The 576,716-nt window shown below is 47.0% G+C and overlaps 19 protein-coding genes across 35 annotated transcripts in view; 7 read left to right on the forward strand and 12 right to left on the reverse strand.

The window, feature by feature from the left end:
• The window catches only part of LOC119400112 (ribonuclease Z, mitochondrial), a gene marked incomplete at its 3' end in the record, with an annotated part of 36,212 nt that extends 17,928 nt beyond the window's left edge, over positions 1–18,284 (reverse strand). The window contains 13 exon segments of the mRNA XM_037667057.2: positions 2,631–2,728; positions 2,835–2,964; positions 6,864–7,029; positions 7,120–7,171; positions 7,905–7,965; positions 9,473–9,531; positions 10,600–10,667; positions 14,059–14,169; positions 15,977–16,031; positions 17,085–17,149; positions 17,296–17,366; positions 17,449–17,499; positions 17,917–18,284. Coding sequence (XP_037522985.1) covers positions 2,631–2,728; positions 2,835–2,964; positions 6,864–7,029; positions 7,120–7,171; positions 7,905–7,965; positions 9,473–9,531; positions 10,600–10,667; positions 14,059–14,169; positions 15,977–16,031; positions 17,085–17,149; positions 17,296–17,366; positions 17,449–17,499; positions 17,917–18,206 — 1,277 coding nt within the window.
• A 5,132-nt stretch (positions 18,285–23,416) lies between these two features.
• On the reverse strand, positions 23,417–134,750 carry LOC119400113 (E3 ubiquitin-protein ligase SMURF2). The gene is made up of 19 exons (XM_037667058.2): positions 134,292–134,750; positions 78,914–78,952; positions 48,503–48,611; positions 47,804–47,937; positions 46,920–47,091; positions 45,932–46,015; positions 44,817–45,006; positions 43,344–43,503; positions 41,013–41,235; positions 39,561–39,579; positions 38,949–39,149; positions 38,407–38,510; positions 36,301–36,415; positions 35,880–36,058; positions 32,752–32,889; positions 31,685–31,805; positions 30,966–31,167; positions 30,266–30,350; positions 23,417–29,663 (listed from the first exon to the last, which is right to left on the reverse strand). Exons 1-19 carry the CDS (start codon positions 134,341–134,343, stop codon positions 29,564–29,566), a joined length of 2,427 nt encoding a protein of 808 aa, XP_037522986.1. The 5' UTR covers positions 134,344–134,750; the 3' UTR covers positions 23,417–29,563.
• A 2,062-nt stretch (positions 134,751–136,812) lies between these two features.
• Positions 136,813–155,699, reverse strand: LOC119400114 (uncharacterized). Its single transcript, XM_037667059.2, has 10 exons — positions 155,464–155,699; positions 155,301–155,396; positions 155,123–155,187; positions 154,834–154,913; positions 153,329–153,424; positions 152,549–152,730; positions 149,125–149,260; positions 148,271–148,307; positions 146,811–146,973; positions 136,813–137,103 (listed from the first exon to the last, which is right to left on the reverse strand). Exons 1-10 carry the CDS (start codon positions 155,508–155,510, stop codon positions 137,019–137,021), a joined length of 987 nt encoding a protein of 328 aa, XP_037522987.1. The 5' UTR covers positions 155,511–155,699; the 3' UTR covers positions 136,813–137,018.
• Positions 155,700–155,867: 168 nt separating this feature from the next.
• Positions 155,868–165,569, forward strand: LOC119400115 (RNA-binding protein with serine-rich domain 1-B). Of its 4 annotated transcripts, none has more exons than XM_037667066.2 (9): positions 155,868–155,983; positions 156,215–156,261; positions 156,424–156,540; positions 160,438–160,575; positions 160,828–160,860; positions 161,355–161,665; positions 163,832–163,985; positions 164,509–164,538; positions 165,203–165,569. In XM_037667066.2, coding segments are annotated over exons 2-9 (903 nt in total). In that variant the 5' UTR covers positions 155,868–155,983; positions 156,215–156,259; the 3' UTR covers positions 165,321–165,569. The 4 variants fall into 4 exon arrangements, with proteins under 4 accessions (XP_037522994.1, XP_049273935.1, XP_037522997.1 ...); XM_049417978.1 differs by having other exon boundaries at positions 165,206–165,569; XM_037667069.2 differs by lacking the exon at positions 160,828–160,860.
• A 2,724-nt stretch (positions 165,570–168,293) lies between these two features.
• On the forward strand, positions 168,294–169,371 carry LOC119400117 (oxidoreductase-like domain-containing protein 1). Its single transcript, XM_037667071.2, has one exon. The coding sequence runs from the start codon at positions 168,385–168,387 to the stop codon at positions 168,850–168,852; it is 468 nt and encodes a 155-aa protein (XP_037522999.1). The 5' UTR covers positions 168,294–168,384; the 3' UTR covers positions 168,853–169,371.
• Positions 169,372–170,388: 1,017 nt separating this feature from the next.
• Positions 170,389–193,739, reverse strand: LOC119400116 (cytosolic Fe-S cluster assembly factor nubp1). Its single transcript, XM_037667070.2, has 11 exons — positions 193,602–193,739; positions 193,411–193,515; positions 187,029–187,165; positions 184,016–184,084; positions 183,058–183,090; positions 182,440–182,527; positions 176,409–176,563; positions 174,879–174,989; positions 173,641–173,743; positions 171,876–171,959; positions 170,389–170,908 (listed from the first exon to the last, which is right to left on the reverse strand). The coding sequence occupies exons 1-11, from the start codon at positions 193,630–193,632 to the stop codon at positions 170,883–170,885; spliced, it is 942 nt and encodes a 313-aa protein (XP_037522998.1). The 5' UTR covers positions 193,633–193,739; the 3' UTR covers positions 170,389–170,882.
• A 3,088-nt stretch (positions 193,740–196,827) lies between these two features.
• LOC119400119 (protein Gawky) lies at positions 196,828–249,731 on the reverse strand. 8 transcript variants are annotated; one of them, XR_007416960.1, is made up of 18 exons: positions 249,575–249,731; positions 247,396–247,462; positions 241,975–242,092; positions 239,918–240,072; positions 238,979–239,044; positions 236,890–237,402; positions 236,168–236,341; positions 235,379–235,939; positions 230,950–231,252; positions 229,638–229,770; positions 228,690–228,740; positions 227,979–228,211; positions 220,563–220,721; positions 218,843–218,977; positions 218,457–218,708; positions 213,080–213,786; positions 199,133–210,150; positions 196,828–199,101 (listed from the first exon to the last, which is right to left on the reverse strand). XR_007416960.1 is itself a non-coding variant. In XM_049417968.1 (17 exons), the coding sequence occupies exons 2-17, from the start codon at positions 247,447–247,449 to the stop codon at positions 209,337–209,339; spliced, it is 4,416 nt and encodes a 1,471-aa protein (XP_049273925.1). In that variant the 5' UTR covers positions 247,450–247,462; positions 249,575–249,731; the 3' UTR covers positions 196,828–209,336. The 8 variants fall into 8 exon arrangements, 7 of the variants coding, with proteins under 7 accessions (XP_049273925.1, XP_049273924.1, XP_049273923.1 ...); XM_049417968.1 differs by having other exon boundaries at positions 196,828–210,150; positions 235,391–235,939; XM_049417967.1 differs by having other exon boundaries at positions 196,828–210,150; positions 227,985–228,211.
• Positions 249,732–291,145: 41,414 nt separating this feature from the next.
• On the forward strand, positions 291,146–308,704 carry LOC119400120 (transcription factor IIIB 50 kDa subunit). The gene is made up of 5 exons (XM_037667077.2): positions 291,146–291,412; positions 294,663–295,007; positions 299,512–299,613; positions 304,876–305,178; positions 308,058–308,704. Exons 1-5 carry the CDS (start codon positions 291,350–291,352, stop codon positions 308,433–308,435), a joined length of 1,191 nt encoding a protein of 396 aa, XP_037523005.1. The 5' UTR covers positions 291,146–291,349; the 3' UTR covers positions 308,436–308,704.
• An 8,540-nt stretch (positions 308,705–317,244) lies between these two features.
• Positions 317,245–347,898, reverse strand: LOC119400121 (eukaryotic elongation factor 2 kinase). Its single transcript, XM_037667078.2, has 15 exons — positions 347,459–347,898; positions 347,329–347,401; positions 335,394–335,773; positions 334,065–334,264; positions 332,833–332,870; positions 332,010–332,181; positions 330,191–330,340; positions 329,029–329,287; positions 327,897–328,075; positions 324,642–324,869; positions 324,098–324,309; positions 323,219–323,348; positions 322,515–322,639; positions 321,271–321,449; positions 317,245–320,555 (listed from the first exon to the last, which is right to left on the reverse strand). Exons 3-15 carry the CDS (start codon positions 335,611–335,613, stop codon positions 320,449–320,451), a joined length of 2,199 nt encoding a protein of 732 aa, XP_037523006.1. The 5' UTR covers positions 335,614–335,773; positions 347,329–347,401; positions 347,459–347,898; the 3' UTR covers positions 317,245–320,448.
• Positions 347,899–353,301: 5,403 nt separating this feature from the next.
• LOC119400122 (uncharacterized) lies at positions 353,302–378,067 on the reverse strand. 2 transcript variants are annotated; one of them, XM_037667082.2, is made up of 10 exons: positions 377,905–378,067; positions 375,778–375,948; positions 372,039–372,102; positions 370,570–370,653; positions 366,850–366,998; positions 363,491–363,868; positions 361,838–362,584; positions 356,968–357,218; positions 356,650–356,833; positions 353,302–353,830 (listed from the first exon to the last, which is right to left on the reverse strand). In XM_037667082.2, the coding sequence occupies exons 1-10, from the start codon at positions 378,045–378,047 to the stop codon at positions 353,674–353,676; spliced, it is 2,328 nt and encodes a 775-aa protein (XP_037523010.1). In that variant the 5' UTR covers positions 378,048–378,067; the 3' UTR covers positions 353,302–353,673. The 2 variants fall into 2 exon arrangements, with proteins under 2 accessions (XP_037523010.1, XP_037523009.1); XM_037667081.2 differs by having other exon boundaries at positions 356,968–357,221.
• A 334-nt stretch (positions 378,068–378,401) lies between these two features.
• On the forward strand, positions 378,402–380,602 carry LOC119400123 (autophagy protein 12-like). The gene is made up of 4 exons (XM_037667083.2): positions 378,402–378,615; positions 379,277–379,413; positions 380,334–380,396; positions 380,491–380,602. Exons 1-4 carry the CDS (start codon positions 378,450–378,452, stop codon positions 380,548–380,550), a joined length of 426 nt encoding a protein of 141 aa, XP_037523011.1. The 5' UTR covers positions 378,402–378,449; the 3' UTR covers positions 380,551–380,602.
• A 4,880-nt stretch (positions 380,603–385,482) lies between these two features.
• On the reverse strand, positions 385,483–408,366 carry LOC119400126 (uncharacterized). Its single transcript, XM_049417533.1, has 15 exons — positions 408,139–408,366; positions 406,999–407,317; positions 406,220–406,457; positions 405,257–405,399; positions 404,587–404,753; positions 403,753–404,043; positions 401,912–402,122; positions 400,873–401,103; positions 395,068–395,279; positions 393,303–393,492; positions 391,106–391,199; positions 389,983–390,228; positions 388,581–388,852; positions 386,964–387,163; positions 385,483–385,743 (listed from the first exon to the last, which is right to left on the reverse strand). The coding sequence occupies exons 1-15, from the start codon at positions 408,268–408,270 to the stop codon at positions 385,483–385,485; spliced, it is 3,207 nt and encodes a 1,068-aa protein (XP_049273490.1). The 5' UTR covers positions 408,271–408,366.
• Positions 408,367–408,590: 224 nt separating this feature from the next.
• LOC125759156 (uncharacterized) lies at positions 408,591–418,208 on the reverse strand. The gene is made up of 14 exons (XM_049417534.1): positions 418,125–418,208; positions 417,757–417,968; positions 417,436–417,653; positions 416,474–416,709; positions 415,685–415,857; positions 414,856–414,990; positions 414,644–414,750; positions 413,791–413,983; positions 413,165–413,512; positions 412,256–412,465; positions 411,430–411,647; positions 410,358–410,550; positions 409,278–409,759; positions 408,591–408,692 (listed from the first exon to the last, which is right to left on the reverse strand). Exons 1-14 carry the CDS (start codon positions 418,202–418,204, stop codon positions 408,591–408,593), a joined length of 2,907 nt encoding a protein of 968 aa, XP_049273491.1. The 5' UTR covers positions 418,205–418,208.
• Positions 418,209–418,646: 438 nt separating this feature from the next.
• On the forward strand, positions 418,647–425,234 carry LOC119400128 (phosphatidylinositol-glycan biosynthesis class X protein). The gene is made up of 5 exons (XM_037667090.2): positions 418,647–418,981; positions 419,093–419,234; positions 420,231–420,444; positions 423,289–423,383; positions 424,128–425,234. The coding sequence occupies exons 1-5, from the start codon at positions 418,821–418,823 to the stop codon at positions 424,272–424,274; spliced, it is 759 nt and encodes a 252-aa protein (XP_037523018.1). The 5' UTR covers positions 418,647–418,820; the 3' UTR covers positions 424,275–425,234.
• A 1,023-nt stretch (positions 425,235–426,257) lies between these two features.
• On the reverse strand, positions 426,258–482,503 carry LOC119400124 (nucleosome-remodeling factor subunit BPTF). 2 transcript variants are annotated; one of them, XM_037667084.2, is made up of 32 exons: positions 481,391–482,503; positions 475,013–475,134; positions 474,153–474,361; positions 473,016–473,134; positions 471,319–471,688; positions 470,849–471,061; positions 467,362–467,759; positions 464,962–465,202; positions 460,184–460,228; positions 458,611–458,750; positions 457,530–457,736; positions 456,545–456,760; positions 455,825–456,016; positions 453,337–453,627; positions 451,542–452,650; positions 447,578–447,686; positions 445,802–446,015; positions 445,329–445,467; positions 444,046–444,286; positions 443,038–443,458; positions 441,731–442,047; positions 441,081–441,249; positions 439,495–439,704; positions 438,063–438,299; positions 437,294–437,561; positions 436,746–436,971; positions 435,550–435,657; positions 434,767–435,086; positions 433,722–433,895; positions 431,079–431,274; positions 430,257–430,341; positions 426,258–429,597 (listed from the first exon to the last, which is right to left on the reverse strand). In XM_037667084.2, exons 1-32 carry the CDS (start codon positions 482,501–482,503, stop codon positions 429,401–429,403), a joined length of 8,616 nt encoding a protein of 2,871 aa, XP_037523012.1. In that variant the 3' UTR covers positions 426,258–429,400. The 2 variants fall into 2 exon arrangements, with proteins under 2 accessions (XP_037523012.1, XP_037523013.1); XM_037667085.2 differs by lacking the exon at positions 460,184–460,228.
• Positions 482,504–483,067: 564 nt separating this feature from the next.
• Positions 483,068–491,388, forward strand: LOC119400127 (aminoacyl tRNA synthase complex-interacting multifunctional protein 2). Its single transcript, XM_037667088.2, has 5 exons — positions 483,068–483,303; positions 483,718–483,870; positions 485,599–485,878; positions 489,436–489,508; positions 490,558–491,388. Exons 1-5 carry the CDS (start codon positions 483,166–483,168, stop codon positions 490,892–490,894), a joined length of 981 nt encoding a protein of 326 aa, XP_037523016.1. The 5' UTR covers positions 483,068–483,165; the 3' UTR covers positions 490,895–491,388.
• Positions 491,389–506,139: 14,751 nt separating this feature from the next.
• On the reverse strand, positions 506,140–508,234 carry LOC125759216 (uncharacterized). Its single transcript, XM_049417619.1, has one exon. It carries the CDS (start codon positions 508,232–508,234, stop codon positions 506,201–506,203), a length of 2,034 nt encoding a protein of 677 aa, XP_049273576.1. The 3' UTR covers positions 506,140–506,200.
• A 40,554-nt stretch (positions 508,235–548,788) lies between these two features.
• LOC119400130 (serine/arginine-rich splicing factor 2) lies at positions 548,789–558,586 on the reverse strand. 4 transcript variants are annotated; one of them, XR_007416962.1, is made up of 4 exons: positions 558,055–558,583; positions 553,946–554,029; positions 549,870–553,560; positions 548,789–549,809 (listed from the first exon to the last, which is right to left on the reverse strand). XR_007416962.1 is itself a non-coding variant. In XM_037667093.2 (4 exons), the coding sequence occupies exons 1-3, from the start codon at positions 558,426–558,428 to the stop codon at positions 552,771–552,773; spliced, it is 1,248 nt and encodes a 415-aa protein (XP_037523021.1). In that variant the 5' UTR covers positions 558,429–558,583; the 3' UTR covers positions 548,789–550,714; positions 552,766–552,770. The 4 variants fall into 4 exon arrangements, 3 of the variants coding, with proteins under 3 accessions (XP_037523021.1, XP_049273937.1, XP_037523022.1); XM_037667093.2 differs by having other exon boundaries at positions 548,789–550,714; positions 552,766–553,560; XM_049417980.1 differs by having other exon boundaries at positions 548,789–553,560.
• Positions 558,587–558,912: 326 nt separating this feature from the next.
• On the forward strand, positions 558,913–574,856 carry LOC119400129 (alkylated DNA repair protein alkB homolog 8). Of its 2 annotated transcripts, none has more exons than XM_037667092.2 (12): positions 558,913–559,114; positions 561,239–561,467; positions 562,747–562,896; positions 563,821–564,012; positions 566,142–566,319; positions 567,564–567,695; positions 568,826–568,855; positions 569,295–569,346; positions 570,310–570,465; positions 571,775–571,924; positions 572,871–573,154; positions 574,656–574,856. In XM_037667092.2, the coding sequence occupies exons 1-12, from the start codon at positions 558,959–558,961 to the stop codon at positions 574,807–574,809; spliced, it is 1,863 nt and encodes a 620-aa protein (XP_037523020.1). In that variant the 5' UTR covers positions 558,913–558,958; the 3' UTR covers positions 574,810–574,856. The 2 variants fall into 2 exon arrangements, with proteins under 2 accessions (XP_037523020.1, XP_037523019.1); XM_037667091.2 differs by having other exon boundaries at positions 558,945–559,114; positions 567,564–567,691; positions 568,822–568,855.
• The last annotated feature ends 1,860 nt before the right edge of the window (positions 574,857–576,716 follow it).

Genomic DNA, 576,716 nt, shown 5'->3' on the forward strand with positions numbered 1-576,716 from the left:
GAGACGTTGCATGCGTAAAGTGCCGCAGAACCATTGCAAAATTTGATGACGGCAAACGGGAGGACGAAGGTTCGGTGACGCGCACTCGTTACAGATGGTTGAAACAAAACAGTAGAGTTAGTGGCAGCAGGCGAAAACACAGGCACTAGGACGGCGGACAAAGGCGCGATGTGGACGTCAGCTGCGGCAAACACTTTAGGGGGACTGCGGTCGTCGAGGTCAGGGCACGGATTCGACAACGTCAGTTCAGCACGAGCGCAGTCTACGAGGGCCTGATGGGTTGAAAGAAAATCCCATCCTAGAATGACGTCGTAGGATGATCGCGGAAGAACGACAAACTTGACGGCATACCGAACATCTTGAATCACAACACGAGCTGTGCACTGAGCCGAAGGCGTGATGTAATGCGATGTCGCTGTACGCAGGGCAAGATTCGTAAGCGCGTGGTCCCTTTCTCAAACTGCGGCACAATTTCTCACTAATGACAGAAACGACGGCTCCTGTGTCGCAAGTGCACGACGGCGATACCTTCGACTACTATATCAATTTCGTTGGGCGGATGAAGAGGTCTTGAAGAGTTCGACGACAACCGCATTCTGCCTCCGGAACTGCGGCTGTCAGTTTTTCCTCTCGTGCGGGGCTAGGTCGGCGAAGCATCGGAGAGATGGTCGGCGACGGGGCGAAGACGAACGGCGTGAGTCGAAAGGGCGTCGAGGGGAAAACGAGTCAGCGACAGCCGAAGAAAGTCGTTGGGAATGCTGGGCAGCCTGATAATTGGAGGAAGCCACACCGTCCTGAGACTGGAAGCTGCGACGTCGACAGTAGCGGGCTATATGCCCCGCAAAACCGCACGCGAAACATATCGGCCGATTATCAAAGGTGCGCCATGGGCTGACGGCAGAAGGTCCGGACGGCGAAGTAGGATGGGTACCACGTGCGTGTGGGCGGCGGCGTCGTGTAGAAGGATCCGGTGGCCCGGTAGGCGCCAGAAACAGATGGAGCCTGTGGTCTGGCAGCGACGGCCGCGTAGTCAGCGGTGTAGTGGCAGGCGGTGATGGTGGTAGTGCCTGCGCGACTGCGCCTGAATGACCTGACGAAGACGTGGTTCCAATGATGTCGCTGGTTCAGGTATTTGGGCGACAAGGGAAAGTTGACGGGCAACTTCCTCACGGATGAACTGCTTGATCTGTGGCAGTAAAACGGTGTGATCATCAGCGACGTCATCGACAAGGGCGGAAACCTCAGCTGTAGCCTCGGCAGCATGGCGCGTCGAGACACGCTGTTTTCGCAACTCGTCGTACGACTGACAGAGTTGGACCACATCGGCGACAGTCTGAGGGTTGCGAGCGACAAGCATCTGGAACGTGTCGTCGTCGACTCCTTTCATGATGTGCTTTATCTTGTCCATTTCGGCGAGAGATGGTCGACGCGCTTGCATAGGGACAAGACATCTTCGATATAGCTCGTAAACGTCTCGTCCCGGCGCTGGACTCGGCTACGCAAACGCTGTTCCGCGCGAAGCCGGCGCACGGCGGGACGACCGAAGACCTCGGTGATGGTTGCCTTAAAGGTCGACCAATTGGTGATGTCAGCCTCATGGTTTTTAAACCACAGGCTGGCCACATCAGCTAGGTAAAAGCGCACGTTGGTGAGCTTGTCGCAGTCGTCCCATTTGTTGGAAGCGCTTACGAGTTCATACTCAACGATCAATCCTCGACGTCGTGCTCGTCGTTGCCGTGAAATACGGGCGGGTCGCGTTGCCGTGGCACGCCAGTACAGAAGACTGTCGTTGTGGTGGCAGCAGCTTGCGAAGGGCCAGGAGCAGTCATGTTGAAAGGTGATGGTAGCGTCCGATTGCGAAGTTCCAGGATGATGGGAACCCCGGCTCCTCCACCACTTCAAATGGGGGTGTTTTGCTTGAAGCAGGAATACACGTTGCGTCGCGGAAGGCTTCTCGCAAGTCAGGTCAGGTTACCAGCGAGCGCGAGCGCGAGCGACAACCACAGCCACCGATTGTCGTCTTCCTCTTTCACAACAACAGAGCGTCTGTCATTCGCATTCAGTACATAATATATATATATATATATATATATACATATACACACACACACACACACACACGTACATATACATAAAGGGACATGACAGCGACGGCAAAAACCAACAGAGAGTGTCCATATAATTGCTATCGCAATGAAAAGCATTGTACAGGTCGTGTAATTGTTAATGGGAACACTCCAGTGAGCGGCTCGAACAGCATTGAGTGCATGTGCTGGCTGAATTATGTCCATTCACTGCACAGGTTTGCAAAAATGTGTCACCGCGCTGTAACGATGCAAGTGCGATGTTTGCACAGAAATAAAAAAGCATGTTTGCTCGTACAAAGACACAAGGCCTTTGCCAGTTGCAAGCACTTGCCGTTCACAAGACGACAAGAATTGACGCTTCCATTCCGATTTTTGAACAAAACAAAAATGAGAATTGCGGTAATTAAACACTTGTTCCCGTAATAAGCATTTATTGCTTATTGGACCATTCTGTAACCTGAAATTTGGTTAGTTAATCTATTGTACTGCTCTCGTAAGATCCAAATTAAGTGTCACTGTTCCTAGAATGGGTGCGAGACTCACCTCTGAAGTCCGTATAATGGCCGAAGCTTGTACCTTAACAACGTCTCGCCTACAATGCAGTTCAGTTCGGCAAGCTCCTTGGGGAGACCAGAAGATTCCTAAACAAAATAAAATAAACAATTTATGAATCATGACACATAGCTAGCTAACCCCTCTGAATTCCTACACGTGCCATGGGGTACAAAAAAGAAAAAGATGTCTCACCTCTATATGCAGCAGCGGGAATATGGATGAACTGAGAAGATGGAGGCGATGCTGTGCTCGATGAAGCGCAATGCTGCTCAGAGAGCTGGCGCACTCGTTTAAGACCAGGTGAGTCGTGCTTGCAGGAAACCTGGAATGAGGAATTGCGGACCATAGTTTGACATGCATAAAGGGGTCCAGAACCACTTTTCGAAGTAATCATAGAATGTCCTCAGTATCAGAGCTTATTGCCTTAAGAATCGATTCCCGCAGAAATTTCTCGAATCGTTCAAGAACGAGTAGAGTTACAGAGATTTGACACACGATTCAAGCGCTTTCTCTTTCTCTCGTCCCAACAAGCACGCTGGAAGTGACCCAGGAAGGGAGGGCATGGGGGAAAGAAGTTATGTCATCATGAGTCATGACCTTAAGTGCGCGTGATGGAATGCGATAGCTCATTATCTTTCGTTGCGATTCCTGTGCGTGAGTGCAGCTACTGTGTAAGGTTAGCAGACTATGGAGCACAGCGCTGGTGCGTGGCAAGAAGCGCATCTGATCCAAATGTCATTCTTCATTTATGTCAGCTATTGGCCAATACCATGCTATCTGTTGTTTGACGTCAAACAGCAGGCGCCAGCAGCTCAGAAGAGAGTGAGCACAGGCCTTGGTATGAAAGGAGGGCACCTGAGAAAATGGCTACTTTACGCTCCGCTTCTAAACTAGCTTGCCACGCATGACTGCAGGATTTGGCTGAGCTGTGCATGGCAGTGTCTGCTCTCTGCAGGATGTATTTTCTCACCAAGCCTGCAGGGTAGTTCATGTCGCCTGTTCAAGCACTGTGCACAGCTACCGAGGCAAGACAAATGTCAGGTTCAAGTGGCAACAGCACATCCTTACAGGCACAAGTGTCAGAGTTGCTGCTCCATAGAGGTGTCAACATTCACTTAACACGTTCAAAACTTATGCAATGTATTCATATGTGCGTTATTGTTTTGTCTGCCAAGGATAGGGGCAGGAACCATGTTAAGCTGCTACATAGTAGCTTTTTGTTCTTGTCCTTGCGTTTCTTATGTTGCTGACACTGTTCATGCATGTCAAATAAATTGATTGATTGGCCGATTGATTGATTGATCAAATGGTTGAAAACAGCTGCAACATAGCTTTACATACCATCTCAGACGTTGTGCTTTGTGAGCTGTAACAGCCTGTCTCGAGTCAAAATTCCACACATAAAGGGCGCCGCGGCCCGATGGAGAGCAACAACAAAGCAGCGTGAATGGAAACTATATTAGCAAATTCTTGTGAGAAAAAAATGAAATGCTTGAAAGTTGGCAATACTGCTTTTCAAGTGAAATACAGCACTTGAAAAGCAAATTATGCATGGTGTTCAGGCTGCTTTGCTTCTTAACATTTTTTTCCTTAAGGACCCCACTGGCGTGACATATGAATATGTTCTGAGTAGGGGTGTGCAAATATTCGAAAATTTTGAATAACGTTCAATTATATTTGGTACTCGAACCGAATAGTACACATTAAGAATACCGAATAATTTTTGAATATTTTTCTAATGGTAAGCAGCGATGAAAAACACCTCAAAGGAACGAAACATTGGAACACAGAGGGGTAACGTTTCTTGTTTTAACCATCGAATTACCGAGATGCATGCAGCCCAAGATTTTATGGGACTATCGACACTATCTTGATTACACGATGAGGGTGTTTTTGCTTAAAACTCCAGCGTCACCAAAGCGACACAGTTATGAATGGACTATCTTCATCATGACATTCATGATGATGTTTACTCGTGAATATTGTCTGACATTTATATATCCGTTTTATTTAAAGCTGTTGACAAAGTGCCACCTTGAACACTATAGTCATTCCTGTATTTCAACCTGCAGTTACACAATATTTCTAAGTCTACAGTTGCTACTGTATACAAGCTTGCCTCGGTTTACAAAATTGTGGTTCTTTTTTTTTTGCTGGCTAAAAGTAATCATAATGTTCGTTTGTTAAAGCTAGTGAACATTTGTTTCAAATAAAATGTTATGGAATTCTTAGGCTGTTTCGAAAATGGTTAAATAACCAGTCTAGGGCTGCTTTGAAAATGGTTGCCTTACTATTCGAAAAATATTCTATAGTATTCGATTCGGTGTCATCGCCATTCGATTCGTATTCAATTCGGTCCTGAAATGAACTATTCACACACCCCTAGTTCCAAGGCAAAGGGTGTGAAGATGACAACAGCAAAAGAGATGCAAACACATATATGTAGGCCACAGCGTCCAACAATGTTGCTAAATCAACATACTCAGTTATCCATCCTAACGTCATTTTACCAAAAATGAAAGAAAAAAGAGGGGTTGGCAAAAGAGGCGGAGATGTGTACTGAAATCAACACCCTAAGTGCCAAAAGTTGTGATTCGGCAGGTGCACGCTACACGGCACCACGATACCATCCAACGGAAAACCTAGAAGCTTCCCGAAATCATGTATAGTAGGGATGGGCGAATATTCGGGCGTTTCGAATATTCGAACGAATATTACAGTATTCGAATTCACTTCGATAGGAGTTTAGATTATTCGAAATTTCGAAGTATTCGAAATGAACGAATATATGTATACATTTGACCGCACATAACCCCCTATAAAGGTGGTTTCACTGCAGCATCAGGTTGCTGTACCGTGAAACAACCCAGCCAGGAGAAATTTGCACTGCCGCGAAGCCACACTTCAAGGTTAAGTGTACATATTTTTTTAAATTTAAAAGCGTGTTATATGGGTTTATATGTGCTAAGTATAGTAATTTTTAACTTGTAACGTATTGTACCACTTATAACTCGCACCCTATTCCTATTTAAGTTTTGATACCCCCCCCCCCCCCAATTCAACGTTTCTTCCACTTCATTTCAAACCAAAAAAGTGACATTCACTCATACCTAGTTCCAATTCTTAAAAATATTGCGCAAGGGTCGTGACGAAAATGCTCATTTCTCATAATATGTGGTGAGTACTATTCTAACTATTCGAATCGAAATTATTTGACCAAACCACTATTTGCTTTGGATTCGCTTCGAACCTCAAACTTACTATTCGTCCATCCCTAGTGTATAGCATCATCGTGATGCCATCAACATCAACATGCAACATCAACATGAAAGTTCATCAACATGTGCCTGAAGTCGTGTTTGATGAAGAACAGTACACACAGCAGCAGCACTGCATCTAAAAGCAAGCCGAAAACACTGTCGGATCTTTTTTTTTTGTGGTTTTCGCGTGATGGTCCCCAATTTTTCTTATGCATCACTATTCCAACGATATTAGTGACCTTTCTCTATTATTTAATATGTGGGAATTGTTATTTTATGAAAGCTGGTACAATGCATTTTTTTTCATTGATCCTGTCGATCCTTCATGTCATTTCTTTGCTTACAAAGCCTCTGTTTCTCTGTGAAAGTGACACTACAAAAACCTCCAAACAGTGTTCCATCATCCAGGCTCTGGTTAATATTTTCCTCCGGTGACCCCTTAATCCTTTGAGACGGCTTGTACGCATGGCTTTGTACGCATTTGTGTACACAACTTGCTTTTGCTAGCTGTTTTGACTAGTGGCTAAGAAGGAGCAAAATACATTCAGGCTTGGATGAATTGAACCTCCTGCATAGTAAATTTGTATTCATTTAACTTCATTTTGCAGTGTACTGTTGCATATGATCACTTTACTGAAGGCACTGCCATGTTCAACGAGTCGTTCGACATGCCACTTTCTACGAGCCACATCAAAAATGTAATTTTTCTTTGCTCTAAGTGTAAATAACCTAAAACGAAATTACACCATATTTTTAGACTGAGATTTGATTCTATTTATCCAAGAATAGAACATGAATGACTTCAGGCTAAATAGAGATTTAATTACAATTAATTTAATATCAATTACTATAAAGCATAATTAAACATAGCGAGTTCTTCACAGGTTGCATCTGAAACGGTTAACTATGACAATCAATACTATCTGCACAATGGTCATCTTGTACGAGACGTGAACTGCACCTCTTGATCCATTCCATGTACAAAGGGTGCCTCATGACAGACGATGGGGTGAAGTGGACGACCACCTTGGCTGCGTGCTCCTCTCGGCTGGCCGTGACTTGGTGGCTTTTGAACGGCTCGGCTTCCAGCAGTGACTGCAGGTAGTCTTCGGAAGGGACTTCGACGACTAGGAATCCAAACAGTGAATCAGTCAACTGGATATGAACTTTAACCAGTGCAAACGGAAGGCATGTTCGATGCTTGTGCAACAACTCACCTATGAATACAGGGCCAGCTTCTTCAGGTGACACCACGTCACGTGACTTGACCTGCAGGCAAACAATGAAAGCCGGTACGACTGATGAAATGCATTAGATTCAGCATGCCACGAGTTTACACAACAGTGACATCATTGGCCTTTCAAGAAAGCCTGCTCGTCATAACACAAAAAAATCTCACAAAGAAACAATGTTCCTGCAACCATTACTATTACAGTTGGACTGAAACGGCCTGCCACTGTGTATAAGCCACACCACTGCAAAATCGTGAAAAAGAACCAACGGGCAGTCCTGCCATAGGTGCGCGCAATAACTTGTAGAACATATCACAGTTTTCTTTCTTTTCATACCGCAACCAAACTGCGGCATCATGTAGCACTTTATACTTTCAATAAATGCACCTCGCTGCATACAGTCGAACATGTATATATCAAACCCACATATACTAATGAATTATTGTGCACATTGAACAGTTGTAAAATTCCCTTGAAATATTTTCGATATATAACATATTTTATATATCAAATTACCTACCTATATAACTTCTCTTTGATCCTCCTCAGATTCGATATATCCGGTTTCGACTGCATTACAAACCCGTTTGAGATGCAACGCAACTCTAAGTGCGTACTAGCTATTCCAAATACACTCCCTTTGCACATTACAGTGTACGTACAATCGCAACGTTTTCGATTACCATGCAGTCCATAAAATGGCTCAATCCAGTGTACAACAAATTTTGCGGCTGCAACTGACAATAATGTGTGCCCAAATTTCAACTTACAACTGTGCCATCAGGAAGTGTCACATCTCGACCAGACTTCAGTTCGCCCAGCAGAGGGCCGCTGCAGACAAAAAAAAATTAAACATAGCAGCAAATATATGGATAATTTAGCTCCTACTTATATAGACTGATTAACATGACCAATCATTTTGAAAGTGAAGCATCTGTTTTTTTTTTTTTTTGCTCTTCTCACTTCATGAGCACCGTGCGCCTGGCAAAGTAAAGTGAATGAATCCCAAAGACAGTATAATAAAAAGCAGTGACTTGGTCTGTTCAACCTAACACAGCACAATGGAAAGTTTGGCAAGCTAATTTTGACCCATGACACAAAAAGGCATGAAGAAGATAACGAAACAGAATATAAAAGCGTCGTCCTTAGATTTCTATTCTGTTGTCTTTTTCAGACCTTTTTGCGTCACGCTCCTATACTCGCGGACAACTTTTCTTGGCAATGAAGGGAAGTCTACAAAGCCGAACTACGCATGTGCTACCGCTGAAGAATATAGTCCCACAATTGCGTCCGTGTTTTCTGCGTGAGAATAAAAAAAACAACTATACTTTACTTTCTACAGGTCGTTGTTTGAAAAAAGGGTCAGCACGCACCAAGGAGATATTTATATTTGTTTTTTTCATGCAGTTTCATTTCGTGTTTTTGCGCGTGTGAGCACGTCGCACCTTTTACGTGCACTTCACATTCAAAATGGCGTCTTCGTCTTCAGGTGAGCTCTCGTCACCCTCCAGCTTTTCCGACGCCTCGCCGAGGGAGCTTGTGACGAATTTCACTAACAAATGACTGTCTAAGCCTGTGACGGCCACTCGAATAATCAAACGGCCATCACAGGAGATACGGAAGGTTCACAAACCAAAACTAAATTCGAAACACGCGCCGTACCGGACTACATCGCGGAGCAGTACATGTGCAGTAGCTCCGCCCCCGTAGCCTTTCCTTCATTGCCAAGAAATTGTCCGCGAGTATAGTACCTCGAGCGTATTACATGTACCTGCGCAAGGCTTCTGATGTTGTTTGTAACGTGTACCAGTCGTGGTGGCAGCCCGAGGTCATAGTACCCGCACACTTTAAAGCATCATATGACAGAAGTAACGAATAAGTGCTGCCATCAGCCTATCTCAGCAGATCTTCCGGGAAAGCTATCACCTGACATTAACAATCACCTATTTGTAATTAATGACCAATGTTAATGAAGACATCCTTTATGGGCCTCTTTCATCCATATTCTGTAACGAGGTAAGTTGCTGCCGATAAACTCTGGCCCAATTAAACTACTGCGCATGTTACCAGGCTAGTGTTGGCACTTTTGGCTATTGCAATGATAACCTCAATACTGTTTTCATTCAATCTTATTCAAATAACTAAGCTGACTACAAAAAAAAAGTGTTTTTTTTTTTTTTTTTTTTACTGTATCACCACCACCATTATTCAGTGCTAGCCTGTCTACTTTGATAATCAAACGATTATTTGCATAGTGAAAACACGTTTACGTAAACTCTGTTATGCAGAAGTTCTTTGTATTGGTTTTACGAGGTCACATCTATGATCAATGACTTACGGTGGAACACCGAAGCTCACACACTTCTCCAAGTTCAACTGGCCCGGTCTGCTGTGAGGCTGAAACAAAAAGAGGTTAAAAAGCCTGCTGTTGATATAGACCACAAGAACCTCGTTTACAAAACTTAAACAAATGATAAATTAGAAGAAGTTGGACGTCTAGAACTAGTACTAAAATAGTGAGAGTCACTCAATGTAAGAGGAACTGACTCAAACTGCTCGCTAGAAAATGGCACTTTTAGATTTTCTGTTAAATATGTAGACCTCAACCTATGCACTTATATTGATTCATTCCGTTAGGGTGGTAAGCTTGCTGTACATGGTCTCTCTCTCCACAAGCTACCATCACTTTAAACTGCCAAGTGTGGTACTGGTACCTTCAGTGTCATCGTCATCGGTTTGCAAATATTCTTTCAATCCCATGGTATGCAAGGCACCTTTACCTAAATTACACAGCAGATGCAAAAATGAACCGGCACTTACTGTACAATTCAGAAGGCACTACCGAAATGATTTGAATTACTTATGAATTTAAGTAGTTAAATCGCAACAGTCTTTGTCTGTACATGCCGAGCTGCTGCAAGTACAGCTACTGCACCTCTGTAAGGCAACTGACCTTACTCTCCACGTCGCCTTGTTAAGAAAATAAATTTCGATTTCAAGTTAAGAATATTCCTGGATTTTATGTTCAAAAACCCTAATGTGACTACAGGTGCATCATAGTGGCTGCTCCCTGCTCATTTTGACACCCTGGAGTTCTCTAACATGCACCTGAATCTAAGTACATGGGCGTTCTACATATAAGTACACAGCCACCATGGCGAGGAGTCATACCTACACCCCTGCACTTATTAACGCAATGCCATGGCGGCTAAGCTTCCCTGGCAGGTATGATACGTAGAATTGAATTGATGCAGAGGGGTCTTGGACTGCCTTTGCAAACCGTAAAATTTTATAATTCCATTATGGACTGCCCTTGCAGTCTATGACCAAAGAATGTGCTATTTTTTGGTTTTAACCAAAGCACAAAATATCTGTGGAGTATCACCGCAGTAACCGGTACTCTTAACTATATCAGTCATGATGCTATGTGGCAAAACGTCCTGAGTTCACAGCGGGCAAGCTTACCTTGCAGATGTAGGCAACCACAGGAGCACTGTCAGGGTCATCTTGCGAACATCTCCTTGGCCTTTTAGCTGCAATCCAGGCGAAATCCGCAACCAAGAAAAGTTCAGAAGTTTTGCAAACAGCAAAAGGAGGAAAGAAAGATGGCACATTGAGCATTTACCTTAATCCCAATATAAAAATAACGAGTGTTCAAATTCAAATCAGGTTTTAATACACTGATGTGACACAATCGATCATCAATCAATCATATATTACAGTGAAGCTGTCTTAGTCTACTTGTGCTGTCATGTTAGTAGTAGTAGTAGTATGTAGTATAGTAGTAGTAGTAGTAGTAGTAGTAGTAGTATAGTAGTAGTAGTAGTAGTAGTAGTAGTAGTGTAGTACAGTGAAACCTCGGTGATACGAATTTCACTGGACCACCAAAAATATTCGATCATCGGAAATTCGTATCACGAGAAAGCATGGAAAATTAGCATGCAACAAAAGAAAGCAGGCGTACATTTTCATTTATTGTTTTTCAGGGCCGCAGCAACGTCAGGAAGAACCTTGAAGGTTTGTCAGTTTAAGTTTTTAGATGTCGGCAATCATACCATAAATACGGCCCGTACGCGTATTTATTTAATGAACCAGGTGCGTTGGTGACCCGCGACAGTAGTAGCCTTCTAAATTTAGTATTTTTTTGCATGACACCGAAGTACTGCAGCGAAAGTAACAAAAGAAGCGCTTTGGCGCGATGGATCAAGGCCACAAAATTACAGAACCACGGTCCTGTGTTATGATTTTGTTATCGGGAGGTGTTGAGGATGTTTTTTGGCAGAATTACGGCCGAGCCCGCAAAAGCCACCTCCACGGTCGCGCATGTTGACGTTGTGAGGCTTGAATCGTTCGCCAAGACCGTCCTCGCCTTCTTTCGGTCCTCGTCCGCCTTTCATGGGATGTCTGATGCACGAGGCAGGCACGTGTGAACACAGTACAACGACAGCAGCCCGCGTCGAAGCGTTAGAAAAAAAAAAAGCACGGCGCTATAATGTCCTCTGTAATCTAAACGCGAAGGCCCACGGAGGCACATAAGAGCCTCAAAGATTCGCGCACACAATCTCGGAGGCCGTGACGCGTCTCTGAAGGTTTATTCTGCCGGTAAGAAAAGTGTTTTTCTTACACCTTGATTCTGACGATTCGGCGGTGCGGCGCGCATGCCCACGCTTGCGTTCCCGCGCTCGCACGTGCTTGGCGCGTCTTCCGCGACAGCGCGGACAGCACCTTTTCGTGCCTGGCTGGGTAGGTAACGTTCGTATCAAACGTCGCTGGGTGAAAATCGGTTCGCAACAACCGTACTTGATTACACTGAAGGCCAATGGGCCTTGGCCGGGACCAACGAAAAATTCGTATCACCCCGAAATTCGTATGAGCTGTGATCGTATCACCGAGGTTTCACTGTAGTAGTAGTAGTAGTAGTAGTAGTAGTAGTAGTAGTCATCACACAGGTCACGTGACCCGAGGGGGGGAGTGAATAAAGAAATAAAACGAAATGATGGCCACGAAGATGATGCTAAATTATGATGATGCCAATGATGGTGCTCAAAATGTGTAAGCACATGTATTTCAAATCTATTGGCAGATTTATGACACCACACGATCTCGATAGCCAATCATGTACAATTTCGCGCTTACAGCTTTACTGTCCGAAGGTTATCACGGCGTGGAACTGACTGAAACTTTTTTTTTTATTAGACACGAATACAATTATAAAGCACAAACAATCCAGAGGCTATGGGAGAGACAACGTAGTGGTGGCCCTTACATAAGTTTTGACCCACCCTGGGAAAATTAATATGCACCTAAATCTTCTACGCGAGTCTTCTTGCACAGGGGTCGTTAGGTGAGCTAGTTGGTTCAGGAACACTGTGGCAGAAAAGCGCAAAAAAAAGGGACAGTGAACACGCAGGACACAGTGCTGTGTCCTGTGTGTTCACTATCCCATTTTTTGTGCTTTTCTGCCGCAGAGTCTTCTTGCATTCCACAGCCCAGCTGAATGAACTCACTACAGCCGGGAGTCAAACCCACGACTACGGCAATCAGCTGCGTTCCCAGCAGCCGACTGCCGTAGCAATCTGAACCGCCACAGCCAGTGAAAATGGGTCTGGAACACCTGTCAAAAACAGTTGCTGCATTTCTGTATGCAAGGCGATCATATACAGAAAACCACATACTTAAAATGTGTGCCAAAGTTGCAGGGTTGGCTTTCTCACATCGCTAAAATGTCCGACGGTAGAGCTGGACATTTTGGGCTAGTATTACATGAAAAATAAACAATGAATCACGTCTTATTTGCTTGAATTTGCCATTTTAATATGTAACGCAAAATAAAAACTTGGAGGACGCTGGAGCTTCGCCTTCAGGCACAGAATGCGATAGCATAATCGGGCCCCGTGCGCACTGCCTTCTCAATCGCTAGCCCGATATTGCTGCTCAATGAGCATCGTGCCACAAGGAAAGGAACGTCTGCGCGTGTGACACTGGCCGTTTCAAACTATCCTAGAATGCCTACTGCGAGTAGAAATGCGAAGTGCCCACTACGCCATAATTCTTCCTTCTGCAAATGGGCGAAGCAGCCACTGCGCGTCCGTAAGGCAACACGTGCTCCCGCGAAGCTGCACACTTTGTTGATGCTGTTGCTGATAATTGTGATTAATTATGCCTGTGCGATTTGAAATTTGTGGGCCTTTAGCCGAACCACTCGCGCAATGCACATGTTTTGACACCTGGCGCGATTCTACGCTTCTGCCACACAATATTACATGCGCTAACGAGATTCCTTCCACTACATGACATTTGCATGGGGTTCTTTTCCGAAACAGTTTCAAGCAGTGGCGTGGCTCTGCCGTAGAGCACCTGCTCGCCACGCAGAAGTCTGGGGTGCGATTCCAATTCGAACCGAATATTTCTTATTTACTTATTTGCATCTGTTTCAAATTTTCACTCACGGACAACGTGGATGTTTCATTCACAACCAACGACACAAATGCTGACACCGGAATTTCTGTGAAGCGAGCTCCTTAATGCTATCATGTTAAAAGGCAATGCTCAATCACTTCACGTCAATGTCGGCAGCCGACAGTTCAGTTTCAGCTCTGTGCAAGAGCCAAAATGTCCATATCTCAGCTTTTAGATCTTGTGGTTATCATCGTACAGTTTTGTCAACTAGGATGTATTACAATGATAACACAAGATATGACAGTTTTGTAAAAGTTAAAAATGTAACCATAATGGTAATAAACAGATGTCAGGTTAGTATGCCTTAGTACTCAATGGCATGATGTCTCTTTCCAGCCTCCATCTCGTTTTCTTTTTTGTACCATACAAAATACGCAGAAAGTTCATTCACACGCTGTAGCAGAGCCTTTTGAGTAAAATGACAACGGCATTGTAAAGTTTGATGGCAATGTAAAATCCACTCACCGCCATTTTCATCAGTTTGAGAAGAATCTACGGCTTCGTCCAGGAACAAAGGGACGTAGACAACCTCCATGCAATTGTCTGAAAACACCTTGTCCGATGGGTTTCGCTTGGCTGCACACAAAAACAAAACGAGACGCGCTTTTGTAAGTAACGAGTTCAGGCAGGAGCACCTTGGCTTGTTCTCAATGCACATGCGAGAGCAATGACTGAATCAATGGACTGAGACTAAATGAGGACAATGTTTTTGACGTAACAGCGCACAGCTAACACTATAATTACTACTGGCCCTTTCCATGTAATTACTAACTATACTAAAGTTCGTCATTACTACAGTTGCTCTATCCTTATAAATTACTAACAGCCAGTTTCATTACTCCATGCCTACTCGATTCTTTTCCACCAACAGCTATTTGTTACCGAAACCTAGAACTAATTGTGGTAAATTTACTACTATCGGTTCAGCCACCCTACATTGGAAATCATTACCATGCGATACTAAGGTGTTCTCTCATTTCCACACACCCAAATCAAACCTTTGTAATTATTTGCACTCAACATAATCATTTCGTCATCACAGTTTTTTTAATACTTTTTGTAACCAAAACATTTTACAGTGTTAATCACTCATTTAATACAGTGTCTAGTTTGTTTGCATTTAGCTGCTTTGTACTTACATATATTGCTCATTTCTTATGGGAGGCTCCCTATACAGTCTGTTGACTATAGGACCTCCCTCTGCATCTGTATAACCCCATTTGTAATACTCTTATTATGCACAATGACAGAACTCTGAGCTAGCCAACGTTTGCCAAAGCTACCAGTGCTTGTACTACACGGGTAAGTACATTAGACCGGGGCACCACTGCTCACAAATCGTGCGGGGGGGGGGGGGGGGGGGTGAGTCACTGAGACGTGCTTTCACATATATCCTTGTGAAGCAACGTCCACATATATGGACCCAACTTGTTTTTGCCAGCTCTTCGGACTAGCAACCAAGAAACAGCAAGATACATCGTGTATACGACGAACTGAACCTTCTGCATAACCACTGCGCCCTTCCTTGACTTTAATGTGCTGCGTAAGACTGCAGCTGACCACTTCAGTGAAGGCACTACGATGTGCGATTTCTCGGTCGACATGCCGCGTTCCGAAACCAACATAAAAAGTGCTATTTTTCCTTCCTCTAAACGAATACAACCAAAAACAAGTTCTGCATGCATTTTGAGCATACGATTTAATTCTTTCTATGCAAAAATGGAACATGACTGACTGCAGAATAATTAACTATTAATTACATGTTAATTATGAACAATTAGCAAAACTCCCACAAAACAACGTATTACTTCCAATTACTTTCTTGGAATGTAATACTGAGTGCCTTAGAATTATGTTGTTGCATTGTGCGAATTTGACACATTTGCAGACAGTCGATCATAATCCCAACCTGAAGGCCATATAAAACGTGTTGTCACAGCTGACAATAGTTTACAGACGCAAATGTAGGCAAAAGCGCACACTGTTCGCATAGAAAACCTGCCAACCAGAAACCTGTACATATTTGTAAAGCGAAGTAAAAGGTTGCAGCTGAGGTATAAAACACATAACACTGTTAATAAGGGGCAATCTTTTCTATTGCATACATGTAATAGTTCGTGTATCCTCTTGTTGTGTTTCATGATGTGTAGGTATTGTCTTGTGCTTGATATCGCCTTCTCTGAATTGTAATGTCTCGTAATCTAACATCTGAGATCACTAGTTTTGTATTTACCTCTATCTTGCCGTACTTGCCATTATGTTTTTTATTGTTAAGCAACTTTGTATACACTTTTCTATTTGACCCCTCCACCCCCTTTCTTACACAATGCCTTGTTGCGGTGTGTCAGATATGTGTAAATAAATAATAACTTTAAGGACGTACTTATCGTTATGTTCTGCAGCATCATGAATCCCTTGGTCATTTCGAACAGCTGCTCCTGCAAGCCAAAAATGTTAAGTTTTCACAGAGGAATGTATACATAAATATGCTGTTTTATTGTCATCAGCCTCTACAGTGCACTCCAAAATAATACATCAAAGAGCTCATGAATACAGTGATCTTTCATAATTGCATTGCATACACACATCTTCACTTCTGAGTGGACCCGTGTTTCAAAGTTTGATAAGTGTGCGATGAGTGTTTCACGAAAACTGGTTGGGAGGTAGACTGGACGTTTGCTAGCAGTGCTGGTATGATGTGACATGACAGGTTCGCTTCGCTGTATTTCACGTTTTATATCAGGCATGCTTTTTTTTTAGTGGTTGATGAGACGCTTTACAAGAATGCTAAACGCTATGTAGCTGAGGTTTTCTCGTTTGGCGTTCGTGTCAAGGAAACATGAATAAGTCCGCATTCTGTAAACTTCGTGAAATTTGCGATTAATTCCGTAGTGTGTGCGTGTCTTTCGTAATTCTGAAGATTCAAGAAATGCGGTAAAGGCAAACTTCCAATTAGGAGAATGAACTGGCACCTGGAAATGGTGTAAGTGGAGGTACAAAGCCTGCATGATGAGTGGTACTAAGAAATCGCATTGTCCTGGGCTGATAAGCGTTGTCACACTTTCATCTTTTTTATGTGTTCTCTCTTAGGCTTGTTTTATAACAATCAATTCATGCTGTGCAGTGGCACATCAAAGGTAATAGGTTACTCACTTTGCCGACTGCCTACAACCGTGAAGAATTGGCGAGGTAAGAATGAATACTATAATTTGCATGTCATCTAGACTGGCTCCTTAATGCCTGACTCATATAAAAAGCAAAAAGAAAAAAAAGCTTTTTGCCAGCGAATGATGCTAATATAACTGGGAATGCACTGAGTGATTGGGTGATATTAAACCGGAGTGTATGCTACATCCATCTAAAATGTTTGCCGCAACATCCCATAATGTGCATTGAAATTTCTACCTCAGAACAAGCCGATTTAACGAAGGCCATCTTTAAGCCACTTGGTACTCTTCAGCACACAAACGGTGACGTGCATTAACTGTTACCATGTTCGCTGGGCCGTGGACAAAGAATTCCGGTACTCCGATGTCTTGCACCGTCAAAGCCAGCCCTGCAGTGACAAACGTACAAACTTGATGTCACAACGTGCTGCAAATGGTTCCACATAACCTAACAAACCTGCATACTATATTATTCTTCTTTCTTTGTGCTTATAACCTTTAGGAAGGGCAGCTTAACAAAAAAAAAATAGCTTACCAGGGAGCCCGCCAATGTTCTTCCATTTATTGTGGGTAAAGAAGAGGTGCTCCAACTTGGACAGCTTCATCCTGCGTGAATGTCAACGTGTTGTTGTTGTGGAAAAACGCCCACGACAGCCCACGCAAGAGTTGGTATCGGTGCTGTACTTACTTGTGCTCGGTCGCCAGCCTCTGCGTACCCTCTCCGCAGTTGAAAAGGTATCTGCAACGATAAACGTGCGTCAGTTTCGCATTCAGCACTTTGACGTATACATCTACAATTCGTGATCGGGTCGCGTTACTGCGGACTGTAACCATCACAAGCTGCGAAAGGTGGGGGGCGGGATCCCTCGGCTACCATATACGGACGGCACAGTGTATAATTATTGACAACTGATTGACTGTAGTCATTACGAAAAGCTGAATGCAAGCGTCCGGCTCGTTGGCATTTCATTCAACATCAAAAGCGCTCGGTGTTATCGTCGGTTTTCAGTGTCGGTTGAGCCACTGGTTGAGCACACATCAAGCGCAAAGCTGAATGAAGCAGTCTTTTTTCTTGTAACGGAATAGGCGATGAAGAATGTTGAGAAGTTGGAATAACACAGCAACCGAGATTTGAGGAACAACGTTCGTAGCTTACCTCCCTTGATCGGTGCTGACGTAGAGAGACTGGGGGTTTGCCGGTCCCCCATTTCCGAGGACCCACAGGGATATTTCGGACGGTCGAGGCTTTGGTTTATTGGCGTTCTTGGCCTTGGCATTGATGCGCTGTGCTCTCAGTTGTATGGCAGCGGTCGGCACTTTCGGCATGCTTTCTATGATCTTGAGCAGTCGCTCGGTGGCATCCGCGTTTGACTTACTGTAAGCGCGACGAAATGCTGCTTGGGGACAAAGAAGAAGTCTTTGCACGAAGGGGAGCGAGGCTGTCATTGGAGATTTCGCGACTTGGTGCCATACATCGGACGGCGCTGCATATGCTGCAATGCGCTACATGAGCGCGGCCATGTTGGATTGCCCGTAGCGCCCTCTCGCAAAAAAATGGAAATAGATGCCGCGGATGCCGCCATTTCGCTTTCGAAGAGTCTCTTTGGCGGGTGCGACTGTTTTCAACAAATCCGTGCAGGGCGGGGCCTCGCCTCTATGACGTAGGCACCATTTCTTTCTTTCTCTCCGTTTGGCGGCGCCGGCGTCGTACTGCAATGCCAAAAAACTCTCACCCCGCCCGCCGGAGGCCACTACTCTCCCTCAGGCACTGGCCCTGACGGACAGGAATGCAAAAGCCGTTGCCACCACAAAGACAAGGCTCCAACAGTGGTGGAAGTGGTGCCAGAAGTGAACTCTTTCGTGCTTTCGTTCTTTTTTCTTTCTTTTTGTCGTTCTTTTTCTTTCCTTTTTTTTCTTCATACCCAGGCTAGAACACACCATATGTGTCCACCCGCTACAAAGGGCAAAGCCACAAATCATCATCATCATCATCATCATCATCACAATTTTTGTTTTTCTTTTTTTTTTCCTCCGTCTCTCTCTCTCTCGGTTTGTGGCGCGAGTGCTGTACGCCTTGCGGCGTACCGCAAAGATAAACGAGCCCTTAGAAAAATCATCTCCTTTCCTTCGCTTTTCTCGAGGATGCTGGACTCGGACGCCATTCTCTCCCCCCCCCCCCCCCCCCTCATTTTCTTTTTTCTCTCTCATACCTTTTTTTTTCTTGCTTTGCCATACTCTTTTCACTCTCACTGTCCCTTCATTCCCTAATCCCCCGTGAGTGTATACACTCCATACCCAATTTTCATTTCCATTTCCTTCTTTAAGAATCAACCCCCTCCCCGGGTGTATGCGGCGTGTTTTGTCTTGTTTCGCTTGTGGCCGAAGGCGCGGAATGCAACGATGCATGAGTCTTCTGACCGTCAGAATGTGATCGAAAATACCTCCAAGGGTTACATCATCATGAAGACGGCTACTCCCACGGCTACCTGAAGTCAGACGATGAGCTTAAGCTTTTTGAAAGGTCCTTGGCTGTCGTCAACGAGAGGTATGCTGTACGGCATCAACGAGACCTGAACAAGTCGTCTAAATGTAAGGATGTATCGATTGCTTCTTAATGTGTCGCTATGCGCGTTGACTTAGCATTGAAAAACGCAGTAGTAACCCGGCAGAACGACTTGTTTTCAGTGAGGGTCAGTGCAACACTACACGAACGATTTGCGGTTTTGAAGATCGGGTTATCATTTTTTGGTTACCAGTTTAGAGTTTCCTGGCACCGATTTATTTCGGTTTGAGACTTTGAGTGGAGTGTTGTTCTGGTTACCGGAACAACCCGAGCTTCAGAAATTTAGATAACGTAATTGGAAACTAGCTGTTATTTTTCCGGTTGCAGTCATGATTATAACCGCGCATGCAAGCAAAGGTGAATTGTAAATCACCCAGACTTTTTGTGAGGTTTTAAGAAGTAACAATTTGAAAGGAGCACCAACAAGCTACCGTTTGGTTGGGCTTGGCACTTTAATATAATACGACAAAAAGCTCGGCGCCTTGCTCTAGACGTCTAATTCACACTTCTAGCAGGACCACGGATTGCGCCACGGCCGTGTGCCGACATGGAGTACTGTCACACTGCAAATAGTGTCTCGTATTGCGCACGATTGCTTTTTCAATGTTAAAAAAAAATGCACAGATGCATACAGAACAAACGCCCAGCGCAGCTCTGCCTAGAATTCAAAGCACTTATGTGAGAGCACAGGGGCGACTTAATTCTTTTTAAGTCGCGATTTTGCTTGCATGCGAGGTTATATCATGACTGCAACCGGAAAAATAACAGCTAAGTTCCAATACGTTTATCTAAATTTCAAAGCTCGGGTCATGTTCGCGTAACCGAACAAAACTCCACTCAAAGTCTCAAACCGAAATAAATCGGTTGCCAGAAATCTCTGAACTGGTAACCAGAAAATGATAACCCGATCTTCAAAACCGCGAAACGTTCGTGTAGTGTTGCCCTAACCTCACTGAAAACAAGTCGTTCTGCCGGGTTATCACTGCGTTTTTCAGTGCTAAGTACATAACTCTCGTTGACGGCAGCCAAGGACCTCTCCAAAAGCTTAAGCTCACGTCTGACTTCACGTAGCCGTGGGAGTAGCCGTCTCATGATGATGTACCCTTGGAGGTATTTTTCGATCACATTCCGTCGGTCAGAAGGATCGTGTATCGTTGCTTCCGCGCCTCCGGCCACAAGCGAAACACGACAAAACACGCCGCATACACGCCGCGTACCCGCTAGCGCCACAAACCGAGGAGGGCGCTGAACCGAGAGACGGAGAAAAAAAAATTGTGACCACCGCGACGCCGGCGCCGCCAAACGGAGAAAAAAAAGAAAAGAAAATGGTGCCTACGTCATAGAGGCGAGGCCCCGCCCTGCACGGATTTGTTGTGAAAACAGTCGCACCCTCTTTTGGCACGAAAACCGTAGTACGCTCAAGCCACCATACAAAAACCGCCTTGATTGATCGAATACCCAACCCCCAAGAGCATGGCACTACAGCGCTGCAGCCACTGCAGCTTCAAAATGAAGCGTGCATAAAAATGCACGCTTGATGCAGATGATGCAGTACCTTGTTGAGCACCCTTGAGAGCATGCCTATAGCATGTCTGAGTAAATGTGGATCTAAACTCAACGGGTAGATAGAGCGCGCCTACGTAATTTTGACATTTGAACACCTCACGCATCGTACTGCGATCCAGTTTTCTGGCCCACTCCCTAGTCACACTTTGGATCGCAATCAAGCCTAATCTTGATCGAATCCCTCAATCGCGATTGGTTCTCTTCCCCAGCCTAGCGCCAAGGAGCCAATCGTATTCAAGATAATAGATCGCAATCGAATGTGCCCGCAGTCACACAAGATTGCTGCGCTGGCACTTTCGATGGCGTGCTTCCACTGTTGGTCTAATTGTTGAACTAGATGCGCATAGGCTCCATTTTCTGTTCTTGTCGCGGTGGTCGCGGCACTATGATATGTCTAAAGCTACTCTTGCTCGTTTTGGGGCACAGAGTTTTTCACAAGACGCACTATACCTCAGGGAACCGTAGCTCAGTAAATCTGCATTTCCTCCCGGTTAACAGCGTCTACAGTGTTCTAGAAGTTACGCGTTACCAAAGCAGTTTCTACACTTGGCCATTCTGGCCAGACCTGCGTGGACTGTGCATCGATTGCGTTCAGATCCAGTGCGGGCAACTCAAATTATTTCAGGCAAACGAAATAGCTACATTAAGCGTACGCTTTTCTCTATCATTAATGTCAATCTTTGATAGCAGTGATCGGTCACCTTCACAGCGAGGAGGTGGGCGAGGGCACGTTCGTGGTTGGTTAATAATTTATAGGCAGATTACTCAACCTCGCAGGACCATCATGTCAATGATTAGCAGCACAACAGTGTGCTGACCGTGAAGTGCCCAGACGCGTCACTTCTAAGCACTGATTAGAAGCAGGTGCGTAGCCAGAACTTTTTTTCGAGGAGGGGGATTCAACCATTTTGTATGCGTGTTTGTGCATGTGCTTGTATCTGGGCGCGTACACATGCAAGTTGAAAAACTTTGAGAACAGAAGGGGGAGGGTGTTTCCCCCCAACCCCGCCCCCCCCCCCCCCTGGCTATGCCAGTGATCAGAATAACTTGTCGCTGGGCGAGATGGTGAATACTTGACATTTGACCTTAGCGCTAAAGAAGGCAAACACATGAGTGCGCTTGTCCTGTCGCCTCTCGCATTAATCTTTTTTAGCACTAAAATCAAGATGTCGCGGAAATTACCCGATCGAGGTGTAATTCTGCGCTTTCTCTTCTTTGCCTAGCAGCGCAGGTTATTAGAGGAATAATATGGAAAGACGACAGCTACACCTACCTTGTGGGTAGCCTCCATGCTCAGTTGTCATCCACGTGCACCTGTAGCAGAATGTCATCAAGTGCGGTTTATTGTTTTCGGACTATAAGCAGCATTTGTGTGCCTGTGGATATGAAAGCCACGAGTGTGACAAGAATATAGAAGCATTTGCAAATGGCTTCTATATGCAGCATTTAAAAGCTGGGACTCCAGAGAGTAAAGTTAGGGCAATGCTGATATTCAGAATTTTAAGGGAATCTAATAAGAGTCTGCTTATGTGCGCAGTCGGCCTCAAAAGTTAAGAGACCACTAGGTCTGAGAAAAACATAGAGCTTCCCAGCAATTTGAGATTGTATTCAGTTGCACTGCACAGTATATGTTGTTAACACGTTTTATGACAGCCCGGAAATCTAAATTCAAGGCTGCCTGTTAGCGCTGTGCAAATAATGAATTTAATAGCGTTCTGTTTGATTCGGTACTCAAATCGAATAGCGCATATTTGAACTACCGAATATTTTTCGAATACTTTTAAAATAATCAGCACCGACGGGAAAACCCCGAAGGTACACTGAAGAGCGAAGGATCATTTTTGTTGTTTTAATTAGTGAATTACCTGTTGTTTTAATTAGTGAATTACCAAGATGCATGCAGGTCAAGCTTTTACGGGATTATCGAAGCTTTACTCGTCACCAGATGAAGGAACTTTGCCTTTAATCCACTGTTATTATCATGGGATTAATGATGTTCATTCATGAAACATTATTTATCTTTTATCCCTTAGTGTTAATTAAAAGCTGGTGACAAAGTACCACCTCGAATACTGAAGTAACTGCTGTAGTCACCCATACGGTTAAAAAATACTTCGACGGCTCTAGTCGCTACTGTACACAAGCTAACCTCAGTTGAATAGTGGCATCTTTTGTTGGTTAAATGTAACGGTAATGTTACTTTGTTGAAGCTTGTGAATATTTGTTTGAAATAAAAAGTTGTAGAATCCTAGACCCGTCTTGAAAATGGTTGCCTGACTATTCGAATAGTATTAGATACGTATTCGTATTCAATTTGGTATGATCGCTATTAGATTCTCTATTCGCCTACCCCTATTGCCTGTCGAAGCAGCAGGAATACTCAGCTTTTTCTTGTGTCTCAGCTCGTCGTCTCTATAAACTTTTGACACTTACCGTACACCTCTGGTGTTCTGGCATATTGTAAATGTTTGATAACACATTTACAAACAAAGCTAAATCTGTGTTAATGGCACACACAGGACACGGGTTACTCTTTATGGTACAACTTTATTTTGTATGGTGTTTCGCACATTCTTCTATGTCATACACATTGTAGGAAACAATGGAAGTATTTCAAGGGCTCACAGTCTATAATAAAGTTGTCCGCACTCTCAAGACCAAAGAGGAAGGACATGTGAGGTGCAAACCCAGGTCATTATAGGTTTTTTTTTTATACACGAAAAGCAATGTGCTGACACGAAACAGCTGACACACTGCATGGAAGAGAGTGCCAGAAATGTGCATTTAAAGCACCCAACACTGAACATTCGCACCACATAAAAACTTCGGGTCTCGGCTCCTAAAACACGAATGAGTCACAAGGCACAAGCCGTGGTGCAGTTGCGGCTGTGTAGCAGCGTTTGTTGCGGGCTTTCCTAAAGCTGCAGCATCTACTTTCGTTTTGCGTTTCTTTTGGTGGCAGTGAAAAGTCGCGCACTGCGTTGAAACCTTTTGAGCCCCTTTCAGACGGTTCAGGAAAGCGCCCCCTGTACAATGAAAAAGTTCTTACGCCGTTTTTCGTAACTGCGGGGTGAAACAAAAAATCTGCAAGAGATCGGCACTTCCCTCATCGATGATCCTGCCGATAAAAAGCACGTACTGCGTGTGACAAGCTGGAAAGGGAGGCAGGTGCAAACGGCTTTCCTCGCCGATTCATTCATAGCCAAATTTTGCGTGTAGGTGGCGTTTTGCAGTTTGTTTAACACTGTGCCTGAAATGGAGCAATCTGTTCCCTTCATCAAAGATAAGATTGAAGTTCGCGTCATCTGCTTTGCCTTGGCAAAATGAACGCTAGAGGCGACCATTTTGCAAAAAACGGAAGACCCATTGTAAGATAAAGATGACAGCACGTGGAGTTAGTAAATATCTCGGGAATGGGCAGTGCCGATGCTTACTGTACGGAGAAAACTTTTTTTTTTGTCTACTATTACTTCGGCGGATGGCACATCCCAAACAAAGCGAACAGATTCTGCATTCAAGCCTGGGTTTAAACAAGACGTACGGTGCTCGGCGATTGAAATGCGATACTCAGAGCGCATGGCCACTGGTGGTGAGGGCATTCGTGACACATGGTGACTTCATCTGGTAGACAACCCCTCAGTCTGTGGTTCTTGGTGGCGCTGGTGGAGCACTGCTTGCCATGGCTTCAAAACATTGCGCTCACGCACCGTGCGAAGCGGCTGGAGCTGGCGGGCGTGCATTACTGGAGGCTCCGTCGAATCCACCGAGAACCACAGACTGAACGACTGTTTACCGGATGCAGTCACCACGCGTCACAAGTACTCTTGCCCTCACAGTCACCCTCGCCGCGAGCAGCCACGCACTCAGAGTATTGCATTACAATCGCCGAGCACTGTACACCGCAAAATACCGCCTCCGTGCAAATCTCTTTGCTAGCATAAATGGGCAAGTTGTTTAGCACAGGGAAAACCAACCAAACAGGCCTGCCTCGTCGACACAACATTCCGTATGACCAGAGAACAGTGAAGCGTAGGGGCATACACAAGCACACAAAGGCATCCATACAAACCAAGCGCAACTATCAGAACAATCGAGTCAAAAAAACAAGCACGTACACTCCAGCTTCCTCGTGCAAGCTTGCAAGAATGGTTGCATTTGGACCACGCATACAAATAAAAGCCAGCGTAATGCTGCGTGGTACTTTCAACTACATTGGCATTTTGACACTTCTGAGGCCAGAAGCGTCACAAGAAAGTTCATCAACAAGGTTTCCTCGCTTTGTACAGTTATCTAAAAAGCCCACACAGACAACTCTAAACACATTCAGTATTCAGTCGAGCGCTCTGTGCTTTCTTACAATGTCGGCAGACAGGCAGCGGAGCGTCAACACTTTTCGACTCGAAATTTGAAAAAAAAAAAAACAGCGGTGGTGCAAATGGGGTCGTCATGCGAGACGTTCCAACAACGGGCTATACACGTGTTTCTGCCTAGAAGCTTTCTTCCGGTTTCGAGAACAGTGGAAGATATAACAACTCATTTGTGGCCCCCTCAAAACACGCGCGAGGGGGGGGGGGCGAGACGCACTTCGAAACAGCTTGTACAGGGTGCGCTCAAGACACGCGAAAGATGCTAACTACGCATTTGCCGGCTGCACAAACTACTATGCCAGGTATTTTATAAGTACAACAGAGCAGCCTGGGCCACCTAATGGCAGTGTCAGAAGACGTGGAAAGAGTTTCTACACAATAAAAAAAAAGAATCTAAGCATCAGACACGGTCATTCAACCCCGACTGCCAAAAACGAGCCGTTCCCGACTCCGGATTTCGAAATATCGGGGATAGAAGTTGACAATGGAGTGTGCTGCAAGCTATGAGTGCAAAAATAGCAACTCCCATGTTTTTCAACGAAACCAGTCTCGTGAAGCTTGCAGTGTGTCCAATGCCGCTTCGCCTATTTTTTCTTCTAACTTGGCAGGGGTGCAAGCTCCCTGCCAATAGTTTTCTTGGAATGTGAAATGACTTTGCGCTCCAGTGACGAAAATGTCAACAGAGGAGCGTCGATGACGAGAGGCAAGCACTCTCAACGTGGCGCTAGTAAGAAGGCAAACACGCAGCCGTAGTATGTTTTACAAGACCTTGCGTACATCACACTAGATGGCGCAGAGTGCAGGAGGAGTGTTTGCGAATGTGAAACGCTGAGAGCAAAGTGCGAGCTTGGGTTGAAAAAAAAAATGCGAGCGATGAATGATGTTCAACAATTCAAATCCTTCAAAACATTTGCTAGCCTAAATCGTTGCTTCAGAATGAACAAGTAACATTAAACAAGCCTCCAAGTCTTCAGATTTTAGACTGCAATGCGTCAACAACAGAACAACAAAAGGATTTCCAGCAAGTTCAGTCACCAAGTGCTGGCAAGACAAATTTTGGGGACATGCTTACTCATGAACCTTCATAGCCTTCAGCTTTTTTTTTTTTTTTCATTCTACAGCAGTTCAATGTGCATAGTTAGTAACAATCCTTTTCTTAACCTTACTTAATCCTCAAAGGTTAGGATGAAACAGACATTCTTTCGTTTGAACTAAGTGGCTTCGAATTGCATAGATAACACGGCTCGTCTAAAGTCCCAATATTCCTTGGAGTTATCGAAATTTAGAATTGCCAAAGCTCGAATCATCAACGGTCTACTGCGCATGACTTAACTCAAGTTGAACCACTAAGAGGTTCAGAGAAAAACACACAAATGGAACCATACTTCTTGAAAGAAGCCATTCAAGTGCACCTAATGATGATACACTCAGTTTCACAATTCCGCAAAGTTCAGCGAAGGCTATTACCCTTGTTTGGCAATCAGCAGTGACTACAGGCTGCTTGTTTCTGAGATAAGAAGATGGGCTCACGTCCAATCAACTGCTAAGTGTTCCAGGACGCTCCCATCCTGCTGGTGTCACAATGAATGCAGTCAGAAGCGAACGATACAAGACTTCTTTTGGCTCTTTGTTCCGAGATGCAACCGGTAGCTATCACTGCACTGCACGGAATTGGTGAGGGCGGGAGTGCAAGACACCAGGCACCACATGAGATCTTAGACAGGTGGTCTTTCGCTACAAGCCAAACTTGTGACAGAGTTCACTTGCGCAGCTCAGGGGAAAGACTGTGACCGTCACGTGGAAGTCACATGCACAAGCACGCCAGTGTCACATGTGACAGTCACATAGAAGTCATATGTGTGAACATGTGAGTCACATGAGTAGATATATGATTGTCACACGTAAGTAACATGTGACTGTCACAGGTGACCATCACACGGGAATCCAAGTTCAATCGTGTGACTCACATATGGCTGTCACACGCGAGTCGTGCAAATATGCGACTGTCACGTGGAATTCATACGTGACTGTCACGTGAGTCATACGTGACATGTGAGTCATGCGGCAGATGGAGGACTGACACATGTGTGAACATATGACTGTCATGTGCAAGTCACAGTAAACCATGCGAGAACGAGCAACTTCGCTACGCGACTGAACATAAAATGGCCATGAGTGAGAAGTGGCGGGTGCTCAGCTAAGCAATGATCACGCAGTCTGTCTGTGAACAAAATAAAAAAAAGGTTAAATGAGGGACAAAGTTCATGGGTACAACAGCACAAACACATAACAAGGAAACCGAGAGGACACAGAACAGAGCACAGCACTCCTTCCTGCGCCTTCTACACTTTCTTGTTAAGTGCTTGTGCTGTTGCACATACGAACCGTGCATCGCGAACTAGCCTGCCAGCAAACATTACTTAAATGGAGGAAAAAAACACGTGGGACTAGTTGCTGCAGCTGGTTGCAATAACAGACAGACAAGTGTTGCAGTGCGATGCCTGCTTCACACAACCCTAATTAGGGTGGCTCAAAAGCGATAGAAATAAGGTAATAATAATAATCATCATATAATGGCTTGTAGTAAAAAATAAGACAAGAAACACACAGTGCGTGACAAAAAAACAGCAAAAAAAACACACCATCAAAAAAAAAATTATATGCAGAAGCAGTCCATTAAATAAGGTGCGAAGTTACAAAGCACGACATACATCTTTCATCAAACAAGCGCTCAAACAAATTATAAAGAAAAAGCTACATGTGTACTTTGCACAGCGTGTGACGAACAGAAAATTAAACAAAAATAAATTTTTATCACTTTCTTGCGTCGACATTTGTTGATAAGCATTCAAAATGCAGTCCCGTCGTTTCCATATCTATCACAGCAAATCGTTGTTTCTTTCGGTTGACCAATGTGCAACTATGACGACTATGTCGACTAAATCAAATCGTCACGCGAACCACCAAGAAGGTGAAATGACTGCACATAGCTGCGTACAGTTTTATTCTAGGCCATTCCAAGCTGCTTTCCACATCCAAACCAGCGCAAAAAATTAAGATGGCTGGCGGTTCAGAGCAGTCTGAACTTGACGAGTTATTTCTTCACGCATGATTTGTGAACAGCGATGATTTGTGTGGCCTCTAGAAAAAATTTCATCTGTGCGAGACCTAGTTTTTCGTGAAATGTTGTTCAAAAAAAGAAAAAACTACCAAGAAAGAATTATACATACTTTTTTTTTCTTTTACGAGAGGCAAGAGACGCTGAAGCTTACAGCAGCAAACACCAAACAACACACACATCAAGATAATTAAAGCAATGAGTAGTAAACAACACCAGTTGCTTTGTAACTAGATGGTATGTTCGGACTCAAAAAAAAGGAAAAAGCGCAGCAAAATATATGACAAAGCGTTTTGACATGTGACGGATTGTGACTATGTACAGAAATGAGATAGCATCGTCTCGAAGCTCCTTGCTCAGCATCAACGTGAAACAACAACTTGAAAAAAAAAAAAAAGAATGCGACGATCTTGCAAACCTTGACGAGCGTTGAGTTCTTGCATAGAGCGGGAGACGGAGCTCAAAAACCGAGCGCCAACTGCGGTGATCCTAGGCGGAAGTGCCTCCGCCGCGAAGGGAGGCAAGGACGCGCGCGGACAACTTTGTACAATGCAAAAATTTGAACGAACGAAGAATGCAACATCAGTAGGACAAAAGCTGAAAAAAAAAGCAGAGAGAGGAAAACTCTACTCATTGTTCTGTTGTTGTGATGGCAGTGGCAGTATGAAAAAAAAAAAAAGAGACAACTGCATTTTGTTGTGTCATTTGTCGTCAGATAAGCTTCTTATCACACGTGATAATCCTATCTTTTTCTCGTGCGAGTCAAGTGCGAGTATATGCACATATATATGCGTCGTTCAATTGCCACGGAAACGCGAGCAGTCCAATAGCTATGCAACGTAAAGACAAAAAAACAATACAGAGACCCGTACAACTGCTCACCTAAACTTTCATGCACACACACACGCAAACACACACACATGCACCACACCAGTAAGCGATAAGTCGGTGGCTTCTGCAACACATCCAAACGCCGCCGGGATGCGTCAGACGAGGCGGTAGCCGCTTCGCGTTGTCGTGACTTGACGTCATGCCGAGTAGCTCTCGAGAATACGCGACAGGCGCGTTGGGCCGCTGGCGTTGCGACGCAACGTGTGGAGTTGCAGTGCCGCCGTTCACCGTGTCGTCATCGTCGACGCGACAGATGAAGCGGTTGATTTGAAAAAGTTTGCAAACTATGAAGCTAAAGTCACTCCACGGCGAATCCACAAGTCTCCTCGATCGCCTGGGTTAGCTTCTCGCTGAGCTTTTCTTGTGTTTCGTACGGAGGCAGGTCAATCCGGTTAAAGCTGCACAGAGAAGGTATATATTGCGTTGAGTCATGGCCGTGTACAGTCACTGCATTCTATTTAGCACCAGTAATGCATGAAAAACACGAAGGAAAACAGAGAAGCTTTCGAAAAAGGTAAGGAGTTCTAAACAAGTGATGGCATAGAAAAAATTACAGCTGTAAGATGAAGAGGCAGGAAGATGGTGGCGTAAATTAGCTTAAGGAAAGGTACTAGTGACGGAATGGATGCCAAGCAAAGTTAATTGAGTTGATGACGGCAGAAAATTGCACCGCGTGATGAAATGAATAAATTTGTGGGTATAACATGGCGTTGGCCAGCACGAGACCGGGGTGTACTCACTGCGGATTGATGCAAGGGCCATTGACCTCGCGGTGTACAAATTAGGATGACAACGATGGTTAGACAGATGAATGACGAGTGCGAAAGCACCACACTCCGAGATATAACTACACAAGCAAGTCGTTCGCTATAGGCAAACCAAGCAGTCTCAAATGTAAGCGTGATTCAACAGTAACAGCAGCAAAATAAGGGAGAAGACAAAGCGATATATATATATATATATATATAGAGAGAGAGAGAGAGAGAAATAAGATGCTCACCACGTGTGTGCCTTTGGCAAGTTGTCCGTGTTGGCGTCAATCATGTGTATCGTGAACAACCTTGGGCCGGCCGCTCCCGTGGAACCTGCATCAAGCGGCACAAACACAAAAAGTCACTTGATGCTCAGAGCTGGCCAAAAGGAGGCAGGCATGACTGACATTGTTCAACAAGCAAAGAAGATATGAAAAGTGTCGCGACCACACACCTTCGAACCATGTGGGTCGCAGTTTCCCATAACTGTGTTAAGCAAGCCATCTGCATCGCATTCTTACTGCGACCGTGAAATAAGCCTATGTTTCGCTCTTTCCATTTGTTATTGAGAACAACTGTTGTCAAGGCTACAGACTTAAGCAGTAGGCCAAGGAAAGTCAAGTCGGTTCACGGACACATTAGCCGTCGAGCGTACTCGGCAGGGAATGTTGCTGCACTTTTCATAGAAAAGTCTCAGAATGATTTAGAAGGGTGACAGAATGACATCAGACAGCGACGCTTAATTAGTGCTGAATGAAACTCCTGCCGAAGTTGGCACAAAGCAATGCAGAATCAGCCCATGTACTACATAACCGGCTCCTGCCTGTACGACAGCATTGTGAAAGGTTCGCTTCCATCAGAGACCAAATACCCCTTATCTTATCTATGATGGCATGCGATCACACATTGAAAAGCAACTACAACTGCCATCGGCCTCCGCCTTCTCACCCTGGAGAGCCTTGAAACCCTGGAGGGGAACCCGCGAGCTGCCCGTCACAAACTGGAGCAGCCGCGCTCGCCGCTCCTCGCTGTACGACTCGACCGTCTGCCAGAACCACTTGACCACATTGCTGTCGGCCGTGCAGTGCTTGAGCCGCGTGTTGGCCTTCCAGTCCATTAGGTCGATCTTGCCCAGCCCGCCAATCACCAGCTGCACGAGCAATAGAGCGACAACCGTAATTAAACCCACGTCATACGCAGGACATGCGAGTTATCTCTTTGATGCCTTTAGCTGGGTGAGTTAGTACTGAGTTAAAATGTCATCAAATGCAGGTGAAGGCATTAATGAATACATAATACTAGCGAACACACACTACAGACTACACAGAACGACGTCCTGTGTCGTCTGTGTAGCGGTTGCCCCAAGTCATTCTGTGTAGTCTGTAGTGCGTGTTCGCTAGTATTAGGAGATCAGGTATGTGCAAGTAAACGCGAAGAGAGGATGTGTGACAGGTCCATAGCAGTGGAGCACCACAGCCAAGTCAAGTCGTGGCAGCAGGTTACTCCTTTAAAGGAGTAAAACACCAACGGGTGCATTACCAGCAGGTACACATTCAAATAACAATTTTGCGATCACTTTTGACAGCTCAATTTTGTTAGGCAAAAAAATTTCACTCGGAGTTCTTATGCGACATATATTGCAGAGGAAGCAATGGGGGAAAGCTCACCTCGAGCTCCTTCTCGTCAAAGGACTTGAGCAGGTTCGGGTGAATGAGTTCACTGAAGCCCTTCTGAAGTGCCAGGAACTGCTGCTCGATTCCTCGCATGAACCGGTAGTTCACGAACAACCTGCACATTAAAATAAATTCATAGCGCATCGTCACAAAGGATGGTTCCGCTGTGTTTGCTGCATGCTCAGCTTCTGCAGTGTGGAAAGTAGTGTATAGGCAGCCATCTAATGTACAACAAGAACACATCGAAAAGGCTAAACTCACACAATGCACAATGTAAGAATATTCTTTAAAAATTGAAAAGAGGAGAAAAAAATGTAAAACATGATCTGAAGCAAGAGAGCCTCACATGTGCACAGGTACCATGGTAATGTGCAAATTAACAGCCAAACGTAACAGTGTTACGGCTAGAGTTACTGGGAGCATAAAAGGAACTATGTTACCGTTATCAGCAAAGTTACTTGTTACAGTTACCGCTGATAAAATGAATTCATTATTTCTTTGTTACCAGAGGCACAGTAAATGACATGTCACAAATGTGAACAATACACTTAATTTTGATTTAGATTTGTGGCAAAAAGATATCGCCTTTCTGTGATGGATATAAGCACCAGCGTTATCCACCAATTTATAAAAAATTATTCTTCTGCACCAACAAGACATAACTTGTTAGATGTAATCATACGCATTTTAGTAACTATAACGCAGTAACAACCTTGCCACTGTGCATAAAAAGTAAGTGCTACTGCTACATGAATAAAGAAGTAGTGAGTCCCAGTTCAAAGTTACCTGAAAGTGTAACTGGTTGCTGGTAATATATAATTAGTAACTAGTAAACAGTGCCTGTTTAAACCCTACGTACTCTGTAAACGACGTGTTTTTTAGCAAATGTCCATTCACTTCTCTGTGTCATTCAATGTATAAGTGACCGCACCTAGTGAAATCTGTAAATGCACCCCCCCCCCCCCCCCCACATTATGTAATATCTCAATAGGGGCGTTTAAAGAAACAATAACTGATGGTGACGATTAGTAACTAGCTACAGCCTAAAGACCGGTACGCACCTGACGTATTCCTTCTTGTTGTCGTCCGTGACGGGCAGGTCCTTGCCGTTGGGCTTGAGTTCGTGCACCTGGAGCTGGCCAAAGGCATTGTGTTCCACGGAGAAGGTCGTGTCGATGTAGTCTCCTATGTCATTGTTGCTGAAACAGTGACGACACCGAGAGTCAGGCGCGCAGCCCTTGGAAGTGGTTTTGACAGTAAACGCCTTCAACGGGCGGGTTCAACCAAAAGAGGTCAACACGGAATATATCATTATCACCGTGAGCCTACTTTACTAGGGGTGTGCGAATATTCGAAATTTCGAATATTTTTCGAATAGTGTTTGCTATTCGATTCGATTCGCACTGAAATTTTACTATTCGAACTATTCGAACTTCCCAAAGACAAATGCAGTCAACGTCCGATTGAAAGTGACCCCTTCAAATTTTCAGTATGCTTCGCCTCATTACACTCTCGTAATGCGGCAAAGCTGCCTTTCAAGCTCCGTTGCGGTCGAATTTAGCCAAGAGACAAAGTCCGGTTGGAAGTGGTCCCTAGATTTTTCAATACGCTTCACCACATCACACCCCCGTATTGCGGCAAAGCTGCCTTTCAAGCTCCGTTACGGTCGAATTTAGGCAAGAGACAACGTCTGATTGGAAGTGGTCCCTAGATTTTCAATATGCTTCACCTCCTCACACCTCCGTATTGCAGCAAAGCTGCCTTTCAAGGTCCGTTACGGTCGAACTAGCAAGAGAGAGTCAACGTCCGTTTGGAAGTGGTCCCTAGATTTTCAATATGCTTCACCTCATCACAGCCCCGTATTGAAGCAAGGCTGCCTTTCAAGCTCCGCTACGTTCGCAAATGTATTAACTCAACCTTGACCGCTGGATTAGTGGACCTCACCACCGCTCGTTACTGGACTTCATACACGAAGCAAATTTATATGTGTATTTCTGAATAAATATTATGCCTAAGGGCAGACTTTCGAAAAAAAAAAAAAAAAAACTCAAGAAAACGCTGGTTCCAATATGGAGATGAAAGATGTGGCAGAGTTGGGGACTCAATTAGTGCTGCTTTGGACCTGAAATTTGGGCAGGAAGTCCAAAAAATCGGACGCCGAAGCTTTTTAGCATCCAAAATTTCAGACGTTCTTATATATCGACGTCTACGAGGCAGATTTGGAACTCCGGACTTGAAGGGAGCACACCCTTGTCCGCCACATCAGTTGGCTTCCACAGAAGTTGAAAGAGGAGGAGAGGCTGAGGAAATGGCATTTGCCTATCACGTGTAAAGTGTTGTCGGCAACACTTTGGTTGCACCAAATCATGTACATAAATACAATTCGGCCTCTACATTGCCTCATTCTTGACAAGAAAAGACAAAATATGACCCCACCAGCGCTTCATCAACCTAGCGAAAAGAACACTTTCATGTTGCTATCTCCCAGGAACATACTTAGGGATTCTCTGCAACTTTTTCTGTAATTTCACTTCGAATTATTCGAAAAATGTTTGAGAAATATTCGAAAATTATTCGAAATTATTCGATTCGATTCGCACTCATCTTATTATTCGAATTCGCTTCGCACGCAAAATTTTGCTATTCGCACAGCTCTATACTTTACGTCTACTGCACGACAGAAACCTCTTCCAATGATATCCAATTTGCCTAATCTTGTGACAGCTGATTCCACTTTATAATACCTAAACTTCTTGATTTTGTCACTCCGTCTCTGCCTTGCTCGACTGCGTTCCCCATCCCTGGGTAGCCATTCTGTTGCTCGATACAACCACCTGCGGTCTGTCTCACGCATTAATGTGGTCATCCCAGATCCATTTCTTTCACTGGATGTCAAGTACCCGCCACGGTGGAGTAGTGGTTATGGCACTCGAATGCTGACCCGAAGGTGGCGGGATCGAATCCCGGCCACGGCGGCCGCATTTTCGATGTAGGCGAAAATGCCTGAGGCCAGTGTGCTTAGATTTAGGTGCACGTTAAAGAACCCCAGGTGGTCGAATATTTACGGAGCCCTCCACTACGGTGTCCCTCATGATCATACCGTGGTTTTGGGATGTTAAGCCCCAAAAATTATTATTACTTGATGTCAAGTGGGATATAGATTACCCCTATTTGTTCTCTGACCCATACTACTGTCTTCAAATCTCTTCGCGTTACCCCTATTATTTTCCACCCAATTGCATGCTGCGTAGTCCTTAACTTCTTCTCAGGTTTCTTTGTCATCCTCGAAGTTTCAGCCTCATATGTTATAAATGCTAATATGCAATGATATACTAAAGTATAATCGTAAGCAACAAATTTGGACCACACTCCGCAAGGCCCAAAAAATGCCATTCCTTATAAAGAAAAACCAGAATGGCATGCTCACCTCCAACTTGACGATGGGAAGTACGTTCGTACAGAAACAATGAAACATTAGCTTAGAAACAAGCTATTCACAGCATATGAACTAATTAACTTCTCACTCGATTCCTCAGCTACTCGCAAGCAAATTTGCTGCTTACATTACACTGGGGTTTAAAGATATTAGGGAGCCAAGGGTTTCTTTTAGTCTCGTATTTTATTATAAATAAAATTATTCAGCTCCTTATTATCTGTCAGTTGCAAAATTGTCTCTCGTACTATACTCGAGTTCATAATATATGCTGGGTTTGGTTGACCAAATTTCATCAAAAAACTACAGAGCAATTATAGTACAGCATGACACGACTACACCAAAGCCAGACGACAACACATTGTAAATGTGCCTGAAACAATGCTGCACTTGTTTGCAACTTCAGATTTTAAAGATTCTTTTCATCGACAAAAATGCCATTTGCTAGATGCAACCACATTTGTTTCAGTAGTGACAACAGAGTAACGTTGCCACTACAGTGTAAAAAGTAAGCAATACACTCAAACTACAACCTCATTGTTATGAAGTCGGATCTGACACAAAAATAACTTTGTTATACCCAAAAATTTGTTATAAACACATATCTGTAACGCCGTATCCATGATGAGGGTATTCTTCATTTATTTCGTCATAAATGACCATTCGTTAAATCGATGTTCGTTTATCGAGGTACAAGTGTACTGTTACACAGCAGCACGTTCAACCAAACAAGTTTTTGCAAGCATGGCAACTCACAGCATCCAGGTGAGGCTCCGGTGCAGGTCCGGGTCAACGGCCTCGATGTCGTCCAGGTGGATGGGCTTCCCCAGGAGCATCTTGTAGAAAGGCAGCGTGAAGCCACCGTCTATGTAGTGACCGTGAAACACTGCCAGACCAATGACTCGCCCCACGAAGTGGAAGTACGATAGGTGTTCCTGCGCAACGCACCAAACGGGATAAGTTAAGTTTCGAGATATCAGACCGACGTGAATAGAGCGCTGAAACAAAGCCAGCACCACTTCCATGAGTGACATTTGAGCGGACCACACCTGCCAGCTAACAGCACAACACAACATTACGAATCGCAACGTGCCCAGACAATTTAAGTAAGCACAAAAGCCTTGCACGACCCACAAAACATCAGCTTTAAGACGGCAAGAAAACTCCCGACACGCACCGGATTCACCGAGGAGTCGGGGTTGATTTGGAGCGTGTAGATGTCGTCGCGCGTGTACTGGAACAGGCCATAGTATGGGTTCAGCATCTCGTGCGACAGAAGGTACAGCCACTCCCTGCATGGTGAACAAAGACGCGTAAAGAAATTGATACAAAAGAAAGTGAAGACACTGGTTAAACACAGCTACATTTACCAATAAATGACGAGGCTGAAATTCACAATTTCGGACAATAAGGGCTAGTGTGCTGGAAGGCCTCTGATCCTGAATGCATTCGACCACCAGAGTTTCCACCAAAATGCCACTAAACAGCAGTACAGTAGAACCCCGCAGTTACGTTCCTCAGTGCTGCGTTTTCCCGGCTGTTACGTCGTTTTCCGCCGGTCCCGGCATAGCTCCCATAGGATACAATGTACTGGGAACCCCGCTGTTACGTCGTAACTGTCGGACCGTTCCCGTATGATACGTCGCGAAGTGCGCTCGGAGCCGACCGAGTGACTACCGAAGAGAGCGGTCATTGGTGCATTTTCACGCAGCTTAGCCTGGTTTGACCGTAACATTAGCCGCATGAGAGGTGCAAGCAACAGGATCTTTCGATTGATGCAAACAAATGCATCGCCTTCGAGATTCGAACTGCAAAGATGGCGTCTATGACGTAATTGCTCACGAAAGCAAGGCCCTCAAGATTGGTATTTACTATTGACAAAAGCATAGCCTTTGAGATTTGTATTTTACAAGCATGGCGTCTATGACGTAATTGCTTGCGAAAGCAAGGCCTTCGAGATTGGCATTCACTTCTGCCATCGCGTTTGCGTAGACTCATCATCATCGTTATTTGTCGGAGGACGGGAGGAGTTCGAGCTGGTTGGAGCTCGCATGGTCGTGCGCACGGTTCGCGGTCGCCTCGCCGCGCTGGTCGCGATTGCGTGTGCTTAATTCTGTCATGCCTACAGCTGTTGATGTTAAAAAAATCACATACGTTGATTACATTTCTGTGGATGAGGCCGTCCCCAGCTCCGCGTTTCTATCCATCGACTAGATCGTGGCTGAGCGCGCCAATTTTCGTGCTGCTCGTAAGCATTGAAATAAAATTCTGTACCACTAAATATTTTGTCGTTTTTCCCGTTTTTCGGCTCTTGCGTTTCCCGTCTCTTACGTTTATTTCCTACGGTCCCTTCAAAAACGTATCAGCGGGGTTCTACTGTATAATTTAGACTGGTTATGTATCCTTTAAATACGCTATACTGATTCATTTGTATCGATTGTTTACAGCAGTGACATACCTTTCACAGCAAAGCTTGTGTATGACTAGGTGCTGGTGGATCACGCCCGCGGACAACAGACGCGTCGAACAACAATTTTTCGCAAACCGATTAACACGACTAATCCAAGCGTTCTTGCATTGAAAAAAAATGGACACAGCATAAAAGTAAACAGACATGGCGGATATGGCGTAAATGATTTTGCCGACAAGGCAGAATGACGTGAACAATTTTGCCTCAAGGACAAGACCACTTGTATAACAAACAAATGCCATGCCATTTTAGTACTTTGAAACTTCTTATGTATACAGGATTTCATTTTGAGACTGATGTTGATGAGATAATATGCATCATGCGCAAGAGGAACACCGAGATATCTTATAGTGCATGTATATTCACTCAATATAGTCAATAATGAATATATAAATTCACTATAGCAATATTCACTACACCAGACTCGCTATAGTCGTAGTTTCACTGGCTTCCATCTTCTTCACAGTAGAGGAAGGGCTCTGAATTTTTCTTCAAGGTCCACTTTCCTTACTAATTCTATGCTTCAATTAAAAACACAGTTATGTTCCCCTATGCCTTTGTTATCTTCATTGTCTGTTAATCCCATATGCAAAGAAAAACGCAGCATTTTGTAAATCAAGACACTGAGGAAGATGAGGGCAGCTTACAGACGTTAGTGCATAATGAAATACGAAAGAACAGTGACAATATGACATCAAAAGCAAGAGGAATACCACACGATGTCACGTCTGACACACTACGAAATTGTTGCTAAACTATTTACATCCTGTTGGCGCTGTTCTTTACTACGTAGATGATGACAACCATGCTCACCTGGCCACTCCTCCGTAGTCGAGGCCTTCCTCGCCACGGAACTTGACCATTAGCCGCTTCTTGAGGTCCTTGGGACGCATCTTCATGATGAGCCGATAAGACTCCTGCAACCGAAAAAAGTGTGCCTAAAGATGAGAAATGACATAATGTGGGAGAATGAAAAAACTGCAGTCCGCAAGATTGTCTTCGCGTTGTAGCATCTCATCAGTAACAATAGCAAAACAGTATTTTTAATATCGACGTATTCAAATAAACGAACAGTCTAATATCACTGAACTAAAGCAAGCTTCTAAAGCCTACATCTTTTGACCTGTCGTTGAATAAGGCGGTAGCCATGGCATGCTCATCTCATATTGGTGACATAGGTAGGCACACTAGCCCATGAGTTCCACTGATTGTTGCTTGTTCTACACTAAATTCACAAGTGTGAGGTGGAGATCGACATTGAGATTTGGTGACAAAGGAGCTGAGTGGACGTGAGTAGGAAGGGAAATCAGTGCCAACCAAGATGAGAAAGATCGCTACGGAACGTCCCAGATCACCTCGAAAATGTCCTCCCGAGAGACCTCCAGCCGGCAGTGACCCGACTGGGGCTGCACCGTCTGCAGCTCCTGACGCAGGGCCGTCAGCTTCTGCACCAGGTCCCGCTTGTACTTGGGAAGGCAGGACAGCTCGGGCGACGACGACCGCTCCATGATGAGTGCCGACGACGATGTGTGGGACTTGTGACTGTCGGCGCGGGACTGTTGTTCGCCAGGTAGGGTACGCTACCGCCACCGCCCCCACCACCACCGCCGCCACTGCGAGCAGAGGCAAGACCGTCAGACCAACGTTCACACTTACTTCAGCGGTCTGGTAATCAATTTTTGTCTGACGGGCCCTACATAAAAGCCAATAAGCTACACCTTCCAGAAGCGTTGAAAAATTCGTGGACATGGGGTGTCACTGGAGCCAATGTTTCTACAAGTGGGCTTTTCTTCTTCAAGGCTGCAACTGCAAGGTAGCTGCAACCTACAGCTACCTTCCAGAAGTGTAGCTGCAGGTTGGGGTGACCTAAACTATACCTTCCAGAACTGTGAGTTGGGGTGACTGGCTTCTAGAAGTGCTGGGGTCGAAAACCAACAGGAATGTTAACCGTTGCAGAAACTTTGTGCTGTCAACTTCTGTAACCCCCTCCACCAATTTGATCTCCATCACATTACTGACCTCAATAGCTTTATAAAAATCACTACGGTACTGGCAGGTATTTTACAACCTGCATAATAATCCATACAGACCAATGAAGCTGTAGACGGTGGACAAGGCAAAAGACTATTATCTAGATTGTACAATGCATGGCCACAAGAATGCCATTACCATTGCTGTTAGCACTGCTCACAATGATTGCTTGAGCAGTGCAGAAGGGACACAACAAACAAAAGACCGATGAAGACTGGCACTGCCCCGATCACACAGACTGCTCACAAGCGGTACAGGCCCAGAACAAGCACTGGCAATGCTATTCAATTCAAATGTTTGTCCCACGACAGAGCAACACTCACAAGAAGCTGTTCCGATGGTTGTTGGCCGCCGTCATGGAAGGCACAACGGGAGGCAGCCCGTTCACGTTAATGGGCGACATGGGGCTCTGCGGAGGCGGCAGCGCCGCAGGATTGCTCGGTGGTTGCGGGGGAACGTTATTGACGTGAGGTTGAACGACTCCGCCAGGTGGGTTGGCGTTCGTTGTCAACGGGTTGGGGTGACCAGGTGGACTACGCTGTCCCGCAGGAAGGCTCGCCGGTGGTGGTGGTGGCGGCAGTGCCTCTCTGGAAGAGGCAGTCTGAGCGGCGCTGGGCTGACCCGTCATGCTCGGCGATGTCAGGTTCGAAGATCCGGAGGTCATGTTCGAGGTCGGAGCCGAAGGCGCTGGCGACGCGTGGGCCGGTGACATGTGTTGCCCCTGTGCCGACGACGTCTGGGACATGGGGAGTGCTCTCCTGGAACGAGAAGACGTCGATCAGACTTTGATTACGCCATCTCTGGAATTGGCTCAATTTACTTGGCCATGGTCTTGGGGTAGCACTAAACTCATGCAAGACTAACAAAAGACACAAATCGACGAACTAAACCACTGTCAACCATTTTGTGTCTTTCTTTACTTCCATGTCGCTTTTGTGTTAACCTAAGACCACAAACAACTACCAAGGATCAAAATCTTATCAGAGTGGTTTTTGTTCTTTTTAGGACATCCGATTTCTGCTTATGCTATTGGCCAGAAGGCAATCGTCCAACGATGACAGCTACCTTCTGTTCTATCACATGGACCGAAACGAAACGTTTAAAATCCGAACACGGATTTTTGCTTACAGTTTCTGCTTACAGTACTGGCCAGAAGCCAGCTGCCCGAGGATGACAACTAGCCTCTAGCCAAGCCCGTAAGCTGCAACCGGATGTTTCCTAACCAAACAAAGACTGAAGATGCACAAGATTGTGCCCCAAATCACCTAGTTCACTATTCTTTTTCTTGCTAGGCAAAATGGCCATCAACACAAAGTGGAGGAAAGGACGAAGGAAAGAGATATGCTTCTTATAAGTTTGCTCACCTCGCAGATGGCGCGAGACCCAGCAGAGGAAGCCGAGGGTCGGTGAATTGTGTGGTGCGGTTGTTGTGGTCCACGTAGTACAGGCGTCCCGTTGGGGTCGAACGAATCTCCCAGCCCCGGGGCAAGGGTCCCAGGGATTCAAGGTCACCGGAGGGGTAGTCGCGGGGCACCCTGGGGTCGTGCCACGTGCTCACCCCCGTCGCCACGTGGTAGAAGTACACCTGGCCCTGCTGTGTCGTCCGCACCTCTGCGACGTCGAAGAAAGAATGACGGAATGAGTTACATGTTTGTCAAGACTCAACTTCGCTTGTCACAGCCAGTCAATTAGATGCCGAATTTGAACACAAGCTCAAATTCTGTTTTTCTACAAAACGATCGAAATGCACATTGACACTTAGAGATGCTTGCATGCGACTAACCGTAAAATTCTGAGCAAGCAAACCCTCCTTCAGCAATTCGAAATTACCAACATAGTGAAAGGGAGGCGGGGGCTTTCCCGGAATGGCACCAAAATTCAAAATAGTGGCAGCAACACCTTCCAGCCAGAAAAAAAACAGAGAGCACATGGACCTCCTCAGAAGTCTTCTGGCTGTCGTTCGTATCGTGGGGCATTACAATGACTCAAAAACACAAGAAACACAAGGGCAATGAGATCAGACCACAGGAAGCAAGGCATGGAAGCAACTTTGGTGATGGGCCTACGCTAACGCAACAGTTCTGGGCAACATACACCCGATGTCGGAGGCCTTACTTTTGCTAGCTGGTGTGTCACCGACAGACACCATGATCAAAGTGCAAATACAGACCTCAAAGGCCATGACGATTTTTAGGCTCGTGGGAACCTAAAAATCGTCATGGGTGTCGTGCGGCCACTTTTGGGTGCAATCATTATCTGGGAAAGAAAGAAATTAAATTTTGACGACAAATTTCAGGTAAACACGCTTCGAGACTTGGGCCTGGGTGTGGTGCGTGATTAGGTTGTAGAGCCCAAGAAGGAAGGGGGGAGGGACATGTAATCCATTTTTTTTCGTTGTTCGGATCAGTTATATTTATACACGACGTTTTCTTTGTAGACCAACACATTTACCTGCAATCTCTGTATTTGCTGTAGGGGTGTGCGAATATTCGAACTTTCAAATATTTTTCAAATAATGTTTGCTGTTCGATTCGATTCGCACCGGAATTTTACTATTCGAACTTCCAGAAAATAAATATAACAGTTTATAATAATGGAATATAAATATAACGACGATAAATCGGCGTGAAGCGTGCTTGGTCTTGCGTTTTGGGGAGCCAACGTGCGAAGCTGCTAGCCGTTTCCAGCAGTGCTCTGAGCGGTCACTGTGCGACCAGCTTGGCCGGGGGGTCCGCTGCCGATGTGTCAAGTGCCCATCCACGATTCCAAGAAGCCAGTGGGCGATGCGATTTGTTGTTTGCGACGAAGCACATTGCAGCTTCTTCACTTCCGCAAGAAAGCCCCAACTAGTGCGAGTTAGGCCTAGCCACTACTTCGAGCAGTAAGCTCGGTCGTGGTGTGCGTGGCCGCGGTTTCAAAGTACGTCATGCTCGATCGCGAGTACAACGAGTCGTCCAGCGATGGTCTTCGTCACAAGGTCTGAAGTGGCAGAACCTCTAACCGTGGGTCCCAGAGTCGGTCCGAGACGCGCGTCTGTGATGTTCGTGACGAGTGCGGCGCATTACCATAATATGATGATTGACGTTCTGCTTGCAGCTGCCAAACTAAGCGTAATTATATTCTAAATGATCGTCGACCCGTGAACACAGAACGAGCGAACATGTCGCTAAGTAGCGTGGTTGTCGACAACCGGGCCTCGTGACGCGCAAGCAGCAGACGACGCTCTCTTGGAGCGAGCACGTGAGGAGTGCTGGACTGCTGGAGCAAACATCACGGACGCAGCCAATGGGAGACCTCCAAAACGAACTTTAAACATTTGCTTTTTGTACGCTTGTTTTCTGAATGGAGGACCTAGCTGAGGCGGGAAATTTGAAGATGGAGAAATGCTCTTTCCGACGAGCCCAAAATGGCGGCGCCCGGTTGTGCCATTGCGGAGCTATAATGTTTTTAGAATGTAATTTAGAATATGCTTAGGAATCCTCAGCAACTTTTTGTTTGTAATTTCGTTTCGAAGTATCGAAAAATATTCGAGAAATCTATTAAAAATTTGCTATTCGCACAGCTCTAATTTGCTGTATTAGCATCAGTATTACATGACATCTTCTCGAATGCATAATCATAAATGGGGCCCCGTACTAGGACCATACAGATAGTGTGTATTTTGTCTAGCTGCATTATAAGAATACTCAACACCTACACAAACGAGTATACGTTCTTACCATATCCCTCGGGCAGGTCAGCTGCCCTGTGAAGCTGGTTTCGGGCCAGGTAGTTGCGATGCCGCGTCGACCGCCGCCGAGCATTGGACTGTGGCGTGTCCGCCTGCGGAGAACTCGCGGGCGGCGGGGACGGCGATGGTGGTGCTCCGTTGCCCTCATCCTGAATGCAAAAAAGTTGCGACGCTCAATCACGATCGTCACGATTCAAGATGCAACGGCACAACTAACTCTAGGCAAAGATGTAGACGGAACAGCACATTGACAAGCGCCAACATGTAATTGGCTAATTCAGCAACAAATACACACGCATTGAAGATTTAAAACAAGGAACAGAGGAACAAACTTAAAGAGATCAGCACAGCTTGAATAAAACAAAAACATAACACGCTGTCCGCCTATATACCACGTACCGCACTCACCAGAAATGAAAGTTTTTTCTCCGATAACGAGACAGATGGCTAGCTTACACACGGCAGGCACTATTTAGACTGCTTCAACAATACTGCACATGCGGTGACCTCTGTGTCTGCTGCTAATAGTGGCTTGTTAAAGCAAGTGTTTTCAACTACGTGTTTGGAACAGCAAATGGCTAAAAATCTTCCTCGCAAGTGTGATCATTGTTACTGCGCTCAGGCTGACTCTTTGGTTTGGTCCACATCATGCATTTTGATTTGGGTACTTGCATTTGATTTGGGATTTAGGTACACTTTTTCGAGTAACCATCGAATGGCTCTATTAAAGGTGCTTACTGCCTCACAAATCGACCACCGCAAGAATATTTAGAATCGGTCAAGTACGAGGAGAGTTACAGAGATTTGTCGCACACTGTAATTGCTTTCTCTCTTCTCTCATCCTGATGAGAGCGCTGGATTGCAAGCAGGGAGGGATGGCATGGGGGAACCAAGATACATCATGCACGTGTCATGACCTTGAGCACTTTTTCTTTCCTTATTTTTTCTTCGAATGCGCGGCTTACTGACCGTGAGCGTGGGCACGTGGCAGCCTTCCGCGGCGGTCACAGTAACTATGCAGCTCATGATGCTCAAATCAGCCACTGGCCTGAAATTTGGGTATATGGTGCGATCATTTGGGAACCATTGCTAGCGAACTTTGAGAATTAATTGTAAATTCCAGGCCATGTGATGCCCTTTAATGTTTGGCTCGCGTGTTCTCAGGAGCGTCGACTACAGATCGGCAGCGTTTTCTGACCATGCTGAAAAAGTGTAGCAGGGCCCCTTGAAGAAGACAAGTCCACTTGTCAAAACGTTGGCTCCAGCGATACCCCATGTTCATGAATTCTTAGCTGTTACGTTTAGTCACGCACAGCAAGCTAGCTTATTAAAAAAAGCTCGAAGGCGTCATGCAGAGGCGGAAATGGAGGGTGTATGCATATAAGATAGCGTTGCATCGCTGTTTTATAAAGATGCAGGTTAAAGAATGGTTAAAAACGACTATAACTAAACCTCAACCAACCTGAGGAGGAGGAGGAGGTGGTGGTGGAGGTGGCTGCATCTCATCGTTGGCCGTGGAAGACGCGGGTGGAGGCAGAGACCGGCGCTGAGCTCGGGAGTTGGCTGCGCTGCCCGCGCTGATGCTGCCGCTGACGTGCATGCTGTTGCGATTGGAAAGGGGCGCGACCATGTTGACCATTTCATATGCAGGCCTGTGGAGAGGAGGGGCAAAGAAAAGCAACGTCAATGCCAATGTTACAATCGCGACGTAGTAATCTACATTTGCAAGAAAAGTTTCAGCTAGTTCGTCTGGCACGGAAGCATCGTAGCCAGCTCTAAGAGGCCTAAGAGCATGCACTTCACAACACTAGCTGTTTGTAAATCTTGGTGGTTTGCGAATAAAACGACTTAGTACAGTTATTCATGATGCTGACTATCACAAAGTTGTTAGTTAACCTGACTCATCATGCTTCTGAGGAAACGGATTCACCACTTGGAATACCAGGAAAGCAAACACTGAGGATGACATTCTGTTTGCCTTTTTGAGGTGACAGGTTGTCTAAACAGTTTGATAGCTGAAGTTGAGCATTCAGGTTAACTGGCTCTGCGTTACCAGAGTTTGCGGTGTGTTGGGACACGGATAAGATACTAAATAGGCACACCTAGTGCCTAAGTGCTTTGAGTGCTGTGATCATCCATTCCTATGGTCCACATTCTGGTTATTGTTACTTAATGCACAAACAAACAAAGGCGATAAAGTAGACAGGACATCTTTCTGTCACATTTGTACTTTGATACTTTCCGTGATAATGAACATTTACCAACTCGCCCAGTTCACATTTTTAATGATCATCCACCATCACCCATCACTGTGCCACGTGACATGTGCATGATCCAAAAATCGGCAGTGATAATAGAGGTGACGATAAATCTAAGAGTCTACATAAGGTTCACTTAGTGTGACCAACTAAAACTGTTCAATGTTCCAAGCTGTTCAAATTCCAACATTTCACTTGTGTTCCCAAGTGACACTATGAGGAACTCAATGGTCGAGAAGCAACATTGCAGCAGGTGTTTTACAAACACTCTCTTGCACTTATAAGGCAAAACGATTCCACAGCAGCCTTGTCGACTAACCTGAGTGGCTTCTCCCATTGTGTGGAGCGACTCCAGTGATTGACGTAGTAGACTCGACCGGTTGCCGTGCGCCGCTGCTCCCACCTGAATGGTCAAGACAACTGTGTCATAACCACCCAGTAGGCATCATTACAAGCCAAGATGTTGGCTGGAACTGTCAAAAGTATTGGGGGCATATTCTTGATCAACTACTCTCAGGGACACATCTAGTCTTGCATAAGGCAACAACCTGCAGGAACCTACACACCAACAAAGCAGTGACCATCCTACTGAACATGACAAAGATAGATGTAAGACATCACTGATATCTCAAAACACTGAATCAGGTTTGCACGTCTACTGCTAACCAGGCTTTCATTATCAACAGTCACTGCATGGACTAGGCAAACACAGTATGAAGAATATATGTTGTAGAACTGAGCAAGGTTTGTGTGAAAGTCCGAGGGTACGGCCACGCTAGCGGCAAAAATGCATTCCGTGTGTGGCATCGCGAGAAGACGCGTGCGTCAAAAGCAGAAAAATTGGGAGTTTCGCAAAGTCCCACGTGAACGCACTGAGACCCAATTCTGTGGCAAATGACGCATGCCGCGAGGCGAATGACCAATCAGGAGCGACAAGGGTGACATCACGAAGCCACGGCGACTGGGATGCCACCATTACGCACCGAGTTTTCAATCGAGACATGCCACAGCGCAACCAACCAAGACACAACTGACAAATAGAAAACAATGTTTGCTCTCGTTGTTGCTCGCATGCTCTCGGAATGCGCGAGATCTTGTCACACTGCCATGTGGTGAGACGCCAAGGTGGCCTTCGTGAGAAGGCACTGATGCGCGTCAACAACTCTCCTCGCGCGGTATGCGCACGTGTTTTTTGCCGCTAGCGTGGCCGTACTCTAAGAGTTGGGCAGCTGTTCCAAATGTATTAGTGAAAGTAGCACAACGTAAGCCGGATGTGAATGGCCAAAGAATAAAGGTAAGCAACGCACCCTTCGGGCAGGTCCTCGTGGCAAGCGAGGGCGCTCAGGTTGTTGTCGACCACAACGTTCTGGCTTCCGAGGCCGTGGCCGTCACGGGAGAGTAGGCTGATGACGATCTGGCCTCGCACGATGTCCCCACCCTCCTCCCCCGCCGTATTCCTCATCAGGTCTAGCCGCTGGTCTGTTAGGGAACAAGACCACAGGTTGGTAAGCATGAAACACGGCACTGTACTGGACAGGCGACAATGTGCGGTACTGCGCTAGTTGGTCATACAAAACACAGTGGTACAAAATACAAAGGCTAATACCAAAGCACAGAAATGCGAAGTACAAAAAGACGTGATGATGGACTAGTTGGAAGCAACAAGGCTAGTCTAGTCGCTGGTATGTCATAAAAGAGATGACAGTCTGAGGAGTGTGAGGTATAGTAATGTAAGGTAATGCCACATGTTTGTGGTATTGCATACAGTAGTTGGTGTTCCACAGTAGCACTAAACACAATGTGCAAATGGAAAATAGGCGACGAGACTGATTGGAAGAAACAGGTTTTCATCTCAATCTTCTCCAGTCCCTTTTTGGTTACGTGCTGCATTTTTTATAACTAAGAAATCAATTAAAAGCAACTTGTAGTGTTGTATGTAGTTTCATTCAAGAGTCAAGGCCCACAAGTGGTCTGGGTGCTAGCGTCAGACATGGGCAAACATCATGAACTCCGCATTCCATTGAAGTTAAGGTTGACTTCACTTCACGTCCTGAAGTCTTTCTTCCCTTTGCAGCGTCTACATCTGTACTTAAATGTGTCGCTTAAATTGCGTTGATGGCATGAATCCCGAATATTAAATAATTTATAAAGTGTAAAAAAAAAAGAAAAACTACAGCTAAGGTAAACTCACAGCCAGTGTCTTTGAGCTGCTGTATGGCGTTGGCCATGATGCGCACACATCCGAGAAAGCCGGCCCCCTGCTTCTTCTGGACTTTCTTGTGATTCCACACGCTGATCGTGATCGAGTCCGATCGGCTCAGGTACCTGGGGCAACGGCAAATACGACGGGTCGACCGGGCACGTCACATGTCACGCTCGCATGTACAACACCACCACGAGTGAACACATAAAATGTTTACGAAGCAAGGCTCTCTAAGGCTTGCAGAGATGGCTTGCGGACGAGGAACGAGATAGTTGTAGCTGGCTCTTCTGGACCAATCTTGGCGGTCCCTTCAAGCCAGTAAGGCCCTGAAACTGGGGCCCCGCCCATATTTAACTTTTTGCCCTTTCTCCGTAAATTTTACTTCCCTCTGTTCCTGTCAGTATATGACCGAACATTTCTGAGAAGGCGTTGCACTTAACAATGCTTTAAAAAATCTCGAGTCACATCTGTGGTGTGAACAATTTTTGGAAATTCTGGCACAGGGCATGCTTTGAACGAGATTCCAAAGTGCCAAGCATTGTTCAGCAGCAAGCACTTCCATAGCATTTGGAAAGTCTCAAAAATGATTCGGTAGTGTGCATCATAATGATTCAATCATGCACACGCTTGGTCATGCTAAATTTAAATATGGGTCTTAGTGAGAGGTATGTCAAGAACCAAACTCACAGGTCATAATGCTGATTCCACTTGGGATCGAGAGTATTTTTACAGGCGTCCGTCGAATGGCACTGGCCCGATCCATCTACGCTGATCTTGCAGAATGGGTCGGGAAGACCTGCAAAGATGAAAAAGAAAGAGGTGCCGATGAACAAAAAATTGTATGTGGCAGACAAGGTGTACCCTCTGCAAATACAGAAGAAAATTTATATGCTTTCCCGTATATAGCTTTTTTGGCGCCCGGACCCAGCAAAGAATATGCAGACAGCTATATATTAGAATCCCATTTTCAGACGTTGTTACCACAACGTTCTTGCCTGATTTGCTGTGAACCATAGCTGCACTAGATGCGCTGAGGAGCAACGCCAATGAGTTTGGTGATGTGGGCTGCCACAAGGCTCAAAAAGTGCTCAAAAAGGGGTTTGGTACAGGCAGAGGCACGAAAGACATGCCAGACTTACATCAAGGACTTCTTCAAGCCATAAACTGATTAATACATTCTCCTGAAGTAGAGCTGCGTGCAGCGTGTGTCTTTTATTATTCAGCAACACTTTTAAAAGCCATGTTCACATTACACATTTCCCGGTTACCGCATTCTTTTTTTCTGCAGTCCTGCGAAAAATGTATTGGAAGGGTTCTACTGTATTTAGACCACAGTACCACAGTACATTAAAGAGAAGAACGATGCCTCTTGTGTTAATAAACAACCTTTTCACGACACCACAAACACCACTAGTGCCTCAAAAAGCCACTCAGCAAGCCGAACAACGTGCAATAAGACGACAGGTGGTGAGGCAACCCTTGAGGCTTCTGCACCAACTTGCAGTGTTGTCATAGACTTTAATGATGGAGGATGCAAGGGCCTCCATAATGTCATAGATTAAAAGGAATTTTACAACGCATTCTAAGGGAGCCAGACTTAGCATAGCAAGTTTCACGAAATTTTATTTCGACAATGTGGCTAGAATATGAAAAAGAAAATAGTTTCAAATCTCTGACATCACACTGATATTTAGGTACTCGGGCGTTGGCGTGAAATTCAAAAAATGAAACACTGACCTTTATTTAAAAAATTTTTTTTATTACCGTATAGACATATCTTTGCATCCCTGGCTTTAAAGGAGTCCTGACACAAAAATTTTCGCCCCGCGTTTTTTTGCTGCAATGTGTTGCTGGGGGCCTGTTAGTCATAACACGGCACATCGTTTGCTGCAGCGTGCGATAGATAATTAATTACAAGCTCCTCATTACCGACACAGCCTCAGTTTCGGTTTGACAGAGCTCCAAAAACGACAAGCCGCCGGGTGCAACTATCACCACCTAGCGAGTGAAACGCTCGGTCACGTGAGCACATAGAACAGTGACGCATTTCCACGCGGTCTGTCGTTGTCGGGCTCATCGTCGTCTGATGGCGACGATTTTCATGCGGCGGGGATCGAAGGAATTTTCGACGTGGCAAATCACTTCAGGTTTGACCCGCTGGCGAGGAGCGATTCGTGGGGAAGCGCGTCAAAACAGAAATGGCGGCTACGACGTCATCGTAACTTGTACCGGCTGCAACGGTTACGTAGGGGAAGTAGGGGGGTCACCTCGGGTCACCTCCGAGGGTGTCAATGCACTAGGTGCGGCCTATAATGCTGGATCGCGCTCGCAAACTTCAAAATTCATATAAAATACCTTCCAAGCTTTATTCGCTGTCGATATTTTGCAGATGGTACACGCACGTACACGGGAATCAATGCAGCAGGCTATCTCGGCCGCGAAATTTTGTATCAGTACCCCTTTAAGGAGGGAACTTGAATGCCTCAGCAAATTTCACTGAAGATCCCAATATCCGTCAGTACTACATCGGAATGTAATATTTTAGGTAAAAACAATTTGCGTTTATTTTCCAATAATCCCAGCCTTTACACTGGCAGGGCAAAAACACTTGAGCTGACGCCAGCTGGTGTGGCTCTCTTTTCACAAGCGAAAAGCAGCAGGTGCAACGGTTGCTTCATTGCTTCGTGGGTGGAGATTGAACTCTTGGGCTCTTGGGTCACCGAGCACAGTTAGATTACGAGTCTGCTCGCAAAGCAGCAAGGTCAACACCCACGAAAAACATATGGTCCATCCCACTAAGTTACAACTAGTTCCCGACCACAACAAAGTCCGGTTAAACAAAAGCACTACATCTCCTTCCCTGAAACAAACAAAAAAAAAAGCGCTAGCGAGGATACGTGTGCTTGGCCGTTGTAGGCTGCCCAAAGATTCCCAAGAACCAAAATAAATAAACTGGCGTTCCCGATCCCAGCGCTAGCTAACTATCTAGATAACTGCTCAGTAGGAGCACGCGTACCAGGAACAAAAAAAATAAAGAGACAACCAAGGCCGTGGTATATAAATCTCTGGCTGATCGCGCTGGCCGCTGCATGCGGAGGTGGCGATTTGGTGTAGGCACACACACACACACATACATACACACACATACCTACGCACATACACACATAAACACGCGCACGCACACACAGCAGACGTCCAGATATTTGGCCTGTTCCGCAGGAAGGAGAGGAGGACGCACAACGTATCCTCTCCCCCTCTCGCCATTTCCTCCTCTCCCGAGATGTCGGCACAGAGCCTGGGAGGCCGTCCGACGACCTCCAGGGAAAGGGGGAGGGAGGCCAGCCGCGGGGTGGGTGGTGGCCAAATAAAAACTAATAATAATAATGAAGTAGAATAAAGGAGGCGGGCGTACTAGCCTATGGAAGGAAGAGGGACTGCATGCTCGTATCCGCGTCACCGCAATGTGGCGCTGCGGTGCCCCGAGCTGGGCGCCATTTTTGCGGTTCTCGTGCAGCAGCCGACCCACGCTTGCTACTGTGTTTGCTGTGTGTACGCGCTAGGTGTTGTGTGGTGTTTCCTTGCCTTCCGTGTACTCGCGTGTTTCATTAACGATAGTACGGCGTTGGAACTGTCCCCTACCACTGCGTGTTGCATGGACTTGTAAAAGTGCCCAAGCCGCAGGATGTTGTTGCGCGTCGAGCTGCGTCAATCGGCTATGGTGAACTGCGCTGTTTACGGTTGCTCCAACCGCACAAGGAACAGCCCCAACGACGAGAACTTTCAACGGATAGGGTTCTATGTCGTGCCGAAAGTTATATCAGGACAGTGTGCGAAGACAACGAAGCTGTCGTCAAAGCGGAGAGCTCTATGGCTGAGCAGAGTTCGTCGCTAAGACTTGGACGAATCGCCGCGGCGACGCACTACCGCGTTTGCGGGGCGCATTTCATCACAGGTGAGCGCGGCAGCAGCATAAAATGCATCTCCTCGGCGTTATATTTTACGTACAGCACTGCAGCGTACGTTCCATTTCAGGAAGACCAGCTTATTCGATGGACGAGGCCAATCCCGACTGGGCGCTGAGCCTCAATCTCGGCTACAAGTCCACAACGCACGCTAAAAGAAGCGCGAGCAACAGCCTACCTTTGAAACGACGACGATGTTGCCATCACGAAGAGTTTTCACCCTTGGTGGCTCCACGAGGCCGCTTGTGACATAATTGTGAGCCTCCAAGGATTTGTAGCTCTTAAGCTGCTCCCGCGTCACGAAACTTGTCCCGTGAACAAGATAATCGTTGATATCCGCACGGTCTACGCTGGGATAGCAGCCAACATCGTTCGTGAACTGGTCATCGGAAAGCGCCAAGGGGTCGTCGCTACCGCATTTTGCGACTTTGATGTGGTATCTCCTGCGCTCGGGATCAGACAGCGACTTGGCGTAGTCGCTGAGCAGCATCTTTTCACTGCAGCAACACGGCGATCGCTTGCACAGCCAGGCAAATGACTAGATCCGTGCAACACGCAGTGGTAGGGGACAGTTCCAACGCCGTACTATCGCTAATGAAACACGCGAGTACACGGAAGTCAAGGAAACACCACACAACACCTAGCGCGTACACACAGCAAACACAGTAGCAAGCGTGGGTCGGCTGCTGCACGAGAACCGCAAAAATGGCGCCCAGCTCGGGGCACCGCAGCGCCACATTGCGGCTCAGTTTCAGTGCATACTCCCTATACGGTGCAGCGGCGCGAACGAAGCGAGGCCGCCGCGCCCGGACGGTGTGGTACTACGGCTACAGTACGCGACAGAACATAGTGCGGTAGCACACAGGCGATGTGTGGCTGTCGTGTCGGCTACACAGTTCCCACCAACGTTGTTTCTATAAACGTTGGTTCCCACGCTGTACCCAACTGTGTAGTTCATCTTCAAGGTGTCTCAGTGCCAGAAACACCACATAACGCATTCGTTGCTTCGTTCATTCATTCATCCATTGCCGCAAACTGTGTCGTTCATCATAAAGGGACACTAAAGAGAAACAATGAATCGGTTTAGATCGATAAATTGTGCTATGAGAACTCTAATGTCGTTAATTTCGCCATCATAGGTTTATTAATAGAGAAGAAAATCAGTTCAAAGTTTCATTTTTAAATTTCGCGCCGAAATCTACCCGCGTGACGTTGCGGATTTCAAAGCGTACTTATCGTATTTTGGCACAATTGGCTCAACAAAATTACCCCGAACTTGGTATGTTAAGTCTATGGCCCCCTCAGAGGACAATGTACTTCATTTTTACTGATTAGGAACTACGTAGTCCCTAGTGGGCGCCGTCAAAACATGTGACGTCACGGCAAATGGTGTGGAAACTTCTAGGTGGCGTCGCCACCCACATTTTGTTTTTGCGCGTTTTCTCGCTTACTATAAGTAAGCGTCTTCTTGCAGCAAGCGTGGTGTTTTGTAGCGTTAGCTACACTTGCCTAGCCGGAGGCGATTTCGCGTGGAGCTTCATGAGCCGAGCTGCGCATGCGCGAGGATCAGTGATGTCACACGCGCTGAATCCGAGGAGTGACGTCGTAGCCAGCGCGCGCGCAGCTATTCGCCTTCGCTGTGCAGTCGCCGTCTGTCACTGCGCCGGGCCGCTTGATAGCGCCTCTGAGTGGCGTTTGCAGGTGAGTAACGCCATGGAGAAGGAGAGCGCAGATGCTGCTCGACGGCGCAGAAGAGCCGAGAAGCTTATCTCATCGGATCCTGAAGTGGTTGCCTGGCAATTAGCGGCTACTGTGTTGGGGCCATAGAGACGGCAGCGTGTTACTTCACTGACCACCGAGCAGTCTTTGTGGCCATAGAGAAGCAACCTGACGTTGAGCAAAAATAAATATGCATGTGCCACATAATACGTATACCGTGTGTGTGTCATTGGAGCAGCAGTAAGCATGGCAATCCAGCTAATCCTAGGCAATCTGGGAAGGTAAGAATAATCAGCTGAACCATTGCTAACGCTACGTATATCCTGGCATAGCCGAGCTAAGCCACTGCAATTTTTTTGGTATCGTGAAAGAGTACTTCACTTATATAAGAAAAATCGTTTTGCCCTTTGGTGCCCCTTTAAAAAGGTTGCGCTGCCACTAATATCAGCCACGCCCACGCATTAATTATTTAATGAGGTAATATTGCGGAAAATTTAGGCACCCGTCTACCATTTGGCGAGTACATTAACCGCGACAAAAAACTATTAAAAGAAAAAAAAAGAAACTGTAACGTGACAAAGCGAACAATTGACGTCAGACTGCAATCGCAGTCTTTTTTTTATCAGTGTGAGGATCTTATGTCGAGATCGTATGCTTAAATGTGTGGTAATGCGGTATTTGCACTTATGCAGCGCGAACTGCGTCCGTGCAGGTATAGTAACTGCACGGATGTATATCGGTGCTTGCATGGAACCCAGTAATTAAGCGGGACAATGTGCGCCGACAATTATGCAGCGAGGAGGGAACTTGCTACTATTCATACAAATAGCAAACGGCAGCAAATCCTAACGCGTCCCCCCCCCCCTTTTTGTGGGGGCCACCCGTGACGTCAGCTTTGTGTGTGCTCGCGCGGCTTTGTTGTGACGTCTTTTTTCGCGTCCACCCACGAAACCCAGATATGCGCCCATCCATGTCTCGGGCTTTTGTGCATGTTGCGCACCGCACTGTCCACAAATAACGCTGCCCACACAGACGAATAAGGAAGAAATAGAGCGAAAAAAAAAAATGTTGCCTCACCAAACAAGCGGCAGTATTTTCGGTTTCGACTGCGCGGTAGACACGACTGTAGCGCCACACCATTTGTTTCGGATTGTGCTGCAAGCTTTTGAATGCTGTGCATAATTAAGCGACCTGATGACGTGAATAGGCGCATTATATGCAATGGTATGGTGAACTATAATTCAGGTAAGGCCAATGCCGCGCATACGACCACATAATGGCGTACAGATGTGCAAGCGATGACAGAACCACAGTAGTAGAATTCTACCACCGTGGACCATAGAGCTTCCTATAATAACCTATAGAGGGAACTCCAGCGCTGCGATCGTTCAGCCACCATGAGAAAGATGGTGACGGATTTGCGTATGTTTTCGTGCTTGCAGGCTTCGAACGCACTTCCTGCTTTGTTTATTGTTGTGTTTCGGTTTTGTCTCGAATAAAAGAACCGACCGTTGTGAACTTCGTGAGCCGAATTGAATTGGCGAGACTAAAGTCCCTAGATTTTTCCCTGTTTAGGTGAGCCTAAAAGTAAAAAGGTCAAGGTGGTGAAGTGTAACTGCTGCACGTTTGCGACAAAGCGGATGCAGGCCACACGTAGCCAAGCAGAGCCGAAAGAGCGAAGTTTAGACAAATCCGTGTACTACCCATCATTCCCACGCTGGCTGAAGCGCCATGCGTTGCGCTCCATAGACACTAGAGCCAGAGTTCCCTCTAAGTCTGTGCCGTGGACAGAATTATATACCAAATAGGCTTAACACAAACAGCCGTGGTTCGTCGGTTTACAGATGTCGTCTGCAAATGTTCCCACACCTCAGATACAGCGTTCACACGGAATCATCTAACGCTTGCCGGCTAAACAAAAGGAGTTTGTGAGATGGCGCGGTTAGCTTCCAATGTCGTCCGCTTATTCTTCTACGACGAAACAAAAAAAGGGGGGAAAAAAAACAGACGACGCTAAGGGACCTATGATTGGTCGACATCATTGCGGAACGCAGATGACGTAAGGGAGCAGATGGTGCACGGCGCCCCGCGATTGGTCGATCTCTTAGCGCTGTGTCGTCTGCTTCTCTTACGGCAGAAAAACGAGACAGACGACGCAGGGGCCAGAAAAGGAACGTCGACTGACGCTGGGACGCTTCCTGATTGGTCTATCTTTACCGCGCTACGGTTATGACGCCGTAAGTTCCAATAGAGTGGCAAATGTTCTGCACGTGAGTCAGTTTCAAAAGATGCAAGAATTATATCGGCATACACGGCAAACCGACGCAGCAAGCACGTGCGTAAACTGATAGAAGGCGAAATTTCGACAAACAGATAAGAGGACCAGGCAGGCCCGTAGCCAGCCACCCCCCCCCCCCCCCCCCGAAATTTTTATAATACATGGTGTTTGACCAAAAATAAATAATGAAAATAGGCGTTTTTCTCAAATAGTCAAGGTTTTCAGCAAGTGCCCCCCCCCCCCCCCCGAAAAAAATTCCTGGCTACGGGCCTGCGACTATGGATTTATAGTTCAACCTTCGTCTCGTATTGAGCAATAAACGACTGAATTTCTCCCATCAGGCTTTTGAGGCGACGCTGATATATCGTCGCAGACTGCCGACGTGCGCAAGTGAGTATACATACCGACTTGCGCAGGTATGAACATACACGCCGTACTTTTTCGCAATAGAAGCTGTTGTGTTGTATTTTGAGCGTCGTCTTTGCCATCGTCATTGTGCGTGCGCCGATTCCGTTTCTGCACTCTGCAGTTGCAAAGTACACTGCACGCTTTTAATGAAGGAGGGCGGACGTGCCGAGAATGAGGGAGAAAGAAAGAAACGGGCAAGGGTGGCTTGGGAACGATGCAGTGCGAAGCCGCGCCGCAGGGCAAAGACAGGCACGGAGGCTCGGCGGATGGGGGAGGAGGAAAGGGAACGCAACGCCCTCCCCTCTCCAAGGTCACTCTCACGCCGCGAAGGAGAAGAAACATCGGCGGCGGCACAGAGTCGACACGGGGAACGGCACGGCATGGCCGGCAAGCAACGGCTAGTCGTGATCCGATAAGGCGGTTTTCAGGAATGATTGGAAATAACAACAAAATAAAACGCGAGAGAAAGGGAGATAGCAGACCGCCCGCAGTTTTTTCCGTGGGCAGCAACGGCTTTGCGCGGCGCCGGCGCCCGGTAGCGGCTGTAGAAACAGGACACGCAACCGAGCGATAGACATAAAGGCATTGCGTGCACCGTCGTCTGTAATATCGACTTTGCCCCGCCCACAGGACAGACGACAGCGTCACGGCGGCTGCGGAGGCGCCATTCATGGGAGCAGACGACACGGACAGACGACGATGTCGTCTGCTGCACGAACGTTAATAAGCAGACGACCGTGGTCGATGCGGGAAAACGGCTAGCAGACGACGCTGCCACAACAAACACAACGTCAAGAGAGAGAGAAATAACTTTCATTTTGGTAGCCGGCAGATTGGTGCAAACAAGACATATTGCATATAACCACATCGAATGACAGGCCCTTAGCCTGATAGGTGTTCACAACACAACGTCGATTTGATATATTTTGGTTAGCAACTCGGCGCAATGAGGTCGTCATCATCAACATTATTATCATCAGCCTATTATATGTAATGAAACGCATTCTTGTTATGCAGTCAGCGATGAAGTCTTCGTGAAGACTTTACTGGTTCTTTAATTCTACCGCGATTCTGGTAGGGGCATTGCGTGCACCGTCGTCTATAATATCGACTTTGCCCCGCCCACAGGACAGACGACAGCGTCACGGCGGCTGCGGAGGCGCCATTCATGGGAGCAGACGACACGGACAGACGACGACGTCGTCTGCTGCACGAACGTTAATAAGCAGACGACCGTGGTCGATGCGGGAAAACGACTCGCAGACGACGCCGCAACAACAAACGCAACGTCGATTTGATATGACAAGCCTTTTCAGACATCACGCACCGTTAGGAACTCTGCGCATTTAGGTCATCCTCGTCATCATCGTCATGATCTTCTTCTTCCTCTTCTATGCATAATAAAAAAAAACATTCTTGTACGGCAACCACGACGTATTCACGACGTCTTTACTGGCTCTCTAATCCTCACGCAATTCGTGGTAAGGAGCATTAACGTCTACAATAAGTATAGCTATACATTTGTGATGGCCCAGCTAGCCTGCGTAAACAACTTTTGGTTTGCCCATCAAATCTAACAAAGATAATTTGTCGATCTCCACATTTTGGAAAAGTCCATATAGCACCAGTTAATTATCTATACCTCTCTATTCGAATGACGTTGCCTGTGCAAAGTGTTGCCATGCGTTCTGAGTGATTTCACAAAGGATAATTGAGTGTGAGCGCCAGATCTTAAGTGTTCTTGATAAATAGGCGCGTTAACGCTTATGACGCACGAAAGTCCACAATCAAAAGCACAAATCAAACTGATGTACTACAAGAAAAGATGAGTGAGCCGACACGACTAGCGCCGAAGGCAGCGATAAGCGAGCGATACGTTACAATTGTCAATATCAGAGGCACCAGCGCCATTCACGAGATCGCGTTGAGAGGTTGCGAGATTGCTCTGCAGGCGACGATTATGACAGCAGACGACGATTATGACATGCAGACGACGGAAGTGCCTTGCTAAGATAGCAGACGTCAAGTAGATGACGCAGACGACAATTATTTTGCGGAGAAGACGGCAGAAAAAGGCTTGGTAGGATAGCAGACGACAAGGCCGCATCTCGAATTCGTGGAAAAAGTACGTATAAACGGAATAGAATGCGACGGCCTACAAAGAGACAAGGGCACGAGAGAGATTAAGTTGACAACGCTGGCGACAAAGTGTCGCACGTAATACAAAAAAGAGGCAAGAAAAGATACAAAGCTGTCCGCACAGACAGAGAAACGTCGCTGCTATAATAATAATAGAGATAGCAGACGACGCGACGATTCCTCCGCCATCTTGAGGATAACGAGGGCAACGAGTGGGACGCACCAAATAGAAAGACGCGCGTTTGTGTTTTTCCTAGCGGCAGAAAGTATAATCTCTCTAGGTATCACGATAAACGCGTAATAAAACGACAACAAAGGCGGGTAAGGTCAAAGGCGGACCGTACAGTTTGAGCTTATTGTGTTGGCGTACCTTACAAGGTTGTCAATGTAAGAAAGCGTGTTGGGAAGGCCTCTGACGGCAACAATTTTAGCGATACTTTCCTCAGACAAGGCGACTAACACACCTTGAAAAACAGTACTCGGAGGCAAACTTCCTTAGCCAACAGTTATTCAGTATTAGCTACAGTGCTGAAACGATGCGTCCAGAGTCCCGGGATTTTAGTTCAAGATTAGCTAATCTTCTATAGTTTATTCAAATTTATATGTCGCCTTAATGATCATAGTTTTATATGGTCGCTTTATGTCATGCCACATTTCTCTAGTGATTTTTTTTTCGGCTTCAGCCCGGAAAATGTCGTGTGTGTGTGTGTGTGTGTGTGTGTGTGTGTGTGTGTGTGTGTGTGTGTGTGTGTGTGTGTGTGTGTGTGTGTGTGTGTGTGTGTGCGTGCGTGCGTGTGTGAAACACTTCTGAAACAACAGCCTATTTCCCGTAGGTCAAATCGCATGAAAAAAAAATAAGTTAATAAAACACAACAGAAATAAAAACAGCACAGTTTCATCGAACAGCCAAACCAGACTGATTCATCAAAACATGATCGAAAGCTCATCATAAATTCGGATCAGGGCCAAAAATGAAAAACACGAAAAAAAAAAAAAACGGGAACTACTTTCAAAATCCGTGATCGCATGTGTTTCAAACTTCAAAACATCTAACAACGCTTTCAAATGAAAAAAAAAAAAGATTGATCGAAGAAAAACACTGCAGTACGAAGAGAGAGAAAAGAAGAAAATAGGCCGCTAATGAAAAAAAAAAACAATAAAAGATCCTGGGGCCCCAAAATGGCGACCTCTACAAATGGAACAATTAGCACCCCCTGCCGGCGGGGGACTAGCGCTTCAGAGACTTCCGGAGGAGGGACCCACCACGCGAAGACAACTTGGCTATCTATCCGGCTTCGGCTACGGACAAAAAACGAGACAGCGAAAGAAGTCGCACCGGGAGAGGCCAATTAAGAGCTCAGGCATCGCATCTCTCGGTTCTTGTTTATTATCTTATTTTTTTTCTTTGCTGGTTTCCTGTTTCAGCGTCAACCTTTTCCCACGAGTTCCCGAGGCGAGTACGTGACTTCGACGTGTGAAGGTCGTCGCAAGCCTAAAAACTATCGCAACCGGGCGCAAGCTGAAGGTCACACAGCTGTATGTTTAGTATGGTTACGGCCAGGGGTAGCAGTGGTCAAACAAAAAGACCTCGTTAGCGCGTCCCTGAAAAAAAGAAAAAAAAAAAACAGCGGATCGGAAATTCACCTTAGTTAAAGGGACACCAAAGTGAAACAGTAAGTTATAGCTTAAGACTCTGAAAACTCGTGTCGGTAATTTCACCACCATATGTTTATTAACAGATGAGAACATCAACGTCAAAAGTTTTACTTTTGAATTTCCCGCCGAAATCTCCGATGTTGACGTCACGGATTTCCTGAAATTTCCTGAAAATTGGCACGTTAAGTCTCTGGCTCCCGCAGAAGATAATGTGGTTCACCTTTGCCAAAATCTATGACGTCACGGCGACTGGTGCCGGAACTTCACGGCGGCGTCGCCACCCGCATTTTCTTTTTGCGCGTTTTCTAGCTTACCAAAAAGTCTTCACGCGGCAAGAGTGGCGATTTTGGAATTGTGAAAGAGTAATTCGCGAATATGAAAAAAAAAACAAAAAAGAAACGTTTTTTTCTGTCTGCCCATTTGAAGGCGCAGTCGAAACTGCGTCCGCATAAAAAACGACTGCGAAACCGGACGCAGCTAAAGGTCACAGAGCGGTCTAGTTTAGTATGGTATATAGTTACGGACCGTGGCAGCTAGCGGTGGACAAAGCAAAAGACCTCGTTAGAGCATCCTTGGCAAAAAAAAAAAAAAAAGAAGAAGAAAGAAACAGGATCGGAAATTCGCCTCAATTAAGACCGCCACCACGTTCCCGCGGTTGAAGCCATTCTGTTTACCACGTGATGCACGTAACTGTACCGATGTAGGAGACCAGGCGGAACGAGTGGTCAGTACAACAGGCGGCGCCCGCGGCGTCGAAAATAGGTCGCTAAACGGGCGCCGACGCTCGAGTTTCCGGGACGTGGTGTTAAACAAAGAAATAAACAACAACGAAGACTTTGTTTAGAAGGAAACTCAAGAACCAAGCCATCTGACCGCTTGTCGTCTTCGGTAGACTGTAACTTACTGTATCGGATATGCCCTAAATGAGGCTATGACCATAAGTACCAATAGGAGAACAAGACGGCATAGGGGGCGCGCGAGGCGCCGAAAAATCGGGTTGTCGAAAGGCCACTTGTTGAGAATGGCAATAAGTTTTGCACTAGAGTGGAATTGTGGGACGTTTGGTACGAATAACGTGCAACACAGGGTCGACCACATCTAAGGTTAACGCCTTAGATTAGTATTCAGGACCTCATAGAAGCTGACGTTTAGCACATAATTCGGAAAATTTTGACTGTGTTTATTGACACCATGATTAGACATCATATAACGGACATCTGCCTCGCGAAGTGGAATAAACATTCAAGTTTTACTGGCTTGAATATATAATGTTGTGTTCCCATTAGATGTGGTTGGCCCTGTACTTGACTAAAACTGTTCCCTCTATCGGCTAGGCAGGCGCATCACGTGACGTACGTAACTACCAATGAGAGAGGCCAGATGGAACGAGTTCCTGTCTAATAAACAGGTGGCGCCTGCGGCGCTGAAAGTAAGTCTAGATGCGCGACATGCACCGCGTCGTTTGTGGAACGGGCTGTTGGAAAAAAACAGAAGACTGTTTAGAAAGGAGATCGGAAACAATGTCCTACCCTCCTGTCGTCTGTAGACTGAAACTAACAGCGCATACAGTACACCATAAACACCAACGCGCAGAACGAGAAACAAGTACATGTTGCCGCCAGGGGCGCTACAAGCAGCATAACTAGTAACTACGTTCCAGTGACTTTACGTAACCGTACCAACGGGTTGCTGAAAGGTCGTTGATGCTAACAGCAGCACGCAACAAGGCACCCGAACACGGGACATTAAGTGCTGCCCTCTGGTGTTACCAGAGTGGAACTAACCGAGGGAGGTATGGTACGAGAAGCGGTGCCACAAGCGTACGTCAAGCAACACGAAGGCTCCTTGTTTGCGGTACTCAACATTTCCGTGTTGAAATAAAGTTAATTCAATTGACTTGCATCGTGCGCCGACAAATAAACTTGGGCCACAACTCAATCGGGAAGTACAGGACGCAGACGATTGCATTGCGCGCGATGTTTCGACTACAGGCGTATACTTCCAAAACCAATTTCACGTTTGCCGGTGTTACATAGGCTTGGCTGCGTTTTCAAACATGGCCACCGTGTTTTTCGTAAAGGAAAAAAAAAAGCTTTTATTTTTAATCAATACCTCGGTTGGTGTTACTCCGTTTCGACCAGCCCATATTGAGCGCCACCGTACTTACTATAGTCTGGCTGTTTATCGAACAAAGTGTCTCAGCCATCACCCCCTACGTACCGGAATCCTCAAGCCCGCATTCACGAAAGGCCCCTCCTATCCTCGACTGCAGCATGGTTTCGTGTACAAGCTACCGAGACTCGGGAAGACGTCCAACACGTATATTGTGCAACAGAGCGTAGTACAGCGACCACCACCACGTGCCGTGTTCTTCGTCCCGATTTGCATACGCAGCAGATGCACGCAAGAAGGCAAGGAACGGCACCGAGGAGGGTTGCGTAAACCGCGACACATCGCGAGTTGCATGCAGCGCATGTACTTGAGTGTTTCTCTTATGTCTTCGCAGCAGCAGCGTTTCGTTAATCTCGTTATACCATCGTTATTCTCCCGTCTCCTTTGCATATTATATGTAGGTCAGGCCTCTCAGACACGAGAAGTCCTACATACACCAACGTCTCTCGTCATCCTCTACATACGCATACCGGGGTCGAGAAGCGGACGTCTGAAGGGCATTCGCTATATATGCTATATATATGCATAAGACTTGAAATCAAAAGACAAGTCCCCGGTCGAAACATCTTTTTTTATTTTGTACGTGCATCTGCACTGCAGTCGGTTACAATCTTAATTGTATATATATATATATATATATGTGTGTGTGTGTGTGTGTGTGTGTGTGTGTGTGTGTGTGTGTGTGTGTGTGTGTGTGTGTGTGTGTGTGTGTGTGTGTGTGTGTGTGTGTGAAGGTTACAACTTTAAATGCCGCATCAAACGCGAAAATTGGCCGTCGGTGGCGTCAACACGAGTGACGAAAAAAAAATAAAAAGATCATCATCACGCGACGACGTCACAGATCGCCAAAATTTGTGACGTCACATAACGTGAAATCACAAGATGACGTCATCACACGGCATCGTCGTTTAGTGAAAAGTGGGCCGATCACGGAGGCAGTGCAAAACCAGGCGAGCTGCAGAAAAGCGTGCAATGCCATCGATCCTGGAGGCAGTGCAAAGCCACGCTAGGTGCTGAAGGCTTTCTCAGCAGGGCGCGGAAGGACCGATACATTGATTGAAAAGAAAAAGAAGATGGCGTTCACCCTCGAGTCATGTTAGGCGAGTGCATAAGGGACGCAGTGAATTTTTAGCAATTATATTACATATATTATTTACTAATAAATGTATTGGTAAATTACCCTTCCGCAATACCAAGAACACCACCCTTATTGCAATAAAATCAAGCTAAAGATATACGCCTAGACATATCACTTAGACAAGATTTCTGTGTGTATTTTTTCGATATTTTTTTTTTCCCTCCGCGAAGGCAACGCCTGCGGCCTGAGTTCCCACTTGGTATAAAACAAGCAAGCGAGCGTCGCAAACGGTGACGAAGCAAGTGAGAAACTGCGCCAGCTATAATAGGAGGCGTCGCCTGCAATTGAGACCGATTGCTCGCTCCGCGTCCAGGGATAATGGCATTCGCAGCTCACTCGGGCGCCCCGCCCCCCTCGCGATGCTTGTCTTTAAGAATGATAATAACAACGAGAACCTCGGTTGTTATAACAACGGGAGCATCGTCGCAGTGCGCAGCAACATGCAGGGGTTGTGCCGTGGGAATAAAAAGATCGAGAATGTTCCAGTGCACGGAGGGAAGAGAGAGAGAGAGAAAGAAAAAAAATCGCATGATCTCCCGCTAAAGGGGACCATGAGGCGATGCGAAGCAGCGTTTCAGAGGGGGAGTGGAGAGGAGGTGTGTGGAGAGGGTTTGCGCATGCGCAGTAAGGGTGGTCACGCCGCACGCCACCACCACCACCCCCGGAATGAACTCCGCCATAAGATGCTTCGCATCTAAAACTCACAGGGTCTCTTATGAATTCACCTAAGACGACTGGAAGGTGAAAGCCATCTTCATCTTTTTTCTTCCCAGTCGATGTATTGAACATCGACTGCACCCATCCGAGATATTTCTGCACCTTAAGCATGTCGTTTTCTTACTGCCTCAGGGATCGGAGGCACTACAAGCTTTCTGCACCTTAGGTTAAGCACTGCCTCCGTGATCGGCCCCCTTTTGACCAAGCGAAGATGTCATGTGATGATGTCATCGTGCGACATCACGTCACGGCGGCGTCGTAGCGACGTCACAAAGTTTTGCGATCTGTGATAACATATGGTGACGACTTTTTGAATCACTCGTGTTGACGACGGCGACGCCGGACGCTGCCGACGGTCAATATTCGTGTTTGATAAAGCATCCAAGGCTTTCGCCTTAAAAAAAAAAAAAAAGCCTACCAATTTTTTTTTTCTACTATAAGAGATCCTACTTTCCCGGAACCGCAGCAGCAAGAGAAATTATTAATAACACGCTCGCTGCATGGCGCTCCAGGTGTGGGCTCAGACGAAACGACGCCGTACGTCCACAAGGGTGTGGCCATGAAATGAAGGCGAAATAAACAACAGACACAAAATAAAACAGAACAGACGACGCCATATACCCGCTGCCTACGCGGTCCGCGCCCTTCACGTCGCGACAGTCGTCGCGTTCGACAATGCGAAAGAAAAAAAAACAAAAGAAAAAACTCAGCGACAAGGTCGTCCGGATCGTTACGAGGAACGCGCACTGAATGGCGACAGCGAGCCAGTGACGCCCGTGAGTTCCTTGCGGCCAATATACCACCACGGTTTGACGGTCGGCTGTATGGTCTGCACACGATACAATCAGTGGGGGGCGCTCAAGTGCTGCTTTACTTGCACGCAGAGATTTAACTACAGCTACATAAGTGTGTGTACGTGCGTGTGTCTGTGTGTGCGTGCATGCGCAGGACTTGTTGCTGGGCTATCGTTGGTTCATATTACTTGAGGAAAACGGGTATGTCGCTAAAAAGGACGTGAAGACCAGGGGCGTAGGCAGAAATTTTTTTTCTGGGGGGGCCATGATCTGAAGTGGGGGCAGGGCAGGCAGATGTGGTCGACTATCATTTTGAGTAAAACTTCTTTTGGGCCTAGTTGGTTCATAATCCTAGAAGTATATCAGAAAATGGGCTCATCTTTGCATGAGCGACACGTATCTGTCCCTGCACTCGTCTGAGTTTGATTTCATTTCATCGCGTATGTAATACACTGATTCATTGTTTCCACTCCGTTTCACTTTTGTTTTTATGTCGATTGCGTGGCGCATGCGCGGTAAGGCTGCCTTGGAGGTATATATGCATTGACAATTGCCGAAATAAAGTCAGCTGATAGTCAGCGCTTACGTATGTCGTTTCTTTCTTTGTGGAGCGGCTTTGGTTTTGCGCTGTAAATGTACTTCTAGGAGTATCATTTTGCGCAGTGTATGCCGTGGCAAAAAAAAAAAAAAAAAAATTCGGGAGGGTGGGGAGGGCGCACGGGCCCGGTTTTCAAAAGGAAAACCACACCCGCTTTTCAAAAGGAAAAAAGAAAGAACGAAAGGCCAGTTGCAGGGGGATTATAAATGAAGCGAGGGAAGACTTGAAATGCTTAATTGTTGCCGAGATTGTAGACGACGAGCCAATGCTGATAACAATGGCGATCCCCCCTACCACCCTGCTCCGGCCAGGAAGAAAAAGACAAGAACAACGTATTTCCAGCTTTTTTTGCTGACGTCATTTCCGTGACGGACACGACGTTAGCCGATTTCCGGCGGAGTCCAAAACAAAACCCTCTCGCGTTAAAAAAGTTCACAAAGAAACAAGCAAACTGCGCCAGCATGAGGTGAATGGATACGCGTCGCGGTTCAGAACCACCGTTATTAGCTACACCATACTCGGTTACAACCTATAATAACTGCGAGCTCTGCCCACAGAACCGAGGCAGGCCTGTCCTGCATCCGTAAAAGACAGTCGTGCTAGCTTGTTTCCGCTCGAATCGTAGGTTCTTTATCTCGGCTAACGTAAATACCACGCATATTACGAGCTAAAGGTTCGTCGTTACTACCTAAAACGCTGCGTTTGGCTAAGCAGCGACGTCACAGTCCCTAACCAAATTTACCAGGACGTTCAAGTTTCTGACCTAAAACTAGCGACACAAACGCGTATGGGAGAGTCAGCTATCTCAAACACTCGAGAAGTGCCTGACGTCACGAAAATGGATAGGTACTATTGGATGGAGCATTTATGCAAATTCTCTGTGGGAGGGACAGCGGTGACTGTGGGCGGAGCTGAGATTCTTTTTTTTTTTTTTTAAGGTTATAACCGAGTGTACCGTGAGAGCAGTGTTCTTATGCTGACAGCGGGAAAGCTATGAAACATAAAAACATTATGTAACCTGAGTAGGACGGGGAGACGTGAAAGCCCAAGCCTTCACGAGGCAACTGCGTGCTCCCGTCTCTCAAAACAAGACCACGGCGCCATTAAACGTGTTCTTTTTATAAGGCCGCGCGACGGAAGTGCTTCGGGGACAAAAAAGGGAAAAAAAAGGAGGAACACTGTGTCACTGTAGTACATGCCGACGACAAGTGCATAATGGAAACAAACAAAAACTCACAAAAAGAAAACTGACAACACGTGAGAATAACGAAGAGCCATAGCAAAGAGCGCGCGCCTGGAAAGCGCGCGGCTTTAGTGAATGTCGGAAGAGCATCCGGTGACTCCCGCGACCACGCGGCACTTCCGGCACAACATCCGCTACTGCAGCGTGGGACAAATCCGCAGCTCGCAAGAGCTGCACATGCGCAGTCACCGCGATTCGGTTGGCGTCATCTTCACTTCTTAAAGGGACACTAAAGGGAAACAATAAATTGTACTCTGAGAAGCATAGGTCGGAAACTCACTCATGAGTCGACTCACTCAGATCGAGCCGCGAGTCGTACAGTCCGAGTGAGTCGGGTGAGTCCGGTTGAGCAAAATTTTAGTGATTCTGAGTCCGAGTGAGCTCGGTTGAGGAAAAACATTCGTGAGCCTGAGTCCGAGTTAGCCTTAAGCGGAAAATGTATTTCTTGAGTGAGTCTGAGTGAGCTCCGCATTTTCTGCCCTCCTATGCTGAGAACTCTAGTGGCGTTAGTTTCACCTAGAACAGGGAAAAATCTAGGGACTTTAGTTTTACCATCACGTGTCTATCAATAGAGGAGAAAATCAAGGTCAAATCTTAATTTATAAACTTCGCGCCGAAATTCCGCGCGTTACGTCACGGGATTTCAAAGTGTATTTTTCGTATTTTGGTGACACTGGCCCAACGAAATTTCGTGAAACTTGGTATGCTTAGTCTACGACCCCCTCAGAGGACAATGTACTACTCGTTTTCACCAACTGGGAACTACGTTACCCCCTAGTAGTTGCCGTCAGAATCTATGAAGTCACGGCGACTGGTGCGGAAACTTCAAGGTGGCGTCGCCAACCGCATCTTCCTTTTGCTCGTTTTCTCGCCTACCAAGCTTCTACTCGCAGCAGGCGTGGTGGTTTTGGAATGGTGAAAGAGTAATTTACTGATACGAGAAAAAAAAAAAAGTTTTTCTCTTTAGTGTCGTCCCTTATTTGTGACATGTTGGAGTTTCCCAAAGAAAATGACTATGTGGAGGGAAATATGCAAAACACCTGTTTGGGACTCCTGCCCCCTCACTTGCGCGTGTACTACACCGCACCGTGACCCGCACGCAAGCAGAAGTGGCGTGGTGCGTCGGCACCGCTCAGCGCAGGTCGACGACGACCGGTCCACGTTCGGACACGCGCCGCGAACGAAAGAGGCGGGAATCTCTACCGAGGTCGCGCCCGATTACAGTGTAAAACACGTCTGGGCTTGCTGCGAGACTGTCCATGCATGCAACCACCGTGGACGCCCCGATTTCGTCATGACGTGTCGGTGACGTCACAGAGGACTAACGGCATGGTTCATGGCGCCCCCGTGGACAGTGCCAGAACTTTATATTGAAGACATACAGTGTCTTCCTGGGGCCAGCCGCATTCTTTAACGCTTCACGATGAATATTTTCTTAATGGCTTAATGGCTATTGCTCTAACAAGTGTTGTGTATTTTCGTGTAATAAAAGAACTTGAAATGATGATAAATTGTACATTAAAGGCCTTGAACATTTCGTTGCGGGGCCCTTGACGAAAACATGAGTGATGAAAAAAAAATCATCACGTGATGACGTCGCCATATGACGTCACAGATCGCCAAAATTTGCGTCGTCATTATGCCGTCACCACGACGTGACGTCACATGATAGCGTCATCACGTGACATCGTGGCTTAATCAAAGGTGGGCCGATCACGGAGGCAGTGCAAAATCAGGTGAGGTGCCTCCGATCCTGACTGAGACAGTGGAAAACCATGTTACGTGCGGAAAGCTTTCGGAAGGGGGCTGGTCAGGATCGATACATCGATTAAGAAGAAAAGAGAAGATGGCTTTCGCCTTCCGGTTGTCTTGTGAGTGCATAAAGGACCCTGTGAGTTGTTTTTTTTTTTTTTTTTGTAGCATACCTACATCGCCAGAAGGCATTAGGTAAGGGGGTGACGAGCGGGTTTGCAGAAACTACTTTTTTTTTTCCTTGTACAAATAGGATTAATTAAAGCACACACATCACCACGGAGCAGTGCGTGTACTCGTCGCGTCCCTCGTTCGCCCAGCGCTGTTCTATTTCCGAAGATCATGTACCACTAACACGCCCTAATCCCAACAGTGCTGAAGTAGTAAGATTGACCGCGTGGCGCGTCCTCTCACGATCCCGATTCCCTGCGTGGAAAAGGTCTACATACCACCAGAAACAAGCACTATTTTGCGGAAGGGCTTCGGTGCCGCCATAATGGGCTGTTCTAAAAACCTTGCCGTCTTGTGTCTTTAACAACGAAAGGAACAGTGCTACAGCAGGCGCATACGTAATGAAAACGGTTGTGTCGGTGCATTCAACGTTTCATGATGACATTAATCAGGTCGTCATATGCAAAAATAAGAAGAAAACGTTCAACAGCGAAGGTAGCGGCGCCCATGTGTCTTACGTAAAATCGCCTAGAGTTCGCGTGAAGCACGGAGCAGTATCTGATCGCGGAAACCCGCGCCCGAGAGCTGCACCCGGACACGCAAATTAAGGAGTCGACCTGCGGCCGCCCGGAGCCGCCCCATCCGCGTCTTTAACAAGCCAGCTGCGTTCTTCCATGGCGAAGGGCACTCCCCCCCCCTCTCTCTCTCTCTCCTCATCTTCCTCTTTCTCCTCACAGTTCTGTTTCTCTGGTTGCGGCAGCTGTCTGTTTCTTCATACTTCGCAAAGCGGCGGCGTCGGCATACGACCTGTCCGCGCATCTGGACCATCCGGACCGTCCTCGTCTTCACGGTGGACCGCGTCGAAAGGGGACCGGATATAAAGGTGTCATAAAGACGAGATTGACGGGGTGTGCAAGGACCAGTTGGGTAGCGCGCGCAGAGGCCAACAACCACCGGTTGGGTCACTGCACCACGCAGCAGGAACAGCAGCTGCCAAAAGTTTAGTACACGCATGCCCTCCGCATGGCTGGCCTCGTGCCTGCCGGACGCACACACTCTGTTCCTCATTACGAACGCGCGCCGCTAATATGGCCCACAGCTACCACAGCAGGCAGCGGCAAGCAGTGGCAGCGACGACAGCAGTAGCGGGAATAGCAGCAACAGCAGCAGCAGTTTCTGCGAGATGGGGGAGCGGGCGACAGCTGGTTTTGATACACGCCGCAGAGGGACGTGTACGACACGCTCCGGCGAGTGCTATACACGGCGCATGCGCGTTCGACGACTCGAGGTCCCGAACAACAAGTGCGAGTGCACGAGTGACGGTGGCGCTATATGAGAAACACTTGTACGCGAAAAATAAAACACAAAAAAACACCGACCCGATCCACATACGCAGTATACGTTGCACCGATAGAAAAATGCGGAGCCCTTCCACTACTGTGGCGATGGAACCCAGCGGCAGCGGCTTCACGTCGTTTTCGCGCCCATTCACGCTTCTTTCTGAGCGCGTCGGCGCTCCTTCGATCGCCGTCATTCTTCCTGCGAGCGAACGACACGCGTTCGTCTCATAGCGAGTCCAAAGGTCAACTGCCGATAACAGTGCCAGCGCGATCTCTGCGCCACGAGACAAAAGGGGAGCAAAGACTGCTGGAAAGTGCCGCCGCCGAGTATCGCGACACTCGTGAAAGGGGCACCAGCGTTGGCGATGAGGAACCTGTGCTAAGGCTTAGCTCTAAGCCATACAAGAGTGTTCAGTCGCCAGGGTCTAGCCACGCGGCTACACAGAGGGGGCGTCCTGCTCCCGGCCCACCACCACACCCAGGTCTTCGGGGCGATTCTTCGTCATTTCATTAAGGACCCCGGACTGGACAAGGGCTGCAGAAGCCGCCCGCGGCGTCCTCGACCATGGACGCCACTCTCCTTCTCCTCTTCACGTCTTCGTTACCCTCTCCCAAATTCCCCTAGAGGCGCTGAGTCGCGCTCCCAACTAGGGCTGCAGAAGTTGCGTCTTTTCCTCTCCTCCTCAAACAAGAGTGTACTGACACGATTTTGCGACATCGCAAGAGGCACATTTTACGTTACATCGGTATGCACAGCTGTTAACGCTCTCCACACGCCGGAGAAAGACAAAATATATTACTTTGATTAAAGTTCAAAGTTCCCGTCACCGAGGATCTGCGAGCCAGCCCCACCGCGATAGACATTATACCGACCAGTCAACACAGTTCCACCGAGTTTGCGAACTCTCGGCGTCCTGCATGCAGCCTAAATCGCAGAAATCCCTGTCGGTGTCGCTGGACGACAATTCACTAATCGTTGCTTACGCGCACCACGAGCAGATGACAGATCTGCCGCTAGTACGTCGCGAGTTTCTATCTCCCCGTGATGTCACACTGCGATGACACGTCACTGAGAAGCCGCCCCCTCAACATCGAAACCGAAGGTGTGATTTTTTTTTAAAGGTAGCGATATTAAAAATATATTCGATGTATCCCCAGGTACCACAACACTCTATATAGGGTTCTCGACACCAGTGTTTTTATTTAGAGCAACAACCCGACAACATTTTAAAGGAGTCCTGACACAGAAGATTTCGCCCCGCGTTTTTTTTTTGCTGCAATGTGTTGCTGGGGGCCTGTTAGTCATAACACGGCACATCATTTGCTGCAGGGCGCGACAGATAATTAATTACAAGCTCCTCATTACCGACACAGCCTCAGTTTCGGTTTGACAGAGCTCCAAAGACGACAAGCCGCCGGGTGCAACTATCACCACCTAGCGAGTGAAACGCTCGGCCAGGTGAGCACACAGAACAGTGACGCATTTCCGCGCGGTCTGTCGTCGTCGGGCTCATCGTCGTCTGATGGCGACGATTTTCTTGCGGCGGGGATGGAAGAAATTTTCGACGTGGCGAATCACTTCAGGTTTGACCCGCTGGCGAGGAGCGATTCGTCGGGAAGTGCGTCAAAACAGAAATGGCGGCTACGACCTCATCATAACTTGTACAGGCTGCAACGGTTACGTAGGGGAAGTAGGGGGGTCACCTCGGGTCACCTCCGAGGTTGTCAATGCACCAGGTGCGGCCTATAATGCTGGATCGCGCTCGCGAACTTCAAAATTAATATAAAATACCTTCCAAGCTTTATTCGCTGTCGATATTTTGCAAATGGTACACGCACGTACACGGGAATCGATCGAGCAGGCTATCTCGGCCGCGAAATTTTGTGTCAGTACCCCTTTAACATTCGTGTCCGTACTCCTTTAATGGGGATAAAACAAGGGATGTGAATGGGGAGGGAGTCTATCTTCCACCCGAGAGGATGGCCATGGCGATGAGAAGATGCGACGAACTGCCACGTCTTTCTAATAAGCAGTCGTCGTTGGCAAGTCCAACTATACGCAACTTCGCATAAATGCGTACTGCAGTGCGACACCCTTTGCTGGCAGCGTCGTAAGCAGCGAAAGAGAGAAAAATCTTTACTAGAACAGCAGTCAATGGACGTCAGGAGAAAGTCCACCTCCCCCGTCGTCCCTAGCCGTCGGCCGGAATCCCAGAGACACGCCAGCAGCAAGGGCTTAATTGATATCCTGCTGGACGTTAGGGCCTGGACGGCTGCAGAGCAGCCTTCCGGGATTCTATATAGTGTGTGCAAGCTATCTTACTGATTCGGACATGTCCCCACCATGTAGTTGGACCAAATTCGCTGCCTCATCACAAAAATTTGCACTGTGACCTGAACACTTCTCCAAGGATGCCATTTGCTGTAGATCTCGTACGGGGTTTCGGAAAAGCCCCGCCTGTAATTTGCGCCACACAATTCCTCCTCTTTCTTAGCGAATCGAAAGTTCAGCGTGCACACGCTCTATAGGAATGAACCGGAACGCGACCCACTTCAACGCTTCGCAGAACACATAAAACAGCGGCACCAACGAAAACGACGACTCCCCGAGAAAGGGAGTCATCGCTCCGATGACAACGAGAAGCAGTCTCCCCGTATACTAAAAGACAAACAAACTTCCCGAGCGTACAAAGACAAGACGCCATGTGGCGAACGGACGGACGTCCTTGCCTCTGCCTTCTCCGCCAGAAAAGGAAACGAAACAAAAAAATCTCGCCGAAGAAGCAGCAGCAGCTAGCTCATTAGGAGAGGCAGCCAGCCGGCCGACGTGCCGCCGCCGCCGCCGCCGCTTTTTAATCCGCGGCCGGGCGTGACGTCACACGTCCGGCACGGAACGCTGAGAGGGAGGGAGGTCATCGGACGCACGCCCCAGGGCCTGTCCACCACCACTACACCAACCAACCAACCACACTGCATGCTGCTGCGGCGGCTCTGCAGAGCTGAACAGGGGCGGTGGCCATCGGTATTTAGACTTTGCCACCCCCCGTCCATCCCTCTCGGAATCCCACGAGCCGCAACCGGAAGTGCCGGGCACGAACGTTTAGAGACTCTCGAGTCTCGACACTGACACGACTAGAGAGATAGCGAGAAAAGGAGGTTGATTAGGTCATTCGGTTTGCTGCCCTGCGTCTGGAGAGAGGGATGGCGTGGGTCTATACACCTTTTTAACGGAGAGAAGGCTCCCCTCCTTTCTGGGCTGTTGCACGGGAGTACAAAAGCTGACGTCACAGCCTCGGCAGTGCATTTTTGGGGGGGTCACGCATGTTAACAACAGCACAGAGAGGCTTATGGCGGCTCCCAGGGAGCCTTCGTTGACAAGGTCTATATCTTCCACAAGCATGACGCAATATATACGTGTGATATGCTTTGCTGTCGTGCCACGTTCACAAGATTCAACAGGACAGTAAGGCCACACGACAGTCCTCTGTTCCGATTCTAGCGAACAGACAACAAAGAACTCGGCAACAGACGAAGAACAAGCACCGATCCAGGACCATACTTGTATAATATCTGGAGTTTTACCTTCCAGAGAAACGATATAATTATACGAGGCACGCAGTAGTGGAGGGCTCCGGAAATGTCGCCCATCTGGTGTTCCTTAACGTGCACTGACATCGCACAGAACGCGGGGTTCTAACATTTCGCCTCCGTCGAAATGCGGCCGCCACGGCAGGGATCGAACCCACGACTTTCGGGTGGGCAGCCGAGCACACTAAAACACTGTACCACCTATGCAGACGACGGAGGACTACTTGGCTTTAGCTGGGAGACGAAACAAGACGAAAATAAGCAAAGCTGCAGAAATACTTAGCCGTTTGCGAGCAGACGACATATCCAGACGAGGTGATACAGAACATACTGATTAAGAGGGTGCAGACATAATTAAAAGCGATCAAAAAAGTCTGCAAGGTTTCATCATTAACAAGAAAAGCGGTCTACTTTCACGTTGACGTGACCCACCAAGGTACACACTATTCTGGACACTTGCAGAATTCGGCTTCATCTTGTCAGTTCTGATTGGCCATTGGGGGGGTGCAAACGACCTTCTCTAATCGGCTCGGAATGTAGCCGTAACATAATTGGACACAACATGGCGGAATTCGACGATGTCCGTACAGTATAGCAAGTGCAATGCACCGTCCCAATAAAGACCACGCAGAAATTTCGCGTCGCCAGTTGCCATCAACGTGAGATGAGCTACTGCTATAGACCCGGAGGAAGGGAAGGGGGTGGGGGCGACGGTGGCGAGTGCGCAAAACGGAAATTAAATCTCAGAGCGCGGGGAACGGCGGCAGCCGTAAGTAGCCGAAGCCAAAGCCCGCTGCGGGAATGTCCGGTCGTTCGCCGCAGATGCATCGTACGTGTTCCTCCCTTTCTTCTTTCTCTCTCTCTCTCTCTACCCGGTCCAACTATTACTCGCCGCACCGCCACACAAACGATGGAGACATACGCAACCCTCGGCGGTATTTCGCCAAGCGAACGAAAGCTGCAAGCCCGAAAGCGGCGCCGCAAAGCTGCGAAGACACAAACAACAACAACACCGACTGCGCGAGCAGATAACAAAGAAGCGCATAAACCGACTTCGCCGAGCCGTCGGAGGTCGTTCGTGAGAATCGAGAGAGAGAGAGAGAGAGAGAGAACGCAGCAGCGAGGAGGAAAAAGTGTACATAGCCAGGAGATGACATTACTGTTGTGCCTAGATAGAGCCACATTGTTTGTTTTGTTTGTTTTCATTCGTTTGTTTTGTTCGTTTGTTTGTTTGTTTGTTTGTTTGTCAGGTTCCGGAAGATGAGAGAGAGGTTGCGTAGGAGAGATTCTCGCGGTTGAGGCAATAAACTTAAGACCCAGAGAAGGCGTGTTTGATATGTCACTTCTTCCAGACTTTTTTTTTTCAATACACTGGATGCGTTAAGGCCTCTCCTTTTTTTTTTTTTTTCCCTACCTCAATGAGAGTGAACCTGACGCCTAAAAGTAACACGCACTATAGCGTATAACTGAAAGGGCGCGCAGTGGCTAGCTAGGAGCATTCTAACCGGTGCCACATGATAAAGGGAATAACATATACTACAGTGATAACATCTAACATGACAGCCGTTACGGCACGAATACGACATTCAAACGAACGCAAACCTTCAATAAGCATGCCCTAGGAATTAACGCCGTGCAGCTAGAAGAACAGATTAGGCTTAACTAAAACGCACGCTCTTATCGGCATGATTTCGGCTTAGCAGATGTGGAGGCCGAACAACCTTTTCAGCCGCCCACAGTAACCAATGCGAAATGGCATATACCATCGGGGTAGCGCTTGCGGAAGCTGCTCCACTTCGCTAATTTCCCGTTCGCGTTTAATTTGTACATGACTGTACACACCCGCATGGCGCCGAGATCAAAGGCGAGGAGGGTGAATAGCCAAGACGAGACGAGACACACCGCTAAAGCGGACCGTGCGGAAGCCGGCAGTACCGACAGCTTTTATTTCCTGTTTCAGTCCGCGTTTCATTTTCTTTCTTTCTTTTTTCATTTGCGGTATTAAAGCTATCAGGCTGGCGGGACAGTTACGAAAGCGCGGTTGCAGGTCAGAACAGGTAGCGCCGGTTACGACGAGTTACGTACACATTAATTAGTTAACTTATTTTATCAAAGCCGTGCACCGGTCCACCTTCCCACCGGCAAAAGAAACGCTGAACCAGTGGCTCCAGGGAAAGAGAAAGAAAAATTAAAAAAAAAAAGGGCAGAGGGGGGGCACGAGTCTAGACGAGGTTGGTGGGGGAGAGGAGGCTACGTAGGTATATAGTACACGTGTATCCGTCCACGCCTCTTCCCTCACCAGAGGTCGTTCGAAACGGCCGCCGTGACCGCTGCAGTGTAGGCGCCAGCCAGCCAGCCAGACCTCTTTGCGTATACAGCCGGCTCAATCCCGCTATAAAGCCCTTATTACGCTGCTCCCGTACAGTATAATCCTTCGCATATCGCTCCGCAACTTGCGGGGCAACCGAATTAACGTGACAGCGGTGCCGTCGCGCGGCGACGGTTCAAAAAACGGAAATCCGTGTCACCGGCCGCCTGATCGTGCGAGTCGAGATTGCGTCGTTTTTTTTTTTTGTTGTTTTTGTTTTTTTAATGCAGTTGCCGAGATAAGGAGGGTTCATAAGAAATTAGCGTGCGCTTAGGCCTTTGTGGTAATAGCATGGTGTGCCAAATATAACGTTAGACAAGACGCTGGCTTTATTCGGTTTCATAATTATTTTTTTGTCTAATTAGCTATGCGTCGTAGGTTCGCGTGGGAGGCTGCGATCTCGAAGCCGGACCTGGTCGACCAGCGTCAACTCGTCGCCCGGGCCCGGCAGTCGGAACCCTCTGGCCTGCTCGACCGCCAGCCGGGCGGTCGAGCAGGCCAGAGGGTTCCTGGAATGAGGGACTCCCCACCTTCACTAAATGGCCACTTATCAATAAAATCTCTCTCTAATTAGCCGAGTAATTAGAGCAAAATATATGTGTTGATGGTGTCGGAGGAGAGATAACCAAGCGAAGTACATGTTTCATAACGTTCAGGCACGTAGGCAAGGGGGGGCCCGCCCCCCCCCCCCTTCCCCCGAAATTCGTCCAGCCTTTTATATTCCCGGGCAACTTTTTTTTTCTTTTTGCCATGAAAAGACTTTCTTTCGAATAATCAGGCCTTGCCTCCCCTCCCCCCCCCCCCCCCCCCCCCCCCCCCGAAAAAAAATCCTGGCTGCGTGCCTGATAACGTTACATCTATTATTCCATCATTTTTATCGTCTAAAGAAACAATTTCTGAGCATGTTCGCCTGACGGTCGGCATTACAGTCTTGTGACGTTATGAAAGGAAGTGTTCACATTATGCAGTTTTGTGAATAAATGATTAGTTGGAAGTAAGCGCTTGTGTTGTCATCACCTCCCTCCGTCCTTGCTTGCGCGCGCTTAGGTGTTATGCTATGCAAAACCAACTCGCCCAAAAATAGGTGCTCTTGCGATCTATTATTATTATTATTATTATTATTATTATTATTATTATTATTATTATTATTATTATTATTACAGTGAAGAAGATCACCGCTACTCTGAAAGGCAGGGTGCGGCGGGAAAGGCAGGAGTTATTACAACTGTTATTATTTCGGCTTAGCTAATTCTAGCTGGAACACCCGGCATGTTTTTCACATTGACAAAGCGAGGTGCTGCGACAGCTGCAGCAAGTCTTTCCGAAAGGCTCGTTCACACCTGCGGCCATTTGCGACCGACGTTCACACATGCATGCGTGCGACACACACCCGTCGCCACACGAAAATTCACGTGATCCGGCTCACAATGCCATTGCCACGTAAAAATAAGCTGACGTCATGTTCCTGCGCATCTGATTGGTTTAGATGTTTGCGACTGCAGCCGCGCGACTGAAAAATCGTCTTTGGGCTGTGCTAAATAGGCATGACCTCCCAAAAGTACACTGCCATGGCTGTGACGTCTGCCTTTGTACTCCCGTGCCACAGCCCAGCATGGCGGCGTTTTTTCTCTCCTGTGAAAAGGTCTACAAGTTCGCGGGAAGTGGCATCATCGAAGGACACGACTATAATAGATAAAGGGGAGCTAACGTGTATCTTTAAATATAGTTATGTATGGGGCAAGTCACAATAATAGTAACAAGCCGCCCCCCCCCCCCTTTTTTTTCCTTTTCCTTGCCGTCCAGCGGGCCGAGGCAGCCGCCACAGCTCAAGGGCTCGTGGCTGACGCCTATAGGTGGGAATATTCGCCCAAATCCCTGAAAAACTCGCCGGGACTTTTTTTCTTTAATAAAGTTGCTCTCTCTCTCTATTGAGTGTACCTCCATTGCTCCCTGACGTTCGAGCGAGAAGAGATCCCGGCAGAAGAGTTTCTACACAGTTTCGAAAACTAGTGTCGCGGCTGCTACTCTGTCGAAACACGACGCCCGCAAATGGGCAGCCGGCCAGGTACCTTTAGTTCCACCACCACCCATATAACTGGGAATGTGGGGAGGTGACGACACTACGTACCTGGCCCTGACAACTCATCGGGCAGCGACGCGGAAGTACTACGTACACACGACCTCCGACGTCCTCGTTGGCCGCTTACTACGTCACGGATAAGCGTCTGAAAGTCTGATGGAAGAGGAATTTCACGCCGGCGGAGGCTTAAAGACGTTCCTCCTTCCGCGAGGGGCCGGTGTCCCCAAGGTTCGTTGGTTTATGCAGGTTTTTTTTTTTAGAAAATACAGATTTTTTAATAAAAATCCTATGGCAGTAAGGGTCGTGTCATTTTCGCACACGAACTCCACGCGAGGCGGAAATACTTCGCCGCAGTTGAAACGTCAATATCGCGACTAATTAACAAAAACTCGTTAATTAACTTCTTAATTATTGACTTGAGGACAGGCGTTTATATTACAGAGTTGTAGTGCGTGCCAATTTATGGCATACCTATTTCTTTTTAGAAATCACAAAAGTTGTACGCAGTTCGAGATATTCGTCATCGAATTTCATGGGTGAAATCGAAACTGATCGCGCAAGGCGCGCACCAAGTGCGACAGTTCCGCTACGTCAGACCGGAACTAACCGTCCCATGGGAGGGACGAAATTTGAGTGACGGCATGCCGCGCCGTATGTTTTCGTAAAAAGCTGCGCAAGTCATCTCACTTGTGCCCGCGCATCGCCTTACTTTAGTTGTGTAAAAGCGTTCTTAGAGATTCTCTAGGTGCAAGGGTAAGATTCTTATTGAAGTTTTATACGGTCGAGAGAAAAGAGGTGCAAGGAAGACTTTCTTTTCTTGCACGTTGCTATAAATTCTTCGCGGTAAGATTAGCCTACGTTACAGCACGGCTGCGAAGCAGACAAGCTGAAAGAAAAATCACTTGCAGACCTAATAACTAATAGCTGAATAAGTTGAAGAACAATAAAAGAATAATAAGTTGAAGTCCAACTTACGGAAGAAGTCCTTCTTGCACAGGTTCTTGGCACACAGCACTGCGAGTGGACAGAAAGAAAACGAGAACACGTTAGACGACATTGATCACGTGACGCGTAATCGGCGCATGCGCAAGCAACCTCTCCGTATACATACGCGTTACTCGTTTAGTTGTACACCCAGTTACCGGTGACGTAGATGGCTCCAGTTACGCCGGAGGCGTTTTCCCAAGCTATTAGTGTTGTGAGGCTAATAGCTTGGGGACTAGCGTCGTAAACGCAACGTAAGCGTACAGTCGTGAACAATATGAAAGGGAGCAACGAATACTTGCTTGCTCAACGGTGGCTTGTAATGCACCGATACGAATGTGACGCATTCAATGGCAAGAGGCACATTTTTGTTTGAGCATTTAGTGTTATAAACACGTTTGTACATGCCAACAACGTTGGCAAGAGCAACAATTGGTGTAAACCAGACATCAAGTGAAAGGAAGGAGCAAGGCACTGACGTCTGTGACGTAAGACGTGAGGGGGCATAATGGACGCCTGCTTCGTGGAACGTAAGAGAAAAAAAAAATACAGGAAGGAAAGAGGTAGTCTTGCTGTGCGCGCGTGTGAAGGCTGCAAGACCCAATGGCCACTTTTCTTTCTTTTTTTTTTTTTTTTTCGCGCGCAGGCGTCACGAAGTGGGCGAAAGAGGCAAACACGTGCCTGACGAGACACACGCGGTATGATGATGACGTAACACTTACTTGACTACACTGTACGCTGACGACACCTTGTTTGCGCGACTGCTGTTCAAAACAGTGGCGCACGCGGATAAAGGCCGCACACTGACCGGGAGAGAATGGCCTCATGCAGAGATCGGTCAGGGCGATCTCGGAGGCCCTACTTAACGAGACCCACGAAGCGCGCGAAAAAGAACATTTCCTTGACTAGAGAGATCCGCAGGTTGATATTCTACCGCGAGTGCGAAACTGTCGTTCAGCGAGTGCGAAAGTGTCAGGGGAGGAGGTTGCTCACCCCCCCCCCCCAACCCCCTGGGAAATTGTAATTTTGCATGTGTATGTACACACACATACAAACATATACATGCATACATACGAACACACATGCATACAAACATAAAGGGCGCTTACCCCCCCCCCCCCCCTTGAAAAAATTTCTGGCTACGCCAATGATGATGAACTTTTGTTAAAGTAGCTTCAAAGTAGTATCATTACTTTAAAAGTAACAGTAATGTAACGTCATTACTTTCGAGCAACTGTAACTTGTAACTTAATTGCTTGTAAGCAAAATTGCTTGTAAACAAAATTGCTTGTTATTTAATTGCTTGTTAGGGTGAACTTTGCCGTTTTTGTCATTAAGGAATGGCCTCCGAGACTGGGTGGTCGATATCTGAGAGGACAGGAATTCAGATGGCTGACGTACAACGACCGGCGAGTCCGCAAAAAGTGCGGGTCCGAAGTATGCCTGCACTTAGGGACTGTTTTTTTTTTTTTTTTTGGATTCAGCGCGACAGATAGATTCGGCGAGGAGAAGAGAGCACAAACGAGAGTAGAAGACGACGAGACGACGACGAAGTACGGTGCGGGGACAGGTGTCTTCTTAGAGACGAACCACGCCCACCTCTACTTCAATCTCTTCCCCCTCACCTTCACTTCGGGCTCCCACTTATTTTTTCAATGGGGACCAGCCAGCGCCGACGGCGTCGGTTGAGACGCTCCTTGAACGACAGGAGTCACGTAACAGGAGGGTACCTTCCTTGCTTTCTTTACTTCTTTCGCTTTACCCCCGCTTTCGTTCCGTTCTTTTCTCCCACTTACGCCTCGAATTCCTTCGTGTGAAAGAAAAAAATCAAACGAACAAAAAAGAGGGGAGGGGTCGCAGTCCGGCGCTGTCGGAACAGGAAGCCACAAAGAGAGCGAGACACACATTAAAAAAAAAAAAAGAAACGCGCATACGACTCGCAAGGGCAAGGTGGTGCATGCCGAAATAAAGATGGCGTCCAAGGGAAGAAAGCCGCGGCAGCGGAAAGGCTCGGAAAGAACTCGGGGCCGATAAAAATACGAGGGTCGACTTCCAAGGCGACGTCGACCACGCGAGGGAAATGAGTGCGAGTGTGTGTGTGGTCTGGTTTCACAGAGGGGGGGGGGGGGGGGGAGGTGAGGAGACGGCGGAGGTGTTTATATTATAGGCGTACCCCATCCCCCCCCCCCCCCCCGTGAGGCGGAAAGGAAGAACGTGAAAGAAAAAAAAAATTAGAAGACAGTCTTGCAGTGGCAAGCAGTTTGAGTCGAAAGTCTCCCAGCATCACAGGTACGACTCCTGACCGCCGTCGCTGATACTCTAAGTAAAAAGGAGAGGAGGCCCAAGAAGAGGACGAGGGTGAGGCCAACAAAGAAATACGGGAGCGGCTCGGCGAACTACCGGGACAGGTGGTGCTTGTGGCGGCGGGGTGGCTTACAAAATAAAAAGAAAACAAAAACACAAAGAAGAGCCCTGCATGTGCGCGGACCGTCCCGCATAGTTATGTGGCCGCTGCAACGCGACCAAGAGGTTGTACAACACCCCTCCCTCCCTCCACCTCTCGCCCGCATACCAACCAAAATGGGCCCCTTTCCGGGGCAGGGCAGCAAACGCGCCATGTCTGGGGGACCGCCGCGCGATGCTCTCTCTACCACTGCCTTTCGCGAATCGTTAATTGCGTGCAGTGCGGCGAAAGAAACGAAACTTGATATATGAAACAGTACTCGATCTAGTTCTTGTTTTTATACTGTTTTTTGCGAGTCGAAACGATATTGCAAGTGTAAACGCTAAGCGGAAAACAGCGTTATAGCTGACATCCATTTGGTCGATGACTGGGAGTTAGAAGGGGATAGAAACGAGGTGGAAGGGGGGGGGGGGGGAAGCTGTCACGAACACCAGTACAGAAGATGATGACAATAACAATAATAATATCTGGGGTTCTGCGTGTCAAAATTCCGATACGTTTGAGGCACGCCGCTCCGAAACGTCGACCATCTGGTGCCTCTCGTATCTCGTCTCCGTCGAAATGCGACCGCTGCGGCTTGGGATCGAACCCGCGACTTTCGCGTCAGCAGGCGAGCACCGTAACCACTGCAACCAACAGCGAACTCTCTTGTCTTTATGTAGGACGCCAATTATCTTCTAAATTATTACCACGTGCCAAATGGCTCGAGCGCAAAACTAACTCGTTTCATTGATTACTCGCCGTTTTGTTCCTAGATGCTAACACGTACCAAAGGGACCCAATATAAACACCTCTGCCACGTTAGGCAGAGCAGTTTCCCTTCTAAACACTATTGTGTACCACTAACCATCGCGCAACAGCGGACTCCCCTCATCTTTACATAGGACATATTTCTCCTCTAAATATTACCGCGTACCCACTAGCTTCAAAGCAAGACTAACTTGCTCCTAGAAGCTACCACGTACCGAGTGGACGACAAGTCATAGAGTTTCCTAAAATTAACTAGAGGGGACTCTGGCGCTGCGATCGTTCAGCTACCATGGGAACGATGGGTAGTACACAAATTTGCCTAGTCTTCGTGCTTGCGGCTTCAAACGTACTTGTGGCTTTGTTTATTGTTGTGTTTTGGCGTTCGTTTCGGATAAAAGAATAGACCGTTGTGAACTTCGTGACCAGATTTGAATTGCTGAGCCTAAAGAAGTTAAAGTGGCGAACTGAAACTGCTGACTTTTGCTGAACTTTGTTTTTCGACAAAGCGGATGCAGCCGACGCGGAGCCAAACGGAACCGAAAGTACGAAGTTTAGACAAATTTCTGTACTACCCATCATTCCCATGCTGGCTGAAGCGTCATGCGTTGCAGCTCCCATAGACACTAGCGCCAGAGTTCCCTCTAGTAAGTATTGTAGGAAACTCTATGCGACAAGTAACTCGTTTGTCACATTAGGCAGAGCGGCTTTCCTTCTAAACATTACCGTGTACTTCTAAACATTACCGTGTTCCTTCTAAACATTACCGTGTACCCACACCCAACAGCGAACTCGTATCTTCCCGACTCCCACTCACTGGGCGCCATTTTATTTCTAAATATTACTACGTGCCCAGTAGCTCACAGGGTAACGTTTCTTTGTCCCGTTATAGAGGTCACCGTTCTCATTTGATTATAACGGTGTCGGTGCAAATTAAAACACGGCCAGAACGTTGCGTCTCGCTATTTGCGTGCAGTACGGCGAAGCTTACGGAGGGAGCCCCAGCGAAGCCCAAATGCGATCGGTTTCGAGCAAACTGATCGCGTTTGGGTTCCCCGAGGGGCGGTGCTGCACGCAAATTGCCAGACGCGGGTTTTTAATGGTCGCGGCGGGCCCCCCATCGATAGAAAGGAAGGAGGGTGGGAGGAAGCTTAGTGAAGGAGCAAAGAGAGCAGTAAGACGCGAAGCTCACGAGCACGCCATTCTTTAAAAATTGAAGTAGGTTGGCCACCCAAGAGTACAACGGTTCCAACCGCCCTCCCCTCAGCGCACGTACACAGCGCGTCACTAGCGACCTCTACCTTTGACGAAAGCGCTGTGGCGTCACGAGAAGGAGAGTCTCGACGTCTGTGCTGATCAATATGTCGTGCCTGGTCGAATGAATGGCGTGTGCTGCTATATATACCTCTGATGCGTGAGTGTTTTTCACACTGTGAGGTGTACAACTGACACTATAGAGACTCGACCCATAAACTTCCGGAAGGTAGGAAGGTACACAACGTAATCGGACACAGTTCAAAATAGGAGCGTAAAAGGTTGCAAAAAGGCTGCGCGCGCTCTTATCTTACGACGACCCAATGTTTTGTTCCACTCGGCCTTCTTTAAGGAAAAAAAGAGTGCGCGTTTTCTTAATAGGGGCCCATGAACTGACCCCCTCCCCCCTTTTCTGAAAGCTTTGTACACCTAACGTGGTTTCTTGCCCTGCCTCCAGGATCATAGGCAAGATGCTTTCTTCGATGTACCACAAACTAACTGCACACGGCGTGCACTGCGGACGTGTTCGCGCGGCGACTCCATTCAGGCACCGGAATCGATCAATCAAATCGTCTCGTCCACGTCGCATCAACATGTTCGCCCCTAAGTTACCATGGTCGGCTTTCCTTCGTCACCGGATGTTTTTTTCGCGACCGCGCGGAGGAGCTGTAAGCTGACGTCTTTTATCGGATTGGTTGATGGAGTCTCTGAACCTCCCGGTCCGTATCCAGCGGATGGGGAAAGGGGGTGTTTTCCCCACCTCCTCCTTTAAGCCCTGCACGCGTATATTTGGAGGAGGAGCATTATAAAGAACTTCCTGACCCACATGTCTTAATGGCGTCCGGTCCTTCAAGATAACGCTATACCCGAGCGCAAGATAAGGAGCGCGCGCATACTGCTGTCTACACGACGCTCTCAATCGTCAGCACTCAATGCTTGAGCGGGACATCCTTACACAAGCACGTTGTTGTTGCTGTTCAAGCATAGCCACCGAGATGGCGGGCGCGCGACGCCGCGCGCCCGCCATCTCGGAGACCATGGTTCAAGGCATAGAGTTTCCTAATAATACACTAGGGGGTAATCTGGCGCTAGTGTCTATGGAAGCTGCAACGCAGCACGCTTCAGCCAGCATGGGAATGATGGGTATAGTATACATGGATTTGTCTAAACTTCGTTCTTTCGGCTCCTTTTGGCTCCGTGTGGCCTGCAGCCGCTTTGTCGCAAGACGAAGTGCAGCAAACGCTCAGCAGTTACACTTCACCACCTCGAACCCTTTTAGGCTCACCAATTCAAATATAGGCTCACGAAGTTCACAACGACCCGTTCTTATATATCCGAAACAGAAACCAAACGCAAGAATAAACAAAGCCACAAGTGCGTTCGAAGACGCAAGTACGAAGACTATAGGGTGTGTCCAGATAAGATCGAACACGAGGTCCCGGTCACCATTCCCGATTGTGATGAAATTTACTGTAGGTCTAGGCATTACACCCAGAACAATCGTTTCGCAGTTAGTTTTGCGAAAAAAAATTTTGCTCGCCTGAAAAAAAAATATACAAATTTTGGCCGCAAAAAACGCTTTTCCGCCAATTTTGCGATTTCTGAATTTTGAGCGCACCTAGGGAAAAAACGATGCACTTCTTCGTCACAATATTTATTCCCCTTAAAGAACAAGTGAAATACAATCTTACGAGCCTATTATTTTCCTTGCTTGTCGAAGCACTTCTGAATAAAAAAATCACGAACTTGGCAAATCGCACAAAATACCTCTATTTCAGGAATTTATTGCTGCAAGCAAGTTAAAGTGAGAATAACAAAAATCGGTACATATTAACTTTGATACTTTCACTCTCTTTCAAAATAATTTGCGTGGTTTTATCGCGCTCCGTTTTACTGGATAATTGGGCTGAAACGTAAGTGATTTACCAAAAACACCGAACTTTGAAAATGATTTTCTCAAAAAGGCCATTTTTAATTTTTTTTAAAATCCCTCTGATTGAAGTCAAAGATGTCATCTACCATTGTGCAGAAGAAAACGTTGCATTATTTTGGTTGCTAACAAGTTATAGTGCGTCAAATGTGACCATGCCAGCCTAGCGGCCGCGTCGTTCGTTATCGGCTGAAACTCGGATATAAGTTGCTAAAAATACTTGTACTTGACATAATCACAAATCAGCAGCTCCGCACCAACAAATGCGCAGCCCGGTGTCATGGTTAAGCAAGCTTTGTCTTGGGATCAGCCGCTTGACAAACCCGCAGCAGCGGCCGCTCGATGCTGCGGGCACTCACATTACATGAGTACCGCTTCGACTGCGGATGAGCTCCGCTTGCGCGCCAAACTACGCTCAGAGGACAAACGAGAGAAGGAATGCATCACTGTGAAAGTTAAAGGCCGTTAAGTGCCAACAAATGTCATAGTATGCAACGAAAGCTCTGCCGGCAATTTCCCAGTGAGCGCCTTATACAGCACGGATGTATTTTTTTCCCTGGTGTTATGGCCGAAGCCGCATAATATCGTGATAAACGCTCGACTTGCGTTAAATATTCTATCTGCGGACGCACAACAACACAGTATTGTAAAAGCAGTTCTTTAATGAAGTGAAGGACTTGGACACACTTCTTTTCACAGACTGCTGACACAAGTGTTCTGGCGCGAGATGAACAACTGCAGTTTGAGTTGCTCGACCATCGGAAGCACGTATGACAGCTTTCTTTAGATGTCAATGGCTTCCTTTTGTGTCATATGTTGCTCATAGAATGAACCTAATTATATTTAGGCCACCCGAAGAGAGAAAGCAACACATGAGCGCACTACTGGAGGCGCTCACTGGGAAATCGCCGGCAGAGTTTTCGTTGCATACTATGACATTTGTTCGCACTTAACGGCCTTTAACTTTCACTGTGATGCATTCCTTCTCTCGTTCGTCCTCTGAGCGTAGTTTGGCGCTCAAGCGGAGCACATCCGCAGTCGAAGCGACACTCATGTAATGTCAGCGCCCGCAGCATCGAGCGGCCGCTGCTGGGGGTTTGTCAAGCGGCTCATCGCAAGACAAAGCTTGCTGAACCATGACACCGGGCTGCGCATTTGTTGGTGTGGCGCTGCTGATTTGTGATTATGTCACGTACAAGTATTTTTAGCATCTTATATCCGAGTTTCAGCCCATAACGAACGACGCGGCCGCTAGGCTGGCATGGTCACATTTGACGCACTATAACTTGTTAGCAACCAAAATAATGCAACGTTTTTTTCTGCACAATGGTAGAAGACGTCCTTGACTTCAATCAGAGGGATTTTTAAAAAAATTAAAAATGGCCTTTTTGAGAAAATAATTTTCAAAGTTCGGTGTGTTTGGTAAATCACTTACGTTTCAGCCCAATTATCGAGTAAACCGGAGCGCGATAAAACCACGCAATTTATTTTTGAAGGAGAGTGAAAGTATCAAGGTTAATATGTACCGATTTTTGTTATCCTCACTTTAACTTGCTCGCAGCAATAAATTCCTGAAATAGAGGTATTTTGTGCGATTTGCCAAATTCGTGATTTTTTTCTTCAGAAGTGCTTCGACAAGCAAGGAAAATAATATACTCATAAGATTGTATTTCACTTGTTCTTTAAGGGGAATAAATATTGTGACGAAGAAGTGCACCGTTTTTTCCCTAGGTGCGCTCAAAATTCAGAAATCGCAAAATTGGTGGAAAAGCGTTTTTTTCGGCCAGAATTTGTATATTTTTTTCAGGCGAACAAAATTTTTTCTCGCAAAAAAGGAAGGAAAACGGGAGAGAGGAAAGACAGGGATGTTAACCAGTACTAACTGCGAAACCATTGTTCTGGGTGTAATGCCTAGACCTAGAGTAAATTTCATCACAATCGGGAATGGTGACCGGGACCTCGTGTTCGATCTTATCTGGACACACCCTATAGGTAAATCCGTGTACTATACCCATCATTCCCATGGTGACTGAACGATCGTAGCGCCGGAGTTCCCTCTAGTAAATATTGTAACTATGGTTCAAGGGGCACTGAAGCGAAACACTATAAACCAGTCTATAGACCAGGGGTCTCAAGCACGCGGCCCGCGTACCTTTCGCTAGCGGCCCGCGGCCCGCGCATGACTGTCCTCGTCCCAAATTTAATATATATATTTTTTTTCATGAGGTGCACGGACATGACTGATCTCAAGCATTTCTTTCGTGAGGCACCCCATGGGGTCACCATGTGTTAAAACATTACCGTTGAACAAAAAAAAAAAATCTAGGTCTCAAAATCGGCATTCACATTTAAGTCTTTCCACAGCCAAGTATCGATATGTTTCTGGAAAACTGACACCAAATCCTCTTCAGAATTGACCCGAACTGAGATATGGGAAAGGACTTCTTTCAAATAAATGGCAACGCTAGCCCCACCCCCACCCCCGTTCTCCCTCATTTAATGGTCCGGCCCTTGCGGGACTAAATATCGGGACTGCGGCCCGCATGCTGAGGTTAGTTTGAGACTCCTGGTCTATACTGATATTTAGTGTAGACTGATTTATATTGTTTCAGTGTTGTGTGTGTGTGTGTGTGTGTGTGTGTGTGTGTGTGTGTGTGTGTGTGTGTGTGTGTGTGTGTGTGTTTGTGTGTGTGTGTGTGTGTGTGTGTGTGTGTGTGTGTGTGTGTGTGTGTGTGTGTGTGTGTGTGTGTGTGTGTGTGTGTGTGTGTGTGTGTGTGTGTGTGTGTCACCCTTTTTTCTACCCGTCTTCATAGAGATGTGCTCCTTCCTAGACTCATAGTTTACTGCCTGACAGAAGATTATCGTAATAATAATAATAATAATAATAATAATAATAATAATAATAATAATAATAATAATAATAATAATAATAATAGGCTGGCCGGTTCTCGTACTCCGCGAAAGGAATATTTAGGTGAAAGCCTTAGACGTCTCATCAAACGCAAAAATTCACCGTCGGCGTCAACACGAGTCGTGAAAAAAAAAAAATGATCACGTAATGAGGGCACCACATGACGTCATCATAACGTCACAGATCGTCAGAATTTGTGACGTCATCACGAAGTCACAATGACGCGACACGGTGACGCCATCGCATGACATCGTCGCTTGGTGGCGGGCCGATCACGGAGGCAGTGCAAAACCAGGTCAGGTGCAAAAAGCCTGCAGTGCCTCCGATCCTGGAGGCAATGCAAAACCACGTAAGGTGTAGAAAGCTTTCGTAGGGGGGTGAGAACGGTGATCGATACAATCGACCTAGAAAGAAAAGGAAAAAGATAGATTTCGCCTTCGAGTCGTCTTAGGCGAACGCATGACGGAACATGTGACTTCTTTCATCGACAGCTCAGCCTGTATACTACTATACATACCGTGGAGCCTCTCTTCGAAACTGTAGAGCTTGCGTGAAACACACCCACTCGGCGCGAACGCCAGCAACGCTTTGCGAACCACTAGCGTGCGTACAAAGACTGCTACTATAAAGCCCAACCCCGAGCAAGTCACGTCCGATTCCAGATGCAGCCAGCGCGATCGATGGGAGCGATATGGACCCCGCGTTGCCGCCGACGCCCGCCGGCCGACAGGTCATTCGCTACTCCATGCATAGATGCTCTGTATCTCGCTGGGAGGGCAAACTTAGAGCGCGTCGTAAAGAAAAAAAAAAAAGGACAATTGATTTCCTCGCGACAAGGTCAACCAATTTCCAGCGTCGCGTCGATGGCGCTCGCAGATTTAGGTATATATACGAGGGTATACGGTGTATATATAAATACACTGTATGCATGGGTGCACAGGGGTCGTTAGATCGACATGTGTGCTGCGAAAAGCTTTCCTTATATATAGGGTATACGCGAAGGACGAGGCCGAGCTTGTGCACTCTCTAAAAACAGTTTGCACCGATTGATTGATCGATCGATTGATTGATTTGATTTATTGATTGAACACGCATTTATTGACACAGTGAATTGTTACTAAAGGTGGGAGTTGGAATCTATGTTATCCCACAACAACAGTCGCTATCTGGCTTGCTTGCGTTTCCCTTCTTGAAAAGAGCGCCGCTGCGTCAGTCAGTCAGTCAGTCAATCAATCAATGAATCAATCAATCAATCAATCAATGTATTGTAACTATGGTTCTTAAATGCTACCACGTACTAAAAGGCCCCAAGGTAAACACCGTGGCCAAGTTAGGCAGAGCAGCTTCCCTTCTGAACACTACTGTGTACCACTAACCATAGCGCAACAGCGGACTCACCTCATCTTTACGTAGGACGCCATTTCTCTTCTAAATATTCTAATATACGATGTATCTACAGTACATATTAATCTACCTATTTGTCTGTCAAGCAAACAAGTGACGAAGCGAGAGGGACTAACGCACAGGAAAGACGACGTCCTTCACTTACTCGCGCAAAACACACAGGGACTAGAAGACGACGTGTTATCGCACGAACTGAACAACGCACTAAAAACCTAATGCCGAACGAAGAAGTGACATTCACAAACACACAAACATGCACTTACAAATGACAAACTTACAAACACACAAATTAAAATAATGAGATTAAAGTGCAACCCAACGTTTCGAGCGCGTGTGTGTGTGTGGATGTGTGAATGCATCGTGTGGTTGCTCTAATTAAATTTTGGAAATGATCTACCAACTAACCCAACAACAAGTTATTTTAGACACACACACACACACACACACACACACACACACACACACACACACACACACACACACACACACGCGCGCGCGCGCGCGCGCGCGCGATACGTTGGGTTACACTTTAATCTCATTATTTTAATTTATCTTAAGAAACCCATTTGGATGTCTGCCTTGAATGTACGAGTGAACGAATATGGCACTCATTCCTTTATACGTTTGCTTTCCTTTTTTGTTTAATCATCAGTTAATACCCCAAATATGTAAAATTTCATACGAACAATTCTGGGTTAATCCCCCTGTGTGGGTAAGAGCAATACGAGAAGGAGCACCGTCATCGTCACCACCGATGCATGTGCTCCTTCCCTTCGCGGGAGCCGCTATTCCTGGCTCGGCCGATGCTCTTACACGACGACGCACGCAAAGACACGAGCAGCGAGTGTGTTATGTGTGCAGAGGGGGGGGGGGTCACGTGTCACGAAGTATACCAGTGCGACGCAGGAGACCCTTCATTAATCCTCGAAATTAACTCGACGATTTCCTTACAGATAAGGAAGGGGGGGGGGGGGACTTAAACGTGGTCGCGCAAGATTGACGAGGCAATCGATCAAAGAAATCTCTGTCAACGTCGAGCATACAACGACCCAACGTCATAGCGTGACTAAGGACATTGTTCTAGGGGGCTGCGTGGCCCGTTCTTATCTTTTCTTATAAATTATATAACGGGCTGTCAGATAAGCATCAGCACGGGAATAAAGAAAGATAGAAGCACACGCGCAAAAACACCATACTGCTACCCATCCTTCCCCTTAAACTGTTTTTATAATTTTCTTTTCGCATGCGAAGCAAGGTATGGGAGGTGAACTGAGGTTTAAGTTTTCGGGTTAGTATTTTTATTTTTAATATTTCCGGGCTCCCGAAGCAGATAAGACAAAATTAGCAGAAAATAAAACCTCGTAACGTAAAGTAGAACATAATCGCACAAAATTGTAACCCCAGAAAAACCCAGCGGAACGCTCAATATTTATTTCAAAAGGCAAAACGAAATGTGCGTAATTCGTGGGGAGTCTACTGTATTTACTTGCATAGCACCAACCGTGGCTAACATTGACTGTTGGCTTGTTGGCTAAGCGCACTCACTTAAATATTAAGCCTGTATACTAATACTACGTTCTTGCTTCACTGCAGTAAATACTTAAACGCTACTATATAGTTCCCCTCGGGGAAATTCGTCAGACCTTCTTTCTACAATCGCGAGCAATATGAAAGGAAAAATTGAAATTTTCTCCAAGAAGCAAACGCAGTTGCCAGGCGCAACTGCGTTGGCAACACTTAACGTTCGAGCAGAAAGGTGCCTCTTTCAAGCTAATACATCAATATCTGTAGCCGCACATTATGAGTGACGGTCGTTTGAACACGAATTCGGTGTTTCCTTTTAGAATGTTCACGACCGCACGCCCTATACTAACCATGCAACACAGTTTTTAATACGAAAGTGCTTTATTTCGGAGTCCGCCAACACTTCAGTGACGCCATTTCCGTCACGGAAATGACATAAGCGAAAACGGCAGTTTTGCTGACGTCTTCGCTGACGTCAGAACAAAATGTAATTTCTGTTGACAAAACCAACGAAAATGACGTCAGCAAACAGGCACGTGAACAGGTCACTAACAAAAATCAGAAAGAAAATGTTTACTCCTCGTGTACCGGAGGTACAAAGACCCAACTCTCGAAACCAAGACAAGGCCGAGAAGCTGACTCAGGCAAACACCATCCGTGCGAATTTCCCATCGCCGGCATGACATGAACCGCAGCAAAGACTTGCATCTCCTCCCGTTCATAGACCGCTATATAATGGCACCGCCAGAATTCCCTCCAGTAACGTTTATTTTTGTTGTTGTTTTTTCGGCGCGACAGCGCAGCCCGGTTTGCGCACGTTGCTCGGTTCCCATGGTGTAGTGAGAGGGAGAGAGTCTCGCTCATTCCCGATCTCACGCCGAGATCCTGTTTCTCAGCCAATTCTCGCCCCACCTCATAACGTGGCGGCCCTCCGCGCACCGCCACGCAGCGCTCTCGTTCTACAGCTATCTAAGGAAAGGAAAGTGAAAAAGAGAAGAAATATGAGATTGCATGAAGAAAGGAAACAAAGAAATAAGGACATCTGAGAAAGAAAGAAAGAAAGAAAGAAAGAAAGAAAGAAAGAAAGAAAGAGAAAGAAAGAAAGAAAGAAAGAAAGAAAGAAAGAAAGTCTCAGTCGATGTATTGATCCTCCTCCCGCCCCCACCGAAAGCTTTCTGCATCTCAACTGGTTTTGCACTGCCTTCGTGATCGGCCTACCTTTACCCAAGCGACGATGTCCTGTGATGACGTCATTAAGTTACGCCACGTTAAGTGGACGCCATAGAGACGTCGTCACACATTTCGGCGATTGTGACGTCATGATGACTCGCAGCTACGTTATGGCGGACCGCTTAGCGGTAAAGCCCCTATACCTTCGGGGGCTTAGCGGACGAGGAGAGAACTGCACAGACACAAGCGCGAACTTTCAACTGGATTTATAGGGTAGAGAAATAACGCTTTGATACATATGCATGTATGAATCGCTTCATGATATATACGTGTCCAATCACGGACACATATGTATAAAAGCATTGTTTATTGTCCACCCGATAAATCCAGGTAAAAGTACTGCACTTGTGTCTGTGCAGTTCTGTCCTCGTCCTCTAAGCGATGCGACAACATACCCACAAGCCCGAACAACACCCTCCTAAGTCATGATGACGTCATATGGTGACGTCATCGGGTGATGATTTATTGCATCACTCGCGTTGACGCCGACGGTCAATTTTTTGGGGTTTGATAAGGCATCTAAAGCTTTCGCCTTAAGAAAGAAAGAAGGAAAGGCGCACGCCATCGCGTCGTACATAGACAACGTAGGGATTTATGTAGTGCACGCACAGGTGGCGCCCACGGCGGCTCACCCGGCCACTACCAAACATCACGCGATTGCCCCATCGGCGTCACACAAGAATACATACATCGAGGCCCGGTCGGACCTATAGCACGCACACATCTAGCAAAACACAAAGACGACGCTGATGCGTCTGGTGTGTTGTCCCAGTCACACAACACCAGCGTGGCTCAAGCCCGCGGGGCACTGACCTGCCCTCCCTGCAGCCCCAGGCCGCACTTCATCGCGGGGCCAATTTACATATAATTGTGGAACGAGGAGTGATATATATAAGTGGAGTGGCAGCCCTAAGGCAGGGAACAACTCCACGGTGTTGGCGAAGGACGCTCCAGAAATACACAAATGCATATATACGTATAAAATTACAATTGTACACCGCCACACCACTTGGTGGCGGGCTCTGTTCCCACGTTTTCATCCGAATCTTATCATTTGCGTTTATTCGCGTGATAATAACCTCTTATTACCAGTCGGGATTCACACAGAAAATCTCTGTAGCCGAGTGGGTGGCTGAACTTGATGAGCTGCAGACACCCCCCCCCCCTCTTCCTTTTCTTTTCAAACGCGTTGTTGTTGCTTAGATATGTAAAAAACATAACAATGCAGGATGCGTTGGAGCAGGCTATCTTCAAGTAATGAATTTCTCGCTTACGTAATAACAACAAAAAAAGAGGGGGTGGGGCAAACCAACAAATAGCACACGTATGAACCACCAGTTTTGGTTGTTTCTGTTCTTGTGACATGTTCCTACACTGCCATCCTTTTTCTCGTGTGTCAGTGACCGTCGGAACCTACACACGTCTTCAGAATCGTGAGGGCAAAGTTTAGACATACAAATGCAACGTTTCGTTACACACCGTGCCTTCCCTATACACAAACTGCCGGCCAACAACAGTCTGTTCGCTGTACAACCTGTTGCAGCAGGTACAACGCGTATGCTGTCGTTCTGCAAAGCTCGACGACGCGGGTTGACAAATAACACCCTTACACACACACACACCCTTCCCCGAACCCGCTGGGGGATTTTTAACACAAAAGTGTTTTATGCCGGGGTCCACCAAGACTTTCATGACGTATTTCCGTCACGGAAATACGTTATTTTGCTGACGTATGAACGCCATCAGATGGCAAAGAAAAAAACTATAAGAAAAGTTTTTGTACTACGCATGATCGGAGTACAATCTTCACTGCGTACGGTCGGGAGTTTCTGCTAGGTGCGCTGGGAGCAATAATCAGATTTCTCTACCCCAGCTGGACGAACGACACGGTCGGTAAAAACCAGCCTATACCTAATAAACCACATCTCTACCGCTGTCTTCAAAAACACCTCGATGTATTCAGCCACACATATACCTCGACGCGCAAAGGAAATACCTGTTGAAAACGAAATTCCGAGAAGAGGCAGAAGAGGGCAGAATGTTTGTATACGGTCCCCAGCCCGGAGAAAAAGGTCCCTTTTACGGCCTCTCGGGCGAGCTCGGAACGCGCCCCCCTGGCTGTAACCTGACACCGCCGGGCAGCTGCGGGTGAAGAGAACGAGGGCACCGGACAGCGCTGTGACCACCGGGAGAGAAGGGAAGACGAAGACGACGCGGTGACGGGCAGTCGCAAATCGCCCTCCGTGCCGAGAAGAAGCATTCAACCAATTGTGTACTCGCGCCGCGTTTTTTCGTGTTATAATTAAACAGTTATTTGTTACCGAACGGACGCATCAGTCTTTCATTTCTTATTTTCAACGAACGTGAACGACAATACCCTCAGGAAAATATCAGCCTGTCTGTCGATCTAATCAGCCCATATCTCTGTGCATGAGTGCGCGTGCGTCGTTTTTAACTATATAGCTGCAACATCAGACAACGTAAACCCCACGCCGGACAACCGTAAATAACATTACCTGCATATCTCGGGCAGTTCCCGCATAGGTTTTTTTTTTATTTTATCGCGGAAGTGCAATGCAGTACCGATACTGCTGCTCAACTTATTTTTAGTGCCCCTTTAAAGAGCGTTTTCAGGCGGATAGTTTACTTCGGCGGCGAGAGTTTGACTTTAACCAGATCACATGTACGGATACGGCAACCCAAACGAGGAAGCTGTCGACTATACCGGTTATGCCTTTACTATCAACTACTCTTCCTGTTACGGTCGAACGTCGGTTTCGGTCGACTTTGTACAAACTCTTTTACTTGTTGTTTTGTGGTTTATACGTAGCTAGAGGCGATCTACCGGTCAAGATTTTAACATTTCTCTACCTCGTATAGCGACGGCGGCGTTTGTTCCATTTTCTTCGTACGCCTCGGTCTGCCGACGTCCCCGAACTGTAGTGCAAGACGAGAAAAAAAAAAAAAAAAAGACTACGCAAACAGACCCAGCGGGGCGTATCACCGGAAATCAGCCGAACATAGGGCGCAGACTGTACAGGCGCTCTCAATCGCCAAAAAGGTAAACAAATAAACGAACGAACGAACGAAGCTCCGTGCTCATAAGGGCTATAGACGGCGCGCGGTCTGGTTTGACCAGAAACTGCTTCCGAAACAAACAACAACAAGCGACGCCAGGCGCGGGGACCGGCGAATATGGACGCCCGAAAATCGAACTTCCTGTTTGAGCGGAAAAGAAGCAGACCCCCCCCCCCCCCGAAAGCTTTCTGCACCCAACGTGGTTTCGCATTGCTTCCTGTATCGGGGGCACTGCAAGCTTTCTTCACCTCACGTTGTTTTGCAGTGCCTCCAGGATCGGCCCACCTCTGACCAAGCCACGATGTCGTGTGATGGCGGCAAGTGACGTCACGTTACGCGACGTCGTATGGTGACGTCATGACATTATGACGTTTGTATCACTCGTGTTGACGCCGGCGACGGTTACTTTTCCGCGTTCGATGAGGCATCTATAAGGTCTTAAAAAATAAGCCAGCAGCAGGCAGACAAGCGATCGAGCCAGCGAAAAGACCCAATCGATGAAAGTATTAAACAAATACGAAACTATAGGCGTACGAATTTTAATACCGCGAACGAGAGCGGCTTTCTGTGGGCATTCGCTTTGCGCCGTTCACGCTTCGAAACACATGCAGGGCGGAGCGAGCTTACAAACCTAAAAAAATAATAATAATAAGCGCAAGACGTGGCGGTCGCCCCCTTCATTTTAAATTTCACGCGCACGCGCAAAACACCTTCGCCCAATAATGACAGCGCGTGAAGAACGAGAAAGAAAGAAAGAAAGAAAGAAAGAAAGAAAGAAAGAAAGAAAGAAAGAAAGAAAGAAAGAAAGAGACGAGTCCGCAGGTCTTCCGTTCCGCCCGCATGCGATATGACCCCCGGGAGCGAGCCCGCCGCATGCAGCGTTGCATATTCACTGTAGTACGCGAACCTATATAGCTGGCAAGCATGCACGCATATACGATACGATACGCCGCGAGAGGCGTTGTCGTCGCAAGCGGGGCTGGGCCCGAGCGAAGAACAGGAGCGAAAGCAACACGCGGGCTCTTAGGCTTAGCCGCTGAGTGTGCGTGTCGTCATCAACGCCGATCGAAAGCAAGCCACCGCTTCCGCCTCAGCCCCTTTCACTCGCTCGCACTCTCTCCCTCACGCCATATCCAAAAAGGCGCGGCGCCACTCACGGCACGCCTTTACCGTAAAGAATCGTTTAGAAGGAGCCAACACAACGCCCGGTACCAATTTACACCCACAAGGGTGTAAATGTTTTGCCTCGAAGGGTGACACCTTGTGTGTGTGTGTTCAGCGACAGTCTAAGCAAGGGGAGTTTGCAACAGCCGCACGATGCAAGGGTGTTAAAACGAAAGCACCCTTTCATACAGGTGTTAAAGGAGTACTGACACGATTTTGAGACATCGCAAAAGGGACATTTTTTGTTTCCTTGGTATGCAGTGTCAACGCTGTCCACACACCGGTGTCGGAGAATACGTATAAAATATTTCAATTTGACTTTGAAGTTTTCGTCGCTGAGCATCTGCAAGCCAGCCCCACTGCAATGGACATTATCCCGACGAGTCAAGACAGTTCCCTCGAGTTTGCGAGTTCTACGTCCTGCATGCAGCCTAAATCGCAGAAATCACTGTCAGGGTCACTGGACGACAGTTCACTCATCGTTGTTTATGTGCACCACGAGCAGATAACGGATTTGCCGCTAGTACGTCGCGAGTTTCTGTATCCATGTGACGTCATACTGATATGAAATGTCACTGAGAAGCCGCCCCCTCGATATCGAAAGCGAAACTGTATTTTTAAGGTAGTGGTAATTAAAATATATACGATGCATTCCCAGGCACCACAATAATCGTTTTAGGTTTCTCGACATCAGTATTTTTAATTAGAGCAACAATCCGAAAATTTTTAAAATTCGTGTCAGTACTCCCTCAAAAGAATTGCGACAGCGACAATTCTGACTAAACTGTCGATACGAGATAAGAGTTTATCGCTCTCAACCTCCCGCATATGCGGCAGAACCTCGTTGATACGAGTTCCCGTTTCGTGCGAATTCCCAGTGCCAACGTATACGCGATATCGCTATAAAGCGAAACTGCGATATGGGCTTTAGTGGAGGGGTCTTCAACTTACCTCAGCTAGCGGGCCGCAGTCACGAAATTTAGTCCCGCATTGGCCGGGACAGTGAAGAAGATAGAAGCAAGAAGGTAAGAGGGGGAGGGGGAAGGGGGAGGTCTAGTTTGTACATAATGTCAGCTAACGTTGCTATCTGAACGGCAGTATTTCCCATATTTCATATATGAGTCATTTCTGAGGGGGATATGGTGTCGGGATTCGAACAATATATCGATGAACTAATAAAATCTGGACGCCTATTATGAAATACGCACAGAGTTTTTGTTCGGCGATTACGCTTCTACACGTGGTGACCTCATGGGGGGCCTCACGAAGAAAATGCTTGAAACGAGTTACTTCTGTGTAGCTAAGAAAAAAAGAAAGAAATATGGGACGAAGACAGTCATGTGCGGGCCGGGCCACATGCAGACCGCGGGTCGCGTGTTTGAGACACCTGTGTTAGTGAACTTGGATTTTACGTTTTCGCGGATAGTACGTTTTCTTCCATGCTTTCCTTTTAACGTAGGAACGAGGTTTTTAAGGCGATAGCCTTGGATGCCTCATCAAGCGCGAAAACTGACCGTCTGCGGCGTCACGCGTCGGCAGCGCCAACACGAGTGATGCAAAAAATCATCACGTGATGACGTCACCTCACGAAGTCAGCATGACGTCACCGGTTGCCGAAATTTGTGACGTCATCACGACGTCACTATGACGTCATCGTGACGGCACACTGTGACGTCACGCTAAGAGGTGAGAGGTGTGCCGATCACGGAGGCAGTGCAAAACCAGGCGAGGTGCAGAAAGCTTGCATTGCCTCCGATCCTGAAGGCGTTGCAATACAACGCTATGTGCAGGAAACTTTCGGAGGGTGGTGGGGTAGGATAATAACTCGAGCGAGAAGAAAAAGAAGACGACGGCTTGCGCCTTCGAGTCGTCTTCGGCGAACACATGAGCGACCCTGAGCTCAATACGAGTTGCAATCCAGTGGCCGTGGTTGAGAGGACCTGAACGGTGAAACCGGCAAACGTTAAATTGGTTTAGAGAATGCCAGTAATTGAAACAGTGTTTACTTCACTAATTTTTTGCTTTCGTCGACGCCGCTTTGCAGTGTTTGGGCCGCTTTGAGCACGGATAAAAATGTTGCAACTCACATTGGGCGTGACTTGGAGAGTATATAGAGCAGTGTGGTATACGCATACGATGGAAATGTTTGCGGCTGTTACGGCACTCCATACGGTACGTATAGCCCCATTTCGGAGGACCTCCTCTCTTAATTCCTTCCCGTTCGTGCAGCTAGGGGTCCGCGCGTGCAGGAGCAGCAGCAGGCGTGTACAAGCACACTCTCGTTCTCTTTTTTTTTTTTTTGTGCCTGTGTTTTTTTTATTCCGCTGAAGGCAAAAGCGCACGCCTTCCGCCCGCGTGTCCGGCGGGCAGGCACGACTCCCGTCGAGACGCGGTAAAACACCGCACAACAAAGAAACAAAGCCGCGGCCTCGAGAAGGAAGCAAGAAAAAAAAAAAAAAAACGAGATCGGTCACAAAGCGTGCGCGCCCGCGCTTTTGCGCCACGTCCAGCGACGCCGCTTTTATTTGCCCAAACGAGATCAGAGTTTGAGAGAGAGAGGGGGGGGGGGGGAGAGGTGTTTATTCGAGACGGTTTCACTGAACACGACGAAAAAAAGAAAAGAAAAACGAGTGCGCACGAAGTCCTCTCTCGTTTGCAAGCTGTTTGCTGTTGCCTCAGAAAAAAACAAAAACATGTGGTGTTATTAAGACGAAAGCATATGTCTTATGAGTCATCAGTAAAAAATTAAAGCAGTCTCGCGCAAGTGCTGCCGAGCTCCGCACTTCCTTCAGTAAGTGCGGAGCTCGGCAGGAGTCTTCAGTTTGTTTCTCTTCGTTTCTCGCTTTCTTTCCTTTTCTCTTTTCCAGTTTTTTCTGTCTTTTTTTTCTCTTTATTTCTATTTATTGTTATTTTTCCTCCTATCTGTTCCCTTTCTTCCTCTCTCTCTCTCTATTTTTCGCTGGCTTCCTCTTTCTTTTTTTTCTATTTTTATACGTGGTTTTGCCTGCGGTACGCCAAGCGACGACAGCATACGACAGCCCGGGCCCCTAAAGTACTCCGCACTTGATATCATCAAGGCGCTCGAAGAACAAAAGGAAGAAGGCTTCTCCTTGGCGCGAGCGAGCGCTCAATATGCTATACAGATGTGGTTTTTACGCCAAGCAACATCAGACGACGACAGCATACGACAGCCCGGGCCCCTAAAGTGCTCCGCACTTGATATCATCATCAAGGCGCTCGAAGAACAAAAGCGCCAAGGAGAAGAACACGCGACCTTCGGGTCAACAGCCGAGCGCTGTAACCATGCACTGTTTACCACCGCGAACAGCAATGGTGAAATAGCACCCAACGTGGTCTTGCGCTGCCTCCGCGATCGAAGGCATTGGAAGTTTTCTGCTGCTCATGTGGCTTTGAGGTGACCCCGGGATCGGCCCACGTTTGACCAAGCGACGGTGTCGTATGATGACGTCGTCATGCGACGACACGTTACGTGCCGCCATGATGACTTCACAAATTTTTTCGGCCCGCGATGTCATGATGACGTCATGTTGTGACGTGATAACTGATGATGACGTTTTGCCTCACTCGTGTTGACGCCGCCGACAGTCTCTATTAGCGATTCACGAGGCACATCTAAGGCTTTCGCCTTCATAAAGCCTAGAAGTATTAAGCCTATAGACAGGCTTATTTAACTCGGTCGCGAGAGAAGCGTGAAGCTCGCGCTTGGCAGTTATTGTGACGTCAGCAAAAGGGGCACGCAGCAATAAAGAAAATAAAAAAAAAAGGGAAGCGTTGTCCTTATTGCTACGTGAGCGAGACGCACATAGTTTTCCACGGACACAGTGTAAGTATACTCGTGGCGGCCTCCCTCGAACTGCACATCAGTCGTTTTTGCGGACGGCCCGTCGACCTACGGGTCACAGCGCACGGTGCACGCGAAGGACCGCGCATGCGCATTGCGCGAGACGCGCGTGTCTAACGCGGTATAACGGCACGGTGCGTGTATACGTAGATGAGCGAGACGTCGCACTTACGTCACTTCGGAGGCCACAGTTCAACGACAACAAAAGAACATTTGACGGACTGGCCGGGTGTTAGGGAGGCCCACTGACACCACTCTATAGGTGTATACCGACGTACTCGACGAACAAGTTAACCCCCCATTCTTTTTTTGTTTTTACTATGACCGTGTCTTCGTCACAAGTCACCGAAAGAAAGGTTTGACAGGATGGGTATTAGGGAGTCCCACTGACACCTCTAGAGGTGTTTCGTGATGCCTGAAGAACAAGTAAACCTTCCTTTTTTTCTTCTTTAGGTGTGACCATGTCTGAGTTACAAGCGCGACGGTGACACAGCAACTACGTGGCCCTTCCAACCCCCACCCCACCCCCCCTGGGGAATGCCGCCGACGCGGGGGTAAAGTACCAACCACTGGCAAGCGCCGGCACGCGTTCCACGCGCCTACGCGTCAAATGCGTCGCGGCGCGCCCCGTGGAGGAAAAGGGCGCGCAACCACTGGCAAGCGTCGACCGCGCGTCCGCGCCGACGCTCGCTTTAGGCAGAGGCACAGTGTTGCTTGATCTTTTCGTTTAAAACTGTCCATGTACAGCCTAGAACGGTGCGTTATCAATCGAAGCGAATTAGACTGTCGTTAAAATATTGATTGTGCTTCACCCACCACTTTTTTGACTATTTAAGAAGTAATTAACATCGCAATGACCAAAGTAACAACCACGGTATGCACAAGTAATCGACATCGGCGCGTGCGCTGCTAAGTTCACGTCTGCATCACGGGACACAGCCAACGATGTTTGCGAGATCGCCAACGCTTATGCGATCGCCTTGTTGACGCCTGTTCACGGCCATGCTATTAGTGCCCAACACGAATATAATCATCCTGTTCATGAAAATGGTTCTGCTCCAAGAAGCGGACGGGAGCGGCGTCGCCCGCACCGTCGGTGGGCGTGACGTCGTTTCTTGGCACGTACTTTAGTTACGAAAAAAAAAAAAGGAAATAGACGTTTGCTGCAAAGTCCAAACGAGGTGCCCTAAAAATTCGCCGCATAACGAGTAATACTTTTCAAATTAACAAAAAGACGGCTTTCCCGCGTACCACGGGTGTCACCGTGACTAATATTCTAGCTGCCTAATATGAGTTACAGTTTATTACATGGGCCAACATTGAGAAGTTCGAATCCTGGAGCAAGCATACATACTAACTCAAATTTTTTTCAGTAGCATGGAAACAAGAAACCAACATTACTGGAAACTCACAGTTACTTATGTCGCGTCTAGCAACAAAATGCAGGTAAACTGTAGCACTGCAAGTATGGCCTGACTTTCTTGTTTTCTAATAAATGAATATGCACTGTTCACCACAAAATACGCATCGAGTTCATAATTAAACAGCTTATTTATTTATTTTCAAATATTGCATCCCAATGCAGGGCTACTGCAGGAGTGGTGTACATGAATACAAAAGGAAAGAATGTATTCAATATCGCAATAAGTGCTTCAACAAAAGCAGATATCGCCACCTGTTGAGTGCAACTGGGTAAAAAATGAGAGAAATAGAACACTAATATCATACAAGCGCCTCCAAAAATCAGATACATTCATTTCACGAACGGAACCAGGTACATCATTCCAGTGTTCGTAAATATCAGAAAAAACTGTATTTGAACATGTTAGTGTGCACAAAAAAATGGGTTATGTTAAGATTGTGATTGCAGCTGTGCACTGTGTAGTAGGCTTTTGGACGTTGTCTGTAGTCTAAATATCCTCTAACGCAACAAACCACACCTGACATTTCATGATGCGACAGATATCGGTCATAAGATTGGAATCGAGCACTGGTTTTTGCACGTTGTGTGTAGTCGAAATATCCTCTAGCGCAACAAACCACACCTGGCACTTCATGATGCGACAAATATCGGTCATCAGATTGGAACCAAGCACTGCGTAGAAGGCATTTGCACGTCCTCAGTAGTCAAAATACCCTCTAACGTAATAAATCGTGCCTGAAACTTCATGATGCGACAGATATCGGTCATAAGATTGGAACCAAGCACTGTGTAGAAGGCCTTTGGACGTCGTCAGTAGTCAAAATAACCTCTAATATAATAAATCGTGCCTCAAACTTCATGATGCGACAGATATCGGTCATAAGATTGGAACCAAGCACTGTGTAGAAGGCATTTGCACGTCGTCAGTAGTCAAAATACCCCCTAATATAATAAATCGTGCCTCAAACTTCATGATGCGACAGATATCGGTCATAAGATTGGAACCAAGCACTGTGTAGAAGGCATTTGCACGTCGTCAGTAGTCAAAATACCCTCTAATATAATAAATCGTGCCTGAAACTTCATGATGCGACAGATATCAGTCATAAGATTGGAACCAAGCACTGCGTAGAAGGCCTTTGCACGTCGTCAGTAGTCAAAATACCCTCTAACGTAATAAATCGTGCCTGAAACTTCATGATACAACAGATATCGCTCATAGGATTGCACCAGAGCACTGTATAAAAGTCTTTGGCAAGTTGTCTAACATAGCTAAACTGAATGAATGTCTTCATATTTCAATTATGCTTAAGTGCATGCATAGTCTAAGTCAGTGCATATACAAAGAACTGAACAGAAATGAAATAGTCCTTGCAATACATCCAAGGATTTGGCATTTGAAACCATCAAATAATTATTTCAGCTGGATTCAGTCTGGAAGAAGAGATAAATATGTGCACAGTTTAGAATGGTCTCACAGGTGTCTGAGGTTCAAGTGAGGCACCGTTTGAATTCCTTCTAAACAAAGAGCAGCACAGTAATATTGCACTTTCATTCCTTCTGCACATACGTGTGATGTCATGCTCTTCTCTTCTTACTATCGTGTCATTGTGCACCTCAGATTTCAATGGAGGTGCTTGTCACTTACAAGCTTTTTAGCAAATTAGCTGTCCAGCTGTAAACAAAACATATGTTATATTTAAGTAAACTGTAAAACGATGGAGAAGCGCCACTGTTCACATTCTCCCGTCTATGAGTATCAGAAAAGACTAGGGAGAATGTGTGTCAGAATAGACAACCTGCAAAACAAGGCATGTGCAACTGGGCATGTGCTAAGGTGTAGTTGCACGGCAGAGAAGCAGACCAAGAGTCAAGAAGTGAAATAGCAGGCAACACAAGCAGCACTTAATCATGCAACTTTCTTTTTCGATCACCACACTCGCGCACGTTCGAGCTTCTATTTTATACATGAATGGAAATGAGACCGCTGACAGCTGAATGTGTCGGCGTCGCTGGTACCCGGTAGAGCACTGCACGGGCCGATTTTTCCGGCCCGGGCCCGGCCCGGCCCGAAAACGCCATGCTCCGGCCCGTCCGAGCCCGGCCCGGTGTTCTTAAATGTGGCCCGTACCCGGCCCGGGCCCGAAAGGTTTGGGCCCGGTCCGGCCCGGCCCGCCCCGACCCGTTTCAGCTAGTTATGCCTTGAGCATAAAGGAGGCACTGCCTAACCTTCGGTTATTGTGAAGATGCCTGCCGCACACAAGATATTTTCTAGAGATTAATTTAGGAACTTCTTTCAGTGTCACGACTTTCACTGGTACTGTGTATACTTCCGGTTAATTACGCCCGTAGCACACTCTTGCGAAATAATGGCAGGTACCCATCGACTCACGAGGTGCAGCCCATTATCCATGGGCTGCACCTCATGAGGAGAACACTCGGCTGGTGGGGAGCGCCGATTGCAATAGCTCTTTGAAAGAATCGCGAATATGATAGAAAACGATCTTGCCCCATATATTTGAGATGTTACTTGAACAAACAGCTGCTGCATTTTACATGGTTTTTCTGGGGTTTTGTTTGAGTTCCTCGTCAGCTATTCTGCGTGACTTACGGCGCATCATTGAGGTCGCTTTAACAGATACCCAGAAATCAAACGGAATAAATCAGCAAGTTGATTGTAAAGCCTAGCGCGCACCACGGTTAATAACTGTTAGAACGCTATTCCTTTAAAGTTAATAAGTAAACTCATCGCTCCAAAAACGCGCTTGCCACCGTTATGCCCCCCACCCCCTAACCCTCAGCACAATACACCTTCTGTGTCGCTTCTGGCGTGCTTGTTCCTACTAAAGGACTAAGAAAGTGCCCCCTTCTTGCATAACTTGTGACTCCACTTGCGCACCACGGGTTCAAAAAGAAATGCTGGCAATATAGTTGTGAGTGAGTGGTGTCCGATAGTAAGGTAGTATAAGGCCGTATTATGATCACTTAGGAAGTTGTTGCAGGGCCCATTAAAATTTTTTTATATTCTTTCACTACAATAAAATCGATAAAGCAATCAGCGACCAAATATACTTTTATTTCTCCCCAAGAAATAAGTGGATAAAAAAGAGCCACAAAAACTATAGCTTAACAAATCTCAGGCACCCTAAGGAGACAAGCAGCAAACGAACACGATACAAAATAATAATTTGCAGGAAGTAACAAAGGATATGTAAATGTGTCATGCACATGAGAAAAAACTTACAGTTGTGTAGTAGAGACTAAAAAGGGTCTACTTGGTTGATACATCACTACATTACGATATACAAATCTCTGTACAAATACTTCGTAATGAAGATAATATTGCAGGAAAACAAGAGACGTTACAATTAGTTCAAGAACACACTGCAAACACCAATAAACAAAATAAATAAATTAAACGAAAAGACGTAATATTGCTCTCACATAACATATGTGAAGACAAAAATCAGTGCAGCAATAAAATAGATGAAATCTAAACAGAAAATACAGACCAACACAGTCGGCCTTTTCCTCTGAAATGCGCAAAATGTACATCCTCGGATTCTACTGTAAACCAAGATAGTTGCTACACAAAAAAAAATTAACAATTCAACGCGTGGCAGGGACATTTATACGACAATAAACAGTATTTGAGAAGAAAAAATAAGTAAGATTAGTCACTGACATACGCCATGCGCTATAGGTACGCATATAATATTCTGCGACAAGTAAACGCGACTAGACGCTCATGGAAATCAAATCTTATCTTCACCCGATAAGAATGAGCGAAATCCGCTCATTGACACAGTCTCAGCGGTTAAGCCACGTTTGGCCGATTTGCTTAAAATAGCAGCTACTTGGAGTGAAAACAACTTTATCCCGTACCCTGTGCTGCATCATAACTGGAACCAAGGATCTTGATTTCTTGTATCATATGAGTAGTGTAACATTGTCAATCGAAACGAGCTGACGAAGTCAGTTTTATTAGTTTTTATGGCGAGACGACAAGCACAAGAAAGACCGACACGGAATCCGTATATTCAACTTTTAGTATATTAAATGCGTTAAAGTAAGGCCGCGTATGAGCGACACGCTAAACGTTAGCAGTCGCCCGAACTGCGCGTTTTTGGCATAGACAGTATATTTTAATGTTATCGACTGATGTTGCACCCCAGGCCAGGTGGCAATCATTTATAGTCGATAAGAATAATCCAATGAAGCATTTGGCTTGATAAGATAAGACGTTTTCTTTACCAGCCCCCTGGCGAAATTTAACTTTTAAAACTAATTTCCACATGCTTTTTCCATGACAATCTTTCTTAGAATGAAATAACCAACGCCTTTATCTCGTAAACAAAACTAACACTATCATGATTAAAACATAAGATAATAAAGATAACACAGTGTAGTACGAACAAAAAAAGCTTTCAAAGCACTATATTCATACAAGGTAATGCAAGTGGCACATTTTCACTGCTTCTAGAAGTTTACATGTTTTTGTGGAGGAACAAAAGATTGTCCAAGGACTCTGCCTTGAGGCACGTTCTCCGCTCTTGAAAAATGTAGCCAACTGCGCTGAAATTTCTTTCACTGCTGGCGCTTGTGGCTGGTATACAAAGAATACTTTTGGCGAGGGAAGACAACCTAGGGAATTCTTTGCTGTTAGCCTTCCACCATTTCAGCACATCGGTGATGTGGTCAGCACCGTCGCAATGCAAGTACTTGTCTAATTCGTCATTCTGCTGCGGCTCTGCGACATCTTGCCACTCTTCAAACTCTTCCTTCAAGCTCCATCTTGGTCTTTTTGCTGCTGCGGATGCACAGTCGTCGCTTTCATGGTAGGCAGAAGGTGCGGGCATATCCAGCATCTTTGCCCTGACGTATGCATACGCTGCACACCGCTCTGTTTCCTCAAGTGCACGCAGACGACGAAATGGCGGACATAGAAGCGTTGCAGCAGTGTGCGCTTCGTCAAGGTGCAACTTACTTTTCAAATATTCTGTTGCTCTCCTTTTCAATGCAGCAACTGTCGGCGAGTCTGTAGGTGCAGCTGCAAGGTGTTTTTGTAACTTTGTGTTGTACAAAAGCACGAGAGGCAACGTCGGCTGTTTGTCGTGTTCTAACTTCTCTGTGGCCTCTTTGAAGGGCTCCAGCAGGTCAATGATGTCTTTTATGAAGAGTTTACTTACATTGTCCATCAGTGAACTCCCCCTTTCTTCAATTATATTTTCGATTTCTTCGAACTGTGTGTACACTGACTTCAGCATTGCTACTTTGGAATTCCATCGTGTGCTTACTTCTTGGCATACGCCATGAGGCAAGCGACTAGTGAGTCCACTTTGTTTTAGGAAGGTGACAAGCGCCTTTACCTTCTGAAGGTGGCTCTGGAGATCAGGCAGATGTTGCGAAAGGTACTCTTCATCAAACGTATGCCGGAGAACGGTGTTGAGCATGTGTGCGCTGCAGTTGATCCTTTTGTAGGAACGAAGTGCGTTGATAATATTAGCACCTTGATCAGTCACAAAGACTACGTTCTTGATGATGCTTTCATCAAGTCCCATCTTTGCGATTTTTCGAAGAAATTCTCTCTTGATGTTTTCGCCAGTCTTTTTCTCGGCTGTTGGAAAATCGCTCGTGAACAGGACGACACTATGTAGATTCCAGCTGTCATCAACATAGTGAGCAGTGGCAGTCAAATAAGATATTTTTTTGTAATCGTCTGTCCACATGTCAATGGTCATCGCACAGCGAGCTTCCTTCACTGCAGCTGTGATAGAAGGCTTCATTTCTTCACGTAGGGTGCTCGCCATTTCTGCGACCTTTCGAGATACCGTTGTCGGGTGCGGAAGCAAATCTTTCGCACTTATGTTGCCATATCTTGCACCCGCGGCAATCAGGTGGTCTGCAAGCTTCAAGAAGCCGTCATCAGATACGACATCGTAAGGCCTCATGTTCTTCGCGCACCAACGAACACAAGCACTTGTCATAGTTTCCTAACACTAGCAGGAACAGCTGACTTGTTTTCCGGGAAGAACGATTTTATACTACAGCATTCAGTCACCGATTTGCATTTGTGTCGAATGAGATGCGACGTCCCTGTTTTACTTGCATTATAACTAAAGAAGCTCTTGCAGCTTTTACACTGGACATACCCGGAAGGTGAAAGGGTGTTGGTATCCACGACTTCACAAAACCTATTCCACACATCACTTTTCTTCGATTCTTTAGATATGATCTTTAACTTCCCGACAGCAATGTCGTTTTTCAGGCGTGTTGTGTCCATCGGGAGCTGCATGAGACATGTGATTTATACGATTAACTTGATATAATTTAATTCTTTTTAATACAAAACTTGTTTGAGAGCGCTGATGTTAAAGTGAAACCTTGGGCCATAAAATTCAGTGTATTGGGTAGCGATATAATTAGAGCTAAACAATACAATACGGGACAGAACAAACAAGAAATAAATAAGTAAGATCAAGATATTGTCACGTACTTGTGACGGTACCCAAGCAGGCACACAGTGAGGTTTCGGCAAGAAACAGTCTGCTACGTCAGTTTATTGAGTGCACTTGTGCCCGAATTAAACTCAGCGGTGGCGAAAGCACCCATAGCCGAAGGCGTCCGTCAAGACAAGACCCTTGCGCTGACTGGTTAATAATTTTAAACCTGTGGCTCAACACGTCCAAAGGCGTAGCTCGCGAGCAAGTCGCACATTCGTGAACACACTGCGATTGCAAAGATGCCTATGCGTGTTGGCGCGGGATGCTTTCTAGCACGGCCTTAGTAGAATATTACTGCTCCAAATACCTGCGTTATCGCTTTGGTGGTATATAGTTGCAGGTCAACAGAAAAGTGGTAGCAAACCCAGGATTAACACAAAAGCGCTCGTGACAATCTACGGCACCTTGACGCTGCGTCTGACAAAAAGAAACACTTTGGCATATTTGCACCACTCCATGTTTATGCCGTGCTCTACTGCCTCGCCAGTAGTGCTCTCACTCCCCGATGTGGTCGACGAATGTAACCTAGCCAGCTCTATTTCAGCCTCACACAGCTGGCGGCGCTCCCGCGCCAAAATTATATGAGATTCCACTTGCTCTCGTTCCGTTCAAACGACAACACCGCTCCCACCCTCACTCAAACTATCGCCACCCTCCATACCGCTGACCTTGGTGCTAGCCTCTATGCCCCGAAACCACAATGCAATAATAAGAAAGGGAACTCACGTTGACGCCCTTGGCTGCTTCCCGACGTCGCGGCGTTGCGCTCACTCGTCGCAGCGGGCTCTCGTTGACGCTTAGCCGTCGTCGGGGATGGGTCTTGTCGCTGGTGGTGGACTCGTAGAGGGCTGCCTCGACGCAGCCGCTCCTCGCTGTCTTCCGAGAAGACAAAGCTATCTGCAGCGCCCAGCTGCTACAGCTAGCTGCTGAAGGGTCCGTTGGTACGGTGCCGATTAGAAATCGGCGTCTTCATTTGCTTCGTCCGTAGTGAGGTCTCGCCCAACTTCTCCTTCAATCTTCTTTAACTCAGCGATACCAATACTGTCAGACTGCGCCAGTAAACTTCAGGTTCTTTTCAAGATGAGAAACCACACTCCACACTCGGCGCCCGAGACGCACCACCCGAGGTGGTATAAACGAAGTGGGAGGAATTAACGTTGGATTCTCTGGTCGCTTGAAGAATGAGATACGTTGGAGAAGTTTAGAGGAAAATCAAGACAACTTATATTTACAGACTTACAGAAAATATACAAGCATAAATGTTACAAAGAAATAAAGAAAAACAAACACCTGGAAATGAACCGTCTGCAGGGCGACCCTACGAATTCGGCAGAGCCGACGGTGCCTAACACCTTAAGCCCGGTTCAGAACGTCAGACGGAACACCGGGGCTGCTTTTTATTACCCTGATGCTCCGCCTTTACATTACTGCCGGCTAATAGCCGCTTGTTTGCCCTGTCATTGGGCGGTGCATGCAGCAAATCAAAAAACTCTTACACCTGTGCGGGCTCGAGCCTCATGCTCCTCGCCCCAAGCAACACACAAACAAGAGGCAAATAAAAACAAAGTAAACTAAAGCTGTTGTGGCCAGGGCAGGCTCAGCTGACGCGACACGTGCCTAGAGCTAAATGTACGCGTGCGTGCAGTGACGCGAAAAGAAAAGAAAAACGTGCCTGAGAAAAACGACCCTGGTGGTATGTCAAACACATCTGCCGAAGGGACACTACACTTCGACCACCCTCGGGCCACTTAGTTGCTCCCCCCTCCGCGCACAACGTTACACGCGACACCACTTACAAGGTCGTTCAGCTCCCGCTCCAGCTCTTCTGCCGAACCAGACTGTAAGGCGAAGTGCGGAAATGGATGCCACGCGGAAGGCCAGCGCACAAACAATTGTCAAAGGTGCCGACCGAGCGTTCGATGCCCCACGACGTGGGCCCACTCCTCGTCGTTCACGTATTCGAGCGTCAAGGGCATGTACGCCGTCGGCTCCACCGAATGCACGCCACACATGACGAATGCCTCCGGCGACCACGTGGTGCCCAAAAAGCAGGCCGCTTTGTCGCAGTGGGTGGCGCCCACGAAGCGCGCGAACGTCAAACGGCGGGCCCAGAGGCGGCCCATTCATGGGTCGCCGAAAGGCAACGCTGAGCAAATAGGGAGGTCATTACGACAGCGTTTCGAACCCTTCCTGCCGCCGCCCGCGAGTGGGGCCGGGCTCCTTTGTTCCGGGCGCGACAAGGGACGTGATGGGCTCATCCATCTCCGGAGTCTAAGTAATCTTCGGGGCGATGCACAGGCGCTTCGAAGCACCCCAACCGGCGTGGCCGCCCAAGTTGGCCGCACCGAGTAAAAAAAAAAAAATTAAACGTGCGTCCGGTTTTGACGGCGGTCCTACACTGACAAAACATGACAAAATTCTCTCCACAGACATAACGAGTGTCCTGAATGTCCCTTTCGCTATATACATATATGTCCGTAACGTTTTGAGACTGTAATAGCGCGAAGAAAGCTTAAAAACTGCTGACTTACTTTAGATTCAATTTCAGGAATGGCATCAACTGATGAAGTACACTCTTAGAAAGCAAAAAAGTCAAAAGTGGGTCATACTGTCATAGCACCGTGAGGCCATAAATATCGCCATACATATCGCGCGTTTGCCGTGTACTGCTTTCGTAGGCACTAATTACAGAGCTTTAGCTGGGCGTCCGCAGCAGCTCTGCGGAAGCAGGCTACGTGCCATTTCCAACAGTAGCCTGCGTCTGCGGGGTTGTTGCAGTTGCCCAATTAAAGGTATGCGCGTCGCTGTGCAAGTGATGAGTGATGCAATCACTTATCAAGGGTGATTATTTGCGGATCGCACATTGTCTCTGCAGTGCACTGCTGAAGGTGTTCGATAGTCTTTTGAGGTGCGCTTTAGTCTACGTCATAATAACATTTCTATCGATACTCGAGTGTGCAGCGCACCTCCGTGCGTGGAACCGTGAAAAAAAAAAGTGTGTGCAGGACACTTATACGGTGGCGTCTCGTACGACGGCGTCTCATATAACCTGGGTCGCTTCGGGAAGTTAAATCCCACAAAACAACGAGAAAAGCCAAACGACGTACACACGCAATTATAGAGATACGTATGAGACCCGGGCCTAATACGGGCCTGGCTCAGGCCCCAGCCCGACCCGAGTCCGAAGATCACGGGCCCGAGCCCGGCCCGGGCCCGATCCAACAACCCCTTACCCGGCCCGGCCCGGCCCGCGGGCCGGGCCGGGCCCGGGCTTTCGGGCCGGCCCGGGCCCGTGCAGTGCTCTAGTACCCGGCACGAAAACACGTCACACTGCTACCAACAAGCGCACGCTTGTTGTTAGCTTGGCAACACACGCAAACGATTTGCGCCGAAGTCAACCAATGTTTCAGCGTCGTAAAATCCGCAAATCCTCCTCATGTACGTTGTCACATCACCGAAATGCGTTGGCAAGTGCGATGTTCGCTTTCGGCAATGATGAGGCGAATGGCGATGTTGAAAACAAACACATTGCGGTCAATTTCCTTCAACCAAACTTCCTCACATGAGCTGGTTCACACGAAGTCGACGGTAGAGGCCTACGCTGAATGCAGACGACACCGCTCTGAATTGACTTCGCGGTAGGCGAGGGCTCACGCTGAGGACTTCAAACCTCCGAAGCATGTTTACACCCGTTCCGAGCGCAGATACACACAGATCAGAGCACAGAAGCAGCGACATGCCGCAGTAGTAGGTACGATGTTTTCACTGGGTCGACGATCGCACACAAAACCGGGGCAAGGGCAGCCGGGAAGCATTCGCTGGATTTGTCGGCGTCGCTCGAACTCGGCACGAAACCGCGTCCCACTGGTAGCACTCGCGGTCGTTCGCCGTGTCGTCGCTATGCGTCGACGTACTGGATGACGACGCGGTCACTCAGGAGCGTTTGCGACCGTAGTTTCCGTGCTTGCCCTGCACTCGGAGGTGCCTTCGAAGCGGCGGCCATTAGGCATAGCGCTCAGAGGTATCGCGGCCTCTGATTGGTTGGCGCCGCCGGCACATGCCGGCCTCTGAATGGTTGGCGCGCCGTACGCGTGGTGACGTAGCCGAAAATATCAAAGTCGTCTTGACCCCGCGCGCCTCGAGGCGTATGGACGCGTACAGCCCTCCGCGACCGACGCCGAGAGGCGCATTTGACGCCTAGGCGCGTGCATACGCGTGCATACGCGTGCCAGTGGTTGGGGCTTAATGTGACTGCGCGCAACAACACGGAAGCGCTCAGACCAACTGCTTGGTTAGCGCAGCGTTCTAGCAGGCAACCGTTGTTAATAACTGCTCGATAATCACTGAACAATTAGAATAATAGAGAGCTGAGCTAGTTGGTAAGTATTCATTCTAAAAAGACAGGGCGTGCAAACACGGACACAAGAAAGAAGTCAGGACACCACTAACGCCGGCGTTTGTGGTGTCCTGACTTCTTTCTTGTGTCCGTGTTTGCACGCCCTGTCTTTTTAGAATCACTGAACAACCAATTATTAAGGCGAGATCAAACGCGAAAAGTGACCGCCGACGTCAGCGGAGTCAACACGAGTGATGCAAAAAATCACGATCACGTGACGACATGACGTCACCACATGACATCGTCGTTTGCTCAAAGGTGAACCGATCACGGAGGCTGTGCAGAACAACGTGACGTGCAGAAAGTTTACAATGCCTCCGATCCTGGAGGCAATACATTTCAAAATCCGCCTCCGGTCATTTCCCCCTGCCCCCCAACCTCCCGTCCGTCACTGAGAATGCCAACTGTCAATGCACAGTAATTACGAGTAACCAATTAGTCATCTACTATTCGCTATCAGCAGTAGCATGCATTCCGCCGTCTGTCAGTCTATATTGGCCTCGAGGCCCACCACTGGAAACGCCGGCGCCACCGTCGGCGTGACGTGCTTGGCAGGATCACGTGGTCTCAGCGGCCGCGTCGGCTGCTTGTGGCGCACTGCCGCGTGCTTTGAAAACGAGCTTCAAGTCCCACATGCGCTGCGGTCTGTTCAAACTCGGAAGTTTTCTCTCATTTTCTACTCAAATGAAACCATTGTAATAGAGTGGCTGCCTCCGAAGGCGGCGAACATGGGGCTCTACCGTTCGGTGCCGCAGTGCCGGGCTTACGCAACGGAGCCTAGTGTCAGCCTGCACCGGTAACCGCGGGACAAGAAACAGCGTGAAGCATGGGTTGTAAAGCGAAGAGCCGGCAAGTAGCCATCCGTTACGAGTCTTGTGTGCAACAAGCACTTCCGCGACGAAGACTTTTGTTACTGCGTCGGGCCTGCGATATTCGGTGAGTAGCAGACAGCGCGCACTGAGACGATGGCTCGCGCGCGCTTCCCGCCGGAAAATGATGTTTATCTGCCACAGGATGGTAAAAGCGCTACCTTTTACCACGTGCGATGCCATCTCAGAACCCTCCAATGCGACCTCTTGATCGTCGGCCCCGTGCTCAGCGTCCACAAAATCGGCTGCAGATGCGCAAGTCATTGTTTAGATACGTTAAATTAAAAAACGCACAGGGTCCCTTATGCATTAGTTAAAGATGACTAGAAGGCGAAAGCCATCTTCTTCTTGTCAGTCGATGTACTGATTCTCCCGCGCCCCCCTCCAAAAGCGTTCTGCACCTAACGCGGTTTTGCACGGCCTCCGTGACCGATCACGGAGGCAATGCAAAGCGACCATGACGTGTGAATACGTCATCATATGACGTCACATTATGTGACGTCATAATGACGCTACATATATTGGCGATCTGTGACGTCATGATGACGTCATATCGTGACACCATCACGTGACGCTTATTTTTTGCATCACTCGTGTTGACGCCGCCGACGCGGGACGCCGACGGGTGAGGCATGCATTCCTATTTGATGAGGCATGCATTGCTTCATAAGCTACATAAATTTTGCATTGCCTCCGTGATCGGCCCACCGGCCAACCCCATGTATTTTCTTGGAGCCTCATTTGAAAGATGCCACCTTGTTGGCGTTAGACACGACACTGCTGCCAAAATTGCTGGGGTACACGCCAAATAATTACTATCCTGTTTTGCGGCTGCTGGTTGCTGCAATACCTTCTATTTTATTCACCGCTATTTCAAGTTCATGTGGGTCGTAGTTCACAGCCGACGTTTGCAGAACAAGTCCGGCAAACGTTACTGTAGTTTCTTCCTTTTCCTAGGCGTCGCATGCTACTACATGCTGTCTCGTAGACTGGTTCTTCTTCCACCAGCAATCTCGATGTGGTGAAGCTTTGGTCTATGAATTTGTGATGACAGAGAGCGGCAAGTTCACTGGAATGCAAACGGAACGATAATTAAGGAGCATTAAAAAAAGGCGTCGCATTTGCTCACGTTGTGTGTGAGCACCAAACGAAACGAATGCGCTGAATAAAGAAACAGAAGCAGCGGCATTTGCCCGCTGAGAAGACCGATCAATACGCAGTGCGAGACAACTTGTCAAATGACATTGAAACGTACCCGAATTTAGACTGAAAAAGAAAAAAAGAAAAAAACACTGAATCGTCGGGACGGCAGATCACAAAGTTGCCATGCGCACCGAAGCCGCAGTTGTAAGGAAATTGTTTTTGAACTGCTTTGATAGCGTCCGCGCAACAGTAGTTGTTTGTTTACTCACAAATTCTCATATTTTGCGGCCTAAAGTTCACAGTGCGGTGCCAAAACGCGCTCGTATACATATATATATAGCAAAGCGAAACCATCAGTACGAACATACATGCAGACGCTCATACATGCAGAGGCACCGTCAGTCGTCGCGAACCCGTGCGATCGCTGGCTTGAGGCTTCTTTCTGTTATGCTCCGTTTGGTTATACAGGCAGTCTACTTTAACGAGATATTTCACAGTTTGCACTCAGCGAGTGACTACCTTTCACGCAAGAAGCCGGTTCAGGGCTCTCCAACGCGGTGACCGCGTGAAGCGGGTGTTCGGTTTTCTGCAAAGAGACAGCGAGTGTAGACTATCTTGTGCTTTCAGTTCGTCGAAAATGATTATTTTGACAGTAAAGAACACAGTTCATTTCGAAAGTACTTACAGAAATGCCCTGGAGGGCTTCCGCGAGGTGTTTTTGTAGAGCGCCGACAGCAGAACCTATGGGGAGCGCGCCGGCGGTATCCTGCCTAGCACGCAATCGAGGCGCGCCCGACAGAGGGCGACTCCGTAACTCCTCGAGGCCAATAGTCTTGTCTGAGGAACTCGTTGCAATTGTACCATCTTTGCGAAGGTCGCCATAGGTATTACGTTGCAAATTTTAGGCGTGAAATGTTTCTGAGCTCCCGTAGTCAACGGCCTTCGTGTGAACCTTGAGCCAAAAGACACAGCAGTTATTCGGCCACTTCAAACGAGACATCCGGGCACCGTTGCGAGAGCAAAACGTGAACATCCGGGCACTCAGTCAAAAGCTTTTATTGGCTCTTTGTGGCCGCCAACAGACTTTTCGTTGAGACATAATCGAACGTAGACGTTTTACTTGTGTAAGAACGAAGCCTGCGGGAGCTCAATGCGTGACTGCATAACCAGAAATTATGAAGTTACTGCATCTGTTTCTAATTATACATGGCTTGCACGTGACGTCATGGACGCAGCTTCCGAAAGGAACTGGGACTCCACGATGGCGGCTTTGATGGCAAAGAAGTTGCCTCTACGTGAAAACGACGCGGCAGAAACGTCTCTCAGCCTGAATAATAAAAGAACCTGCATGTGATGTTTTGATAACATTAATGTGACATCGCAAAAGTCGCGTCCCCACGTGCTGGTGCTCCAACACGTCGATTTTAGTGACGTCAATGCAAGCCATCTATACCTATTGAGTTTTCCCGATAAATTATGCGTACGTTTCCTATATATTCGATAAACTCACACGTTCCTTTATCGCTCGACTGCTGACCCGTAGGCCGCGGGATCGAATCCCGGCAGTGGCAGCCGCATTTTCGATGGAGGCGAAAATGCTTGAGACCCGTGTGCTTCCCAGGTGGTCGACAGTGCCGGAGCCCCCCGCAACGGCGTCTCTCATAATCATATCGTGGTTTTCGGACCTTAAACCCCAACAACTGTTATTATTATTATTTTATTATGTGACGTCATGAAGGTATAGTGACCTGCCACACATTTTGGCGATTTGTGACGTCATCGTGTGTTGATGATTTTTGCCTCACTCATGTTGATGCCGCCGACGGTCAATTTTTGCGTTTGACGATGGATCTGAGGCCTTCAAATAAGTACGACACAGTGGTTTTTTTCCGCGGCATGCTGCGGCAGCACACTGCGCCTCACATACCATAGAACTTTTTTTGTTTTCATTTCGAAATATAATATGAAAGCAAGCAACGAAAAGAAACAGTGTCACATCCGCTTAACTATAGGTCAAAAAGTAATTGAATCCTGTTCGCAGAAACCCGGATGCCACAGTTTGCGCGGTATATTGTTGCGCAAGCGACGCATTAACGTCGCCCGCCTCGACTAAAACCAATGCTCTAAACCGGTTAGCTACCTGACTAGTTCTGTCCAACACGCCCCCCCCCCCCCAAAAAAAAAGAAAGAAAAAAGCAAGAGAACAGAAAGTTTTACGCAAATTTTTATTCGCTGCACGCGACATGCGAGGATCGGACGTCCTTGGTATGCATGACGTAACTGCCATGACCTAAGCCACGTCTCTCTCGCTGCTAATTTCCCGTCTTGCTCTTACTGAGTGTCCCACGAAGTCGCATGTGTGACAGGCTTGCCCAAGGACGGAAAGTTTGCACGTGGTGTGCGAAATTGCAGCCCGACATAATTCACACGTCGAATAGCGCTTTATTAATGAGACTGGCATTATTAGGATACTTCCCGAGCTTCCGGCATATACCTGTGTCTGTGTCCGTCGACTGATATATACCTCTCTATCTACCTGTGTGCATCTACTTATATATCTACCATGCGGGCGGAATTAAAGGGTTACTGACACCTTTTTTCAAAGGCGAGCTTGCTCTGCCATACAAATCTCCTGTATGCAGAGACGGCTCCGAGCAAGTGTGAAGCTCGGCAAATGCTGATAAGATATTTTAATTTGATATTAAAGTCAATTTTTCCATGGCGCACCTACTGACATCGACACTAGCTTGACGTCAGGCTACAGTACAAATTCTGGTGACTTCACGCAGCAGACTGGCTAGTTACGATGACATCAGGTACCAAAACTTCGAAAATGGCCGCTTGTGCGTCACTAACGGAGCCACGGTGCGGGGCGGGCGTGGTAACGTCACTATATGTTGTGCGAGCACGTGACGAGAAGCTCATACCGTGTTGGGACGTCAGGGTACAGTAGGAACCGAAACAAGCTTTTAAAAACATACTGTAATTGCTTTTTCAGGGCCCACTCGCGCTTAGCACTACCTTTTCTAGGCTCTCGAGGGCTTGACCATTCATTTGACGCAAAAAAAAAAAACAACTGAAAATATTCGTTTCAGTACCCCTTTAAGAATTGTTTGTAACTGCTATAAAACTTAATCAATCTTCATTAAACAAAAATAATTTTGCTCGTTACAACCTGAGAATTTATGGCTTATCTCATTTAATGTCACTGGAGGTATCAGAGACGTGACCTCAACAAAATGTTGCGGGTCCATACGTTATTCGGAACACACATGCCAGACAGAAAGCGGGTTTGGGGCCCCCTAAAATGAATTGCGAGAAGTCCTGACACCCAGAGACTTGTTCTTGGGATAGGCTCTCTACCGCACAACACGAAAAGCGTATTGATGATTTCGAGGAGCGAATTCATCAATACCCCCCCCTACACACACACACACACACACACACACACACACACACACACACACACACACCACACACACACACACACACACACACACATCTGGTTACAATGACGTCAGGATTGAATCACTGGACCCACAAAAGATGGCTGCTGTCTCGCGATGACGGCTAAGTGGCTTTCTAAGGAGACCTATCTGTCTGCAACACACCTTGAACCGCTCCTGAGTGTCTCTATAAATCACGCGATGACGTCACAAAGAAAAAAAAGACACGTCCTCAACAAGACCACATTCCTGCACGCGCTCAAACATCGCGCCCTTTAACGAAATAAATAAAAAAGAAAATGGTCGGCGGCGACGGAGGTATGTACGGAAACAAGGGGGGCAACCTCGACCTCTTGCCTAAAGAACAAAGAGCAGAACCCGCCGCCCTATCCACCGCGTCACGTGGTATCCCGAGAAGAAGCCGGAACGTCGTCGTCGGGGCCGAGCAAGTTCCGACCTGCGTGCGAGAAGCTAGAAGACATGCCTGCCGTGTACGTGGACGCAGCAAGAAGAACAGCAGGCAGCCAGTGACCGGCTCTTTAACAGGAAGAAAGAAAGAACAGGAACTCCCCGAAAGAGAAACATCCCACGGCGGCAGCCTCCTCCTAGCGGCGGAGAGGCGCCCCACCTCAGAGAGGAGAGGACGGGCCCGTCTGAATTCCGCCGCTTTCTTCTTCTTCCGTCTCACATACAACACTACACCGTGTATGTGTAGCCGGCCGGGCGGCTGGCCGACGCCGCAAAAGACGTCGGCCGGCGAGGTCGAGGAGAGAGCACGGCGACGCAGAAAAAAAAAAATAATAATAAGAGAGAATAAACGGCGGCAGCAGCAGCCCCGGTGGTGAGACGGCTGGCTTCCACAAAAAAACCGGTTGGTTGTCCAGCCGCCGCGGCGCAAAACCGAACGCGCACACACACACATACACACAGAACAGGGCAAGGCACATACTAGAGCAACTGGACTCTGCGTTGAATAAGAGGTGAGGGGGATATAAGGGAAGAGGGAGGGGGCAGCCTAGGCAGCGTCGTCGTCTTCTGTGCGTGTCTGTGTATGTTTGTGCGTGTACACATACGTATACGTGATGTACTGCGCGAGAAAATGCAGGCAGCGGCCGCTTCGTTTTGCTGACTGACCGACAGTCCGTCCGGCCGGCCGGCACGGCACCGTCGCAAAGGGAAGGAGACCGAGCACGATCCGCTTTCGGTTTCCCGACCCTCGCTTTCGCCTCGCGTTGATGTCGAACGAATGACGACTTGGCTCCAGCCGACAACGACGCACCCCTCGTCCCCCTCATGCGCTTGAAAGCCATGGGGTGACGCAACCACTGGCGTAAATCACGGGGTGCGGGTGGGGGGGTCAGGAGGATCCCGACCCCCTTTGTGTTCAGGCGGGGGGGGGGGGACACCCATTGCAAGTGTCCCCCGTTGAGATTTATCTTTCAAACGTCATATATTAAGGTGAGAGCCTCAAATGTTTCATCAAACACGAAATTTGACCGTCGGCGCCCCGCGGCGTCGGGGACGAATGACGCAAGAAAATCATGTGATGACGCCCCCATGACGTCACAGATCGCTCAATGTTGTGATGTCATCATGCCGTCAAAATTTTTTGGCGTGACGTCACGTTACGTCACATGATGCCGTCATCGCATGACATCGAAGCTTGGTCAAAAGTAGGCAGATCACGGAGGCAGCGCAATTACTTGAGAGTTAAATATAGTGCAATCAACTATTTTTTTTAGTGCCTGTTTATTTTGTAGAGTGAAGGCCTGTGTTCAATGCCCCTCAGCTGCATGTGTCAGACTACTGAAATCGCAACTGCCGCTCGACCGGTTTCGGAGAAGACTCCTCCCCCCCCCCCCCCCCCCCCAATAGAACAATGCAATTACACCAGCTGGGAACCCATGCTCGTTTTTTTTTTAAATTTTATTTCAGAGCACGCTTTTAATATTTATATAAATAAAAACAAAATGGCCGCCATGGCAAGAGGTGTGTCCCCCTTGTGATGTTTCTGGATATACGCCACTGAACGCAACACCATGCCCACGTCGCTCCTTGAAGCCTCCTTCCACCGTACAGGATACTTCATAACACCCCCCCCCCCCTCTTAAATTATTTCAATTCTTGGCTGCGGCACTGCTTGCAAATGTCCAAGTCGACGAAGCTGCACTTTCGTCACCAGTCTTTGCAACTGCACTTTCGCATACTGTAAAGCACATTAATTTTTTTTTTGTCTCTCATTACCTGCATGCTACATTAAACCCGTATTCTTTGATGTCACTCCAATGTTTCCATAACATGTGAATTACATTTTTATTAACTCATATGTAGCATTCGTTTTCAATTGCTTGTACTTGACTAAAGCTTCGATTATTGTGAGCATCTTTCTTGTATTAGAATATTTGCTTTATTAACTTCGCGTATTACGGTGCGTGCCGCTGCCATGGTGCACTAATTACTATATCGTGAAATTACTAATGGGAGGACTCCGTGACAGCTTCAGTACTAATGACGAATATTGATGAAGAAGCCTGGTTCTTCAAAATTTAGGGGCCACTTTAGGGGCCCGGCTTGTCGTTCATCTATAGATCTCATGCGGCGTGATCACGCTCAAAATCAAGTGGCCAAAACAGGCCTACAACAAGGCTAGCAATGCTCAAAAACCGGGTTATAATAAATCGACGAGTTTTAAAATAATATAATTAACAGAAATAACCGAGAAGTTATCGCAATAATTAACTTAAAATCGCTAAAAACGCTTTCGGAAGAAACATGCGGATGACACCCGCGCCGTGCAGGAAAGGGCGCCACCGCCTCGCCGAGCCCACGATTGCTCCTCCACCGGCGCTTCTCCGGCGCCGGTGTTACGAACAGAGCAACGGGAATCGCTGGGTGCCCGCGCTACGCACTTCCTCATGTTTCACAGTAGTTCAGCTGCGTTTACCGTAGGACTAAGAACTGCACCAATCGCTACACGAGAACGACATCAGCGCTAGGCTTGAACTACATTTTTTTCTCATCGGATGCCCCCTCGGACACCAAAGCGGTCGAGACGCCGGGGTGCAGAACAACTTAGTACACGTCTGCATGCCCCCCCCCCCCCTCTTTTTGGCCCTCTTCTTTTCATCCCTGATTCATTACTCAAGCAGACAATCGGCTTCGTCCTATAGCTTGCGCAAAGACCTCTCGGCGCCCTTCGATAAGGTGCACCTGCGGAGCGCAGCTCAACCCGATCCCGCTCTCATCTACGTACACGTACGTGCGCACGCGCTATGCACGACGGGAGATGGAACACAAAAGGCTCGTGCGTGTGTGCATGTCTCGTGTACACGGTCGGCTGGCTTCGGGGCACGCCCTCGCCTCGGGAGACGACGTCCGAAAGACAAAAGAACCAACCAAGGTCGACGGAGCACATGCATGACGTACAATACGATATTCGTATTATGCGTACGTGTGTAAAGGACCGGAGCCCACGACGAAACCCGCACCCCCCACCCCTCCCCCCCCCAAAAAAAAGAAAAAAAAAAGAACTCACAGAGTCCCTTTTATGCATTCGCCCAGGACGACTAAAAGGGCAAAGCCATCTTTTTCTGCTCAGTCGATGCAATAATATCTGTTGGGGTTGAACGTCCCAAAACCACGATATGATTATGAGAGACGCCGTTATTGGATGGCTCCGGAAATTTCGACCACCTGGGGTTCTTCAACGTGCACCTAAATCTAAGTACGCGGACGCCTCTAGCATTTTAGCCTCCGTCGAAATTGCGGCTCCCGTTGCCGGGATTCGATCCCGCGACCTTCGGGTCAGCAGTAGAGCACCATAACCACTAGGACGACACGGCGGGTCTCTTCACTCTGTTCATTGCACGTCGGCCGTACATTATTAAGCGTCACTAGTTGACTACCCCAACGCATGTTCGAGTTCGGCGCTCTTGTACAGACTCCTCGACAAGCGCTATAAGTGAACGTGACCAGTATTGAAATAACTAAATTTGCAGCAAAAACGCAAATAATCCCACCCACCCACGTCTCAAAAAAAAAAAAAAAAAGAAAGAACGCGACTGGAAGACTGTACAAGCGACTCGATGAAAAAGGAAGCCCGAATCCTCTTATTACATGCGGCACATGCAACTGTGTAACACGCGTAAAGAAAAAATAGAGCATATCTTTATGACAACACAGTTGCAATATCGTAAAACACAAGGTCACATACATCAAATACATTGTACCAACGCTGTACAAAAAAAACTTAAATACAGAACGGTTTGTCACACATGTGTCAATGACGTCACCATCATATAGGTGATTTAACATTACAAGGTGACGGGAGAGAGCGGCGAACTACCGACGCCGTCAACGCCGCAGCTGTCGCGCACGTGCAAGCACCTCACAAGAAAAAAATCGAATGGCTGTGCCGCCGCCTCTGGAGTCGTCGTCGACGCCTTTGGGGACCGCGTCGCGCGCACACGTATAGGTCGCCCGTCAGCGGCGGCACCCAACGATGTGGGAGGCGATAAGATAGCGGCGCACGCAGGAGGCCCGCCAGACAGACGGGGCCAGCCACTGCATAGTCGACGACATCGACCGCAGCAGGAGAGCGAGTCGCGACCTCGGCCCGACGGATATCCCCCACCCGGAACGACGACCGCACGTATAAGTACGGACGGACGACGGCCACTTATCGCCACCCCGACAGACACCCACGACCATGCAGCCCGTCATATCGAACAAGCGCACACACTCTTTTGTCTGGGGCACGCACGCGTCAACGCGACAGCCGGTCACGACGTCTCTTCTATCCGTTTCTGATATACACGCACGAGATACCCAGTGCCCGAGCACGCATGCGTGTACATTCCCAGTGAAAGAAAAGTGATGTCAGGGTCCTGCCAAGAAATTTTTGAGGAGTGGAAATCTTGAGAGCGGGAAAGGGGAGAGAGAGAGAGAGGGGGGGGGGGTGTTGGCGCGATATTAAATTTAATAATTTCAAGTTTTCAAACTTCCCGTATTCGACACACATACACATTTCATTTCCATTCGCGCAAATTCCGCAGGAATCTACGAGGCACATCAGTGGCGTAGCCAGATATATTTGGGGGAGGGGGGCGGCGAGGTAAGGGGGTTCAACAACCCGTTATGTATATGTTCGTGCATGTGTTTGTACTACGTGTGCCTCAGAGTTGGCAGTTCCGCTTAAAATAAGCGGATTTGGGCTTCTTCTTTCGCCGAGTCGCTTGTAGAATTTTCCAGTCGCTTGTCGCGTTCTTTGGGCTTATTTGCGTTTTCCCAGCAAATACACGTATTTTAGTGATCATCACGGTCACCAATAGCGCGTCTGTCGATGACTTTTGTCCAGTTGAGTGTTGATGTCAAAACATACGTTGAGGGAATCAACTAGTAACGTTAATCGTGCACTGACACACGTGCATTCAACCGAATGGAGAGTAATAACCTGGAAACAATTTCAAAAAAGTAAATATGTGCTTTCGTTCATAGTTACGCATATTTCCGCTGTAAAAAATATATATATATATATATATATTTTTTAAGTGATTTTTTCAACTCCCCTTTGTACTTGAGTGACATTTTTTTTATTATCATTAGAAATATTTTCAAGAATGGGAAAATTCGTGAACTGTTTGCTTCTTTTGGGCTTCTTCACGGAAGTCGCGCAGCTTTTTGGAGCTTCTGTGATGGTTATCTGCTTGTTTGCTCGGTAGCATCTGGCAACTCTGGTGGTCGTGTATACATACGCATGCAAAATTGTTGAAGTTGAAAATGTCCGGTGGGGAGGTTGGTTCGAAACAACGTTTTTAAAGTAATCTAAAAGCGTTGGTTCGAAACGCCCCCCCCCCCCCCCCCCCCCCCCCCATTCCCCCGGTTTACGTTGGTGACGCATACAGGAAACGGACGCAAATGCGCTTGTGGTGTTCTGGCACTGGAGTTGGCGATCTTTGAAACCACAAGGCCACCTGTTCCAGACTCCTTTTTACGTAGGTAAAAATTCTGACTCCCTTTTGCGTCGGTAAAAGGCACAGCTCGCTGGCGTTGCGTGCGCACAGTTGCTAATTGTTGGTTCCTCAGGCGCGCATTTCAAAGGGGTCAATCGGAGCGGTGGGCGGCATTTCCACCGCTGCCTCTCGTGCTTCGGTTGCAACAAAACCGTTCTGTTGAAGGTTAGCGCACGTGTTGTATCCTCCCTTCTCGTCCTTGTGTTAGCTTACGCTAAATATGAGTTTCACGTCTTACCAACAAGGCCGAATTTCTCCCCTTATGCTAAGTAAAGGATTAGAGTGACCTTTAGATTTCTTTATTTTATTATTATTTTACGCGTTCAGATCGAGCAATGAGGCCCACGCGGAGTGACACGGCGCAACGTAACCAGCAGATGATGGCGCGGGTTTTTCCCTTCGCGCGCCCGAGAGCAGCTGCTGCGCCGCCAAATTACGACAGCCGCTCGACACAATAAGAGCGCTTTTATTACGCCAGAACAGTCGTCACTCGCGCCTGAACTTCCCTTTCCTCTTATTATTGTCATTTTTACCACCATCTTACCACTACACTACACGGCGAGTGCACGTGAAACGCCCATCAGGTTTGGTTAAGGGGGCACGCACCGACCAGGAAGAAGGAAAACGGAGACCTTCTTCCCTATACGTATAATTAAAGCCGGGCACAAATTAGTCCGGAAGAGAGAGTTTCGTAATCCGCGCGCACTTTCGTAACCGAGCGTAACCATTATGCGTAACCGCGCACTAATGATACGTCCCAGGTTGAGGATAGCACCAGACAAGTTATTTCGAAAGAATACCGGAAGCGTACCGGTGCGTTTAAGGAAAAAGTTGCGCGGTTCCTAATGCGTTCGCCTAAGAGGATTCGAAGGCGAAAGACATCTTCATTTTTCTCAGTTCATTGATTTTTCTCAGCTGACGCCGCCGCCTCCGACAGTCAATGTCCGTGTTTGATGAGGCATCTAAGGCTCTCGCCGTAATATGTATGCACTATACATTATAACGCCTTTGGATCACAAGACCCACGTCCTGTGATCCACGTCTGTGATCACGTGACCCATGTCACGTGACCCATGTCAGTGAGTGAGGTGGGGCAAGGGAATGAAGTGACGGGCACCATCGTTCATGCACAGATAGCGAGTTCTCCGCACCAACGGAGGCGACGCTGACGCTGCACACGTCTACATCTGGGAACGAGATTATAGCGTTCTCGCGAACGCCTGCATACTTCACGAGCCGATAACGTTCCTCCCTTGTAGGCGCACAACGCTTTCGCCTGCGTTCGCGCCTTTACACATACCCGGCTTCGGCGAGGAAACAACCAACGGCAAACTAGAACAGATAAAGTGTATGAGGTGGAAAGAAGGCATAGTAATATCCGGGGTTTGCACGTGTCAGAAATCCCGATGTGATTTTGACTTCACATTTTGATCACAGCCAAAAGGCCGAGAAGCGATGACGTGATTGCTAGGCAAAACGTAGTGGGGGTTGACTTCGTCATAAATTCGATCCCCCGCGGGGTTCTTTAACGTGCCCCTCAATCTAAGTACACGGGTCTCTAGGAAAAACAAAGAGCTGAGCTAATTGGTAAGTATTCATTCTAAAAAGACAGGGCGTGCAAACACGGACCCAACAAAGAAGTCACGACACCACACTAACAACTGAAAAAAAGGCGCACAACGGCGGAAAAGAAAGAAGGCACGAAAACTTATCTGCGCATGCTCAGGCAACAGGCGAAACCTATATCAATCCGGCACGCGTGGGGTATCCACGTGAAAGTTGATTTCATCTTTACGGAGGTGCACGCAGCTGTCTCTTAGAATGAAGGTCTCTGGGATTTTCGTCTCCATCGAAAAGTGAGACCATAGCAGGGTTGCCAATGGTGGCTACTTTTCGCCAAATTGGCGAATTTGAGAGGCCCGTGGCGACCTAAAATTATGAATGGCGACATGGCGAATTTTTGGCGATTTTCGGCTTATATCTCCACTGAGTTATGCATCCTAAGCTCAGTGTCTTCCCAACGAATGAGCGGTAACATTCTCCGTATTTTTCATGGCTTTAGACTCACGAGTAGAATGTGCACATTACGCGTCATTCGGTATGTCCATCCTGTAACTCGTCTGTACCTCCTCAATTCATTTAGATGCAGGAGGTACTGGAACGTCCCCCAGCGACATTCTAGCAAAATGTAAGCCAGCGGACTGCCTTGAAAGCCGCGAGGGGGCAGTGTCTGATTATAAGTTTATGGCTTTAGGTGCTTTAAGCTTCTCTAAAGTTTCGCTTCTGAAGGGGCTATAGACGACAGGTTGGCCGCATGTTCTGACTATTTGTTCCGCCAAAGCCCCAACTGTTCTGAACAGCTTGGCGACTTAGTTGCAGTACCCCCAATTTAGCTCGTAAAGACTGTTTTGGAATAGTGAAGAGAGGCGGATAGGCGGCTATTTGTGCAGTTAAAAAATATTTATTGAGGCATTGTCCACTGTTCTCGGTGAGCGTGTGCAGAGAGAACAATTGCTATATAACATTTTACATTGTCTACCTGTTCATTAATAACGCGTCGGATTGACACGCGTAGATATAAGTGACTATAAAAAAGGGTCGGTGGCGTCCTTTATCATATTACACACTTAAAAGGTGTAAGACTCACTAATGATCGGTCGTGCAAGAATTATGTCGTCTTACCTTCAATAAACCTTTTAATACTTTTAATTCATATAAGGCTGCGTAAAGCTGTCTACAAACAACGCTTTCACGGTTTTCGTCCAAGCTTTACCACACTTTTACCTTTGAAACGAGCGGACGGGGATGGAAGGATATCTGAGCGTTTCCTTCATTCACCCTTGCGCCACCACGCACATCTTGCGGCTAGTCGGAGAAGTAGCACTATGCACTCCCATGGTGAAGCGGGCGAAACGACTGGCATTGAGAAACGTCAATATAATTTAAGGGTCTTGGATGGTACTGTATTCTACGGTTCTATACGTGAGTGGAAATTTTTATTACAAGCTATGTCGCACATATCTAGAATGGCGACTTTTTTGGCGAAATTTGCAAAAAAATGGCGACTTTTGGCGACTTTTTGCGCGTCGTTTGGCGACATTTACTCGAATGTCAGTGGCAACCCTGGACCATAGGCGCAGTGCGCAGTGCTTTTCATTAGCGGGGTCCTCCAAGTGTTACCACAGCCCCCCCCCCCCCTCGCTTTGTTCGACTCCCTCAGCAAACATGCTTCGCAGCGGACGCAAAAGTGAAAAATAAAACGATGACGTCATTCTCAGAACGGCCTGCCATTGGTCCCCGGCTTTCCGACGGTAAGGGTAAGGGGTAAACGGTTCTAGGAATGCAACATCAGGGGTCCCCGCGGTCGCCTTTATTAAAGTGAGCTAGAATTCTAGCTCACTTTACCTTTATCGTCAAAAACCTGCATGGCCGTAGCCCTGCACTTCAGAGAATGACGGGACAGGCAGACATGGCGCCCCCTTTAGGATGGGTGCTATGAGCGTCCCCTTTATAACGGGGCGGTGACATGTGTGCCATCAGGCTTGAACCTTTTTTTTTTTTGTTGTTGTTGTTGTCGTTGTTGGCCTAATGCCTTGTCTACTTCGATTAAATCGGTCTTACTAAAGTCAGCCAAAAAACGGCAGCAAGTGGAAGATGGAAGCTGCGATGAAAAAATCCGTAAACATGGGGTGGGTGCTCGAGCCGACGTTTCGACAAGTGGACTTGTCTTCTTCAAGGCTGGAACTGATCGAACTTGTCGAAACGTCGGCTCGAGCACCCACCCCTGTTTACGGATTTTTTTCATTAAAGTCAGTCAGTCAGTCGAGAACTTTGTTGATGGGTCCTGAAGTGTTTAAGCCGCCGGGGGATCCACGGGGGACACCCTAACAGCCGCTACCGTATTCGACGCCATGGTCGGGGCGGGAACGTACCATATATGAAAAAAAAAAAAAATCTAATTCACAGCCCAGTTCCCTGCCCCTTACGGTAGAATGTCATTATATTCCCCGCTATTCATTTTTGTCCTTTCTCTCGAGTTTTCTGCCGCCAATACTCTAACCGCCTCTAATTTCAATCGCGGCGGTGTTCAGCTTTCCATCGTTGTCCCTAAAACCCAAAGCTTCATGTAGGCTCGTGCCCAAACATACACCCGGGCGGATATCTCCACATTCAATCAGAACGTGCTGCGTCGTTTCCCTAGCTCCCCCACAGCATGTACACCCGTGAGCAAAAGTACGCGGACCACGGAAGCGCGAGCCGAAATCGCTGTCAACACCATCTAGTCGCAAGCCGTCTGCTGTCGAAAGCATTGACGGAATAGCTGTCGAGAGCATTACTCTGACAGAATTTGTCATAGGAATACTCTCGACAGCAGACGGCTCGCCACTAGGCGGGGCCACGGGTGTACATCGTTCTTCTTTACTGAATCTCGCTTTATAACTACGCATTTTAAGGCAACCCGACCTTGCTGCAAACAGTAAAGCGCTTCCCCTTGAATTATCATAAGATGCCTACCTTCTTATTTCCTTTTTTCCCTTTCGGTGATTTGGAGAGAGCGCCCCCTAACCCCCCCCCCCCCCTCCCTCCATTTCTGGGCGCACGCCTACGGCTCAACAGTACGCAAATGTTAGCAGCCCCCATCACATGACCGCGTACAGCCAATAGGAACTGAGCTCTAGCCCTAATAATGTCTGGAGTATCTCGTCGATCAAGTGCAGTTAATATGGCGTGATCAGAAGAACGGTTAGGGTCTACTTCACAATCTCTTATTTCCTCATTTAACCGGATCGAATGCGAACTAACCAACCGTGTCAGCGACCCCGCCACAGGAAAGCAAGGCCGGCCGGCGGCCGGTTTTTTTGCGGTGTGACTCACGCGGGTAAGCAGCAGTAAGTATAGCATTGCGTCACCCGCAGTGCGCGCGACCCGCGTCGTGTGGTTATCGACGCTCCCCGACACGGGTGAAATAAAGGGGGGGGGGGGCTTTGTTCGAAGGCCGTCTGGGGAAGATAACACTACCGCTAAAGTCGGCCGTCTATACCGTGAGAAAGAGGCGACAACCAACACACACACACACACACACACACACACACACACACACACACACACACACACACACACACACATCGAGCAGTCACATCGGCTGCTGCATAGTGCCACTTAGTGCAAGGCACCTCCCGCTGGCCAGAGTATGCGAGAATACCGAAGTGTTTGTTTAGCTAAGTAGCGGTTAATAGCGACCGGCTAATGAGGCGAGGGCCTTATATGGTTCATGAGTAAAAAGAAGAAAGAAAAAAAAAAAAAACTCGGCCAGTTCAACGCCGTGAAAACGGTCAGAGCGCGAAGCTGTGAAGCGCGCCATTGTACACATGTGTCAGCCTCACTTCGAGCGTCATGTTCGCCGTCATTTGGCATCGGCGTCATTTCGTTTTATTTATTAAGGCGAAAGCCTTAGGTGCCTCATTAAAGGGACCGACAACTGCCCAGAATATGAAATGAGTTGACTACACTGATGTAGGAAGATTGTCCGTCGCATTGACTCAAGCCAACCCTGTTTTTTTCGTGAGAGATGGATTTATATTTTTTATTTCTTAATTGAAAGTCGCGAAAAATGACCTGTGGCGCCTCTGGCGGCAAAAACATGAATGATCCGATGAAGACGGCCACGTGACCGTTGATTGCTGTACGCGGTCGACGATTTTTTGTTAGTACTGAAATATTGTTCGTTTCTTTATATTAAAAAGTATTACTCCATAAAAATGTACATATATGCCTGCGCTAGTAGTATATGCATTAAAGTGGCGCTGCCTTCGCGTGACGTAATGATCACATGCTCATCATCGCATCTTCAGCAACTTTTCAGCGTGCTCATGCAACCGTGCACGCAATTTCCAGGTCGCTAAGATTTTGGAGCGACATAGTTTTGCCACCTACACCTCGTCTCAGAAATGACGCGCGCTGCTACTCGGCGCGGCCGCGCATATGCGTAGTGACGTTTTCGATGACGATGCACACAACGCGGTACAAATACAGGGAAGGTGTATAATGCCACATCATCTCATTGTAACAGCTTGTTATTTTCAAAAATAGTTGAAAAGCTATAAATAAAGGTGGTTAAGCATAGTTACAGGAACTCCTGCGAAAGCAGAACAACGATAGCTTTCACAATTCGCGAAAAGGGCTGGCGGCATCGCTATCAATTCTCAGCGTTGCTGGAAGAAGGCTGCATCCGTGTTTAGAGCCTTTTAGACCGAAAAATACTGCTTGTAAAATAACTACGTGCTTTTGGGGTTAACTACTGCAGCTGCAAAGACTGCGAAGGGTGAGCTTTCTGTCGCGTCGTAAAAAAATGGGTCGAGAAAAATCAGTTGTCGGTCCCTTTGAACGCGGAAATCGACCGGCGTCCCGCGTCAGCGTCCACAAATGTGATGCAAAAAATCATGTGATGACGTCACTATATGAAGTCATCATAACATCACAGATAGACAAAAATTTGTGACGTCACATCATGACGTCATCGTTTGGTGAAAGGTGGGCCGATCACGGAGGCAGTGCAAGACCAGGTGAGGTGCTTCCGATCCTGAAGGCAGTGGAGAGCCACGTCAGGCGCGAAAAGATTTCGGGGGGTGGCGCGGTTATCACGAGCAATTGCTCGTAGCAGTCTTGTACCATGGAAAGAAAAAAAAAACGAAAAAAAAACCGGTTTCGCGTTTCAATACGCGAATACTGTACGTACCATAATAGCGTTTGCTTTCACCCGGAAGAGCTTCGGCTGCCGAAGCAACATGCGCTGTCGTCTAGTGTCGACAACCCCGAGAACAAAAACTCGATCGAACAAAGAAAAAATGAAAACGTATAATAAAACCGAGCACGCAACTAAACCACGGCACCACCTTGTACAGTACACGCCATGAAGAAACAGCGCCTCCCAAGCGTTTCAAAAAAAAGAAAAAGAAGAAAAGACCCGCTCAACAGCGCCGAAAGACCTCAAAACGCTTGGCCGAACACGAGGTCTCGGAGAAAGGAGGAAACAACGACATAAAAAAAAACGATAAATAAAACGAACGGCGATATGGTTCAGTGCGGTTAATACACACATATCGCAGCCGTGCGTCTCGATTTAAACGTCACAAGTAAATATCTATATTTTTAATACTTCATAGTCAGAAGTACACGTTTGCACCCTCTGTACGTACCATATTTTTTTTTAAACTTCAGAGTCAGGAAACCCGTAGTAGTAGTAGATATTTCTACGTCTGTTTTTTTTTTTTTATACTTCAGCGTCGAAGTACATATTTGTACTTTTATATGATTTGTATTTCAGCGTCAGAAGTACGCAATTGTACTTCTGTACTTTTATATTATTTATACTTCAGCGTCAGAAGTACACATTTGTACTTTTCTACTTCTATTTATTTTATACTTCAACGTCGTAAGTGCATATTTGCACTTCTGTATTTTTTTATACTTCAGTATCAGAAGTACGTTCTTGTTTATACTTGAGCGTCAGAAGTACACATTTGCACTTCTGTACTTCCTTATTTTTTTAATACTTCGGAGTCAGAAGTACACATTTGTACTTCTGTGCTTCTGTGTTACTTACACTTCAGCGTCAGAAGCAGAGGCGGTTTGATTCAGTTTCCTGCGGTCGTTAGGCGTACGAGGCCGCCACCAAAAAGATAAACCGTCACTTTCACTTACCGACCACGCGCACGCAAACTCTAGCGCGGCGTTTTTCAAAGCAACGGCCCCACGCGCTGCCGATAATGTGGGAATATCAGAGCGTGAACGGCGCGGCCAAGAGCGCCGTCGCCATGACAGCCAGACACGATCGTCTGTCTGTCGGCAAGGTCTTTCTGTAGCAGACGACGCCCGTACCGCCGCCGAACAAAAGGTGTTATCGCTTCTACCCGCGGAGGCTGTACGCTCTGTTGCCACCGCTATTCTTTACCACGAGCAACCCGGCCCTGAAACAGCGACGCAACGCGGTCAACAACAGTTTGTGGCGTCACTTAATCAGCATCAGCCTGGCTTACTAACAACAGACCGAAACCACCACCCCGACCACATGAAAACGCGCAGAAAGAAAACGCTGGTGGCGACGTCACCTTGAGGTTTCCGCACCAGCTCGCCGTGACGTCATATTTCACGACGATGTCGTTTGACGGCGTCCGCTAAGGCCTACGTAATGGTTTATCGGGAAATATCGTTCACAATGCGTTCTGGGGGGCCCAGAGTTTCAGCCACACGCCAAGTTTCAGCAAGCTTCGTCGAACCAGTGCGGCCAAAATACGCAAGAACACTTTGAAAATTGTGACGTCACGCTGAGGTGAAGTTTCGGCGCGAAATTAAAAAAATGAAACGTCGCCGTTAATTTGCCCTTCTAATATTTATCCTATGATGGCGAAATTAATGACAATAGATTTTTGAGAGAATAATTTATCTGTCTAAAATTATTTAACGTTTCGCCTTAGGTTTACCCGGAGGTTGTACGCCTAAGATGCTAGGTTAGATGGACAGAAAACACAACACTAGCGCACTAAAGTACCTCAAAAAGTCGAGTGTCTCTAACAAAAGTTCAAAGGTGATTTCGTTCAGCAAACAAGTTTAAACTGCGCCGCGAAGGAGACAACACGTAAGAACATAGAAACGCGCGAACTAGACCAATCACTCAGCCCAACAGCATGCCATACTTCAGTAATTTATTTGCATTAAATGCACAGGCAGTGTTTTTCCGTGGTCCGAGAGCGCATCTAGACAAAAAGACCTGCAAGATGTCACTGCCAGATAGGGTAAGCTCGGGCGGATTTCGAATTGAGGCTTCGAACGAGTACCGTATGCCCGAACGGTCCCGTGAAAGTAGAGAACCGTCTCTACCGCCATTGCCACACCACATGCAAACTAAAAATATGCCCGTGAGTACAAACAGCTGGAGTGCAGCGTAGGACACCAGATAACCGCAAAAAGACTTCCTCTTTCTATTAGATTTCGCGCGTGTGTGTTGAGTTGATGCGCACCATGCGTGCATTTGGAAGCGATACAACGAGAGAATCGCTGCCCGCTGCGCGCATCGCCGCATCTGGAATGAATAAGGGTGCGCGAGAGGAGGGAAGAAGCCACTTCCGCCAGTTTCGTTTTTATTTTTTACTTCGATGACCGCCGTAGCAAACTCGTTCCTGTTGCAGCTGTCTACCACTCTCTATTCACGTTTCCGTCGAGAAAAAAAGGTCTGCCGAAGGCAGGGTGCCAACGAAAGACCCAATGGTAACAAAACTAGCGATGCGCTAGCGCATCGCGGAAGAGGCTTTTTTTCTTTCGCGGCAGGCAGGGCCAGCAGACTCGTCTTCAATCCTAGTCACGCACGCAGACAACTAAACAAATGCAAATCACAACAACCTTCGACCTTGCAACAACGTTCGGCGCTACCATCACCGACATCTGCCGTAATCCTAAGCGCGTCGAATCCCAAAACGGCGCCAGCGACGATTTCGTCTGCAACTGGCATCGCATGGTTCGTGAGGCATCGACGGAACTAGAACCCACTGGCTTTGCCACCAAAGATCTTGAAATAAACGCGATTTGCGACCGACTTTCGTAAAAGAAACGGAGTGTCCTTTCAGGAAGACCTTTCCAATCTATCGATATCGGTGTATTTCGCTCCGCGCACTCGAATAAAAAACTTGGGGTACAAGGTTTCCGTTGCACCCTCCGGCGAAGCTTTGCAGAAAGCGACGACGGTAACAAAAGAGCTCGCGCTTAAAAGAGTGACTCGATTACCTCGAAGCCCGTGAGCACTCCCGCCACTGTCTTTTAAACCTAAAGACGTGGTTCAAGCCGGAAAAGTCGGTCCGTACTCGAGCTGTCGGTTGCGAGCAAGGCTATCCGTCGGTTTGCCGTACGGGCGTTAGGCCTAGTGAGGGTACCGACCGATCCCGTAGGTCGCGATGAAGCTTTCGTGGAACCCTCGACGTGTGAACGCGCAAAGTGGAGTAGTAGGGTGCTCGACTCACCTGTCAGTCTGATCTTCATAGATCCATGCCGTCTCGTCGGTGGATTAGCCATGACGGATACAGACGGGACGGGGGTAATCCCCCCCGCACCCCGGCAGCAAAAATTTACTCGCGCACGCACACACACACACACAAGGCTACGACGCTCCCTCTTGTCGCACAGGGCACTTTTTTTTCGCCGATCCGGTCACATCGGCACAAGAAGGTCACACATCCTGAAGACACAACGGACAGTCCCTTATTAGAAGCATAGTGGGGACGGCCGTTGTAGCGAAGCGTTTCCCGGCTGAATCGTCGGCTCCACCGCTGCAGACATTCCTACGAGAGCCCCCGAAGCACGCACACAAACACGCACGCCAAGTCCGACGGCCAGCAGCCAAGAGAAGGGAGAGCACGGGAACGCAAAAAAAAAAAATACAGAAACCGAACAAACTTCAGCAGCGAGTTTTGTTTGCGGACGGGCGGCTGGCTGGTTGGTGGGATGCGGCTAATGCAGCAGCAGCTGGCGCGGAGCAGGTTTGACTGGTGGCGCCATCTTACGGCATCCAATTAAATTACGTAACGCAAGCAAACAGCAAAGCCTCACTTTCGTAGTCAATGATGACTACGAAACTGACAGTGAAAAAGCGGTAGTCTGTGAGGCTTTTTAGACGTAGTAAGGGCGCGCGATTTTCAAACTTGGCGTGAGACTAGAAAGAATTTTCTTGGAACTGTTGCCCCCATATTGTTGCTTATTAAATGGAGAGAGACGCGTTGCATTTAGTAACCACTGCGTAGTGACGTGGATGCACTTCATCTTCTTTTAAACGCAATGTATGATACCGAGGGAAGTTTTGCCAAGTAAACATACCATGAAAAGGCACCAGATGAATCACGTGACATTGTTCATTTCTACGTGTAATATTTTTATTATATTCACAGGAAATTCGCGGCGCTAACCTTATGAGGACAAAGGACACAATCAACAGGTCGGGAGCAAACTGGCAGGATTATCATTGGTCTTTTATCCGCCAATAGGCAGCCAGCAAGTTCTCTTTATTGCAATCGCACTGATAGTGCTTTGTGTGTTTTTATAGCAGTGTTGGGAGTGCCAGAAACCTCAAGGGTTTTTTTTCAAAAGGGTCTCAGTTTCCAAAGCTATTAACTAACAACTGCATGTTGATATCGCTATCCATCCTTGGATCGCAACCTGCAGCAGTTTAACTGAATCCACATTCGCATGTACATGTCCAGGAGCAATTCTCGGAAAATTCCATCGAGCGTCAACGCAAGGCTTTAATCGGCGAGATTTCTTGAGTATGCAAAATGAGAACTCCCGCCACAATGCTGCGGTACACACCTGCAGCAAGTTAAGTTTTCGCTCACTTTCATTTTCCTTCATATTATTTCTACATTACAGCGAAACATAGCAAATAACTTGAAACGTAGTTAGTCTGGCTTCGTTCTCGGTTGCATTGAACAAACATGACCAACTAGAAATGCACCCTAATTGGTTCCCACTCCAATTTTTGCCCAGGGGCGCTACAGGTGACAGTGATGATGATTATGATCCCATTCCCAGGCGAATCATCTAAATCACTCGCCTCGACAATCGCTGACAGCAGTAGACTACAGAAAACTTTTCTCACCAAGGATACATCATATGGATCCACACCTTCCAAAACTCGATTACGTACCACCGCAATCTTACCTTTTAGTGCCAGATGTGAATATCGCGTTCATTTTCCATGTCCTTGACTTTAATCGCAGTGGTTATGCGGACATCAGTGGATAAGTGGAACAGGCTTCTTAATTCTTTGAGGCACAACGTTCACAGATGTGAGTGCAACTTGTTTTCACCAGTTCTTTGGACTAGCGGCCAAGAACGAGCAAGATACATTACGCCCGTAGGATGAATCAAACCTCCTGCATAATCAGTGTCCTTCAATGTGCTGCATATGACTGCAGCCGACAACTTGGCTAAAAGCACTATGATGGTTGACGGCTCGGTTGACATGCCGCGTTGCAAGACACTCAGAAGTATTATTTTTCTTGCTCTAAATGAACACAATGGAAAACAAACTGCGCATGCATTTTGAGCCTATGACTTGATTCTTTTCATGTAGAAATGGGACATGACTGACAGAAAAATAATTAAATATTTAATTGCACTCTAACTGGGATTAATCGCTAGAACTCACACAAACCAACATGCCATATTTTCTCGCACATAAGCCGTGCCAAAAAACAAAACAATGTGCTTAAACAGTGGGGCTGCGAGTTATTTCGGGGGTTATATGCATATTTCTTTTTCTTTTTGTAGAGTTAAAGTTGTCAGTGTGGGTAACATGCAGGGGCGGGTTGTATGCGAGAAAATACGGTATTACTTCGTTTTCTTTCGCGGAATGTAATATTAAGTGCCTTAGAATTACCTGTTGTGCAAATTTGACACATTTGCAGACAGTCTATGATAATTCGTGTCTGATTGCGTAAAGGAGTGTGGACACCAAAATCTACTATAATTTTATTTATTTTATCCGGAAGGCCGTTCGTTTGGGAACCCTGATATTAAAATAAACCGAGAGGGAATTGAGCAATTCGGTTTATTTTCACAGCTCTGGTATAAAATGAGGTACAAGTATAAATAAATACGGTCATCAAAAATGCATAAAAATGCATCGAAAAATGCCTAATACAGATGGTTGAGCATTTCGAAGGTAGGGGCAACAAAGGCAAAAGCCCTCGTCACTATTCGCAGTCAACGAACGCTGGAAAACGACGTCCCTTGTTGCAGATGATCCCGTAAAAAGTCTGCACGACCGCAGCGTATTCCCTGAATGAAAACAAAAAAAAACGGAAGTAATCAGAAAGAAGGCCACCACTGTACAGACGTGCTGTACCAACAAACATATGACCTTTTAAAATGAGTTTAAACCAGTTCACTTTCATAAGAGGGCTTTCTCGTACTCATCCTTTCAGCTACTCTTACAAAGGGGAACACAGTGTGAACTAAAAAGCGCTGAAAAACTCTGAACAGGTGCTTTCAATGCACATGTACCTATTCAACTCCACAAAGCAAAAAGCAATGCATCCCTTCACAGAAGTCACTGTAACACCTAAAAGTAGTGTGTCAGAATGGAACGAAAAAAGAAAAAACAACATTTTTTACGGAATGAAAACATAGTCAAAACATTATCTATTATTTCGTTTGGGAGTGAAACAAGTATTTTTTTATCGGTTTTCAGTTCAAGGGAAAAGGTGGCAATCTGGAAAAATTGAGGTCATGCAACATAAGCATTAGTGCATATTTCAGGGGACAGTATTAGCGCATATCTCAAGTAGGAATTCCAAAGTAAAAACGTGTTAAAATTTCGCAAAAAAAACAAAGAGTGGCAACTGGAGCTCTTTTCATTAACAAAAGCATGAAGCCTTCTTAGAGAATTCATAATTCACTTATAAGAAAATTAAATCTGACGTTTTTATCGTCACTTCAATCTTAAATTTTGGCATACATATAACAAATGTTACGGAACATCTTTTTTCAGTATTCCGGAAGAGAAACAGAACGGAATTTTTTTTTCGGTGACGCAAAACTTGTGGTAGCCTCGATGCTCACCGGAGCCGAAGACTACCGCGGGTTCAGGCTTAGCGAGCCACAGGGCCGCGTCTACCGTCGCCTGCTTACGTTTAGCGCACCGCTCCGCACGCGCTCAGCTAGCAAAGGCGTTGAGCGCCGCGCAGCATAAACACAGTGTTCGAGCTAACATACACACACAAACACTTTATTTGCCTTCTGCGGCACCCCAACACACACTGTACACGTCCGCTCCCGGGGCACGGGGAAGCAAAAGGGCTTCCCGACGCGGACGATACACCAAGGGGTTCCGCGAAGCACGTCGCAGCTCGCAATGGCGAGCTTTGACACGCCGCTCGGGAAAAGGTCCCTCGCGGCTATGCTGCGCACTCTCGCGATGACCACTGGGCCTGGTCGCGGGAGTTAGGGCAATCTCCGTACGCGTGGGCCTCCGGCAAGTGCGACTCGGCGTGGTACGACCACGCACGAGCACTAGGCACCGCTCTCTGGCTTAGCGTACGAACCGGAGCTAATACTGAGGTAAACACGCCTGCAAGGATGCCGAGGCACCCAGGCAGGCTACAGTCCAGCGATTCCCAAAGGGGACGTTGGACCGGAAGGAAAATACGTGCTTACCCAGCGGCGTCCGAGGAGAGAGAGAGTTCGTCCCGGCCTGCACGCGCGTCTGTCCCGCCGAATTTCGCGGCTCTCCGACCGCGCGCAGCGCCACCACGAGTGTCGGCGCGTAGCGCAAAATGGCGCCACTCGCCGTCGCGGGAGAACGGGAGAGGGAAAGGATTCGAAATGCCCGCGCAGTGGCTTCGGGCGCGCCTCGGATCCCCACATCCTCCTCTCCTTAAATCACCCTATACCGGTCTGCAAAGGCAGCCGGTCGTCGCCCATGCATGCAAAGGCGTTATGCAATGAGCAACAGCTAACCTCAGCCCAGGCCCACAACTGCTGCTAATTACTCTGCAAATAAAAAAAATGAAAAAAAAAGAAATAATAACACAATACACTTGAAATACACTATACTATACAATATGGTGCTACGGAAGGGGGTAAAAGAAATTAAGACGAGTGTTCGTGATGCCCACACGGGAGAGCGTCCACGGCGCGGAGGGGAGGCGGCGCGTAATGTTGTTGGCCAGAGTGCGAGGCAAGAGGCCTGTTTAATGTCCGCATGCCCGGAACGGGCTCACCCTCGGCTCGTCGATCTAGTCGACGACAGACCCGCGAGTCCGACGAACGCCGCTTCGGTGGTGATTCGGAGGTCCCGAATTCCAGGCTGGATGACCAAAGACCGCGCTGGGACGGCCAGTCCTTCTGCTGTAATCCTGACGCCAAACCAAATTGGCTGCAAGGCGTCCCGTCGTCGGCAGAGAGCCGGGCGCAGCTGCCATGTCAGCTAGCCTCACGCAGCAGCCGTGAGGCAGACGGCAGCTAGGCTTCTCGACGACGGCCGAGACAAGGACACAGCCGGGCGGTCCGCCTGACGTCAGCGGGTTCCCGAACACCTCCAGGGTCCCCGGCGATAGGGTGAAGGTGGTTTCCTATGGTGTCGTCACCACGCCGCACACTTCCAGGGCACGCACAGATGCACCACGCACGTACACACACACGCACACACAGCTCCGAAGACGGGCTTCTCCCAACGCGCCACGCGATGGAAGGCGCGTAGCGTCCTTCGTACCTCTCCCCCCGCATAAGCACCAGTATTCACGACCCCTTCCGCAGGCGAAAGAAAAAAAACACAGCGAAAAGCAAACACAACAAAATGACACTCCATACGCGGAAAAATACGAAAAAAAAAACACATCAAGTAAACATGAACACTCCCACAAACAAAAATAGCAGCAAACTGGGCGGGGGCCGACTTTGCGAGCACAGGCCGTAAAGAAGTTAGGCAACTGAGGCTAGATAGGAATGTGAGGGCCTTCGGTTGCGGAAATAAGTCCGCCGTCCGGCGCGAAATCACTAAGGTGACCGCTTCCTCAGATTATACCGGTGCGTGGTCCGAATGCGGTCCGCCGTCCCGGGTGTGCCCCGTTGCTTGCGCGCAGTGCCACTGGGCGCTGGCGGGAGCTCGTCAGACCTCGACGCAAAGGCTTTCAGGTCTGCGATGTGGGCACGGCTGAGTTTTCCCGAAAGGGGATCTTTCAGCAAGTACGCGAGCGGAGTCCAAGCTTTCTCCACTCGGTACGGACCAAGCCACTTAGGAGCGAGCGAGGCTGAGAACCCCTTGCTCGCGTCGCTAAGAGCGTGGTTGCGCTTCAGGACAAGATCACCTACCTTAAATGAAAGATGGCGATGTTTCCGGTCATACTGGGCCTTCTGCGCCGCCCTGGCCGATGCCAAACTCTGCCTTGCTCTACTGAGAGCTCGACAAAGCCTGTCCCGAAGCTTTGATGCGTAAGCAGAACAGTCTGCTGGTGCTTCCTCGTCTCCGAGCTGGCATTGCATGACACTGGTCACCGGATTTGCCAACTCTCGTCCGAAGTTGAGGAAAGCGGGAGAGAAACCAGTAGAGCGACTCTCGGAGGTTCGGATTGCGAACGCGAGCTCACTCAAATGGTCTGCCCAGTCTTTTTGACTTTCGGCAAAGGCCGCCAACATCGGTTTGAGCGTACGATTGGTTCGCTCCGTCAAATTGGACTGGGGATGGTAGGGCGAAGTGGTGCAGTGATTAATTCCCAGGGAACGGCACGTATCACCAAACACCCGAGCGGTGAAGTACGACGCGTTGTCCGTGATCAGCCTTTCCGGAAAGCCGAACCGACAAAACACTTCCTGCAGCCTCTCAAGCACCGCTCGCGCTGTCACCTTCCGAAGCGGAAACAACTCCACCCACTTCGAAAAATGATCCACGACTACCATCAGATGTATGAACCCCTGCTTGCTTCTGGGGAACGGCCCCATTAGATCGCAGGTGGCTACTTGCCACGGACGCTCACTGACAATCGGTTTCATCAGGCCGGGCGGCTTGCCACCCCTTGATTTCACCGCTTGACAGACATGGCAGGAACGGCAATAGCGGAAAATGTCACGCTTCATGCCAAGCCAGGTCACAGTCTTGCTCAGTTTTGCAAAAACTTTGGAGCCACTCAGGTGACCGGCCATGGGTTCGTCGTGAGAGGATCGCAACAGTGCGGCTCTCAGACTTTTGGGCATAACCACCTTAAACGGGTCCACGGACTCCTCATCGGTGGCTATGTATTTCAGCAGGAGCCCGTCATGGTCCAGCAAGTATGTGTCCGCGGGGGACCCAGCGACACACGCCGGTTCCCGTCCCCCTGCGCCCGCCGCACTACCAGCAGCGTCACGGCGCTCCGTCTCCCTGAGACCGTCGCTCAACTCGCGACAAAACGGATCATCTTGCTGGGCCTTCAGTAGCTCTTGCCTGCTGAAAGCGATTCCCATTCTCCCAAAGGGGAGCCTGGTATCGTTCCCACTCAGGACTGCAGCCATCGCTGCCGCTTGCGTCGGCGTCATGGGTTCGCTTCCGTGTTGCTCACCCTCTCGCCCGCGTCGCGGCGCGCTGCTTGCCTGGCTCGCGGAAAGGGTTCGCTCGTCGGCGCACTCACCCTTCTCTCCGCTCGGCGGCTCGGCCGCCGTTTCGCCCCCGACGCTTGCTTGCGCAAAGGCACCGCTTGCGGCTGTCGCACCGGGATCCAGGCTCCCGGTAGACACTGGGGCACGGGATAGCGCGTCAGCTACCACGTTAGTGCTCCCCTTCCGATACTGCACTGAAAAGTCATAATGCTGTATTAAGAGAGCCCAGCGCGCCAGCCTGCCCGCAGGCTCACGGAGCCGCATCAGCCAGCTTAGCGCGCTGTGATCTGTTTGCACCACGAACTTCGTCCCATCCAGGTAGACGTCAAACTTACGCAGTGCAAACACGATGGCGAGACACTCCCTCTCAGTCACGGAATAATTCTTCTCCGCGGGTATCAGCGAGCGGCTGGCAAAGGCCAACGGCCGCAACACGCCATCGTATTCCTGTAGGAGAACTGCTCCTAATCCCAGATCGCTCGCATCAGTCTGGACCACGAACGGTCTGGTCAGGTCGGGGAGCTTGAGCTGCGCTGTCTCCGCAATGGCGCTAGACAGTCGGCAAAACGCCTCTTGCTGCTCAGGTCCCCATCGCCACTCAGCGGACTTACCCAAGAGCTTGGTCAAGGGCGCCTGCACTCGGGCACAGGACGGAATGAACGACCGGTAAAAGTTGGCCATTCCAAGAAAGCGGCGCAGGCCGCGTACGTCCTTGGGCACGGGGAAATCGAGGATTGCTCGAAGTTTCTCCCGGTCTGGCTCAATGGAGCCTTCGCCCAACGTAAACCCAAGTAACTGAACTCGAGTCTGCGCTAATTGGGCTTTCGCGGGATTTAACGTCATCCCGGCAGCCCTCACCCTCCCGAGCACATCGGCAACATGGGCCAAGTGCTCTTCGAAGGTTCGTGAATAAATCACGATGTCGTCGAGGTAGCACATGCAGTATGACCACTTTGCTTCCCCGAGGACGCGGTCCATGAGTCTCTGAAAAGTCGCAGGAGCATTACAAAGACCAAAGGGCATACGAGTGAACTCAAACAACCCTCTGTGGGAGGTGAACGCGGTCTTGCACCGGTCACGCTCATCCATCCGGACCTGTAGGTAACCTTTGGAGGCATCTAACGTGGTGAAGTACCGCGCAGTGCCGAGGTTTCCTACGATGGAGCTAATCGTGGGGAGCGGATAGGCATCCTTACGAGTCACTCCGTTCAGACGGCGGTAGTCTACGCACAGGCGATGACTGCCATCTTTCTTAGGCACCAACACAATTGGAGACGCCCAGGCGCTGGACGAACGGCGAACAATGCCAGCTGAAAGCATATCGTCCAGCAAGCCGTCAATAACCTGCCTCTTGGCCAGGCTGACGGGCCTGGGGTTACACTTCAAAGGAAGTGCGTCGCCAGTTTCGATCGCGTGGCTCACCAACTCAGTACAGCCCGGCTGATCGGTGAAGAGCTCGTCGTACTCGCGTAACAGTGCCGAGAAACGAGCCTTCTGTGTATCATCCAAATGAGTCGCACAGGCGGTCAAAGGATGCGGAGCCTCTGCGTGTCGTGCCACTCGATCCCGATGGGGATTTTGAGCCGACGAGCGCATAGCGCAGGGGCCTGCCCCCGGACTTTGCACGCGACACGGTTCCGACGCCTCTACTGCACAGGCAGTTGTATACGCCGGCGGGCTGATGAACGGCTTGAGCTGGGAAAAAGGTCCGTCGCGATAGCCGCCATTCGCAATGTCCACAACGATACCGGTTTTTAGGAGAAAGTCCCGACCGAGAATCACAGGAACACTGAGCCCTGGGAGATGAACGAAACGCGTGCGTCTCATTCGATCTCCCCATCTGACAGTCAACCTTGCGGCGCCAGCCGACTGGGCCACGCCTTTCGCGAGGGTGAATGTCGTTCGGCTGTCCCGCAAGCGCACCGAGTGCTTCCGCAAGTGGGACAAAACCTGTTCGCCAAACAACGAAGCGCTCGCGCCCGTGTCTAGCAACGCCGAAAATTCGCGGCCGGCAATAATGACCGAAATAAACGGCGCGTGCGCACCAGCAAGACTGCTTGCCCGGTACGCGGAGGGGAGAAGCAAGGGTTCGGCCGCTCGTGCCTTCACGAACGACCCGCGCCCCCGTTTCCCTGCCTCACAGGAGGCCTAGATACGGGACACTCCCTCGCTATGTGCCCTCGCTCGCGGCAGCGGAAGCAGCGCATTCCGTCCCGGGAAAGGGACGATGCGCCGTCGCGGCCCCTCTCCCGAGGAGGAGCAGCCTCTAGCGGCAGGGGTCGGTTCGCCTGTTGATCAAAGGATCTGTTATGACGAGCGTCACCCTCAGCGATGCGTTGGGGCGGATTGCGTCCCTGTTCGCGCGTGTCGAGTTGCGGTGCAGCACAGGCTGCGCGCCTCCCGTGCGTGTAGGGATCTAACGCGCGATCGCTCACTTCCCAACTGCGCCCGCTTGCAGCGGTAGCCGCAAAGGCAGCTCCGGCGGGCTGTTGCCGTTGGGGAAAGGGCACGGCCCCTCCCCACGCGCAGCGCGGTTCAAGGGCCACGCTGGCTGGCGGTGGCGGGCGATAGGCGCGCGCGGCGAGAATGTCGCCTTGAATGCGCTTCGCCTCGGCGGCCAATTCCTCTAAATCTCGGAAGCGGCTGCCGCGCAGGTACGCCGAAAAGGTCGGATGTGCCTGCCTGATCACCCGTTCGACGCGCTCCTCGTTCGAGGCTCTGGGCTCGGCGATAGAGAAAAGGTCGTCCATCGCGCGTACGTACTCCTGAAGCGACTCATCAGGAGCTTGCGTGCGGAGCTCGAGCTCGCGCCGCATCCTACTCTCGTAGTCAGCGGGTAAGAATTCGCGCAGGAAGGCCGCGCGGAGCTCATCGAGGGTTGCTGCTCGGTGGCCTGAAAGCCGATACCACCTCGCCGCCGTGTCAGTCAGTGCAGCCGGGACGACGCGTCCGAGCACATCCTGATCGTCTAGGCCCATGGCTCTCTGGTAACGTGTGAGGGAGTCCAGGTAATCGCGTGCACTTTGCAGATCACCGTACCCGCTGTAGGTCGGAACGGCCAACATGACAGCGGGATGAGTGCGTTTCGGAACAGCCGAAAGCGTTTGGACTGCCCCTGTGAGCGCCTGTATCATTTGGGCGGCATTTTGCAGCAGCGTCTGCGCACCCGCTTCAAAGGAAGCCGTCGGTGTGTTAACGGCGCGTTCGAGCGGTGGGGAACCGTCTCCGAGCTCGATAAGCGGCGCGGTTTCAAAAGGGATACCGGCCGTAGCACCGTTCTCGGGGAGCGCCTGTTGCGCATGCTGCTCGAAGGGGGCACTGGCCCTGTTCTCGAGCAAAGCGGTGTCTGCTAAAAACGACGGCGGACAAAACTCACGCCTAGAAGACATAACGCGGGTAACACGGCGAACCTGATACGCAAAGGCGTGCTGACTCGACTAAGTCTAATCAAAGGCTTAATGAGCCTTTGATACCGCGTTGGGCGCCAGTGTGGTAGCCTCGATGCTCACCGGAGCCGAAGACTACCGCGGGTTCAGGCTTAGCGAGCCACAGGGCCGCGTCTACCGTCGCCTGCTTACGTTTAGCGCACCGCTCCGCACGCGCTCAGCTAGCAAAGGCGTTGAGCGCCGCGCAGCATAAACACAGTGTTCGAGCTAACATACACACACAAACACTTTATTTGCCTTCTGCGGCACCCCAACACACACTGTACACGTCCGCTCCCGGGGCACGGGGAAGCAAAAGGGCTTCCCGACGCGGACGATACACCAAGGGGTTCCGCGAAGCACGTCGCAGCTCGCAATGGCGAGCTTTGACACGCCGCTCGGGAAAAGGTCCCTCGCGGCTATGCTGCGCACTCTCGCGATGACCACTGGGCCTGGTCGCGGGAGTTAGGGCAATCTCCGTACGCGTGGGCCTCCGGCAAGTGCGACTCGGCGTGGTACGACCACGCACGAGCACTAGGCACCGCTCTCTGGCTTAGCGTACGAACCGGAGCTAATACTGAGGTAAACACGCCTGCAAGGATGCCGAGGCACCCAGGCAGGCTACAGTCCAGCGATTCCCAAAGGGGACGTTGGACCGGAAGGAAAATACGTGCTTACCCAGCGGCGTCCGAGGAGAGAGAGAGTTCGTCCCGGCCTGCACGCGCGTCTGTCCCGCCGAATTTCGCGGCTCTCCGACCGCGCGCAGCGCCACCACGAGTGTCGGCGCGTAGCGCAAAATGGCGCCACTCGCCGTCGCGGGAGAACGGGAGAGGGAAAGGATTCGAAATGCCCGCGCAGTGGCTTCGGGCGCGCCTCGGATCCCCACAAACTACAAGAGAAACGAAAAACGTTTTGTTCTGACACCCTGCCTAAAAGTAAGGCCTCGAAAGTAACACCTAGTAAGGCCTCAGAATACTCCTGAATAACACTCTCACAAAAGGGAGTTTTCCTTGGTGCTAGAGTACTCTAAGAAATCTCACACCTTTGAGGGCTTCTCTTTGGGACAGAATCGGTGTCAAATCTAGTCGAGGCATAGAGGGGCGGCTTTCTTCAACCAATATTACACTCTGAAATAAAAGTTTGTACTTTGGGAGCTTATCTCGTCCCAAAACAATTATCATCATCATGTCTTTCATGCCTCTCCTTTCCTTAATGCTGCGTAGCTGGTACTCCTAGAACATGAACGCCACGCACGTGATCAGTGTCCTCGACCAGGGATCGAACCCAAGACCAATGCCTTGCGGGACAGTCACTCTACCAATTGAGCTAACCGGAAAGCTAGCAATTGTGAGCGTGAGGCCGAATTACCTAGTCAACAACTCGAAGCACATGGACACAGATATTGCAAACGAGTGCTGCGGAATACCGCAATGATCCCTTTCCTGCCACTTTGCAGGATTCCGAAGAACTCATATCCCAGGATATTCGGAGTTCATATCCCACAATCCACAGATTCCGCAATACCGCAACATATATGCAGAACTCTATATCCCGCAGAACTCCGCAGAATCCCGCAGTTCGACAGGATTCCGCAGAACAGATATTGAAAATGAGCTCTGCAACATACCGCAGGTACCACTTTCACCGCCACTTCGTGGGATTCTGCAGAACTTATATGCAATATTCTGTGTCCACATGCTTCAAGCTGTTGACTAATTTGCCCTCACGCTGCCAATTGCCAGCTTCCTAGTTAGCTCAAATGACGAAGTGGTTGCCCCGAAAGGCGTTGGTCTTGGGTTCTATACTCAGACCAGGACGAATTGTTCGGCAACTGAAAAGCTTTCCTTTCCGAGAAATCCGTATGGATTTTTCTTGTGGCCTCGTGCTACAAACGGGTGACTGTCAATTATCCCTCTGATAGCCCTTCCACGCCACCTTGCAGGATTCCGCAGAACTCATTTGCGATAAAAATATTTCTGGAACACTAACTGGTCCGGGCATGGCGTGCTCTCCAGAAGTGGCACAATACTTTCGGCACACAAGTCCAGAACGAACTTGTCCAAGGAAGCGCATTTACTGTCGATGTAGGCACGAAACTCCCTTCGCAGCTCCTCCCGCGATGGAAAAGTTGGTGATGTCAGCACCGACGATACTGCAAAAGGAATGAACAGCACTCAAGGAATGAAGCGCAAAAATTTAGGGCTAAGTAATGCATGTACTTTCATTTCCAGTGTATCGTGTCATATCGGCATAATTTTGACTCGAACACGATCTGTACTTAATCATTGCTGCATATGCCACTTTGTTTACCATGTCACACCATTGCTCCAGTGTCCTCGGTTAACAGTTCCTTCTTTTGATATATAGACAAGGGTCAGTGTTCTTGTTTATTATGTTTGTGAAATTTAATGTAGTTTTCCCGTTCTCTTATTTTCTTTAAAAGTTCCTTGTGTGTGAGCATGCGTGCGTGAATAACTTTTTTCAGGCAAACTTTCATCAACTGTATTTTTGACAAACAGGAATGTTTGCAGTAGTTCTCTTTTTATTTTCGATTAACTTCTAGTTTGCAAACTATGCTGATTCTGAAAACTGACACAGAACTACAGATCCTGTTCTTCAATACTTTGGTTGCATCTAATGCCCGAAATTTAAGATTGCAAGGCCCATCATCAAAATAACACTACAAAAAAAAAAATCTACCCAACTGCTCTACATTCATGTGGTCCTAACCGTGTTGTGTAACGGGTGAAGAAATTCTTGCAATGATGATTTTAAAAAAGAAGTATGGAGTCATATTAAACTCAGTGGCAAAGCTGTGATGCTTGTCCAGAGAGTCCTGCAAGCCTTCATCACAAATTGCATGCAGTGCAGCAAACGCTACAGGTTGCGTCAGTCAACCGGTAAAGAGAACCAGAGGAGGGACTCCTCCAGCCCATGCCTCTGATAGAGATCTGTATGATGCCAACTGCACGGAAATTTCATACAAGGATTAATAGGGTTCAACGCGCATTTCCTTATCCTCTGTCTGTTCCCTTACCCTCTATAGATGAAACACCAGTGCACAACGTGTGAGCCCTGGTCCTTCCCAATTGACTGCACAGAACAATTACTACCACACAATGGGCAACTCTTTAATTTCCCCTTGACTGCATGAAAGTCTCATGTAACAATTGATAGCACACACTGAGCAAGCCCTGGTGCTCCTTTGCCTGCAACGCGTAGCTGCCTTTCATGACTGATTGACAGGTAAAAGTGCTACTCTTCAATACAATGCATGAAGTTGGTTAGACAGCACACAATGGTGAGCTAGCCAACACGGGCAGTTGCAAGAGTCTCTAATAACTGATAAACTACAGAACAAACTATAATCAGAAAAGACTGCACACTACACATGGGGATATTGATAAGATTCAACAACCTGCACAAACTCCTAAATTGGATGCACTTACTTTCACTTTTGCTCGATTCGCCATCAGCAGCAGTCTCCTGAAAAGTGATACAAAAGAGCACTCAACTATAACAAAATCTCACTTGTGCACAGCTTCTTAAAGGGGCCCTGCAACACTTTTCGAAGTTATACTGGAATAGCCTCACTATTAGCGCGTGACGCTTCACGAATCACACGCCACAAAAAGTTTTAGAATCCATCAAATACGAGCGGAGCTACAGGGATTTGGCGCATGCTTCAAGCGCTTTCTCTCTCCTTTCGTACCAGCGAGTGTGCTGAAAGCTACGCAAGGGGGGGTGGGGATGACAAGGAGGCAAGATGATGTGTCCCTTCGTCAGTGCGCGACATGATCTTGAGCGCTTGCTTTTCTTTTCTTCTTCGAATGCATGTCTTACTTTCAGTATGACCGTGAGCGCACGTGCAGGCACGTGGCGGCATCCCATGGAGGCCACGGTAACTATGCAGCTCATGATGCTCAAATCAGCCAATGGCCGTGGACTTTGGGTTTACGGTGCGGTCATTTGGGTTTATGGCATCATTTTTCAAGAGAAGAGGGAGCGATCTCTAGCTGACTTTGAGAATTAGTTGTAGATTCAAGGCCACATGCCGCGCTATGATGTTTGGCTCGCGTGTGCTCAGAAGCCTCGACTACAGATCGGCAGCATTTTCTGACAATGTTGGAAAAGTGTTGCGCGCATCTCGTAATATAATTACAATGCATGCAATGAACCAGTGACATCTGCACAATAGAGGTTGCTCCGGACAAGTAATGCGCCAGAATGAGACAATGAAAGATCACAATATTACAGAGGTTAATATCTGTAAAAAGCCTAAAATTTTTACACGGCAGCGCACCTCTGAGTCATACAAGGCCAGGAACTGCAGTCGCTCGGGGCAGTCGGTGTCCTTCGCAGCGCACTTCCGCGCTTCGTCGACTAGAGTGGAGAACTCGCGCAGCTGCGCTTGAACCTCCGGAGAGCTCAGCATTTCTCTGTCATGTAATTAGAAAAATAATTAATATATCGAAAATGCGAGCACTGGAAGAAGCACCTCACGTTTGAAGCAAATTCAAAAGTGTTACACTAGTGAAACGCTGAATACACTACCAATCTTCAAGCATGCTCAACTTTGATATTGGCAAACTCAGTCATGACTTTTTCGTTGATAGTGCTTGAAACGTTCAGCAGGGGTCAGGCTCAATGAGAATTGAAACCACCTGTGCATAGGGGGTACAACTGTGAATTTTCAAGCAATACCTAATCCCCAAGTTTCTCAACATCAAAGTGGGTGCTTCAGCAGGTCTGTGCATTTACAAACTGACAAGCAGAGCACGTAGGTCACACGGTATATGGTTAGATTTACTTCTCAAAAGAATGCATCGATAAGCTCAGGCATTTCGAGGCACGCTGCACAATGTTGCGAGCAGAGGCAGTACAGGCAAGCATACACTCCGGTACAAAATCTCGTGAAACACAAGCTCTCTGGAAAAGGGTTTGCCATACTCTAACCTCGTGCACTGTAATCGTTGACATGAAAACACTGCCATGCACTTCATCCAAAAGTTATTTTTCGATGCTTGACCCTTTAAGAATTTTTATCTTTTTTTTAGGCAGTAACCATGCTCCACAGTACTTTTTCCCAGACTATACGGTAGCCATTACGGTAAGTTTCCTCAGCTACTACCATGGCACATCAGAAGCAAACACGAGGCCACACGATGCTTGCAACAACTTTGGCTTAGTGCACACAAATCGGTGTAATAGCAACGCACATGCACACAGTGCAACAGAGAGCTACATCGTTTGCAAACACGCTGTTTTATTGCAGACTGTGCTTCGGCCATTGCATGGTCTGCATAAATATCATGTCGCTACAACATAAGGCTACAGCCCTACAGCAGAAGTAGCAGCAAGTCTACTACAGTACAAACAAAACAGAAACATCGTATAACCAGAATGGTCAAGGAGAACATAACCTAACACGAGATATATCGTGAATGACTGTTTGGTTAATTAGTAATTACATTATCGCTAGTAACTTCCCTAAACCACTTTCCTGCATGCATACAGCAAACTTTTTCAAACATTCAGAGTAACTGAAGGATTTTCTTCTTTTTGCTTTGGTAACCTTATGCTTCAGTTTTCATTTTACGAGATAACACGACTTTTCAGTATGGCAACGCAGACCTAGAAACCTCCCTGGCAAGCTGCAACTACTTCCTAGTCACCCAGCATGCAAGGAGAAGTATACAAGGCTAAAGCTGCCTAGCACAAATAAAAACTAAATCTTGAAGTCTAACGCACCGAAACTGCAAACACAGATGGTGCAGAGGAGGGTTCTGCATCAACTTCGACCAGCTGCAGCTCTTTAAACGTAAACGCAGAGCAATGTACCAAAGCGTTTCTGCATCAGGCCCCTTTCGAAATGCAGCCACAGCAGCCGGGAATTGAACCTGCTACTTCGAGCTACACTGCAGAACTCCATCGTCACCAAGCTACTATTACAACTCCCGGTACAAATTCCAAAGACAAACGAGAAGCTGGGTTAGACGAAGAGTGGCCGGGAAGATGCAGGGTTAACAAAGCACTCGCGACCATTCAGTCCCATGTACGAGCAGCGAAAGCTAGTAGGTATATGACGCATTGTTAGAGTGCAGAGCTAATTACAGCTTAGCTCGTTTAAGCTGCAGCCATTCGTTTTGCTCCCATACCAATATGGTGGAGGCAGAAGACGTAACCATCACTCACTTTCCGTGATCCCTGAAAGAACGCCGTAACATATCTGGAACAAAACATTTTCGCACATTCATGCCCCAAAAAGATGTCGGCCATCTGAGGCGACAAACACCCGTCAGCACAGCGAAGGACCACGTCTTTCGAGTGCTACATTTTAATTGTGGAGCACAGTACGTTTAAGCTAAACTTAACAACAAGGTCGCTAAAGTTGGACAGTTGATGCGGAAAACAGTCAGCATAGGTTTTCACTGAATCAGACAAACACGAAGAGCGGGAGCTCACTTCCGATAAACATTCCTTCCAGATAAACCAATAACAGTGCCTGTGAGTGTGCCGCAACACTAACTGATGATTAAGATAGCACAAACTATACAATTAAAAGTACAAACAAATGACAATCTGAATTCGTGAAAACACGACAAAAGTGCATGTTAAGATGTGCTAAATAGTGCAAGCACCACTATAATGACTGCAGAAAGTACTCAACAAAAGAAATCTAAAATCTCGCAGCAACGATTGAAAACAAACTCTCGGTCAAGCTAGTGTGAAAATTTGAAATAGCCTGCCCGCTCGTGTAAAATCTCGTGCGAAATTGTCACCGTATTCAGTTTGATCTTTCATTGCACCTTCACAAACTGTATTCTTACTTTGGCGTGTTTTCTTTAAGTGTGGTTACTGATTACATGCCGGTTTTTGTGTTAGGCATCCCTGCTTCAACACTTCATAATTTGGGTGCACAGGAGTGCCAGTATCTCCTAGAAGTGCCCGAGATATCATCTGTAATCGACAAAAATCCAGAGACTAGTAACACTAATTACTCAAAAACCGTTTCAGCCACAATTTCATGGTAGGCTTTGCATTTATACGACTAATAGGATGGCCAGAAGCCTTTTGAAAGTCAGTGTTAATCGCATCTCACGTTTTCTGGCACGATGAACTAGTGCAGAAGGCCCCCATGTTTTTTCAAGAACACATAAATCTTGGAACCTTTCATGATCTCTTATCTGGAGGACTCTGATGAGTCAGCCTAGCTTTTAACTGAATCGGACAAACATGAAGATGTACTAGGTGTTTTCGAGGGGAAAATGACGATGATGCCACGTGACCTCAAAAAATTCATTTTTTTATCGTAATTAAAATAATTAATATGCACGCATCTTAACCTTACCAAACAATTTTTCACATATAAAAAATTTCAAAGTGTTCGGCAACACGACATGTGCAAATAGTGCTGAATTAAACCCTTTACAGTTTGTTCTGGTCCGAAACTGAAAGACTCAAACTTCCAGTAAAAAGAAGTTTACTTATTCTTTCACAGATGGCGCATAACATAGTGAGAAAACACGTGCCTGAATCAACTGCAAAAGAACATGTCCAGCAGTGCCCGACCACAGACCGCTGAGGCCATGTTGCGTTGTCGGGCCCTGCCGGACAGCAGACCACGAAGGGTTAATTGTTGCACCTTGAAAAAAAAAAATGTTCTAAATTCAACTGGTCAAGGACTACCACAAAGTTAACATCAAAAGAAGTCAAACTAGGCGCACTTGTAAGCGATTTTATCGCTTTTCTTTGACGGACTCGGCTGTCGGCGCTGCTTCTGGTTTCGCGACTGGGAGGTAGAGCGTGGCTGGTCCCTGACGATGGCCACCTTCCTCACCGTCACCACCGAACGACTGCGCGAACGTGCCCCCTGTTTTGGCACAGTCGTCCTTGTGACAACTTGGGGCTGTAAAAGTCGAGCAAAAGCCCGATTCAACAAAAGCAAAGCAACAACTGTCAAGCAACACCTGTTCCAGAGGTCTCTAGTCATCCAAGTCGCTCTACGGATCTCGGGCAAAGCGCGTGCAACGAGTTTTTTGCGCGTGCGGCGAGCGCGCGGAGCTTCAAAATGGCGACACCTACGCAAGTGCTCCTCGTGGGTGACGTCAAGTGCATACCTCCTATACTGCCACAAGTACAATAAGCATTTTAAAAAAATAAACAAATAAAAATACCACCACCTTGAGCTGCTTTGCTCTATTTCAAGTTTGAAAATGTGTTGAAATAAGAGACTCCATGACGGGGCAGTAACATGAAAAACTATGCATGTCTTTCACGTGGGAAATGCACAAAGCTATGTAAAATGAACTTATCGTACCCTTGCCTACAGAATACGTATGAAAACATTGACTGACATAGAAGCAAAACAGGCCTTGAAGCTTTGGCAATACATACTAAGCACTGCATGCCATAGCAGAGTTGGAAAAGCCTGTGAGCTGACACACGGGCTTAACTTATTTTAAGCGTTTACCAAAAATAATAAAAGTCAAGCACTCCAGACAAACCTTATCAGGCTGGCGGTCATCAATTTTCTTTGTAACCACGGTGGAGGGGTTTCTGATTTTTGTCGAATGCCTTTCATTTTTACTGGAGCCATCTCCCTGTAAGTACGAGAGAAGAACGGTAATATATGCATCACAGCAATGCTCCACAACAAGGAAAGGGTATCTTTTAAGACTAAAAGATGTAACTGTGCAGTTTTGTCAAGCTTTAATCGCGTGGTACATGATAACAAGGAATGAAAAACTGCAGTATTAGTTAAGCATGTTCAGACTTGAAAGGCGCAAAGACGACACACATGAGAGACATACACACAAGGCACCGCTACTAACAGAAGTTATTCCGTGAAACCGACACAATTTGTACAGAGCGCTCTGTCGCTATTCATCAGTGCATAGTCATGTTCCAGTAGGGCAGCTACGATAATCAACGAGTTGCAAAAACTAGAAGGCAGCTTTCTTGCCCAGCAAAAATTCATACAAAACGGCGGTGCGTTCCGTCCTTGCTGCAACTGTTACGTGCAGTGTAGCATTTAACGTGGACATATCCGGACTAGAAGGTGGACGTGGCACATGTGAATGAGACTGCACATCGTGACTCCCTTCCAGCCTGGACATGACCAAACTAGTGCCTCTGTGTTGGCCGACATGCAAAACACTACTGCACGTAACAGCTGAAGCAAGAACGAAACCCACCACCATTCTGCATGAATTGTAGAGCAGGAAGGCTACCTTGGAAGGTTTTGCAACTAGTCTATGAAACCGATGCCACACTGTGACAGCCCACATCAGTGATTATTTTTGCCTCGGTCAGTGATTTCACCCACTTGTCATGACTTCTGGCCACAACAGAGCTTGTGCCGAATTGCGGTGTGCATTTACAATCTTGACAATGAATCGCCAAATCCCCTTAACTTTTGTTGGAAGTGGTGCCTTGTGTCAGCTTCTCTCGTACGTGTCATCTTTGCGTCTTTCCCCTGAGCACATGTCGAGTTCACAGAGGCTTGTGCAATCTCTTGCATATGCAATGTTGAATGAATGCATGATCGTATTACGGTAATTATGCCAGGGACGATAACAGTGATAATCGGCCACCTCGCCGGTGTTTATTGGTTGGCTGGTTAACGGGGTTTAATATCACAAAGCGACTCGGGCTATGAGAGACACCGTAGTAGAGATTTACACATAATTTCGACCACCTGAGGTTCTTTCTTATGCACATGGGACTCTAGCATTTCGCCTCCGTCAACATGCAACTGCCATGGTCGGGATCGATAATAATAATAATTTGTAGGATCTTACGTCCTAAAACCACGATATGACTGTGAGAGACATCGGTGTGGAGGGCTCCGGAAATTTCGACCACCTGGGGTTCATAAAAGTGGCCGGGATCGAACCCGCGTCATTCGGGTAGGCAGTCGAACACCGTAACCATTGGGTCACATAGGAAGATCAAAAACGGTGTTTATTGCTTCCGTTTCTGTGTGAATATTATAACGAGCAATACGTACACTGTCTGTGTGCCTCAGACTTCTCGCTTTGGCTAGCACCGTGTCAGCTTTCTCCAGAAAGTCTCCCAGTTTTTGCTTAGCTGTGAAAGAGAAGAAAGAACAAATTAGTATAAAAGAGGAGTGAGGGCTGGGGAGTTGAAGGCCGGTTCTTCGAACGTGGTATACATGTCCGTCAGTTCAGTGTATTTTAAAACACGCTAATAACTGGAGCTTTTCTTAAACGCGAACGTCCAGAGGACGTCTATCTTACGTCTATCCGTATACCAGAATTAGACCTTTTTTCAATTACCTTGCGTTACGTCCATTTGAGGGGTGCTAGCTTGATTTTCTTTTGTTTCTTCGGTGGTGACGGCTCTGAAACATAAAGGGCAGCTAACATGAAGGAAAGTAGTGAAGAGATGGAGAGAATGAGATCTTTCAAATAACACGATGATGGTAAAACGCCAGCCCAGCTTACAGCCACTTACACCGAGTTGAACTGTCGGTAAAACTCGTTCATAGTGTCCACCGATCGCCGCTCTGCGTCGACCTGAGCTTGAACGCTCTTCAGGATGGCCATCAGCCTGAAATAAGACACAAACTGTTGGCAAAACTTTAAAAAGAAACGAGCGAGATACACGGAAGCTTTACCGAGTGAGCGCTGGTTTCCACTTCGACGATTCCGGGTCGCCCTCCATACCGGAATTGATTCGCCGTCCTTCGAATAACGCAAATATCGTTAAGTGACGCTGGTGAATTCGAGGTTACGTGAAGCAGCGGTCGTTAACATCTCCTTGAGCTACAAAAAAAGAGACGCCGCAGCAAACCCTCGATTCACAACTCTACGTGCCGCCATTCGACGGTTTCGGTTTTGATTGTTTGTCAGAAAAGCATCTTACGGTGCTTCGTGATTTTAATTTAAATAAAAGCTTCGCAAGCGCTCCGTGTCTTTCACGTACGACAGCTTCGCGTCAGGTTAGACTGCACTGCGACCTCGGATGCATAGTAAAGCCTTTATACTTCTTTAAATAAATTAAACTCGAGCTTACTATCCTTGGCGAAATAGCCACGCGAAGCAAGCAACCGTGAGCTGACGCCATGGCGGTTGTCTAGCGTGTGTTTTTATCGTTCTTTCTAGTTGCGCATCGACTTGTAGTGCTTGTAGTTGCCGGTAAGTGTACAGTAGATCGCTCAGTTCACTTAATGTCGACTCGCCGTAACACAAGCGGCGTAGATCTTACCAGCAGAGGTTTGACGTGGAAGTCGGGAATAGTAAAGCTGACGATTGTCAACCGAGCCGGCGTCGTCGACTTGGCTCCGCTAAGCCTAGGCTGCTTGACTTGCTTCGATATCGTAACGTGACTGCAATCTTTCTGACACTCTTTTTGCGCTGTATTTTCAGACTGAACTCACAACCGATTCTTCGACGCCTCAGGCCACAGCGATCATGTGAGTACTGCCGATGCTAGCGGCGTTTTTCTGGTTGGCTATACGACGTGTTCTTTGCCGATTTTTCTGTCTGATGTGCCACTTTGATTAAGCGCGCCGTTTCCGATGGCCGGTTCGGTCGCCTTTGTCGAATTCACGCTGGGTGTGTGTTGTTTTTTGCAGGGCCGCGAGCCCCAAGCGCGTCCGATCGGCGGATGCCAAGAAAGAGCGTAGCCGTGAACGCACGAAGAAGAGCAGAACGGCATCCACAAGCAGCTCGCGTTCGAGCAGCGCTGCCAGGTAAGGAACCAATAGCTCAAACTTTAATCTCTCATACTTCGATCTCCTAGTTTTCGTCTTTCGTCCGCGCACTGGCGGAAACGCTCCCGCCACGGCCTCACGAAGCGCAAGAAAGAAAAATATGGTCGCCTGTCGCACACCTAAGACACTCCGTTTTTCTTTCATGTGAAGTGGCGTGAACAATCAGTTTAAATTTGCAACCACGCAGGGAAAATGCGAATAGTAAGACGACAGGTAAAAGCTTCAGCTCTAACATGTACACCATCTTTAACAAGTATATTTTATGTAGTACTTCACCAACAATATATGTTTATGTATGTATATATCAAGTTTCTTAGAATGAAGGTTTTTAAGAAGTGAAGGTTTGAATTAAATTAAAGCAAGCGGCACTGGGCCTATTCGATTTACCACTTCTGGCTACATCTGGCTACCCGCGGGCTGCCAGAGACAGCCAGAACGCATTCGTTTTTTCTCTGGTTGCTCCGCCCACCGCGCGCGCACTTCCGGTGGGCATTCGTTTTTCGCTCTCTGGCTGCATCTGGCGACCCGCGGGTCGCCAGAACTCGCCAGGACGATTTTGGTCTGGCGGCTCTCTGGCCGTTTTCTGGCTAGCAGACGCCAAAAGGGACGATGAGCGCTCGCGACCATCTTTGCGTGGACTCCGCGGAATGCAAAGGCCTCGGGACCCTCGGCCGCTCTCGGCCAGTGCGACAAGAAATAAGCGTCTTTTCGGTCGTTCTCGGAGGCCTTGAGGATAAAATGCCGAAGCTTCAAGCTCCTCAGCCAGGGCTGCGCAAGTAATTCTAGACAGTCGGGGTGACTATAGTCGGGACGCCTTATATAACACGGGGCTCGACGTCCTCAACATACAGCGGAACTGTATGCCGTTCTTCTCGTTGCAGTCTGCTTATCAGCAGACACACAACGAGCTCTTCGACACTTTCATCCTCGCACACAACGGTTTGGTGACGCCTGCGGAGCCTGTGAGCGCGCAGCAAGGCCACCAACCCAGCGATCGTAGCTAACAAAATTTGTACTAGCATGTTGGAGCAGACGACGCAGTTGTGAGCCGCCCAGCCGCGAGCCCAAAATTCGATTTTACTTCTCCCGACCACTTTCTGGTTGCCAGAAGTTTTTAGGCCACGTGATATAACGTCATTTCCTGTCAGAACAGGAACCCGCTGGCTGGTTTCTGGCAGCCAGCGGGCTGCCAGAAAATGGAAAATCGAAGAGCCCCACTTACAACACAGTGTTCCCTGTGTCTTGTCATGTAATGCAATATGTTCTGCTGTAAATGTGCTAGGTCTTTCAAGTTGAGTGCGTTTCCTTCCATCTCTCTGGTTTAAATTTTACCCTTTGTTCACTCCTATAGACCTTTTCACAGGAGCAGCCTCGAACCAGTCAGCTGCAGGGGTAGAGGGTATGCTCTCAGTGTTGCCATCCTGCTTTGGGCTGCGCCACTGCCGTGTTTGTGTTGCTTTGGTACGCGTTTGTGTGACTGTGTTGTGCGCCCTTCTCCGATACGAAGTGACTACCATGGCAGAAAATTTACTGCATTCGCACAGCAAGTCATCTGGCCATCACTGTGTCGTGTACGAGTGAACGAACAAGCAGCAGAAGAGCAATATTTTAGGTGCAATCGTGTGTCCGCAGCACAGTACGCCACCCGATGAGTGCAAGTGTGGCATGTTCGCGCTGCATCGTTTTAATTCGTCGCCTGAATTGCGGCAGCAGTGGGTGGCTTCAGTAAATCGGAAGAACTTCCGCGTGTCGCCATACGCCTCTCTTCCCGGTATTTCGTTGGCGGCAAGAAAACCGACGAGAACAACGTTCCCGTGCAGCACCCTGGATAGGAGGGTACGCAAGCCACTGATGACTCACCTAGTAACTCGTAAGAATGTTACGGATTCGTACTTTATATCGTCTATAACACAGCGCCCGACACGGCTACAAACTCCGCCTTGTCCGGTTACGCATGTGCAGCCTGCGCGCGCCGTACTTCACCGGAGGGCCTCGCGGCAACACACGCGCGATGGGGCCTACTGTTCACGGCTTGCGACGGAGCGACGGTGTCACATTCCCCTTCACCAGCACGACTTTTTCCTTCACATTGTGCTCCAGTGACTGACCCACCCAGCCAGGGGCGTAGGCAGAAATTTTTTTCGGGGGGGGGGGGGGGGGGCACCTCCTTGATCTGTAGTGGGGACGAGCAGGCAGATGTGGTCGAGTGTCATTTTCTGCTCTGTATGCTATGGCAAAAAAAAATTTCGGGGGGGGGGGGCACGGGCCCGGGTGTGCCCTAACGTGGCTACGCCCCTGCACCCAGCCATACTGCACGTAGTTGTGCGACTCCAGTGCCTCGTAGTTAGTTGCACACCTGGCAAAGACCCCATGCATTCGCCTCAACAATATATTAACAATGTTCACTCGCCGTATTCCTGGCCACTCACACGTGTCCTCGACCTAGTCTTCGACGTCGTTGGGGTGAATGTAGGTCAAGGTATCTGTGAAGAAGAAGGATTGTGCAGTGTTTACAGTTTACAGCTGACAAACTTACGCGCCGCGAACGAGTATGCGCGGAGGTTGAAACTGATGAATGATCCGTAGACGTTTAGTACGCCAATAAAGGAAATCGGTAGACAGCCGCAAGAACATTCTAGTTACCGATTATTAGCACTTCACGCCGTGATCGACCGTCTGCTATACGCTTGCTGCTACTGGTACAGACGACGAAGCACTGCCGTTCGCAGACGCGGAGCTCATTCTTGCGTTGCAAGCGCGAGTGCGCGCCACTGAACGGTTCAGACAGCGACGAATCGGTCAGTGGCAGCGACGATATCAAACAAAACAGTCTAAAGAAACGAAAAATCAGCAAACACAGGCTTTAGCAGAGATCTCACACCAATGAATAGCGCGCCGGTTCGAGTACGCGCAGCCCAAGATGGCGATTTCGCCAATCTTGCACGTTAGGCGGCGCGCATTTCAATATGGCGCCCCCCTGGCGTGAGAATTTGAAAAGGTGTATAGAAGCGTGCGTAATATCGCCAAGGGTGAAACGAAAGAAGTCTGCGATACGTACGTGTTCCATACCGCATGAGCGTGTAGCTAGGTACGACACACGGCCACGCTCTCTGTTGTAACCAGGCATGGGCTCCAGTGGCAACCCAATAATTAGTATTCTATCGAAGCTTGTTATAGCTCGCCTAATTTGGTGGTGGTGTGCACAAAAACCTGGTGCCTGCAAGAGTACAAGAATGTGGCCTTCAACAGTGCGCTAGTGACATGCGTATTTGTATGCTCTCTCAATTGTGGGCTTATCGGGGATCAGCAATTTCTGATACGGTAATCTTATCTTTTATCGAGGCTGCTTGTCATTCCAAATTGGCACATTTCATTGTTGCCTGAATGTGAATGCATGACAGCTGTTGCCTGTAGCAACTGAAGTTCTGTGCTGCTAAGCATGTGGGTTACGGTCGAACTCCCGGCACGCAGGAATGAAACAGGAGGAAGCATTGCGAAATGCTGTATAAAGAAGGAAAGAATAGTGCATCGGGCTTGCACACGCCAAGGTTCACTTTCCTCGATTTTCCCGATAGGACCTGCCACGGTGATCTAGTGGTTATGGTGCTCGACTGCTGACCCGCAGGTCGTGGGATTGAATCCCAGCCGTGGCGGCTGCATTTTCGATGGAGGTGAAAAATGCTTGAGGCCCGTGTGCTTACATTTAGGTGCACGTTAAAGAACACCAGATGGTCAGAATTTCCGGAGCCCTCCACTACGGCGTCTCTCATAACCAAATCGTGGTTTTGGGACGTTAAGCCCCAACAGTTATTCTTATTATGACTTTTCGGATATGGCAAGGGCTCCTGTATTTTACTTTACTTTTGACATTTGCAGCAGTGGCAGTAGCTCAAGCGGAAGCAGTTCCAGCGGAAGCAGCTCCAGTGGATCGTCCCGCTCGTCGTCGTCATCATCTTCGTCCTCGTCCCGCTCCACGTCCGTGTCACCGAGGAGGCGCCGGAACCGCGTGTCCAGGCAAGTTTTGCTCGACACAACTTGTGATGCCGGGTTACCTTGCCCAAACCGAGGCACGGTGTCAACTTGCCTAGCATGTTCACGTGTGTGTTTGACATAAGCTGCATGCGCTTTCTTTTTTTCGCTTATGTTTCACTTTTCATAATGTGTTGTTGTCGACGGTTGTTTCTCCCGTTGCAACGTGTGCATGTGCCTGTCTGGGCTGTGGTGCTTTCCTGCCAACCGCTGCTTGTCTCCCTCGACCAACCGCAGGCCTTCAAAGCCAGCCCCCTCTTCTGCACCCACGTAAATACACACGTTCATGCCTTATTGCTAAAGAGTGAACGCCTTGACGTGCATTAACAATGTTTCGCTTGATCCGAGCCTCATTTGGCCGTCTCTCAACAGCTTCTGTTGACGGTCAGCGTGTAAAGCTGTCTGGAATTCATTCCATATAAGTAGCTTTGTTAGATCATTTTTAAAGGCGTACAGACGTGTTTTCTTAGCTATTCGTTTTCAGCACCTGCCACAGTGGTCTAGTGGTTACGGTGCTCGACTGCTGACCCGAAGGTCACAGGATGGAATCCCAGCCGCGGCGGCCGCATTTTCAGAGGAGGCGAAAATGTTAGAGGCCCGCTTGCTTAGATTTAGGTGCGCGTTAAAGAACCCCAGGTGGTCGAAATTTCCTGAGCCCTCCAATACGGCGTCCCTCGTAATCATATCGTCGTTTTAGGACGTTAAACCCCAGCAATTATTATTATTAAACGATATTGTGCCCGTCCTCGTCTCATGGCGTGCAGGTCCGCAAGCGGAGCCCGCGGAGGTGGAGGTGACGCCGGCAGCGGCAGCAAGACCACCAACGCGACCAGTTCAAGCAGCAGCCGGCGCAAGCGGACCCCTACACCGCCCCGGCCGTGCAAGATTCACGTGGGCCGACTGACGCGCAACGTCACTCGTGACCACCTGCTGGAGATCTTTGGATGCTATGGTGCAGTGAAGAGCGTCGAGCTCCCACCGGACCGCACCCACAGCCACCTTTCGCGCGGCTTTGCCTACATCGAGTTTGAGAACCCCGCCGATGCTGAGAGGGCCATGCGTCACATGGATGGAGGTTAGTACGTCATTGAATGTGACTGACATACAAGGCTGTTAAAGGGACAGTAAAGCGAAACAGTGAATTGGTTTAAATTGATAAAGTGTACTACGACAAATCTACTAATTTCACCATCATAGAAATGAAACAGAAAATCAAGGACGCCCCGCCACGGTGGTCTAGTGGTTATGGCGCTCGACTGCTGACCCGAAGGTCGCGGGATCGAATCCCGGCCGCGGCGGCTGCATTTTCGATGGAGGCAAAAATGTTTGAGGCCCGTGTACTTAGATTTAGGTGCACGTTAAAGAACCCCAGGTGGTCGAAATTTCCGGAGCCCTCCACTACGGCGTCTCTCATAATCATGTCTTGGTTTTGGGACGTTAAACCCCAGATATTATTATTATTAGAAAATCAAGGACAATGTTTCGTTCTTAAAATTCGCGCCAAAATCACCGCACATGACGTCATACATTTCAAATTGTATCTTTCATATTTTGGCAACATTGGCGCAACCAAATTTCCTGAAACTTGGTATGTTAAGTCTATGTCCCTCTCAGAGGACAATGTACTTCATTTTTACCTATTAGTAACTACATAGGACCTAGAAAACACCATCAGAATCTATGACGTCACGATGTTTGGTGCAGGGATGTCAAGGTGGCGTTGCCAGCCGCATTTTCTTTTTGTGGGTTTTCTCGCGGCAAGCGTGGTGACTCTGGAATTATGAAAGAGTAATTTATTGATGTGAGACAAATTGTTTTTCTCTTAAGTGTCCCTCTAAGGGCCCCTAAACCACCCAGAGGTTTAAATCTAGTTGTGGTGTTGCAGTTGTGCACGAGTCTACAAAAAACACGTGGTCGCGAGAATTTTTCGAAGTGGTGTCGTAAATATCGGAGTTACCCATGTTTGATCGAAATACGGCCCTCGCTCATTTCATTCTTTCCCTTGCTATGCTACATTCATTGGCTCGTGTCTCCTCGTGGCCAAGTTTTGTTCTTTGCCGTGCGAGGAGAATAAAGCAGGCAGCACACATACCTGTAGGCTGACAAACAGGTTCTTTCTGCTGCTGATGTGACCAGATTCTCCTGGTGACATCGCAACCAACTCCTAAAGGCCCGGAGAGGAGCATGGGATTGTTTCATTAAAACAGCGAAGCTGTTTAGCAAATAGTTCCTTCTTCACTCCGTACCAAAAAACCATCATCATGAAAACGGGTATGAGCCACAGACATTGGGTAAATCCCACTACACACAACTTCCACTAAAATGTCGTGCGTGTTGCCATAGTCACAACGCTGTCACGTGATACTTTGTGGTTATAAAATCTAGTGTACAGCCTGCGATGCTCTGATGGAGCTGCAGGCATTGTTCAAGCAAAAGTTCAACATCATTACAGCAAAGTTCAAGCAAAAGTTCTGACTAGGGACAGCAATAAATAAGCATGAGACTGATCAGCTTCTCTGTGTAGCAAGCACTGCGCGGCTTTTTTTATTGTTATTATTATTATTTTGTGGCGCACTCGCGTTTGGCACTGTTAATCGTGACGGTACTCTGTACTCGATGTGCTCGTTTACGTGAAATGTTAAAAAAAAATAATCGGATGTGGTTTAGGGGCCCTTTAATGTAATTTTATGCCGAGTCCAAATGCAAGCAAGGTGGTGATTGACTGGTCAGTGGCACCGCTTCGTCTTTCTTGTCTTTGCTAGAGCTACAGTGAGGCGAACTTTGCTGCACCTATAGTCGAACTTGGATATATCGAACTTGAACGGAATTGCAAAAGTGTTCTATATGAATGTAATTCCATATATAAAATATTTTATATATAGAAAATATATGTTCAAGGGGATTTTACAACTGTTGATTAGACGCAATAATTCGTTATATGTGGGTTTCATATATGCTGTTATGACTGTATTCAATTTCACTTTTCTTTTTCTTTAGTCATTGATCCTTTGAGAGATGGTTCAAAGCACCGGGCAAATATTGTTTCATTGCAGAGTATTGGCTCCGAGTACAGAGTTTTCGGTCAAGTACACCTCTGTAGCTCATCTTTGAACTCACTGAATTTAATATGTAGGTTTTGTTTTCTAATGCCCTTGGCCCTTAGCGAATAATAAATAAATAAATGACAATTGGTGAACTTGGCAGTGACATCCGCGGTGGGTTTTCTTTTTTCTTCAAACAGGTCAGATCGATGGCCAAGAGGTAACGGCGGCATCGGTCCTGCTGCCGCGACCTGTGCCTCCACGGCGGCCCAGCCCGCCCATGCCCCCGAGACGACCCCCTGCACCGCCCCCGCATTGGCGGAGGTCACCCCCGCCAAGGTCACGTCCGCGAAGGTCTGTGTCACTCTCTTTTGTCTGTGGTGTGACAAAGTGGTGCCGGCCATCAGTCAGCCTTAATCATCAACTTTTAAGGGCAGACACGATGGCCCCTTTTGCAGAAAAAAAAATCTGCCAAGAGCAGGTTTTACCACATAAAACATAGTTTCTGTTTTGTTGCTACGTGCTGCCATTAATAGCCCAAATCTTGAAGAAAAGGAATTGCATTATAAACGAGTCCCGATTCTGTCATTTCTATCTATGGTAGATTCTAGGTTTCATACCACACAAAATCTGCATTGATCTACACTAGTTTGGAATTCCTATTCACAAGTTAGTGCTATGTAGATCTCGAAGGAATGGCCGCTAATTAACCACATGAAGCTTTCACCCTCAAAATGAAAGCCCTTGAGTGACGAGCATGATGAAGCTTGTTTGTATGTGTGGAGAAGAAAATAAGTTACGGCATTCAACCAGTCAGTTGTGCTAATCTCAAGAACAGTGCTTGGCTAACATGTTGAACGCATTTCCTTGCATGCAGGTCACCTCCACCCAGAGGGCGTTCAGGCCGGTGAGTCATTGCTTTGCTGTCTTAAGGATAGGCCTTTGCAGATAGCACAGTGTTTGCTAGAGTCTAACATGCCTCCAAATAAACAGTGATGCCCCAGAGACTAGCGATGGCGGCATTTCTGAGGCAGTCGTAAAAATCTCTGAGGCTAAGACCTTGCTACCTGGAGGTGCCAAAAGCTGCACGGCTACCTTGCTGTGCAGAATTTCAAAACGAGGGGGAAAAAACTATAAAAAGCTTCAGGATTCTGAACCTTAAAAAATCTAGGGTGAAGTTTATACATCGGTAATTTTGAAAGATACAGTCAAGCCTTAATATAGCGAATTATAACAAATTTTCAGAAGCTTTCTTCGTGTTAGATGTGACTTCATTATAATAAGATTTAAGTGTATTCTGGGCTGGGATGGGAATTTCCTTTGCAATGTTCAGGGTGCAACTATCGCTAGAGTATACTGTATTTACTCACGTAATGAACGCACTTGCATAATAAACGCACCCCCAACTTTAGTCGTCGAAATTTTCGGAAAAGAAAGCGCATTCATTACGTGAGTATATACGGTATATGGTATATAACTTTCGAAACTAAACCTCACTGGAGCGACGCTTCAGAGCTACTATGCAATTTTTGTAAATGAATCATCATCAGACTGTCGTTGCTACGTTTCAGAAGTCCTCCGTCAAACCGGCACCGCTCGCCAAGACCATCGCGTCGATCACGGTCTCCGGTTGGCACGGGCGGAGGACCCAGGCGCCACGCACGTTCAAGCTCGAGCTCCTCACGTTGACCGTCACATCCGTCTCATCGAAAGTCCTGATACACTGGCACCATCTGTAATCATGACTACCACCTGCCATCATTTTCACTGCATGCTCGGCACTTGCGGTGCTTCTAGAGTACAGAGCTCAACACGCTTGTCTAGAATGGTCGAGTGGCACATTTTATACTGCACGGGTGATGTCTGTTGACGACGCCTGGTTTGAAATAGCCTACATGTAATCACTCATCATTCGCAGCTGAGTAAGCATAAATTTGGACTACTATCGGTAGACACCGTTTATTCAAACTGAAATGCGCCTGTCCAATGTTCTAGACAAGCGTGTTGAGCTCTATACAGAGTGCACTACCTGCAGTCATTTGCGGTTACACCGTTTGTAGCCCTTGACATCATTAATTTGGACTGCTGTACATCTTGTTTAGAGTTCAATCAGGCTCTCCAGCTGCTTTGTTGTACACTAACCTTACTTGCCTTTTTTTTTTCATCAACCTTGTCACACAAGTTGTCATTGGAAATATTGTGTGGACTGCATGTTTGCAGTGGTGCCAATAAACGAAGTTAGTTCTCAGTGCCGCAACCGTGGCATTCGCACCTGCCATGTGTCGGGAGTTTTTCGCTTCTTCGAAGGTTCAGATCAACTCCACAGCGAAGCGGTTGGGATAAATGCATTCTTGAAAATGCCATTTCTAGCTTTTATAAAAGCTAGCACCATGTGAATCACAGCACGCTTGAAAGTCATTAAAAAAAAAAATTTGCACCACCTATTCTACTGTGTTTCACTTCTCTGCCAGACTTCGAAACGGAACACTAGTGAGAAAATGGTCGTCATATTGAAGAATCTACACATGATCAAGTTGCGGTGCTAATTACAGGTCTGTATGAAGCAAGAGTGACCTTGGTTCCAGTGAATGTGTGGTGAATCCTGCGTTCATGGCATCAGGTTTTGTAGGAAAATTGTAGCGCAAAACAACACAAGGACCGACAAAAAACATGGGACTGGCGCTATATCGCTTTAATTGTTGGGGTTTAATGTCCCAAGTACCACAATATGATTATGACAGACACTGTAGTGGAGGGCTCCGGAAATTTCACCTCAAGCATTTTCGCCTCCACCAAAAATACGTCAGGGTCTTTTTCGGTACTTGTGTTGTTTTGCGCTACAGTTTTCCTACAGCAAGTCATGAACCAACTAGCCCAAGAAAACGTTTTGCATCAGGTTTCCTTCCTATTGAGGAATACTTCATTTCAAACCACCTTTGTGATGATAAAATGTTTGTTGCACAAAGAAGCTTGTGTGTACGAATATTCAGTGTTATGTGTGGAGTGGCAATGTGTCTCCAACTATGGGCTTAGGTATATTCTATTTTCTTCTATGAATGGCTCACACCCACAATGGGCGGTTGGGTAAGTTGTAATGCTTGTTTGCTGTCTTTCATGATACACTAGTAACCAGCCCCAAGCTATATTTGTCAACTTAACGCACTAAAATAGGGATGAATAAATCGAAGTGACCGATGCTAGAAAAAAAAATTCAGCCAAATCCGCTTTGCGGACACCAATGAAGCAGTGAAACTGGTGGTGTTCCCTTCGTCATGCTAACGTATTTCTATGTTTTACCACTGCTCTTTATTAAACACTCTTGGTTAAGCTTTGAGGTGGTAGTATAGTTTTATTGCATCTTGATCATACCACTCGTATACACAGGTTTACAAAGAAGCCTTCGCCTAAGATGCTCTGATTTGTTGTATCACTGCTCTTTATTAAACACTCTTGCTTTGAGGTGGTAGTATAGCCACCACCTTTTATAACCACATGGTATCACGCGACTGTGGTAACGTGCGCACCATCTGTTGGGCCAACTGTTGCCTTCTTCCTTTTTAGTGTAAGTTGTGTGTAGTGGGATTTACCCAATTTCTGTGGCACATACCCGTTTATGATGATGATAGTTTTCTCATAGGCCGCACAGATTTCTGTGGCACATAGCCGTTTGTTGGGCTAACTGTTGCCTTCATTTTTAGTAGACCAGTGGCGAGCATAATGGGATTTACCCAATGTCTGCGGCGCATACCCGTTCATGATGCCCATAAGCGTTACAACGAATGCCGGACTCCTGTCTCCTCTTCTATCCCCTCCTGTCATTTGCGCTGTTAAGCACTCTTTATCATTTCGCTGTTAAAGAAGACGGGAGTATGTACTAACAGGTCATGCATGGTGTAATGTATACTAGGTGCAAGGTCGCGATACGAACGAGCACGGGGGAAGGGGGGTGCAAGGGGGCGCCTCCCCCTAGTCACCTAAGAAGAGGGGGGGCGCAAAATCTGCCCCATACACTTAATAGGGAGGGGGGCGCCGCGCTGAACCTTCGCCCCCCCCCCCCCCCTCCGAAGGGGTACCCTGCGCACGCCTATGCGAACAAACACACCATGAAACACAACTTTCATCTCTTTCAAAAATCCCGCTTTATCCCTTTCCACCCCCGAAATTCTCATTCATCGGGACGCATCCTTTAACCCCTTTGCATGCCTGCACTCCTGCCTGTATTTTATAATTATTTGTGCATTAAACAGCTGCAAACGTATGAACCACCAGAAAAAAAAAAAAAAACTATGTCCTCTCGAGCTCAAGTCATCAAGCTATGACTGGCGTTTGAATTAATCTATTCTCACGTTTCTGGTTAGTTCAAATGCTCGCAAATATAGAATGCGCAGAAATTTTAGAGCTAAGAAATATGGTTAGCCGGACTTTTCGGCAACGGCGCAAAAACCGAATTCACATCAAGGGCACGCACGACACAATGCCTTCGTCGTGCCCACTCTCAATATCCGCACCGTTCTCGCATCGTTTGCTGTATCAGTAACGCCTATTTTCTAAGATCTCGTGCGCAAGGCTTCCAAGGTTACGATAGGTTACCAAGGTCACTCTAACCATGCTCTAACCCATGTACGCGGCGGGGTCTTGTTTTCACGTCTACCGTCGCAACTGCCGCTGGCCTTATTTTCACGTCTACAAGGTCGCGCATCGCGGTGCAGACGACGATGACCGCCGGATCGCTCGACTCCATCAGCTGACTGCGATGCTGAAGCTCGCTACGGGCGTGCTCTTAGAAACGGTAGCGAATTCGTCGCATCGCGCAACTCCACCAGCGTCGAGTGTGGCGCTACTACGATCGCATACCTGCCGCCGCCGCCGCCACGCGAGGTGTCGGCAACTCTCCAGCGACTCTCGCAACAACGTCGACCCGCCAACGACGCAAACGACGACGGCAAACAATGAAGGAGCGACTTCCCGATGCGAATCGAGCAGCGAAAGCCGCAAGAACGACGGCTCAGCACCGAAGGAGCCCCCGGTACCGCCCGGAAAGGAAGAGTGCTGCGGCAGCGGGTGTTCGAATTGCGTGTGGCTGGTGTACGCCGAAGACTTGGTCGACTACTACAGGGACGGAGGCGCCCGAGCGGCCGAGGAGGTCGCCAAGATACCAGACCCCAACGTGCGCCAGTTCGTCAAAACCGAGCTGGACTACATACTGAAAAGCGAGAAGTGAATCATTAAGACGGGAAGTAATCATTAAGAAGTGTATGATTACCGCGGTCGTGACGTAGCGGAAACTGGACGTCGATATAGAAAGGCGCGTTCGATCTATTATAATTAAATTCTGGGAGGTTTTACGTGCCACGAACCACGATAGAGGCACGGCCAACTCGTTAGAAACGTTGTTCTGCGCCCGACTGGAGATCACGCATTGCCGGATTTCATTAAACGGGTGCCACAACGTAGCTTCCCACGTTCCAGTCGGCCGGTGGGCTGGCAAGATACAAGAACTGCAAATACTACTTGATTAGGCGAAATAATGAATGAATGTACACCTTTGTGTTCTTCAAAAGCTTTCAAATATTACATCAATGTTACATGACAAGGACATTTTTCAAATTTTGATTCACTTGTGTGAGACCAATCGAATCAAAAACTGTATCAGAAAGTGAATAGTCAGCCCAAGCAATGTTCTGAAGTTGCACTAAAAGCAACTGAAGAAATGGATACATATGAACACACACATATGTATGTATATTTAAATAATTACGCAGGCTTGCGCACAAAAACAGGGATACGATTATGACGCACACCGTAGTGGGAGACAGAACACTGCAATCTACGAAACTTTTCGCAATTCAGTCCCGGCAGCTAAGAATTGAACTCGTGCCATCATGCTTTGCAGTGCAACACAATAGCTGCAAGCCGAGAAGACTGCTTGATTTCAGTCAAACTGCGCACAGTATGTTATGTAGTACGCAAGGTGTGGCCTTGTGTAATGTGCTTGATAAGGACATCATGAAAAGAGTGAATTTGACAGACAACATCACGCACAGTTTGACGATCTTTCAGAAGCCTTTTATTTATTGCAAGGGTGTTCAAATGCAAAAATTTTCAGAGAAGTCGTGTATTTATAGTGTGATGCGAGAATGAAAGTGGACAGTTGTGTATGTCAAACGGGTCCTTCAATTGTACGTCAGTGATGTACTACTACAAAAAAGAACAAAAAAAAGACGTGTAAGTATCCTACAAATATACATGTATTCACAGAACGGGCCCAACGCGTTTCTTTCAGGGCTTGGCTATACACTGTGAAGAGTTGCAGCTTGATTTTTTTGGCCATTTGTTTGGTTTAGTCTGGCATATGCAGGATACCAAACAGTCATTGGTGCTTCGCTACTTGAGAGCAGCCCAGTTAAAACAACAACATTGTTGACAATAACATTAACCATGACATTTACTGAGTGTAACGATGAGAGTTGTCTTATGACTGGAATACTGAACTGCTTAATGAAATAGGCCTAGATATGACAGTAAAACTGTCTCATTAGTTTCATTTTATTTGGACGTAAACTGGGGTTTTGGAAGCAGTTCGTGACTCCGAATTTTTTAAAAATTCCGCACTAAAATCAGGAAACGAATCTCTACAGATGTAAATTAGAACATTTTAATTATCAGATTAAACTACAATCCAAACTGTACACTAGAACACTGACTTTGAAAAAAGTGTACATGTTGCGTGAAGTTCAACGTAATATACGTAAGTTTAACTTGCATAAATACAAACACTAGCTAATGTTGGCTACAAATAGCTAGACACTGACGCATGAGATGTTAAAATTGATTTGGCTAAAACTTACGATAGCCACGAACGGTCATCCTAAACCTTCGCCACAACTTCCTATGATGTTCTGAACATTTATCCTGACATATACGTACAGCTGGCAGCAAAAGCTTGCGGAACGCTAAATGTTCGAGAAAGCTATATTCTCGCTTTGTCTGAGAACATAACCTCCGAATAAATGTTCCAGCCTGTCGTTGGCATTGCATCCTATGCAGTGACCAGCTAGATTAGAAGCACTACGTGCTAACAGAGAATAAATTCACATTCATTGTGTAGCTAACGTCCCGTAAACTTTTGCTGTTGAGTGTATATCTCTGCAGACAGCCAAACAAGGAACGCTGGCGTTGTACGCGCACAACCGCCGTACGGTACAGCGCCCAACATCACAATCGTGTGGTTTTTACCGAAGCTCGGTTGAATCAGCTTGTCAGGACGGTGGAAAGCTCTGCGAAGAAATTACAAAGAAAAATGTCTGTGCAACGTTTACGAGAACACACAAGTGGAATCTGTGGAAAGGGATGCATTCAAATCTTTCCCGGCCCCTCTTTGAGCAGAGAAAAAAGTGCTACATTTTCATAGTTTAGTAGTTCTGCTTGTAAGGATGGCCTATCGCATAATCCGAATGCAATGTGCCGCAGAAAGACAATAACGTGACACGAACATTATCGGAGCACATCTCTTGTGTTTCTTTGTGAATAACTGATTCAGTTAATTTAGCAAGTCTAAACACTGTATAAACAAGGCTTTCACAATGGAAGTGTGCTGGCTACTTGGCAACACACAGTGAATTCAACTAAGATCAGAAGTTATCACCAACTCAAACAACGTTTAAGAACAGCAAACACTTTCAACTCCTGCTCATTTCAAGATGTGGTACGGAGAACATAAAGCATGCATTCTGAGCATAAATTAAAATGCACGGAAGAAACGAATGAGCACGACGTATTAACCACTCTGTAGCCAAGTTCTAAGCATGTACTAATATAGCTTCAAGCAAGTTATGGTGTCCGTAACCTACAGACAGGCAACTACCTGTAAATGGAGCAATTATTTGAAGCAATAATAATAATAATAATAATAATATCTGGGGTTTAACGTCCCAAAATTTGAAGCAGTTTTAAAGTTATGGCCAATATAACTTATGAAGATTCTTGTGCAAATGCCACCATTTAAATCCGAAAATTTTTCTGGCATCATTCTTTTATGTGCACTGCTAACTAAAGCCGTGTTACACACTAAATGGTATACCATATGCGGATACGGTGAACGAGGCGCAGCTTCTGTTTATATTGTCGACAACAAACATATCGCATCAACTTGACCCAGCAATGTAATCAAATACAAGAAAAAAAAAAGTTTAAAGAAGAGACATCGTGGTACAGACTTGGGAAAATAAAAATCATCGTCCTTACTTTGAACTATATCTCTGGAGGCAACTGCTGCTGGAGAATCAGGATGCTCTCGCAGGAACAGCTTTCCCTCATCGCACGCCTTGGCTGCAGAAATGACAAAAGAAAAAAACCAGCAAGACAGATTTTGATATCAACATTAGCAGAGAGCACTAGGGACAGGCACCTGTCAAGTGCACAACAAACAATTACATAAAATGTTGGAAACCAACAGCCTTGTCATTATTCAAGGGACACTGAAGTCAAACAAAAAACAAGTTCAGACTGATAAATTACTCTCTGAAAACTCCACGGTTCATTTCATCGTCACAAATGAATTAACAGGACAGAAAATCAAGGTCAAAGTTTCATCTTTAAGTTTCATGCTGAAATCACCGCACGCGATGTCACGATTTTCAAAGCATTTGTGTTTTTTTTCGTATTTTGGCGACATTGGCTCTATGAAAGTTCCTGAAACTTGGCATGTGAAGTCTCTGGCCCCCTCTGAGGCCAGAGACTTCACATGATGTACTTTGTTTTTACCACTTAAGTACTACGTAGACCCTAGTAGATGCCGTCAAAATCTATGACATCACGGCGATTGGTATTGGGAACATCAAGGTGGCATTGACACGAGCATTTTCTTTTCACGCGTTTCCTCGCTTACTAAGTGTGTCTGCTCACGGCAAGTGTGGTGACTTTGGTATTGTGAGAGTAATTTGCTAATACAGTAGAACCCCGCTGTTACGTTCCTCACTGCTACGTTTTCCCGGCTGTTACGTCGTTTTGCGCCGGTCCCGGCATTGCTCCCATAGGATACAATGTATTGGGAACCCCGCTGTTACGTCGTAACTGTCGGACCGTTCCCGTATGATACGTCGCGAAGTGCGCTCGGAGCCGACCGAGTGACTACCGAAGAGAGCGGCCATGGTGCATTTTCACGCAGCTTGGCCTGGTTTGACCGTAATATTAGCCGCATGAGAGGCGCAAGCAACAAGATCCTTCAATTGATGCACACAAAAGCGTGGCCTTCGAGATTCATATTGCAAAGATGGCGTCTATGACGTAGTTGCTCGCGAAAGCAAGGCCTTCGAGATTGGCATTTACTATTGACAAAAGCATAGCCTTTGAGATTTGTATTGCACAAACATGGCGTCTATGACGTAATTGCTTGCGAAAGCAAGGCCTTCGAGATTGGCATTCACGTTTGCCATCGCGTTGGCGTAGACTCATCATCATCGTTTTTTGTCGGAGGACGGGAGGAGTTCGAGCTGGTTGGAGCTCGCATGGTCGTGCGCGCGGTTCGCGGTCGGACTCGCCGCGCTGGTCGCGATTGCGTGTGCTTAGTTCTTTCATGCCTACAGCTGCTGGTGTTAAAAAAATCACATACGTTGATTACATTTCTGTGGATGAGGCCATCCCCAGCTCCGCGTTTCTATCCATCAACTAGATCGCGGCTGAGCGCGCCAATTTTCGTGCTGCTCGTAAGCACTGAAATAAAATTCTGTACCACTAAATATTTTGGCGTTTTTCCTGTTTTTCGGCTCTTACGTTTCCCGTCTCTTACGTTTATTTCCTACGGTCCCTTCAAAAACGTATCAGCGGGGTTCTACTGTATTAGAAAAATCGCTTCTCTCTTTAGTGTCCCTTTAAACCATAGGCAAAGGAAACGAGCACACAACAGTACTGCAGCCGGCACAGCCTTGTTATCAAGTTATCCTTGTTTCAGTACGTTCTCGTGACACGCTACACCATGTGGCCGACATCTCAAAAGGTCATCGCTCCCCACCTAGTTGCGGGTCGAGGGGCAGCGACCCGAGGAACGGCAAGTCCAGTTCTTCGCACAGGGCAGCCGCACCTCCGGTGGTCGGCGGGAAGATTTCACTGCGTACCTACGAAAATGACAAAAAAGTTATAGCCGTTTGAACTCTAGTAGCTGCAGCAACCAAGTAGATATTATTCATAACCATTCCAACAGCACCATCTCCTCAAAGTCTCGTCAACTCTGAGCTGTTTAATCAAGCACTATACCGTGAAATCAAAAGCAAGTACCCCGCCCCCCTCAGCAAGTTGAAATTACCCTGGCCTGCACCCGGAAGAATGCTTTGAGCGATGTCATACACTGCCTATTTATCGCTAAAGGAGTTGCCTGCAGAATGCAGGAGTTCTTCCGCAGTTTGTGTTTTTCTTCGTGGCGGCAGAAACTGGCAAAATACTTTCGGACCAGTAGAGCCGGAAAGTGAGTAAAAGTTTTAGACCGCAAGAGGTTAAAATGCATGTCTCAAAGGCCATGTTTTTGCTCGCAGGACCTTGAAAATCGTGATGGGTGTTTTGCGCTGTGTTCGGGGAATGATCCTCATGTGGAGGAAAAAATGCTTTGACGACAAATTTCAGGCACAGGTGCTTAGAGACTGGGCTGCTACGCAGAATTGGATGGGATTCAAGCAGGCCAGTGTTGCATGGACGCAGTGCATAATCGGGGCGCAGAGCGGGAAGGGGGGGGGGAGGGGGGGGGGGCTTTCCTGGAGGGGGCGCTTGCTCGGGATATACGGTAAGTATTGCCAACCAACACAGAAAGAGAACCACAAGAAGGGCTCCTTCACTGCTTGCATCTGATCTTTCCACATAAAGACAGCAAAATTGAAGCATCATGAAAGGTTAAATGGTGCACAATGGGCGAACAGTCGTGCTCTCTGAAACAAACTTGTGAAAGCAATTGTGACAAGCAATAGAGTTGGTTACCTGCTTCATATTAGGTACCAGGTTATGTTGGTACCTATTCACACACAGACAAGTACCTCGTAACAAACGTATAAATACAACCAGGTCGCATTGGCACATTGTAGTACTTGCACTAGTATGCTGTATCTTATTGTCCTGAAATCAAGCGATAACTTGAAACACTGTACAGAGTGTGTACAAATTTGCAAACAGCCCCCCCAAAATGTGTTAACTTGGGCCTGCTTGTAAGAAGGATGAGCTAAAAGCACAGACAACAGAACCCACCAACTCTGCTGACAAGCTCACCTGGCATTTGGGGCATACGAAGCCACGCATGTTTTCAAGAACACCCAAGATTCTCAGGCCCATCTTGCGGCAGAAGCCTGCCTGCTTGCGGACGTCTTGCAGCGACACCTCCTAAAGGACCGGGAAGCCACTCGTCATTTTACTGAAACACTTCGGGCATTGTGAACTGTTAGGACTACATGAAAAGACTGCAACAAGTCCTTAACCTGGTCCACTCAACAACCTTACTGCCAAAGCTTTATAACTTCCCGTCAGTCATCGAGCCACACACATAACGTACACTGCTGCATTTATTTTTTATTTGTGAGTGTGCAAAGCCCCCAATGTGAAGATTAGAGATGAGGGTTGTGGGGTCTGAGCGATAACGCCGCTGCTCTCGGAACACATGGAAATAGTTCACGCGGTCGTGCAACAAACGTGGACGTTTGTTAAACACTTCTTTACATACGGCGAGCTCGCCGGCCGAATCCTATACAAATTAGTAACACGCTAAACCTTATATGCTGACAATGAATACTGGAAAAACATAACACACACTCAAGACAACATAAGACATACAATACAATACGAATACGGCACCGCCGATGCACGACTCACCACGAGGGCCCGAGGGAAGCGAGCCGCGGTATCATCCCCCCGGACCCAGCGCGACGTCCATCCACGCACACCGCCACACCCCAAAAGACAGTCGTTGCTGTTTTTCTATGCGCTGGCCTAACTTCTCCGCGGCGGCGCTGCTGGCACCACCGCGCTAAACTCGTGTTACAGCCAGTGCATCCCTGACCTTGACCGATCGTCTCTGTTTATGCGCCAAGCATGTGCGTTGCAAAACACAGCGGCCGTGCCCAAGTTATGGCAGTCGCCTTTACAGTGGGTGATAGCACCCCCACAGGGTGTATGAAGCCCGGTGATAAAAGCTGACGCAGCTGTCACGGTGGACAATGGATTAGCTAGACAAGACTAGGCCAGCGAAGCCGCAAATGATGCCATCGACCAGGCACGTAACCAGGATTTTTATCGGGGGGGGGGCCCAAGGCCTAATTATTCGAAAGAAAGTCTTTTCATGGCAAAAAAGAAAAAAAGTTGCCCGGGAATATAAAAGGATGGACGAATTTCGGGGGGGGGGGGGCCGGGCCCCCCGGGCCCCCCCCTTGCCTACGTGCCTGCCATCGACACAACTGGCACAGTGCAAACTCGCGTAGGTAGCGTAGCACAGAGCGGATGGCTTCAGCACCCAACATAACTTGGCGCTCAGAGATGCTCATAATCATTTCTGTATTAGCACCTGGAAAGAACAGTCCATGCTTCATTGCCGTAAGGGAGTTTGGATGAATGAGAATAATATAACAATAACATCTGGGGTTTTAGGTGCCAAAACCACGATGATTATGAGGCACACTGTAGTGGAAGGCTCTGGAAATTTAGACCATCTGATTTTCTTTAACGTGCACTGACATCGCACAGCACACAGGCCTCTGTGCGATGTCAGTGCACATTACGCGGGCAAGCAATTTCCTTAAAAGCTCTTGCCTGCGGCGTTGTGACCAGTACGACGCCGTCGAGGTTGCAGTCCTTGAGGTATTGTGCCAGGCTGAGGTGCTCGTCAGACGTTCCCGGGGGTGTGTCCACCAGCAAGTAATCCACGTCACCCCAGTCCACATCTCGAAGGAACTGCTTTATCATTCCTGAATCGAAAGAGAGTAACTACGCTTGACGCAAGACATAAACTTGCAGCATAGGCATTCAGAGCATTGCATATATCTGTACTAGCAAGTTTAAAGTTTTAATGCAGAGGCCTTAACAGTAGGGGTGTGCGAATATTCGAAATTTCGAATATTTTTCGAATAGTGTTTGTTATTCGATTCAATTCGCACTGGAATTTTACTATTCGAACTATTCGAACTTCCCAAAAACAAATACAGTCAACGTCCGATTGAAAGTCACCCCTTCAGGTTTTTAATATGCTTCACCTCATTACACTCTCGTATTGCGGCAAAGCTGCCTTTCAAGCTCCATTACGGTCTAACTTTGCTAAGAGACAGTCAACGTCCGATTGGAAATGGTCCCTAGATTTTCAACGTGCTTCACCTCATCACACCCTGGTATTGCGGCAAAGCTGCCTTTAAAGCACCATTACGGTCGAACTTTGCTAAGACCAGTGTTGTCGGTAACGCGTTACAAGTAACGGCGTTACCGGTAACGCGTTACTTTTTTCGGTAACTTAGTAACGTACTCGTTACTATTTCGGAACTGTAACGGGTAACGTACTTACGTTAACATTTTTCGGTAACGTGAGGTGTCACGTTACTCGTTACTTTTTCATCCTGTAGGTGCCTTTTTCCCAGAGCTCGCCACGACGAATTCTTTTGTCGCAGCCTCGGAATGCTGTCGGCCTGCCAGGCATTAACAAAGAAAGTGCGGGCGGAATCACTTTTGTTAATAGGAAAATGCGGGGACCAATTCCTAAGACGCGCCGACTACCTTTGGAAAAAGTTGGGCCATCGCCACACAAAGCTTGAAAAAACGCCGCGGAATCCGCCATGAGAAACTGTACGGACATGTTTTTCGTGGAAGTGGATTGTAGCAGGTGGATTGCGGGCACCTGTGCCTTTTTGTGCCCAAGAGACAGGCCGCCCGAAGAAAAAAGCGCAAGGGCTAGTTTACTCCATACCATGTGCTGATCGTGGGGCTTCGTACGCGGGGGAAACAAAGAACTTCCCCGAGAGGCAACATGAATAGGACATCCACAAGTCCGGGCGACCAAGTAGTACTCTCGCTGGGCACAGCGTGTTGAAAGACCAGCGCATCAAATTTAACAAGTCCCGCTTCGTTGAATTAGAAGCCAATTACTATAAGCGGCTTTTTGTGGAATCCTGACCCATCCAGGCGACAGCCGGTAATGTCAACCACTCTACAGGTGCTCTGCCTCAACGGAATTCTGCGCATCATGGAGAATAGGCGTGACCCCACGGCAGGAAGAAGACCCTCAAAAAGAAAACGAGTGGGACGCGAAACGTCTTACTTTTTCTTGTAACGAAAAAAAAAAAAAAACTTACTCACTACCTTGGTTGGCGTCGCTCTGTTTCAACCAAAACCCAAGAATACCACTGTCACACGAACAGCTTTAATCGCGGTTAAGGGGAGATGTGGGTCTTAAAAAATGGTTTTTTAAAAGTTGGGTGAATGGCATGAAATTTAATTCACTTATTCAGCTTTTTCTGCAGATTCAAAATCTCTAAGTAGATTTTTAATAGCTGCATTAGAACAAAAGATATGCATTTTCTAACACATATTTAAGCATACTTCTTACGGGGATATTTGGTAACCTTGCTTTGTCAAACACAAAAACAAAGTATGTGGCAAGATTGCCAGGAAGCCGGTCTAGCCGGTGATGCTATTTATTTTCTTATAATGTTGTTCACCAAATTATAATTCTCGATTATCAGAAATAGTATGCAGCAAAAAAATTTCACTGACATTTACGTCTATTTATTTTGCATTCAAAGTTTGTTGAAGACAATCGGATTAGCATCACCGGCTAAACCAGCTCTCTGGCAGCCTTGCCACATACTTTGTTTCTGTGTTTGACAAAGCAAAGTTGCCAAAAATTCCCGTAAGACATATGCTTTTAGAGACTGCACATCTTTTGTACTAATGCAGCTACCAAAAATCTAATTATAGATTTGGAATCTGCAGAAAAAATGGGATAAGTTTGTTAAATTTCGTTCAGTTCACCCAGCTAATAAAAGAAATAAAAACAAGACCCGCGTCTCCCCTTAAGCTAACTACGGTTACGGCTAACCACGGTTACAGATAGCTACACGGCAGGTGGTTATCGCAAACGGGTGATTCCACGAGAGATTGTCACGGATCCGAAAATGGATGTTTTAGATTTAATTGAGTATTTTGTATTTTATGCACATGCCACCCAGTAGCCTGAAGAGGAACCTAGTTTTATTATTTGCTGCATAATTTACGAGCAAAAAATAGCGAACATATTCAATACATAGGGACCGATTTTATTACCTGTTGTTCTCAAACGTTCACAGTGATGAAAAACGCAAATATTACCGTTACAAAGACATTTTGTGTATGACATGTATGCGCAACAAAGAGTAAAGTAACATTGTTTGGGACTTGTAGAGCGAAGGAAACTACTTTTGAAAAGTGTCTAAATATGTGACATTTTTTATAGTTGCTACATAATAGTTGCTACAACGTTGATAAGGCTTATCAACTTTGTTTTGAAAATGAATATTGCTTCTTTCTATCTGCAACTACAGTTAAGTTTCTGGTTATTGAACTCCTGAGCGAACGAGGCTGATCTTGAACACTCTATACAGGTTAACAGGTTATATAGGTTAAAGTGAACAAAAAAATGTATATTCACAGATATTTTTTTCCGTGACTAGGCCATTAAATCATTCCTTTATTACTACAAAATTTGCGCATCTATTTTGCTAGTAGAAGCACGCCGTCAGAATTACTGTAAACTTATTGAAAGTGCAGTGATGCTTTCTTTGCGGATAGCTTTAATAATTGAATCTTATAGTGTGTATAATGTCACATTGAGAAAAATGGCTTCACCATGTGCCAGAGTCAGAAGCCATCACATGCAATTTAGATTTGTGCAAATAATTCTCGTTAAAGCAGCATTTGGGTATAATCGTTGTTTGGGTTCTTTTTTTTACTTTTTTTTAATTTCTTTCTTTCTTTTTCATTTCAGTATACTGTCAACCCCAAATGGGGTTTTTACAGGAGTGGGTACATTTAGAGAAAAACAGCAAACACACAAAAGTGTTACAGTGAAAATGTAGATGAAGGCGGAATCGCATAAATCTGTACAATTCATACATAAATGTCTTGACAAATGTCTGATGGCATACATGCTAAACACAGAAATATACTTAGGTTACAATATATTCTCTCAGGTTACATCATCGTAGTATTCATCTTATGTTACAGGCATAGGATAAAGCAACAAGCAAGCAGGAAACTATTTGTGAATCAATCTGGCAATGTCAAGCATCTAGATCGGTGTTGCAATGGACAGCTCGGCAAGTTCTAGAAATTTTTGTACTGTCGTTTGCCCAACGGCATACATAGTTAAATATACAGGTAGAGGCCAGCTTCCGCTATATACATCAACAATGCTCTATGGTGGGGCCCATAGAGCCACAAATCATAATCCGGTGGTCTTGTCGGATAAAGGCCCACTGTTCTCAGGTAGCGCCGCCGTATCCGATTCAGGCCAGGGCATGTCCACAACAGGTGCTTGATTGTAGCGGCGGACGCTTCAGTGGTACAGAATGGGCAAGTATCCCCAAATGGTCCATGCATTGTTGTGGCCAGGCATATGTGACCGACGGAGTAAGTGCCGCCCCCACACGAAGTCTCCGCAACACCACCTCCTCCTGGCGGGTAAGCCCGCCTGGGAGGTTTGAACCACACGGTGGAATTAAATCTCGTGTGGTGCGGCGGAGAATCTCCCTGCGGTGGAGAAACTCACCCCGGGGATCACTCGGGAAAGGCGCTTCTAGAGTACGTGGCAGCTCACTGTGGGTGGCGGTGTCAGCTTGTATGTGAGCAGAAATTGTGTCCCGTGGTATCCACTGTATCCTTATCTGGCCAGGCATCTGTGCAGTTATACGCTGTATATCGCCTGCGAAAGTGTGCGCGTTATATACCTTGCGGAGCTCCTTTATGGCTGATGTGGAGTCGGATGACGTTTAGTAAAGGATGACGACGATGCGGAAGCCGCGCTCACCAACTTTTTACGTGAAACATAAATTTGAGATTTAAAAAAATTCTTATTGCGGGTTCCTGCAGCAAAGACACATTGATTAAAATTTATGATTACGACGGAGTAACGGCAGAGGTAACGTCCGTTACTTTTTTTCGGTAACGGTAACGGTAACGCGTTACATTTTTTTGTAGGTAACGTAGGGCGGTAACGCGTTCCTTTTTTTATAGTGTAACGAGTAACGTATTTAGTTACTTTTTTTCAGTAACGCCTACAACACTGGCTAAGACACAGTCAACGTCCGATTGGAAATGGTCCCTAGATTTTTAACGTGCTTCACCTCATCACATTCCCGTATTGCGGCAAAGCTGCCTTTCAAGTTCCGTTATGGTCGAACTTACAGTCAACGTCAGATTGAAAATGGTCCCTAGAATTTTCACTATGCTTCACCTCATCACACCCCCGTATTGCGGCAAAGCTGCCTTTCAAGCTCTGCTACGGTCGCAAATGTACTAACTCAAGAAAACGCTGGTTCCAACATGGAGATGAAAGATGTGGCAGAGGTGGGGGCTCAATTAATGCTGTTTTGGACCTGAAATTTGGGCAGGAAGTCCGAAAAATCGGAAGCAAAGCTTTTTTAGCATCCAAAATTTCAGATGTTCTTATATATCGACGTCTACGAGGCAGATTTGGAACTCTGGACTTGAAGGGAGCACACGCTTGTCCGCCACATCAGTTGGGCTTCCACAGAAGTTTAAAGAGGAGGAGAGGCTGAGGAGATGGCATCTTTGCCCATCACGTGTAAAGTATTGTCGGCAACACTTTGGTTGCACCAAATCATGTACATAAATAGAATTCGGCCTCTACATTGCCTCATTCTTGATAAGACAACTATGAAACACCACCCCGTCAGTGCTTCATCAACCTGGCGAAAAGAAACACATTCATGTTGCTATCTCATAAGAATATGCTTAGGAATCCTCTCTAACTCTTTCTGCAATTTCGCTTCGAAGTATTTGAAAAATATACTAGAAATATTCGAGAAATATTCGAAAAATATTCGATTCGATTCGCACTCACACTTCAATATTCGAATTCGCTTCGCACCCATAATTTTGCTATTCGCACAGCTCTGCTTAACAGACATGAAGCAAACACCAGAAAATGAACCAACACCATGTCTGCCAGCTTAAGATGAGGCAACAGTCGCTAGTTCTGTGTTCACTGATTTGGGGACGAATGCTACATTTTAAAGACTTGTGCGCTAAGAACCAGCCAAACGAGCAAACCTACACTATTATGTTGCCTCTAACTATGTTCAAACAGCTAATAATTAAGATCATAAACCTGAAATGCTAGCATCTATCTATATACAGTGCCACTGTCCCGAAATCACCATGCCTCCTTCGCAGTATCAAAGGCATGACAGAAGAAATGACCGCCCCATGCAACATTTATACTTACGCTCATTTGCGAGCAGCCACACACGTAGAGAAAAATAGCCTGTTAAGCCAAAGGTTGACAATTAAAGGCACACTGCTGCTGACAGTTACTTTCAAACGTGTGTTTTTGTAACCTAGAGAGCATACAAGTTTCTTTTACATTCTATGTCAGCATGTGGTTGTTGAAGCCGGAAACTGAACCCACGATCTTGCCACACAAAAACTATTTGTTAAGGTTAGTTATCCCTGAACAGTGCTAATTTGGCGACTGTGAAATGTCCCCAAGATGGCCTTTAAAATTGCCAATATACGCCATCTGCTCAGTTATCAAAACAGAAGCGTGAACTAGTGTGACGAAACAGCACTAGTGGCGTACCGTTTTTGCGAGGCCCTCTCCAGATGACCGCATCCTCGGGAGCGGTGAGGAAGCCGACGGATACGAGTGACAGGTTGTCTTCGGTGTACTAGAGGTTAAAAAAACAAAAAAGAATCAAAATATCTGTAAGCTAGCGAGCTTCTTGGACAGTTTCACCGGAAAAGGAAGGTGCAAAAATAGAATGTGATGTTCGGAGCATTGCTGTAAACATGGAAACGAAAAGAAGGAAAAGCATGAATCCAGGAACTGCATTTCATGACAATTCTCATCATTTTCATACTTTCACACCTTTATGACAGCCATGCATGAAGCCATGAGGCTTGCAAAAACCAACAGCAGAATAAGGCCAAGATAAGGGATTTTTTTTCACGCAAATTCTGTTGCATCGTGTGTGTGGAATTTGTTGTCATTCTTGAATGCGCCGATTGTAGGTGATCGTCTGCCACTGGTAAGGTCTCGGGGCCTGTATTTTTTTATATCAAATTTTTCATGTATCGAATTAATTCGCGATCCCCTTCAAGTTCGATATATCCGTGTTTGACTGTATCTTCATAGAAGCTAGTGCCCGCAGGTCTAGGACATTCAATAAAACATGCACAATATTGCTTTGAAACTTACCACTGGAGACCATCCAGAGGCACTTTGATGGACCTGAAGTGAACAAAAGACATCTTAGGTAGGCATGGGCACAGCTCTTAGCATTAAAAAGTCATATTACAATTGCTCAATGCATGCACAGTATCATTTAACATTCTCCACAAAGTGAGAGCAACACAATGAGACACAGTGTGAAGCAGAATGACGCAGCCATTTCAACGAAACAGTGAACCTACAAAATATCAGGGAGTTTTAGAAAAGTTTTAGCAGGCATACAAAGACACTTTAGGTTTGGGCATGCAAAGCCGCTTGTGGACACTATTTCTAATGCCTTAGCTGCAGCGGTGACATGACACACAGACAAAAGAAGGTTAAAAAAAATTCAGAAGCCCTTGCCCTATCAGGAAAATGGGGGCAAGCGAAGCGTGGCGTGTGCGTGCCTGACACGCACTTCTCTGTCTTTCTTTCTTCCTAACTATTTCCTTCCTCCATGACGGGAATTGCACCTTCGTCCACATGCTTGGCCGCGCAACACTTCAGTTGTTGCAGGCAACAACGACAGTCATGCATTCATATCCAGACGACAATGAAATGTGGCAACGTGAAATGACGAGTGACCTCCATAAAACATCACACTGCCATTTCAGAAATGGCTGATCGCCGACACGCCCACGATCGAGAGAGCACCAATTACTGCAATACAGCGCACACAAACACGCATGCGACCGGCGCACCTTCCAAAGGCCGCCTCTCTTTATGCTCGCCAGTGCCATGTTTTTCGCGTATGATGCCGCCGAAATCTACGAGTTATAAAAGCTTCACTTAAAACCACAAGCACCCATGCCACTTTTTTTACCCATGTGTTGTGTTAGCGCTGCAGATAAGATGCTCCTGGTCCTTCACCATCAAGCGCACATCGCTAGTCTCGCTATTTCGACAACTTCTGACAACTGCAGAAACAGAAGACAACGATGCAAACCTGTTCGCCTTCGAGGCCCAATATCTTCGGCTGCGACGGACCGCAGATGTCCACGTCCAGGACCGCGACCTTGAGTGCAAAAACGTCATAACATCAGAGCACGTGCGACGGCCACAAAACAGGAAAGACTCAAAGGCAAATGTGCTGGCTCACTTTAATCTGCAAAAGGGGTGCACGTGCAATTCTGACACCAATATTCGGAATGCCAAAGTGTGGCGTGGTCTGTCAAAGGCACCATTTTGCAAATGGGCCTCCATTCGTAATGCACCTTTTAAGTTTGGTGCTCTTGGTGGTCGTAGAATATGCCTTGGCATTATTAGCTACTACAGGTACACGCGGGTCCACTGTTAAAGGGAACACTTGCGTTTCGGGTATGTCCGGATTTCGCTCTCCTGCAAAAGCATAGTGGCTTAGATTTGCATAACGCTGCTGGTGGTTGACAGTTCCGAACCCTTATGATAGACTAGTAACGTGCACGAACAATCTTTCCGCATCCACTAGCCGTTAGGGGGCCAACAAAACGACAGTCGCTCATTCGAGTGTTCCCTTTAACAGTGGACCGTAATGTACATTATGACTATGTAATTTAGGTTTCTTAGCCATTGGGGGTAATCTTGGTAAAAAAAAACAAAAAAAAACAAGAGAACACATAACCAGCCTATCTTTCTAGTTGTGCTAGTTTCTTAATTGTGCATTCAGCTTGCATGATAAAGCTGCAGAACTAGTTAATGGTCACATAGTTTATTGTTCCCTCTAAACTAGGAGGAAGTTCCGTTTGTATTGGTGAGGTATTTGTTTCATGAACCAATTTGCACTTATCTAGTGGGAAACAGCTGAAGGACAAATTCTCCGTCTAAATTTTTATCTCGAGCCAAAGTGCCGATAAGTTACAACAACCCTGCAAATTTCAAAGCACTGTAACCGGTATAGTTAGGGTGAACACAGCAGTGTATGGCTGACGGCACGATTGGTTCCACACAACGGCCGTCACTGGAAGCATTATACATGCGCTCTGCATGTTTGGCAAGGCTGCCTTACGATCATGTCACTGGATAGGCTCATTCAATGTCTGCTAACCGCGTTTTCGCCTGCTGACTTGATACTCTCAGCATTTTAAGTTCACTTCTCCAAAAATCTACGGTTGAAGAAAATGGATGAAAAATATATCACCTTCAGGCGTGAAATATAATGGACTGTCCGTAAGCGTGTAAAATTTACGCAACTTTATTCCAAGACACTCGGTATTCTGTCGCAAGAGAAACATGGTGTTACCATGTCGGCTTGTGCATTTTTCAGTAATTAATCGTAATTAGAGTGCAATCAAAGATCTATGTACACGTTCCGAGGTCAGTCTTATTCTATTTTTGAACAGAAAATAATCTAATTGCAGGCTCGAAATAGGTGGGCAATTTGTTATTGGTTATATTCATTCCAAACAAACAAAAATTGGTTTTTGCGTGGCTCCCTGAGCACGGCACATCGAACATGCTAGTGTAGTCAGCAAAGTGATACTCTGCAGCAATACGTAGCACGATGAAATTCAATGAGCGCTAGTTGTCCACTCGGGAAGCACGTACAAATATGCACATCACGTTTCCAGCCGGCTGAAGTAGCATGCAGAAGATGACACGCCTCTATAGTTGATGTGTCAAATTGTACACGTCACCACTGAAGGGGATATACTGTAAAGTGCGATAAACCACCATCTAGCAAAAACACGAATAGCGATCAGGGGTGTGTCTATCGTTTTCACTGTTCTTGCATGACAATGTGACTGGTATTTAAAACAAGCTGAACTTAAACTGCGGATTTGAATTTCTGTTGAACAAACAGGTATAAGCTTTTCTGTACTGCTCTCTTACTTTCCAGCCCTGATTCGGTCCAGCAGGCCCTCAGATGCTGACGACATCAGCTCGGGAGGCAAAAGTGCGACCAGCAGACGATGAACAAGCATTCGCAGTGACATGGCGAGCCAAGCATCTAAATATCTTTCTGCCAACACCAACACTTGGCGGCTGTTGCTGAACAGTCAAGAGGCTTTGAAAATGAGTTTCAAAATTTGACTGTACAGCAGTGGTAATATAAAAGCTATGGCTGTAAAATTTGCAAGGAATTTTAAAGATAGATGAAGCTTGCATTAGAGCTCAAATTAGTTTTAAATATCAACTATTTTTTATTTTTGTTTTTAGTTTTTCTACGCACGTACCTTTTATTTTTTTTAGATCTACCATTTTCAGAGTAGTGCAATTTTGTACAAAGGTATAGCAACAAACGTTTTATAGAAGTGGAACTGAAATTATGCACATGCAACAAAAACCAGATTTGTTAGGTTTTTTTTACTTCTGTCGATGCATGAAAATTGCTATTTATGAATATTTTTTTAACTAAAAAAATACAAATGCACCTAGGCTATTGATTCTAGCTGCAATTATGTAAATGCCACTAATTTAAAAAATGCGGTCAATTTTGTTTGCTTGTGTCTTATAGTTCCCGAGAAAAAGGTACACAAAAATCTAAAAATGTTGTCCTGAAAAAAAAAAAAAAACCAATAAAGTCTTTGAAAACATTTTCATTCCTCAGAAGTTGCCTGGGCTGTAGTCTTTTGAAGTGTCAGCATTGCTATACCCTTTCTCTTCGCTGAAAAATTTACTACACACAAGACAAAATTCCAAACCGAAACCAAAACCGTGGTTTCTTATCACAAAACTTCAGAGGATTCACTTTCTGCAATTATCTGAAATGAAGAGAACAGGTCGAGGTACGCCCACTTTTCCTGTCAACGTGTCAAAGAAAAAGGACAAAAATAATATTTTTGAAACCGCAAATACCGAAGTGCGACATATTTTCTGAAAGATGAAGGAATTCTCTATAAGATGATTGCGAAATCACAAAATGGAATTTTTTGACCAAACGAAGTCGCATGAAGTTGCAAGAAATGGAAATTCCTTATCAGTTTACGATCAACCACAAATGTAGACACGTGTCACCGAGCATTACTGCTGTCACTTCTTACATTCGGTTCCTTGTCCGAGAGGGCCAGTCCACTGGCCAGAAGGGAAGTGACGCTGCTTTTTCCAACGCCTCCTTTGCCAGAAAGCACAAGAACTATGTGCTTTACTGCTGCCAGCCGTTGGGCAATCACGGCGATATCTGAAACGGCAGAAAAAGAGGAGCAACTACCTGTCTCGTGATGGCAAAATTAATGAAAATAGTGTTCTGAAAGAATTTATCTGACTAAACCACAGGTCTCAAACACTCAACCCGCGCACCTGTTGCTAGCAGCCCGGCCCGCACATGACTGCCTACGTCTTATATTTTTTTGTGAAGCATCCCATGCAGTCACCATGTGCTGAAACATAACCGTGCAACAAAAACTCCACATTTCAGAATTGGCGTCTAGATTTTAGTCATTCCGGAAATGGGTATCGATATGTTCCTCGAGCCCTCACGCCCGATCCCTTTCAGAAATGACCCATATACGAGATATGAGAAAGGCCTCCTTTCAAATGGCAGCTTTAGCTGCCATTTTGTTCAAACTCTCCTCCTGCTCCAACTTTCTTCAATGTCACGGCCCTAGCGGGACTAAATTTCGCGACTCGGCCTACTAGATGAGGTGAGTTTAAGACCCCCGGTATAAACTGATTTAACGTCTCACTTCAGTGTCCCTTTAAGTTAGTTTTAGGGGCACAAGAGCGACTAAGGCTACGTCGAGCCACCCACAGGGAGATACATCTTTCTTTAATAGCAAGTGGAGCATAAACTGCAGTACTTAAACGCGTGAAACCCATTTAAGAAACTCGTTTCATCTAAGGAAAGACTATGACTTTTAGGGGATCGTTTCTTAGTTAGACACAATATTAATGAGAACTAACAGACAATAATGCCAAAGAAAGTATAGGGGATGTTATTCGTTGTAATTAGGACAAAGTGTGAAGAAAGTAAAGTGGACAAAAAGGTAACTTGCCGCCGGCAGGGACCGAACCTGCGACATTCGAATAATGTGTTCGATGCTCTACCACTGAGCTACGGCCGCGGTCATCCTCCCGTCCACTTTATGGGGTATATATGGGTGATTCCACGAGAGATCGAACATGCCTGTCCGGTCGCAATTTTTGTTTTGCCTGGGTTTTTTATATGTTATGTGGGCACATTCAAAGTGCACGGAACTGAAAATTTTATATCCAAGAAACGGTCCCAGCGCGCCAAAAAAATATTTGAAGGTGGCGGCGCGGGCCTCCTGTTTTTGCTCACTGCAATGTTTTCGGATTTCACGGCCGAATTTAGCGCGAACTATAAATGATGTGTCGAAAATTTTTTTGGTGGTTTTAATATGCATTACTGTGAATTACATCCATGCTTTTTTTATGCCGTCCTCAAAAATAAGAAAATGGGAAAAAATGGCAAACACAACCGAAATCAAAAAAAGGTCCTAACTTTGAGGCGCCTTCACGCCTTTGCTATTTCAAGCAGAAACTTGAAAACAATGTCAACTATAGAAAAGAGCCTTTGCAACATTTATACGGAAGATCATTTTCCTACGGGCAGCGCAAAAAAAGAAAACAATAGTTAAAAAAGCAAGTTTTTTCAAAAAAGTACATTTTCAAAAAATAAAATAAAAAAAGCTCCGGTCTCAATTTTGACGACAATTTTTTATCGAAGAGTGCTTGTGTCAGTGAACACACGGTTACAATATCATATGTCCTCATTTGCTTAGTTTACGAGATATAACTAGCCAAAATGACCCTTGCTGTGCGTGCTCACTTCAGTGCGACTGATGGTTATTAGCTTGCATTGTGCGTAAATCGCAGTTTTAATTATTCTGCTGCAGCAAAACCTTCCTCTGGTGGCTTTTCGTCAAGAAACATGTGTTCTCAGATTTTATTTGGTTCTAGCGTGTGCGAAAGTGGCTGCTGCCGCCCTCTAAAGGGTGATTCCACGAGAGATCGAACATGCCTGTCCGGTCGATATTTTTGTTTTGCCGGCGTTTTTTATATGTTTTGTGGGCACATTCAAAGTGCACGAAACCGAAAACTTTATTTACAAGGAACGCTGCCAGGAGGAGGAGGAGGAATAATCTTTATTAAGGGATAAGGGAAACCAGCAGGTTTAAGTGGCCGGGCCTAGGCCTCCCATGAGAGGACGTCAAGGGCTTGCCTCAACGCCGCCTCACGGGCGTGCTGGGTCGCCCAGGTTTGTTCGTCAAGAGCGGAGCTCCGCAGAGCCTCGCGCAGCCTCGACGAAAGGGTCAGTGTGCCAAAAAAATACTTGAAGTTGGCGGCGCGTACCTCCTGTTTTTTTGTTCACTGCAATGTTTTGGGATTTCACGGCCGAATTTAACGCGAACTATAAATGGTGTGTCAAAAAATGTTTTGTTGGTTTTAATACGCATTACTGTGAATTACATCTGTGCTTTTTTATGCTGTCCTCAAAAGGAAAAAAAATGTGAAAAAAATGGCAAACCCGGTCCAAATCAACAAAGTTTGCTAAGTTTGATGCGCCTTGGCGCCTTTCCTATTTCACACAGAAATTTCAAAACAGTGTCAAGTATTTCAAGGAGCCTTTGCAACATTTATGCGGAAGATCTTTTTCCTACAGGCAGCGCAAAATAAGAAGAAAATAGTTAAAGGAGCGAGTTTTTTTTTCAAAAAAATACATTTTCAAAAAAAAAAAGAAAACTCAGGCCTCAATTTTGACGACATTTTTTTTTGTCGAAGAGCGCTTATGTCAGTGAAAACACCGTGTTAATATGTATGTCCTCATTTCCTTTGTTCACGAGATTCAACGGGCCAAAATTACCCTTGCTGTGTGTGCTCACTTCAGTGCGATTGACAGTAGTCATCAGCTTGCATTGCACGTAAATCTAGTTTTAATTATTTTCCTGCAGTAAAACTTTGCTCTGGTGTCTTGTCGCCAAGAGAAATGTATTCCCAAACTTTAATTGTGTCTAGCGTGTGCGGGGGCGGGCTGCTGCCGCTCTCTAAAGGCCTAACGCGTACGCAGTTTGCAGCTTACAACCTCAACTTACCTTGCCAGTATTCGCTAATCAGAAGCACGCGAGACAGTGCGAACACATGGTTTAGGTCACTTTGTCAAAACTCTCCTTGCACACAGAATAAAGCATCTGTATGCAGCGAAGGCCAACTTAATCAGTAACTAAATGCCACAATCAGCAGGCGCGCTGTTATCCAGTTTTTTTCTCACTGCCTGCTTGCTTCGCTTTCATTACGTGCATTGTACGCTCTAAGCATCTTCCCCATTCGATGCACACTGTGCCTAAACAACATTTGTAAAACATTAGCTCAATGATTTCCGAGCCACCTATTTCACTTCCCGCTATCATATGTTTTCGGCGTCGCAGATAACGTCTTCCTGTATCATCTCGACCTTTACCGCAGCGTTTCAACAGCCAGAAAACGTGCGGTGCGGCATGTTTAAGCCATGAGTGGCCGAAGCTGCCCAATTCATGATGTTTTGTTGCCACTTTACTAAAGTGCTTTCCCACGTCGAGGACAGCAGAGGTCATTGGTGGCGCCAGACGGACATTGCCCTTAGTTTTGACAATGAGTGCGGCCTACAAATTAATTATTACAGCCCAAAGCGCTTAGACACCCTTAGTCATAAAATGTTAAACCGTGAGCAGTTCTGGAAAGGCATTCATGACAGCTGCGCAGATTTGAGATAATTTGTGCGGCGCCGTTCAGTATAAACGTTTCGACTTGCTCTAGGTCTAGCTGTTCACTACACGCGATGCGCGCGGCCCATGCTACGTCCGATTGTTCTGTGCTGATTATTTCCGCGTTCACAAAAAGAAGATTGCTGAGGAAAACGTTTTCGTTGCGCAAATTTTTTTTCTTTGCTCTTTTTGTTGTTGCCTACCTCCAGAAGCTACTGCCATAGGCTGAGGATCTTCGCGACACCTGCGAAGTCTGCTTGCGTTGCTTTACGCTCCTCAAGGAAAACCTGTCTACATCTAACCGCGATGAGGTATACCAGGCATTTCTTCAGGAAGAAGAAGCGATTGATATCTTGAACAGGCGCGCCCATCTTCCTCTGATGATTGTAGGCGAGGTTGTAGGCTGCAAACTGTTTGCACATTGGCCATTTAGAGGGCGGCAGCAGCCCACTTTTCCACATGCTAGAACCAAATAAAATCTGAGAACACATTTTTCTTGACGAAAAGCCACCAGAGCAAGGTTTTGCTGCAGCAGAATAAGTAAAACTGCGATTTACGCACAATGCAAGCTAATCAGTCTCACTGAAGTGAGCATGCACAGCAAGGGTCATTTTGGCCAGTTATATCTCGTAAACAAAGCAAATGAGGACATATAATATTAAAACCGTGTGTTCACTGACATAAGCGCTATTCGATAAAAAATTGTCGTCAAAATTGAGACCGGAGTTTTTTTAATTTTATTTTTGAAAATGTACTTTTTTGAAAAGCTCGCTTCTTTAACTATCTTTTTCTTTTTGCCCGTAGGAAAATGATCTTCTGTATATATGTTGCAAAGGCTCTTTTCTATAGTTGACATTGTTTTCAAGTTTCTGTTTGAAATAGCAAAGGGGCCAAGGCGCCTCAAAGTTAGGACCTTTTTTTGATTTCGGTTGTGTTTGCCATTTTTTCCCATTTTCTTATTTTTGAGGACGGCATAAAAAAGCATGGATGTAATTCACAGTAATGCGTATTAAAAGCAGCAAAAAAATTTTCGACACATCATTCATAGTTCGCGCTAAATTCAGCCGCGAAATCCGAAAACATTGCAGTGAGCAAAAACAGGAGGCCTGCGCCGCCACCTTCAAATATTTTTTTGGCGCGCTGGGAGCGTTTCTCGGAAATAAAATTTTCAGTTCCGCGCACTTTGAATGTGCCCACATAACATATAAAAAACCCAGGCAAAACAAAAATTGCGACCGGACAGGCATGTTCGATCTCTCGTGGAATCACCCATATGTTCATTTAAACCTAGGAGTGTTAGTCAGCGCCAGTCGAAGCCATGGCGGTGAGTGTGGAACACGCTTTTTCTGCCTGTTGGCGTCCCGTAGCACGTGAACTTTTTACAATGCATGTATGTGGCCGTCACGTGCTACGTGATGCGGCGTCCGCGGCGAGTGTAGAACACTCTTTTTTTGCCTGTTGGCGTCACGTAGCACGTGAAGTTTTTACGATGCATGTACGTGGCCGTCACATGCTACGTGACGCCAATAGGCAGAAAAAGTGTTCCATACTCGCCGCCATTGCTTCGACTGGCGCTGACTAACACTCCTAGCTTTAAATGAACATATACACCCCATAAAGTGGACGGGAGGATTACCGCTGCCGTAGCTCAGTGGTAGAGCATCGGACGCGTTATTTGAAGGTCGCAGGTTCGGTCCCTGCCAGCGGCAAGTTATCTTTTCGTCCACTTTACTTTCTTCACACTTTATCCTAATTACAAAGAATAACATCCCTTATACTTTCTTTGGCATTATTGTCTGTTAGTTCTCGTTAATATCGTTTCATCTAAAAACATCATAGTGACAGCCAGATACACATGAGGATCATCTCCTAAAAGTAACATTGGGGGAAGCAGAGGAAAAATCGTGACACCTCTCCTATTTGAAATGGATGGGGTTTTCACAGGAAAATGCATGGGGCCTACTTTGATTTGGGAGTGGGTCGAGCTAAATTGGGGGTGATGGAGGGAGGGGGTAAGGGTCAACCGAAAATTTTGGAAACTTGAAGAAGATTTTGGGGATTTTGTATAAATGGGTGGGGGCGCGTTTTCAACCTGTTTCGTGTACCTTCCACTTTGGTTGGCGTTAATTTAAACTCCAGCAGGCTCCGCGTGAGATGACAAAAAAAAAAAAGAAAAGAAAGGTTTAAGTTTTAAGACATTTGCATCGAAAGAGCATTTGGGCTCACTCTCCTTTATGACCGATATATCGGTTGTTTTGGCAGTCCATGGAGTTTTCAAAACTATACGCCCGCACTATAGCTCAAAGAATCTAGCCTTTGTTATTTCGTATTTCTGCAGGGTCCAAGATTCGCGCCTTGCATCACCACAGGAAAAACCAGAGCGTTAAAAAGAAGTATTTGTTTTAAAGCTAGCATCTTTGTGTTTCATAATCTTTGAGTCTTCATACTCTTTTTTCCCTGCACAAGTCAACTGCTCCGCACAGTCTTGGTGTAATGCAGAGAATAAGTGTCCCCGACCAACGTTTATATTCCTGTTTTGATGTTATCAGTAGAAGCTCCGCGACAAAACTTCCGAAAACAAAGTGTTTGGAAACAACTCATGGCTCGTACTGCGAGCACTACGCGGAGCAGTGTTTTCCAGAGCAACTTCGAAGCTTAATGAGATTAACGACAACGTGTAGTACTAATTATTATAGCTATTAAGATACACGAAAGGGCTCACCTGGGTCCGGTCCCCTAGTTGCACCTGACGCGCACAAGCGTTGATTGGGGCATCCCGCGCACGACGCTGCTTTGCCGGCCAAATTGCTTCCCGTGCCGGGACAACCTACGAGAAACGTCAGTCGCTGCATACGAGCGCAGAAAACTGAACCGCGTTTCTCGCGAAAAAGAAAAACTAGCAAAGGTACTCACTTGCCGGGGCGTCTGCGGGAACATCGGCCATGCTTGCCTTCTTGATGGATTGGATTGGCTATCTGTGACCGGCTGTGTGCTTGCGCCGCAACACATTTCGCGTTCACGACAAATTTGACGTGTAGGGGTGATAGCTGATGGCATGCGCTTTTGTGCCAGAAGTGTATGTACAGTGCTCATGCATTGAAACGCAGCAACTTAGCGCTAAGTAACGGACGATATTTCGTTTCCACTGTCTTCAGTTCGTGTCATGTCGGCGTTACTCGAACACTTACACAAGGGCCAACATTACCTTTTGAGCCTTTTGAGGCCTAATTTGGAGCCACACAATGTACGCGTCCAAAAAGCTGGGTTCCTGCGTTTCTTTTTTACGTCACGTCACGTTTAATACGTACTTGGTGATGCAGTTATCCCAGAATTTTGGGCGTTGCTCTGTCTAGTAGCGGCAGTTTCGCTGAGGCGACTGGATTTGGTTGTGTTCAGTGTACTAAATCGTGTTCTGCTTGGCGTTTTGGCAAGTTTTAGACCCTGTCCAACGTTTTTAGATTATTTTCTGATCTAAATACGGTGGCACTGTCAACTGCAATGCCGCCCGGGGGTCAACGCCATTTTGGTGCAATACCGTTGTCAACGGTACTGCAGCATTTAAGTGTTCCTTGCAAGCTCTGAATACTAGCTTGAGGAATCGGGAGATTGCATGACGACGTGAACCAATCGAAACTATTTCTAAATTCTGTTTTTTTTTCTCTCTTATTTGTTGCCACGTTCCTTCGCTAATTCCCTATCACGCTAATGGAAATTCCAAGCAAGGATCTACAGATTCCAGTCACAGACCTACGAATAAAATGCACAGCTCACCTTTGCCTCATATTGGCCCTGGTTGATCCGTGTAAAAATAACCACAAGGCCAACTATCCAAGTAGAGCAGCCAACTTTTATTTCGCTCAGTGTGGAGAGGTGATTTTGACGAGATGTTGAGTCTTGCTGCAGATGCTTTGGTCTTGTGGAGAGGTGGCGACATACCATGCGTTTTGCAGGCATTCACATTCACATACCCAGTAGGGGGATCTAGCAATAAAATTTACTGGCAGGCTCTATCCTGCATCTTGAGCATAACAGAGGACACACTGCACGGGCTGCTTTCATCTTCAGTTCTTGGGTATTAGCTTGTGCAAATCCATTCAACTACTCACGAAGTGACGCGATCAATTTTGTCCTAGTCATGTGAAATTGGATACTTGAGGGACACTAAGGTGGAACACTAACCTATGTTAGACCGATGAGGCGTCTTCTTATAGTCACTCTAAATCAGTAGTTTTCTTCAAAAACAACTGTTACTTTAACATCAGTGCGACGAATTTCTTCGCATTTGGGACATTTTCACTGTTCGGCCATTTGTACCATGAATCAGCTAGACCCTAGAGGGCCCTAAAATCCACGTCACAGTGAGCTCATGCGGAATTTCGAAGGGAGTGTCACTACTGGTCTTTCCCATTTTTGTATCCATGTGAAAGTTTCTCTCGAGTGCACCTTTAATAACGCCATACTGCAATTTGTTTATCCTTATTATGTAGAATGTAGTCTGCGTCGAAAGTAGTAGAACCCCGCTGTTACGTTCCTCACTGCTGCGTTTTCCCGGCTGTTACGTCGTTTTCCGCCGGTCCCGGCATAGTTCCCATAGGATACAATGTATTGGAAACCCCACTGTTACGTCGTAACTGTCGGACCGTTCCCGTATGATACGTCGCGAAGTGCGCTCGGAGCCGACCGAGTGACTACCAAAGAGAGCCGCCATGGTGCATTTTCACGCAGCTTGGCCTCGTATGACCGTAATATTAGCCGCACGAGAGGCGCAAGCAACAGAATTTTTCAATTGATGCAAACAAAAGCATGGCCTTCGAGATTCAAATTGCAAAGATGGCGTCTATGACGTAACTGCTCGCGAAAGCAAGGCCTTCGAGATTGGCATTCACTTCTGCCATCGCGTTGGCGTAGACTCATCATCATCGTTATTTGCCGGAGAGCGGGAGGACGGAGGAGTTCGAGCTGGTTGGAGCTGGTTGGAGCTCGCATGGTCGTGCGTGCGGTTCACGGTCGGACTCGCCGCGTCCGTCGTGATTGCGTGTGCTTAGTTCTTTCATGCCTACAGCTGTTGGTGTTAAAAAAATCACATACGTTGATTACATTTCTGTGGATGAGGCCGTCCTAAGCTCCGCGTTTCTATCCATCGACTAGATCGCGGCTGAGCGCGCCAATTTTCGTGCTGCTCGTAAGAATTTAAATAAAATTCTCTACCACTAAATATTTTGCCGTTTTTCCTGTTTTTCGGCTCTTACGTTTCCCGTCTCTTACGTTTATTTCCTATGGTCCCTTCAAAAACGTATCAGCGGGTTTCTACTGTATATAGATCACCAGGTCTGAGAAAACTGCATTTCCCAGTGAATTATGACTGCATTTGGCCAAGCTGCACATTACATGTTAGCGCATTTTAGAACAGGCCGGAAATCTGTACTCAAGCTGCCCGCCGAAGCAACGAGAATATTCAACACTTTCTTGTCTTGTGGTTCCTATACTTTTGATGCCGACTGTACACGAAGGTGCACTCGAGGCACTATTTGCTGCATCTAATCTATAGTCGCACTGGAATGAAATGCAAATAATGAACAACATCTCTTCCTCAGTGTTTAAAGATGTTGCAACGAAGGTTGGGTTGCTTGCCTCTGCAAAGCGCAGAGCAAAGCAGACAAAGGCTGTAAATGAAATTTGCCTTTTAGCAGTTTCTTGAACAATGAAAGAGTATAGTTCTAAAAAAAATTATCATGAGCACAAAAAAAGAGGAGCAGACAACGGAGTGGTGCTACTCCCAACTGGTTATTTAAGTCACACTCCGAGTTTAAATACAGTTTTCATGGTGTTGTGCATGTGCAGTGAGTGTGACTCAAATAAACAGTTGTTAGTAACGCCAGTCCGTTGTCTGCTCCTCTTTTTAGTACTCGTCATTTTTTTTAGTGCTACACTCTTTCAGTGTTCATGGATAGCCAACAGTGTTCTGCTAAAGTACTTTCTTGCGTTTGCATTTCATTTTGCAGCGACGGTACATTCGGCAATGCCACTTTCCTTTTCAGGTCTACAAAAATGTCATCCCAACAAGCACAGTTCGTCAGTCCCAAAGACAAGTTCTGAGACGCAGCGGCTTGTGAGACAAGAAGCAGAGTGGGACCAGAGGGAGGCACATATTACACAAACCTTTAATGCCTGAAAGTTGACTGCTATTACAATACAATAAATCCGTAACACATCACAAGGTTGTTTTTTTTTTCTCAGTATCTTTGTCATCATCCAAGTACGGCCAGCATCATTCTCAGCGCATATATAATATGTATATATAATAAAACCATCTACAACTTTCGTGTGTGTGTGTTTATGTGTGTGTTTGGTGTGAGAAGGCCCCTGAATAAGCAAGTTCTTCCACGTCGAACACTGAAGCCCCCCAGACAAAGCGAGGGGCTTGGGATTTGAACTAGCAGTCTGAATCACATATTGGGTTCCCCGCGGTGCCGTGTCCTTAAATATCTATATGTACCCTTGGTTTGTCAAGTGTCGCACGCATTTTTTTTTTCTTTTGTTGCTTCCTTGTCACTTTTTTTTTTACTTCAAATACACACACCTCTACAACAGTGGTAGTTAGTGGTAATATTATACAGTATTGGTGGTGGCGGACACTAAAAGAGCACGGTCCCATGGGGATGAAAAAAAAAAATTGCAACAATCAATAAAAATTGAACAATGCATTACTGTTATGCTTAATCTAGAGAAACAAACGTACATGTCAACACAACAAAAAAGAGCAAAAAAACGCGAGCGAGAAAAAAAAAGAAACTGGCATATAAAGTTGGAAATGCACACTTTGTCACCACAGTGAGATATTTGCTTTTTTTTCCACATGTAATCTAAAAAACACAATGTCACAATTGCAATTCATTAAAATAGAAGGAAAAAAAGGGGGATGCAAAACATAAAAAGGGGGAGGGAGGGCACGGCAGTGCCTTCCCGAGCTGAACAAAATGAAGTTCGACGCACACCTTCGCAACACCGTGTGGAAGAACGTTTCAACACAACACACCGCAAGAACGGGGGAAAGAGGCAGATTAACACAACCTGAGATTAAAATACCTTCACTAAGTGAATCAATGTCGTTTGGTAATGTATTGGCTGCTGGCACACTCTCTTGGATAGAATGCCACTGTTTTTTCCTTTGCTGCGTTCGTTAGTAGTTGCAAGTGGTACTGTAGTGTAGTTGCATGTCTTTTGAGGGGGCACGTCACGCCGTCAGAAGTATGACTGCGGCACTTTTAGAGTTTATAACAAAATGCCTCTCCTTTACCCTCGACATGACGTGTCACCTACATCCCACCTCGCGACTTTCTGCAGCGGGGATGCATCGTGGCCCCCCCTCATCACCAGTTGCATTGCATCGGCCGGGATTCTTTCAGCGGAGAACCCCTCCTCCCCCCCATCCCTCGGCATGCGCGACACAACACTCGTTAGTAATATGTCAGCTCTGTGCTTGGGACCGTTAAGCAACCAGTGCTCTTTTCATGTCGATGCTAGAAAACTAAAGTTCCTGGACGCGTACACTGAAGACAAAGAGACAACAAGAAATAAAAATCAAATGCCCCAAAAGAAAGGAGGGGAAAAGGAAATGGCAGCCAACGCGCGTGCAGTGCTGGCACTAAGCGTCACGAAATGCTGTTGACACCGAATGTCGACAACACCGAGTGCCGCAGACACCGAATGCGATTGACAGCAAACGAGCCTCCCGTGCTGCGGTGTGGGAGGTCCTTGAGGCAGAGCACGGCGCGGTGCTCCTTTTTTCCCTTTCTTTCGGAGACGGAGCAAGTAGAGAGCTGCCATGGGGACAAACCCTCCCGTTAAATCCTCACCAACAAGACAAAAATAAATGAAAAACACACGTACATGCATCACGGGTGTGCAGAGAGAACAAACAATATCATCAAAACACAAGTGCATGTGTTTTTAAAAACTCGCGCGCGCCCCTCGCCAGTCGAAATTGCACCCAGCGCGAGCGTGCGCAACACCGAGCGAGCACCGCCCGCTAAGAGAGTCTCGGAATGAAGTAGGTCAGTTTCTTTTTTTTTTTTTCACTTGGAGAGGCAGCAAAATGCAGCACACACAACACACACACGGGCAAGTGAATGCGTACGGGGCACACAAACATCGCAGCAACACCTGGAGACCGCACTTTTTTTTTCCTGTTCTGTCCACGCTTTCTTTGTTCCACTGCGGTTGGGTCTGGCGGTGGTGGCTGCCGTTGCGGAGAGAAGTTTCCCGGCAGCGTGTAACAATCCGGGGACGAGTCGCCGCGGGGCAGAGCGGCAGCCTTTTCATTTTCTTTTTGCGAATGCCGCAGGTTTGGGCGGACTGTTGGAAAAACACTTGTGTCGTGTGCACAAACAGTTCTTCAACTGGCCACCACCGTCTGTTGTTGTTGTTCTTAAACTGGCCACCACCGTCTGTTGTTGTTGCTAAGGTCACTCCAAACAAGCAAAACAAAATGCCGCTTCGATGTCCCGAGGGCGGCAACAATGGCGGAACACAATAGCGTGTAAGGAGGGAACGGGAAAAGCGCGAGCAACACAATAACTTAAAAACAAAGCTTTCTTTTAGCTATAGAGGATGAAGGCAGAAAAAAAAAAAAGAAAGAACATTTGCAAAAGGAACACCACACACAAGTTATGTCGAAATCATCACATCTTTGGAAACCCTGAGACATCAAAAGGGGGGAAGGATATATATATATATATGTATTGAAGAAAAAAAAGAAAAACCTTTTTCCAACAACATGTGTTCACATTTACATAATAATGATGTGCCGACGTGCATATGACACACATAAGATTTGAGACACGTACACACGAAACACACCCTCCTTTTTCCTGGACGTACACAATATACACTCATGCGCCATGGCGCGCAAGAAAAAATATATACGAGCGATTAATAGGAATACTAGTTCATAGTAACAATTGCTGTGCACATTATCTCACCAACAAAAATCACATTGGCAACAAGTTTTTTTTTTTTTTTCCATCTTCCTCCTCACCGTCAAGTAATTGTGTTTACACTCACCGAGGATTAGCAATCCCCTTTCCCTCCCCCCAAACTCTCACACACACTCAAGTTCCTTGTTTTGTTTGCCACGAGGAGTTTGAACCCTCGACCGGTCCCCACGCCACCTCAAACATTGCCATCGACGACCACCACCGAGATGCGTAGTTTCCAAGAGCACACCAAGGAATCTGAGAAAGAAGCGAGGTACTACAACCACGCCATCTGCCACCCCCAAGCTCACTCAATAATCCCCCCCCACCCCCCCACCCCTAACACAGCACACGCATCCAGGGCCCTCGAGGCGGTGGCAAGACGACGTTGTGGCGAGCCTTTTCCCTTCCCTGGACTAACACCTGACCCTCCCGACCCCTCCAAACCGTGCCTCGCTTTGTGATCGGCGATGACGTTTTGCATTAAGTATGAGAAAAGCAGTAGGAAGTGTAAAGGGGACACTGGTTTGGGGGGGGGGGCAAGGGATTCAGCTATGGCAAAGGCACATGGTCCAAGCTTTGATGCACCGTTTATTTCCAGTAGTGCTAACTGCTGATGCGGAGGGAGCCGCTTTCTGACTAGGCGTTTTACCTTCTCTCTCTCTTTTTGTTTTAAGCTTGTGCTGCTGCTTTGGCACGCAGGTGATCATAACTGCAGGAGAGAAGGAGTTGCGGGGGAGGGGTGGGGGGGTAAATGGGCGTGCGTTGTGTCAGCAACTAAACCTACTCCGAAAGAGAGCGTTTGCCCCTGATTGTCTTTCAGGGAATGGGGCTTGTTGTAAAGTGGAGAAGGAATTGCAGGGGAGAGGGGGTTGAGGGCGTTGCACAGCGGTAGTGTAGTGGCTAGTTACTTTGAGATCATCGTCCACTGCTGCCCTATCGCCTAACCTGGCACAGCCTTCTGCAACCACCCCCGACCCTCCACCCCCACACATCACTCCCAGTTTCGCACCACCCATGCCAGCACCAATGTTATGGCTGACCCGCAATTCCTGACATACACGGAATCTCTCTTGAACGCGACCCCCCCCTCCACTCCCCTAACTCCCCTCCCTTCGAAACCGTAGCCAACTGTAGATGAACGCTGTCAGTCACCCTCGCGAAAGGACTGCATGTACAAACACATGAATCTAATTTTTTTTTTTCATTTGTTCACGTTCTACGCTGCGATCTGCCACTGAAGTACTAATGAAAAGGTGCTCGCCAACAATGGCTGCCCGCTTCAAGAAAGACCAGAGGCGTCCCACAACTACAGGTTGGTGATTAAAACAGTGCACATTTTTGGAAGAAGGTGTGCTTTTTCTTCATGCATTGTGGGGTTAAAACAGATTTTAAAAGTGTTGGTCACCCTGCGCCACCGCGCTGTAAAAACATGGCCATGCCACACAGGCGTGGAAAAAAAAAAAAAAGAAGCATCGAACGGGCATGCCACGTTTGTGTGGAATCGATGGCGACAGACTGACCCTCTTTGAAAGCAATGAGAACAAAGAACACCGCCATCAAATGTTGACCTAGTTAAGTTTTTTTTTTTTTTTTAAATAGAGGTTGCCAAGCCTGTTCTCAGTCTTTTTATAGGTTCTCTCGCCCCCAGCAGGTACAGTTATGATGTGTCCACGAGAGGTCGTTACAAACGTGAAAACAAATGCACGCCGCATTGACTTAACGACAAGTTTGCAAGGACCAGGATCTACCGTGGCACAGTATACCCCCACCCACCCCCAAACCCTGGTAACGATTTCCTACTACACCACAGAGCAACTAAAAAATCGGCACATAAAACGACACTGCTGAACACACTTGGAAGAAGCTAACGGACGAATCCCTACAAGATGTCCTTTTTTTTTAGCCCCTTACCCTAGAAGATCGTGAGCAGGGGAAAGGGGGAACAACCAACACACAGCGTGGGAGATAACATTAAATAGTCTATTATTTTATTATTTTTTTGCAAGATTCAGGCCACAAATGAAAGTGAGCTTTGCTTGAACCTGTCCCGTGCCTCAACACTCCCCCAACAAACGCACGACTCCAACCGGCACCGGATGGTGGCTTTCGCGTGTCGGTGGGCAGGGGGATGATCGGCGAACGACAGGAACGATACAATGATTATTTATCAGGTATACGGTTTGTGTACATCGGCAAAAGACGCGCATGGCGGCGGCAGAACTAACAACTTCTCCCAGGCGAGGAGGAGGTAGTCTTGAGATTTTTTTTACAAATTTTTTTTGGCTTGCAGAGGAAGAAAGACGACGCGCTTCGGGCAAAACCACCACCATCATCACACATTTTTTTTCACAATGCCTAAATATTTGCTACGTCGATTGCCGGCGAACGAACTTCGCGAGGAGGAAGAACCAAAAAAGATGAAAAAAAAAAAAAATCGAACGACGTGTGACGACCAGACGCACACAACAACCCTGCCACAAGCTACAAAACGTTTGAGTACCTTCGGCTTTGAATGATAAATGCTTGCGTCACCGAAACGTGGCAGTCGCCCTCGCTGGGTCGGCTGCTACGAAACTAATTGTTCCACGTTCGCGAAAGCCCGTCAGAGGAAACTAAAACCCGCCTTGGCCAAAGTCGTGATTGTGCCCTCCCGGCTCGAAGAGCCCTCCTGTCTGATACACACACGTTCAACAATTCGAGCAACAACAACGACCGGTCCGCTGAGCGGCCGAGACGTTTTACTACGACACTGAATGACTAATGGGCTTGGCAGTAGTACCATGCATGGCGGCAAATCGACCAGAAATGTCCGTACAGGAGGTCTAGATATGACTCCGCCCACCTCCCCCCATGCACCAATCACAGGCTCGATGAGCTGCAAGGGCGGGGTGAGGAGACGCGGGGTAGCAGTTTGACAAAGAAAAACGTGAGCTTCCAAGCAACCTTACAGGTGGAACTGCATCCATTTTACAATCACATGATTGCAGACACTTGTGTACTGGTATTTTTTTTTATTCTTAAAGCTATACACATACATTGTTCTGTTTGTTCTGTGAGTTATCTTACCAGCACCATACGAGTGAGACATAAAAAGAAAATCTTGGAAGTGAAGCCGCAGGTTAAGTTTGAGGGCGCGATTTGCCCTGAACTCCACGTGCACAACTGGGGCCAGAAGCGAACAACTGGACAGCCCTCCGCGGCCACAGAAAATGTCACGATACGAGCTTTTCTCATCGCTCGTATCTTTTTTTTTCTTTCTCACTCGAAGCTACACACATTAAAACAAAAGGGATCTCTTTAGGATGGCACTAGGTGCGGGAAATACCCCTGCGGCAGAAATAACTGTGATAAAAACGCGAAATAAGAATACAAATTTGGATTATACATAAAGCTAGCTGTGACGAGAATCTTCTTGAAATTTGGGGGAACTAGCATGACATGCATGCACCACATGCATACACCACACACGCACACGCAAAAAGCTGAGTGGCACAAGAGACTGAAAGATCACATTGAGTGTGCACCCCCCCCCCTGATTTCCTGATTTCCTTTTTCCCAGGCCCCCAAACGTGGCTACGAGTGCCGGTAGTTTTTTAAAAACTGTGCCAGGAAGCTGCGGCGTCTCAACCACGAGAAAAAGGGGTGCAACGAAGGTCGGCAGTTAATGGATCAACCTAAAACAGAGAGAATACCTCGACCCGTGCAGGGAGGCACTGGAGGCAGCAACGTGTCACCATCGGAACCATGTACGAATGAAACCGTTGTTGACGGTCAAACCTGTCATACACTCACTTTCCTCCAGGCAAGCGCGGGTGGAAGGGTGAAGAACCTGAAGGCCAATCCTTGGCAGCAGAAGACTGGTTTTCACCCCCCCCCTCCTTTTTTTGTTTCGTCATTTAAGGCACAGAAAAAACAATTTGTCGTCCTCGCGCCGTTTCGGCAACTCAAATTCGATCTTTGCATCTGGGGAGACCCGACGCGCCGGATTGCATGCGCGCAATGAATTCCCCACAGCTCTGTTCTAAGTCGGCAAGCACCTCTTGTCGTCTGGCCTCCCACTGAAACCTTCCTTTCAGAGTGAACGTGCAACAGTTGCGTCAACAATCATGCCACCGCCGCCGCAACAGACACACACCCACAGGCGCGCAAGCGTGCCAAACCCTGTCGCAGCACTCCCCCATTTGCACAGCATTCCCCAAACCAACTCTTCCCCGCGGTCTCACCAAACAGCCCCTCTTAGAGGAACACCCCGACCTGTGCGTGGCTAGAAAATGGAATGCAATTCAGAGCGTCCCGGCGTGGGAAGCACCAAGCTTTGGCATGGAGGAGATTTCCCCAAACAACAAAGTAGTGTAGGAAGTGGACGCCCCTAACTATTTACAAGCACGCTACACAGACATGCACACCCCCCACAAGCCAGCACATGGGGAGGCAAACAAGCACCAACCTGATAGACCTCACATCCCAAAACCCACCCGCATAATCTCATTTCGCTGTACTTGCGAGGTGAGCGCAAACCGCTCCTAGACGGCCGCCGCTGAGACCAGTTTGGAAAACAACCATCCTTGCCCAACGCTGCTGCCTTGCCCCGACCAGACCCCCCCCCCCCCCCCTCGCTCGCATCTGCAAATGCACGCCTCCCACCCACGACGTTCCAACAAAATGCCAGCACGCAACGCGCCTTTGCCTTGGAATCGACGCTAGCTGCCGCAACGGTGCACACCCCCTTCGCACACCGAGACAACTTTGTACACAACTGAGAAAGGGCTTGCAAAGAACCCGGAAACATCTTTGTCGTGGCGAGAGCGAGGCAAGCCTCCCCCCCCCGTACTTTGACTGCTCGCTAGGCGGAAATGACTAATCGTCCCCCCCTCCGCGTCCCGAGCGAGAATGATTCCCCTCGGCGGCTATTGCGGAGGCGGCGGTGGCGAGGCTGGTTTCGGGCGAGAAAAGGGGGGAAACGACAATCCTCTCCTACCCGAGTTGCCCGCCAAGTCTTCTTCTCCCCTTTGAGCAGATACCGCGCAGCCAGTGGCCTCTATTCCTTTTTTTTCTTTACAACTAGAGTATTACGTGCTTCTCTTTAAGGTATTCTTCCGCTGCCCGCACAAGAGACTCGACACCTGTCAACGTGCACGCCCAAACGAAATGAGGCGGCACGAGCGCGTTAGCCTCCGCCACCGTCCGAGGAAAAAAAAGAACACACCCCGAAAAGCACCCGTGCACAACACGACGACGCGAGAGAGATTCCATCACTAATGCACTTGGCTCTGGAAAAGCGACCGGTCTGCTACGGTTAAGATTAAACTCTGACGCAGACCATCCGGGGAGACAAAAAAGAAAAAAAAAAAAAAAAAAAAACGAGTGAACTTGCACGACGCGAGTGCACATGTCAGTACTCCATATAATATATATAGATATATATATATATATATGTCATTTCTCTTTCTTTTTTTTGGTTCCACACCTTGTTTGTCAAGGCATGGCTTTTTTTTCACTTTTTGTTTCCTTAAGACATTGCATTTTTTCTACAAAAAGCTCTCAGGACGGGGGACAAACAGACACCTCCGCGCGCAGTGTGGCCCCCGGAAAAAAATGCACATGGCAACTCTCTGGCACCCATTCCCGCAAGTCTCACCCTGCAGAGAAAAAAGCGCGACAACAGGCTTGGGTTTCTTTTTTTTTGTTTTTTTTTCCTTTTTTCTTTTTCTTCTCAACAGTAGTGCTGGGTTGCGCTTGCCGCCCCCGCTCCCCGAAACCATGGAGGGGAGGAAACGGGAAGGCGGGGCAAGCGCCCCCCCAAATCTCACTAAAAAGCGTAGCTTACATAGATATAATACACACGCGCACGACAACACACATACGTACACGTAACACGCACAAACCGACAATCTGTACAAAGAACGAAAGCTAGGGGGAGAGAGAGCCGAACATTCTTTTTTTTTGTAATGGAGGGACGAACAAGGGCTACAAGAGGAGGTTATGCGCCCTCATCTCCCCAGGCTTCGTCTATACTTTGGCCCCAGGCTACGTTGCCAAACTACACCAACCGTCCCCTCACACTTCGTTTTTTTTTTTTTTTTAAACTGCATCAGAACGTGCTGCGCATGCACGCATTGAGGCGACTTGTGTTAGCGTCGAGAAGCAAGACTTAAAAAAATTCTTAAAAGAAAAAAAAAAAATGCGACGTGCACTTCAGAAAGACTAACAAGAAAGCTCGAGTGACTCGTTTCGGGAAATAAAATACTCGTGGCGAAAGGAACAAGGAGCGGCCGTGCATAGGGCAGAACGAGGCAGGCGTGACAAAGCTCCCAGCTGCCACCTTTTACAGAGATGGGACGAACGGAGAAGAGTTACAACGAAAACAAGAAGTCAACCTTTTTGATCGCTGGCTTCTGGGGACGTTTTTTTAAGAAACGTCGGAAAAGAACAAATTTTACAAGAGACAAAAAAGTGCATGCAAGATCAGGAGTAAGATAAGAAACGCCAAAGTAACCACATTAGCTGGCCACCGCAATTTATATGTTACAAGCAATCGTCACTTTTTAAGTACACACACAATGAAAAAGATTGAGAAATGCCAGAACGGTCCCCTGGCTCCAAGAGCTGCCCAAGTCAGATGGAAAAAGGCTCACACACAGCCACTGTGACCCGAAAAAAGAACTGAAAGCACCGACGGAAATGGCGGGGGACAGGAAAAAGGTTACCAGTTGTCCTTTGCCTGTGACAAAAAGCTGCTGCTTTGCAATCTTCTCAACGGACTCTGGGAACACAAGAAAGTGACATGGCAAAGCCGCGAGAGCCCGAGCACGCAGAGATTAGACAGGAAAGTAGAGAGTCTATGACAAACTAGGCCTAGCCGGCGTTTCAAATGAAGAAAAACAGAGAGGACTTCGACAACGCGCAAAATGCTTAAACGCAGAGTGAAAGGGAAAGAAAAAAACAAAAAACATGAGTGCTGGGATTGTGCTGTAAACTTCAATGCATTTTCTTTTCACGTCTACCTTCGGCTGTGTGTTTTTAAGTTTTGCCGGTCCCGACAACAAGGGGAGAAGGAAAATTAACACAGAGACCAGGTCGGGAGTTGTATTGCACATTTGCGCACAAGATGCATAGATTGCCACACCAGTGTGCCTGAGAAGAGGCATTGCGCTAGTATATATATAATATATATGTATTTATGTATATATAGAGAGAGATGTTGGGCCTTGTGTGTGTGTTTCTTGCACTCTTCACCCCAACCCCCTCCACCCCGACACCCCCAAGACTCCGCACACCCTGAAGCACTTTGTGGGAATTGCGGGACACAGAGGGGTGCGGGGGGGCTGCGAGGGGGGCAGGAGGAGGTGTTACACGAGTTGGGAGCCCCCGGCATCATTTTTTGCGAGTCTATACCAGTGGCGCCCCCTCCTCCGTTCCCCGGCATCCCCCCCCCCCCGATGGAAGGGAGCGGGTGGGGGAGGAGGCTTGAGCTACCGATGCGTCACGAGAAGGGAAGGCGACCCTCGGCGAGCGGAGTAATGGAGCCGACATGTGCACGTTTCCGTATTACGGAGGGCGACCTTTGATGGAGGATAAAAAACGGAGAAGGAAAAAAAACAAAGGACGCTCTCGCGATCAGAGAGAACGTCGTCGACCGAAGGGAACGTGTTGCAATGGTGGCTGCTGCCGAGAGCGAGGATATGTGAAGACCCTTCGGGACTTCGTCTCCATACGAACGGAAGGAGCTCGCCGGCAGGGAAGGCAGCGGCGGCGGCACACCGCAAGTTGCACGAGAATTACGGCGACGAACCGAAGGAAAACGATAAGACTATGCGGAGATGAACACCCCCTTGAAAAACAGCAACGATTGATGCACGCGAAGAGAGAAGCGCGAGGACGGGATATTACATGAGAGGAACAACACTTTGCTATTGACAGCGCCGACCCCTGAGTTATTGCAAAGGTCGTGCATGACTGGGTGAAATAGGGTGTTTGTGCCCGGCACGATCGATATGTTGGTGCGGTGTGCACGCATTTGTTGCCCCCGCCGCCGCCGTCATGCCAAAAGTTCACTCCGTGTCGAACTAGAGATGAGAAATCAGGCAAACTCACGGAGAGCAAGTTTGGGAAGAAAGGAGGCCTGGTATTAGGATGGCTGATTAGGTTCGGCACATGCCAGCCCCAGAATAGAAAGAAAAAAAAAAAACTCCCCAACACTGGGCGAGAACTTGCACACACACCTTGAGACGAAAGAACAACACATCTTCCGAGAGCCCGGTAGCCGAGGCAGCTAGAGTGCTAGTTTTTTTTTTTCTTTCTTTCTAAGGCTTCTTTTACACGTCGCCTGCTTCTTCGAAGTAAAACCTTGTCCCCAACGAGGAATTACGGCAATAAATCTGGCACTTCATATCTTTGTGGTTATATATACGCTTTTTTTTTTGGTTTTGGTTTTCAACCGAGGCAAGCCCCACCTGGTCCGGACTTCTCCCGCCTAGCATAACGAGGGCCAGGCGACGAAGAAAAAAAAAAATTGCAGCACCGCTGTTCGAGTCACGGTCATTCCGGTGGCCGGACACAGTACGGAGATCGTCTTCGTGAACGGAGGTCGCGTCTTGTTCGCCGACGCCCCCGCAGTGACGGCCGACGTGCCGCGGCGGAAGTCGTTGATTCGGCAACGTGGGCGTCGAGCGATTGGGGGGGCGGGGCAAAAAAAAAAAATAAACAAAACAATCAAAACAAGCGACCCGCGAAAAACAAAAAGAAACACATTAGCAGCAGTGGGGAATGGTGACTACTACTGCAACACAGATAATAAAAACGATGTTTCACAAATAAAACAAATTCTGTCCATGAATGTATCACACTTTGGCAGTCGTCGCACGCCGCTGACAGACACCCCTCCCCCCGCTTTGTGCATGCCAGAAGACAGAAACTTCGTCGACGGTAATAAAAACTGAATAGACACGTTGTGCAGAAGAGCAAGTGTTCTCTCGTAGTTACCTCCATCTTTTTTTTTTTTGGATTTTTTTTCCCAGTTTTTTTTTTCTTACATTCTTAGTCACGTGTAAAAGGTGGTCAATATATATATATATAATATATATGCGTAATATCAATATATATATATATATCTTATGTGTGTGTGTATATACTATTTCTTCTTCATCTTGATTGACTTTCCCCACTCGCGACAAGACAGGCAAGCATAACACAAATCACACACGCGCACACACACACTTACACGCGACGAAACGAGACGTGGAGAAAAAAAAACTACGATAAAGGCCGGTCTGTGTCGTCATTTTGGCATTCTTAGGGGGCGCGCAGCGGCGGCAGCAGAGGAAGGGGGGTCAGGAGTTTGTGTGTGTGTGTGTGTGCCGGAGAGAAAATGGTGGGGGCGAAAGGACATGCACACGACGCTAGACCGATAAACGCACACACACACACAGAAGAGAGACCCGGGCAGCAGGTCCCACTGCTTGCTTACAGGGGTGGGGGTGCCCGGGGCTCCGCATGGCCCGGTGACCCCCCAACCCCCACGAAGAAGCGGTTATCACAAAAGGGGCCGGCAAGGCACCGGCTCACGCGCGCTGCTCCTCCTTCGTCATTGCCACCGTAGTTGTAGTAGTAGTAGTTCCGGGTTTGTTTGTATTTTTTTTTTTGCTGCCGCGAGGAAGGGGGGGGTCGTCACTCACATGGACTCGCCATTGAGCAGATCACCAGGCAGGAAATTGTTGAGCGACGACTGGGGTCCTCCGCCGTGGTCGTGGTCGATCTGGTTGGAGCCGCCGCTTCCGCCGGCCTGGCTCGTCTGGGGTGCCGCCCACAGGCCACCACCGGCACCCGGGAAGGACCACAGGTGGCTGGCGTTGGACGACGAGACGGCGGCAGAGGACACCGAGGGCGGGGCGGCCGTATTCCACGGCTCCGCAGTCTGCTTGGCAGGGCGGCTTGGCGCGAACTGAACGGGGCGCGGCGGGTGGTAGGCATTGGTAGGGGCACCCCAGGCTAGATGGTGCTGCTGCTGCTGCTGTTGCTGCTGCTGGGACGAGGGGTGCTGCCCGAGGCCGTTGCCGAGCTGCTGCAGGAACTGGGCCACCTCCACCTCATTGGGGATGTAGGCCACCATGGTGGTGTTGGAGAGGACGCAGTTGTGCAGCGCCGACTGGGCCTTGGAGGCCTCCTCGCACGTCGAGTACTGTGCCAGGGCCAGGCCATGCTTGAGGAACAGGTGGAAGAGCTGCAGGGGCCCGTGCTGCATGCACAGCGTCTTGAGCGTCGAGCCGTCGATCTGCGGCGTCAGGTTCTTGAGCACCAGGAAGTTGTTGTTGCCCGAGGAGGACTGCTTCTGCTGCGGCGGCTCCCAGCCTGACGAGAGGCCCGGCGGCGGGCCGCGGGTCTTGGGCGCGGCGTTCCAGGGATCAGTGTTGGGCGTCACGTGCTCCCCACCCCAGCTGCTCTTGGAGGCGTTGCTCTTGGACGAGGCACCACTTCCGTTTCCGCTCCTGTACACATGCACGTACGCTGTTAAGTGCAGCTCAAAATATCAAACATGGAAGACCCGCAAGTGTGCCAGCCCTCCATTGTTTGCCTTGTGGGGTCTGAGCGATATAACCACCGCTGCCGCCCTCGGAACACATGGAGACAGTTCACGCAGTCGGGCAACAAAAACGTGGACGTTTATTAAGCACTTTAAAACATACGGCGAGCTCGCTGGCCGAATTAGTAAACACGTAACACGTAACAATGAATACGCTGACAATGAATACTGGGGAACAACACGCACATTCAAGGCAATGTAAGACATACAATACAACATAAGACCCTATATAAGACATACAATAAGCCAACATAATACAATACAAATGCGGTGGCGGCGCCGCAGATGCACGACTCACCACGAGGGCCCGAGGGCAGCGAGCCACGGTACCGTCCCCCGGACCCACCGCGACGAGACGCCCATCCGCGCGCGCAGCCACACCCGAAAGAGAGATTCACTCCTGTTTCTATGCGCCGGCCTAAATTCTCGGCGGCGATGCCAGCGCCACCGCGCTAAACTCGGGTTACAGCGCCAGCGCATTACTGACCTTGGACGAACGTAAGCTGCTGTGTGCAGCGAGCGCTTAGGGCCACCTCACAGAGCTGATGTCTCCTCGCGGCTGCCTCTTCTGCGCCTGTGCGAGTGCTTGTTTTGGATGCCGGTTGTGTCGTTAGGCCTACGGCTTTGCTTAGCTGCCTGTTGCACGTGAGACACAACCCGCTGGATCGTGGCGTCGAGTTGTTGCTCAGCTTCCCTCATTTTTAGCTTGCGTGCACGATTAAACAAAGAAAAAGCAACCGTTCATTGCATTTGTCGTCTCAGTCACCGCCGATGTCATTGCTAGCCGGACTGCACCGTTCTTTCGAGAGTGTACAGAGTGGAAGTTGTAACCCGCGGATGGCTGTGTGCTGCACATCGTCTTCACCGATGGCCGACATGGCCGTGACCTGCGTAGCTGCCTCCAAATCGGCGCCCTCGTTGAGTGCTGCCCGCAACCAGAAGACGTGTCGGTGCAAGCGACGTTCTCTCGCGCCGACGGCCACGTTGCCTTTGCGGTTCCGGGGCTGAGGTCAAGCCAGCGCAGCGGTGTCAACCAGCGGCTGTGTCGCAGTGCACGGACATTCTGTAGGGACATTTACGCCACTTGTTCTTTCATAGAGCTTGTGTAGCTGTTTTGTTTTTTAAGTTTTTTTCCGGGATTTGTGTTTGATTTAAGGTTGGGGGGATGTGGGGGTGCTATATCGTCCCTGTAAAGGCGATTGCCGTAACTTGGGCGCGGCCGCTGTGTTTGGAACGCATGTGTTGGCGTAAGTGGACACATTCGTCCAAGGTCAGTGATGCGCTGGCGCTGTAACCAGAGTCACAGCCTTCAACGGCCCACCAATCGCACTGGCATACGGCGCTAGATAAATCAACATAGTTCAGATCTATTTTCCAAAAGCAGTCATGTTATTGGCTGAAGCCATTTTGAAGCAGGTTTTGGGAGCAGGGAAAAGGGCTTTTGGAGCAGCCAAAAGTGAGTTTTAGAGAAGGGAAAAAAAGGCCTTGGGAGCAACCAAAAGCGTACTTTAGAGCAGGGAAAAAGGCTTTTGGAGCCGCTAAAGGCTCATTGCAAAGTGGAAAAATCGAATTTGTGACAACTAAATCAGCTACATTAGCGGAAATAAGCAGCATTCCGTAACTTTCCATGCACGTACAGCTTGGACTACTTATAGCGTAACAGCTTATAGTGCAGGACAGGCTATAATGTGGCCTTACTCCCGTTTTGCCTCCAATATAACTCTACGTTGTGGGGTTGCACACGCAACCCATTGTCTTCAACGCGGCGGCACCTCGGCTTCGCGCTACGTTTGTACGCGCAGTGGCAAGGGGGGTTGCATGGGAGAGGGCACGTGCCGCTCCCGCAGCACTTCGCGCCCTGCTCCCTGGCCAAAGTCAAGATGCCCCGTTTTCCCTCCTTGCCCTTTTCTGGAGAGACTCCTCTCCAGACCCCAAGAGATGCGCGCGGCTTTCTTGGGGACCGCCTTGTCTTTCGACTCGAGCAGCGGTGACGACCACAGCTTGATCGAGTCGGGAGCCACCCAGACGCCATCACCCCCTGCGCAACGCCCGGTCTATTGTGAGGTAACTTACTGCCTCAGGGCCGGACTGCGAAGCCACGAGAGGCGAGTTGAACCTTATCACTCTAAATCTCGTGTGCTTCCCATTTTGTTGTTGTTTTCACGTTGTCGTGCGGAACTTCTCCGCCGCTTCGTTCTTACCTTGTATTTTGTTGCGTTGGTGGCGCTTTTGACACAATAAACTGTGTCAGGCAAAGAACTCGTCTCTGTTACCATTGGCCTGAAACCCGCCGCGGTCGCAACTTACGCGAACCGCGGGATAGGGGGTCACAGCTCTGACTGTTAGGGCTGCTGCGTAGCACTAGTAGCGAGTAACTACACTCCACTAGTGCGCTGTGTGATCCAAAGACGGGGCAGTTTCGCACGCGCGGATCTGTTCGTTACTAAGTAACCCCTATAACGTACACTCGCACCTCATTATAACAGTCTCATCTGATACAAAAATAAGTTCGTTATATCCGAAGATAATTCGTTATATCGAGGTTTGAGTGCATACATATACCGCTTATTGTGCAGCCCCCGAGATGAAAGACCGGTTACAATACGGCTCAGATAAGCAAGGTAACAATCGCACTTCTCAGTGGAAGTATGCCTGCCGAGGAGAGAGTGACGAAGGCGTTACGAAGAGGGAGGCGACGTGGAGCGGGGGAAGAAAAAAAGAAAAGGATGCATAGCGAGCGCGCACTGCGAAGAAGGGTTGTCTAGGCGCCAGAGAAGCCTTTGCTCCGGCTGCCTGCCGAGCACTGCGTGGCGAGTGAGAGAGTGCGCACTCACCCATGCATGGCAGGAGTGAATGCCCAGGTGCTGGAGGTGAGTGAGGCCAGAGAGGCGACCAGCGAACCCTCCCCTCCCGGTGGGCTCTGCTTCCAGCCGCCAAAGAGCTCAGAGTCCTTGATGGTGTTCACCGACAGGGGCGAGCGCACCACGCTGCCGGGAGTCAGGTGCGGGTCGTCCTCCGCGCTCTTGAGGGCGGACGCACCCTTCCAGGGCTTGCCGGGCTCGAACTCTGCCACGAGATCACTCAGGCTGTAGCCGCCGACACTGCCGGAGTCCTTGCCCTCGTTGGGAGAGGAGGTGCCACCTGCACAGCTGGTGGTGGGCGGCGCGTCGGGCCACCCGTCCTGGGAGCAGGCCCCCGTGGACCACGGCCCGTCGGAGGCACCGAGGAAGGACGAGAGGCTGCCGGGCTTGGAAGCGGGACCCGGGGCACGGCTGAAGTCGCCGCCGCCACCGCCGTTCTGCTGGGGGGCTTTGTTCTCGTCGTCGAGGCTTGACGGCAGCTTCCACTGGTTTAGGCGGGACTGCTGCTGCTGTTGCTGCTGTTGCTGCTGCTGGTGCTGCGACACAGCGTCCTTGAGGGTCAGGTCACGGAAGTCGGAGTGCAGGCCCTCAGCCCCGCCGGGCTTGCCGGCTCCAAGGAAGTCCTGCGGCGTTGGCGGGCCGCCCAGTCCGGTGGGTGGCGGCGGAACATGAGGTGGGACCTGTGCCAGTTCGATATAAAACGACTTTGGTTAACGCATTGAACAGTCTTTGCCAGATAAGAGGACACATTCACTCAACTGCATCCAAAGAAATGTTGCACCTGGTACATGCAAACCAGTCATGGGCACGTTACCAGTGAAAAGTAACAGTGTTACAGTTACAGTTACCTATGCCAAAAAAGTAACTCTGTTACAGTTACAGTTACAGAGTTCCCAAAAGTAACCTGTTACAGTTACAGTTACTCTGAAAAAGTAACGTCGTTACTTTTCCGTTACTGTATAGAATATGTAATAGATCACAAACCAAATGATAGGATTTATTTAATGAAAAAAATACGACGGCATGCGCTGGTAGTCAAAATTGCGCGTTGTAAAACCATAGACGAAGGAAACCAAAAAGATGGCCCAACACCAGCCTTCTTTGTGTAAGCCTCATTTTGTTGCATCAATTTATTTGTTCATGCACCGCTGGTGAAAATTGACTTTATTTGCAAGTAATAAACGTCCTTGGACACTAGAAGTGGAAAGCGTAGTTGATGCACTGGAACGACAGCATTATCCTTGGACGTTTATAGTGATACCCAGAAGCGCATGCGAAAAGGAGCGGGGAGTGCGTCACGAGTCAAGACAACGCCCATTGTGTCTATTGCCTACGTTCAAGGTGTATCAGACCCTGGTCGGGGGGCTCTGCGCCCGCTGAGCGCAAGCTCTCCTTAGAACAAGTGTTCGTGAAAATTTCAAGCGCAATGCGGGGATTGCGACGCGACTTAACATCGGCGAAACGGGCAGGAAAGAATCGACAAACGGGATATTGCTAAAGCAACTGATGCAACGCGTTCTAAAACGGGGCTTGTTGGACACTGCTGGACAAGTGGACATAGCTTTGACCTAAACAGTGCGATGACGCTGGCTCGCGAACGAAGTTGAGTGGCGAGAAAAAACTGCGAGTCGGAGTTAACCTCTTAGAATCAGTTCCAAAGATGTTTTAAAAATGATTCGCTAGTTCACGGTATTTCTGACTCTCAACCGTTTTGCGCTCTGCTGCTTTCTAGCCGCCTATCAAACACGATTAGCTCGGAGCTTCGGACCAAGGAGACTAAACTTGGCGTGCTAATGATTCATCGGTACACTAAGAGCGGAGCTAACAGCTCAAGTGACCAAAAGGATATATATGTCGAAAAAAAAAACGGACCTGAACTTAGCGACCTCCCCTCCCATACTGCGAGGGGAGCGGTGCTGTGGAAAGGTGAAAGGTGGAGAGGATATGGTAAAGTAACTGTAACGTTATTTCCTGTTACAGTTACTGCGTAAAAAAGTAACAGTGTTACAGTTAAAAGTTCCTCTAACTTAAAAGTAACTAGTTACAGTTACAAGTTACTGAAAAAAATAACTAGTTACCTGTAACGCGTTACTAGTAACTAGTTACTGCCCAAGACTGATGCAAACACAGTGGCAGTGCTACATTGAATGAAGCATAACCAGAGCAAAATCCTCTTCTATTTCAAACTGGGGACAGGGGAAGCTCCTGCGACCCCTCCCTCCCCAGAAATGCAGTTGGGGTTCCTCAAGACGACAAAATTTTATAATTCCTCTTTTGTTACTATTTACGTCAACAGTGTGGCTTCAACGGTCAGGTGAAGGCCATTTCTCAAAAGATTTAGGGCAGTGACAGTACAATTCGGAGGATTGGTCAGAATTCGGGAGTCTACCTGAAACAGCTGTATACAGTCGAACCCACTTATAACGATCCCAGACATAACGATCTATCGGTCATAACGACCATATTTCGGTGCACTTACAATTTTCCTATGCTACCCATTGAAATTGCGTCTACATATAGCGAACATTTTTCAAAGCCTCCTACTTTTACAACGAACACTTCAGACACGGTCGCGGTAAAAATATGGCGTATACAAAGCGAAAAAAAGTTAAAGTAGGCCTCCTAACGCATGAGAGGCGCGAGCTCGCGCGTACCCCAGTCCAGTTTACTCGTGACGAAGATACCCGAAATCGGCGAGCACCGCACGCGCTGCTTTCGGACGCTACGAGCGAGGTCACTCGCTTTCCGGTCGTTTCTTCAGTGGGAGAATGGCAGTGGGGAATAAAAAAAAAGAAAGATAGAAATAGTAGGCAGCATGAAGCCTTGCAGTCAGCTTTCGCACGGCAACCTTTCCTGGTGCCGTTCTCTGCAGCTACGACCGCCTACGATGAACCTATGCCTTGGAACACAAGAATCCATAAAATGCAATAAGCGATGACCGCGGTAACTTTTCGGCGCTTAAATGTTCAGTGCGTCGACGTCACAATGTGCCGCAAAATATCTTTAATCTTTTCGGTAATGGCAGAGACCGGCCGATCGATGATCACGACTTCCGCGTGATTGCGGCGATTCCTTCACAGATAAGCATCAGAAGAGAGCGAACGCGATGTGGCGGCCGGCGATGAACGTGCCATTATGATTTATCACCGACAACCTTATCAGTCATCTGCAGCTATCGGCTCGGCTGCACGTGTGGCGTAAACTGTTTGGGGTGACGGCGGTACAAGCAGTACAAGCACGCGATGCCATTGCCGTTCGAAAGTTCGCTTCTACCGTGCCGTGTGAGATAAAGTGCGCGTCGCTTCGTGTAAACGAAACTAGCTTGTTGGTGTTGAGCGACACAGGCACCGAGAAACATTGATGCACTTACAGCGAGCGTATACAGCGTGTTTTATTAGGCGGCAACCCAAGCGCGCCATGCCTGTCGTGCAGGGCCATCAGAGCATCGCGGAGACGTAGAGTGCGCGTTGCTTCCAAAATGCTTGTCTTCGCCACGTTGAACGAACACGCCGCTCGTTGCACCCGTGCACGCTCCGAAGTGAAGCGGGCACAAAGAGCGCACAAATGCACGTACAAATGCAAGCAGCCCGGCAGTGATGGCGTGAGCCGAGTAGGCGACGCGCTGCACGCAACTAGCTAGGGATGATCAGCTCCACGTAGCGGTACCACGGTCCAATGAAACGTTGTCGCTTCACTGCAAAGGCGGTTTAATTTACTCGTGCACGCAGCGGGCCTCGCTTCACAACGCGAAAAGGCCTAACTTCTCACCGGAGGAGTTTTTAGCACTTTTCAATAAAAATGCGCAGAAAAAAAAAAAAAAAAGCGGCTTGGTCGCTAAATGCATGTTTTTGAGGGCGAGCCCATTTACAACGAACTACAGTCAAACCCCGCTACAACGAAATTGACGGTGCTCGGAAAAATGTTCGTTGAAGCGAACATTTCGTTGTAGTGAAATAAAAAAAATAGGGCTGATCTGAGCTAGTAGAACAGTGAAACTTTTATTTCCAAAATTCAAAAAGTGTCTGCTGCTTCCTTTGCGTCCCCAGCAGCGTCACAAAGCAATTCTCATATATGCATAGCGACGCCACGTTGAAAAGCACGCAGAAACAACGGCTTCCGCGAACGAATCAAACAGAGGCACGGGCGCGCAACACAAACTGCACAGTTGCACTAATATGCTAACACTAGCTATTCGCCGACAACGGCGACATGCAGGCGTGCTATCACGGAGCGATGACTTACACGTTATTCTATGCTATTCTTATCCACCACTAGCGGCTGGCTGATCCCGTTGATAACGCGGACGAATTGTTGCTCTGACCACCGGTCGCAGTGGCCAAGTGCGAAAAGCATGAAAAGCATTGGCATTGGAAAAGTCTTTGTTCTGCGACTGCACCCCAGGGCTGCTCGCGTTGATAACGCGGATGTACCGCCGCTCTGACCACTAGCGAAGCGCGAAAAGCACGAAAAGCATTGGAAAGGCACCGGAAAAGGAATCTTTCCGCGATTGCACCCCAGTGTCGACAATTGAGCTTTGGCTTCGGATTGTCTGCCACTAAGAAGCAACTCAAGCCAGTTGCGAAAGCAGGGCAGTCTGATTGCCGTCGCTATCAAGCAATGGCGGCCCCCATGCTCAGTCAACAGTGGTGGTTTCTGGTGGTTCCAACACGCGATTTAGACTTTGAATTCGTATTTTTATGTTCTAAAATGCATCAAAATGTCCGAGATTGTGTTTATTGCTCGGTAAATTAAATTTTTGAACCCGGAATGGCATCGTCAAATTTCACTGAAGCGGAACGGCAGCAGAAAAAGTGTTCGTTGTGGCGAGCATATTTATGCATTGAATCCTATGGACTGTTGACGGGGAACCGAGAATTTTTCGTTGTACCGGAAATTTCGTTGAAGCGTAGTTCGTTGTAGCGGAGTTCGACTGTACTGATATAACGACCAGTTTTCGCGGCACTTTCGAGTTCATTATAAACGGGTTCGACTGTACTAGACTAGCAGTCTAACAGAACAGTAGCCCACTTGAGTAAAGTCTACCAGAACAGAAATCGACTAGACAAGAAGTCTTCTGCAGCATAGATGTCTAGAACTAGAAGTTTATTGTAATTTGGAGAGTTGGCAGGTATGAAAATAAAACAAGCGTTGCACGCTTTCAGGGGACATCTGAACACTGGTCTTTCCCGAATTCGACAACAGTCAGACACGCAACTGCGACGCGCAAACAAAGAGAGAAACTCTGTAAGAGGGTTTAAAATCTTGTGCCCCAGGTAACCAACTAAACACTGTTTACGTTTTGCTGGTAGTAACACGGCCACGACTGCGGCAGAGCAACAGAGTGGCCGACCTGTTGCGGGGGCTGTGGAGGCGGAGGCATCTGCTGCTTCAGGAACAGTGCCTGCTGGGCAGCGATCTGGTTCTGGAGGTTGAGGATGCGCTGCTTGGTCTGCGTCAACTGCACGTTGACCTGCAGCGGGTTGGAGGATGGCCCCTTGTGCACGATCTGCTGCTGTTGCTGAAGTGCGTGCAGAACCTTGATTTGCTGCAGCAGCTGGTACAGCAGCTGCAGGGTCTGGGGAGCCAGCGGCTGGTTCAGAATCTGCGAGAGGAGAGACGGTGGCGGCAAAAGCAAGGCTCGCACCAGCATGGCAACATAGTGCGCGACGATGTCGCGAGGAGGAAGTTGCTAAGGAGGGTGCTCATCAATTATGAGGAGGGTGGAACAATGCTCACCTGCGGGTTGAGGTGTCCAGCTTGCACCGCCATCTGTATCTGTTGCACCAGAAGACGCAGCTGTGTTGCAGACGGCACGTTTGGCTGGCCCAGGCGAGCGCCGATGCCTGCTGGACCACCTGCTGGACCACCACCCTGCGCAACGTGGAGGAAGCACTCTTCAGCGCTCGGCCACCAAAGAAAACTGGACGCTCCTCCGACACGATTGCAGCACACTGTTCCATGTTAAGCGAGCATGCGAATTCGCAGCTGCAACAGAGCAGCTTTTGACACGTCCCTCATTTACTCGACTGTCAAGTTCTTTTCCAGATTGTGATCGCTTGAAGTTGACTCTCACGTAATGACTGAACACTAGCCAACTGAATGCCAAGAGAGAAAGTGGCACTGCATGGCAAATTCTGTTCCAACAAAAATTGATACAGCTGAATCCATTGTCGCATTACGGCACTCAAAGCTTTTCCATTCAATGGAGATTCCTTGCTTCTCAACAGCAGGTGACAAGAATTCTTGCAAGGGAACAGGAACGTTCTGACGTCTTTCAAGGACTAGTCTGCGAGCTTGCAGCAATACCACACGTAGTTTGCCACACATACAGTCGCCGACCGTTTATTCGGACGCCGAAAATTCAGACATGCTCGTTTATTCGGACACCTTCGCGGCACCGCCACTCGTCCCATCGAAGTAATGTAAACTCAAGACCGAAAATTCGGACGCCCACAGCCAGCCGTTCGATTTTTCGGACTCCGGCTGGCTGATAGAGTGCGACGTTGAACGCCATAACAAGTTGTCAGCAATGTTTACAATATTTTTACTAGGTTGCCAGCACTGAAATGTTGCACTGGTTATAACTGGAGATCGTGCCAGTGTCAAAAATCCACACAGAAGTTACCGATCTCGAAGGCTGTTTGGTGGCTACACGTAACGGTTGCCTTTTAACTTTAGCCAGTCACGTATCCATTGAACGGCTACCACGGCCAAACAGTAGGCCAAGCCAAGCCAAGCTTGGAATCGGCTCTGTGCGGCGTTTGAGGTGAATGACAGCGCGTACGAGTACGACGTGGATCCTAATTCGGACAAAGAGAGTACGACAACAGATTACAGAGGCGCTGCAACATCAACTAGACCAACGTCGTTTCCTTTTGGCATGTGAGAGTTTGCATTCTCATATGTTTCTGTGGCTAGGCCTGATCTGCATCCCAAGCTTTGTGTCCTGCTCGTGCGAGGCCTGATCTGCTGAAATTGCTCCGACGCTGCCCATTCCATGTGCGCCGTCGGAACTAAAGAAACGCGGCAACTACAAGGCCTTGACGATGGCGAAAAAAGCGGCGATTATTCACCAGGTGGAAGTTACTTGGGAGCTTTCGCCGAGTTGGGCGATGAGATCATCATCAAATGCGGATTTAGCGTAGGCCGTTGACCATCAGGGGTGGCCAAACATTGGCTGAAATACAGGCCGAATTGGTCGCGCGTAAGCGTACATGTGTACAGACGTGCACTAACAAGTTTTTCCCGGCCGCTGGGCCAATAAAAGTGCTTTTTTCTGGTGAATCCTTTTTTTCGGACTCCCGATTATTCGGACTTTTCAGCGGTTCCCGCCGAGTCCGAATAAACGGTCGGCGACTGTACACGAATCACAAAAGCTCTCATCAAGACCCCAGAAATAACCCCCCCATGACCCGCCATAAATGACAGGTCATCGAGGTCAAGAGAGGATACTAACCGGGAAGTGTTGCTGCTGTTGCTGCTGCTGGAGGATCTTTTGCACGAGGGCTGGGCTGAGGCTGCTAATACTGTTTGCTACCGTCAGACTAGAGTTCTGCCCGCCCATCCCCGTGCTGTTAAGTAGACTAGCTGGAGCACTGGACCCCGGGTTGGAGCCCTGCAATGAAGACGGAAAAATAGCATGGTCAACCCTGGTTTAGAAAAGTGCAACTACTGCAGTTATTCCATCATTACAAAAATAATTTTTCAATATTTTCTTTGCCTGAAGTAGCCCATCCCATTGCAACAGAATACTAGCTCCCCAAAGTACCTTAATGCACCCAATTTGACTAGAAACAGCTAGCTTCCCCACGATGTCGACAGATTGTACAAGCTCATCCATGCAAAAATCCATGTTCAGCCATTCCTGATTGGTGCGCACCTGCACGGGCCCGGGCCGGCCCGAAAGCCCGGGCCCGGGCCATCCGAAGCGTTTTCCGGCGGGTCCGGGCTGGGCTCGGGCTTGAAAGTGCGGGCCGGGCCGGACCCGCTCGTTAAAAAAGGCGCAAGTCGGGCCTTCGAGCACACGCGAATGTTATGCATTCCACGGTCTAAGGTATACTGTGCCAAGCTGAAGTGACACGTATATACAGTCAAACCTCGTTAATACGTACCCGCTTTAAACGTACTAACGGTTAAAACGTAGTTGCGACGAATCCCCGACCGAGTCCCATAGAGCTCAATGCATTCGCTGACCGCATAAGCCGTAGTGGTTCGCCCTGTGCCTACCGGTTAGTGCGTACCCTGCGTACCGCGACAACTTTTTGTGCCATAAAATTTTACTGCGCCGCTCAACTTCCCGACGCCAGGATGTGCCGCCAAAGGTCTTCCGCCTTTTTGAGAAGTGCGCAGACCAGTCGATCCCCGATTCCGACTTCCGCGTGATTGCGTCGACGCCTTTGCGGGTAAGCATCGGGAAAGAACGAAGGCGAGGTGGCGGCCACCGACGAACGCGCCGACATGACTTATCGCCGACAACCTTATCACAATAAGTATCTTCAGCTATATGCTCGGGCACGCGTGCGGCGCAGCGCTACTTTTTAAGCCTACTGTACGCTTTTATTAGGCGACAACCTGAACGCGCTGGGCCGCCGATCGCTGACGCTTCGTTGTGCGCGGCCATCTTCAAGGCTGAAGTTGAATTGATGGCGCAAATGCTCGGGCAGGATCGAAGAAGTTCAGCCATGTACCAACTAGCCCGACAGCAAACGCTGCTAAGCCGTCATCAGGTGCGCACCGCTTTGTAGAAGCGAAAGCAGATCGCTGTTGCGTAGTTAGCGTTGCGGGTCGCGGGCGCCGAGAAACCTCGCTGCATTAACGCTATCACACTAAACGCACGTGTACGATACAGCAAGCGTAACGCGTTTGTAACCATACTGCACGCTTTTATTAGGCGACCACCCAACGCACCTCCGTCCGCTGCCAGGACCGCTAGAGCATCGCGGAGTGCGCATCGCTTGCATGAAGCTCGTCATCGCTGCGTTAACCGAACAAGCTACTCGCCGCATCTGTGCACGATCTGGAGCGAAGTGGGCACGAACAACATTCCCACGATAAACGCGCGCGTGCGGCACAGCAAGTGGCCCAGTAACGGCGTGAGCCGAGTAGGCGACGCGCTGCACGCAACTAGTCGGGAGACGATCGGCTCCACGCAGCCGTACCGCGTTTCACTGGAACTGTGTCAGTTTTCGTTTAGTAGCAAATCGCGGTTAGACGCATGCACATATACCGCGGAAAGCAGACACTGTCCGTTCTGTCGCTATGTCGGTCACTGCGTTGACCGCGTATCCTGGACCCTGCAATAGTTTCGAAATGCTCTTCGGCGTCGCCACTGCGCGCTATTGGGCGGTCGTGCGAGTGTGCCAGGATCTTTTCTCCACTTTGGCAAAAAGAAAGAAAAGGCTTTGCGGTGGGTACTTTAGGCAATATTTGCTGTGACACTCTATTTATTTGCTGGCGGCGATGGTGTACGCTAGGAGATGCAAATTTGTACTTGTTGTTTAATGCGTACTACCGTTTAGTGCGTAGTTATGCCGCGTTCCCGGCAGGTACGTATTAAGGGGAGATGCTACTCGAAGACACTTTTTCTTTAATATTCACCCTAGAGCAATGAAACTTGAGCTGCTTATAGAACTTTTTATGCTGATTTCAAATATATAATTAGTTTTCTTGCAAGTTGCATACTTTTAGTTCTGCAACATGACAAAATGAAAAACTGAAGCATCTTGCCCCCCCTCTTTTCAGACCTAAACTTCAATAATTTTTTACAATTGACAGTTCATAATGTTTCAAATAAAGTGCGGAATGCAAATAACTAATTAGGAAGTCCATACAAAATATGTACTAGACGTGAAAAATTTTAACGTTGGAAGTTCATATTTCTCCTACCCTAGTGAAAGTTTACACAACTTTTGTTTATTTTATAATAAGAATATCGAAACTTAAACAAGATAATTGCATTTCTCGTACTTTGGAAAAACTTTGGGAAAAATTTCATGCAGATCTGAGCACCAGAAGTACCCGAAAAAGGAGGGGCACATTGACAAAAATGGCAAAATTTGTGTTTTGAGAAAAACGAGTTTTAAAGTCAAAATTGCATGTTTATTTATCAAAGATGTCATTGAATGCAACGAAATTTGTACACAAGAAAGAACAATCCTCCTTGTAGTGGCCACTGCCATTAAAATGCGCCAGTACCATAGGTTTGGCCCTCACGGCTCTTTCGAGCTGACTCCTCGACAAGAGATTTTTTCTTCAGCGCACGCCGACAGGCCCTTGCTTCTCCTGTTAGTTTTTGAGACATTTTTTTCTGGCGTGTGCTGTCCCGTGATGTGCCAAGAGCAACCAGATCATGAGACGGGAGCACGCCAAGCTCTTCCAGAACACGTTCAAAACTGGAGTGCCCTCGGTTAAACCAACATGTTCAATGCTGTCGTATCAGCAATCAACGAAGACTCGTCGTCCTGCGATTTTTCTTCGTCTTCGAAGAGTCCGATCTTTTTCTGGGAGGCACTCACATATTCGAATGCCGCGGCAAACTCGTCGGACGCATCGGCGTCACTGCCACTACGCCTTGCGGCAGCAGACGATCTTTTCGTGGTTTGAGTGTTCGGCTTTGATTTGCGCCGGCGTCCTCGAAATTTGTGCGTCGCGTGAAACTTCACAGGCCGGTGACCGCGCTTCCTACGGCTTTCTTCATCCATAACGGATAAGCACTCGAGAAAAGCGTTGTTCAGCTGCGCTGCTCGACGAGACACGGATCCTGCAAGTAGGCTTCACAGCACACACAGGCGCGCAGCGGCCAATGGCGGCTCCCGATCCGTACCACGTGATTTAAAGCCAGTCGCGGCGCTCGAAGAAGGCGGCAAAAGCGTGCTTCTCTTTATTATTTCTTGCGCTGCAGCAGCGCGGGAAACTGTTGTTATTTGAAGAGTGAGGCTCGGCTCTTCGCCTCATGCGGTCGACAATGGTGAGCGGCGGCGCATTATCAGCGGCAAGGTGCTCGAAGATGACACACTTTTGGCCTTTTGACAGCCACCTTGTGCTCTTTAGACGCAATTTTAAAGCATTTCCAGTTGAGTCTCGACATAGATTTTTTTTTTCAGAACAGCAGAGGTACTAATCTTAACAAAACAGGCGAAAACAAAAAATCGATAATTTTTTAGAAAACTCGTGTTTTTCGACCCGCATCTCCCCTTAACGAGGTTTCACTGTATGTATACATATATATATATATATATATATAGATGTGTGCCCTGACACACACACACACACACACACACATATATATATATATATAAGATGTGTGCCCTGACGAAGGCCGGTCCCCGGCCGCAACGTTGGCAATAAAGCATCGTTTTTCGTTCGTTCGTCCACTTCACTTCAGCATCTATATATATATATATATATATATATATATATATATATATATATATATATATATATATATATAAACAGCACTAACAATGGGCCAGATCACGGTTGTTCCCATGGGAGGCATAAAGATTTCGGTCTTTTATTCGAGGTTGACACATATGATACATTTCATTTATATTCCTTGGTACAGTAAAAGCTCGTTAATTCGACACCCGTTAATTCGGAAATTTGGATAATTCGGACGGCTCTATTGGTCCCGGCCAAAGTGCATGTTAATCTATGGGACCAAACCTTCGTTATGGTCCCTTGAATACTGGCTAGTCTACCGTCCGCATGGCGCGCCATATGGGGAGGGGTTGACGCTTTCTAAATGACCCCGCAAGGGGCGCTGCGCGCTTTCGGAATGTCACCCGCTCATTGCTCTCGCCTGCTTGTTCGTTGTGTTGTGTTGTGGTGCTGCGGATTGTCCGTTGTGACACTACGACCACAACTGCAACGGCGTGTTTGCTGGACTACGTGGACCTCACCTGATCAATCTGGGACCGGGAACGAATGACAATCCAACTGCAGCAGAATTTTTAGTGATAGTTCGCTAGCATTTTATAACATTGCAAAACCACATAAATCAGGAAATTGTGCCCCAGAAGTTATCACTGCTCCGACTTCTCTTCCTGAGGTACAAACGGAAAGCAAGATTGCTGTACTGGATAATTTGATTGATGGAGGAATGTTTGGTGATGCTCAACATGCACTGCAAGCGCTTTGCGCAATATCAGTTCGTCGGACCACGCGTCTTCTGTGACGGCAAAAAGCCATGAAATGCTTATTTATGGTGTGGCAGGGTACACAGTAAGAAAGATCCTGAGGAAGACTTCCTGTAATGAGTATACATTGCTGCTCTCTGTGGAAATTAAAGCGCGGTGCTGTGGATCATTCTTCTGAATCCACACCAAATTTCCACAATTGAGGTTTGATGTACCCTTCGGGCTCTCTTAAAGATATTATAACCGTCCTTGAGAACAGCTTCACGACATTTTTCAGCGTAAATAAGCTACACGAGCAAAGATGACTCGATCTTAAGGGCTCGTTTTTTTTTGTGTGTGTGAAACACACTATTTAATGAGAATTCTAACAGACAATAATGCCATGGAAAGTGTACGGGATGTTATTTGTAGTAATTAGGATATAAATGTGAAGAAAGTAAAGTGGACGAAAAGATAACTTGCCGCCGGCAGGGACTTTTCTTCACATTTATATCCTAATTACTACAAATAACATCCCGTATAGTTTCCCCGGCATTATTGTCTGTTAGTTCTCATTAAATAGTGTGCTACACGAGCAAAGCATTCTCGACTTTGCCGATTTCATTACGTGGGTACAGCTGCCTGCACTAACATGCACAGAGCATGCACAGCAAATTACTTGCCAAATAGTGAAGTTTTAATTCTTCTACGGCTGCGCTTTTTTGTGAAGGGCCATTAACAATGAGAGAACAACAAAAAAAGAGCAGCTGAAGCATTTGAAAATGAGAAGATGTAAGTAATTTCCCTACCTGTGCAACTCTTCATATTTATTTGCTTTGATAACCACTTTCGTTTCCCTGTTTTAGTTCTTTTTTTGATGCTCATGCCAATAAAATATTTGGAAAAAAAAAAAGTAAACTGGTTCTTTCAATGTCAGTTGGTGCCGTTCCACCCGAGAAACAACCTACACACGTACTACCATGCATTCCATTGATACATGTGCCTCGGCAAAGCAAGCCTTTGCGCACGAAAGCACGTGAGAACTTGTTAATCGAACCGGTTAGTATTTGCCATGGGCACAATTACGCTGCAGCAAAAAAAATATTGCAAGAAATGGTCTAGCTGAACTATGCTGAACGTGCGCCCGCGCTTCGGCGACACGCAGCTGGTCGGCGGAGCGCCGCTCCCCAGCATGAGGACTGCTCGAAGCGCCACCACCCGCATCATTCGGTAAGCGTGCTCGCTCTCCTCCGCGGACGGCAGACTAGCCAATATTCTAGGGACCCTACCTTCGTTAATTCGTCAGAATTGGGCTCCGCACCGCTTAATTCGGACAAATGCTGACGGCTGCCGCTACACAAAAGTGTGGCAAAGCATCGCTGGCACCACTGGAGCGAAACCGAAACCCGAGTGACATCGCCATCGTCATCAACTAGTGGGGGCGATCGCAGCGTCACCGAACGTCGGCGTCTTCTTTCTTCGCTCCAATGCCATACCAATGCACCTCCGACGCCATTTTCCCTTGTGTTGTGTCGGCACAGTCTCTTCTTGCGGAGTTCTCTTTTTTTCCCCCGTTGTGACCGTGTTTACATGTGAGGCCCGAGCATGCGGCAGTAGCTGACGATGGCATCGACGAGGTATCAGCAGAGTCCACCGACAATGACTGTCCAACCTTCGATGCTGTCCTTCCCACAAATATGACCTTTCAGGACTACATCGCAATTGATGACTGTGTCGCCACGACTGGTCTCCTGCCCGATCAAGAAATTACTAATGATGTCGTGACCTCATCGCTCCTCACGGGAAGTCTCGGAGGCGCTTTTGATATTAGAGGACGTTTGCCTGAGCACTTGCAACAGTTTGCGTGCTGTTGGCCGTTTGGAAGAGTTAAGAAAAATTGTAATGTCAGCCAGAATCTGCGCGAAAACGCAGACGACCATTACAAAATACTTCAGCAAATAAAGGTATGCTTCTGCAACTTGATTTTAATGTTTTTCCTGTTTATTCGTTAATTCGGCATTCGGTTAATTCGGACATTTTTTCCAGTCCCGTGAAATCCGAATTAACGAGCTTTTACTGTATTAGGTGCCAAAACCACGATATGATTACGAGGCACGCCGTAGAGGCACCGGATCAATTTCGACCACCTCGAGTTCTCCAACGTGCACCTAAAGATAATTATATACACGGGTGTTCTTGCATTTCGCCCCCACCAAATTGCGGTCGCCATGGCCGCGGGAATCGCACCTGCGTCTACACACCGGATGTTCCGTCCGATCGCCCGCTACAAAGCGCCCAGCATCATAAATAATAATCATCAACAACCAATATCCTCGAGCGGGTCCGGGTCGGGCCTGGTCATGAACAAGCGCGCCCTGGATTAGTTTAGTAATGAATGCCCGGGCCCGGGCCGGGCTAGGGCTGGGTACAGTCAAGTACGCCCGGGCCAGGCTCGGTTCGGTCATGTACGCCCGGGCCGGGCCCGCGCTTGGAACCACGGGCCCGCGCTGGGCTCGGGCTTCATAAAGCGGGCCCGGGCCGTAAAATCCGGCCCGTGCAGTGCTCTAATTCCTGATGCGTAAAATAACGTAAGCCCATCTTTATATCTTGCAGCTGGGTTTGAGCAGTTTTCTGTGAGACTTTCAAAAACCCTGCTTTATAGTACACCGCTTAGCAGACGAATCGACAACACACACACACGCGACAGAGACGTTAAAAGGCTCTAGCCCAAAGCGACCACAGAGCACGGTTCGCACCTTCACCTGTGGGGGCTTGAAGCCCTGTCCGCCACCATAACCAGCACCGAACACGGGCAGCCCCTGGAAGCCGCTGGGAGCATGGAATCCCGCAAAAGGCGCCTCCCCCAGCGGGCCGTGGGGATCTTCGTCGGGGCGCATCTTGGGACGGACTGCGAAGCCGCAGTCCGAGCCGTCCAGGAGGCCTGGGTCCTGGTTGCCATTTCCCCTGGTGGCCATGGCCCTCAACTCCACTACAACAACACACACGGACAAAAGCACGGCATGCAAAGTTAAAGACTGGATGCAGATTTTGTCGATACATAGATTACGATGGCCCACCCATGAATCCCACAATGTATGTTCCACAACTCTATTCATTCCAATGCTCTCCAATCGCAGAGTAAATACTTCTTGACCAGTCGAGCGTATTGCATTTCCTTCACAATACGAACAGTTGCGGATATTGCTCAAGTTAAACGCAATTTACACTCAAAACCTTCTTATAACAAACATGGATATAACGAATTATCGGTTATAACGAATAAATGAAGAATAGTCTTGTCATAGCTACAGTGTTACAAATAAGCGTTTATAAAGAATTTTCGGATATAACGAAGTTGATTTCGTGGCAGATGCTACTTTGTTATAATGAGGTTTGAGTCTAAATTATTCTGACGGCAAATCAAAAAGAAAAAAAAAAGTAACAGAACGAGAAAACACAACCCATACCTGCTAACCTATGGCCTTCTGATATCGGCAGATACACCGCAAGGAGGGTGCCTGAAAAAAATTTCGTTGAGGCAGTGCCTGTCATCGGTCCGGCCTACGATATACGCCTCGATACCCTTAAAATATTGCCAATCAAGGCTCCTGTGAACAAGTGAGCTGAATATAGCACGCCAAAGAACTTGGGATTTTATTTCACAGGCAGCCAGAAAGTGCAAACTCTCCTCTCGGCTAACTGCATAGCTTTCACAATCTCGAAGGCACCCTCGGTGAAATTTGTATAGGTTGTTTAGACTTCAGTAAATAAAAAAATATAGGCTACTGTTCAGAAATAGTTAAGCAACTCCGCTTAGCACTTCTCTTGGAGACCACTGAAGCCTTCGAGCAGTGGGCACTTTCCGCGAGCAACAGTGCAAGCTACACTCAAACCTCATTATAACAGTCACATCTGCCACGAAAATAACTTCGTTATCTCCGAAAATTCGTTATAAACGTTTATTTGTAACACTGTATCTATTACAAGACTATTCCTCATTTGCTTCGTTATAATCAATAATTTGTTATATCCACGTTCGTTATATCGAGGTTTGAGTGTATGTCGCACCTCGTACGTCTCGTATGTTACACCTGATACGTTTAATTCGAGTTTGTCCATTCATGAGCAGTATTAGAAGATCACAGGTAACCAACTAACTTGAATTACTGCCCTTGCCAACTTCAGCCTCGCACTGGGCTTGTTGGTTAAACATGATCAACTTTCATTCTGCAAAACTGCAAATATACTGGACACAGCGAGAAAACACAGGCGCAGAGAACACTTGCAAGTATTCCGTGCATGTCTTTCTCGCTGTGCCCAGTGCTTTTGTAGTTTTGTGTGAAAAAGAAAGTCGATCTCGCCAAAAAGCAATGTCGGCAGTTTTACAGTGAATGGATAAAAATTGGAGTACGCACTCATGGTGTCCTCGAGGTTCATCTGGTTCATGCGCAGTGCGTTCTCCACGTCCTCCTTCTTGAATCCCATGTCGGTGAGGATGCGGAACTGCTTGCTGGCGTAAATGAGGTCCTTTGTGAGAGGCTTGCCACCCTGTCGTAGAGGCGGGAAAACAGACTAACACCGATAAGAACACAGCGCAGTCATTGGCATGTGGTCGGCTGAACGAGCCTAATCGAAGAAGAACGGACCCCACTTGCCCCTGGAGATTCATTAACAATGGTGAGAATGACCCTCCAAAGCGTGAAAAGCCATGTACAGCGCTTGCAAAATGAAATGCGACATTGAAATTGCTCGAGATAGCCACGCCAAGTCCCCACAAATTTGGTCACTGTTGTCACTGATGTAAGCATAGAGTTTCGTAATAATACACTGTAGTTGGATACAGTTGAACCCCTTTATAAGAGGCACTCATGGGGGAGAAATTCTTGCCTGTTATATGAGGTGTCTCTTATAAGCAGGGTACTAAGTTATGCATTTTCCTATCAAACCTTACTTTCATGTAGCACACTGGTGTCTCTTATACCCCACGTGTCTCTTTTATCAGTGTCTCTTATAAAGGGGTTTAACTGTACAACTTTAGAAGTCTGCGGCGTTTCCTCCTCAAAGGCGGATGCACACAAGCCTGCCCCAATGGGCGAGCACTTCAGACTGATGCCATGAGCGGGACGGCCGGTGACCCCGCCTTCGGAGAACATTGCAAAGTTCATGGGCAGGATTACAGTAGACTCTCAGTAAACGGAAATCTGTTAAACAGAACTGCTGCTTAAATGGAACAACTGAATCTGATATGATTGGTTTTGCACTTGGCTTCTGCACCCCTGTTCATCTCTCAGTAAACGGAACTCCTGTTAAATGGAACACATATTCCTGGTCCCTTCAGGTTCCGTTTAACGAGAGTCTACACAGTAATTTCTTTAGTCATAAAAGCGATCGGCCATCTGGGTGGGGCCTCTCCGGACTTCTGAAGTTGTATCCGACTATAGAGAGAAATCTGGCATTAGTGTCTTATAAGAGCTGCAATGCATGGTGCTTCAGCCAGTGTGGGATAGAGATTGGAGGCATTGCAAGCTTTTTCACTTCCTGCGCCTCCGGGAGCGACCCACCTATGACCAAGCAACAATGTCATGTGACGATGCCGCAAATTTTGCCGACCTGTGCTGTCATCACGATTTTTTGCATCACTCGTGTTGACTCTGACAGTCACTTTTCATGTTTGATGAGGCATCTAAAGGCTTACACCTTAAAAAACTATCGATGTAAGGTACACACCTGTTTCGAAGGTCCACCCCAGGTGGAGGTGTCGATTTGACCGTCGGCCCACGAGGGCGGCCCCTTGGGCTTGGTGGACCAGTAGGCCTGGTCGGGAGGGGGTGCGCCACCCCAGCTACCCTTGTGCTGCTGCTGCTCGTCCCAGCCGGGATCGCCCCAGTTGGCACCGCCGCCCCCACGGGGGCCCTTGTTGCCTCCGCCACCACCCCAGACTCCATCTTTCGGCATCCGGAGCATGCCCGGCGGAGCACCGCCTCCACCGCTGATGGACTTGACAGAAGGCATGTCCTTCCAGTGCGACACCTATAGAGGTTGTGCATGCTCTTTTATAGCTCACCACTGTCTCAGAACACCTCTGTAAACTTGACACCGTATCTGCGCAATGCATCTGGGGCATATTTCTGCAGCAACTTCGCGTGGTCTCATCACTCTAACAAAACATAGAGTATTTATTAAAGCTGTGCAAATAGCAAAATTTTGGGTTTGAAGCGAATCTGAATATTGAAGTGTGAGTGCGAATCGAATCGAATATTCTTCGAATATTTCTAGAATATTTTTCGAATACTTCGAAGTGAAATTGCAGAAAAGAAAGTTGGAGAGGATTCCTAAGCATATACTTATGAGATAGCAAGATGAAGGTGTTTCTTTTCGCTAGGTTGAAGCGCAATGTAGAGGCCGAATTGAATTTATGTACATGATTCGGTGCAACCAAAGTGTTGCCGACAACACTTTACACGAGATAGGCAAAGATGCCATTTCCTCAGCCTCTCCTCCTCTTTCAACTTCTGTGGAAGCCCAACTGATGTGGCGGACAAGGGTGTGCTCCCTTCAAGTCCGGAGTACCAAATCTGCCTCGTAGACGTCGATATATAAAAACATCTGAAATTTCGGATGCTAAAAAGCGTCGGCGTCCGATTTTTCGGACTTCCTGCCCAAATTTCAGGCCAAAAACAGCATTAAGGGGGGAAGAGGCACTTTGACATGAAGCATCTTTTTATTTAAGTTAGGATGATGAAAACTTCGGTGATCATGTATTTACATGTGTAAATATCAAATATGAACTCAGTTTTTATGTAGCCCTTACGACAATTTTTTTAATTAATCATTCATTAAAATTTCGTTTAATCACCTTTTTAATAAATTGGCTACTCGGATCCTGCTGAATTGAATGTCATTGCATTCTACAGTTATCAAAGAGTGCAAAAAGCAAATTTTATGGTTCTAGCTTTCCTACAACATAAGTTATGAAGCTTCAAAATCCGCCAGTCGATTACCGAGAAAATGTATTTTTGTTATTTTCTCTCTTGTAAAAACTTACGCTTGTTTATAGTAACATATGACACTTTGTTGCACTCACTAAACATCCAGCTTTTCAGTAATACAAAAATGATCAAAATCGAGTGTACCAAAGCTGAGAAACGCTCGCTAAAAGAATGAAAGGTGGCCAAAAAATTGGAACTGAGAAAAAAGCAAAAAACAAAACGCTGTATCTTCAAGGAGCGCTACACAAGTAAAAATGCTTTACTTTGCAAATAAATGCCTTAGAAGACACCAGGAGAGTAGCTTATCACATTTTCCAATCGAAACGGCCCCAGTGCATGTCATTTCAAGCAGTTTGTTGATTGCGGAGAAGTCGACGATGCCGTAGTTAACCGCCGACGGGTCAGAGCCCTGGCACGCTGTTGCGAGCGTGCGCAGCTTGCACTCGCTAGCGGAAGTTGCCGATAAGCCGGAGATCTTATCTTCAGTCTTTTTCTGCTATTGCGCACGATCGGCGCTAGTCAAGAACGTCGTGTCGATCCTTCTACCACGCTTCCTATCACTGACGTCGTCGAGGCGGCCGCCGACACAGGTGAAGTCGGCATTTCGACCGATGAATCGCGTTCCGCCACCACGCCGTCCTCCGCTGGATGCGCTTCTGATGCACCCGAGCCGTGATCTCGCTTTTTTTTTTTTTTTCGAATTTATGAGCGCTGCGCAACTTTCGATATGGCTTCGCCACGATCAAAGTTCCAAAACGCGGCCGAGAGCGTAGGCCTAATTCACTCCCGGCGGCTGCGGCGCACTTCGTCTAGCTCGCTTGGCGCCGTGCCAGTAAGCCGCCGCAACGTGCAGTCTTTGTTGAGGATGATAATAACGCCTGCTCCAGTTTCTTGCCAGCTTGCGCGGGTTGGAACTTCACGGACGTAAATCGACGAGAACAACAGTTATACTACGGCGCCATCAACTTGCCGCTTTGCGTGCACTGTAGCAGACAGCGCGGGAGGCTCGACGAATCGGAAGGCGTTATTTAGTCACGTGGGCTCACTGTGCCAATAGGCTCACGCGGAGGGACCTTTTTTTGGCGCGGATTTTCTACGTGAATTCTGAGTGGACGGAAACAAGGGCGGCGGGATATTCAAGAAAAAGCGCGGCTCTTTCGAATGCGACCAAGATGGCTGCCGTAGGTAACGTAGAACGGCAACAGCGCGGCGCTGAATAAGCCCGTTTTTTACGCGTTCATCGCTAAAAATTTAGCTCACTGATGGCACTTAAAATGCTGTCACGGCTAAAATACTGATCTAAGGCGCATGAAAATTGGCGAGGTTATGCATCAGTAGCGGCAGAATCCAAATAAAACATTTTCAAAAATTCGATTTTTTTTTCTGATTTTCGGTCTCAAAGACCCGCTTCCCCCCTTAATTGAGCCCCCAACTCTGCCACATCTTTCATTTCCATGTTGGAACCAGCGTTCTCTTGAGTTAATACATTTGTGACCATAGCGGAAAGGCAGCTTTACCGCATTGCAAAGGTGTGATGAGGTGAAGCATATTGAAAATCTAGGGACCACTTCTAATCGGACGTTGACTGTGTCTTGGCTATGTTCGATCGTAACGGAGATCGAAAGGCAGCTTTGCCGCAGTACGAGAGTGTAATGAGGTGAAGCATATTGAAAATCTGAAGAGGGCACTTTCAGTCGGACGTTGACTGTATTTGTTTTTGGGAAGTTCGAATAGTTCGAAAAGTAAAATTCCAGTGCGAATCGAACCGAACAGCAAACACTATTCGAAAAATATTCGAAATTTCGAATATTCGCACACCCCTAGTATTTATGGAGTATTTTTGCCACGAAACTATAATCGTCGCCTACCTCACATGCATTCCTTGCGCTACCACCGTGGTCCCGGCACTTCCTGGTCACAAACAGCATGTGCACTATCAGCGTGACATAGAATTCTCGACAGCAAAGTGGCTAGAGCTGAGCTTTCCAGTGAGGAAATGCAAGCAAGCTGGATGGTGATTGTTGTACCGTGGCTGAAACACTCCCTTGGAGTGCTTGTGCGGTGGTCACCATGCGCCCCATACTTCCCACTGACGAACGATGTGGGGCTATTAGACAGACATAGCGCTCTCAACAGGAAAGTAGCGAGCGGAATAGTTTAGAAAGCCGCATGACGATTAATGTTGCGTGGGAGAAAGATGCCCCAAATACTCTAGTTTGGCTCAAGTGTACAAACACGGCACACTAACCAAATGCAACACCTCTTTGGGGTAGACGTGCCCATATCTTAAATATTTTGTCCATTTTGATACCCAGAAAACATTTCGAAAGGAAGTATTCCTATGCTAACTTATACACATTACACAGCATCTTGTACTCACTGTTTGAAATACTTGCAAAGAAAACCTAATCACTTTTGCAAGAACATGCAACATCAGCTCACCTCATACAGAAAGCAAGCAAGCAAGCATAGACACGCATGCAAAACAATAATGGCCAGCTGATGAATACGTCAGATAAGTAATACTCCTGGCAATAACATGCAACAAACTGCTCCATGCCATGGGCTGAATGAAAATTAAGATTCACTAGGCTGAGCAAAGCCTGGGGAACAAAAACATCTTCGCACTCGCTCCAATGAAACTTCCTGGCTGTCACCACTTAGTCCTGCACCGCTGCGACTGATGCTCTTTTTACCCTAACAACTGCTACGAATACGTTTTCATACCCACTTAGAATACGTAATCAGTTTATGCGCAGGTAAGTAACCCCATTCTCAAGGTAATTAATGTTGCACTCTGTTCAGGGCCACAACTGAGGCTAGAAATATCACAGAAAACTTTGAGGGATGCATTGAGGACACGAAGAGAACATAATGTGGCCTTGCAAGCAGCCTGAGGGGGACTACTAATACAAAACGAGAAACAGAGAAATGGAAGTGAAGGAGCAATTAATTCCAGCAGTTCTGACACGCCCATAGGTGATCGGATCTGAGGGGACACTAAACCACCGACTGCATGTGGCAACAGTGAATACCGGAGCTGAAAGCTAGCCATGGATGCAGAGTTTCTGACAATGCCCATTACAAATGTTATGGATGTTTTTCGTAAACTGCCAATCTAAACACAACGTTTCACTCCAACGAGAGGTACGAGTAATAGCACCCACCGCAGAACCCACCTTGCCCTGTCGCGTAGGGTTGCCCCAGACCGAAGTGCCATCATCATAGTTCGACACGGGCCTACGCGACGGTGGGGGCGAAGGCTCCTCCCAGCCGGACGACTCTCGCTTGCCGTTGGGTCCCCCGACGGGGGACCAGGTGCCCACGTTGGAAGGGGGCCCGGCCCCTCCTTTGGGCCCGCCCCCCCACGCCGAACAGCCGGGGCCGTCGTCCATGCCGCCATGCGGGGGCCGGCCTCCTCCGCCGCCCCAGAGGCGGCCCTGCTGATCGCGCTCGTCCGGCGGGCCACCCCAGTTGGATCCCGGGGGTGGGCCTCCGCCGGGGCCGCCCCAGTGCTTGTCGCCACCGCCTCCTCCGCGGTGGTGGTCGCCGCCCCATGCTGGCGGGCCCTCGGGCTGCGGACGGGGGCCGCCCTGCTGAGAGGGAGTCGGCACACCCGTCCACATGTTTGAGGGCGGGGGCTCGTCCTCCTCGCCCCAGGTTCCCCCGATGTGGCTCGTCGGGGTGTGGCTGCCCCAGGGCTGCTGCTGAGAGCACTGGTTCGAACCCTGCACGGACATACAAACCGCAGTCCGGGGGTCAGACCGTATGGCTCGACCCAGGCGGGGAAATGGGAGGGGGGGTCGGCGGGGAGGTCTAGCCTGGCGCTCCGAAACCCAAGCGGGCCCCGCGCGCCCCTCACGGGCATTGTAGTCCTGGTGGTATCTTCCTGCGTCTCCCTTAGGGCGCGCACCCTCGCGCGCACGCGAGCGATGGGGGGGAGTCTGGCTCCTCACCTGTGCTGCCTGAGGTGGGTTGGGCTGCTTGCTGCCGCCAGCCCTTGCGCTGCGCAAATTGCTCTCCCAGATCTCGGTGCCATTGTTGACGGTGGCCCTCCAGGGGGGCCCCGTGGGTGGCTCTTTGGTCCCTGGCGACATGGGGACATCCCAGGGCGACTCTTGGTTGACAGGCTGAAACCAGAAGGAGCTTGTGAGACAAGAGCTTCAAGACAAGGAGCCGACTGCTTCGGAGAACGATACTTCAAGAACTGAAGGAAACGGTGAGACCTTTTCACACATAGAACTGAAGTTGACAGTGTCACAAAGTGCAAGACAGGCAACATGGGACAGAGGTTAACCAGTAGCATCAGCTAGAAAAAGTGAAGTCGCAGTGCATACGTTGCCGTTCCTGCACCACACCACATGCTTGGATTGAACTAGCTGTCCTAAAAACCACATCCGTTCTCCAGAAAGTTAATGTTCATCGCCACGTTCCACCACAACTGACAGAGCAGACATTTCCAACATGCTCAACACAACACCAGATTCCACACTACCAGATTGCGCCGTAACGTGAGAAAGGGAATGTGCTACAAAAGTGAGAATACAATTTTTGTTTTAAATTGTAGTACTCTATTCATTTCAGAGACCTTACTGTCACTAACGTCATCTGCTTTAGTTAACTTCCCTAGCTCAAAGGAGTTCATCTCGAGAGAGTCGGACGGCATGCTCTGACTCACCGACTGGCCCCAACCCTCGCTGAAAGCCGCCATTCTTCTCAGTTCTGACACGGGCTCCTCCAATACGTTGCGCGGGGCCACTGCGGAGCTCTTGGAGTCTGATGCTTCGGTGGCCTTGGTGACGGCTGTGGCGGCACCCTGTCCCCAGCTGCCTGCCGTTGCCGCCGGCGTTGGTTTGGTCGGGGAACTTGCTCCGCCGGCGTCTGCACCGGGATTCGGCCCACTGGCTGCGTACTCGGGGCCACCGCGCGTGTTGGCGGCAGCGCCCCACTGGGCCGACCCCGAGCCCCATCCCCCCTGGGGACCAGTTGGCGGAGCGCCCCAGCCCGTGGCCGGGGCCGCAGAGCCATTGTTGAGCGAGGTTTCGCCTCCGCCTAGCAGGCCCAGGCGAGGAGGCCGACAGTTGCGAGACGATTGTGGCGGCTGCGACGAGGGTTGTGACGCAGTCTCCTCAGATCCACCAACGGCGCCCAGTAACTGGTCTGCACCTTCGGAGGTGCTGTCGTTGGAGGGCTGTGAAGGAGAGAGAAGAACAAGCAAATTGCTGGTTACAGCTAACTGCTAACATATGCTTGTCATTGTTCAGCACACAACCTATGATGAAACACGAGCGTGCAAGGCACAAGCCTCACGTCTTATGTTTGATGAGCCAACATTCGGTGCATGCAACGAACAAACATCACAAGCACTGAAAAGCAGGCGGAAGGTTCTTTACCAATGTTCTATAGTAGTACACCATGCAGAATGCAGTGATTTAATGACTATAAATAACATGCGGCGTCATAACCAGAGCTTGTTCGAGAGTTATTCCACTGCTGTATTGCTGAAAGATCTTCACCAGCATGCTATCCAGAAAAAGAAGAAGGTGGTTATACAATGAGGTTAGGCTGGCGTGGGTTGAAACTTGTTTGCCAGTACAACATCCAGAAGCAATCTGATTGGATTAGATTGGGTTAGTTGGGATTGGATTAGGTTGGGTTAGTACAAAAGATGTGCAATCTCTAAAAGCATATTTCTTACGGGAATTTTTGGCAACTTTGCTTTGTCAAACACAGAAACAAAGTATGTGGCAAGGCTGCCAGAGAGCTGGTTTAGCCGGTGATGCTAATCCGATTGTCTTTAACAAACATTGAATGCAAAATAAATAGACGTAAATGTGAGTGAAATTTTTTTGCTGCATACTATTTCTGATAATCGAGAATTATAATTTGGTGAACAACATTATAAGAAAATAAATAGCATCACCGGCTAGACCAGCTTCCTGGAAATCTTGCCACATACTTTGTTTTTGTGTTTGACAAAGCAAAGTTGCAAAAGATCCCCGTAAGAAATATGCTTAAATATGTGTTAGAAATTGCATATCTTTTGTTCTAATGCAGCTATTAAAAATCTACTTAGAGATTTCGAATCTGCAGAAAAAGCTGAATAAGTGTATTAAATTTCATGCCATTCACCCAACTTTTAAAAAACCATTTTTCAAGACCCACGTCTCCCCTTAACAGCATTTACTCCACACGAGGCTATGACAGAGAACTTTTGCACATAAACGCACCTCACAGTAGCATGAGTGTGTGCACACTAGATATTACCACGAGAACCCCGACACACCCACCGCGAGACGAGACACGTGGATGGAAACCACTGTTCACACAAGTGTGACGATAGTGCTGCTGTACTTTAACTGCAAAACAACCAAATACTCAAAGCAATATCAAACACAGTAAAAGTAGCCAACATCTCGAATTTCATCCAGATAGATCAATCGATGGAGAGCATAATTCCCCATTCGCATGCTGCCCCGGAAAATAAAGAGTTACACATTTTCCCGCGCACCTTTCGTGCACTGAGGTGAAGCCTTTGTAAACGCAAAGCCCTCAAATGTCCGCATCGACCACTATTTGACTGGCATGGAAGTTCTGTAAAGTACAACGCTACTGTTCCTGTTGGGGTTATTGCAACACCAGCAAGCCGCAAACAAAACGTTGCATGTAATACGAGGTGCTGGATCAACCAGTCATCGCTTAGATACGTGTAGCTGGATATTTTTCGCTCACGAACAGGGACACCAGATTTAATTATGTCCACCTACTTTTCCGGAACTGCCAATTTCCCTGACAAGTCCAGGTTTTCCAGGGTTTCCCTGGCGGTGGACAGCCTGTAAATGGGGGACATACCTCGTCAACTAAACAACAGTGCACATTAAATGTCTCACGTGCAAGTAATGTACAACGGATCGGGGGCAGACCACCAACAAAGGAATGGTTGCTTGCTTGGTTGGTTGGTTTCAAGGGTTTAACGTCCCAAGGTGACTCGCGCTATGAGAGACGCCTTAGTGGAGGGCTCTGGACAATTTAGACCACCTGGGGTTCTTTAACGTGCACCAACACCGCATAGTACACGGGCCTCTAGCATTTCGCCTCCATCGAAATGCGACCGCCGCGGCTGGTGTCGAACCCGCGCCTTCTGGGTCAGCAGCCGAGCACCGTTACCACTGACCCACCCACGGCGGCCTTTACAACAAAAGAAAACAACGCTCGCAGGTAGCCCGTTGGATGGCAGGAACACTGTTGGAGGGGTGACCTTTCAGGCCTCTTTTGAGCTTAAGGATGAGAAAAAAAGTCTGCCTGTCTCGCATCAGCGCTGCATGAGTGCTGATGCGAGCCAGGTAGACTTCTTGTTCTCAAAGCTCAAGAGAAGCCTGAAAGGCCCCGCCTTCCAACGGGCTGTCACAGTTTCTCTGAAAGAGCTTACAGCAGCGGACTTTTGCAGTGCGGGAACCGCACTGACAGTGGTGACGAAGAACTTCAATAATATGTACCGATCAGATTACTTTACAGACAAACCCTGTAAGTGAACTGAAACCACAAATATTTTGGGGCTTTGAGGTACAGGTTGCAGACTTGGGGGGAGGGGGGGGGGGGGACACTCTGGTCCCGGCAAATAGCACGCATGCACACAGTGCCGCATTTAAGTGGCACGTGTGATTTAAACACTGTCCCACACCAAGCAAGAGAGAGAGAGCGCTCACCCAGGAGTTTGAGGAGTTGGCTGCCGAGGTGCCCCTATTGTGTCGAGGGACCGGCTGACTATTGCTGGACCCTGTGGAAGCACACTGGCCCCCCAGGCTGCTTGAGCGGTGTATCACAGATGCTTCATCCCCACTCCATACCATGTCGTCCCCACCTGGTGAAAACAGAAAACACGGGCACGACCACGGCTTAGGGCATGGAAGCAGCCTCGGGGAGAGGGGGAGGGGGGTGGCGTTGTCACAATCAGACTAAGAGGCAAAGGACAAAACCGGCCAGCTGGCAGAGAACGAGGCATGGCTAAAAAATGATGCGTTAACGTAGCATACCTAATTTAGCAATCAATACTTTACCAAAAGCCAACTGCAACAAAATCTCACTTTGGTTAGGGTACGAGTGGTGGAGACTGAACTACACTTGAACCCATTTATAAGAGACGCTGATGTAAGGACAACAGTGTGCCTACATCACAATAAGGGTTGATCAGAAAATTAGAACATGGTACGCTGCTTATAAGAGACACCTCGTATTATGCGGTATTCACATGAGGGACAAGTCGTCGAGGGAGTAAGGCGGAGACTAGTGACGTCAGCTTGCGAGGAGCAATCTCCACAAATGTCCCCAATTCACATGGACGAGGCTAATGGAGGGGGAGACCAGTGTTACTAAACTACTCTGGTGGCTTGTACCGCCCGTTTCACCAGCTGCAGACTGGACACCCATTGTCACTCTCAGCAGGAGCAAGTGCAACAATGTGGCACTCGTCCCGTTAACACTGTGTCCTGTGTACTTTGAAGCTTCTCCCAACCATAAGCGCATCACCAGGCCAATGTGGCCAAACAAGAGCCTGAAATTCCGCTATATCCCCCACCGCTGGGGGATCAGTTGTCCTGTCGGGGAAAAGGTCCCTATGTCCTCCTCCAGGGGGGGGGGGTCGCGGTCACGTGATTTGCAATCACCCCACGTCCCCCCCGCTGATTTCTCCCTCGTGTGAATACCCCTTAAGGGACAAGAACCGCTCCCCAAAGAGGTAATTGGGGCGCATCGAGCTTAATTGGTAAGAGCATCGGGCACTTAACCCAAAGGTTGCAGGTTCGGTTCTTGCCTGCAGCAAGTTGTCTTTTCGCCCACTTCTTTCTTCACATCTGTATCACAATTACTACAATACACTTAAAACAGTACAACTGCCGTCCCCTATACCTTCCCTGGCTTCATTATCTGCTGGTTTTCATTCAGGCTCATGCCAAACAAATAAAACCGAGACCTAACAATTCCCTTCCTTCGTGCATCTTCCCTTCCTTCTCTTATAAAGGGGTTCAAGTGTATTGGTTTCCCTTTACACATGTGCACACAAACAAATTTGCACATACACAAAGATTGGTAGCAGGAGGTTGAGGAAAAAAGCCGCACTAGTACAGTCTGAGGGCGCAGCCTAGATGATGTAGCGAAGCCAGTAATACCGGCGCTTCGCTACAATGAAATTCTACATTTTATGCGAAGTGGAGGCCCCGGTCTGGCAGCTCCAGAGACAAACTGCTTTATTCTTTCTTTTTTTTCTAGCACTGAAGGAGCCAAGAAAAACAAGTTTAGTGTGGCTTACCATATTAAGAGGTGGAAGAAAAAAAAAAAAAACCCTGAGAGCCAGCAACCACGCTTCGTTGCTGCACAAAGCTTAACAGCATGTACTATCAAAGCAGTTGTAGCAAAACTGCAGCACTGTTAACCCCAAATATTTAAAAAAATTAAGTTTATAGCAAAGCAGAGAAATGGTCAAGACAACCGCCTTTTATAATTAGTCCTTACAAACGAGCTGAACTTTCTGCAGTTCTATGCTTGATCTCTGGCTGCATAGTTGACTGCCTAAATAATATTTCTTTAATATCTGTAATAATACCGACCTTGAGGGTACAACACAATAAATAAATCATTACTGTTTCTAGACACACTTAAAGGAAGAAAACGCAAAAGTTTCCATGAATCAACGAGACGACAAGCGTGCGCCACTGTAAGAGAGAACGCCAATGGGGGAGAGAGAAGGGGGGAGGGGTTACACACTCACCCATGCCCCTCTCGCAGGGGTTCCGGCAGGAAGTCTGCCCCAAGGCTGTGCCGGACGTCCATGCCGCCGACACATTCCCAGCCTCCCGGGACTCCGAGCCTGGCCGCGTATCCCAGGTCTGTCGCAACACACACACGCGAAGTCAATATTACTTCAACCAACGAACAACTTCACGTTTTGTCTCTGCTTTTGGAAAGAAAAATGAAAAAAAGAAACGGTGAAAAGAATTTTAAGAAGTGTTTTAATTAAGGAAGCGCAGACACCAAGTCCAAATGGTCACCTGACACGAAACTGACTCCAGCACGAGCTTAGCGGGCTTGCGAGGAATGCTGCAACAAATTTTGACAGAGAACTTATTTGAATTTTGAAGTCTAGAAACTAAGCGCAGTTTCTTTTCCAGACTGATCGCGATAACCGCGTGGTGTTGCTCTCCCATGTAACCCCATGTGTTGTCACACAGAGGTTTTCTACGTCTTCGTGGGAGTTTTTGAAATCTTCATCGAAGATTTTGGTGCCTAGATCGAGTGGTGCTGGAATCAGAATCCTAGTTTGCTGCTCACCTAGTTTGGAAAATTGATACTGCTTTTTTTAATTTCATTAGCCATGGTACAAACATCAAGTGCTGGCGATCTGCAGAACGGCTAATTATGACTTGACTGAAAAACTATTAGCAGCACTACAATGATATCCCACATTCTAGTGCCCAAACTGTGCAATATTTTTTTTCTGCGGGCAGCTTTGTCTATCTCTTGAATTAATATTACCTACAACACAAATCATTACACGTTTGAGGTCAACACGATAAGCCACAAGATACACGCGACCAACCCATGTAGCCCTCTAGAGACTTGATGCAGTTTCACTGCACACAAAATGCAAATATCCAGTCCGTACATTTGACACGTTCTGAACGACGTGATGAATCACAGTTGACATAGATTTGAAAGAACATTTCACAGAAATATCTATTTTTTTTCGTCTCTCAAATACCAAGCCGCTCATCGAACCACTCCAATTTTTCTTTACTTCATTACTTCTACGGTTCAGTTAGGATCGAACCACTCCAATTTTTCTTTACTTCGTTATTTCTACGGTTCATTTAGGAACAGCACTGGGTTCATCTAGCCCTCTCTTCCACGGTTATTGCAAGTAACAGAATGTCAAAATACTAGCATTTGGTTCTTTCAAACTTTTTTTTTATTTACCCTATGCTTCCCTTGGTTTTTCACTGACCATTGGCTTCAAAGGATCCACTAGCATAAATCAACGCCCTTGCCTCCCTGTCTCGTAGGATGAATTTGCTATTTACTTTGCCACTCTATTTTTGTGTTAGGGGCAGTCTAAACTAGGAATGACAAAAACAATTTTGCGTTTTTATGTGCCAAAACCATGACGCGCTTATGAGGCGTGCCAGATTAATTTTGACCTCCCGGAATTTCTTGAACGTGCACCTATGTCTAAAGCATATGAGCATTTTTGCGTATCGCTCCCACTGAAATGCACCTTTTTCTTTAACAGCAGAAACGATATGTCCAAAGCTACCAGGCCGGTTGAACGCAAAATGCACTCTTTGAAAGGAAAGGTAGGAAGCCCAATTCCAAACTTAATTTACCATATACCGTTTCACACAAACACGTTTGGTCACAACCAGTATGAAGCTCTATCCTGATCAGGTGCTGCTACACGATCACTTTCTCGCAACCTGACTCTCAGATCGCTATTTGACTGATGTCTGCACCAAACTTCATCTGAGTTAGTTCGCACCACGTAGCGGCAACTATTGTTGATCGTGATCAAGAAATGAGATCTTAATCAGCCCTGATCGCGAACTAAAGTGCCCACGTGACAACCAGGATTATTAAAGCCGCTGTGACAAGCTCTCTGACGGGGCTCTGGAATGCATGAACATGCGCCCATTTGCTTGGCAACGGTGAATTGCCGCTACTTGACTCAATCACAGAAGCACCGAAAGATGCAGCAATGAATCTTCTTAATTAGCCAACACACTGGTGCAGGGTTAACAATGCGATCTATTTCCTGTCACTATCCTGTTAGGATGTGGCTGTTGCACATGCAGCTAACAGAGTCTCATGAGCAATGTCCTACGAGCAGCTAACTGGATGAGTGTGCTCTACGAAAGCGGCCTCAAGCAGAGCTTGCTGTGCAAGCGAAGTGCGCTCATACACATTATTTGCGAAAAATAGCTGCTTTCATCAGTAGACAGCAAAGTGCCCAGCAAGAGAGTTACTATGCCAATTGCAAAAGAAGGGGTCTATAGGTTTGCGAAGTACAAAAATGTTAATTAAATGCAAATTGGAAGAGAACTGTGCTAAGGGCTCAGGTGCAGCAGCTGCCGTTTCAGCCTGTTATATTTATGGACACGTACACCAAGGTTATTATGATGTAAAAATCAAGTGGGCTGAGCCAAAGCATGCGCTGAACACTTCACATCAGCCAAGAAGACTGCACCCACCGAAGCGACCAGGGTGGCTAGACATCCAAGAGACCGACAATGCTTTTAGGAAATAGATGCTATGCAGGTTATCACTTTCTCTCATCTTGCACATATGAAAAAGATTGAACAATAAATCACGAGCATTTTTAGCATAAGGTGCCGATGCGAGAGCTCATAGTCCTAAAGCTGCTGGAACACGTTTTCTCTTTTTAGATGACTGCAAATAAGCACAACAAATTGGTCAATGGCAATTTCCAATGAATTTGGCACAAAATTTCAGTTTTGAAAATATTACCCAAAGAAACTTCCTGTGCAAGCTCTCATTTGCCGTAACTTGGATTTCTAGCTGCTGCAGCATTGCATGTGCAGGACGCACACAGTCTGAGTGAAATCCCTATTCTGAAACTCAAGACATCCTGCATGACCCAAAGCTAGCACACAGGCCTCTTCTAGGCCTCAAACATAAGCTGCTGTTACTCTGAAGGCCTGCAAACCCCGAGAAGAACGTCCAACTAGCCCTACGCGATGTTCAAAGCACGCCCAACAATTGACAAACTCGTCAGTTTTTGAACAGGAGAATGACCCTTCATAAAGCGCAGCCTAACGTTGAAATTTTACATAGTCGCTCATTAAAGTTCGTAATATATTCCCTGTCCTCCTTGAACGTTACCTCCATGAGAAGCAGTTTCCCTCAACTAAGGCATTTCTCCTCAACCAATGATTGCAGGCAAAAGCTACTCAAAAGGCTCTGCAGTTTCTTCAGTGGTTATGCAGCATATAATGAAAAATTACAAATGACACAGATGTTGCACCAACTAATAATAATAATCGGTCATGTGTTATACACCAACACCACAATATGATTATGAGGAACGTCGCGGTGGGGGACTGCAAATTGATTTCTAACGCTTCGGTTTCTTTAGCGTGCACCTAAATCTGAGCACGCAGGTGCTTGTGTTGTGCACGCACTAAAATGTAGCCGCTGTGGCAGAGAACCAAACTGCAGCGCGACGCCTTACCTGCTAGGCTACCCGGTGTGTATGTTTGTAGCAACTAAACACAAACACAGTCTTCTGAACTTCGTCCAGATCTAGCTGTCAAGTAAGTCTCCCTTTCGAAACAACTGCCTTTCCACAAGCTTTAAAATATTCTCTGTGTACCTACTCAAGAAAAAAATTTCCTATGTCAGATCACCGTGGTGTCATGAAAATTTATAATGAAAATAAATATCTGGGGTTTAACGTCCCAAAACCACGATATGGTCATGAGGGACGCCATAGTGGAGGGCTCCGGAAATTTTGCATGAAAATTTATAGTATATACTAAAGGGTAGGTAAGAAGCCAGAGTTTCACTGCACCACAGTAGCTATATTTGGCTGGCTGAACGGCAACTACGGTAACAGGAATTCGTATGAAAGCACCCTGCCCTGCCGTACCCCTGGAGATCAAAACAAGGCCAAGAACGAGAACAAGACCAAGAATTAGGAAGACTGCACAAGACAAAAGAGTTTGACAGGATGAGACTTGACCTAAGAATTGACTGGAAAAATTCGCAATGTCATTCTCCTCTGCATTTCCTTTAATGCTGCTCAGACTGATGACATCGTGTCGTTCCACGATTAAAACAGTGTGCCGCGTTGTGTCCAAGAAGGACTACGTTAACTAGAACAGGGAACCCAAACTAGCAAGACTGCAATAGCAACCACAGTTCCACAATTTTAGTGCACCACTGATTGTAATGCACCGCTAATCTTACATCAGGAAAACGCGCCCGCCAATTTGAGGGCCACATCTTGCGAAAGAACAGTGCCGTTAGAATCGTGCAAATACAGTACTCTCTGCCAAGGAAGCTTTATACGGATAGACCAGCACCGAGGCTGCATGCAGGAACCAAAAAATGCCGAAGTTTCCTCAGAATTGATTAAAAGAGAACAGTTTTGAATGACCATTAGCTTGAACGAATTTGTACCGTCCATCACGCTTTGCCTATGACTACGCCCACCGCAAACCAATGCCCTTTCTCACGAAATCTTCAATCACCCTTGTGCTGGTAGTCGCGCTGCAAGCGCTTTTTTTGTTACCACAATAATCAGCGTTCAAGTTGAATGCTGAATGCCAACATAGCCCTATAGTATCCCGTTTTACACTGCTGCACAAAAGCACGTAAATCTGTTCGAATCCGGTAAAGGAGTACCGATACACATTTCTAAAGCTGCGGAGACCACAACCTGGCGTCACTGACACGGTTGACGTGGCAACAGCAAAAGAGAAGGAACGCTACAGCGCATTACCGCTGCCTCAACTTGCAGGCTATAGCAATCGCAGAAACGGTAGTGATTCAGCATATATCAGATGTCTTGTCGAGAGGATACAGAATTCAAAATCAGCTCAAAGAACCAAGTACTGCAAGTAAATTATTTCGGGCACTCCAGCACTGCTGAGACCGCTCTTCAAGAGTTCACCGGATTTCTTAGCATCAGCATCGAGAAATGACATACACGAAATCCATCTCGGTGCTCCTCTAACACTGACCAAATATATATATATAAACAAAAACAATTGCCACCCGAACACTTCATACAAACCAGTGAAGCTGAAATGTGCCGTCCCGGAGTTTACCACTAGCTAGGATCTATCGAAGTCTCTTCTGTTGCAGCTTTTGATTTCTCTATTGCCGCATTTAAGAGATGCCCGCTTCGAACTGTGCACTTGGTGATGTTAGTTTAACGGATATTGAGAACACCCAAAGGATTTTACGGGTAGCGATTCATGCTGTGGCGGGTATCATCCCTAGCCATATATGCTGACAAAACTTGAAGAGAAACTGGCGCAAGTGCGGAGGCCCTTCGAGGTAGCGTATGCTAGCATTGCTTCGTTACAGTTTCTGCGCATTCATGGACTGCCATGTTTTTCCACCTCCCTCCCCAAAAAACTTTTTTTTTAAATACTCGAGAAACAGCACTCACCCCAGAGTTCCCTTGGCCAAGAAACAGGTCGCTTCTTTTGTCGTCGCCTTGCATCTCACTGTGGGTTCTGCAAAAAGCAAAACATGGAATAAGCTTTTCAGACACTTCGCCACAACACATTTCAAAAAACACACCAACACCACTGATCAGCTTCTGCATTTTTTTTTTTTTAAACTGTCGACTCAAGGCAGTTACCAGATACCAGGAAGCATGTATAATTGAGTTTTACATCCCAAAAATCACGATACGATTACGAGAAACGCCGTAGTGGAGGGCTCCGGAAATTTCGACCACTTGGGTTTCTTTAACGTGCGTGTAAATAAATCTAGGCAACACGGGCCTCTAGCATTTTGCCCGTCCACCGAAGTGCGGCTGCCGGGATTCCGATTACGCGACCTTCGGTTCAGCAGTCGGGAACCATAACTAAACCACCGCGGCGGGTACACCGGTTAAGTAGTTAACGTTTGCTAATGTTGATTACGTTGAGCGAAACGAGTCAATCGCGCTCAGGTAATCGACCCAACGTCCACGCAATACAAGGCGGCCGGCCGGTAACTGCGCAACATGTCAACAGGTGCCGGAATCCATCGTGAGAACTGCCGTAGAGGGTTTGTAGTCTTACTCTTTGGATCACAAATCTTGCTCGATCGATATTCGGTTGAAATACGACGGAACGTCGCGCGTAATTACACATCTAATTAGCGCAATCCACCGCATCCGATGCAACACCGGGGGTGGGCTGTTAGCCAACTCCGAGTCTGTTCCCACGCACTTTTTCGAGAACCTCTCTACACAACTGACGCGGCGGGAACGCTAACGAAAAATATTAAACGATGTTCACCTTGACCGCCGAACCAAGGTGATGTAAAAACGCACAAAAAGGACTCGGCGCCCGAATCTATGGCGACAAATACGCAGCGACACAATTTTTTTTTTTCATACAACAGGTGGTGACACCTGACGGCCAGCACAACAAACAAACGCCGCGTCCTAAAAACTCGATCAGCGGGGCACGCCATCTGGCGCTCAACAAACGAGACGCGAAGGAAAACTCCCGAAACCGAACACCGCCGCTACGCGCCGCCACTGGCGCAATACACACAAGCAGCGGTACACAAACACACGAAGCAAGCCAAAACACTGCCGCCAGCGCGTACTTAAAAACAATGCCTACTGCTTTCGCACGACACGTAAGAAAAAGCGGAGCGCGCCTAGCTCGCTCGGAGTTTTTCTCGACACCAGCTGAACGCCAGTTGCCTCCACTGACACAGAGCGTTTCAAGAAGCACCCTAGAGAAAAAAAAAAAATCGATATTGCTACGTCACAACCGATCAATCGCTCCTGCCGTCGACGCAAAAACGATTCAAGACTCCCAGCCGCCACTGTACTTGCTTATCTCGCTTAACTATTACTACTACAACTATCGCCTAATAACCGCACGATAGCAAAGCGCGCGTCTGATCTCACATCGGCGCGCCGCACGCTCGGAACACAAGTGCTCGTAATCTGCACATAAACACACACAACGGGGGGTGCGAAAAAGGACACCACGAAGCACGAAACCACGACGACGCCTGCTGCGGGGTGGCGGGCAGCTCTGTTTTGCTTTTTTTGGATGCGCATCGATGTTTTGCTGCCGCCGTCAAATCGAGGCTTCGGCGGCGGCGAACCACGCTAGCTCGCTAACTGCACTGTTTTCCCTGCCAAATACGGTAAACGGGCTCTGCGCAAAAGCAAAAATCTGCAATAACACACCAGTGGAGGGGGCCAAGTTAAAAAAAAAATGAAACCGCGATTTCGTGTCGCACTATCGGCGACAAGAACGGAGAGTAGGTCAAAAATAGCATCAGCTGTTGCGAGCAAGGCTTAGCGATGGCGGTACACAAACCATTCACAGCCGAAGCGCCCGCCACTGTGAGCGCCGCAATCCGAAGCGCACTGTAGTCCGTGCGCCCAAAAAACGATGGTCCAAAGCGGCGCAAAAACGCGAGCGGACCGCGCTACGCAACCAGGCGAGCAACGTTGACGATTCAAGGGCATCTAGGCCTAACCGGTCAGCTTCACAATAAGCCGCTGCGGGGACTCGAACACTTCGCCATTCCGCCGTTCGGAGCCGCATCCGGATACCCTGCGCCCCACGCGTCCTCGAGCGCGCAATGAAATGCCGTACGGTACTCACTTGTACTCAATTTTGCTCGTCCAACTTCAACAACGGTCCAACATCCATCTGAGCATTTCGTTTTTTTGGACACGATCACAAGGAACCATCGGGTATGCGAGCAGCAGCCATGTTGGCTGCCTTGACTGGAGGTGGCAAGGAGGGTGGCGCGCGCGCCCGCCGGAACAGCCGTCCTCCTCTCCCCACCCCCCCTCGCGGGCGCGAAATGGACTCGCCCTCTAATCGCAGCAGACGGACCGGCGCAGTAGCAGACGATGCTCGACTTATAAACGAAACTCGCCCTAGCACGGCCGGGTTTGGAGGCTTTTCAATCCGTATCACGGGGTATTTCGGCTCTCCGAACACCGCAGTGGCCGTAACGATAACAACGTACAAAGTTTCATCGATACGGCGTTTTATTAAAGCGGAGCGGAAGGGGGCTACGGCGTTCCGTCCGTCGCCGAACAACGCAAAAAGCAAGAGCGAAAACGAGGTCGCCTCTCTACAACCACCTCCTTCCCCGTCCGCTCTCAGAGCGCCGTGTTTTTGATGACATTTTGTGCTTCGCCGTTGCAGGAGCGGTCGGGGCACGTGACTGCGTGCACCTTCTCTCGAAAGCTTGCCCGGTTTCGGCATGGCAGCGAGCTGTGTGCTACGCCTTGTCTCGGCCGGTGGAGGCGCAGCTCCATATCCTTGCGAGAGGGCCCGCCGCCGACACAACAGTCCTTACTTTGCGCCGCCGCGATAGTATGTGGCGCGCGGCTGGCACAAATTCTGACATTCCTCGCCATCTCACACACCGGCGTCGCGGAAACTTTTGTTTGTTAACGTTTCGTTTTCTTTCTCTCGCAGTCTGCGCTGGCGGCGCGCACGTAATCACGCCGCAAAGTGCAATTAGGCGCGCGACGCGCGTGAATGAACCCGACGCAAGCAGAGAGGACCCCCCCCCCCTTGTTTGTCGGCGGCCCGTTAAATAGGAAAAAAAAGGGGGGGGGGGGGGCAGCGTGTCCTTTGCGTTACCTTGGTGAACCGTCGGCCGAACGCTATGAACAAATCCGAAACAATGAGAACGTGCACGAAACGAGCGAGGATCGAGAGACGACGAGAGCGTCGTCTGCCACGGAGAGCAGACGATATCTTATCTATCGAGAGCGCGTAGATTAGGAAGAGCGAAAGCTGCGTACAACGGCGCACGCGCCAGTTCCTGGATTTTTAACACGAAAGTGTTTTATGCCGGGGTCCACCAAGACTTCAGTGACGTATTTCCGTCACGGAAGTGACGTCGTAAAAATCTGCTTGATCAGATGGCAAAGAAAAAAAGTTCCGTCAACGGGCGTCGAACCCACGACCGCTCGGTCCGCAAGAACACATGCCGGGCACGCTATCCACTGCGCCACGGTCACAGACCCTAGAGGCCTTTACAAACGCGCCTTTTATATCTACCACTCTCCCGGTCGGCGGGGTGGTGTTGCTGTCTGGGAGCGGTAAAGTAGAGTAATTCATTACTGTGGCCTCCGCGACTAGCACCTGCAACGCGTTACACGTCCATCCCGTTCGGCGCGTTTTCAATAGAAGTTCAATTTTGTCAATGCCTTAACACACCGCGAGCTGGCGACCTTAGCGCAAGCGTCGTACGGTCATGTAGGCTCCCTAAAGCGTCGTAAAAGCGTCTTCCTCGCTCATAGCGTCACGCTATGCCAAACCAAAAATAGCTCTGCGACGCGCGCCTGCCTCACCTGGCTGTAACACCGCGTTCCCCGCTCACGCGCTCGCGCCGAGAAAAATCGCAGCCGGGCTACCGGGGAGCGGCACGACGCGCTTTGCGTTTCCCTCTAGTCCGGCCGGGGTGTTCAATCACATTTTAACATGCCGCGGGATGGCGACCAAGTTCTGCGTCCAATATGCGACGCTCTTCTGGCTATCACACCTCGTTCTCCGATTTCGCTTCCACCGTTAACTGCTACAGCTACCACAAGTTATTGTGTAATCATTTAACATGGACGCTAGTCGTCAGTATATAGATGTACCACCAATCATCAATGTGGGCACATCCACGTTAAACGGTGCTATAGCTGACAGACATCAATATACATTGTGCAAACTCTCTTATATCAATTTACAGTAAACATTCAGTTACTTCTGTAAGGACACGCTTTACTTTCGTGTTATTCCGATTCCTATGACGGAGGGATCAACCATTTTTTTTTTGTTATTGTTCCCGATCTCTATGGTATTCCACCGCTCTCCAAGCGTTATCCGAGGGGGGATTACGCAAAAACGTTATAATACTTCAAGGCGCCGTGCCCCACGTGCGAGACGCGAGCAAAACTCCGATCGACCTAACTGAGCGCGTCGTCTGCTAGGAAAACTTTCGTCTGTTTCGTTTGTTCCCTCACGTTATCGTCGTCTGCTCGTAGAAATTCCAAAGTTCGTCTGAGCACAACGAGTATATCGAAAAGAAAAAAAAAGGCTTAGATCACAGAGACGAGTGGTTATGCATATCGCCATAGAGATATGGCAATCGGAGCCCTATGAGTAAACAAAGGTCCGAGAGATTGTTCGATCGAGCTATCGGAAAGACACCCCGGAAAAGATGTCGACAGACGTGCCAAGAGGACAGTGATAGCCGCCATTTGCTCTCTCAAACAATTGATAAAACACGGCCGATTTCACCCCTATAAGACTTCATAATCGTGGACAGGAGTTGCTCAGCGGAGAAAATAGCAGCCGCCTTCGCTTTTTTTTTTTTTTTTTAAGAGAGATTCCACATTGAATTTTTTTTATTTCGCTCACATACCAGAAAAGTAAAAAAAAAAACTGGTTACGAAATTCACTCCCAGTCCTATAGCGGTCATAGTTCACTTTCCCGCCAACGTAAATCTCCCACAATCATGGCCCTTTCTCTCATAAAAAATTGGATCGCTTTCGCCAAGCGCATACACTTATATGTAAACGAACGTCATTGCCTCAGCTGTCCCGACAAACCCGCAGTCCTGATGACGTAGAAGCAAAATAAGAAACGAACTCACGTACGAAGCAAGAGCATTATCACTGGCTTTTTGTCATGAATTAAAAGTAAACGGTTCTCTTATCACCCTGCACGCGCCGCATTGTTGCCTAAGCTGACAACGAGCAAATAACCAACACTTAAAGACTAAACAGCTCCGTGACGAGAGCCGGTTATGGATCTCTTTGCAAACGTTTGTTTACTTTAGCTCTGACAACATTTGTCCTTCGATAGAGAGCAACAATGCAAGGACGACGTGAAAGCTGGCGGAGCATGAATAAGGTGTCGAAGAGATAACCCTTTCGCGCAAAGTGATCCGCCATCAGTGCAAATTAGAGTGGCTAGAACAGCGCAAATGCGCTTCAAAGCATTTTTAGGTGTCGTGAATTGCAACGAGAAGAGAGCATAGCAGGCGAACCGCATCCAGAAGTGGCCAGTAGCAGACGACGCGCACGTCGATGGCACGTCGATAGAAATATCGCACGTTTCGCGCAAATATCTCCTACATGGGAACGTCAAGGGATGTTAATGTGACTGCCGCACGCGTGATATTGCGCATGAGCTCACAGTATTGGTACAGAAAACGCGCAGGACAGAAGCACCGCACAACCAAGACAAGCATCGCCTCAGAGATCTACAAAAAACCAAGATCAACGTCTCGGAGGCTAAAAAAAAATAAAAAAAACGATTTTTTTTAATCAACGCAAGACGGCGCAATAGTCGCACCTTGTCAAGATGGCCGGTCCTGTAAACGGAGCACAATGTTAGTCTTGTAATGCTGCCAGAGAAATCACACGCTTTGTTTAAAATACATTGTAATGCAAGGCTTCGTATATAATAATGTTTCTTATTATTTGATATGAGAGCCAAAATAAATAAAGTTCTACAAGAAAAGAAAGCCGAAACATCGCGAAACAAAGGCATACATAGCCACTGACCTCCATTATTCTCCTCCTAGTGGAGATCAGTGTACATAGCCTCAGAGATGTAACGGCCTCAATGAACAAGGAGGTTATATACTATTTCTTCTGGAGTGGAGGTGGCGCCCCCGTAAGTGAAGCCGGTCGCCGCCATATTGCAAAAGGAAAAACTCGGAAGCAGACGACGGAGTGCGCTCCGTTGCCCCGCCGTCGCAGTTGTCTTTGGGGACGGTGGCATGCTTTTGTAAAGCAGTTAAACATTTTACGAGGCCATGGCGACTTCGTGCGTCGCTTATGGCTGCACAAATCGCAATAAGAAGACGCCTGGGATCACTTTTCACGTGTAAGTGTCCTCACTTAGTTCGCTGACGATTGTCTGTTTTTCGTGCATGCTGTTAAACTGGAAACAATTTGAAAGGTGCGCATACATGTAATACATGCGTGCAGTTGTAGCGACGAAAATTTTACGCTTTAAATGTTCGCTGACACGACGTTGTACGTGATTTTTAAGTGTGTACACGAAGTGGGTGCAGTCTAGCTGGACGTACCGAGCAATATTGGTACGAGTAGGAAGTCAGAACGCCCTTAGAATTCCGAGCTTTCTGGTGTTTTCTTGCAAGTCAAGACTGACGGCGTGCATGCATATTTATCCGGTGCATGGATATCGAATTTGATGGATGTTTATCGAGGAATTGGCAAACGCAACATTCCATGACGTGATTATCCGTGTTACATGTTTCCAAAAGACTGCGCGCAGCGTTCTACCTGGGAACGTGCCGGTCGAAGAAGTGGTTAGAGAGCTAAGGACGGTTACCAGCTCGACCAGCTCTGACCACCTCTGCTCCATGTAAAACAATTTTATCTCTAAAATAAGGTGCCGCCCGTTTCATGGCCGATACCCCGCGGTGGGTTGCGCCAGGTTGCCAAGGAACAACCAACCAACCAACCAACCACCTCTGCTCTATTCACTTCGCAGAATGCTGCTTCGACAGAACGGGGCAGACGGCCTGGCACCTACAATTTGTACCTACAATTTTTCCTGCTTTCCCAGTGCATCTACAAAAGCCTGTTAGTTTCTACCTCCTTGACGTAGCTTCAACACAAATAGTTACGAAAAGAAAAAATTGCGGCAAAAGCAAGATGTAACTCTTTTGAAATCCGACCAAACTGAAACCGAAACACCGAAGGACGCGGCTGCTTTACTTTTTTATGCGTCTAGTCTGAGAGGGCGAGAGCTACCTCGTTTCGAGGCTGTGCGCGCTGCGCTTGCCGTGATGGCACACGTCGCCCACGTAGGTTAATGCTTGCGAATCCTGCTTCTGGCCAAATGTTCGCGTGATTGATGTGTGCTTATGTAAAGAGAATAAGTGCGTTCCACGTTAGCTTGTGGTTACCCCTTGAACACTGACGCCGTTACAACACAAAAACCCAGTTCCTAGTAACACATATGTAATTACAGCGCGCTCGATATACGAAGCACCCCTTCGACAACAGATTAGTCTGCAGCTGACATAATAGTATGACATAATTTGTTTCATAAACGAGAAGAGGCAACTGTTCGTGGGTTTAAAGCAGTTTCCATCTCATTTTTTTATTGTGGGACTGCAAACCAACGCGCGCGCCGCGCGTATTCCATTGCCGTCTATGGCGGTCGCGCCGTGTTTTTCCTCTAGTTACATGGCCGCCGGCGGCTTCACTTGCTCCCGTCGGCGGCGGCCGGGACTGCCACTCCAGAGGTTCTATAGAACCTCCTTGTCAATGAACACGTCAATGAGTCATCTTGACGAATCTTGTCGGTGTACTTTCTCGTATTGACGCTAGCCGGCACGACAGTCGCGTCTCGGCAAAATGGCGGTATCTTTGTAACGAGGATGAGTGCGCTGAGCAAACAACGCTCACAGACCGTAGCCGTGACGCTGTACGCGCGTATAAAAACCATAATCCGTGTTGCCGTTAGCGTGAGAAGGAATTAAGATTACCGGCTGACGTACCGGTTGAGCACGCGTAAATGCAGATCATGTCACGAAGCGAGCTAATCTCGCTGTTACGCTGGGCGGCCATCTTGAGAGTTTTGCCTTACGTCGTAAACACACCCGGCGGATACCTTCACAATAGTTTCGCTTCAACAACATACGTTTGGTTCGTGAAGTCGTTGAGCGAAAAAAAGAAAAGAAACAGCACGGGAAAAATGCGTTGTAGACAGTCCAGTACACACACATTGTCCTTTCCACATCGTTCTTATGTCATTTTATTTTTCCACGTTCTGTTTCTGCACTCAAAGACATCACAATGGTGCACCCACTGGCCAAAGAGTCAACGCTTCTGGGGGTTCTAATTAACAGAATTTGGTAGTGCGAAGGGTCTGTGCATAGGCGAACATTCCCTCCCCCCCCCCCCCCAATTATGTCAATGTGGATGGATGGATGCTATGAGCGTCCCCTTTATAACGGGGCGGTGACATGTCTGCCACCAGGCTCGAAGAAAAAAAAAACCTTCCTTGTTTCATGTTGGCCTAATACCTCATCTACATTGATTAAATCTATGTTATTATACCAAAAATATAAATTCACGGTCCAAGGCAGAATGACCTTATTAGTCCCCCATTATTTATTTTTGTTCTTTATCTCTACTTTTCTGCCACCAATACTCTAACCGTCTCTTACTTATTTCTATCGCGGACGTGTTCAGCTTCCCATTGTTGTCCCTAAAACCCAAGGCTTCCTGTAGACTCGTGCCCACACGTATACCTGGGTGAATATCGCCACATTCAATCAGTACATAGTCCCCCCGCAGCATGTACATTGTTATTGTTCGTTACTGAATCTCGCTTTATAACTACGCGTTCTAAGGCAGCCCGACCTTGCTTCAAACAGTAAAGCGCTTCCCCTTGAATTATCATACAACCTTGCCCTCCTTATTTTGTTTTTTCCCTTTCGGTAGTTACTCAGAGCCGGCTTCTTTTCCATCGCTGTCGTCCAACAAGTCCTCTCCGCCTCTCTGACCTTCCGCTTAATGCTCCTTGTTGCCATATCGCCCGCACTGCTAGCCGTATATTTTACTGGTGAGCCTCCTAGTTCTTTTTCTCCACTGCGTGTCAACGCTTTCTCTATACAAATACCTGAAAACCTTCTCTGCCCATCTACTCTTCTTCATTTTCCTCAGCCTCTCTTCGAATCTCATTTTGCTCTGAGCTTCCCTCACTTCAAAGCCTTTCCATCCCATATCACCCTTTACAGCCTCATTTGTCGTCTTCCCGTGAGCGCCCAACGCGAGGCGGCCCACCGTCCTTTGGTTTACATCCATTCCTGATTAATGAGCACTAACAGACAATAATGCCAAGGAAAGTATAGGGGATGTTATTAATATAGTAAATGTAAGGTAAATGTGAAGAAAGAAAAGTGAACGATAAGATAGCTTGCCGCGGGCAGGGACCGAACCTGCGACCTTCGAATAACGCGTTCGATGCTCTACCAACTGAGCTACCGCGGCGGCGATCCCCCCGTCCACTTTATAGGGTATGTATGTACATTTAAACGTGGGGGCGTCAGTCAGTGCCGCCAGAATTACCGTGGGAATGTGGTTCCGTCGAACTAGGGTGGCTAGTCGTACTTAGTCGTCGTTGCTGGTACGTGCGGCTGTTCACCAATATGGCCGCCGCAGTAGGACCGCAGCAATGGTGACGTCACGGGCAAGCCATGTATACTTTGCTAACCCCTCCTCGGCTGACTTAAGCCTTTCCCCCATAGCCATCGTTTTACAGCGAAAGCTGTTATGAGATCATTTCACCGGCCGTTTTTGGCGCCGTAGTTGTCCGCCGCCGCCGCCTGTGTCCGTAACCAGTATCACTCGAAATAAGAAAAAATTTCCAGGATGGAACGAGGTTCGAACCTGGGCCCTTTGCGTGGGAGCCCAGTATTCAACCTCTGAGCCATGCCGGTGCTTGAAACTGCTTTGCAAAAAGGCCCTATACAGGCTTCATGTCGGGAAGGAACTACATTAGCATATGCAATATAGCGTAGTAGAAGAGTACAATAAGCACCAAGCGTCGCACAACGCGAATTCTGTAATCAGGCGTCACACAACGCAAATTGCGCAACGAGTAGTTTGTTGAATGCTTCCAACCCATTGCGAAGGGCTATGCCATAATTCTTCATCGTCATCAGGCACAGCATCAACAAAGTGCGCAACATGCCTTACATGCGTTAAGCAGGTGCCAACGCTCTCCGTAGAATGGCGAAAAATGGCACAGTGCCTGCTGCCCTACTTCTCAAAAATTACAATGATTTATAGCGTAGTGGGTTCCTCGCAAGTGCACTTGTATTGGTTGCCAAGGAAGCCCATAAGCGCATGATCCACTTCCTCGGGGTCTCAGTAAAATTACAATGATTTATAGCGTAGTGGGTTCCTCGCAAGTGCACTTGTATTGGTTGCCAAGGAAGCCCATAAGCGCATGATCCATTTCATCGGGGTCTCAGTAAAGTTCTTCGCCCCCCCCCCCCGTCTCTCTCCCACGTCAACGTATGTTATACAGCATGACGGGAGAGGGAAATAGCGACCGGGCGTCACCCAATGCAAATTACATAACTGGTGGACCGTTTAAAGATTCCAACCCATTACAAAGGTCTGAGCCATAATTCTTCATCGTCATCAGTCGTCGCGTCAACAAAGTGCACATAATGCCTTACAGACGTGTAGCTGGCGCCTCGCTTCTCCGCAGAATGACGAATAATAGCTTAGTAGGTGCTTCCCAACTTCACAAAAATTGCGATTTATGGCGTAGTGGGTACCTTTCTAGTGTACTTGTATTGTAGCCCCTAGAGAGCTTAAGGGCCTCTAGAAACGCCGCTCTTCCAGCTTTCGTTGTGACTGTGCTGCGGTTTCAGCGCAGGCCTGGCGTTTTTTTCCCGCTCTGTCGCCAACGCATTCTCCAGCTCGGCGATTCTTACCATGAGCTCATTCTGGGCAGCCATCATTATTTCCATTTTCGCCTCTAACTCGCATTGCTGGATTGGATTGGTTGAATTTGGATTTATGGCCTCACCCTTTGTAACGGGCGGACATCAACCGATGCCCTGGCCTAAGGACTTAAAAGAAGAAAGAAAAAAAGAAAACGAAAGCGCGTACACATAGGTGCCTACACACACATCTAACCACCACTGTACATGCACATGTTCACAAGGGCGTCCGCAGAAATTTTTCAAGGGGGGTGCATCCATGGGGGGGGGGGGGGGTTCACTACCGTGACTTGACCGGCAAGGTTAGTCAATAATATGAAATAACGTGCAAAGTTGGCTGGCAGTCCTGAAGGCCGTTTCACACGGATATGCGGACATTTTGTGTGCTAACCAACGTGTGCAGCTTATTATACTGCATAGCAAAATATTATCCGAAATTCCAGGGGGGGGGGGCAGCCGCCCCCCCTTGCACCCCCCTCCGGACGCCCATGCATGTTCAACGAGGAGAGCTTCGACATGTCAATGTGCGCGCACCTTTGTCCACCGCTCACTGAGTCGCTTCTTGGTCGTAGCCACTCCTACACTTGGCGTCAGCTCCCTCTGTCTTCTCATCCGTACAAACCTCTATTTTCCATCCCATTCCGCACCCTGAACACTTTACGGTCTTTTTGACCATGGCTAGATCGTTCACACGGCGGACTAGATACACTTAAAAGCCAAATGGTATCACAAAACTCCGCAAGTATGCTACACTTCAAAGCACATGTGTACCTTTCAGCCACGTGGTGGCCGAACAAACAAATAATAAAAAAAAACCAGGCGACTGTCACACAGGAAACAGTACAAAGGTGTAAGCCCTATTAAGCTTCAATCTAGTGGCTTGTGTACTCATATAACTAAAAAAACAAGCTCGAATCATGCAAAAAAAAAACTTATCTGACGCTGTCATTCCGGAGCCCACGAATGGCGCTGACATTGCGGACCCCCCCCCCCCTCGCTATTATGTCAATGTGTGGGGCTGACCTTGCGTCCCCCTCTTAGCTGAATAGGGGGGGGGGGCAACCGACCCCCATGCGACCGCCTATGGGTCTGTGTACTCTCGTGAACACATGACACTGTTGATTATTCCTTTCGCAACACGTTGGCAAGGGGCTACATGATCACACGTGGAAATCCAAATAAGTTCAGGCAGGGGCGTAGCCAGAAATATTTTTCGGAGGGGGGGGGAGGGGGGGTTCAACCATGTTCGTGCGTGCGTTTGTATATTTGTAAAATTAAAAATTTCCGGGGGGGGGGTTGAAACCCGCCCCCCTTGGCTGCGCCCCTGAGTTCAGGGCAAGATGGAGGCTGGAAGAGATGCAAAATCCTTGAACAGCGGATGTTGCTGGAGTCGACGTTTTGACAAGTGGTCTCGGCACTGATGAACAAGGCTGCCACGAAGAATACAAGAGCACTTGTCGAAACGTCAGCTCCAGCAACGCCCCCTGTTCAATAATTGTTCATGATCACACGTGCTGACTTAGGTAACGGACATATATATCGATGCCTAATTCATTCACCGCGTTATCTCAATCCACCGCGGCAAAAACGACTTCTTTCTTTTTGAGGGCTCGAAACGCAGTGTGACACGATTTACTCTGCAACACCTTTTTAAGTTATCACCCCCCCCCCTTTCCTGGCCGTGCCGTGTACATATATCGGTACCGCTCCTACTTTCTCGCTCGTTGTGCTTTAGGCGCTCCAAGTTCCAGTGACAGTGCGTGCCCCGAACGACAAGTGCTTCGCTAACCGTGAGCAGGCTGAGGGTTAACAGTGAGGCGTGACAACCCCACAGTAACTTTTGGAAGAAGAAAAAAAAAAAAGCATTTGTGGTGTTCAACGTTACTAGAACGTTGGCGTACCTTCACCGGAATTCGGAGCGGCGGCTGCGCTCAACACGACGCGGCGAGCACCGTACGTGAGGTGCCGTCGCCATTAATGGAGGGCTCCGGAAATTTCGACCACGTGCACCTAAATCTAAACGCACTCGGGCTTCTAGCATTTTCGCTTCCATCGAAAATGCGGCCGGGATTCGATCCCGCGATCTCCGGGTCAGCAGTCGAGCACCACAAACACTACACGACGGTGCACACGCGTTGTGCCGTCGCCATTGACACAGCCACCCTCGAACAACAAGATGGCTCGCTCTTCCAAAGCAACACTCAGTACGAACACACACACACAAAAAAAAAACACGTAACTTGATTACGCACCCGTCCTTGCGGTCTTCATCAGGCTTCACAGGCCCCATGTCTAAAACCAGAGGCCGCGACCTTGGGCCACACCGTAGCGGCGTGGTGGCCGAAGGTGCAGAATCGGGAAATAAAAGACGGACGAAGTCCGACGAAAAAATAAAGGCGAACAGGTATCCCAACCACGTCTCGGAAGCGACTGAGTTGAGTGACCCCAGAGACTCTGACGCACGAAACCACCCGCCCCCCCCCCCCCCACACACACGCAAAAGTGGTTGGGTCACGTGACCAATCTCCGCCCACCACAGTGACGTTTGTGACCGCAGACCTGTCTTCAGTGGCTAACCAGCGTACGGCTTCCCTTAGTGGTCTGAGTTTAATAAATGCGCAGCCAATTACTGCGAAACGTAAGGGCAGGAGCTCAGGTGGGGTGAAGAAGGGGAGGAGGAGAGCCGAGCAGGTGAGAGAGAGAGAGAAAGAAGATCCGTGCCCTTTCCCCTTCGTCTTTTGTCGGGGAGTCGTCTCGTCCCCATGCCTGCCCTTCCGCGATGAAGCCACGTGCTCTCGCCAGGACTGCAGAAGGCTCAGTGCCATCTTTCCCGTGCTTGTCTTTTCCTGCGTGCTGCGCGCTTCGCGCGGTGACACGCGACCGACAGCAACCTCACGGCTAATTACTATTTTTCTTTTCCCTATTCTCCCTCTTTTATTCCCCTACCCCCATCCCTGTGCCGACCTGTTGAGGTGTCAACGACATGGTAGACAGTTACGGGTCGGTGCTTTTATCTTCATTTCATCAAACATAACCACTTAGTGCTTGCAGAAATTATCGCCTTTTTCTTCCACCGCCAGAATCACTACCACCACCTAAAGTCCCTAGATTTTTCCCTGTTCTTTCTTAAGTACCGACAACCACTGAAGCACCGCCGACGAATCTCGATCATTGGCTAACGCTCGTTTTCGGTAGCCATGTTCTTCCTAACGCTTTTCCAGCACCCGGTGAAACGCGTCCCCCGCTCACTAATGACGGGGCATTGGCGGGAGGAGAAAGGCGCGTCGCGTGTCCGCTGAAAGATGCGCGGTTAATGTACTTAGACGCACGTGGATTTGTAAATCTTCCAGAAAGAAAATGGCGGCAGACGCCAGCTGCGCTTGAGAGAGGGCCGGCAGAGGAGGCAGTTCTCGGTACTCATAGGTAAAAAGGAACTTCGTGCAGCTGTACCAAGGCCATAGATGAAACCAGCGGTAAAGGCTCGTGCTTGCGGATGACGCACAGGCTGTCTCCCCCATTACAAAATACCGAAGCGAGCTGGGTCTGTAACAGCGGTGGTCGGGAGATGTACGAAAGGAAGAAACAACAACTGTCATTCACCATCGTCTTGCAGCAAAAAACTACGCGTAGAACTCGCTGCAGGTGCAGTGTGTGATGCATACTTGAAAGTAAAAGGTTGCGGCAAAAAAAAAAAAAAAAGATAACGTTCAGGATGGGCACAGAGGGTTGCCCCCGCATATCCCTCATTGTGCACGTGCCTCTGTTTCCTTTTTTTTTTCTTTTTTCGCGAAACGTTTTCCCGTGAAGCGTTTTTCTTTCGAGCAGTGCGTATACGGGTTGACTCGCATGCAGCAAGCAAGCGGACGGCCGGCGGCATCCCTTCCCCCACCACGGTGCGGGATTCCTTGGAACTGAGGGGTGAAAAGGCCCGTACACCCCGACCTGACGCTCGGCTGTGCTCCCTGCAAGTTCGCTGAAAGGGTTCATATTCGAGAAGCGAGTTGGGCTAGTTGCTGCGTATTAACTGCGGACATATCTACTAGCGGGCGAAAAACACACAAATGACGAGGTAAAAGACGGCGGACAGGACGCAGCGCCGTCTGCCGTCTTTTACCTCGTCCTTTGTGTGTTTTTCGCGCTAGTGGATATGTCCGCGGTTCACATTTATTTTATTTTCTGTCTTTTTTCGCCTACACGGCAGGGACAAAAGCGGGGGTTCAGGAGAGGAAGGAAGCTCGAAGCGGTGAAGAAATTCCTGGAACACAAGGTGTCGCTGAAACCAACGTTTCAGCAAGCGGCCTTGTCTTGCGTCGAGTGATTGTGGGAACGTTAATTAATAAGAAGGCTCCGCGCTGCACCGCCCTGCCCTGCTTCCGCCTTTTTGTCAGCAAAACCTAGCGTGTTATCTCTCGCTCCCTCAATGAAATCGAGCCCGTCCGAAACCACTAATCCCCCCTTTGGTTATACCAATTGGGCTGACCTGTACAATGGTCGGGGACGGGGCACGCGTTCTGCCACGCGCTTGCAAGGGATGGGTGAAGACACTGTGAGGTGTGGAGGGGGGGGGGGGTTGAGGCTGATGGAGAGTAGCTTCTTCTGGAGCCCTTGTGGGGAGCACGGCTCAGCGACGGTGGGGCAACGTAGCGGCTTCCATAGCACGGGACATACGGGAGTTAGGAGGAGGGGTGGCGGAGACGTGGCATCAGCATGCGTCCGTTAATTCACGCTCTGCCCGAGGGACACCAAGGCGTGAAAAGCACAGACAAACGGTGCGCTAAGTACACTGTTCTAACGAGGCTATACCAACTCGGCATTGCTGGTTGTTCATTGTAGTAAAATTGCTCGTAGCAGGGTTTAGGAGTGCTTTTGTCTGGGCAAGTTGGTGCGACATTTGCGAAGACACATGTACAAACAGGACAGGCTGGTACTGTTTGGACACACGTGTCTTTCGTCTCGTCTTTCGTGCTGGTTAACTTCGCAATCGTAGCAGGGCTCAGGAAGAGACGAGGACGAAAGATGAAGTGTCCGTGCGTGCGGTCATCTTTTGTCCTCGTGCTTGCCTGCGCTAAAGCCATCCTGTTGCCAAGAGCAACGTGAAGGGAGGAGGAGGGTCGTTAGTTTCAAACGTTTCTATGAATGAAAAGAGCGGAATGGGTTGAGTGCTTGCAGAGCAAACTCCTTTTTTTTTCTTTTGTGCTGCTACTGCCCTCGGGCCCATGGGCGTCCGGAGGGGGGTGCAAGGGGGGGGGGCAGCCTCCCCCCCTGGAATTCCCGACATCTTCCGTATGCCACTCTGCACGCCTTTCATAAGTGGGACAGTAGCCTTGGTTGATTTCGTTAATATAGTGCATCCAAGTGTTATTAGGTTTTAATTTTTAATCAAGGTACGTCGGGAGTGTTTTGCCGCTGCATATGACCTTTATCTGAGGCTTCGTAAAGTTCCCGGCGGAAAGAAAATGAAGAATATCGTTTGCTTATAAATTTCGACAAGCTCCGCACCGACAACGCATCAGGATTAAAGGGACCCTGAGATATAGATATTACGAATAAGTTTAGCGCAACTTGAGGAGAATTTTCCCTCCGCCTCACCCAAAATTAGATAGAAAACAGGCGACAGAGTGGCGCACATTGCAAAACAATTCTTATGCCAACCCTGTTCAGTTACACAGGATGTTCCCAGAGATCTACCCAGACACAATATGTAAAGCATGTAGAATATAAGAGGCCTCCCTAAGCCATATGCTATGGGGTTGTCCCAATCAGCAAATAGACTCCCCAGAACCTCTCCGGGAGCGATGGCGGAAAACGCTGCTCAGCTCCCATCTACAGGACCAAACCTGGGCTATCCAGCAGGCCAGGGAGGCTAGTGGAAGACAAGGTCTTCCGTCCTCCATCCGAGCGGTCTGACCCGGACCAGCAAATAGCCGGATCTCGCAATAAGTTGTTTCGTTCATTCATTCAAGAGGTTTCTACGCGCTAGTGGTGCAAACACTGAGGAAGCGGCGGAGCTGGTATATATAGCGTTGCCCTCCTCCTTTTCCGCCTCTTCACCGCGACGTGATCAATACAGCGTGGCATTCAAAACACCGAAAATCAAAATGACGAATTATCGGAATGCCGAAATTGACAACACCGAAAATTCGAAAAAGCCGAACGTATAAAGAAACCGAAAATTTAAAATGCCGAAAAATCAGAACACCGAAACATCAAAATGCCGGAATCGCCTATACCTATCAGATAAAGTATACCTTGGCAAGATAAAGGTTCCGCCGGCCTTGCGTACGACGTGTACGCGCTTTCGCCCTCTTTTTCAATACCTATGTTCCCTTATGGTCCAAGCCTTCAAAAAAGGAAGAAAATATATTTCTGCATATCTCATTGCATAGCAGAGCGATTTCTCGTTTATTGCATTTCAGAGAGACACTTTGTGTGCAATTCCTCGTAGAAAACTTTGAACGTCGACGCTGTCCCGGAACAGGGGTCGATCCAGGGACCTTCTTTGGGGGTGGCGGTTCTTTAATTCGGTAGGGGAGGGGGGGGGGGGTATGGACAGATCGCAGTAACTGAAGGGAAGGGTGCGAGAAGGCGAATACACATTCCTTCGCATTAAGGTCTGCATTTTTCAAGTTATTACAACCTCCTTCTCTGATCGCATGCGGCGAGATGAAGTGATTGATTGAACCGCGACAGAAAGGAACCAGTGTTTTTTATAAAGGACTCCGGTAAAAAGTATCTGCACGAGCAGTAAATGTTCGGAAATGGGAAAACAATACGCTAAAGACTTTGCTGTTACTCCTATAGCCAGTTTCAAGTACCCGAGCCAATAAGAGCGAGCTAGGACGATCGCGCTTTCATTGTTATCAAAACCGTACGTCCGAGAAAACGGAGCCACTAATTTCCCGCTGCTTTTTGTTTCGCTCAACTTAAACATCTGTATCAAGCAGTATCAAGTCTCAGCTTAATCTAAAAGACTTCGGAAATCATGTGCACACGAAACCAATTCACTAATGATCGACTTACGTCGCAAAGCCTCCCTCGATAGCAAAGTTCTTCCTCCCGGCCGATACGACGCAGCCATCTCTCTCACCGTTTGATGTTCACTTTTCCTCGTGGAACAACAAAAAAATGCCCCCACCTCCCCGAAGGGAATCGTGAGGAAATGCGAATGCATTTCTTGCGCCGAGAGTACACGGCGCAGTAATTTTGATGGCGTAAATTAATGACGAGACAAGGATTTGTACCGTAACCATTTATTTACACATTCATCAGCACCTGTTTGTGTTGTCATTGTACCTCACGGCCATAATCTCAGCCTTGTGCCGTTGTCAGATGGGAGGAGACGCGGTGCCCGGAGGCACTTTGTCCCAGAGTTCTACGATACTCATCAACCCATCATCATCCATACGTCTATCCCGGCACGACCTCCCCCCCGGGTTGAGGAGGGGAAGATTTGTTTCGGAAAGACGGTCCCTGCCCGGACAAGGGGGCTACCGCTCGGCGCAAAGCGCCAAACAGACGTAGCCAGTCTCACGGCCCCACGCCAGAGAGACTCGGCCATGGGGCTACAGTTTGGTGCGGCAACTTTAGTCGCCGCACACAAAACAGACGTACCCAGGAAATACCGCGCGGCTGGAAGCCGGCGGGGTCCTACCCGGACGGGGGGGCCACAGTTCGGCTCGACGAGTCCAATCGTCGGGCACTGAACTGCGACCGCATTGGGGCTACCGTTTGGCGCGGCAACCTTGGTCGCCGCACCCAAACTAGACGTACCCAGGAAGTACCGCGTGGCCGAAGGCCAACGGTGTCCTACCCGGGACAAGGGGGCCGCCGTCCGTCGCGGCGAACAGAGTCACCGAGCACAGAACGGAAACGACCGACATGGACCTCGTGGGTGGAGCCCAACAAGGCGACTGGATTACCCGGGCGCATGCAAGGCACGGGTAAGCAACAGCGGAGACCTCGGCCGTCATCACCGCGGTGTAGCAACGGATGTCGCATGCACCCAGACCGGCTCGGGCTGTTGGTTCCGCAAACACAAGTGACCGGCACGCTAGGCCAGTTCGGTGTACCTTAAAAGGAGCCATCATTAAAAGGTGATGGTGATCTGCCCTCCTGACTCACTAAAGATCACTGCCGGACGGTGCCAGGTCGCCGTTGGCGTTTCACAGCGGCGTCTCGAGCACACATTTCGAGAGGCGCCCAGCCAGCGGACGGGAGAGTGGGGCGCAGGGAGGAGAGAGAGCGAACGGCGAGAGAAGGAGCGGCGAAGCACTGCACCCAATGCCACCTAGAAGAGCGGTGCGGAGCCGGCGCGCGCTCGCGCTAACCGCGTTGAGGAGGCGGAGCGCGCGCAGTCACGTGGGGTGTGACGTCGCTGCGCCGTTGCTACAGACGCTCCTCTCCTTTCCTCGCGCCGTTGCTATGGGACGGCGGATTCAGGGTCGCTTATAAAGTGCATTCGCACTTAAAAGAGCTTGTCTCCTTTTTCAACGTCGTTTGAGCAGCCAGCATGCAGCACCGCAAGTCGGCATGACGCTGCAGCTGATGCCACCTTGCCTAACCTTGCTAAAGGCAAAGAGCCTACACTGGTATAGTGCATGATGTTTGCCTGTGGTTCCACGCTCCCCCCTCGGTGTCGTTTTTCGATGAATGAAATTCACGGCCGTCATCGGACGAAGGGGAAGATGGTCACGCATGTTTAACACAGCCCAGAGAGCTTTGACGGTGCCCAAGCAGCCTTTCATAAACACTGTTGGCAGTGGCGACCTGTGTGTGTGTCTCTCTCTTCTTAATGAGAACAGACAATAACGCCAAGGAAATTGTACTTCCCTTGGTGTTATTGTCTGTTAGTTCTCATTAATATTGTGTCTAACAAAGAAAGTTCTTTTCTTCTCTCTCTTCTTGTCTGTCGCCGTCTTTGCGGCCTATTACATTGGATAACCCAAGAAGCCTTCGTTGGAAGCAGAAATAGGCAAAGATTTGTGGAGAGAGATAGAGCACGGGGATGAGATTCTCTTTCCCCATTTCACAATTTTCTGCTCCTTCGTAGCAAAAAAAAATACAGACCTTACTTCGCAGCTCGTGAGGGCATATAACCCTTTCTCAAACAAAGCATTTACTATAGCATTTACATAGCTTGCATTGACGTCACCGTAGCCGACATCTTGGGGTACCAGCGGGTTGAGAGACCCCGTGAGCTTTTGGGGAGAGGTTCTTTGCAGTACGTTCCACATGGGTCTCCTTTGCGCATGCGTGGCCGTCGCCTAGCAACGGAGACACGCGCCTTGCGAGCGCGGCCAGATGTTGTCTGACGCGGCCGAGCACAGGCATGTCGGACGTGTGGTAGTGCGGTAGTACGGTCCCTAGAATATACTGAGCGTAGGGGTAGTGCCGCTTTGCCGCTTGTTGAGAGCAGATTCCGTGCCACTTTTCCTGCGGCGCGGGTCACTGTGGAGCCTGCAGTGGCGACAGCACCTGGAGAAGATGTAAGGCACCTGCGGGACTTGTTAGTAGCGACTGACATTTGCGTGCGGTAGATATTGCCGTACTTATGGCGCTTACCGTACGGAGGTGCTAAGATGCCTCAATGAAATGGCCTGTACTGAAGTACAATAAAAACTCAGGGTCCCTTATGCATTTGCCTGAGACGACTGGAAGGTGAAAGTCATCAAGATGATGTTCTAGATGTATTACCAACCCGTTCGAACGCTCACGTTAATAGGCCTAGTTGCTGCATAACTTCGCAGGTAAGGACGAATTACAAAGAGATGAGACGAGCCCTGGCGCAGTGCGCGTGTTCCGTCCTATTAGCGCTGAAGTTTTCACCTTCAAAATGTACTGAAGTAGCATCTGTATCGGATGGAATGGAGTAGCACAAGCACAGACCCTTAATATTTTCATGAAGCTAGATGCATGGGTCGCGGGCTGCTGCGGATGCCTGCGTGAAGCGCATATAATCGCCCATCGTAGCAGCTGCACGCCCAATACTTCTTTCAAATGTACCCGCGTGGGAGCCTTCGTCCCTTTTTCCTATTCTTCTAAGCTTGATTTCGGCTCTTGTAGAGCGACATTTTTAGTTGGGTCCTAATAGCCGTCGGCGTGCGGCGTCTGCTAGCGCGCGCTGCCCATATTTTCCAAGGCCAGGCGTTTGCGTGAGGCGGGTGCCAGTAAAGTCGAAAGAACAGGGGAAAATCTAGGGACTTTAGGTGCCAGCGCGCGCTGCCCATGGTTGCCAGGCGTGGCCACGCATGCGCAAAGGAGACCCATGCGGAACGTACTGCAAAGAACCTCTCCCGAGCTTTTGCTCGAACGCGCCGAGCAAGAAACGGCGACGGCTCGCCATCAGATTAGTGCCGGTGCCCCCAAGCATCTTTCACACCAAAACCCTCGCGTTCCTTTGTGTTCCCCCTTGGCGCGGCTGGCGAACAAAATAAAGCGGGGAGAGCACAAAAGAACGCGGGGGCCGAACTAGCCCCAGCACAGAGAACCTGTCTGTGACGTCACGTGCAAGGAATTCAAAAAGACTGGTTTCGTCCATTGATACACTGTTCTTTTCTTTTTTTTCCCCTGAATGTCCCCCGCTCCTCGGGTCACAGCAAAATCTCCCTTCTACTCTCGGGAGCGTGACGACGATCAATTTGGGCTTTTATCGTCACACTCAACAAGGCAACGCTCACTTCGAAGAACGTCTTTCCAAGGTCATTTAACCCCAACTGCGCCATTGGATGTGCCGAGTGGGACGATAGAGTGCCAAGCTTTGATGAAAGGCCTCATTGGGCACTGTCAGGAGTCGTTTTCCGGCCAGGAGCCTTCGAGGAAGCAGTGAGGAAGACGTGCACACCCGCTCCGCACGTGGCGGGAGACCTGCCGCCCGCAAACGGAGGAGGAAAAACCGGAACGACACCAATCGTCGCGCACGGGGTACCGGTTTTTCCTCCTCCGTTTGCGGGCGGCAGGTGTCCCGCCACGTGCGGAGCGGGTGTGCGGATAGCGCGTGTATAGTCCCTACAGCGATGTTGGGAGATAAAAAGTAAAGAGGAAGACGTCACTGACGCGCACGAAGGAAGACGTCACTGCCACAGCAGTGCATTTTTGGGGGCCATGCATATTTACAACGTCACAGAGGGGATTAGTCGACACCTGGTGAGCCCTCGCTGAAAGGCTGCATTGTTGAGTTCTGCACACTGTATGCGAGAGAACACCCTTCACGTTCAAAAAGTGGATGCGGAATCCGCTTTCCCGAAAAGGAACATTGCCGGGAGGGAGATACTTCTTTGTCTTGTTGTCTTGTGACCAGTGGCGCACCGACGGGGGGGGGGGGGGGGGTTGGGGGTTGTAACCCCCACCTGAGGCCGACCTGACCCCCCCCCGTAACTGCTTCACGGTCATTGTCGCCGAGAATCCAGCGTACACGTTCACGGGCCTTTCAGACGTTGTTATTTCAGTTCAAGAGGTGGTCTGAGGACGATTTTCTCTCATTTACTCCAGAAATACGTTGTATTCACCCATCTACTCCTAAAATGAAAGAGCGCAAATCGCGTGCTCTGTGGCTCTGCGTTCACTTCTAGTGAAGCGGCTTTGGACGAAAGAAAAGATGCTTTCACGGGTCGTCCGTTTGACCCCTCTGATTATTGCAATAGAGCAAGGAGATATTTCGGAATCTTCGAAACAAGCTATTGTTTTTTTTTATTTGTTTGATTCTCGGGGGAAGTCTAAAAGGGGCTGTGTGCAATGATAATGCACCGCGTGACTTGGCCACAGACGTCGGTGCACAATGCATGTGACATGAAAAAGTATTACGTATAGCAGCTCATCCAGCTGTGTACGCAGTGCTACATACATGTTTGTCCAGAACAAGAGTTCGCAGTGTTGTTTACTGCTTGTAACGTTATTATCCGGTTCACACGGGCAAATCTAATGCACTTACCTGCACACATGCAAATTACACCTGGTTCACTGGGACGTTTCTAATGTAATTAGAGATTAAGACATAAAGTGCCTAAATACCATTAAATTGTCGGTGTCACATGGCTTGATTTAATGGCACTAATGGCGCGACGGCGAAATTGCGCAATAAATATATGTTGGTTTTGTCTTGAATGTGCAACTTCTTTCAAATTCTAAGTCATAAAACTCATTTTATAGAAATAACAAGCGCTTTCATGTACATTCAATGCCTTACTCGCTATGGAAACGAAACTCGCTTAAAGGGGTCATGAAGCACCCCTTGGGCTGATTGAAAAAACACATCCTGCGGAAAACTGACACGGCTATGAACTGCTCTGCCAAATATTACAGTCGTGCGCGCCGCGTAATGGCCACAAGCGGAGCGCGAAGTTGCCGTTTCCCCAGGCAGCCTCTTTTCAAACAGAGGCCGGTTCTCACTCTCGTCGGTGGGCGGGGCGTCTGTCCGCTGTACGTCGCAAGAGACATAGCATGCTTATTGGCCGATAGCCGACGTAAATCGAGAGCGGCGTTCGGATCAGATGCGCTTCTTGCCGCGGGGTGCCGCCACTTGCCGGCGCCGCACTCCTCAGTACACGGTAGCCGCACTCGCGCAAGCGAATTGTGTCCGTCACGGAGCACCTTTGTTTTCCTTTAAATAGTCAATAATGTACGCTCTCCTTGCCGACAAACATTCATTTTTGATCATATAGATGGGCTCTACAAAACCACGCCCTCTGGATGAAGCTTTTTCATCTAGCGGCCATGACAAAACACAAAATGAAAATGAAAGTACTCATTCAACGGCAAGCTCTAAAGTATATAGCCACGTGTCACCGCTAAAATGCTCTTTATATTCACGGTCTTACCAATTAGCGCCACTTTTTACGTGCAGACGAGCTCTAACGTAATTCTAATTGGCAGGACCGAACCAAGGTAACTATCGATCCTCCAACACGAAAAAAAAAAGGAGAAAAGCATTTGAAGCACTTGGGCCCTTCCAGAGACATATGGTGCGAATCTTCTTTTTCTGCCTTATCACAATGCATTAATTTTGCTAAATATGCAAACTTTCTCATAAACGTTTCACTATTTGGAACCCTGTGCCCATGTCTGTCGCCATGGCAAATATAACAATGAAACACATCGAGGAACAAGCTCCTAATTCATTGCAGCCGCAGTCAAAAAATTCACAGCATATCCACGGAGTGAATGATGATGGGTGGGCGAAGCTGCGGAGGTTCATCGGTAAACCGTGAATCTTCCGTGAATTCTGCCCAGTACATCATCACCGACGTGAGATCGGGCGCGTTTATACTAAAGGTTCGATGAGTTATGACGACTTGCAGCTCACTTTAATTTTACATGTACGCTGCGAATTTTCATTGTTTAGAAAACCATTGCTTTAGAAAACATCTGGCGTCTTTCGTTAAGCAGCTGGCGTCTTTTCGTTTTGCTTTAGAAACATCTGGCGTTCTTTCGTTTTGCTTTTACAAAACATCTGGCGTCTTTCGTTGGTTTATTTCATCAATCAACGGCGTTTTGAACAAAATTTTTATTGTTTAATCACGCACAGGAGAAATCTCACCAGGCACTACCTTGGAGGTAAACAATGGCTGCTAATGGGAATGAGAGACAGAAGAAGTCGGCTTTTAGCTAACACTTACACTTCTACTTCTACTAACGTTTCCTACTGGAACATGCCAATGGCTGCTGATGGGGAATGAGAGACAGAAGAATTCGGCTTTTAGTTAACGCGCACGCTGCGAATTTTTTATTGTTCAACAACGCACAGGAAAAATCTCCCACCGGCACCACCTTGGAGGTCAAAGCGTAAGACTGGTTACGCACTACGACTACTACGACTACAAGGGACGAACGGGTGCCGCCTTAAGGAGCTTCGCCCCTAAAATCTTTCACAGATACGTCTCAACGACTGTCATTCGAGCGTCAAGAGGTCATAAGTCACAATTATTCTCTCATCTAAATTTATCCAACGAGTATTCAGTTCACCCTTGAAACAGAAGACTCCCTGTCATTTTTAGATGCCCTTGTACCTTGCAAATGAAACTGTGCAAACACATCTACACAAGTCGATATTTTCAGTTCACTTTAGACCCCCGCAAAAATCCGCAATACCTCAGTAGTAAAGATATTAATGCGAAGAGCCGGAACGCACTGCAGCACACAACTTTAGAAAAAGTACAAGAAAAACGCGATATATTCAGGAAACTCGCCAGGAACGGCTACCCAAAATCCTTTATTCAGGAAGCATTTCGCTTCCAAAAACACAACGACGCAAGCTGAGAAATCCAGTAACAGGTGTCCCCCAATCAACATCACGACAGAAATACATCTCTCCGCTATCAGTGGCGCCAGCAAAACCATCGCCCATTTCCGCGGCCGGCTGAGTCACGTGACAGTAAGAACGCGAACGGCCCGTCGGCTGTTGCGCTTTACCGCCTTTGCGCCATACACACGTGCAGTCCGAAACGGGAGGGATAAAGACCTGACCGAAGCCAGTTCGAAACCGCTAACGGTAGCGCGCGCGCGATTTCAAAGCGAAACCACATGTTCGAAAAGCCGCCGGCGTACTAGGCTGCTGAAAAAAGAAGGAAAAAAAAAAACCGGTCTTGTTGACACCCCACTCCTCCGAGCGTGTGGCCCGTAGCCGACGATGGGGACGGGCGGTACGTGAAAAAGAACTTGTTGTTGGGCTAGTTGGTAGATCATTTCCAAAAACTTAATTAGAGCGCAACCACACGACACATTCAAAATGTTTGCAGCATTACGAACACAATAGCGCGTTCTCTGCCACCGGTCAATACCTGGCACTCCTCTGTTCTTTGGCCGAAGAGCACTGCCGCCGCCTGCCTCGCGCTTTCATACCCACCAAACAAGAAAAGAAGCCCTGTTCATCCCTCCCTCGACCGCTCAAGTAGGAACCATAGGGATTCCGAAAAGTAGGGACAAATGTTCACTCAAAGTTCCAAAGATAAGAGGGCGTCGGCGGCGGTTCGAAAAGAGTGTTTTTTTTTGTTTTCTTCGGGGCTTGCGTCTTCTACAGGCAAATGGTGTCGCCAGCGGGGTGGCCGCGCATTTTTTTTTTTAACTTTGTTGACAGCGGACGGATGAGGTGCATTGGAGCGGCGAGAAGAAAGGCGACCTCGTACGCGGCTCGTTGATGATGATGAATCAACTTTTATTAAGCCCAACTGTGTTGGTAGTGCACGCAGGCACCAGACGGGGCGGTTCCCTAGTTTCGGGACCCGTATGTATCTAGCAGCTCCTGGCCCCTGTCCGTCAGTGCAAGCTGAGTCGGTAGGGCGGGGCTGGATAACAAGGTCTCCCATCGCTCAAGGGGTTGGGGATTGGGGGTGTTGGGGGGAAGGGAAGGAGGGGGTTTTTTTAGTTCTGTGCACTCTGTCAAGATGTGCTGCAGGGTGCCATTCTCGCTCTTGCAAAACGGACAGAGCGTGTCGTGTTCCGCAGGGTACATGCGGTTCATCAGTACAGGATGCGCAAGCGATCCCGCCTGCGCTCGACGCAGTATCGTCTGTTGTTGCCTGGTCAGTTCGGGGTGCGGCTCTGGCAGTCTGCACCTTTAATCTCGGTACATCCGGGTAATGTCCCGAAAGCTGGTAACCGGGTGCGGTAGCTCTTCCGGCTCATGCTCGGCCCGGAGTGACATTTCTCGGGCATGATAGTCGGCAGTGGTGTTGCCTGCTACCTGCGAGTGAGCCGGGACCCACACGAGCTCTACGGCTCTTCCCGGAGGCTTGCACTTGGATAGAATGGCTCGGGCCGCGGATGAGATTACCCCCCTGCGGAAGCTTCCGTAGGCTGTCTTCGAGTCAGTGACCACGGTGTCCACGCTCGGCTGTGCGAGTGCGAGGGCCACGGCCGCTTCCTCGGCAACTGCGGGGTCTATTGTCTTCAGGGATGCGCTGACGATCAGCCTGTCTTTGGTTGTAACCACCACCGCCGCACGGTCAAAGCGACAGCAAACCCGGGAGGCCGTACAGCTCGAGCACATGGTGATATTCGTTTAAGCACATACACTGTGGTTCCTTGGCGCAACTAGTGTGTGCGTCGACAGCCATGCCGCAGTACCGCGCGCACGCAGGGACCCCAAGCAAGCACGAATGCTATGTGAAAATCCATACGTTGCGAAGATGGGAGGAGTAAGACGACGTGGCAGAATGAGTAATTGTTTTCAAGGACGCGTGACAAGAAAAAAGGGCTTTGGAAAGTGCGAGAGTTATATTGGGGTGCCACGTTTTCTTTCTCTTTTTTTAACACGAAAGTGTTTTATGCCGGGGTCCACCAAGTACATCCGTCACGGATATGACGTTGATAAAATGGACGCCAACGGGCGAGAAAGAAAAAACCAAGAAAAAGATCCCGCGCTGGGAATCGAACCCCGACGCCCTACCGACTAAGCCAAGCCGGCAGATGCTGGAAACGGCGCGAGCGCGCCTTATATCTTTCACACATTCTCTTTCGCACGGTGCTCTCTGTTGGCGGTGTAGGTAGGCGGCGCGGAGCGGGGCGGTGCCGCCGTCTGTGAGAGGTGAAAAGAAATAATGCTTCACGATCGACACTTACTAGCGCTTACTCCGAGATTGCGCGCGATATCGGAGGTCAGGGTTACAGCGTCTCGATACCAGCGAGATACACTGGCCACGCTGGCGTCGCCGAGGCACCCTTGACGCAGTACGTTGGTTACGTTCTTTCTTTACCTTTCGCTTCGTGTTAGCGTGTGTCGGCTCATCGGAGTAGTGCAGCTCCCACGTGCACCAACGGGATTTCTCCGCCGCCGACTGCTTCGATTGCGAGAGCACCGACTAACAAAACTGCTGCAATACGCGTTGCAGAAAGGACGCGATTTCGACGGGCGAATGTCGTGCCTTGGTGGAGCGAGACTAGCGCCTGCGAGACAGAGTACAGCGGGACGCACGCGTTTGCGGCTCAGGCTACGAACCTCTACTGCCTCTACCTCCCGTGTTGCTGAAGCTTAGTGTGTGGTAGTGTATGCATGAGCGCAGGCGTCGGTCACCCATTGCTAGAAAGCGCGCACCGTGCCGTTTCTCTTCTTAAAGGGCCCCTCACCAGGTTTGACAATTTTGAGCTGACGAGCGCAGTGCATCCATTGGGCGTTATCGATCACGTCTGCCAAAATTTGCGACGCTACGCACCGCGGAAGTGGGTCAAAGTTCAAGCTGAACGCTGCTTGCCCTTCCTCTCGTTGGCGCGCGCACAGAGAATGAGGGAATGACGTACATGAGAGAATGGCCCTACGTAAATGGTAGTGCTGTGGCGTCGGTCCTCTACGTAGACGACAGTGCTCTGACGTCGCCAACAGTAGCACGTGACACTGCGATAATTACTTGACATGACATGCGTGGTTTGTGTAATTTGTCGCTTGAATAGATGAATAAAATTTGAGAGAAATAAAGAAACACACAAAGGGAATGTGTGCGTCTTTTTCATTTTTTTCCCGTGAATTGCAGCGAGATGCGGCGCTAATCTGCGTCCGTTTCGCATGCGTTCGTGCCCCCGCAGTTAGCGCATCGAGCAGACGCCAGCCCTGGAAACGAAAGTAATATTCTCGCGCGTTCGAGCACTCATTATGTTCATTTATTCCACCGCGTCCAAGTAAACGTTAATGCGGCACTGGCTCATAGCACCGCCATTCTCGTGCCCGTACAAATGTCGCAACTTTCATGCCCGTCCCGTAGAAACAGGCAGTGCGCCACAGAGAACGCCGACACAACGCCCACGCCCGCTACATAAAAAAAAAAAATGGTAGCGGCCGTGCAACGCCGCTCGCGTGCTCGGGCTGGCTCAGGCACGTCATGCGCACGTGACCATGCATGCACATGACGTGTCCATGCGTATGTGTCAAGTGAAGAGGGCAGGGAAGGGATTTGGCTTGCGAAGGCTACATGGGGCGAGTGGCAAGGGTTTGAAACTCGCCTCCTCGCATCATGGTTTCGCGCCCCTACAAATTATTGTTTTTCTCAGCTCGTAATCAACCGATTTCAAAACTTCTTGCGGCATGCTGCTCTACATTCGGCACACAACAACTTCCAGCGTCTAACTAAAATTTGCTATGCGGCCTGGTGAGGGGCCCTTTAATTGACGACGCTTTGAAAAAGTGCATACCGGGTACCAATGTTTATTATGAGCTTGTTGATATCATCCTTACGCGGGATTCACGATTTGCTGTGTCCAAATATATGTTCACAACTTCAGCTACCACAACCGTTTAATCATGATCATGGGCGTTAGTCGTCGCGATAGAGACATGCCGTCAACATGGGTGCATCCACGTCAAAACGATGCTGTAGCTTCCAAACACGAATAAACATTGTACAAGCTCTCATATATCACTACACAATAAGCACTACTCCTGTGAAGACACGTTTCACTTTCGTGTTATACCGATTCCTATAACGGAGGGATCAGCCATGTTTTTGTTTCAGACAACTCTCGCCCTCTCTCTTTTTACCACTTCTTTTTTGTATGTTGTACATCGGACGGAAGCTACGAAGTTTGGTGTTCCCCCATGCACACGTTCAGTTCGCTTGCTAGAACTTGCTTCTGTGTCTGCTGCGCGAATCTGCGTCGAATGAGCTACCACATCACATTCATTTCGCTGAAGCGCCAGTCGAACACGATCCTCACCTACTTCCCGAAAAAGATTCCGTGTTCAGATTCAAGAGATGCAGCGACAGCACCGGAATGCCCGATTGCGGCCAAAAAGGAAGCGATGATTCAGCGCTTATCGCCTTCAGATACGTAAATCGATCAGTCACTTATCACTGAGGATACTTCAGTCGCCGAACCTGTGCACACGAATGACATGGCAAAACGGTAAGCCTGGCTACAGTGCAGCTGCATTGAGCTGCACGTATATACTGTTCATAATCAATGCCACAAAGCTTGTAGTAAATATTTACGATGCACTTTCAGATTTGTAGTTTGGCGAGGCTTGAAGGAAGTATAATATAGGATGTTCTGCTCACATTGTGCACAACATTCTCATGTGCAGAGTTCTTTAATTGCTAAAGTTGCCAATGGGGCTTGTTTGTATGACATTTCCTGATTACTGTGGTAATCGGGCACAAGACACAATAAATGGGACACAAGAAAGGCACACGGCGCCGGGTGTCCTCGTGTGCCTTTCTTGCGTCCCATTTGTTTGCGCTAACATAGTAATAATTTTTTTAACAGCATTGCGCGACCGCCAGCAGGCCTGCACGTCAGCACCCTTATCACTACCTGGAGCTGAAAAACTAGCAAAAATAAGTATTTGCCAGACATCTTTGTTGGAATCATATTACGCGTTGGTTTATTCAATTTGCCATTTATTTTCCCCGTGCGCTGCTTCACTGAACAGTTTCTTGGCCCTCTCAAGTTTTTCAAGATCTTGCTGTAAAACGCTGAAAGATCATCATAATAACATTTGATATTATTATTATTATTATTATTATTATTATTATTATTATTATTATTATTATTAGCAGTAGTAGTATAGTGTTATTACTATTTGGTATCTCATATTTTCTTTGTCGTTGCAATCCTCCAGCCTAAGCAACGAAATGGCGTATTATGCAATGTGCCTGCACCCCCCCCCCCATCCCACATACCTGTAGGCTTCTCAGAATTTCAACCCCCCCCCCCCCCCCCCCCCTGAGAGAATTCCTGGGTGCGCTACTGCTTGTGACGGAGGTGGTCCCATGAACGACTTTCCGGAAGATGCCACCTCGCGTAGTGGATTCTACAGTGCCTGTTGTTGGCATGCTCAAGCAAGCGATCATTCAAACACATTCCACTTCTGTCTGAAGGCGAGTGGGGTGCGGGTAGAAGTGATGGGTGCATTTCTCGCCGCAGCGGCCTAAAGAGTTCCGCGTGCTGAAAAATGGTGCCGGGGAGGGGGGAGTGGTTGGTGGCTTGGGGGGAGGGGGCGATCGCCCCCCCCCCCCCCCTTGGATCCACCACTGTCCCGGATGCCCAAAGCACCTTCCAAACGATTTTCGCATAACGTATGCTTCTTGCTTTGTGAGCGGCGGGGTTGGCCTCTGATCGCTCCATCGATATCGTGTTCGAGTCTAGCTTGCTCCCTTTTCATGGTGGCAATGAGCCGGAGGAGCATTGCTTGCGTGGGTCACTGTCTTCGACACAGTGTTGTAGGCGTTACTGAAAAAAAGTAACTAAATACGTTACTCGTTACACTATAAAAAAAGGAACGCGTTACCGCCCTGCGTTACCTACAAAAAAATGTAACGCGTTACCGTTATCGTTACCGAAAAAAAGTAACGGACGTTACCTCTGCCGTTACTCCGCAATCAAATTTTAATCAACGTGTGATTGCTGCAGGAACCCACAATAAGAATTTTTTAAACCTCAAATTTATGGTTCACATAAATCTTCTAACCCAAACAACGATTACACCCAAAATGCCGATTTAAGGAGAGAGAGAGAGAGAGAATAAACATCTTTCATTCGGTAATATTTAAGCGTCGTCTTCGGGGTGGCCTCCCCCTTCCAGGAAACCATAGGCTTTCGCCGCGTCGACAGCCCTCGCTATCAGCTGGCGCAGGCCTTCGAGGGTGGGGCTGGCTAAGGCTCGCTCCCAAAGCTCAGGCGTCTAGTCTGGGTTGGATTATGTGCACAAATGTACCAGGCCTTAGCATTGTTATAGTGGCTTAAAGGTGTTTGTAGAGTTACGTGTGATGGCTTCTGATTCTGGCACATGGTGAAGCCATTTTTTTCAATTAGAGATTATACACAATATGAGATTCAATCATCAACGCTATCCGCAAAGAAATCATGACTGAACTCTCAAGAAATTTCCAGTAATTCTAACGGCGTGTTTCTAGTAGCAAAGTAGATGCGAAAATTTTGTAGTAGTAAAGAAATGCTTCAATGGCTTAGTCACGGGAAAAAATATCTGTGCATAAACATTTTTTGTTCACTTTAACCTGTATAATTACCGCAAAAATTGCGAGCGTTTAAGTGAAGGTGCTCAAGATCAGCCTCGCTCGCAAAACTTAGCTGCAGTTGCGGATAGAGAGAAGCAAAACTTATTTTCAAAAAGTTGATAAGCCTTATCAACTTTGTAGCACCTATAATACGATTTCGCACATCTAGACATTTAAAAAAAATAGTTTCCTTCGCTCTACAAGTTTCAAACAACGTTACTTTACTATTTGTTGCGCACACATTTCATACACAAAATGTCTTCTTTTTAACGGCAATATTTGTGTTTTACGTCGCCGTGAACTTTCGAGAACGACAGGTAATGAAATTGGTCCCTCCATAAGTTCGACATTTTCTCCCTCGCAAATTATGCAGTTAATAAGAAAACTAAGTCCCTTTCAGGGCTGTTGTGTGGTATGTGCACAAGATGTAAAATACCCAATCAAATCTAAAATATCCATTTTCGGATCCGTGTCGATTTCTCGTGGAATCACTCGTTTGCGATAACCATGATTAGGAGTCTAACTGCGGTTATGTCTGCCGTGTAGCTACCTGTAACCGTGGTTAGCCCGTAACCGTAGTTTGCTTAACCGCGGTTAAGGCTGTTCGTGTGACAGCGGTATTAATGGGCTTTAGTTAAACAGAGGGACGCCAACCAAGGTAAGGAGTAAAAAGATTTTTTTTTTTTTTGCGTAACAAGAAAGATCCGACGTTTCGCGTCCCACTCGCATTCTTTTTCAAGGTTTTCTTCCTGCCATGCGGTCACGCCTATTCTCCATGATGTGAAGAATTCCGTTGAGGCAGACTCTCGATCTGCAGCGCACCTGTAGACCAGTTGACATTACCGGCTGTCTCCTGGATGGGCCAGGATTCCGCAAAAAGCCGCTTATAGTAATTGGCCTCTAAGTCGACGACACGGGAGTTGTCAAATTCGATGTGGCGTTCGTTCACCACGCTGTGCTCGGCGAGTCTGCTCTGTCACTCGAACTTGCGGACGTCGTTTTTATGTTGTCGCAGCCTCTCGGGGAAAGTCTTTGTTTCCCCCACGTACGAAGCGTCACGATCAGCACATGGTATGGTCCAGACCAGCCTTTGCGCTTTCTCTTCGGGTGGCCTATCTTTTGGGCACGAAAAGGCGCAGGTGCCAGCAAGCAATCCACCTGCTACAATCCACTTCCACGAAAAGAAGTTTCTCATGGCCGATTCCGCGGCTTTCTTCAAGCTTTGTGGCGACAAGCGATTCCGCCCGGGCATACTTTGTCAATGCCCGGCAAGCCGAACGCAGTCCGACGCTGCGACAAAAGAATTCGTGGGGGCGAGCTCTAGGAAAATGGCACCTGCAGGATGAAAAAGTAACGAGTAACGTGACCCCACACGTTACCGAAAAATGTTAACGTAAGTAAGTTACCCGTTACAGTTTTGAAATTGTAACGAGTACGTTACTAAGTTACCGAAAAAAGTAACGCGTTACCGGTAACGCCGTTACTTGTAACGCGTTACCGCCAACACTGCTTCGACATGACCTTGTGAGTACAGGCCGGTAATCACTCCGGCGTTGCATTCGCCTCACTTCTCGCACCTTCAATAGTGTCTATGAAATCTACTTTCTTGTGAAGCACGTAAACATAATCTTTGACAAGTTTTCTTTTCTGGCACATCACAACCGCCTTTTCATCCATTTCCCTCCGAATCTATAAAATATGAATTTGAATTGAATTGATTGGAATAAAACAATTTACAAAAATACAATAGTGAGAAACGCATCTGAATCCCTAGCCTTATTCATTCAAAAGTAATAATGGAAAAAAGGCATGTCACTTGTCAAAAAAAAAAGAAGTATACAAACAAAAATATTTTTACTAACGTTATAACACTTGGCAAACTAACATTACGTATTTACAGAGCTTAGATACTTTCACGTGGTTTTCAGTGTGATTCGCGTGGTTTCAGGCGTTATGTCTTATCGGAATTTCATAACGCCTCTTGATTTTCGGTGTTTTCATAGGGACCCAATGATATGAGATGCGCCGTGTACGGCGAGGATCCCCGGATTCATTTCAACGCGCTCTTTCACCAGTCCTCCTAGACTGGCAGTTATCACGAGCGGAGAATTCAATCCGTTAGCATAGCCATGGCATGCGCATAGCAGCGCCGGACCAGCAATGTATCAACGTATATGTAGTCAGCAGAATTAAAAGAACGTTTATTGAAAAGTGTAGAACGTATTTATAGGCAGCATAGTGGTAGACAGATAACGATGCACACGTGGTATAGTAGCAATAGTCCGGTGTGCACATGGTGCAGGTGGCCAGCTGAGGCGTCAACAGGTGCGTGCGCACACCCACACACACAGAACACGTGAAGACATAACATCCAACTGCCTGCCAAAATCGTAGTCTAAAGTCCCTAGATTTTTCCCTGTTCTTTTTCCCATCCGGACTACGAAAAATCTAGGGGCTTTATCGTAGTCCGAATGAAATAGCTATCCAAGGTCACATCCTGTATGCCGCGGGTTTCCCCTCTCCCGAGTCTCTCCTGCCAGCTCCCTCAAAACGGACATGGAATGAACTCATCAACGGGATAAACGTTGGTCACCGTTTCCTGGGCCGAAAGAGTCGCTTCCCGCGTGCCCTTGTACTCCCACGCCACAGTCCAGAAAGGAGCTGCTCCTCCTCTCCACTGAAAATATCTACAGAAAGTGAGGGAGGAAGGTACGAACAATGATATCAGCCCCGAAAGCGCATGACTCATAAGACTGAATAGTTACTCATGTCTTGTACTTCCTGCAGCAGTAACAAAAGATAGTAATAATAAAGGGAGCTGCGAAAAAGGGAGGAAAGAAACGCAGAAAGGGAAGGGTGTGATATGCTGATAGCACGTTCGGCGATGACTCATCACTGCGCCGACTAATGGATTCCTCTGAAACATGCACAATACTGAACAGTTCGCGTTGCGCGATCACATGGAAGATGAACGCGCTGCTACAGATATAGCTTCCACATGAGGTCACAATTGATGCCGCCATGTTGTTGCATCAGCACGGTGCCCAGCAGCCTTGCACATTTCAACTTCCAACTTTTTTTATCACATGTACATTGACATCGACAGTGATCACGGCGGTTATTGATAGCTTTCACGTGACGTCACGGACGCAGGTTCTTGATGAGCACTCCAACACCGAGGCTTTGATGACGTCAAGACAGGATGATCAAATGACGGCTAACTTACTGCAGTGTAATAAACACGCGGCCGGAGCGTAGGAACCTGCACACGATGTACAATGGACAACATATACCGCGGAATCACAAACTTCGCGTCCCACAATGTTAATTGGTACTCCGACATGGCGGTTTCAGATATGTCAGTGCAAACAACAAGCGAGGCTGTCAATGTTCTTCGTTCAGCGAAAGCGGGGTGTAGAGAGAGAGAGAAAGCAGTTATAGAAGTGCGGGTCTTTCTACGGGCCCTGGACGTGGGCAGGTCAGTCCAGGAGGATATCGCTATTGTGTTTTCTCATGGCAGGCGCACTTATATTTGATGGCAAACACGAAAATCAGGGGCAGACGAAGCATTCCTTTGTCTGCCTCTGATTTTAGTGCAGGCGAATGATTTCTATTTCTGCTTCTGGTTTTCGTGCAAAGGACTCCTTTGTCTGCAGTTTCTATGACCTCTAATTACCGCTGCCCTGCCGGACCTTATTCGATTTTATGCGGGCAAATTATTGATTTCATCACCACACAGAATTCCTGCGGTGAAACAGAAGTCAGCACCAAGTGATGAAAAAAAGAAAATCATCGTGCGTTGACGTCATCAAACGACGTCATCACGACGCCACAGATCTACAAATCGGCGACGTCGTTATGACGTCATCACAACGGCACTATTACGTCATTACATTACATCATCACTTGGCCAAAGGTGGGCCGATCCTGGAGGTACCGCAAAACTACGTGAGGTGCAGAAAGCTTGGAACGTTTCCGATCTCGGAGGCAGTGCAAAACCACGTTAGGTGTACGAAGCTCTCGGAAAATGGGGCGGGGGGGGTGGGGGGGGGGGCAGATCAATACAATCTACTGTAAAGAAAAAAGAAGATGGCTTTCGCCTTTGACACGTCTTGGGCGAATGCATTAGGAAGCGCGTGACTTCTTGCAAAATAAAAATGCCTATTCCCCTCTCTTTATCTGAACTGCTCATCGGCACATGCAAATTACTCGACATCATCGATATCCCGTTCTGTAACCCGTCCGCGCTTCTCTTTTCGCACTGCACAGCGCACCGCAACCATGGAGTCGCAGCCGCACGCACCGAGAAATTTGGTAACAAGCAAATTCGTTCGCTATCGTGCAGTATTTAATTAAGAGCTTCGCGTGCAGTTTAGATGTCCACGAGATGAGGGTATGCGCACAGCTTTCAAGCAAAGACTTTTCGTTTGATTGTGTTGAACACAGGTGCGCTTACCGGCACAACTTCGCGATATAACCGTAATTATTTTGTCTGATCCGTATCCAACGTCAATGCATATCGATAACCTTCTAGTGGTTGGTTCACAATTTTTTCTCGTTGCCGACATTTTGGTCTAGTTCACACACATGGTCTGGACCTGGACCTGTCATTCCTATACAGCGATCCGAGCAGAAATGTCTGGTAGTCCTTATTACTCAGCCACGAAGCCGAAGAACAGTGCAAATTAAGCGATCGGTCTCGCCCTGACCGCCGCCGAGTGCCAAGGGATTCCGGCTGACGGTTAGGGGGATGAATGTCGAGGCCAAAGCCTTCCGGCCCCGTCATTCTCGATTTTCTCTCTCTGCCGGGACGGCTCACTGCTCTCCCATAGTATAGAGTACACAGTAAACCACTTTACACCCTTAAGGGGGTTGTGCCGTGTCTATAACTAACGCCCTTACACCCTAGGAAAAGGGTGTTTTCAGTATCAAAACACCCATACCATGGGTGTTGCCACTGGCCTAACACTCTTATTATGGGGTGTTTCCAATGGCCTAAACACCCTTATCAGTGCAAAATGTGAAAAATAAAATATAGCAGTCAGGGAGCACGCATTTACACATGACATCAGCATAGAAGGTGCACACACGCGCCAAACCGCACACACAACACAGCGTATTGTAAAATAGTACCACATGGACGGAGCGCTCGCGCTACAAAGCCTTACACTGACCATCTGGCATATATAGCCATGGTATCTTAAGCCGTCGTTCAGTGCCGGTGGAGATATTCCTGTTCCGTATAAATGAACATTAAACATTAAGAGAATAGGCGTAAATTTATGGTACGCTTGTAGATAGCCCTAAAAGAGACATATCTTTTAATCTAAACTCGTCTAATATCAACGACATTTTAATCAGCGAGTCCCAGTTATCATCTGGCACGCTGTGGTATGGGCCATGGGTGTTTCGATAACCCATAACACCCTTAACTCCTAAAGGGTGTTTAGTTAGAGCATTACCCCTTAAAGGCTATTTTGGGGAAGGAAAACACCCTTACACCCTAATTTTTGCAAATTTTGGTTAGGCACAAGGGTGTTTTGCTTGCTTGAAACCCCCTTAAAGGTGCAAAGTGGTTTACATAGTATAGGCACCGTGCGGTGGAGTTTTCCAGTGTGACTGCAGCGCCAGAACGCACAGTAATTCAATGAATGCAAGCAGGGGCGGATTATCCAGGGTTCAAAGGGTTCAAATGAACCGGGCCCTCCGGTTTTAGGGGGCCCCCCAAGGGCCAGAAAAAATGGCCGACTTCGTTGTTTTGTTCGTAAAAGTTTAACCCTCCTGCTGGATTCCCCTGATAGAAACAGATTGTCTATTTCAATTATCAATATACATGCTTCTAAGAGGTTGTTCGTCGCATAACGTGCATAATCTTTGAAGTCAGCTCACAGTTCTGCAGTCTGTGGTAAAAACCTTTTACTCGCCCAAGACCATGCATCGTGTAGAGGGAAGGAGCTGATCCAGCGGATGGACACATAGAGCAGCCTGACGAGGATTTTAGCAGCTATGGTCCAACACGCAATGCGAAGGCGCATAGAGAGTGGTTCTTGTTTGAAATATCGTCTAATGCGCTGAATGAAAATAACCGGTATGAAGCTGACGCATAGGTACGCTATAGTATGCTTTCATTATAGTGTAAACAACGTACCATGAAATATTTGTATGGTACGGAACTTCCTGATTATGCCAGGACTCCGTAGGAGTAATGGTTCGATTCTTCGCTTCTGGCATTGCCGTTCTGTCTTAATTCCTGCTTGGTGGTTATATAGGGAAACTTAAGAGACCATCACTTGGTAAAGGTTGTGCGCAGGAAATATCTACAACATATATCCACTATCTGGCCGCCAGCAGACCCTCACCGCAATTGCTTGAGCGTTGTGGTGGGGGTCTTCAACTGACCATCACTTTTGAACTTCTTTTAACACTTTTGAACTTCTAATTCGTGAAAAGCTTGAAGGTTCTTTCCCTGATGTCCATGTGGCTCTTAGAATTTTTTTTTATTAATGGTCACAAATTGCACTGGTGAACGATCATTCAGCAAACTGAAATTGATCAAAAACAGGCTTCGATCAACGATGACCGACAGCCGCCTCAGTGATTTGTCACTGCTGAGCGTAGAGACGGAGGTTCTTAGGAAATGTTGAAGAGCTGATCAACAAACTGTCTCAGCAAAAGACACGAAAACACTTGTAGAAACGTACATACCTTCTTTCTCTACTTAAAAGAATAATGAAAACAGAGAACATGTTAATAGGTATACAGGGTGTTTCAAGAAATGTGTCCAACGTTCTAAAAAAATCAGGAAAATGCGATATTTGATTGCTGACTTCAGAATTGGTTTTTCTGTAGTGGCAGGTATTTTAAGATGGTTAAGGAAATTATTTGGAACTATAATTAACAAAGTTAAATTAATTAGCTTTTTAATTAGTGGAGTTAGGTGGTTGTGTCAAATGGGAGAATTTAAGTTCTTCATGCCTGAAACCCAACCCAACTTTGAGATTTCGAAAAAGTGGCATCTAGTAATAATTACAAAGTAATGAAATTCAACCAAATTCGATGGCTTTCGCTGTTGAAAGCCGTTGCATTTCGTTGAATTTCATTATGCCATAACAATTACTAGAGGACGCTTTTTCAAAATCTCAAAACTCGGATGGGTTCCTCGCATGAAGAACTTCAATTCTCCCATTTGACACAATCGCCTAACTCCACTAATTAAAAAGTTAATTCATGTAACTTTTTTACTGTCCTTAACTACCTTAAGATTCCTGCCGCTATAGAAAAATCAATTCTGAAAGCCCCGAGAAAATATCGCATTTTCTTATTTTTTTTAGAAGGTTGGACACATTTCTTGAAACACCCTGTACACGCCCCATTTCAAGGTTGCATTTCTGCGAAATAGTTCACCAATTTTGTACACTGTGTTTAAGAAGAAATATTTCGTAAAAATATCAAGATATTCCGCAGTTTAACCGCAGAAAAGATGTGTGCAATGAATGTGTTTCCTTCTCCTATAGCCCTATGAAAGTGAATATTGCCTGCAAAAATGTAACCCTATTACATGTTTAAAAGCGACCGATTTGTGCATAAATGAAAATATGTGTGGTCGTTTTTCGAGTCTTATTAAAAACGTTTTTGTGAAAGTTCTACACGGATCTCATTTTTATAGGCGCCACCTTTTCCGAAAGACTTGGCCCGCCCCCTTCCCATATTGAAGATATTTTAATTTTAAACCATCTGTATTACTTGTTGTGATCAGTAGGCATATACAATATGCATAATAGCACTATATTGAAATGCTGCCTTAGAAGAGCTTAAATGTGTGTTGTTGTATGAAATCAAAAGTAGCTAGACGATTGGTAGCGTATTTACTGTAAGCACGTGCGAACAGTTTCTGAAAAAGGCCCACCTGTCAACTTCGGCAGTGCTCGCACGCAGGCAACCAAAGCGTGCGCTACCGAATCAGTGAAGCTGAAGCAGATAGAGGAAGCTATTTTTCACAAAGGCGCTCCCTGATTTTCGAGGGAAGATGTCCTCTCTTGAAATAAGGGTAAACAACGCTATAGGTTAAGACGAATGGAAGAAACACACACGGTGCTTGGACTGCACTTCTAAGTGTCGTATGCATTCCTTCTTTTCGTCTTAACTTCTCGCAGAGTTTAGTCTTCTTTCAGTATGATCCAAAGAATTAGACAAATCATAATGCTGTCCATGCGTCTCCTGATATAGTTAATTATTACGATGACAATCTCTCCACGTGCTCCGCAAGAAAGAAAACGCCCAGGTGATATTACACACTCCGGAGAGGCTTAGAATACATATGGCTTGTGTTCTTTGCAGCTAAATGTAAAAAGCGTCAAGCCTCAAGCATGACCATGATGACAAAGTGGGAAAGAAAGGGGGCGGGGCGAGGGGCCCCCCTTATTTTTTTTAACCGGGCCCTCCGCACATTTAATCCGGCCCTGAATGCAAGTGATCATGATACTAAAATGTCAATGATGTGAAAATAGCACGTGCCTCTTCGAGGCCTTTGCGTCTGGGAGGCAAGTGCTTTCAGCGTGAAACTACTGTAGAAGCGGCCTCTGTCAAGAGGCCGTGCTACGGATCGCCTGGAAATATAACATGAAAACTGTGAGGTAATGTTGCCGTAGTAATTTTTGAAAAGGCTTTGCGGTGATCCTGCGCTGAAAGCGGCGGGCGGGATGAGGAGTGCGTTGACGGGCTAGTTGAGAGTTGCGCTGTGCCCTGTCGTGTCTTGTTTGGTTTACTGCGCTAAAGGTCACCATGAACTGTACGGTGGAGTGACGAGGAATGCAAAGAGCGAGATAAGCAGTCTATGTAAAAAAAAAAGAGTTCTTATAGTTGAAAGGAAACCTTGCAGGAAGCCGACACACCATGATAATATCGTTCGACAGCCCCAACCCAGCAAACCACAAATTTCCATTAGATATCCATGCATATATACTATTTTGTGGATATCTAATGGATATATAACTTTGGATATAGAACTAATGGATATAGCACCTTCTTTCTGGATTGTTGCACAGGAGTACAAAGGCTGATGTCACAGCCTCGGCAGTGCATTTTGACGTCACAGCATCGGCAGTGCTTATTTATAAGCGGATTATGGCGGCACTCAGGGAGCCTTCGTTGAAAAGGTGCGTATATAGCGTAGCTATAGCATTCTGTAGGCATCTAATGGAGATTTGTGGCACTGGGAAACTCTTAGCTCAAACAGCGCGTGCCTCACCAAGAAGAGAGAAAAGGGGCATTCTCAGTAACCGCAGCGCCTTACGAGGGATGGAACATCACTGAGCTGTTTCTACGAAGTCATTCGTGGCGACTCGTAGGCTTCAACGTTTGCTTAGCTAATGATCGAATGCCAAACCTTGGGCCGCTAGGTCACAATGCTCGCTGTAGGTTCCTGCGCACGATTCAAGGTGCATTCAAGGTGCACGTGAAGCGCAAATGACGAACGAGAATGCTTTTTGCTTTTTGTAGATTTCGTCAGTTTTTCGCACTTCATCTCGAAGAAGTGAAGTTGCTTACACTAAATCAAGATTGCACCCTTCAATTAGTGGTCACAATAATAGCATAGGTATAGTATAACTCATCGTTTCCATGAAAGGAAAAAAAAGAAAGGGTATCTAACAAGCTGGAGATCGAAACAAGCTTGGAAAATTTCCAGTGAACTTTCCAGTTGTAAACCGCTGCCACATATTACCTCGTGTTTCACGTGCGGAACAATAAACAGAAATAATAAAAAAAAAAATGCCAGGCCTGCGCGGAAAGCGCAGCATAGTCACAGCGAAAGATGGAAGAGCGGCATTTGTAGAGCCCGTTGCAAACTCTCCTGGGGCTACTAATACAAGTACACTTGCAAGGTGCCCACTACGCCATAAATCACAATTTTTGTCAAGTTGGGAAGAACCCACTACGCCATTATTCATCATTCTGCGGCGAAGCGAGGTACCCGCTACACATCTGCAAGACATTATGTGCACTTTGTTGAGGCGACGGTTGATGACGATGAAGAATTTCGTTGTCGTTGTTTTACTCTCCTACCACGCTATTTCACATAAGTTAACGTGAGAGAGAGAGAGAGAACTTTATTGAGGGCCTGAGGAAACGGATCAGAGGGCCTTATGGGCTCCCTTGGCAACTAATACAAGTACACTTGTCAAAGGTGCCCACTACGCTATAAATGATCATAATTTTTGTGAAGTACTGAGGGTATCATCCAATATGCCATTATTCGTCATTCTGCGGAGAAGTGTGGTATACTACGACATGACTACGACACACCTGTAAGGCATTATGTTCTTTTTGTTGATGCTGTGGATGATTACGATGAAGAATTATGGCTGATCCTTTTGTAATGGGTTGGAATCATTCAACGACCCACTAGCTAGGCGAGAGAGAGAGACACTTTAGTAGAAAAACAGAGATTTTTGCCGGCATCAGTATACCGCTGGCATGCTACTCTGCATGTGTAGGGATGGGGAATGGGATTGACAGACTAAATAAGAGAGGGAAGGAAAGAATAATAAAGAGAAAGAATATTAAGAAATGAAATGCGCAAGTGAACCCGATAGAAATATTTACAACGAGTGTGTCAGGTAAGTGAAGCCTTTGCTGTATGAAATAATCAAATGCAATGATTAAAGCTTTCCTACTAGGCCAATTTTTGACAGGTAATTAAACAGGGACTGTAAAACCCGTTGCTGTTTAGAAGGGCCGGACACTGGGCCTAATATGTTGTGCAACGTTTAAGTGATCGTGACAAATCATGTCCATTTGTCTCTCAAACAATGCTCTCTCATCGCGGTACGTGGAGCAATCCAGTAACATGTGCTCTACTGTCTCTATGCTGTCACAGTTATCACAGCAGGGACTAGTGGTGCGCCACTACGCAATTCGCATTGTGTGACCGCATGGTTGTTATTGTACTCTTCTACCACGCTTTATTACATATGTTGGCGTCGTTCCTTACCCGACATGAAGCCTGTACAAGGTCTTTTTGCAAATGAGTTTCAAGCAGCGGCATGGCTCTGTGGTTGAATACAGGGCTACCACGAAGAGGGTCCAGGTTCGAACCCCGTTCCATCCTGGATATTTTTTCTCATTTCGCTTTTTTTGCTATTTCGCGCGACAGCGGTTGCGGACACTGGCGGCGGCGGCGGACAACTACGGCGCCAAAAACAGTCTTTGTTGTGATGTCATAACAGCTTTCGCTGTAAAAAAAAAAAAGAAAAATTCTGCAGTGGCTTAGCTCGGCTATGCCAGGATAACGTAGCGTTAGCAAAGGTTCAGCTGATTGTTCTTAGCTTTCCTGATTGTCTAGGATTAGCTTGAATATCATGCTTACTGCTGCTCCAATGACACATACATGGTATACATATTATGTGGCACATGTATATTTATTTTGTCAGGCAACTACTTCACGATAATGGATGCTGGGTTGCTTCCCCATTCTAAGCTTTATCAACCACGCATCTCGCTGCTTCTTGGTTTTGGGATATGCGTGGAAACTCACACCGGACTCGGTCGAATACGTTCGGCACTGCGGCACAGAGCAGTAGACCAAGTAGACCATGCTGAAGAAAAAACAAAGCTTCAACCTCGGGCATGAGATGCAGCGAGCAGCGTTGGCAAAGCTTTCAATTCGGCGGCAAAAGAGAGTCACGTGCTGGCGTTTTCCACGTCATAGCGATAGCAGCGCCGGCGCCGGTCTCTCCTGTGATGGGTGTGATGGAACCGCAATCTCACAACCATGGGAATGGCGGCGCCCGGTCTATTTCGTGCGAACTACAGTGTAGTGCCACGGCCGCTGGATACAGTTAGAGTGTACTACAGTGTACTAGAATGTGCGAACAATGCGAACGCAGTCAAAGCGCCCGCGGTCGCGTTGTAGTTCGTATTGTTGTTGAATTCCTCCCGACATAAAACGAGCATCGCAACAAGGAGCACTCAGGGTTCACAGAATGGATACCGACGTGTGTCCATCGTGCGGCGCTTCTGCGGTGGCCGAAGAAAGCGGCGATGGAGTAAGTGATTTTCTAGATCTGCTATCCGCATTTACTGCCTGTTTAGCTGTCATTAACGATATTCTCATATTCTCGAGGAAGAAGGCTGCGTAAGTTCCAACCGCTGCGATTCACTGTAATGCCACTGCGTAGGACTCTCTTGATCGTTTTAGGAACATATATCTCCGCTAGCGAACGCTGCGTCTCCTAAACGTGTGTTTTGATCTTGTGAGCGCTACGCGGGCGCATCGCTCAAAGACCAGGAAAAGAATCGTGCTTACCTATATGTTTTCCTGACCTACACGGGCTGATCGCTTGAAGACCGGAGAAAAGGAACAAAAAGCTTGCTTACCGGTTTGAAGTGTGCTCGTATCATTCGCACCGGTTTCGTTTTTGGCGGCATCGCCAAAGACTGGCGACGCTGTCCAAAAAGGGACATCACGTCTACACCGGACAACATATAACTACCAAATTTCCACATAGGCGCGCGTTTGGCGGATACTAGAGATGGATATATATACAGTCTGGTGGGTACGATAATCTCAACTTGTCAGTATGGTGTGAGGAAAAAAAGTTGAGATATGTGCGTATCAGCAATGAGTCGGCGGCCGTCTCGTGGGAAAAAGAAAAGATAGCCTGAGTAAAGACAGTTCATTAGTCTCCAAATCTGTTTCTTACTAGTGTGCTGGTCTTGCTGCCGATCGTGTTTTGTTAACGTAGTACACTAAAGCTTTCTGTATTCGCGATACTGTGGTAGAACTCGCGGCATTCTCAGCTTGGTGTGTTTGTATGACTGAGACCTTGATCTCGGCTCGAGTTAAAGTTGTTTGAGATGGCTTCAATGGTTCTTCCGATATAACACAAGTGCCAGACCGATACAAGGAATGGGAAAGGATATTAAACTTTGTCTAGGTGACTAAGTTGTTTTGGGGACAGTCAGCGTCGGGATTTCCTCATGGATTAACCTTAACTTGTTTGGCGTTGATAGGTGTTTGTAACCATTTCTGTTCCTTCCTTTCGCATCCATTGAATTGCATTTTATTTCACTCTTCCTTATTGCATTGTTTAACACTGTGTGGCTTGAAGCTCTCTTAACTTCCTCGGTAAATAAGCTCTCAGGCTGCTTGTTCAAGGCTTCAATGCAGTTCGTGATTTTGGACACCTTTTGTATGCTTAATGTTCTTTATGGTAGCACCATAAAATATAATTGAAACAAAATAACAGGACTGCATGGAACATTGCTGAACAGGGCAGCATACGAGGTGCTAATCTCTGTTGGCTTTGTAGTGTAGACAGACACTAAGAAAACGAATTTGCACATACTGTTTGATTGGTAAGGATGTGGATGGAAGACTGGCGGAACAGATCTTGTCAAATAAACAGCGTTTATGATGTGAAATGCTGCATGGAGACAAGAAAAGAAGCTCTGAATATTAAATCCAGTATTCAGAGCTCTTCTTTTAACTTACTTGTAAGTATTACACTTCGAATTAATGCACCTAATTTTCACTACATATTTGCAAGCATAATTAAACATTTGAGATAGTGCAATCACTCCAGCTTGCAGCACACGTGCCTCTAACTGAATATCTTTCTGTTCCTTGTATTCTCACAACCCGCCACGGTTGTCTAGTGGTTGTGGTGCTCGAATGCTGACTGGTTGTGGTGCTCGAATGCTGATCCTGCTGTAGCAGCCTCATTTCCATGGAGGCAAAATGCTAGAGGCCCATGTGCTTAGATTTAAGTGCACGTTAAAGAATCCCAGATGGTCAAAATTTCTGGAGCCCTCTACTACGGCGTCCCTAATAATCATACCATGGCTTTGGGTCATAAAAACCTGACAATATTACTGTTATTGTACTCTCACAGGACATGGGATAGAATGGTTTTGAAAATGGGGTTATTATTGACTATCCAGGCTAAGAAAATTCGTAAACAGGGCATAATGTCCCTGACAGCTACTTGCTGTTTTTGCCAGAACAATTCATGGAGTTCCATTCAAATGAGGCTTGCTTTCTTTTTTTTTTTGTGACGAGCGGACTTTGTCCGGCTGCCCCAACATAGATAACTCCACGTTTACACACGAAAGTTCAGTGACACTTCACGTTCTACCACTGTTGACTAATTTAGGCTTCAGTCTTTTTGCAAACACCTTTGTTGTGTATATTATGAGACACATCAGCACCCATGAAGTTCGTTTCGAACACACCTAGTTGGCATAATCTGGGATGTAGCATTGAAATGCCAACTTGTCAAGCAGTCATGTTAACTCAATTCATCTTGGCACTTTGATCAGCAAAATTGACCTTCATGATTGGGCACAGTAATGGACAGTTGAAATACGAAAAAGGCAAGTCTGACTAAAAACACATTCGTTTTATTGCGCACTTATTGTTTGGCCCATTACATTTTTGGCAACCACGCAACTGGAGTTCACTAGTGAAAGCTGTTGCATTTCTTGTTCACTCGTCCATGACAGTGCGTTAGAAGACTGTTACCTCCTCCTCGTGGAGATACTGCGTTCAGCATTGAATCAGTGCATACAGGTCTTTTCGCTGAGATAAGTAATGTAATGTGGCATTCCTGCATGCTCTATGTCAGGGTCATCCGCCGGTTATTATTTCTTCTTTTATATTGCTTACCAACATGAGTGATGCATAAAATCATCATCATGTGATGGCGTCACCATATCACGTCATCCCATGACATCGTCGCGTGGTCAAAGTTGGGTCGATCACAGAGGCAGTGCAAAATCATGTCAGGCGCAGAAAGCTTTCGGGGGGGGGGGGGGGCGTCATGGGAGGATCAATACATCGACTGAGAAGAAATAGAAGATGGCTTTCACCTTCGAATAATCTCAGGGAAATGTATTAGGGACCCTGTGAGTTTTACAGCGGTGATGGTAAGCTTTTCGTTGCGCCGCATGGCGCGAAATGAAACTCTCCCTAGCTATGACGTCACCTCGCATTGCCGATATGCTTAGTCAAGACAATGAAGTCAAGCTATGCTGAGATCAAGCTAACGAAGTCAAGCCATGCTAAGACCATGCTAATTAGGACTATGCTAATTGGGGCTTTGCTAATTAAGATCCTGCTAATAAGCTAGGTCGGCCACAATCTCCGCTTCCAGCCTTGCACCACTAGCGTAAGGTGCCCACAATTCTTTTGCTAATGGTAGCAGCAAATTATCGGATATTATGATTGCAAAGGTTTTTGTCTACGATAATGGATGAACCATTTAATTGACCATCCATTAATCGATTGTTTTCCAGTTCTCGCGAGTGTGCACTGCCTGCGGAGTCGTCTTGGACACTGCCCCACTGCAAGCGACAGGGTTCACTGGCGGTGATGATGCCCTCCGCTTTGTGTCTTCAACAAGCAGGGACACCATGTCCCTTCTTCGAAGAGACGAGAGGGGAGGAGCCCGGTTCCAGTGCCTGTTGAGCGGCGGAGTAACCGGGAACCGGCGCCTCTGCCATGACTGGATCAAGCAGGTCGGCGTCAAAGTGAAGATGGACTCTGTGATGGTGCAGCAGGCCTGCGACATTTTTGACCGACACTTAGTCAAGAAGCCATTGAACTACCAGATGGCCATCGCCGCTGCCAGCTGTTATGAGGTGGGTGTTGGCAGGCGAGTTGGTGTGAATCCATAGTGCTTTTTTAATGCAAAGCGCCAACACAAGATAAATGACAGGACAAACCGCTATCTATGTACTGCCAGCGCTTTGTCCTGTCATCTATCTTGTGTTGTTGTTTTGCACTAAAAAGCACCACGAGGCTGGACGTCGCTGTAGTCTCGTTTGGAGCATCGAAGTTCAAATAGTACGCTAGGGGGAAATCTGGTGCTAGTGTCTATGGGAGCTGCAACACATGACGCATCAGCCAGCATGGCAATGATGGGTAGTACACGGATTTGTGTAAGCTTCGTTTCTTTTTCGTCTCTGTGTGGCCTGCGGCTGCTTTGCTGCAAGACGAACTTCAGCGAAAGTTCATCAGTTCCACTTTGACCGTTTTAGGTTGACCAATTTAAAATCAGCTCATGAGGTTCACAGCCGGCCATTCTTTTGTTCGAATCAAAAGCCAAGACGCAACAATAAACAAAGCCTCAAGTGCGTTCAAAGCCGCAAGCACTGAGACCAGGCAAATCCTTGTACGACCCATCATTTCCATGGTGGCCGAATGATCGCCGTGCCACAGTTCCCTCAAGTAAATATTGCAGGTAACTCCATGGTTTGGAGCTCTTGGGACCGCTGTTTTGTATCTGATGCTGCTCTCGTCCTCCACTGATCACAACCAGCTGATCCCGTTTATAACACGTATTGTGATCGGCTGTCTATAAATGCATAAAATTACATAATTTGATGACAAGGTTCTGGAGACCCAATTTAAAGCAAGTGGAAGTCTTAGAGTAAATTATAGTGCATTTTACAGCAATTAATTGTGATTACAATGTAAATAATTGTATAATTATTGTACAGCCAGTCGTCCTATATTTCTTCATAAACCAAATTCAATGACCCACTCATATTACACACGATAGTTATCTGCTGGCAGCGAGCATTCCTAAAAAAGGTGAAAAATATTTTGAAATGCCTACCGAAGCACCCCACATCCAATATCTCGTCAAACACAGTCCTGCCTTCATCAAAGTGATCGTTCATAGCAAAATATTTCAAGCAGAAATGATATAAAGCAGGGGTCGGCAACTTTTTGAGGCAGAGGGCCGAGTTGCATGAAGCCTACACGGCGGGGGCCACATGGGAAATTGGCGAGGAGGGGGGGGGGGGGCTTGCAGGCACAGAGAAAAAAAAAATTGGCGAATTGACAAAAATTATGTACAAAACTGGAATAGAAATTGTGTGTATTTTAAGCATGCATGTCACAAGACAGACAGACAGACACAGAACTTTATTTGGGTCCTGAGAAACGCTACTCTTTTAGAGCATGTCACAAGGTTGCAATTTTTAAAAATAGGTTACAGGCAAAAAAAAGAGCCCTTTCAATACGACTTTTGGTGCTGAACATTCTTAGCCAACTCGCAAGCATCTACAACAGAGTTGTTCACTGACAGACACAAAAAGCCGTGGAAGTGTCTATCGTTTACACAGGGTAGGGTAGGATGGGGAGGAGTGTTCCGACGTCGTGCCGGGGGCCGCATAACACTGCAACGCGGGCCGCATGCAGCCTGCAGGTTACCGACCCCTGATATAAAGGAACTTTAGTAGGCAACAAGAGTGCTTAATTTACCATTCACTCACCATTTGCGGTTTCTTTTTTGCCATTAGTGGACAGAAATGGCAAAAGTAAGTCGCATCTCGAAATGAGGATGCCGTTTTGCAAAGGGATGAACTGGTTTGTAGAAATAAGTGTGGTGGTTCAGGGCACTCCAACACTTGCCGGTACTACCGTTCTAGTCTCCAGAAGGTTATGACCTTCATTTAATGCATATGAGAAATGAGGAAGGATACGGAGGAACTGTCCTGTCAGCATTCCCTTAATGCTTACTGCTAAGGGTGTGCGAATATTCGAAAATTTCAAATACCGAATCTAACAGCGTTTTATTCGAGTCTGTGTTTGAATCGAATAGTGTATATTAGAAATACCGAATATATTTCTAATAATGAGCACAGCTGACAAAAACCTCAAAGGAACGAAACGTTAGAATTGAGAAGGCTAGTGTTGCTTGCTTTAATCATCGAATTATCAAGATCCATGCAGCCGAAGGTTTTACGTGACTATCGACACTATATTGACCACAGGATGAAGGTTTTTTTGCTTAAAACTCTAGTGTCGCCAAAGCTACGGAGTCATCAATCCACTATCTTCATCATGACATTCATGATGATGTTGACTCATAAATTTTGTTTAATATTTATACAGGGTGTTTCAGCTAAAAAGCACCAAGTAATAAAAAATTAAGCATAGGCGCTACGCGTCTGCAATTAGTGCAGTATTGTTATGAGCCATATAGAGCACGTCAGAACATTTTTTTCAATCCGCCAAGCTCGGCAACTAACAAAGATTGCTTAATCAACTTTTTAAATAATAACTCTAGAGAACAGTTTTCAATACAAAAGTTGTAGCGCTTGTTCAGAAACATTGATTTTTTCAATCTGTGCTAAGATAACTCCCCTGCTTGATTTTTTTCCGGCCTTTCTTTGAAGCGCGCGAATTTTAAAAAATACCACGTGACTGCTGCCAAACGCGCGGCGCTTTCAGTGCCCTCAAATGTAGGTTGAACGAATTATCAAAGGCTGCTTCGTGCACGAAGATCGGTGTAACAGGTTATCGGTGACTGCGATGGACGTTAAGCGACAAAATGAGCATACCGTTTCAAAAACAACAAATAAATATTCTTCAACAAAAAAGCGGCAGCCACGCAGCAAATGCTACATGAGACCGTAGGTAGCATTTGATGTAGGGCAGGCATTTTTTTTTTTTTTTCATTTTTCGCACCAATGAAGAAACACATTGGAAGGGGCGAGGGTGACAGCCTGGTGCAGGACTGAGATAAAAGATGCACTCACACGTGACGGCCGCTCTTTCGTAGATCTTGTTTTTTGTTTTGGATGGTACGCCTCTATCATCATTTAGCGTCCATCGCAGTCACCGGCAGCCTGCTCAATCGACCTTCGTGCACGAAGCAGCCTTTGATAATTCGTTCAACTTACATTTGAGGGCACTAAAAGCGCCGCGCGTTAGGCGGCAGTCACGTGCTATTTTTTAAAATTCGCGCGCTTTAAAGGAACGCCGGAAAAAAATTAAGCAGGGGAGTTACCTTAGCATAAATTAAAAAATTCGATGTTTCTGAACAAGCACTACAACTTTTGTAGTGGAAACTTTTCTCTAGAGTTACTGTTTAAAAAGTTCATTAAGCAATCTTTGTTAATTACCGAGCTTGGCAGATTTGAAAAATATTCTGACGTGCTCTATATGGCTCAGAACAATATTGCACTAATTGGAGATGCGTAGCACCTATGTTTAATTTTTCAATACTTGGTGCTTTTTAGCTGAAACACCCTGTATATCAGTTTTATTTAAAAGCTATTGACAATGTGCCACCTTGAATACTGTAGTCACTGCTGTATTTCAACCTGGAGCTACAAAATATTGCAAAGGCTCTAGTTGCTGCTGTATGCGAGCTTGCCTCAGTTTACATAATTGTGTTTTTTTTTTTTATCGGTTAAAGGTAATCTTAATGTTCCTTCTTTAAAGCTTGTGAATGTTCGTTTCAAGTAAAATGTTGTGGAATTATTGCGCTGTTTCGAAAATGGCTGCATTATCATTCTAGGGCCGCTTTGAATATGGTTGCCTTACTATTCGAAAACTATTTGTATTCGATTTGGTGTCATGGCTATTTGATTTGGTTTTAAAATTAACTATTCGCACAACTCTACTTACTGCCGAAAACATGTTGCTGTGCATCATGACTGGCCTTCCGAGCAAGCAGCTCATTCGAGGCACATCTCTAGGCTTGTGCGAACAGTAAATTTTGGGTTCGAAGCGAATTCGGAGCAAATAGTGATTTGGTCAAATAATTTCGAATCGAATTCGAATAGTATATATCACATATTATAAAGAAAAATGAGCATAGTTGTCATGACCCAACTGACCTGCACAATATTTTTTTAAATTGAAGCAAGGCATGCGCAAATGTCATTCTTTTTGGTTCAAAGGGAAATGGAAGCAACTTTGAGTAGTAGCAGGATTTGACTTTCGGTATAGTAATGCAAGTGTCAACTTCTAAAATATGTTAAATTTTAAAATTTACTTTACTTAGATCATATAAGCTGGTATAATGAGCTTTTAAACTTAAAAAAGTGATGAATCGATGTGAGGGTACTTTGATCATTTAAACTTGAGGTGGGGCTTCGCGGCAGTGTGGAATTCCCCTGGTAAGGTGTATTCATGGTATAGCGTGCCTGCACTGCGGTGAAAACACCTTTACAGGGGGTTATATGCAGTTTATGTATGTCTATTCGTTCATTTCGAATACTTCAAATTCGTTTCGAATAGAATTCGAATACTGTAATATTCGTTCGAATATGCGAAATGCTCGAATATTTGTTCGAATATTTGCACGAGCCTACACGTCTCCTAATTATGTTCCGTGTAACGCAGGTGCTGCGGGACAATGGTCGATCCATATCGCTTCCCGCCTTAGCCAAGATGGCCCAGTGCACGGGCCCACATCTATTCCAAGCCATTCGTGCAATCAGCGAGGTGAGCACATCTTCCCATCGGCCATGTCTTCCCTTATCACTTCACTGTTGTTGCTGTGATTGTGATAAAGTTAGTAGACTGCGTAGCAGTTAGTGCATCAGCTGTAAGCTCCTGGCGATGAGATTCTTAATCAAGCACTGCATATTGACGCAAGATGGGACACGGCAAAAGTGCAACTAACTGTACTTGACCGGAGAGATTTGCAGCGAATTCCCATGCCAAGAGCTGTTGTAGTGCGCTAAGAATGTAATGGCATGGGGCATAATAACAGTAATAATGTGGGGTTTTATGTGGCAAAACCATGATGTGAATACGAGGCACGTCGTAGTGGAGGGCTCCGGAAATTTCGACCATCTGGGGGTTCTTTAACATGCACTGACATTGCACAGTACACGGGCCTTTAGCATTTTGCCTCTTTCTTGCGCGAGGCAAAGGTGTAGTGTAGTACTCACATACTGTTGTATTTTTGCTATCAAAGCCTGTAGCCAACGTTTAGCAACAGTTGGCTTAATGTTGAAAGGGCCTGTGAACAACCCCAAGGTCCAAAATTTCTTATGAAGAGATAACTGTGCCCTTGTGTGACATGAACATGCTGCCACAAAAATTTTGCGAATAAGTGCTGTAATAAGGAAATTACAGGGTATAGAACAACCCTTTTGTGGCCCTTTTATGACGGCAAGGAGGCACTTCAGCAGGTTTGAACGAACTCATTAGAGCGCCCTGCTACAAACTAATTCAGCTTGGAAATCACCAAAGGGTACTATTCTCAGAGCAGCAATACAACTTATAGTGGTTTTTCTCAAACATTTCAGACCTCAGCATAGGAGAAAAATTATGCTTTTATAGAGTTGAGCGGACAAGAACCATAGGATAATGGTGCAAAGTGTGTTTGACTCTTGCGTAACACATTGTTGGGCTAGTTGGTGCAATGCCTTGAGGAAATACTTAGGGGTGTGCGAATATCAAATTTCTCGAATAGGAATCGAATACGAATATCCACTTTCGAATATCGAATCGAATATCGAATATCAAAGGAAAAATGCCTCCACACTAACAATATGCTATTTAACATGTAGCTATTTGAAAAAAAAAAGAAACATTAACAGCCTGATTGGCAACGCAACATACACTGCTATCTCCAGAACACAATGTCCAGGCTAGCACAATGCACTTAACAACACAAGCAAATATCACGGCAGAATGAAAGTAATGACTAGATGTTATCATGAAGAAATATGAGTTGCTCCACATGATCAGGCAGCAGGCGCTCCCTTCTAACAGAGACACGTTAAGGCCGCATAATATTGAAAATGTATGGTTACATGATCGCCAACAGCGCTGCAAATCGGAGATGCACCAGCAATAAATCATGCGTATTGGGGCGCTCGTCGCAGGCAGATATCGTGCCTCCGTGTACTTACGATGTTTATCGCTCCTCTCGCAAACGTTTTTAGCTATACGAACGCAGCAGAAATGTGGAATACGAGTTATTTTATGCGTGATAATCGAATCGCATATTCGAATTTTTCAAATATTCGAAGTTATCGAATATTCGAAACTTTTCGAATACACGATTTTCGAATCGAATACGATTATGTCGAATGTAGTATTCGACGAATATTCGAAATTTTCGAATATTCGCGCACCCCTAGAAATACTATATCTCCAGCCTAAAACAGACAATACTGGAAACGGTGAAGAAGACAGGACAGTGGCTGGACTACCAATTGTTTATTCAACATGGTAGGGCTCAAATATATAGTCACGAGGCCTTTCATATTGCCAAGAATGGCGAAGTGTGTTGTAGTGCAATCTTTTTTTTTTATAGTCGCCGACCGATAAATCGGACAGCTGCGAGATCTACATTCGATAATCCGGACCCTGTCCGAGACTGTCGCGCACGCCGAATCGCCAGCCATTATCTCCCCCGGCACCCGTACTATGCTAGCCACCATACCCGTACCATACAAAGTATGGCCTCAGAGATCAAAACGAAAGCTAATTGGTGATCTATGAGGCTTTATTTCGATCGCTGCTTTATGCATGAGAGATTTGTGATTGAAAATTCCGATCTTGGAGGCACTGGTCAACTGTGGGAAATCGTATCGACATCGCGAACATGCTACATTCCGGTTCCTGTATCTCCGCGCTGCTGTTCTGTTACAGTGTAGTTCTGTCGAGTGCGTCTGCGGTAAAGCGTTTTGCGCGCGCGTTCATTTTTATCTTGAGACTTGCTTTATTTTATGCTCTGCTGTCTCAAGAGATCTGAGTTAAATGGCGCCAACGGTGCCCTCACAGCCAGCGCCGAAGGCCACACCGACGACAACGAAACGCGGCAGATACAGTCAACTGCCGATTTTTCGGACGCCCGATTTTCCGGACATGCTCGAAAATTCGGACGCTTTCGCGGCACCGTTACCAGCCCCATAGACGTCAATGGTCAAGAACGTCGGAAACTTCGGGCGCTAAAACTCTTCAGCGTCCGATTTTTCGGACTTTCTGCCCAAATTGCAGGTCCGAAATGCAATAATTGAAGCGCCCACCTCTGCCGCGTCTATCATCTCGTAGGTTCGAACCAGCGCTTTCGCGAGTCGACCTGTTTGCGACAGTAGCAGAGTCCGAAAGTCAGCTTTGTCGCGATGCCGAAGTGCTAAGGGGTGAAGCGGACCGGAAATTCAAAGGGGCCGCTATCACGGGGCCGTGTGGTGATGTCTTTACGGATAAGCAGTGGAAATGCACGGAGGCCTGATGGCGGCAGGTGGCAAACGCGCCAGTACGGCTCAATCGCTGAGATGCCTTTCGATAAGCATCTTCAGTCAACTGCTCGATAGTGCATGTGGCCTGGTGCAGTTGCATGCGTAGTGTACGCATTTAATAGGCGAGGACCCAAACGCGCCGCGCCGCCATTCATGCTGCCTCTTTGTGCGACCGCTAAGTGCGCCGCACAGACGCGTTGCTTTCACGAACGAAACCAGCTCGTCATCAGGGCTTAAAGTCGGGGGGGGGGAGGGGGGCCCGGCCCCCCCCTCGGCAATCCGACAGTGGCACCGCGGCACTTATTTGACAAGTGCTGGAGTTGAATTTTTTGCAGTAGTGTATTGTGCGGGGAAATTATACTCTGCAATTTTCCGAATATTGATTTAATCGCGAATGTTTAGTTGACGGGGTGTCAGCAACACAGAAGAAAACAGGTATCGCATGTATTTTGCCTACTTTATTAGGCAAGCGGTAGTGAAAATAAAATATAGCGTTGTCGTGCCTGAGGTTCTGAATCCAGTGAGTCAACTAATGTTACTTACATTGCGCTCACATATCTTTAAGCCTTTACATCCCGAGTTATTTTTGAAAAATTGTTCCCAAAATAATTTCATTTAATGCTTGATTGGAGTGACACGTTGAATAAATGCCCGAAATACATTCGGAATAATATATGTAGTTGTGTAGCAATCATAAGCATTTGTTCAGTTCTAGAGACTTCACTGTACTGGGATCATCGCAAACACCTCTCTTAACGCTTAATCTATAGCATATATATATATATATATATATATATATATATATATATATATATATATATATACATACACAGCGGAATCTTGTTGATACGATTCTGCATAATACATTTTTCAGCCTAGTACGTTTTTGTTTTTATTCCCAGCCAACATCCCTTGGAAATATAATGCATTTTCATGCGTTTAATACGATCACAATTTTACCCAGAATTGGATAATACGACCATGAAAGTGGGCCTTGACCGATATATCTACAAATCCTGCGTTTATTCTTCGGTATGCCAGCTCACACCGCGTTCCAACAACCCACGATCTGCGCGTTGCAGAGCCGCTGAGGCCACAGGAGCACCGGTTTTGCAGCGAAACGATTGCTGCTAGGCGACCTTTTCTTCGAGACTATATTATATATATATATATATATATATATATATATATATATATATATATATATATATATATATATATATATAGATACACACACACACACACACACACACACACACACACACACACACACACACACACACACACACACACACACATACATACATACATACATACATATTGCCGCTTTGTGAGGGCCCCCCTCCAATGAAGGGAGACTTTAAGCCCTGCTCGTCATCGTACAGCGATCACATCACACTGGCGGAGATGCAGGCGGACTTGGTTGCACATAAGTGGAAGTGCGGGCAGCAACGCACTGACAACTTTTTTCGGCCACCAGGACCTTGAAGTGTCAATAAAAGTATTTTTTTTCTGACGCATTCGTTTTTTCGGACATTAGATAATTCGGACTTATTTACGTTCCCCGTGGAGTCCGAATTATCGGTCGTCGACTGTAATCTCAAAGAACTAACAAGAACGACTGAGGTCGGTTTATCTATGAGATATAGTGGGTGCAAGTTAGCTTTGCATTTTCTTTTGTTGATGTGAAGGCGATTGCGACATGGCCATGTGACCGTGTGACGGTATATATTTTAGCCCCGCTCTGTTGAATAAATTGTCGGTACTCCAGCTGTTTTTCTGTCTTGTTCACCGTTTCCTGTGTTCTGTTTTTGGCTGGATACAGGGCCTGTCTGTAAAGTAATGAGACTGGGCCTGGTAGAAAGAATTTATTGATCTCATTGGCACATAGTATTTATTTTCTTCAAAATAGGTCCCTAGGGTGTCTGTACACTCAGTACAACATGATTCCTACGCTGTAAAGGCTCCCGAAAGTCAGCTGCCGTGACCTCTAAGAGACTCTGTGACAGCCAGTCGAAACAGTGACCTTTCTGGCTTCTCTTGAGCTTTGGGAACAGGAAGAAGTCTGCCAAGTTCACACCAGGGCCAATACAGTTCTGATACAGTCCTGATGTGAGCCCGGCGGACTTCTTCCGTTTTCCCAAAGCTCAGGAGAAGCCAGAAAGGTCACCATTTCGACAGTGTTCTCGCTGTCCAACAGGCTGTCACAGAGTCTCTGAGAGAAATCACGGCAACTGACTTTCAGGGAGGCTCTGCAGCGCGGGAATCACGTTGTACCGACACACGTGAGTGGTACTGACATACGAGAAGACTATTTTGAAGAACCTTGATAATATGTACCGATCGGATCAATGAATTCTTTTTACCGGGCCCAATCTCATTACATTATGGACAGACCCTGTAGATATTTCCTCACTCTGTTTGACTCTATGGCTGTCTTAACTGTTGCTGCTGCGAATAAGTGGTAAGAGGGCTGCGCAACTGACTACGCGATGGTTATGTGCAGGACATGGGCAAGGGAACAATGCCAGCCATGCTTCAGGAGCTGCTGCCTGAAGCAGCGCAGTCGATCGACCCCTCCGAACGGTCAGAAGTGTTGTCGCGCGCCACTGCCCTGTTGGAGCCGCTGAGGCGCTGCTGGTTCCTGGAGGGGCGGGCACCGCGCTGTGTCGGGCCTGCGCTCGTCTTTGTCGCCTGGAAGTCGCTCAACGTCCCCCAGCGGAAAATTTCGATGGCGAGCTTCTGCGACATGCACGGTTTGGGCAAGCCCAACAGCTCGCTCCTGGCTACCAACACCGACCTGAACAAGGCAAGTTGTGGGGATAGCAAAGATGCCCCCCCGAGTACTATTAGACATTGCGGGAAGTGGCAAATTGGATATGCATACAAACTGTATAGTTGTTTACCTGCCGTAAAGAGTTCCAACTTAAATTGAGGGCACAGCAAGCCATGGAAGCAAGAATGATTGGTGTAATCTTAAGGGACAAGAAGAGAGCAGAGCGGGTCAGGGAACAAACGGGTTTTAGAGACATCTTAGTCAAAATCAAGAAGAGCAAATTGGCACGGGGCCGGGCATGTAGCGCGAAGGCAAGGGAACCACTGGTCATTAAGTGTAATAGACTAGATTCCCACTGGTCATTAAGTGTAATAGACTAGATTCCAGGAAAAGGATACCGGGACAAGGCAGGCGTGCGATGGGGAAGCTAAAAGTTAGGTGGGCAGATGAGATTATGGAGTTTGCGGGGATGACTGCAGCAAGCACGGAACCAAGTTACCGTATTTACTCGCATAATGAACGCACTCGCATAATGAACCCACCGCCCACTTTGGTCCTTGGAAAAAAAAAAGTTTTTTTTATTGTGTGTAACGGCGCACCGTGCAGTAACGCACCGTGCATTAACGCAGCAGTAATGGCGCACCGTGCATTCACAACGTGGTTCTGTCAGTAAAGCTTCAATAGCTTTAACTGACAAGGAAATGTCAAGAGGCTGCAGCACGGACTGACGTCCGCGCTGCAGCGCCTTGACGTTTTCATTAGTAAGCCTTTTAAGAACAACGTGCGGCGGCTGTACACGGAGTGGATGGCCGAAGGAAACCACGACCTGACTCCTGCCGGTAAAATAAGGAGGCCGTCCATCGAGATGCTGTGCCGCTGGATTCTGAGGTGTGGAGCCAGATTCCAAGCGATATGATCGTCTGGAGCTTCAAGAAGACTGGGATCTCCAATAGCCTGGACGGTACAGAAGACGATGTGCTGTGGTCTGGCGATGACGAGGCGGCAGCAGCAAGCGACATAAGCGAGGAAGACACTGACGGCGATGGACGCGTGTCATTAATAAAACTTTTTTTTTCTGCGTGCAAACGCTTACTTTTTAAAGACTGAGGCATAATTATCCAATTTCTGAACACCGTCATGCGAAATTTCAACTTTTATACCTACCACAATTTTTTTTTTCTGCATAATGAACCCTCCCCCCAAATTAGCATCAACATTTCTGAAAAAAAAAGGGGGGGGGTTCATTACGCGAGTATATACGGTAATAGGTGAAACATAGGAGTGACCTTTGCCCTGCAGTAGGCATAGTCAGGCTGATGGTGAGCTTAGCAGCTAAGGTGCAATGCCGACGGCTGAACAACACGCGGGCTGGGTTCCTGAGGCTGCGTGTGCAGCTAATGTGCACATTAAAGAATCCTGACATGGTTGGATTTGATCCAGGGTTCACCAACACGGCGTGCCACGTAACCATATCATGGCACTGGCATGTAACACACCAGAATCAAATCTTAAGTAAAAAATCTGCTCCGTTTCATACATCATGTCGTGTTTACAAGAAGGTTGTTAATTTACAAACGGCTTGCTATATGGGCAAAGCACAGAGCAGTCTTTGCGTTCCCAGTTAAATGATGTTTTCATTCTAATCCCTTAGAGCAGGGGTCTCAAACTCACTTCAGGCTGCAGTAACAAAATTTAGTCTTCCAATGGGCCGTGACGTAAGAAGGTTGGAGTGGTGTTAATGTCAGCTAACGATGCCATTTGAAAGGCCTTTCCCATATCTCATATATCGGAAATCAGTATAGGTCAGTATGGGATCAGTAGCGATATAAACATATCGATACTGGTCTCCAGAATGGCTGAAATCTGGAGAGATACTGAAATATAAAGTTTTTGTTGCATGGTTACATTTTAACACAGGGAGACTGCATGGGGTGCGTCACAAAAAAATTGCTTTAGGCCAGTCACGTTTGCGTAGCTCATAAACATACTTATTTTAAAAAAAAAGGGACGAAGGCAGTCAAGGATGGGCCGTGCCGCTGGTGAAACGTCTACGGGCAGGTGTTTGAGACCCCTGCCTTAGAGCGACTACAACGAACTTTTATGGTAACCGATTTTTTTTTTTCTAGGGCAATGAAAAGTTTACTGGTCCTATTGGCCAATCATGTCCTGGCAGCATGCAAAAGCGAATGAACATCTTTTCATCAGACTTTTTCCTTCTGCAGAGAGGATGAAGCTGTATGCCAGAAACACAACTGCCAGCCCCCTTTAATCAGTCCATAGTGAATGAACAGTGTCATGTTCAGTACGTTGCTTCCTCGCATTCACGGAAAGCTCAATCACGAGGCAATACGATTGATCTCGCAGTGGCGCATAACCCTTTGCAACACAGCGTCCTCGTTTGTAGACCCAACTTACTTTTCCCATTGCTGTGCACTATTGGCAAGCAAGAGATCACAAATAGTGAGCTAATCATAAATTTAACATTCTTGTTACCTAAAGTTCCTCTATATATCTTCTAAGTGAAATATTTTGCTACAAATGATCACATTTGTGTGAGCAGTACCTTGTTTAACATGGGCATGGGGCATTTCGGTAGGAATTTCAAAATATTTTGTTTTTTACCTTTTTAGGAATGCTCGATGCCAGCATATTGCATGTAATTTGAGTGGGTCATTGAATTCGGTTTATGAAAAAATGTAGCATGGCTGACTGTACAATAATTAGATAATTATTTACATTTTAATTACATTCGATTGTTGGAATAATCACTATAATGCATTCTAACACTCCCACTTGCTTTTAATTTGATCTCCAGAACCTTGGCATCAAGCTGTAGATTTCACGCATTTATAGACAGTCGATCACAATGTGTGTCTTAAAGGGATAAACTTATGTACCAATCTTTTTTTTAGGTACTCATACAATTGGCCAGTCAGATTCCGTGGATCAAAGGTCAGAAGCTCACCAGCCGTAACGTGCTGGTGTACGTGCCGGACATAATTCGCTACTCGGCGTCGCTGGTGGTGGATGCCACCAGCAGCGCAACGGGCACGAACGTCGTTGAACAGACAGCGGACCAGCGATCAGCGGCCATCTACGCGACATTCCGGAAGGGGAGGAAAAGGCCCAGGACGGTGGAGTACGCCAGCAACGCAGACGTGCCAGACTGCGATGGCAACAGATACATCTCGGACTCTGAAATTGACCACCTCATCCGGGATGAGGAAGAAGTGAAAGTAGTGAAGGCGTTTCTTGAATCTCGGAAACGAAAGGAAGAAGAGGCAGAGTAGGACTGATTTGGTGTATTTGTGATATGGCGATGAGGATTGACATGGTGTAAATGGCGATATGGTGTGTTTGCAGCAGTTGCGAACTGTTACGAAGTGTTTATGGCGTATGAGGAACAAAGAGAACGCTAGTTGGAATTGTTTTTAGGAACGTTTTTTAGTCTCATTTGACACATTTCTGAAAGCAAATGACTAGGGGTGGGTGAATAGTAAACTTGAGGTTCGAAGCGAATAGTGATTTAGTTGAATAATTTCAAATAGAATAGTTCGAATAGTACCCGACGAATTTGCACAATATTTTTAAGAACTGGAACAAGTCGTGTGCAAATGTCACTTTTTTGATTCGAAGTGAAGTGGAAGCAACTGTGAATAGTAGTAAGGTGAAATCTTACGTTTAAAAATTTTCTATACTTAGCGCACATAAGGCCGTGGGAGTGCCGATTTTCCCTGGTTTAGTGGTTCAATGGCATCACAGCCTCAAGCTGAAGTGAAACCACCTTTTTTCGGAGGGCGGGGGGGGGGTCACAGTCACATGCAGTCAAATATACATCTATTTGCTCATTTTAAATACTACAATATTTGTTAGAATATTTGCCCATGCCTACAAATGACGCTAGGGATGTTGCCTCCTAGGAATGATGTAAACATCGCAGCAACGAGGGCATTTTAAGGGGGACACTGCTCTTAAAATTTTTTTTCTCATTTCTTGATCGATTTTGATGATACTTGGTGAGTTTATGTATATTTGTGTGCTGATTTCAAATATGCAATTATTTTTCTAGTATAACTGGTAGTTCTTAAAATACAATATATTTCATGTGCCTTTTGGGGAGGAAGATATTTTTTTTAACAGAGAGAGTTACAAAGTAAATCGGCATATCACAATAACCTCCCCAAAAGGCACATGAAATATTTTGTATTTTAGGACCTACTGGTTATACTAGAAAAATAATTGCATATTTGGAATCAGCGCACAAATATACATAAACTCACCAACTATCGTCAAGAAATGAGAAAAAAATTTTAAGAGCAGTGTCCCCCCTTAAGACTGAGGTCAACCGATCCCCTCTATTTGCTTTCGACAAAAAGGCGTAGGCAGTGTGGTTCCTAGAAACAAAACTACGTAAGTTTCGATGAGTGTTCCCGAAGGTTGAAATACACCTGTGAAACAAATAGGCGACGACAGTGTTGGAGAAACAACGTAATTACAAGCATCCAGATATTTCAAGATATGGAAACCGGTAAACTCTTTGTATGCTCCAGCCAATTTGCTCTGCCATTTTATTTGAGCTATTTGCTCAACTTTTCATGATGCGAATGTGTTTGCGTTATTTAATGACGGTTGTTACCACACTTTGTATTAAACACGAATTGTTTTTCCACCTCCCATGTCTGAGTGCTAATAGCAGAGCTTTATTTTTTATACTTTGCATTTTCTTACAAGTGACCTTTTACACAGTGTTTGCACCATTACCTGCCCGACATTATTTCTTCAAAGTACAACTTATTACCTGCCGCACTATTAACATATGTAGTTACCATTGCTATTACAGCTAAAGCTGTTACGAGCTCACAACAGCAGCCCATTTTGGTGGCATAGTTAGCCACTATGCCACCTCTGCTGTCCGTCACAGCAGTTGTCTCACACAATGAGAGAAAAAACAAAAGCAAAACCAGGATTCAAGCAGGATTTGAACCCAGGCACTTTGCGTGGCAGTCGAGTGTTCTAAAACAAAGCCATGTCGGTGCTCGAAACTTCTTTGCGGAAAGAACCTGACATGGGCGTTATGTCGGGCGAGGAATCGCGTTGCAGAAGAGTAAAAGTACACCAGGCATGACAACGTGAATTGTGTAACGAGTGGGTGGTTCAAAGCCTCCCACCATTTACAAAGGGCTCAGCCATAATTCTTGATCATTATCAACAACAGCATTAACAAAGTATGCAGCTATGTATACAAGTGTGTATAATGCCTCAGACACCTCCGCCGTGGTGGTTTAGTGGTTATCAGTGTCACGGAATGGGTGCCTCCATTCCAATTCCATTCTGGGGAATTAGAACTTCCCGCAATTCCATTCCTTTCAATTCCTCGGAATGAAAAAACTTAGCTCATTCCCACTCCGGGAATGGCCGAGCAGTTCAATTCCATTCCTGTAATTCCTCAACGTAGGAAAGGCATCTTGATAGTTTTATCGAGTTAAGAATGAACGCCCCATAAAGCTGATGTTATCAGATGCAATAAGAACTGCAAAAGTACGCAATACACTTTACCAAGGTCGAGGGATAGTAGCTTTAATTGTGACATATCTCATGCAGTACAACCACGATACTAATTCCCATAGGAGCAGTTCTCCCGCTACCTATAGTATATGCATTGTCAGCACATTTGAACGAATGGTGATGTTTTAATATTGTTTAAGCGTAAATGTGTTTATGCTAAAATGACGACATAGCGTATTTTTACGCTGACAAAAGTAGCGCTCAAGAAGACTACGCAGTTTTTCCACGTGTATGGAGTGGTCTTGAATATGGAGAAAACTAAGATTTAGTTAATGGGGAACAAAACCCTCTAGATCGGATGGTATTAGTTGGAACAGTGCACCGCTCGGGCACCTTGTGCCTTTGCATCGAATACGGAACGCTGGGCCGCAATGCTCGTCGGCACTCACGCTTGTCAAGCGCGCCTCGCAAGCATGGATGGGGTCAGGAGAACTTTCTGTGTTCGCCTGTGCGCAGGTATGCAATGTCTTCCTTGTCGCAAACGTTATTTACGTGTGTCATGCACTAGACTGCTCGTGAGATAAAGATCAGGCTGTGCATAGAGTATTCGCCACTTTCGTGTGGGGATATCAATGGGAACCAACGCACAGGGATAATTTGTTTCTCCCTTCAGTATCTGCTGGGATAATGCATTTGTTTGTACACTAACTTATGCCTCGGTTTCTCTTCTACAAATTGGCAGATCGTTCACACTTTTACACCACGTCTACCCTTGGCTCTGGCTAAGTAAAGGGGGACCTAGAGAATACATCGTGGCCTTCGATTTCGAGAAAGCATGTACGCAGACCTGCATGACTAATTTGAGCATGGTATTACAGTAGGGTGTAGCAAAATACGTTCTTCCCCAATGCCCTCTTTGCTTGGCGATGTGAACACGGGTTTGTGCCGAGTCGTACCAACCGAGCGAAGAAAACATGCAAACGAAAAGGATAACGATAATAATGAAATTATTCCACCCCAGAGCAATGGGAGTGTGGGCTGACCAGCTCTCAGCTCGAGACTTTGGAGCAACACAGTCTATATAAGGACAGAATTGTAGTAGGAACGTTGCTTATAAATGTATCGTGCTTGTAATCAGCCAAGCCATTTTAAAAATATTGCTTTATTGTTAAATTCGAAGCTCTGACGTACTAATGTTTGAAGTTTGAAAAACAGAGCGTAGACGAAAACGTGCTCTATTTTCAGAAGAAGACGTAACTCCATTCCAATCCCATTCCATGAAAAAGGCGCTTAATTTCCTTCCCGTTCCATTCCTCCCAGCGTTGTCCCCATTCCATTCCGGGGTCGCAAAAATGTGGAATGATTTCGGAGTCATTCCAATTCCGGAGTGGCAACTCCGCCACACTGGTGGTTATGGTGCTTGACTGCTGACCCGAAGGTCGCGGGATCGAATTCCGGCGGCAGGCGAATTTTCAGGCGAAATGCTGTACTGTGCAATCTCGGTGCATGTTAAAGAACACCAGATGGTAAAAATTTCCGGAGCCCTCCACAACAGCGTGTTTTATATCATGGTTTTGGCATGTGAAATTGCACAGATTATTATGCCTTACAGACACATAGTGGGCAGCTCTCTACTCTGCAAAATGATGAATTATGGCATGGTGGGTACTTCCCTACTTCAATTATAATGGAACTAAATATTTATTTATTCTAAAGTTATTCAAGTTTTATCTTTTTATACAGGTAATCGAATCTCAGGCTTGGAATATATTGCCGATTTGTTATCGGTTGCATCCATTCTGAGTAAGCAAACATTGTTTCGACGTGGCTCCTGGAGAAAGGCACAACGAACATGGTAGTGTACTCGGCAAAGTAATCCTGTGCAGCAATGCGCAGCACAGTGAAGTTAAGTGAGCACTTATTAATGGCACGAGCAGCCGAGAGACACACTCATTTCTCTGCCAAGCACTTGCGGTATAGCACTTGCTTGCTTGGTTGTGCGAATATTCAGAAAATTTGTTTCAAAAAATAAAACTGGAACAAAATGTACATTGGCATGACCGGGGGATTAAAGCTCGCCCTAAAATTTTGCATGTGTATATATACATTTGCACATACAAACACACACACGAACATGCATAAAAGGTAGTTGACCTCCCCGGAAAAATTTCTCAATACGCCCCTGGAAATGGATGGTTCTCGTTGAGGTTGAGGGTTATATTGAACACGTATGATCATGGAGCATAAGTTTACTTGAGATAAAGTCGAATTAACGAACAGGATAATTCATGAAAATTAATTGAACGATTTCATTGAAAGAGCGGAAGCTTTTTTTTTTTGCGAGTAGCTGGTATTGTTGCTGCACCTGATGGAGCAGATCTCAACTACGCCCTTCTTTCTATATGGCCGCTGCGAACCGCTTTGGCAGTGTGACGAAACGCGAAGCTAACACAAGGAATACACCAGAGAACACGTAATGCCAAGGTGAGAGTGCGGCTACCCGACACCCAAGTCAAGGGATTAAGGTTACCTCAGTTTTGTCTACTTCGGAAGCTTGTACTAATGAGTAGGGGTGTGCGAATATTCGAAAATTTCGAATAACAAATCGAATAGCATTCTATTCGATTCGGTACTCGAAGCGAATAGCACATACTTGAAATACCGAACATTTTTCGAATAATCAGCGCCAACGGGAAAACCCCAAAACAATGAAACTTTGGAACAGTTAAAGGCCATTTTTCTTTTTTTTAATCACTAAATTACCAGTATGCATGCAGCTCCAGCTTTTACGAGAAGTTATATTGATTACCGGATGAAGGCATTCTTTTTGTCTGTTTTCTTATGAAAGCTCCACACTGACTCACTTTTTACTACGCTGCATCTGCATCGCGTTAATCAGTTCCTGTCTTATCTTGCAATAACTGAAGGTGTACCACCATTCAGCTTCAGGAATAACTACAGAAGCAAGGGTTGTGTTCGCGTAAATTTTCTTACAGATACAGTTTTCAACACCGATGTCTACATGCCTTCAGTGGCGAGGACCATGTTGCGATGACAGGTTTATGCGTTTCATTACAGCCTTACCGTATGCATGGTGTTCGGTTCGAAATTGTTTAGATTTTATGTCTCAGTTTCATTTAAAAGCAGGCGACAAAGCATCTGCAGTCGCTGCTATATTTCAACCTACAGTTACAAAATATTTCGAAGGCTCTGGTCACTGCTGTATTTTTTTTTTCTTTCAGAAGCCACGCGCTCCCCTTATCCCTCCCCTTGTGTTTTCTTTGCGCGAAATAGCCACTTCCGTGGCTTCTGAAAGAACATGAACCGACTAGCCCAACAGCGTGTGCTTCTGGATCACTGCTGTATACAAGCTTACCTCAGTTTTCTTAACTGTGGTATTTTGAGCCTGTTAAAAGTAAGCATAATGCTCTTTGGTGAAAGTTTGTGAATATTTCTTTAAAAAAGAAATGTTGTGGAGTTCTAGGACCATTTTCAGAATGGTTGTCTTACTATTCGAAAACTATTCGAAGAGTATTCGATTAGTATTCATATTCGATTTGGTGCCATCACTATTCGATTTGGTTCCGAAATTCATTATTCGCACAGCCCTACTAATGAGAACATCGCGTCTCAAGCTAGGTGAAGTAACACGCAGTGCATTATGTAGTTCTATAGCTGATGTGTACCATCTTAAAGCGACACTATAGTGAAACGATTTATAAACTGTACTCTGAGAACTCTAATGTTAGTTTCACCATCATAAGTTTACCAACAGAAAAGAAAATCAAGGTCAAAGTACCATCTTTAAATTTAGCGCCGAAATCTTCGCCCGTGACGTCACGGATTTCAAAGTGTATTTGTTGTATTTTGGCGACATTGGCTCGACGAAATACCCTGAAACTTGGTATGTTGAGTCTATGGCCCAATCAGAGGTCAACGTACTTCACTTTTACTGATTTAGAAACAACATAGGACATAGCAGATGCTGTCAAAATCCTCCATGACGTCACTGCATTTGGTGCAGGAATTTCAAGGCGGCGTTTCCCCATGCATTTTAATTGCGAAGAATTTCTTAGCGTACAAAAGGCACTACGAGTGTTTCTATCTATCTATATCTATCTAGCTGCCTACGTCTGAGCGCTCTCGTGGTCGCCTCCTTCACACTTTCGTGACCGTGCTTATTCCCATCGTTGGCCTATTATCGATGACTTCAAGTTCAAATTTTGGCGCTCTCTGAACGCTTCTGCCACTTAAAGGGTAAAAGAGGCAGCATCTTATCAGCTTCATCTTCGAGTATTTTTTTCCGCCACGTGGGGATTTTTAAAGGGGTCATGAACCACTTTTTCAAGTAATTATCTAATGACCTTAGTATCGGAGTTTACTGCCTCCCGAATCGATTGCCGCAAAAATTTCTCGAATCCGTCAAGAATCAGCGGAGTTACAGGGGTTTGGCGCACGCTCTCAGCGCTTTCTCCCTTTTCTCGTGCCGACGAGCGCACTGGAAGCTAGACAGGGAGGGATGGCACGGGGGTAAGAAGTTACGTCAGCGCGCGTCATGAAACGCGATCGCTCTCCCGCTGTGATTCGCATGCGCGAGTGCGGCTACCGTGTAAAGTTAGCAGACTGAGGAGTGCGGCGCGGGCAAGTGGCGGCACCCCGTGGCAAGAAGCGCATCTCATCTGGCTATCGGCCAATACGCATGCTATGTCTCCGCGACGTCACCGTGCAGACGCCCCGCCCACCGACGAGAGTGAGAACCGGTCTCTGTTTGAAAAGAGGGCGCCTGAGGAAATGGCAACTTCGCGCTCTACTTGTGGCCTTTACGCGGCGCGCACGACTGTAATATTTTGCAGAGCAGTTCATAGCCGTGTCAGCTTTCCGCAGGTTGTGTTTTTTCAACAAGCCCAAGGGGTGCTTCATGATCCCTTTAAAGCTCCTTCGTAGTCGAGAAGGTGAGCGCTTGTGGTTTCAGTTATGGTGTCGACGTTGCTCGCAGGTGCTCCACAAAAACAGCGAGTTTTGATGGATCCCGATGAATCTGCGCATCATTTTCTGGATGATGGTAGCAGCACAGACAAGGAAGATGACGTCAGTACGGACGGCGACAGTGCATCAAACCGCCTCAGAACATCAGCAGGTATCCGCCAGTTAGTTTTGTTCTCTCCTTAGGTTGTTTTATCACCGCTGCACGTTAATGTAAACATATCCGTTGTGTACTAAGTTCACAACTCTTATCTGCAAGATGTCAACTTTGTTCGGGCGGGAGCATTGGGCACCGGCTGCAGAAAGAGTGGAGTTCTCTCCGCGAAGGTCGCGCGGAGGCTTCTTCCGTGTTGTTTTTCACTGCAGAAGTCACCAAAGAGATATGCAACCATACAAATAAGTATGTGTGGATGCATATTTTCGCAAAGCCAACGCACAGTGAGCTAGCCTTGGTTTCACCATGTCGAGAAACTGCTTTGCACGGTGGCATGATAGGTGCACTAGTGCTTATATTTTTGTATGTATGTAAATAACTTTTGTTCTTACAGAGCTTATATTTGCAGCATTATTCTATAAGGGCTTTGTGTTCAAAACGTATAGCTCGATTTTTTTTTAATGTTTACCCTGTGCAAAATAGCATTGACGTTTTGTTCTTTTTGTTGCATTTTTCTTTTGATAATTCTTTTTATAATAATCAAAATAGATCTGTTTTGAATTTAATACTGTTCGAAAGACCAATTCTTCCTCTATCATTTGACACCCTGCACTTTAGCATAAATTAATTTCTGTAGCAGGAAGAAATTATACCCAAAAACAACCGATTTTTTCCGCGGTAATGACCAAAATTGGCATAGGAGGGTACGAGTGCATCACGAACATGACTGTCCCACGACATGAATGCGAAAATCCTGCCGAGTACGTCATGAAACCCTTTCCTCCAGTCACGTGTGGCACATACCCGTATACCACGGGCAGCTGTACCTGGGCATGCGCCACAGGTCATTCACAATTTACATCTACCCAGGAACAGCGAGAACAGACATGCAACGTCAATTGTGCTTGCAGTGCTGGCTATCCAATTTTATACTAACACTAACGGAATGCTACGTACGATATTCACAGCACAGTACACAAAATGTGAATCGCACCGTAGCGTGCGCTTCGCTTTAATATAATTGACAGCTGTGCTCTAACACAAGTGCCGACGTTAAGTCAGACCATCAGTTACCCTTGAACAGTCAGTGTAGTTGGCACACCTGGTAAGCGCAGGATGTCCACACTACTACTCCACTTACAAAAACATGTGGATCCACCTCATAATGCTTTACTTAAAGCCAAAAAAATTCAACATAGACTGCTACTCGCACAACGCTTCGCATGGAACAGATTCCCACAATGCGTGGGATCTGCCGAATTTTTTTTCTTTTGACGAGTTTTTCTCGTTTGCCAAGCGCCCTCTCGCGGCAAGTGTGGCTATCTTGGAAATGCGAAAGAGTAATTTACTAATGTGATAAAAATCACTTTTCTCTTTAGCATCCCTTTAAACATCGCCACTAAAGGGGATGTGTGTGTGTGTGTATTTATTGTCAGAGATGAAACAAAACAGATCAATCTCGTAGTAACATGCTTTATTCTGGCACGTTGTATGACACACGTAGAGAACAATATGTGCGTGAAGTGGGAAGCGAAATAACAGCAACACAACAATCTCAACATAATGGCAAGCATATCCTTGGTCGAGCGATGCCCGAGGACAGCGCGGTCCCGACATCACGCTTGGCCGGCTCGCCTGTAAAGCCCAAAAGAAGCACACGCTCTCGGGGGCTTGAACCCGTAACCAGAGGCGCAGAAAAAATACAGCTGTGATCACAAAGAACATTCACAGACTCATTCTCTAACAAACTAGAATCTATGAGGTGGCGTAACGAAGTATAGACTATCGCAACAGCTTGGATACGTTACGCACGTCGCAAAGAGTTTCGCAAAAATATAGTGCACATCAAACACGCACACAGAGCACCACTAGTTACCGATGGAACGCATATGCAGTGTCAAACAAGAAGGCATGTTTTCTTTTTCCTTTAGCTGACAGAAACATGACAGCGTGGCAGCGCATAATAATCCTGCCATACTTGCAGACGGATCGGTGCTCGTAATTTCAACATCGCAAAATTTTGATGGTGGTATTACACGATGCTGAAAGTGTCCGAGGGTTAATTTCAGAGTGGCGCGATTTGAAATGCGCTTCGGTTACAGCTTCAAGACGACCTGCCAGGGACAGGATGGCTTGAAAGAGCATATGCTCAGGTAAGTTGGCAATAAATATTGACTTTTACAGCACACAAGAACCAAAAGGGACGACACTGACACAGCGCTGCGTCCATGCTGTTCCTCCCAGTCCTTGTGCACTATGAAAGTTAATAACGCAGCTTGCTTTCCCTTGATGGACTTGGAAGAAGGTTCACATGCTCAAGTGACCATCTCGGATCATCTCTTATCTACAGCAAGACCTCGTTCCATCATCAATGTGCAGAACCTACCTAAAACCATGACACTGTTGCCCGATAGCACTGCATGACAGCTCTCACAATTGGGCAGAGACGTTTTGTTTTCTTGGCAGACTTCGATTTCCAACATACAAGCGTGATGCAAGCGCTCGCTCGACAGTTCAGATTGTTCCTTCGGTAACTCGGGTGGAAATGGCTAAAACCGGAGCTGCTTGTCTTTCTGTTATGTTGCAAGCAGCCTTTTGTAGTAGCCGCAATACATGGTTATGTCGCACAGCGAAATCGGTAACCATTTGGCACCTGAGCTGTGTTGTGTTGCGGGCACGACAAACTTTCTGCTAGAAGACGCCTTACTCTGATTTTCACCCAACAAGACAGTAGCACACTTGCATTCAGGGCTGCAAGCAAGAAAAACACAATCTTGAAAATCCAAAAATATGCCTTTTTGTTCACTGCAATTCGCTGGGCATGTTTGAGCATCGCAAGCGTTGGATTGCTCAACCTTGAAAGTACAGCAGTTTATAATTCAATGAATGCGCTTAGAATCCCATGGTCACAAGGCAAAGAGTTACGAAAAGCGTTCACTTGCGATACGACAGCATCTACGAAGTGTAAGTGATGCGGCGATCTGTAGAGCACTTCTGATTGCAAAGTGATATGAACATTTAATAAGCAAGCTATTCCTTGCTTTCGAAATACAGGCAATGCTCAAACGTACTCGGGCAACTAAGGTGCCTTCAGTACGAGAACGTCTACGAACTAGCACCGACACAACGAAGCACAAGTGCGCACCCTAAACTAAACCTAAACTAACAATCTCATTGATTGACTAATCTATGGTGACTAATCTTGGATCTGTATCACATAGCGGTCATCACAACTACAGCAGACTCTCCTGTCAGATAAACTCTTCGAAAGCGTGGTTCCAGGAAATAGTTGACAGCTTAGGAGACCTTTGTTCAGTACACTTCTTGAAGAAAAAGCAAAAAAAGGCTTGCTAGGTAGGTCCCTTTAACATTTTACCTCAAGGGGAGTCCACTACCAACACATTTAAAGATTGCGAACATGGACTGTGCGTTACTCAAAATAAAATAAAAGTTACACTATACACGATTCAACAACATTCACTGGTTCGGTTAATAGTTTACGAGCACACATCACCACTCTCTCTTTGTTATCAATCAATGACCACACTCAACCTCACCCAAACATATTATTAGGTGGTTGGCTCCTTTCAAACCCACTATGCCACATCACACCGGGAAGAGATCTTCAATTTGCATTTTTTTTTTTTGCTGCTTTGTACACACACATGCAGAAAAGGGTATTTAGTTCACCTTTGGACAAGGAAACACACGAGGTTAACGGCGAACAAGATGCAGACGTGCTACCAAACCCACCCGTCTCCACGTAACAAAGAACAAAGGAAAAAGAAATGGCTTGCAAGCGAGGATTGGCGGCTAGGTTTTGCCAGCACAACTAATCACAGGGCTGCCAAATGCTGTGCTTGACTGAGGCAAATGGCTGACAGCGCATTGTAACAAGTAAACACACCAAAAAAAGAAAATGAAGAGGCTGTAGCACATTCATCCAGTCTTCATCTATAAACAACAAATGAAGCGCGCGAGACCATAAACGTCCTCGGAAGAGGCCTTCAGAACAAAACGGCGACATCTGTAGCCAACGAAAAACAAGATGTATCAGTACGGAGAGACGAAGTGAAACGTTAACAAGCCCTCCGTTTCCCTCGCTTACAAGCGACGCACGGTACGTGCAAGCGATGTACCGAACGCACGCTTGCACCAAAATGCGCTACCACAAAGAGACGCAACCAAGCCAGCAGTCTGCAAATAAACTTGCTGTTCCTGCTAGCCAACGCGGCTCTTTCCAGTTATAAATCACAACACAACAATCGTGTTTTCCCTTCAAGAGAGAATCGTATCCGCCCTTCCTTTGACAGGACACCTTTGAACTTTCAAAACGAAAGAACGTAGCACGAGTGCCTGTTCAGCAAAAGATAGAAGCGATGGCAGAATCAACGAGGAACATTACGCCGTATTCCTTTGGAACCGGCACACTGGAACGAAAGATGAAAGCTTCGGTACCGGTGCACATCTAGAAAAAGAAAAAAAAAGAAGAAAGAAAAGAACAAAAGAAGGCAACAACAAGAAACAACAAAATGTGACTTGAGAATTGAACATGGTGGCACGAGAGGCACACCGGGTGAAATTCCTGAATGAGACGCATAATGCGACAGGTGGTACGAGACGCGACGTGCTTGTGCGTTTGGTCGCGAGAGACTAGCTCTTTAGCACGCCTCCTGTTGGGCTTCTTCGGCCAGCTGGAAGTATTTGTTGGCCAGGCGCCCTTTCATGGCGGCCGTGGCGGCAGCCGCCGCTTCTTGGTACAGCTCCCCTAGATGAGAGAAAGGAGAAAACTTATGGTAGCATTTATTGTTAGTCAAACATCTCCTTTACTGCAATGTTTTACGGCACAAGAATGTCAGAATTCTAATACACTGAACTCATTTTCAGAGTATCCCAAGAGCAGAAAACTAGCGAACACATGTACTTTTTCATAGAGGCAACGCATCGTTCAAAGGTTTACTGCGCGCAAGAATCAGCCCATCAATCTGGTGAACTTCAAAAAGAGGCCGGTGGGCTGCTTGATACTGAATATCTTGTAGTTTAGCGCAAATAAACGACACAGGACGAAAGAAGTTCTGTGTGCGCGTCTTCTGTTGTCCTGCGTTGTTTCTTCAAACAGTGTATTGCAATGATCAATGTTGCATTAAAGAAACTTCCACGAGGAGCATATTTTTGACGTAATTGTGCATTTTGGCCTATGAGACGTGAGCAAACACAGTAGACCAGGGGTGCTGTCATGGAACGATTCTGTTGTGATTCTATGATTTTTTTTATGCCTGTCGCAGCCATTCACCATCTGCCATTCGTTAGAAAGCGCAGCCTGGAAATTTCGACCAATCACAGATAATTAATGGCAGTGAAAGGCATAAAAAAATCGCAGAATCTCAATGAAATTGCTTCGGGATAGCACTCCAGGACACCCTTCACAAATTGCAGCGGATTACACTATGTTCCCGCATAAAAAAAGAGCGGCAAACGCTCACCGGCCATTGCTGGGTCCCTCTCCAGGCTGTAGCCTCCCTGCAGGTAGAGCTCGGCCTGCCTCGCCAGCAACAGGTACGGGGGGTCGTCCATGCAGCCATCATACTCGCCACCTTCATCGTTGTCGGTCGTGGTCACTGCCATGTTGTACCACAGCACAGCATCCTGCCAGTTGCGTTGTCTGCACAGCGATTGGCAGCCAACAACATCACTTTCCATCCACAATGACATTCTCACAAGTGGCGCACATCTTCAGACATATTGGTCAGCTAGTTAGTTAATCATGATAGCTTATGAGAGCACAAATCAGAAAGAGGATGACGCAGTATTCAAGAATAGATAAAAGACACGCCCTTACATCTTTTGCCTATTCTTATGTACTGAGTCTTCCTTGTTTATATGTGCGCTGTCATAAGCTAGCATGTCTTCATATGATGACTGCCAACTAAACGATCCAGGTTATAGTGGAACATCAGCGTGTGACTATTAAACCAAAACTAAATGTCACAGAGTACTGTAAAATTCCGAGCAAGCACCCCCAACCAAGCAAGTGTCCTTTCCAATATCACTTCTAATTTCAAATTGCCGTGCCATACTGGGAAACTCCCTCCCTCTCCCCTTTCGCACCCTGATCATGCACGGCATCCAGGCAACACTGGCCTGCTTCAATCCAATCGAATCCTGCTTAGCAGCCCAACCTCCAAGCGCCTACAAAATTTGTCATCAAAATTTGATTTTATTCCTTTCCTGCATAATGATTATACCCTGAACTCAGTGCGCGACACCCATCACAACTTTCAGGTTCCCGTGAACAAATGCATGGCCTTTGAGATCTGTATTTGCAATTTGAAGATGGTGCCTATGACACATGTAGTTAGCTAAATTAGCTGAAGTAAGGCCTTCCAGAGCTGTGTCGTGCCTAGAGCTGTTGAGTTGGTGTGAGGCATTTCCATGCCATGCTTCTCGCGGTGTCATCGCTTTGCCTTTTTGTTTCTTGAGTTTGTGAATTGTTGCTGTAATGCACCTTGCCATTAACGAGAGCCAGAAGACCTCTGAGGAAGTCCATGTGCACTCCAATTTTTTTCTGGCGGGAAAAGTTTGCCACTGCCATCTTGAATTTCGGTGCCATTCTTGGAAAGTCCAGAATTACTGCTTTGACTAGCACTTACTACTACTTACTAGTAGGAATAGAACAGCACTATATTAGCAGTAGTGTTAGAAGCTGGTGGGGGATTTGTGTCCATACTTCTGAGTGCCGAGGCCCTCGCCCGTGTCCAGTGCCTTGGCCAGGGCAATCATGGAACCCCTGTCTCCGGCCCTGGCCGCCTGCTCCAGGTACTCCACACCTTTGGATGTGTTCTCATCAGACTCCTGCAAACCACAACAAGGTTAAAGAGACCTGCAACAACCAAGCACACACCTGCATGCAGACCTTTAAGATCAGCAAGTCACACTGGCAGAAAACGATAAAGCAGTTGTCCCCTTGTTCCCTCCCTTTTGTCAGTGAATTAACTTAAATACTATTATCAAGTAAGCTGGCATGTCAACTCTATGATGCTTTAAAGTAAGTAAAAAGATAAAAGTTTAGGCAGGTTATATTCCCTGCAGAGAAAAAAATCTGAATACGGAGCTCCCAAGGGCGCATAACCCACTCCAGTTGGGAAAATGTTGCTTCCCTCAGTCTACCAACTTTGTGGTTTGAGATGGTGGTAATTGTTTCTGGTGATCCAAATTGTGGAAATTTCTTAATTAAGGTAGTGGCATCACATGCCAATGGGCTAATGCCCAGAAATGCATAAACTGTACATGCGAGAATGACTCGGAAATTTCGAATCAACATAGATGTGATCCAAAGCTACAAAGGAAGTCTAATTTTTTGCTTTCATTGCTGCTTTCATGGAGCAGAGAATATTTTCTGAGCTCGTGCCATGTGCTCAACCTCGCCCTTACCGGCAGTGTCCAGTCCTCGAGAAGATCGTGGGGCAGCCCCAGGTGAACCTTGGCCAGTACAAGTAAAGCCTCCAGTACGCCACAACGGGCCGCCTGCTCCAGGTGAAAAACGGCCGCGGCCTGGTCATATCTGCAGAGGGGATACAACGGTTGAGCTTACCTGTGCTGTATGCGTCTGCAACACTTGTGCAAAGCTAAACTTCCGAGAAATACGCGCTTCAAATTGTGGGGATGCTTGCAACCCCGAATAAGTTGTTTTTGCTGCATGACGCTCGCATGTCCTGTTAGCTGGCTTCCCGGTGCGACATGGGCTAATCTGAGGCAGCATGGTTGTGTCGCAACGCGAGAGATGGTGCCAGCGTTGCCGTGGTAGCGCTACCCTACGGCACGAGCATGCGGGGCTGTGAGTAACGGGCATCTCTCTCCGAGGCAGTGGAGTGGGTTTTATATGCTGCAATATCCCCACGTCTTTCCTGACCGGTTAGTACTGGTAACTGGCCACCAGTTGCTGACCAGTTAGTACTTCCAACCACTTCGAAGCCTGCATCCTCTAAAAGATGCCCACATTCCATGAGTCTTGTTGGGTGAATGTCAGGACACTAGCCCCAGAGTTCCCCCTAGTGATTTTCCTTTCTTTCTTTCTTTGTAGGAAGCTCTGTTCTGCAACACTAAACAACATTCAATAACGCAATGAATGGGGCTAGCTGGTGGACAGTCACAACTGTACTGCGCAATGTACGTAGTGCAAAAGCCATATCCATCCACTTTTGTTCTTTAACGTCTTCCATGAGGGCAAGATTGCATTGCATTTAATATTACATGAGCAAATCAGCCATATCTCAGACCAGCCGCTAGTGCGAGGGCACTTCCATTACTCACTTGCCCTCCGGGTGGGTGGTGTCGCCAAAGCGGCCGTTCTCGTGGCACTTGGCCATCTCCAGGTGGATCTGCCCGAGCACCGAGCGCTGCGATTCGTCCCGGGGCCGTCCCTGCTGCTGCTGGACCAGCTGCCGCAGCTTCACTTCATCCAACACCGACGAAGGACGGGCGCGTTGCGCCACCAGACGCTGAAACTCCGCGCGCTCGTGCTCCTGCACGACGGCATTCGTAGAAAAGGCGTGAGGCATACATACCTCGTAAAGAAGATCTGAAGTCGTTTATTCTATTTTGGACTCAAGCATATAGAGCTTTACAGCTGGTCTGCCCATGTGAACATTGCGGTGACATATGCCTGCAAGTTCTCATGGTAGTTGCTTCCCACTGGCTAACTAAAACAAACGACCAGCCAAGGTTCATTTACGTAACCAAACAGTGATGCATTTCCTTGACTGCGCGAGCAAAAGCATGCGTGACCGTGACGGTCACATGGATGGACCAGTTGCGACCGCAAAGATCTTGCCCCGTGAGAAAAGGCCTGACTCACATCTCCGATGGTGCTACTCTCCGAGTCGTAGCGCTGACGCCGCCGAAGGCGGGCAGGCACGGCGCTTGCCCGGTCGCCGTTCATGTGCTGGTGGCCGTTGGTGATCTGGTGCTGCAGGGTCTCGGTGTCCTCGGAGTCACTGCCGAGCTCCAGGTCGTGGGAGTAGTCTTCCAGGGTGTCCTCGCTGCCGCTGCTAAGGCTGCGGAAGCCACTGTCCTGTTGCTGCAGCTGAAATGACAACATTCGCCCTGTCAACAGTTATCATACAACGGTACACAATGTTACCTCGTTTTGTATAACATCTTGACACCCTGGATGCATTCATCAATGAATTGACAGGTTGGGGGTAACTTGATATCGAAAACGATGCGTTTCTATTCTTGACCTTTGTGAGCATTCACATGGTCCTAAAAGACTTGAACCTGACATGTGCATTGTTGCTTTGAACACTAATCTTACACTGCCAAGCTCATCCTAAAACCACAGTGTGATTATGAGGGACGCCATAGTGGAGGGCTCCAGAAATTTTGACTGTCTGGTGTTTCTTAACGTGCACCTAAACCAAAGTACATGAGCCTCCAGCATTTCACCTCCATCGAAATGCAGCCGCCGCGACCAGGATTCGATGCCGCGATTTTTGGGTCAGCAGTTGAGCTCACTGTCTGTCAAGCTGACTGTCTTGGTACAGTGTCAGTGGACTGTTAATGTTCCCAGTAAAAGAACGACAACATATCCATAAGTAATATACTCAGAATACCACCCCTCTTTATGCACACTTATACTCAACCATACAGTTTCTTACAATAATACCTAGAGGGGAATCTGACGCTAGTGTCTACGCGGGCTCCTTGAGACGCGCTTCAACCACCATGGGAATGATGGGAAGTACAGGCTTCGGATTTGCTTCGGATGGATTAGGTTCTTGAGATTCGCAACGCTTGTTTGCCGAGTGTAAAACAAAGTGATATGAAGTTAATTCCAATCAAAACTTGCTTCATTCTTTTGTACGTAAAACGTATTGCAAAAAGCTTGCGTGACCGTGAGATGGAACGGAAACCTGGACAAATTCAACCACCAGGGTATGCACTGCTCTGCAATTGTGTGCCAGATTTGGCGTCACCAAATAATGAATTATTTTTGTACAACACTTGAAAAGAAACACGCTTGTTTTTCCCTCGAAAGTACGCATTATCTATTTATGAAAATAACAGTACTCTATTGAGTGAGAAACACTTAACGTATCGTCTGCTGCGATGCCAGGTGCGTGTGTTCAAGTGGTCTGCCTCCAACGCATCTCTCGTTTTGTTGTGAAATCGAGTCAGAGGAGCACGACGGTGCGTCTACTTAGCTTCGCCGTCGTTTTGCAGCTGATTTGAACGAGTTTTGGTAAGACGCGCTTATCAAACAAACGTGAACTCGATGCAGTTTGCTGCACTGACATGGGACGCTACCTCTGTGCGCAGCGGTGAGTGCACGACGCTTTGCTAAAACTGTCAAATACAACCTGTAAAGCTGCAGCGTCGCAGCTAACCAAGAGGTCTAGCGGTCTTCAGCCTCTTTGAACAACAAAGGCGCTGCTTGAATGCTTTGAAACGCACCCCACTACCCACGCCTCGCAAAGAACGAAACTGAAACTGTAAAAAAAGATCTGTAGACAGTTCGCTAGCTAACGCTATCCAATCCGAAGCCTGTACTTCCCATCATTCCCATGGTGGTTGAACGATCGCAGCGCCAGTTTCCTCTCTAGGGTATTGTATGAAACTCTATGTACTCAACCTATTTCGTGCAATGTAACCTACAGAAAATAAGACTAAGATATTTCAGTTATTGACAAGCTTGAGGAAAGGCCCACTATAGAAATTCTATAGGTTTTTACTAGGGGTGTGCGAATATTCGAAATTTCGAATATTTTTTGAATAGTGTTTGCTATTCGATTCGATTCGCACTGGAATTTTACTATTCGAACTATTCGAACTTCCCAGAAACAAATACAGTCAATGTCAGAGTGAAAGTGCCCCCCTTCAGATGTTCAATATGCTTCACCTCATTACACTCTCGTATTGCGGCAAAGCTACCTTTCAAGCTCCGTTACGGTCGAACTTTGCTGGAAGACAGTCAACGTCCGAGATAGAAAGTGGTCCCTAAATTTTCAATATGCTTCACCTCATCACACCCCGGTATTGCGGCAAAGCTACCTTTCAAGCTCCGTTACGGTCGACCTTTGCTAGGAGACAGTCAACGTCCAATTGGAAGTGGTCCTTGATTTTCAATATGCTTCACCTCATCACACCCCGATATTGCGGCAAAGCTGCCTTTCAAGCTCTGCTACGGTCGTAAATGTACTAACTCAAGAAAACACTGGTTCCAACATGGAGATGACAGATGTGGCAGAGGTGGGGGCTCAATTAATGCTATTTTGGACCTGAAATTTGGGCAGGAAGTCAGAAAAATCGAAAGCCAAAGCTTTCTGGCACCCAAATTTTCAGATGTTCTTATATAGCGATGTCTACGAGGCAGATTTGGAACTCCGGACTTGAAGGAAGCACACCCTTGTCCGCCACACCAGTTGGGCTTCCACAGAAGTTGAAAGAGGAGGAGAGGCTGAGAAAATGGCATCTTTGCCTATCACGTGTAAAGTGTTGTCAGCAACACTTTGGTTGCACCAAATCATGTACATAAATAGAATTCAGCCACGTGTAAAGTGTTGTCAGCAACACTATGGTTGCACCAAATCATGTACATAAATAGAATTCGGCCTCTACATTGCCTCATTCTTGATAAGACAACTATGAAACACCACCCTGCCAGTGCTTCATCAACCTAACGAAAAGAACAACTTTCATGTTGCTATCTCACAAGAATATGCTTAGGAATCCTTTCTAACTTTTTTTTCTGCAATTTCGCTTCGAAGTATTCGAAAAATATTGTAGAAATATTCGAGAAATATTCGAAAAATATTCGATTCGATTCGCACTCATACTTCAATATTCGAATTCGCTTCGCACCCAAAATTTTGCTGTTCGCACAGCTCTACTTTTTACTCTACTCAGCACGGAAGAGAACGAAATGATGATAATATCACGCAGGATGTGAGAGTGAATGCATAAATTCATGCCAAGGAGCCAATTAGCAGATGTGAATTGAAGCCCACATCGCTAAACGAGGTCCACCTGTTCAAAATCACCACATGGGCTAAGAGCGACACGGAGGCATTCGCAAATGGAGCACACAAACTTAGTACAGGTGCACACTGACCATCGGGATGGCATCGTTATCCCGGTGGCCTGCTTCGGGCGACGAATAGCAGGGACTGCTGTAGGTGCGGATTCGCTGCCTCGGAAGACCAAGGGCCTCTGCCAGATGCTGCCGCTCGTACTCGGACATGCCAACGCACAGCTCTTCGTGTCCGCGCAGCCGTGTCTTGGCCCCTTGGGCTGCAGTCCACCGGACGCACGAGTCACTGCCACGCTTATGATATCACCAAACGCGGAGGATATGAACATGCACCCACAGCTAGCCACTTTGCCTATGTACAGTACTCGCGGATTGAAACACGACATCAGTATTTTTTGTACAATGGCTGCTATGAACAATTGCTCGAGCTAACTGCGTCATGTCGCTATGAACCTGGCTGCTATAGGTAATGTTTGGTTGGATGTAAGCAGAGTTTACTATTATATTGACTAGAGGGAAGTGTGGCACTGCGATCCTTCAGTCACCGTGGGAATGATGGATAGGCATACTCTTAGCGCTTGCGGCTTCGAACGAACTTGCGGCTTTGCTTATTGTTGTATGTTGGCTTTCGTTTTGGATAACAGAACGGCTTGTTGTGAATCTTGTGAGCAGGTTTGAATTGGCGAGCCTAAAAGGCTCGCCAATTCAAACTGGTGGTGAAGTGAGACTGCTGAACTTTGGCTGAACTTTGTCTTGCGACGAAGTGGCGGCAGACCACAGGGAGCCGAAACAACAAAGCTTAGGCAAATCCATGTGCTACCCATCATTCCCATGGTGGATCAAGCGTCATGCGTTGCAGCTTCCGTAGACACCAGCGCCAGATTTCCCCCTAGTGTACTATTATGAAACTCTACAGACATAAGTGCTCGAGTCAAAATCATGCCGATACGATGTGAACTGAAGATGCTGGAAACAAAAGTATGTGCACTACTTAGCCCTAAATTTTCGGGTTTCAATCCATGAGCACTGTACAGTGCAGTCCAATGTTAAAGGAAACACATGATTGTAGAGTGCATCCACACATTTTCCCATGGCAACGATCATATTCTTGTGCACATAAAACCCCATAACCTAACCTAATCTAAACAATGTCCCATGGAAGTATGCAGTTGACCACTGATGACAAAGGCGAATTGCGATTAAAAGCACTTGCCAATGGCAGAGGCCGGCGTGCCGACCAGCATTTCGCTGGGCGCAAGGTCAAACGGGGTGAGACCGAGACCCGTGCAGACGCAGTTGCAGGTGTGAGACCTGAAGAAGAGCGCCATGCCGCGTACGCCCAGGTTGCCGTCGCCATATTCGGAGCCATGCGCCGTGTGGATCTGCGGGTCTGTGTAGAGGTCACCCACTCCCTGGATGTCCACCACAAGCAGCTCGTGACCCGAACGCTCGAAGGTGAAGTGGCTGAACGCCTGCGACAACAGCGAGCGGTGACGAACACATGGTGATTGAAGCAGCTGAGAAAAGTTTTTACAGAACCTAGCTACGATGACTGTCCAAGTCAGGGGTCTCAAACATGTGGCTTGCAGATGTTTCATTAGCTGCCCACGGCTTGAGAAGGAATAAAATCTTTGTGTACCATTATATATTTACTTGCCTATTGCGATTAATAACGCTTTGTTCGGGGAAGCTACAGACATGGGACCGGTCTCAGGCATTTTTCTTCGCGAGGCACCCCATGCAGTCACTATATGTGTTGAAACATAATCGTGGAACAAAAACCCTATATTTCACAAAAGGCGTCCAGATTTTAGTCATTCTGGAAATCAATATCGATATGTTTCTCGAATCCTGACACCAAATCCCGTTCAGAAATTATTCTTACACAAGATATGGGAAATGAATTCTTTCAAGCAGCAGCTTTAGGTGACATTTTATTAACAGCGCAGGAATGACATAGCAAAGTTGCACAGCCCATAGAATTGATGCTCTATCAGGTGTTCCCTATTTCTTTTGTCAATTACAATGCATTACACCTGTTCCCAAGATTCGCTGGAAGTACTGAAGTCTTTAAAAGGCCTGGACTCGAGCATGCCGGCATAATTTTATAAAGGATGTGGTGTAAAGTTCAAATCGAAGGAAGAAAAAAGAATATTTAAAAAAAGATTGGACAGTGCACCATTACACTTAATTTTTTCAGCTGCGAGTTGGCGCTCTATAGCAGTCTATTCATTTTTCTTCCCACAATTTTAACCTTCCGCCGCATCCTTCATAAAACTATGAACCAACTAGCCCAACACAGTGCACTGTTAAAACGCCAGACTGCGCAGCTAATGCCCACGATACAGGCAGAAATGGTAAATAGCCAAGCTCACATGAGGGGTGAGCCGTGTGGCCTGGGAGCTGATGAAGCCGGAGTTAGAGTTGTACTTGATGTAACTGCCTTCGATGAAGTGCTCCATGTGGTACAGCGGACTACCTGGCCGCTCCACAAATTCGATGATCGACACCTGGAATATGTCCACCTGCGCGCCACGGCAGCGACGGAAGTCCAGATCAATGAATTCGACAGCGATGCACACAGGCAAAGCTGTTTCCTATCCCCTGGAGTGGCAGTGTACTACACAAAAACAACTTTTCCTGAAAGGCGAGCACATATGTGGTGTAGAGCCAAGCAAAACTCAACTCTTTGACCACCCGTATCATTTAAAAATATGCGAGTAGAATTTTACTCCACCTTATAATGCCCCACCATGACCCTTTCAGTAGGAGAGGTTGAGTACTAGTGGCCTATACTGAGGATTTGCTACGCCACTGAGCTAGTATGAGAATGTCCTGCCGAAGTCGTCATGTCCTACATTTCTGTTAGTACCTCGATTACTAAAGCACTGTCAACAATATCGACATATTAAACATTCACAAGCATTAAGCTATTGCTAACCTAAATTGTTATTTGTCTTTAGTGTTCCTTTAACGAAAACGTGATGAACTATAAAAAATAACAAGTTTCAAATTGGTTTGACTATGCTTATTTCAATGAGTATCCCTAGCAAAATGTCTAATACAAAGCTAATAGGCTACAAGGCTATTGACACTAGAAGGTTCTATTAAAGTATTAGTCTAATTATTCTATTATTCTAATAGGCCTATTAGTTGGTCTATCAACCTAACAGAGTATCAGCCTGGCATACTGTATTAGTCTAGTAGTTGTGGGAATCGAGTGCGCCCTCCCCTTTGGTGCCTCGTTCCCCAGCTAGCGCGTGTGCTGGCCCCGCGCGGCTCGAGCGCCGGGAACCGCCGTTAATCGGCGACATGGCTACCGTGGCTATGCCGCCAGGCCTTTCTGCTTGGTGCGAGCCATGGGTTGGTCTTCCCTGCACGAGCCACGTGTACGGACATGCCCGGAGCCACGTGACCACGCTAGCCCACGTCACTGCGCAACGCCTGTCCTCATTGGCCGCCAGTGACAACCCCCTTCCCCCTTGAGCTCGCTTCTGTCTGGCGCTGGCTCGCCCGCGTCAGGTGCACTCAGGCCGGCGCAAGAGGTTGACGTGCTGCTCTGGCAGGCGGCTTCTCGTCAGTGCGCTCGACTGCTGCCCTTTGTGTGATGGTCGTAGCGACGCCGGCAAGCGTACTCGATTGGTCTTGCGCAGTTCCCTTTACGGCCTGCAAGCCCGTGACTGCCGTACTGTGCTGCATCTTGGGTTAATAAACCCGTGTTGTTTGTTGACATCCTGCCTCGAGTGCCTTTTCTGCGCCGTGCCGGAGTCGACGAACCCGGCCGTAGCGTCTTTGTTCGCTGTGGCAGTGGAGAACGTCGCGTCCCTTCACGGTCGCCTCGTAGGGTAAGCTTTGTGCTAAACCTATCTCCACATAGTGCATTAGTCTAATATATCTGTGGGTGCATTAGTCTGCCAGATCTAGTAGCTGAAATCGATAGTTGGACGGAAACCCGTCTGGTCAGGAAAAGACATGAAGACAATTAAAACAAAACTCGTGCTTTTATTTGCTTTTAATCGTGGTCAGAGTTTTGTTTTAATTGTCTTTAGATCTAGTAGCGTAATAGCGTAAAAACGAACACTGCATTTGCAAGGACGATCCTCATACACTGATACACAAATATGTGTATGCTACTGCTACAGCGAAGAAACTGAAAAAGCTAAATCCGAGGGTGCAGTACCAGGTACAGCTCACCTTCTTGGGTGGATTGTGGCGGTTGAACTCCTCGGCCCAGAGCTTGGCATCCATCTGCAGCCGGACGTCGTCAAAGTAGATGCTGCGGTCCACGGGTTCCAGGTACCGCTTGGCCACGTAGTTAAATGCGTGCGCCCAGTTCTGAGCTGGCGCGAAGCTAGACAACTTCTTCCTGAAGGTGCAACCATCGCAAGCGTGTAAGTTACCAACACGACTCTCGGAAGCGCCGCTAAAGACTAGAAGCTGGCGTACGTGTACCATACTCACGGACTGAAACACAATGCAAGAAACGTTAAAACAAAACACCCGATGAGTTCAATAGCTTTAGTGTGATCTCATGCTATTGTGCAGCTGGTACTTAAAGGTGGTCTGAACTCAGATCTAGGAATAAGTGCCTAAGCTATGCCTACGAAACGTGAAAAAGTGACAGTGAAAATGAACGTATCATGGATACTCGTTGGGCCTAAACTGACATGTTTCATTCCACGAGTAGAATACAGTACAATACGCTATTAATGGGAACATGCATTTGGTGTTCTGCCATTTATCATTGTTAATATACAACATAAAGGCCTTGAGACAAAATTCTTAACATATCAATCAACATCCAAACAAATATGAGCCCTTTATTTTTGACAAATCAAGGAGAAAAAAGAAACTTTCCACACATATATAATATGCATTAGTCTCATTACTGGCTAGGTGTTCGCTGTAACAATGAGCCACACAGCATAGTACTGATAATTAAGAGTGAATAGTTAATAGTTGTTGCAGCACTTTCTACGTGCGGTTACACAGCCACCACAAAGCCAACCGTACTTACATTCGGAAGCACTCTCGCATGGCTCCTCTTCCAAAGGGCTGAAAGTGCACGGCAAACGCCAAATACCAGCAGTCAGCAACATGTACACGTATTGGGTTCAGTTAGTCGCGCTTACTGGAACGTAATTTTCCATGACCGAAAAAATAAAGGGGAAAAAAAGCACATGAAGAAAAAAGAGGGCAGGATTTACGATTCTACAAACTAAGACCAGTTGCTTCTTAACTGGCCTGTGTCTAGAAATATCCCCAGTTGTGGCTTGTTGGCTGGCTTAGAGGCTAGCCCCACCTGTAGAAAACAGGTGGTGTCAGCCTGGCAATCTGGCCCAGCAACTACTGCATGCATCTTTCTCTTTTATTGTCTATAAATCTCCACACAAATATCCACAAGCTTAATGCCATGCAGATATTCAAGTGAAGCCATGAAACCTCCTTTGCACACTAACCTCGGTCCTTTAAGGAACATTAAGTATTCGGAAATCCTCTTTTTTGCAAGTGGTCTAACAGCGTCTTATGTTCTGTATCCCTTTGCGACACGGAGTCCGCAATTGGAGACGCGACTCACTTTTGCCATTTATGTGCGCTATTGGCAAGAGACCACAAACTGAGCTAATGGTAAATTAAGCATTCTTGTTGCCGAAAGTTCCTTCTTATCACTTCTGGTTAAAATATTTTGCTACACTCGATCGCTTTTCGGAAGGCAGTACTATGTTTAACGAGACACTGGACGTGGAGCGTCTCGGCAGGAATTTCAAAATTATCTTTTTTTGCCTTTTTAGTAACGCTCGCAGCGAGTAGATAACTATCGCGTGTAATTTGAGTGGGTCGTTGAATTCGTTTTATGAAGAAATATGGCGTGACTGACTGTATAATATAATTAGGCAATTATTTGCATTTGTAATCGCTATTATTTGCTGTCAAATAGATTTATTCTTACACTTCTGCTTGCTTTAAATTTGGTCTCCAGAACCACGGCATTAAATTATGTAAATTTCACGCATTTATAGACAGTCGATCATAACACGTCACAAAGGGATACTGAAGCATTCGCAGGGCCAAATGAAGAGGTATATGTCTCCAATGTCTTCACATTCCGCGCATGATGAGGAGGGGAGGGGGGAATGTTGTACCACAGCCAGTTTCGAATGCCCATGCTGGGGTGCATGCAGATGCTGTTCCAATTCAATAAATGAGAGTGACTTGCAAACGATTAAGCGCAGACACAAATGAACTCACATCAGGGGCCATCTTGACCAGGGCCTCGTCCTCGAGCCAGGCCTTGTTGAGGGCATTGTAGCGGTAGCGGCGCACGCGCTCCGCCTTGAACCGCTCCAGGTGGAACATGGCCCAGGGATCCTCCATGTGCAGCGCTTGTCGTGCCGCACGCTTCCACTTCAGGACAGCCAGCTGTGACGGGCTCAGGGGCCGCGGAACCTCTGCGCATTTGCGCGTCTCCCTTCGGTTACGTCGCTTACTGACACGTAAAGGCGCATCGTTATCGTTACTAACGCAACTGCAGCCAAGAGATGAGGATGGGGATAAAGCAAAAGAAGGGGAGAGAAAACAAGTCATATCAAGGAGGGATTACTTGGCATCTTTATTCCTTCTTTCTTATTACACTCCTTTGAACTGTAAAACTCTATAGTAGTGCAATAGAGCAGCATAACTTGAGTGTACTTCACAAATCACATGCATTTCGCACAGGAGTGTGAAAAGTGCTGTGGCAAGGAATGAGAGTAAAAATAGAATGAAAAAAGAAATATAGTCCCTCTAGGAATGAATCTTTCGGTCTCCTTCCAGACACAAGATAAGACAAGAAATTGATTGATTAATTGATTGATTGACTGACTGATTGATAATTAAAGCTAGACAAGGGGAGACAACGTTCCGCATTGCGAAGTTTACTGGAACATACTTGCAAATACATACGACCATACATATGTAGCGAGTATATTACAACAAAAAAAGTTAAGCACATTTGAATAACAATAACCACATCTAAAGTTCATACTGATTGCCACATGGAATCACACAAACAACACAAGAAATAGCAGTGAGTCTAAAAAGTTGCACCACTGCAGCAACAGTCCGAAGAATGCAGCTGAAAACATGAACATGAAATCACTGAAAACACGAACAAAAAGAGAAAAGAAATTAAAGGGCGCACTAAGGGTGTAATGAGCATTTGCTTCCGTCGAAATGCGGACGTCGTCACTGCTGGGATTTCAAGCCGCATCCTCGAACTTAGCAGAATAAATAAGTAAAAACAAGTGGCAGTTGGGACAGATAAAAGCAGACTGACGCGCGACATTTTAGGGCTAAGTAATGCGCATCCTTTTGTCTCCAGCATCTGCAGTTCATGTCATATCGGCGTAATTTTGACTCCAACACTTACATCATAGCAAACATTACCTTAATCGGCCAGATTTACAGTGATATGACGTGGTCATCATGAGCAATTGCTCATAGCTGTCGTTCTACTAAAAGTTTTGATGTCGCGTTTAGATTCGTTAGCACTGTACAGCTGACCAAACAGCGGAGAAAGGGACGATTTCACTGACTCACCTTCAAGCTTCTTGCGTGGGCTTCGGACGGGGTCACTGACTACCTTCTTGCGCTTGAGACCCATGGCCACCGAGAAGATGGCCGAGGGAGCGCCCGGTCCATTGGTCTCGCCGTGTCCATTGTCGTCACAGTCGCGCGGAGCGTTGGGGTTGCTCCGGATGTCGTCGATGCTCAGCGGGTGCAATTCCAGATCCGCGTGCTCTTCCGCCGTCGCCATCATCTCTGCGGCCGCTCCTCCCGAGCTCGCTAGTAGTGTCGGCACTTCGCTCCTCCGGGCACGATGCCTGCTCAGATCTCAACTACGACGACGGCGCTGCCGCGGGCATCTGAAGCGTTGTCTGCCGCGCTGGACCAGAGGAGGGGCGGGCACACCAGCGGTTCTATGAAAAAACAAGTCGAACGGTTTTAGCACCTGCCCTGTGCTGTTGTGTGCTCTTTTATGTCCTGTACTGAATTTGCGCTCTGCAGTTTAGCACACTGAACCAACTAGCCCAGCAACAAATTCTCTTGAGACTGAACGGTTTCGATTGCATCAACAATGCGATCATTGTGCTGCAGAGTGATGCGGACACCATGGTCATAGGCGTGAACATCACGATACGGACAACGCTTCAATGAAATGCTCTGCCAAGCCATTAAAACATTGACTGCTGCCAAACGTTCTTGCGTGCCGCCATTATGCCATCTTGCCTTTCATTTCTAAATGCCTATAAGAATATGCATTTTGTGCACCTCTTGCATACATCCCGGTTGGTGGAGAAGTGAGGTATTGATCACCGTTGCTTTAGCATCGTTCGATTTCAAAGTAACAATGCAATGTATTGAAGGCAAGAGCACTGATGAAAGTTACGTCAAAAATGTATCACACACATCTTTTACTATGGACAAAGCCAGCTGATTTGCTTTGGTTAAACTTCTGGTGTATGCCTGTAAGTGCTTATGAATTGCAGTTAGCAGCATAGTAATTATAGTAATGAACCTTTTGACATGTCATGGGTTCAACATGTTTCAGGCTGATTCAATGTATGGCTGTTTCTTGGCTTACGTTTTTTTACTTATTTCTAGTTATGTCTTCCGATACAGCAAAAGCTTATAAAAAGATGTTGCAATTTCTTGGGATGCATTGTGTGTAAATGGTACAGTATGACAGAATGCATGACAGAATGAGTTGGGCTATACTGAAAGTAGTTATATCAAGAAAAGGTCACATATGCCCACTACATAAATGTTGTCACTCCAACATACCAGACAAGTGCTCAATAAAAAAATAACAAAACAATAACAAAAATACAACGAGAATGCCTGTCAACACATTTTCAAATTTGAGAACTCACATTTATTTATGATGTATCACAGCCTCTTATCTATACGATTTCTTTTTTGTGCTTCACTGGCTACATGAATCTAGTGTATGTACTTTTGTACTGACCTACTGCACAATCCATCTAATTACATTCTAGAAAATCTTTTCTTTAATTGCAGTGTTGATGTGTGTTGATGTTCTTTCTATGTTATTTTTTAATAATGCATACCACTTTGTGCTGTCAATTCATTCCTGTGCTTAATAGATTTGTTCCACTGAATTCTGAGAAGAGGCCTTAAACCCACTTCTTACTTCATCTTTAAAAAGCGCGAAAAACCACAACAGACTTGTATGAAGGAGACAGAACGACTCGCCCAACTGTCCCTGCTAATCCGCTTCTTACTTTTGGGCCTCCTCCTGAGATTGTATCATTGTAATATAAGCACTGTATTTTCATTTATGTTAATAAACTTTATCATGATCAATAATCAGATCCTTAGCTCCCCTCCTCCCTCGAAAATATTTCTCGTCCACGGCACGTGCGTGGGCGCATATGAAGGCAAGGCACGCAACGTATCTCGCGTCAAATGACAGCACGAGGCCAAAGCGCCGAGACAAAATGCATGAAACAAACTGCAGACCTCGTAGCCTCAATGAAGCACAAGCAAAAGAAAACGGCTCGCATCAAACGAAGGGCTATTCCGGTGACCCTGTACCGTGCGACGACCTCAAGCACGAGACAACGGAAACGCGGAGAGAAAGTGAGCGCGCCGCGTACTAAGCGTACGTCGCCGATAAGGGGTCTCCTCTTATCAGCCGGCTGACATCAATAAAAACAACTCTTGTGGCCGCCAAAGAGGCCGAGCCAAGCCGCAATGTCCCTGCCCCGAAAGTAGGTCAGACAGGGCGTTTGCGGCACCCTCGCCCCCCAAGAATTGGATTAACTTCCTGCTTGCATGCGTCCTGAAAAGGGGAGGCCCTACTTCGACCATCTGATGACGATTTTCACATTTTACGCCGCGAAAATGACTCTGGTTTCGCGAGAGATAGCTGAAAGCGCGAATAATGCGGCAAAAAGTTTGAACGACTTTGTGCCTCGCTTGTTTCGTTTGTGCATGTACCAGTAGCACTAAATTTATTCGGACGGATTAGAAGCCAACTTGAAGCGTTAAGCTAATCAGTAAAACGTTAGAATGGTTAAATGTACTTTTGCTGTAAAGAACCTACACGGCTTATCTGTTCTTCTTTTTGTGCGATATGCGTAAGTAATGTTCAGACTGATCCAACAATACGGCAACTGCATCACACAGATATGCAAATTGCATCCGTTTTACTACACATGTTAGCTGCAAAACCCCAAACGATCGGCTGCTATATGGCAGGTATTCAAGTAGCTTTTGCTGTACTGCTGTCGTAACAGAGTCATCAATTTTCATATAATGCACAATCATTTTTAAAAAAATGACCATGCGCTAGTGTTTTGTGTCATTTTGTACACCTTTTGTACCTGCGTACATTAAGATAGATAACTGACCACGCTAAGCCATTACGCTAGTGAACAAAACGCTAAAAAAAAAAAGTAAAGTTAGTCACATGTGGATGTAAAAAACGTTTTTTTTTTTTCATTGTGTAAATACGTTAATGTGATTGGGTGACGTGTGAAAGTGATGCCTGGAATTATCCAATGATGCTGTTCATGTAACCAGTCATGAAAAAATTACCTTGTAATAGAACTGTAGATAATTTATACACTTCTAGAATTATCTTATGTACATATGATTTCAAATAAACATAATTTTATTTAAGCCTTTTTAAGAAATTAACGCCACAATGCTCAATGTTTTTTTGATACTGTGAATAAGACCTCATAATACGGATTTGAATGCAGGAAACTTAGCCACATAGTGGTGCTTCAGACCTTCTGGGAGCAGTTCCAGTAGTGGGTAGCTCAGAAAACCAAGTGCTAATTGATTATTTACTGTAATGATTATTTTTTAATCTAAATAATAGTTCACTGTTGTTTTTATTGTATAGACACATCATTCACCACCAGAAACAAGGGCAACGCGGCTGTTTTAAATTTCCTTCCCGCAGTATATATCGTTTCTAATACACATTCGAGTGGCTGCCTCAGCCATTTCTAATGCTCAAACAAACACACTACTAATACAACGTACAGTAGGCTACAAAAATTCATGGGCGCAGATTCAGTGAAAGGGCTGTAACTTTTGTGAAGCTCAGGCATGCAGCACGAAATTCACGCCTGTAGATAGTGCTGGGGCGTACATCCAGAGACAGCAGCTTGCTCAAATGGTGCGACAATTCATTGATAAATGCTTCTGTAATACAGCATATTTTTTTTCCTAGTTAACTGCGCATCACTACGGCATTTCAGAAAGTTTTTAAATGAAGCCACATGGAAGACCGACTTACTCAGACTAGTCATGATTAAACTGAACTTGCACGAAACCTTGACCGTCCTCAATGCTGTCAACAAACTTGCGTGCCAAGTAATCAACATGCCATGCTTGAGTGAGCATTCACAAAGGCACAACAGCATGACATCACTTTAGTGATGCGTGAATGCCCTGGCAAAGCAAGCGCAATTAAAGCGTTGCATCAAGAGACGCATACCATCGGTCATGGCAGTGGAGTAAACATAGATTTTCTGTTTTTGCTACACAGCAGCACAGCCCCATTGAATGACACACATATACGCATATACTCCGTAAAATCATAAAGAATGACACAAAGTCATATGGAATGACTGCGAGTCATTTCATATGATTTCCGTATAATTTTACGGAGCATATGCCTATTCCATATAAATACCATTAAACTTCCATGGTAATTTTACGGACAACATATAAAATTATTAGATGTTTTATGGAAAGTTTCAATATGGAGTGCACTATGGGTGTGGAAATATTTGAAACATTCAAATAAGAAATAGAATACTGCCCTTGTCGAAGGGTGTTCCCGTTGAGCGAAATCCTCAAACAGCAGAGCACCGCATTGGGAGGCAACACAACCTTGGCAATGCTACATCGAGGTTGTTCACTGTTGTTGTTCTCCTCCAATAATGGCTCACACCCACTTTGGCGCACTGACCAAGGGTTGGCCAAATTTAAGATAGCTTGTCACATGAGAAGGGTATCAAAAGTGGGCAAACTTGGAGTGATCAAAATAGACTTTACTATGACAACTTACGAATTGAGCAACAAAATCGTCCTGAATGAATTAAAACTTTTTGCAACATCCGTGCAGACACTCCTGCGACAATAACTACGATGCTCCCAGAGACAATGTTTGAAATAGGTCCATGCCAATTCGACTAGAACAACCAACTCATAACTCATTATCGTATTTTTCTTTGAAGTCATACGCACACATCTTTTTTTCCAGTACACAAACAGGTCTTTGAATAGAATGACCACTAGTCGTAACTACGAATATTTCTTTAACAGTTCTTAAATATGCTGCATATCACCAATAGCGCATGGGCATGAATAAAATTGGAGCAAATGAACGCATTTAAGCCTGGGACCCACAAGTAGGCATTAAAAAAAAAAAAGAAGTTACGTAATGGAGTGTATCACTCGAGGAGTCGGACTTTTTCTGGCTAAACAGCAATGATATGCTGAACAACGCACGCATCTGTTCCTAATGCTGCATTTAGGCTTGTAATAATGATACTAGAACAGTAAAATTGTGTACTCATTACTCAAAAACTATTTGGTTTGCTTCTAGCAGTACTCTATTCGTGTTCAATTTAGTCCAAAAAGTTATCATTCAGACCCCCATTCCATGCACAATAGGATAAAAGCAGCCAAGACGTCAACTTTGTGACACCTACTAGAATACATACTTGGTGTATAAATGGTGGTTTCAGGTAAACAAAGAGGCATTAATTTCTGTAACCCACATAAGAAAGCACGAAGCAGTGTCATGAAGGGGAGGGAGAGTGAAAGATAAAAGAACTTTTCGTCATGAGAACCCATTTACGTACACTACTGGACACCAGGTCGGGATACTACCTTTCTAACCACCAGAAAAACTAATGGGCACCTGGTAGTACTTAACCGAACCCAATACCTCTTGCATTGGAGGTGTGAACACGACAGTGTGATAATATTCCCTCCTCAAGCAAACATCTGGATAAACTATGGCCATGGGAGTTGTGCAGTCTGCGAAACTTTCCTCCTTACTACGGCGAGATGTTTTAAAAAAAATGTAGAGCAATGACCACAATTTAAAACCGAGTTCGAACTATATTACTATTAGCCTTGGTGCAGCTTTAAACAGGAAGTGAGAGAGCGAACTGTAATAAACACTACATCTTTATGAACAAGATTCAAGAACTATGTTGCTAGGATACAAGCTCAATGCTAAACAAACTGTCAGCTTATGGAGCTTGACTGAGTTCACAATAAAAACAGAAAGACACAATTGCAAATATGGCAGCAGTGCAGCTAAAATAAGTTCAATTTCATGCGCATCTTTCCAGCATATTCTAACAACACATTTTAAAAAATAATTCTACATAACCTAATGTATTACACATTATTTATGTGAAATTCATAGGTTAAATACTCTTTTGTAATAGCCAAATTATGTTCTCTCTGCTCTGCAATTCTATTGTTTTTATTTTACTGTATGAAATATTGTTTAAAGGGACACTAAAGGCAAATAACAATTTATGTCAGAGTGAAAGCTCAATGTATGACAACGTCTAAAACGGCAATATTATGAACAGCAGTGCCCTACTTATCGAGAAATTAAACTAAATGTATCACACGATGAGTGCCATGAGCGGCACATTTTCAAAATGATCCCGATGACGTATGAGAGTCTACCTACAATTAATCACTAGTAATCAAACTAGCAGCAATAAAAATGAACCTTCCGTGCATTAAGAGACGTAATAAAATGCCGTTTGTTTGTTTCTGTTTGATTCATGGAAAAAAGAACCTCTTTGGCGTTGCCATGGGGAACGGCACGCGTGGTTCAAAGGTGCTGTTTTCGCCGAACTGCACGTTCCACCTGGCGCCTTGCTTCGCTCACGCGGTCGCGTCTCAGTGGTAGTTTTGGTAGCGCGTACTGCCGCGTGTTTTGCACGCTTGTGAAAGTAGCTCTGACAGAAAGTTCGACAAAATGCCGCATGCATGTGATGTTGCCAGATGCCCGAATGGTGCATGCTGCCAATGCACGCCGCCGCGCATTAAAGGCAGGCAACACTGGGCACGGCAACAGTGACGTGAGAAAGACTGATTTCAGGCGGGTGATTTGAAGTGCACTAACGCGATGCAGACCACTAGAATGTGATTTTATTTCAAAATAAGCAATTCCTTGGCATAAAAGTAGCACTACGAGGTTTCTGCACCACTACTTAAACAACCAACGTCGACTTAATATTTGCCTTAGTGTCCCTTTAATGAGCTGATGCATTCAAAGGCATATTTTTTTCGCTTGTGTGGTTTGTTGCTTGTATACACTCAAACCTCATTATAACAAAGTGACATCTGCCACGAAAATAACTTCGTTATATCCAAAAATTCGTATTATAAACGTTTATTTATAGCACTGTATCTATGACAAGGCTATTTTTCATTTACTTCGTTATAACCGATAATTCGTTATATCCGTGTTCGTTATATCAAGGTTTGAGTGTACATTGTGACAAAATCGTACCGCATATTAATGTATTTGGTACGCTCACATTTTTTTTTCTGTCGTTTCCACTCCTGCGAATCTTGTGCTGCTTTCTCACAAGTCTTCTAATTATTGTATATGTTATAATCTTTTATAGTACTTTTTCCCTCTTATGCAATATGCCTCTCAGAGGTTTGTAAGGTACTGTCAGCCGCAAAAGTTTGCGGGATGTGCAGCGCGTGGCGGAGCGACGGAAAACTGCATTACTGCGTCACCTACCGTGATGCGGCGGGTGTTGAGGCTATCTGCCTCGGCGATTAGTGACGGCGCGTTTAGATAACATGCCGTTGCCGGATCTAATCGCGGAGGCTGCGGCCGATAGCCTCAACACCCGCCGCATCACGGTAGGTGACGCAGCAATGCAGTTTTCCGTCGCTCGGCCACGCACTGCACATCCCGCAAACTCTTGCGACCGACAGTACCTTTAAATAAATAAATAAATAAATAAGTATACTGTAAGCACAGCTAAAATTTTGAAAATAGCCAAATAATAAAATCAGGAATGCAGTGAAATGCATTTTCGTTGTTCACAACTCGGCCATCTATTTTGCATAAAGGACTGACCTGGCATTGGATTGGATTGTAAAGAAAAGACGCTGTACATTATGATGGCGAACTTAAAATGTGGCTCACCTACACAACAACACCGGTGAATAACATTACCGGTTGCACAGAAGCAGAGCCGCATCGGAAAATACCGCTATGGCTAGAAGAGGACGGCAAATGTACCCGGTTGCATACATTCCGAGCTCTATCCGAAGCTACAGGAATGCACACTTATGAAATAAAACTAATGAATATTAAACGGTTGAAAATAATGCCTTCCAGCAGGAAAAAGAAAAAGGCCACGGTAATAAATCAAAGAGCCAAGAAGTATGGAGGTCATTAATTCGGTTCAGATAAGTGCTTGCGCAGCAACTGCCTGGAGAAATGGATTAGCCTTCTTTGGAAGCGTACTCTTGGGCAATCTGTGCAGGGTGTGTCAGTTAGGTATGTCAACCTCAATGCTCCACTTATGCAGTCTGCAAATGGCGAGGAATGCACTAGATATCTCCAGCTTTGGTCATCAAAGCATGAGAAGTGGGTACTATCATGCTTTGAATACTATCTCACAAGCACATGGAAAAGAACGAGCATCAGATTATTATTTGGACGACATATCACTTGAACGGGTACAACATTACAAATATCTTGGGGTTTATTTTTCAGAAAATCTGTCCTGGTCTAGACACATTGAACACGTAACCTTAAAATCTTCCCGAATGCTTAACCTCATTAGACGCAATTTTCACAAAGCCCCCAAAAGCGTTAAAGAACAACTTTATAATACGAATGTTCGCCCAATACTCGAGTACGCTTGCGCAGCATGGGACCCCAACACCTCCTGTCTTATGAATAAACTTGAGCGCATCCAGAATCGCGCACCCAGGTTTGTCTCTGGTAATTACAACTATAAAAGCAACATTTCATTAATTAAAGAAAACCTTGGCTGGAAAAATCTAGCTCAACGCCACTTAGCAACGAAATTAGAACTTTTCTACCGAATATACTCTGATCTCACAGGAATTAATAAAAACTTGTACATTGTTCCCCCTCACTTCATCTCTACGCGTTGTGATCATGACTGTAAGTTACTTGAAACACGCTGTTGCACGAATGTGTTTCAATATTCATTTTTTCCGCACACCTCCATGCACTGGAACATTCCTAAGGGCATATCTGATTGTAAAACATTATCCCAGTTCCAATCGTTTTTACATTCTAATCTACCGTGAGCTATAAACTACCTGTCCCCTTTGCTTTTGCTGTCTTTTTCTTTTCTTGGTGAGATTGTGCCTGAATTATGTGTTGCCACTTTTCCATGCTGCATACACCGCTTTGTAATTAGCTCGTATTTTCATCTTGTATTTGTGTGTACATATATCTTCTCGAGTTGGCCCCCTGCAATATAATGTCCTCGTGGCGCTGCAGGTACTTGTATAAATAAAATAATAAAAATGTTATAGCTGATGCTAAATGCAAAAGTATTAGCACTTGATGCTCAACAGCTTTTGGGAAAAAAATTTCGAAATTTTGTAGTACAGTAACTTGCACAGTTTTCACAACACGAGTATGATTTAATGCAGTGATGCTACTGGCTTAGGCCACTTTGGAGCAGCTTTTGGAGCAGGAAAAATTGCGTTTTGGAGCAGCAAAACTAGCTTTTGAAGCAGGTGCTCTGCCTTCAACAATTCATTCTGAGCCGAAGAATTCTTAAAAAAGTAATAAACATCGACCACAGCAGCGTCGACATCCGAGCCAACAGCACTCAAGCCGCGGGCAAATGAGTTGTGCACTTTGTGCAAGCAGCACTCTCCTACATCTATGATGTCAGGGTATGCTTCCTGCATCTTTTTTCTGAAGCTTTTCATTGCATTAGGGCCATCCGTAGAAAAGAAAATGACATTTTTCTGCGGCAGGTCCATCATTGCTCTCCGCACTTCACTAGCCAAAATTTCCGAAGTTGCAGAGCCCAGCCGGAAAGACTGCAGGTGTTCCACAACTCACTGCATTTTGTTGGAGAAATACCTAACTACAACATCAAGTTGTTGGCACCTCTGTTCAGGAAGAGGGGTCTCGGCAATGCTAACAGAAAAAAACACATCCGGCTTGTTCAGCTCGTCAAGCACAAGTTTCTTGAAATAAGGCCTGAGGCCATCACTAACTATGTAGGATGTCTTGAACCTCTTAGAACTAAACTGCTTCGCTGTTTCGGAACCTCCAAACATCTTGGGAAACAATGCAGTTGCTGTGTCGGCCCACAAGTATGGGATACCCTTGAGAGTCATGCAAAGCACAAACAGAGTTTCTGCGCTTGTCACACGGTCACACTGCAAAACGTTCCATGGACTGCCGAATTCCAAAGTCGGCTGGATTGTTTTCGGCCACTGCAGCCCACCTGAAGCGTCTCAATGACGACTGGTAGCATCAATGTGCAGTTTCATGGCTGCATGTCGCTTGACTGCTGCTACGCCGTGTTGCCTACAGTTGATGCTTTGATTACAAAAAAAAAAAAAAACACACAAAACGCAGTTCCTTCGTCCGCTTGACAACACCATATTGTATTTTGTCTCCATTTTCATCACTCTCATGGAGAACGTCCGCGTACAGCGCGATGTCGCTCTCAATAGGGGAACTTCATGTAGCTATAGTTTCATTTCTGGAAGTCAGAGTACACCCCTTTGGCGCAGGCTTGGCGCAGAATTGCCAAATTTTGAGGAAATGTAGCAGGTTGTAGCAGCCAGGGCACTTTGGCGCAGTCTGGCGCAATTGGCACAGCGGTAGCATCACTGTTTAATGACGTTGACTATATGCCAAAACTTTTGCACCTCCGTTACTTCTTCCAAGAAAAGTTTAGTATGTTTTAGCTCATACTGTACTTGCATGTGAAGCTTAAATGACTTGGGAAAAATTTTCAAAATGTTGTTGTTAGTTGTCAGTTGTGCTGCCTTTGCAACATGAACAATATTTAATGATATAATGACTGTACCTCACCCTTGTCATCTTTGCCAGGCAAAGATTGAGCATGCCATGGCATATGCTTGCAATCGATGCATAAATGTTTCAGGAAAAATAAAGTCATAATGCTGTCTCAGCTGAGCAATTTTTGCATTGCATGGTTTAATGATAATGATGAACTTGCGCCCTCACCCCCAGAACTCTTTGCTAGAGAAAACAAAACATGCAAATAAAAACACCCGAATAGAAAAGTGCTGCCGTGAAACTGCACGTCAAAATAAAACCTACGCACGTTCACTTCATGAAATTCATAACGCAGCGCAGCTCTTCACCTTCTGAACAATCAGCCCATCAAATATACGCCAGCGATTCCTTTAAAAGGCCTTGACACGTACGCCGAACTGCAGTAAACAAACAGCTCGCCTAGCGCCTCGGAAGCATTGTGCGTGCGACTGAAAGCGAAAGATGCTGCTGGGACGAACAAAAAACAAAAGAAAAACAAACAGTGCAGGCGTGAGGATGCGGGAAGCTGTTGCTAACTTTGGCACGTGTCATGCAAAGCTGGAAGCCCGCCAGCAGATCTCGAAACCTTCGCTTTCTTTCTGATCTTGGATCAAATCCATAGCTCCCACGGGTTGAAGGCTAATCGCGGTTGATGGCAGTACGCGAGCGATCCTAGAGCAATGCACCGTTGTTTACGTTTACCCATGCGACTCACGTCACCTCATGAGCCAGCTCCTTTCAAGACTGTTCGGGGAACGCGGCTTCAGGTGTTGCTCCAGCTTTAACTGCTTCAGTAGTGACGACTGCAAACACCTGTGCCGGCACGGGGTTGTCATATGATCTCTTCTTGGACATCTGAAGGCGATCGGAGCTCGCGCAATTTACAACCCAACAAGGAGAGATGCACGAGGAAAGAAAAACTCGGCAATACGACGCGCGCGGTAATTACGGCACGCGCGTATGCAGGCAAAGAAATTGAGGAAAAATAAATGAGCTTGGACAAGAGCAAGAACGTCCGCGAATCGACAAAAACAACCTGTCGGCCGGTTTTTTCTTAACCCGGTTTAATCCGATAACGTCGGTGTTGCAGTATCGGCCGGTCGACGACCAAGTGTTTATGCAAAGGCCGCGTCTCGGCCGAGCAAAGCGCGTTGCGATAAGCGCGTCGCGACAACACACCCACGTCAAGTGACAGCAAATTGCACGCTGACAACGCGTCTACGTGTTCCGAAAGTCTCACGTCCCAAAACAAACCCACCACGTGTTTAAATGGCGGCACCGCCTCGAAGCGGCGACCAAATAAAAACATATAACGGTACACAACCGCAACCTTGCGCGTGCGCTGCAAGGCTTGAAGCGCGGTCGTCGCAACAACCGGCATACGTGGCCATGCCGTGATAAATTCGACAACTCGCTCACCTCGAAGTGGCTGCCAGGCGGTTTCGTCGAGTTTTAGCAGCAGTCTCCCGTCGAAGTCATCGAGCGGCAACAGCTGCAGATGCATCCATTTTTATATAGACGCCGAATATCGACTCGCACATCAGCTTACCTTTCGGTGAAGCACAACACGCTTTGCGAACCTGTCAGGCTGGCCTGTGGGCTGAGCACGACGCATCGACAGCAGTGCGGGATCGCGACAATGCATTCCCTGCGCTTGCCTCTCGAAAGAAAAAAGGCCCGAGCTTCGCTCACAAGCTCGCCGCGGCTTCACTCTCGCCTACCGAGCTCGAAGCGCTAGCAGCCAAGCCCTCCTAGAGCGAAAACCTCTTTTACTTTTCTCTTTACGGGGCTTCCTTTCGAAGGGATTGTCGGGTGTCAGTCGCCGGGTATCGCGATACCTTCCTGAACGAAATGCGACACGAGACAACGTCCGGCAAGAGCTAGTACATATGGGATTTGACCGATCGGGAGACGGGCGATCAAAACCTACAACACGGCTGCTCAACCGCACCGCGCAGCGCGCTCTCCTCCTGTGTCGCTTGCTTGGCTTGCTCGTCGCGTCGATCGCGTTTGTGCGTGCGTGCGAAAAAAAATGTTTGTGCGTGTTGTTTGTGCGACGACCGTGGCCCACATCGCGGAACCGCGGCAAGATGGAGCCACTGCTCGGCTTGTAGCTGTAGCGACACCGGCGACACGGCCAACACGGCGACGGAAATTTTAGTTCAGATTTTTGAGAACACGAAAGCAGCGGTGTCGCATTGTTAACCCTACTGAGTCCCGTGCGCTGGTCTGTGAACCCGAAAATATTTCTCGCTCTCTCGGGTGTATTTTTACTCCGGTCTACCTAGCCCGCTCGGCGAGGCTCGTATCCGCCATTGCGAGCGCGGGCGAGACAGTTTCATTTTTACTTTTTTACGTGTTTTGTTTCTGCAGCTGCGATTTTTCCGCCGCTGCGACGTTTGCCAAAAGCGTGGCATGCGGGTGACCTGGACTACACGCGACTCGTCTCGCGCTTGCTATTTATAAACACGCTAAAGAAGTTGCGTGTGTATAGAGGTGGAGGAATAAACGGACCGATTCATGTCGCCACGTGCGATGACAAATTAAAATTCTTGAGTTCTACGTGCCGAATACCGCAATACGATTATGACGCGCACGGTGTCACACGGTGCGAATTCGATCGTGATCGAGTTTCCGGATCGTGATTGGCTTATCTGCATAACACGCGCTGACCTCACCGCGCAATTTCGATCTCAGTCGAGCTTCTGGATCGTGACTGGCTCATTTCCGTGATACACGCTAGTTTAGATCGCGATCGAAACGGCATGCGTGTGACACCGGTTGAGAGAGAGTAAGGGAGCCGATCGCGATCGAGTTTCAGTATCGTGATTGGCTTCGTGATACGAGCCGATGTCACACGGTGCAATTTCGATTGCAATCGAGCTTCTGGATCGTGATAGGCTTACATGCGTGATACGCGTCAATATCACACGGTGCAGTTTCGATCGCGATCGAGTCCGATCTGAATAAACTTTGTCGATCGACCGTGACTGCCTCCCTTCGGCAGCTTGCGCAAATGAGTCAATCGCGGTCAAGAAATTCGATCGCGATCGAAACTGCGTGCGTGTGACACTGGTTAAGGAAGGGGAAGGGAGTCAATCATGGCTAAGAAACCAGATCGCTATCAGAAGTGTCCGTGTGACATCCATATTTTTTTTTTTTTTGACCACCGGAACCTATGAATCAACATATAGGGGTGTTTAAAACCAAAATGCGGCTGCCTCCATGGCTGGGAATCGAACCCGTGCCCTCTCGTGCTTAGCGGTGCTACACCTTAGCCCACTAAGGTACCACAGCGGTTGTGTTTGTGAAGACAAGAAATACATAACAATGAGAGCAGGGGGTTTGCAACGAATATACTTCGTGTCAATACAAGATATATTTAATGTCTCACATATGAACGTCGCAAAAGGTGACAATGTTTACAGGGTGTGCATATGTAAACAAGGTCTAGTGTATGTACATCTTGTTATGGGCACAAAAGCAAGAAAAACCAGCATGCAAAACGCTAGTTACATATATATGTTGATATGTACATAGATGTGCAAAATGCAGACACTGAGTGTAAGTAACGATCAAGACAGTCAAAGAGCGTGCAATCCATCGCAATTAAATCGGTAATTTGTGAAACTTCGACGATCTACATTGTATTGAACATGTTCAAATTATGCATAGGCGACACATTCAGTTGTGAAAAATGGATTTCAGCAGATGGCCTGAATTAATTGTACAGAGAGCATCATGCATTCAATATGTGATCACGTATTCCACACAATTAATGTATCTTGATTGAGCATGACTGAAAACCTGGTCTCTCAATGACAAATACGGCCTAATAAACAACCTGCACAGTAACCTGAATAGGTGTGTGTGGCTACTTAGAGACATATAAGTCATTTGAAATGTTTCACACTTTCATTCGTGCAAAAAATAGGTGATAAAAAAAAGGTTACTTGTGATGACCGAAGAAATCATGGGAGTGCTGGTGTATCCGTTTTGCAAAGCAAGTGCTAACACAAAGTTTGACCTTACAACTTAGCAACTGAAAAAAAAAAAAAAAAGGCTGTACAGTTTGCATAGTGCTTGTAAGAAGCACCAATTGTTTCAGCGGTCCCCAAATTCAGTACTGCAAAACTATAACAAAGAAAGGCCATGTTTTCACGTAACTCATGAAGAGATAATAAAAGCAGTCTTATAGAAAGCTAAAAAAGAAAAGAAAAACATCTTCATTCTCAGTAAAAATAGCATCATTAAGAACTTAATAACTGATGAAAGGTACACACTGTCATTACTCCAACCATGGTAATTTTTAACCTGTTGGTTTGTGTTTTATGGCTAGCTTGCTTCACAACTTCGCTAAATCTCCCTGTTCTCCTGGTCACACAGAAAAAAAAACAAAAAAACTGAGCAACAGCATCATACGTCTTAAACAGGTTATGTACAAGCCAAAGGAAAAGCCTCGGAACTAGCAGTTTCCAGTGTCCACCCATCTAAAAAGCGCGGGGCTACTTTATTCGGTTTATATACATTTGTACACATAACTTGCACAAGTGTTCGCAACATTGTACACAAGTCGAACAAGGTAAGCTGTGCTTCGATTTGAAATGAATCAGTTCTCTCCCTAAGGTTCCGTGAAATATGTAAGTACGTCTACTCTGCTTCACTGAAACGTCGTGACACACGGCATTCTGAACACTTTTTTGTTTGTCTTTTCTGGTTACTCTGCATAGATGACGACTCCGGTCTCCGCAAGAGTGCAGTTTCTTCAACACCCTCAATTGATACAGTTACACAGTGGAAGAAGTGAGCGTTGCAACGACAGTTTTGCAAACCTTGCCCTATCAAGGAGTACTCTACATGAAATGGAGCACCCTATACTCCGTTTTACACGAAGTTTAGAGTGCCTTCAGAGTAGGGGTGTGCGAATATTCGAAAGTGTCGAATATTCGTCGAATATTACATTCGAAATATTCGTATTCGATTCGAAAATCGTGTATTCGAAAAGTTTCGAATATTCGATAACTTCGAATATTCCAAAAATTCGAATATGCGATTCGATTATCATGCAGAAGATAACTCGTCTTTCACATTTCTGCTGCGTTCGTATAGCTAAAAACGTTGCCGATAGGAGCGATAAACATCGTAAGTACACGGAGGCACGATATCTGTCTGCGACGAGCGCCCCAATACGTATGATTTATTGCTGGTGCATCTCCGACGTGCAGCGCTGTTGGCGATCATGTAACCGTACATTTTCAATATTATGCGGCCGTAACGTGCCGCACTACCACTCGTTCACTATCCGGGACCACTTCTGAAGAAAGACAGTGACCCATGTGACTAGTGGCGGACTGTAGGCACCTTCAGATACCCCAGTCTGGCAAAGCTTTGCCCCATATACCTCCCTATAAGCGAGCGTGCCTTTTCAGTAGCGGGGGGGGGGGGGGGGTGTCTCTGTTAGAAGGGAGCGCCTGCTGCCTGATCATGTGGAGCAACTCATATTTCTTCATGATAACATCTAGTCATTACTTTCATTGTGCCGTGATATTTGCTTGTGCTGTGATGTGCATTGTGCTAGCCTGGACATTGTGTTCTGGAGATAGCAGTGTATGTTGTGTTGCCAGTCAAGCTGTTAATGTCTTTTTTTTTTTCAAATAGCTACATGTTAAATAAAATATTGTTACTGTGGAGGCATTTTTCCTTTGATATTCGATATTCGATTCGATATTCGAAGGTGGATATTCGTATTCGATTCGTATTCGAAAAATTTGATATTCGCACACCCCTACTTCAGAGTAATCCACATACCAGCATTGCCTGCTAAGCATAACACAGAGTACTCTTTACATAATTTTAAGTATTAAATTGAGTACTCTTACTCCGTTCTAAGCATAAAATGGAGTACTCTTTACTCCATTCTAAGGATAAAATGGAGTACTGTGTACTCCATTTTATACTTAGAATGGAGTGAAGATGATGACTCCCGTCTCTGCAACAGACAAGCTCTTCAACATCCTCAGTCGATGCAGCTGCGCAATGGAACTTCACAACGTAGCTTCCTAAAGAAAAGGAGACCGTGCCAATCTCTTGGCATCGATCCTGAAGTTTGGCTTCCAAAGTATGTCTGTAACTGCTGTTCCAATATAAAGGGTTCTTAAACCAATCTCAACACAACCTGTCTCTCACAATCTGGTAATCTGGCTACTGTGTGCATCAGTCTTCAAAAACATGCAGTTGCAGCAATTTCTCGAAATGCTGCTGTAATAGCAAAGTTGCAGGTGTGCAGAATGGACAGCTATGCAGTCTCGTTAAAGAGCTTTAAAAATACCGCTTTCAAGGGCTTTAAAGAAACACTAAAGTGAAACAGTGAATTGGTTAGGCTGATCTCTCGTTCTTTGTGTGGCTTGACCAACGATGGTGGGACTCGATGAATGTGTAGCGCCGTATGGCTCAAAATTGATCTCACTGCTTAACTTGATCACATGGCACTACACACCAAATTATTGAAATACGTGCGATGGTTGATTGGAGTGCACAGCAGGCAGGAAAGTTGCATCTGCAGTTAATCAAGAGGGAAGCTAACATCTCTGCTTATGTGCCAAACCACGCGTTTTGCCATGAAAACACACCTTTCACGAAAGTCCAAGCCAATGTAATACATGAATGAGATCTGAAATGCGACACATTGGCTCCAATCTACCAAACTGCGTGCACTGCAAAGGAAGCCTTTACCGTGTTATGACATTTGTAACTAGCCTTTTTAAGTACTGTGAAATCAAAACAAGAGATAACAATTGTAGTCAGGACCATGTGAACACTTTTTTTACACACATTTCTTTTAACATCTGTGTTGCTCGATAATACATGCATGCAAGTGTGCACACATGAAACAAGAAAAAAAGGGTACGCACGAACACGGCAGAGACACAAGTACAATATCATGCACGCAGTCTCTTCAACAAATCAACATATTAAACATGCAGTGTTAAATTGCATAAGCCAAAAGAAAGCAAGACAATGAACCTTTAAGGCGCAGTCATGTCACTTCCATTTTGAATTATTTTACAGCGCCGAAATAATGAAAGTACTTCAGCACAGCAGCTACTACCGTGCTAAAACACTAGCGTTGGCCAAGCTAGTTGCTTGGTAGCCTCGCATGCGCTAACTCATCCGTATCGAGGGTATCCTATGTACGATCGATTAACTAGCAGTGGCTGAAGTCGGTAGGCATTTGGGGCTATAGCTGTGATGCAACACGGTAACACAGCGCTAATCCTTAAATCTAACACAATTTCTTCTAGCCTTGTTCTCCGTTCTGCTATAATATTATGGTGCAGGCCGAGATTTTATTCTTTTTTTTTTTTTTTCATACCTCACAATAAAGAAAGCCTTGTGTACCGACAATCGTTTCAGTTGATGCTGCTACAAAAATACTCGAGTGACGCGGCGTACAAAATTTCTACAGCATTTTAGGACTCACTAGAGAACAGCATTAAATGACGTTCGAACTTGGTGGCAATGGTGCCTACCTCTTCTACACGTACAACATTCTTTTTTTTTTTTCCCGTTTGCCCGGACACAAAACGGTGGCAGTGCATATAGTTGCTGTAAATCGAAAGCCGGCAGAATGGGAATACTAACTGCCAGGGCAAAAGCGCACGATTTGGATACCAGGTTGGAGATCCGACGACAATCCCAAAAATTCGCTCCCCCACAGCGTTGAGGTATCGTGTCCACGGAAAGAAGCAGCACATTGCTCCGACTTCAGGGTACCGGAAAGAAACGTGGCGCTTCCATCACATCAAACGCGTACAGGTGCACTTGGCCTTGGTCCACCGCTGCGAACACGAGGGGTGCACCGTCACTCACAGCTGACTGCCGGGCTTTCAGGTCTCGCAGCTGGGCTGGGCCATCTTCCCACCTGTACCAGATGTAAATAAATAAATAAATAAATAAATAAATAAATAAACCAACAAACAAATCTCTTAGTAAATAACATTCTAAATAAAACAAAACGCTAGTTCTCCCATAACCGAGAGTCAATGTAAGCATGAAACGGCTCCAGCAAAAGCAAATTGGCAGGAGATGGTACAGTAAGAGCTTGTTAATTTGACCTCCGTAAATTTGGAAAATCTGATAATTCAGACACGCTTTCTGGTCCCAGAAAGCATATGTATTGTTGAATGGCATCGAACTCTCGTTAATTCTATCGTATTTGGCCACAACCCGGTTCATTCAGACGATCTTTGGAGTGCGCCAAGCACAAAGCGTTACAAATATGCGACGAAAAGGAGCTAAAACAGCATTCGCGAACAACCGAAATGGCCACAGGCCTTCAGAAAGGTGCGGTTGCCATCCACAGACTTGCCACAATTGCGTTGTTGCCGGCTGCGGCTCAAGACATGGGGTTTTTGAGCCGCGGCCACATTGTGAACGAAGCCGCCAATGACTAAAATTGCGGCTTTGCAAATTGCAAAATGAGCACTGGATTTATGTAGTCACCAAGAAAAATGAAACTGCATTTATGTAATAGATGCTTGTTTATCACTTTCTTGATACTTTCAATAATTCTGCATTCGGTTAATTCGGACATTTTTTTCCAGTCCTCTGAAATCCAAATGAGCCTTTCCTGTACTAGCCACAATCTTAGGCGTCACACTGCATGGTGCGTCGCTTGCAGCGAGGCGCCACCTCTCGAAGGAGCAGGCAACCCACACTGCGAAACCACTGCCTCCACGATTAGCTCCGGCTGTTTGCAACCGCTGGCGTTTGTAAGAGCACGAGTGTGGCGCCCGTGTTTAATAGAGCGAGTGTATGGTGCCCTGTACCTGTCTTGGAACATCGCTATTGTAAATTGAAAACAAAGCTTCAGCGTACTAGAAATTACAGCTTCGGTGATAGTTTGAACAAACACTAAGAACTCTGAAGCAGTATTCTTTGCAATTTGCTCGAGCCGTAACTATCATATGTCCTGTACAAAGGACTAGTGGCCAGAGACATCATTTTTTTTAACTTCTGGTTGATTGCCCGGATGTTCTCGTTTAAGTGCCCAGACAATGGTGCTGGTTTTAGGCTCAAGGGCACTTGAAGGCCACCGACAATGGGAGCTAAAAGCATTTCATGCTTAATAAAACCACGATATGATTACCAGGTACACCAGAGCATGGACCTGTGTGGAACCTCTAATACCCTTGTCGCACGGGTAAGCTTAATTGCTGTTATACCCAACTGCAGTTAGCGGACGTAACCACAGTTACCGTAAACCAGACAGCGGCGCTGTCACGCGTTTGCAGCACTTTGAAGTGTTCTTTAGTTGATACATGGCTGCGTTCGTGCAACACCGCTATAACACCGCCTTGTACAGGGCTTCACGCTCGATTATGGACGTGTCAGCAGCGTGTTTTGATGCGCATCTATCAAATAACGTGAAGCCCTCTGCAATGAATGAACGCAGCTGTGTACCAGTCTCGTGAAATGCACACGAGATTTTTGCAGCACGGACAAACTTGTACCTCAAAGCCGGTAATTGATCTTCCAAAATGCGTATCAACGCCTCCGTCGTCGCAACGGTCCAGGTGACACGCTTTTGGCTCGATATTTCGCTGGGAGCCGAGCTGCTCGCGTCCAACATGGGAGCCGCCATGTTGTCAGTTTACGGCGCTAACAGAGGTTCCCCACCTCTGTTTACGAAAACGGTCGTTAGCGGATTACCTGTGGTTAGGGTTGTCGTGTGACAAGGTACAGCAGCCGTTAGACTTAACGGCCGTCGTACTTAACTGTGGTTAGACTACCCGTGTGACAAGGGTATAAGACGCCACTATGGGACGACCCTGACCATCGGCGGGCAAGAGCGCCTCCATAGACGCAATGCTGGATTGCACTTCTGGCTTCCGCTTTGGATGAAAAGAGGCCAGGGAACGCTATTGTACAGACTACAGCTAGGTGCTGCGTACACCCGCTGGCACCTTCGCAAGGTCAGATGGGAAAGAAACTCAGGCTGCCGCACGCATTCTAATTATGCGGCTTGGGGCCTATGCGATTGTTTGGACGCTGGGGCCTATGCGGAGGAGAAGCCTTTGGGTGCATGGGTACAACATTTGGATGACACCTTCAGGTCTTGACTGAGCCCAATGCAAAGCGAGATCGGTGTTGAACTTCTTAAAGGACAAAGACTTAGATGTTCGTTCATCTCAAAAGCATATGCTATGTTAAGATTCCTACCTGTAGAGTGAAAGAAATGAAATGGATCAAGGGCTCGTTTGTTTTTGTTAGACACAACCTAATGAAACCAACAGACAATGCAGCCAAGTACAGGGAACATTAACTGTAGTCTTTAACTATAGCGTAGTAATTATGACATAAATGGAAAGGAATCGAGGATAACACGTCCGATGCTCTTATCAATTGAGCTACAGCGGCAGTTGCTCTCCCATCCACTTTACTGGGTATTTCTGTGCGTGTAAAACTGGGAGTGTAAGCCAGCGCCACACGTAGCTACGAGCGCAAGCGTGGAACACTTTTTTTTGCCAGCTGGCATCACATAGCACATGATCTTCTTATGAGCTAGCAGCTGACCAATAAACCCTTGCATACTACCCAAAGGCAACAAGTCTGCTGCAACGAGACCCTCGTTCGTAGTGCTTACGGCAAAACCGCACGCATGACAATGTTACGCGCGAGTACTTCATTGTAACTCCTCCTTTGTCACTATTAAACGGCATCTTCTGGCGTGGAACTCACCTGACCACGCAGACTCTACACTCGGGAGTCCCAGGGTTCCGCTTGGAGTAGCTCGTGGCAGGCAAGTACACGTCCAGGTCTGGCGTCACGGGGTCGGAGCTGTTGGACGTCGAGCCGTTGGACTGCCGACTGCCATTCACCAGGTCGACCTCCTGGATGATGGCAAGCTGGGACACGATGCCCGCTGAAACACATGCACACGCAGCAGTGATGTGAGGATGAGGACAACATACTTTTTTTATCCTCACATGTGATGGATGGGTGTCAATTTACAATCATGCAATTACAATATGTCAAAACCACAGGCGCTTCACTCACGTATCGAGACGTCCTGCGTGGGTGTGACCAGTGGCTCGATGGAACCCTTCCAGAGGACGGAGCCCTCGCCGCCGAGGAGTGCCTCTGAGCGCTCAGACTGGGCAAGGCCGGACTTGAGCTCGGACCAGCTGGTCGCCTCTGCCGAGAAGGGAGGCAAGGCTGAAGGATAGTCCTCCTCGTCGGCGCCACCGCGAGCCCCACTGCGCCAGTGGCTCGGTCGGTGCGGTCCTCGTTGCCAGTTTCGGCGGGGACTGCTACGAGGGATGCCAAGGAGATGAATGCACAGAAAAAGGCGAGTGCCATGTCAGTACTCTATGTGAAATGTAGTACTCTGTACTCCGTTTTACACCAAATACATAGTGCCTTCAGTGTACCCCCATATAACAGCATTGCCTGCCAACAGGATTTTAGCCCTAATGGATGGCAGTGGAAGTGCCACCGGCGACCCCACTTCACCACCCACTGCTTTCGATAAACTTCACACCGCTCTGCCCTTTGAAATGTGTGGCTAAGGAACCAATAAACAGCAACTGTGCACGCACAACACTAGCAAGCCATGCCTCCCGCCACCTGGTTATGTAAAAAAGTCTAAAACAGGTGGCCTTGTGGTTTGAAAGATTGCCAACTCCAGTGCTAGTGCAAGAACAGAAGCACCTTTGCTTCTGTTTTCTATATGCGTCATAGATGCCAGTAACGTGGGACTAGAAATTAAATGTGGATGAGTGTTGAAAATGGGAAGTTTGAAAACTTGAAAGGGGCCCTGGGCCCAATTTTCACCCACATAGTTCTACGTTGCTCCGCGTTCCTTGTATCGTTCTGAGATTAACACAAGAAGAATTTTGGAGATAGACGCATGCAAACAGAAGTTACTGAACTTTCAAATTCAAAATAAAAGCAGACGACAGAAATTGGCATGCCCTTTTGTATTTCACTCATCCAGTGACATGTCAGGCTGGTTTTGTGTGCTTCCAATAAAAACGCGGCTGACATTTTGCTGCACCACAACTCTGCAGCACATGGTGGCCTTCCTGCTTTAAGCAGGCGCCACACTTTCTAACAGATTCAGTGTCGCACAATTCAGCAGATGACTCAATGTTGACAAATGAGAGTTGAAAATGCATCAGAAACGATGAGCTGCTCCAACTGGACAAACTTTGAATGTGAGCACCCACGAAGAAGCGATGCGCTATGCGTTTGTTACGTACAAAGACACGCTGCTAGAAGTTCCAGGGACGCCACCCAGACCAACGCCACACATGGATAACAGTGACGAGGCCCATGCAGGAACGCGGAATGGAACGCGGTGGAATGAGGAACACGTGCACACTCAAGTTGACTGAACAGAATGACACTGGCAGGTGAAAACTATAGCACCAGCAGTTGACACTGCAGGGAAATTCTGTGTTTTGCATTAGAGAAATGAATGGTTTTGCCCTGATGCAGAAATGCAAAGTACGGTGCATTGATGAAGGCTACGCCTTGCATAGACCATGCAGCAGCGCTACAGTGGCGTTGAGCACCACAGAAATTGAAATTGATGCACAAACTGGTGTCTCTTTCTTAGCTCTAACAAGTATTAAGCACATTACAATTTGTAAATTCCTCACAATGAGCACATCGCAAGCGTCCGCAAGATATTCTTTATTTTCCGCCAATCAAAATGAACAGCGCAAGCTGAATGACACTTCACTTCCAGCAGCAGAAACTGTTAATGTACGACACTGCAGTCGGCGCAGAAACCCACTTTGGAAACAAATTAAGATATCAAACTCTTTGCTCTTGATGATTTCACTGGTGCTAGAGCCGTCATCAAGACCCATAGCAAGCAAACGGCCGATAAAAATGACGTGTAATTTGGAGTGCAGGGCCCCTTTAAAGGGGTACTGACACAAGATTTCGCGACCGAGATAGCCTGCTCAATCAATTCCCGTGTACGTGCGTGTACCATCTGCAAAATATCGGCAGCGAATAAAGCTTGGAATGTATTTTATATGAATTTTGAAGTTCGCGAGCGCGATCCAGCATTATAGGCCGCACCTAGTGCAGTGACACCCTCGGAGGTGACCCGAGGTGACCCCCCTACTTCCCCTACGTAACCGTTGCAGCCGCTACAAGTTACGATGACGTCGTAGCCGCCATTTCTGTTTTGACGCGCTTCCCGACGAATCGCTCCTCGCCAGCGGGTCAAACATGAAGTGATTCGCCACGTCGAAAATTCCTTCGATCCCCACCGCAAGAAAATCGTCGCCATCAGACGACGATGAGCCCGACGACGACAGACCGCGCGGAAATGCGTCACTGTTCTGTGTGCTCACGTGACCGAGCATTTCACTCGCTAGGTGGTGATAGTTGCACTCGGCGGCTTGCCGTTTTTGGAGCTCTGTCAAACCGAAACTGAGGCTGTGTCGGTAATGAGGAGCTTGTAATTAATTATCTGTCGCGCGCTGCAGCAAACGATGTGCCGTGTTATGACTAACAGGCCCCCAGCAACACATTGCAGCAAAAAAACACGGGGCGAAAATTTTTGTGTCAGGACTCCTTTAAACTTAACACCCCAACCCCTCAAAAATTTTTGGGGAAAACCCTGCCTGCCAAGCATAAAACGGAGTACTCATTACTCCATTCTAAGTATAAAACGGAGTACTCTGCACTCCGTTTTATACTTGGCAAAAAATGCTGCGAAAGCAACACGATTAGTGTGATCACAGATGTCTCACTCCATGCAGTTTATTTATTTGACCAGCAACGCTTTCTGGAGAACAAGCACTTTGTATACATTAGAACTTCACCTGCAGATGGAAGGGCCAAATAATGTACTTTATTCCCTTGTGTTGTGTCGTTCTACCTCGTCCGTCATCCTTTTTCCTGCACTCCCAGTTCTTTTGAAGAAAATGCTTCCCCAACTAGCCCACCTATTCCTCCACCCTTTTGAAATTGATCTACGAACCTTATAGCTTCGAGTTTGTGACGTGTTAAATTTTGGTTGTCGATATGAGCAGTGCGTCATGGCCACAGGTCACAGAAACATGGTGCTTTGTTTGTGCAGTGGTAAATACAGTAGAACCCCGCTGTTACGTTCCTCACTGCTGCGTTTTCCCGGCTGTTACGTCGTTTTCCGCCAGTCCCGGCATAGCTCCCATAGGATAGGATACAATGTATTGGGAACCCCGCTGTTACGTCGTAACTGTCGGACCGTTCCCGTATGATACGTCGCGAAGTGCGCTCGGAGCCGACCGGGTGACTACCAAAGAGAGCGGCCATGGTGCATTTTCACGCAGCTTGGCCTCGTTTGACCGTAATATTAGCCGCATGAGAGGCGCAAGCAACAGAATCTTTCAATTGATGCAAACAAAAGCATGGCCTTCGAGATTCAAATTGCAAAGATGGCGTCTATGACGTAACTGCTCGCGAAAGCAAGGCCTTCGAGATTGGCATTTACTATTGACAAAAGCATAGCCTCTGAGATTTCTATTGCACAAACATGGCGTGTATGACGTAATTGCTTGCGAAAGCAAGGCCTTCGAGATTGGCATTCACTTCTGCCATCGCGTTGGCGTAGACTCATCATCGTTATCTGTCGGAGAATGGGAGGAGTTCGAGCTGGTTGGAGCTCGCATGGTCGTGCGTGCGGTTCGCGGTCGGACTCGCCGCGCCGGTCGTGATTGCGTGTGCTTAGTTCTTTCATGCCTACAGCTGTTGGTGTTAAAAAAGTCACATACGTTGATTACATTTCTGTGGATAAGGCCGTCCTAAGCTCCGCGTTTCTATCCATCGACTAGATCGCGGCTGAGCGCGCCAATTTTCATGCTGCTCGTAAGAATTGAAATAAAATTCTGTACCACTAAATATTTTGCCGTTTTTCCTGTTTTTCGGCTCTTACGTTTCCCGTCTCTTACGTTTATTTCCTACGGTCCCTTCAAAAACGTATCAGCGGGGTTCTACTGTATACAGTCAAACGCCTCTACCAAGAACACTTTCACAACAAAATTATGTGTATAACGAAGGATTTCTTATGTATTAGCTATATTTAGAGCGCTAAAGTGCATAATCTTCACTACAAGAGAAGTGTTTTGAAGATTCCGAGTACTTCGCCATAAAGGCCTTTGACTGTACAAGGCTCAGATCAGATAAATCTTTACGTAGACTATTACCTGCATGGTCTCTTCAGTATATGTAGATTGTATTATAAAATGACATTTAACATTGCCTTATTAAATTACAGGATGGACTCCTATGCCTTTCTTTCATATGTGACGCACATTTTAGTTGCAAATATGAACAATGAGAAAAGTTTCTCTAACATTCATAGCTTTACTTGCTATGCACAAGATGGAGCTCTACTACAGCAGCATGAGACGCTATCAAATGGCCTCAAAAATTCAGTACAGTTCACAAAGTGTTTGACCCCAGAGAGCTGCAGCACATTTTTCAACTGGCACCACTGCCGAAGCTCAACGGCCTTCGTGAGACCCAGAAACATTGCCCATAGAACTTTCGGTTTTCCTATGACCCAAACTTTTGAACAGTCCGTGTTTACCAATATTTCAGCCAGTTCCACATTGTGAATACTGCTGGGCAGTGAAGCTGTAAGCGCGAAAGTACACGTGACTGGCTAGTGCGATCACGCAGTGTTGTAAATCTACTGCTAGATTTGCAACACGCACGCTTACACATTTTGAGCATCATCATCATCATATCAAGCATCACCATCATCACCTTGTTTTATTAATTTATTCACCCCCCCTCTGGTCACGTGACCTGTGTGACGCCATTTACTACTACTACTACTACTACTACTACTATGACAATGGCAGTTTTACTGTAAATGTATTTGAATGCCATGCTTAAATACGCAGGCTGGTGCAAGCACCTGTCATTCCTGTGCGCGGATCTCCGGTACGACGCCTGGTTCGGACGAGTGGGGCGGTCCGGCCGACCCGGTCCGGAGAAGAACGAAGAGCCTGACCCAAACCTCCGCGGCTCCTGGCTCCGCTGAGATGTTTCGGACACGTAGGCCTCTGTAAAGTATCCGTACTGGTTTCCGGAACCGTGAGGGCTGCCTTCGTGCGGCTTTCGGGACGGCCATCCCGGAAGCAACGGTGGTGGCGGTGGGAGCGGGTGAAGTGGCGGTGGCGGCACGGTGCGCCAGGGCTGGCCCGGCCCCCAAGGTAGAGGTATCGGTGGTCTTTCCATGCTGGCTGCTCCCCGGGTATCGGCGAAGTTCCACGGTTGCGGCGGACCACCACCGCCGAGTCCTCCTCCCCCGTGCCACCAGGGCTGGCAGTGAGACGCGTCGTACGGGGGCTGTCGGGCCGCCGCGTTGTTCCAAGGACCGTCGCCGCCCTGGTACGGACCCCTGGGCTGACCGGTGCCGTAACCATCCGTGTTGTTGCTCCACGTTCTGGCGTCTCTGCGCTGCTCCGGAGCCGTCGGCGCCGAGTTGTTCGGCGCATGCCACGATGAAGTGTCCGGCGCCTGCCAGGCCTGCCCATTGCCCTGGCACTGCAGGTCTGGCCTCAAGTCCGGAATGGCGGGATTCCTTCGTCCGGAGCTGTGCCTCTGGTCCCAGTTTGTGGACGACCTTTCTCCGTACCATCCTCTGTTCCTTCGCTTCTCCCTGACGGTTGAGATGGGCGAATAGTAAATTTGAGGTTTGAAGCGAATTCGAGGCGTGATCTGGTTGAATAAGTTCGAATTGAATAGTATATATATCACACGTTATAGTGTTATCACATTATAAAGAAAAATAAGCATTTTTGTCACGACCGTACTAGCTTGCACAATATTTTCAAGAGTTGTAACTAGGCATGTGCAAATGTCACTCTTCTGATTCAAAGTGATATGGAAACAACTCTGAATAGTAGCAACTCGAATAGGGCAGTTATAAGCAATAAAATACGCTACGTTTTGAAATTTACTATACTTGGTAAATATAGGCCCGGATAACAAGCTTTTAAACTTACAAAATAATTAGTCGAGGTGAAGGTAATATGTACGTTTAACTTTGAAGTGCGGCTTCGTGGCAGTGCGAATTTCCCCTGGCGCAGTGTCCCTACACAGCAGTGCAAACCACATTTACAGGAGGGTAACATGCAGTGAAATATAAGTCAATTCATTCATTCTGAATATGGTTGACTCTCAGTAACGGATATAAGTGGCATTGCTGCTTAAACGGAACAATACTATGATTGGTTTCATACCTAAATACTGAAACCCTATTCATCACTGGCATAAAGAGGGGGTACCCTCGAAAATTTTTAATTTTGCGTGCGTATAGATACACACACACATAAAAACACATAAAGTATGGCTGAACCCCCCACCCGGCCCCCAAAAATATTTCTAGCTATGTCCCTGTTGTTCATCTCTTAGTCAATGAAACTCCTGTTAAACCGAACATACTTTCTTCGTCCCTTAAGGTTCCGAGAGCCTACTGTACTTTGAAATTTTGAATAAGGTGAATTCGCGTCGAAGTGAATTCGAATACTGTAACATTCGTTAGAGCACATTGGCCCATGCCTACCTGACGGCGATCTCCTCCTGGCACCATCTGGTGGGGTCGACTTCGTACCACTCTCGGGAAGGGTACACGTTCCGGGGAAGGAGGTGGCGAGGCGGTCTTTTCAGGACCAGCGGCTGACCAGCGACGTACTGTGGGAAGGCGAGGTCACCGCCCCGAGAGCGCCGTTTGTCCGGAAACAGGTTCCTCTTCGGGCTGGTCGCCGGCGTTATCGTGATGGAAGGGTCGAGCTTGGGAAACTTGGCCGGAATCACCTCGACAACGGAGATGTCCGAGTCGTCGGAGTCGTCGAGGCACACCACGTCGTCGTCGCTCTCGTGAGGATTGCCTTTGACTTCCTTAGCTTCCGTCTCGGCGGGTTTCGATGTTTCACGGCTCACCCTGCAACAGTGGTAGTGTGAACAACGCTGCGGACAGCTGCGCGGCACGACTCAAGCGGCAACATGTATGGCTCAGTGTTGTTATTAAGTACCACCGATAAGCTGGTGACTTCTAGTGATACCACAAGTATATGACCGCCAGGGATACCTATTAAAGACGATAGTCTTTCTTGGGGAACCTAAACGCCTAAATTTTGGTCTGTCTGTCTGTCTTTCTGTTTGTCGGCACGTCCCTCGATTCAGCCACCTGGCCAAAGTTGAACCACTTGCTTACCGCCCACCCATCTTGAACTGGTATGGCTGTTCATACTAGTGAACGTTGTCGATCAAAAAGTAAATATTACGCATATCTCAGGCGTAGCATCATTAGGTAAGTATTAGGTGGTGTGTTCGTTTAATAGAAAATACATAGATACGCAATTTTGAATACCTTGATGGTATGCGTTTAACGTTGAGACAGTAACGCTGAAGCGATCAGCGGTCCAAGCCGAGCAAGCGCGAGCGCCAACAACAACCGTCTTCGTCTTCTTCTTTCGCAGGCGTTCTTGTCTGCGCCCTACCATGTTACAAATCACTCCCCCGCGGAAAAGGAGCCATCCTGGCGACCTAAGGAACAGGTACAACTGGTGGGTCATAATGCGGCTTCAGTCGATCGACGTGAACAGTTTCGCGGCCGCGACGACGGCGGTCCGTAGATGATTGAACAGGCTCAATCATATAGTTAATTGGGGATGCTTGACGTAGGACGCGGTAGGGGCCTTCGTACTTAGGCAGTAGCTTTGTGGAAAGGCCAGGAGCGGAGGAGGGAACGTGAAGCCACACCAACGTTCCAGGCGAATACGACTGAGGAGGCAGGTTTTCGTCGTGACGGTCCTTCTGGCCCTACTCGCCCTACAATGTTACAACCCTAGTTTCTTAAGGTGCGCTGAAAATGCGACTGTGCTGAAACTTGTCTTCCTCCGTGCCCTCTGCACAAGCTCATGTTGTGTTTCGGTTTCGGTTCAGTATTGCATTGTACGAATGACAGGGGGCGCCGCTCTGGCATTCCTGTTTTACCCATGCGACGTGTAAGTAAGAGAGTTTGTGGAGAGTACTCGTTGAGTGCGGACGTTTCTTCTCCTTCGGCGCATCGCGCCAAACAGCCTGTTTGGGCTGGCCGGCGTCTCCACCGGTCGCGTTGGTCACCGCCGGTCTTCGCCTGCCGCTGCGCCGGGACTACCAGCCGGCAACACAGCACTCATGTTTCCCGACGTATTGCCAGATGGCATCCATATCTCACGCAGCGCCTCTTCTATCGTCTTTAGACGACATTTGCAGCGAAGCACGCAGATACACGGCCAATTTTTTAATACAAGTTTTTCACCAGACACTTCCATGTAGCCCCCAAATAATGCCTAACACTCTTGTGCATGGGTGGCTTCCTTTCCTCTTACAGCTCACTGCAAAAAGAAAAAATTTTACCAAGTTTATCTTAGAGCCATTCCTACCTTGCTTACGTCCTTCATATGCACTCGTGTGCTTGAAGAGCACACTCGTTGAGAGCAGTGGCAAATTTACAAATACAGCTGCAAACTTGTTGGTCCGGTTCACTGTGAAGATTAGGCGTGCACTTTGTAGTCATTTTTTTTTCTCTAAGCCATTTGGCGCATACAACACTCCGGCAGACCATTGGCTACAAAACATCATCTGTGCTTAGAGGTACCTGTGACAACTCTCTGCAAACCCATCTCCGCTTCATGTAACGAACAGTGCAACTCAGTTTTGACACTCCATGCCCACTTCAAGTTTAAGTTTTACTCGATGAACCTTTATCGGAGCCCTCAAGGTTCAGCATGACTTTGGCTTGCACGCTCTGAGGTCTAACACCTCTGGCAACCACATAATTAGAGGTTCGACATTGTGTGCTTCGAGTTATCACTCACAAAACCTATTCTATTTTGTCATTTCTAGTTCGTGTTTCATTCCTCCAGAACTCAATGTCTATAACAAGGTATGACTCTTATACGAGTAGTGGAGAGAGCTCTGGTCCTCTAACTACAACTGCATTTTGAGGGGGGACGTGGAAATGAAAACTATCTTTTTTATTTATGGGGATAAAGTGACAAAACTTGGTACGCAGATGTGATTTGTTAAGCTGGTATCATAACTGAAATCACTTTTGAGCTATCTGTTGTAGTTTTTTAGTTCCAATGCTTGAAAGACTCTCACTGCCATCTCAAAATAAATTAATTTGACATAAGTTTGTTGAGAGTTTTGCATAAACATATTCACAAGGGCCCATTCGGTGTGATAAAGTTATTGGTTTATTTTTTAATATTCAAATAAGCACACAAACAATTTTTGAAATTTCTTCACTAACAATTTTTACAGAAAAAAACAAAAACAATGATAAATATCTGCATGATGTGCAGACAAATAGGAACAGCTTTATGGCACTCATGAATGCTTCAGGAGATTGAAGTGCAAAAAAACAGAATGGTTTTATCTTTATTTTTTGTGAAATGCACAGGGATGACTGACAGAACTGCGCAAAAAATGAAAGCTGAGAAAATGGAGCTCAAAGCTAAGAAAATGAATCTTCGAATGGAGCTGGTTTTATTTTTCACCAGAGAAATGCGGCACTGTGGCTGCCTTGAGCTCCGACCTCTCCTCTTTATGGCGATGCTGAGACTGTGGCACTGTGCCGAGGGAAAGCTACAAGTTTTGCACCTTCTGAAGCCAGATTTTGTCGTACTTTTTGATGACAGCACACTTGTAAAGTGGTTTTTCCTCAACTTGTACTGTGTATTTTGTTCTGATAGTTTACCACAATGTAAAAGATGGTCTCAGGACTGCAAAAATGAAATAAAATAAGAATAATAATACCAAATTGTCAAATAGGACATTTTGACTAAATTTACCATTCCCATTGTAACGTCCTCCACTGCCCATGTCCCCTAACAAAATGAAGCAAAAACAGAAAAAACAGCAAAACATTCTCACTGCTTCCTGTGTGGAACGACGATGTATCCAGCCCTCAGGATGTGTGAGTACACCAGGTACCTGTCGTAGTCGTCGCCATCTTTCAGGAGAAGCTCGTAGCCCTCCGAGATGCTCACTGGGACGCCGTCACGCATCAGCAGCAACTGATTCTGCGAGCAAGCAACAAAGCCACACGCTTCAACACGACACAGGTATGTGTTAAAGACTTGACGATTCGCAAATGCGCCGCCTCAACTCGGGGGTGACGTTAACCCCTCACCCCGGCGCCGGATCGCGACGGTGGCGCCACGTTCGAGTCTCGCGTGCTCGCGTCTCGCGAGCCGTTGCGCGCGGCGGGGGAGTCAGACCCTCTCTGGACCTCGTAGGGTAAGCACGCATTTTCTTTCCCGTCCGTCGGCTCCTTTGTTTGGGCTCGCTCGGACGGAGTTCGCCAACGGTGCCTTGCGCTAGCGGCGAGCGCTTACCTTACGTTGTCCTTTCCGAACGCTAGGCTGAAGAGCGGTGCGGTGCATTCGCGCGTGGTCTTACTACGCCGAAACCGTATCTATCGAAGCCAACGCGAGCGGAGTTTGCCCTTGCTCGAGCGATCGGGCCCTGTTTGGTCGCTGATCGTGAGAGCTCGCAGCATAGTCGCGAGGGAACGTTTCTCTCAGCGGCGTGTCCCCGTGAGCCCTTTTGCTCGCGGAGACGTGCTCGCGGCACCCTTTGTGTTGTACTTTCGCCCGTGGCGTGGTTAAGCCTGTTTTGCTTCTCCCGCCGCCTTTGGGAGCGGGCGTTGTACTGCTTTTTGTGGTGTTGCCGCAGGCAATAAAATGTTGCGGGTTTCGAGAGCAGTACTGTGTACTTGCCGCGCTACGCTCGGCGCCTTGTTTGCGCTTGGACGTACGTGTTGTGGGGATTGAGGCTTGCCGTCGCCATTGCGCGGGTTTTTCGCCTATTTCTGCCATCCTCATGTCCGATCATGTTCGCTCCCCTCCTCCGCCGTCCTACGGCGCTGGGCGAGCGGGGGTGACGTTAACCCCCTCACCCCGGCGCCGGATCGCGACGGTGGCGCCACGTTCGAGTCTCGCGTGCTCGCGTCTCGCGAGCCGTTGCGCGCGGCGGGGGAGTCAGACCCTCTCTGGACCTCGTAGGGTAAGCACGCATTTTCTTTCCCGTCCGTCGGCTCCTTTGTTTGGGCTCGCTCGGACGGAGTTCGCCAACGGTGCCTTGCGCTAGCGGCGAGCGCTTACCTTACGTTGTCCTTTCCGAACGCTAGGCTGAAGAGCGGTGCGGTGCATTCGCGCGTGGTCTTACTACGCCGAAACCGTATCTATCGAAGCCAACGCGAGCGGAGTTTGCCCTTGCTCGAGCGATCGGGCCCTGTTTGGTCGCTGATCGTGAGAGCTCGCAGCATAGTCGCGAGGGAACGTTTCTCTCAGCGGCGTGTCCCCGTGAGCCCTTTTGCTCGCGGAGACGTGCTCGCGGCACCCTTTGTGTTGTACTTTCGCCCGTGGCGTGGTTAAGCCTGTTTTGCTTCTCCCGCCGCCTTTGGGAGCGGGCGTTGTACTGCTTTTGTGGTGTTGCCGCAGGCAATAAAATGTTGCGGGTTTCGAGAGCAGTACTGTGTACTTGCCGCGCTACGCTCGGCGCCTTGTTTGCGCTTGGACGTACGTGTGCAGCGGCGCGCTAGTTCACGCGAGGCGACGGCAGACGCGGCCCCGTTGGCTCGCTAAGTCCGAACCCACGCTAGTGGCCGTACTCCTGTGAGGTACGTGCACACTACAAAGCAGACCTGCGCTTGAAGTGAAGTGCAGTGGACTCTCATTAAATGGAACCTGAAGGGACCGGGAGAATATGTTCTATTTACTGAGAGACGAACAGGGGTGTAGGATTCAAGTATGAAACGAGTCGTATTACAGGCAGTTGCCCCATTTAAAGCAATTCCACTTCAAGAGATTCTCGCTTACCATGAGTCTACTGTAGATGCATTAATTCGATTGTGCTCCTCAGCGATTCTAATGATAAATTTACTTGCAAATATAAATGATTTGGAGCTGATTGACTTGAAACATGGATTATATTAAATTTTTCATATTTCCGTGAAACTGTGCGAGTCTTCATCACATCGCTTTATTTCACATCGCTTTATTTATACAAGCGATTCTTCCGTCTACAACAAAATAACTTACAAGAGTAAGCAGAATAATGAAAAAAAAAATGTTTTGCACACACTTGTGAGATTTACATTTCTTCGCTTTGTACTAGTTCGAATGTAACCCCTTTTGGTAAAAAAACAGGCCCCTGCCACAACCTCTGAGAGCACTCTGTGGTCCTGCCTGTATAAAAAACAATAAAAAATGGTCTACTGATCATAGGTAGTGCAAAAAAAAATTGACACACCTGCGAGAGGCTACGTCGGACAAGTGCAAACACACGCATGTCCTATATACTCTCTTTTGTGAATGCGTCAAATTTTTTGCACTACCTATATTTCCAAGTCCAAGTCTATATTTCCAAGTGTGCCCAACACACTAGGCCATAAATGATTTCTACTAATCATAAATGTGCAACTGATTCTGGAGTTTCGCTCGCGAAAACCACAATGTTAGAGGCACGCTGTAACAAGTGGGGGACAACAAATTTTTACCCCCTGGGGGTTCTTTAACATGCGCCTAAACCTAACTATGCTTTCACCTTTTGGCCTCATCGAAATATGGCCACCGTGGCCAGAAGCGAACTGATGCCCTCATACTTGGCCACACAACCCCTACTTGTAGCTAAGCCATCAAGGCGAATGAAAAGCTAGCACTGTAAGCGAAAACTTCATGCTTGTGGGGGTGCTATCAGCCCCTGTAAAGTTGTCTGCGCCTCATGGCGCACGCGCGCCTCGCGGATAGGCCGTCGGAGGCAGTGGCGCTGGGCTCACGAGCGTTGGGGTTTGCGCGTGAGCGACGGCCCCGCCACCGGAGAGGAGCGAGTGAGGCTGCCGCGGCCACCGGTGAGAAGTGAGCGTGGACGGACAGCTCCCGCGGTGGGTCCCGTGGGGGACGATACCGCGGCTTGTCTCAGCCCCCCCCTCGGTGTCGTGGTGAGTCGTGCGTCCTCGCGACGCCGCATTCGCGGTTATTGCTTGTCTTATGCTGTCTTATGTTATTGTGTATTTCATGTCTTATGTTGTCTTGAGTGTGCGTTATGTTATCCGGGTATTCATTGTCATTATGTAAGTTTTGGCGTGTCACTAGTTTGTAATAGGATTCGGCCGGCGAGCTCGCCGTATGTAAAGAAATGTTTAATAAACGAGAAAGTGTTCGTTGAACCGACCGCGTCTGCTGTCTTCCGTGTGTTCCGAGAGCGGCGATTACACCTCTCAGATCCCACATGCTTCACTCATCACCACCACACTTTTATCGATTGCCACGTTTGTTTGTTTTTGTTTGCTGAGGATAATGAGAATATCAAAAATGCACACTGACACACACACATTGCACATTGTGCAATGCATTGTGCGCAAATGCATATCCCTAGTAGCACGAAATGTTGCCACAATGTTGAAGCAATGTTCTCAATGTGACGGCAACGTTGCGTCAACATTCGGTGCTACTAGAGTGCACATTGCATCTGATGTATGTGGGACCACTGCCACTGTCATAATGACGGCCACTTCCCAATGTAACGCTGATGATCGAACTGGCAATGAATAGTATACGGGAAGCCATGGTATTAGTTAGGGCGACTTACCGCTTCGAGCAAAAAGAGTGCCTCGTGTGGGTGTAGGACCGTGCGGTCACCAACTTTGGCACCCATAAACTTGAGATAGGTGCCCTGCAAAGAAATTTGAGAGAGAAAAAAAATGTGAACAACACCTGCATACTGCTTTTAGGTTGTCACAATAAATCCTAACACTTTAGAGTTCAAGGCACACACACGAGCTATGGATATTTATTCAAGTGGTACTGACAACGAAAACTTTCAGTGCTAGTTATTTTTTTTTTTTTGCATCAAATGAAAGACCAAGTCCTCAAGAGCCTGGAAATGTGCTGGTAAGTGTGAGTGCACACTGGAAGGTTACTTGCAACATCTTTTTAAACGCTAGTTTCGGTACCTGCTGTACCCTGATATCATACGGCACTGTACGAATAGAATAAAAAGACGAAGACGCCGACCACAAGAGAATAAAAAATGTAATAAGACGTTTTGGCATCCAGAATGGGAGCCTTGTTCACAATATCCCGTTCAGGGTGCCGAAACGTCCTATTAAATTTTTTATTCTCTTGTGGTCGGCGTTTTCGTCTTTTTATTCAATGATTCTTCCCGACCAGATGGGCATCCGTCGAAGCCTTGATTTCAGACACTGTACGAACTTCTCGTCACGTGCTCACGCGAGATATTGTGATGTTCTTACGGCCGCTCCTCTGTGTGGCTTTGTCAGTGACGCACAAGCGGCCTGACATCATCACAACTAGCCATACTGATGCGTGAAGCCACCAGTATTGACACTGTAGCCTGCCGTCACGCTAGAGTCAATGTCAGTAGGCGCGCCATGCAAAAATTGACTTTATTATCAAAATCAAATATTTTATCAGCATTTACTGAGCTTCAAACTTGCTCAGAGCAGTCTCTGAACGTAGGAGATTTGTATGACGGAGTAAACCCAGCTTCGAAAATTGTTGTCAGTACCCCTATGGTACGCCTTTCCCCGTTAAATACACTCAAACTTCATTATAACAAAGTTATATCTTACATGAAAATTAACTTCGTTATATTCGAAAATTCATTATAAAGGTATATTCCTAACACTGTATGTATTGGAAGACTATTCCTCATTGACTTCGTTATAACAGATATTTCATTATATCCGTTTTCGTTATACTTAGGTTTCAGTGTACTATACCCTGTGTATGTAGTTCCTTCACCGTAACAATACTTGCAGAACAAAATGGCAAAGAAAATAAAAAGGCCGAGACTGTGTTTTTTTCCGAAGTCTTGATTCATTGCTTAAATATTAAATAATAATTGCACTGTCACAAAAATCAGCTGTGAGTCTGCAAACATAGATACTATGGCTGCTTTCTAAGGGCAGAAAATTACGTAAGCACACATAGCAAATAATTGCGTTTCTGCATGCGTAGAGTGAATGCTTGAAGTGCCTTGTCTCGATGGCGTATGTATTCTGCAATATGAATAATGAGGGCCCATAAATTACGCACCTTGTGCTTGGTGACGACAACTCTCTTCCCCTCCTCGTCCCAAAGAGCTTGCAAAACGTCGATGCTGCGAAAAAAAAAAAAAAATGTCACAGTTTCACCGCAAGGGCAAAGCAATGAATGCGATAGCAACAAATTGTAGTGCTACACAAAGTGAGGCTGGCAGCTAACTGTTTTGTATCTGATCTCGCGTAACTACAAAACGCTGGTGTAAGAGAATACGGCCGCTCCAGGGAGCGATGCTCTCCGCATAGTCACTTCGTGTTGAGAGCGCAGCACGTAGAAGGGTATACGAGCCGCCCACTGTGCTGGCTTTCGAGATAGTGCGCGCGACCTTAGATTCAGAGTTGCTCCTCGCGCGACATTCCCCCCCCCTCGCGTCTTTTAAGGCTAGTTAAAAACGGGCGGGGCGTTTTCCTGTCTGCTTCAACAGCAGGCCTCCCGAGTGGGGTGATGTTATCGCATGCACCCTCCAAGCGACGGGAATGGGCCGGCTCGTTTGAACTCTGCTTCGGCCGCGTTCGTTGCTCCCACTCACGCGCTTTTACTTGTGGTAGAACATACAATGCGCGGGGGGATGTTATAAATTAGGACTTCATACCGGAAGGACATGACGGCGACGGCGACAGCAAAAACCCGTCGGGATTGTCTATATACAGTAAAACCTCGGTAATTTGTACTCGGTTAATTGGGAATCCCGGATAATTTGTATTATTTGCGCGGCCAGTCTGCGACTTCCCGGTTAATTGGCACACTTGGCCGCGACTTCCAAGATATGCAAAGGGTGTTGCGAATCTCGGAGGCTGTAACTAAAACATGCATTTTTTTTTGATGTACGGATCTCAAAGGCCATGTTTTTTTTACCGGAAATACGTCGTAGACGCCATGTTTTAGCAATTGCCAGGCGGCGATGCGTGCGGTTGCGATCATGATCATCATCATCTCAACAGCGATGTTAGCCACTCTAGCGAAGTGAATGTTTTGTGGAGTCTTTGTGCCATTTGGATGTCGGCTGGCGAGCATTGTGCGATTCGGTGCGACTGCTTCATTTGTCTCCTGTCTCCGCTTGAGTGTATTCCCTGTGAATTAGTTGATTGAGGTGTGCTTGGAAGGAAGATGCCGAAGTACAAGAGCTTGTCCCTGCACGAAAAGGTGTGCTTAATTGAAGAGGCCAGCAAGTCGACGGCGTCGAAAACGAGAAGAGGCAACCTCCGCTGAGTTTGCTGTCACCGCTGTCACTTGCCCGTTTGATGAAGAAGGGGAGACTCTCTGCGCTCGATATGAGGCTTTGCATGCGGACGAGGAGTGCACTCCAATCGGATTCTCCGAGTACGCAAATGTCGAGTGCACAGTGCAGACGTGTTACGCCGACATCAACAGCGAGATAGCTGCGAGATCGACCGATTCGGCCTCTAATGTTGACAGCGATGACGAGCCCTCCCGAGCACCCCCTTTGGCGGATGTCATCGATGCCTTGAGTGTTGTGCGCAGCTTCGTCGAGTGCAACGGCGGCGAGGCTGAGATGCTGCGCCTCATTGACAGGCTGGAAAATATGACTTTCAGTGCTGGGAACTACCGAATGCGTCAGTCACGCATGGAGGAATTTTCTCCAAGTAGGCTGACTTGCCACAATAAAGGTGTGACTTCCGTACATCACGTTTGCTGGCTGATTTCTTTGATTTCGCGTTGTTTCGGATAATTGGGAATCCCGCTTAATTGGGATATTTTTCTCGGTCCCGAGGCCTTCGAATTAACGAGGTTTTACTGTAATTGCTATCACAATAAAAAAAATCCTCACATGACATACATGGCCTCGGGAGTTGTGAATAATACTCGTGTTACTTGGGCACTTTTAAAGGGGCCCTGCAACACTTTTCGAACATGCTCAAAAAGCGCTGCCGATCGGTAGTCGAGGCTCCCGAGAACACGCGAGCCAAATATTACAGCGATGCACACGGCCTGGAATTTACAATAAATTCTCAAAGTCAGCTGAAAATTGCTCCCTCTTCTCTCGACAAATGATGTATTAGTCCGCAAAATATGACGCGATTGTCGGCAGTTCCACCATTGGCTGATGTTATAATCACGATAACACCCTCATTATTACTTTCGTTGTTAATTTTGAGTTCAATAAGTAGATAATATGTATGTTTATATTCTGTTATCGCGTTAAAAACACCGAACAAACATTAATATTAGCACTTCCGGTCTCACCGACAGCTCGTCTGCTCGTAGTTGCGTGGTTCCGTTTTCTTCGCCATGCGCAGTGCCGAAAACGTGAATATTTCTGTGCTTTTGACCATCGCCGGTTGCCGTTGAGAGTGGCAGCCGTTCGAGTGTTGCCTCGTCAGCTGAGAACTGCATCGTCGGCACCAACCGAGGCACGGGCGCAGCGTGTCTCCGATAACAATGCTGGCGTCCGGTAATGGCGGCGCTTCGGGGTCGTCTGCCAGTGCCGTCTTACGAGGCGGTGTATCGGAGTATGGGCCGAAACCGATCTCAGCTGTCATTCGTTCCAAACGAGCGCGCAGGTTTGCTTCCATGGTTGGCAGAGCGATGAAAACACTACGGCGTTCGAGGTGCACACCCAACATTACCAAATCGACGCGCAGTTTTCAAGCACGCGCGATACACAGTGCGATCGGCTCCACTCGACGAGAACGACGCAAGCCGACCGGAAGTGGCGGCACAGACCACGTGGTTGCGCCCAGACGTCAGAGAGAAAAAAAATGAAGAAAAAAACTCCGCCGGCGCTCTTGGGCAGAGCCTCGCTCCTCTGTGCTGCCTCCCTCGACTCGCTGCCTAGCTTTCCGCGCGCTCGCGGCGTTGAGTTGAGGGAGAAAGCTGCGGAACATGATCTCTATAATTTGGTAACACCACTTAGACTTGACGGATTCGAAAAATTTTTGCGGCATATGACTCGTGAAGAGTCATACGTCAATAATGAGACTATTCCAATATAACTAAGAAAGGTGTTGCAGGGCCCCTTTAAAAGGCCATCCAGTCGATGGCCATTGAAACGCCACCACTCTATCGACTCGGTGGAGTTGTCGCGCTGCTACACGGCAGTTTTGAACAGCCGTTGAGTGGTTCAGGCGTTTCTCGCAAAAATCGTGTGGCGCTGCGTATCTGAATTTTTGTATTCATCTCAATGAAAGTTAAATAACACAAATTAACTTAAAAGCCCAAATACGTCTGCTGATTTTGTTTAAGCATTTCAATAAATTGTTTATTCGTAGTTATGAATACATATTTAGTTATTAGGTTCTTGAGCAGCGAAACTGGCGAGTGAGACACGGCAAGACAGTGCGATGAATACAAGCACGTTGCTGTTGTCGAGAGAATGTGCAGTTTGCACATTTCAAGTGGCAAAAATACTTTATTAAATAATTTATAAAGCTCGCATATACTGCTTTTAAAGCATACCGGTTAAATTTTTCTTTCTTTAATCCCGAGTACTGTGAATGAGGGAGCACATTCACGCTGTTTCCACTTTCGTCACTCAATGGGCATCGAAGTTTTGATAGAGTTGCGGGGTGCTATGTTGACTCAATGGCATTCGAAACCCCCCATGTAGCAGATTGTGCTTGGAGCACCGAGTCAACAGATGATTGGTTGGAAGGCATTTCAAACACCTATTTGACATGGGTATTAGGCAACTCAGTCGGAAGCGCAGCCCTTATACGGTTCTATACGGCATCTACAGTCCCATACGCTTTTGACATGCAACTGCGAGACTTACGGTCTGAACGATCCGACGCGGCTCAGCATGTCGGCTCGGCTCCTCCGCAACGATTCCACCAGCTCCACCTCTTCCGCGGTCCCGTTCGGCTCCAGCCGCTTCGTGCCCGTCCAAACTTTGACTTCGTTGTCGTGGATACGGCCTTGGTGCCACTTGAAGATGTCCACACCACTGCGGAGAAGAATGGGAAAAATAATAAGACGAAAATAAATTAGGAGCCCTTCCTTTACCCCCAAAAAAAAAAAGGGGGTTTGCCGTGCGTGACCTACGACTTTTATTTCTTTTTATCGCATCGCGCAATGCTTTCTCCTAACATTTTTCTTCCTGCATGCCTGGATGAGCCTTCGCCCATGTGCTCAGCATCGCAACACCTCTGTTGCTACAGGCAACAATGATGGTCATGCATGAAACAATGAAACGTGGTAACGTGAAATGATGAGTCACCTCAATAAAAGATCAGATTACCATATCAGAAATGGCTTATCGCTGACAAGCCCAAAATTGAGAGAGCATCAATTGTCGGGAAACACGCAACATGCATGCAAGCACGCATGTGACCAGCGTGTGACCCCGCATGTCTGTACACATGCAGGCACCGGGTTTTTCACGAACTATGTCACTGCCACCGAAATTGTAACTCATAGAAGCTTCGCTTAAAAAAAAAAAAAGAAAGGAGCCTACGACACGAAAAAAGTTCAACGCAGTTGTAAGGAAAGCTAAGCTAGCCGTTATGGGTAGATTGCAAAAAAGCGCAAAAGATGGACAGGGGCACAGGCCAGACGGGAGATACACTCGCCAACTTTCAAGCGATGTTTATTTGCAGAAAGACCACGTATATACGCACAGCCAATCATGCGCAAAGACTGCGTGTGAAAATAAACAATCATTCCTTATCCTCCTATAACTCCTTATCCAACAGAGATAAGGTATCTCACAGGGTGAATCATCATAAATTACTGCACCCTTTAATGATCTTGAGGTATTAGATAAAGGGGGGGGGGGGTTAAAAAGTGCTGACATATCTGTGATGTGGGCTGCTACAAAAATGTCAGTAAGTGAAGCTCAGACACAATAAATCATTCAATTAACTAGAAATGAACGAACAAGCTTTCACATTGCATAGAGAAAGGACTCTAAGGGTCAGCCTAAGAGGCCTTCCTGAATTCCAGCTTCAGTTAGCAGATTGGATATCACTTGATAATAATATCTGGGGTTTAACGTCCCAAAACCACGATATGATTACGAGGGACGCCATAGCGGAGGGCTCCGGAAATTTTCGACCATCTGGTGTTCTTTAACGTGCACTAACATCGCACAGTACACGGGCCTCTAGCATTTCGCCGCCATCGAAATGCGACCGCCGCGGATATCACCTGGTATCATCAGACTATCCAGATATGAAATTATCGGTGTGTGCCGAAACCACGTGACTGCAGAAAACCACGTGACTGCAGAAAGCTAGTAAAAACGTCAACTGGCTGTGTAGGAAGTGACCTTGTGAATGTGACAACGCTGAAGCTAGACGCAGTCTTCAACACACAATTATAACGCTTCGCACAGAGCACATGTTCAGGCAATAAAAAGCAACTGTTATCGCTGAAGTGACCTAAGCTGTAGGATACTTTAACTAAGGGATGTATTAACTAAGCACACGACTACTACTGCTAGTGTGAACGCGAGCTGTCGATTGTCGCACCAAATAGCTGCTCAAGATGACGACGAGGGCGGCGATTAATTAATGAATTCTTAATTATAATGTTTCAGACGACCAATGCACTAAGGTGCTTCTACTGTAGCGGCTTAAAATCGATGAGCGCGTCTACAATGTTCAACAATGCAGCAAATGCGTGCAACGCAACTATTTCGAGGTTGAGCTTCGCAGCGCGTCGCGTATTCGACACACGTGCGCGTGTGAATTTGTAAACAAGCAGGCTACGCACGAGCTACGAAGAAAACTCATTCACTTAAGTATGTTCACGGGCAAATGATTGCGCGCCGTAAGCTGGGGCTGCGGTGACAGTGGTTCGCATAAAAGAAGGGAAAAACCGCAGAGCTCGCATTCAAAAACGCTAGCGTTTGACGCGCAAATCATGGCCACCTCCGCGTAAAGCGAGACACTTTGCCAACCTGGGAGCCCGATAGACGTAGTCGTCCGGCATGGAGCTTGTCGTGGCAACTGGCTCGCTCGAAGAATCAGGGCTGTTTCTGCCGTCCTCGTCTGATTTCTCGTCGCAAGCTACGACGTCCACAGCAGCTTCGGCAGCCGCCATGCTTGCCGCCTAAGCAATACGATTTGTGTTGGCTACAAAAGTGGCTTTGCGAGTGTTTGCTACAAGCACGACCTTACAAGCATGGCTAGAGTGTAGCTAGAGTGTGCCAGAAGTGTTTCTACTATTACTCTAGCGTGGTTACAATGAGGGAAAAAAAAAAGAATTCTAGAGTGGAAGCTCTCGCAACGCCTTCGCGGCAAAACTGAAGCCAGTATTTTCCCCCCAGAAATCTCGGACGCGTGTACAAAGAAAATGCTTCCTTTTCTTCGCGGAGCGATAGGGTTCTATAGTGCCCCTACTAAGATGACGGCCGCCATCTTTTGGGGGCGTGGCTTCACTCTTCAGGCATAATTTCCACTTTCTACTCCAGCAATTCTTTTTAAACCTCCTTAGTTTGCTACCATGTCGGAGCAGCCGGAGGAGACCGAAAGTCCGGTGACGGATTCTGGAAATCATGACAACGCCGCGGAGGACAACGCATCGGAAGCTTGTGCGTCCCCCGAGAAAACCGAAGTCCGAAAAGACCGGGGCGACTCGGTCGGATCCAATAGCACCGATAAGAAAAAGAGTGAGTTCCTTTACGACCCATTCGTGACAGCTCACGTGAAAGAGTCGGGTAACATCGTTTACTGCAACTTTATAGGTTGTTGCCGCACGAAGAGGTTAAAACCTCTTACGACGGAAACGCTGGGACAGTTTCGATCGTTGTTGAGCCCGATCGTAATCGAAATTGCCACTTCCGATTGGCTTGTTGAACGAGTTGTCCAAGGGAGCTGTCAATCGTGATCGAGTAATTCGATCACAATCGAAGGTACTCCGCTCTGAGAGGTGTTTACACACGGGTGTTACACGGTGCAAGTTCCATCGCGATCTAATTTGACCGTGATCGGGTTTCTCGATCGCTATTGGCTTATTTGCGCGTGATGCCGAAGGGAGCTGTTGAATCGCGATGAAGCTTGATCGCAATCGAAGGTGTTCCGCAACGGGCATTACACGGCCGTGCAAGTTCCATCGCGATCTAATCCGATCTGGATCGAGTATCGCGATAGGTTATTTGCGCGTGATGCCCAAGGGAGCCAGTCGGGATCGAGTACTTTCGATCGCGATCGAAAGTACTTGTGTGACACCCCTACACAGCCGCCGTGGACTAAGCGTTTTGTACTGTGCGCCCGCGCAAATTTCACGTGTAAGCGTAAACTTGAATACGGTGTACTTTTCTTGGCTTGCAGTCGATGTCCTCCTGAAGGCGACCGGCGACGCGCCAATCATGCTGAAAAGAAAATGGGCCGTTTCGCCGACGTCGAAAGTGATGGATATCGTGGACTTCATCAGGAGATACTTGAAACTCGACCAATCGGAGTCCCTGGTATGTTATATTCCGTTCTGGCGTTTCAGCATAAACATACGAAATATTTGATCCAACCAGAGCAACGCAGCTCGGTTAAAAACATTTTCGCCAATGTTTTTACCCACACTATACAGATATACTGCCAAACCAATGCAACAGACAAATAGGCCAAGGAAGGCATAGGGGCTATTAATTGTTGACATGTAATTGTAATGTAGTAATTATGACATAAATCGAGATGAATTAAAGTGGGCGGGATCGGAACTCACAACCTTCGGAAGCATAATTCGAAGGTTACGGGTTCCGATCCCGCCAACGGTAAGTGATTTTCCGCCCACTTTAATTTGGAACCCATAACCTTCGAATTACGCTTCCGAAGGTTGTGGGTTCGGATCCATATAATGATTTTTTGTCCACTTTAATTACTTTCAGCTTACGTCACAATTGCTACGCTACAGTTAAATACAACTGATGTCCCCGAAGCTTTCCTTGGCCTAATTGTCTGTTCGATTCGATCTGTTGTGTCTAATGAAGAAAAAAAATTCTCTTCTTTCGTTCTACACAGCTACTGTAAGATCTGAGGCCTACCCTCATTTGTGATCAAATTCCTTTGAGGTTTAGGGGTGTGATTGTTATCACTGACACTGAGAAGAAGTCTGCAGACGTTTTACACTTTTTTGCAACAGCCTAGCACACAGACAAGGAGCCGACTGGAAAGGGATCAATTGTTTCTCTGAACAAAAATAATCTGACTGCGTGGAATGCAGGAAGCCTTTAACGCTTTCGGGGATTGTAGATTGTTCTTTCCAAATGATTAACTACATCTCCAAACAAGATAACTTGGCCAGTGTTCCTTTGAAAGCCCGTGCAATGAACTATTGTGCGACTGTTTTTCGTGAAACACTTGAAAACACTACTTGTGGTTATATCTTGTGCAGTTCCTGTACATAAACCAAGCGTTTGCTCCCTCCTTGGACCAAGAGATCAGCAACCTTTACGAGGTTTGCGTTTTTTTCCTTTATTTATGGAAAGCTTACTTATTTTGGAGGTTGAAGGGTGTGACTGCCATTTTATATATATTTTTTTCTCTCGCAGTGTTTTGGTTCCAATGGAAAGCTTACCCTTCACTACGCAAAAACGCATGCCTGGGGTTGAAGCCAAAAACTTTCATTAACGTTCTTGTAAATAGTGTGGAATAAATGTTACAGCTGCTTTACCACGTTCTGCCATTGCTTCATTTGTTGTTAGTACTGTTGAGTGACTGGATACTCCTGCATGGTAGCACTGAAAGTGTTCTAATGCCATTGAGACTGTCTGGCTATGACACCATTGGCCAATAAAGCCATTGCATGAACACCAGTAACACAAGTTCGTTAAGAGGGTACACAGCACTTTCAGGCATTTTGAAGTATTCTTGATGGATTTTGAGGAAACTTGCCGAGTTAATGTATATTTCAGTGCCTATTCCAAACATGCAATTTTTTCTCGTACATGTATTTTTTAAAATATCATACATTTGCACGAAGGTTGCGGGTTCGATTCTGGCCACAGCAATCTTATTTCTATGGAGTAAAAATTGTAGAGGCCTGTGTACTGTGCGAGGAAAGAACACATGTTCGAAAATTTCAGAGCCCTCCACTATGGCATGCCTCATAGTCATTGTTGTTTTGGCTCGTAAAAACCCACACATTATTAATATCAAACATTTCATGTGCCTTGCTAGGAGCAAGATTTTTTGCTAAACTGAAAGAGTTACAAAGTAAATCAGCATATCGCAATAATGTGGAATGATAACTGTGCGCAGTGAAACAAGAATGGATATTCTAAATCAAATTGAACAATCGCGAGCAAGTCAACTTCAAGTTGGAATTTGCAAATACACAATATTCCCATGAAATGGTAGCTATGAGTCGGCACGTCTTCAGAAGCAAGCACAGTTTTGAGACCTCAGAAATCTCGTGTTCTCAGATTTAATTCATCGGAATATATTGAATGTTTTAACTTTTTCATACATTCAACTTGCACGTACAAGTATACAAGCAGTGCTTGATTAAGATACAGAATGAAGGGGCTACAGCCCCGAGCTCCAAAATATCAAATATTTGCTCCCAAATATTTGCCAAGTGTGCTGGCTGCCCACATTGGATTGAACATTGAGAGCCACTGCTATGCAAGTCAGTGCTGCGTGCCAGTGCAGCAATTACATTAATTGCTCATTTGTGACGGATTGACAATTAAAACATTACACTGTGCACATATAGTTAAAGGGGTGGTGCCACCAAATTTGTAGCTTGCGCGTTCTTTGCTGTAAGCGTTTCCTATAGCTCAAGGAAGCATGATGCACGCACCAAGATTCATGTATTCTCGCTAAATAATTTAATATCGCCTTTTGATGTGGACAACTTTCGGTTTCGGTTTCTGGGGGCCGAGGTTGGGCAGTGACGTAGAAGTGTAGGAGGCGTGGTCACGTGACCACGCAAGGCTGTGACGCACTTAGCCAGGAAGCGATAGAAACTCGGCGAGTGATGTAGCAACCGATGCTTTGCCGCTACTATAGTGAACTAGGATATATTCTAGTTCACTACAGCCGGTACGTACGTTGCGGAAGTGGCGGAGGTCCGGAGGTCACTCACGTTACTACAGCAGATTTGGTGTGACGTCACTACAACTTTCGTTGCCCATCCTACAGATCTACGTCAGTGTTGGCGCGCTAGCGATGGGTTTCGATCGGGAGAATGGGCATTTATGTACACTTTGGAAGTGAATTAAAACATATTCTAAACGTTTTCTGTGTCCGACCCTTCGTGTGGAATGTCCTTGCATACAGAGGAAACCCACAACAGGCTTGTTATAGCCTCGAAATTTGATGGCACCACCCCTTTAAGGACTGTTGAATAACTTTGGAAAACAAGTTAAAAAATTTAGACAGCTTTGCACTAGTGCTAAGCCTGAAGGAAGTGCAGAGCTGGGCAGCCTGCCTTGTTTCTCTTTATTTTTACACTCATACCTCATTATAACAAAGTCACATCTGCCACAAAAAAATAACTTCGTTATATCCGAAAATTCGTTATAAACGTTTATTTGTAACCCTGACAAGACTATTATTCATTTACTTCGTTATAACCGATAATTCGTTATATCCGAGTTCGTTATATCGACGTATGAGTGTATCTCTTTTTTGCCTGTTTATTTTAGTTTGTCCTCTATTTCTCTCTCTCTCTGTACTAGTTCTCTCGCCCCTCAGAGTTATTGCATCCCACGCCGGACAAATCGGCGCACGTATTCGGGGAGCAAAGCAGATGACGAAGGAGACGAAGAGAGCATGTGCCGGTTCATGATGGTTTTCTGTTCGCTCTGCACGGACCAATGATCGGCCTAAACGGCTACACTGTTAAAATTAGTAGTCTGAAACTGCAAGTATTACCTGCAATCAGTGGTCAGTCAGCACAACACGTGGGCTTTGAAGAATTCACTGCCACGGGAATAGTTAGCATATCATTAAAATCATCGTTATTAAGCTCCCATAGATGCACTTAGCCCCAGGCCACCAAATTTTGTAACCTCAAACTTGGATTAGACAGCTAGAGGAGTAGCCAAGGTTAAGAGGAACCAATTGATTGGAAGGACTAGTACAAAGGACCAACAAGAATAATTAATGGATCGATGCAAGCTACAAATGCACAGAGAGGTCCTAAGGAATGACAAGTGCAGTTGAAATGGCACAAAAATAAAAATGATTACGCTAGCAGAGCCTCCGCTTGAGCAGTTTAGCAGCAGCAGACAAAGCACTTTCACCGGTTGCGTTGAAACTGTGCCAACGCGCAAACTTCCACCAATTGCGCCTTGGAAAGATTAAATGGGTGAATTTTTGCAAGGAGGCCACGCTTGCAGGAGTGGACAGGGTTGGAAACACGCCACCTTGCTGGAAGCCATAGCAACACAATGATCCGGAGCTAGGGTGTACTATAACTTTAACTGCGCTCCGCATACGCCGTCATTCATCCACCCCTGTGTCATTCGGTCAATAGCTTGCCCGGCCACACACCAGAAAGATGCAAAACACACAAACTGGCGCATAAGAGCTGCACTCTAAAATAATTAAACTTGCAGGCATAAGGTGGTGTCTGGTGGTACAAGGTGTAGAGTTTCAGAATACACTAGAGGCATATCTGGTGCTAGTGCCTATGGGAGCTGTAACACATGGTGCTTCAGCCAACATGGGAATGATAGGTAGTTCACGGATTTGACTGATTTGTCTAACCTTCGTACTTTCGGCTGTGTGTGGGCTGCAGCTGCTTTGTCGCAAGATGAAGTTCAGCAGTCTCCCTTTACCTTTTGAGCCTTACCAATTCAAATCGGCTCACGAGGTTCGCAACGAGCCCTTCTTTTATCCGAAACAATATCCCAAAACAATAAACAAAGCCACAAGTGTATTTGACACTGCAAGCATAAAAACTAGGCAAATCCCTTTACTATCCACCGTTCCCATGGCGGCTGAACAATCGTAGTGCCACAGTTCCCTCTAGTAAATATCGTAGGAAACTATGGCACAGACGACAGCAGGAACATCGAGAAAGCTTTCTGGAACTGTATTGAAAAGTAAGGTCTGCAACGTTACAATCCCAAGCGCAGACGACGGAAGAACAAACCATCACAACTGCATAAAACTGACCACAGCTCTTTATTTTATGTCAAGCAGAGGCAAAAAGAAAGCCTTGTCGGAAACAAGCAACGTGACAAGTTTGACTTGCACTTCAGGTTACAGCAAAAGCTGCAGTTAACAAGTAAATGTGGGTGTATAAAACAAGTTGCTGAAGCAACATAAACTCAACAGACAAATGTAAATGAATACAAACAACATTTGAGTAAACTTAACAGGTACGTCAAGAAGTAGCATAACATTTGATGTTAGTTCACATTTCGTGACCAGTATGTTTTAGACTCGTCCTGCATTGGTTTAGAAATAGATGCCAGCGCTGCAGGTGTTAGGGACGAAGTGCCTTCAAATAACCTCAGCTCGCTTGATCCCTTGGGGATATGCAGCGGCCGTGGGGCAAAGCTTCGAACACTCGCGTAGTGCCGCATTCTGTGGCTACGGCAAGGAATAGACTGCCGGTGCGAGACCAGTAGGACCTCAGAGCAAGGGGAGATTCAGAGATCGCGTGGACCTGCTCGAACTTGCTGTAGCCCTTCCACTGGTAGACCGCGACTGTCTTTGCGTGGCTGCTGCCAAGCACGAGGAATGTGTCGCCTGCAGAAAGCGGGGGTGGGGGGGGGGGGGGGAGAGAATAAGGAGGAGACATTTTTAGCTGAACGAACCACAATGTTGCAACAGAGTCATGTCGCACCGCCTGCAGGTCAGACATTTCGAGACACCCTTTCGGAGTCAAACTAAAAACACCTTGGCAAGCTCTGTAGTACTTGCAAGAAATGCGTCGACATTTTGCATGCGAGGGGAAGGGTTTCTACAATGTCTAAAAGATGCACCTCGACTCATTTACAGAACTGTGCCGCACTGGCCCACACTTCTTGACAAGATGTCCTTCAATAATGCGGCTAGAACTAAAATAAGACTGCTTTTTGTATGGAGAATTTAATGCACCGTAGAACCAAAAATTGAAGTGTTTTCCTCCCGAGCACGTTTTTAAGGAAAGGATGCCATTTCATTTGCATATGGCACTCGCATGTCGGCATGCCTAGGTGCCCAGGTGTATCCCTTGGGTTAACATTGGGTTTCGTCGCGCTGCCAAAGCGGATCTCCGAGGCCACGCAGAAACAAGCGTATGGTTGAGATCCGCTCTGCCAGATGCCACAACGATCCCGATGCTCAGAAGAAAACCGTCAGCTCTTTCATTGAACTCATTCAAGTAATTTTCATTAATTATCCTAACACTTAACTGGCCCTTATCTTAAGCAAAGTTATGCCATTCCGCACCAGTTTTATTTTTTACGAGACTTTCTAAGCATACGGAAAACCGAAAGTGCTCGACTGGAAGTGCTTTGAAGAGAAACTCTAGTGTCACTCTGTACCCATGCCACTGAAAAGTAAATCCCTCAAGAAGTTGCAAGAATCCTTCAAGTGTACCATTATCCGAAAATTCCACACTTGCCTGCAAACCTGAAGTGCTCCATGGTGTTGACGCCGTACAGCGGAATGTTTTGAAGAAGCTGAAAGTGGCCGTACACGTGTCTGTAGATGCTGACCGGCTCGGTGTAGGCATCCAGCCAGCTATGCTGGTCCTGCAGCGCGGTAGTTTCGCTTGCGAATGCGCACAGCAGCGAGTTGTCCACGGTAAGGAACAGAGTCGAAGATGCCAGCGACGTGGGCACGTCAGCCACTGGCACGAACTGCACAGAAAGTGGAAACACCGATACAAAGTACTGGTAACACTGATGACTCGCGAATGAGAACGTTGCGGTTGAAAAAGATTGGGTTAAAAGCGAAAGGGTTAGAAAAACGAGGATCACACCATGTTTGACTTAAGGCTGCACACTTACGGCTACTTGTACTCTTGAACTGCTCTTTAAGGCTAGAATCAATGCAGAATATCGCAGAAAGTTTTGTACCGTGAAACGAAAAATCCGGGCAGCTACGCACTAGTCATGTGAAGGCTGAGGAACATGGTGTAAGAATATTCAGGTGTTGACACTGCGCGCGCCTAAGCGGCCAGAAAATGTTCGGTCGTCGGTCCGTTGAACGGTGCGCCATCTAGTGGCTTGAGGCGGAGTGCGCCGCGCTCGCCGTGCCCTCTCCTGTTGCTCTCTCGATTTCGCCCCTCGACGCCGCTTGGCGGATGCACATTATCCAACAAAATGGCACAAAAAAAATGCACGTTATCAGCAGCATGCGCGTTGCTATGGAGACGACTGCCCCGCTTTTCGTTATCATCTGATATCATCTGATAAGAACCCGAACATTATCTGGACGCGCATTATCTGGACCTGAGTATATTCTTACACCGTGCTGAGGAAGCATTAGAGTTGGTGGCGTTGCCATTCTCCTTTCCATCCTCACCCTCACTTCCCTTTCCCATCCCTTGCTATACAAGACTATGCTACGCTTTACCCTCTCCCCTCCTTTCCCCCTCACCCCTTGATATACTATACATGGTTATGCTTGCTCTCTTTTTTTTTCTATTTTTTTGTGCGCTTATCCTTCCCTCTGTATTTCTTTCTGTGTCTATCTTTTTCTCTTCCCTTTCCATTTCTCCATCTGTACTCATGCTCTCCCCTATTTTTTCTCTCCTTCCCTCTCTATTTCTCTTCCTATTTCTCTCTCTGTACTCCTCTCGCCCATCAGAGTTATTGCATCCTGTGCCAGACAAATCGGCGCACGTGTTCTGCTAAGACGAAAAAGAGGACTGAGAGAGCACGTGCCGGTTCATAATGATAGTTTTCTGGTGTCACCACATGGCATAACAAAAAGCTTAACAGCTCTGCTGTGAAAAAAAAAAAAAATCATCGGCACATTTGTAGCATGTAGCATGAAGCTGACAAAATCTATATGGATTTCTCGGAAAGAGGACTTCCCTGTTGACGAATATTTAGGCCCAGTCCAGGATTCTTACCATGTCAACAACTCCCGAGAGAGTGTAGATGGTGGAGTAAGTTGATGTCAAGCCCTGCTTCCAGTTGTTCGCAGACGAGAGAAACACGACGCCATCGAATTCCACGACGTCAATGGACGCCACGCCGGTGGCGTTCAGAGTCTGGTGGAGCTGCCAGTGGGCCTGGCCCGGTGCAAGCCGATAGACGTCAATGTGTCCACCTGTCAAGTGCAGGGCCCGTATTCACAAAAACGTCTTATGCGAAAAATTTTCGTAAGAATATTTCAGCCAATCATGATGAGGGACATGTCATTAGCAAAGCCAGGTGACCAATGGGAAAATGCACCTACGAAAGAAGTTCTGTGAATTCAACCCCAGAGCGCCACGCGAGAGGAAGATTATGCATATGGGAAGCAGTTTTTTCTCCCTATTAGACTGCAAAAATGGATTGCCAAAGCAGCTGGTCATACCAATGCAGACCTCAGTTAATACTTGTTGATTTCAGTTTACACTCCCTACAATGCTTTACAAGTACTTTACACTCCCTACAATGCTTAGACACGTGAGAATAGCCATCTGTGGAGCAATTCACACGGCTATTCTCAGGTGTCTAAGCATTGTAGGGAGTGTAAAGTACTAGGTAACTAACACGTGCCAACCACTTCTAAACAAAACCAAGACTATCGTCACAGGGACCGGTGCACCCGAGAGCCGTTCGAAGCAATCAAGATTAACACTACACATGGATGTATAAGCGGACCTTCGGTATCTCCTGCCGATTGTGAGCTAAAATTTTTAGATGCTACTTTGTGACAAAGGCGTATCATTGTCCAATGAACTTGTTTCATTTGTTGTTCACTGGATGTATGTCATCTGTCAACCATTAAACGTTAAGTTGTGAGACTGCGCGCGTCCTGTCTTCCTCGTTTTTGTCCGTGTTTACTAGCGCAGTTAATAGGCTTTAAAACAAATGTGGTAAAGCAATAGAACACAGTGTAACAAATAAATATAGTTAAATGATAGCAGGATCATGCAAAGCATAACAAGGGAAATATATGCAATGAGAGACAGTCAGAATAGCTTGTTTTGAATGGTAATGAACAGAAAGATAGTACGTCGTTATCGAAGTCAGAATCATCATTATCACAAAATGTTTCAAGAGGTAATCCGTTCCATTCATTGATGGTCTGAGGAAAGAAAGAGCTCATTACAATGTATTTTGGTTTATAAGACAGTTTTTCCAAGCCTGTATTTCTCAATGGGCTCTTGTCAGCCTTTTGCTATGGAACTACGCCGATAGTACGAGTGTCTTGCCTACCAGAATGAATAATAAAGAACCTTGAACACAAAGATTTAGATTGTACGTGTACAAACCTCGTTAAAAAGAAAAGGTCAACAAAGACTAAAATAGTATTTCAACTTGTAGGTCAAGCTTATTTTCAAGCCTGGCATTCTACCACAAAGTGTGTTAGTGCGACTTATTTAAAACATCTTTTAACGCTGCACAGGCAGCTGGCTGGCGTGGCGCACAACAGCTCACCGACATTTGCCTCATTCATGCTTCAATTTGAACAACAGAAGGAGCAAGCTCTGCATACAAGACATGAACATTCACAGGAACAAGAACTACGGAACAACACCGCACTACGGCCATGGTAGCATCTGAACCGCAGGAGCTGCAAGTACACGCTGGCACGATGCACTCGCCTTTGCTCGAGGGCAGGAGGTACTTGTTGAAAGAGTGGGCCACAACCAGGTATGCGCTTCCGAGGAATTCAAACATCCTGGCGTCGCTGACGAACGCCGACGCGGTCACCCTCAGGTCGACCTTGACGAGCTGATCGCTCGCAAGTTGGCCGTGCGGATCGAGGAGACCCAGGGCCAGCTCCTCCGCGCCCGGGTGTTCACAGCTGCACGAGACAATCTGAGGATTAGCAGAGGTGGATATGAAATGTGATTAGGTTGTGCCATCATTTTATTTAGGAAATACTGCCAACCTAGTGAGGGGTCGTAGTGGGAAAGAGGCTACAGTAAGCACTGTAGAACATCTCTAACACGTTTTCCATACAACGTTGATGCAACTTAACGTGAACATACGGCTAAAATTGGAAAGTGCTGCTAAATACTAAAAAAAAGATTCATAGTGAACAGCTGTACTCCAAAAGAATTTATGATCAGTTTGAAGTCCTTGACGAAAGTCTGGGGTTTCGTTCACACCTGTGCTAGGGCAAGGCCCCTTTTCAAGCACTTGCATGGCCTTGTGGGAGTCCACACTGCCAAACTCGATGACTCACCTCCAGCACCGTGACAGCTCACAACTTATCAGGCAAGAATGACGTGTGAGAAGGGAATTGTAATACATAGGAGTCAAGATTCTTTGCTGGGACTGCATGCCAAAAACATATGTGGGAAGAATGCATGAATGAGGAAAGTATAAGTGCAGTTGTACTGTACAACACATAAATGACTTTAGAAAGACAGTGCTACTTAACGAACAATGACATATGTACATGGATACTCATAGAAGAAATTCCAGGTTATAAAATGGTGCAGTAATGTATTAGCAACTGTGGCACAAGCAGCAGTTTGTACAATCACCTGTCCTCCCGCACGCCACACCCCAAGAACAACACCCCCCCCCCCCCCTCTCTGGCCCTATGATTTGATAATGCCGTCACCCCCGTCAACCACCCATGTAACGTGTGTGCAAGTAATGTGGTAAATCGACAGAACTATGCATAGACAATCCACAAAAAGGCAGTCAAAAGAAAAAGGAGAGGCAAGGTAAGTATGGCGGTAATATATTGTTTTCAAGCTAGATTTTGAGAACAGCAGCATAATATTTAGGAAACATGGACGAACAAACAATGATACAACACAGTTGCTGTGTTGTGTGCATCATTGTTTGTCCGTGCTTCTTAAATTCTGTGCAGATGTTCTCAATATCATGTACAGCCAACTAGTCCACCAGCACCACCTGGGCAAGTTTACTTCTTGGAACTAGCTTGATTTCAAACTGTTGGCAAGCAGTAAGTCTTACCCGATTCTGCTAGAAGTGCTATTGGTCCAGACGACGAACCCTGGTTGCATCGCGGCATGTTGAGAAGCGAACGGGAAGTATCGACGGCGCAAGGCCTGTCGTCCCTTGGACAGCGTGCCGTCTGGCTCCACGATAAGGACTTCCGACGAGAAGTCCTCGCAGCAGTCGTCTCCTCCGTGGAGACAGCGAGTCGGCCAGGCAGTCCATAGGACCATTGAGTCTGCAGGAGCCGTATTCCAGGGAGACCTGCGCAATAGGTGAAAACAGCCACTGGAGTAACTCCGCGCTTGTATGCACCCATCACATGCCAATTCTGGATATTGGAAATTTGGTTTCCATTTCCTGCATCCTCAAAATTGTTGAAGGAATTGGACTGCAGAACAGATTAAGAATTTTTAATTCTTTGGAGATTTTGAAGAGGTCTATGGACACGAAGTTTACAAGACCATTTCACCCCAGGTGAATCTTCGAACCAATGAAGTCCTAGAATAGAAGGGACATTATACTGGCACAAAGAGCAGACACAGCCATCTACCCTTCAAGTCTTACTTTGCTGAAGCACTCCACACATATTGTTCAATGTACGAGCACAGGTACAATTGAAGGTGCTTCAGGGTGGATGCAACACACTTTGAATGTTTCCTGGATCAGTGATCTCGCTCTTGCCGAACTCGCTTGGCATGCAGATTTACAATTTTTAAGGCTTTAGATCTATAGGGCAGTGATGGCATCAAGAAGAGAAGAAAATGAAAGTTTCACCGCAATACCCAATGTTTAGAATTCTCGCTCAGTTTCTCGCGTGCACTCAAGGATCAGTGTTTTTGAGCACTCCTGTATTACCAGCATTACGCACAGTCGGCCACAAATGTTTATGGTACATAGGTTCTACAGCAAATAGAAACCTGTGGGACGACAAAGTGCAATTGTGTCTTGGGCGCCTTAGCAAAGCGGACTGGAAAGTTCTTGCTCTTAGAATAGCACCATTCCTGTGGCATTGCACAACCTGGAACTAAGGATGGTTAAGTAGTGTGTAACCTGCAGCAGGACTGCCCTTTCTTCATCTGCGCGCTGTCTTTTGCCCATAGTGTGTAACCTGCAATAAAGAAATTGCCGTTCCACTTACCTCACAGAGCGAGCAACCGGGCTAGTAAAGATCCTTCGAGAGGGAATATCCAGTGTCTGGAATGCCCTGAAGTAGGCAAGACCAGTGGCTTGGCCTGCAAGTGATGATGTAACAGCAGGTACACGACACTTTAGGCACGCACTCAACTAATTAACTTGAAGTGGATGTTTGCACAATTAACTGTAGCTCCCACACTCAAATACTTGGAAATAGTAGTGCAATTTGATGTATTGGAATTGCAATCAACCGAGTCGCCTTTAAGCGGAGACAAACTTGAAAACTGTACATGAATATGGAGATTCCACACTTGCTGCTTAACCATCAAGAGAGGACTTGGAATGAATGCACACCCGGAATACCGGAACCACAACAGCACAACTTCGATTCGTGGCACTCTATATTCACGGAATTTTAAAGTAAGCAAGTTGTTACTCTTGAACACTCTTCCAGCAATTCTTTGTGGCCATGTTATCTTAATGTGACAAACGAAAGATCTCAATCCAAAGTTTTGTTTGAAGCTTCAAAGGCTTAGCTGATCAAACAATATATTTCGAGCTTAGGGCGAACAGTATGACAATGAAAGGGATCAGAAAGTGCCAATGCTTAGGAAGTGCCCACACTTGAGTGTGGTTACAAAACAGACAAGTCTTATTTGTTTCTCTGCCATTTTTTGAATACTAGGGGTGTGCGAATATTCGAAATTTCGAATATTTTTCTAATAGTGTTTGCTATTCGATTCGATTCGCACTGAAATTTTACTATTCGAACTATTCGAACTTCCCAAAGACAAATGCAGTCAACATCCGGTTGAAAGTGGTCCCTAGATTTTCAATATGTTTCACCTCTTCACACCCCGTATTGCGGCAAAGCTGCTTTTCAAGCTCCGTTACGGTCGAACTTAGCCAAGAGACAAAGTCCGATTGGAAGTGGTCCCTAGATTTAGCTAAAACATGTTGGCGGGCTAGTTGGTTTGCATCCATGAAGAGTGGTAAGCGCGACTAGACAGGGACGAAGAAAGAAAACAGACAAGGACACAGCGCTACTTTCAACTGATTTTATTTTCGCTCGAACCGATAAATATATACCGAGCGAGCGGAAACAGCAGAAACAACAAATAGACAATCATTTAGATTAGATTTAGATTAGATTTAGATTAAGATTTAGATTAGATTTTCAATATGCTTCACCTCATCACACCGCCGTATCGTGGCAAAGCTGCCTTTCAAGCTCCGTTATGGTCGAACTTAGGCAAGAGACAGACGTCTAATTGGAAGTGGTCCCTAGATTTTCAATATGCTTCACCTACTCACACTCCCGTATTGTGGCAAAGCTGCCTTTCAAGGTCCGTTACGGTCGAACTTAGCCAAGAGACGGTCAACGTCCGTTTGGAAGTGGTTCCTAGATTTTCAATATGCTTCACCTCATCACACCCCCGTATTGCGGCAAAGCTGCCTTTCAAGCTCCGCTACGGTCGCAAATGTATTAGCTCAAGAAAACGCTGGTTCCAACATGGAGATGAAAGATGTGGCAGAATTGGGGGCTCAATTGGTGCTACTTTGGGCCGGAAGTCCGAAAAATCGGACGCCGAAGCTTTTTAGCATCCAAAATTTCAGATGTTCTTATATATAGACGTCTACGAGGCATATTTGGAACTCCGGACTTGAAGGGAGCACACCCTCGTCCGCCACATCAATTGGGCCTCCACAGAAGTTGAAAGAGGAGGAGAGGCTGAGGAAATGGCATCTCTGCCTATCACGTGTAAAGTGTTGTCGGCAACACTTTGGTTGCACCAAATCATGTACATAAATACAATTCGGCCTCTACATTGCCTCATTCTTGATAAGAAAGACAACTATAAAATATGACCCCACCAGCACTTCATCAACCTAGCGAAAAACACTTTCATGTTGCTATCTCACAAGAACATACTTAGGGATTCTCCGCAACTTTTTCTGTAATTTCATTTCGAATTATTCGAAAAATGTTTGAGAAATATTCGAAAATTATTCGAAATTATTCGATTCGATTTGCACCCAAAATTTTGCTATTTGCACAGCTCTATTGAATACCTATAGGTCATAACACAAGCTGTAATAATGGTTTACTCTACCTTTCATGGTACTTGAAACTTTTCCAATGCACGAACATTGGGAAGCAAGCTCTATGATAAATATGTTTGATCAAATCTAACACTGACCTTTGTAAGCAGCAAGCTGTCTCTGCAGGACAGCTTCGTGGTATCTGAGGGCGTCCGCCATGGCCTGAACTTCCTGCTTCCACCTGTTCTTGCCTGTGTCGAAGTTCTGCTTCAGGTTTTGAACGTCAATGCCGTTTGCGGTGCCAACGACGGTGATCTGTCCGACCACTTCAATCGGAGCCGAGAAAACCTGCGGAAAAAGACGTGAGCAACAAACTTGAGCGAGATGGTCAAGAATGAACATCGCAGTTAAACCTTGTCATAACAAGACTGGGTATAACGAAATAATAGATATAGCACGCAAATCTTAATTCCCCTTGAATGTCCCCATGGAATCCAATATATTTTAAACCTTGTTTTAACGAAGTAAAATTCGCCTGTTACAGGATATAACGAACAAACTTTGTTAGGAAATAAAATTTTGAGCCAATGTCTGACCGTGCGCAACGCGTGCAAAGCTGGACGGCATGCCATGCGCACGCTGCTGCACCCGCAAAGCCATTCCCGCCTTCATCTCGCTGCACTTTGCCTGCAGCCACTGCACACTGTGTGCCTGCCTGCAACCACTGCAACTGTTGTCATTCGTCAGCAACAGGTCTGTCAATGGACAGGAGAACAACGTGCCGACGACGTTGGAGGCACTAGAAGTGGAGGATGTGTTGAGTCGCTACTTCGACGCTCACGAGGGTGGCGAAGATGGCATGAACATAGCGGTCGCAGCCGAGCGAGCCATCATTCGCATCAGGAAGATGCATCAACATTCAATTACGGACTTCTTTGCAGCCAAGTCTGAATTAAAAGTGGTGTATTTTGAACTGCAATAAAGTAGGTGCATGACTTTTCCATTTATCTCTGGAACGTGGTTGTGTACAGTCGTGTGGAGAGATGATATTTCGCCTGCTATTTGCTTTGGGTTAGTACAGGGCATAATATTTGCAGCAAGTTTCTGCTGAGGCTATAACGAAATATTGCTTATAACAAGCAAACTGCAGTGCTCCTTCAATTTCGTTATAACAATGTAACTGAATGAAGTTGCATCTGACCCGAAAATGACATACCCAAAAATCCATTATAAACATATCCGTAACACTATGACAAGACTATCCACTTACATAGCTATCACCAATAATACGAGTCTGCCACACTATATTACATGAGTTAGGAAGACTCCTCCCAATACATATGACATTCTTAAAGAGCTTTTTTTTTTTTACAAAGCAGTTTCAAGCAATTGCGTGTTTCCATGGTAGAACACCTGCTTGCCACGCAGAAGGCCTGGGTTCGATTCTCACTCTGAATATTTTTTTTACGATTTATTTGCATCTATCAAATTTTCACTCACGGACAATGCCGAATTTTTGCTCACAACCAATGCTGCCACCAACACCAGAATATCTGCGAAACGAGCTCTCTAATGCTATCGTGTTAATACTTATTCAGCACATCGTCATGGTGCATTACTGACAAAGTACACATGTATGTTATTGAATGGATGGAAGCTGGAATGGCTGGAAATTTATTTTACCATTGGCATCATTGCTACATGTCTAATATCTCTTCAAATGTGCTTTGGTCAAGAGCTCTACGAAAGATCATTAGCAATAGCAACTTAACTGAAAACAGTCTGAGCATGGAGGGGATTGAAATGAACAAAAATTTAACATTTGTTGCATTTTTTTTAAAAGCACTGCACACAAATTGGAAAAGCAAATCATATACACAGATGTGTGCAGTGTACACGAAGGGGTTGAATGGAAATTCTTACGGTGGAATGTGGTATCTCCTCGGGCCTGTTGACGAGGACGACGTCTCTCGCAAGCTCGATCAGGTCGTACCCGTTGACGGTGACCGCGTTCAGGTTACCACGGATCTCTACGTCCTGGACGAAAGTCTTTGCGCCAGATAGCTTGTACTCCCTGGATTGGGTGACCAGCTGCTCCCTCAAAATACCGTTGATGCGTTCGAAACCGAGGTCTCCTGGGCATCAATGAAGTTCAAGAGAGATTACCAGCAATTCAAAATCGAAGTGGGGGAGGGGAGGTGGAGGCACTGAAGAAGAAGACTCAACATGGCTGCATGATGAACTAGTGCAACAAAGAAAAAAATACATGATATATGAAGAAGAGACGAGTGCCAACAGTTATGGAACACCAACTTGCATGAACAGCAACAATTTTGAATGCAAGGTTAGTTTTAGAAAGCAGCCAGACATACTTGTCGTGCTGCAGTGTTGCCGAGGATAGTGCCAATCTGCTTCAAAACTTGCTGCTCAATAAATCTTCTGTTCCATAAGGATTACATGCATCAGTCTAGCTAGTGACAAACGCTTGGCCAATAAGCATGACCAGCCACTCAAGATTTTTGGTACAGAAATGCAAGAATACTTGACCCTTGATGAAGCAGCATCAACATGACAAATCTGTGCGTTCATTATATCCGTTACGAGCATGTTTGTCCTGTGCAAATATTGGCGACACACACTCAAGGTTTACTACATACATCAGGTGCCATTTCTGTTTTTTACATTGTGGTTTAACTGTGTACACATGCTTTTCTAGTCCAAATTCACAGACTAGGAGCAGGAATGTCCAGCCACCTCTTGCATGTAATGCTTTGGCAGAGACTGCTTTTTCCTCAGTAGAGGACAGCCACCACATTAGGCGCATGCAAAAGCAGTCATGTCACTACAACACATTCATTCAAACATGATGTGTCACATAAGAGAAAACAAATTGATCGACAGCACATAACGCTAAACGAAGGCAAGACTCTTGCAGTTTGTCGTTTTTAGGTACCGTATTTTCTCGCATATGACCCACACTAAGAAAAGGAAGAATGCTTAAAAAAATGGGGGTGCAGGTTATATGCATACAGTTTTTTTTCTTTTTGTAGAGTTAATGTTAAGGGTGCAAGTTATACACAGGGGCGTGTTATATGCGAGAAAATACGGTAAATGATGCCGACACTATGCTACTACCCCAGAGGTCTTAAAAAGCAAGGAGTTTACAGAAATGCACACACAAATTAAGGAAGAGGCAAAGAAAGCAGTTAAGTCTGAGCTCATTTAGAACAACAAAGTTGAGCTAGTGGGTGAGGATTAGTCATAAAAAAAAGGTAGGGCATGCAAACACTAACAGAATGAGTCCGATCTTCTGTTGTACTTATGCTTGCAGGCCTTACCTTTTGAGGCAATAGTATCAGTATTTATATTGTTACGAATATATTTAACTTGTTTACAGTATGGAATAGTCCAGCAGTCAAGATGGCGGTTGTGTATCTTCAGAACACCGACACGTCGTCTGCCTCCTCTTCGCACACCTCCCCAGTCATAGCTGCAACCCCGCTACCTCGACCTCCGGCGGCGAAAGCGCCGACTCGGCGCTTGTTAGCAGGTGGTGGGCGAAAGGTACGGTTTCAGGCGAGCGACGTGGACGACGTTGGAAGACGTAGAGGGCGCCGTATGGTCCAGAGGGGCGATGTCATAGGTGACCTCAGTCACCTGGCGTAGCACACGGTAAGGGCCGGAGTACTTGGGCAGAAGTTTTTCGGCCAGGCCAACATGCCGAGACGGCCAGACTTGTAGACCACTGTGTACGTGAATTCCTGGAGGCGTAGAGCCCAACGAGCTAGGCGCCCTGTTGGATCTTTGAATGCTGAAAGCCAGCACAGAGCGTGGTGGTCTGTGGTAACGGTGAAAGGTCGACCATATAAATAGGGGCGGAATTTACCAACTGCCCATACAAGCGCCAGGCACTCGCGCTCAGTAATAGAGTAATTGCGTTCGGCAGGAGAAAGGAGCCGGCTGGCATACGCAAGAACTCTATCATGACCGGATTGACGCTGGGCTAACACAGCGCCAATGCCGTAACCACTAGCGTCGGTGCGCACCTCGGTTGGAGCGGAAGCGTCGAAGTGGGCGAGGATCGGCGGTGTGGTGAGCAGCGTAATGAGGCGGGAAAAAGCACTGGCTTGGTCAGGACCCCACCAAAATGGCACATCCTTCTTGAGAAGGTCAGTGAGGGGGTGGGCAATATCTGCGAAGTTTCTGACGAATCGTCGGAAATATGAGCATAGGCCCACAAAACTTCGAACGTCTTTGGCACAAGTTGGTACGGGAAAATCGAGGACAGCGCGAACTTTGTCGGGATCGGGTCGGATGCCAGATGAGTCGACGAGATGCCCCAGAATAGCAACTTGGCGATGGCCAAAGTGGCACTTCGATGAATTAAGTTGTAGCCCAGCCGCACGAAACACAGAAAGAATAGACGAAAGTCGGTCGAGGTGAGACTCAAAGGAGGGAGCAAATACAATGACGTCGTCCAGGTAACAAAGGCAGATAGACCATTTAAAGCTGCGCAAAAGCGTGTCCACCATCCGCTCGAACGTGGCCGGCGCATTGCACAAACCGAACGACATGACTCTGAATTGGTAGAGACCGTCAGGCGTTACAAAGGCGGTCTTCTCACGGTCGAGGTCGTCTACGGCGATTTGCCAGTAACCAGAGCGTAGGTCTATCGAAGAAAAATAGGTAGCACCATGAAGGCAGTCCAAGGCGTCATCGATACGAGGAAGCGGGTAGACATCCTTTTTGGTGATCTTGCTTAAATGCCGATAATCCACGCAGAAACGCCAGGTGTTGTCTTTCTTTTTAACTAAGACTACAGGGGAAGCCCACGGACTCGAAGAAGGCTCAATAATGCCTTTTGTGAGCATCTTATCGACCTCCTGTTGAATAACTTGGCGCTCTGATGGTGAAACTCGGTAAGGACGCCTGTGAATTGGAGCTGCATCACCGGTATCTATGCGGTGCTTGACTTGCGAGGTTTGACCTAAGGGCCTACCGTCAAAGTCAAATATGTCAGAGTAGGTCGTAAGGAGATCACTGAGGTCTCTAACTTGAGAGGGCAAAAGGTCTAAGGCAATCATCTTGGTTATGTTGTTGTGCAGTGTAGAAGAGGGGACTGCGTCGACTGTGCGGGTTTGGAGAGACGACAGCGGGCAGTTCGGGTGACACCGATGAGATCTGGCACTCGTACGACGGTGACAGAGTAGCGAGAGCAATGCCTTGTGGTAGGACTTGAGGGCTCAATCCGAAGTTCAGAAGAGGAAGGCACGTCTTGTTCGCTGTAATAGTTACAACTGTGTACGGAGAGGAGACGTTGCGGGCCAGTAGAACACTGGGAGGGGGAGAGACCACGTAATCCCCATCCGGTACACTGGGATATGGTTCAACAGCGACGCAAGTTAGGGCTTGTGGTGGCAGACGAACAGCCTCAGCACACGAAAGTTTCATCTGAACCACCTCCGACACGTTGGCGGACGCAGGCAAATCAAGTTGTACAACACCGGCCGAGCAGTCAATGACAGCAGAGTGGTCAGACAAGAAATCGAGTCCGAGGATGACATCATGAGGACAATGAGCGAGAACATGAAACATAACGGACGTCTGGCGGTCGGAGAACCTCACACGTGCCGTGCACATTCCGAGTACAGCCGGAGTTCCTCCACTAGCGACACGTACAAATAGGGACTCGGGCGGCGTAAGGACCTTATTTAATCGTGCACGGAGATCAGAGCTCATAATAGAAATATGTGCGCCGGTATCAATGAGGGCAGTCACAGGCACGCCATCCACTTCCACAGCAAGCAGGTTCTGGTCCGTAGTGAGGGTCAGCAGAGGGTTTTCAGGTCGGGGGTCGAATGCAGCATCACCTCCGGGAGCTGCATTGCTCAGTTTTCCGAGTATGGGCGTCCAGTAGGGCGAGGTGACGAATGGCGACGGGGCTGAGGTGACCGGGAGCGACGATCGTGTGGGGACGGCGAACGGCTGGAGCGTCGGACCGATGTCGTAGGAGCCTCATCGTATGGTGCACCGTCGCGAGCGGGAAAATGCAGGGGTCGGTGGTTGTCGTCACGTCGATAGCCAGCAAACGAGCGAGATGGAAAGGTGCGAGAACGACAGTAGCGGGAAATATGTCCTACACCGTGGCAACGAAAGCAGATCGGCTTGTCGTCCTGTGTTCTCCACTGGGCAGGGTCACGATAGCGGCGAAACATTTCCGGTGCACGAGGAGGCGTTATGGAACTGACACGAGGTTCTGTCAACGAACATACCGGCTGCAGTCCGACATTTGCAAGCTCCTCCCTCACAACCTGCTGGATCAACGAGATCGTTGGTCGAGGATCATCAGATGGCCGCGTCAGGAAAGATGATGGCGACGCCGCCTCGATTTCTCGGCGCACGATGCGAACTACGCTGTCGTTGGTAGGCGGTTGACCGCATGGCGGCTGAAGGTCCTCGCAGGATGATGTAGCGGCCGTGTTCGGAAGTCGCATGAAATGCTGGGCAATGCGGCGACTCTTCAGCTCTTCGAACCGGCGGCACTCTTTGATGATGTCGTCCACGGTTGAGCAGTCTTTAGACACAAGTAAATTAAAAGCGTCATCCGCAATTCCCTTGAGCAAATGGCTTACTTTGTCGCCCTCTGACATGTTGGCGTCGACACGACGGCAAAGGGCCAGGACGTCAAGGATGTAGGAGACGTATGATTCGGTGGAAGTTTGTGCCCGACAGGAGAGTTCTTTAGAAGCGGCCCGCTGGCGTCCGACGGCTCTACCAAATAGGTCGCGAAGCTTCTGTTTACAGGCATCCCAACTTGTTAAGTCAGCTTCATGAGCCTGAAACCACGCGCCTGCTGTTCCGCAGAGATAGAAGTCAACGTTGGCGAGCATCATTGTAGGGTCCCACCCGTAGACCGCTGCAAACCGCTCGTACTTCGCAATCCAGTCATCGACGTCAACGTGGTCGGTGCCGCAGAAGTTACCGGGATCGCGCGGTTGAGTCAATACGACCGGCTGTACCGGTTGTACCGGAGTCACGGTCGAAGCGGCAGCAGCAGAGTTTCTTTCTGTTGACATATTGAGGCCGTCCAGGACACGTCCGCTGCGGAGTTCCGTCTTTCGTAGTACCCAGCACCTCCACCAAAATGTTACGAATATATTTAGCTTGTTTACAGTATGGAATAGTCCAGCAGTCAAGATGGCGGTTGTGTATCTTCAGAACACCGACACGTCGTCTGCCTCCTCTTTGCACACCTCCCCAGTCATAGCTGCAACCCCGCTACAATATTATATGCAGGAGCACCAACCAGTTTTATTTGCCCGTTAGTGCTTCTGTTTATTAAGCAATGCCAGCTGTTTATGCAATGTTTTTATGCATTATTATGCAGGCTGTTTATTATGCAATGACAACACATTTACGCTTGTACCAAAGCTACGATGATATGCTACATTTCAGTAACTGATAAGCATTGCAACAGAGCCACCCTGTCACGCAATTAAAAACCTGAATTTTCATGTGCCAAAACTGCAATACGATTACGAGACATGGCATCGTGGGAAACTCCGGATTAATTTCGACCACCCGGGGGTTCTTTAACGAGCACCTAATGCTAAGCATACAGGTGTTGCATTTTGCCCTTATCACAATGCAGGTGCCATGGCCAGGAATCGAACCACGTCCTCGAGGCTAGTAGCACAACACCAATGCAATTTTGAAGGAAACACCCACCATATATTGGAATGTCCCTCTGGAAGACTAGCTTGGACCTGACCCGCTGATCCCCGCTCAGGGTCACCCTCTCGGCCAACAGCTGTTCCAGGTAGAGGTCGTTGACCTTGCCGACCTTCAAGTTGCCCTGAATGGCCGAGGGCCCAGCCAGGATGACCTTGCCCGGAATGAGCTGGTTCTTGAGCCTCGGCAGGACCAGGTCTTCGGGTATGCGCAGGCCGTTCAGCTTGCCTGGGCGGGGTTAACGAAATCTAAATTTGGCAATTTGTGGTTCAGGCAATCTGCTGTATTGCCAATTAGCTAAGCCTAATATAGGAAAAGGTCCCCGAAATCCCAGCTTGAAATCAACTCGCTCGTGGATGTTCAACATACAACTTTTGTTCAAGTAGGTTTAGAGCATCAGTTGTTTTCTTGCATACAATTCTCATTCCAGATTATTGTTGCATCCAATTTTATTTATTTACTTATTTATTTATGCACAGAATACCTGTGCTGCCTCGAAGGCACTATTGCAGGGGAGACAGCTTTAGTGCCACGTGTTGCATTTTTTACAGTAATGAGCTATGAAATATGCATAAAACAAGGTTAACATCAAGGTAAGCAAGGTGAAACATTACCAGAGGTCATAGAAAGTTCAAACAATACTAGCACAATGATGAAAAACTCAGTTTAGGAAAAAAAAACCTTGTTAAGAAGGGACATGAAGTGCAATTTAATAACTACATATTGTATTAGAATAAATATTTTATATTTGAAATCTGCACACAAATATAAATTGGTTGCTTTGAAGTGGTCTTCACGTAACACAATAGATGCAGCACTTGACGTTTTGACACATGAAAAGTCTCGCGAGATAAAAATTCAGGTACACAGCATACATGTGAAAAGTTAGAGCCCTCCTTGCAACGCGACACATGATAAACGACCATTAAAGAGCAGTCCACATTACACATCACACTGATCTACTGGCAAGAAAGGGTTTGACGTAGCTCTCATGATGATATCAGGCAAGCAGAGTTCTCAAAAAGCGTGCGCTCACCTTTCACGTCGATGTTGTCTACAGTCAGAGGTCCCACCAAGGTCTTTTTGCCATGGATGACGTGGCGACCGTGGGCCGTGACTACGCTGGCAAGATCGGCGACGCTGATGCCACCCACGAGGCCACGCGATACGACGTTGCCGCGAACGTGAAGAGAGTTGGACGCAACCAGTCCGTTTTGGTTAGTGAAGGTCTTTGTTCCTCGGACCACCTGGAAAGTTGGGAGACATGAGAAGTGGTTACAGGATATCGATGGCGTACTACACATAACATGGTCTGCTTCTGAAGAAAACACAAGTAGTGACAAAAGATATGAGCACGACATTAACGCTAGACGAGACTAAGAAGGCCATGGGACAAGCGCATGCATTTTTTCTTATTTCCTTCATCATGAATTTCCAACTCTCTACAGTCTATCTTAAGACACAGGTACCCAGATGAAGGAAGTTCTATTTCTAGCTGGATTATTGAATGGAAATCTTTCCAGCTGGAAAGACTTATGGTTCAACGATTCAGCTCAAGGTGGACGAGTATCCAGCTGGAACTTTGTCAGCTCCCGGCAGCCACATTTGCTGAATTCCAGCTGAATTTTAGTGCTCTAGCTGCATAATCTAACCAAAAGTCTTTCCAGCTGGAAAAGTTCTATATAATCCAGCTGGAAATGGAACTTTTTTTTTTTTTTCATCGGGGTAGTGTAGGGGCCAATGAATGATTGACTCATACAGATCAACTGAGTGCATCATATCACAATTTTTTTTTCTGGAATTGACATGAGCTTGTTTCAGTTATATTGGTTTTACTACAAGCTGGTCATTCCCTACAATAGCGAACCATTTCGAACACATTAACAAGGAGAACATAGGTCAATAAAACAAGATTTTAACCGATTGATGCAGAAATAATGCCTTACAATTGAAGTAGCACTGAGCACAAAACCGAAATCGACTGGATTATGTAAACTACTCCTGATATTCCCGTTATTCTGATTTCATTCGAGATCTGCATACACAATTTTTATTATGCATGTAGACTTGCAACCCACCACTGTGCAATTTAAAAGATGGCCGTCAGTGGCAATGACCAGCTTAGGTTATTGCATGCGTGTTAGGTAAGCAAAGGAACAATGTTCTCTTACACACTGAAATTTTTTTTTATCAGAGGTCTGCAGACAAAGCAGCAAGATACCTTTTCACCACCAAGAAAATCCACAATGACATGACTGACATTTCAGCATGTGTGCGCACAAGTTTTTGAAACATTAAACTATTCAGGTTCAACTGTTTTCATTGTCAAGAATCGCTGAAGCTGCAGTGTGAAGGCTATAGCATAACCCAAGTTTAAGAAATACTAAAAAAAATTGGCCGCGTATCTGCGTGCTTCGCTGCAAATGTCGTCGAAAGACTATAGAGAGGCGCTGCGTGAGATATGGATGCCATCTGGCAATACGTCGGCAGAGGGCTTTTTGTGCATAGCGTCGCATTTTCAGCACGCCCGCATTTTCAGCGCAGCCTAAGAAACACTAGGGTCTTTAGAATTGCGTATCTGTTTTCTAGTAAAGGTACACACCGCCTAATACTTACGTATTGATGTTGCGCCTCACACCTGCGTAACATTTGCTTTTTGATCGACAGTGTTCACAAGTATGAATGGCGCCACCAGTTCAGCATGGCTGGGCGTTCAGCAAGTGGTTAAACTTTGGCCAGGAGGCTGAATTCGGTGACAGACAGACAAACAGAAAGAAAGAAAGAAAGAAAGAAAGAAAGAAAGACGGACAGACAGACAGACAGACAGACCAAAATTTCTGCGTTTAAGTTCCCTAAGTAAAACTTGAATTATCAGACCTGTTCAGTTGACTTGGTGACGGCGTCGCGCAGCAGGTCTGTCAGGTTGACTCCGTTGATCGGTCCCGTCAGGGTGAGGGAGTCTACGACCACCTTGTCCAAGAAGGTCACCGGGCCGTCCACGGTTTGCGGCACATCCCTCGCGAGGAGGTTGCCAACCAGAGCGTCGAATGGTGCTCCGTTGAGGTCCCCGAGAATGTGGACGTTGCCCTTGACGTTCAACTTCGAGAAGTGCTTTTGACCGTACACCGACTGTTTCACGCCATTGTTGTACAATGCTTCCTTGTACAGCTGTGAAAGAACAAACATTGCCTCAATCTAGCGCGCACGATAACCAAAACTTGGTTGTGTTAGCTCTAGGAATAGGAAACAATGTTTAAAGTCATGTCTAATGAGTGAAATTTTATCAAATAGATGAATGTGAAGGCCAAGGTTTACGACTGAGTGTAAACCTTGGCACCTGTAAGCAATGAAATATAGATTGCAAACCAGCATATATATATTTTTTTTGCATTTGGTCTTTTCTCAGCATTCTTGCATCTTTTAGCTTGGAACAGGCTAGCCAGAGTGGATATCGTAATTTAGTGCAGTTCTTTATGTATAAAAAAGCCAATTAACTAGATATGGGAGTGCAGGATCACAAGAGTTTTTTTTTTGCTAGTCGATCATCTTTTAACATGCCGATATAGAAGCAATGCTTAAAGACAGCTTAGTTGTCCTTAGTGTTCCTTTGATGTTTTCTTCAAGATTCTGAATTTCCCAGCTCAAAGCACCAGAATTCGACAAACTGCCAAGCACATAACACTAAACACTGCTCAGAAACGGACAAGATACCTTAGTGATGTTGCAGCCGTTCAAGAGGCCACCAATCTGAATGTCTCCGTCCGACAGAAGGTTCTTGAAGACAACCGTGCCCCCCAGAACTTCGTCTTCTCGAAGCAGCACCACATTGTCGAGGTTGAGTCCATCGAGCTTCGCAGGTCCGTAAAGGTGCAACCGGCCTACACAAATAAGCGAATCGGGTGAAAGCACAAATATGAACCGATTACGGATGGATTCAAACAGAGCAGTCGCTGAAGTGTAATTTAGGGCTAAGCAATGCTCGTACTTTTGTTTCCAGTGTATACAGTTTGGGTCATATTGGCATAACTTTGATACTTGCATCACAGCCAACATTGCCTTTAGTGTAACTAGAAGAATTTGTTGTTGGGCTATTTGGTACGCAACTTCAGAGAAAACCTCTACACACCCCCCCCCCCCACTAAGCACCACCAGCAGAAAGGAGAGGCTCTCAAAATTGCCTTTAGTGGCCAGATTTGCAGCGATGTGATGCGGTTATTGTGAGCAATTGCTCACAGCAGTCGTTACTTTAAAACTTGCTTTTAAACGTCACTTTTAAGACTTTTAAAAATGATGTCTTGTTTCAATCAGAGTCCTGTACATAGTCATTTTGCACAAGTCTGGAAAGTGAGAAAAAAATTTAGATTTTTAACGGCATACTCACGGGCATCCAAGCCACCCAAGAAGGTCATCGGCGCAGAAATCAGATTCTCTTGAGTTTTTGACATTGCTCTGGCGTAAAGGTCCTTCATGTCGACTCCGTTTACGAGATCACCGGTCGTCACGTGGCCATGAACGAAAGCTTTCCTGAGCAAAAAGATGTAGCAGAAAGGACAAGCAAAAAATTTAACAAAACTCTAGAAATAGAGGCCGACTGGAAGAAATGCTTAGAGCGTCCAACTGTAACTACCGGTTAAAGTGTGCACTTTGGCCAGTTTGAATTTAATGCTATGTTCTTCCTTTCTTGTAGCTCATGCTGTTCAAAGGTCACGAAAGAAGGGGAATTGTTCTAAGGGCTTGTTTGTGCTTTCATAGAGAGGGCTTCGTCCCGGCAGACTTGATGCCTTAGGTAGCATGCGAGGGTTTCTGGTCAGCTGCTACCTCAACAAAAAGTGTTCCACACTCGCCACCTTGGCTACAAGTGGTGCTGGCTAACACTCCCGAGGATTAAAGTCAAATAGGTAACAAAGTGAATGAGAGAGTGCCCTCCATTGTAGCTCAAACAGCACAGCATAGGACTTGCAATTGAAGGCTGTGGGTTCAGATATTGACAAAAAAGGGTGCCTTCTTGTGCCTCCTTTCAATCCAGGTCACAATCTTTACACTACCGTTAAAAAATATATCCCCAGTGCTTTCCTTGGCGTAACTGTCTGTTGGTGCGACCGGTTTTCCAGAGGTCAGTCACATGTAATGTGGTCTAACATTATAGTATTCATTTGCAGTAGAATCTGTACGTTCACCGGATTCTTCAACACAGCTTCTGCATCGAGTCAAATTCCTGACCACAGAATGCGGAGAAATCTGAAAGCCGATCACGTATATAGTACCTCCATTTCTAAACTGACGAAGAAAATATCGGTGCCGAAATAACGAAAACTGCTTCACCGAAGTTGATGGGAGTACGTACCCCATGACAGTCTTCTTTCCGGTTATAACCTGTTGAATGTTGCGGCGAACAACCCTTCGAACGTGTTCTTTGATGTCGATGCCGTTCACTTGATCAGCGAGCAAGGATTCCAGGCGCAAACGGTTCTGGAACACCTTGATGCCATCCACTACCTGGGGAACGTCAAGGAGCACCACGCTGTTCAGCATCTCTTCGACGTTGACGCCGTCGACGAGGCCGTAGCTTTGCAAGTGGTGTGCTGAGAATGGAACGGTGGTGTATAGTCATGAGCAATTCCTTCACACACAGTTATGCACTCTTAGTACATTATATAATAATCTGTGCACGTGTCATTGTTATACAGTAAAACTCTCATAAAGCATCCACATAACGAACTACTGTGTATATTGGAACAAATGTAAAATCCCCTTGAAATGTTTTCGATATACGACATATTTTATATATATATCAATTATATCAAATTTTGAGATTCCCCCAAGATCTGATATATCCAGGTTAGACTGTACATCTCAAATAATGTTAATCACATTTGCAATTGCAAACACACTTCAATAGAAACAAGTTCTTGTGTACTCTATAGAATTGAGTGCTTGAGTATTGTCATGACACATTCAAGAAACTGGAAAGTTACAAGGCCTAAAAGCAGAGTTCTAATTTGGCTAAGAGTAATGCTAAATACCTTAATATGTGATGACATTTTGAAAGAGTAATAGTTTGAAACCGACTACACTATACTATAAAGAAAAACCCTTTTCTTGCCAAGACAAAAAATCCATTACCTTCCAATCCATTCCTGAAGTGCTTGTTGGTGATGAGCCTGTGCCGAGAGCCGTTTTGCAAGACCAGCTCGTCCATGAATTCTCTGAAGGGCACGCCGTTGAGTTGGACTGGACTGACGAAGTCCGCGACGATCTCTTTGACAGAGATCGGTTGCATGAAGGACGGCAAACCGGCCATCACTTGCTCGCCATTCACCAAGAGGAACTGCTGGGCGAGTGGCTTTCCATTGACGGTTTCAGCGTGAAGGTCCTTTTGTACCACCAGCGACGGGAAAGACACGTCCCCATGGATGACAGTGTTTTGATGGGAACTTGACACCTGTGCAGGAAGAGAGTCAATTGCCATAAGGATCAAATTTGAGTAAGTAAAAAAGAGGACCAGACCAATAATGTTTACATGAAAGATAGGCAAGACTGCTGGTAGTGTGAATACACAAGAAACGGTTACATTTGTCTAGTATTATTGTGCAGCCTACTTCTTTACTAGCAGCAAGCAAAGACAGGACAACGCGCGTCATCCTGCCCCCTTAGTTTTTCTGTGTTATTTTTCGTGCTTTCTTCAAATATAGTTGTCTAAACTGGTTCATTGTTTCACTTTAGTGTCCCTTTAAAAGGGGACATTACATAATCTATTACAATAAGCATATTGCGATAAGCAATAAGCATATTACAATAATCTAGAATCAGAACTGTGTGCAGTGCAGCAAAAATATGTTCTAAGCCCAATAAAACAACATTTATGGTGTGTTGAACATTTGCGAGTAAAATCCCAGCTTGAAATTGACTCGCTCGTGAATGTTCAACATACCAGAACTTTTGTTCTAATGGGTTTAGAACATCCATTTTTGTGCACTGCACACAGTTCTGATTCTAGATTATTGTGATATTAACTCTCTCAGTTTAGAAAAAATGTTGCTCCCCAAAAGGCACACGAAATATTTTTCATTTGAAAAACTACACATACTTAAAAAGACCTGCACATTTGAAATCAGCACACAAATATACATAAACTCACCAAGTTTCATCAAAATTGATCAAGAAAAAATTTTAAGAGCAGTGTCCCAAGCAGAAAACCCACTTGCTTGCTAGAGGTACAAGTTTTGCGACACGACTTGTACGTAAACACGAGCAACCACTCACCAGCTTGGCAGCCTCAGAAAGGTCAATGCCATTTACTTTCACACCAGGGGCAACGTCAATGGGTCCTTTTGTACGAATGGAATCCTTGAAAACCACTGGCCCTTCGAGGACTTCGTCTCCAAAGGTCCTCATCAGGTCTTCGTCAAGATTAATGCCATTGATTGTTTCAGTGTCGAGGTCTTTGTCGAAGTGAATGTTGTTGAAGCTTACGGGTGACCGAATGTGCTGCGAAAAAAAAAAAAAAAAAAGGTTTGGGAATGATAAGGTCAGCTAACCATCGACTCAAAAGAAGGCAAGCGGAATCAATAAGTTCGTCCTGCAGAATAAGAACTGGTTACTCTAAACAGTGTTAACTGGTTTCAGATCCCGTATGACACAAGAGTGTTCAGAAATGCTTTTTCCGAGTTTCACAAGTTTACAACAGCAGTTAGATTTAAATGCCGGCTTCCACTTTAGATGAGGCTTCCCGGAAACCCTACAAGCGTTGCTGTGAAGCTGCACTTCACAGCAGCATTGATGGCCAGCATGCAGTCGTAGTGGTAACTACAAGAAGACTAAGTTATCAAACAGCGAATGTTTTGCATAACGTTGCCATAACTATGCACATTTTAGTTTACAATAAAGTGCCATCTCATTCATCAGTATGAAAAAAAAAACTTAAAACTTTGTTATGGTTGCATTCATCAAGATTTGGGTGTCTCGAAATGTGCTTATTTGCACAGGCTACAACAGTGGCTTCTGTATTGAACTATATACCACACATCACCAAAGCAAATGCTTGGGAATCTTATGCATTTATACAGAGAATCATTCAAAGCAACAGCATGCTTGTTCAATAGCCTACACTACATCTCGTACAGCAGCAGTCTTCTGGTTTATGTACAGCTGCGCTCAATACGATTGCAACACTGTGGCCATGGGGCACCAAGCCTATACTGTAACACCAGAAAATGCAAAATCTGTTTTTTGGAAATACCAGTAGCCCAAACCGTTTTTACATCGCAGATTGTTTTTTTTTATGTTGACACCGCCATGCAATGTTGATGCTGCTTTGACCACAGGCAGCATGTCGCAAGTCTTATTGAACGCGACTGTATGTGCAGTATGCCCAAGTAGCGAATAATAAAGTTCACACTTGCCTGGTCAGCAGACTTCAGCCATATCAGGTTCAGCAGATCACGCACCATGTGGTCGTTGATGCCCTTCTGCGCAACCACGTTCCCAATGACTATCATCGACTCTATGTTCACCGCGGTGTTGTACACAGTCTCGAGGCCCGGCGTCCGGCCGAGCTCGGATGGATCGACGCCGTCGATTGTGCTCCCGGGAGTCATGGCGATGTCCCTGGTGACCACGACGTCCGCGTCGAAGACCTTTCGTCCGAAGAGCACCTGCGGTCCCTTGCTTCGGAGCACGGCGTCCCTGGCGATATCCAAGCCGTTGACCGTGCCAGCGTCGAGGTTACGCTTGAAGTGAATCTCATCCTTGACGATCCAGGTGCCCGCAATGTTCTGAGGAGTGTGCAACGTGACCAAGTCGTGACTGGGACGGATGCCATTCAGGGTGCCGGCAACTTCAGCGTTTCCGTGGATCACGACAGGTGCCTGGTAAGTCTTTGGCCCTGAAAAGCGTACGAAATTGTGAATGCATAAATAAAAACTCTTCCGATTAACGATTGTGAAAGATGTAAGATTATACACGAGGTATTGAACTACACAATACTTCGTGTATGCACTACAAACTACAAAGAACAAATTAGGGCATAAACCAGACATGAAAGAGATTGCATATTTATGTTCACATTTTTATCTTTTTGTTGTGACACACACAAATGTTCTTTTACCAGGTGCAAGTTGGCTTGGATGTAGAGTTAATGTTAAAAAATGGTGCTCTAGAAAAACATGTTGCACCTAATTATGTTAAATTTTCAAAACTTTCATGATTATCTGCATTCAAGAAAGTCAATGAATGAAAGATTGTGAACTAAAAAAGAACTAGCGAAATATCACCACCACCAAGGTTCTAGTGCTGGACGAAACGAACTCTGCATTCACTGAATCCTATGGTAATGCAAGTGTGTACACTGTGGTACTAGGTCAGCAAGTTGAATTGTAGCTCGCAATACTACAGAAATCGCTAGCTGCCGGAACTAGCAAGCGGCTCGACGGAAACACAGAACAAAGGGGGCGAGCATGCACAGCTGCAGAAGGAAAACCTACCACGGATGGTCTGGTGGCTGTGCTTATCAACTGCCTCGGCGTACAGCTTGGCAACGCTGTAAAGTCCGTTGATCGGGTTTTTCAGGGCAAGTGCGGACCCGACGGTCAGGGGAGCCTGGAACGTCCACTCTCCGGTCACCGTTGTGACACCTTGCAGGGGGACCAGCTGAGCAACAAATGCTGACAGGTCTTTCTGGAGGAGAGAGCCGTTGGAAGTTTTCATACTTGTTTCAAAGTAGAGCACTCATACAATGAAACTAAAGCTTCAAGGGCAACAACCAATACCTGCATGTGCTAGAGACCCGCATAACATGGTTACGAATCTGGCCAATGAAGGCAATGCTGGCTTTGTTGTACCTGCAGATTTTATGCCAAAGCGACACAAACTAAAGACTGAAAAAGTACATTGTGCAGCCCTAAACTGAAACTCTTCAATCCACCGAGGCATTTCATTGCACGCTCTAGGCCTCCTTGCAAAAAGAAGTATTGTGTGCCGAGGGACATACATAAATTGAGAGTGGAAATACAATATAACTCACTTTGTGCACAGAGTGCTATCAGCACCAGGCACAAGCTTTCAAGTATCCACTTTAGCACCTTTTTTCAAATTAACACGACTACGCATTCTTTTCAGTTAACAAATGTATTGTCGGACAAGTGTGTTCATTGCAGCAATAAAATAAAGCAGCAGGAAGTTTCGTGGAGCAAATGCTCCACGACAGACAAGGAGGCAGATTGCAGCAACTGTCCAATATGACAATTCCATCGTGGATTTACGTCTGCAGCTTTGATTTACTCCTGAATGAATAATGGCTCACTCTAGCGAGCTGTTGAAGCAGTTTTGTAGAAGCATTAATCCCATCGTTTTGACATAACATCAACAGTACCTGCAAGGGCACTTACACAACTAAAGCTATGAAGTACAGCTAACCTTATCCGTAAGTAAATACTAATCACTATGAAAAAGCACAGTGCGACACATAATCCAGTGATTCACCAACATTACGGGGTCCGCAAGTCGCATAAACGGTATGTTACAGTAAACTACATTGCACAGTAATTGGGCACTTGCATTGTTTGTCGTCGTGGTAACCTTGAGGTCGCCGGGGACGCGCAGCCTTGCGAACTCTTTCCTCCCGCGAATGACCTGTGGAGTGTTTGTCGTGACTATTTTTTCTGGATCGATGCCATTGATTGCATGGCCCCTCTGGATGTTCAGGTCGGTCAGCGAGACATGGCCGAACTTGAGGTTGCCGGTGACGAGCTGGTCCTTGTTTGTCAACATGACGTCTGAATGTTGTGGCAAATGAAGAAGATTGTAGCATTAAATATGTCAATTTCTGTGATAAACGCGGCACTCTAAGCACGTGCATCAGTTGTTCCGTTGCTTACTGAAGTATGCAAGCAGAATAAGAGGTTACTTTCTCACAAAATTTAAACAAACCATGAAGAACACCAGAAAAGTGAGCATATACCAAGAATAAAGACCCAAGGCAAGATGCCGTATTTTGATATCTTGTCTGATAAGTAATAGCATAAAAGACCAATTCAGAAGAAAAGATTAACCATGGAACCGATTAGCAAATCAATTTTGTTTAATCTCCGAGCACAAACATACAAAAACTAGACTGCAATGCATGTTAAAACAAATGCTGTTGGCTTTTCCTTTGCATATATATATATATTTTTTGCACCGTTCCATTTCAAGCATGAACCAAGCTATCCCAGGTTTGTATGCTGTTAACATATTGCAGCTTCATTATAAGCAACACTTTAGATTAGTACACAGTAAGCAGTGTGCAGAGAAGTAGAGTTGCATCGGAATCATTTTCCAAACACAAAACTGTCCAGTTGAGCTTTTAACAGTTCATCTATAAATTTAAACTTGATCAACTCACCCGAAATGTTGATTCCGTTGATTGTGTGAGCATTCAGGTTGTTCACGTAGAGGTCGTTGAACGACACCGGAACGTCGATGACCTGGTCGCCAGTCGCCTTGAGGGTGTTCCTCAGCAGGTCGACGAGTGGAACACCGTTCAACGTCGTGTCCACAAGCTGAGCAGCGTTGAATGTTGACGAACTGACTGGTTTGTCGAACTTTAGGTTTCCTGTAGAGGTAAAAATGAAGCAAGGGAGATATTCAAGAATAAATGCAAACAAGGTGCCACAGCAATTCATGAAAGTTCTGTAGGCTTAAAACATTCATTCATTCATTAAATGGTACACTAGTAGTACGCTATATCCCAAACCCAGAAAGAAAACTAGCAAGGAGAGAGACTAACGAGTTAAACGTCGCCTGTGGATGTCTCGTTGCTGAGGAAGCCAAAATCTAACCACCATCTTGCAGAGAGAAATTATGAACCCTGGAAATGTTTTCCCGGTGGTACATCTAGCATGATACTTCAGATAGGTTTAATAAAAAATGAAGTGATGCACACTAGGAGACCTACAGAATGAAAAGAAAACATCACGAAACTAAATGAACTAAGGTATTTTAATGAGACTAGTGTCCAAGAAAGTTTGAAAGTACATTCCTTTAGTCACACAAGATGCAAAGGCATAATAATAATATCTGGGGTTTAACGTCCCAAAAAAGATGCAAAGGCAGTATATGTTCATTGCTTAAGAATGTTGCTAGACAACGCTGCAAGAGAGTGCTGGACAGTAGTCGCTTCGGTTCTCCGTTTAGGAAAGTTCATTAGTTCAGCTAACGGTACTTGAAAACTCGAGAATGAAATGCTTCGTTAAATTTGAGTCAAGTGAGATGGCATTAACCATTGTGACCACCAGAAAAAAAAGAATGTAACCTTGAATCGTCTGCGGGACCGACTTGAACACGACGCCCTTCAATTCGTTTTCCATTCTAGCAACGTCTTTCCAAATGTCGTTCGTTTGCCGTGAGACGTCGTCCGGGGTGACCGTGGGGACCCTCTGGGCTTGGGGAACAATCACGCCCTTTGGTGCGGTGACCGATCCGGTGACTTTGACAGGACCGTCTATGACTATCAGCTCTGTGGCGAGTGGCCTCTGCCCGTTAGACGTCCACACGCGCCCGATGTTTGCGGCAAGGTGGTCCACGTGAGCCTGCCGCCTACCGAGGGAGTTCTCCAGGTTGTGAAGGCAGTCGAGAAGAGGATCTGGCTTCCCTTGGGCAACTGCGTAGAAGAATAATTGAAAGCCTTAATACAGTGCACGTCGAGTCCATAACGACACTGCACATCACATTTCGCATAAAGTGCGTTCACAGACCTTTTGCTCATGGGCACTACGCAACAAGGCCAGAAATTTACTTATGTACGGAAGGATTAGTCAGAACCATGCCATAGGCTCTCGCATGAAATGAAGTCCAGCCAATCTAGACAATGAATACTCCAAGAGTTTGGCTGCCTCAATTGTACTCAAGTACTACTACTAAACCGTGCAGCACTCTCACCGAAGCTGTACTTCTGAAGAACCAGTTGCAGGGGTGGCTGGGGAGCAGAGGGCACTGCCTGGGTCGCGAACATGAAGTACTGGCCTTCGATAAACTGGAACACCACGCTCGAGAGGGACATGCCGGACATCTTCAGGGTGAATGTGCAGTTGTAAGTCGAGGACTCCGTCTCCAGGAAAAACATCACCTCATCCTGAAAACACAAATGTAACATAACGAGCTGCACCGCTGAAGGCTTGCGGAAGATTGTACAATCGCTTGTGGAGAGTGAATAGTCCATTAAACAGCTATTCAAAAATATCAATTTAATGAATACTAGTAAAACTAGAATCAAGGATTAGGTAACCATATGAAGGCAGCAGATAAATAAAGCCACGAAGACCATGAGTGAAGCTACTTGCGATTAATTACGAATAATGCAGAGGTACGATTCCCAGAGGCAGCAAGTCGTACATTCTTCATAAGCTATCTTATCCCTACACTTCGAATGAAAAGATTTCCACTACGCTTTGTCAGCTTGTTTCATGTTGCGACAAATGAAAATTGGGCCCATCAGATTCTCCCTCTTAACGTCCAGAATGTATAGCAGACCACAAGAATGACAAGGCTTATATTATCAGATAAACCTTGACTAAGATGAAATAACTAACAATTCTCATGCGCTATATTACCTAGTTGCTCAGATAAATGTCCCAAGCGGCCAAATCTGCACGTAGCTAATACACCACAAGAAAGTAAAGAAAGAAAAAAGAAACAAGAAAATGATGGCAGCAAAATGCTGGAAGTAAACGATGTTTAACTGTACAAGAATACCATGAGCGATCTCTTGAGTTCCCTGTGAAAACAGTCTTACCCTTCGCACAACTGCTATGGCAGCTTCTCCATTTGGCAGAGTGAAGATCGAAACGTCCTCCGCACCCTCAGTGTTTAGAAGGGTCTGCCATTCCAGGAACTGATCACCTACATCAGACAAACGAAGTCAATCAAATTGTATTTACACCCTGCTCTGAAAGAAATCGCCAGCCAAGAACAATGGCAGACAGTTGATGGTAGTAATGGGCTTACCAGCATACCAGTAGAGGAAGACCCCTTGCCGAGTCAGAAAAGTCAGGTAGTGGATGCCAGCAACAGTGAAGTGGTTCACCTTTAAGGCTTGCCAAAACCTGATCACCTGCACAAAGCTGAGCTCGTGTTCCCGACCTAACAGAGGGGAAAAAAAAAACAGGATAAGGTACTCTTGAAATCTAAAAATACTGTTGCTTCCGAAACAGGTATTGCATTTTGATGACCTGGAACGAAAAGCAGAATGCGAAAGATAACCGCCAATGCAAATTCGAAAAAGGGCATGCCGATCAGGTATACAAGAGGAGCACTGGATTAGGTTTCAAGAAATAGCAAACAGATGTGCAAATTTGATTGTGACATGAGCACATGTACCAAATACCTTTCGAATTGAAGGTATAATTTCGTAGAACGGAACGTCGAGCAACTACAAATTTCACCTTTTCACGCTAAGTTTAGAGTTCCCTCACGAGTTTGTCGTGCAAGAATGTTCAAAATGCAGCTGCAGAGACATTGTTTATGGTGAATAAGGAATACGCAATACTGCTTTTCGCTGTCAAATGAGTTACGATAAAATTCAGGAGCAAGAAAGTTGTGCCTGAAGTAAATTGCAACACAGTCAAGGCTTGGGCTAGTCTATACATACTTGAAATATATAAATATTCTTTGCTTAATAAAGGCTTCAGTCGTCAATCAGTGCATTTTTTGCTATGTGCATACTATGTGTTTATACACTATTGCCTTTCCAATGTTTGCCTGAAGGTTTCTTGCTTCTCACATGCACGCACATACAACAAGTTCACAGCTGTTGAAGAGCTCGAAGCATACTAACGCTGATTGTAGATGAATACAGGAGACCCCAGGAAAAGTTCACCGGCATTGTCTCTCTGTTGAGCTACAGCGATGTAGAGGGGTCCATCCATACTCCAAGCAACGACAGATTTTGCCCCTATGACCGAGTGCTGCGACACTGCGTCAAACTGCGTGTTCTTCCATTGGTAAAGTCTGCACAAGAAAATGAAAAGAACTTGAGGGTAATCTTACCAGAGAGTGCTAGAAGAGAACATAAAGTAGCTGTTGCAATCGATGAAAACGGCACACTTTGAATTTATGAGACAAGTGCTGCAAGAAACTTTTAAGCCGGTAGGTCGGGGAACAACGGTGGAATTGTTGAGCACAGCACGGCAAGAATGATTGCGTGCGCAGTGAACTCCTGCAACAACAACACATGTTAAATTTTGTTTTCTGGCTGGCTGAAGGATTGAAATGTGAAAATTTCGGGCTAACTAATGCACATACTTTCATTTCCAGCATTTTTGGTTCATACGTCATATCGGCGACACTTGCATCAGAGCCAGCACTGTACCCTTTTGGCCAGATTTGCAGCCACATGAAGTTTTCTCGAGCAGTTGCTCACAGCAGTCATACTAAAAAAAGTTGATGTCGCATTTCAGCCTGCAGGGGCTGTACATTATGTAATGACGCATTAAACATAACTATTTGACCAATGCTTAGTACGCGAAGAAGGCAGGAGCCAGGAATTTAAGCTAACACCAGGTGTCATTTCAGCTAGATGAGAAGTTCCATATGCTAATCGAAAGATCAATGTATCAAAACTTACACGAGCTTCCCATTGTACGACGTACCAGAACCAGAGTAGGTTCGGAACACGCACGTGACGAGATAGTGGGCGGAAGCACCGCGAACCATGTCGATGTCCGATTCCCCGCCCAGTTCAACGGTCTGCTTGGTGACCAGGTTTTCACCTTGAAGCAAGTACAGACGCACAAAATGGTCTCTCCCACCGTGTCTCTGATGTAGGCACACAATCCACAACTGGTCTCCGTACACAAATGCCTGCAAAAAAAAAAGTGTTGCAAGAGCAAAAATGCACATAGCTAACGGAGCGTAGGTGTTAATTTGAGTCCGCCATGCTAGAATAACTGGAAGATTGTTGCTGCATCACAGCTTTATGACTAATCACATAATCATGGAGATATAGTTAGCCAACATTATATTCGGTTACAACATAAGAAAGAACGTCAGCTCCGCCCCCAGCAATCACTCTCTCTCCCACAAATATGCATAATGCTCTGTCCAATAGCGCTTGCTCATTTTGATGACGTCAAACAGTTCTCGAGTGTTTGACAGATGGCCGACTTTCCGCATACAGACCCACGTTTGTGTCGCTGCTTTTAGGTCGGAAACTTGAACGTCCTGGTGAACTTCGTCAGGGATTCTGACATGGCATGCTCATCCAAACTTGATGTTTAGATTTAGCCGAGAAGAAGTACATACGGTTCGAGCGGAAACCAGCTAGCATGACCGTCTTTCGCAGGTGAAGGGCTTCTTAGGTTAGCCAGCGCTAGTCAACGGGTAGTATAAATACGTTAGGTCAGAATATTACCGCTCGCTGGGTCGCATACAAAGTGAAGAGTTTACAGGTCGGCAATGCTTCCATAAAGACAGCGCGTATAACCGGTACAACGCACGAAACGAAACAAATCTTTCCGGATCCAGCTAAGCGTGCATGCCAACTAAAGGGTGCCGGCCACACACGGTTTTGACAAGAAAAAAGCGTACCTTGACTTTGACAGTCGTCAAACTTGTGGCCATTCCAGCGAACGGAGCGTAACGACCGCTGGCCCATCGTAACAGCTCGACTTGTCCGGTCCGTGTCGCGACTACGAGGAACGTCGCGCCCGCGACGTACGCGGGCTCCCAGCAGGACACGTTGCCGAGACGGATTCCCAGGTCCACCGGCTTCGTACCGATGACGCGAAGGTGGTCTTGAGGCAAGACTGCGGCCAACAGTGAACCCACAGACTCCCATGGTCATGTACAAAGTTCGATACGTGCGGACGTGCGCAGCAAAAGAAAGCTTCGTACGAAATCGAAACTTACCGCCGTAGTCAGGACTGTCCGGAGCCACAACACTTCGCTTGTGGCGCTGCAGTCTGGCCTTTTCGAAGGCTTCGTGAAGCTTTATCTTGAAGTCGTCAAGTTTTTGCTTGAAATAGTCTTCGAGGCGTTCATCTGGCGTGGAGGCGTCGACAGCGTAGGCGAGCGTAAGAATAAGTAGCGGCAGCGCCCATTTAAGTACCTGCATTGTGACCCTGCATGGTAGAATCGGAGGGAAAAAAAGTAAGTGCCAGCGTTAAATTGCTTAGCCCAGCTATTCCAATAACCTTCAGGAATAATTAAGCCTCTATCCGTTAAGAACCACGGTGTACATAACACCGCCCACACATCCGCAGCGGAATCGCACTTACATGTGATGGTCACAACCGACTTCAGCAAACGGACGCGTTGCGCTCAACTCCTTGTTATATAGCGTGATGTTCACGCCCATTGAAGCAAGACACACCCACTCTAACTATCTGCAAAAAAAAAATAATAATAGTATATGGATTTTAAAGATATATAATAAGGTTGTGCGCACGCGCAAACTGCGCATCCGAACGACATGGCGAAACATTGCGCCTGGTTGATAAAACAACGTAAAATGCATACGTGCGCGCCCATACTGATAAGAAAGTCACCGGTAACGAATCTAAGGGATCTAAGGTAGAGAAGTTTATTGTTGAAATGTGTACTCGTTCCCTGAACGATGTCACACGCATTATTTGCGAACTACACCAGCGATATGCGTATGGGCAGGAATAACCTCACTTTAGCACGATCTCTTTTCAATGTTTCCTGTGTAACTTGTCCCCCTGTATTATGAAGACCCGCAGAACCGCATGTTTCGGACCACCCCAGACCACTCCACATTCGCTTCGCTGAACCCAAGAAAACGAAACTTTCAAATTTTCCGCCATTCCAAGCGACGTCGTCGATTGGACGAAGCCTTCTTAGCTTACACTCAATGCCACCAGGTGCCCGTGAAAGTATACACAAAAAAATCGGCTGCTTCATGTCGCTTTTGCACTGTTGATATTTCGATCTGAATTGACCTGAATGAGCTGATGGGTTTCAGCTTGCGTTTAGCTCTAGCGCTAGCGCTCATCTCTGCGCTCGAAGCCAACGCGGCCGCCAACAAGGCGAAAGCGAGCAATGGCGCTAAGCTTTGCAAAGAGGAACCGGACATAATCGTTGAAAGAAACCTAGCTCTGACGGGCTACCACAGGTACGGACCTTTCTTTCGTGGCTTGCAGTGGTTGCTGAGAAGCAGTTTAATGCGATGAAGGAGAGATCGATCGTTTTGTGTACGCCGATCTTTTCGTGTTTGCTTTTTAAGGGAGCTGCAAACTGTGATCCACTCGCGAAACCGACTCAAAGTCAAGGGACGGCCCCCAACGCTGCTGCTTGTGGAAGCGATACCGTCGGGCGCCTATGTTGACGCTTACCAACTGCGGCTTCTAGACGACAGTGATGCCACGGTAAGTTCTGTAAACCAATCATGACCACCACCGTGCTTTATTTCGTCCAAACGTGCCTACGGGCCAAGTCAACTGAAGTACACGCTGCCATCATGCACTTCGTGTGTGTGGGGAAGCCAGCTTCCAGTGATGCGTGAAGCTTGGAGAATTCGTAGTTATTAACATGCTGTCTCAAGCGCAAAATTTGCGCATGCATTCGAGCATAATACGAGCACTGACTTCGCATGCTCTTGCTTTCATTAAACGTTCATCTCTCAATGAACAATTATAGTGGTGTTGAATAATTTGTGGAATGCGATTGCAGGCCCACACGCAGTGTTCACTTTCATGTAAGTGATGATGCACATGCGCACTGGATGCAGCACACACGTCCTGTTTGCGCTTCATCTTAAAGTTATACTGAATTTACATGTGTGTTGGTTTATGTGTGTTCATTCCAGCTTGGGTTGAAATGCAAAGGTGCAATTAATCAACTAATTAGCTCGATCAACACCCCATGTAATTGCACAAATCATATCTTTTGTCACTGTAAATGTGAATTTATGTCAAATTATGCTATCTTTGTTTTTAACTTAACAACACACAGATAACACTTTAATTGCACACGTTGCTGCTTTGTATTTCCTTGGATCCTGCAATTGGACTGACCACATTTACTTGCTCCATGGCTTTCATTACCTGCTAGGCACTTTTGCTCACCTGGTTTGTAGAAGAAAAAAAAAACATCACCATAGTATGCCATTTTGCCATTGGAGGGTCAATCGTAAGGCTGCTGCAGACATCTATGACTGGTTTCATGATCTTTTTGCAACTAAATGGGAACTAGGTAAACAGTTCCAATCAATTTATTGAATGATGCGAACCAAACACTACAACGTTCCTTCAAGACGGGACTAAAAACAAAGCAGTGGAAAGCACAGACTACGATAAGCTGCCAGGACAAAGGATGTAAGCTAGTGTGCAAAGCCATGCAATTTAACGTCTCATCCCGCACAGTTCGGAGTTCGCGGCAAGGTGGACGTGGAAGAAATGGCCCATCAGGCAAGTGGACACAGCGTCTTCGCCTTCTTGCCGTTGAACGAGACCTCCGCGCTGGCAGCGCTGCCCGTCCACATGCGGTACCACAAGGCGCAGAGCTGTATCGCCGACGGTCCCTTCGCCAAAGTGACGCTGCACCCACCGTCCATGTACTTCAGGCACCCAGACTTAGGTTTGTGTCGCATCTACGCTCCACTCGCTAATGTCACACTGGCACTGTCACTAGTGTTACAACTAAATGAATCCAGCTTACAAGAACTGAAATCTGGGTGAGTTTGTAAGATTGCACACTTAAGCAGGTAGCGCAAAAAAATGAAGACACAAGCCGATGAAGTGGATGCGCTGGAAAGACGAGGATGACGATAAGACGGAAGACACAATCGCTCGTCTCGTGTCTCTGCTCCTTGCTTGTGTCTTCGTTCTTTTTGCGCTGCCTGCTCAAGTATGTAAATGAATCCAACAGACAATTAACAGCGGAGCTGATTAAGCCAATTGTTAGTCCATGCAGAGCAAACAGAAAGCTATCACCATCTTGAACAGGTGCGTGCTCTCTTCGTCCTCTTCGCTCACTGTGCTGATTTGTCCAGCATGGGATGCAATAACTCTGATGGGCGAGAGGACGAGTACAGAGAGAGAGAGAGAAAGAAAGAGAAATAGAGAGAAAGAAACAGACACAAAAAAGATATAGAAAAGAAGAGAGCAATACAGAAAAAAAGAGAATCAAAGAAGGAGAGAGAAAGAGGAAGTGAGCGAGAGAAGGAAAGGGAAGAAAGGAGAAAGAAAGATAGAAAGACAAAGAAATAGATGAAGACAGAAATAGAGATAAACAGAGACAAAAAAAGATAGAAAAAGACAGACAGAAATAGAAAAATAACAAGAAACAAGGCAGGCTGCCCAGCTCTGCGCTTCCTGCAGGCTTGGCACCACTAGTGCAAAGCTGCCTTAATTTTTTGAGCCAAGGAAAGCATAGGAGACATTATTTTAATGTCTTTAACTGTAGCGTAACAATTTCAGAGGAGTTAAAGTGGACGAAAGAGCACTTTTTCGTCAGTGGGGTCCGATCCCACAACCTTCGAATTACACATCCGATGCTCTACCAGTCGAGCTACGACGGAAGACGCTTCCCCGTCCACTTTGTTGGGTAATTCTGTGTGTGTAATCTCCGGGAGGTTTAGTCAGCGCCACTCTTAGTCAAGGCTGCAAAGGTTGTGGGTTCGGATACCACCGACAGAAAGGGTGCTTTTTCGACCACTTTTAACTCCTCTGAAATTATTACACTACAGTTAAAAACAACAACTAATGTCCTCTGTGCTTTCATTCGGCTATGTCTAACAAAGAAACAAGTCCCTTTAAAAATTAAAAAAATGAAAAATAAAAAAATAATAAAAAAATTCTCCTTTAGCCGCTACAACCGTCACTGTCAGCACCGGCACTTTAAAATACCAGTGGACCTTCTGTACAAGTAATGCAGCTAACTTGCGTTATTTTATTGTGGTTTAAGTGTGGAAGCATACATATTTGGGGCTGCTTTATTCATGACTCGAGTAGAAAACGACATGAACGAGCAGTATATAAATGGGCAAGCAGTGAGAAATTCCTAGCATCAAGCATTTCATGCAATTTTCTCCCTAGCTTTAAGCATGACATTTGTTTCAGTCCAACTATGTTCAAAGATGACCGAAGAAAGCTTAAATGGCCCCGTATAACTTGAACATTCAATTCCATACATTCAGTGAGATTTGAACTCCATAAAATCGGCTGGCATGGCAGCACCTGAAAACGTAGAACTTTCAAGAACTACTGTTTTAAATGTGTTGCCATTTTTTTTCATGTAATCCATGCAACAGATTTCAAACTGAAATGTTTAATCCCTTTCATAAACGTTGCATCAGAAGCTTAGGATGTTTCATCAGATGCAGTGCCACTGCAAAGGCCATCTTTCATTTGCAGTGGACATCAATCTATAAGCTCCTAGCCTTCTGCCTCTAGCATCACTGGAAAGGATACAAACATTTATTTTGCATACTACAATCTCAAGTTGAAATGAAAGCTTTTCTGTGGCTACACACTGATAAAACATTAAAGGGGCCCTGCGACACAAATTAAGCGTGTAATTTTAATCGCTTCTTCTTGAACTGTGAAACGCACCAATATCGTTGTGCGAGTAGCAACGCCAGAAACAAAGCTGTTATAATTTTATTTCAACGGAGAAACCACATTTTTTTTAGACTAGAGCAACACACAATGGCTATTCTTGTCATCGGAAGTGATGCTTCATCACATGGGAGTGACGACATTGGCCGTGCGTTTTGATTGGTTTGACCCGACAAGTCGCAGGTAATATTCATATGATCACAAATAGGCCACACTATTGTGTGCTAAAAATTATAAAAGCACTCTATACTTCCTCTGATACAGTAGGATTTTTGTTTTTAAATGTGAAAAATTTGAAAACGATTGCGAAACGACGCTAGGAGCGCTGCACAACGGCCACCACGAGGTGAGTCGTCCGGTATGTCTCTGTAAGATGTGCGCGCTGATTGGAACCGGCCTTTGACGTCAGTTGGAGAGTGAAATGCGAAAGGGAACGCTTTTTTCTCGTTGTCTACTGGGGTTTTGAAGTTTAAAGGCTAATAACTTCCATTACTGTGCACCGATTTCGATAAATCTTTTTGCATTCATCTCAGTATTCAGCACTACACGCACTCCAGCGATGCAGAATGCAGACGAAAAAGCGTTGCAGGGCCCCTTTAAGTATCACAAGCAACGTGCCGAAGCATGAAGGCTTTACAATATCCATGAGCATCCAGTGCTTACAATGGCTTTGCAATGTCCATTGTCACAAGCATGACGTTACACAAGCGTTTGTCACAGGCGTGATGTGACATGCGTATCAGTTGCCCACTGGTTTCTGTGGCCACTGACCACAGAAAGTCCTGGGTTTGTAATGTGTCTTGAACGAATTTGTGTCTATCATGTTTTGATAAGAGTTCCATCTCATTCATCCATTGCACAGACTTCCCAGACACGTGCGAAGATATACATCTTCTACCCTGCGATGCAGCCAACATGGAGCGCTTATGCCCCTGGAAGCAACTGCAAGTTGCTAATGTAAGTTTCCTACTAGCCATTGCAAAATCGCAACGACACACTGGCATGCTGTTTGACAAATGGACATTTATGTTATGTACTGTCAGTACAAGTTTAAATGTGAACGATTCTGAAATTACTTCAGTGTGCTGGTCTGATTCCCAGATAACCTGCACTTGTAACAGTGGCTTAATTCAGATTACGAAACGCAGGCACGTAGCCAGGATTTTTTTTCGGGGGGGGGCCCAAGGACTAATTATTCGAAAGAAAGTCTTGTCATGACAAAAAGAAAAAAAGAAATGCACGGGAACATAAAAGGCTGGACGAATTTTGGGGGGGGCCCGGGCCCCCCGGGCCCCCCCCTTGCCAACGTGCCTGACGAAACGTAGTGATTACACATCATATATAATCACACCAGGTAATCATATGTAATAAGCATCGTGATATGTCATCTGTTTGTATTTCTGTTAACGCTGTTGGTAAGTACACTATCTATGAAAGGGGCTATTAATCGAGTAGAGACATATTTTTGAAGCTGCAGAGTGTGTCATTGTGAAGTCACAAAAATGAACTTTTAGTTGCGGTAATGGCAGTTAGGTATTCAGCATATGGTAAACACGGCTTTTGAAACTGAAAGCCTTACAACAAAGGACTTACAATTAAGACTCACTGAAACGGTTTGTGCAGCACAAGTTCTACATGAAGGCTTGCTGTTCAATTCTGTTTTGCAGCTGTTTAATGAATGACAAACCCTTTCTGTTGCAGATAAATCACTTAACGGCAGAGGTGCCCGTCGGATGCCTGGAGGACGGATTCCTGGTCTCGACCACCACGCTAGTCACATATAGCCTTTGCTCCATTGCCATAGCATACTACGTCTTTATGCACGGCAAAAAGCCACGTTCGGACTAGCAAGTACTGCTCTTGGAAATGCTTCAATGTGAAAGTAGCCCGTTTCTTTTTTTTAATCTAGTCACAGCTGCTGTCGCGATTTCATTTAAGCAATGCATCACTCCATAGCACGGAAACAAAGGACGTGCCAGAGGGGAAACAACAAAGTACCTGTTCATGCAGTTTCTCATTCTGTGATCAAATCTAGGCGAATAAGATTATGTGTCAACGCTTTTAATGACAGACAGTGCTGCGCATCTGCACACCTTTCTGCTTAAGTGGAAATCCTGTTCATTGGAGCACATTTTTAGGCAGAGCTTACATAACTCACAGAATTCAGTGGTGGTGACGTACGTGAAAAGCCCAGTGCCGGCGAGCATACAGACACGCAGCCGTCGAAAGTGTGCCAGTCACGTGTGTATTTATATGCGCCATTTTTCAAAAACTGATGCTCTCTGTTGCGGGCTTGTCAGCGATCAGCAGTTTCTGTTGCGGCATAGCAAAAATTTGTTGCTGGGCTTCTTGGCTCATGGTCCTAAAAACTGGATATAGCGCGGATTCAACACAGTACAAAGAAAGAAAGAACGCTTGTTCTGTGCATCGGTGTTCTTCTTCTCTGTCCTGCGCCGAATCTGTGCTATGCAGTATTTAAGTCTGTTACGGCAATCTGATCATCTATTGAGGTGACTAGTCATTTCACGGTGGAACATTTCACTGTTCAACAACTGAAGTGTTGCACTGCAAAGCACGTGAATGACTGTCCGATTCCCGGCATGCGGGAAGGAAACAGTTAGAAGGGAGCATTGTGCAGCGTGATAAAAAGGAAAGTATTACGTCAGGCATGCACACGCCAAGCTTTGCTTGTCCCTGCTTTCCTGACAGGGCAAGGGCTCCTGAATTTTAACGTGATAGTGTTAAAGAGCTCATTTCGCAGAAATGCCGGTGTCGGTGGCGTTGGTGTCTTTGGTTGTGGAGTGAAAAGCAGCGTTGTCCATGAGCAAAAATTCTAGATAGATGCTAATAAAGAAATAATAAAAAAATATTCGGTTCTAGTGGTATTGGAGATTCGAACCTGTGACCCCTTGCTCTGTGGAGCAATGCGTTTACCTGCTTGTCCACCATGCACACATCCGCTAGCATACTAACGGCGAGCTATTTATATACACCATTTAGCGTTGGTGGTACGCACATCTCGGAGGTTCTCAGTGGCTTGACAAAAACTCGCGAGATGCCGCAAAAAGCCAACGGGTGCACTTTCCGTGTTTTGTTGCGCCGCATGCATGGATATGGCAGCGGGTGCACGTCCGCACTTTGCCTTTCCTTGCGGCATGGTTTAGGTGTCGACCGAGAAGTGAAGCGAAGCCGGCAATTGGGAAGGCGATACGAACACGGTCCGATTACGCTATCGCGTTCTACTCTTAAAAGTGAAGCTCAAGCATCCTCCAAGTTTTTTTTTCGTTGTTAAGGACCCTTGAGATTCCATTAACAAGAATGCACTGCAGTCTTACGCTAGGCTGCTTGCGTTAGTCTGCCTAGTGTTCTCATGACAATTACTCTTCTCAATAATAATAATAATAATAATAATAATAATAATAATAATAATAATAATAATAATAATAATAATAATAATAATAACTGTTGGGGTTTAACATCCCAAAACCACGATATGATTATGAGAGATGCCGTCGACCACCTGGGGTTCTTTAACATGCACCTAAATCTAATACACGGGCCTCGAGCATTTTCGCCTCCATCGAAAATTCGGCCGCGGCAGCCAGGATTCGATCCCGCAACCTCTTCTCAACTACGGCATGCAGGCACAGAGGAGGGGATTAGGTTTAGGATCAGTTGGGTAAGTGGGAGCGATACAGTAGTGGCAGATGCAACCTACAGTGTAAACACAAAGAAACTCGAAACACAGACGCACAGCATTCGATTGAAAAAAGAAATTGCAGGTTACAACGCAACACGGCAACTGTAAAGTCACATAGACACTTCTCATTCTTGCTCGATATAATTTATTTTTTTTTGTCGTTTTTCATACAAATAACATGTTTTACAATGTTACACATCTTGCAATGTAGCAGTCGCCATTTTGTCATCTTTTTAACCATTTTTGCAACATGCACGTTTGCAGTACAACTCTCCACGTGTGACGCATCATGTATGACTCCCCTCCTTCACACAACCCCACATTGCGAGTGGAGAAATGGTCAAAAGATGGCCGGCCCAACCAAAAAAGGCAGCGTCGACGTGTGAAAAGTGGCGACGAGCGCAAGTTGTCTTGTCACCGCTTTTGACAACCATGTTCATAAACAAAAACTGGCGGCGGCGATTCGCTCGGCGCGCTGGTTGCAAATGTCGGCGGAGAGAGGCAAGCAGAGATGGTGAGGGACAATGGTAATGATTATGTACAGGGCGCATGGGTGCTCCGGAAAACGCAAATTTGCGTTACTGCGAACAAAAAAAAAAAAAAAAAAAAACGTTTCTGGGTTCGGGATACCCGCCTTTTTTTTTTTTTCCTTCAATCCCATTCTCGGCGGACAAGCTCAAATCCATCTATTCCATTTGCAGCTTCGGAAAGTTCAGTTAGATCACTGGTTTGCTGTAAACTTGCATATGCACTTCGGCAGCGTCGGTGTAAACGCGAACAGGAAATAACATTGACCGAGACAGTGTAATTACGCAGGCGTACGACGTGAAAATTGGACTGTAGCTTCTTTCCAAGGTCGGTGCATATTTATGAACTACAATAATCAGTCTGAACTACAATATCGACTGGTTTAAAGGGACACTAAAGAGAAAAAAGATTTTTCTTGTATCCATAAATTAATCTTCCACAATACCAAAACCACCACGCTTGCTGCGAGAAGGTGCTTGGTAAGCGAGAAAACGTGCAAAAAGAAAATGCGCGTGGCGATGCCACCTTGAAGTTCCCGCACGAATCAGCGTGTCATCATAGATTTTGAAGACATCTACAAGGGCCTACGTTGTTCCTGATCAGTAAAAATGAAGTAGATTGTCCTCTGAGGGGGCCAGAGACTCAACATACCAAGCTTCAGAAAATTTTGTTGAGCCGATGCTGCCAAAATAATGAAAAATAGCTTGAAATCCATGACGTCACGTGCAGAGATTTCGGCGTGAAATTTAAAAATGAAAGTTTGACCTTGATTTTCTAATCAATTAATAAACCTATGATGGTGAAATAACATTACAGTTTACAAATACAATTGATCAATCCAAACAGACTCATTGTTTCACTTTAGTGCCCTTTAAAAGACAACAGGTGCACCTGGTGAGAAGAAAACTCGAAGCAAATTTTAGACGCGTCGCTGTCACGCTTGGGCAAATGCTAGTTTTTGGCATCTCGAACTTAGTTTCACGATCGCAAGTGACAGCGGACCTACTATTTGCGTTTTAGCATGAAAACCTTTTATTCTTGAGTCTTTCACACATCCACCTGTATTTCTAAAATTTTGCACAGAGACCGATCTGCAATGCAATCAGAAACTTAGCTTTTCTACGTAACGCAAGACATTGCTGAAGTTGGCAGTTAAGCATTTGTCGCAAACAAAGAAAAACCTGAAAACTGTCAACGTTTTTCTACTTCTTCGCATTCAAATTTAATCCGGCGTTGTGAATAGGTTTTACAGAAGTTCGACTGCCTTTATTTTTCAAAGCAGTACAGCAATCAATGAAACGAAGTTTTGATGTTGGTTATTTTTTTCATTCACGTATTTCATACATTTAGTTGGATGGCACAGGCAATCGTAGCAAAAAAAAAATGCAAATGAGCACCGAGCAGACAGGCAATGAGCTCTAAACAAAAGCTACTGTGCAGTTTTTGTACTGGATGAACGTCTTTTAGTACAGTGTCGCTCAAAAGTAACCAATGCGAAGATTGTGCCATTTCACCAATGACCATTATAACAATTTCGCGGGCCACGACCTTTTTTCCATTTTCTCAATAAAGTGGAGGTCGTCTTGGACTTGTTTCTTGTGTTCTTTTTTCGTCACTGCCCACAACGCTTTTTGCACACAGACTTGTTCTTTTCAACGGAATAAATATTTACTACGTAACCACAATGTACAATGCTTGAAAGAATTAAAAACAAAAGCTCTGCGAAGCGAGTCCAGGATAACATGCGCTTTCTCCAGTCTCTGTCGACGCAAGCTTCGGAGTGAACTGCGGCTGTTCATCTCGAAAATGCATAGGTCAAATCGCAACTAAATACATTCGCGCGCACGCACACACACGCAAAAAAAAAGGAGGTCTACATAACATGTCATGTTTTTAGTTGATAAACGAAGCCAGCGGCAACGCGTGAAAAACACCGTACCGCGCCGTTTTTACAGAAAAAAAAACTACCACGCAACCCTGCATCCCCCCCAAAAATCCTGTACATATTAATACACAATTTCACGAATTGTCTTCCCTTATTCACACTTTTAAAAATGAGTTTCACAAATAGCTTCAGGCCAGGGATACAGTGCGGGTGAAAAAATTCTATAAAAAAGAAAGAAGGAAAAACACTGTCAGACAATTTTGCATTCGCAATGCATGAGAAATAGTAAGCGTGAAAAGACACGGCTGCAATTAAAAAAAAAACGGCACTTAATGCATGGCTCCACAAAATACACGCGGAGGTGTACGGCACGAGGAGGAACAAACGAACAAAAAAATGGTGTCGGTGGCACGCGCTGTATTGATGAGGCTGCTATGGCAATGACGAGACATCATCTCCCTCTACACTATGTACAAAATTTTTTTTCTCTTTCCGTCGCCCGAAAAAAGGCCACGCGAAGACTCGAAACTCGCGCCGAGATGCTGCGGCACCGGGATGCTGTGATTAGACAGTCAACACGACGGTGTGGAGTCCGAAACGCGACAGATAGTGAATGAGCGGCTCCGCGTGCGCACAGCACCGTGGAGTTGGAGTCCTGGCTCTCCGAATGTCCGCGGAGCGACGTCACCGGCACGCGTCTCGACGACGGTGCGCTTGGTTTCTGACGAATAGCGTCGGCACACAATGACAGTTCATGTTTCATGACTGTGTTGTAGTACGCGGTTCGGTGTGCGTTGTTGCGCCACGCGCACGCTCCCTTTCTTTCGGCGGGACTCCGCGGCAAGCTCCTCCGCCGTCAGGTCACCACGAGATGCTTTCGCGGAACACCTTGATTTTGTGGACGAAGAACGCCTCGAGCACTTCGGCGCACTGGTAGAAGGGCGAGTTTCGCGGGTTGTAGTAGCGGCAGTTGTCGAAGATCTTGGTCATGTCGCCGATGAACTCGCTCAGCTTCTGGTAGTGGCGAGTCTGCAACCGCCGCTCTATGGTCTGTAGGTCTGCGAAAACAAAGAGAAAACGTTTTGCTTCTTAGCATGTACCTATGCTTCTTCTGTTTCTGCGACAGTGACGATGCTAGCCCCATTGCAACAGTAAAAGAAAAAAGGTTATCATCTAGACGTAATGCTCCTGTGAAATCACTATTGCTGTTCAGTTCTTTTATGATAAGGAAGGACATGGCACTCAAGAGTCGAAAAGCGGCTCCAAAATTGCAATTTCAATCTCATTATTCTCGCATTCACGAGGCCCTTCTGCACTGATCTGCAAATATTGGCTTCGAAATTATGTTTATAAACAGCAACTGCGCGCACCCTTGAATTAAAGTCTAAACTCAACCAACTTCAACCACCGGCTGCTCGTGAACTATGTACTCCACCGGTGCCATTCAGGTCTTGTTTGAAAACCTCGCGTTTCCAGCATTTTATTTTTTCTCAGTAGGCGACCACAGCTTGCACAAATGAGCCAATCATGACCGCGGAATTTGATTCAGATCACGCTTGATACAGCTCTTAATGCAGTGCTGATGGCAAGTTGCTACTTCATTTAAACAACCTATAACGAAGATGCTAACAGCGGGAGCTACTTTGATCTTGTCCTCACAATCCTCACTCACACAAGCCTCACACCTGTTTACAGTATAAGAATTGCGTTTACTCACCCATAGGTTCTTTTATGATCGTGTAGTAGTCTGGTGCCTCCTTTGCGTCGACAGGTTCTAAGAAAGGCCAGGCCATCTTGTGCGTCTGCCAACCAGAGGCAAGGAACAGAAAAAAAGGTTTGCAGGCATGTTATTCACCTGCCATAACACTCACAATTTCAACGTTCAGTTGATACTACATACCGGCTACCTTACTATCACAGAAGTGGCAAGTGTACACTAAATTCCCTTACTAATATAAGCAGATGCCGCGTGTAAACCCACGTCACCAATTACAACCACAGCACACTTCAAATTTTCTCGTGTTGCAAGTGCTATAGACAAACCAACTTTTGGTGAGGTAGGGTGAAACCAAACATTAAAAATTAAATCACTACAAAGATTTCATAATTTACAAGAGCAGCTGAGCACTAGTGAATTGGTTGTTGCAACAACAGCTCCATCTCTGGTATTACATTACTACGAAGACTTTACAACAATAGTTCAGCAGAATACAATCAGTCACAACAACAATTCCATTTCCAGTGTTGCAAAAGTGTTCCTATCGAATAAAACTCTTTGTTTAGCAAGTGCATCACTACAGAAACCCTACAACAGTACTTATGCTGAATATGGCAAGCCACTACAATAACAGCTATATTGCACCTGGTTAAGGCGTGTGGCATAATAAAGTACAACCAACACAACAGCTTACATAAACGCCCTCAGTAATCTTCGCGTTTTGCAAAATGTTACAGACAAGCTAGAACTTTTGAAATCTTTTTTTAAATGCTTTCTCTAATTCCTGTCACGCATGCAACTACCGATGCATCTGTCCCTCACCTGAAGACTCTTCAGCAGCTTGCGGAGGTTGTCGAAGTCCTTCGGCTGCAGGGGCTTCAGGTTGGCCTGGTTGATGTTGCTGTTGCGCTGGCACGTGGGGCAGATGTACTCCTCGATGGAGTCCGCCTCGCTCTGGAGCACCCCGACGCACCGGCCGTGGAACCAGTCCTGGCACTGGTCGCAGCAGATGTAGAACCTGCATGCACAAAGGGGGGGTGAAACGGTAGCAGCATAAGACTACGCATGGCACGCAATGTGGCACGTGCTGCAACTTTGAACCGACTACAGTAGAACCCCGCTGATACGTTTTCGAAGGGACCGTAGGAAATAAACGTAAGAGACGGGAAACGTAAGAGCCAAAAAACAGGAAAAACGGCAAAATATTTAGTGGTACAGAATTTTATTTCAATTCTTACGAGCAGCACGAAAATTGGCGCGCTCAGCCGCGATCTAGCTCGCTGGATAGAAACGCGGAGCTTAGGACGGCCTCATCCACAGAAATGTAATCATGATTTTTTTAACACCAACAGCTGTAGGCATGAAAGAACTAAGCACACGCAATCACGACCGGCGCGGCGAGTCCGACCGCGAACCGCACGCACGACCATGCGAGCTCCAACCAGCTCGAACTCCTCCCGTTCTCCGACAAATAACGATGATGATGAGTCTACGCCAACGCGATGGCAGAAGTCATAGAGTTTCATACAATAACCTAGAGAGGAAACTGGCGCTGCGATCGTTCAACCACCATGGGAATGATGGGAAGTACAGGCTTCGGATTGGATAGTGTTAGCTAGCGAACTGTCTACGGATCTTTTTCTACAGTTTCAGTTTCGTTCTTCGCGAGGCGTGGGTAGTGGGGTGCGTTTTAAAGCATTCAAGCAGCGCCTTTGTTGTTCAAAGAGGCTGAAGACCGCTATATCTCTTGGTTTGCTGCGACGCAGCAGCTTTACAGGCTGTATTTGACAGTTTTAGCAAAGCGTCGTGCACTCACCGCTGCGCACAGATGTAGTGTCCCATGTCAGTGCAGCAAACTGCATCGAGTTCACGTTTATTTGATAAGCGCGTCTTACCAAACTCGTTCACATCAGCTGCAAAACGACGGCGAAGCTAAGTAGACGCACCGTCGCGCTCCTCTGACTCGACTTCACTGCAAAACGAGAGATGCGTTGGAGGCAGACCACTTGAACAGACGCACCTGGCATCGCAGCAGACGATACGTTAAGTCTTTCTCACTCAATACAGTACTGTTATTTCCATAAATAGATAATGCCTACTTTCGAGGGAAAAACAAGCGTGTTTCTTTTCAAGTGTTGTACAAAAATAATTCATTATTTGGTGATGCCAAATCTGGAACACAATTGCAGAGCAATGCATACCCTGGTGGTTGAATTTGTCCAGGTTTCAGTTCCATCTCACGGTCACGCAAACTTTTTGCAATAAGTTTTACACACAAAAGAATGAAGCAAGTTTTAATTGGAATTAACTTCATATCACTTTGTTTTACACTCGGCAAACAAGCGTTGCGAATCTCAAGAACCTAATCCATCCGAAGCAAATCCGAAGCCTGTACTTCCCATCATTCCCATGGTGGTTGAAGCGCGTCTCAAGGAGCCCGCGTAGACACTAGCGCCAGATTCCCCTCTAGGTATTATTGTAAGAAACTCTATGGCAGAAGTGAATGCCAATCTCGAAGGCCTTGCTTTCGCAAGCAATTACGTCATACACGCCATGTTTGTGCAATGCAAATCTCAGAGGCTATGCTTTTGTCAATAGTAAATGCCAATCTCGAAGGCCTTGCTTTCGCGAGCAGTTACGTCATAGACGCCATCTTTGCAATTTGAATCTCGAAGGCCATGCTTTTGTTTGCATCAATTGAAAGATTCTGTTGCTTGCGCCTCTCATGCGGCTAATGTTACGGTCAAACGAGGCCAAGCTGCGTGAAAATGCACCATGGCTGCTCTCTTTGGTAGTCACTCGGTCGGCTCCGAGCGCACTTCGCGACGTATCATACGGGAACGGTCCGACAGTTACGACGTAACAGCGGGGTTCCCAATACATTGTATCCTATGGGAATTATGCTGGGACTGGCGGAAAACGACGTAACAGCCGGGAAAACGCAGCAGTGAGGAACGTAACAGCGGGGTTCTACTGTATTTATAATGAAGTTTAAAGGGGCAGCCGAAATACATTTGTTACAAGCATTCACTGTCTTTACTGCGATGTACCCAATGGGGCACTCAATTTCTATTACACATCCAAAGCAGATGGCACCTTCACAGCCCGAGTGACCACTACGTGGCCACATACGAGAAGAAATTTTTATTAAAATAAACGAAAAAAAAAGAACCTTAGTGAAACTTTGGTACGCTAAAATACTTGTACGTGAAATGAAAGCAGCATTTCCCAGGCGGATGCACACTTCGCTATTAGCGCAGTACACAAAAGCCGTACAATTATGCACACAAGATCACAAACTTCGCTGTATTACAAGAACTGCACAAACAACTGTTTTAAAGTTGCAGGTGGAAGCAGAGTTAGGTTCTGGGCTTTTACGTGCCGAAATCACTATATAATTATGAGGCAAGCCATAGCAGGGTGGAACGCTCGGATTTGGAGGTTAAAGCCAGTTGGCAGACTTACTGGGACTCGTCGTAGGGTTGCCTGCAGAGGCAGTAGAGCTCCTGCGTTGAACTCTTGTGGTCCTTCCGGCACTCGTTGCAGACATACTTGTCCATGGCTTTGGCCTGTACCTCGGTCAGGCCTATGCACTTGACGTGGAACCAGTTGGAACACAGGTCGCACCCAATCATGAACCTGCACACACACGGATAGACTTGTCACTGTTGCCACTGCTGCCACTTTTTTGCCAATCGCAACACGGAACATTTCGTCAGGCTGAACACAAACTCATTTAGTTGGGCCTGATAGATAGGCCTGACCAAAAATTGTTATGTTGCTCTACAAACACAGTTGGTTACAGTCTTTCTTGACAATGGGCTGGACTGGTTAGACCGAACCAAAAGTGAACACTAACACTCAAAAGTGTTTGGGTACCATGCCAAGGCAGCATGCTTGGCACAGTGTGAAGAATGCCATCACCCGTAGACATCTTTATAGACATCTTTTATGACGCGAGTCATAAAAGACTTCACAGAAGCGATAGCAACCTTCAAAAGCAATCGACCTAAAAAATGTGACCCTCGTTGGATATTTGGTGAAACATCCCTTGTCCCACAAGGATGCTAAAACTCTTTCAAAACTCTTTCACGTGAGAGGTGTTTTACGGAGTTGGAAGTTTTTATAATGAAGAGGCGTTGCCTCGCAGGCAAACAGCATCAACGATCTCTTTCTGTGTTTTCTTCCAAACGCACTACCGAAAGTGTGGCGCTAGCTTTGAAGACCAAACGAGTCAAAATAAAATGATGTATCTTGATATATTAAGTAAAAAAATTATTGCATCCGTGTGCGAAGCGTCCCCACATGACATCCCCCGGCCCGTTCGACCTGCTTATGAGAGTACACAAGGAAGTAGGGTTCACTGCACCCCCCACGAGATATGGAATTAATTTTGATGATGGGTTTAGGTGACAGAAAAACAAACATTTGCTTATTTGTCATCCCAGCCAAGTACTCTTTCCATACAGAGCAGCCAGGCTGCGAGAAAAGAATAAAGAGTCGAGCTCACTTTGAAGGGTCGTACGGTTTCTTGCAGATGCAGTACAGCTTGTGCTGGCCCACAGCTGCACCACCGGCGCTACCACGCTGCTTGGCGTGGCTGGCAGGCGTCGCAGAGTTGCCGCTGCCGACACGGTGGTGTGATGGCGCCGGCGGTGGCCGCTGTGCAGTCGGCACTTTTGCCTGCTTCTTCGGCCGCTTGGCCGCCACCGGCGGCGAGACGTCGCTGTCGCTGGTCTGCGACTGCGCCCGCTTGCGCGACGCCGCTGCTGCCGCGGCGGCGGCAGCGGCCGCGGCCTGCTGCTTGCTGCTCTCCAGGGTGCGCATCACCTGTGAGAGGAACCATGGCCCGTGTTCTCAAAAAAAGTCTTACGCTAAACTCATTCGTAAAGGCCAATTATAGCCAATGCTGATGCTGGACGTACCGTATCTTCTTGCGTATAACTCGCACAATGTGTACAGGAAACTTGGAGCTAAATTAAGGGTTCGAGATATATGCAAACTTTGGAGTGCAAGGTGGCTTCCCGGCACAGTAACGTAAGGAAAGTGGCTTTATGGCAATACGCACAAATTAAAAAAAAAAAAAACGAAACAAGTTTTTTTTTTTTTCTTGCAGGTTGCACTTGGAGGGGTGGGTTATAACGCAGGGGTGGGTTACACATGGGAAAATACGGTATTATGGTAGCCAGCCAATCTCGAGGACTGCTTATAAACAAAAAGCTTTGTGAATTCAGCCCCAGAATAGTCAAAGCCATCTCACGATAGCTCACGTGTTTCTTCCAGACCTGCTTACCTGTGCGACCTTCTCTTGAGGCGGTATCCGCGGCGTGACCAGCGTTGTCGGGGCGGCCACCGCCGCTGCTGCTGCCGCTCTTCGCTTTAGGTCGGCTTGAAGTTCGGTCTGCGCGGGGGAAAGCCATCGCCATTAGCCGTTCAACAATGGCCAAAGACGTCAAATGGTAGGTAATCACAATTGCGGATCGCAACAAGACATACAGGAGCACCCTAGAAATGACCAAAGTCAAAGCAGAGAAGGAACCTCGGTCTCATCAACAGTAACACACGAGTGTGCCCCAACAGCTGTACGTTGCTCTCGGAGCTGTATACAAAACAGCACAGAGGAGGAACCACAGGGCTGTCAACAGGAACACACGGACATGTCCTCACTGGCAGTCGTCGGGTCTTTACATTTGATCTTGGGGCTCCGCTACTTATTTCTATGGACAGTGTTAAGAACATGCATTTTTTTTACACATGATCAACAAACTAAAGCTGTATGAAGGACAGAAAGTTAAGCTAGTTTATAGAGATTCATTGTAAGAAAAGTTGGCCTGCACACGTAAACATGATGGACACAATCGAAGGGAAATGGAAAACCCAAACGCTGACCATCGGCTACCATCGCTAGAGCCACGGTGCGACCATTCAGCTGATGGTTGGCAATTGTGTAGGGGTTTGTAAACGTTCGTAACTTCGAATATTCGATTTGCAAGGCACTTTTGCTATTCTGAGTACTCAAACACCACATAACTTCATAACAGGTATTGAAATCACTACAAAGAATTTGATACTTGTGCTAGGTTTCGACAAATCCGATGCGTAAACAGACAAATTAGACAAATAAATAAATAGAGGAATTCCTACAGCTCTACATTTGTGTTGCTCATTTCCCTTCAACTACGCCTATGTTTTCACCCACAACTTTTTCAACAAAGCTTGTGATACGCACTTAAATTTGCCACATGAGAGAGAGAGGGCTCAGTCCTCAGAATAGCATAGATGCTTGCTAGGGTTAAGGCTTGGGCAAGTTGGTTCATCGTGCAAAGAAGGGAAAACAGCGCTGAATTTTGTACGAACACATGGGAACACATGTCATCTGTCTTCCTTTGTGTTTGTCCAAAATTCAGCACAACTGTTTTCCCTTCTTAGCATAGATGCACAGAGAGAAAGAGATAAGCCGAGCCGAGGAAGAAGCCAAGCCAAGCCCACCTGGATCTGAATCTGGAGCTCTTTCTCCATCAGTGCCCGCTTGCGCATGATCTCCCGCCGCAGGAACTCCGTCTGCCGCACGAGCACCTCGTGCAGCTTGGTCTGCGACGCCCGCGCCTTCCTCTCCTCGGCGCTCGCCTTGGCCCGCTGCCGCCGGCCAGTCGTCTTCTCGTCGCGCTCGATCTTGTCCACGATGCCCTTGAGCACTTGCTGGCAAACTGCAGCTCTGCAGGTTATGAAGAACGAACGCGTTTTTTATGCACTAAGTACCCAAGGCAGTTCAAGCAGTCATCTGGTTGAATTGCTTGAAGACGAGGCTGGGGACCAACACGTTTCCAGGGCGGACACTCTACCAATTGAGCTAACCAAGAAGCTAGCAATTGGCAGTGCAAGGGCAAATCAATCGACAACTCGAAGCGCATGGACACGGCATACTGCAAATCGGATCTGCGGAATCCCACAAGGTGACAGAAGGGCTAAGAAAGGAAAATGGACAGCCACGTGTTTGCCAGAATTTACAAAACAAATTCTGGCAAAGCATTACCTACCTTTGACCTTCGTCCTTGTGTTCGGCTGACTTGGTTTTGGACACCGGCGGTGAGACCGCGGGGCCACCACCCGACGAGGACGAAGACGAGGAAGAGGAGGAGGACGAAGAAGACGACGATGATGACGAGGAAGAGCTGCGGCCCACTCCCGCCGACACCGTGACAGCAGTGGGTGTACGCTGCAGCTGCTGGTGGTGTCGCTGCAGGGCCAGCAGCTTCTGCTGGATCTCGGGTGACGTCTGGGGATTCATCAGGGCTTGCCGTACAACTGGATGTGGGAGAAAGGAAAATGGTTGGAGATGCACATGCGACACGCTGGATATGGCAGTTCAACAAGAAACATAAGGGGGACATGGCACTTTAAAACATTTTATTTTGTGACTGATTGTGATGAAACTTCCTGCATTTATGTATAGTCATATTCATAAGCTGATTTCAAGTTTTGCACTACTTTTCTAGTAAAATATGTAGCTTTTGAAATCTAAAGCATCTTATGATCCTTTTTCGGGAGCAAGATTTTTTCTAGAATGGGAGAGCTACAAAGTAAACCAGCATATTGCAGTAATCTGGAACGAGAACTGTATGCAGTAGAACAAGAATGGATGATCTAAACCAATTCGATCAAAAGTTATCACATGCTGAACTTTCACGAGCCAAAGCCCAACTTGACATCGACCCACTCGTGAATGTTCAACGTCCGTTAGCCCCATTGCCCTTACGGCGTTCCCTTCAAGAGCAGACAGGACTGTACGGTGCAGCCTCGACTTACTCTGCTGCGTTATGGCTGGAGTGAGCACAAACTGCTGTGGCGAGTTGGGCGGCGAGGAGATGGGCGAGGCAGCGGGTGCTTCGCTCTTGACCGGTGTGGTGGGGACCTCTGCCACCTGCTTGACCGGAGTGGCTGGTGCAGCGGCAGGGGTCGTGGGCGTCTCCGTCTTGCTTGCAGCAGCAGCAGCAGCAGTGACAGAAGCAGCAGTGGCGGCAGCGGCAGCAGCTGGGGCCACGGCTAAGGTGAGCACAGACAAAAAAGCATGTGTAAATGGTGCAACTTGCAATTGAAAATGATGCTTGCTCCACTTTTTTTCCCCCACTCCCCACAAATTTCTGTCATTGCCAATTCAAAGTATGCCATATTTGCAACTCATCCAGCCTTCTGTATTTGTGTTACCCAAATCTGAGGTATTAGTAAGATAACACACACACGTACACTCGAACAAGATGTCTTCAAAGAGGTTAGGAATATGTCAGGTATTAAAAATAAATGACCTCAACAACTGCATGTATTCCCACCTCTCAACTCAAACCCATCAAAACAGACAGGCAGATTCTAACAACTGCTTCAAAGTGCGCTCCAAGTGAAGTTTTACCACTCATCTAAAGGTCAAACTGCACGGTGTGATTACAGGCACGATTGACGCGCGGCTGGTGCCACGTGCACACAGCAGAATCCATCACAAAATTGTGCTGCTGCGTGTTACTGCTCTAAGTAGAAAACAATGCCTAGCGCGGCGAGGTGCATTCGCATCAGCCAATCAGAGAGTGCAGTCAGGTGGCACTTGGTTTCTTCCAATGCCATCAGATGGCTCTGCTTGCCACACACCTCGGCGAAACTTTTTCACGGCAGAGCTGGTGTGCGCATTCGACAAAAACGTGTTTGTAAACAAGCAGCGGTCGCTCAGCATGCGGGAATTCCGTGGTCGCACTATCGCGCACAAACTTATATTTATTGTAGTGTTTTGTAATTTGGAGAGCACATTATTTTTGTGGAAACGCGGACAACTCCTGTAATTTGTACTTATGTTGTCTGGCAACCCGGAAAACGCAGCACGGGAGCGCCGCTGCATTTCTTGTGTGGGTGCTCTCGTATTGGCGGCAATGCGGCTGTACACCATGGGGTTCCACCACGCAGTTCCAGCCTAACTAAGGCTATGGCTTGTCAGTGCCAGCAACGTGTTTCAGTAACACGCTGCGAGTGCGCTGCTAAAGGTGTTGTAGCAAACCATGGCAGGGGTGACTTGGTGACTTAGCGGGGTTCTAGAACACTGTTCAAGTGTTCAGGGCTCACATTACAATTGCAAGAACCAGAACCATTGCTCTACAACAGAAAATGATGAAGAGCTGGCTACCCACTCCAAATCAAAAGTACCGGTGCAACAAGTAGAAATAATAATAATAATAATAATAAAGAAATTGACACCCACCTTTGACCGGTGTCGTCGCCGCTGGTGCCAGCAACGCCTTCGTGCCCACCACCGGGGTCGCCGCTGCGGCACCCGCTGCCGAAGCCGGACTAGCCACTACAGTGGCCAACCCCGGTATGCTCACAGTCGCTGCCTGCAACCGTACGCCTGTGGTGGCCGGTGTTACGGTGCCTGCTGCCGCTTGCACCAGGGGCCTCATCGCCGGCAGAACTGCGGGTCGGTCGGAAAATGTCAACCTTCCACTGCTTGCAACTTCGATCATTCTTGTCGTTCGATAAACGGTTTAGCTTACGAACACTGCAAATGAAATGGCTGGTAGCAATTAAATGGGCTGTGCTCCAATTCTGGCCATAACTGTAGACAGACTACAATGATGGGCTGGAAAACGAGTACATGTCACCCTGTGGGAATTGAGGCTTGCCCGTCGCCATTGCGCGGGTTTTTTTTTGCCTATTTCTGCCATCCTCATGTCCGATCATGTCGCTCCCCTCCTCCGCCGTCCTACGGCGCTGGTGACGTTAAACCCCCTCACCCCGGCGCCGGATCTCGACGGTGGCGCCGCGTGCGGGTCTCGCGAGACGTTTTGCGCGGCGGGTGAGACTCTCTCTGGACCTCGTAAGGTGAGCACGTCTTTTCTTTCCCATCCGTCGGCTCCTTTGTTTGGGCTCGCTCGGACGGAGTTCGCTAACGGTGCCTTGCGCCAGCGGCGAGCGCTTACCTCACGTTGTCCTTTCCGAACGCTAGGCTGAAGAGCGGTGCGGTGCATTCGCGCGTGGTCTTACTACGCCGAAACTGTACCTATCGAAGCCAACGCGAGCGGAGTTTGCCCTTACTCGAGCGATCGGGCCCTGTGGTCGCAGATCGTAAGAGTACGCAGCATAGTCGCGAGGGAACGTTTCTCTCAGCGGCGTGTCGCCATGAGCCCTTTTGCCGCGGAGACGTGCTAGCGGCACCCTTTGTGTTGTACTTTCGCCCGTGGCGTGGTTAAGCCTGTTTTGCTTCTCCCGCCGCCTTTGGGAGCGGGCGTTGTACTGCGTTTTGTGGTGTTGCCGCAGGCAATAAAGTGTTGCGGATTTCGAGAGCAGTACTGTGTACTTGCCGCGCTACGCTCGGCGCCTTTGTTTGCGCTCGAACGTACGTGGGTAGTGGCGCGCTAGTTCATGCGAGGCGACGGCAGATGCGGCCCTGTGGCTCGCTAAGTCCGAACCCACGCTAGTGGCCATACTCCTGTGAGATACATGCACACTACAACCCACATCTGGAAGATGCGTGTGTGAAGAGACACCATCTCGCGTTTACAAGAGACAGATAGTCAAAGCACATAAAACCCTTCTTCTTCTAAACTAAAATAATAATAATAATAAATCACTAACTTTATGTATCGTACATTAGTCACACAAAGCGTCACTAAACCTTCCTGCGAGCAGATGACCACACCGGCAAGTTGTTAAGCCATACGGTTGCCAGCACTACAGCACATTACACAACCACTACAAATGGAAACAACTCATCCAATTCTAACGGTCACTTTTCTGGACAAACATTTCCAAACTCTAAGCTTGATAGAAAAAGTGCTAGGCGTTCACCTTTGACTTGTGTGCCCAGTATCTGCTGCGGCACTGTGGTGGTCAGCTGCGGCCGGATCTGGATGAGCTTTGGGGCCAGTGCTGCCTGGGTGGTGGTCACCACGGTGCCGGCGGCCGCCGCAGCCGAACTGGCGGGCAGCGCTGTCGACAGCACCACCGTGGGCTGCATCTGCATGTGGAGATTAATGCAACATTTTCAACACGAACGGTGAATATAGCATACTATTGGCATATGAACCCACATAGAAAGACAAGCAAAACCTCACAGTTTACAGTATGTGCACGGCCAACCACAGTCATTTTTTTGAGACTGAAAAAAGTTGACCTGTTGATACGTGTTCGACCTGTTGAAGGTGTTCGAAAATATTCTCTTCCAGATGACATAGTAGCACAACACATCGCTGTACTTTTAAACTCATCTAAATACAGTAGACTCCCAGTAAACGGAAATTCGTTAAACGGAACAACTTTCTCTGATATGATTGGTTTCATACTTGACTTTTGCACCCCTGTTCACCCCTCAGTAAACTAACTCCTGTTAAACGGAACAGATTTTCCTGGTCCCTTCAGGTTCCATTTAACGAGAGTCTACTGTAGTCGCTCGTTATACCTTCCATATCACAACAGTGCAACAGGCCTCAGCCACTTACCTTAATTTGCTGCGACGGCTGAGAGACGATTTGTACTGTGCCGGCCGGTGTAACGGAGACCGCCGTCTGAGGTGCCGCTGCCGGTGCGGCAACCACGGTGGGTGTCGCAGCCGCCACGGCAGTTGCCGCAGCCGTAGCCGTAGCTGCCGCCGTAGCTGGGGCGATGGAGACGGCTGGCCGAAGTGTGGTGATCTGGATGGTCTGCGGCTGGGACGTGTTGGCTGTGCCGGCCGTAGTCGTGGCGACCGCCGGTGCTGCTTGCACGGGTAAAGTGAGCAGCTGAAGACGGCCGTCGGGCAAACGGATGAGTTGTTGGCCTGCAAGAGATAATACGGCACGGTCAGGATGGCGTACAAACATTGCCACTGCTTGGCAGAGTAAAATCCTAACTATGTATATGTAGGAAATTCGTCGAGACTGTTGAAACAAGGACATCCGGCATTTTGACTGTACACGTAGCGTGTAGAGCAGATGATACGATTGATTTAATTATTAAGCATTTTGCTAAGTAATGAACAAGTATCTTTTTGCAAATAGTTCTGTTCTTCTGAAACGCCACAATCAACTCGCGCGTGTCAGTCGAGCTTTAGTGCTCTGACTGAAAGATGGACTGCTTTCATTGTTCCTGAGCACGAATTTGAATGATGGTCTTTGAACTGAAAGATGGTTTTTGTTCACTTTGCATGTTGCTTGCTGACGGAGTTTCCGACTCAACTGCTATTCTGTTGTTCTACAGTCCGACACAAGTTATAAAACGGTTTCAAAGTGAAAGAAATCATAGTTGGCGACAACAGTGCGCTTGGTGGTGATTAAATTGGAAAAATTTCCTGCAAAAAAAGGTCAGTGTATGACGAGTTCATTCTTGGGGTCAGCATATGTAAGCTTATGATATGATGATGATGACAATGAAAAAGTTTGGGGAATAAGAAGGAAAAAAAAAGTCGCACAGACCATTACGCATTTGCCTAAGACGACAAGAAGGCAAACTCCATCATCTTTTACCTCTTGGTCAATTGTGCTGATCCCTCCTAAAAGCTTTCTGCATCCAATGTGGTTTTGCACTGCCTCCGTGAACAGCCAACTTTTGAACAAACAACGATGTCATGCGGTGACGTCATCAAGTGATGCCACATCACAGTGATGTCAAAATTTTGGTGGCCTGTGACAAAATGATGACAGCATCATACGATGACAATGTTTTGTTTGCATCACCCGTGTTGACACCGCCACCGCCGGTCACTTTTTGCATTTGATAAGCCAGCTAAGGCTTTCTTTCGACTACAAAAGAAAGAAGCATCGCTACTTACCAGGCATGAGCCCCCGGACTTGAAGCTGACCGTTGGGACCCTGGATGATCTGAATCTGGGCCCGGACGGGGGCGGCCGTGCCCGTCGGATTCCCCACGGCGGGACGGATCACCGCGTTGGTGCCACCGGCAGTCGCGGGCACCACTCCCCTCACCGCAATCACGGCCGGCCGCGCCTGGCCCGCGACGGGGGCCCGCACGACAATCTGCTGCGGCCCACCCACCGTCGCCTTGGGCATCAGCGTCGGCGTGCCGGCGCTGATGGGGATCTTGGTGATGCCGTCTGCACTGTTGGTGGCGCCCACGGGTCGCGTCGTGAAGATGCGCCGCACCGCCCGGCCGGTGCCGGGGTTGCCCGGCGTGGCCACCAGACTCGTGAGTGTGGTGCCCTTGATCGGACTTCCGGAAGAGACCAAAGCCACCTGGATGTGACAAGGGATGCATGAGGCTCAGTAATCACCAAAGGCACTGAAGCTGCGACTAAATGGTTGTATCCCAGCAGAGCCGTACCCTGCTACAGTAAAGTTGCAAGCGCGAAAATAACTTTGTTATACCACATATGCAGCACATTTTCATTAATTACATGCTGAATTTGGTGGAAAGCAGTTGAAATTGTTTTTGTTTCATCCAACAGTTGATCATGTCAATGCCAGACAAGCCAACTCTTGTGTATCTTGAGGCAAGCAAATGAGATCCCTGCACTGGGTCCCAGGACTTGGATCTTGTACCCATGCTATGAACGGAAGAAAATTTTCACTTCTCGTCATTGATCGAGAGCTCACGCGTATGTCCCCCGTTTGTGACATAAGCATGAGCCTCAACCTAGGAAAGCCAAGTATTGAAGACAGTGAGTTGAACATTTGGGCTCGGCTGCGTGGGATGCTAAGGTTTATAGAACGGCTACAAGATCCCAACCCAGGTAAAGCTGAGTAGCGAAGGCAGCGAGTAGAACATTCGAGCTTGGCTGCGTCGGACGCTAATTTAACGACGAAGGAAACCCCCACCCCACCTTGGTGAGTGCCTGGCTGGCGGCGGCCTGCGGGGTGGACACGGTCACCGTGATGGTCTTGGTGCCAGGCACGCTGACCTTGGTGGTGCCCCCGGCCGTGCCTTCCTGCAGCCGCTTCTGCTGCATGGCCAGCCTCTGCTGCTTCAGCTGGGCCTCCATCTGGGCTCGGATCTTGTCGGCGCTCTGCTGGGCGTGCACCTGGGCCAGCTTCTCGCGCACCGCCAGTTGCTGCTTCTCGATCCTGCCGCAACAAAGAGAAAGAGGCAAGATAGTAAACGCTGTTATCTGTACCTTTAATGCCATTATTACTCATTATCACACACAAGCTGTAAATCCACGTAAGGCACAAGTTCAGGGAAGATGGAAGATGAAAGCGATAAAAAATTGTTGAATGCGGGGTGTCGCTGACGACGTTTCGACAAGTGGTCTTGTCTTCTTCAAGGCAGCAAGTTGCTTGTCTTCTTCAAGGTACTGCCGTGAAGAAGACACGATCACTTGTCGAAACATTGGCTCTAGACACACTCCGTGCCCAAGGATTTTTGATCACTAGCGGTAAGTCCATTTGTTACACGTGTCAACTGCTTCAAGTATTCTTCGTTACTTAGAACCACGATGCAATGAAATGAGCTGCCCGATGAAATTGAGGTGCAGAATTCGTTATCACATTTCACAACATACCTTTGGGGAAAAAGCTGTGGCAGAGACTGTGTTATCACTGTTTAACTGTACAATTTCAAAATCACTGGAATACTGTTGCTTGCCTTTTCGTTTCGTTTTTCAAGTGCATCAGTGAAGGAACTTGTCAAGTGAGAAAATGTGCAAAAAGAAAATGCGCGTGGCGTCGCAAGTTACCGCACGAATCAGCATGACGCCATAGATTTTGAAGACTTCTACAAGGGCCTACATTGTTCCTGATTAGTAAAAATGAAGTAGATTGTCCCATGAGGGGGACAGAGACTCAACGCCAATGTTGCCAATGTCCCTCATATAATTCTAATCTTTGCTGCGTACTTACAAAAGTACCACAGTGCTAAGATCTTGTAAAGGCCACCTTCATTTTCAAAAACAGTAAAAAGAACTATTACTTCACACGTATTGCAGTAGGATCTCTGTAAACGGGCACTTGAAACAATGAAGCACCTGTGGAAATAACTAGCTGAAATAACTAAGGTTGAAATAAATACACTGACATGACCCCGAGTGAAATGAACACCTGCAGCGCTTTAAACTGTACCAGCCCTCAAAGAGACAGAGGACTTGATGCACAACAAATGTCAGCTTACTTTTCTCCGAACTGCCGGATTTCCCAGAGTTCAAGGTCCTCCTCGGGCACCCACACTTCAGTCACCGTCGGTCCCTTGTGTTGGGGAGATTCTGGTCTTCTCCGCTCCCGTAGTCCCGTTCGCTGAGGCGTCACTTTCTCTACATGACACACACACACACAAAAAAAAAAAAAAAAAAATGAAAAGGTGAGATTCGTCACCTTGCAGTTAAACCTACCTGCTTGTTGGGGCACTGAGTAGCAAGAGCTTTAGATTTACACAGCGTAAAGGTAACAAAAAATGCAGCCATCATCACATTACGCTTCAGAAAATTTTTCGAAGAAACAAGCAAGGTGGTTGGTATGTGGATGTTGGCATGCGCCGTCAGCTGCCACCCATTCAATGCTCAACGAAACCAAACAGCCAAATGGCTACCTTGAGTTCCTTACCATACTTGCACAAGACACCCGAGATCATGAAACTCATTGACCCACCTCTCGGTTTAGATGGCAGGTCAATGGGCACCGTGATGCGCCGAACGAGGTACTCAGAGCGCAGGCCGAAGGGCCCCACGTCCTTGCGCTTGAGAAGCTCAGTAGTTTGCACGTCACTCTCGGTTGTCATCGTGTTGGTGCCGCCCGGCGGTGGCTTGGCCTGCAGGTCATCCCAGCGCATGCTTGCCCATAGCACGCGCAACTGCAGTGCCACCTGTTAAAAGGCATTCCATTAAATCCATTGTTCGGGTTTACGTCCCAAAACCACGATATGATTACGAGACGCCATAGTGTAGGTCTCTAGAAATTGTGACCGCCTTGGTTTCTTTAATGTGCACATAAATGTAAGCATACGGGCCTTCAGCATTTTGACTCCATTGAAATGTGGCCATGGTGGCCAGCAATCGATCCCGTGACCTTCGGGTCAGCAGATGAGCACAATAACCACCAGACCATCGTGGCGGTTTGAAAGGCATTTCATGGCAGGAGGGCAGACACATTGTGTCATTCATTTCGAGTTGCGATAAGTCACTCCTGAGCCGATGTCTTAGCGCAAGTCCTGTGCAACTGCACAAACCTAACAAGACATCCCTATTGAACCATTCCGCATACCACTGTAATCAATCCATGTGATTACCGTATAAAATTACGGAATACATGCATAGTAAGTGTATATGACTTCCGTATAAAATTATGGAATACAGGCACAGTAAGTGCATATGACTTCCGTATAGAATTACGGAATATATGCATAGCAAGTCCATATGATTTCCATATAAGTTACGGAACATATGTGGAGTCCATACGAATGCCGTCAAATTTCCGTAACAATCTTATGGACAACAGAAGGAATTATTGGAATATATACGGAACGCTTCAACAGGGATATACGCATGCAAGTTCGTCAATATGAATGTACAGCAGCATTTCAATATTAGCGGGACACAAGAATGTTTCGAGTTGACTAGTTGTTTGATATAATAGGGTCTGTCCCAACCAGTTTGTATGAAGGGCGCCGTAGTACAGGGTTCCACTTCAGTCTAAGAACGCGTCATCACCATCTGCCTAGAAAGCAACGTGGCTGCAATTGCCAGGAACTGAACCCACGACCTTGTTTTTCGTAGCAAAATTGCACAATTTTAGCTGTTTAGATACTGTGGAAGATTACATTACCTAACCTTGAACCGATTTTATGTGAAGCTCAACAGAGAATAGGGCACAAGAGCAAAACTGCAAAAGGAAAAGTGCTGTGTAACACGACATCCATTTGATTAAGAAACACAAACTACACCTGGCAACAACTTTCTGTGGCAGCACAGCAAAAGCTACATGGGCGAAGCTTCTGCACATGTGTTACTACGCCAAGTAGTCCGTTTGCAGGCAATTGTTTACGGGCACAGGAAAACATGAAATTGACACCAGAAGGCCAGAAAACTAGAAACAGCAAAAAACAAATCCTTCACAGGATAAGCTTTCTTACTTACAATGCAAAAAGTCTTGAACATAACACCTACTTCTTTTCTTTTTATGTTTTCTTGTATGCTATGTAGTTTACAAAAGTTAACGTTCGCGGACTACATGCAGCAGCGCAGCAAGAAAGTGTGCGCTTCAGTTCCACAGCCTTCACTGTGCCGCCACAGAAAGTTGTCGCCAGGTATAGGCTGATCAGTAATACATATATTGAAGCCTCTCATTTGCTAAACACTCAAAACAAAATGCACCGTGCATAAGCAAGACACAAACAAACAACAAAAAAAAATGCCATCCAGCACGCACCTGGTGGATGGTGGTGAGCATCTGATTCCGGTACCGCCAGGCAGTCTTGAAGCAAGGCCTCGGGCTAACACCGTAGGGCCAGCTTTGTGGGTTCACCTTGGCTGTGTAGCTGAAACCAGCATGGCCATTAAAACCGCAGTTAAAACCATGGTCATCATAGGGTGAATGCACTTGGCAAAGCACCACCCACTCGCACGCTTATTATGAGACAAAAGATCAGGGAAAGATGGGGAGTGGAAGTGGTGAGAAGTTGTTGAACAAAAAATGCAATCGGTGCCAACGTTTCAATATGGGGACTTGTCTATTGCTAACCTGACGATGGCAAGGCTCATTGGAAAGTTGGAACATTGGCTCCAACAGCTTTCCTTGATTGACTACAACTCGTCACTTTGTTATACAAAAGCTCAATGCAAGTACCACTACCGAGTGTTTTGTCAGTGTCTTATTCGTTCCCTGCTGTCTTAGCACAAATTATTTCCCATACACTCTCCCATTCAAGTCCACTTCTTTTCACTTCAGCTCCGACCAAATCTTGAACATTGAGTTTTACACAGTGCACCCCTAATACAGTCAAATCTCGTTAAGCGAACCTCAAATTAAAGATTTTTTCCGATTAACGACTATTTCGAAAATCCCCCTCCAAATGCCCATTAGTTTAATGCAAAAATATTTCACTACTACGAATTTCAGAATACTGAATGTTTCAGAATGACGTATCAAATTTTATCGCCCTTGTATCTGCGCAATACTTCAAAATAACGAACAGCGAATTTAAAAAGTTACTCGCGGCAGTAGAAACAATGCCCAGCTCCGTATGTGCAACTATCATCATCATCAGAACGCCCGCGTTTCTCTATGCACCTGCCTAATTAAATGTGCGACAGCCCTATCACCATCACCATCGCCTGTACAGACTTGTTTTCCGCATCCGGCTTCGCCTCGTTGCGTCGCCGCCCTTGTTTCGTCAGGCAGCTCTGTCTGCATGTTCGTTACACGGCTGTTTTCACACCTTTAGCTTGGTGGTTGTACGTTCACGATGAGCTCCAGAAGCAGCCCGAAAGGAATGCGGTGACAGTGAAAAATGCGACACGAGTGACCTGTGGGATGAAGTCGCCGAAGATTACCCATGCATGCTTCACTAACATTTGCACACTAGGCCCAGTGTGACGGCGAAGCATGCACCGCGGCTGATCGAACGACCGATAACATCCATACCATCTGTCGTGATAAGGAAACGGCAACGAGGATGACGAGAGCAAAGACAACGTTGAAACAGCGGGTGCGAACCAACTCGAAGAATCGGTATTAACGCCGATGCTTCGAAGTGCATAAGAAAGATGCACACTCTGAAGAGTTTGTCTTGCAGCAGTTGAGCTGCAACCATCAAGCAAAGATCACGCTCTTCCTCAAATAAACGTGCACTCGTTCCCTAATATCTTGTGTTTCTTTTCTGGTGCTTATCAGAGAATAACGCGATCGTGGATGTATACCCAGCACAGGTAGGTGACTAATTTGGTTGCACTTATGATTTTTTCACGAATTCACTATAACGACTTTTCAAAATCTCTTGAATTCATTGTATCGAGAGTTGACTGTAGTATGCATGTCTGTAAAACAAACTTACATTTTACCCAAATGTTACGACAATTTACCGACTACCGCTCATCCTGCTTGTGCATTGACCTGCATTCCTAACAGTACTAGACTACATTTACATTGCGAACCCATGAAAGTTACACGAACATTCAGTAGTCCAAATGCATCACTCCACAAATTTTGTGCACAACATCAGAAGTACATGGTCAGGAGTGTTCACACAAGCCAGTGACATGGGACACTGCCACAACGGGCCGGAAGCAGAAAATCCTACAATCGAAATGACCTAGACAGGACTTACTAACAGCCACGTAACACATTTCAATAATATCTGGGGTTTAACGTCCCAAAACCACGACATGATTATGAGAGACGCCGTAGTGGAGGGCTCCGGAAATTTCGACCACCTGGGGTTCTTTAACGTGCACCTAAATCTAAGTACACGGGCCTCAAACATTTTCGCCTCCATCGAAAATGCAGCCGCCGCGGCCGGGATTCGATCCCGCGACCTTCGGGTCAGCAGTCGAGCGCCATAACCACTAGACCACCGTGGCGGGGCACGTAACACATTTCAATCATTTCTTTAGATTAAACACTTTCTGAAAGTTGGTACTGAGCCAACATAAAGAACAAAGGCGAATAACTGCTGCTAAAAAAACCACCACAGTGCGTGAACGCAGCAAATTTGAGAACTCTTGCAAGCATTGCTTGCAATGTATAAAATAGAGCTTATGTGTTCAGGTGCCACAATACAGCTTCTGTACCAAGGCCAAGTTACGTGAATGATACATTTGGCTGGTTCCATTTGCGTTCAATTGAGACTGAGCTCATACCAAAATTTTGCCTCACACAATCCAATATCTATTACAGTGTTAATACTTTCTTGCCGGGAACAAGGCGTAACTACTCACCAAACGGTAGTACGCATTAACCACCAAGTGCAAATTTGCATCTTCTGACGTGCGCCATCGCCACCAACAAAGAAATACAGAGCCACAGCAGCAAATATTGCCCAAAGTACCCACCACAAAGCCTTTTCTTTCTTTTTGCCGAAGTGCAGGAAAGATTCTGGCACTCTCGCACAACCGTCGGATATGCACAAAATAAATGCAGAGCACACATTTCTAACGCTTGACTGCTCTATGCAACTGACACATCATCAGTGCAAGAAGTCGGACAGCACAAAGGATGCAACCAAGAACGGACAGTATCGACTTTCCTCGATACACAAGTATGTGTCTGTACCGCAATCTGCTACTAAGCGAAAACTGACACAGTTTCGTTGAAACGTGGTACAGCCGCGTGGAGCCAATCGTCCACGCAGACGATAGCCCAGCTCTCATTCTTTTTGCTACTACATGCCAATGCAAGAACAGAAGACAAACTACGGATGCTTTTTCTAGATGGGGAGTTTGCTTCTCCATGCCACACTTCACTGTCGCCAATGACACTGTTTGCTTATTCAAATATGCACAAAATAAATGCAGAGCACACATTTCTAACGCTTGACTGCTCTATGCAACTGACACATCATCAGTGCAAGAAGTCGGACAGCACAAAGGATGCAACCAAGAAATGACAAGTGACAGATGGCAGCTGTGAATTGTCAGCCAAGTGCTTATAGCTAAGAGCAGTAATGTGGGCAGACTGCTGGGTGCCCTTGAAACAGCAACTCCATGACACCCCCCCTCCTAAAAAAAATAGGTCTTTTCCATTTATTAAAAGTAATGTTCTCAGGTAAAAGAGGCTTACATAATGCCTTTAATTTCTTATAAATTTGTTATATAGTTTACAACAAACTTGACTACAACAACAGCTTTACATAGAAAAAGCAGCTTTGCGACTTAAGTCATGAAGCTGGTAAACTGAGGAATGAGCAACGGACACAAAACGATCACTTTTGAGCCACAGCAACTATGTGCAAACTCGGTTCCACAGAAACTCAAAACTGGCCAATGCAAATGCCACGTTACACTAAAACCTCGTTCACACGTTTCTGAAAAAAAAAAGTACTACCCGAGAAAACACAGAATCCGAATGTACCAAAATATTGCGCTGTTTTACTTGATAACAATATCATGAACGATGGAATCAGAAAATCGTACCAAATGGGAATGTATCAACGAGGTTCTACTTGCTTTCTATTGCATAGAGATTGCAATTAATTTGTAAGATTAGAGGACGACCGTTCACATAACATTAAGTGCGCATTGTAAATGCTGCTGTTTGTAGCGTCTGTGAGCTGTTCGGATCCTGCAATCTAAGACTTCTTAATTTCGATCAACTGTGACCATCCTGCTAGACCCAAACACGTTAAGGTCGACTTTGCTAGAAAGAAAAAGAAAAGAAGGAGCCCCGAAACCCTCACCTGAATCCCGTGGCTTCACGAAGGGAGCCCCTGCGGGACATCTTGCGCAGCTCGTGCTGGGGCAGAACCATGATGCTGCGCTGCTTGCTGACAAAGGTCTGGAAGCGGCAGAACGGCGGCAGCGTGCCCTTGTTCTTCTTCACCTTCTTGGTCACCTTGGTGATCTTGCCCAGGTACACCTTGTTGCTCGTCGTCGTCACCGTGGTGCTCGTCGACTTGCCCTCGGCCACGGCCGTCGTCGTAGACATCTTGGACGTCGTCGCCGCCGCCGCCACAGCCGCGCCTGCCACCTTCGTCACGGCCGAACTGCCCGCGGAAGACGCGACGATCGTTGCAGACACCATCGCCTTCGCGACTGTCGCGGCTGTCGTCGTCGTCATGGTAGAAGACTCGGTTTTCTGGCATTGCTCCTTTGGTTCACTCTTAAGGACGACAACATGCCTCTGTTGGTTGACCTGTGTCGACGGCGCCGGAGCTACCATTTCGGAAGGAACCGCGGATGGCAATGAAGGAGCCGAAACCTTCTTGTCGATGTTGTTGCTTACAGGAGCCAGTGCCTTCTCGCTGACATCCGCGGGCTGCGCAACTTCGTTCTCCTTGACAGCGGGCAACATTTGAGTGTCCTTGAGAGCGGCTGTTGCTGATGGCTCCTCCTTTACGGATATGGGCAGTTCGTTTGCAGTGGGGCCAGACGTGCTGTCATTAACGGAGGCGGGTTTCTCTTCTGCCACACTGGACACCTCTTCCTCCGCGCAAACGGACACCTCCTCTTCCATGGAAACGGGCGGGTCGGCTTCTCCGCAGGTGGCCACCTCCTCTTCAACGGAAGCAGACACGTCGTCGCTGCAGACGACCTCCTCGGCCGCGGCGGGCTCAGTGAGCACAGTCTCCTCCGCGGCAGTTGGGAGCTCGGACTCATCCGTTTCGACCACCTCCTCGGCCGCGACTGTGGTCATCTCGACGTCGTTGCACGGCTCTGGGACATCAGGCACCACTTCCTCGGGCTCGCGCTTCACCACAGTGGTGGTCGTGCTGGTGGTCGTGACGGTGGTCCGGGACACGGTGGTCGTGGTAGTGGTGGTCGTCTGCTCGACAACAGTCTGCTTCACCTGCAGAAAATATTTCATTGTGGGGGTTTGTTCATGCCAAAAGCAAGCGCAAACCAAGCCTCCGGATTAACTTTGACCAGCTGGGTTCTTTAGCATAATTTTAATTAAAAGTACCTCATTAGTGTTATCCCCATAAGTGTACCAACTACTAGGTTCTCATCTTCCTTTTGTCGCTATGTTCTAACACTTGTATAATGCGTTTCATTCACGATCATTATTTAGGCGTCTTGCCGTTTCATATGTGTCTATGATCTGCATTGTTGCCATGTACGATTACTCCTATTACTGGATATGTGTGTAATGTGTGTAACTTGGGCCAGTTATCGTTTTACTGTGTGTTCTATCACCACAGCCACCTCTCTCATGTAAATAGGGGGGTGAGGACTTGGCATTCTTACCCCCTCCATCAACATTGTACTGTATTGATGGAAATAAATTGTTATTTATTATTATAATTATTCTCAGCCTTTAAATTAGCGATCACACTGCACAGCAGGATATGCAGTTTGATTGCCAAGTGAAATGCTGAGATTATGAACGGCAGGAGGTGCAGTTTGATCAAAGATCAACCCATACCTCCTTGCCCAGCTTTCAACACTACTTCGTCAATGCGGGCATTTTTGCAGTCAGTCAGCGATGTACTGGTGGTCAAATAACACTGAAGAATATCAAGAATCTCCACGCACCTCGCTTGCTGGATTGCTCGGCTCGGCCGGCTTCAGGAGGCTTTGCATTGCGACAGGAGGCTTGGATTCCTGCTTGACGACCAACTTGGTGTCTCCGTTGGCCATCACGCGGTCAACAGCCACGACAGTCGGCGGAGTCTTGACGCTGCTGTGGATGGTGGCTACCTTGACAAACAGCTTGGAAGCACGGCAGGCAGGCGAATAGCAGTTGCCGCCAGTGGCAGATGCCACCGTGCCACGCCGGCAGAGCGGCGAGTAGCAGCGCCTCGCCCTTTCCGCAAAGTCCAGACCCTAGCCGATCGAAAACAGAGGATTCACAATCAGAAATTTGTAGGAGCGCGCGAGTGTTTTTTCAATAGAATATCCGGTACTTCGAAACAAAAAATGAAGCAAAATTCAGATGCCGTATTTTCTCACGTATAACTCGCACCCTCGACAACAATTCGTGGCAATTTTCTAAAATTATCCCTGCATATTGCTGCCAAGCCAGCTTCCTTGCATGGGTGTGAAGCACTGATGTGAAGCCACCTTTGTAGACCAGAATTTGTGTTTTCATTAGAGCTGTGCGAATAGCAAAATTTTGGGTGCAAAGCGAATTCGAATAATAAAGATTGAGTGCGAATCGAATCGAATAATTTCGAATAATTTTCGAATATTTCTCAAACATTTTTCGAATAATTCGAAGTGAAATTACAGAAAAAGTTGCAGAGAATCCCCAAGTATGTTCTTGTGAGATAGCAACATGAAAGTGTTTCTTTTCGCTAGGTTGATGAAGCGCTGGTGGGGTCATATTTCATAGTTGTCTTTCTTATCAAGAATGAGGCAATGTAGAGGCCGAATTGTAGTTATGTACATGATTTGGTGCAACCAAAGTGTTGGTGACAACACTTTACACGTGATAGGCAGAGATGCCATTTCCTCAGCCACTCCTTCTCTTTCAACTTCTGTGGAAGGCCAAGTGATGTGGCAGACAAGGGTGTGCTCCCTTCAAGTCCGAAGTTCCAAATCTGCCTCGTAGACGTCAATATATAAGAACATCTGAAATTTTGAATGCTAAAAAGCTTCGGCGTCCGATTTTTTGGACTTCCTGCCCAAATTTCAGGTCCAAAACAGCATTAATTGAGCCCCCACCTCTGCCACATTTTTCATCTCCATGTTGGAACCAGCGTTTCCTTGAGTTAATACATTTGCGACCGTAGCGGAGCTTAAAAGGCAGCTTTGCCGCAATACGGGGGTGTGAAGAGGTGAAGCATATTGAAAATCTAGGGACCACTTTTAATCAGACGTTGACTGTCTCTTGCCTCAGTTCGACCGTAACGGAGCTTGAAAGGCAGCTTTGCCGCAATACGGGGGGTGATGAGGTGAAGCATACTGAAAATCTAGGGACCACTTCCAACCCGACTTTGTCTCTTGGCTAAGCTCGACCGTAACGGAGCTTGAAAGGCAGCTTTGCCGCAATACGGGGGGTGATGAGGTGAAGCATATTGAAAATCTAGGGACCACTTCCAACCCGACTTTGTCTCTTGGCTAAGTTCGACCGTAAAGGAGCTTGAAAGGCAGCTTTGCCGCAATACGAGAGTGTAATGAGGTGAAGCATATTGAAAATCTGAAGGGGTCACTTTCAACCGGACGTTGACTGCATTTGTCTTTGGGAAGTTCGAATAGTTCGAATAGTAAAATTTCAGTGCGAATCGAATCGAATAGCAAACACTATTCGAAAAATATTCGAAATTTCGAATATTCGCACACCCTTAGTTTTCATCTTGACTAAGCTCCACATTTTCTTTATTTTTTTTTGTGCAAGTTATATGTGAGAAAACACAGTAATTGATTAATGTTTCTAATGACCCGTGTGTAAAAGCGAACGTTTTTCAACCTAGACCACATTCCACTGACCAACGCCTGCGCTTGCCAATAGTTGTACCACAACTATTTTTCATCTCACTGGGCACAAGTTTGCCTATTAGGGAGTTCATTAGGAAAACTTGTGCTTCGGATAGTCCCGTGCTTCATAGTCGCAAGACGAAAGTATGATCATACGGCTCAGTTCCCAGAGCAGCACTAGGGACAACCTGCTACTTCAATCAAGCTTATCATGCTTGGATAACAGACAATTGTTTAGCTGTGCAGATACCAAAACACTGTCTCAACCTCATCTTGACACTGTCAATTACCGTATTTTCTCACGTATAACTGCACCCACAAACAAAAATTTGTGGGAAACGTTCTAAAAGTGATCCCCACGTATTGCCACGAAGCTAGGTTCCTTGTATAGCTGTAAAGCACTGCTGTGAAGCCACCTTTGCAGACCGTAATTTGCATTTTTTGTCTTGACTTAGCTCCAAAAATTTTTTCCATTCTTTGTGCGGGTTATACATGAAAAAATACGGTATGCATTCAGACCGACTGACACTCTTACTTGTGCACGGACCACTGGAGAACCAAGGTTTTTGAACAGTCCATCACTACAACAGTTCGAAAAGCTCACCGAATCCTCGGTGGTGGCGACCATTCCGTTGAGCACCAGCGGCTTGGCCACTTTCACTGGTGACTCAACGGTCTCAACGTCCACGTGAGGCTCGGCCTTGACCGCCTTCGTCGACTCGGCCATCTTGTCCTCGAGCTCTTTCAGCTTCATCCGCCGCTCCAGGAAGCCATCGATCTTGGTTGGTTTGGCCACCTGCAAATCACCGATGCACCGGATTGAGCAGGTCAACATTTCGCTATCGGTGAAGGAGATTAGAAACCACCACAACCAGTTTTCATAACCATGCCCAACAATGCCTCTTTCTGGCTTTTCTTTTTTCCGGTAGAATTTAAATTCGGGTGCCTACAACCACACATCAGTGGTTGCCGAAGCTCCTCGCCTAGTCACCACAGCTACAAACACTGCTATTAATCATACATCATGCAATCAAAATGAAACCTGAGCTCCAAACTAGCTGCAGAGACAACCAAAATGAGATTTATGAATAACTTGATTTATTTTACGCGAAGATTTTGTCCATGAAAGAGCAAGTTTTAGCCATCACATTCACCTTACACACCGAAATATGCTTATAACCTACAGCTTGACTTAAGCTCCGACTTCGTTTTTCCATTTCTTGAGCGTGTCATAGGCAGGAAGTACGGCAGAAATTGGGCAACCTCTAAAGCTCGCCATGCTCTTTTTCGTGCTTAGCAGGCCGAGCCTTCCACGACCTCTCACCTTGGGGTAGAGAGTGCGCACGGGTGAGGACAGGGACTCGGAAACATCGACCAGCTCGACGACCATGGCTCGGGATGCCAGCATCGCCTTGAGCAGGGTCTCACCGGTGATCTTCACTTCCCTTGTCGCCGTCGTCTCCGCCGCAGAGGGTGCGGGACTGTCACCGGTTGCACCCGCCTCTGTTTTACTCTCGCCTTCCGCTCCTTCCTTCACAGCCTGCACAATGAAGAGAATCAACAAACATTCGTCGTTCCTTTTTTTTTAAGAAACACGGCAGGTTTACTCCTTTTATTTATTTCTCAGGGCCGAGCAGGTGGGCATACAACAATATGCTATAGTGCAATATAAAATCCACAAATATGTAAAAAAAACAACATGGTGACCATAAACTTCAGGGAAAAAACTCAACATGTAAAAAAACTTCTAGCCAGTTCGAACAGCGAAGCAGTTGTCCCTTTCATCAGGCATTACACTTTGCTACCAAGTTCCAGCAAAGTTTTCGCAAACATCCTCATCACCTCATTTTATTTGAAGAAAAGCACCCACATTATTATCATTTCGAGCGTCATCATTTCGTTTGATTTATTTCTTTATTAACCCCCCCCCCCCTCTGGTCACGTGGCTTCTGTGAAGCATACTACTACTACTACTACTACTACTACTACTACGGTACAAGGTAGACTAAAACAGCTTTGCTGTAAAAGAACAGCAATGTAATGTTTCACATACTTTAACAACATTTTCACCATTAACCCTTTGCAGTCCGAAACCTTTTCCCACCTTCCGTCCGTTCTGGTCCGAAACTAAAAGACTCAAAGCTCAAGTAAAAGAAGTTAACTAGTACTTGTCCAGCAGTGCACGACCACGGACCGCTGCGGTCGTGTTGCATTGTAGGGCAGGGGCCAACAACAGACCACAAAGGCTTAAACACCTAGCATCAAACTTTGGCACACACTGCACCCGCAGTTGTGCGACACACCCGTACCTTCGTGGCGGACTCCTCGGACTTGGCCTTGTTGTCGGCAGCGTTTCGGTGCTGCTGTCCGTGCTGCAGGGCGATGACCACCTTGTGGGGGCCCGCCCGCAGGCCCACCGTGTGCGCCGGCACGTGCCGCACCACCCTCGTGCAGCTCTGCCACTGCCAGCCACCCTGGCCCGTGATGCGGTACTCCTCACCCTTCTGCTTCCACACCTGAAACACACGAGAGAGCAACAGTCTTTTAATTATCAATAACTGTTGGGGTTCTACGTCCCAAAACCACGATATGATCATGAGAGACACCGCAGTGGAAATGACTCTGGAAATTTCGACAACCTGGGGTACATTTAATGCGTGCTGACAGCACATAGTACACGGGACTCTGGCATTTTGAGAGGCAAAATGCGACCGCCGTGGCTGGGATTGAATTCCCAACATTTGGATCAGCAGCCAAGCACCGTAACCACTATACCATAGAATTTCCTACAATGCTTACTAGAGCGAACTGTTGCACTGTGATCGTTCAGTCACCGTGGGAATGACGGGTAGTACATGGATTTGCCTATCTTTGCACTTGTGGCTTTGTTTATAGTTGTGGTTTGGCTTTTGTTTTGGATAAAAAGGCGGTTCGTTGTGAACCCGATGAGCCGATTTGAACTGGTCGGCCTAACAGGGTCAAGCTGCTGAAGTGGGACTGCTGAACTTTTGCTGAATAGAGAGAAGGAATATAGGAAAGGTAAGGAGGTCAACTAGACTATAAGTCCAGTTTGCTACCCTACGCATGGGGAGGGGAATAAGGGTGTAAAGGAGAGAGAAAGAAGGATAGACACATTTCACAACGCACACATAGTGCAGGGTTTGAACCTTGTCTTGCAACAAAGCAGTTGCAGGCCACACGGAGCCGAAAGAACGAAACTCAGGCAAATCAAATGAACTGCCCATCATTCCCATGCCGGCTGAAGTGTCATGCGTGGCAGCTTCCATAGACACTAGCGCCAGACTTCCCTCTAGTGTACCATTACAAAACTCCATGCACTGCACCACCGAGGCAGACAGACTGCAAGAAGGTCAGAACGCAACGCCTCACCTGGTGCTTGAGTCCCAGCGTGTACTTGACCCATACGCTGCGGTCCACTTCCTCCTCCATCAGCTCCCGCCGTTCCCGCTTTTCTGACTTCTTCTTCTCCTCCCGCTCGGCCACCGTCGTCCGCCGCAGGTGCGTGTGACCTGCGGTGGTGAAGGAGGTGCGCATAAGCGACACTCGCGAGCGAAGTCCGCCGCGATTGGCACACGCTTGAAAGACTCGCCGGCGCGAGTAGCTGCCGACCATGCACGCTATAATCAGTTACAACCTAAGAAAGAATGTCGGCTCCGCCCACAGCCATCGCTGTCCCTCCCACGGAGAATTTGCACAAGTGCTCCGTCCAACAGTGCTTTACTCATTTTCGCGATGTCGAGCATTTCTCGAGCTTTTTAGATAGTTGTCGACTTTGCCACACGGACAATCGTTCGTGTTGCTGGTTTTAGGGTCAGAAACTTGAACGTCCTGGTGAACTTCGTCGGGGATTCTGACATCACTGGTCAGCCAAACTCAATGTTTTAGGTAGTAAGGACGAATGTTTCACTAGAGCTGTGCAAATAGCAAAATTTTGGGTGTGAAGCGAATTAAAATTTATTGAGCGTGAATCAAATCAAATATCTTTGGAATATTTTTCAAACATTCTTCGAATACTTCCAAGTGAAACGACAAAAAAAAAAAAAAAAAAAAAAAAAAAAAAAGATGCTTAGATTCTTATGAGATGGGAACATGAAAGCATTTCTAGGTTGGTGTTACAGAGGGGTGCTGCGAAGTGGCGTTCCCGATTTGTGTTATAATGAATGAGGAAATGCGGAGGCTGATTTGGTGCAACCAATGTAGTGTCGTTAACACTTTATATTTCCTTCTATTCCGTTGTCCAGGTACTATAAATAGCAACGTTGACAAATAATCTGCTGATGTCGACGCTAAGCCTACAACGTTGGTGTCTGACTCGCTGCAGCCACGTGTTGCAAAATCACTTTGCATGCTGCTGCAACAGTGCCTCCACAGAAGATGAAGGCCGACTGATGTGGCGGGCAAGGGCAAGCTCCCTTCAAATCAGGAGCTCCTCTTCGGCCACGGGGATTCCCCTCTCCTACTGTGCGAGTGCAAGTGGTTTCTGCGGCAGTTGTTGGCACCGGCGTCAGTTCAGGTGGGAGATGTCACGTGATTTCTGCACAGCACTTTCGTGGATGCCGGACGAGTGCATGCTTTCACAAACCTGGCCAAGTAATGCATTTGCGTTAAAGTGCAGCGTGAAACATCGAATCGAATAGCAAACCCTATTAGAAAAATATTCTAAAGTTTGACTATTCTCAGAACCCTGCCTTCAACTATTACTATCCATAGTATCTACAATAGCTGAGAAAGTACGGAACGGTTCCAGCGAAAACCAGCTAGCACGACTGTCTTTCGCAGGTGAATGGCAGGCGTGCCATGGTTCTCTGGGCGGAGTCCACATTTCTTCATAGGTTGCACCCGAGTATAGCGAATTAAGCTTCTGTCTAGGCATCAACTTTTAGGTACGAGTGTACAGATTCTGAAACAAAAAAACAGCGTGCGGTTGCTGGCACATACGTACCAAGCGCAAATCGCGAGGCCACGGAAGCGCTGACATGCTTAGAATCTAAGAGAGGGGGAGAGCAGGAAAAAAACACACAACAAAATGAAACCAAGGAAAAATGATTTTAAAAAAAGGAACATTCACACAGCTACAAGCCGCCAAAGACTGCAGAAACTATAGCACGACAACAGTCTTGCAAGCAGTCTGAGCAAAAACGGAACCTCGAGAAGGGGATTCGTTCAGAGTAGGCATGGGCGAATATTAGACCCCTTCGAATATTCGAATTCGCTTCGACACGAATTTGAAATTTTTTAAACTTCCCACTAGTCGAAACGAATGAACTGTAACTGTAAAAACCGGAATATAGGTAGTTTTTTTTTTTCTCCAGAAAACCGCAACAAAAAGTCAACTCCCGTCTTTTAATACTGGTCATTGGCAGAAAAAATTTTGAAGACTGGCCACCATGGGCAACTGAAGTCAACCGGCTCCATCACCATCACAATCATCGGCGTCGCTTTGTTTACTTCCAGCCTTGTGCCGTAGGCGGCCTCATTTTGCGTTGTTGTCTTGTGAGTCTATTTCGATTCCAAGCAGCTTTTTTTTCTTGTTATTGGTGAAAATGACCAGTGGCCGACGATATTCACCATAGCATTCAAGAAAACAGCGATTGAGTTCGCGAAGGTTTGTGAAAGATGCGTTGGGATGCTAGCGCAGGCAAATGCGAGAAAGAGCTTTGAGTCATTAACAATAAATGAAATTTTATCTTTGCGCAAGTGTTCTCGCTGCTCCAATCTCGCCGGATACTCTTTCTTTGTTGTTCCACGCGATGTCGCCAGCTCTGGTTACAGCGCACCCACGGTGTTAGAATAGTTTAGGTGGAGCGACGGCGCATTGGAATGAGGAGAAATCGGGGACCTCTTTCCCTTTCTTGCCGAAAGGAGGCGCGCGCGGGACGGTGGCCATCTGGCTAAACCAGCACACACCTGACGCTTCTAATATTCGGTGTTTTAGCGTGTTTAGCGATATCGCAAGGCCCTGTGAGGATTGTGTGGTATTGTAATATCATATACATAAGTTAGATATAAAGACTTAGTAGTGTTTTATGCATGACGGTTCGGCATGCGGCGTGAAGCTCATAAACACCACCTTCGGCCTCGGCAACACCGTGGCCTAGGCGATCGTGCCCGCATTTTGTCTACAAAAGTAAATCTGCAGTTGCGTGACGCGTGTTGAATTCACCTTCATTTGCCCTCGAAAGATTAATTAATGTATTTGCGGTCAGCATCATATAAAGAGCAGGTATCATGTTAAGGGGCATTTCGCATATGAGATCAAGTGAGCCTTCAGAATCTTTTACAACGAACCGCTTATTTGCAAATTCTGTAAACATTTGCGAGAAGACGGATGCTTTGATGTAACGGAAGAAAATAACTCTATTTAGGTCTTTCGGGGCGTGCACTAGCACGTGACGCGCCGCTCCCACATCGAAAATACAGGATTGAAAGAGAATGCAATGAAGTGGGCGACAGCTTGTGGCCGATGACTACGAAGCCGCTCTTTGACATATTCAAAATAAATAGACTGCAAGACATATACGGTATGGTGCGCCAAGAATTTTATCACAGTATTGGCACGATCTACGAATTTTACATATTTTTGCCTGGAAAAGCTGCTATAGATCGAGTTTTGTATGGTGCGGCTAAATGATGCGAAAGAATGTTTCCTCACAAGAACTCTTCCTTTGAAATAACGCTTCCCATGATTTTGTGACAAATTGCGCATCAAAATGTTTTTCACAAACAAAATCTGTTGTTTGCAACTAGCGATCCTTCCGTGGAATAGCAGTGGCCACATTTTCAAGCAGTCACTATCCTTCGGAGCAGCGAAAAAGCAAACTTTCTCCGTGCACGATCTGTAGCCCGAGATGTATCGCGGCACAAAAGACTCCTTGCCCATCTGGAAAATATAGTTGTGTAAATAAGGACACGATGAACAAGGATAAGCTATTTCAAATAGGCTAGCATTTGCGCGGCAGGCGTTTCGACTGGCGAACGTATGTGCACGTATGGGGCCTTGTCTGGTTTGCCGTGTTTTAACGGGTCAGACAGTGACGTCACGGAATATGGTGTCACTCTCTCAACTCCTGTCATTCGCGAAAGAAGAAACTGGAAAGCAAATGGTTAGGACGCTGAAAAAGAAACGGGCACAACCATATCACGTTTTTGCACCAAGAGCAGGGCACAAAGTTCTACTTCTGCTACTGTAACAAACAGCATGTCTGTGACGAATAACGAAAGGCAGAATTAGAATGGCACATGGTGAGTCATGATGGAAATGGTCGGTAAACAGACGTTAACCTTCACTACCACGCGCGAGCCAGCACGTGTAAACGTTGCAAAGGCGGCTGAACGGCTAACACCGTGGGCGGCTGCTTGAATCCATGCGATATGGTGCATGCACAACGACAGAGAGGAATTTCTAACCTACCATTGTCAAATGTGTTGCTTCCTTCTTACAACAATCATATAGAGAGACGTCACCCCCCCCCCCCTCGCACCCGCTTTCTTTTTCAGGGAATACCTTCTTCTTTTTGACTAACTGTGGTTAAGGTGCCTGGCTGCTGACCCGATGGTCGCGGGCATGGTGTTCCGTTGTCACGGGTTCGATTCCGGCCGCGGCGGTCGCATTTCGATAGAGGCGAAATTGTAGAGGCCTGTGCGATGTCATTAAAGAGCACCAGATGGTCGAAATTTCCGGAGCCTTCCACTACGGCGCCTCTCATAATCATATCGTGGTTTTGGGACGTAAAACACCAGATGTTATTATTAACCCAGTTCATCACGGCGGCCTGAACCAATTTGCCACGGTGGCCTTATTTGTGCACGAGCTAAAATATTTTTGAAATTCGTGTTCACCTGTAAACTCATTATCGCTGTCCACAGAAGCTATATTTTCTATGTATTTCCATCTGTTGGCTACTGCCACTGAATTTCTTGATGTTGTGCATTTACTTTCAAATCAGATTTGATATGTGCGGTTGCCCTGATAAAAAACGAACGGCCAGCAGTTGAAGAGTTGTTGTAAATGCAGCTTGTAAGCGACGCGACCCCCGTTGAAGCGGCTGACCTGAAGCCTCGATACACCCAGCGCCGCCTGTCGGAAAAAACGCGAAGCGCGTCCCCGTGTTCGACGAGGAGGCTGCGTGGCGGAGGCGGAATGTCGGTACACCTAAACTATTCTAACACCGTGAGCGCACCTATGATCAGTGCACCACAGAAGCATTCGCTACGGGTGGGCGCTGAAGGATCACATCACGACGTGCAGCAATCGGAAGAAAACATTGTTTCTGTGCCAGACCGCAGCAAATCTAGAGCTGGAGACGAAGGTTGCAGGTTTGTCCAGGAGCTGCGCTTGTATCATGATTGCTACCGGTGGCTTCAGAGTGCATCCAAATTGGAACTGTCAAGATGGTTGCAGCGTTTTACGAAGATAATGCTCGAGCCCATCTTTTGGCCTTCTGGCTTGTGGAACTTGCATGTAGATAAATGGCATTTTCACTGCGCACCATTTGAAATTAAGTTAGTTTTGATAGCAAAGAATTTTTTTAATGCTGTCGCCATTACGTGTAGTACTTTTTTTTCGATTTTCAGTAGTTCAAAACCGGGGAGGGGGTCGGCCTATATTCCGGTTTTTACGGTATATTCTACCACACGCAACACCATGTAAAGGTGGTTTCCCTGCATTGTGGGGCTGCTATGCGGTGAACAAAAAGAGTGATGTTCATACAACCCTTGTTCTAATTCTGAAAATATTGTACAGTTAGTGAGGCCATGATATAATTGCTCAATTTTCGTTATAACATGTGATATACTGTACTATTCGAACTATTCCATTGGGAATTATTGGACCAAATCGCTATTCGCTTCGAACCTCACATTTACTATTCGCTCATCCCCCACATACCTAAACTAAACTTCAAATATACATAAACTTAGCAAGTTTTATCAGAATCAATCCAGAGTTACAACTTTTAAACTGCAGTGACGCCTCGGTGTCGAAAGCATCACTTCCTCGAAAGTGGTTGAAGCTGAATGTGTACAGCTGTTCATGTAGCGCAAAAATTTTACACAGGAACGAGCGCTAACTTTCAACAAAGTTTATTTCGGAGAGCATACAGATATATATATATACTCTTGTAAAGCGAAAAAAACAAAACCATTCCAAAAGCAAACAATTGCTCTGCGTGAACATCTTATAATCTCAGAAAATTTCATTCTTTTTGACGCAGCCAGAGGGAGGGCGTGCTGACACAGTCAGGCCCCTAATATACAAATCCTCTCTGCCTCGATAATTTCTCTTGCTAGCCTATTTCTTTTTTTTCCTATCATGATGCTGTCAAGCAAAAGCGGCTTACAGCGACACGTGATGCAGTGCAAGGCCAAGAAACCACTGCTAACTTTCAACTTTGCTGAAAATAGGCGCTTGCTCTTTTTTGTCCCTTTTCTCGTCCAGTGTGATAATTTTTAGCTACCGTATTTACTTGAATCTAAGCCAGCCCAGATTCTAAGCAGACACCCGAAATTTGCAAGGCCAGAAAAAAAAAAAACTTAATCATTGTAGTCGAATCTAAGCTGACTGCCCCACTTTCACACATCGTTTTTTCGAAAAACATCGGCTTAGATTCGAGTAAATACGATACGTGAACAGTTATGCATCACCAACAAGCTCAACTTCACACTTTTGCCGAATATGTGGCCTTCCCAGGACAAAGAAGAAGATGAAGCGGCTGCACGTACCGAGTGAGTCACTCCAGGCGGCGTTGAAGAGCACTGGCTTGACGGAGGCCTCCAGGATGGCCAGGGCGAGGGAGAAGTCGCGGGGCGAGGTGCACATGTTGACTGCGCGCAGCCAGTTTCCCCGGTGGATGGCCCAGTTGGGGTGCAGCAGTGCGGCCGGGATGCTGCTCTCCAGCTGGAGCAGGGTCTGCCGCAGGGTGCCCACCAGCGCAGCGCGGCTGCCGTGCACGGGACCGCCCCACTGCACATGGGGAGGACGCGCTCATTGTTCAGCAATACCACGACATAAACCACGACATAATCAACATACCCGACATAAACTTCACGGCATAATGAAGTTTTCTCCAGCAAATATGACTTAATTTTACTGAGGTGTGATTGCACTGACATAGGCGTAATAATGCACCCAGAATGGGAGACAATACGACAAAAAACATAAGACCACACAATGAGCACTAAACTGCTGCTCACAATCACCGGTACTGTGCCGCTGTTGGACTGCATTTGTTACACAATGATATTACAGTAGAACCCCGCTGTTACGTTCCTCACTGCTGCGTTTTCCCGGCTGTTACGTCGTTTTCCGCCGGTCCCGGCATAGCTCCCATAGGATACAATGTATTGGGAACCCCGCTGTTACGTCGTAACTGTCAGACCGTTCCCGTATGATACGTCGCGAAGTGCGCCCGGAGCCGACCGAGTGACTACCAAAGAGAGCGGCCATGGTGCATTTTCACGCAGCTTGGTCTCGTTTGACCGTAATATTAGCCGCATGAGAGGCGCAAGCAACAGAATCTTTCAATTGATGCAAACAAAAGCATGGCCTTCGAGATTCAAATTGCAAAATGGCGTCTATGACGTAACTGCTCGCGAAGCAAGGCCTTCGAGATTGGCATTTACTATTGACAAAAGCATAGCCTTTGAGATTTGCATTGCACAAACATGGCGTGTATGACGTAATTGCGTGCGAAAGCAAGGCCTTCGAGATTGGCATTCACTTCTGCTATCGCGTTGGCGTAGACTCATCATCATCGTTATTTGTCGAAGAACGGGAGGAGTTCGAGCTGGTTGGAGCTCGCATGGTCGTGCGTGCGGTTCGTGGTCGGACTCGCCGCGCCGGTCGTGATTGCGTGTGCTTAGTTCTTTCATGCCTACAGCTGTTGGTGTTAAAAAAATCACATACGTTGATTACATTTCTGTGGATGAGGCCGTCCTAAGCTCCGCGTTTCTATCCATGACTAGATCACAGCTGAGCGCGCCAATTTTCGTGCTGCTCGTAAGAATTGAAATAAAATTCTGTACCACTAAATATTTTGCCGTTTTTTCCTGTTTTTCGGCTCTTACGTTTCCCGTCTCTTACGTTTATTTCCTACGGTCCCTTCAAAAACGTATCAGCGGGGTTCTACTGTAGTAAAAATGGTTAGGTTTACTTCGCTATATACCCTAGTTTTTAAGCACATCTTTGTTCTGCCAGTGCTTTACTGCGCGAAACAAGGGGAATTTTTCCAAAGGGCTCGTTTTTTTTTTTGTTAGATACAACCAAATGAATTCGACAGACAATTAGGCCAGGGAAAGCATAGTGGTCATTCGTTGTTCTTTTTGAATGTAGTGTAGTAATAATGACGTGAACTGAGATGAATTATAGCGGACGAAAAGTCACCCTTTCCGTCGGTGGGATACAGCCTTTGAATTTAGCGTCCGATGCTGTTGGATTCATTTGGTTGTGTCTAACGGTTTTACAGTAGCACACTAAAGAATAATACAGTATAAAGTAGGGGTCTCAAACACGCCTCAGCTAGCGGGATGCAGCCACAAACTTTAGTGCCCCAAGGCCGGGAGACGGTAGGAGTGGGGTAGTTTGTACATAATGTCAGCTAACGTTGCCATTTCAAAAGCAACCTTTCCCATATCTCATATGTGGGTCCTTTTTGAATAGGATTTCAGCAACATACCAATACCGATATCCACAATGACTCAAATCTGGACGCAGATTCTGGATTATAGAGTCCTTGTTTCACAGTTATGTTTCAACACATGGGGTGCCTTGTTATAAGAATGCTCGAGACCAGTCATGCCGTAGCTCATGAACATACACTCACACCTCAATATAGCGAACACGGATATAACGAATTATCGGTTATAACGAAGTAAATGAAGAATAGTGTTGTCATATATAGTACTACAAATAAACGGTTATAACGAATTTTCGGATATAACGAAGTTATTTTCGTGGCAGATGTGGCTTTGTTATAATGAGGTTTGAGTGTATTTATCATGAAAATAAGAAATACATGGGATGAAGACTGTCACGCTTGGGCTGTGCCGCTAGCAAGAGGTCCGCGGGCAGCATGCTTGAGACCCCTGGTATAAATCCTCAAACAACGTCTGAAGGCACCCCACCTTGAACTCAGAGGCCGCGGTGAGTGAGAACTTGTGTGACAGGTGCCGCCGCTTGTCCCTGTCCTCGGCGTGCTGGTGTTTGTTCAGGGCCAGGGTGTTGCTGTTGTACTGGTTGGTGAAGCTGCGGTAGCTGCCCTCCATGCCCAGCTTGAAGAGCAGCGAGCCCGAGTTGAGGGCCACCGTGCCGGACGCCTTGCCCCGCGTCACCCGCGAGATCTCCCCGTCCTTGGTGAGCACCAGCACCGACTCGCCGTCGCCGTCCGACGACCCGCCGCCACCGGCCCCTCCGCCGGACTTCTTGGCGGAGCCCGCGGTCCGACTCGTGGTGTCAAAGGCGAAGCTCCGGGGAACCAGCGAACCGGTCTTGGATCGGGTCACGATGGAGGATCGTGGGCCCGCTGGACAAAAAAGTTGCGCATTAGATACTGTCTCAGACGCTGCTTGTTTGAATGCAGCCCATGCTTTCTCCTTGTAACTGCACCTAATACCGGTGTAACACAGGCACTTTTGATAGCGATCAGGGCCGATCCGGATTAGGCCTGATCAGCATCAGTTGCTGATATGTGGTCACTTTTAATCACACCACGATCTGGCTAAGTGATTTTGATTTGGCTAATGTATGCCCCAAACTGGATCCAGATTAGGCTGTACAGTGCAGCATCGATGAACTTGTTGATCACGGTCAAGAAGTCCAATCCAGATCGGCCCCGATCACGATCAAAAGTGCTTGTGTGACACCGGTATAATACACGAATCTTTTTTCTTTTTTGAGTGAGCGCCCAAATGAACCATTTCTTGCACATCAAATGCTTTCTTCAGTCCAGTTAGCTGCCTTTCCAATTTCATATTGTTGAATTTTATTAAAAAAAAGACATCACATCACCATAATAAAGGGGGGGGGGGTGAAAGCCATCAACAGTATGGTCATTAACTAGGGGAGTGCGAATATTCGAAATTTCGAATATTTTTCGAATAGTGTTTTGCTATTCGATTCGATTCGCACTGAAATTTTGCTATTCGAACTATTCGAACTTCCCAAAGACAAATGCAGTCAATATCCGATTGAAAGTGACCCCTTCAGATTTTCAATATGCTTCACTTCATCACACTCTCGTATTGCGGCAAAGCTGCCTTTCAAGCTCCGTTACGGTCGAACTTAGCCAAGAGACAAAGTCCGGTTGGAAGTGGTCCCTAGATTTTCAATATGCTTCACCTCATCACACCCCCGTATTGCGGCAAAACTGCCTTTCAAGCTCCGTTACGGTCGAACTTAGGCAAGAGACAGTCAACCTCTGATTGGAAGTGGTCCCTAGATTTTCAATATGCTTCACCTCCTCACACCCCCGTAATGCGGCAAAGCTGCCTTTCAAGGTCCGTTACGGTCGAACTTTGCCAAGAGACAGTCAACGTCCGTTTGGAAGTGGTCCCTAGATTTTCAATATGCTTCACCTCATCACACCCCCGTATTGCGGCAAAGCTGCCTTTCAAGCTCCGCTACGGTCGCAAATGTATTAACTCAAGGAAACGCTGGTTCCAATATGGAGATGAAAGATTTGGCAGAGTTGGGGGCTCAATTAATGCTGTTTTGGACCTGAAATTTGGGCAGGAAGTCTGAAAAATCGGACGCCAAAGCTTTTTAGCATCCAAAATTTCAGATGTTCTTATATATCGGCGTCTACGAGGCAGATTTGGAACTCCGGACTTGAAGGGAGCACACCCTTGCCCGCCACATCAGTTGGGCTTCCAGAGAAGTTGAAAGAGGAGGAGAGGCTGAGGAAATGGCATCTTTGCCTATCACGTGTAAAGTGTTGTCGGCAACACTTTGGTTGCACCAAATCATGTACATAAATATAATTCGGCCTCTACATTGCCTCATTCTTGATAAGAAAGACAACTATGAAATATGACCCCATCAGCGCTTCATCAACCTAGCGAAAAGCAACACTTTTATGTTGCTATCTCACAAGAACATACTTAGGGATTCTCTGCAACTTTTTCTGTAATTTCACTTCGAATTATTCGAAAAATGTTTGAGAAATATTCGAAAATTATTCGAAATTATTCGATTCGATTCGCACTCAATCTTTATTATTCGAATTCGCTTCGCACCCAAATTTTGCTATTCGCACAGCTCTATCATTAACCCTTTCGCTCCTGTTGACAAGTACAGTCATGAGATTTTGTACCAAGATGACCGATGATTATACTCATCATCAACAAAAATTGGTCCCACATGGAACCAATGAAGACCATACTAGTCATACTTGTGTTTCCGGACGCTAGATGGCCACACTCGTCCATGTTGCACCATTTGTGTCTCGGCTTTCATTTTATAGCCATCTTTCATTGCATCACCATGCGGTGGAGCCACCTTCAAGTTATCTTTTTTATGCAATTTGTGAAATAAAGGAACCCCATTGAACTGATAAGGAACCCCATTGGTTTTAATCAGAAAAATAAAAGCTCAACAAATTCAGCGCAAATTTTTTCGGTAACTTTGGTACAATTTGCTTCTTTTTTTTTTACGATAGCGAAAGGGTTAAACTCAATGGTCATTATTATACAATGGTAAAAAAAATACAGTTTGGAGACAAAAAGCGAAACATAAAGGCGGTATAGCTGGTATAAAAAAAGAGCAGTGCAACTGGTAGACACAGTGTCGCGATTGCAACAGTGAAGTAGTGGCAGATTTAAGGTTTAAAAAAAAACATGAAAGTACGTGCTTAAAGTACAGTATCCTTGGGTAGTACGTTCCATAATTCAATAGCAGTAGGTAAGAAAGCAACTTAAAAACACTTAGGTAAAGGGGTGGTGCCATCAAATTTTGAGGCTATAACAAGCCTGTTGTGGGTTTCCTCTGTATGCAAGGACATTCCACACGAAGGGTCGGACACAGCAAACGTTTAGAATATATTTTAATTCACTTCCAAAGTGTACCTAAATGCTCATTCTCCCGATCGAAACCATCGCTAGCGCGCCAACAGTGACGTAGATTTGTAGGATGGGCAACGAAAGTTGTAGTGACGTCACACCAAATCTGCTGTAGTAACGTGAGTGACCTCCAAACCTCCGCCACTTTCCACAATGTACGTGCCGGCTGTAATGAACTAGAATACATTCTAGTTCACTGTAGTACCGGCAAAGCATCGGTTGCTACATCACTCCCCGAGTTTCGATCGCTTCCTGGCTGTGCGCGTCACAGCCTTGTGTGGTCACGTGACCACGCCTCCTACACTTCTACGTCACTGCCCAACCTCGGCGCCCAGAAACCGAAACCGAAAGTTGTTCAAATCAAAAGGCTATATTAAGTTATTTAGCGAGAATACATGAATCTTGGTGCGTGCATCATGCTTCCTGGAGCTATAGGAAACGCTTACAGCAAAGAATGCGCAAGCCACAAATTTGGTGGCACCACCCCTTTAGGTAAGACACTTAAATACTATGTGCCATTATTCGATATTCGCAATTCTCGTAAAACAGGACTTACTGTCTGGTTCCTCTTTCCCAGTCCCTTTGGCGGCCGCCTTTTTCGTGCTGTCTTCCTCCGAGGGTTTTTTGCCGTCAGCCGACGCAGAACTGTCGTCGGCTTTCGCGCCAGACTGCTCCGTTTCCATCTCTTTCTCCTCGCTCTCTTTGGTTTCGGGCGCTGCTTTGGATTCGGCTTTGGCCATGTCTTCCTGCTCTTCTTCCTTGACTTTGACTGCACATTAGGAAAGGACGAAAGGCAATCATTACACGTTCTACTAAACAGTGATTATACGTTCACTGATTTCCATCGTTTATCACATCTAAATTTTCTAACACAATGACCATTTTCGCATTCTGCCATCATTTTGTGATCCGGCGGCTGCAGTCAGGAATTCAATCCGTGAACCTAGTGCTCCGCAGATGTACTCCCCATCCACCAAAAGCATTGAGGCAGCTTAGCAGAGACATACGCTAAAGCGCTAGACTCACCCACTGTGACGGTTTTGGTGCTCGTCGTCGTCGTCACCACTGTGGTCACCATGGTCGTGGTCGTCACCTCTTCTTCTGTCTCCGCGACGACGGGCTTCGCGTCCACCTCCATCTGTTCTTCCGGAGGGGCCGGCATATCCGACGACGTCACCTCTACCCCGCCTCCGCACTCCATCTTGGGCTCGTCGATGCCCATGTCGAGGATGTTGGTGTGCGACACGACGTTCATCTCTTCCTCGACCATCTGTGGCACCTCCGCCAAGTGCGACAGGCCGTCCTCGGGTTTGATGGGGCACGGCATGAGGAGGCCGTCGTCTTCCGAGTGGAGGAAGCGGTGCGCCGCGCTTTCAAGGCTGGCTGCTGCGAGTGCCTGCAATGTTCAAGTTTAACATCAACTTCTGTGGATTTACGTATCAAAACCTAATTCCCATTACGATGCACACCGAACCACCAGTGATCGGGGATCAACATGGAAACTGCCTTGTTATGTTGCAGGTAGCTACAACGAGCAGAAATGCGAGGCAATGAGGAAATGCTCACTGAGCTTTTAGCAGCACGAGCACCAAGTGATACTCTTTGCTATCTTCCAGACCACCCTGTCTAGATCCGCTGGGGGTTGTCCAAAAACCCTAATAAAAATAAAACCGTATATAAAAGGTATCGAATGGGTTAAGCTAATGGTTGGGTATGATAGAATGGGCATTGAGGTATGTGGTAAGTTAAAACTGGATTCATATATTTAGTAAAAATTAGGGTAATGAGCAATTACATCTCAGAAACCCATCAGCTGCATTTCTTCGTGGAACCCAATGGATGAGATCTCAACCACGCATTTTTTTTCTAAGTGGCTTTGGCAGCGCGCAAAACACAAACACCAAAACGTACAGTAGACTCTCAGTAAACGAAAATCTGTTAAACGGAACTGCTGCTTAAATGGGACAACTTTCTCTAACATGATTGGTTCCATACTTGACTTCTACACCCCTGGTCACCTCTCAGTAAACGGAACTCCTGTTAAACGGAACGGATTTTCCTGGTCCCTTCAGGTTCCGTTTAACAAGTCTACTGCATATAAAAGGGATGCAGCCGGTGCAGGTACCACTCCCAAACCCCGAAGTCTTTTGTTAGGGTCAATTTAGGTTATTTTGGCCAGAAATGACACAAAAACACAATTTTTGTTATTTGCCTAATTGATTCTATGTGTCTTGAAATAACTAAAAAATATTAAATGAAGGAAAGAAGACTTTTAAGGGCTCGTTTTTTTTTCGTTAGACACAATATTAGTGAGAACTAACAGACAATAATGCCAAGTACAGGGGATGTTATTTGTAGTAATTAGAATATAAATGTGAAGAAAGTAAAGTGGACGAAAAGATAACACGCCGCCAGCAGGGACCTTAATTAAAATATTAAAGGCGCTTTACCTGCAAGATATGCGTAAAATATATTTCTTTTTTAAATACAGAGGATTGGCTTCACTGCACTGCACCATGGAGAGTGCCTAAGCTTCTTCAACCTTTGGTGCAAAAAATGTCTCTTACAAATTAAAAAAAAAAAAATAAATCCCCCCCCCCCCTACCATCTTCACTGTCCCGGCCCTTGTGGGACTAAATTTCGTGACTGTGGCCAGCTAAGTGAGACGAGTTTGAGACCCCTGCTGTACATTGTTCACCACGTAATGTTGAGACGGGACTCACTGCATTCTCTTCTTCTATCCGCCGCCGCTCCTCAGCCTCCTGGGCCTCCCGCAGTTTCCTCTCTTCTTCCTCCTTGGCTCTTCTCACCGCCCGTTCTGCCTGAACCTTGGCCAGGGCAGCTGCAATAACACACGGGCACAATTTGTCGATGTTCTGTTTCACTCCACCAAAACGCAGCTGCCTCGCTACAAAACCAGTTACAAGTTAACTGTAAACTTCAAATGACCAGAAAAGACGTATGCAACAGCATTAGGAGAGCAAAGGTGGATTGGGAGAGGCGAATGAGCCAATCATCCTACGGGCCCAATCAGAGACAATTGCTTATTTCACGCAATATGGAAGCGCACATATTTTCAACTCGCATTTTGGGGTCATGTCCGAATTGCTTGGCACTACAAAAACACAAAAGATATGACATTCTTGTAGCCGTGAAATGTGAAAGCTAGCTTTATAAAAATTGGGCAGAAACCAATGGTGGACAATTTAAAAGATCATGCTAGTGCTTCTTGAGAGACCTACTTAGATATGCTAGTGGCTACCTGTTCTGTTAAGCTTCCAACTGTGTTTTACTTCATATTTTGTCCACTTTTTCTTTGTTAGTTGTTTTTTATTTATTCATTATTTAAGTGTAGCCTGCGTCACACATTTCGCACAGGCGACCAGATCTAAAGGGAGCACAGCCAGATAACCTTCAGCATGCATTACACTCCCAAACAAAACACTTGCATGGGCACATCATGCACTTGACTGGCATTTTTAATCAACCATTTTTAAAGTTACAATCACTTTTGCAAAACTTTCCAGGACTTGGCACCGCAAGCATCCAAGCATACAGCCAACAGCATTTGTGACACCGGGTGATGACTGCAGGCTCAGCAAAGCGCAGGAAATGACGCCATCCAACACACCAAGACAATCGGCACCGAGTTCACGAAAGTCTCACGAAAGTGACCGTATCCTTGAAATGATTTCACTGGTAGAAAAGGACACCACCTTTGCAGTTAGGATCACCCCGCTAAGTCACCACTGCTAATACAGGCTATCTCCCGTAGTGGCCCATGTTTATTGCCATCCATGCTATGTGCATGCAAGAGTCAAACAACGCTTGGCGTTCAAAATGGGAAGATGCAAAAGTACCGTTTTCAGAGTCCAGGTATGTCTTCCGGTTTCCCTTGGACGAGTTTGTGAGCTTCTCGGTGAGCTCCATGTGCCGGACGATCTCCTCACGGAACTCTGCGATGGTCCGGCAGAGGTCCAGCTCCAAGTCTTCCGCGTCGAGCACGTCGAGCAGCTCCTCGAGCTGCGCTGGCGTCGAGTAGTAGAACGCCTCGTTGTTCTCCCCTTCGCTGAAATGTGAATCCGGACTTTTCGCATTTACATATTGTGAGGCAAGATAATCTTAGGGCTATGGTTTAAAGGTTCATTGTTACAATTTAAAACATTACGTTCTGATGAGCAGCGATGCCACTAACAAAAGCGATGCGAATCCCTGACAAAATTTACGAGGACCGCAAGATCGCATTGCTAAACCAATGACAAGCTGCAGATTGTAAGCTGTACACTATCACTCATTTAAACAGACCATCATTATTGTCATTTCATCAGACGCTGTGGATTCCACAGCTGTACACATGTACACAGTCGCCAATTTCAACAGACCAATCAGATGCTACGCATTCCACAGCTGCACATGGTTACTGATCTAACAGAACCACCGCATGTGCAGTACTTACATGCTGAAACATGAAAATTTAGGGCTAAGTAATGCACATCCTTTCATTTCCAGCATCTACAGTTCATGTCATATCGGCGTAACTTCAACTCCAACACTTAAATCAGAGCCAGCATTATCTTTATCGACCAGATTTGCAGTGACATGGCGCTGTCATCACAAGCGATTGCTCATGGCAGTCATCATACTTAAAAAACAATGTCGCATTTCTATCAGTGAGTACTTTGCACACAGACCAGCCCACCAGAAGTGGCAAGCTACTCACACGAAGATCCTTCGACAGAGGAACCAGTACTTCCTGCCGTGCCGATCGAGACCCAAGCATTCTTGTCGGCTGAGAAGGCCTCCTTTCTCGATGTCCGATATGCAGTCTGTGACACCGGATACCTGCAAACGTTGTTGAAAAAGCAATGAAGCATGCAAGCAAAAAAACACGAGGAAAAAGCGTAGCTCGCGGTGATGCCTCACAAAGTGAACAGACAAAATTCAACCAGTTTCACGTTGTGAAAACCGTCACACAGCGAAGCTGTAATGATAACGATGACTTTCAGTACAAAAGTAATTATCATGATTTTATTCTATTTGATGCTATTAAATGCCCCCTCTGGTCACATTATCTACGTGACACCTACTACCACTACGGCACAAGGTAAACGTTAAGACAGCTTCGCTGAAAAAAAAAGGGGGGTGAGGGGTGGTATTGAGGCAAAAGCATACAGAGTTCAACTCCAGGGGCGTGATCTTGTATGCTTTCTATGACTGAATTGAACTCAGTGTCACAAAACGAGAGAGCACGAGAGGGTGCAATGCGCCAATAGGTGAAGGGGAAGCGCCACGGGAGAATGCGTCACATCTTGATTTTCTGCTGGGGGACCGTATAATGAACTGAATTGAGAAACGTTATCAACCCACGAAGAAATACAGAGCTATAACTGAATATCAATATTTGAAGGCATTGTTTCTCAACGCTCAAAATTGAAGAGCACGATGACGTACAATTTTTATGCGTAAATATTTTGATCAGAAGCTAGGTGATGTCGCAATTTCATGAGATGTTTGGTGCACTGGTGGTGATTTTTGCAAACTTTCGACGCGGGATTGGATTAAGACAGACGCAAAGCAAGCTGATTTGCTTCTCCAGCTGACATTTCGATCCAATCCGAGTCTGTTGGAGCATCCCATGACAGAACAGTGTCTCCGTCCGTTCTTTTGCCTAGCAGCCGACAATATGATTGACAGCACTGCCTCTTCCAGTTGCCGTTCTCCCGTTTGACATATACGTGTGAGCCTCAACTACAGTGAGATAGACCTCAACCAATACAGCACGGAAAAATAGAACGCGTACGAGATCACGCTTCTGAAAAAGTGTCAGCCAAATGACATCTTTCAGGAAATCTGTAAAGCAAAGAAGGGGAACTTCCCTTTCAAATCTACTCTTCCCAAGAACTCCCCCCATGTGCGGATTTCTGCAGAGCTCGTTTAGTGACACATTCTTCCAGTATATCGAGCTGCAAGTAGATTCATTCAATGTCACACTGCCATCTGTTAGAGTACGGGATAGTTCAGCCAGTGGAGCAACATCGACCTCATTTGGTGATAATTTTGCAACAGTTAGATTCTTTTCTTTTGTGCATCGATGAGAGGTTCGCTTGGGGGTCCTGGCGGTCAGTGTACCAATAGCAAAGAAGTGTCAAAGGACAAACGAATGGACCTACAGCGAAACCTCAATGTAGGAAATCTCCCTACCTATGAAGCTTTTCAGGAATCGAGATGCATTTGCTGTTGCCTTCACCGCATCAAATGGCCAAGAAAAGTGGCAGTGGAAAAAAAAAAAAGGACTTTAGTCCTGCGTAACATTATTTTTCACTATCGGTCCTTTGAAACACACTGAATGAAATTGCAGTTAAAACTTGATCTAACAAAGAAACTTCCATTCCCCAGCAGGTACCCACAGTGTTCAGTGTTGACATCAACTCGAATTAATGAAGCTATCATGGCACTAAACCTGATTTAACCCTTTGAGACGCTTTGTACACAATTGTGCAGACCACTTGTTTTTGCTGGTTGTGTCAACTAGTGGCTGAGAAAGAGCAAGATACATTGTGCTTTGGGTGAACTGAACCCCCCTGCCTAATAAATGCGCCTTTATTTAACTTCATTTTGTAGTGTACCGTCACACATGATCACTTTGCTGAAGGCACTATAATGTTTGATGAGTTTTTCAACAAGCCACTCTCCTCGAACCATATCAAAAGTATAATTTTTCTTTGCTCGAAATGAACATAACCAAACACAAATTTGCGCTATATTCCTAGCCTGAGATTCGATTCTACAAAGGCAAGAACTGAGAATAAATCACTTCAGAATAAATATTTAATTACAATTTAATCAATATTAATTACTATAAAATACATAAATCTACATATTTGGACTTTGAACTTTATTATTATTAAACGAAATACAGTAAAACAAAAACATGTTAGCAACATCTGGATCCTTAGCAGAATGCTAGGATCCAGATGTTACGACAATCTACACATTATAGAATACCGAGTGCCTTGAAATAACGTGTAAATCTGCACATATAGAAACCATTTTTCATAGGTGGCGTTTGAAAAGGTTAAAGCTTTTTAAGAAATAAATTAGTTTAAAATGCAGATACTTTTAATTTTGACACAGACAGCTTTTTTTTTTTTTCGGCCGTGCACTGCAATGCTATTGTGCCAAAACATCTAACCGTCCTATTCAAAACCCTAGTTTTATTTCGATTTGTCCCATCTGCAAATCGGGCACATTTCCGTGACACTTAAGAACTACGCCTGGAGAAGGCGCCGCTGCTGCGGCAACCATCGGGAAGTGCACACGCGCCTAGATAAAAAAAAGCAGCTGACGGACGTGATCTTCTTGTCGGGCCCTGAATCGGGCATAGTTTTTATCTTGTGTTTGCAGCTACTTGGAGAAGTCAGGAGCTGCAACTGCAGCTAGAGAGACATGCACTCCCAGCCACCTCTCGTGGACTTCATGCGTGTGTTCAAGCCATGCATTTTTAAAGGGTTACTGACACCAATTTTCGAAGCTGAATTTACTCTGCCATAGAAATATACTGTATGCAGAGATGGTTCTGAGCAAGTGTTAAGAAACTTTATTTTGACGTCAAAAATTGATTTTTGAAGTCAATTTTTGCATGGTTCACCTACTGACATCGGCACTAGCGTGATATCCAGCTGCAGTATCAATTTTGGAGACGTCACACACCACTAGTTGTGATGATGTCAGTAACCAAAACACACAAAAAAGGCCGCTTGTGCGTCCCCAACGGAGCCAAGGAGCAGAGCAGCCATGGAAATGTCATGATATCTTGCACGAGCACTCAAACAATGTCGCAACATCAGGGTAAGTAGGAACCGAAACTAGCTTTTAAAAACATGTTGCACTTAATCTGTCAGGGTCATGTTAATAGTAAATTGCTAGGCTTTGAGGGCTTGGCCTTTCATTTGAAGAGAAACGACAACTGAAAATTTTTGTGTCAATACCCCTTTAAGTGAGCAAGTATTTTTGTGCCAACACAAGAAAACTCTATCTGTCCCGGTCATGTTAGACAATCATCGCTATAAGTGAATAAATGTACAAAAATTTTCTTGATGGTGCTGGGTTTTGAACCTGAGTCCCCATGTTTCAAAGGCAGTTGCCTTAACCAGTGGGTTAAACAAAACACCCACACTCACAGAATGAGGACACATCTGTACCATATGAAATTGTACTGCGGGTGCATTGCACCTGCAGTGCAAAAAAAAAAGTAGAAAGAGAACAGCTTCTGCGAAGGTTTCGTTGGATTTCGTGGTAGTGGAATAAGAGTCCTCTGCAGGACAACATGCAAAGCCGACATTGAGGACCACACACAGGAAATTTTAGACTCTGCCAAAAATTTTATGCCAAGCACGTGTTTTGGTGCTTGCGGGAAAAGTGCAACACACTCCTAGAAGCCCAGCAAACAGAATGGCGCAAAGACATGGAAACAGCAAGCTTTGTAGAAACTTGCTAATAAAACTGGCCAGACTGCACTTGAACCGACTGTTCCAATGTGACGCAGGTTGTTTGACTACCCTTTGCTGCATCTCCTAAACGCCATGTCATGCGCATAGCGCTGTACATTTTGTTCTTTAAAAAAAAAGTTACCTGAGGTCAAATACCGTCATACTCATAATTAAAGAAAAAAGAAGGAATAGGTAATATCGGTTGGGTCTGGTAGCATCTTAAAGGGACACTAAAGAGCAAAAACGATTTTTTCTCGTACTAGTAAATTACTCCTTCACGATACCAAAAACACCACGTGGGAAGATGCTTGGTAAGCGAGAAAGGGCGCAAAAATAAAATGCGGGTGGCGATACCACCTTGAAATTCCTGCACCAGTCACCGTGACATTGTAGATTTTGACAGCGTCCACACTACTAGGGCCTACGTAGTGCCTAATTGGTAAAAATAAAGCACATTGTTTTCAGAGCGAGTCAGAGGGTCCAAGTTTTAGGAAATGTCATTGAGCCAGTGCGGTCAAAAAGAAAAAAAACTAGAAAAAAAATTGTGCATCAACACTGAAGATTCCGACGGGAAATTTAACAGTGAAACTTCTTACGCTGATTTTCTCCTCTATTAATAAACCTACGGTGGTGAAATTAATGACACTAGAGTTTCCAGAGTAAAATTTTTTCAGTCTAAACCAATTTACTGTTTCACTTTGGTGTCCCTTTAATAACTAAGACACTGATAGCGTTGCAAGATTATGTTATCTAACCCATGATGAATCTAGGTCCGGTTAAAATTACGCGTTTATTCGGTTTGGAGGACTATTCTATCGTCATCGGTCCAGCCTCTTCCAACGAGGTCACTTTTGTTTGTCAAACACGGACTACATTGGTAAACTGTGTCCCTTCAGTAATTGTCCATAGTTTTAATGCGTCGTTATACCTGCGAATGTGATGGGCAAAAGGGCAGCTACTGTGCAAGGAAGGGTGGTCCTGAAGTACTCACGCGGTGAACTGCTTCCAAATAAATAAATAATTGCCGTATCGCGCTTACATTACACGCGCCGGTGCATACCACTCTGCTAATTCCCCACCTTCTATCAAGTAATCCATTACCACGAGAAAGGCTCGTTAATGACAGTTACCTTCGTATTCACTACAGCACTCTTTCCGTACAACCTGCACGACGAAATCAATTTCCCCCTGCTGTCATACGGAATCTCACGTTCGGGACGCAGCTGTCGCACGTCGCCAATACCAATCAAATAACTCCCCGCCAGCTCAATGGAGTACTGACAAGATAATATTTGCATCTTGTTTTTCTTCTGTTGCAATAAGCAGCCAATGACCCTCTTGTCATGACTGGAAACCTCTTTTGCTTGTGTGCGCGACAGTTGGAGACATTTTTATGGCGCTGAGTCACAGTTTAGGTTTCACAGAGTGCTGAGATGGGGGGAAGCTAGATTGGTTTATTTCATAAACACGTCTGGCCACGTGACCACACAAAACAGCAGCACATCGTGTGCACGTGAGCACCGTGTTGACAAATGCGGCAGAGAGTGAATGCAGGGAACATGGCAGCTAACACAAAACTGTGACTGTAGGAGGTTGTTAGCATTAAAACTAAGTTGATATTGATGTTGAGTTGACAACTGCAGCACAGTGCACGTGCATGGAAGCCAATGCAAACTTGTGGCATAGTTGGTTGTTTACATTCCAACCAAGCCTATATTGATGCCGCGTTGACAACTGTGGCACAAAGCGCATGCAAGAAGCATGGCAGCCAATGCAAACCCGTGACGCAGGAGGTTGTTTACATTACAACCAAGTTGATTTTGATGTTACAAGTTCCTTCGTTTTGTGTTATTTATGTGTAACACTCTTTCTCTATAAAATCGATTTTGAATATGTTGCAAGTTTCATTTTCCACTGATATTTCGTAGATGGTGTACGTGTACTCGCAGAAAAATGTGCTCTCCAAAATTTTGTGTCAGTGCTCCTTAAAGCTGCAGCTTCGAGTGTACTGTAGTACTGCGGTAATTATTCCTGACAATGTTAAATATGTGTCTATGGTCTTCAGCAAGCATAGGTCAGATGACACGTCTTCATTTCTAGGTAACAATCAGCGTGAACCACAGACCTTCCTCATTTTCTGAATCACTTTCATTTAGCGAGGTGTATAAAGGACCAGCAAATCTCGACAGCTCTTATAGGAGCCCTTGACCGGACTGACTATCAAAACCTAAATGGTCACCACGTGGGGGCAACATGCAAGTGAAACTTAACCGGTTAATGGGGAAGTTACAACAAGGTTGGCAGGTTTCACACACTCGACAACAGTGACAGCACCTTCAAAGAGAAAGCATGTCAACCCCGACACCCACATCAAGCAAGCTCAGAAGCAAGCGATATCAATGGAAAACTAATCAACACGTCCTCTTTAATCATTCCTCAGAACTTGGGAACACCAAACTCTCATGCCACTCAAACAAGCAGCGTCATCAACATCTCAACCGCATCAACACGCACAACAGCAGCAGCACGATTCCTAAACCGATCATCGAGGCTGTGTGTACAAATCGGCCCGCCACTTCGTTTTGCCTCGTCATTATACGCATTAATACCTGGTTTGCCTGACAGACGGTGCAGATCCAATCCTCGGTGGGCACATCTTCCAGCGGCGGGTCGAGGCACGCCAGGTGGTAGACTGCCGGGCAGGTTTCGCAGCACAGGAGGTCCCCGAGCTTGTGACAAACTCGGCAGTGGTCGTCGTGTTTGGCCACGCCTTCGCTCGTAATGTCCTCTCGCGCCTGCGCCGTCGTCAGGAACTGATCGCACAGAAACTCCAGCACGTTCAGCTTGCTGGCCACAGCCGTGAACGGGTACTCGCACCGTTCCAGCGCGGCAAGCATGGGACGGTACTCCGGGTCGCTGGTCAAGTACATGCGGAGCACCGCGGGCCACGTCACGGCGTCCACCATGTACAGGTGCACGTTGATGCTGTCCTTGAGGTCCTGAGGACCGAACTGTGTACCCGCAGCCTCTTCCTCGCGCAGGATGGCGCGCAGCAGAGCGATGTGCGCCTCCGAGAGCAGCGCCGACTGCTCGTCCGACATCAGGGCGACGCAGAAGTCCTCGAAACGGAACGGCGTGAGCCTCAGGATGTTCCTGAAGTGCCGCAGCGTCTCGTATATGCTCAGGGCGCGCATGATGTGGCACGTGGGCAGGATCAGATCCTCGGAGCTCTTGGGAAGCGTCAGCGCGGGCAGCTCGCGCTCCTGAAGGAAGACCGGGCTGTGCGCCCGACGCGAAGTCCATTTGCGCTTGGCGGGAGTCGAACTGGAGATGGTGCTGTAACTGCTCTGCGAGTACACGCTCACGTCGTCCGACTCGTAGCTCGCCACCGAGCCGTCGTCGTCGTCTTCTTCGTCCTCGGCGCGCTGGTAGTCGCTCTCGTCCCCGCTCGACGGAGGAGGCTCGAAGTCATTGTCTTCGTCGTCCCCTCCTGCTCCGAGCACGTTCTGAATGAAGGAACGCACCTTCTGCGACTTCTCGCGGAGCCTTTGCTTGAGCTGCGGCGTGCTGTTCTCATACTGGCGAAAGTGAAGTCCCAGGCGCGAGCTCTGGCCGCTTGAGCCAGCGTACAGGTAGCGAGGCTTCTTGAGCAGGCTAGGCCTATGCGACAGCACCGCCGACTTGGGAGGCCTTCCACGGCCCCTGCGGCCCCGCGAGGACATCTCCGGGCCTCGGTATCGACCCGAAACCGCTAGGGAAGCTTTCTCCGGCCCGGCTGGGGCCCAATATTTACCTGGGGCTCGGTATTTCCCTGCAAACGGTCCATACTGGGCCTACATTTTGCGAGCCGCCATTACCGCTGTCCGGATCACGTGACCCGTCCATTGACAAACGACGTCGCTTCGCCGTCTCCGCATCCGAGCTCGGGCAGCCGAATGTTTCACACGCACTGTCCGCAAGCACAAATCGCGCAGTCACCCTGCCGTTGGGCGAAATTACGCGTCACACGGGCACGAAATCGATCAAGCGGCCGCGACACACGGCTCTGTTGTTCGACATATTGCGTTACCCCTCTCGGTGCCAGGCTGGCTTCTGATTGGCCCAAACCGGCAGCCGCCATAGCCGTTTCAAAATGCGAAAGATCGTCGCACGCACTATTCTCGACGTTTGCAGCGACGGCCGTGCCCTGAGACCAGCCGTCTGAGGCAAAGGCTTTAATCGAGCGGGCCGGAATTGCGATGCAAACGTGATCGGCCATTAAAAAAGCGATCCTTGTGGTATCCGAAAATAATGGCCACCTTAGCCAATCAGAGCGCGCCTTTCAAACGGGCGGGAAAACTCGCGCCACCTGTCAATGCGCTGACACAACTTGAGCTCTTTAAACATGGCCTCCTCCGCGCCGGTCGGCTGCATGTATCGAGTGACGCCGATCTACGAAGAAATCACCTCCGTCGAGCTCCCGAGTTGCATGTACAGGGTGGCGAGCGTCTACGGTGAGACGTCCAACATCCCGAACGGCGTGGTAAGTGGCATCCGCGGCGTCGAAACAGAGCTGACGCAAACCACGTTGCCAGGATTCGTGTTTACCTGCAGCGTTTGCGTGTCTATCTGGTAAGCGCGCCTTATCTTCATTGACTCGATGTTTACCGCACAGATAGCCAGCAGTGACGAAATGGCTCCGCACCCCGATCATTGTATAAATAGCGTACCGTTGGTCTATAAATAACATGCTCTCTGTGTCGGGGTTGTGAACACGCGTTACCAGCGTGGACCACGTTTAGAGGGATCTCGGCCATTTCGTTGAAAGATCCGCGGCTTCTTACCGAAAGTACTTGCTTATGCTTCGTTCTTAGCAACCTCCTTTCTGAAGCGTGGTTTATGAAGACGGATGATGAGGTCACGTGTGCGCGTGTTTGTGTTTTTTAACTAATTACAGATGCCTATCGTCAACGCGGGTGATATGGTAGCCGAGTTGGAACGCCGGCAACAACAGCTACTAGAGAGATTGAACCACCTGAAGGAGCTTGTGGACAACGTTAAGGCCACGTCGACTCCTCAACAGCCTAGCCCTGGTCAAGCAGTTAGAGTGGTAAGCGTAACATCTAATAGGACATTCACCTTCGTCGCGGGCAAGAGGTCTTTGCAATACAGCTGTTTTAGTTAGCATGCATCGGCTGCGACTGCACCCTTGCACACAGTATGGTGTCAGCCGTCTCCACGCGTACATTGTGTGCAAATCTAATATGAGCAGCTGTTTTGTCGCGCAGGCACAGCGCCTTATTCGCAGGAATATGCGGTTTGTTGTCGATCCTGCTCATGTCCTGCTAGTTTTATTGGTTTTATCGTGGCCGAGTGACGCAACGGGCACGACTGGTCACGTGACGATTGCGCTGTCGTGCCATTGTTGCGAACCGAAGTCGTAGTTTTGCGTGATCGATAACGCGGAAATTTGATGTATAATCCATTTCCTGGCACTGTAGTAGTGGCTGGTGATTGGCCTTTCATTGAAAGATATGCTGCTTGGCTGCCGTCAAGCAAGGCCATTGAATTTGTTAGTGCAATGTAGGTTTGTAGCATTGTGTTCTCTTTCAAGACATTTTTTAAAAGCACAGAATTATCAAATTTATGTAGTTTGAACTGCTGTGATACAAGCGATGCGATGTTTCGTGTGCTTACATGTTCGGAACTCTTCATTACCGCACAATTTGTTCATAGTTGCACTGAATCAACCTGAAGTAATGTGAACATTTATTCGCACTTTCTCCAGCTATAGTGTAAGTGGCATGACGTTTATTTCTTGGAAACAGATTGCTTTTGACATTGCGTAGTGTGAAGTTCAGGAAATGCTGATATTTTATTTTGACATTAGTCTATTTTTGCATGGTGCGCCTTCCAGTAAACTTTCAGTTGTAAAGGAATGGACCAGCCATAAAGGGTACACACAACGACTGGACTATCAACTGTGCTTTATTAATAAAGCACAGTCCACTTGTTGTGGGTGCCACTTCTATCCTTTGTCGTTGGTCCTTTTGACTGGTTCATTCTTTCAGTGTTATCTACCAAGTTACCCAGACGTCAACCTTACTTATTTCAATTGTGAGTGCAGCGCTGTGTGTCTTCCCTCTCTTTCTTTTCTGCATTTCTTTTGTGCGCTGTTTTTCTTCAGATTGCTCTGTTGTCTCGTTCATCAAAAGCGAACTTCAACTCTTCAGCCACCTGTGTCGTGCAGTAGGACCCATCCGTGACTCTCTCTTTCTGTGAAAACTGTAATCTGAGAACACTTTCAAACTTGCAATACAACGCCTCTTTACGCTCCTTGAGGCGCAAAGAAATTAGTACCACAATCTCGCACCAGTTGTCGTTCTCTGACGATGCAGTCTAGCGTCCCTCCGGTTTAGATAAATTTCACCTGACGATAGAGGACTTGCGTGTACTCTTGAACAATGACTTGTATGCGCTTTTTGCATAATGCTTGTTATCATCTGGTGTTTTACTTCATTTGGTCACATAATGCACGTAGTTTCTGTCCTATATGTATTATTCAACAAATATTGCGGCTGTTAGTTTTTGTGTGCATGTTTTATTTACTTTTGCTAAAGTATCCGCTATTCTTCAGCAAACTAGTATCGCAATTCCAACAGTCTTTGTGTATGTCGTATTTACTTCTGCTTGAAGTGTCCGCTGCTGCTTATTGGAAGGTGTGGAGCCAGTCAAGCTACATGTATGTAGCGTTTCCAACCACCTTCCCAACCACATTTCGTGCGCACATTTCTTGTTCTTTGTGTGGTAAATGAATCAACAACTTCAAAAACTGCAGGCAACGGTCCCGACTAGAGCACCGATGCGGGTCGGCAAGAGGACCGGCTCCCTCGTGGACATCGTCGTAAGCGCATCGCCCGATCACCCTCCGTGGAGCCTCTGGCCCCTGCGTCGCCTGTTGTCGCAGCACATGCGGGTGCTGTTTGCGTGCCACACGCATTCGTCCGTGGGCGCCTTGCCCGCAAACCTGAACTTCCTGGCGGCCGGGCCCGACACGGGTCCCTCCGCTGAATCGCGCATGTCTCACGACCTCGCTCTCACTCTGGTCTGGAAGCAAGGTGATTATTCACCGAGTTATACTCGGTTACAACCTTTTCTTTTTTTATACTCGATTACAACTTTAAAAAAAAAAATGTCAGCTTCGCCTGCAGAACCACAGTGTGCATACTACACTCAATCCTCATTATAACAAAGTCACATCTGCCACGAAAATAACTTTGTTATATCCGAAAATTCGTTTTAAACGTTTATTTGTAACACTGTATCTAGGACAAGACTATTCTTCATTTACTTCGTTATAACCGGTAATTCTTTATCGTTATATCGAGGTTTAAGATCGAGACCTAAGGCAGGGGGGCCTCGCCCAGATGACCAAAGCGTGACAGCCTGCGCAAGTAAAGAAACAGCCCTGCCCACACGCTCAGCGATTTTCTGTGACAGTGGGGTCACTGAATGTCCGGCTTATGAAATTTGTCTACAGTTGGTTACAACCTAATACAAGATATAAGTTCTGCCCACAGAACCGTGGCGCTCATACCCTTCACCTGTGAAAGACCTCATTATGCTAGCTTATTTCTGCTCGATTTGTAAGTACTTCTTCTCGGCTATACCAAATGCTAAGAGTTAAAGGTTCGTCATTACTACCTGAAACATTATGTTTAGTCGAGCAGCAGTGTCACAATCTCCGACGAAATTTACCAGGACGTTGAAGTTCCCTACCTAAAACCAGCGACATAAACGTGTGTCTGTATGAGAAAGCCAATTACCTGAAACACCCGATGTCACGAAAATGAGCAAGCACAATCGGATGGAGCATGTATGCAAATTCTCTTGGGAGGAACAGTGATGGCTGTGGGCGGAGCTGACATTTTTTTTTTTAGTTTGAAACCAAGGATAGTACTACAGTATCATCTCTGCAAATGGAAATCACTGAAACGGAATTGCTGCTTAGAGGGATACTGAACACAATTTTTCGCCACCGAGATTTTCAGCCAAATTGAAAGATTGGCTGGTGAGATCGGTAGGCACAACCTTTGTTTCAGGCAGAAGCTAGCGGTAAGTAACGAGTTTTCACAAACTGCTGCGTCTAGCAGCCACGCCATGAACTATAGGAGGGGACGTTTATTAACCCTTTGAGACGCTATGTGCACAATTGTGTACACCACTTGTTTTTCCGATTTGTACTATATTTCCATCCTGAGATTTCATTATATTTATACAAAAACAGAGCATGAATGACTTCAGATTAAATAGATATTTAATTAAAAACTAATTAGGAATTATTACTATAACACACATAAATTAAGATATTACCACATTATTTTTGTTGCAATGTATTATCGAGTGCCTTGAAATAACATTGTGTCGATTTGACGCACTTACGGAGAGTTCTTCATGGGTGGCGTCTGAAAGGGTTAATGCCCCCGGAAACGGGGGTGTTGTGTGGGCTGGACCTCTGCACATCTTTCTGAGTAAACAAAGCTCCTGCTAAATAAAACGTATTGTTGCGGAATCATCTGCCTGCTATTTCCATATGATACGGAATCCTCTTGTATGTTATTTTTTATATGATAGGGAATCATCATCCATCTGTATGATATTTTTGTATGATATGGAATCATCTGTATGTAGAAGTCATCCATACTCTATTTTACCCCATGCTGCAGGAATTGATGTATTCGGGTTTTCTTTTTTTTTTTTTCCCGCGTGCAATTACAGGAACGTGCTCAATTCAGGTGTGCTTGTGGATTGTTAATTGGCTGAAGCTTTTCAGCGATGTTTCGAACTGCTTTGTACGTAACAGCCTTTGTTATTACCCCCAATGTTTCGGGGGAAATGTCGAAAAATAGGTTATTTGCTCTTAAACGTCAAGCTGGGCCACCGCAACAAAAATCGCTTATGAGGGAACAACTCTTCCTTGTCATCTGCAAGATAAGCATCTCATAATATTTTCCTGGCCCCTTCGGTCCTGTTTAACGAGATTATGTCGTACTGCGAATGGCGGTACCATCGAAGCAGGAGACGCCGCATTAGGTGCGACAACAGGGCATCGCCGGATGGACTGCAATCTCAAGCTTAGCTCCCCCACTGTAGTTGGGCACCTTTGCACAGTCGCCAGATATTATTCGTTTGATTATGCGCTGATTGAAAGAATCGCAAGGAAGAAGACACTTGGACTAACCCTGGTTAACGAGACAAAGCACCTTCCGAGTGTCTTCTCCGTTGTGGTTCTTTCAATCGGCTTATAGTCGGATGCATTTCGGAATGTAGAATTTAAAAAGAAACATGAAATTTTTTATGCACAAGTTATTTTTTTTTGCCAGTATAATTCTACCTAATGTGCAGCACTTCTTTTTTCTTTCCGCAATGTTGATGGTATGTTGGAAGCTGTCTTGGAGTAAATGTAAATACTGTAGTGTGTAGTGGGTCAGATACAACTTTAGCAGTCTGTGGCATTTCATCCTCAAAGGCAGATGCACACAAGGCTGCCCTAATGGGCGTGACTCCAGACTGATGTCATGAGTCGGATGGATGGTGACCCCACCTTCCGAGAACAGAGGGGTGTCACAGCTGCACCAATTGTGCCGCCTTGATACAATTCCTTATTTTTGCACCAAGCTGAGCTAAAACCATGAGATTTGTTGAAATCGCACCATGCTGCGCCAAAATACCCAACCGGCCTCAAAATTTTCTCAATACGGATGCACAGTCCATAACCCTAACTACCAGTTCACTCTACCCTAACCTCACCGCAAAAGAAAAGAAAAAAGGACAGCGGTTCTAAAATTTCCTGCCATTGTACTGTCACGTGCAGAATGCTTTTTAAGCCACTTTTGCCACAGTACACCTTTGCTGTGCAGAAAAGCGTGCTATGACTTAGAAGGGACTACCTACTATATAGTACTTGCCGTTATGGGACACAGCACATTTTGTTCCTTAATTACTCATGCGTGCACACGCCATATAATAACTAGTAGTACTAGTATGATTGCTGACATCCAAGAAATTACTGGTAATCATTCAGAGTGGTGTATGACGTTTCTGCAGCCTTGAGAGACAATAAACAAGAACGTACGCCAGTTTTCTTTTTTCACCACCCCCTTTCGCTCCTGCTTTCCGAACCTCTCGAATGTTGAGGTTGCCAGGTTGGCAGATTCTCAATAGCGTATGCAGCGCCTGTAAAATGGTTTGACAGGCTCTGCAAATGCTAATGTGGACTTCGAAATTGTTTGCGTTGCGGGGTGGTTCAACAGACTGCTTAATTGAAATAGCAGTGCTCACGTGCACTGTGCATGGGTTAGCTGATGTTAAATAGTTTCTAGGTATATTTTTCTTTTCTAAAAGTAAGTCTTATTTGTTGTACTGCTCCAAATTCAGGATTTCGGGCTAAAAAAGACGGCGCTTTTTTTTTTCCGTAACCTGCTCCAAATTTGGATTTTTGTGCTCCAAATCCTAATTCAGCTCTTGCACCCCTGCAGAACATTGCCGAGTGTATGAGCGTAAACCACAACAACCCGTTTGCCCTACCATACCCCCTTAACTTGTATCTGACTATAGATGAATAAGTTTAAGAACGCTGTGGTGACTCTCAGACTTTTCGTTTGTTTGTTTGCAGTGGACGAGAACTGCGAGGTCATGGTGAGCCCCGTGATCCAGGCGGCCATCGTGGGAGAGGTGAACCTCATCAGGTGAGCTGAAGGAAAGATGGAAGCTGTTAGATAAGCGTGTGGCTCCTCTTTTTAGCTTATTTGTTATTGTACACCATCGTGACACATTCATAATGCCGGAGAAGAAAGCAACTGCCTCCCAGCTTTTGGGCGCAAGTACCTGAGGCATTAGTGGTGTGTAGATATTGGCGCGGCCATATTGTTAAACCTCCGTCAGTCTGCGACGTTGGGGCGACAGTATTGTCACGTGGTCGTGACGGTGAAGCAACGAGCTGAAGCGATTCCGTTCGCCAGATGCCCCACAAACATTACACGATGTCACAGATTTATAAGTCACCAGTTGCTAGATATGTGGTACACAACACAGCTAGGGCAATTACCTCGAGATAAACACTGTCGCACAGCTGACGTCAACACGGAGCACGTTGTAACATAGGCAGACAATGCTGTGACACAGGCAGTAACGTGAACTGGACGTATCCAGTCAGATCGGTCGCTGGGTATTGGAACAATTCTACATGTAAAAGGCACGAGAAGTTGAAAACTCGTTCGTCTGAGCCACTGCGATCTGTAGCAATTCGCATGTTTAAAGTCTTGTAATAACTTACACAGTTGATGCCGAGAGCTTAAATCGGTCTTCAAGTGATTCTTAGGACTTGCTTTACCGGCTCAGTGCATTTACACTCAAACCTCATTATAACAAAGCCGCATCTGCCACGAAAATAACTTCGTTATATCCGAAAATATGTTATAAACCTTTATTTGTAACACTGTAGCTATGACAAGACTATTCTTCATTTACTTCGTTATAACCGATAATTCGTTATATCCATGCTCGTTATAACGAGGTTTGGGTGTATACAAAATCGTCAGAACCGTATCGGGGTCCCTTTAAGACAGCTTTGCTGTAAAAGAGAGTGAAAAATATGGGAGTATACAAACATAATATGTGGCTTACTCGCGTTTCCATGCATGTGCACTACGATATTATTCCGAGGTCCCGAACCAACGAGTCCGCATTACTACGGTCGTCGAAACGAAACATCATTCCTGGCGCAAATACGTTGCAGGTACCTCGGGCGGCTACTGAGCCCCTCCTACGAATCGGGAGACGCCGTGACCGCGACGGAGGTGGACTACTGGCTTTCGTTGGCTCACCACGGTGTCATCCACGGCAAGAACAAGGAGCAGCAGGCCGTTCTCAAGTCCCTCAACGCGCAGCTCGGCAGGACGCCCTACGTCCTGGGTTCGGTGCCGGGCCTCGCCGACATTGCCCTGTGGAGCGCGCTGCTGCAATCCAATCTCGCGTGCGGTGCCCCTAACAATGTGAAGAAGTGGTTGAAGACTCTTAACGCAAACCCCATCTTCGCACTACCCAAGGGGTGTTGCGTCCTAAGCGATCTATGAACGAATCCAAATAGAAACGTTAGGAACAGAAACTTTGCTTAGTCGTTTACGTGCATTCGGGGGTTGAACATTTGGGTTCTTATCTTGTTAGCCTTGTGCAACCGATAAAGAGTTAGGAGTAAATAATGGTTTACCGACAGTTCTCAGGTACTCAAAAACACTTTACGTTATCGCAAGTATCGAAAGGTAGTATTGACTGGGTCCAAACGAAAAGTCTTTTTTTTTGTGTGTGTGGTTTAGTCTGGAATTTCTCATTTTCACTCAGGCCTTCACCAATAACTTAACATGCTTGTTGGCTTTTGTGTTCCCTCTGTCAATTCATTGCTGTGTATCAAGTTGTACTATGTGGGGTTAGTACAGCAGCGTTTTTTTTTTTTTGCTTTGTCATCGTGATTTGATCAACAAACAAACGGCGTTACTCCTTTGAATGTTGACGGCAGCATCACGTTTGGCTTGAAAACCGTTGTGAAATAAAAGGTGAATTCCAAAATGCAGCATGGCGTGTTCATGGTGTGTGGCGGTCTGCAGCCATATTCCCAGTTGAAAACGCTGGGTGTACATTATAAGCTATAAATGTCAGCAGAAAGGAACGGATGGCGCACAATTTATGAACATTGCTTTTCACATTGCATACTCTGAAATAAAGCTTTGAAGTACTGATTTAGACTAGATTAATTTCTTGATTCAGCTAGACCCAAGCTGTGATAGAATCGGCTATAAAAGCTAGGTGACAGTATGGCTGTGGCTCTTTGCTGTTTAGTACTATTGAACAGGAATCTGTAAAACACTTCATTTGTGAAGTCAAAGTGGTAAAATGCCAGGCTGACGACCTGATAGACTCGGCCAGTTTCTTTGGAAGGAATAACCTCGCAAGTGTCGACTCGAACAGTCTGTGTGTGGCTAAATGCAAATACATTCTGTGGCAAATCGTGCCATGTGGACAACTAAACAAAGGTGATTAATATATATATATATATATGTATATATGTATATATATATATATATATATATATATATATATATATATATATATATATATATATATATATATATATATATATAACATTTGTGCCTTAAACGATCCAACTCTAGCTCCTGTATGTCTGGAAGTGAATTTGTCAAGCACTTCACTAGTGCTCAACACCAGAGTGGAGCTGTAGTCGGCTCGCGCTGTCGCATGTCGTGCAAAACTCGACACCAAGTGGGCCACCTTCGCTATGACATTAATTTTGCACTGGGCTGGAGTGTGGATGTGATACTCCTGTACCTTATAGTAGTTATGGAAATATAGTTATGGAGCAAGCAGACGTGGTGCTTTTTGTATAAAGCTGATCACCGACAAAGCAGACCCTTTGTTCACGAAGAGCTTGCAAATGGTTTCAGCAATCACCTTGTTTATGTATTGGGGCCGTGGATCGTATGCAGATTCGGAGCTGCTGTGCAAGACAGTACTCCTCGAAAGACAAAAAAAAAGAACAACGGTAGAAGCTCTGGACAGATGGGACATGAGAATTTAGCTAATTAGCCATATAATTAGTTAAACTTATCATTTTGACTATCAGGCTGGCTTATTGAATGTGGAATTTAACAACACAATTTTATTTAGTACCCCTCTATTCTTTACACAGAGTCAAACAGCAACAGTTTATGAACCTCCTTGCTCCTACAGGAGGTCCAATGCACTTAACTGGGAATCTGTGTATAGTGGAAGCTTCACAAACAGTACAATGATGGGCCCGTGCCACTCTGCAAGAGAACTGACAGGGAAAGCCAGAACTTTCCCGATGTGCGTAATTCTCCATGTCGGCTTTACACGTTGTCCTGCAAAGGCCTTTTTATTGCACAACCAGCACACCAGTGTATAACAGGCAGCAGCCGGTACACGCATACCACCACAACAGCCATGTTATGAAATTACAACGACCGATTTTGGTGGCATAGTTGTCTGCTGCCGCCTCTTGGTTGGTAACAACTTTACTGATAGTCCTGCAGAGCTTTCGCCGACCGGGCCTTGGGTCTTCCACGTGGGTGCCGCCGGTGTCCGTAACAGTTATCGCGCGCAATGAGAAAAAATGCAAGGGTTTGAACATGATTTGAACTTAGGCCCTCTGCGTGCATGACAGTCGAGTATTCTACCACAGAACCACGTCTGTGCTTGAAACACATTCGCAAAAAGACTCTATACAGGTGTCATGTTGGGCGAGGAATCAGGCTAACTGATGTAATACAGCATAGACTGCTTATAACGTAAAATGCCGGAGTCGCGAATATCCGCACTATAAGCGGTACCGCACTATAACCAAAGCAACATTTTGTAAAGGCTACCTGTGTGCATAACATGACCAACAGGCAGCCGCGCGATTCCGACTATCGAGGCATGCGACTGGGACGTAAGTTTGCATCCGCTTCAATTTGAAAGTGTTAAGACAGTGCCGCCATGTTTTTTTTTTCTCCGGCGCGTCCGTCTACTCGCTTCGTCCGTCGTCTGGTTAGCGTCCGCGGATCTGCGGTGCCGACATATTGAACGCGGGAAAAAAAATGCCCCGTAACGGAAAGTCGCGGACTAACTTTTCGGACCTCCTCGTTTACGCGTACTTCGCCGCGGTACCAAACTGCGCAGAAACGTCAAACGACAATTGAAATTTCTGCACGCTATCGATTTCCCGGGCGCGTGCGCGATGTCGAAAACAGTGTTTACCACGAACGCCCACTTGAGCGTTGCACACACACGCCCTCGTTTTCGTTGGAGGTATGTAAGTCACCCCTTCTAAATGCAACGACTGCAAAATGTTTCGTTGACTCGGCACCAAACCACAACTTTGATAGCCCGCGGCCACTACCGACGAGGCAGCTAGCGCTCGTTAGAAGCTTACTCAAGACAATTCGGAGATCGGGCGTGGAAGACATGGCGTTCGAGAGCTAAACCGAGGCAGCACGCTTGAAACGAAGGTTCGGGTCGTGGTCGGGAGAAGAGCCGCGGCAGCTATATCCTGAAAAAGTCTTCCAAGCTTGTAAGTCCGCCTGTTGGTGGCAAAGGCGAAAGCTCGATCGCGTCTCAAAGCATTGTCACTTGCGGGGGAATCGAGGTCGCACGCGCGATACCTGCGCTTCACGACGACGCAACTATTTTCCCGACAGAGCACCGAAGAGACAAACAGCGGTAACGCGCACTTGATCGCGGAGCGCGCATATGACAAGCGGCCGAAGCAGAGACGGCAAAGGCCTCTCCGTCGCCGACGCAACCGCTCCGCCTCCTCACACCACGCACCCGCGTCGGGCTGACCAACCAACGTTCGTTTTTAGTTCACTGTAACCGATAATTCGCTATATCAGTGTTCAAGCGACGCACCTCGGCTCATGAGCATAGGCGTGCGCACGGTTCCGCATTGTGGTGGTGGGGGGGGGTTCATCTTTGCCTCCCCCCAGATAAGGGAGAGGGCATTTTGACTCCCAATGTCCTTTGCGCCCTGCGCTGATGCTGCAGCCGAGACGCCCCGATCCCTCCTTCATCTTGCATTTCGCTCCTTTTGCGGGGGAGTTTCCTCCTTTCATCCCATGTACGCAGGGCTTAAAGTCAGGGGGGGGGGGGGGCTCAGGGGGGCCCGGGCCCCCCCTTCCATTTCTTAAGGAGGGGCTGTATGTATGTGCGTATGTATGTATATAGGTCGCCGCCCTCTGAGCCCTCCCCCCCCCCCCCTTCCAATGAAGGGAGACTTTAAGCCCTGAATGTATGGTGATCTCTGACCACAAGTCCCGTGAGTCGCGGGACCATCCCGCAAACAGGGCCATAGAGTCTTTTAGCAAGTTACGGAAATGCGCGGTACGCAAATACGGTAAGGCCGTACGGTAGCTCTCCTCCTTTCCCACTCGCTGTGTTTTTGCCGGTGAAGGCACCACAACCCCACAAAAGCTTTTTCAAAAATTACTCTGTCACGCCTCATTGTTGCCTGTCAGCCTACGCATTGTACGGTCACTTGTAATGCACAACGAGCGGGAAAGGAGGAGCGCTACCGTACTGCCTTACCATATTTCCGTAACTTGCTAGAAGACTGTAATTTCCCGCGTCCCGCAAGGGACACGAAAATCTTGAGTTCAGCTGCGTCTGGGCGAGTCTGCGACTCCTGACCGAGAGCCGTCGCTCACTGAAGTGGAACAATGAATCGGTTTAGATTGATAAATTTTACTCGGAAATCCCTAACGTCGTTAATTTCGGCATCGCAGCTTTATTAATAAAAGAGAAAATCGAGGTTAAAGTTTCTGCTTACCCGAAGGTCGCGGGAACGAGTCCCGGTCGCGGCGGCCGCATGTTCGATGGAGGCGAAAATGCTTGAGACCCGTGTACTTAGATTTAGGTGCACGTTAAAGAACCTCAGGTGGTCGAAATTTCCGGAACGCCCCTTTACGTCGTCCCTCGTAATCATATCGTGGTTTTTGGGACGTTAAAACCCAGCAATTATTTTTAGGTCAAAGTTTGATGTTTAAATTTCGCGCTGAAATCTGCGCGCGCGGTGTCACGTATTTCAAAGCGCATTTTTGGCGACAATGGCTCAACAAAATTTCCTGAAACTTAGCACGCTAATTCTCTGGTCACCTCAGAGGAGAATGTACTTCAGTTTTACTACGTACAAACGTTGCTACGTAGGCCCTAGTAAGCGCCGTCAAAACCCATGACGTCATGGCGATTGGCGCGGGAATTTCAAGGTGGCGTCGCCACCCGCATTTTCTTTTTGCGAGTTTTCTCGCTTACCACGCTTCTTCACGCTGCAAACGTGGTGATTTTGGTATCGTGAAAGAGTAATTTCGTCTAATACGAGCGAAATCTGTTTTCTCTTTAGTGTCCCTTTAATGGGTGCCGTCATGATTGCTTGACGCGAAGCTTTTGAGGCAGGCTTTGGAGCTCCCGCTGAATCTGAGAAATAGCGTGCCCCACACAAAACCCAAACGCTGTCTAGGTGTCGCGCATGTGCAGTGGCTACGAAGCTATTTCTTTGGGTTTCCGAAACGTCCTTGGGGCCCCAATGCTTGGGCCACGCACGTGCGTTGCCTCGCACGTGATCATAGGCGTGCGCACGGTGAATGGAAGGGGGAGGGGGTGAGCGGGGCGTCCCCCTTCTAGTGTCGTAGCCAGAGGGGGGGGGGGGGGGCACACCGGGCCCATGCTCCCCTCTCCCACGATTTTTTTTTTTTTTTTTTGCCATGGCATGCAAAGCTCAAAATGACTCCCGACTCCATCTGCGTCTCCGGCCCCGACTTCAGATCAAGGAGGGGCCTCCCCCCCCCCCCCCCCAGAAAAAAAATTCTGCCTACGCCCCTGCCCTCCTCCCCTAACACCTGGTCATTGCACTGGCTGCTGGTCGTAATGGCCTCAGTGGGAAGGGTTTGGGAAGAGGGAGAGGGGACGCTGCGGTGAAACTTCGGCCACTTCGCCCCCCCCCTCCCCTCCTAATGCAGAACCCTGCGCACGCATGTGTACGTGGTAAAGGCGTTTCTCATATGCACACATAGATACGAGAAAATGATCCATGTAGTACGTACAGGCTGTTTCATACTTGGGGAAAACTTGGAGAGCATTGCAACGTGCTCTGAGTTTTCCCCTAAGTGTGAAACAGCTTGTACTTATGAGAAGAGTTCCTTTAGTTTGGGGCTTGGCCATAAAGATCATCGTCGTTCGTGAGAAACCCGGCGCCAGAGCATAAACGCGGCCCTTGAAAATGCGCCGGTACGTGTATTTGTATGGGTCATTTTTCAATAATTGATGCTCTAGCCATAGATCGTGATCAGCCGTTTCTGATATAAAAATCTTATCTTTTATCGGCGTCACTCGTCATTTCATTGTTGCCTGGATATGACTTTCCTTCTTAATTGCCTGTAGCAACAGCGTTCCGAGATAGCACGCGGATGAAGGTCCAATGCCCGGCTTGGAGGAAGGAAAAAAGTTAGGAGGGAGAATTGCGCAATGCGATAGAAAGAAAGAAAAGTAGTAAGTCGGGCACGCAAACCCGACGTTTCGGTTGCCACTATTTCCACCGAATGCAGTTAAATTGCGGATAGCGTTTTATCAAACGCCCATTTTGAGGTTGCGCTACCGTGTACCGAAGCTAAGTTTCTATATACCAAGAGAGGTTTGGTCAGGTCTCTGCACCACTACGCGCATTCTGTGGCAGGAGTGTAGCCAGAATTGTTTTTTTTTTTTGCCTCATCAAACGCGAAATTTGATCGGCATCCGACATCGTCGGCGTCCGCACTATCTGATGCAAAATATCATCACGCCGTGACGTCACATCTCACCAAAATTTGTGACGTCATCATGACGTCGCTGTGGCGTTACATAACGTGACGTCACATGGTGACGTCATCAATGTAATCATTGCCTGTTCAAAGGTGGGCCGATCTCGGAGGCAGTGAAAAACAAGGTGAGGTGCAAAAAGCTTACAATGCCTCCGGTCCTGGAGGCATTGCAAAACCAAGTTAGTTGCCGAAAGCTTTCGGAGGGGGGCGCGGGTTCAATACATCTACCTAGAAAGAAAAGTAGGAGGTGGCTTTAGCGTTCGAGTCGTCTTATTAGGCGAATACATAAGGGACCCTGTGAGTTTTTTTTTTTTTTTTCTTTGGGGTGTTTCAGGCGGCTTCGCGTTGGCTCATGTTCCGTTGCTCATGAATGCCAGCCGCATGGACTGCATGATGTTCTTCAGCAACCATGAGAGCTGGTGAGCGCTGCCGGAGAACAGACGAGCAAATTTAAGGCTGCGTCGGCTCTCCCGCAGTTAGTACAGAAAACAGCCGTGAGTTCCGCCAACAAGCAAGCCGACGTCGCGACGCAGCAGGCCGACGAAGTCATATCTCGGCCATGTAAAAGGTCCCAGGCGACGCCAAGACGGAGAAGTCTGCGCAAGAGCAGACTTCAGCCGAGGTATCCGAAGACGATGCCGAGAAGGTCCAAAGCACAGACGTCCACAATGAGGAGAACGGGTAATCCGAAGACGACGATAATTGAAGAGGATAAGAAGTTAGAGGACAGGGCAAAGAGCCAGAAGGAGGGTGACGCTAAGGACAAGGACGAGTACGATGACGACGAGGTATAGCGCGCAGAAGGGCGGAAGAGAGGAGGAAGACGCAGGAATGAAGGAGGAGGAAGAGGACTCCCAGGATACCGTGGCCTTGTACAAGTAGCGCGCCTGTAACTGTAGCCCAATGAAGACGCTACAAAGGAAAGAATATCTTGAGAATTCAGCGTAATTATTAAGTTTGCTTAGCCACACGCGATTTTCGTGGTGATACAAGAAGAATTCTTTGCTAATGTTATTCCCAATATTCGGTACTTCGAAATTCCTCTCACTAGAGTAGATTCTATATAAACTAGTCTTTCGTCTATTTTTGTTTGTACCCTATATGGGCAACCGATTTATTCCTTATCCTTTGTGTCAAATTAAAAGAAAATTCCCCTTACATTAACCACTGGTTTCACGTCCAATCCTCCGTAGTGGGCGTGAGCCAAGAAGTTACGCTTCCAGCGCAAGCAAGCGATCGAGCTAGCGCCGGGGACGGTGAGGGTGATGACTATGATGCCGTTCCAGACGGTAGACTACGACGAGGAAGGGGACGACCAGGACGACCCCGAGGAAGACGACAAGGTAGAGGACTGACGGGACATCGACGGAAATGATGACGAAGAACAAGACGGAGAAGGAGGAAGAGTCGAACGTGCGGGATACCTTGGAAAACCTCGAAATGATTGTGACTCGCAGGCGCCATGGAAGACCGCGATCCCGGAGCTGCACGGCCTGTGGCCTCCGGCAGCTAATCGCGGAGGCCATGCACTGCCTGGTCTGTCGCGCTTCTCCATCGGTGGGGGCGTCGTCGCAGCAGGATGCAGCGGACCATCGCCATAGCCACTGCGCACTCTCAGGGGGGCAGTGGGCGAGGGGAGCATGGAAACGCCGCCAGAGGGACGCTCTGGAATAAGAGAAGGCGACGCTGGAGCGCGCGTTGCGTGCGGTGCGTGGTGCGTGACGTGGCGGGTGCTCGGCTCGGGCGCGGCGCTGGCCGAACGCTGCTGGCCGTGGATTGTGCGCCGGAGCTAGGAAGAAGCAGCCATCTCGCACACTACATGGAAATGCTGGTACGTACGTCTTTTTTAACAGCGAAGCTATTCTTATATATAGTGGACCCTTCGCAGTCCGTTGGCCTAACGCGGGCATGCAGCAACGCTGCTTATTGCGTTCTAGCGCAGCCGTCATAGCACAGTTTTACAGGGTCCCCAAGCGGCGTTGGGTAGGCTGCTCTTGAGTTCGCAGGATGAGCCCCTAGTGTTTGAGAGTTAAATGAAACGCAGGCGGCGTTGGGTCAAACGCACAGACGCCACACGTGCGGAATTTAAAATTATGCGAGACGCCACGGCCCACACTTCGTTGTAGCCCGCGCTGCGTCTGTGTCGCCTCGCTGGCGGCGAAAGACGCCTTGGGGACCCACGCTATACTCGCGGACATCTTGGCAATGAAGCGAAGGCTAGTGAGCCAAATAGCGCGTATCCGACCGCCAATGAATGTAGTTACACAACTGCGTCCGTATTTTCTACGTGAGATGTAAAAACTACTACTTTTTCTACATGTATAGCTCTTTGAGACAGGACGCAGCTCGCACCAGCGAGGTGTTTGTATTCTTTTCACTTTATACGTTGTCACTTTGCGTTTGCACGCTTGACATACCTCGAACGATATAATGCGGCGTCTGCAAGGGCGTCCGCAGAAGTTTTTTCAGGGGGGTGCATAGCAAGGGGAGGGGGGGCCTTCAGCACTGGCAGCCTTTCTTTCACAGCCGTGACATGACAGGCAAGATTAGTCAGTAGTTTGTAACGCGCGAAATAGAATGGCAAACCTGAAGGCCAGGACCTGAGTGTGCTAATCAAGCTGTGTAGCTTATCGCAACTGCATAGAAAAGTATTATCCGCAATTCCAAGGGGGGGCAGCCGCCCCCCCTTGCACCCCCCTCCGGACGCCCATGGGCGTCTGCGTCTGTATGCAACGCTGACTGCGCGCAGCCGTCACTTTCCACGGCGGTACGAGACGCGCGCCAAACTAATTTGGCCGAACCGGACTACTTCGAGTATAGGAATATATGTGCAGAAGCTTCGTCCCCGTAGCGTTCCCTTCATTGCCAAGAAGAGTTGCCCGTAAGTATAGTTTTCTTCGATGTATAGGTCTTGAGTTGCAAGTTGGACGCAAGAATCAGACTGCTGCTTAATTGGGTTCTTCGCATGCGCACTTGCGTCTCGCAAATTTCTTGGGTCCCCAAGCCTCTTTCGTCTCCAATTCTAAAACTCTATTAATGCGCGTTTTAGATAAATGGAATGAACCGCGGCCTCACTGGAACGCTACCATAGCGTCCCAGCGCGGTCGTAAATGTGCATATCGCGTCGTCCCATACAGTCTCAAATGAAGAGCACGCGGGCATGTCGTGCACAGCAGCAGCACTTACTTGCAACGTATACTTGCGTTCCGGCGCAGCCGTAATAGTGGGCGAGTGAGCAGTTGGAATGGGCCACGACCGCATTGGAACGCTGCCGTATAGCGGTCCAGCACGGTCGTTAATAGGCTGTTTAATAATTACCGTCACATTGGTGCATGCTTGAAAGTCTTCTGAGCAAGAAGACTCCCGAAAAAGACTTTGGCCTGCAGACACACGACAGAGAGCGATTTCCTCTTCATGAAGCGGTCTTTTCTGCAAACGGAGTTCATCGATCTCTTTCATGGCCGTAAAAGAGTAGCCTTGAAGCCAGTGGGTGCCAGGAATAACAAATGTTTATTTTTCTGTATAAAGTCATCATAAAAACAAGTTTCATATCTCGAAGGTGTAACAAACTGTATATTTATTTCCTTGCATGCTCTCGTAAACAGGTCGACTGCGTCGAAGATATCACATATAAGACGCTTAGCGCGTCGCATGCACCCGCGCAAGAAACGCGTGTAGCATTGTATAGTCGCGGACAACTTTTCTTGGCAATGAAGGGAAAGCTACAGGGGTGGAGCGTCTGCACATGTACTGCTACGCGGAGTAGTCCGGTTTGGCACGCGTCTCGTAACGCCGTGGAAAGTGATGGCTAGCGTTGTATTTCGACGCAAACGCTGCTTAGCGTCTAAGGTACGGGTAAGAGGCGCGACTTTTTCACGCATGTAAAAACGCAATGTGACAACGTATAAATTAAAAGAAATACAAATATCTCGCTTGCGTGCGCTGCGTTCCCCCTCAAAAAGCTACATGTAGAAAATGAAGGAGTATTTTATATATCTCACGCAGAAAATACGGACGCAATTGTGGGACTACATTCATTAGCGTTAGGATACGTGCATTGTGGCTCTGTAGCCTTCGCTTCATTGCCAAGAAAAGTTGTCCGCGAGTATAGCATCTGTGGCTAACGCCGGTGAGCCAACAGCCCAAGGCGCGCACGCAAAAAGCAACGCGTACAATAGTAGAAGAGGGACGCCTGTGTGTATTGTGACCTGTTGCTGTGAGCTTTTGTCACTTCAAAGTTTTTTTTTTCATGTTTATGCACTGTGTATAAAAATGTATACTCCAGTCATTCTGTCAACCAATTTTATTCATTCATCTAATCAATTATCAAGCAAATGAATGAATGAATCCATCCGAAGCTTTCTTTTCCACCATAACAGTAGGGGGTTCCTTGTCCTTATTTTGGCTACTCTCACCATGACACTACTGAATGATCCCGGCCTGTACGCACACATGTGATGATTTCTGTGATCCTATTGGAAGGGTTCACGCCTCATAGTCCTCATCACAACTTGAATCGGAATTGCTCCCCGTTTCGTCCTGCAGGTTGATTACGATAACATCCGGATTGTCACATCATCGATGACGTGGTCCATTTTCTCATCACACTTTCCTGATCGATAACACGCTCTCCACATAGCTCTTCCACTTCTCAGTGGTCACTTGCACAATTCCTCGCCATACCAGAGGCTTCACGTCTTGGAGCCTGAACGTCTTGCTTGCAGTCGATACGAAGCCCTCGACGTCACTACAAACAAGCTCTATGGGGTTCAGTTGGCAATGGTATAGGGTGGTGGGTGGACAGCGAGGTGGCCAGCAGCCTCAGCGTTGCAGTCCACTCGGTATCTGTCCCCGCTTGTGTGGTATGCGTTGTCGCCAAACTTCATGGGCTACGTCTACACCTTTTACGGAAAGTCAAGCCTGTATGTCCTTTTTGAACCTATTCATGCGTGGCGCTTTGTCCTGCTTCACAGTAGGGTATGGCGTTACCCATGTCTGTAACGCTGCCTGATGGTAGTACCTGAAGGAGCTTCTGGGAGAACCACTTTTCATACCCGTTCATTTCTTCGTGGTAGTCGCCTGAGGCTTTCTTAGCTCGGAAGACTTTCGCTTCGCATTCGAGGAAACCACGCTCGCTGCCACAAAGCGTGACAAATAAGTCATGCATTGCGCCACTGGAGTATCGAAGACCAGTCGTCAAGTCAGATCGACGCGCATCGTGCGCAGACTGGACAATGGCGTCTATCCACACCTGACTACGCGTGTATCCGGCGTTGACCCACGTCTCATCGATGAAAAAGTTAGCCTATACCCTGGCGTCGCAGCTCCGCTATTTAGCTCAGGTACCGGCAGCGACACTGCATTATGCGCGTCGCTTCGATGAGAAATGCGTTTCGAGAGCGTTTCTTGTACTTGGAATCCAAGCTTCCTCAGCATCATATCTGCATGGTCGCTGTGGACACGGTCGGTAGCGTCTCGTCCTCTTTGAAACGCTGCACCACCTTGGCGATAGTTGGAATTATACCGCTCTCGGAAAAGATGTGCACCACCCTTCGCAAGACGCTCAGGTCAAAATCGCCCAGCTACTTCGCCCGATCACAGCCTTTCCCACAACAAGAACGATTCTTCGGTGGCAGGACTCTGCCTGCGTTCGCCGTCCGTGTTTTCCACCGATAGGGCGTTCGCTCCCAACCTTGATATATTGTTGCACAGGGGCGTAGCCGGGGGGTGGGGTTGAAATTTTTTTCAGTTTTGCTTGCGTATATATACGCGCGTACATACAAGCGCACGCACGAATATACATAAAGTACGGTTGAATCCGCCCCCCCCCCCCCCGAAAATAATTTCTGGCTACGCCCCTGGTGTTGCACTAGCGTAGTCCCTAGCATTGGGGGCGAAGCGCTTTCTCTCTGCTTCGCAAGCTTGGGAAAATCGCGCACATTCGATGAATGACCCACTGGCGACACAGCTTGTAGAGCATCTTACGCAGACGCAACAAACTCGGGCGACGCCATGTTGCCGAAAGGCGGCGCATCACCACGTCACAACAAGCTTCGCGCGATCCGCACACCTGCGGCCATGCGGGCTTTGTCTATTCATTAAATTTGCGAATGATTGAAACAATCTGTGCACTCACTTTGAAAACGTCAATCCTAACTATGTTTTCAGTTGCTGTGTTTTGTGAAATAGTCCTGGATTGCTAAAACATTTGAGGAACTATTTGCTGTGCTTCTACAGCCCTGATTGGACGAGAGTGCTATTATTGGACCTTTCGCAGTGCTCTCAACGTAATTTGAAACGGACTATAGACAAGCGACAAGATGGTAACGTTCATCGCATATTTTATTTTCAGTGTGTATGCAGGATGCCTTTATTCCAAGTGCTTTATGGACGAGGTACGTGCACACCGGTGACCCGGCCCTGCTCACCCAGTATCGGGTGAACGTGAGCAACCATTTTTTTTTCGCCAATTGCAGGTCAAGTGCATGTCTCGGCCGCGGTGACGCTCAGCCTTCACACACGCGTCTAGCATGTTGCAGTGGTTGCTGTTATATTCCGATGACGATCAACATGTGCCGGAATCTCGCTACCATCTAGCGGTTGCCTGCATTGAAAAGCACGCGTGCATCGTGCTTGCATCGTTGTTTTCGTTGTTTTCTGTGCGCATAACAGATCTATGTCTGCAGACGCCCTCTCTGCGTTGAACCACAGCGGCGTCCCTTCACCGTACAGCGTTCTCTTGCCACTTCCCTACAAACCAATGTGGACATTGGCGACGTTGCAGCCGTATTAACCGGCGTGCTATAAAACTGTTGAGGAAAGGCGGCTCTTTCCGAAGCCATGTGACGCGTTGGAACTAAATAAAGATATTTAGCGGATCCCATTTAACTCGGTTAATTCCATTGTCGAGAGTCATTCTGTAGTGCCCGTTAGAGGAGTACGGAGAGTCCATGTAAAGCCCGGTCGCGTATAGTAACCCCATCGTCGTGCATATGTCTTTTCTAGAACGGCCGCCCTTCCTAGACGGCATGCCTGCTGCATTAACGTTGGTGCGCTGCGCACTAAGTCGTGCGTGATTTTTCTCTTTGCTAGCAAGAAGTTTTGTTTCGCGGCTTTTAACGATGTGTTTGTTGTCTTCCGTTGTCAGGTGAGCGCTCCGGCTCCCTCCATATCATCGTGTATGAGGAATTTTTCGACACGATCAAGCTGGAGAAACTCCGTGGGCCTGGCGGCGCTGGCAAAGGCAACCATGTATGCCTACATGGACTTCTACTTCCATGGCAACTTTGGGCAAGTGCCGCCAGGCCAACTGAACCTGTTCTTCATTGTACGGGAGGTGCCGCCCTGGTGCGCCATCGAGACGATCCTGGCGGCCCACCCATACTACCCTGCCGACCAGTACATGGTCCTCCATTTTTCCATCGTGGCCGTGGCCTCGCTAGCAACAATAGCGGGGACGGCCACCGCCTACGAGGCCGTATCTCTGTACCTGGGGCCGTTTCCCCCGGTGAGTCCGAACTTCTACGATGCGACTAGGGATTTATGCTTGCGACGAAACAATGCACATTTATCAAAGCTAATCATTCTCACGTGGGAAAAAAAGTGGTCGTTATAATTTCATATTGCGTATCTAAAAAATAGTTCCACGGTGCGTTCTACGTAAATTTATTTCAACGTGGCCCAAGGTTACGTTCCAGAATACAGGTTTTCTCGAAAGGCAGCCGCAAGTTCTCAAGCGTGTTGCACGCTTACTGGACACGCTGGCAGACATGAATGCGGAGTGTCTGCTTGCGTATTTCAGTGTTAAGACCAACGAGGTAGCGGCCGTAGTCGATTATCTCTGTGGCAATGACGCCCCTCCGTCTATTTTCAAATGGCAGGACGAGCTGGCGGAATAATCGTGCCCGATCGAAACGAGGTGGGGGTATACCGTAGCGTAAACGTGTGAATTTTCTCTCGCCGAGTTAAGGCACTCTTGACGATTAGGCGGCCTTTACCTTATCCTGTTTCGTGTCAACACAAAATGTGCTTTCACCGCTTTTGTGCCTTCCACTGATGGCCCACTTTGAGAAAGTCTTATTCAGTCAAGGGGAGCGGCCGCCTCCATAATCCTCCGAGTGGGGCTCGCCAAGTCAGCCCTATATATATTTACTAAGTGGGTCACTAAAGAAAAATACTCCAGCTTCGACTGTCGGCTTCTCTCTCCGTTATTCCTTCCTGTTGTTTATTTTATTATTTTGTCTACGAAAAGATGTTTTGTGGCATTAGTTATTTACCCGCGTTGGACTATATCAAACCTTCACCCGAAAATTTTCAATTAGGCGAGTGCATGTAGCACACTTGTTTCAGTTTCATTTTAGCATTCGTTGCGGAGCTTCTTTTAATTTTTTCGGAGTGCTCCAATCTGTTTCTGTGGGGCCAGGAAAGGGGGGACTCTCGTGGCTGTTTCTTATTATAACGATATATATTACCAAAACTGGTATGGCAAGACATTAGCGTAAGACGAACGTCAATGACGGGTCAGAACACAATAACGGGGAATGTCTTTTCGTGGGGCTCGTTTCTCTTTGTTGGACACGGGAAAGCATAGCGGATGCATTAATTGTTCTCTTTAACTGAAGTGTAGTAAAATTATGACAACAGTTGAAATGAATTAAAGTTGGACGAAAATCGTAACATTAAAATCGCGACATGCACGTCATGTACGTCACGATTTTCATGACACGCGGTCTTGGTGCTCTCGCAGCCGTTTCTTGAAACTGATATATGCCGAAATCGCCATGCCATATGAGTCATGTGTGTGACAAACATAGATGACAGGTCATGCATGGTATACGCAGGAATATGTTTCGTTAGTTCGGTATAGTATATATTACCAGAATGCACATCTATTTCACGGATGACCAACTTGTGATAGCCAACGACACGAGCGCCATCCGCCACGGTGATGATGATGATGATGATCAAAACTTTATTTCACCCAAAAGAGGGGACCGACCCAGAGATCGGTTACGCTGCTTAGACGAGGTCAGCGGGAATGCCTTGGGACGCCGCGGCCTCCAATGCGCGTGATATTACCCGGCGTTGCTGTGCCGAGTCGGTGGTACGCAGAAGGGACTCCCACGTATCTTCTGTGTGTGAAGCGTCAGCGTACTGTGGGCACGTCCACGCCATGTGTATGAGGGTGGCTGACTGTGAGCAGTATCTGCAGTGTGGTGTCACGAGGTGTGGGTATACCTTGCTATAAAGCCAGGGGTTGGGAAAGACACCCGTCTGAAGCTTGCGCCACAGGACGGCATCACGTCGGGGGAGGTCTTTATGAGCTGGAGGGTAGTGGAGACGGCCTAGTCTGTAGTGCTGTAAAATGTCTGTGTAAGTAAACAAAGGAGTTTGTTTTTCGCAGGCCTGCGAGGGCGAAGAATGGGAAGTGTGAGGCGTAAGGAACTCCACCCGGTAGTTGAGATCTCGGGCGAGAGTGTGTGCCTGCACATTTCCACTAAGAGATTCATGGGCCGGGGCCCAGATAAGAAGGCGAGGTGAGGTAGGTGGGGTGTGGTCCTTTATGATTGAGTATGCCTGTGTAGAGATACGGCCCGCGTCAAAATTTCGGATGGCGAGCTGGGAATCGCTTACGATCACCTTGGTTGTACGGTCGGTCATTGCCAAAGCAATGGCAACCTCTTCAGCAACTGTTATATCGGTGGAGTGAATTACACTGCATGCCGTGCTCCAACCGCGGTGTGGGGCCAGGGCGACAGCCACCATTGTTGAACGATGTGGGTGCCGAGAGGCGTCTGTGTAGGTGACATCGGGGCGACTTGCGAAACGTTTCTGTAGTTGGCGCGCACGGTCGGCCCTGCGATCCGCGTGATGTTCGGGGTGCATGTGTTTGGGGAGTGGAGGAATACAGAGGCTGAGTCGTTGAGCTGTCGGTATGTCTTGGTAAGTGGTGGCCGCCCGCGTGGGGATGAGTCCAATTTGGTGCAATACAGCGCGTCCCGCATGCGTGAGTGAGAGTCGCTGGTACTGGGACGTGAGGGTAGCTTCGATAAGCTCGTTGACCGTGTTCGACACCCCAAGGGCCATAAGTTTGGAGGTAGAAGTGGACATTGGGAGTCCTAAGGCGGTCTTGTATGCCTTGCGAAGCGAAGCATCGAGGCGATCGAGATCAGCGCGCGTAAGGCGGAGGTAGGGGGCCACGTAGGTGACGCGTGTGCAGACAAATGCCTGAACCAGCCGAAGAAGGTTGGATTCGCGCATGCCTGCGTGCTTGTTGGCAACCTGCTTGAGAAGGCGACCAATTTGGATGGCAGATTGGTCGATTCGCTGAAGAGCGGTGGAGTTGCCACCATTGGCCTGTAGGTGCAGTCCTAGGATGCGGATGTGATCTGTTTGAGGGATTTGCATCCCCTGTACTTGGAGATGGAAAGAGACCTGTTTAGGTTTGCGTCCCTGTGATGGAATAACAATGTACTCGGATTTGGTTGCCGAGCAGGACAGGCCAACCGTAGAGAGATAGCTGCCCACGCGGTCGATGGCTGTTTGTAGGGTTTCTTCGATTTGGCCGTCGCTACCTCGTGTAACCCACAGCGTGAGGTCATCTGCATAGAGTGTGTGATGCAGATTTGGGATGTCAGCCAGAAGTTCGGGAAGTCCTAACAGTGCAACATTGAAGAGGAGTGGGGATAGCACGGAGCCTTGAGGTGTTCCACGACTGCCGGGCGTGATGGTGGAAAGCTCTCCTTCGCCGGTGTCAAGTTGCACTTGGCGATTGGTAAGGAAATCCCTCACATATGTATACGTCCTATTCCCCACTCCCAAAGCCTGTAAATTCTGCAGGATGGCGGTGTGATGTACATTATCAAAGGCTTTGGAAACATCAAGACCAACAATGACTTGGGTGTCTAGAGTGCGGTTGTAGAGCACCTGGTGTTTGAGTAGGAGCATAATATCCGGCGCCGCCAGGTGTGGGCGGAAGCCGAACATGGTATCGGGAAGTAGATGATGATCCTCCAAGTAGCGGATAAGACGGGTCTGGACAACATGTTCCATCAGTTTGCCCACACAAGATGTGAGGGAGATGGGACGCAAATTGGCAAGCGTGGGGCTCTTTCCCGGTTTGGGAATCAGAATGAGGTTGGCAAGTTTCCAGCTCTGTGGAATGGTGCCTTGCTCCCAACATTGCTGCATATAGTCCGTGAGGGCTTGGATAGAAGAATCGTCCAGGTTTCGGAGCATGCGATTGGTGACTCGATCGGGACCAGCTGCAGAATTTGTCTTGAGACGATTTAGTTCCGCCCGCACCTCTGCTCTAGTTATGGGGGCATCAAGGAGCGGGTTACCTACCCCCTGATATGCAGGAAGAGGGATGACGGGTCCAGGACGGATGTAGGTGTTGATGAGCTCTTGACGCAGGGAAGCGGACGAGCCGGAATATTCACGAAAGATACGTTCAAGTTGATATTTAGCTTGCAGCTTGCCACCATCAGGATCCAGCAAGTGACGGAGCAGTTGCCATGTGTTCTTAGAGTTAGGAGCCTTATCCATTTGGGAACAAATATCATTCCAGTTCTGACGGGTGAGGTCTATGGCATAGTTTTCAATGTCTGTGTGCACTCGAGCCAACCGGCGGCGGATGTCTTTATCCCATTTTCGGGTCCGCAGAAGGGTCTCAAGCTTGCGTTTCCTCGCCCAAAGCTTGGCGTAGTGTCGGTCACAGCTAGGCACCGACTTCTCGACTTCGATGTCCGTTGTGGCGTCCGCGACGTGCTGAAGGAGGGTAGCGGACCAGCTGGAAATATCAGTAATACGCTGAGAGGTCCCCGATGCTTGTCGTTGGGTACGAAAGCGGTCCCAGTCGGTCAGTCTAGCTGAACGAAGACGCTCACGCGTGGGCTCCTGGATGACTATTTCCAGAACATAATGGTCACTGCCGAAAGTTTCTAGTGTATTGCACCAGGTGGCATTTACTCCGGGCCCCACGAAGGTGAGATCCGGTGTGGTGTCACGGGCCACTCCCACCCCTCTACGCGTTGGATGTGCTGGGTCGGTAAGAAGATTTAGGTGTAGCGAGTGCCACTCTTCCCATAGAGAACGGCCTTTGGGAGAGTCGTAGTGGTAACCCCACGATGGGTGGGGAGCATTGAAGTCCCCCATTATGATATGCGGCTGGTGCTGGGCTAGTTGTTGAACACGGAGAAATAGGGGGCCGAGTTCGACACGGCGGTCGCGGGGAGGACTATAGACGTTGAGCACAAAAAGACAGTGACCAGGTTTACGAGAAGGGCGGGGCAAAATTTCTAAAAGTACGTGATCGGGGAAATTAGAGCCAATGTCATGGGGGATGACATTCATGGTACGTTTCACTAGAGTTGCCACCTGAGAGTTGGCGCGCCCCGACGTGTATGTCTTGTATCCGGCTAACTGAGCGTGCTTGCCACCCTCTTGAAGCGCTATGATTTCTGGACGATCGCGGGAGGCAAGGAACTGCTGGAGAACAGGACGCTTACGCGCGAAGCCCCGACAGTTCCACTGCCAGATGGTGGTGTTACGCGAGCGGCCCGCCATGATTAGGATGAGAGTTTGTGCCGCCTGTCACCGAGGACGAAGCGGGGCCAAGGGCAGCGTCATAAGATTTGCACCGAGCGTCTAGTGCTTTACTCAACGAGTCAAGTTGCTGGGTGAACTGCGCTGTGAGTGTTTCGAAATATTTCTCCATTGTGGCTTCCAGAGCCGCGAAGCGTTGGTCTGTGCGTGTTTCACTCATAGTCAGAGCTGACGTAAGGCGTTCAATTTGGGCCTGAGTGTCACCCGGTTGTGAACCGCCCACCTCGTAGGCCTTTCGTTTTGTAGCTGTGCCTGCCAACGATTCAGTGTCCATGGGGGTGGATGTGGATGTTTTTGTCATGGAAGGTGGATGTGAAAAAGCACTGGACCCTATGCGCTGTTCTATTGTTGTAACCCTGTGCACTAGCTGTGTGACTACCGCAGTGAGGTGAGTAATGGCTTTTTCAAGTGTAGTGTTGGTCCGCCACGGTGGTCTGGTGGTCGTGGTGCTCGACCGCTGATGATGCGAAGGTCGCGGGATCGAATCTCAGGCGCATTTGGATGCAGGCGTAATGCTAGAGGACTGTGTACTTGGTAGTTTATTTGCACGTGAAAGAACGCCTTATGGTCAAAGTTCCCTGAGCCCTCCATGGCGACCCTCATAATCATATCGTGGTTTTGAGACGTAAAACCCCGGTAGTTATTATTATTATTATTACTGATTTAGGCCAAACAATGGTGCGTATTCGGCCCCTCGCTGATTGCTTCGCATTACATCGATTCCCACAGTGCGTGTGGATTTTCCAGCTGATAGCAAAGTATTTTACATAACTTTTTCCAGTCGCATGTCGTACAAATAGCCTCCATGATACTTTCAGTCGATTTATTTCAGACAGGCTACAAAAATTTATCTGTTGTGTTTTTTTTTTGTTACAGCTATGGTGGGACGCAACTGCCAACTGGATACTTGCGATGCCAGTGGTGGCGGGATTTATGGCGGGGTCGGCAGTACTCAAGCACCTCCTGTCGCTCTTCGCCGAGATGGTCCCGTACTACCGTGGAGCGATAACCATCTGTAAGTAATAGCCATTTTCTCTTAATTGGGTCATTGCATGCAAATGAACCCGTGTTTTTTTCGACCATCATAAACATGGCTGAAAAATGTTCCACGTTTTTGTATACGGTTTGGTTATGTAACAACTTTATTGATAGTCCTGCAGAGGTTTCGCCGACCGGGCATTAGGTCTTGGGGACGTCGAGGCCTTGCCTCACCGCCGCCTCTGCTCGTTTAATTCTGTTGCCAAAAATTTTCCCGCCTATTTGTGAATGTTTGTAGCTTTCCGCTGACTGAGCCAGGCGGCATCAAACAATTTTTTTCAAAGAACCTTTACGTGATAACATTCGAGAAAAAGGTGTTTGCGGCAAGCTGATGAAGTAAAAATAGTGACCTCTTTATGCGTGTTAATCGTTCGAATGCTTTTGGCACGAGCAAAATAGAATAAAGCTACGAAATTTTGATTTGGGGGGGGGGGGGGCACACTGCAAATTCGAAAAGCACAAATGAAATACCGTATTTACTCGATTGTAACGCGACCACAATTGTAATGCCAGGGGGGACTTTTCATTGCGTCCAGGAAGAAAAAATAGTTATATCGGTATTCGATTGTAACGCGAGGGTCGACTTCAGGCAGCAAAAATCTGGAAAAAAAAACTCGCGTTACATTCAAGTAAATACGGTATGTCACGGCGGCCTGTTCAACATGTTACAAAAGAAAAAGATGGTTGATCCCTCCGGCATAGGAATCGGAGTAACACGAAAGTAATGCGTGCCCTTAAAGAAGTAACTGAATGTTTACTGTATATTGATATAAGAGAGTTTGCACAATGTATATTGATGTGTGGCAGCTATAGCATCGCTTAACGTGGATGCACCTGCTTTGATGATTGGTGGTACATCTCCACTCCGACGACTAACGTCCATGTTAAATGATTAAACAAACCCTTGTGGTAGCGGTGAAAGTGTAATCAGAGAACGAGGTGTGATAGCCAGAAGAGCCTCCCATATTGGACGCAGAATTTGGTCGCCATCCCGCGGCATGTTGAAATGTGATTGAACACAATTTAACCGGACTACAGGGAAACGCAAAGCGCGTCGTGCCGCCCCGGAAGCCCGGCCGCGATTTTTCTCGCGGCGAGCGCGTCAGCGGTGAACGCCGTGTTACAGCCAAGTGAGGCAGGCAAGCGTCGCAGAGCTATTTTTGGTTTGCATTAGCGTGATGCTGTGAGCGAGACCGACGCTTTTACGACGCTTAGGCTAAGGTCGCCACCTAGGCATTGACAAAATTGAACTTCTATTGAAAACACGCCGAAAGGGAAGGACGTGTAACGCGTTGCAGGTGCTAATCGCGGAGGCCACAGTAATGACGAATTACTTTACTTTACCGCTCCCAGAGGGCAATACCACCCTGCCTACCGGGGCAGTGGTAGATATAAAAAGCGCGTTTGTAAAGCTTCTAGAGTCTGTGACCGTGGCGCATTGGATTGCGTGCCCGGCATCTGTTGCTGCGGACCGAGCGGTCGTGGGTTCGATGCCCGTTGACGGAACTTTTTTCTTTGCCATCTGATCGTGTAAATTTTTTCGACGTAATTTCCGTGACGGAAATACGTCACTGAAGTCTTGGTGGACCCCGGCATAAAACACTTTCGTGTTAAAATAATTTAGCCCCTGGAGGTCAGCAGATCCTCTGAAAAAAAAATTGCAAATATCACTTTTTTTTTAAAGAAAGTTTTGTATTCAACGTCAGAAAACCCACTTTGGTGGTCGCATTAAAAATATCCATGATACCTCATCAGCGAGCTCTATGTCTTAGCTAAGCATGTGGGAAGAGGGTATGATTTTTTAAACGCGAGAAATATTTCGTTGAAATTTCATTATCTGCCACCGGCTTTTCCCAGGTCCGTGGGCAGCCTGACGATCGCAGTTGCGAGTGCTTCATGCCGCTTGCATTACGTCGGCGAATGGCGGGAGCAGATATGAAATATGTATTTCTCGCGTTTAAAAAACAATACCTTGTTGTAACTTCGATATATCGTTCGATATATCGCTCCAAGTTTCTTGTGAGTTTGACTGTATGCACTTCGGAAATAATGCTTTAGTTCTATTAGGGGAGTTTGCGTAAGCTGTATCCTTACTCTATATCAACTATGTGCGATGGTTTCCGCATAAACTTTTAATGCAATATTGAAAAAGAAAAGTGGAATATAGTCAACGTCCGATTTTTCAAGACCCCTAGCGACCGTGAAATCGTCCGAAAAATCGGGTGGTCCGAAAGAACGAAGTCATGCTATTTTATTCTGCTCAAGCGGTCAAATCGCCGTAGCCGCGACGGAAATAGCTTTAATGACTCCCAGTACACTTAGGCAATTTGGTGCACGCCTCTTGTGAATACATTCGGAACCCCGCTTAATTACGTGCTAGCCGCCAATTGCACATTTGCGTCTTGATGACGCCGCCAATACCAGCAAAGCGCGGAAGAAAATACGGCTCTCTCGCATGGAGCGTTTGGAAACCATGACACGGAACACAAAGGCTGTGGCGGAAGAGCGGACGACTCGTCCGGCTTTGCGCAAGGCGTGTGCTCACGTAAACAATGCGCTAGTATACGAAAATCTCCGCCAACACTCAGAATTTGCTCCCAGCACATCGCAAACCTAGCCATCACTGCCAGGGCGCTTGCTATACCGTACGCACGCGTTTGTCATGAAAGTGCTCGTGATGGGCCGACTCCGTTCCTGCGTTCCTGACTGCATACGGGAGGTGCACTTTGCGGTCTCGCACAGACAGGCAGTATCATGGGCAGCATGAACGGCGGCACGGTGCGTTTGGGTTGTCGCCTATTAAAAGCGTGCAGCACGCATACAACTGCGCTAGGCCACATGCACTACCGAGCAGTTAGCTGAAGATGCTTATCATAGAGGGTTCGGTCGTCGATTAAGTCGTACTGGCGTGCTTGCCGCCTGCCGCCGTCACGCCTCCGTGCACTTCAGGTGCTTATTTCTGTAAAGACATCGCCGCCCTGATATTAACTCCTTCGGATCTTTTTTTTTTTGTCTGCTTCGCCCCCTCACAATTAAGCATTGCGGCAAAGCTGACGTTTGTCTGTCTCTCTGTTGTTCTTAAAGGGGCCCTGCAACACCTTTCTTTGTTATATTGGAATAGTCCCATTATTGACGTATGACTCTTCACGAGCCATATGCCGCAAAAATTTTTCGAATCCGTCAAGTCTAAGTGGTGTTACCAAATTATAGAGATCACGTTCCGCAGCTTTCTCTCTCAACTCAACGCAGCGAGCGCGCGGAAAGCTGCGCGCGGCGTGAGGGGAGGGAGGGAGGGCGGAGGTGCGAGGAGGCGACGTCAGCGCCGGCGGCATTTTTTTCATTTTTTTTTCTCTCTGGCGTCTCGGCGCAACCACGTGGTCTGTGCCGCCACTTCAGGTCGGCTTGCGTCGTTCTCGTCAAGCGGAGTCGATCGCGCTGTGTATCGCGCGTGCTTGAAAACTGCGCGTCGGTTTGGTAATGTTGGGTGTGCACCTCGAACGCCGTAGTGTTTTCATCGCTCTGCCAACCATGGAAGCAAACGTGCGCGCTCGTTTGGAACGAATGACAGCTGAGATCGGTTTCGGCCCATACTCCGATACACCGCCTCGTAAGACGGCACTGGCAGACGACCCCGAAGCGCCGCCATTACCGGACGCCAGCATTGTTATCGGAGACACGCTGCGCCCGTGCCTCGGTCGGTCGTGAGAACGTGCCGACGATGCAGTTCTCAGCTGACGAGGCAACACTCGAACGGCTGCCACTCTCAACGGCAACCGGCGATGGTCAAAAGCACAGAAATATTCACGTTTTCGGCACTGCGCATGGCGAAGAAAACGGAACCACGCAACTACGAGCAGACGAGCTGTCGGTGAGACCGGAAGTGCTAATATTAATGTTTGTTCGGTGTTTTTAACGCGATAACATAATATAAACATACATATTATCTACTTATTGAACTCAAAATTAACAACGAAAGTAATAATGAGGGTGTTATCGTGATTATAACATCAGCCAATGGTGGAACTGCCGACAATCGCGCCATATTTTGCGGACTAATACATCATTTGTCGAGAGAAGAGGGAGCGATTTTCAGCTGACTTTGAGAATTTATTGTAAATTCCAGGCCGTGCGCATCGCTATAATATTTGGCTCGCGTGTTCTCGGGAGCCTCGACTACCGATCGGCAGCGCTTTTTGAGCATGCTCGAAAAGTGTTGCAGGGCCCCTTTAAGGAAAGGAAAAGGGCGCTAATTTCTGTCTGCCCAGTGGCGACACGGCTAAGCGCCCTGTAGGGGAGGGGGTAAGGAGGGAATAAAAGAATAGTAGGAAATTAGAGAGAAATGTGAGAGAGCCATCCATACAACGAAGAGAAAAGAGGACAGGAAAGATGTGGAAACGGTCACGGGAGTTCAGGGACGGGTCCGCGAAACACAGCTAGAGGCACAATGCACAACATCGGCGAAGCGGCGAAGGCCCCGACGATGAGCGGCGCACGGCATAGCGGGCGAGGAGTCCGTCACGGGGCACCGGTCAGCGAGAGGTACGAGGAGTAATCCAGGACATCGCGGTAGGCACGTCCGTCTTGCTTGAAATCCAGCGAGCGAATGCTGCGGTCAGCTACGGCCGCAAACAGATCAACGCTGGAAAGCGCTGGTTCATAGCTATGAGATGATAGACGCGGCGTAGGTGGGAGCTTTAAGACCTGGAATTAGGGCAGAAAGTCCGAAAAATCGGACGCCGAAGAGTTTCAGCGTCCGAAATGTGAGACGCTCATAGACGTCAATGAGGCTTGTGACGGTGCCGCGAAAGCGTCCGAAATTCCAAGCATGTTCAAAAAATGACCCTGACGTCGCAGCTGTGCTGTTTGGCGCAGGTACCGGCGACGAAACTGCATTATGCGCGTCGCTTCGATGCATAGTGCGTTTCGAGAGCGTTTCTTGTACTTGGAATCCAAGCTTCTTCAGCATCCTCTGCATGGTCGCTGTGGATACGGTCGGTAGCGTCTCGTCCTCTTTGAAACGCTGCACCACCTTGGCGATAGTTGGAATTATACCGCTCTAAGAAAAGCTGTGCACCACCCTTCGCAAGACGCCAAAATCGCTTCTTCGCCCGATCACAGGATTTCCACAAGAACGATTCTTCGGTGGCAGGACTCTGCCCGCGTTCGCCATCTGTGTTTTCCACCGATAGGGCGTTCGCTCCCCACCTTGGTATAGTGTTGCACTAACACTGTCCCTAGCATTGGGCGCGATGCGCTTCACTCTGCTTCGCCAGCTTGGGAAAATCGCGCACATTCGATGGATGGCCCACTGGCGACGCAGCTTGTAGAGCATCTTACGCAGACACAACCAACTCGGGCGACGCCATGTTGCCGAAAGGCGGCGCACCACCACCTCATAACAAGCTTCCGCACAGCTGCGTCCATGCTGGCTTGGTCTATTCATTAAATTTGCCAATGATTGAAACAATCTGGGCAGTTTGAAAACGTCAATCCAGCTATAGCTATGTTTCCAGCTACTGTGTTTTGCGAAATAGTCCTGGATTGCTAAAACATTTGAGGGACTATTTGCTGTGCTTCTGCAGGCCTGATTGTACGAGAGTGCTATTATTGGACCTTTCGCAGTGCTCCCAACGTAATTTGAAACGGACTCTTAGACTCTAGACAAGCGACAAAATGGTAACGTTCGTCGCATATTTTATTTTCAGTGTATAGAGGGTGCCTTTATTGCAAGTGTTTTATGGAAGTCGTACACACCGGTGACCCGGCCCTGCTCACCCAGTATCGGGTGAACGTGAGCAACCATTTTTTTTTTTTGTTTCGCCACTTCTAGGTCAAGTGCATGTCTCGGCCGCGGTGACGCTCAGCCTTCACACACGCGTCTAGCATGTTGCAGTGGTTGCTGTTATATTCCGATGACGATCAACATGTGCCGGAATCTCGCTACCATCTAGCGGTTGCCTGCATTGAAAAGCACGCGTGCGTCGTGCTTGCATCGTTGTTTTCGTTGTTTTCTGTGCGCATAACAGATCTATGTCTGCAGACGCCCTCTCTGCGTTGAACCACAGCGGCGTCCCTTCACCGTACAGCGTTCTCTTGCCACTTCCCTACAAACCAATGTGGACATTGGCGACGTTGCAGTCGGTATAACCGGCGTGCTATAAAACTGTTGAGGAAAGGCGGCTCTTTCTGAAGCCATGTGACGCGTTGGAACTAAGTAAAGGTATATTTAGGGGATCCCAGTTAACTCGTTTAATTCCATTGTCGAGAGTCATTCGGTAGTGCCCGTTTGAGGAGTACGGCGAGTCCATGTAAAGCCCGGCCCCATCGTCGTGCATGGCTTTTCTTGAGCTGCCGCCCTTGTGAGAACGGCACAGGGGCGTAGCGAGAAATTTTTTTTCGGGGGGGGGGGGGGGGCGCCTCCTTGATCTCAAGTGAGGGTCGGGCAGGCAAATCTGATCGAGTGTCATGTTGAGCTCTGTATGCCATGGCAAAAAAAAAAATTCGGGGGGGGGGGGCACGGGCCCGGTGACCCCCCCCCCCCCCCCCCCTGGCTACGCCACTGAGACGGCATGGCTGCTGCATTAACGTTGGTGCGCTGCGCACAAAGTCGTGCGTGATATTTCTCTTTGCTAGCAAAAAGTTTTGTTTCGCGGCTTTTAACGATGTGTTCGTTGTTTTCTGTTGTCAGATCTCGGCGATGGCACCCTCGGTCTCCTCCTGCATGAGGAACTACTCGACGAGGGTGAGCTGGCGGAACTCGGTGGGCCTGGCGGCGCTGGCGAAGGCTTCCATGTACGCGTACATGGACTTTTACTTTCACCATAACCTCGGAGAAGTCACGCCCGGTCAAATGGCCCTCTTCGCCATTGTAAGGGAGGTGCCGCCCTGGTGCGCCATCGTCGAGATGAGCCTGGCGGCCCTCCCCTACTACCCAGCCGACCAGAACCTTCTACTGCACTTCGCCATTGTGACGGTGGCCGTGCTCGCCACAATAGCAGGGGCGGCCACCGCCTACGAGACCGTTTCCCTGTACTTGGGACCATTTCCCCCGGTGAGTTCGAACCTCTACGATGCGACTAGGAATTTATGTTTGCGACGAAAGAATGCACATTTATCATTGCACGCTTTTACTCGACACGCTGACAGACATGAATGCGGAGTGTCTAGGGTCGTGCCTGCGTATATTTCAGTGTTTATATACCAACGAGGCAGCGGCCGTAGTCGACTATATGTGACAGTGACGCCCCTCCGTCTATTTGCGAATGGCAGAACGAGCTTACGGAATAATCGTGCCCGATCGAAACGAGGTGGGGGTACCGCGGCGTAAGTGCTCGAATTTTCTCTCGCCGAGTTACGGCACGCTTGACGATTAGGCGGCCTTTACCTTTTCCATTCTTGTTTGAACACAAAATGGGCTTTCACCGCTTTTGTGCCTTCCAACTGAGGCCCCACTTTCAAATAATGCATTTGAATGGCTTGTCGTAATGTCAAACGCGAGCATAAAACACATTGGCACGCGCATAGGCGTGCTTGGCGGGAAGATTGGGGGGGGGGGGGGGGAGTCAATGGAAGCGACCGCGTCCATAATCATCTCAGGGGGCCTCGCCAACTCCGCCCTATATCTTTACTCAGTGGGTCACTACCTTGCTGTTTTTTTTTTTGTTTGTTTTTTCGTCTACGAAAAGACGTTTAGTGGCATTGATTATTTACCTGCTTTGGACTATATCACCGCTGTCAGCGCTCCAGTGAACGTGTTTCTTTTTTCGTCGAAAACAGCCACGGAAAATCCCTGCATGGTGCCGCTGCTCAATTTGAATCGCCCGCGCCGATTAGAGGGCTTCACATCACCACCTCCGCTGCTGATTTCTACGAATCAGCGGGCGTCTGAGAACTCCAGCCTCCACGGCCATAACATGTAGCAAAAACTCTGGCTCGCTGCACGTTTGCTTACTGTCCGAATTTACGTAATTCACTTTTCGTCTGTAAGCCGATCAGTAATCAAGCTAGATGACCCGACGTCATTCATTGAGGTAACCACAAGTACGACAGTGGTCGCCACTTCAATTTATCGGTTTCGTTGTTTCCTCGCTCGCAAATACTCTGACTTCTCCAGGAATTGTGAATTAGTTCTCTTTTCTTTCGCCTTCTCTTCTCGATGGTTTGCGTCGTCGAATTTTCTTGAACACGCACCAACTAGCCCAACAACAAGTTTTACTAGTTATTACACATGCGTAATCTTTCAATCTAGCTTAACTTAATATTTCCCTTGAGTGTCCCTTTAAGCGTCGGGTTACGGCCATGAGAGCTTTTAACGATAATGCAGGCGGTGGACTCCTGATGGTTGCGTTTTCCAAGAACTGCTTGCTTCCCACATTTTACACTGGCGTAGCCGGGGGAGGGGGGAGGATTCAAACCTTTACCCGAAAATTTTCAATTTGGCGTGTGCATGTAGCACACTTGTTTCAGTTTCATTTTTGCATTCGTTGCGGAGCTTCTTTTAATTTTTTCGAATTTGTTTCTGTGGGGCCGGGGCAGGGGGGACTCTCGTGGCCGTTTCGTTCAATTTGATACATATAACCAAAACTGGTACGGCATGACATTAGCTTATAACGAACATCAATGACGGGTCAGAACACAATAACGGGGAATGTTTTTTCGTGGGGCTCGTTTCTCTTTGTTGGACACGGGAAAGCATAGCGGATGCATTAATTGTTCTCTTTAACTGTAGTGTAGTAAAATTATGACAACAGTTAATTGAAATGAGTTAAAGTTGGACGAAAATCGTAACATGAAAATCGCGACATGCACGTCATGTACGTCACGATTTTCATGACACGCGGTCCTGGTGCTCTCGCGGCCGTTTCTTGAAACTGATAAATGCCGAAATCGCCATGCCATATGAGTCATGTGTATGACAAGCATAAATTACAGGTCATGCATGGTATGTACAGGAATATATATGTTTCGTTAGCTTGGTATATATTACCAGAATGCACATATATTTCATGGATGACCAACTTGTGATAGCGAACGTCACGGGTGCCATCCGCCACGGTGGTCTGGTGGTCGCGTTGCTCGACCGCTGATGCGAAGGTCGCGGGATCGAATCTCGGCCGCATTTCGATGGAGGCGTAATGCTAGAGGACCGTACTTAGTAGTTTACTTGCACGTGAAAGAACGCCTTATGGTCAAAGTTCCCTGAGCCCTCCATGGCGACCCTCATAATCATATCGTGGTTTTGGGACGTAAAACCCCGGTAGTTATTATTATTACTGATTTAGGCCAAACAATGGTGCGTATGCGGCTCCTCGCTGATTGCTTCGCATTACATCGATTCCCACAGTGCGTGTGGATTTTCCAGCTGGTAGCAAAGTATTTTACATAACTTTTTCCAGTCGCATGTCGTACAAATTAAATAGCCTCCATGCTACTTTCAGTCGATTTATTTCAGACAGGCTACAAAAATTTATCTGTTGTGTTTTTTTGTTACAGCTATGGTGGGACGCAACTGCCAACTGGATACTTGCGATGCCAGTGGTGGCGGGATTTATGGCGGGGTCGGCAGTACTCAAGCACCTCCTGTCGCTCTTCGCCGAGATGGTCCCGTACTACCGTGGAGCGATAACCATCTGTAAGTAATAGCCATTTTCTCTTAATTGGGTCATTGCATGCAAATGAACCCGTGTTTTTTCGACCATCATAAACATGGCTGAAAAATGTTCCACGTTTTTGTATACGGTTTGGTTATGTAACAACTTTATTGATAGTCCTGCAGAGGTTTCGCCGACCGGGCATTAGGTCTTGGGGACGTCGAGGCCTTGCCTCACCGCCGCCTCTGCTCGTTTAATTCTGTTGCCAAAAGTTTTCCCGCCTATTTGTGAATGTTTGTAGCTTTCCGCTGACTGAGCCAGGTGGCATCAAACAATTTTTTTCAAAGAACCTTTACGTGATAACATTCGAGAAAAAGGTGTTTGCGGCAAGCTGATGAAGTAAAAATAGTGACCTCTTTATGCGTGTTAATCGTTCGAATGCTTTTGGCACGAGCAAAATAGAATAAAGCTACGAAATTTTGATTTGGGGGGGGGGGGGGGCGGGGGCACACTGCAAATTCGAAAAGCACAAATGAAATACCGTATTTACTCGATTGTAACGCGACCATAATTGTAATGCCAGGGGTGACTTTTCATTGCGTCCAGGAAGAAAAAATAGTTATATCGGTATTCGATTGTAACGCGAGGGTCGACTTTAGGCAGCAAAAATCTGGAAAAAAAAACTCGCGTTACATTCAAGTTGTAGTGAGGAAGAGAAAGAAGAGCTTCCGCGTCTGTTGTTGCTGTGCACGCGATCTACCTTCGGCTTCTGCCGGTGCTATTCCTCGACTGTTTAAGACGTCGCCGTCGCACAATAAATCGTCGTACGACATCTGGTGGAGGTTGCTGGAATCCCTGGCCTCAACCTGGAACTTCGCAACCGAACGTTGCCAGCTGTTTCAAGCACTATGACCGTCGCACAATAAATCGTCGTACGACAAAGTAAATACGGTATGTCACGGCGGCCTGTTCAACATGTTACAAAAGAAAAAGATGGTTGATCCCTCCGTCATATAGGAATCGGAGTAACACGAAAGTAATGCGTGCCCTTAAAGAAGTAACTGAATGTTTACTGTATATTGATATAAGAGAGTTTGCACAATGTATATTGATGTGTGGCAGCTATAGCATCGCTTAACGTGGATGCACCTGCTTTGATGATTGGTGGTACATCTCCACTCCGACGACTAACGTCCATGTTAAATGATTAAACAAACCCTTGTGGTAGCGGTGAAAGTGTAATCAGAGAACGAGGTGTGATAGCCAGAAGAGCCTCCCATATTGGACGCAGAATTTGGTCGCCATCCCGTTGCATGTTGAAATGTGATTGAACACAATTTAACCGGACTAGAGGGAAACGCAAAGCGCGTCGTGCCGCCCCGGAAGCCCGGCCGCGATTTTTCTCGCGGCGAGCGCGTCATCGTCGCAGAGCTATTTTTGGTTTGCATTAGCGTGATGCTGTGAGCGAGACCGACGCTTTTACGACGCTTAGGCTAAGGTCGCCACCTAGGCATTGACAAAATTGAACTTCTATTGAAAACACGCCGAAAGGGAAGGACGTGTAACGCGTTGCAGGTGCTAATCGCGGAGGCCACAGTAATGACGAATTACTTTACTTTACCGCTCCCAGAGGGCAATACCACCCTGCCTACCGGGGCAGTGGTAGATATAAAAAGCGCGTTTGTAAAGCTTCTAGAGTCTGTGACCGTGACGCATTGGATTGCGTGCCCGGCATCTGTTGCTGCGGACCGAGCGGTCGTGGGTTCGATGCCCGTTGACGGAACTTTTTTCTTTGCCATCTGATCGTGTAAATTTTTTCGACGTAATTTCCGTGACGGAAATACGTCACTGAAGTCTTGGTGGACCCCGGCATAAAACACTTTCGTGTTAAAATAATTTAGCCCCTGAAGGTCAGCAGATCGTCTGAAAAAAAATTGCAAATATCACTTTTTTTTAAAAGAAAGTTTTGTTTTCAACGTCAGAAAACCCACTTTGGTGGTCGCATTAAAAATATCCATGATACCTCATCAGCGAGCTCTATGTCTTAGCTAAGCATATGGGAAGAGGCTATGATTTTTTAAACGCGAGAAATATTTCGTTGAAATTTCATTATCTGCCACCGGCTTTTCCCAGGTCCGTGGGCAGCCTGACAATCGCAGTTGCGAGTGCTTCATGCCGCTTGCATTACGTCGGCGAATGGCGGGAGCAGATATGAAATATGTATTTCTCGCGTTTAAAAAACAATACCTTGTTGTAACTTCGATATATCGTTCGATATATCACTCCAAGTTTCTTGCGAGTTTGACTGTATGCACTTCGGAAATAATGCTTTAGTTCTATTAGGGGAGTTTGCGTAAGCTGTATCCTTACTCTATATCAACTATGTGCGATGGTTTCCGCATAAACTTTAATGCAATATTGAAAAAGAAAAGTGGAATATAGTCAACGTCCGATTTTTCAAGACCCCTAGCGACCGTGAAATCGTCCGAAAAATCGGGTGGTCCGAAAGAACGAAGTCATGCTATTTTATTCTGCTCAAGCGGTCAAATCGCCGTAGCCGCGACGGAAATAGCTTTAATGACTCCAATTTGGTGCACGCCTCTTGTGAATACATTCGGAACCCCGCTTAATTACGTGCTAGCCGCCAATTGCACATTTGCGTCTTGATGACGCCGCCAATACCAGCCCAAAGCGCGGAAGAAAATACGGCTCTCTCGCATGGAGCGTTTGGAAACCATGACACGGAACACAAAGGCTGTGGCGGAAGAGCGGACGACTCGTCCGGCTTTGCGCAAGGCGTGTGCTCACGTAAACAATGCGCTAGTATACGAAAATCTCCGCCAACACTCAGAATTTGCTCCCGCGTGAAGCCGACCGTTCCTAGTGCGTAGCACATCGCAAACCTAGCCATCACTGCCGGGGCGCTTGCTGTACCGTGCGCATGCGTGTCATGAAAGTGCTCGTGATGGGCCGACTCCGTTCCTGCGTTCCTGACTGCATACGGGAGGTGCACTTAGCGGTCTCGCACAGACAGGCAGTATCATGTGCAGCATGAACGGCGGCGCGGTGCGTTTGGGTTGTCGCCTATTAAAAGCGTGCAGCACGCATACAACTGCGCTAGGCCACATGCACTACCGAGCAGTTAGCTGAAGATGCTTATCATAAAGCGTTCGGTCGTCGATTAAGTCGTACTGGCGTGCTTGCCGCCTGCCGCCGTCACGCCTCCGTGCATTTCAGGTGCTTATTTCTGTAAAGACATGCCGCCCTGATATTAACTCCTTCGGATCTTTTTTTTTTTGTCTGCTTCGCCCCCTCACAATTAAGCATTGCGGCAAAGCTGACGTTTGGGTACTGCTGCGGTCAGCTACGGCCGCAAACAGATCAACGCTGGAAAGCGCTGGTTCAAAGCTATGAGATGATAGACGCGGCGTAGGTGGGAGCTTTAAGGCCTGGAATTAGGGCAGAAAGTCCGAAAAATCGGACGCCGAAGAGTTTCAGCGTCCGAAATGTGAGACGCTCATAGACGTCAATGAGGCTTGTGACGGTGCCGCGAAAGCGTCCGAAATTCCAAGCATGTCCGAAAAATGACCCTGACGTCGCAGCTGTGCTGTTTGGCGCAGGTACCGGCGACGAAACTGCGTTATGCGCGTCGCTTCGATGCATAGTGCGTTTCGAGAGCGTTTCTTGTACTTGGAATCCAAGCTTCTTCAGCATCCTCTGCATGGTCGCTGTGGATACGGTCGGTAGCGTCTCGTCCTCTTTGAAACGCTGCACCACCTTGGCGATAGTTGGAATTATACCGCTCTAAGAAAAGCTGTGCACCACCCTTCGCAAGACGCTCAGGTCAAAATCGCTTCTTCGCCCGATCACAGGATTTCCACAAGAACGATTCTTCGGTGGCAGGACTCTGCCCGCGTTCGCCATCTGTGTTTTCCACCGATAGGGCGTTCGCTTCCCACCTTGGTATAGTGTTGCACTAACACTGTCCCTAGCATTGGGCGCGATGCGCTTCACTCTGCTTCGCCAGCTTGGGAAAATTGCGCACATTCGATGGATGGCCCACTGGCGACGCAGCTTGTAGAGCATCTTACGCAGACACAACCAACTCGGGCGACGCCATGTTGCCGAAAGGCGGCGCATCACCACCTCACAACAAGCTTCCGCACAGCTGCGTCCATGCTGGCTTGGTCTATTCATTAAATTTGCCAATGATTGAAACAATCTGGGCAGTTTGAAAACGTCAATCCAGCTATAGCTATGTTTCCAGCTACTGTGTTTTGCGAAATAGTCCTGGATTGCTAAAACATTTGAGGGACTATTTGCTGTGCTTCTGCAGGCCTGATTGGACGAGAGTGCTATTATTGGACCTTTCGCAGTGCTCCCAACGTAATTTGAAACGGACTCTTAGACTCTAGACAAGCGACAAAATGGTAACGTTCGTCGCATATTTTATTTTCAGTGTATAGAGGGTGCCTTTATTGCAAGTGTTTTATGGAAGTGGTACACACCGGTGACCCGGCCCTGCTCACCCAGTATCGGGTGAACGTGAGCAACCATTTTTTTTTTGTTTCGCCACTTCTAGGTCAAGTGCATGTCTCGGCCGCGGTGACGCTCAGCCTTCACACACGCGTCTAGCATGTTGCAGTGGTTGCTGTTATATTCCGATGACGATCAACATGTGCCGGAATCTCGCTACGCTCTAGCGGTTGCCTGCATTGAAAAGCACGCGTGCACCGTGCTTGTGGAACACGGTATACGCATAACAGATCTATCTCTGCAGACGCCCTCTCCGCGTCGAAGCATCGCGGCGTCCCTCCACTGTACAGCGTTCTCTGTCCACTTCCCCTACAAACTAAAGTGGACATTGGCGACGTTGCAGCCGGATTATGCGGCGTGGTACAAGACTGTTGAGGAAAGGTGGCTTTTTCCGAAGCCATGTGACGGAACTAAGTAAAGATATTTAGCGGATCTCAGTTAACTCGTTTAATTCCATTGTCGAGAGTCATTCTGTAGTGCCCGTTAGAGGAGTACGGCGAGTCCTTGTAAAGCCCGGTCGCGCATAATAACCCCATCGTCCTGCATGGCTTTTCTTGAGCTGCCGCCCATATTAGACGGAATGCCTGCTGCGTTAACGTTGGTGCGCTGCGCACTAAGTTGTGCGTGATTTTTCTCAGCAAGAAGTTTTGTTTCGTGGCTTTTAACGATGTGTTCGTTGTTTTCCATTGTCAGGTGACGGCTCTGGCCCCGTCCATCTCCTCCTGCGCGGCCAATTACTCCACGAAATCCGACTGGAGGAACGCAGTTGCCGGCGCGGCGCTGACAAAGGCGACCATGGCAGTTTTCATCAACCATTATTTCCATCACCATCTTGGACACGTTCACCCGGCCGACATCGCGGAATACTTCAACGTGCGGGACGTGCCGCCGTTGTGCGCCATGGCGGAGGTGACTCTGGCGGCACTCCCTTACGTTCCTGCCGACCAACATCTCATACTTCACTTCATGATCGTCACAGTCGTCGTGTTCGCGGGCATCATCGGTGCGGCCACGGAATACAGAGCATACACATTGTTCATGGGACACCACACTCCGGTGAGTTCAAATACGCGACTAGGGATTTATGTGACGAAACATTGCACAGTTATCAGAGCTTATTATTCTCATGTGGGGGGGGGAAAAGCGGTCGTTATAATTTCAGAGCGTATCTAAAAAATAGTTCCACGGTGTGTTCTACGTAAATTTATTTCAACGTGGCCCAAGGTTACGGCATGCAGCCGCAACTTCGAAACCGTGTTGCACGCTTACTGGACAGGCTGACAGAGATGAACGCGGAGTGTCTGCTTGCGTATTTCAGTGCTTATAGACCAACGAGGCAGCGGCCGCAGTCGATTATCTCTGTGACAATGATGTGCCTCCGTGGTTTTGCAAATGGACGAGCTGACGGAATAATCGTGCACGATCGAAACGAGGTGAGGGTATCGCGGCGTAAATGTTCGAATTTTCCCTCGCTGAGTTACGGCACTCTTGACGATTAGGCGGCCTTTACCTTTCTCCATTCTTGTTTCAACACAAAATGCGCTTTCACTGCTTTTGTGCCTTCCACTGACGGCTCACTTTCGAATACTGCATTTGAATGGCTTGTCATAGTGTCAAACGCGAGCATAAAACACATTGGCACGCGCATAGGCGTGCTTGGCGGGAAGATTGGGGGGGGGGGGGGGCGTCAATGGAAGCGACCGCGTCCATAATCATCTCAGGGGGCCTCGCCAACTCCGCCCTATATCTTTACTCAGTGGATCACTACCTTGCTGTTTTTTTGTTTGTTTTTTTCGTCTACGAAAAGACGTTTAGTGGCATTGATTATTTACCTGCTTTGGACTATATCACCGCTGTCAGCGCTCCAGTGAACGTGTTTCTTTTTTCGTCGAAAACAGCCACGGAAAATCCCTGCATGGTGCCGCTGCTCAATTTGAATCGCCCGCGCCGATGAGAGGGCTCGACATCACCACCTCCGCTGCTGATTTCTACGAATCAGCGGGCGTCGGAGAACTCCAGCCTCCACGGCCGTAACATGTAGCAACAACTCTGGCTCGCTGCACGTTTGCTTACTGTCCGAATTTACGTAATTCACTTTTCGTCTGTAAGCCGATCAGTAATCAAGCTAGATGACCCGACGTCATTCATTGAGGTAACCACAAGTACGACAGTGGGTTTCGTTGTTTCCTCGGATTTATCGGTTTCGTTGTTTCCTCGCTCGCAAATACTCTGACTTCTCCAGGAATTGTGAATTAGTTCTCTTTTCTTTCGCCTTCTCTTCTCGATGGTTTGCGTCGTCGAATTTTCTTGAACACGCACCAACTAGCCCAACAAGTTTTACTAGTTATTACACATGCGTGATCTTTCAATCTAGCTTAACTTAATATTTCCCTTGAGTGTCCCTTTAAGCGTCGGGTTACGGCCATGAGAGCTTTTAACGATAATGGAGGCGGTGGACTCCTGATGGTTGCGTTTTCCAAGAAGTGCTTGCTTCCCACATTTTACACTGGCGTAGCCGGGGGGGAGGGGGGGGGTTCAAATTTTCCCCCGGAAATTTTCAATTTGGCGTGTGCATGTAGCACACTCGCTTCAGTTTCATTTTTGCATTCGTTGCGGAGCTTCTTTTAATTTTTTGGGAGTGTTCCAATTTGTTTCTGTGGGGCCGGGGACGGCGGGGACTCTCGGCCGTTTCGTACAAAACTTGATATATATTACGAAAACTGGTATGGCATGACATTAGCGTATGACGAACATCAATGACGAGTCAGAACACAATGATGGGGAATTTTTTTCGTGGGGCTCGTTTCTCTTTGTTGGACACGGGAAAGCATATATAGTGGATGCATTAATTGTTCCCTTTAACTGAAGTGTAGTGAAATTATGACAACAGTTGAAATGAATTAAAGTTGGACGAAAATCGTAACATATGAAAATCGCGACATGCATGTCATGTACGTCATGATATTCATGACACACAGTCCTGGTGCTCTCGCGGCCGTTTCTTAAAACTGATATATGCCGAAACCGCCATGCCATATGAGTCATGTGTATGACAAACATAAATGACAGGTCATGCATGCATGGTATATGCAGGAATATATATGTTTCGTTAGCTTGGTATATATTACCAGAATGCACATCTATTTCATGGATGACCAACTTGTGATAGCGAACGACACTTAAGAACCTGGCGAGCCAGCTCCTAATAGCGATAAATACGGCAATGTAATGTATACCGAAGCAAGTGGCGTCTTTTCTTGGCGTCCGACAGCATAACGTGCCATCCGCCACGGTGGTCTGGTGGTCGTGGTGCTCGACCGCTGATGCGAAGGTCCCGGAATCGAATCTCGGCTGCATTTCGGTGGAGGCGTAATGCTAGAGGACCGTGTACTTGGTAGTTTATTTGCACGTGAAAGAACGCCTTATGGTCAAAGTTCCCTGAGCCCTCCATGGCGACCCTCATAATCATATCGTGGTTTTGGGACGTAAAACCCCGGTAGTTATTATTATTATTATTACCGATTTAGGCCAGACAATGGTGCGTATGCGGCTCCTCGCTGCCTGCTTCGCATTACATCGATTGCCACAGTGCATGTGGATTTGCCGGCTGATAGCAAAGTATTTCACATCTAACTCTTTCCAGTTACATGTCGTACAAATAGCCTCCAAGCTACTTTCAGTCGATTTATTTCAGACAGGCTACAAAAATTTACCTGTTGTGTTTTTTGTTACAGCTATGGTGGGACGCAACTGCCAACTGGATACTTGCGATGCCAGTGGTGGCGGGATTTATGGCGGGGTCGGCAGTACTCAAGCACTTCCTGTCGCTCTTCGCCGAGATGGTCCCGTACTACCGTGGCGCGATAACAATCTGTAAGTAACAGTCATTCTCTCTTAATCGGGTCATTGCAGGCAAATCAACGCGTGTTTTTTTTTTTTTTACCATCATACTCATGGCTGAAAAATGTTCCACGTGTTTGTTGACGTTCAAAACTCGTTTGGTTGGTAACAACTGTATTGATGGTCGCGGAGAGCTTTCGCCGACCGGGCCTTAGGTCTCCCACGTGGGGACGTCGAGGCCTTGCCTCACCGCCGCCTCTGCTTGTTTAATTCTGTTGCCAAAAATTTTCCCGCCTATTTGTGAAAGTTTGTAGCTTTCCGCCGACTGAGCCAGACGGCATCAATTTTTTTCAAAGAACTTTTATGTGATAACATTCGAGAAAAAGGTGTTTGCGGCAAGCTGATGAAGTGAAAATAGTGACCTCTTTATGCGTGTTAATTGTTCGAATGCTTTTGGCACGAGAAAAATAGAATAAAGCTGCGAAATCCTATTTTTTTTGGGGGGGGGGGGGGACATTGCAAATTCGAAAGGCACAAATGAAATACAGTATTCACTCGATTGTAACGCGACCACGATTGTAATGCGAGCGGTGACTTTTGATTGCGCCCAGGAAGACAAAATAGTTATATCGGTATTCGATTGTAACGGTCAACTTTAGGTAGCAAAAATCTGGAAAAAAAACTCGCGTTACATTAAAGTAAATATGGTATGTAGCGGCGGCCTGTTCAACATGCTACAAACGAAAAATAATTTAGCCCCTGAAGGTAAGCAGATCGTCTGAAAAAAAAAAAAGAAATTGCAAATATCACTTTTTTTTAAAGAAAGTTTTGTATTCAACGTCAGAAAACCCACCTTGGTGGTCGCATTAAAAATATCCATGATACCTCATCGGCGAGCTCTGTCTTCTAAGCATGTGGGAAGAGGGTATGATTTTTTAAACGCGAGAAATATTTCGTTGAAATTTCGTTGTCTTCCACCGGCTTTTCCCAGGTTTGTGGGCGATCGCAGTTGCGAGTGCAGTTGCGAGTGCTTCATGCCGCTTGCATTACGTCGGCGAATGGCAGGAGCAGATATGAAATATGTATTTCTCGCGTTTAAAAAATAATACCCTGTTGTAACTTCGATATATCGTTCCAAGTTTCTTGCGAGTTTGACTTTATATATGCACTTCGGAAATAATGCTTTAGTTCTATTAGTGGAGTTCGCGTAAGCTGTACCCTTGCTCTATCATCGCAACTATGTGTGATGGTTTCCGCATAAGCTTTAACGCAATATATTGAGGAAAAAAAGTGGAATGCAGTCAACGTCCGATTTTTCGGACCCCCTAGCGTCCGCGAAATCGTCCGAAAATTCGGGGCGGTCCGAAAGAACGAATTCAGGCTATTTTATTCTGCTCAGGCGGTCAAATCGCCGCAGCCGCGACTGAAATAGCTTTTTGACTCCCAGTATACATATCAGCAATTTGGTGCGCGCCTCTCCTCAATACATTCGGAACCCGCTTAATTACGTGCTAACCGCCAATTGCAAATATGCGTCTAGTTATGATCGCCGCCGATACCAGCAAAGCGCGGAATAAATTACGGCTCTCTCGCATGGAGCGTTTGGAAACAATGGCACGGAACACAAAGGCTGTGGCGGAAGAGCGGACGACTCGCACCTTTGCGCAAGGCGTGTGCTCACGTAAACGATGCGCTACTATACGGAAAGCTCCGCCAACACTCAGAATTTGCTCCCGCGTGAAGCCGATCGTTCCTAGTTGTGCGCAGCACATCGCAAACCTATCCGTCACTGCCGGGGCGCTTGCTGTACCGTACGCACGCATTTGTCATGAAAGTGCTCGTGATTGGCCCACTCCGTTCCTGACCGCACACGGGCGGCGCACTTAGCGGTCTAGCACAGACAGGCAGCATCATGGGCAGCATGAACAGCGGCGAGGTGCGTTTGGGTTGTCGCCTATTAAAAGCGTGCAGTACGCAAACAACTGCGCTAGGCCACATGCACTACCGAGCAGTTAGCTGAAGATGCTTATCATAAAGGGTTGTCAACGATTAAGTCGTACTGGCGTGTTTGCCGCCTGCCGCCGTCACGCCTGCGTGTATTTCCGGGGCCTATTTCTGTAAAGACATCGCCGCCCTGATAATGACCCATTCAGATCTTTTTTTTTTTTTTTTGGTCTGCTTCGCCCCATAACACTTAAGCATTGCGGCAAAGCTGACGTTTGGGCACTGCTGTGGTCAGCGGTAGTAGTAGCGTTGGCTACGGCCGCAAACAGATCGACTAGCGAAAGCGCTGGTTCAAACCTACGAGATGATGGACGCGGCATAGGTGGGGGCTTTAATGCCGTTTCGAGCCTGAAATTATGGCAGAAAGTCCGAAAAATCGGAATGCGAAGAGGTTCAGCGTCCGAAATTTGAGACGCGTCTTATACATAGACGTCAATGAGGCTTGTGACGGTGCTGCGAAAGCGTCAGAATGTCCAAGCATGTCCGAAAAATCGGCTGTTGACTTATACTATTCATTTCGAAAAGGCACTGAGAAAATGCTGCTTATCGTCGCATTCTATTTATCCGTTCGTTGACTACTTCCTATACAATTGATTTCTTTCTCTCTTTTTTTTTTCAGGCCACTGCGTCTTCGTGGGACTAGAAGTCGCCATGTCGATTTTGAATTTTTTCACAAATCTTATAATCATGGGGTATTTCCACATCATGGATTAATAAAATGACCTTTTACACATACCTTAATTGAAACTAATGGTGAATGCAAAGGTGGACAGTGCTCTTGAAATGCCTTTTTAAATATCGATCGATTTTGATGAATAACTTGCCGAGCTTCAAACTTCAAACCGTTTCTCTCATACAACATGTAGTCTAACTTTCTTTTAAAATTAAACATTCCATGTATCATTTTGGGAGCGAGAGTCAGCCTAAACAGAAATATCTACAAGTTAAATCAACGCTTCGCAATAGCCGTGGAATGGGAACTTTATGCAGTAGAACAAGAATGGACGTTCTAAACCCGTTAGAACAAAGGTTAACACATGTTGAATATTCGTGAATGTGTCGATGTCACGCAGGGATTTCGGTCACTAACTTTTCAACGTGTTGTAAATTTTGTGCAAATGAGTTTAGATAATTCAGTCTTGCTGTGCTACATACCAATGGTGTAGCCAGGGGCGAACCCCCTGCCCCCAAAAATGTATCGTTTTTTTTTTCAATTGTATACATGCACATACATATATGAGGGGCGGTTAACCCCCCCCCCCCTCCCCCCTTTAAAAAATTACTGTCTATGCCCCAGCTACGTAGTTCTTTGAAAAAGGTAAACGGAACCCAGTTGCGTCAATTGCCGCTAGGTTTATTTCAAGAAAGGCTCCTTTTTACACAGCGCAGGCAGGTACGCAGTTACATTTGCGGTGAACAATCAGGTGCAATCACATGTTTACGAAGCCATGCCCTCGAAAAATTGTGCGTCTGCTCTACGAAGAGACGTATCACTGATACTTGCATCTTGTTTCGCATTGATCAAATAGGCCTCCCAATAGTTCAAGTGCCACAGCATTCATGCTCATTCAGAGTATATGCGAATATTGGTAAGATCCGGGCAACACATGCAGGATTCACAGTGCATAGGTAAATGTGCATTAATCTTATTCTTGACCGAAGGCTTGTTCCATTCTTCGCCTTGTGTCGCGTCATTGCCTTTTTCACAGTATGAACCAGCTAGCCCAACATGTTTTATTAAGCTACATAGTTCTCCTTGCAGGCTATTGCGATATGCTGATTTACATCGTAAATCTCCCAGTTTATAGGCTCTCTCGCGCCCCTAAGGGCACGTGTAATGTTGAATATTTAAATAAAAAACTACGCATGGTTAGAAAAATAATTGCGCATTCGAAACTAGCGCAGAAAAACTCGGTCGGCAAGTGCTAGCAAAATAGGTCAATAACATAACGAACTTTTAAAAGCGCCATATGTCCCTTCATCCCCCCGCCCCCTTATAGAACAAGTTTATAGTTTGCACGACTCTAATGTGCGCGTAAACATAAGTCACAAGTTTATGGTGCGCGTAGACAATAAGTCACGCATCGCGCCACTAGAGTTTTGAAGACCAGTCGTCAAGTCAGATCGACGCGCATCGTGCGCAGACTGGACAGTGGCGTCTATCCACACCTGACTAACGCGTGTAGCTGGCGTTGACCCACGTCTCATCGGTGAAAAGAAAGTTGGCCTGCCCTGCCGTCCCGGCTCCGCTATTTGGCGCAGGTACCGCAAGCGATCACTGCATTATGCGCGTCGCTTCGATGAGAAGTGCGTTTCGAGAGCGTTTCTTGTACTTGGAATCCAAGCTTCTTCAGCATCCTCTGCATGGTCGCTGTGGACACGGGCGGTAGCGTCTCGTCCTCTTCGAAACGCTGCATCACATTGGCGATAGTTGGAATTATACCGCTATCAGAAAAGCTGTGCACCACCCTTCGCAAGACGCTCAGGTCAAAATCGTCCAGCTCCTTCGCCCGATCACAGCTTTATACCACAAGAACGATTCTTCGGTGGCTGCTAGGACTCTGCCCGCGTTCGCCGTCTGTATTTTCCACCGACAGGGGGTTCGCTCCCCACCCTGGTAAGTGTTGCCGTCTTCTTAGTAAGTTAATTCATACTCACACTGTTCCTGGCATTCGGCGCCGAGCGCTCCTCTCTGCTTTGCCAGCTTGGGAAAATCGCGCACATTCGATGGATGGCCCACTGGCGACGCAGCTTGTAGAGCATCTTACGCAGACGCAACCAACTCGGGCGACGCCATGTTGCCGAAAGGCTGCGCATCACCACCTCACAACAAGCTTCCGCACACCTGTGTCTCGTGCGGGCTTTGCCTATTCATTAAATTTGCCAATGATTGAAACAATCTGGGCCGTTTGAAAACGTCAATCCAGCTATGTTGTCAGTTACTGTGTTTTGCGGAAATAGTCCTGGATTGCTAAAACATTTGAGGGACTATTTCCTGTGCTTCTGCAGCCCTGATGGGACGATAGCGCTATTATTGGACCTTTCGCAGTGCTCCCAACGTTGACTCGGGACTCTAGACAAGTGACAAAATGGTTACGCTCGTCGCATATATTATTTTCAGTGTGTATGCAGGGTGCCTTTATTCCAAGTGTTTTATGGAAGCGGTACACACCGGCGACCCGGCCCTGCTCACCCAGTATCCGATGAACGTGAGCAACCTTTTTTTTTTTTTTCGCTATTTGTAGGCCAGCTGCATGCCTCGGCCGCGGTGACGCTCAGCTTTCATACACGCGTATATAGCATGTTGCAGTGGCTGCTGTTATATTCCGATGAAGAGCAACGTGTGCAGGAAATTCGTTACCATCTAGCGGTTGCCTGCATTGAAAAGCTCGCGTGCATCGTTCTTGTGGAAAACTGTGGGCATAACATCTATGTCTGCATGGGCATAACATCTATGTCTGCAGACTCCCTCTCCGCGTCGAAGCACCGTGGCGTCCCTTCACCGTACAGCGTTCTCTCGCCATTTCCCCTACAAAATAAAGTGGACATTGGCGACGTTGCAGCCGGATTAACCGGCGTGCTACAAAACTGTTGAGGAAAGGCGGCTCTTTCTGAAGCCTGTGACGCGTTGGAACTAAGTAAAGATACTTAAGGGATCCCTCGTTTAATTCCATTGTCGAGAGTCATTCTGTAGTGCCCGTTTGAGGAGTACGGCGAGCATAAGCGTGCGCAGGGTTCCCCTTCAGGGGGGGGGGCGAAGGTTCGTCGCAGCGCCCCCCTCCCTATTATGTCAATGTATGCGGCTGCCTTTGCGCCCCTCTTCTCGCCCCCCCCTACAATGTATAGGGCTGACTTTGCGCCCCCCCTTCTCGCCCCCTTGCCCCCCCCCCCCCTGCGCACGCCTATGACGGCGAGTCCATGTAAAGCCCGGTCGCGTATAAAAACCCCATCGTCGTGCATGGCTTTTCTTGAGCTGCCGCCCTTCTTAGACGGCATGCGTGTTACATTAACGTTGGTCCGCTGCGCACAAAGGCGTGCGTGATTTTTCTCTTTACTAGCAAGAAGTTTTGTTTCGCGGCTTTTAACGATGTGTTCGTTGTTCTCCGTCTTCAGGTCTCTGCTCTGGCCCCGTCCGTCTCCTCTTGCATGACGAACTTCTCCACGAGGGCGAGCTGGCGAAACTCGGTGGGCCTGGCGGCGTTGGCGAAGGCGTCCATGTACGCCTATATGGACTTCTACTTCCATAACAACCTTGGGCAAGTGCCGCCCGGTCACATGACCCAGTTCTTCATTGTACGGGAGGTGCCGCCCTGGTGCGCCATCGTCGAGATGGTCCTGGCGGCCCTCCCATACTACCCTGCCGACCAGTACCTGGTCCAGCACTTCATCATCGTGACCGTGGCCGTTCTAGCAATGATAGCAGGGATGGCCACCGCCTACAAGACCGTTTCCTTGTACTTGGGGCCTTTTCCCCCGGTGAGTTCGAACTTCTATACGATGCGACTAGGGATTTATGTGTTTGCGACGAAACAATGCACATTTATCAAAGCTATATAATTATTCTCACGTGGGAAAAAGAAGTGGTCGTTATAATTTCATATAGCGTATCTAAAGAAGTTCCGCGGTGCGTTCTACGTAAATGTATTTCAACTTGGCCCAAGGTTACGCTCCAGCATATATATGTTTTCTCGAAAGGCAGCCACAAGTTCGAAACCGTGTTGCACGCTTACTGGACACGCTGACAGACATGAATGCGGAATGCCTATGTCGTGCTTGCGTATTTCAGTGTTTATATACCAACGAGGCAGCGGCCGTAGTCGATTATCTCTGACAGTGACGCCCCTCCGTGGTTTTGCAAATGGCAGGACGAGCTGTCGGAATAATCGTGCCCGATCGAAACGAGGTGGGGGTATACCGTAGCATAAACGTGTGAATTTTCTCTGGCCGAGTTACGGCACTCTTGACGATTAGGCGGCCTTTACCTTATCCTGTTTCGTGTCAACACAAAATGCGCTTCCACCGCGTTTGTGCCTTCCACTGACGGCTCACTTTGAGAAAGTCCAAGTTTCAGACCCTAGTCAAGGGGAGCGGCCGCCTCCATAATCCTCAGAAGGGGGCTCGCCAAGTCCTCCGCCCTATATATCTTTACTCAGTGGGTCACCAGAGGGAAATAGTCCAGCTTCGACTGTCGCCTTCTCTGTCCGTTGTTCCTTGCTGTTATTTTATTTTTTTTTGTCTACGAAAAAACGGTTTGTGGCATTGATTATTTACGTGCGTTGGACTATATCACCGCTGTCAGCGCGCCAGTGAACGATTCTTTTTTTTTTTTTTTTCGTCGGTAACAACCGCGGTAAATCCCTGGTGCCGCTGCTCAATTTGAATCGCCCGCGCCGAATAGAGGGCTTAACATCACCAGCTACACTGCCGAGTTCTACGAATCAGCGGTCGTCTGAGAGCTCTACGGCCGTAACATAAGTAGCAACAACTCTGGCTCGCTGCACGTTTGTTTACTGTCAAGAATTTACGTAATTCACTTTTCGTTTGTAAGCCGATCTAAGTATAGATGACCTGCTGAAGTCATTTATTGAGGTAACCACAGAGCACGACAGTTGGCGCCACTTCAATTTGTCGGTGTCGTTGTTTCGTCGCTCGCAAATGCTTTGACCTCTCCAGGAATGGTGAATTAATTATTACACACGCGTAATCTTTAAATCTAGCTCAACTTGGTATTTCCCTTGAGCGTCCCTTTAAGCGCCGGGTTACGGTCATGAGAGCATTTAGTGATAATCCTTCCTCGAAAGTTTTCAATTTGGCGTGCGCATGTAGCGCATTCTTGTTTCAGTTTCATTTTTTTTTTTGCATTCCTTGCGGAGCTTCTTTTAATTCTTTCGGACTGCTCCAATATGTTTCTGTGGAGCGGGAGAGCAGGTGGGGGGGACTCGCGTGGCCGTTTCGTACAACTTGATATACTGTATATTGTGAATATTGTGAGCTATCTATGCCATGACTATATATTCGACAAAACACACGTTGAAGCAGGTCCTTGATCTCATTATTGGCGACTACAACGTAACCTTAGGATTCGCAGCTGTCGACTTTGCTGCACCTGCAGCTTATATTGCACACAGGCGCTCTAAAGCATTTGTTAAATCTGTCGCATATTTTTACAGCCGAGCTGTTGTGAGCGAGGCTGGCCCTGTGTCGTAGATAGAAAATTGTCATCATCATCATGGACCGGCACGCGCTTTCTTCTTCATTTTTGTCTTCTCCTTTCCTCCCAGAACAAGCGCGCCCTGTTCTCCGGCGTACGATTCAAGCATCGCTTGCATCCTACGCTTCCGGAGAGCAAGCATAGCCATAGGCGTGCGCACAGGGGGGGGGGGGGGGGGCCGCCGCCCCCCTAATCACCTAAGAGGGGCGGGGGCGCAAAATCTGCCCCGTACATTGACACTTCTAGTCACCTAAGCGCGGGGGGGCGCAAAATCTGCCCCATACATTGACTTTAGTAGGGGGGGGCGCTGTGATGAACCTTCGTCCCCCCCCCCTTATGGTGATCCCTGCGCATGCCTATGAACATAGCGATATGCTTGCTCTCGCAAGGGGTGGGAATGAGATGCGCACAGGGGTGGGGTGGGTACATACAGCAAGGGGTGGGAAAGAGAGAGGCGAGAGGATGAAAGCTTAGAAGCCATGACCCACCAGCTGTGCCCAGACCCAGCCTTGCGCGACATAGCGCAAGCTGCGCAAAATTTTTTTTTTTATTTTTAATACCGTCGGTTTTACCTGCCGAAACCACGATTTACCTCGTCGGTTTTACCTGCCAAAACCTTTGACGTGCACGCGGGCCTCCAGCATTGTGCCTCCCTCGAAATGCGACCACCGCGCGGCCGGGATCTAACCTGCGACAATCAATTTCGAAAGTGTTCCGACCATTTTTAGATGCGAAGTATCTTAAAGGAGTACTGACACGATTTTGAAGTGCAGCAAAACGGGCGTTTTTGGTTTCCTTGGCATGTAGTGTTAACGCTCTCCTCACACCGCATCCGGGAAACACGTATAAATATTTAAGTTTGATTTTAAAGTTTTCATCTCCCAGCATCTGCAAGGCAGCTTCACCGCATGGAGGGCCCTATGACGTTTCAAGTCAGCTCACTTGGTTTGCGAAATCTGGGTTCTGCATGCAGCCTAAATCACAGAAATCGCTGTCGGAGGCACTGGACGACAGTTCACTCATAATGAACCACGTTCGACTGACAGCAAAGGACAGCAGGTGCGTATTTCGTGGGTTGCAGTCTGCCCGTGACGTCACGGGCCGACTTGATACGTCACTATGAAGCCGCCCTCTCGAAACCGAAACCGAAACTGCTGGTTGAAAGAAGCGGTATTAAAAATATATGCAATGCATCCCCAGGCACCACGACACTCTTTTTAGGTTTCTCGACACCCGTGCTTTCATTTAGAGCAACAACACGAAAAATTTTTAAATTCATGTCAGTACTCCTTTAAGGCCGAGCTCAATCCGGTGGTGTGCGGCGTGACCACCCTTACTGCGCATGCGCATACCCTCTCCACACACACACACACATCCTCTCCACTTTCCCTCTCCCCTTTCCATCTCACTTCCCCTCTCCCCTCCCCCTTTCCACTCTTCCTCTGAAACGCGGGCTAGACATGCCGAAATTCTCTCCTGCGCAGCGCCGCGATGAGCTCGAGCACATGCGCGTCCCCTCCCCTTCTCTCTCCTCTCCTACGCTGCCCCCTTCTCGCCCGCCTGTCGACCGCGTTCCCTGCTCGCCCTGTGAGAATTAACGGCCAGGCTAGATGGAAGATACGACGCGCGTAGCGTCCCTCTTCGCGTTCCACGACACGAGGTCGGTAGCATGCCCAACGAACGCCAACGGAACGCGATCGTGCAAGTGCTCCGGCTTCGCATCGCCTCATGGTCCCCTTTAGCGGGAGATGGTGTAATTTTTATTGTTCCATATTGTCCCAGCACCTCCACCACTCTGCGAGACAGCAGCACAGTTGTGGATCTCGACGACGTTTATTCGGCCGAGTCGCCCGACCAACCCTTCGAACGAAGAAGACGCTCTCAACTCAACGACGATCGATTATATATACAAGTGAAGAAGATGGAAGACGAATTCTGTGAATATTGTGCTCACAATATTACCAAATCTGGTATGGCATGACATCGGCGTATGACGAACATCAGTGTCAGGTTAAAACACAATAATGCGTTTCTAGGGTCTTGTTCCTCTTTGTTGGACACGGGAAAGCATAGTTGATGCATCAGTTGTTCTCTTTAACTGTAGTGTAGCATAATTATGACTACAGTTGAAATGAAATAAAGTTGGACGAAAATCGTAACATGAAAATCGCGACATGCATGTCATGTACGTCATGATTTTCATGGCACACGGTGATAGTCGTGCGCAGGGTTCCCCTTCAGGGGGGGGGGGGAAGGTTCGTCGCAGCACCCCCCCTCCCAATTATGTCAATGTATGGCGCTGACATTGCGCCCCCCCCCCCCCCGTCTACGAAAAATTTACCTGTTGTGTTTTCTGTTACAGCTATGGTGGAACCAAATCGCGAGAGGGATTCTCTCGATGCCAATAGTGGCGGTCGTCATGGCGGTGTCGGCAGGGCTCAAGCAATTGATGTCGAAATTCGCCGAGAGCGTCCCGTACTACCGTGGCGCGATAACCACGTGTAAGTAAAAGTCATATTCTCTTTATCTGGTCATTGCATATGTCAAATCAACCCGTGTTTTTTCGACCATCATAAATATGGCTGAAAAAATTTTCACGTTTCTGTTGACGTTCAGAACCCGTTCTGCTCGTTTATTTCTGTTGCCAAAATTTTTACCGCCTATTTGCGAAAGTTTGTAGCTTTCCACCGACTGAGCCAGACGGCATCAAACAACAATTTTTTTTCAAAGAACCTTTATGTGATAACATTCGAGAAAAAGGTGTTTGCGGCAAGCTCGCGAAGTAAAAATAGTGACTTCTTCATGCGTGTTAATTGCTCGTGTGCTTTTGGCACGACCAAGAAATAAAATAATGCTGCATTTTTTTTTTGGGGGGGGGGGGGGGCATTGCAAATTCGAAAGGCACAAATGAAATAACGCATTAACTCGATTGTAACACGCGGGGTGACTTTTCATTGCGTCCGGGAAGTAAAAATAGTTATGTTCGATTGTAACGGGGCGGTCGACTTCCGGTAGCACGGAATCTGGAAAAAAAAACTCGCGCTACATTCGAGTAAATATATGTGACGGAGGCTTGTTCAACATGCTACAAAAGAAAAATAATTTAGCCACTGAAGGTAAGCAGATCGCTTGAAAAAAAAATGCAAATATCACTTTTTTTTTAGAAAGCTTTGTATTCAACGTCAGAAAACCCACCTTGGTGGTCGCACTAAAAATATCCATGATACCTCATTAGCGAGCTCTATGTCAAGCATGTGGGAAGTGGGTTTGGTTTTTTAAACGCCAGAAATATTTCGTTGAAACACGCCTGCCACCGTTGCGTTGCGCCTCGGTGCATTTCCGGTGCTTATTTCATTAATGACGTTGGCTACGGCCGCAAACAGATCGACTCTCGGAAGCGCTACTTCAAACCAACGAGATTATAGACGCGGCATAGGTGGGGGCTTTAATGCCGTGTTGGACCTGAAATGAGGGCAGAAAGTCCGAAAAATCGGACTCCTGAAGAGTTTCAGCGTCCGAAATTTGAGAGGCTATTGTACATAGACGTCAATGAGGCTTTTGACGGTGCCGCGAAGGCTTCCGAATTCCCAAGCATGTCCGAAAAATCGGCAGTTGACTGTATCAGTCATATTCATTTCGAAAAGGCACTGAGAAAAGGCTGTTTATCGTCACATTCTATTTATCCGTTCGTTGACTACATCACAAAATTGATTTGTTTCCTTTTTTTTTCCAGGTCATTGCATCTTCGTGGCAGTAGAAGTTGCCATTTATCTTTTAAATTTTTTCATAAGTCTTATCATCACGGGATACTTCCAAATCATGGTGGAAGTACCCCATGATGTGGAATAAAATGTCCTTTTAAACATACCTTGAAACTTATGTTGAATGCAAAGGTGGGCACTGCTCTTGAAATGTCTTTTTTAAATCTCGATCGATTCTGACGAATAAGCTGCCAAGCTTATGTGCCGACTTCAAGCTGTTTCTCTCATACATGTAGTCTTACTTCTTTTTTTAAAGTTAAACATTCCATGTGTCATTTTGGGAGCGAGAGTCAGGCTAAACTGAAATATCTGCAAGTTAAGTGGAATGGGAACTCTATGCAGTAGAACAAGAATTCTAAACCCATTAGAACAAAACTTAACACATGTTGAACATTCGCGAGTGAGTCGATGTCACGCAGGGATTTCGGTCACTAATTTCAACGTGTTGTGACTTTTCTGCAGATGGGTTTAGATAAATCAGTCATGCTGTACTACATACCAATGGGGTAGCCAGGGGTGAACCCCCCCCCCTAAAAAATGTATAGTTTGTTTTAATTTTTCAATTGTATACATGCACACATACATGAGGGGCGGTTGAACCCCCCTCACCCCTAAAAAAATTACTGGCTATGCCCCTGCTATGTAGTTGTTTGAAAAAGGTAAATGCAACCCAGTTGCATCAATTGCCGCTAGGTTTATTTCACGAAAGGTTCCAATTTACACAGCGCATGCAGGTACGCAGTTACATTTGCGGTGAACAATCAGGTGCAATCACATGTTTACGAAGCCATGCCCTCAAAAAACTGTGCGTCTGCTCTACGAAGGGTAACAAACGTACCACTGATACTGACATCTTGTTTCGCATAGATCAAATAGGCCTCCCAATAGTTCAAGTGCCACAGCATTCTTGCTCCTTCAGAGTATGCGAATATTGGCAAGATCCGGGCAACACATGCAGGATTCACAGTGCGTAGGTAAATGTGCATTAATCTTATTTTATTGCGTTAGCAATTATATGGACAGTCTCGGCTGGATTTTGCCGTCGCCGTCATGCACCGTATAAGTATAAGTATGTATATATATATAAAAGCCACAAAGAAAAAGATTTCAGAAAAATGCTTCCAAAGCGCGGAATCGAAACAGGGACCTCTTACTCCGCAGCGAGTGGCGCTAACCACTACGCCACGAAACGCAGATCGTCCACGTAGTTAACGGCGAGCGTTATATACACACCCTTTACCGCTGAACGGACTCAGAGACCGGCAGGCGCTTATAAGCGTTTCTTCATTACCAGCGAGATGGCGCTAGGAGCGCGACGCGCGCATTTAGAGCTCGCTCGCTTCTTCCTATATTTGCGCAGGGAGAACCTTGCCCTTCCGCGGTCTGCTCGGCGGTTTTCTCGTGGTGAGGGTAAGAGGGACGTTTCGAGCTTTCACCGTGATGTCCGCGCTCATGTTACGGGGCGTACCAAAGTAACTCGAGCTCAAGGGACGCCGCTAAACGAACAAACAGAAGATGAGCGCGAACTATCAAGTGTCACAGCTCGACACTTGAAGCACGCTAGTACCCTTCGCTGCTTCGGCCGCCTTTGCAACAGGAGCGCTGTTCAAACTGAGAGTATCCATTGGCGAGCCTCACTTCGTATAGCACTAGTTTCTTGCTATCGCATTAATTGCTTCGCCCTTGCGGCGAAACTGTGACTTTTTTGATCGAAAGCTTGTTCCATTCTTCGCCTTGCGTTGCGTCATTGCCTTTTGCACAGTATCAACCATGGCTAGCCCAACATGTTTTATTAAGCTACATAGTTCTTCTTGCAGGCTATTGCGATATGCTGATTTTCCTCGTAAATCTCTCAGTTTAGGCTAACTCGCCGCGCCCCAAAAGGCACGTGAATATAGAATATTTAAAAAAAAAACTACGTATGGTTCTAGAAAAATTATTGCACATTTGGAACTAGTGCAGACAAACTCGACAAGTGCTAACAAAATAGATCAATAACTTAAACGAACTTTTGAAAGTGCCATGTCACCCTCCCCCCCCTTCTTGTAGAACAAGTTTATAGTTGGCACGATTTTATGGTGCGCATACCCCTGAGAAAGTGCGCGAAAGCCAAGGTGCTTGGGGAGGAGAGCTGCCTTGTGCAGCGCCACATTGGACGACATCAGCGCCTTCTTCGTGGAGGACAAGGACTTTTTTAAAAATCAGCTACGAGACCTTCCGTCGTGAAAGATGACCAGCAGTGCTCGCTGCCGTTTCATTCCTCTTCCTCTTTCTTGTGCGTCTTTTTCACTGTTTATTGCATTCCTCTTTTTTTCTGTATCAGTGTACTATAAATGGCATTACCTGAAAAAAAAAATGTTTATTAAACTAAAACTTCGGAACGACAGCTGCGTCGTGCTTATTGATTCACTTCTTACACGGAGAGTTAAGATGCATGTCTATTTTAAATGCGAAGCATTTACATTCATTCATTCATTCGTGCATTTCACTGCCTCAAATGTCTCTGGTTCAGACATTACATGAGGGAGTGGCATATGAAAAGGCTAAAAATATGTTATGATAAGATGGTTTCGATAAGCTGCATGAATGCTTGTGGGTCGGTGACGGTGGCGACTTCAGTGGGCAAGTCATTCCAGTCGAATGTTATGCTCGTGTTCAGGAATCGCTTGCCGGGCTGCTGTCAGATTATTAATAAAGAAGCAGGATTAGGCCAGTCTATGGTGGGAGAATTAAAATCGCCGAACAAAAGGTCAGAAGTGTTAGTTATTGACGTGTTTAAAGCTTCATGAAGTAAAGGGGGACCCAAAGCAAATACCAATGAGGATGTGCAGGTATGCACTTGAGCATCGAAGCCAAATCATTCCCAATGGTGAAGGAAATTAAGTCTACAAGTGAACAATGCAATTTTCTTGTTTGTTTGTCTGTCGCTTCAAGGAGACTGGCTCATACCCACGAGGGACACTGACAATTATAAAGAGAATGTAAACCCTATGAAACGTCAAAAAGAAATAATAAGGAAACGCGCGATGTACAGTAAAACCTCGGTGATACGAATCTCGCGGGATCACCAAAACTATTCGTATCGTCCGAAATTCGTATCACCAGACAGTATCAAAAATTAGCATGCGACAAAAGAAAGCTGGCGCACGTTTTCATTTATTCATTTTGAGGGCCGCGGCAAAGACACGAACAGGTCTCAATGATTGCCAGTGAAGTTTTTAGACTTCAGCAGTCATATATCTGCACTCGTAAATATACGACCTGCGCGCGCATGTGTAATTATCATACCATATCTCGTGGGAGTGTGACCGAAAGCCAGCGAATTTAAACTCATTTTTAGGCAGCAACATTGTAGGACGTTCGGAGCAGTGGGAGGCACAACTTGCCAGCTCGGACCCAGAGGTGCAATTAGCGCTTCTGAGTCAAGTTAGGCGAGCGGCGCAAGCCAGTGGGGCCCTGGACTTGGGGCCCCAACCAACAGGCTCCTGAGTACCCCCTTTTCTACCCATTCCCTCAAAATAAAGTTTTGTTCTTCTTCTTCTTCAAACCAAGTTTTTTGTGACCCGTGACAGCTGTAGTACTGCGGCGAAAGTGACATAAGTAGCGCTTTGACGCCATAAATGAAAGACAAATTTTCACAACCGTGGTGATACGTTGTTATTTTCTTATCGCGATGGTGTTGGGGATGTTTTTCGAGGGATTTACGGCCGTGCCCGCACAAGTGCGTCTCCAACAGTCGCGCATGTTGACGTTGTGAGGCCTAGCTCCTTCGCCAAGACCGTCCTTGTCTTTCGCTCCTCGTCCACCTTTCATAGGGTGTCTGATTCAAGAGGACATCGCTTGCATGGAGGACATGGCTTGTAATCTAAACGCGAAGGCACACGGAGGGCATTAAGGCCCCCAAGATTCGCGCACACAATCTCGGGGGCTACGACGCGTCACTGAATGTTTATTCTGATCACTGTGTAAGATTAGTATTTTTCTTACACCCTGATTCTGACCAATTGGCGGCGCGGCGCGTACACCCGCGCTTGCGTTTCTGCGCCTGCACGTGCTTGGCGCGTCTTCCGCGACAGCACCTCTTCGTACCTTCGCGGTAGCGTACGTTCGTATCAAAGGTCGTGGGTGAAAATCTGTTCGAAACAACCGTACTCCATTACATTTCAGGCCAATAGGCATTGGCCGGGACCAAAGAAACATTCGTATCACCCCGAAATTCGTATGAGCCGGGATCGTATCACCGAAGTTTCACTGTAAATAAAAAGTGAAAGAGTTAAGAAATTAAAAAAAAACGTAGGATAACGATTGACAAAAAAATAATAAAAAAGGGGGAAAAATTGTGAACCAAAGGCACTTTGACCTTTTCTAGCCACCTACGTCTGGGTGCTCCTGTGGTCGTCTCCTTAACTTCGAATATACCAAAATTGGCACAGGAGGATACAAGTGCATGATGAACGTGAATCGCAGCCTATGGGAAACCAGGGACAGCGAGAATTAGGCACTTTTAATGGGACACTTAAGTGAAACAATGGATCACTTTAGATCGATAAATTCCGAGAACTAATGTCAGAACATCGTAGGTTTATTACTATCGAGGTAAAAGTTTCATTTTTAAGCTTCACGCCGAAATATCCGCGCATGGGTTTCAAAGTGCATTTTCCCCCTTAACAATATTATGGCGACATTCGCTTAACGAAACTTCCTGAAACTTGGTATGTCACGGCCGGTCTAGAGGGGCGCGCTCGCTCTCTTCCTTAAATGGTAAGTCTACGGCATCATAGGAGCCAATGTATTGAAAAACATTCTTCTTCTCGTTAGTGTCCCTTTGATGCAAGCAAAAGAGGCAGTGTTGCAGAAAATCCTACGCCGGGGTGCTGTCAATAACCGAAAAACCCCGATGAAAGGAGGAGGAAAACTTTTATTTAAAACAGCAAGATTGGCAAGGATGGGCTCCCCTTCGCTAGGTGGCAGCCATGAGTCCTTGTGTTTAGAGTTACTGTAAGGTAGCATATACAGTAACTCTACTTGTGTTCTGGCGGCATCCTCGGCTTGGAGTTGCACTTCTGGTTCTGCGCTTAGCAGTGCGGTCTACCACTGCTCTCCATTAATGCATCTTCCCTACTGAAACATTGCGTATGCCATTCCAATGATTCCACGTTTCGATATGGAATCCATGTTTTCCGTATATGTTCCGTATGTTTTCCATATATTTCCGTAAGATTCTTAGGGAAACATACGGAATTATTGGAATGGAATACGGAACGTTTCAGTAGGGTTCTGTTTATTGCCCTGGCACTCTGAGGCAAGCGATGGAGTGCAAAGTAATGCAAAGCAAGGCAAAGTACATCCACCATCTCAGCTTTTATCGAAGGAGGGCCAATGTCATCACCATCGTACTAGCTGTGCTCGGCACGGGCTCTCCCTCACCCGGCTCTGCCCTACCACCAGGGGCGTAGCCAGAAATTTTTTCGGGGAGGGCACCTTCTTGATCAGGTGGGGGTCGGGCAGGCAGATGTGATGGAGTGTCAATTTGCGCTCTCTATGCCATGGGAAAAAAAAAAAAAATTCGGGGAGGGTGGTGCACGGGCCCGATATGCCACCCCCCCCCCAGCTACGCCCCTGCTTACCACCTGCGCCGCCGCTTCCCCTCGCCTGGAATGTCTGCTTAACCAGAGAGGGTTGACTTAACTATGGGTTATTCTCTCCCTCGCTTCCCTTTCACACTCCTTGCTACACTAGGCTTTGCCTTCACCTATACTTGGCTTATGCTGAGTTTTCCCTCTCACTGTGCACTTCCCCTCTCCAGGCTAGTTATAGACAGCTTCATTTTTTTAGTGGACCGTAGGCAAGTAGTGGGGCCTGCGCATGGTAAAAGCAGTGCAAAAAAATTCGCGAAGCTTGCGCTAAGTACTAAGCCGCGCAAGCCTCGAAACAGCGAGACTGGACAATTCTCAAGACTAATCTGGTTGCTTCTAGGTCATTGCTAGGCGATGCTAGGTTGTTTCTACCTCAATTCTCAGCGCAGAGAGGTTCGACTTAAACCACAGTCACAGACACGACACGTATGTCCGAACTCCAGCGACTGAGAAACTCGCGCTGAAAGCAAGCGCTCGCACCTCTCACAGATCTACGGGCACGTCGTTGTTAGCGGAGGCCTTCCATCGCTTCGGCGTCTTCTCGCAGCCGGCGTTGCCTTCCCCGTTGGACACATTACGGTTCGCTTAGACAGCTTCGCTGCTAAAAGACTGCAACACGAGAATAAGAACGACGAACGACAGGGGCTCTTGTGTTGCCGTCTTTTTGTGCTGCTTTTACCATGAAGATCAACCGACTAACCCAATTTTTGCACGCTACGGCTTGTCCAATTTTTGTGGCAAATACCTGTGAACATTGCTGTGCCCAAATCGGCTTGGCTTTAAAACAGCTTTGGTGTAAAATCGCGGCTCAAGCCGAAATCGAGAGAGAGAGAGAGAGAGAGAGAAGAAACATTTATGTCATGGCTTAGAGTGGTTAGGGTGGGTGGTGCCCCTCTTCCAGGGCCCCACTGGCTACAGCGGCTCGCCGGGCCTGGTCAAGGGTCGCCAGTTGGCTTCCCATTTCCAGTTCCGCAAGCCGCACCTCCCACGACCAATTCAGGGAATCGTTGTTACACAGAGGCAAGATGGCAGCCTCCGGACGTTGTGTACACTGATATGTTATGTGTTCCAATGTCGGTGTTGCATCGCACCATGGACATTTGTTGCTGTATCTGTGAGGGTACATTCTGTGTAACCTGTGTAAATGTGGGTACATGTTTGTTTGGAGGCGACGCCAGTCCCGTGCTTGTCTCCTGTTTAGGTTAGGATGAGGTGGAGCTTCAAAGACTAGGTAGGCCGAAATCTACTTCGGGCATCCTGCATGGCAGTCAAGTATTCTGCCACAGAGCCATGCCACTGCTTCTAACTGAACATTTAGAAGCGTCTTGTAATGGCAACGACAATTGTTGCAGTGTTCACTATGCACTATTATAACGACGTAATAAACACTGCATATTTACACCTATGACTCTGAAAGCAATAGTCAAGCGTTGCTCGAACACGCGGACAACAGCCAGTTAACTGTTCGAGGGTCGACTTTTTTTTTTTTTGCGAAATGTGTCCCAAAAATGTGTATTTATTGCTGAAATAAATTTTTCAGACAAATCTATTTAAGAAAAAGATTGTATGCATTGAAAACGTCTGTGTAATTTACAGACAGACAAAAATAACCGCACAAAGTGGCCCAAGTGGAAACACGGGGAGAAAAGCCACTTTTGATCCAGTCAAGCATAGTCTCGCCGCACATGCTTTTGAGATGTCGCTCACTTATTAACATCCAAGTCTTAACTCGTAAGTAACTCCTCGTAAAGACGGGCAGACAATAAATGAATAAGATTCCGATTCGGCAGTCGAGCGGCGATTCTATAATAATCCTGTCTTATTGCCAAAGAGACGAAAGTGGTTTTTGTGAGTCCCCAAAACAGGCAACGCAACTACATCATTTGTGTCAATCAGCGCCTGCACAGAAACAGGTGTAATCGCGTACCGGGGAGCAATAAACAAGAGAGTAACAAACGGTCACCTTTTGAAAGATTCTAAACCGGAAAGCCATCAGTTTTGTGGGCGCAACAAGCGGGAACTGGCCAAAGAAGGAAATCGACCTAGTCGGCCCGGCGGTCGAAAGAGCGAGACACCGGCTCAAGAAAAAAAATTACACGTATCCCCGCAGTGTGGCAGCACATGCCAAGCAAGAGAAATGATTGAAAAAGGTGTGCGTTTTAAACGTACATGCAACGACATGCACATCTTTGTCTTGTGGCTGTTGTGGATGACGTAAATGTACATCTGACGCAAGCATGCACTTCGTCGTCACTCTCACGTGAGCATTGACCTTACGTTGGACCATGGGCTACCTTGTACACACACACACCAGTGTAGTTGACGTGCATTGAACAAAAATAAATGCAACTGCCTAAAAAGACTGAGACAGCAGAGGCATGGTATTCGAAGTGTGAACACTTTATTCGATTTTCGAAAGAGCAGAGCATGCAGACAACGGAAGCCTGCTGTACAATTGGGCTCCAAAATTATTGTTTAAAAAAAGGGGCCAATCAATATGTGAAATATGTTTCACGCTACCCAAGGCAGGATCAATAACCTTTCAACCACTGGTTGTTATACATGGAGGATACAACGGAATGACTATTAAAGCCTGCTCTACTGGGCGTTTCGAGTCTCCCTGCTTTAAACTGTCTCCAATCTGTAATGCAGTTCTGAAGCCAACATGGCATGAAACGCTTAGACGTGTGCAGGGTCTTCAAGGGGAGCGAAGGTTCATCGTGGCGCCCCCCTCCCTATCAAGTCAGGGGCAGACTTTGCGCCCCCCTCTTCTTAGGTGACTAGGGGAGGTGGCCGCCCTCCTGCCCCCCCCCCCCCCTCTGCGCACGTCTACGATCAAATGCCAGCTTCCAAATCCACAAGGAGCAAACATTGCGCGTCGCTGCAGTTGATGCCTGCCGATCCATTTCTGCCATGGCAGTGACAACAAAATTGTGACCTGGCTCAGCAACAATGCCAACTGATATTGGTTTCAGATGTAGCAGAACGTTAACGTTTTTTGTTTAATGCTTAAACTGCAGGCACCCCCTTTGTACAGGGGAAGTGCAAGACTTGTGAAGTGCTACTAGCACTTCACAAATGTGGCGCCAGACAACATAAAAAAAAAAAAAAAAGAAGCAAAGTCGTTCTGCATACTCCACTCTGTGCAAATGCTTGTTCAAAAGCTGCTTTTGGTCTTCAGGGATGCCACACCTAGAGGGAGAAAGAAAGAAAAAAAAAACCAGCAGTGGAACCAAACCGCACAGCTCCTTCAGCAAGCGCCCCACCACGCGGAACTCAGGCACCACAGGTTCAGCAAACGTGCCAGGACCGCCGCATCGCACGAGCCAAAGCTGGAACGCCAGCCGGAACTACAGCCGGGGCCGCTACACGACACGCACGCCTCAGGAAGGAAGATCCCCCAGCCTGTGGTGAGACTCAGTCAAGAACAATTGGCTCACCGTCATCTCGATCAAAACTACTTACGCCGGCATTTTTGTTTTGTTTTCTCTCTCACAGGCTGCAAATCAGCAACACGCCGGCACCACACCAAACAGCATGCCACAGCTCCGGCCGCAAACCGCCTCCACGAGGAGCCCGAAATCGCCCGGACCGCCAACGCCCTTTCCGACCCCCAAACCGCTCGCTCGGCCTTCTCGATCTCTTGCCTCGAACAACAGGGCTTCACTGCTCAAGCGGTACCTTTGAAATGGTCGTTCAGTTAAGACAACAGGCATTCAACAAAATAAAAAGTAGACTTCAAAGGGCCAATTATTGATAGTATGTAGTTTACCATTGGTGTGCTGTCACAAAGTATATACCAGCTTGCAGTGTTAGGTGGTAGCTTGTAGTATAAAGAATTTGCCAGTTACCAGGCCTGTTTTTAAAAACCTGTTTGCACATACTAAGAAGCTGCACAGCTGTTAATGAGATGCTAGCAATTTCAGGAAGCTTCAATTATAACCCACCATGGCCAATCAATCCACTTTCATTTCAAAAGCAATGAAAACCTAAAGATTTGCCTAAAAGATGCAAGCTTCAGCTCTTTACAATCTCAGGTGTCCAAGATATTTGCCAATTACTTAGCAAAGATAACCTTGTCGTTAAAATTTAGTAGGGAGAAGGCAAATGGCCGACGGTGAAAAAAAAATAAAGCCTGGAGGTGATGAGCAAGTGGGTTGGGGGTTGCACGCAAGCTTCAGCACACGTCCCCGCACTCTGGAAACCACCGCCCGAACACAGCGCAGCCGGGAACTCGTACTTGGCAGTGTCTCCCGCCATTTCGACAGAGCCACCAACGCCTTTTACCAACGCCCTTCACACCTCAGGGCCTGCGGGCACAGACAGGGGGGCAACAACACACGGCAACAATCAGCCAAGCCAAGCCAAAAATGTTGCACACCACTCCCTCCTTTCCCAACACCCCTCCCCGTACAGCCATGGCCTCGCAGAAATTCGCAGCGATCCTATTGCACGCCTGACAGGACCCACTTCATCTGACATGCCTGCATGCATCTTAAAGGTTCGTGCACACCTGCAATTAGCACCGGTTGCATGACCATTTGCAACTCGAGGTGATCAATGCTCACAACGGCTAGTGCTACTTGCCCGATGCCACATCAAAGTCGTGCTAGCGCAGTTGCCATTGCCTAGCGAAATAAGCTGACATCCTGTTGCTGGCATCTGATTGATTCAGACGTTTACTGAAAAATTAAGCAGTGAGCAACTAAGCCAAAGCAATCGCTTCTCAACCACAGTGGCCATTTGCGACCAGTTGCATTGCGACTAACTTGGTTGCACAACTGGTGCTAGCTGCAGGTGTGAATGAGCGTTAAGGCCCAATTCAATGAGCCATCAAATGCTTCCTCACACCGTCAGCCTACGTCATGAGACAGCACTTAGTCATGAGCTGATGCTCTTGATGTTTCTGGTATCTCGTTTTTGATGAGAAAGCAGCGATAAGACGCTGTACCATGATGCATGCCGATGCCATGACGGAGCCTCTGACAGCCACGTGAATCAGCTGCAAGCCAAGCCGCATTGCTATGCTATAACTCCCTTATAGCACATGTGATGCTGGAGTCAAAACCAATTAGAACTTGTTCGTCTTTGTTCCCAGCCAGAGTGGCCACACGCGTGGAAAAAAAGAAGAAAAGAAAGAAGGGTGAGGAACAACTATTTACACACGTGCAAAAACTAAACAACAAAATGTCGAGTAAACTACCAGAAAGTTACCTACAGGTTATACATTTAAGTTCCTGCGCTTACCGCAGGATGTTGAAATATCAAACTTGTGCCTAGTAAAAGTTATACACCAACTATTACAGGTTAGAACATTCAACGCAGTGATCAGCTGCTATAGTTAGGTGAACGCGTTACAACTGTGCCTTTCTGCACAAGGCCAAGTCGCATGAACTGGCATAAGTGAGAAAAAAACTGCAAGCCACAAGGCAACTACAATGAAACACCACCAAACTTTTGCTAAATTGTCATGGGGCCATTATTATAGCTTGCAAACATTTCCCAGTTCCACGATGCTTTTAATTTGAAAACTGTGATACAAGGCAAGAAAAAATAAACAGGGATGCTTACAGAGGGACAACAGTTGGCAGTCTGCCTACAATGAAAGAGTAGTGTCCAAATGCTCAAGTACGCACACACACGACGGGCAGGATTTTTCTCAAACAGGACACCAAAAGTAACAACAGAATCTGAATTCTCTCCACGATTATGCAAGACTCGTCACAAAACGTCTAACAAAGACGACATGGTAAGCACATTACAGAGTGCAGCCACACATCTGGCCGAAGTGATGACAAACTTTAAGCTACGGATGAACAGAAAAGCAAACCTGAAGTGCCCCCAAAACTATATAAAAAAAGAAAATAAAAAAAGATCATGCGCAGTAAAATCCTCTCACTGCAAAAGAAAAATGGAGTTCGATTTTATTTCTTGCGATTATGTAATGCCAGATGTAGACCACCATGCAAAGTTTTAAACTACTAGTAGCACGTTCTTGACAAATGAATGAGAACCACACACAGTGAGGAAGAAAAAATTCACACCTAGTACAGCTTCGATAAAGTAACAAAAAGCTTAAGCAAACAACTGAACATGTTTACCAACTTCTTTTGTTGTAGATAAGCTGATGACATGCAAATGATGACGTAAAAAAAAAAAAAGCAAGGAAATGGAAGTAGGGGAAAAGCCCAATACATTGTTTCTTTACCCAAAAACTTGGCAAAACCAAAGCTTCTCTGAAGCAGGGCAGAGATGGAGCGGTATTTAGGATTATAATGTATTTGCAAGAAAGGGCAGAAAGAGAGAGACGTGCTTTCCCTCGCCCGAGGAGGCTGAGAAAACAGCGCAAGACAATCCTCACATGTCTCAGTCGGAGTCCTGCGATTTGGACCGCGAGCGGCGGTCTCGTTCGGGCGAATGCATCTCGCGATCACCGTTGGACTCTGCTGCATCCGGAGGTGGTGAACTGTGCTTGTCTCCTGGACTGCGTGACCTCGACCGCGACCTCGAATCCGCCCTGTCCTCAGCCATCTTCCGGGGGCTCTGCGATGGACTGTGGGCGTCTCCGTTGCGGGAACGGCTGCGGCTGCTGCGGTCTCGCTGGTTGCCGTCGTGGTGGCTCCGGCTGCGGCTACGACTGCGGTCCCTGGAGTTGGAGCGGCTGCGCTCCTTGGACTTGGATCGGCTCTGTCGCTGGCCGCGATCGGCGGACGTGGACCGGCTCTTGCGCTTGCTCTCGCCGCGCTCCTTGGACTTGGATCGGCTGCGATCCTTGCTGTGGCCACGCTCATCCGACTTTGAGCGGTACTCCTTGGTCTTCGATCGACTCCTTTCCTTGGACTTGGATCGGCTGCGTCCATTTGACCTGGACCGGCTGTGTCCCCTGGACTTGGAACGGCTGCGACGGCCCTTCGACTTCGAGCGGCTGCGCCGTTTGGACTTTGATCCGCCGTGTTCCTTAGATCGGCTGCGTTCTCTGGATTTCGAGCGGCTTCTGTTTCTCGACTTGGAACGGCTTCTTTTAGCCTCGCGGTTTCGTGAACGGCTTCGTTCCCTGGACTTGCTGCGACTCTTATTACGACGCTCCCTTGACCTGCTTCGGCTCCTGCGAGAACGGCTGTGGGAACGTTTACGCTCCCTTGACCGACTCCTGGACCTGTAACGAGTTTTGATGCCGAACAATGAACTATGCATCCAACTAACGTGTCCTACAAATGAATATTTCCTTTCTTTTTTCTTCTGAACAGGCAATGTTCTACCTACAGCATGCAAAGTACCAGCCATTGCAGCATAAAAGCCTGTGATCTGGAATGCACGATCCCGTTAAATGTTTCAAAAGTCACACTAAAATTGACAATAAAGTGCCCAGGCCCTTAATTTTTTTTTAATGAAAATATATCTGGGATGCACTCTACTCATTTTCAAGCCTTTTTAAAGCGCTGAAAGAGAGAGAGAGAGAGAAAAAAAAAGTGGTTTCGGGCCCCTTTGATCAATATAAGCAAACCCGTCACAAAAGTAAAGCACCGTATAATGGTGCTCACCTGCGAGATCGGGAGCTTGATCGGCGATGCCGGGACCGGCTCCTGGAACGCCTACGGCTTCTAGACGCTGAACGGCGCCGGCTCCTGCCCGAGAGTAATTTTTTTTTGTTTAAAATTTCGACCAATGACTAAACCTTCGAGAACAGCTGTGCATCAACATCTTGACACACACTATGGCAGTACCCGTTTTTGCAAGCATTGCTCTGTTCGACTTTGCAAAGGCAAGGTGAAGCTTAACGCATGCGGGATTTGTTTTTTAATTTTCCGTTCATTTGGGATCAAAGCCTCCAACATGTCTGAATCTAAGGGATTGGCTTTTATTACTGCCCTTATGATGATAATTTTTCAAAAACGGAGTACGGTTGGAGGAACATGCAGAAACTATGATCCAATAATGAGGCATGCCAAAGGGGCGGGGAGGGAGGGAACACCAGACGAAGGCAGACCTGCAGATGTGGATTTGCAGTCCACGCAACACGTCCCTAGACTTCATGCAGGAAACTGACCTACACAATAGAGTTTTGCCACCAGGGCGCCCAAGCCCATGCGTTCTATTGTACTCTTCTTGGGGATGGCAGGCAAACAGAAGAAAGCACAGCGAGCACAAAAGAACGTAGGAATGCGAAAACAATGGCTATAGTCGGCTACAACCTCAGAAAAGACATAAGCTCTGCCCAAATCACCGCAGCACACCTGCTCTTCACATGTGCAAGACAGTCGTGCTAGCTAGTTTCTCCTCGAACCGCAAACACTTTTTTGAGGCTAATGTAATAAATACTACGCATATTAAAGGGGCCCTGCAACACTTTTCGAGCATGCTCAAAAAGCGCTGCCAATCGGTAGTCGAGGCTCCCGAGAACACGCGAGCCAAATATTACAGCGATGCGCACGGCCTGGAATTTACAATAAATTCTCAAAGTCAGCTGAAAATCGCTCCCTCTTCTCTCGACAAATGATGTATTAGTCCGCAAAATATGACGCGATTGTCGGCAGTTCCACCATTGGCTGATGTTATAATCACGATAACACCCTCATTATTATTTCATTGTTAATTTTGAGTTCAATAAGTAGATAATATGTATGTTTATATTCTGTTATCGCGTTAAAAACACCGAACAAACATTAATATTAGCACTTCCGGTCTCACCGACAGCTCATCTGCTCGTAGTTGCGTGGTTCCGTTTTCTTCGCCATGCGCAGTGCCGAAAACGTGAATATTTCTGTGCTTTTGACCATCGCCGGTTGCCGTTGAGAGTGGCAGCCGTTCGAGTGTTGCCTCGTCAGCTGAGAACTGCATCGTCGGCACGTTCTCACGACCGACCGAGGCACGGGCGCAGCGTGTCTCCGATAACAATGCTGCCGTCCGGTAATGGCGGCGCTTCGGAGTCGTCTGCCAGTGCCGTCTTACGAGGCGGTGTATCGGAGTATGGGCCGAAACCGATCTCAGCTGTCATTCGTTCCAAACGAGCGCGCAGGTTTGCTTCCATGGTTGGCAGAGCGATGAAAACACTACGGCGTTTGAGGTGCACACCCAACATTACCAAACCGACGCGCAGTTTTCAAGCACGCGCGATACACAGTGCGATCGGCTCCGCTCGACGAGAACGATGCAAGCCGACCGGAAGTGGCGGCACAGACCACGTGGTTACGCCCAGACGTCAGAGGGAAAAAAAATGAAGAAAACAACTCCGCCGGCGCTCTTGGGCGGAGCCTCGCTCCTCTGCGCTGCCTCCCTCGACTCGCTGCCTAGCTTTCCGCGCGCTCACGGCGCTGAGTTGAGGGAGAAAGCTGCGGAACGTGATCTCTATAATTTGGTAACACCACTTAGACTTGACGGATTCGAAAAATTTTTGCGGCATATGACTCGTGAAGAGTCATACGTCAATAATGAGACTATTCCAATCTAACTAAGAAAGGTGTTGCAGGGCCCCTTTAAGAGTTAAAAGGTTCGTTATTACTACCTAAAACATTATTTTTGGCTACATAGTGATTCCAGAATGTCTGACGAAATTTACCGGGACGTTCAAATGTCAACCTAAAACCAGCCACACAAATGTGTGTATGTATGGGTGAGTCAACTACCTGAAATACTGCAGTAGTGCTTCACGTCACGAAAATGAGTAAATGCTATTGGATAGGGCATTTATGCAAATTCTCTGTGGGAGGGACAGCAATGGCTGTGGGCGGAGCTAACTTTTTTTTTTTAAGGTTGTGACCAACTACAGGGGACCCCAGCACTAAAACTCTCCTAATCAGGTGTGACGTGTTTTGATACCATACGGCAAATTGACGCAGTAAAAGAAAAAAATGAAATCTGCTCCCTACAGCCAGTGGATTTACATTTAACTATAACAAACTGACAGAAAATTCTGGGGATGCTTAAAAATTTTATGCTCTCCTGTGTATGTAGACGAGAGGCAAGTGAAACCATTGCAACTACTATAGCGTTGAGGGTAGCGTGTCACGAAATTTCGATTGCTCTATTACAGGCGGCCATGACATGTCACACAATCTTTAAGACACATCGCGGCATCCCGCGGCGGCCACGGTAGCTATGCAGCTCACGATGCTCAAATAAGCCAATGGCCGTGAATTTGGGTCCATGGCATGGTCATTTGGGTTTATGGCATCATTTGTCGAGAGTAGAGGGAACGATTTCTAGCTGACTTTGAGAATTGTTAATTCCAGGCTGCATTATAATGTTTGGCTCGCGTGTTCTCAGGAGCCTCGACTACCGATCGGCAGCATCTTCTGACCATGCTGAAAAAGTGCTGCAGGGTCCCGTAAGGAGAAATCGTGTTCAACCCAACTTGCCTCGGTACGAATCGTGTTAAATCTGGCCTTGAAGCTCAAAAATCTAGTATTGCCGAGAAACCGAGAGGCTACATTGAATGCAGTGTTGTAATTACGTTTAGCAAATTGAGGAATACTGATGCCCAGAAACATTTGACAAAAACGGTCAAACAGGCTTTTGTCAGCTAAGGCTACCTTTCCTTTAGACAATACAAAAAAGTTAAATGGGCCCAACATTGCAATAAACCACAGCACACAACTAAATGGCGACTGAGTTTTTTGTGTTGCGTTCTTTGGTAGGTATGCTGATACTAAGATTCTCTTCAAAAGCTAAGGGCTGAAAGGAAAAAAAAAAATGCAAAAACTGACATTATGCTGTAATGGTGTGTTTGGGATCTTGATTAAACTTTTTAACACAAATTTAAAGGAGCACTGAAACAAAAAATTTGTATCATTTGTTTTTTTCTGTTGCAATAAGTAGCAAGTGAACCCCGGTGAAGGCTGGAAACTTCATTGCATACACCGTGCTAATGATTAATTAATTGGGGCCGTTTTTATAGCATCCAGTAGCAGTTCGTTCCCACAGGACGACGAAAAAAGGCCAATTAACAGAGGCTGTAAATAGATTTCACAAGTTAACACACCTTAGAAATTGTTTTAGAACTACAGTACTCCCATTGAGGCCAGGAGTCGAACCGGCTACTTCGTGTTCATTAGTAGAATAGTCCCTTTTTTGTACAATCTACAAGAAGAAGACGCCATGCGCCAATCTTATTTGCAGACTCGCGAGAGATGAAAATGCAAGTTGAACAATCGCTCGCGACGGTTGCGCTAGATCTTCACCTAGAGGGAACTCGGAGCACTAGCGAAAAGATAAATAAAAATACTCACGCGAAACGCTTTAATCGGATATTGGGAGGAAAATATAACAAGTCGGCACAAAACTAGCATTAAAGGAAAGAACGCGGATTAGTGCGCTGCATATAAAGGCTAGTAGTGGCGTAATTAAGCGCGATCACGGAGCTCCTTTTGTTTCGAACGCGAGCTACGGACAACACGAGGTGACAATTATCTTTAGAAGCTGCAAGAAACGGTACACTGCAACGGGTGATCCACAATTAAGCTAATCTATGTCAGCACGACACAAGTGGCAAAAATCATTGGTACGTGTAAGCGAAATCCCAGCCCTAATCGCTTGCCGACGCCGCGCCAAAACACAACGGACGCCTCCCATTGTGATCACAAACACGGCGGGAGGGGAAGGGGGGTCAACATAGAACGCCGAAACAAGACACGTAGCAAAGTGAGACGCGTACCTCGATCGACGTCCACGGCTCCTCGACCTCGAACGGGAACGGCGGCTCGGTCTGGCGTTTCGCGAGGACGACTGGCGGTACGGATCCGAGGGCCTCCCGTAGCGCGCCATTTGGACGCGCAGTTCGCGGCCGTCCAGGATGTACCCATCCAGCGAGTCCATGGCGTCCTCGCAGTCGCGTTTGTCGTAGAATCGCACGAAGGCGAAACCACGGCTTTCTCGCGTGTAGGGATGCCGCGGTATGTAGACGTCGCCAACGTCCCCGTACTTCTCGAAGACCCGCTTCAGGTCCTCCGGCGTGGTGCGATAAGTGAGGTTGTCCACTTTGAGCGACGTCATGCCGTCGATCTGCGGCGGTGCCCGGCCGTAGTTCATGGTTGAAGGCCTTTGCAGCTTGCCGCGACTGAAGGAATAAAAACCTGGGCGTTTACTACGCTATGCGCGCTCTTTGTGTTCGGAACCTTCGACAAGCGCACATCCAAACACACGAGCGGCGGCAGAAAAGGACAGAAACAAAGATGGCGGCCGAGAACGGGCTTCACCGCACACTGTTGCTGCGTTGTCGCGTCTGATTACGAGCGCAACCAATGGCGCGTACGCGCTCACTTGAACGTGGCCTCCAAGATTGACATTGTCTCGTTGCTAAAGCCAATCTCAGAGGCCACAACTTGAAGCGTTTAGTTAGCAGAATACCAAATAGGTGGGCGAGTTGGTTTGAGTTAATTATAATGTAAAAGGCAGCGCTAGAACGAATACAAAATGGCGAGAAGAAGACAGGACATGGCTATGGTTGTACTCGCAAGTGAAGTTTTTATTGTTTTATATTCAGAGTTTAGCGAAAGAAATTGTTGTCGTGGCAACTAAGGCCAACATGGCGGCGCCCACAAAGTTGTTAGAGTGTTGTTATGGCAGCACGCGAGATTGATGATGTTTTGACCGAAGAAGCGGTTTCGAAGTTAAAGTTAACCAAATCGGAGCGCAAAGCTCGTCGAAAAGTAGCGAGATGTGCCCGGATAATCCGCGAAAGCATCGGCGTCGACGTATGCGACCATCCCACGAGGGTGATTACAAATGAAGCTCCAAACCCACACTAATCCTCTTAGTATATGCCGGTGTCACAGGGACACTTGTGATCGCAATCAGGGATGATCTGGATTAGGCTTGAGCCGAATCAGGTGCTGCTATACGGACACCTTTAATCGCGATCAGGCCTGATTGGGATCGAGACAATCGCGATCTCCTCCGGATCGGCCCTGATCGCGATCGAAAGTAACCGTGTGACACCGATTTTAACTGCCAATGGTACATTTCAGACAGTGTGTCATACATCAATATCGTAATCTTTAGATGTATTAATATGCTGACTTTTCTACACTTTACTAGGAGCGAAAGTTTCTACTTGTCACCAAGGGATGTTGCAAGAGCGAACGCATTAACAACATTTTGACTTGTCGAATTGTTCCCTTGAGCAATTTCGACGATTGATTGTGAGATCGAGCGTCCACATACCCATGAACTCCTCCCTTCCTCTTAAACATTGTAGTACAGTTTTCTAAAATACTGGAGTTTATGAAAATTAGAACTTGACGCCCTAAATTTAAATAAAAAAAGGAAAATTTGCTTCCTACAATGAGTTGATTATAAATTTTCCATACAGCATGGCAAACCTTATGAAAATGGTTGAAGCAGTTGCCGAGAAAGAAAATTTCTTCTTAGCTAAATATCTGTGATAGAGTGAGCGAACGCGACTTGACAGGGACGTAGAAGGAAAACGGATAAGGACAAAGCCGTTGAATCTCAGTTGAAAGTAGCACTGTGTCCGTATCCGTTTTCTTTCTGCGTCCTTGCAAAGTCGCGCTTACTGTATTATTAATGACAACCAGCAGACAATCAAGCCAAGGAAAGTATAGGGGACGTCAATTGTAGTAAACATGACATAAGTGTGAAGAAATTAAAGTGGATAAAAAGACAACTTCCCCTCGATCACGTGTACAAAATGGCGTCTGTCCCATTAAAACAAGTTGATAGCTATAAATACCTTGGCGTAACCTTTACTGCCAATCTCTCTTGGAACCTTCATATTGAGAACACATGCTCTGCTGCATTCCGCAAACTAGCTTATCTGCGACACAAACTTAGAAATTCTCCTTCAAACGTTAAGTTACTCGCCTACCTAACCTATATCCGCCCAAAACTAGAATATGCCTGCGTAGCATGGGACCCGTACACTAAGCTCAATATCAACAAACTTGAGAGAATACAAAGAAAATCGGTTCGTTTTATTTATTCGAAATACAAACGTTCGGACTCCCCGTCACAGCTAATGTTGGCTAATGAGATTCCTTCTCTTGAATCAAGAAGACAGAAGTACCGCTTGGATTTTTTACATAATCTAATTGACCACAAGTTCACCCTCGATCCTTCCCTTTATGTAAGCCCTCTTTCCACAAGGCAAACACGGCACCATCGCTCTGATGCATTAACACCTATCTATGCTAGGACAGACACGTATAAGTTTTCCTTTTTTCCACGGACCATTTCAGAATGGAATTCTCTGCCCGCACCGTAGAACTTGTGACGATCTGGGTGACATGTACTTTTCTGTACCTTTTTTATGTGCATTCTATCGCAATTCTGTTACGTTCTTTTGAATATGTATGTATAGGCATTTATATATGTGTATATATTTGTATGTGTATGTGTGTATGTATATACATATGTATATATTTAGTTTTGTGTACAATTATGTATGCCCGTCCTGCAAGGACCACAATGTGGTCTGCAGTATGTACTAAATAAAATAAATAAATAAATAAACTTGTCACCAGCAGGGAGCGAACCTGCAACCTTCGAATAGCACATCCGATGTATGAGCATCGAAGGCATTATTCGAATATGATTATGTATATTCGAAGGTTGCCGGTTCGGTCTCTGCTGGTGACAAGTTATCTTTTAGTCCACTTTAATTTCTTCACATTGATATCATAGTTACTACAATTGATGTCCCTTATACTTTCCTTTCTTGATTGTCTGTTAGTTCTCATTAATGTTGTGTCTAACAAAGAAAAACGAGCCCTTAAAATTCCCCTTCTTTTTTTACTCTATTACGGATGCTAACCAACCAGCTCGCCAATGTGATTTAGCTAAATATTTGTATTTTTGTTTCTTTTCACCGTGTTTTCCAGTTTTTGGTGCTCAACAACTGCGGAATGGTTTGTGGCGGGAGCTATGAGGCCATCTACAGCGATCTTCACTGCTACGGCAGCATACAAGACATTCTACTAATTCCCGGTCAGCCATTTGCCGTAGTAGTATTTGAGAACATGGACTCAAGTGCTGCTGCGGCCAATTATCTGAGCAACAACGTCCCATCATTTTCCAAAGACCCCGTGTTTCCTTCATTCATCGAACGAGGTTGGTCTCCTGCAACGAACGGCCATTAATAACGTGCTACAAGAAGCTGGGTTATTGCAGTAGCTCAAGGCACCAATCATTGAACTACCACATTCGTTTCAGCGGTATAGCGGTTACGGCGCTCGGCTGCTGACCCAAAAGCCGCGGGTTTGATCCCGGCCACGGCGGTCACATTTTGTTGGAGACGAAATGCTAGAGGCCCGTGTGCTGTGTGATGTCAGTGGACGTTGAAAGAACGCCAGATGGTCTAAATTTCTGGAGCCCTGCACTACGGCATGCCTCATAATCATATCGTGGTTTGGGCACGTAAAACCTCAGATATTGTTATTGTAGCGAAGCATTCCTACTCAGTAATGGGTCGTCCTGTCGAGCGCCTTCCAATGGGTCGTTCTCTTCTCTGAGAGCACGCCCCTCGTGCAGAGAATCGGCCCCGCTTTGACTGTCGCTGCCGTGCGCCGTCGCTGAGTGCCCGTTAATAAACGTCTTGACAATTTGGTGGAGGTGCTCCACCAAGATGGGTCGGTGGGTTCGATGAGGTAGTTCACCGGGGATGTGCGTTCGACGACACGGTAGGGGCCTTCGCATTTGGGCAGTAGTTTGGAAGAGAGGCCAGGTGCAGTGGTAGGGACCGAGAGCCATACGAGCGCTCCAGGAAGGAACGTGGACGCAGAACTGGTGGTGTCACCGCGAATACATTTCTGCCGCTCTTGGCTATTCGTAGTAAAGGTCTTGGAGAGCTTGCGACACTCCTCAGCATTATTATTATTAAACCATCCCGACACCCTGAGGACCAGCTCTAGCGGGAAAAGAAAAGTGGTTGTCGTTGTGCATGATGTAGAAGGGTGGTAGTGTACAGTTAGGCTTCTTGGTAGGGCATGACTCCAGTTTTCGTCGACAGTGAAACAGAAAGCAAATTGATTCGCAGATAGGCATTATCTTATTATCTCAGCAGTTGAAGGTATTCAAGCTCCTTGTCTAGGAGAGCGATTGTGGGGTGCTCATTTAAGAATGTTCTGAAGACATAATTTCTTTTTTTATATCTTAACCTATCTCAAGTGTGACAAAATCTGCGTGTTTTGCGATGATGCTACGTTCTCTGAAAGTTGGAGGACAACGTGAACTAACAAGATCATTTGTTCCGACCATAGCTGTTGCGCTTCTGTATGTTATCAAAACTTAAGTTATGACGCAAACGTAACGTAGGCATAGAGTTTCGTCCTGTAGTTGCATACTTACGTTCTCTTATTTCTCTCCCCTTATATTTTCGATACGCCAACAGCGCCAAGCATCAGCGCGAACACGTGCAGCAACCTTTTTGATGACAGTAACCTGCCGCAAGGATTGAAGCTTATCAAAGATGCCATCAACGAGCATGAAGAGACTGTCCTGGCACAACTGATAATGTGGGGTGACCCAGAAGAGTCGAAAGGTGAGACTCCATGGAGTTCATGTGGTGAATTGTCTGCGTGATTAAACTGAGTGTTTCATTGTGGCTACAATGCAATAGACACAGACGAAAGGCAAACAAACGGATGCAACACGGCGCTGACCATCAACTGAAGTTTATTGAATGAACCACACATATTCAACGCACCAAACATGACCAATCCGAGCACTAGGCGAACACAACAGACTATCAGTAATTCAAAAAGGTAAAAAAGTTGTGCTGTAGCCACAACGAAGCTCTACCAACTTGCCTGGTGTTCCACCTTACTGAAACCAAGTGGCGTGCTGTCATGTCATGAAACATTGATGCAGTTGTGTTGCGCTGTGAGAAACAGAAGTCTCGACACGCAAGCAAAGCGTATCCTCCCTCTCTCACTGGTGGCCTAGATCTGCAGCCGGTGGCAGCGATCATTTGTGTAGTCTGGCGTGGTGGAATGAAAATTGTTGCACAGAGAATTTCCTTCCAGACACTGAATATTGCTTAAAAACGGGTGTGCATGTGCACAGATAAGTGCTATCACATTTAAAAGGTATTGTTAACAATCCCAGAGCTCTTGGAGCTTTCTTGGTGTAATCCAAGAAAAATAAAAAATCTGAAACAGCTTCTTCTTGTTTCTGATATGACAATACAGAGAGTTGACCTCCGACGTCAAGCTGAGACAGCATGGTGATTTGTGTTTTGTCACAGCTCAAGCGATATTCAGATATTGCTCCTAACAACATTGTACTTGTCATAACAATGATCAAGACGCATCTATTCCTCTAGTGGCCTCAGTACTCATGCAGTGGTTACAATTTTTTGTGAAGACATGCTTGCGTACCAACCTTTTTGTAAGGAAGCAAAAAAAAAAAAATTTTAACTGCTAACGTCTTTTTTAAGCCTCGCATTTGTGCCCTTTTTCTGCAGCTCTTCGTCAGCGGGAAGTGCGCCATTTTGGGTACGCCTTCGACTACAGCCTTCAGGGTGTGCAGAAAGACGCGCCACTGTCCGAAAGTGTTCCCGACGAATGTGTGCCGTTCCTGGAACGGCTTGTTGCTGCCGGTCACTTGAACCGACTACCCGACCAGCTGACCGTGACACGCTACCTCCCCGGACAAGGTAACACTTTCGTTCACACCCGGAAGCCAAACATTGCAGCGCCCATTTGCAAAGCGCGCGGCAAAACCTGGTTGATGTGTTCTCGTTTGTTATATTTATTCGGCACTTAAGCTCTGTAATGTTAGACCTGTTTCAGAGTCGTTTCACGCAGTTGTTATGGGACGTTGCTTATTTCCAGATTGGCTTTCTTTTTTCGAGTGAAGCTTGTTATGAGTTACAGATTTCGGTGGCAGTGGCATGGTAAGCAAAATACCGGCGAGTATACAGAAACGCGGCCCTTGAAGGTGCGCCAGTCGTATGTGTATTTGTATGCGCTGTTTTCCAATAATTGATGCTGTCTCGATCGTGGTCTTGTCGGCGATCGGCCATTTCTGATATGGCAATCTGATCTTTTATCGAGGTGACTTGTCATTTCACGTTGCCACATCTGGATATGAATGCGTGACCGCCACGGTTGTTGCCTGTAGCAACTAAAGTTTTGGGCTGCTAAGCGCACGGGTGAAAGTCGAATTCCCGGCATGCAGGAAGGCAACAATGAGGAGGGAGCATTGCGCAATGCGACAGAAAGAAAGAAAGAAAAGTAGCATGTCAGGCACGCATACGGCAAATTCGCTTGCCCCCCCCCCCCCCCCCCCCCCCCCCGTTTTCCTGGTAGAGGGAGAGCTCCTGAATTTTTCTGTTGTCCCGCGACTAAGAAACATTACAATGCGGTTTTACTGTACTCTGTTACATGAATTCAACTCAGCACAGTTCACAGAAGACGTTATGCCATAAAACAGAAAGGCAGACCAGTTGCATTTGAATTCCCGGTGAAAAATTTTGCACGTAATGGGGACAACACGGAAAGGGACGACATAGACCAGCGTCAACTTTCAACAGTTGTTAGTTTACGCTGGTGTATGTTGTTCCTTTCTGTGTTGTCCCCATTTACTGTGCGCACGCAAACTTTTCACCCACGAACGTCTCGTCACTTGTTCAAAAATTACATTTCGTACGTTCTGGGGCTCATTGTAACAGATATTTCCTCCAATACGTACTCTCCCGCATGCTTGAGGGAGCTACTACGCTATAAAGTGCCTTTCGTAAGCGCCGAATCTTCAGGTGGACCTAAAGTAACAGAATCTCTCTGGACCAAGTGAATCTAACAGACAATCAGCATAGGGGCCTATAATTATTGTCTTTAACTGTAGCTTATAGTAATAATGAGGCCAACTGAAATGAGTTGAAGTGGATGAAAAATCATCCTTTCCATAGGTGGTTGTGGGTTCGGATTCCACCAATGGAAAGGGTGATCTTTCGTTCAATTCGTTTCAATTTATGTCATTATTACTACGCTACAGTTAAAGACAACAATTAATGGCCCCTATGCTAATTGTATGTTGGATTTACCTGGTTGTGCCTAACAAAGAAATGAGCCCCTCGAAGAAGAGAACCTCTCTGAGCCATTTATTACATACAACTACAGCAAACTATGCCCCCTTCATGTGCGAATTATTATGCGCTGTCTACGTATGTGTCAAATTCATATAGCCTAATTCTAAGGCACTCAATACTACATTCCAAGCAAGAAAATGAAGTAATGTGTTGTTTTGTGTGAGTTTCAATAATTGTAATTAGCATGTAATTAAATACACACGTAATTATTCTGCAGTCACTCACGTTCCATTTTGACATAAAAAGAATGAAATCGTAGGCTCCAAATGCGTGTGCAATTAGTTTTTGGTCGCATTCACTTCGAGAAAAGAAAAGTAATACTTTTTACTTTGCTTCTGGAATGCTGCATGTCTAACGACCCGTCGAACATCATAGTGGCTTCGCCAAAGTGATTGGCTATACAGTCATTCGCAGCACACTGAGGTTAAGTCTAGACATATTGACTATGCAGAAGGTTCAGTTCGTCTAATGAGCAGCGTATCTTGGTCTCTTTTGGCCGCAAGTTGACACAACTATCATAAACAAGTTGCATACACAAACGTAGCCACCGCCACTGAAGGGGATACAGTCCTTCAAGTCCGATGTATCTAAATGTCCTGCACCGGCATTGTTGCAGTCTTCATGTTGCAGTACACGCTGAGATATGCTCTTGCATGTAACGCACCACGCACATACTATATTTCCTACTTTCCCAGGAATCCCTCCCCACGTCGACAGCCACGAATCCTTTGACGACGACATTGTGCTTCTCAGCCTAGGCTCCCCAGTTGTGATGAACTTCCGGCACCCCGATGGCCGTCAAGTCGCTCGGGTGCTGCCTCCTCGCAGTGTGCTGATTCTGTCTGCCGACAGCCGCTACGTGTGGTCTCATGGGTGAGTAAAAACGGTTACCAAATTGTGATCCGAAGGGCGTGCTTTTTGCGTTGCTTTCCTAGCGCAACGTTGCTCTTCAATAGGTGTTCTTATGTTTGCTTTATGTTGTTCCTTCGCTTAATCTTTGCTGTAAGTTTGTTTTCGTTTTGGTCAGCTGCAGTGTGCCATGCCATCTGAATCTATGCCCCATGAGTACGTGTATTTATGGTCGAACCCACTTATAACGATACCGGTTTTAACAATATATATGGTTTATAACAATGAGAAGCTGCTGCACCATCAACTTTTGTATGTTTTCTATGGTGGCCCACGGAGAGGCTGCCAGGCTTGGCCTGATGGTCCCAACGTGGGAGTCGCCAGCTGCGCGCTAACGTGCGCCTTGCAGGGCCTCAATAAAGTTTCGCAACCGACCAACCAACCAACCAAATAACCCACTTACAGCAATGCCCGCATGCTGTATTATCGGTTATAACAATCCGTGCCGAAAGGTAATGGAACGCGAAATTCTTGAAAAGAAAGAAGAAAACGAGAAATTCAAGCTGCTGAACTCCCGCCCACAACCCCAACAGCGCCCCTTTGGATTTGTAGTATGCTTCACCGCCAAGCGTTGTGGCATTGCGGCAAAGCTGACTTTTGAACTCCGCTACAGCAGGGGAGCGGTGGTTAAAGCATGCAATTTGAGTAAAAAGTTGAGACTTCGAAGGGTTGCAGCGTCCGAAACTTCAGACGCTGTCATACATTGGCTCTATGGGGCTTGTAGCAGTCCCATGAAAGCATTCGAATTTTCGAACATCTCCGAAAAATAGGCAGCTTTGTCATCCTTGTCACTGATGTCTGTTGCATATCTCATCCGATATTATAGTTTTCTCACAACAGCCTGCCATCCCCCTATTTTGCTTTTTTTTCATGTAACCCGTTTATAGCAATTATCAGTTATAACAATCAAATTTTCGTGGCACTTGAGCATTGTTATACATAAGTGGGTTAAACTGTATTCCTATGTATACCTGTATACCTGAACACATTACATGAATTTTTCACATAATTTTTGCGTGAAAGATGGTTAATTACATTTTCTGCGAGGGTCAAAGGGCATGTGGCAAGAGTGACGTTGCGGGAAAGATCATTTCAGCACCCTGGCTACTCTGGGAAAGAATGATGTAGCAAATGCCTTAGTACAGCACCAAGGGACCCTTCAAAACCGATGAGACCGAGTACTTATGCGACACTATTTTTGCATACAGGATTGCATCACGCAAGTTCGACGTTGTTCCAAGATCCAACGGCTCAAACAACGGTATAACCCTTTCTCAGCGCGGCATCCGGATTTCGTACACGTTCAGGCACATACGAAAAGGAAGCTGCAGATGTGGTAAGTGTCACCTTCCAATGTCACAGCTTCACATCTTCTTGTAGCTTCATCATCATCAGCCTGTGTACGCCCACTGCAGGGCAAAGGCTTCCCCCATGTGTTTCCAATTAACCCGGTCCTGTGCTTGCTGCAGCCACATTATCCAAGCAGACTTCTTAATCTCATCTGCGCGTCTAACTTCCTGCCTCCTCCTTGTGTGCTTGCCTTCTCCTTAGAATCTAGCCTGTATACTTGTAGCTTACAGCTTAACACTAATGCTACACTTCTAGGTATGCATACTGTTATGTAATTTTTTTTTTCACTTGTTGTTTAACCTTTAATTCCAGCCCATGCACGTAGCTGCATACAGTGACAGTCGGTATTCTCGGGCATTGCATGTGTCCAGTAATCACTCGCTTAGTTCAAGTTTTGTTGCTGAAATTTCACGTCATGGCAAAAACGTTAATGTAAAACGTCAATGCGTGAATTCAGGCAAAGTGTACAGTCAGCATCAAAAGTTTATGGACCATGAAACACGCGAAAAAGCTGAATATTCCCGTTGCTTCGGCAAGCAACCTCGAATTTATATTTCTGGCCTTCTCTAAGTCGCACTAACATGTACTGTGCAGTTCAACCGAATACAGTCACATATTGCCGGGAAATTCAAAGTTTTCTCAGACCTAGTGGCATCTAAACTTTTGATGCCAACTGTACGTACACTCCAGGGCTCTCCATGTCTTGTTGGGTAATTAAATTTATTCTGCTGTGAGTGTGAGAGATCACTTAAATTTTTGTACATTTCTTTGCGTCTCTGGTGTAAATGTTACGCTTAGTCCGTATCTATATCAGTTGTGTATACGTACAAATTACCTGGAATCTCTGAATGAGATTGGCACTTGGCGATTACAAATGTGATGAACGTAATAATCTTTTCTCAACAAAACGAACCTGCCACAAGTTGGAAAGTGTTGTCCCCATAGAAACTGGCAATAATTGAGATCGGAATAAAACAGATATTAAAATAAAGCTATCAGAATAAATGGAGGAAGTATTTCGCTTTTAAAAAGTGGCCTCACAGCATTGCAGAGCATATTGCATTAATCCAGTTTACGTGCATACGTCTGTGGTAACCATTTCACAATTTTTTGCAGGGAGCGCCTTGCTTTGCGACTCTCATCGTTTTGGGTAAGTTGCCATTCTGAGTACATAGATACAATTGTGGAGGTTGGTCAAGTGACAGGGTCTTTACACTTGATTGCATGCTTATCAAAACATGTCGTTAGCTCTCATTATACTGTCTTCATTGCAGTGTTATAGGGTTCCAAGCTTGTCGCTTATTTGGTTTTAGCTCTTCCGATTTTTGGTTAGTTATTTGAAGAAAATGAATAATAATAATCATAATTTTAAAAATCTGCTTTGAACTGTTGGTAGGCTTATTCTTTCTGTTTTTCAAGTGCAACGAATTTCATTTTAAATCCGTTGAGTGATGCCCAAATAAGAGCGGCGCTTCATGTTTTTTGAAATGGATGCACAGAGCTGAAGCTGCTTCTCAAAAAGCACTAGTCCACAAAGACCCTTCCAAGTAGACGAAGCTTAGGTATTGGTTGTCGATGCTGTATTGCAGGAACCAGGACAATGCAAGCGCCCTGAGACTAGAAACGGAGCACGTCTACAAGGTGAAATATTTTTTTATAATGGGAACAGTGCACAAAGAGGGAGACAAACAGCACCGCTTCCTGTGGTGTTGATGGATGCAGAGTCAATATACCTTAAATGCGAAAAATTCTGGTGAAATCTACATTGCAGCTATCTTGAAGTTGTCTCGCGCCCCTTTGGTCATGCTCAGTAGTGTGCCGGTGTTTCTCGAGTGTTTATTCGTCCTCACTTCCTAATAAAGAATTCAGTCATTGATAATTGGCACTGTTTGCCCTGTTCTTGTTTTCCATCCTTGCGCAGTGTTGTATGGACCTATTATTATTATGTCCCTATCAGCCCAAGCCATTGTAGTGTAAACATCCTTCTGTTCAACCTTCTGTGGGCAGCTTACATTAGTGGTGCAAGGCTGGACTAATAGCGGAGCTTGTGGCTCACGTAGATTATTAGCAAGCCCTTAAGTAACATGGTGTTAATTAGCACTACCCTAATTAGCACGGTCTTAATTAGCAATGTCCTCTCTCTCTGTTCCCATCTGTTTTCTCTCTTTTCTCTTATCTGTTCTGCACTTCTATTGTTTTCTTCAGAAGGCATACACATTGAAGAAACACCTAAGTTGCACATCCATCATGTGAACCTCAATAAGTGTGCTGGCCACAGGCCTTATTATTCACCAAAATAATAGGAGATTCAGAAAGGTGTACCATAACTATCCTCATTTCTCGAATGTACGTTGCCAAGAGCCAACTGTATTTATTTATGAAGAAGAAGAGGATGAAGGGTGCGCGCGCTGGTCGAGTTATTGCATTGCCCATGCTAGCCACAGCTGTAAGGTGGAGGTTGTTCATGATGATGATAGTTTTCTGGTCACGTGAAATGGCGGAACGAAGAGCTTAAACAGCTCCGCTTTTAAAAGTTGATGCTTAAGGCTTTGGCCTGAGAACTGGCATCATGCAGACTGAAGCCGTAGCGTCTTGTGCATGCAGGTATATGAAAATATAGCAGAGCAGTTCAGCGACACCAGATACAAGCAGTGGCCCATGGTTGCAGAGTTCCTGGATTCTTTGGAACAGGGTTCGCTCTTGCTCGATGCTGGCTGCGGCAACGGAAAGTACCTCACACATCATGGCAAGCTCATAAAGGTTAATCCCTCTTGAAGCTTTGTTTATCGAAGCCGTTTCAGTGCACTTCATGTAATACAGTTGAACTCCTTGATAAGAGACACGCACTGGGGATCTGTCCTTGTCCCTTATGTGAGGGGTGTCTTAAAATCAGGGTACCATGTTCTCATTTTCTGGCCAACCCTTATTTTGATGTAAGCACATTTGTGTCTCTTATAAGGGGGTTCAACTGTAAATTGCCCCGCAGCTGTGTGGCAGACGCTTGTGTCGCTTTTTCTGCCACAAGCCTTATTTTCGTTGGGAGAAGAATTGTACTTATTTGGAGCCTAGAGTGCAGAAAAAGAACGACACATTTAAGAATTGAAGTGTTCGATTTTCAACACACAACTCCATATGAAAGCAACGTAACAAGGTATGTTTTGCTGCTATTTTGTGAAGCGTATTAGTTGGAGTGCCGAAAGCAATGAAATATGAGATACCATATTTCCTCGCTTCTAACTTGCACAAAATATTAAGAAAATTCAGAGCTGAAGTCAAGGTGCGAGTTTCGATACGCAAGTTGGCTTCATTGCACTGGTGCATGGTAATGCAAGAAAGGCGGCTTCACATCAATACACGTTTTTTTTTTCTTTTAATATTTGTGTGGTTTTTGGTGGGGTGTGCGGATGACTTGCGGGAGCGGGCTATACACAAGAATATACGGTAATGTTCTATGGTTTACGGTGTTTTTGCTAGAGCTCAAGAAAGTGTATTTCACAAATTTTTCAGGGAAGCATAAAACATACTTCTGTCGACCTTCGTTGTACAACTTAATGCTGATTAGAGCATGCGACGTACTGCAAAAAAGGACTCAGTCTAACTGGGGGGTCCCTTTTCAGCCATGTGCTATTGGCCTCTTTCTGAATGAGTGTCCTACAAACATATTTTTTATGGGGAAATAAATATTGATTGGCATTAGTCTTAACAAAAAAAACGGAGCATTAAGATGCAGGCCAGCTAAGAAAACAATAAAACATGGGTGCTTACTTGCAACTGTTTATTTCGAATGAAACATAGTAAGCTGAAAACAGTGTCTTGTGCACAAGATGTTGAAAGTACAAATATGCAAATTCGTGTAGCCGACCAATTATGAAATTATATGCTCAAACCCTTTTGTATGTACAAAATCAACAAGGCTATTCATGGCTGGCCGATATACGTGTCTTTTTCCAACCACGTACAAAATGCTTTCATTATCTTTTATCTTTCTATGCACTTGCCATGGTTGGTGCTTGCCTGAAGTCAAAATAATGTAAATAGATGTCCTCATACTTTCTTTTTCTTTATGAAGCTTGGTTTCGACCGCAGCCAACGGTTTTGCGACATTTGTCAGCACCGAGGACTGGAAGTTCTTCAAGCTGACACGTTGCAGATGCCATTTAGAAAGGACGTCTTTGATGCCTGCATCAGCATAGCAGTGCTACATCATTTGTCTACCGTAGTAAGTAAATCTAATATTTATTTCATTGTTCAACACGGTTTCATGCTAAGGTCTTTTTCTGCATGCACACATTGACCGAATGGGCGCAATAGAAATGAAACATCGGTTTGGGACGGTAGCTTACCCTGAAGACTCTTTGCACTTGACCAAAATGTGACTAAATGTGTGTAGTAAATACGTAATATCAAATATTTCTTTTTTAGATATTGTGGCTATGTCGTGCCTCCAGTGACATCATCACAATGTTGCAGATATCAAGACAATTGTGCATTAGTCCTGCCTGCCTGAAATCTTCAGAAAGGATGCTCGGTTGAGTCTTCTAGTCATTCATCGACGAGAAGACTCAACGTTGGGAGGTGTGAAGTTAAAAAAAGTGTGACAGTTTGCGAATCGGATGGATAGCTTGTGGCTTACTTGCATGTTACCTGCACTGTGCGCTGATGTCAACTAGAGGCGGCTAATGTAGAATCACGCTTGGATTACGTCGGCTATCAAGCTAATTGAAGGTAGCACTCATGAGCATGTGCAGGGAGGGCCGCAAAGTTTCAGCACAGTGCCCCCCCATATTGGCCGAGTTCGAAAGAAAACAAGGCTTTGCAATAGATGCGAAAATGAAAATGAAGTGGTCATGTGCATCTCAGAGTGGCCTGCCTTTAGTCCCCGACTTTCCAGGGACAAAGGTGGGAAGAAAACAGCTCTTGGAATGCAGGATCAGGGGTCCTTACCCTCCGTTAGTCAAAAACCTGCATGCCCGTAATCCTGCAGTTTAAACAATGACAGTACAGGTACGATTGAGTTAAGGAATGTTCGCCCCCCCCCTCCCCTCATTGACTGAGGGTGGGGGGGGCGCCTCCCCTACATGCATGCCTATGGTAGTGCGAACATCTCAGTCACGTTCACTGCTAAATCCCCACACTTGATATTTTTCCTCACTGAAACTAAATAGGAGCGTCGACAGGCAGCAGTGCACGAAATCCTGAGAGTTCTACGGCACAACGGACGTGCCCTCGTCTACGTCTGGGCCTTGGAGCAGAACAGCCCCGGCGGCGACGAAAAAGATGCGCCATCGAAATACCTCAACCCTAACAAAGCAGCTGCGGTGGACTGCAGTGGACCTGTGGAGTCTCTGGAGAGTGCACCACTACCTGTGCACTGCAACCGGACTCAGTTTCAGGCCCGTGACATGCTGGTGCCCTGGCATTCCAAGAGTACACAGGAGACCCATTACAGGTGAACAGTCATTCGACTTGCCTCTGGGACTTTTCGATAAGCCAGTTTTACCCTCTGACTGCTCATCTAACTTTTTGCTTGTTCTGTTATCCAAGTCAGCGAGATGAGCTGCTTTTGTTGTTAATGTGTACAAGAATAGTGTTAATGTGTACAAGAATAGAGGAGGCAACCTTTCACAAAGCTGAGAGGTATTAAGATTATAAAAGAATACTAATTTTAACACTTTCCCTACAGACATTCTTGGACAAAAACAATACAAAAATACCGATTTTTTTATTTGCCTACTTGATTTTACGTGTCTTGAAACAACTAAAAAAAACTAAAGGCTCTTTATTCAGGTGATGCAAGCAATAGTATATATTTATCTGAAAATATGAGAGGATTGGCTTCACGGTACTGCACCATAGAAAGTGCCCAAACTTCACCAGTCTTCAGTGCCGAAAATGTCTCTCTGAAATTTCAAAAATAAAGCGCAGGGACAAGGGAGCCCATGAAAAAAAAAAGAAAAAAGAAAACCTTGGATGCACCAGTGGGGTTTTGTTTACATCTATCAGTGTCTACTGCCTACCTATACGTTGAGATGTGCTTGTCGTCCGAATGCGATGATTTAGAGAAAATATGCTGCTCCGTGTGGTTGCTGCCACACTCGCAGGAGAACCGACATTCTTTATTCCATAAAACTTCAGCAAACAAGTGTTTTTTTCCTTTTTTTTTTTTTTCTAAACGAAGCTGCTGCCAGTGCACGTGCATGCCGCTTGTGCACAGAGGAGGATGCCATTTTCTCGTTTCGGTTACTAGAATCAAGTCCTTTCTCGGCGAAAATGCAAGCTTTGGGCATGTTTTTAATTTTTTTACTGTGCCATCTGTTCAAGCCAAAGAGAACTCGGCAAAATGAATCAGGAAAGCTTAACTGTGGTGCCTCCCAAATGGTTGTTTCAGCGTGGACGAGCCCAGCTCATCTTCAATGGGAGCGGTACAAACTGCGTGGACGGGTTAAAGAAGCTGTATCCATATTTGGGTACTGAACCTTTCTATGCGACAGCCTGTGGACAACACTGATGAAGTTCTAGCACACTCTAGTCACTCGAAGCGATGCAGTATGCGAGAATAATGAGACCACAATTACTACATAATGAGAAAAAGGAGCTTTAGATTTGCAAGATATTAAGATTACAAAGCGCATGAAAGCGCGTAACGAACCTGTATCCAGTTCCAGGCACTAAGCTTTTCCTTCGACAGCCTGCGAATAACACCACATAATGGCAAAGCACTTTCACGAAGCGTATACGTACCCGTCTAACAGGCGTATAAATTGTGTCCCAGTTTTTGCCCAATGTTGGTGTGAGGCTCGCTGGTCACTACATGGGCTTTCTGTAAGACTTGGAAGCATTCTTTACCCATGTCTACGTATGCCTTTGAACTGGTAATGCATACCACATTACCGGCATGCCTGCCTGCACTCGTTTTTGCACTGTCCTGACTAGTTTTGTTCATTTGCCAGGTACTACCACTTGTTCCAGCAGGGAGAACTTCGAGAATTGCTTGAAAGCGTGGCCCCAGGCTGCATCGAGACCGAATATCATGATCAGGGTAACTGGTGCGCAGTGATCGTCAAGAAGGGATCGGCTGGAGATGAAGCCAGCATTGCCAGGTGACACTTGGAAACAGCAAAGTGTACCAATAAAGAGAGAGATTTGTACAATGTTGTACTGTTTGTTCACAAAACTTTTTTGTATGAAAGAAAATTGCACACCGAGATCAGTTTCTCTTTTCATGTGCACAGAAACACAGTGTCCAGCTTTGCAACGTCAATGATTTCATTGCAGAAAGAAGTTCTGTTATGAAACAGTTAGCAATGGTCAGCTGCAAGTGATACGTAATGTGCACGATGAAGAGAATGTAGTATCTGTCCTTCAAGAAACGCTAAAGTGTGACATTAAATAAGTTTTCATTCTTTGTGGACTCTATTGTTCACGATCATACCTCCATTATTAAAAAAGATCTAAGGTTGAAGTTCAATTCAATTTCACACCAAAACATGAATGTCAATGCGATGTCGCAGATTTCAAAGTTTATTTTCTCGTATTCTCTTGACTCAAAATGTTTCTATACTTGCCATGCTGTCTCCTATTGGCCGCGAGATCGAGCAGAGTCGCTGCCTGGCGGCTACTGGCTGAAGCGCGCCTAGTGTGGATTGCTCCCTGCATCGTCTGCTAGCCACGTCGTGTTTGCATGTGCGCGTACGTCCTGCACGTTCTCAAAGGGCGGTTTGTTCTGTTATGTTGGCGCGAGTTTAACTGCTCATATGTATACCTAACATGGGGTACAGAAGCAAATGGGCTTGCTCGGCTGCATGTGCATTGTATAATAAGATCAGTGAGTGCGACTTTCGAGAGTGCTGTGTATTGGTGTCGTACTCTTCGTTCGCCAGAATCATTTCAGTGTTGGTGCCGCTTTCTGGTTCAAGCTCGTCGTAAAGTGCGCTTGGCATAGTCCCCAAGATAAGGAGCATTAAATAGTGTGTGAATGCCGCGTTTTAGCGACTCAGTGGTAAACAAAAGTGAGGCTCATGCACTTTCGCGTTGTCGTTAGGTGTGTAACTGAGGCACTATAGTTCATGATGAGCTTTAGTTGTGCTTAAGATGTCCTTTATTGTGCGGTCGTGCTCCCACTATAGCGAAATATTTCTATCACGTGAAATCTGACACTTTGGTACTCAAACTGTCCCCTAAAAAAAAAAAAAAAAAGACAATGGAATGACACGTACGGCAGTGATAAAACTGAGTTCCCGCGCGCAATTTATGCAGAAACAACCGCGTGCTTAGATTTAGGTACGCTTTGAAGAACCCAGATGTTTAAAATTAATCCCGATGGCGTGCCTTACATTTTTGTCCTATAATGTCACGCGAAACCTCATCCTTCTTTTTTTACATTATCTTGAGCGTTTGTGTGGAGTTGTTATAAATTGATGGAAGGCAGCGGACATTAGTTCGAGAAAAAAAAATACCCTTATTCCATAGAATAACCGGACCTTTGTTGCATCACTGTCGTGCACGTAATCAATGGATGAAAACTCTGTGCTAAACACTCTTACATGCGTATGCGTATTCGTGCGAACGGTACTATTGAACTCATATTGCACAGGAATATGGGCTGGTATACAAATGAAGAAGAAGTAAACACTTAAGTAGTTCAGGTGTGCTACAGCAGTGCGTAGTACACAGAACACAAGGTAAACACGTACAGAGAAAACAAAAAACGTCGTATAGTGCGTAAGCGCAGACTGTCACCCAGGGCAAACATAACTTTCATAGGCAGATTGCGCTTCTCTCACTAGTAATAGTAACGTTGGATGATCTTCGTGCATCGATTGAACAATGAAGAGCGTATATATTACCAGTAAGCTGCAATCAACGCATTTTATTCGCCGACAATTGGCTCGAACAGCTCACAACGAAGCGCCGCTGTGTGCATTTGTATACGCACCACCGACCGCCTTTCCACACTAACGCGGCGACGGTGCTGCCTCCTATAGGTCGATCTCGCGGCGAATAGCACACAA

Source organism: Rhipicephalus sanguineus, chromosome 7, assembly GCF_013339695.2.
Source record: "Rhipicephalus sanguineus isolate Rsan-2018 chromosome 7, BIME_Rsan_1.4, whole genome shotgun sequence".
In the NCBI taxonomy this organism is placed as follows: domain Eukaryota; kingdom Metazoa; phylum Arthropoda; class Arachnida; order Ixodida; family Ixodidae; genus Rhipicephalus; species Rhipicephalus sanguineus.

Coding starts and splice junctions, on each gene's coding strand:
- LOC119400113 (XM_037667058.2), bottom strand. CDS start 134,343: ATGGCTAATCCACCGACGAGACGGCATGGATCTATGAAGATCAGACTG. Junction 38,511..38,948: donor CTCGGGAGGACATTTTCGAG/GTGATCTGGGAC, acceptor TTTCGGTTGCAG/GAGTCTTATCGGCTCATCAT. Junction 29,664..30,265: donor TTGCCAAAGGCACACACGTG/GTGAGCATCTTA, acceptor TTCTCTGTGCAG/CTTTAACCGGATTGACCTGC.
- LOC119400114 (XM_037667059.2), bottom strand. CDS start 155,510: ATGGAGGGCGACCCGGAATCGTCGAAGTGGAAACCAGCGCTCACTCG. Junction 146,974..148,270: donor CGAATCGAGCAAAAGTGAAA/GTAAGTGCATCC, acceptor TTCCTTTTGCAG/TATCGTCGGTGCTGACATCA. Junction 137,104..146,810: donor AGCACGCCATGCCCGGACCA/GTTAGTGTTCCA, acceptor GTTTTCATTCAG/GGAATACGCTGCGGTCGTGC.
- LOC119400115 (XM_037667066.2), top strand. Junction 160,576..160,827: donor CGCCGGAACCGCGTGTCCAG/GCAAGTTTTGCT, acceptor GACCAACCGCAG/GCCTTCAAAGCCAGCCCCCT. Junction 163,986..164,508: donor CCAAGGTCACGTCCGCGAAG/GTCTGTGTCACT, acceptor CCTTGCATGCAG/GTCACCTCCACCCAGAGGGC.
- LOC119400117 (XM_037667071.2), top strand. CDS start 168,385: ATGCTGAAGCTCGCTACGGGCGTGCTCTTAGAAACGGTAGCGAATTCG.
- LOC119400116 (XM_037667070.2), bottom strand. CDS start 193,632: ATGGCCGATGTTCCCGCAGACGCCCCGGCAA. Junction 176,564..182,439: donor GAGAGGGCCTCGCAAAAACG/GTACGCCACTAG, acceptor CTTTCGATTCAG/GAATGATAAAGCAGTTCCTT. Junction 170,909..171,875: donor CTCCAGAGATATAGTTCAAA/GTAAGGACGATG, acceptor ATTTCTTCGCAG/AGCTTTCCACCGTCCTGACA.
- LOC119400119 (XM_049417966.1), bottom strand. CDS start 247,449: ATGCAAGGCGACGACAAAAGAAGCGACCTGTTTCTTGGCCAAGGGAAC. Junction 239,045..239,917: donor CCAACTCCTCAAACTCCTGG/GTGAGCGCTCTC, acceptor CCCCATTTACAG/GCTGTCCACCGCCAGGGAAA. Junction 236,342..236,889: donor GCGAGGGTTGGGGCCAGTCG/GTGAGTCAGAGC, acceptor TTCTGGTTTCAG/CCTGTCAACCAAGAGTCGCC.
- LOC119400120 (XM_037667077.2), top strand. CDS start 291,350: ATGGATACCGACGTGTGTCCATCGTGCGGCGCTTCTGCGGTGGCCGAA. Junction 299,614..304,875: donor CCATTCGTGCAATCAGCGAG/GTGAGCACATCT, acceptor GGTTATGTGCAG/GACATGGGCAAGGGAACAAT. Junction 305,179..308,057: donor CCAACACCGACCTGAACAAG/GCAAGTTGTGGG, acceptor TCTTTTTTTTAG/GTACTCATACAATTGGCCAG.
- LOC119400121 (XM_037667078.2), bottom strand. CDS start 335,613: ATGATGGCGACGGCGGAAGAGCACGCGGATCTGGAATTGCACCCGCTG. Junction 334,265..335,393: donor CCCACGCAAGAAGCTTGAAG/GTGAGTCAGTGA, acceptor GCAAATGCGCAG/AGGTTCCGCGGCCCCTGAGC. Junction 320,556..321,270: donor GAGGGACCCAGCAATGGCCG/GTGAGCGTTTGC, acceptor TCTCTCATCTAG/GGGAGCTGTACCAAGAAGCG.
- LOC119400122 (XM_037667081.2), bottom strand. CDS start 378,047: ATGGCGGCTGCCGAAGCTGCTGTGGACGTCGTAGCTTGCGACGAGAAA. Junction 370,654..372,038: donor TTGTCGTCACCAAGCACAAG/GTGCGTAATTTA, acceptor ATTTCTTTGCAG/GGCACCTATCTCAAGTTTAT. Junction 362,585..363,490: donor CAGGAGGAGATCGCCGTCAG/GTAGGCATGGGC, acceptor CTCAACCGTCAG/GGAGAAGCGAAGGAACAGAG.
- LOC119400123 (XM_037667083.2), top strand. CDS start 378,450: ATGTCGGAGCAGCCGGAGGAGACCGAAAGTCCGGTGACGGATTCTGGA. Junction 379,414..380,333: donor TCGACCAATCGGAGTCCCTG/GTATGTTATATT, acceptor TATCTTGTGCAG/TTCCTGTACATAAACCAAGC. Junction 380,397..380,490: donor AGATCAGCAACCTTTACGAG/GTTTGCGTTTTT, acceptor TTTCTCTCGCAG/TGTTTTGGTTCCAATGGAAA.
- LOC119400126 (XM_049417533.1), bottom strand. CDS start 408,270: ATGAGGACCTTTGGAGACGAAGTCCTCGAAGGGCCAGTGGTTTTCAAG. Junction 404,044..404,586: donor ACGGCTGCAACATCACTAAG/GTATCTTGTCCG, acceptor GTTCTTTCACAG/CTGTACAAGGAAGCATTGTA. Junction 385,744..386,963: donor TCTCGGGAGTTGTTGACATG/GTAAGAATCCTG, acceptor CTTTCTGTGCAG/TTCGTGCCAGTGGCTGACGT.
- LOC125759156 (XM_049417534.1), bottom strand. CDS start 418,204: ATGGGCGTGAACATCACGCTATATAACAAGGAGTTGAGCGCAACGCGT. Junction 413,984..414,643: donor CCATAGCAGTTGTGCGAAGG/GTAAGACTGTTT, acceptor TTGTGTTTTCAG/GATGAGGTGATGTTTTTCCT. Junction 412,466..413,164: donor GGTCCCGCAGACGATTCAAG/GTTACATTCTTT, acceptor TTACCTCTACAG/GAAACCTAAAGTTCGACAAA.
- LOC119400128 (XM_037667090.2), top strand. CDS start 418,821: ATGGGTTTCAGCTTGCGTTTAGCTCTAGCGCTAGCGCTCATCTCTGCG. Junction 419,235..420,230: donor TAGACGACAGTGATGCCACG/GTAAGTTCTGTA, acceptor CATCCCGCACAG/TTCGGAGTTCGCGGCAAGGT. Junction 420,445..423,288: donor CTTCAGGCACCCAGACTTAG/GTTTGTGTCGCA, acceptor TCCATTGCACAG/ACTTCCCAGACACGTGCGAA.
- LOC119400124 (XM_037667084.2), bottom strand. CDS start 482,503: ATGTCCTCGCGGGGCCGCAGGGGCCGTGGAAGGCCTCCCAAGTCGGCG. Junction 444,287..445,328: donor ATCCGGCAGTTCGGAGAAAA/GTAAGCTGACAT, acceptor TTGTTGCGGCAG/GATCGAGAAGCAGCAACTGG. Junction 442,048..443,037: donor AGTCCGGGGGCTCATGCCTG/GTAAGTAGCGAT, acceptor TATCTCTTGCAG/GCCAACAACTCATCCGTTTG.
- LOC119400127 (XM_037667088.2), top strand. CDS start 483,166: ATGGCCTCCTCCGCGCCGGTCGGCTGCATGTATCGAGTGACGCCGATC. Junction 483,304..483,717: donor CCAACATCCCGAACGGCGTG/GTAAGTGGCATC, acceptor AACTAATTACAG/ATGCCTATCGTCAACGCGGG. Junction 489,509..490,557: donor GGAGAGGTGAACCTCATCAG/GTGAGCTGAAGG, acceptor AATACGTTGCAG/GTACCTCGGGCGGCTACTGA.
- LOC125759216 (XM_049417619.1), bottom strand. CDS start 508,234: ATGGAACATGTTGTCCAGACCCGTCTTATCCGCTACTTGGAGGATCAT.
- LOC119400130 (XM_037667093.2), bottom strand. CDS start 558,428: ATGAACTACGGCCGGGCACCGCCGCAGATCGACGGCATGACGTCGCTC. Junction 554,030..558,054: donor AGCCGTGGACGTCGATCGAG/GTACGCGTCTCA, acceptor ACTCTCGGGCAG/GAGCCGGCGCCGTTCAGCGT. Junction 553,561..553,945: donor TCAAGCTCCCGATCTCGCAG/GTGAGCACCATT, acceptor AACTCGTTACAG/GTCCAGGAGTCGGTCAAGGG.
- LOC119400129 (XM_037667092.2), top strand. CDS start 558,959: ATGGCAGCACGCGAGATTGATGATGTTTTGACCGAAGAAGCGGTTTCG. Junction 561,468..562,746: donor TCCTTCATTCATCGAACGAG/GTTGGTCTCCTG, acceptor ATACGCCAACAG/CGCCAAGCATCAGCGCGAAC. Junction 573,155..574,655: donor ACACAGGAGACCCATTACAG/GTGAACAGTCAT, acceptor TTCATTTGCCAG/GTACTACCACTTGTTCCAGC.